Source organism: Notamacropus eugenii, chromosome 5 (genome assembly GCF_028372415.1).
Source record: "Notamacropus eugenii isolate mMacEug1 chromosome 5, mMacEug1.pri_v2, whole genome shotgun sequence".
Taxonomy (NCBI): Eukaryota; Metazoa; Chordata; class Mammalia; order Diprotodontia; family Macropodidae; genus Notamacropus; species Notamacropus eugenii.
In genome coordinates this window covers 311,751,034-312,327,749 of record NC_092876.1, presented here as the reverse complement: position 1 = coordinate 312,327,749, position 576,716 = coordinate 311,751,034, and the positions used below count along the sequence as shown (strand labels likewise).

The 576,716-nt window shown below is 38.0% G+C and overlaps 3 protein-coding genes, 1 long non-coding RNA gene and 1 other non-coding gene across 21 annotated transcripts; 2 read left to right on the top strand and 3 right to left on the bottom strand.

Moving 5' to 3' along the window:
• Window positions 1-96,880: 96,880 nt before the first annotated feature.
• TSN (translin) lies at window positions 96,881-103,946 on the bottom strand. The gene is made up of 6 exons (XM_072613411.1): window positions 103,719-103,946; window positions 102,823-102,916; window positions 101,696-101,792; window positions 101,015-101,130; window positions 100,156-100,235; window positions 96,881-98,888 (listed from the first exon to the last, which is right to left on the bottom strand). The coding sequence occupies exons 1-6, from the start codon at window positions 103,782-103,784 to the stop codon at window positions 98,655-98,657; spliced, it is 687 nt and encodes a 228-aa protein (XP_072469512.1). The 5' UTR covers window positions 103,785-103,946; the 3' UTR covers window positions 96,881-98,654.
• A 15,938-nt stretch (window positions 103,947-119,884) lies between these two features.
• Window positions 119,885-134,183, top strand: NIFK (nucleolar protein interacting with the FHA domain of MKI67). Its single transcript, XM_072613410.1, has 7 exons — window positions 119,885-120,652; window positions 122,020-122,148; window positions 125,987-126,095; window positions 128,709-128,920; window positions 132,497-132,562; window positions 132,706-132,768; window positions 133,440-134,183. The coding sequence occupies exons 1-7, from the start codon at window positions 120,485-120,487 to the stop codon at window positions 133,629-133,631; spliced, it is 939 nt and encodes a 312-aa protein (XP_072469511.1). The 5' UTR covers window positions 119,885-120,484; the 3' UTR covers window positions 133,632-134,183.
• An 82,029-nt stretch (window positions 134,184-216,212) lies between these two features.
• CLASP1 (cytoplasmic linker associated protein 1) lies at window positions 216,213-554,709 on the top strand. 17 transcript variants are annotated; one of them, XM_072613396.1, is made up of 41 exons: window positions 216,213-216,288; window positions 264,248-264,731; window positions 334,913-334,991; window positions 338,232-338,335; window positions 338,817-338,908; window positions 339,340-339,415; window positions 346,843-346,940; window positions 356,915-356,982; window positions 395,742-395,897; window positions 403,470-403,543; window positions 408,910-409,002; window positions 412,372-412,517; window positions 417,724-417,859; window positions 421,879-421,949; window positions 422,659-422,718; window positions 425,116-425,193; window positions 426,663-426,830; window positions 427,246-427,295; window positions 429,072-429,239; window positions 430,823-430,870; window positions 441,223-441,327; window positions 443,129-443,155; window positions 443,971-444,141; window positions 459,825-459,928; window positions 461,899-461,922; window positions 462,860-463,104; window positions 468,389-468,452; window positions 471,577-471,740; window positions 475,248-475,326; window positions 475,636-475,779; window positions 492,879-492,977; window positions 493,479-493,571; window positions 496,824-496,967; window positions 513,075-513,181; window positions 524,328-524,478; window positions 525,328-525,574; window positions 527,770-527,960; window positions 529,559-529,687; window positions 545,775-545,981; window positions 547,387-547,503; window positions 551,387-554,709. In XM_072613396.1, the coding sequence occupies exons 2-41, from the start codon at window positions 264,537-264,539 to the stop codon at window positions 551,471-551,473; spliced, it is 4,659 nt and encodes a 1,552-aa protein (XP_072469497.1). In that variant the 5' UTR covers window positions 216,213-216,288; window positions 264,248-264,536; the 3' UTR covers window positions 551,474-554,709. The 17 variants fall into 17 exon arrangements, with proteins under 17 accessions (XP_072469497.1, XP_072469509.1, XP_072469510.1 ...); XM_072613393.1 differs by lacking the exon at window positions 216,213-216,288 and adding an exon at window positions 216,567-216,644; XM_072613392.1 differs by lacking the exon at window positions 216,213-216,288 and adding an exon at window positions 216,574-216,661.
• LOC140509407 (U4atac minor spliceosomal RNA) lies at window positions 334,235-334,360 on the bottom strand. Its single transcript, XR_011968731.1, has one exon. It is a non-coding gene; the product is annotated as a U4atac minor spliceosomal RNA (small nuclear RNA).
• On the bottom strand, window positions 339,491-349,193 carry LOC140506324 (uncharacterized). The gene is made up of 2 exons (XR_011967887.1): window positions 348,884-349,193; window positions 339,491-340,480 (listed from the first exon to the last, which is right to left on the bottom strand). It is a non-coding gene; the product is annotated as an uncharacterized lncRNA (long non-coding RNA).
• Window positions 554,710-576,716: the final 22,007 nt, after the last annotated feature.

Sequence of the window (576,716 nt, the reverse complement as noted above, 5' to 3'; positions counted from 1 at the left end):
CTACTATTTCATGTGTGGTTGCACCTGCTTGAGAAAACCCTACATGTCACAGTGACAAAGCATGAATATTACAAAAAGATTCTTTGCTTGGCAAAGGATTTCAGTACAGAGATGGGTTTTGGTTTTCTGCTTTTTCGTTTTGTTGTCGTTGTTGTTATTGTTTTTTAAATAACTACCTCTCCTACTGCCTTTGTAGCCTGGACTCCACTGTTCTGAGAACCTTTGCTACCTCCCAGTTTCATTGTGTTTTTATTCAAATCAACAGCTCCAAGCCCCCACCAAGCATATCTCTGTAAAAGCATGCCAGATGACACATGAAATCAGAGCCAAAGTCATTTAATGAAACAGAATAACAGAGTAAATATAAGGAATTGAATGAAGTAGTAAACATTTTTGGCACCTATACCCAATGCTGTAACTCTCATTTCCTTTGGGAGAGGACTAGTCAGCTTACTCGTTAATCCCCTCTGCTTCCCCCAACACACTGGGAGAAAGGGACTCATGGTTCCAGTGTTGAACAGCAGAGTCTGAAAGCATCCTTCTTCCCTTTCTATCTTGTTACAGCAGTCTAACAAGCACTGATTTCTTTCAGAACAGTAGCTTGAGACAGTTGGTTTCTCTTAACACAGAAGTAAACAAATAAAATGCTGATTTCTTGGTGTCCAGACTGTCACAGGAGTTTTGGGGCACCGTGTCCAAGACAGTCAATAGCCAATAATTAAGTACCACCTGTGTGTCAGACACTGTGCTAAGCACTGGGAATGCAAATAGGACAGTCCCTGATCTCAAGGAGTTTACAATATAATGAGGGAAGGCACACAAGAAAGCTGAAAGGTGTAGAGGAAGCATGGAAATGTACCTAGAGCAGGGAATGTTGGGGAAGTCCAAGTCCAAAATGATTGCTGTCAGGTGGGAAGCAAGATGCCTGTCCTACATCCCGTCCCTAAATGGAGGTTGAGTTCATAGGTCAGAGGAACAGAGCTACTGATGAGATGTGAGAACCAAGGCAGATTGAATCTGGCAAGATAATGAAATTTCTGATAATGAGTTTACTAGGACATAGTAGAAAAGTCAAAGAAGTCCAAAGTGCGAGCAGCACCCATCTCTCTATGTGACTTTCCCTGCACCTCTGTGTCTCCACCTAGATCCACTTTCACAGCTCCTCACCCAATCAGAGATGCATGCTGGGTAATATTTTCATATTGTAGTTTGATGAATAAATGAATGAATGAATGAAAAAAACATTTATTAAGCACTTACTATGTGCCAAGAACTATATTAAGCACCAGAGTTACACACAGAAAAGGCAAAGGCAGAAAAGGCAAAAAAAAGTCCCTGCCTTCCAGGGACCTATAATCTAGTCAGAAGGGCAGCTAGGTAGTGCACTAGATAAAGCACCAGTGCAGGAGTCAGGAGGACCTGAGTTCAAATCTCACCTCAGACACCTGACACTCACTAGCTGTGTGATCTTGGGCAAAGTCACATAACCCCAATTGCCTCATCCTGGGTCATCTCCAGTCATCCTGATGAATATCTGGTCACTGGATTCAGATGGCTCTGGAGGAGAAATGTGCCTGGTGACCTGCACAGCCCTCACTCACTCAAAACAAAGTCAGGCGCAAGTCATATCATTACTTCTCTGATGGCATGGTCTTCTTCAGCAACGAAGGACGAACACACACGCAATCTAGTCAGAGAAGACAATGCATAAAAGAAAATTCAGCTGCAGAGCAGGTGAAACAGACTGAATATCATAAGGGTACAATAGAAAATTGGATGGAAAGCTCAAGGTTCCTTAGGCTACGTCAGTAGGATAAACATAGGATGCCTATAGAGGATAGGTGCAGGTTAGGCAGTAAGAATTAGAGGACCTTATGAGGAAATTATAGGACAAATGGTAAAGCCTAGGGATATTCCCTCTCACCAAAAGAAATAGAGTTAGTAACCCCCATGTCACCCAAGCTATGTAAGCAATCAAATATCCCAGGTAGGTTCTGGATATCCAAATGTAGAGAGAGATCCAAATGTAGAGAGAGATCAAAGGGGAGAGGAAAGAAGGCAGGTTGCCCACAGTGGTAGCAGGTATTCCTACCACCTGACCATCCAAGGCAGATTCATGCACAGCCTTCTGGGAAATGAAATCCGATAATTTTCCCCAAAGCTAGGCTCTCTCATATTTAGGAATTATAAGAAATATAGTCCACGGTGCATGCTCTATGCACTAAAGGTTGGATTCAAACTACCCCAAAAAATCAATTAACAGAACATTTTCAATAGCACATGTATTATGCAAACTAAGTACAGAGAATGTAACCAGAAGTAAGTTTGAGAAACTTTAAAAGGTCTTTTTTTCAGAACTCTGATTACATATCACTAAAAACAAGGGTATACCCAGTATATGCTTCTTTAACCTGTTTCCTCATCTGCAAAATAAGAGGGTAGACCTGGATGTTCTCTAAGGTTTCTTTCAGCTCTAAATCTATGATCTTTTGACTTGATGTCATGTCTTGTGTCATGTGATCACTCCTCTTCTTTTTCTGATTGCATATCCCTATGAAAGGCAAAGATATACCTAGTAAGACAGAACTGAGATAATTGATGACATCTCCTTGATGGAGCATGGGAAGTACCTTTGACTTGGTATTTACCCTTCACATCTTTTGAGACTGAATGATTCCAAATGTGTGACTTTAATTAGGACAATTTCGATCAGCGTCTTGGATCCAGCTTTCAGGAACATTGGTGAGAGTTCCTGTATTCAGTCTCCAGAAAAAGAAAAGGAGTGATCATATGACATGGACATTGAGTCAAAGGATCACTGAAAGGGACCTTAGAGAACATCTAGGTCAACCTTCTTATTTTGCAGATGAAGAAACAGGTTAAAGAAGTAGCTAAGCACAGAGCCAAGATGGTATTGTCCTAGGTGTAGAAGGTTTCCCTTATAAAACAATTGTCTCTTTATGTTCTCTGCACTCTCTAGCAAACCCCTTCCTCCCCCCAAAGATGTACTCATTCCTCCAGACTTATAGTACTATTATAAATATTTGGCACCATCCTGAAAAATAATTCTGAACTTAGTGTTACTAGAAGAACAACTCTCTTCACATAATAGGTCTGAGGGGAAGAGGAGAAAGCAGGGGAAAGGGAACAAGCATTTCTATTAAGCCTACTAGGCACTGAGCTAAGTGCTTTACAAATATTATTCCATTTTATCCTCAAAATCCTATGAAGTAGGTACTACTATGTGACCCCCATTTTACAGTTGAAGAAATTGAGGAAGACAGAGGTTAAGTGCCTTGCCTGGGGTCACACAGCTAATAGGTGTCTGAGACTGGATTTGAACTCAGGCTTTCCTGACTTCAGACCCAGAGTTTTATTCATTGCACCACCTAGCTGCCACTAGCATTTGGATCTGGCACAGTTCTGATAATTCACAGTAGTAGAGGAAGTTCAGATCCGTCCCCATACAGCATGAATAATCCCTTGCATCTCCTCCAGCTCCAGGAAGCTGGCTCCAGGAATTCTCAGCCCTCCTCCAAAAGGTTGGGCCAGACTCTTGATTAGCTCTGCTAAAATTCCACCCTATGGTTCTACACAGCTCCTTTTCCAGAAACTTCCAGTTGTTTCACCCTGCTGCTATAATGACTTAGTTTCTGTGGCTCCTTTTTTCCTGGGGTCATCATCTACTCCTCTGTAACTACCATTCTTTGTGGCAGAGGTTATGTAGATAGCTTCCCATCCTATCCCCAGTCTTCTCTCAGCTCAGCTTCTGCCAATACTCAGCTGTCTTCTTAGCTAAGGTCATTTCATAGACAATCAAAGGATACTGCTGAGATCATTGGCATGACCTTGTTAACTCATCCCTGAATGCTAAGACTTTATCATTCATCTTCAATGACTGGGTCAACATGTACACAGGCCAAGGGTATGCCCCATGCTCCAGCAAGGCCTCATCAATCATTTTAATTCCATATTAATGAGCATGTCCACACCTCCCACAGAGGTACAATCGAAGTTCCAAGCAAAGGTCTTTAACCTTAAGTAGTATAGATCTACTCTTGGTCAAAAACTGTATATAAGGAATCCATGCCACACACAGGTGGTGTGCCATAGGTCAATAAATTGAATACAGCCAAAACGTGTACTCATCTCCAATTCCTATGCAGTAATCAGAGAGCTAGTTTTGTCATGCATGTCATGTCTGGCCCTCTTAAAGAAGCTGACTAAATGGTAGAAGGTAGACGTAGAAAAGTTAGGAGGAAAAGTAATTATGTTGTTTCTGCATCATCATCCCTTGGAAAATCTAGGAATGTTGAAGAAGAAAGGGCTCTTAAACCCAAAGTATTTTCATTATCATAAAAGTCTAACTGGAATGATAAAGGTAAAAAAATGTGTCAGGTCCCTACGGTGCAATTTGTAGGATTCTATTTGGAGTATATGGGGTTAAATAAAGCAAAAATAACAATGCTAGATCATGTTTGTGTATGTGTATGTGTTTGTGTATCATGTTTTGATTTGTTATATGATTTCTTTCATTTATTTTAGTCTGACTACATAGCATGACTATAGTGAAAATATACTCAATAGGAAAGTATATGTAGAACCTATACAGAATTTTATGCAGTCGTGGGGAGGGAGGGGGGTAGTGGGGGGTAGGTGTGGGGGGGATAAAATCTCAATTGTATGGCAGTGATTGTTAAACATTAAAAAATAATAAAAAAAATTTTAAAAAAATAACAATGCTAGAGATTATAGTGGATGGCCTCAAGAAGCACTGCTGTCTCTATCCTGCCAAGTCTGATAGCCTCAGGCTGAATTACATATGAAAATCAGTACGATATGGTAGAAACAGCCTGGATTGGAATTAAAGTTTGTACTCTGCTACTTACTAGCTGTGTGACCTTCAGCAAGTCACATTTCTCTTGAAAGAAATTTCCTCTTTTGTAGAATGCCTTAAATGATATCCAAGATCAGTCGGTGCAGAATATAGTCCAAACATGCCAACCCCAGAGCCATCATTGAGCATTAGTGAAGTTCAGAATGTAATTAATACCAGGGTAGAAGAGGTCAAGTTCTACAGTCAAAGAGGAATAGGACACAAGGTGATTAGGGCAGGTAGGTGGCATAGCAGGTAGAGTGCCTGGCCTGGAGTCAGAAAGATTCATCTTCCTGAATTCAAATCTGGCCTCAAACACTTACCAGCTGTGTGACCCTGGCCAAGTCACTTAACCCTGTTTGTCTCAGTTCCTCATCTGTAAAATGAGAAGGAAATGGCAAATCACTTCAGTATCTTTGCCAAGAAAACCCCAAATGGGGTCACAAAGAGTTGAACTCAACTGAAAATGGGTGATTAGTCTCATGATTCTAAAATTTTTGTGAAATAGACAGAAGTCTAGGTAAAGAACTCATACTGGTGAGCTAATCCAGGGATCAGTTGTGAATGAATGAAGGGGAAAAGCATTTATTAAGTATTTATTATGTGCCAATCAGAGTGCTGAGGTGAAGATACAAACATAAGAGCAAAAACAGTCCCTACCAGGAGCTTAAATTCTAATACAGAATACAACAAAGGAGATTTATGACAAGGAAGGGTTCTATGGTCCTAAAAATTGCATAGATAGTAAAAGGAACCAGAGAGGAATAGACTGCCCCACCTAATCTGGGAACAAATGGCAGATCTGATTTGCTTATGGTTTATAGTTCCAAAAGGAAGATTGGGGAAGGGAGGAAAGGGTATCCCCTTTGGCTGATGACAAGATGGACAGATAATAGGGAAGGAACGTGCCCAGGGCTTGCCTGACATAGTGATCAAGGAAAAGCAGTCCCAAATCAGACAGACAGAAGTCTCATGGGGAAAGTTTCTCTAGGGCTAAAATACTGTCGTGAAGATGGTCAGAGAGTAGGGTGGGGTAGGAATGGGGAAATTGTACAATCTGCCTTTGTTGAACTCTTGGTTTTGTTTTTTTTTTGAGGCAGAGTTAAGTGACTTGCCCAAGGTCACACAGCTAATAAGTGTCTGAGATCAGATTTGAACTCAGGTCTTCCTGATTTCAGGGCCAGAGCTCTATCCACTATACCACCCAACTTCCCCTTCTTGAACATTTTAAAGAAGTATCAAATCATTTAGTGGAAGGAATTTGTCCAACCATCAAGAAGAGAAAATTACTGAGCAAGCAAAAAGGGCAGAGTAGTTGATAATGAGACAAGGAAAAATCCTTGGACCTCAGGGGCAATCCTTCTTCAACTCTTTTCCCACTACACATCCCTCTTTCTCTCTGCTGTGTTCAAATCTTGACTGTCTAGATGGGAAATGCAATTTCGAATGTCCCAAACTGCCAATCCTTGTGCTTCCCAGTAGGTTCCTGGGCAGTCTCTTCACTCTGTCAATCACTGAACACAAAAAACACAAACTCTAGATGGTAGAGTAAAGGCAGGGACCCCAAAACCCTCCAAATACCTTTAAAAAATGATTCTAAACAAATTCTAGAGCAACAGAATCAACAAAGAGACAGTGAAATAAATTTCCAGTCCAAGACAACTTGGAAGATCAGCAGGAAAGATCTGTTGCACCTGAGTAAGAGTGGAGCACAGTCCAATATAGGCTGCCCCAGCACAGCCCCGGCAAGGAGCAGGCCTTGGGAGTGACTGAATCAGCAGTAGCAGTGGCTGCTTCCAGAGCTCTTGGTCCACAGATGGTAAAGGGATTGAACAATTGATCAGAAGTAGATTACAGAGGTCTTTTTGCTGGCATTGGGGCAGCACTCTCTTGCTCATACTCAGATCCAGGTCACAATCCTGGGTGGCAGTTGCAGAGTGAGGAGGAGCACTGGAATAGCAGAACTTGTGAACACAGTGGAGGGGGGACCCTCCTCACAGTTCCATGGCAGAAAAGAATGTTTTTGGTCACTCATAGACCAGCGGAAAGACCAGGAGAGGAGTAAACACCTCCCCTTAGCTCATACCACCTTGGAAGAACTGAAAACTCACAGGTCCTTAGAATTATCTGAGAAAATAACTGTACAAAAATGCTTAAAGCTTGGGACAGTGTGTCCTCCAGCCTGGAAGCAGATCCCTACCTTAACAAAGAGTTAAAACATTAAGTAATAGGCTGGAAAAATGAGCAAACAATGGGGAAAAAACTGTAACTACAGAAAGTTATTTTGGAGACAAGGAAGATCAAAACACACTCTTAGAAGAAGACAAAAAAGTCAAGGCTCCTACATCCAGAGCCTCCAAGAAAAATATGAATTGATCTCAGGTCATGGAAGAGATCAAAAAGGATTTTGAAAATCAAGTCAGAGAAGTAGAGGAAAATTTGGGAAGAAAAATGAGAGTGATGCAAGAAAATTATGAAAAACAAGTCAACAGCTTGGTAAAGGAGACACAAAAAAAATACTGAAGAAAATAACACCTTAAAAAAAGACTAGGCCAAATGGCAAAAGAGGCACAAAAAGTCAACGACGAGAAGAATGCCTTAAAAAACAGAGTTGGCCAGATGGAAAAGGAGGTCCAAAAGTTCACTGAAGGAAATAATTCCTTAAAAATTAGAATGGAGCAAATGGAAGCTAATGACTTTAAGAGAAATCAAAAAACAATAAAACAAAACCAAAAGAAAGGAGAAAAAAGAAGACAACATGAAATATCTCATTGAAAAAACAAGTGACCTGGAAAATAGATCTAAGAGAGATAATTTTAAAATTATTGAACTATCTGAAAGCCATGATCAAAAAAATAGCCTAGACACACAAGGAAAACTGCTCTGATATTCTAGAACCAGAGGGTAAAATAGAAATTGAAAGAATTCACCAATCATCTCCTGAAAGAAAAAACACAAATTCATTTTAATATCTACCTAAACAAAAGTTAGAAAGGAAAAGCAATATATCACAAGTAAAATTAAACATTACATCCCACAGACAAGTAAAAGCTGATTTGGGATTATAGTGGCACTGTTCCCTTCCATTAGCATGGATAAGCACGACTCTATCAAGAGAGTCTGACCCCTAGAGATTTGGAAAAGACAAAAAACAGATTTCTTGTCTTTTATGATACCTCTGTCCCTGTAAATTACTCCTAGGATAGATGATTGGTTATTAAAAATGGTCCATCTTATTCAGATTCCTACTTTTATCCTACATAAGATTCTGTTTCTGACAAAAATACCATAGGATATTGGGAGTGGCAGGGTGGGGGGTAGTGGGGAGAAGGGAGGGAGGAACAGAGAGAAGGTAGGTAGACAGTTATCCTTAATCAAGGGTGTAACCCAACCCCCCCCTGCCAATCTCTCTAATATACTATTTTTTTCACTCTTTACTTTCCAATATGCACAATCCAGACAGTGATCTGCTGGCATTCCTCCCAGTCTTCCATGAGCTATAACACTCCCTTTAAACTGTCAATTAACACTTCATGGAGAGAGGGTTTGAAATGCAATAAGGGATTTGTGGACCCCCCAGGGCAGTCTCCCCCAGACAAGGGTTTCCCTCCCCCCTCTTACCTCATGTAAATGCATTTTTTAAAACCCAGATTCCAGTAGGTATGACTGACTAGTACTGAAAAGAATTGCATTTTGCTTCCAGTGCAGCCAAGCAGTTTGGGAAACAGAAGTACAGCAATGTGAATTTAACTAAATCCTTCTCAAACCTTTATCATTCCATCCAACCATATCTTCTGGGCGGCAAATCCAGATATTTGCTAACCATCAAAAATATTGGAATTTTCAGGTTTCGCAGGGGCCCCTTGATTCAGCTCTTATAAGATTGGGTAGAATGAACAAGTCTGTTACCTCTCTTTCTATTATACTCTTCAGGAGTTCATTGACTTGCAGAAATCATTGATTTAGGGCAAGAAGAGATGTTAAAAGCAATCTAATCCAATCTCCTCATTTTACAGATGAAGAAATTGAGGCCCATACAGGTTAAATGACTTGCTCAAGGTAAACGACAGAGTCTGGATTTGAATCTAAATCTTAAATTTACAGGGGTGAAGAACCTGCAGCCTCGAGGGCACATCCAATGCTTTCCAAATGGATTCAGTCAAAGGGCTGCACTTGAGGACCTAGAGGGTCACATGTGACCTCAAGGACGTAGGTTTCCCACCCATCTTCAAACCTCAAATCCAGCCCTCTTTCAACTGTCTCCATGACTTTGATCATGTCCTCACTCAACATTTTTCTTTCCAGACTAAAGAACTTCAATCCTTTTAGTCTAGCCTTGTATAATAGTCATTCCCTTCATTCCCAGAATAGGGTAAGCCCCTAATCATTTGACTTGTCCCAATCTTCATTTCAATGTGAGAATTGAAATGGCTGCATCCATGTGAGGATACTCAGATGAAGGAGACAAAACAGATGGGAGTAAAAGCCAGGAGACCACTAGCATTCACAATAAACTGATCACATAGCCAAGGAGGAGCTGAGATGACTGGAATGACAAGGGTATAGAATTTGAAATAGTGTCTGGAGTAAATTCCAACAAATTAATAAAGACCCCAGAGGCAAAGACAATAAAACTGGCACCTATGCCTGCTTTTTTTCTCCCCTTTGGCCCAGCATTCAGTAATTCTTCTCCCTATAATTAGTTCACTGGAGACTGAGCCAATGAAAACGAAATTTATTGCAGCCACCTCTCTGGTGCTGAGCGTCAAAGACTCATGTTTCTCACTACAATCCACTGAATCAGATATCCCCATTGACAGACATTAGTGGACTATCTTTTGAGTAAAAAAATAAGGGTGAAAAGTTTTTGCAGCTAAGGATTAGCCGCCTTTACTTCAGAGTGAAATTATTTCCCATGACTCCAGAAGAAAACTGAAGGAAATATTCAATTTAAAGAGAAACCTGTAATTATTTATTAGGTGGGTGGTGGTGTTTTTTTCCCTTTCTCACTGCAGATGAAGGACCAGAAATAGCTCTTTTGGTTTCTATGCAGACAGTATAAATCATGTATCTAGACATTTGCCAGCTTTATTCACCTTACTTATTGAATGCAGCCTAAGTTCACCCAGGAGCTGGGTGAGGAGCTCCTGCCTTTGAAGGAAAATGGTCATTCTTCACTCAGCAAGGTGACCTTCCTCTAGGTGTCTTCCATCTCTAGGAGGAAGAAGAATTCAGCTGGTCACCTCACTGCTGCTCTGGCTAGAATCCTGGGAAACCAGATAACTATAAGTCCTATTCCACATGGCAAAGGTTAAAAGGGATAAGAGTTGGTCCATTGGTCAGTCAATCAACAAGCATTTATTAGCATAAGAATGTGCCAGGCACTGGGCTAAGTGCTAAGGTTACAAAGAAAGAAAAAAAAACACCTGTAAAAGAAATAACATGTAAATAACTAAGTAAACAGAAGATGGGTGTAGAAAAATTAATGAAATCTGAAAAGAGTGTATTTCATCAGCTGGAGAGACTGGCAAAGACCTGTTATGGAAGGTAGAATTTGAATTGAGCTTTGAAGGAAGCCATGGAAAATATAAGGCAGAGGTGAAGGGAGAGAAAATTTCAGGCATGGGGTCAGCCAGGGTGAAGGCACAGAGATGCGAGATGGAGTGCCAAGTGTGAGGAACTACAAAGGAACCAAGGTAGCTGGATTATCAAGTCTGTGGAAGGGAATAAAGTATAAGAAGGCTGGAAAGAGAGGAAGGGGCAGATTATGAGAGCTTTAAATGTTAAGCAGAGGATTTTTTGTCTGATCCTAGAGATAACAGGGAGCCAGTGAATATCCTTGAGGAGGAAAGGCAGTCAGTACCTTAATGAATACTAAGCTCTAGAAAAATCACCATGGCAGCCGAGAGGAAGGTGGTTTAGAATGGGCAGTTAGAACTTCCATTGTAGTTGTCAAGAAGGGGAAGAGCACAGGAAAGATAATGCATTCATTTGCTGGGCATGGGCATTTAGTTAGATATAGCCAAGAGGCATTTGGAGATAATATGACTAGAGCTTAGCAGAGAGATTAGTGCTTGATATATAGATCCAGGAATTATCTACATAGAGATAATAACTGAACTCATGAGAACCAATGAGCTCTCCTTAATAAGATAGTTTTGAGGGAAAGGAGAAGGCCTAGAACAGAGCCTTGGGGAAAAGCCATGGTTAGAGGGTATAATGTGGATGAAGAAAAAGCAAAGGAGATTGAGAAGATGTACACAGGTAAGAGTAGATCAGTATCATAAAGACCTAGAGAAGAGAGAAGATTCAAAAGAAGATGGCTGTCAGTAGTATTTAATGCTCCAGAGAGATCAAGAAAGATCAGACTTGTTAATTAAGAGATCACTAGTCACTTTGGATAGAGACTGGACCAATAATGTCCCTGGATCTAGTGAGCTGATGGATAAAGAAATTCCTTCCACTAATGTGGTTTGGGAACTTCTCTGCAACTCAGAAACAGTCTTGAGTCTAGGCCTTCCTAGATCTCTGTTCACTATACCACACTGCCTCTAAGAATTAAAAATAAAATAAAAGTTATTTAAAATAAAAAAAATTTTTAAAAACCACAAAATTGTTTTACTGCAGATGTGTAAAACTAGATCTCCTTGCACATATCCCCTTTCAACTAGGGATGTGTGTTGGGTTTTTCTTCTGGCCAGTTTCCTCCTAGCCTTTCCTTCCCTTCTTGTCTAGTTGCTGAGGTCATGAGCGAAATCAGAGTTAATTCAGAAGACTTGGCCACAGAGCATGAAGACGCCCATTTCTCAAAGTGTCCCTTATTAAAAAGGAGCAGAGTGATGGAACTAGAGAAGATGGTTTGTATGTGTGTTTCTAAGGTAGGCAGAGGCTGGGAGGTCATGCAGCCTTCCAGTGAGGTGAAACTTTCTACATTTGGTATTTAAAATGACACAAACTTGTGAACTGAACATAGAGAGAAAAAAATGAGAGAAAAAAGAGAGATTTTGCTATCTCAGAAAAATCTTACAGCTGATTCTAGTCTGAATAATAAAATGAAATCTGTAGCAAAAATAAAAACGAAAAATAATAAAAATGCTAATGCTACATGTAAAAGAACCCCAAAAAAAAGTGTGAATGAGAGAATGTAATACCTAGAATATTATGAATACTTTTCCTAGAAGCCTTCCCAAATTAGGCATAAGAAACTTTGAAGTTCAAACACAGGAGTGAAGAGAAAAATAAAAAGGTAAATATGAATGAACGTTGATAAAAGACTAAACAAGAATAATTGCTTACTTTCAAATATAGGGAGAAGACACATGTATGAATCCTAACATTATTAGGGGGTCGTAAAGGGAGTCTACTTAGAAAGGTCTGGGAATGAATGGTTCTCTGATGCCTTGATCTTAAGATCAAGATTAAGGAAAGAATGGAAAGGGAGGGGAAAAGGAATATACTGAGTGTGGGGTGGGGGCTGGAAAGGGAAAGGAAAGTTAGAGAAAATTATCTTACATAATCAGAGTTCTTAGTAGACATCTACACAAACATGGAGGGGGAAGTGACTGACACTTAAACCTCATTCTTATCTGAACTGGTCAAAAAAAAGGAAGAAAACATGCACGTATAGTTGGATACAGAAAGACATTTTACTCAACTTGGAAAAAGAAGAGAAAGAGAAAGGGGAGGGGAGATCAAAGAGGAGGTAGGTTAAGGGAGGGATCTGTCCTAAGCAAAACAAATTCCAAGGATGAACAAACATATTTATAATGCTTTTTGATGTGGTAAAATGTGGTTATCTGAGGAGCTGCCCATAAATTGAGGAATGGATAAATGAGTAATGGTAGTATATAAAAGTGATGGAATACATTTGGGCTGAGCTTTTACCAGTGTAATGATTAATTTGGATTCCAGAGCTGGTGGCTCAGTTGATAGAGCACTAGGTCTGCAGTTAGGAAGACCTGAGTTCAAATCCAGCTTCAGACACTTCCTAGATATATGACCCTGATGCACTGGAGAAGAAAATGACAAAATATTCCAACACCTTTACCAAGAAAACTCCATGGACAGTATATACTTCATTGGATCATGAAAAGTCAGACATGACTGAAAAAAAACAGTGACGAAACATGGTACCCACCTCTTCATGGAGAGATGAAGGACTCACAGTGCAGGACAAAACAAATACTTCCTTTGGACATGGCCAATGTGGAAATGTTTTGATTGACTTTATGTTTGTAAAGGATTTTGTTTCTCTTGTGTTCTCAGTGGGGGCAGGAGGAGAATTTAGGTTGGTTAAAACAAATATTTCTTTAAGTTATTGAACTTAAATTCCTGCCCAACTTGACCAACGAAGATTTGGCCTTCTTACTGATTTTCGTTACCTTATTTCAGTGCATTTGACACTGTCTCCCACTTTAATGCCTTCGAGCTGGCTCTCTTCCCATACCTCATATGCCATCCTTCCTCCTCTTCACTTTTTAGAATTTCACGTCTCCTTCAAAGCTTATTCAAATTCAACCTCTTTATGGTGGCAGCTGAAATTTTTTGTGATCTCTCAATCCACTGGCACCTTCCTCCACCAAAGTGACCTTATATTTATTTTATTATCTACTTATATATGAATATGTCATTCCTCTAATAAAATGTAAGTTTCTGAGGGCAAGGACCGTTTCATTTTTGTCTTTGAATGCCCAATGCCTAGCACAGTGCCCAGGGCATAATAGATGATTAATAAATGCTTGCTGATTGATCAGTTAAGAACTGCATGTATATTTACATATAATAAACACTCATGCATACACACATATGTATTTCTATCCATATATACACACACATATATACATACATTTGTTTGTGTGGGTTTGTATGTCAGAGCTATAGACCAAACAGGGACTAATATCCCAAAATAGGAAAAAGCTATTAAACAATTCACCAGTGTTTTCCTTGCAGTTTTATTATGAGTGAGTTACAAGCTTTTCACCTTATCAGATCTTATATCTTCTCTAGGACTGTCATCTTCTACAAAGGAGTGAGATTGGGACCCTACTAAGAAAAGAGAGATGTATGTAGTTTACAAATACAGGTGAAATTCTAACACTGAGAATTTTTGCAGTAACTGAGATAAACCTAAAGATCTTCTCATTTCAATTCTATTTAATGCATGGAGCACTTATGAAGTGTCTACTGCGTGCTAGGTACTGTGCTAAGAAGTGGAGAGGTAAATCAAAATGAATAGTCTCTACCCTCAAGAAGCTTATGTTCTAGAGCAAAAATGGGATACAAATAATATACAGATAAGTAAATACAAGATATGTGCAAAATAAATACACAGTCATTTTAGAGGGTTTGACCTATTTTCCAGGAAATCAGAAAAGACCTGTTGAAAGAAAAAGCACTTGACCTGAGTCTTGAAGGGAAGTAGGGGTTCCAAGATGAGGAGAGGAGAAAGATGAACATTCCAGGAACAGCAGCAGAATGTTACATAGTGGAAAAGCAAGTAGGTTAGTTTGAGTGGAGCACAGAGTACATGATGAGAAGTAATGTCTAATCAGCCTGGAAAGATGGGTTGGAAGCAGGTTATGAAGGACTTTAAATGTCAAAAAAGGAGTTCATATTTTAAGCTAGAGGCAATAAGGGAGCCACCAAAGTTTCTTGAACAGAAGAATAACATTGTCAGACCTATGTGTTTGATCTTACAACAATCCAGTGAGGAAACTGTGGCAGATAGAGGTTAAATGACTCGTCCAGGCTCACACAGTTAGTGTCTGAGTTCAGACTGGTGCAACATTCTGTTGACCCATAGTAAGTTTATGGTAAAATACAACTTTCTAAAGGTTCTTATAAATTGCTGGTTGGCACATGCTTTCCTATCCTGTACTTGTGAGTGTATTTTTTTGATCAGCTGCCAAGTTTTCTTGATCTATCTTCATAATATCTCCTGCATCCCTTCCTCTTACTTCCCTCCATTCACCTGACCACCATTCTAGTGTAGGGTTTCATTAAGTCTCCCATCAACTATTTCAGTAGCTTCCTAATTGGTCTTTCTCCATATAGTCTCTCTCCTTTACAGACAATGGTTAAGTAGCTAGATGGCACAGTGAATTTAGTGCTGGACCTAGAGTCAGGAAGACCTAAGTACAAATCTTAGGTGAGTAATATGCTTATAATATTTATCTAAAGTAATACAAATCTATGTGTATTTGTATATTATCTACATGATGTAGACAATATGCTTATATACAGATATATAACTATATACATCTACAGAAATTCACATATGCATACATAATGAATATATATTTACACACCCCATACATATGAAATTTGTCTTAAGATTTATATTGTCCGGTCTCTTCCAGAAAGTAAGCAGAGCACAGAGACCTGGCTTCTCTATATCCTTCCCACTTGAATATAGCTCATATTTATATAGTGGGTTTTTGGTTGCAGTTTACAGATATTTCATGTTCATGATCTCATTTGATTCTCATAAAAACCCTGTGAAATCAATAATGCAAACTCATTCGTTTCCGTTATATGGATGAGGAAACTATGATCAAGAAAAGTGACTTACCCAAGTTCATGCTATTCTAATTCTAATTCCATAGACAGTGCTTTTTCATCACACAATATCACATACCTTCCCAAAAAAGTGCTATATCCCTTCCACATGTGTCTCCACATGAGCCACCTCAAGGCCTTTGTAGCTCTTTGCAGAGCAAAGGAATAATGAGAGCTTTGTTTTTGCTTGGAGAGTCTGGGCTCTATCCAAAAAGAGGTAAAAAAGGATGACCCAGTAGGGTACCAAAGCAAGAGAGTGCAAAGCCTCTACAAACCAACCAGTTCAAAAGGAAAGTAATCCTTAAGGTTAGAGAGAGAAGGGTAAATAGCATCAAACTGGGGGAGAGTAAAGTGAAATCAAACTGAGGAAGGGAGGAAGGACATGGAGATATCAGGTCTAGAGAATGCAATGAGGAGCCCTCCCGAAAGCAAGCTGAAAAATGATCATTTCAACTGGCTTGCGGAGGAATGTGGGTTGAAAACTTAGAAGAGTGAAAACGAAAGGTGAAGATGGATAGTAATACATCCTGTCAGGGTAAGGCACTGGTTAGTCAGGTTTTCTTCATTGACTTTATTAATGATCTCTTCGAGGAAAGCAAACAGTGCATTCATTAAATTCACAAATGATACGGAAATTGGGAAGCCCTAGGGAAGCCCGGTGGGAGAGGACTGACAAATTAATACCAAGATTAAGAGGTGGGAGATACAAGAGCAGGATAGGAGATGAAATTTCCCCTAAGCTAAGGGAGGCCCCAACAAAAGATTATAAACTGAGACTGTGCTTGGAAAGGGAAGAGATGAAATTAGTCACCCCAAAAAGTGTGGTGTTGTTTTAATGTTACTAACCTGTTCTCTTCCAGTTAAGGTGAACACTTTGTAAGGTTCTTTTTTTTTAATTCAACTCAATCCAATGAAGCTTTATTAAGTGCCTACTATGTACAAGCCATCCTAACCCACCATACACACACACACACACACACACACACACACACACAGACACACACACACAATGTGATGTGTGAATTCCCCATTCCTTGAGTTTGACATTTAACTAGAGATAAGTGGCAAATCAATTTCCACCAATCTTAGGCCAACATTGTTTATGTACATTTTATGCAGCACACCTGACTTTTAAATCAAAGAAATAATGCAAGTATTGTTTTTCACTGACCAAAAAGGAGACTAACAGTTTTAAGTGCTGAGAAAGTGTAGGAGTGTTAAAAAGTACTGAACACAAAGTCAAGACTTGGGTTCAGATCTCACCTTCAATATTTATTGGCTCTGTGACGAGGGTCAAGTCCCATAAACTCTCTGAGCTCTTTCCTTAAAACATAGGTAAGAATAGTCCCTGCCTCACAGAAACTGATGTGAAGATCAAATGGATTCTGGTATATAAAGCCAAAGCTCCCTATCAACGTCTGCTCTAATTGCAATTGTTAGAAAAATCTACACCTTCCTTCTGAAGTCCTATAGCGTTTCTAACTGTACCATTCATTAGGTGGTTATCCCATGCTACATCTCTTCATGTACATGTCCTTTCTCTCCACCTAGATGACAAGTTCCTTGAGGAGCAGAACAATGTCCTATACTTTGGGGGGTCAGGGAAGAGGGGATGTATACATGCAGGCCACACCACTGTATGTTTCAAACTTGAGGCTAAAACAAATTGTGTCTCACCCTCACCCACCAGTGAGCAAGGTAAATCAGTAGTCAATTCAAATTCTGGGATGTGTTGAGCCTTGGAGATTGTATCTTTGTACATCATTTTCACATCTCAGCCGATATTCCATAGTTAAATGTTAGGGGCTGTAAAATTATGCTTTTTTCCTAATCTCTCTCATCTCCTGGTATAAAATAAACAATTTCAAAATTTTCAAAACTTACTGATGACCTTTTCTCCTTTTTTTATTAGAGTACAAGCAAATATGTATCTTTTTAAATATTATTTCGCAGCTCCTGGCACAATGACTTACATATTGCTAGTGTTCATCAAATTGATGGTGGTGGTGGTGGTGGTGGTGGTGGTGGTGGTGGTGGTGGTGTTGGTGGTGGTGGTGGTGGTGGTACTCTACTATCAACACGATGAGGGGGAAGTAGGATTTTTACCTTAAGTACTACATACAGATGGATGATGACCTTAGTCCAAAGTTTAATGGGATCAAGCCAAGTCATATCTGGGAAACAATTCATTACTTTCAATGATGCCAAGTTCCTCCATGTTACAGAAGTCTATTTTATATCAATATTCTCCTAGAAATGTTCAATGACTGCAAACCAGAGAACATTAAGAGCACAGAAGAATCACAGTTGCAAATAATTCTAAGAGTAGTAGAAAGACACATGATGGATTTAAGTAAGCTATTGCATAATATAATGATGACTTGTCCACAAGGAGTGGTAACACAATCACTCCACTGCTCAAAAATGTTAAGTGACTCCCTGTTGCTTCTAGGATAAAACACAAACTCCTAATTATGACATTTAAAATTTTTCACAAAGCTCTAACTTAGCTTTTCAGACATATTTCATATTACTTCCCTTCACACACTCTATGTAAACTTATTTCGTGAAATTGGCTACTAGCTATTCCTTCAACCAACCTGGTATCTATCATGTCCATACCTGAAATACACCCCATCCTTCCCTTCACTTCTTAGAATCATTAGTTTCCTTCAAGTGCTGCAGGTGTATCATTAGTTTCCTTCAAGCTTCAGGTGCTGCATACTAGGAAAAGACTTTCCTGTTCTCTCTGCTAGTTGGTGATTTTTTTCTCCTTCAATTAGCCTGGATTTGCTAATCTATAAATGATGCACTCCTCCAGCAGAAGTTAAGTTTCTTCCTTGGGAGGAGAAAATATTTTTCTTCCGGTCTTTGTGTTTTCGGAACTAGCAAGTCCTTACATGTAGTAGGTTCTTAATAAATATTTGGGGTTTTTTATGGAAAGGAATAGAAAAGACATGACCGTGAAGTACGCAGAAACAAAACAGTCTAAACTGTAACATCAATACTGTAAAGACAAACAGTTCTGAAATACTTAGGTACTTTAATGAACACAAAGATCAACCATGCTTCAGAGGACCAGTGATACAGAATGTTGCCTACCTCCTAACGGAGCAGTGGTGGACCAACTGAAAGAATAAGACACGTAGTTTTGGATATGGCCAATATGAGAATTGGTTTTGCTTGACTATATTTATTTGTTACAAGGGCTTTGTTATCCCTTTTTCTAGCTGAGACAGGCAAAGAATGGGAGAAAATGCTTGATAATTGAAAAAATAAAATAGAATTCTAAAAATAAAAGCAAACTCATTATCTAAAGAGAAAACAAAAGATATCACTGAGGATACATATGCTCCCAAAAGGAGCGGACCAGTCAGAAATCAAGAGTCAATACACTGGTAGCTATGAAATATTAAACAGCTAGAGAAGAGCCTTGGGTGTGATGGATAGATCCTCCACAGAGAAATTTATTTTTCAAGATATGGATGAGAATCTCACAGAGTAATAAAGTTCAAGTGGTTTGCAATCTGTGCTAGTGGAAAGATTTCCACCATAATATCATGGAATCCATAAAACTATGGAAAAAGGTAGAAAAGAGGGATCCGTAACCTGCCCAAAATTGTGTGCCAACATTCTGGCTATTGTTGATCCAGCAGCCTGCTGGGATAAGAAAGAAGAATGCTGGAATGGAGGCAGGAATGGTTGCCAGGGACTCTCATAGCAGGGAAACAGGGCACAAAACCACAATACCTTTCCATTCTTCTTACACACACACACACACACACACACACACACGTGCACATGCACACATGTATACATGCACATACCTGTGTGCACATGCACACGTGTGTGCATATACGCACACACATGCACATGCATGCATACACACATACATATACATACGCACACACATACACACACACATACACACCAGTGCTCTATGATTCCTTGATAGTAGCCTCCTTGCTGTTTTTCAAATAAGACCTTCCTCCCAACTACAGGCATTTTCCCTGGACTCCTCCATATTGAAATGCTCCCCCTCCTCATCTCTGCCTCCTGGCTTCCCTGTCCCCCTTCAAGTGCCAGCTAAAATCCTACTCAATACAGGAGATCTTGCCCAGTTTCCCTTATAGTACCTTCCCTCTATTGTTTATCTCTAATTTATCCTTAATCTATCTTGTTTATACATAGTTGTTTGCATGTTGTATTCCCCATTACAGAGCAAGAACTATTCTTTTCCTTTCTTTGTCCCCCCAGAGCTTGACACAGAGTAGGAACTTAATAAATATTGATTAACTCCCCCATCATCTCTGCCTCCTGGCTTCCCTGACTTCCTTTAAGTCCTAATTAAAGTCCTATCTTTTTCAAGAGTTTTTTCCACAGTCCTCTTTGTGCCTTCCCTCTTTGATCGTCTACAATTTATCCCATATCGAACTTGTTTACAAGTTGTCTCTGTCCCTTAGACAGTGAACCCTTTGAGAACACGGACTATGTTTTGCCTCTTTTCCTATAGCAGTCCTTAGTACAGTACCTGGCACACAGTAAGCACTAAATAAATGCAGTTGACTGACTGAATGAATGAATTTGCTCTTCAAGAGTTCCTAGAATAATTACATTATAATATATGCCATGCTTTGTTATTAGGTGCTAAGGACAAAAAGACAAAAAACTAAATCAATCCTGCCTGCAAGAAGCTTGTTCTATTGGAGGAGACAAGATGAACACATACAAGAACAAAGAAAATAAATACAAAAAAGGTCTGCATCAGGGAGGTACTAAGTAAGTACACAGGTAAGGCCTTGGGTACAAGGTAATACTTGAGCTGAGCCTTGAAGGAAACTAGGGATTCCAGGGGGTGGTGATAGGGAAGGAGTGTACTCCAGGGATAAGGAAGTCAAAACATACACAAAAGCTTGAAGACAGAAAATAGAATGCTATGTATGTGTAATATCAAAGTCCAGTGTGGTTTGTATGTCGGTTCTTCCAAGGCTATAATGGAATCAATGGTACTTCTGAAAGCAGCTGAGATCATGGGATGGCAGCTCTAACATGACAATGAAAATCAACCTACGTGTCATATTAGCTCTGCCACCTTAGGCCAATTGCTTCTTCTCTCTTGGCCTCAGTTTCCCCCTCTATAAAATGAGGGGATTGGACTAAATGATATCTTCATTTCCTTCTAGCTCTAGCATTCCATGAACTTTCATTGTTGTTTCAGTAGTGTCCAACTCTTTGGGACTCCATACGGGGTTTTCTTAGCAAAGAAACTGGAGTGGTTTGCCATTTCCTCTCCAGTTCATTTTACAGATACAGAAGCTGAGATAAACAGGGTTCAAGGGTAAAGGGACTTACTCATGGTCACACAGCTAATAAGTATCTGAGTCCACCTCAGACCTCAGGAAGATGTCTTCCTGACTCCAGGCCCAGCATACTATCCACTGTACCAACTTTAGCATATAATCTAATAAGGGATCTGAGCCCTTCAAAAATTTATCCTTTCAACTTCATTTCTATTGATACATTCACAGAGTGCCAGATTATCCACTAGGCACACTAAGTAACAAAAGAAAACTAACCTCAATCATTCCCCTCACCGTTGGAAAAATTCCCTTTTTTTAAAATATGGAGCCCTGCAATAGATATGGGAACTAAGGTTACAGCTCCTTCTTCCATTTCCCACCCAGCCCTGAGCCAAAGCCCACTCACCTTGAGGACCAATGAGAGATAACTGACTAAAGTACATTGTGGGGATGGGGGATGGGGGCTGGGGGCAACACAAGGCAGGAGGAAGTTAGTCATCCAGGGTTTTGATGCCTAAGGGTCTTAGGAGTCCTAACCTGCTACTATATTCAAAATAGGCAAGGTGGTAGCCAGCTTTTCTCTTGGTTTTCCTGCCTTAGGAAATCTGAATTACTTCTTTCCATTGGGGGGAGGCAGGGAGAAAGGTATTAAAGATCTCTACTGAGTAAACCTGCTCACAGCCCAGAGCTCCAGAAATCTCAACCACTCATCAAGCAGACCACCATTTATAACTCGCTTTAACAGCCAAAAGCACTTTCTAAATAAGCATTCCGGGTATTTTTTTTATTAGAGGTGCTATTACTATCATCATCAACCTCTTCCATCCCTTCTTCTGCTCATCTTGGCAGAGCACAGCGTAAGACTTCCTCCCCCATGACATTCTCCAGTCTGTACTCCTAGAAATGGCTTGTATAACAGCTGCCTCTTAATTCCTCTACTTATGCTAAAAGCACAACTCCATCCAGCACAAATTCCATTTCCATTGTCCTATTGCCCCTACACTTTCCAATGCTGAAAAAATTGTCTTCCACCATTTTCTTCTCTTTCTGCAGCATCCTCCATCTATTAGGCAGTCATTAAACACTAGAGCTACATCCTGATAACATATATCCATACTCGACACTTTCTCTAGGGGAGTATGAGGAGGAAAGTGGAGAGCATAGGATTATAGATAGATTTCTTGATTTGTAGTTAGAAGATCTGGTTTCAAATCCTAGCTTTGCTACTTCCTAGGTAATGTTCAGCAAGTCACAACTTCTCTGGGCTTGTTTCTTCATCTTTAAAATGAGGACTTGGCATTAATGGCATCTAAGATACCTTCTAGCTCTAAACTTATGGACCTATTATTTAAAGATAGAAAGGATGTAAGAGACAGTGAATCCAACCTCATTTTACAAATAAAGAAAATGAGACCCAGAGAGGTGATGTGACTTGCCCAGTGTCATACACACTTAGTCTGTTTAAGAAGTAGCCAGGGCATGGCCCCTTTAATGAGGTCAAGGAAAAGAATGACATCAGGCTGGGTGGGAAACAGCAACAATTATTATTGATAAACACTGTAAAGCTAGGAGGGTGCAGAGGAGCCCTTAGGCAGGAGCCCATTGGAATCCCAGTTTCAGAGTGCAGTAGGTGTAAGGTTTTGGGAGAGGACAGGACAGGAAGGGAGGAGAGGGGAGGGGAGGGGAGGGGAGGGGAAGAAATGAGTCAGTAAAAACCAAGTCTACTGGGCATCCAGTCATTCTGATGAATATCTGGTCGCTGGATTCAGATGGCTCTGGAGGAGAAGTGAGGCTGGTGACCTGCACAGTCCTCCCTCACTCAAAACAAAGGCAAGTGCAAGTCATGTCATCATTTCTCTGATGGCATGGTCTTCTTGGGCAACAAAGGATGAACACAATCCTGTGAGTAGATGCAGCTGCCTAATGGGGACCCAGCTAGCTGGGTAACTCAAGTCCTCCTCTCCTGTCTGCCTCCCCCTCCCCTTCCTTCTCCTCTCCAAAGAAAGGCAAATTTGGATGACCAAAAGATGCCCAGTTGACTTGGGTTTTACTCGTCTCTTCCCTCCTCTACCCTCCCCTTCCTTTCCCTTTCTCCTATCCTGTCCTCTCCTAAAACCTTACACCTACTGCACTCTGAAACTAGAACTCCAATGGGCCCCTGCCTAAGGGCTCCTCTGGACCCTCCTAGCTTTAGAGTGATTATCAATAGTAACTATTGCTGTTTCCCACCCAGCCTGATGTCTTTCTTTTCCTTGACCTCATTAAAGGGGCCAGGCCCTGGTTACTCAATGAATGGGTGTTGCCTCACCCTAAGTGAGTACCTGCAAAGACCTTGGCCTAAAGGGCCCAAGATCTCCCAGTGCATCCTGGGTCATCTCCAGTCATCCTAAGGAATATCAGGTCACTGGATTCAGATGGCTTTGGAAGAGAAGTGAGACTGCTGACCTGCACAGCCCTCACTCACTCAAAAAAAAGTCAAAGTGCAAGTCATGTCATCATTTCTCTGATGGCATGGTCTTCTTCAGCAATGAAGGACAAATATACCTAGTAAGTGACACCATGGGAATTCAAACCTAGATCTTAGCACTATTAATCCAGAGCTCTTTCTACTGCACCATGTTGACACCCTGCAGGACCCTAAAGGTCCTGGATAAATCACATGACATGTCCTGAAATATTTTTATACACAAGGAACAAAAAAAATCACAAAATAGCAGCCTGAGTGGAATGTGTGAAAGTGAAATGGAAAAGCCCTATCCCTTTGTCTTAGTGATGGTGAGAGATGTAATGATCAATTGTGTACGTATGTATGTATACATGCATAAATGTATATATTATGTATTTTTCACATCTACAGAAATTTTATATGTATATATACACATGAAGTGTGTGTGTGTGTGTGTGTGTGTGTGTGTGTGTGTGTTTAACAAGAACTCAGAGCTGCCCTTCCTGGTTCCAGTCAACCACATGAAACCTTATAGACAAGTTTGACTCAGCCACCTAACAATCATTAAGTACCTACTAATGTATTAAGTTTTAATAAAGGAATAAAGGCTCAAACTCTTTGATGACAAGGAATCTCCTTGTTGGCAACTAAGCCAGAAGAGAAAATCACTTGATGGTAGGTTTAAAAGAGGAGAGAGCTGGCTACGCCCTCTCAAACTGCAACTCTCCCACGTGTTTTGACTTTCCTGTGCAAGGGGGTGGATGGATGGAAAGTGATCTTTCCCCCATTCTGCCATGGGCCCCATGTGGAGTTAGGTGACTTTATATGAGATCCCTTGGCTGTCTTTTCTGCTTTGTGTTTATTCTTTTCTAAGATAAGAGGAATGAGCACCCAAAGATAAACATATCAGGGGTTGTGTCTTTGGAAGTTCCGAAGGTCAATAAGTACTTTGGTGGCAGCATCCACTAGAAATGAAGAGGTTGGTTGTGGAAGCAGCTGAGCATGAAGTTCAGAGGAAATTCAAGGCTGGAGTGGAGTCAAGAGTTCAGAAGCAAGATAGAATGTGAAATGCCTAATTAGCAGCCTGCTATAGGTACTGATGAAGTTTTAAGTATTATTCTCTTAGCAGATTGGACCAGTAGTTATAGGTTAAGTCACTGAATTCTTTCCTCTTAAGAGACATTTGTGAAGTTTGTTTTTTGTTTTCACATTGAGCTTTTTTTGAATGCATAGAAATAAATTGTCCATCCCACACCCTATTCATCTTATACGTTGAATACATTTTTAAAAAACTCCTCACTCCTTTTTGGGGAAGCCCTGGACATAAGCCATAAGTAAAATAATTCCCTGGAGCACTGTGGTAGAAGACTACAGGAGCCAGTGAGAGATCAGTTCCCCTAGGACTGAGTCATGTCTGGATACAGAGAAGGGAAGCGTACAATATTACAGTCCCTGTGGGCCCAACTGAGTGGTGCCTTAATGCTAGATATATCTAGATGTCTCAGGTCTTTTTTTAGTACTAGCTAGTAGAGCTCAACCTTTCTCTCTGCCTTTCCTCCCTCTCTACTACCTACCTGAATGATTGCCCCTACACCAGGAATGGGGGAAGAAAGATAATAGAAGCATGGTATTCAGGGTAATCGATGATATTCATCATACCCTAGAGCACAGTTTGCTTTTACCAGATTTTCACCAGTTGGATTGAAGACTGAATAACCAGTAAACCAGCAAATATTTTTTGATCAGCTACTATACACAAAGTGCCATGGGGTATTTAAAGAAGTATAATAAACTATCCCCGCTTTAAGAACAGTGTGAGTTATGCATACTCCTATTTTTCTCCCCGCATCTAAAATAGTATATTTCACATATTGTATGTGTGTGTTCATTCTTCGTTGCTGAAGAAGACCATGCCATCAGAGAAATAATGACGTGACTTGCACTTGATTTTGTTTTGAGCGAGGGAGGGCTGTGCAGGTCAGCAGCCTCACTTCTCCTCCAGAGCCATCTGAATCTAGTGACCAGGTATTCATCAGAATGACTGGAGATGACCCATATATTAGGTGTTTAATGGATGTTGAAAGAACAAATGGAATGATAATTAAGTTTGCAAGGCAGTATATGCTCTGTGTTCTATGAGTAGCTCAGGCAAGAATTACTAGAGGAGTTTAAAAGAAAGAAGGAGAGAACTGTGAGCTAGAATGATCAAGCTAGGCTTCACAGAGGAGCTGCGATAAAAGCTAAAGGATGGACTGTTCATCCTAGATAAAGGATTGACTTCATGTAACATGTAAGTTATACCATATAGTTTCCTCTCCCACATTTCAGAGGCTTTCCCTGATCCCATCACCAGTTTTTGATAGTGAGCACAGTCATAGGACCAAAGATGGAAAGAACTTTAGTGATCTAGTCCAACCCTTTCATTTTAGAAATGAGGAAACTGAGGCCTAGAGGAAGTGACTTATCCAGGATCATACAGCTAAGATGGGCAACTTCTGAAAAAAGTAAGTTCTCAAACACAGGTGATTTTTTTTAATTTAATGTTTTACAACTAATAAAATTTCTTTCTCCAACCTCTTCCTAATTAGGAGGGGGAAAAGGAAAAGGAAAACAAAACCCTTGTAATAAATATTAATAATTAAGCAAAATCAGTTCCCTCATTAGCCATTTACAAAAAATATAAGTATTTTTTTTAGTCTGTACCTTGAGGCTATCACCTCTCCATCAGGAAGTGGGTAGTATGTCTTTATCATGGCTTCTCTGTAATTGTGGTTGGTGGTTAAAAGTTCTTTGTACTTGAGTGTTATTACATACATTGTTAGTGTTTTGGCCACTTCATTCTGCATCAATTATATATGTCTTCCCAGGTTGCTCTGGGAACCACAAGAACAATGGCTAACATTTGTATAGCACTTTAAGGTTTAGAAAGCAATTTTACAAACATTATCTCACTTTATTCTCAATACAACCCTGGGAGACAGGTGCTATTGGTTTCTTGATTTTACTCATGAGGAAACTGAGGCAAACAGGTGAAGATCACTGAACCAGTTAGTGTGTGAGGCAAAATTTAAACTGAGGTTTTCTTGACTCCGGGTCCAGTACTCCATCCACCGTACCACCGAGCTGCCTCCAGCTTTAATGTATTCCATTACATTCATCTACTGTATTTTGTTCAATGATTTCCCAAATGATTGGCAGCTCATTAGCTTCCAGTTCTTGATACCACATAAAAGGCTGATGTAGATATTTCTGTACATATGAATTCTTTTCCTCTTCCTCTGATCTCTTTAGGTACTAGTAGTGGTATTACTGAGTCAAAGGGTATGCACAATTTAATAGCTTTAGAGGCATAATCTCAAATTGCTTTCCAGAGCACCTGGACTAATTCACAATTCCACCAACAGAGCGTTAATGTGCATGTTTTTCCACAGTCCCTCTAAAATTTGTCATTTTCCCTTTTTGTCAACTTTGCCAATCTGATGGATATAAGGTAGAACCTCAGAGCTACTTTAATTTGCATTTCTCCAATTATAACATCACTGTCAATCTTCAAACAGAGACTGGATGACCCTTTTTGGGGAAAATGTAGAAGGGAGTCATGTTCAGAAATAGATAGTGCTGTATGACCTTTAAGGTCCCTTCCAGTTCTGAGATTCTCTGAATCTATGGTCTCTAAAGTAAAGTCACATGTTCCATAAAGCTAGCAGTAGCCCAGGGTACTCAAGTCAAGTTTCCCTGTTTCAAAGCCCAGTAAAATTATAGAAATAAGGTTATCTTTAGCATCTCTCCACTTCCTCAGCACATTTCCCTCCTCTTGGGCCCCCTCCCCCAGGCACCACTCTCAAGCGCTCCCTAGTTCACCATCTTCCTGAAGCATCCAGAGCCAGCCTGTGTGGCACCTCTCACTGAGAATTTTCAGTGCTGTGCAGCATCTCCTTAGAGTCAGATTCTCTGCATCTTCTAAGAGGACAATTAGCTGACCTGACACATTAGTGTGCTAATGGTAGTGGACTAAAGGTCCATGCTCAGGGGACATGAGCATTTTCCCTAAGCCTTCTGGAGATGATGTATCTTCCTTTTCTCTCTAGCCTTTAGTGATTCTAACACAGGAATTTTAAGCCACTCAGAAGAGGAGCCTGGTTCTGCAGCAGGCTAGTGGGGGATACATTCAGCTGAACTCAATTATTCTATGAAGGAAACCACCAACTTCCCCTATGCAAAGAAGTAGCCTGGCTGGCAATCCACAGTCTCACCACACATCTGATTCCACGCACCCATTAACTTCAAAGAAGATTGTACTCTCAGAGAAGCTTCCCAGCAAAGCAGCTGAGGGGGGCTACATCTTGCATGTAGATATGGTTCCCATTTCTACCTCTATTAAAACACTCCCAAAGCCACTGGTATGAGAAGCTCAATGAGGGAAGAAATCTCTCCTGCAGTCTGTGGTTTGTTCTCCTGCATGGGGTGCTGAATTAATCACGTCTCTAATCATCTTTCTCATTAAAGGAATTCAGAGGCGAATACCTGACTGGTCTAGTCACTCCCAGGGAAGTCATCCTCAGACCTGGAAATGGCATTCAATGTTCAGAGCCTGAAGAGAGGCCTAGAGAAGGGATACTTGTCCTTTCTCTACAGCCTTATGTGATTCTCCAGAGCTCTCAGCTCAGCCACCCGCAGATCTCAGATGAGCCACAGTCACTCTACCCATCCAACAGTACCACCATTAAATCCCCAGTGCCACACAGAAGTAACACCCCAGGAACCCTCAGAGCTCTACGCTCCCCTGCAGTTTGGAGAGGGAGTATATCATCTACTTTTCCTTTGGGAGCCACTGAACAAGTATTTTCATAAGAACAAGGAGATCCCTCTGGCTTCATTGAATCTTAACATAGACAGTACCCAAGCAGGTGGGATGATTCCTTTGAATACCTACAGACAAGTGAATAAAGTCAAGTCAAAGGTTGCAGTGAAGTTAGACTACAAAGCTTTATTTAATATGACAAATCTCACGCTTAGCAGAATAGAAATACAGAACTTCAAAGAAATTGGGGTGAAAGACATCTCCCTTATTGGAGTCAAGTTTACAACACCTTCCCCCTTCTCCTCCAATGCCCAGCAACCATCTGTTCTGCTCAAGGATGATTTAATGTTGGTTCCTGAGGCCTTTGATAACAAGCTTGAAACATTGGATTCCAAGAATAAATCAGTTTCTATCAACCTCAGGTCATCCTAGAAGAGACAGGTCACCCTATTCTTCAGCTAAAGTCAGCCAATAAAGGAAGAGGGGGAAGGGAGAGCCTCTAAGTTTAGACAATTAATCATAAAAGGCACATGAGAGGGAGAGAGGGAAGGATGAAGAGAAGGCCTGGAAAGAGGGAGGTAGAAAAGGAGGGAGGGTAAAGGGACAAGAGTAATAGAAAAAGAGGGAACTGATGACAGAGAAGAAAAGGAGAAGGAGGAAGGGGAGGGGGGGAAAGGAGTAAGAGGGCACCTAGGACAGAAAGTGCCACAAAAACTCATTTAATCCATCCCCGCCTCTAACAAAACCACCACTCTTAAACCAGCCGAGCTGCACCTACATTTATAGACTCTTCAAGCAGGAATTTAGTCACTTCCTTCAAAATTAGGAATTCCTTCTCTAGGACTACCCTAAATCCTAGTTTCATTAAAGTCCATTTCCTTTTTCTTATGTAATAAATGAACAAGCAGTAGGGATGAAAGGGTGGGGACTACCCATGGGCTCTAGGAAAGGCAACTAACTAGGTAGAGTACGGTTGGAGCACCGGTCTTCGTGTCCAGAAGACCTGAGTTTGAATCCTGCCCCAGATACTTACCAGTTGTATGACCTTGGACAAGTCATTTACTCTCTCTGGGTCTCAGTTTCCTCATATGTCAATTGACAGTTGAACTGAATAATCTCAAAGGTCCCTTCCAGCTCTAAATCTAAGCTCTTGGAAACGCCTTTCATGGATTTGAAAACTGCTACTTAGCCACTCTCCAGCCTTCTCCTTTCCAGGCTATTCTAACACTTTAGTCAAGGCAGTGCTTGCATGACAAGATTACAGTCTCTCAATGTCAGGGGGGATAGTTGTAATCTACCCTACTACAGATGGACCAGGGACAGACACCAGGCTGAGTGCAACAGCAATGTATTTATTGGGCTGAAATCACACCGGGGTCATTTCTACATTTTCTGTCCTCTAATTACAGCAAAGAGAACATGAGGGTCTTCTCACCACTACCAGCCTGCTAATCCTATTCCTTATGTGAAAGAAAATTCAAGGAACCTCAGGACTTTTGCTTGCCCAAGTTCATCTTACAATACCATTGTACCAGATGCCTGTCCTGCCATAGACTCCAAGTCTTCCTATTAATTTTCCTGTTTCCCTGACTGATAAATAACCTGTTCCTTATTACTTTTACCTCTTTTCTTCTGGAGAAATTTGTCTGTACTAGAAACTATGTGTGTGTGTTCGTCCTTCATTGCCGAAGAAGACCAAGCCATCAGAAAAATGATGACATAACTTGCACTTGACTTTGTTCTGAGTGAGGGAGGGCTGTGCAGGTCACCAGCCTCACTTCTCCTCCAGAGCCCTCTGAGTCCAGTAACCAGATATTCATCAGGATGCCTGGAGATGACCCAAGATGAGGCAATTGGGGTTAAGTGACTTGCCCAAGGTCACACAGCTACCGAGTGTCAAGTGTCTGAGGTGAGATTTGAACTCAGGTCCTCCTGACTCCTGCACTGGAGGAGTCCTATCCACTGTACCACCTAGCTGCCCCTTGTGCTAGAAACTATGCATACACTAAACTGAGCATATCCTTTGGCCCTAAGAAGCCACTTTCAGATGTATACTTCTCCCCACCCCCATTGTAGTCAAAAACAGAGGGATTAGTCTAGTACATACAAAAATATTTATAGTAATAGTTCTTGTAATGGCAAAAAACTGGAAGGAAAGTGGGTGTCCATCAATAAGGGAACTGCTGAAAAAACTGCAGTACACAACAAATATGATGGACTATGATTGTGGCTTAAGAAATCACAAAACTGAAGACCAGAGAAATTTAAGATTTCTATGAACTGATACAAATAATGTATGTGAAACAGAGGGAACAACTTACATGCACACAACAATGTAAAGGGAAAGAACATTGAAAGATTTCAGAACTCTGATCAGTGCACTAACCAATCATGACTTCAAAGGACTAAAGATTAAATATGCTTCTCTCACCTCTAATGGGAAACTAGAAGTATGGAATGGGAAATACGTTTTCAAGTGTGGACAGTGTATAGACTTGATTTGCCTAACTATTACAAAGGAAGCTTTTTTCTTTTTTGGGGGTGGGGTGGGGAGTGAGTGGGGCATGTTGTGGAGGGAGTCATTATGACAAGAAAACATGAAAAGTAAAAATAAAGTAACAGGGAACTCATACAAAAAAAGAAAGACATACATGTATCTTAGTAGCTGCTTCATTCTGGAAGAATTAAAAAATTGTCCATCTTTTACTGTGTGCTATACAGCTGTGGTATTATGCTGATTTGGGATCAGGGGCCCTGGGTTCTAGTTTCACTTCTGCCAGTAACCTACTGTGGGAATTTGAGCTAAGCATTTAAATTCTCTATGCTTCAGGGTCTCCCTCTGTTAAATCCTTGTGATCTCTAAGAATCCTCTCCATCCTCAATACTAAAGAACACTGTCTAAATCTCAGTGAAATGTAGTGCCATGGGTTTGTTGCTGTTATGTCGTATCCAACTCTCTATGACCCCATTTGGGGTTTTCTTGGCAAATATCCTGGAGTGGTTTGCCATTTCCTTCTCCAGCTCATTTTACAGATAAGGAAACTGAGGAAAACAGGGTTAAGTGACTTGCCCAGGGTCATACAGCTAGTAAGTGTCAAGCCAGATTTGAACTCAAGAAGGTGAATCTTCCTGCCTTCAGGTCCAGCACTCCACCTAGGTAGCTGCCCAGATGTTTTGGGTAATGGTGCTTTAATCCTTTACTACCCAGCAATCTGATACATTGCACTGGTAGACTAGAAGCATAGGAGAATTGCTGGACTTGGAGTCACAAAGTCCTGGGTTTGAATTCTGACTCTAACACTTTCTAATTGCGTGACCCTAAGTAAGTCACTTGACCTCACTGACCCTTAGTTTCCTTGTCTGTAAAATCCTGGGAGTAACACCCATAGCACCTACTTCATAGGATTGTTTTGAGGATCAAAAAAAGATATTTTTTATTATTTTATTATTATTCTCCCTATATAGTGCTATATAAATGGGATCTATTATTTTTACTATTAATCTGGTATGAGACTGTGTTGAGAAGTAGCATATAGTTTATAGAAGGGAGGAAACAAGAATTTATTAAGTGCCATGTACTATGCTAAGTGCTTTACAAGTACTATCTCATCTGTTCTTCATAACAACCCTGGGCGGTAGAAGCTATTATTATCCCCATTTCATAGTTAAATAAAATGAGGCAGGCAGAAGTGAAGTGACTTGCCCAGGGTCACACAGCTAGTAAACGTCTGAACTAAGTTTTTCCTGACTCCAGGCCCAGCCCTCCATCTGCTGTGTCACCTGGCTACTTCTGAGAACCAGTTCTTGAAGGACCTCTCAAGATCCACTTTTTTCACATACTTGTCAATGCGACTCTGGGCAAGTCCTTTAACCTCTCACAGTCTCAGGCAATTTTCTAAGGCTAGAAGTTACAAAATAGGTGCTAACCTAGAGGTAGAAAATATTTTCTCACTGGAAGTTTTCTCATCAATGGAATAAAAAATCTAGTATAAGAAAAAAAAGATTATGTTAGCTTGTTTTCTTAACAGTATTACCCTGTTGGTTCATATTAATTTGTCAGAAGAGGAGTAGCTAGGTGGTATAGTGGATAGAGCACCAGCCCTGGATCAGGAGAACCTGAGCTCAAATCCCACTTCAGACTAGCTGTGTGACCCTGGGCTAGTCACTTAACCCTGATTATCTAAAAAAAAAAAATCCTTGGGTGAGAGGAGGGAAGGTTGACCCATGATTTCACTGATATAGGGGACCTTCCAGGTGAAGTAACTCCTACCAGCACAAATCAGCTCCCTGGAGCCTTAGAGGGTTGCCTAGATCATTGAGAGGTTAAGTCCCTTACCTAGGACCATATAACCAATATGTATCAGAGAAAAGACTTGAATCCAGATCTTCCTGACACTAAGACCAACATTCTACCCATTCTGCCAGGCTGCCTCTCTGTCTCACATTAAATTTCCATAACCACTGGATCATTTTTCACATTAATGTTGTCAAGCCTGATCTCCCCTAATTCTATATTTGTATGGGGTTTTTTAAAACTTAAATCCAAGATTTCACATTGATCCCTCCTAAATTTTAACAAATATTTGTTGATTGATTCTTAGTAGAACTGAGATGTCTTTTATTTGATTCTCATAACAGCCCTGGGCCTTAAAGGCTGAGTAAGATTTGGACAAGCAAGAAGAGGGTATTTAGAGTGGGAGCTGGACTCTCTCTACTCAGAGACCCATTTCTTTTTGTGATTAAGGAAAAGGACCTTTTCTGAAATGTTGGCCAAATTCCCTACTTTAATACAACTGAAGACTGCATTAGGTTTTTTTTAAAATCCCTCAACTAAATCCCCCAAGTCTTTCCAGGGATCATGCCATGGACATGCATCCTACAGAGTATTGTCTCTTAAATGAGTCACCTTCCAGTTACCTCACATCCCATCCTCCTCCCTACCCTTTTCTTTACCAAGGGATGGTCCTATTTCTAAGTGGAGTAGATAGCCAGCTATTCATGGGTTTAATTTCAGGAAATTTAGAAAGCTCCCTCTATATCCCCAGATAATACAACTGTTATCTGGGGTAACACATTAAGTTGCTGTTGGTTACTAACAACTCAGAAATATAACTTTAATCAGATTAACCTTAGCAGTGAGATGACTAAAGAAATAGGACACAGAACAGGTAAGTTGTGAAGGGAGAAGGAAGGTTCGGAACATGGTACATTGTCCACCTGCATTTAAAACTAGCCATGGTGGCATGTATCACAATTTCTATTTTCCTTGCTGGGACACTGAGACAGTGAGGTGCACTGTTTCACTATAGTTCCATGAGTCTAAGATCCAAACCCAAGAGACCTTGCTCAGCTTTATCCTTTCTACCTTTGCAGGTTCAGAGAATTTCAAGGTTGGAGTAGTTTGGTGCATCCTGGAGCTGATCCCCTATACAAGTCATCCATGCCTGAAAAGAAATCAAGAGTGGAATTCTAATAGTCTCACAGGCAAATGTGATGTTGATTTAAGAGTCTGGCCCAAGTGTGTTGGGCATAGGAGAAGAAGATTGAATTAAGAGTCAGAAGTATGTTGTTATTGTTGGCTTTCAGTCATGTCTGATTCTCCATGACCCTGTTTAGGGTTTTCTTGGCAAAAATACTGGCGTGACTTGCCATTTCCTTTTGCAGCGCATTTTTACCAATGAGGAAACTGAGGCAAACAGGGTTAAATGACTTACCCAGGTCAAACAGCTACTAAGTGTCTCAGGCTGGATTTGAACTCAGGAAGAGGACTCCAGGCCCAGTGCTCTATACATCTCACCACCTACAAGAGGGGCGGAGTTCAAACACTAGTTCTGGTGGCTCTGTGACCTTGGGCAAGTCAATTAATCCCTCAGAGCCTGTGCCTTCCCCTTTCTAAAAAAGAGAATGTCAGACTTAAGTGATTCATTCTATAAACAAGAATTTATTAATCACCTACCAAGTAAGAGGCACCAGCCTATGTCCTTGGGGAATATATAAGCAACATAACTATCACTACTTTGGAGATAAAATTATATTTTACTGGGGGACACAACCAGTATATTATAATATACACATTGACATCTAGTCAATGAGCACTTACGTGCTGCGACTATAAGAGAAAGGTGAAACATCCCAGTCCTCAAGGAGTTCACTGTCTAAGGTGACAATGTACAAACAGCATATGTACAGGGTAAATTGGAGATGATCTCAGAAGGAAAGTACTGAGACTAAGGAGGACCAGGAAAGGTTTCCTATAGAAGGTAGGACTTTAGTGGAAGCTTGAAGGAAGCCGAGGAAACCCAAGTTCTAGGAATAGGGGATATCTGAGAGTCAGAAAATGGACGGTCATGTGGGAGAAAAAGCACAAAATCCTAGGGAGAAAAGAATATCAAAGAGAAGATGGTAATCATCAGTGTCAAAACTGCAAAGAGGTCAAGAAGGATGACCATTTAGAAAAGGTCCTGAGATCTGGCAATTAAGAGATCCCTGGTAACTTTGGAAAGAGCAGTTCCAGTGGAAAGATGAGACTGGAAGTCAAGTTATAGGGAGTTAAAAAGAAGGAGAAGAAAGGAAATGGAGGCATTGATTGTAGATGGCCTCCTCAAAGAGTTTAGCCATGAAATGGAGGACAGTTATAAGATGATTGCTATCAGGCAAAGACGGATCAAGTGAGGGTTTTTTGAGGATAGGAGAGACATGAGTGTGCTTGTAGATAGTAAAGAAGTAGCCTGTGGTGTGAGGATAATTTAGAGTGGGGATACTAGAGGGGACAATGTGCTAGAGAAGATAGGATAGGATGGAATCACCTAATGCAAATAGGTAGATTACCTTTGGCTAAAAGAAGGGCTACCTTTTCATGTGAGATGGGGTGAAAGGCACCTAAGTCATATGAGATGAAGATATGGGGATAAGACAGAGTTCTCAACAAATGTCCTTGATTTTTTCAGTGAAATATGAGGCAAGGAAGGAGGAGAAGAGTGAGAGGAGAAGGAGTCACAGGAACTTTAGTAAAAGTCTACGTAATGAATGGGATAGTGAATTGATTAGGGAGGGATAAAAGGATTGCCTTACTGTCACAAGGACCCAATGCTGCATAGCACAAGTGCAGCAGGCACAGTCAACATGGTTTCAGCTTCTTTCAGCAGCACATGAGGGATGTTGTTGTTGCAGTTGCTGGTCCTTCATTCTTGAAGAGGACCATGACATCATGGAGGTGATGCCATGACATGCAAGTGAATTGGATTTAAGTGAGGCAGGGCTGTGCAAAGTCACCAGCCTCACTTTGTCCTCAGTGGCCATATACACAACATTGGATGGTAAGAGTGTTATAAATTTAAGGCTTCTAGGGAAAAATGGTAATTAGATAAGGGTCAAAGGGATTCAAGAGCAGCAGACAATATAAAACTGAACTGGTTCATCAAGGAGTCATGATAGAGAATGGAGGAAAATGGCTTGGGAAATAACTGAGGGGGTTGTGCAGGGATTGGAGGTCACAGTAAGGACAAAGAATATGGTTAGGGGATATAAGGCAGAGGGATAGATAGAATAGCAACCAATTGCAATGAGTTAAGAGAATGTCAGAATGCGTGAGAAGCGGAACACTTTTGGCATGATGGCAAGATTCAGGATATGGTCATCTCTATGTGCAGCTGTAGGGCTGTGGGTGAGTCATAGGAAATGAGTAAATTGAAGAACAAAGAGATTAGAGTGTTTGAGTGTCAATACATATGTGGAAATCACCTTATATGAGGACAGGAATTGAGATGGAAAGACTATGATACAAGAACCAGCTAAATAAAAAGTTAATGAATAATATGTGTGTATATATACAGGCAGTATGGGAAGGAAGGCACAAACAAGCTGGGAGTTTCAGAAAAGTGTCCATGCAGGGGATGGGGCCTGAGCTGACTCTTATAGGAAGAGAGGGACTGTGAGGCAAAAGTAAGGAGGGAATGAATTTTTGATATTGGGCATTTTTCTTTGTGGGTTCCTGGAGAGCTATGGAGAATTTCCCATACCTACCAGATCTGCTGACAGGGGGTCAAATAATCTGAGGATCCAAGCTAAAAGGAAAATGATTTATTAGCATGCCAAGAAAGACTGCTCACTGCTATGATGCAGCTCCAGCTTCCCAGGGTACAGATTTGGTTTTTATAACTTTTCAGGTTCACTTACCTTATAGCAGCATTCTATAGGAATAGAGAACAGATAAGTAATGTTTTTTCACCAAGAAAGAGGTAGAGAAAGGAGAAGTCCCTGAAAGAAAAGGAAAGAAAAGAAAGCGGCAGGGAGTTCCAAGGGGAATATTTGCTATACAAGCTAGCAGTTTGTTATCAGAATGAAAAAATATTCCCTGTTCAAGTGCAGGAAAGAAAAGGAGATGACATGATATTGTTGTGTCATTTCAGTCATGTCTGACTCTATATGACCCTATTTGTGGCTTTCTTAAGAAATACTGGAGTGTTTACCATTTCTTTTTCCAGCTCATTTTACAGATGAGGAAACTAAGGCCATCAGGGTTAAGTGACTTGCCCAGGGTCACACAGCTAGTAAGTGTCTGAGGTCAGATTTGAACACAGGAAGATATAGTTTTCCTCACTCCAGGTCAAGCACTCTATCCATTGTACCACCAAATACTTTTGCAATTGTTAAAGTTCAGTTGATCTATGACAGCAGTAACCATGTAGACAAAGCTGCAATGTCTCTCATCCAAGGATAACAAATAGCTTTTCCAACAATGGATGAGACCATCTGCTTTAATGTGTCCTTAAATAATTTGTTCTATTTTATTTCTCCTTCACAGACATGGTTGTTGATGGCCACCTAAGAGGCACAGAACACTAGAAGACCAGGAGATGAATATCCTGAGGGAGGAATACTGAGAAAGTATGACTGGATCAAAGTTCTGGAGGGGGTGTCATGTCCAATGAGGCTGGAAAGGTAGGTTGGGCCCAGGTTGTAAAGGGTTTTAAAAGCTAGACCAAGGGGTTTCTATTATTAAGGACCTGCTGTGTCCAAGCACCATGCTAGGCACTCCCTGAAATACCTTCCAGTTTTAACAATGCATGATCTCAGTGGTTCCTCTGCCCCACCCCCTTTCCCCCAGCTAACTTAGAGAGAAAAACCCAGCTGAGCTCTCAGACCCATAAATATTTCCCGGCAGCCTGGAGCAAGCCCCTGAAGGGAAATGTGAATAGGCTGTTACTTATCCCCAGAGAGACTGAGATAATGAAGTTGTTCTCATTTATGGTGATCTCTCTGAAATCCATGCCCCTCCGAGCAGGCCACCATATAATATTATTATTGTTCTACTTAGTGAACCTGAGAAGGGGGTTATATTTTTATTGCCCAGTTTCCTTCCTGCTTCTGACCTTCAGCTCTAGCCACTCACCTTGCCCACCACCACCACCCCCCTCCAGCTGCTGCCTTTCTGAAATCAGAAGCAGTTGGCAGTTTCCTAAGGAGATCGATGGAGTGGAAAAGGGAGGGAGTGGTGGCCCACACCTCCACTGTGGTTTGGCCTAGCTCTCCGGCAGCCCAGCTTCCTTTCTCAGCCTCTGTACTAGGCTTCAGATCTTTATGATTCAGTCAACTTCTATGAACCATTAAGCTAACTCTGAGCCTCAGTCGCTGAACCTGGCCTAGAACGGAGCAAATCTGAAAGATGCTCCTTTGAAGATCTCCATTGAAAGTAATACTAGCAGTTTTCTGTTCCATGTGTGGCTCCTCACTACATCCCTCTACCTCTCCCATCTCAAACTCAACAAGTTGCAAATAAAAATTCTTTCCCTCAAACCCCACCCTTCTTCCAGAATTCCCTATTTCTATTGAGATCACAACCATCCTTCCAGTTACTCCAGAAACCGTCCTTACTCTCCCCTCTCACTCACTGCTTACATCCAAACAGGATACAAGTTTTACCTCCATATGTCCCTTCTGCCTATTCTCACACCATCACTAATACCCCAGTTTAGGCCTTAATTACCTCTCATCTGGACGGTTGCAATCCCAATATTGTCTTCCCTGGCTTCCCTGTCTTTCCCATCTCTAAAGATGTCAAATCAACACTCTTAAAATACAAATGTGACTTGGTCACTTTGTGACTCAAAAATCTCTAGTGGCTTCTTCTTGTTTCTAGAATAAAATGCAAACTCCTTAGCCAGGCATTTAAAGCCTTTCATCACCTGGACCCAACCTACCTTTATAAACATTTCTTATTAAACCCTTTCATGCTCTCTGCATTCCAGCCAAACTAATCTGGAGCTCAACATGCCATCTCCTGCCTCCATGACTTTCCCTCATAGCCTAGAACACAACTCTTTCTCACCTTTGCCTCGTAGAATCTCCAGTTTTGATCAAGGATCAGCTCAGAGACTTTGCTGACCTTCCTTTTTGTAAGCACACTACCTTCCTAGAATGACTTTGTAATTACTTACTTGTGTATATTTTGTATCTCACCAAGAAGAATGCAAAGCTCAAAAATAGTGAATGAGTACTAGCCTCAGAATCACAGACATAATTTCAAATAACTTTTCAGACACTTAATAGCTGTGTGCCTCTGAGCAAGACGTTTAACCTTTCTGGGCCTTGATTTTGTTATGGGAGAAGTACGTCCTGAGTTCATGTGGTAATCAGCTGCTGCCAAAATAAAGAAATTGTGGAGGTAAAAACCTAAGTTTTATGTGCTCAAGCATGGGTTCAAGTCTCAAGAAAAAGCCATAAACCTGAACAATCATAAGGATTCTAACAAAGCCTCTTACAGGCAAAATTATGTCAGAATGACAGAAATAATTCTTTTGCATATTGTACATTCCTCTTAAACCATAAAAGTTAAAGAAAAAATAGGTCCATGACCCTATGCTTTCTTCAATGTCATAAAAGTTAAATAAACTTAGTTAAACTGAGTCATAATCTCATACACAAACTAACCTAGTCAAGCAGATTTTATAGGTAAAGTAAGACAGGTTACAAATTAAACTACATTTAGAAGGTTCACAAATAGACTGAAGAGGAAGATTTATATGTGAACAAAGAGTCTGGGACAGTGGAGATTCTTCCTCTGACTTCTTATTTAAGGAACACAACTTTTAGTTAACCAAAAGTTGCAGGAGGAATGGCTGTGAGCCCCAAATAATAAAAATTGTTAAAAATCAAAACCCAAAAATGGCTTAGCTGTAAAATGAAGGGGTTAGATTTGCTGGCCTCTAAGGTCCCACCCAATTCTAAAATCTATCAGTATTTCATTTTTGTTTATCATTGTATCTCCTCATTATTAACTACTAAATGCCTCACACTTAATAGACACTCAACAAATGTTGAATTCAATTGAACTGAGTTGAATGGGATTGAACTGGAATGAATATTTCTACTAGTTTATTATATAAGGAGACATTTTACCTAATGTCTGTTAATAAGAAAATTTGGGGCTGAGGTCACTTGGTACTTGCACTTTAGAATTTGGATTTTATTTTCTCTTTTTCTTCTTTTCTTTTTTGGGAAGTGGGTAAGAGGCAAAGGTGTTGAAAGATTCATGCTACATGCCTTCTCTCAGCTGCAGATAGAAATGCAACCTTGGAAATATCACCCACAGAGTTAGAAGCCAGAATGGTACCCATAGCTACTCCTTGGAAATAAATGTTATTTCTTAAGTATTTCTTACTGAGTAGAGGAGGGGGAAGTCAAAGAAAAAGGCTTTAGAAAAATGTGTGGCTCCTCATCATCCATGGAGATAAGAGAATACAGGCTAGCTTACCAATAAGCACCAGTTAAACACCATGTGATGGTGTTTAACTATGTGATGGAGGCACAAAATCCTGTAAGGCATCAATGAGGAGAGCTGAACTCTGCTGGTGTCCTCAAAGAAGACTTCATGAAGGAAGCAAGCTCCTATATCTAGCTAAATTCATCTCCAACTTCTTCATCCTACATTTAGGATCACAGTTGGTAGGCTGGCAACATTCCTTCCTCTAATAAGGCAGTCTCCTGTTTCCTGTTTGTAATCCTCTGTATGCTAGGAATCTATATAAATTGACTAGTTAAAATTATATGTAAAAGAAGAGCAAATGGACTCTAAGTGAGGACTTCTTTACCACCAAATAAAGTACATGAGCTCTGGGACATCTATTTTTGGCTGCTTAGAGGATTTCTGGGGGTTTTTTGCTTCCTAGGTTTTTTTTTTTCTGTATTCAACATAGCTGAAATTACTTTTAAAAAACCTCCAAGTAAGTAAGGACTTACTGCATTAACATATCTATGGTGCTTTGTAAACTTTAAAAGCCCAGTGGGGAGAAGAGTGCAGAGTCAGGAAATCCTGAGTTCAAATTCAGCCTCTGATACTTATTAGCTGTGTGACCTTGGGCAAGACATTTAAACTCTGCTTGCCTGTGTTTCCCCATCGGTAAAATGGGGATAAAAAAGCACCTACCTCCCAGGGTGGAGGGTGGGTGGGGTAAGTGGGGACTGAAGTAACTCCCCACTGGTAGCACAGAGTAATTGTAATTACTAAATAGTAATTGTTTCTCTTTGACCCAGGAACCATGAGGGTTTTCCCTGCCCAGTTTGATTTTTTTTTTTTTATTAAAGGGGCCATCCCTTGAGGAACTACTTAAAGAAGCCTATTCATTGAATGGATGTATCTCACTCAAAGTGAGAATGTGATAAGACCTTAGCCTGAAAGGGTCAGGGCCTCCCATTGCATCCTGGGCCATCGCCAGTTGGCCTGATGAATATTCATCAGGCCACTGGACCCAGACAGCTCTGGAGGAGCAGTGAGGTTGGTGACCTTGCACAGCCCTCCCTCACTCAAAACAAAGTCAACTGCAAGTCATGTCATCATCTTGATGTCATGGTTCTCTTCAGAACGAAGGACAAACACAACAACAACCTCCCAGGGTGGTTGTGAAAATCAAATGAAATGTATGTGTAAAGTGCCTGGCATTTTGTAAGCACCAAATAAATGTTAACGATTGTTATTGTTATGTGAGTTATTGTTATTACTGTAGTTTTGCTTTGATTAGTCCAATGATAATTTGAGCCAATGGTCCATTTTTTATTATCCTCAGTAATAAAAAGCAAAAACTAAACAGTGCAGGAGAGAGTGCTGGAGTTGGAGTCAAAAAGACGAGTTCAAATTTAACCTCAGATACTTACTAGCTCTGTGACCCTGTGAGTTCTGTTTCTTCATCTGTGTAATGGGAATAATAACGGCAGAACCTCTCAGAACTGTTTTTAAAAGGAGATAATACTTGTAAAGTGCTTTGCAAATCTTAAAGCACTATATAGATACTATTATTACTAATAACAATGGTAGCTACCACTTAAAAGCAAATTTTCTTTTAATTAAGAATAGATTCAATTTTTTTAAACAGTCAAAAACCATTTGAAGCCAAACCTAGTAAAGAAAGTAAATAGTAACCAAGCTTGGCCCTCAAAGAAATGCAAATTCCTCTGAGAAAGAATTAGAGGTAAAGCCATGAGCTCACTAATTTAGAATTGGAAAAGACCTTAAAAGTCTTCTGATTCACTGCCCTGATTTTACCGAGGAGAAGGTGAAGTGACTTGCCTAAGGTCACACAGGCAAGAATTAACAGAGTTAAGAGTCAGACCCCAATGCTATGCTCCCATATCCAGAGTTCTCACCCTCAGAGAACAAATGAGTTTTTCTGATCCCTTTCCTCCAGGCAGCAGGAGAAGACTAGCTGCCTGGTTAGGAGGACAATGGAACACAGAAAGGAAACTGGGATGCTCCTGGGGTGACAAGGGCAGCTGGAGACAAACCTCACTTCAATTTTACCTACCTCGCTGCAGTGTTGGAACAGGGAGTCAGCAGCTATAGGGTGTATAAAATCAAGGTCTGTAGTAAACTGGAGAAGAAGAAATTAAAATGATCAATAAAAGAGTTTAATGAAACATAAATAGGTTCAAGAAAGGTTTAGATAAATTCATGGTTGATCCATAATAGGCTGTTAAAGGAACATTTCTCACTGTATGAGACTGAACTCAGGAGATGACAATGCCCTCCCATAACATATCCTTTCGTTGCATTATCAGTGAGACTCTTTGCCCAGAGGAACAAAAAGGCTGACCTAAGGTGAACAGTTCTCTTATTCCAGTTTAATTGGGTGTCTAGGGTGGGGAACAGGATGCCCTTCCCCAGCAAGCCAAGGGGAAACAAAAGCTTGAAGTGGCTAGAGGAAGCTGGTGTTGGGAGAGAAAGCCCTGGTCCCTGGTGCTGCCTTTGAACTGTGACAAGCTTTTAATCGAAAGGGCAGTTAGTGCATTGGAGAGAGCGCTGAGGCTGGAGTTAGAAACACTCATCTTCCTGAGTTCAAATCTGGCCTCAGACACTCGCTGTATGACTCTGGGCAAGTTATTTAACCCTGTTGGCCTCAATTTCTTCCTCTGTAAAATGAGCTGGAGAAGGAAATGGCAAACCACTCCAGTATCTTTGCCAAGAAAACCCCAAATGGCACCAAAAAGAGTTGAATATGACTGAAAAAATGCCTGAACAACAAAAACTTCAGAAGGAAATGGAAGGCAGTGAGGAAGGAGAGACTTGATGGACTTGCAGTGAAAGAGGGAGTGGAAGTGACCATTTTATGGGTCCCAATGGCAGAGGGAGCCCAGGGGTGTGTTTCTTGTTTCAATTTTTTTTCATTCACCAGACCTCTGACCTGCTAACAGCATATAAAAAAGACGTAAGTCGCTTGAATAAATTAAACTCACTGGAAGATTTTTGTTTTGGGGGGGAGGTATTTTGGGTTAAGTGACTTGCACAAGGTCACACAGATTAGAAGCTTTTGAAGCCCATTCAGCCTACCCTGCAATAAGCCAAAGTCTCTCCTAGCCTCGAGGTAGACTTGGGACTCTATCAGATGACAGATTGCAAAGAATTTCAAAATCAACAAGGAACCAGGACATGGTAAAATACAATCAGAGGAGGTAGGTTCAAATTCAACCTCTGACAACAACTTCTTACCTATATAACCATATAGGTAACTCATTTTGTCTCTTTGGACCCAATTTTCTTGTCTAAAAATGAAGACCTTTTTAATTTGGGGGAATAGGGATAGATTTTAGGGAGATGATAAACTTGTATGGAGAAAAATGTACTCTTTATTTTCACCACCCAAAAACTGAAATCTAGCATACTCCATAATTTTGAACACCAAAATTCCACTTCTCTGATATTAATCTCCCTCTCTTCTATCTCTCCCTAAACCTAATCTGCTCTCAATCCCTTCATTACTCCATTTTCACAGTGCATCAATCCTGTTCTAGCCCTAGTTCTATTCTATATTTAACCAATTCAACCATTATATTATCCTCCACCCTTGATTCCCTTGCCTTCTTGTACTTCTAACCATTCATGTTCTTCCAGTCTTCAACCTTGAATCACACTTAGCATCTGTCTTCTCCTCTCCTATTCACATGTCACTAAATGCAGAAGATATCCCACAACCATGCTTCTGAGATGTTATCTAATTTTAACTGGGCCCTCACTGCTACATGACAATCCTTCCATTTCTCTTTGATTGACTCTCTATAATACTACATTTTATCATGTCATTGTAGGAAGCTTCTTCTTCCTTATAGACAACCAATACCATCCCCACCCTGTTGCTTTTAGCAGGTATTTTTCCCTACTCATTACTGAAAAATAATTGGGACCATCTGCCATCTTCATCCCAACTTCACTCCCCATAATTCCTCTCTGTCTACAGAGTAGTATGGCTAAATGGACAGAGCATTGGACTTGGAATCAGGAGACCGGTGTTGAAATCGAGCGTCATACATTTTCTATGTGATCATGGGCAAGCCAATTAACTTCTCAGGCCTTTAGTCTTCTCATCTGTAAAATGAAGGGATTTAATTTTAAAATGGAGGTATTTTAAAATGGTACAATAGGTAGAGCAATGGACCTGGAGTCACAAAGACTTGAGTTCAAATTTAGCCTCAGTTACTTTCTGATTACCTGTTTGTGTAACAATCTTGACTTCAGTTTCCTCATTTGTAAAATGGGGATAATAATAGCACCTACTTCTTTGTATGGATAAAATGAAATAATGTTTGTAAAGTACTTTGCAAACCATAAAGAGCTAAATAAATGCCACCTTTTATTACTCTTATTATTAAAACAGAGGTAGCAATATTGGAACCAAAGGCAACCTGGTATATTGCATATAGTGCTAGGCTTGAATTAATGAAGACGAACTCAAGTCCTACCTCTGATTCTTATTAGCAGTGCAAATGTGGGTAAATTATTTGAGTTCTACACGCTTGAGAAAACCACTCAGGATTTATCCATGAGCAGCAGCATGGCATGGTGGAGAGGACACTAGTCTTGGAGGCAGGGAAATGTGGGTTCAAATTCTCTCTGTGTCACCATTGATAAGTAAGCTAAAAAAAAAAAAAATCTCTGGGCCTCAGTTTCCTCATTTGTAAAATGAGCAAGTGGAACTCAATGGCCCTTCAAGTGCTTTAGCCCAGTGCCTGCAACATAGTAGGTGCTTAACAAATTCTTGTTACCTTCCAGCTCTCAATCTAAGATCCTACAATCCTAATTTTTGTAAGAGTTGTAAGCTACATTGGTACCACTTATGAGGACTTAAAGCATTATATCCATGTGAGCTATTATTTATTGTCTTCACCCATTTTCTTCTCTTTTATTCCAGTCTTCTTACCAATGTCAGCCCTTCCACTACTTGTGCCCTTGAACCCAGCTTTCCTCTGTCTCATCTTCTAGTGTTTCCGAGCCTATTGACTCCTCTCCTAATGCCTATCACCTTTCTCAGATCTACTTTTCCTTAAGGAAAATTTCACATGACCCTGCTATACCCTCAAACTACTTCCACTTTCACTGCCAAACTCCTAGAAAAGAAATCAATTATCTGCTTTCACTTCCTCTCCTCCCTCCACAACTCCATGAGACCTGACTGGGACTGAAATTTCTTTCCAAATTTACTAGTCTCAGATACTCACCCCTTTTCAATCTTTATTCGCTTGAATCTCTTTGTAGTTTTTGATACTGTTGACCATCCTCCTTCCTTGGCCTCTGGGATAATGCTTTCTCCTGTCTCTCTTCCCATCTTTTTGTTCCTCAATATCCTTTCCTGGATCATTGTTCATTTGTTTTCCCCGTGGCAGGAATGTCTCCCGTGGCTCTGTCCTTGACTATCTTCTTTTCTCTCTCCACATACTCACCTTTGGTTATTTTATCTGATCCTATAAGATCATTTGTTTCTACACAATTATCTATATCCAAATCTATATATACAGCCCTAATATCTCTTTTATGCTGCATTTGCACATGGTAGTAGTCCGGTAGGTATCTCCACTTGGATTTCCCAATCAGTTTCTCAAAAATCTGAGTCACAAATCTCAAAATCAAAGTTCAAAGTAGATATTTGATTTATTGTTGGTCAGTTGCATCCACCTCTTTAATGGTTCAATTTGGGGTCTTCTTGGCGGAGACACTGATAGAGTTTGCCATTTCTTTCTCCAGCTTATTTTACAGATGAGGAAACTGAGACAAACAGTGTTTAAGTGACTTCCCCAGGGCCATATAGTTAGTAAGTGTCAGGCTGGATTTGAACTCAGGAAGACGAATCTTCCTGACTCCAGGCCCTGTGTTCTATCCACTGTACTACCTAGCTGCCCTAGATATGATTATCTCCCCTAAACCAACCCCCTTCTCCAAACTTCCCTATTTCTATTGAGTGCATGTCATCCTCCAAGCCACCCAGGTTTGTAAACTTAGTCATCCTTGATGTTACTCTCTCCCATTCCTATAACCAATCAGTTGACTAGTCTTATCAAGTCTTCTTCTAAAGCATCTCTAGCATCTGTCCCTTCCTCTCCAATCATAAAGCCACTGCTCTAGTTCACTCAGTGACCTCTCCGCTGCCAATGTCTTCTCTCTAATACATCCTCCACGAAGTTGCCAAAATTATCTTCCTCAGATACAGGTCTGACCACATCACAGCCTTGTTCAAAAACATTCCATGGCTCCTCATTGTCTCTGGGATGAATCTCCTCAGTCTGCCACTTAAGGCTATCCACAATCTGGCTCTAAACTACCTTTCTAGTCTTATATTATCCTATTCCCCTTCACAAACTCCACATTCAAACCAAACTGGACAACCGTTCCCCAAACTTGGTACCCCATCTTCAACCTCCATTCATTTACACAGTCCATCCTTTACTTTGGAAATGCACTTCTTCATTCCCCCCACTCAGAATCTCTGTCCCCCTTTAAAACTCAGCACAAGTGCTACCTTCACCTTGTGAAGCCTTCTTTGACTTTCAGTTGTTCTCATTCTTCAAATAACTTAGTATTACACATATTTGCTTATTTGTTGTATCTCCTCTCCCATATAAGTTCTATCAGGGCGATTACTGTTTTATTTGGGAGGGAGGTGTCTTTTTGGGTACCCAGTAAAGCACAGTTCCATGCATATAAAAGGCGCTTAATAATACGTTAACTTTAATTAACTTACAATGATCTGTATCTTTCATCTCTTACTAGATAATAATATTCATGAGGGCAGAAACTCATATTTTACCTACACTTTGTATCTTCCCTAGTTCCTAAAATAATATTCTGCACCCTGTGGGCTCTTCATAAACATCTGTTAGGTTGAGTTGCATTTATCCTCTTCTCTTCCACTATAGTTACTACCTTTAAACATCCTTAGAAATAAAGAGACTAAGTGCTACAAAATCACAAGATAAGATAAGGGCTCAAAAATACCACTGAAATTAAAAGCCCTACCACTTGCTAGTTTTTCAACCTTGGAAAAAATCATAAAGTTTCTCTAAGACTCAGTTTCCTTGTCTGTAAAATAGAGATACAAATTAAAACAACCTCAGATTTATGGCATAGATAAAACTATGGGTTTTTGTGACGTTGCCCTCTCTCAGTGCTCCTCCCTTTCAGTCTCCTTTGCTGTATCTTCATACCCGTTCACTGAGGGTGTGAGTGTCCTCTAAGGTTCTGTTCTGGGCCTTTTCTCTTCTTCTTCTATATTATCTCACTTGGTGATCTCATCAGCTCCCATGGCTTCAATTATCACTACTTTGCAGATAATTGTCAGATTTATTGGTGCAGCCCTCACCTCTCTCCTGACCTTCAGTCTCATCTCCAACTGCCTTTTGGGCATCTTGCCAGAGACATCTCAAACTCAACATGTCCAAAACGGAATTTGTTATCATTCCCCCCAAACCCTCCCCTCCTCCTGACTTTCCTATTACTGTTGAGGGATCTACTATCTTCCCAGTCACCCAGGCTTACAACCTACTGTCATCCTTGACTCCTTTTTCTTACAGACCACCCCCCATCAGTTTCCACATCCTGTTATTTCCACCGTCATAATAGCTCTTGTATATGCCTCTTCTCTCCTCTAACATTGCCATCACCCTGGCACAGTTTTTCATCACTTCAAGCCTACACTATTGAAAAAGCCTAATGATCCTTCCCCCTGCCTCAAGTCTCTTCACACTCAATTCTATCCTCCATTCAGCTGTCAAGTTCATCTTCCTGAAGCGCAAGTCTGACCATGCCACCCTCCTTGTCAGTAAACTCCAGTGACTCCTAATAGCTCCCAGGATCAAATATAAAATCATCTGTTTGGCTTCTAAAGTCTTTCATAACCTAGCCTTTTCTTAGCTACCTTTCCAGTCTTCCCTATAGGAAAAGACCCAGTGGCATTGGCCTCCTTATAGTGCTTCTCACGCAATTCTCATCTCCTGACTCATAGAATTTTCACTGGCTGGTTCTCTGCCCACCACCCCACTCCATCCCTGCCTGGACAGCTCTCCCTCCTCATCTCTGCCTCCCAACCTCCCTGGCTTCCTTCAAGTGTCAGCTAAAGTTTGGTGTTCTACAAGAAGCCTTTCCCACTACTGCTTAATCTTAGCACCTGAGATTATCTCTGATTCTCTCTGTACAAATCCTGTTTGTACACAGGAGTTTGCAATTATCTCCATGCCTTAAACTGTGAGTTCCTTGAGAGCAGGGGTTATTTTTTTTTCCTTTTTTTTGCATTTCCAGAGAACACTTAGTGCAGTGCCTGACACACAGTAGGTACTTAGTAAATGATAGGTGAAAATATATATATATAAATAACTTGTAACTCAAAAGCACTAAAGCTAGGCTCTTATCATTGTGATCAGCATCCCTGCCATTGACTTAACTCTGTGACTGTAGGTAAGCCACTTAAAACCTCCCACTACTTTGATTTCCCCTTCTATGATAGGGATTTAATATTTACTCACATGAGGATTAATGACAACATTTCTAAATTGCTTGCAATCACTGGGCTTAAAGGCAGCACATAAATAAGAATGCTTATTCTTATAAGCAGGGGAAGCAGGGGAAAAGGGATAGGAAGGTGTCGGCTTCCTGAAAAGCAGGAGATCTGAGTTAGACCCAACAAGATAAGTAATATTACCATAACAGTGGTTATGTCATGGAGTATACATGGGGACAAATCTGGCTTCTGGTTCCTTCTGGTGTTGTGTGTTCTGACCAATGCACTTCCTATGGAAAGCAGACCTGGGCCACTTCTAGGAATACAAGGGTCTGGTGCTTTTGGATAATACAACAAACACTGTCTGGTTCCTTGACTCCTGCAGGACTCCTTCCCCACCAACCCCCAGGTAGCAAAAGGGAGAGCTGTGCCAATGGTATGTCAAAGAGGATTGAACACTGAATGGTTCCCATTCAGATCTCAAAAGGAGTGGCTCCATTGTCTGGGCTTTCTTTTCCTTTCCGTAAACTGGTTCATATTTCTCTCTCTCTTTCTCTCTCTCTCTCTCTCTCTCTCTCTCTCTCTCTCTCTCTCTCTCTCTCTCTCTCTCTCTCTCCTCACCCTCTCTCTCTTTCTGTCTCTGTCTCTCTCTCCCTCACCTTCTCTCTCTCTCTCTCTCTCTCTCTGTCTCTCTCTCTCCCTCACCCTCTCTCTGTATGTCTCTGTCTCTCTGTCTCTCTCTATCTCTCTCTCTCTGTTTCTCTCTCCCTCACCATCTCTCTCCCCCTATTTTTCACACATGACAACTACAGCACAGGCTCATTTGGATGAGCTTAAGCCTGGATCTCTGGCTATGCTTCTACTTCATGTTTCTTCTCCCAAACATAGGTAACCAAACGACAATCCTGAGATGGACATTTCCAGCCTGGGAGGCAACCCTATGAGTGAGATAGACTGAGAACTTCTGGTCCTTTAGTTAGTGGCAACTGTACTACAGGAAGCGTGTCCCCCCACCCAAGCTACCTCAGCACTTCTTGAAGGAGAAGATGGCCACCAATGGGGGAGACATCCAATCCCAGGCCTGACTTGACAGAAAAATGGGCCTTGAAGAATGTTAGAGGTAGCATTAACACCACATCTTAGTTCAGGTTTGATGTTGGGATGAAATGAGGAGCTTACAAGTCTTTGAATAGTTAAGAGGTTTACTTTGCCCTAACACAGCAAGGATATCTACCAGCACTTAGCTTCTCTGAATGTACCACCCCACCCCCATCTCCTTATGGAAAGATATCTGGTCATCAGAGGAGGATATAGTGAGGGACTCCCATGTTCTTCAGAAATCTACCAAGTCTGAGGGACCCCAACAACCCAGGGCCAGAATTTTTTAGGTGATCAAGCAACTACTTCAAGGAAGTCAAAGACAATGGGGCCCCAAAGACATCTTTGTCTCCTTTTAGGGAAAACTAATCCCTAAAGATTAGGGGAGGAGGAAAGGCCTGGTTCTTCCCATGTTGTGGGTGGGGGAAAAGAAGCTTCATCAGGGAAATGTTAGTCCTGTCAAAAAGAAAATAGTACAAGGCCTAGTTGAAAGTAAAACATCAATTCAACAATCTTATGAAATGTTTCATGTTTTGATGTTGTTAAGTATCAAACTCCTGAGAGAGTATAACTGTAGTTAGGTTCTGATTAGTGAAGTCTTCTTTATTTCTAGCTTGGAAAATACATACAAACAATTCTCTACCTCCCCCTCCATTTTCTATTATTATTATTTCTGACAGCAATAAAATGAGCATTCTCATATTCAAAGTGGAACAGATAAAGAAGATTGTAAATGAAACTGAATCTCTGACTTTTCTTTTTAAATAAAAAATAAATTCAGCATGTAACTTTCAAAGTTCATATTTCTTTATGGCCTTTATGTTCATTCAAAAAAAAATACTTCAATGACTCTCCTTCCCCCTTCCTTTTCAGTTAAGAGCCCTCTTGATCAGATCCACAAGACTCCAGGCAAAAAGATGTTTACCAGTCTTCATTAGTCATGTCCCATCCCTGTCTCAAAGTCCATCATTCCTAGATTTTTAAGGAATGGTCTACACATTTAAATCCTATTCTCAGATTTCTTGATCAGCTGTTTACTTTCCAAATCTACCTTTCTCTGGATGCTCCTACCATCAACACCATCCTTAAGGTCTTCAGTTCTTTCCTTCTCTAACCCAGAAGATAGTAATGAGCAATAATCCTCGCCTGCTTGGAGCCTCTTCCCCTCTACTCTCTGTGTACAGAACCACCACTGGGCTCAGAGGGCCTGGGGTAAATGTCTTCTCTCTCAATAGCCAGGGTTTTTAACTTAGAATCTGTGACCTTTTTCATATAACTGGAATTCAGCATAATGAATTTCCTTTGTAACTCTATATATTTTATTTTATTTAAAAGCATTATTATAAAAAAGGGGTGCATCGACTCCATCAGACTGCCAAAGGAGTCTGACACAAAAAAAGGTTAGAGAACTGCTGCTCTGAAGTGACCCCTGACGCATCTCTTGCTTGGTTTGGGCTCCACAGAATACAATCCTCCTTCCCAGGAGCACATGAAATCTCATCATCATGCTGATTAACTCAGCTTTGGATACTCAACACCTTCTTATCTCCCTTCTGACTGGAGGGCTAGAGGATGGAGCTGTAAAGTCTTCCCAAAGCTTTCCTTTCCAGGTGGCTGGCATTTGAACTTTCTAGCTCACTCTCCACTTTCCATCTGTAGCTCTACTTGGTTTGAACTCCACATACATGGGAGGTACCCCCCCTATGTCTCTTAGCTTCATTTCGTATGGTGTCTTCCCCTGTTAAATCATAAGCTCCTTGAGGGCAGAGATTATCTTTTTTTTTCTTATTTGTATCTCCAGCACTTGGCATAGTGCCTGGCACATAATAAGTGCTTAATAAATATTTATTGAATTACATGAACTCTAGGTCTAGATTCACAGACTTGATTAAGTCCCAGGATATCCTGGCCTCTAAAGAGAATGATCAGGCTCTTTTTTTTTTGCTCTCAAATTATCAGGCTCTTTATAACCCCATATCAGAGCCCTGGGGAGGACTAATTCAATTCAGGGTTTGGCTCTAAGGTCTTCCAAGAAGGAAGAAAGGTACTCAATGTACAATTTAGACATGATATAGTATGGAGGGCTTTAGTTACCCATATATCTGCTGGAGCTCTCTTCCTGCCAAAAGTAGAGTAGCTAATCGTTCGTTGACTTGACTGAGCGATAATCCTTCAAAGTGTGGAGGTACTGACAAGGGGAACTGCTATCCTAGACCTCTTTCTGACCAAAGAGAAGGAACTGGTTGCCAAAATAAAAATGATGGGAGCATACATAGGTGGAAAGGACTATTCCAACTCAGAATTCAGGGTAGCAAAGAAAAGAAAGTCAGGAACAATGTTATGCACATCCTACATTTTGAGAGAGTAAATTTCAAAGAGAAAAGATGTCATTGTTTAAAATTCCACAGTGAACTAATCAGCGTAGAAAGGATGGGAAACTCTGAAAGACAAAACTGTGAAGACACAAACAGAAATGATTCTGATGTGAAGGAAAAAAGGAGAGAGCTGTCTAAAAAGACCACTGGGGCTCCACTGGCAACTCATTGACCAATTCAGATTGTAAAAAGATTTGATTAGAAGACAGAAGCCAGGACAGGGAAGAATAACCTAACCTGTAAGAAGATGTCAGGAACACTAAGGATCAGACTGAGCTGAGTTTGGCAATGGATGCTAAGGGCAACAAAATGGGCTTTTGGAGCTTTGCTGGAGACAAGAGGAAGATCAAAGAGGAGCTTCTAAGGAAGTGTACTTAGAAAGCAGGGTTAGGCAAAGCTTATTTTTCTTTTCTCTTCCAAGGAGAAAAAAAATTTTAACTAAGAAGGATGAAAGAACAACAGTTAACAGGGAATTGAAATCAACCAGTGAAGAGAAGGTGTGACAACACCTAAATGTCCAATGAGCACAAGTCAACAAGCTTGGATGAATGTCATCCCAGGGTTCTAAAAGAACTGACATGTAATTGCTGAGCTGCTGTCAGAGATCTTTAGAATTTAGAACATGAGAAGTGAGTCAGAAAGGGAAAAAAGCAAATTTTCTGATTCTCAAAAATGGGAAACAGTTGGAATATGGACCTATGGGGTTTAAACTTTGATTTCTGGCAAAATTCTAGAACACACAACAAAAGGGAAAATGAATGAACATCTAGAGAAGAAAAAGGTCATCTCACAGAACTATCACAGCTTCCTCGAAGAGAGGTCATGCCAAAAAGGCAGCATGACTTAATAGCTAGCTTTAGAGTCAAAGAGACCTAGATTCATTCTGCCTCTACCATATACTGGCTGTGAAACACTTGGCAAGAATTTAGCCTCTCAGTGTCTCCAAGCAACTCTCTAAGAATATAAATTGAGAAGTTGCTGATCTGCATTGGTAGACAGACTTTCATACTGGGGAATTCCCTGTCCCAATGAAGTTGGTTTAAGATCCAGACCAAAAAATTCATTAGTTCAAAAATTGTTAGTTGTGCCAGATTAACCCTATTTCCTTTTTTGACAAGGCAGTTAGGCTGGTAGGATAATATGGGCAAGGGAACAATGTAGATATTAACATACCTAGATTTTTAGCAGATTATTTGATTCATGTGCTGTCACTGTGAGAAAGATAAGAGGTGTTTAAATCTCCTTGATGGAAGAACATTTTCACTTCTGTCTTTCTGTTCCTAGTACCTAGGACAGTACTTTGCAAATAGTAATGCTTAATAAAGGTTGCTTGAATTGTATTTGTTGAATTGCATGATCAGTAGATTGAGAACTGGTGGACTGAGCTGACCTGACCCAAACATAGTCATTAATCGGTCAATAGCAAGTTGGAATAAGGTCTTTAATGGAATATCCCAGAGATTGGTTCTCAGCTCTGTGAAACTCAACATTTTTACCAGTAGTTTGGATAAAAGCAGAGACAGCATGTTTATTAAAATTGCAGATAATACAAAATGGGAAGGAGAGTTAGCATGTAGAATAACAGGGTTGGAATCCAAAAAGATCTCCACAGTCTAAACAATGAACCCAGTCTAATAAGATGGAATTCAATAAACACAAAATTCTGCATTTGGATCTAAATAATAAGTTTCACAAGCAGAGAATGGGGAGGCGTGGCTAAATGACAGATAGGAGGGAAATTACCTTAGTTTTAATGGACTGCAGGCTTAGTACGGGTCAACAATATGACATACTAGGCAAAAAAAAAAGCTGATGCTCTACTGTACAGCACTGAGTAGCACATTGCCCAGAACAAAGGAAGCAATAGGATGGCAGACATACAGATTCAGAGCTTGAAGGGACCTCAGAGAACAGCTAGTTCTCTGTATAATTTTAGAGGAAGAAATTAAGGTCCAGGTTCAGGGACTTGTCCAAGGTCACACAAGTAACAAGGGTCAAAAGCAAAATTTGAATGCAAGTCCTTTGAATTTAGAATCAGCTGCCATTCCACCACACCATGCTACCTCCATAGGAGGGCAGCCAGAGTGGCAAAGAAATTCAAGACCATGCTATGTGTTAAATGAACTCAGCATATGTAAAGGAAAAACCTAGGAAGAACATGCAGTGTGTCTTCAGATATTTGCAAGACTACTAACATCATACCCATCATATTGGCAATGTTGACAAAAGAAACAAATAGCAATTGTCGGTTGGGTAGGGGAAGGATAGATACACTAATGTAATTCAAGTGGAGCTATGAATTGATCCAACCATTCTGGAAAACAATAGTAATGATTGTAGATATTTTTATAATGCTTGAAGGTTTACAGAGCTCTTTTCACATATTAACTCATTTGATCCTCACAACAACCCTGGGAGGTAGATGCTATTTTCATCTTCATTTTATAGATGAGGAGACAGAGGCTGAAAGATGTTGAGTGATTTACCCAAGTTCACATAGCCAGTAAGTGTCTGAGGTCGGATTTGAACTCATTTCTTCCTGCTCCAGGTCCAGAACTACATCCATTGATCACCTAGTCGAGAGATCTCTTTCAGCTGCATGTGTAAGGGAGAGCACATCAAGAAAGTTTTGTGGAAGGAATTACTTATTGCCTTGCATTAGAAAATATATTTTTGTGTATGCAGATGTCTTAGCTCCACAGCCGGGACTAATAGTTTGTAAATTCTTTCAGGGCAGAGGCTCTGCCTTCTCTGTACCTACCAAGAGAGCCTAGTATAGTGCCTTGTACATAGTAGACATTCAAAATGCACTTATTTGTTTCTTCAGACAGAATAACCCTGCAGAGGTATTATTATTCCCATTTTTACTACATGTGTATAATGAAATTCAGAGCATTTAAATAAATTAATCAAGATTCCACACCCAAGAAATGTTGGTGTCAATATGAGAAACTGACTTCTGACACTCTTTCACTTAATACCATACTGTTTCACCTTCTTAACTCCTGTCTTCTTGGCATGTCTACATATATTCCTTGGCATTACTTCTAACTATGGACAGCTCATGGCTCAAAATTGGCAACATGTTGGCCTAGTTCAGACAATCCCTTCAGGCAGGGCTATTTACTTATCTTTTATTTTCTAAAAGCTTCTATCCATCCTCCTTAGGGGCAAAGCCATTTAAAACCAAGCCTCTCAATTAATTGTTGCTAACCCAATAGGGAAGGCACTGTATCATCCACTGATTTCAGCTTTCCAGTGCTTGATGGGTTCTAAAAATCTCTTAAATCAGGAAAAATGTTTCTAAAATGTCAAAATCCCCCTGTCACTTTTGCCTACATCTCTCCCACCTTATAGACACAGCATGATGAATCGTGTAATGGCAAGTAGCAGCAGGAGCTTAAACAATTTAATTCAATTCAACAAACATTTATGAAGCTCTGCCTCTGCATAGGGCATGATACCACACCCTAGGACTACAAAGGTAGATATGACACAGACTATTTTCAAGGAGTTTACTATTGAATGGGAACATGTAGGCAAATAACTTACACAATGAAGTATAAAATAAGTGCATAGAAGAGATCAGTCAAAGTGTTCAGAAAAAAAATTGTGTGGGAAATTAGACTTGATTGAGCCATTCAAAGAAGGTTTTGTGGAGAAGATGTCATCTGAGATGAGCCTTCAATAAACAAAAGGCCTCCAAAAGACAAAAAATACAAATGCCCACTCCAAATACGGAATATGTGAGCAAGAACACAATGACAGGGGGGACAGTTATGAGTTGATCCAATCATTCTGGAAAGTAACTTGGAATTATGCTTTTTAAAAGTGACTAAAATATCCATGTCTTTTGACCCAGAAATATTACTTTTATACATATATCCCAAGGAGGTAATAAACAGAAATAGCAGCATGTTTTATGATAGCAAAGATGTCCATATATTTGGAAATGGCTAAACAAATTGCAACATATAGATATAATGGAAAGTAAGCATATCATTAGAAATGACAAATACCAAGAATTCAAGGAAGCATGAGAAAACTTATATGAACAGATAACTGAAACCAGGAGGACAATATAAATGGTAAGAGAAAAAACAAAAATGAACACTGTGTGATTCTGATGATAAGGCTTGGCCCTAGAGAAGAAATGAGAAAATTTGCCTCCCTTCCTTCTTTGCAAGTGTGGGAGAGTACGAGTGTTGACTGTTGCTTATTTTTTAGCCTCTGTTCATGTGTTCATTTTGCTGAATTGCTTCTTTTTTCTCATTTTATTCTTAGATAAAAAGGGTGGCTTGCTGGGAGGGAAAGGGTGAAAGGACATCTTCAGCAATGAAGGAGATATAGAAGCAAAAGACATCCCTAAAAAATATTTTTTGAAACAATAAAATATAAGGTCCAGAAAGCATAAAGGAAGAATAGGGTGGAGTAGGATAAGGGTACATGAGGGTTGGAGCTAACATGAATGAGTATGAGGATGCATGGACCAGGATCCAGGGAAGGGAGTTTTAGCCTATGCAGCTTAAAATTCAAAATCACAAGGATTCTGAGTAAAACCACAGAACAGACTGTTACAACCTTCACTACAACAAAGTGATTATTACTTATTTGAATACCAGTCTTTGATTGGGGGTGGAAATTTGCTTGGGAACACATCTGGTTCCATGCGAAATGGTAAGTCCCCAGTACAGCCTAGTCAACTGACAGTCAATAATCAGTGGAGCCTGGGACTGGCTGGTGATGGACTTTACAATTCTCAGCCAGGTTAGTTCTGCCCCAGGATTCACTCTAATATTGAGCAGATTCAGATTCAATGTTGAATAAACAGACTAAAGACTAAGAGTCATGAAAATCATAAGTGACTGAGCTAGAACTCTGGTTTCACATCATTACACAGGGACATACTACTATTTTCATAGGTACTCCTTACTATATTCCAAGGGATTTGTCTATTTTCAGATAGACAAATATCACTAAATCACTAAAAATGCTGAGATCTCAGCCTTGAGGAATGGGGCATGAAACACAGGAGGGGCAAATGAGTCAAGTCAAATCAAGTTAACAAACAAGTGCTTTCTATGTGCCAAGCACTGAGGATCCAAAGAAAGATGAGCCATGCCTACCCTCAGGAGCTCACGTTCTAAGAGTGGAGACCATATATAAATACCCAGATACATATAAGATCTATGTAGTTATTGTTCTGTCGCTTCAATGGTATCTGACTCTTGGGTACCCCTTTTGGAGTTTAGTTGGCAAAGATACTGGAGTGGTTTTCCATTTCCTTCTCCAGCTCTATAGAGTAGATGAAAAGTAATCTGAGAAGCGATTATTTGAGAGGAAGCACAATCTGAGAAGATACTAGTAACTTCGGGGAGGAACAGGCCTCCTGCAGAAGGTAGGATCTGAGCTCAGTCTTGAAGAAAGCCAAAGAAGCTAAGAGGGAAAGAGGGAAAAGATTCCGAGCATGCAGAAGAGCAGTGGTGCAGATGAAGCATCATGGTGTGTGAGAGAGAGTAAACAGTAAATGATGCAGGACTGTACAATGCAAGAAGGGGAAGTGCTTGAAGTGCCAAAAGGAGACCTTTATATTTGAACCCTGAAGGGACTTGGCAGGGGGAAGAGAAGAACAGGGCCAAAAGAAGTCAGAGGCCCCAAGCATGAGATATCAGCAGGGAGGGCAGATCTGGATGGGACCCTGCCACAGAATGAGTCCTAGGCTCCTGATTGGAAGGAAGACCCAAGAAAACCAAAAAACAAACTTTAGCTACTTCACAATTTTGCTGTCAGTGGTGTCTGAAGAAGCAGTAGCTACCAACAGCTGGAGGATCTCTGCGTGAACAGACTAAGTCCATTTCTGGTAGATGAGGTAATAAATGGACTTTTATATAAAGCAGATTTGCTCTTTTTTGGCCCTTTCTTTGCCCCAAGAAAATTTCTCTTATGTGATTTTCTAATCTATTTCCTTAGTGCATCATCCATTACTGGAAAGCAGTCTTTCCAAATATTTAAAGATTTCAGCTTTCTTTATTGCTTTGCCTCTTGACTTCATATTTCATATTCCCATCCTATTTTCATGTCGGGCTAAAGCAAAGACTTCAGTCTTATTAACGTCATTGGCCCCTTCACCTTCACCACAGAGCGCCTGGGTGTCTGAATATCATAACCTAAATGTCAGTCAAACTTTCTCCCTGCACCAAACTTCTCTTACACAGCTTCTAAGGGCTGCTGACATCAGCTCCAAGCTTGATGCTGGAGAAACACAGAACTAAAACTAGGCTGGCAGAAAAGAAACCCGCCGAAGCAATATAGATTAAATCAGGGCCAGTCTCATATATCCAGGGAAGGCAAATGCTATTAACAGGGACTAGGGGCACACAATATTATTCACTCTGTACTTCACTCCCACTTTGGCATAGAACAGGGAGGAGGGGAGGAGGGGGAGAAAGACAGAAGCTGATCCAGGGCACAGGACACTGCTAAAATTGAGAAGGGGAAAAATACTATTTGAATCTTGGATGATTCTCTGAGAGGAAGATGCTGAGGAAAACTATGATTATGCAAGAAAATGACATCAATAAAAAACATTTTTTTTAATGAAGGGAAAGGGTAAAGAGGTAAACCTGTACAACCATGTGCTAGAATCACAGAACCTTAAATTTGGAAAGGACCTTGGAGGAGAGATGGCCAGCACTGGCTTTAAAGTCAAAGATCCTGGGTTCAAATCTTGTCTCCAATGCTTACTACCTAAGTGATACTGGACAAATCACTGAAGTTTTTGAGGTTTCAGCTTCTTCATCTCTAAAACAAGAAGCTTGGACTACATGCCTCTTACTTTAAATTTCCTTCCAAATCTAGATCTGTGTTGCTAATAATACCATATTGAACTAATCACAAATCCACCCCAGGATACCCTTTGCATCCAGCCTCTACTTGAAAACCTCTCTCAACAATCCCCACAAAGGCAGTCTAATGAATTTTTGGACAGTTCTAACTCAGGGGTCAGGAAACCTATCACCTGTAAACCCAAATACAGCAGACACTGCCTGCCTTTGTACCCCCATGAGCTAAGAATGGTATTTACATTTCTAAATACAAAAGTAGACCACAGGTGAGATTTGGCCCTCTGACCCCAGTTTGCTGGCCGCTGCTCTAATTATTGGAAATTTTTCTTTACGTGAAGCCTAAACCAGTCTCTCTGCGGCTTCTAGCTCTGCCATCAGAGGTCAAGTTCAAGAAGTCTATTCCCTCTTCTAAAAATTCTTCAAGTGTGTAAAGACTACAATGCTCTCTCCTCTCAGTTTCTCCAGCCTAAGGATCCCTAGTTCCTTTCATTCATCCTTGCATGGCACAGTTCCCAGTTTCCTCATCATCTTGGTCATCTCCCCTTTAGATACAGTCTAGCCTGCCAAGGTCCCTTCTAAAATGTTGTCCCCGGAATCGAACCCAACACTCCAGATGTGTCAAAAGTACAGTAGGGATATCATTTCCCTTGTGCAAGACACTGCTCCTCTTAATGCACCGTAAGATTGCACTTCAGACTCATACTGGAACTTGTGCTCCACTCAAACCACAGCTCTTTTCCCACATAAACTCCCTTGTAGCCATGTCTCCCAATCCTGTACAGCAGATTTTTAAAACTCAAACTCTGTTCTATTGTTTAAAGTTATGTTGAGTCGATTACTCATTGTTCCCAGTCTTGCTTATCAAACAGTTTTGGAGGAGGCTCTGGTGGGGAAGGAGACTAAATCTGCAGCTTTTTTTATTACCTGCTTTTTGTCACATACTACTACTTGCAAATTGTCATGTTTTTGCTGTCCTGGGGAGGCACTGAGATGCAAGTGTCTCCCCTTCCCTCTTGAGATGTACCTTTTGGAGTCTTAAGCTATGTCATCCTAACTATATTATTTTTCATCACTTTAAAACCCTCTCTTCTAACTAAATGCTAGAATATTGGTTGTATATTAATATACACATCAAAGCAGACTACTTCCAGCTTTTCACCTTCTGGGGGTGGAAGGAAGCTGGACAATTTCATTGATATAGGGAACTCCCAGTGAAGAAACTCCCTCTAGTACTGCGTATCTGGATCTATTTTACAACCTATAAAGAATGACTTGGGGCACTGAGAAGTCAAGTGACTTACCCAGGGTCACACAGACAGTATGTGGTAGAGGTGTGGCTTCAACCCAGTTCCTCCAACCCTCTTTCCACTGAACCGTGTCATTTCTCCTTATTTTCTCTCCTGATTTGTCACCAACTCTAAGATTGTATGCTCACTGATTCTCAAGATCCCCATAATTTCTGCTATATAAACCAATTCTTCCTTTTTTAGCAGAATCAGGTCCAAAAATAGCGATTCCCCCAGTGATTTTTCTGTCCTTCCCATAGATGCCATTAATAGGAAATCAAGTCAGGAATTGATCTACTTCTCTGCTTATAGCATAAAGAGGCCTCCAGGCAATATTCAGATCACTGAATCTCCCATCACAATTATATCCCAGTAGATCCACTCTCTGAACTTCTCTCTCTTGCCAGCCTAGAGAGAAACCTCCAGTCTGAGGCTCCACTCTTCTTATTGGTGACCCCCTCTCCCTGAATGCTCCTTCAGGAAGGTGCCCCAGCCATGCTCACCCACCTTCCCATCTCAGCTCATTCTCCAAACTTTTTTTCCACCTCCTCTCCAGTTGCCTTACCCTTCCTCTTCCTCCCCTCTCCCCACCCCCCATTTCTAGCTTGTGACCCCTTGAGAGTAGATTAACTTGTTTGCTTGTGTTTGTATCTCCTGCACTTGGCATAGTGCCAGGCACATAAGTACTTAAGAAATGTCCTTTCTATCTATCTATCTCTATGTCAGCCTTGTGGTCTGCATCAGTAAATGCCATCCAGCTCTTCCAGCTGGCCTGACAGCCTATAGGCCACTCTATGGACTCTTTTTCTCTCTCCTTTAATTCTCTGCCAAATTCTCTTCAACATGTTTATCATTCGGATTTATGTGCTTACACATAAGTAATTCACTTTTTGATATACAATACTACTGTTTCCCCCTTCTAAATCATCCTTCTCTTTGAACAAGGTATGGAGCTATAACCAGCAAGCATTTGTAAGAGTGTGATGAGGAGGTAAAGATATCTGGCCTCAGAACGCAAGGTAGTCCTGTGGAGGAAGAGACCCTGAGTGATAGAGGGAAAGTGAACCCCTCAGGAAAAAGCACCATAGGCACAAGACTCCAAATTGGCTCCTGGTAAGTGGGAGCAAGGTGGAGGCCAGCCAGGAATATTCAAGGAGATGGAAAATGATCTCTTCCTATTTTAACTAGTAATTCTAATAAGTTAAAACTAGTAATTCTTACTAACTAGGTGGTTGACTCAGCTGCTGAAAAAATATGTGATATCAGTGCCCTCAATTTTGTCATCTTGGGGACAACACCCCGGACACTCCACCCTAATTACAGTTCTATATCAACCATTGCCATATTCTAGTCGTGAGCAGCATCTCACTGAATCTTAGTGACACCAATAGAGTCATATTTCATTCCCTTCACTAAGATCATGTTGATATGTTGACAATGAGCAACTGAGGTGAGGGAGAGAGAGAGAGAAAAGCAAAAACATACTTTACCAGTTTTACAAAGCATTATAACCTAGGTATAAGTCCGTGTATTTAATGGGATGACCACAAAGGGAAATGGCTCTACAGAAAGAGATTGGTTGATGATGCTTCTTGCCACCAATAGACTGATTAATTCAATAACCAAAATAACCAATTTAAATTCAATAACTGAAAGCTTACTGAGTGCTTACTATGTGTCAGGTACCACTCTATAAGGCATGAGAGATTCAAAGATGAGTAAGATATCCCTACCCCTTGGGGAACTTAACAATCTAGCAAGGGAAATGTGAGAAGTACAGAAGTAACCGTCTTACAAGTTAGACTATGTTAAGAGCCATAAGAGAGGCATAAAATGTTATGGGATGTTATAGGAGAAAGAGCTCGGATACAACTGAGGAAATCAGAAAATTGGCACATTGGCCAAGCCTTAAGGATAAGTAGGTTTTCCACAAGTAGAGTGTCAAGGAAAGGGCTTTTTAGGAAAAGTATATAGCATGAGCCAAGGTAGGAAAGCAGAGAAAGTCCTGAGCATATTTCTGGAAACAATGAACAGCTCAGTTCAGCTGGAAGAGAACATACCCATAAGGAACTAATGAAACAGAACTGAAATGACAGAGAAGCCCAAAATGAAAACATGCACCCCTCCCCTGCCTCCACAAAATAATATCTTCATAAATTCAGTTATGGACAAAGTCATCTTACTCCACTCATCCAGGGTTTGTACCATATCCTGTAACCAAGGGTTTCTACTTTGCCCTCTCTCATCCTTGTTTTTGTGGTTGTTAGTGTTGGTTTGTTGTTTCGTTTTTCATTTTGTTTTCTTTCCAATCTATTAGTCTTCCCATTTTTAGTTTCTTTATTAGCTTAACACTCTTCTAAGCACTTCATGAACTTATAGAAAGGCCAGTTCTCTGAGATGCTCTGAGCTGGTCTGGATTATGTAGAATTGTTTGGGTATAGTGCCATCTCGTGACCTTCCTGCAAAACTTCAACCTCAAAGCAGGGGGGAAAAATGTCCTTTTTCCCTCACCCTGAGAAAAATCTTCCTGATTTATTTGCCTTGAGGGCAAAACCAGTCTGACTTAGTGACAAATCCAAGTCACGGATTTTAAATTTTTTAAAAAAAGAAATGGCGTTTTGATACTCATAAGTACCTACAATATAATTTCTGAAAGATAGAGCAGTCAAGAGCCAATCCATCTAACTTTGAAATTCTTTAAATGATCTCTACTCAAGTATTCTATCAGCCTGTGGGTCTAAAGTTCTTTAATAAATACTTTACCAAGATACTTAAATAGATGTGTCATCTCACCAGTGTAAATATAGACCCTCCCCCCACTCTCCAGTTCCTGAGAATAATAGTCTTTCTTGTTCTAGATCCTTTCCCTTAAAAATTCTCCATTCATCCACCTAACATACTGAAGAGGATACACTGGGTTGTTTGAGTGAGTTTGGTCTTGTTTTGTTTTTGTTTTTGTTGGGGGCAGGAAGTACTACATTTGGAGTATATCAATGTAGTACTGAGACTGCTTATTGTCTCTCATGTTGGTCCAGGGGACTAAAGAGAACCCACCCCATAAACAACCATGATGATATCTCTTGCATCAATTCCTTCATTCAAGTCAATGCTGGTAGTATGCTGCAGCCTAATTCCCATACCTACCACGTGCCCTTCCGTTGCCCTTCTGCTTTTGTGAAGCTTGGCCCATCTTTAATACCCTCTGCAAAATCTAAAACCCCCACATGTAATCCATTGCCAAGTGCTATTTATTTCAAGGCATTTCTTGAACCACCCCCACCCTCCCCCCCCTCCCCACCCCCCTACCCCCCCCCCCCCCCCCCCACTTTTCAGGCATTCAGTCATTGCCGACCTAATTCTGGGTTTTTATCAGCCATCATCTAGACTATTAGAATAGCTACCTAACTGACCTTCTTTCTTTCAGCCTCTTCCCTCTCTAATTGATTCTTCATAGAAAGCCAAAATTGTCTTTCTGAGGTACAAATCTCTAATCATGCCATTCCCCTACTCAAAAATCTTCTGTGGATCTCCATTGCATACAGGACAAAATGAAAACTTTCTTATGTAGACATTTAAAACCCTCTGTATTCTGAGTCCAAACTACCTTCCTGGCCTCATTCCTCATTATTTCGAGTACTTTATATTTCAGCCAAACTAGAATACTAGCCATTCTCCACACTCAACACAAGATCTCCCACCTCCATGCATTTGAACAGGCTATGTATCCTTTTACTAAATAGTACTAACTCCCTATATCTTCTTTTAGAATCTTTATCTTCCTTTAAGAATTAATACAGGTATTACTTCCTTTAGGTAGCTATTTCTATCCCCTTCATCCCCACCCTATTCACTCCCAGTTAAAATTTTTTTCTCCTTTCTAAAACATCCCTACATCACTTTGTCTGGAATTCTCCTTTGCCCATCACTCCCTACTTTATATTATACTTATTTGGTACATGTCATATTCTCTAGAAGGAAAATGTAAACATCTTGAGGCCATAGATTATGTCATTTTTATCTTTGTATTCCCATTTTTCTGTAAATAAGAAGTGCTAAATAAATATGTCTTAGATAAAGGAACAAATGAAAATACTTCTTTAATGACACAAAAGATACATGATTTTATCAGTGTGCCATTTCCTCCCATGCAAATCAACCAACTTTTGCCTTTTCATCCTATTCATTTCTCATTCAGGTCCTTCTACAAGCCTTCTATAAATGATTATCAACCCAACAAGCCATCATTTGGCTCTTTTCCTATTTGTGGATGCCAGCATGATACTTGGACTATCCATTTCTTTATCCCTCACTTGCTACATGACAGGCTCATCTCCTTAAGACATCTTTTATGTCATTACTTATACAGGTGAGAATATCCTGAGCCTGGATAAACTGCTGGTAAAAGTTAGTAACGTAGTAGGGTTGGAAATGACTTTGCACCAAATATTTCTAATATCCAAGATGTATAAGTTATAAATACAAATATATCAGAACAAAAGCCACCACTCCATGTATAAAGGGTCAAAAGGTTGAACAAATAATCCTCAAAAGAAGAGGTGAAAACCTTGAACACCAGTTAGGGAATTAGGCATAGAGAGGAAGAGTTAATGATAGGATCAGAGCTCAGCTATTTTAAGGACCTACCTCTTAACAGCTAAGAGGCATACCTCTGAAACCATTAGGAAATGGTCTGCTCTGGTCAAACCACATAGGCACTATTGTGTTCAATTCTGGACATCACATTACGGAAGGACACTGATAAGCTGAAGAGAGCCCAGAGGAGGTCAACAAGTATGGTGAAGGCACTCAAGTTTCTGATGTAGAAGGATCAGCTCATGCAACTGTGGATATTTAATAGTCTGGAAACGAGAAGAGATGGCAGTGGCAGCTGTCTTTAAGGTCTTGAAGTCCTGTCAGTGGAAGAAAGATCAGAATCTTTCTGTTTGGCCACAAGGGAATTGCATAGAAGTTGCAAAGAGGGTGATGTAGGCTTCGTGTAAGGGGAAAAACCTTCCTTACAATTAGGAATCAAAAATTGAGTAAGTGGTCCTGAAGATAGTGCCTTCTGCTCACTAAAAGGTTGTCTCTTCATTTGTTAAGTGTTTACATTGTGGAGTTCTTTTTTTAGGTAGGAGCTCGCATACATGACAACTGAGGTCCCTTCCAAAACCGTAATTCTATGAAAATCAAAGCTTGCTGCAAATCACCAAATAAGAGAAATGCATACTGAAACAACAAACTTCAAACCAACAAATTAAAATACAGAAAGATAAATGTTGGAAGGACTGCAAGAAGACAGGCATGCTGTTGGTGGAGCTGTGAATTAGTCTCCCTCCAGGGGTGGGGACCACTGGTAGCCATTATGGAAAGCAATTGGGAATTACATGAAAAACATTCCTAAGTATTCCTAAATTTCCTAAAATATTCCTAAACTCAATCCTATTATTATAGAATTCCAGAGGTCCTGTTAGAATGCCAGCTCCTTAAGAATATAGAATGCTTTGTTCTTTGTTTCCTTAGCCCCTAGCTTAGATACTAAGCACTTAATAAATGTGGGTTCATTGCCTGACTGATCCCACTACTGAGCATATTCTTCCAAGGAAATCAAAGATAAAAATATATCAAAATATTCATAGAAGTACTTTTCGTGGTGGCAAAGAACTGGCAACAAAGTGGGTGCCCATTGACTGGGGAATAGCTAAATAGCACTGTATGAATATAACGGAATATTACTACATTGTAAGAAACAACAAATAAAAAGAATTTGGAAAACGCAGGAAGACTTAGATGAACCGATACAAAGTGAAGTAAGAAGAACAGGAACACAGAATATACAGTGACTATAACATAGAGGGAAAGAATAATCATTAGACTGGGCTCCTTGAGAGTAGAAAGAGTCTTTTGCCTCTCTCTGCATCTTTACTAAATTATTTAGCTCAGTGCCTGGCACATAGTAAGTACTTAATGTTTGTTGACTGACTGACTGAATAATAAAATGAAACTCAACATTTTATCATTATAATTCCCAAGTTTGACCCTAGAGAAGAGCTGACAACATATACTTCCCTCCTCTCTTAGAAGAGGTGGAATGTTATATATGCAACTATCAAACACAGCTGATGTGTTGACTGGCTTTGCTGATTCTCTTTCTTTATTTGTGTTGTTAAAGAAGGCAATAAAAAGATAATATCAATAAAACTAAAAAGAGTTATTGATGATAACTTAAAAGAAAACAACACTGAATGACTTCAACACTGATTGATGTAGTGATCAATCATGACTTTAGAAAACTGACCGTGAAGCAAGTCTCTCCCATCTCTCACATCACAGTGAACTATAAGCATGAAATGAGGCATATATTTTCAGTTATAGCCAATGGATTGATTTGTTTTGCTTCACAATGTGCATTTGTTGCAGGAGAGTTGTTCTAAAAGAAGTGGGAAAGAAGCAAGTCATTGGGAAATGACAGTGATGTGAGGGGGGAGGAAGCATCAATAAAACTTTTTTTAAAAGTTAATGGTGCTGTGGAATAGTTGTAATACCCTCTCAACTTAATGAATAGATAAGAATAATTTCTAATTAGCACTATCCTAGTTTTATGCAAATGATCCTGATAAAATCTTTCATCCATGAAAATAGCTTATTGGTTTTCACCCTTAATGTGACTAAATATTCACATCCTTCAGTCCCAAAGTCAAGTCCCAAAAGTCAAGTCTTAGCCCTTCCATGTGGATTTCCCCAACTATTCCAAGCCTCATCAGGCCTCCAATAATACTAACAATAATATTTCAAGGATCCATGGTTTCATCAGTGTGGGCATTCCCTCTACTAATAGAGATTTGAGAGCTGCTACAGTCACACAAATTCATCACCCTTCTCAACAAGTTACTACTTAGCCCATGCTTAAAACCTTTCCAGCATCACAGGATCTGCCACAGCTTGCATTCCATGGGCTAGCCTTTAAGGACTCAAACTCACTTCCATGCTGTACTAAAGTATTGGAATTAATCTTCAGTAAAGAACGGTATTTCCTCTATGTGCCATATAATTAATTTATCATTTGACTATATACTGTTTGTAGCATTCACTATTGCCTCACTGGGTTAGTCCTGTTTCCACAGCTAACTCCTAAGCTCTGAGAGAGTAGGGACAAAGTCTTATACTGCTTTCTCAATAGCATCTAATAGAAGACTGTACATATTATAACAGAGTCTGGAAAAACATTTGTTGATTCATCCTAGCTTAACCTTCTTCCCTCCCCTCCTTACCCTTTATGGAAAGAAAGCTACTTTCAAACCAAGATAGTTGGATAGATACAGATCAAAAGGATTTAAAATATTATTTTGCATATATTGTATCAGGAAGGCTTCCTATTAAAGAAAACTCTCAGTCAGACCTAACCAAGCAAATGAGCAAGTAGATACAGAAGCACACAGTTTCTGAGAAATTAGGCCAACACTAAAGAAGTCACTTGGTAAAAACCAAGATGAATTCAATAAGCAGCAGCTCCTTTTTGCTGCTTTTTAAATCAGGTTTTCATGGGTATCTTTGCTTAGAAGGGAAATAATGAGGATGTTTGCTGCAAGCTGATGCCTGTTTTAGGTGATACTCCATATAAAACAAAACATTCTGTCAAAAACAATTGATGGGTTGTTTTCAGCCCTTTCTAATGGTCAGACCAAACTATACCAAGAAACTGGTTGTTAAGATTAATCACCAAGTATTTCTTTTGCCTGGATTATATACATGACCAGCACTAGCTCCTGGGCCTATGCTGGGCAGAGCCTTCCTCCCAGAGGATCCAGCCTCTGGGTGAAGGAGACAAAAGGTAAAATTCAGGTGCTAATGCAAAGCTCCTTTCCAGTGCACATAAGGACAGGGAAGGTCAGTCCCTCACAACTGTCTGTATAGGCTATCGCTAGATTTCTTCCCCTTGGCTCAAAGAGCTGTAAAGAATGCTCACCTTCCCAATGACTCTCCTTGAGACTGGCTCATCAGCTTACTCCTCTTCTATGCACACTCAAGACCAACTCAGCTCTGTGCTAAGCTACCTTCTGCAAGAGGACTTTCAATGATCAGTTGGTGCTGAGCAAGGCACAAAGACTCTCTCCAGTCCCTCTGCCTCTCTCTATCTCTCTCCAAACTTCACCTTCCAAGTCCATGTGCCCAGTGATATCCAGTGATAGCCTTTGGGAAAACACCTTCAGAATGCATGCTATTATATTCCTTTAAAGACTTTCACATGCCCTTAGACACAGGTACACTATATGTGAAATAGACGTAAAAATTATGGAGAAACGTGCTCACATCCTTAGCAAAGTCAATCTTGTACACATGTGGGGTAGTCAGCTATTTATGCAATGCCAACTGAGGGATACGCTACCCAAAAAGATGCTTTCCCTACTAGATAAATCTTCAGATGTCTGAAATTCCTAACCAGAAACAAAAATTATTTTCCCAAAGTTAGAAATTTGTATTTAAGGCATATTGGACATAAGACTTAGAATGAAGAGGCTACTGGGAAGCAACAATGCTACTAACTTCCCTGGGCATTATCATTTAAAGGGGAAACTTACACTCCTCAGTTTTGACTCCTTTCCACCAAAAGTTACACAAAAGATTATCACAAATGCTGAATACTGAGTTAACCCATTTACCTAAACAAACAGCAAAAAGAAATTGCAGAGATATTTAGGGAGGCAGATAAACATAATTCTTATCAGAGAATAGGACAGCCTCATGGACCTTCTCCTACTACCCTCCAGGCAGGAGACAAACTCTCCCTTGGAGAGGGGTGGGCAAGAACACAGAGATATTTATCAGCACCTACCTGAAGCACATTCAGACAACCTACCTAGGCATGCATGAAAACTACATACAATCTTACATAAACAAGTACATACATGTACAGGTATGTATGTATGTATACACACATATGGTAGCTATGGTAGCACAGTGGATAGAACATCAGGCCTGAAGTCAGGAAGACTTCTATCTTCCTGAGTTCAAATCTGACCTCAGACAATTACTAGCTGTGTGAACTTGGACAAATCACTTAACCCTATTTGTCTCAATTTCCTCATCTGTAAAAATAAAAAATAAGCTGGAGAAGGAAATGGCAAACCAGTCCAGTATCTTTGCCAAGAAAACCCCAAATGGCGTCACAAAGAGTCAGACATGACTGAAAAAACAGCCAAAGAATAACAACTATTTATGCTTATTCAACATTGTGCTGAGATCATAATTGACTTACCAAGGAAGGTTTCACAACAGAGTAGGGTCTTCAAGTTCAGCGAATACAGTAAGGTAAGATCGCAGTATCAACCAAGCAGAGCCTCCCGCCTGTAAAATAGTGAATAGCTGCTAGTTTTCTTTCTACCCCATTCTATGCCCTCTGGTGGAATATTCCTGTATTTTTCTGTTTCACAAGAGTATCTTGCTTACTCAACTAGATTATAAACTCTTTGAGGGCAGGGATCAATTATAATGCCTCTCTCCTATCACCCATGAAATTTACCAAAGAGAAGCCACTTCAGTATTAACTGGTCAAATTGAATTGCACTGAACCAAAGAAGAAAAAGCTATATTGTGTAAATGTAAGTATGTATATACACATATGTACACAAGCATACATATACATATAGATATATATACATACAGATATATGTGTGTATACGATTTTTTAAGTAGAGGGAAAATTACTATCTTAACACTTTTATCCCAGTTAACTTATTTCCTGGAAGCAGGATGACCCCCAACTTCAAGGACTAACAAGAGAGGATGGATTTATACTGAATTACCATGGAGGAGAGGGCAGATTCATTTTCATCAATTTCATCTCTCTGTGTTTCTGATGCTTTGGACATTCCGAAAATAATGGAATTGTTAGCCTAGGAAAGGTTTTACTTTTACTCATGTCATATGATTTGAAAACTTTCTCCTCCTACTTTTATTCTTCTTGCACCCCTTTTTTCTTTTTGGAGGGGGGAAGGCAAGGCAATTGGGATTAAGAGACTTGCCCAAGGTCACACAGCTAGTGTCAAGTGTCTGAGGTTGGATTTGAACTCAGGTCCTCCTGACTCCAGGGCCACTGTACTATTTATTGTGCCACCTACTCTCTCTCCTCTCACTCCTTCTTCTATGGCTTAGATCATTTCACATTCCTCTTCTCCTCCCATTTTCCTCCCTCCTTAGAAGATTCCCCATCTTGAAATCACTCATTATTTCTAATTTATGCAATATATTAGCCTCTCTTTGATCAATTGCATAGGTCCCACCCAGGGCTAATTTTGTTAAAGAAATTAAAGAGGATATTTCAGGTTAAGAAGTCTTCCAAAGTCTCCTCTCTCTGCCAAAAGAAAAAAAAGAGCATTTCCAAATAGCCGGCATTAAAATGGATTTACCCATAACAGAAAGAAAATATCATAAAAGGCTATAAAATTTTTTGCTCTTAAGAAATTACACCTATTTGAAAAGGAGTTTTGAACTTTTACCACCTAAGGAGAAAAATAAATAGTTTTCTAGAGAGTCAGGGGAGTATTTCACATGAAAGTTTAGTTTGTTCAAATGTCAGGGAAAGGGATTAGAATATTTAAATATATTCTATAAGCATGTCAGTACTTGGCCTAGATATGAAGGCTAATCCTACTCCTGACCAGAAAGGACAACAATTAAAATTTGATGAAATCCCTGAGATCTCTCTCGAGATTTCTCAATGTCCTATGACTGTGACTCACGTCAGTGTCATAAGCTACCAGGCATGGGGAAGAGAAAACTTGAAGTTCTTAAAATTTGTCCTGAGTGTGATCTCCCCATTATTTTTCTGTGTTTCTTCCCTACTGAAAAGCTAGCCACCTAAAAATGCAGCAGCTGTGCAGCACCATCTCCCCAAAAGAGTGCTGGACTTGGAGTATGAAGACTTGAGTTTAGGTTGTATAAACTTGGGTAAATCAATGTCTTCCACTGTAAACTGGTGTACTACTACTTATACCACTCACCTCACAGGATTGTTGAATCAGTATACTATGTAAATGAAAACAATTATCACAAACTCATTCATACTGGCGTTAGGGATTTGTAATATCCTTCCTAGGAGGATATGTATCTTAAAAGATAATTCTAGGAAAAGAGCTAAGTTTAACCCAAAGTGAGTACTTCAAAAGATCTGTGATTTAGTGGGAATGGACCCTCCCCGCCCCAGTGCACACTGTAACTCCTCCACACACTGGTAACTAATCATCAGGGGTTGTTGTGGTCCAAAGTATTTTCTTTTGAATCATCCAGTATCCAACTTTCTTTTCAAAATTTACCTCAGCTGGTCCTTGAACAGATGTATATCTGTAGGAATCTATACCCAAAATCTTTCCAGATTTCTACCAGACCTTTCATTCTACTGGAATAACCTTGGAGAACTCAGTACTAAAGTACTGAGTTCAAAATCAGAGTAGAAGAATGGTGTCACAGAAGGAGAACTGGACTTAGAACTGGGGAAATCTATAGAAGAGTCTAAACTTCTCTGAGCATCAGTTTCCCCATTCATAAAATGAGGATAATCATACCTCCACTGACTACTACACAGGGTTGTTCTAAGTCAAAGGCTTTGTGAAGTTTAACACACAATAAAATGGGAGCTACTATTACTTCAGCAAGAATATATGTGATCTCATCAAATTTGCTACTCTTTACCATTGGTTCAGAGGGTAAACTATCCATGCCTACCCAAACTGGGGAAGTTGTAGATGTCCTTCAGTAATTCCACCACAAAAGGTCCACCCACTCTACTGAGGATCTTCCTTTAGGTGCCTGATATTGCATGGATACTGACAAGAGCGCAAGGGCTATCAGGTATACCTCACTCTCACTATGTGATTGGTCCACCTTCTTTTCGGAGCATCTATCTTTCTGATAATATCCTATACACTGCTTCTTCCACCAAATGAGGCAGTTATGTGGCACAGTGACTTGAGCTCTGGGCCCTGAAGTCAAGAAAACTCTAGCTGCAGATATTTACTAGCTCTGTGACTCTGGGCTTAACCTTAACCTGTTTGTTTCAATTTCCTCAACTGTAAAATGGGAATAATAACAGCACTTATCTTCGAGAAGTGCAGTGAGGATCAACTGAGATAGTCATAGAGCACTTAACACAGTTCCTGGCACATTGTTGGAGCTTAATAAATGCTTATTCCTTTCCTCCTAATGTGTTCATTGGTAATATGCTACAGTCTAATCACACTCATAGTGCACCTCTCAATATTCTGACTTTAGTTCTTCAAAGTCTCTTTTATTTCATGACTCAAAGCCATGCAGTACCAAGAAAAGAATATTGGTGTTAAAAAGATAGGCCTTTGTTTCAGGGAGAAGCTTGGGGCCACTAAAAGTACTACACTATTATAATTATAACAATTAGCTTTTATATACAACAACCCTGCAAAGTAGGTGCTATCGTTATTACCCCATTTTACAGAGAAGGGAAATTAAGGCTGAGAGAGATTAAGTCATCTGTCCAGGGTCACGGGGCTATTTAGGTGCCTGAAACAGGAGTCTAATTCAGGTCTTTCTTGACTCCAAGTCTGGCACTCTATCTGCTCTGCTTCCTGGACGTCTGTGTAACACTGATAAGGGGAATTGCATACATCATCTAAGGAGATTTCCTGCTGTTTTTCAAATTATAACACAAAGATGACTTGAGTAAATACCTACTTTACCTCCATGAAAAGCAAGACCTTTGCGGCCTTTGGCTAGTAAGATAGAACACCACTTACAGGTGACTCAGAAGAATTTAGTTTCATCTGGAAAAGAATAACAGGTACAGAAAGAAAAATGGCAGGAAGTCCCTCTTCTCTGTCACACCCAGATATCCCCTGTCCATCTGTCTATCCAGGAATGAACCTCTGGGCCTCCCCAGTCTCTAACAGCTTATTAGTAACCAAGGTAGGAAACGACCTTTTAAAAATCAAAGGGATTGGGGCACCAGTCCCATGGGATACCATCAAAACACTCTTGACTACACCTGAAGAAAGCTAAGCCAACCTCTCTGCCCAGAGGAAAGACAGTCCTAAATTTATCACAGATCGTCATTTACTATGTGCAAAGTGCTGGAAACAATAGCTAACATTTAAAGCTCTTTAAGGTTTCCATATAATATCTCATTTGACTCTTAAAAACAATCCCGGGAGGTGGGTGCTATGAGTAGGTAGGATCCCATTTTACAGGTCAGGAAATCAAGGCTGAGGGAGAGGTTAAGTGATTTGTCCAGAGTCGGAGAGCTACTAAGCGCCTGAGACAGGATTCTAACTTGGGTCTTCCAGATTCCAGGTCTAGCACTCAGCTACATTACTTGCCTCCACAAAGACAAAATCATTCCTCCCTTCAAAGAGTTTATATCCTACTTAGGGGAGAAATAAAAATAATGTTAACAACATGATGACAGGCAGCATAGTGTTGTAGAGAGCACACTGTATTTACAATCAGAAGACCTGGGGCCCAATCCTATAACTCCCTAGTTATATGACCACTTCTCTGAGCCTCAGTTTCCCCAACTGTGAAATAGGAATGAGAATAGTGCTAGCTGACTTAACATCATTTCAGACCCCAGTCCATTGACTACATTCTCTCTTTGGCTTTTTTTAAACTGATTTCTCATTCCCCACTCTGGATAGACACCCTCCCCACCCCACTCCTACTTCTCTGGGTTTAACTTTCTCCAGTTGGCTCCCATACTCTACAGAATACATAATCTACAGAAGGCAGTCAGTTTAAGGGACTAAAGTCCCAACTAAGACTTTTTGCTTCCCTCTACTGGTCCTAAACAGAATGGCATGCTCCTAATCCTGGTCTGTCTTTTCCAGAACCCTGTTCATTCAGTCACTCTCAGTTTTCCCCCAGGACATGACAAAATCATACTCAATGTGGCTGATTTTCTAACTGTTCTATAGTTCTATCTCTTTAAGCTTTGTCTTCACTTATAGCTTCCAAGACAAGTGTGTTTACGCCAAGCTCTACATCCAAGAAGGGTGTACTCTACAACAAAGCTGGGGACCCTCAAAAGTGCTTGTGTTCTAGGAGAACTCTCAAAGGTGCGGAACAGAGGAGGGGAGGAGGAAGGAATTGTATCACAATTCCCTCTGGCAAGGGAAAACATTTATGCAAGGAGAGAAGATGCACTCAAGAGTCTCAGCAAAATATGAGTGCAACCATATGCATATGTCCTTCCTGAGAATATCCTCTCTCAAGAGACAAATGGTGACTTTGAAGGATTGATGGTGAAGCATCAATGCCTCCTTCCCCTTGGTTATAACAACTGATGAGGAATAAGGCATGCAATTTCAGATATTTGTTTTGCATGACTATACTTATTTATTACAAAAGAGAGGTTTTTTTTAGAGGTGCAGGGAAGAATCACTGGGAAGTAAAATTGGCATTTTAAAAATAAATCATAGCCATAAAACATTTAAAGGGGTGGGGGGAGTAGAAGACTATGTAGACACCCTTCTTCCATGGCCTGAAAACCATCTTACCTAAGGCTCCCTGGTAAATATCCTTGGTTGTATGCCTTTTCCCTGTTATTTCCACATTGAAGGTGTTAACCCCAGGCCATGGTTTGGCAAACTGCCTTACCTTTAAAGTGCTAGCTGCTGCCCTATGACCCTTCTCTTCAGAAACACAACTAAGAATTCTGTTGGTTGGTGAAAATTCATTGAGGGGGTGGGGAGAAGTGTTTGACCCTCATTCCCCCAAGGCTCTGGAGGAGCCTAGGAGATAGGTAGTGGCAGGAAGAGGGTATGCAGAAGACAGGATATTTCATTAGAGGTAGGGGATAGCCGCAATAAGTTCTGAGGGATAGAGGAACCTCCAAAACCTTACTATACAATGATCTAGTCCACACCCCTCCATCTTGTCCACAACGATAGCTTGAAAGAAAAGTGTTGCTATTTTGACCTAAGAGGGAAGATACCCCAGGTCTCTCTCACACACACACACACAACTGTGTGAAGACACTCCCAATTTGTCCTGCTTTGCTCAACTGTCTGAGAAAAACAAAAACACCTCAGTCCTCCAGAAGGGCTGAGTGGACCCTCAGACACCAAACTTCTCATTGCCAAGATCCTGCGAAAAACCATTGCCTCAAATCCTGGGCCTAAGAAGGAGTCAATGATTATATATGCTCCATGTATAGAATATCTTCTAGGTAGGGAGTCTTTATCCCCAATATCTCTTAAATCTGTTTCCTTTTCTCCAACTCAAACTAATAACTCTTGAATTTAAGCCTTTACTGCCTCTCAAATGAACCATTGCAATAACACCCTTCTAATGGGTTACCTTACCTCCTGTCTCTCCTCTCTCTAATTCATCCTCTCTACAGCTGCCAAAATGATATTCCTAAAAGCACAGGCCTGACGTCACTCCCCAGCTCAAAAAGCACTGACTTTTTTTGTACTGAAAAGCTACCCACCCATAAAGCCCTCTCCAAAATGGGGTGTCATGGCATAAGTCCAAGGGGACCATTGCTTCATCCCAAGGGATGAATGATCAACCAATCAGACAGTGGAAAGATAGGTTGCATCCTACCCTCCCAGTCAAAGCCATCATAAGCTTATCTCCAGGACAATTACCCTGCCCCCCCCCTTTAACACTCCCCAACTCAAGCTCCTCCCAGGACTTCCCTTAGGTGGCTACAGGCCTCTCAGGGAAAGAGGGATATAACCTAATCAACCCAGATACAGAAAACTATTATAGGCAGGCAAATTTCAGCCACCAGCAGCACACACAGTCCCCCACCTTGACCCCAGTAACCTCACACCCTGTCCCTGATCGCCACGATTATAATCTTTGCCTTCCAGGGCAATGGCCAGTAAGAAAATGCTTCCCTCTACCTTACACACACACACACACACACACACACACACACACACACACACACACACACACACACACACACACACACACACACACACACACACACACACAGCTTCTTGTATTTTAGTAGGAAAGAATGAGTAGATCAAGATGAAAAATAATAAATGTGTTGAGATTATATCATCTTTCCGCTTACCTTATTGCTCTTCTGAACTTTCCTATTTCTCTCCTTCTACTCTCCCAGGTTCTCAGCCTCCTTCTTATTCTTGACTCCTCACTCAGTTGAAAATGGTCTCTTCAAAATTATCGATGACCTCCTAACTGCCAAATCTGATGGCTTTTTCTCAATCATCACTCTTCCTGATCTCTCTGCAGCATCTGACACAGTTGACCACCCTCTTTTCCTAGATGCCATCTCCTGTTTGGTTGCCTTTACGCTGCTCTCTTTTTGTTGTGCCCATACTTGTCTGGCCACTCCTCAATCATCATCCACATCACCTCCCTAACTGTGGGTGTCCCCTAAGGTTCTTAGTGTTGTATCTTCTTCTCTCTGCAAGTTCTCTTAGTGATTACGTCAGCTCCCCTGAACTTAACTATTATGTCTTTGAGTAGGATTCCCAGCACTTTCTATCCAGATCTATTCTCTCTCCTAAACTTGAATCCCAGACCATGAATAGACAATTGGACATGCTGAACCAGATGTCTTGTAAGAATCTCAAATATCAAACTCAAACTCCAAATAACAGTATATGTTTCTTCCAAATGCAATCCCACTTCTGCACATCCCTGTTTCTGTTCTGTACACCACCATCATGCAGGTTTTCATCCTTGACAGTTGAGTCCTTAATCCCTCACCCCACCTATGCAGTTTCCAAATCTTGTCATTTATGCCTCCAGTACATCTCTCAGATGTATTTCTTCTCTATTCACACAGCCACCACTCTAAGACAGGAACCTCATCACCTCTCTTATGAACTCTCCTAGTTGGTCTCCCTGCTCTTAGTCTCTCCTCACTCCAACCCGTTCTTCACAAAGTGATTTTCCTACAATGCACGTAGAACAACGTTACTTCCTCCTCAGCAAAGTCCAGAGGCTCCTTATTGACTCAAGAATTAGATATTATTTCCTGTTTCAATTTCTATCCTTGTCTGTTTTTTAATGAGGCAGATCAGTGGTAAAGCAAATAAAGCACGGCATCCAGAGTCAGAAAACCTTGAGTTCAAATCTGGCCTCAGATACTCACTAGCTGTGTGACCCTGGGCAAATCACTTAATCTTTATCTGCCTCAATTCCCTCAACTGTAAAATGGGGATAATGATAACACCTACCTCCTAAGGGTTTCATGAGAATTAAATGATATAATATTTACCAAACACTTAGCACAGTGCCTGGAACATAGAAGGTTCTTAAAAGCTGTTGGGTTTTCTCCTTGTTTAATCTATATAAATAATTACTAGTAAAGAAGAGCATGCATATAATTTATAAATCAATACATATGTTGAAGGTATGAATGCAAAAATGTTTTACTGATAGTGATGTGGGAACAAAAAAAGTTTGGAGAACACTGCTGTATAATAAACTATGAACTCTGGCATTTTAGGCCTTTTGACGCTTGATTTCAGCCTACCTTTCAAAACCTCTCATACATTATTCTTTTTCTCATACTCATACATACTTGCTCTCTTCCTCCCAATTTATTCCGACCTCCCATCTCCATGCCTTTGCACAGGCTATATCCCACACTTGGAATGTACTCTTTCTCCACCTCTGTATCTCAGGATATGGAGCTTTCTTTGAGACTCAGATCAATTGTCATTGCCTATACAATACCATCCCTGATCCCCCAGTCTCTAATGCTCACCTCCCTCTGCCCCCAAAATTATTTTGTACAGATTTTTGTATTTACTTATCCATGTGCAATAGACTATGAGTTTTTAGGTCAAGGTCTGCATCACTTCTATTTTTGTATCCCTGTTGCCCAGTAGGCACTTAATACATGCTTATTGAATGAATAAATGAATGAATGAATGAGGCTTAGGTCAAAGAATTAGTGTCTGAGTAGTAGAGCTCCGGAAAAATGACTACCAGGTGCTTACTAACCCAATATCCCTGCTAGCTCAGCGCCATATTCCCCAGTGTTTGAAGAAATTACAGAAATTTAAAGAGCAGGAGACTCAGTAACTAGGTACTTCCCTATCCTATAGTTAGAAAACACCTACCTCCTCCTCCTTCAGCCCTAAAATCACCCCCTGTCACCTACACCATGATCCCCTAAGTACACAATGCTAATGCAACGAGAGACACAGGGCTACTGCAACCAATATAATCTGGAACTCTAATTGCATATTTTCCTTCTATTTTTAATAACATTATATCCTAGAAGAGTACCCTCTAGGCCTGCATAATAAAAAACAAATCCGCACACCCATGTGACTGGGCCTGAATCTGGGACATTGATGGCTGAAGAAAAGCGGAAGACTGTGTTCCCATTTCCCATTTGCCTGCAGTAGGACTGTTCTTCCTCATATTTATCTCCTGTACTCCAGGCCTATCATGACCTGAGCTCAACTATCAGGCACTGTTAAGTAGGAGTGAGCAGATGGGTACGGAAGCAGTAGGAAGCAAGAGTGATAAAAGGATACAACGCATACTTCAGAAGAAGACACAAGGCTCAGGGGGCAGTTTCTCTTTAGCGTCCCCCTCTCTACTCTCCTTCCACTACTACTCATCGCCTCCCACTATTGTCACCTATCCAGCATCCCATCCCTGTAAGAACTTTCTTCTCAGCTAGTTCTCCTAAAAAGGATCTAATAAATTGTTTGGCTATGATACTAGTAACAACAACAGCTTAAAGTACCCTCCTACAGTCTGAATACAGATCAAAGCTTACTATTTTCACATTTTTTTTTTTTGGTTTGGGCATTTTTTTGTGGTTTTTTCCTTTTGTTCTATTTATTCTTTCACAACATGACTAATGTGGAAGTATGTTTAACACGACTGCACATGTATCTGTCTGTCTGCTGTATCAGATTGCTTGCCATCTTAAAGAGGGGAGAGAGGAAACAGGGAGGGAGAAAAATTTGAGACTCAAAATCTCATAAAAAATGAATGCTGAAAACTATCTTTACATGTAACTGGAAAAATAAAATGCCATTTACACTAAGTAAATAAATGAAATACCTTACTATCAAAAGAAATTTGCATTTTCATAGGAAAACTAGAAAATGAAAAGTTTTCAAGACTTAAAGGAATGGGTTGCCAATGGTACATACATACTGGAAGAGGGAAAGACAGGGAAAGGGCTCCTCAAATCACATCATAGAGTTGAACATTGACTCTGTGCTTTTTGGGGAGAGGGAGATTAGGAGCTTGGGGGTAGTAACAGAGCAGAGGATGACAGACATGGATAGTACAATGTACTCCTGAGTAGGAGAGTGTCCTTCTGCTAGCCCATCCAAATCTCTCAACCCTAAACCCCAAATCAGTGGGTCTTGTCTGCATTTTGAGTGGGACAAAATGTCATTCTTAGAGTTTTATGATGTTATTAATATGGAAATCTGAAATGGAGCCATGGTGAGCAGCTTTTCCCTCTATTAATAACAGTGTTATTCACAGTCCAGGAGACGCCAAGGCATTTCTGCTTGGTTGCTCATTAAAGCCAGCCCCATAAAATATGGGGGGGAAAGAGGTAAATCAACATGTTAGCCATTTATCTTCTATCCCCAGGGGTAGGTATCTGCATCCCTAAAGTCAGCACTAAGTCAAATACCTCTGAACCACTCCTTCAGCCATGAAAAAGGAAGGAGCCAGGTGATGTAATGCCAAAGTCCATCCTCATATCCCCAACATGAAAATCACCAGACCTCTTTTTTGCTGTTTGTTTGCCTGCTTACTTCAAACTCGATCTCCCAATCTTGCTTAGGCTGGAAGGGCAGCTACAAAGCCCTTTATATACAATTTCTCATGTTATCATCAAAAAAGCTTGAACAGGGAAATTCTCTTTGCAGTATTCCCCCTTCCTCCCTCTGCCCCTGCTTCCCCATTCCACTTTGAGCCCTGGGAGCCAATAGCCCAGCTATCTGGATAAATTTGGATAAATAAAATCAACATCCTAGCTATTTGGACAAAGATAAAAAAAAAGGTGCACAGGTTAGTTGAGTCTAGTATTAAATGAATTTTAATTCATTGTGCTTGGATTGACAAGAGTCAGATGGGAATGTGATCTTCACAAGTTATTAATGGAATCATCATTCTCTTGATTTTATGGATAAAGAAGCTGAGAATCACAGAGTTTAAGTGATTTGTTCACCTAGTCACACAGTAGCACACAATACCCCACATCAAGAAGAAAAGACTTGAACCCCAGCCTTCTTCCCATTTCCTAAAGCAGAGGTCTTTCCACTGATGAGTGACTTGCAACTTACATCCTCTCCTCCCTTCTCCTCCCCTCATTTCCCTTGAGGGTGTTCTACCCAAAGGAAGGGAAATTTTGATGGCCAAAAGCTACCTAGTTAATGGAGCTCATGGATTGGACAATAGGTCCCTGACCAAGCATCACTTAATGGTAATTTTTTGGGCCCTCCTGGCTCAGAGTGAATGCAAATAGTGACTATTTCTCTTTTGGCCAGCAACCCTGAGGGTCTTCCCCTCCCAGTTTAATTTTTTTTATTATTAAAGGGGCCATCCCTTGACTCACTTCTTAAAGAGGCCTATTCACTGAATGGGCATTACCTCACTCAAAGTGAGAACTTGAAAAATACCTTAGCTTAAAAGGGCCAAGGTCTCCCACCACATCCTGGACCATCTTCAGTCATCCTGATCATGACTAGAGGAAAAAGTAAGACTGGTGACTTTGCACAGTGCTTCCTCACTTAAATCAAAGTCAACTGCAAGTCATGTCATCATCTCCCTGATGTCACGATCCTCTTTGAGAATGAAGGACAAAACATACAACCTGCAGAGTTCTTTCCACTATCCAACCTTGCCTCTTTCCTAAGAAACTAAACCCTTAGGGGCGGAACCAAGATGGCAGAGTAGAAAGACACGGATACTGAGGCTCTCCCCACACATCCCATAAAAAAACCTGTAGAGAGGGACTCTCAACAAATTCTGGAGCAGCAGAAGTGGAGAACAACAGAGTGGAGGAGATTTCCAGCCCAGAGTGACCTGAAAGGCCCATGGGAAACAACTGTTGCACAGGACATGGAGTGGAGCCCAGCCCGGCCTTGGCCACATTGCTCACGAACAGCCCTTGGGGGCAGAATCTCCAGTTGTGGAATCCCCAGTCTCAGCAGCAGCGGGTTCCCAGATCCCTCAACCCACAGGTGCCAAAGGTCAGTGACAGGGTTTTTTCAGTTGGCTGGGAAGGGAGAAGGGCCTTCCATAGCTCCGGCAGCAGGCAGCTACCTCAGAGGCCACATCGCAGGCACAGCAACTGGATCCATTGTTGGAGAGTAAAAACCCTGGGGGCACTGAGGAGCTGATTCTTGCCTCCACCCTGTGTGGAGGCCCTGGGGGAGCTGGTCTTTGTCTCACACTGAATGGCGGCCCTGCCCATCCAGCTTATCTGAAAGTCAGCCCCCAGTGCTGACCTGGTGGAACTGGAGGCCAGGTGCCTGTGGAGAGGAAACTTTGCTAAGATTCTGGGCACAAAAATTCCTCTCTGTGCCCAGACCAGTACACGCTTGATTGTGCCACCTTGGAAGAACTGAGATCTTACAGATTCCCAGAGTATAACCTACTCTTGACAAAGGACCCAAAAGTCAAGTAACTGGTTGGGAAACATGCCAAAAAAAGGGGAAAAAAATAAAACTATAGGAGGTTACTTTCTTGGTGAACAGATATCTTCTCCCATCCTTTCAGATGAGGAAGAACAATGCTTACCATCAGGGAAAGACATAAAAATCAAGGCTTCTGTATCCCAAACATCCAAAATAAATATTCAGTGGATTCAGGCCATGGAAGAGCTCAAAAAGGATTTTGAAAATCAAGTAAGAGAGGTGGAGGAAAAGTTGGGAAGAGAAATGAGAGAGATGCAAGAAAAGCATGAAAAGCAGGTCAACACCTTGCTAAAGGAGACCCAAAAAAATGCTGAAGAAAATAACACCTTGAAAAATAGGCTAACTCAATTGGCAAAAGAGGTTCAAAAAGCCAATGAGGAGAAGAATGCTTTCAAAAGCAGAATTAGCCAAATGGAAAAGGAAATTCAAAAGCTCACTGAAGAAAATAGTTCTTTCAAAATTAGAATGGAACAGATGGAGGCTAATGACTTTATGAGAAACCAAGAAATCACAAAACAAAACCAAAAGAATGAAAAAATGGAAGATAATGTGAAATATCTCATTGGAAAAACAACTGACTTGGAAAATAGATTCAGGAGAGACAATTTAAAAATTATGGGACTACCTGAAAGCCTTGATTAAAAATAGAGCCTAGACATCATCTTTCATGAAATTATCAAGGAAAACTGCCCTGATATTCTAGAACCAGGGGGCAAAATAAATATTGAAAGAATCCATTGATCACCTCCTGAAAGAGATCCAAAAAGAGAAACTCCTAGGAACATTATGGCTAAATTCCAGAGTTCCCTGGCCAAGGAGAAAATATTGCAAGCAGCTAGAAAGAAACAACTCAAGTATTGTGGAAATACAATCAGGATAACACAAGATCTAGCACCCTCTACATTAAGGGATCAAAGGGCGTGGAATAGGATATTCCAGAAGTCAAAGGAACTAGGACTAAAACCAAGAATCACCTACCTAGCAAAACTAAGTATAATACTTCAGGGCGAAAAGTTGTCTTTCAATGAAATAGAGGACTTTCAAGCATTCTTGATGAAAAGACCAGAACAAAAGAAAATTTTGACTTTCAAACACAAGAATCAAGAGTAGCACAAAAAGGTAAACAGCAAAGAGAAGTCATAAGGGACTTACTAAAGTTGAACTATTTACATTCCTACAGGGAAAGACAATATTTGTAACTCTTGAAACTTTTTTCAGTATCTGGGTAGTTGGTGGGACTACACACACACACACACACACACACACACACACACACACACACAGCACAGGGTGAATTGAATAGGATGGGATCACATCTTTAAATAATGAAATTAAGCAGTGAGAGAGAAATATATTGGGAGGAGAAAGGGAGAAATGGAATGGGGCAAATTATCTCTCATAAAAGAGGCAAGCAAAAGACTTTTCAGTGGGGGGAAAAAGGGGGAGGTGAGGAAAAAACATGAAGCTTACTCTCATCACATTCAACTAAAGGAAGGAATAAAATGTACACTCATTTTGGTATGAAAACCTATCTTACAATACAGGATGGGGGGAGAAAGGAATAAGCAGGGTGGGGGGATAATGGAAGGGAGGGCAGTGGGAGGAGGGAGCACTCTTGGGGAGGGATAGGATCAAAAAGAGAATAGAAGTAGCAGGGGGCAGGAGAGGATGGAGGGAAATATAGTTAGTCTTACACAACAGGACTATTATGGAAGTCATTTGTAAAACTACACAGATATGGCTTATGTTGAATTGCTTGCCTTCCCAAAGGGAATGGGTGCGGAGGGAGGGATGAAGAGAAGTTGGAATTCACAAGTTTTAGGAACAACTGTTGAGTATTGTTCTTGTAACTAGGAAATAAGAAATACAGGTAATGGGGTATAGAAATTTATTTTCCCTACAAGACAAAAGAGAAGATGGGGACAAGGAAAGGGAGGGATGTTAGAAGGGAGGACAGATTGGTGATGGGAGTAATCAGAATGCTTGGTGTTTAGGGGTGGGGGGAGGGGAGAAAATTTGGAACCCAAAATTTTGTGGAAACAAATGTTGAAAACTTAAATAAATTTAAATTAAAAAAAAAAACTAAACCCTTCCTTGACTTCCCTGAAGTCATAGTAAGATTTCTCTTAGGGAAGTCTAGTCACAGAATAGGGATCTCTTGCCCTTTTGAGAATATCAAGGGAAATTCACTGATAAATTCACTCAATGAACACTTATTTATTGAGGGCTTAGAACCATATCAAAATATGCCTTGGTGAATTTGTGATATAGTTGAAATCTGTTTTAGTTCTCTGTGTTATCAAGGCAATCACTCCTAAAGGCAGAAGAATGTTTTTGGGTGGTGGACCTACCCTTGAAATCTCATCCCTTGAATAGTAATCTATTTCACACACAGGTAAAAAGATAGTCTCTTTTCCAGAGACACAAATAGGGTTAAGCATTCAGATTTTTTAAATGAACTTTTTTCTCAATTGTATGTAAAAACTATTTTTATTTAATATTTGTTTTTTTAATTTGGGTTTCAAATTCTCTCCATTCTTCCCCTCCTCACTCCTTGAGAAGGTAAAGCAATTTGCTATAGATTATACATGTGCAATTAAAATATATTTCCATATGAGTCATGTTACAAAATAAAACAGAGCAAAAAATTTTAAAAAATAAGAAAAAGAAAATTAAAAAATATGCTTTGATCTGCATTTAGATTCTATCAGTTCTTTCTCTGGAGGTGCATAGTATTTTTCATCATAAATTTTTGGGGGCTGTCTTGGATCATTGTATTGAAGAGAAAATCTAAGTCATTCACATTTGAGCATTGCATCAGTTCACATGTCTTCCCATGTTTTTCTGAAGGCATCCTGCTCATCATATATATCAAATTGTTGTGCTTGTCCTTCGTTGCTGAAGAAGACCATGCCATCAGAGAAATAATGACATGACTTATACTTGACTTTGTTTTGAGTGAGGGAGGGCTGTGCAAGGTCACCAGCCTTACTTCTCCTCCAGAGCTATCTGAATCCAGTGACCAGATATTCATCAGGATGACTGGAGATGACCCAGGATGCACTGGAAGACCTTGAATCCTTTAGGCAAAGGTCTTTGCGGGTACTCACTTAGGGTGAGGCAACGCCCATTCATTGAATAGGCCTGTTTAAGAAGTAGCCACGGCACGGCCCCTTTGATGAGGTCAAGAAAAAGAGGAGGAGAAATGAGGCTGGTGACTGCACAGACCTTGTTGACTCAAAACAAAGTCAAGTGCAAGTCAGTCATCATTTCTCTGATGGCATGGTCTTCTTCAGCAACAAAGAATGAATACAATCCTATATATCACAACTTGTTTGATGATTCCCCAATTGATGGGCATCCCCTCAATTGCCAATTCTTCACCATCACAAAAAGAGCTGCTATAAATATTTTTGTATCTACAAGTCCTTTTCCTTTCTCTTTCTCTCTATCTCATTTGGTCATAAATTCTTCCCTTATCCAATTGATGTGACAAGTAAACTATTCCATGCTACTCTATCAGTCTTCATGTCTAAATCATGTACCCATTTTGACCTTATCTTGTTATATAGTGTAAGATGTTGGTCTACTCTGCTTTTTAGTTTTCCCAGCAGTTTTTGTCAAATAGTGAATTCTTTTCCCAAATTCTTGTCCCAAAAGCTCAGATCTTTGCATTTATAGAACAATATCGAACAATAGACTACTATGGTAAGTGAAAATTACAATGATTTTCAATTTTACTGTCTTTTAAGTACTATAACCACGATTAGCTGGGTAACTGTATCTCTGTGCTTCAGTTACAAAAAACCTTACCTGCCTGAATGAGCTAGACCAGATCATCTCATCTATGACTCCAGGATTTCTCCTTTTTCACAAATCTGCTCCATATGATCTGCATACGTTCACATAACCAGTATAAAATCCTAAAGTCACTTGATCTCAAATCTATACTCAGAGAATGTTTTTTATAGAATGTCTCTGAACTACAGTTCATAGAGCTCAATCAAATGACCTTATTTTCTAAAGTTTTCTTTTCACAAATTTCAGTAACCTTCAGAAAGCTAAGTTTAGACTATGTCAAATCTGAAGATCTCTCTGTGAAGCCACAATTCTATAGATATACTCTGGAGTGGTAGACACTGGCAGAGTACAAGGGAGAGGGAAAGGACAGGATAGTCACCACTTGGGTGTCACTGAGCAGACGTTGAATGATACAATGGCCAAGTTGGTAAAATGTTAATGACCCACCCAATTTAAAGCGAGAAGGTAGTTACTGGAAAAGTTCGACTGGCCCACAAAGAAAGCATTCATGAGTTTAATGGTAATTTTTTTTCACAGAAGAATGATTTCTTTAAATCACATGAAATATATGCCATTATACAGAATAAACTGGAACCCAGAGCTAAAAAGACAGAAAACAGGCTGAATTGCATTTGGGAAATTTTACAAAGCTTTAAATCATTGCAAACTGCTCCTGGTTGCTAAGGTCTGTGTTTTTGACATCACTAATCTCTGGGTAATGTTAAATGCCTACAAATCACAGAACATTACAATTTCTAAAGAATTAAAAGTGAAAATGACCCAAAGGGCAACAGAAATACAAAGGGTGCATTCAAGTATGCTGAAACATCTGATGCAGCAATTTGTGGAGAAGACATATCCAGGGTATGTCTGATAAGAAAAGAAGGAAGGCATCAGTCATGTATTGAAAGTGAGATGGAAAGTCTGGAGGAGTTATTTTGGTATCCGTGAAATATTAGAGGACCTAGAAGAAGGCTTTCAGCACATTAGACACATCTTCCATAGAGGATTTATAGAAGGACCTAGACAAGAATGGCAGAGAATGAGAAAGCATGGATAAGTTATAATCTGCATCAGTGAAGGACATATCTATACTGAATTCATCACAGATCCATCAAAGTAGCAAAGTATTAGAGCATTACATAGAACAACGATGTCAAACTCAAATAGAAATGGGAGCCACTAATCTATACTTGAGACCTCCAGGACACATATTGATTTGGTTTTAAACTGTAATGCTATCTATGTTTTTTTGTATTTTTATTTATTTTGTTAAATATTTCCCAATTATATTTTACTCAGGTTCAGGCCACACTTGGGGGTGTGGTAGCTCATTTGGCCCCCATTTTTGACACCTCTAAATTTCCTGAATACTAAAAATTTCTTTATATTCCAATTTGTTGACCTAATAATGCTCTTGAATCCTGGGAACTTGTGTGTTTCTTGGGGAGAGAGGGAGTTACAGGAAGGGAATGGAAGTTACTTGTCGGCTCTATCCCTAACATTCCCACAAATTCAACACCAATAGACACCCTACGCCCTTCCTACCCTGAGGAATGTTTTGGGAGATTTATCATGAAAATGTCTTCAGGGCTTCACTGTTTCCCAAACAGTGAGTGGCTCACAAGTGGTTTTCAATCATGAAGAGCTAGGAAAATGTAAGTAGAAGAAGCAGCAACAACTGCTGGGGGACAAAGTGGTCATAGCTACAGAGGGGATGCACCTCTTGCAGTATGAGAATTCCAAGGCCCTCTCCATATCTGCCCTAGCCCTCAAATTCAGTCATATCTGACTCTGTGACCCTTTATAGAGTTTTGTTGGCAAAGATACTGGAGTGGTTTGCCCTTTCCTTCTCCAGTGAATTAAGGAAAACAGAGGTTAAATGACTTTCCCAGGGTCACATAAATAGTGAGTGTCTGAGACTGGACTTGAAATCAGATCTTTTTGACTCCAGGTCCAGCAGTACAGCCACTGAACCATTTAACTGCCTCAAGGGCATGCAGACCATAAATATAGGGAAATTTGTATTTTTTAACTATATTTTTCTAGTTTTGGGAGGACTGAGCCACTATTTCCTCAGTGTAGAGAGCACCCAGAAAAGCAAGCCTACCAGTGAAGCTCTTCTGCTTGCACCCTCTGCCTTCCCAGCTATAAAGAGTTGTTTGAGGTACTAAATGGTTGAGTGACTTACATAGCACATGCAAAAACCAAGCTTTATAATCAGGCTAGTGTGGCAAATTTAATTTTTTCTCACATGCTTCAGTTTGGTACTAGATGCTTCAAAGTTTTAACAAATTTGTTAAAGTAGTTTAAGATACCATTTCTTACCCTATCACAAGGTTCCGCCAGGGAGGGGGGCCAAAGCCAGGAATTCTAAAGCCATGAAGAAGTATTGGGTGGGGCTTTTCTCCATAATTAAAGGGTAACAGCAGATAGACAAAGAAAAATAGATATAAATGTTTTTTTGTTAAATTAGTTCTGTAAAATCCACATTCAATGCATACTTTACGTATAGACAAGAGGTGGCCCTAACTTTGAAGGAAGAGGAATTAGGAAGGAGACTCAATGCAAAAAGTGCCCCCTTCCATCTAGCTCATTAATGCCTAAAATTCTATAACTATAGATTCATTCCTTCGAATTAAACTTTGTATACTGCTGAAATGCAAACATTCTTCTGAAGAATCATGCATTAAACAGTGTATAGGCACTTTTCAGATATTTGTGGAATGCAGGTTAAAAAAAAAAAAGCACTTGACAACTGTGATAGGTGTTATCCTGGGGAAGGGAGAGGGGAAAAAAAATAGGAACAGTGAATATAATGCCATTCTCAAAATTTTCCTCCTTTCATACTCCTTGACTTCTCTAGGTCTTATCTGCCAAATAGGTTTAATCAACCCTGTTGCACTTAACCTCAGAGTTATGGTGATAACCTAAGGAAATGAGGGCAGATAACTTAGGACTGTGGTTTAGAAAATGTTCTTTTCATATAGAAGTCAATGAAAGAGAGAAGCTACAAAAGGGCAAAAGAAGATTGTCCTTCTGACCATAGAAAAATATGGGTTTTCCCCTATCTATGGAGTTTGCTGAAGAACTGAGGTGCCATGTTTGTCAGTCACTAAGTAGGACAAATATAAAGAGGCTATTTCACTTCAAATCAACTTCCACAAACTTCCTTACCTGCTTGCTGGTCCCCCTGCTTCCAGTCTTCTGCCTTTTCAATAACAATGGCTAATTAAAGCATTTTTATAGCTTTACAAAAATTATCTAATGGGAACTAGGTGCTAGTTTTATCTCCAACTTTACAGAGGAGGAAACTGGGGCAGCAATAATACCTATACAATAATACCAGATGAGACTATACTTAAAATGCTGTTTTCATCATGGAAACTCCCAATGTAAGCACTTTCCAGTGCCCATGGAACAAAATCCAAACTCCTCAAGGGACTTTCAAGGCCCTCTATGGTCTGCTCTTAACTCCCACTACTCAAGGGAAATCAGTCTTCTCACAATCCCACAAACACACATCACTGACTTTAAGGTTTTGCATAAACTATCTAAAATACCTTCCCATTTCCTATGGCCCTTCAGATATTACTCATCATCCAAGATCCTCCTACCTTTAAGCCTCATTTGTTCCATGGAACTTTCCCCAGTCAGGGGCAGAGCCAAGATGGTGGAGTAGAAAGATGGACCTGCGCTAGCTGTCCACTCACAGCTCATAAAATACCTGTAAAAAAAATTACTCTAAACAAATTCTAGAGCACAAGAAGCCACAAAACGACAGAGTGAAAGACATTTCCAGCCCAAGACAACCTGGAAGGCTGACAGGAAAGATCTATCGCATTGGGCTAAGAGCAGGGCACAGCCCAGCCTTGGCCACATGGCACAGAACAGATAGGACTGGAGAAGGCTTCAGGACACAGAATCATAGGTAGCAGCAGCGATTCCTAGATTTCTCAACCCACAAATGTGAAAGACAGCTTCAAAGGTCAGTGGGAAAGCTCTTTCACCTGGGTAAGAGGGGAATGAGGTCGAGCCCCAGCCATGGCCACAGGGTGGCAGCAGCCACTGTGGCAGCAGCGTCCACTTTTGGAGCTCTCTGCCTAAAGATCCTGGGGGAATTCAGTAACTGATCTGGGTATCAGTCCTGAGTCCTGGGGTGAGGAGGAACACTGGCAACGTGCAGCTTGTGGAGGCTCTGGTGGGGAAAACCTACTCATAGATCCTGGGCAGAAAACAGTGCTTGTGATTGCTCCCAGACCAGAGTGCAGCGCCAGGAGAGGTGGAAACTCCTCTCCCTTCATTGTGCCACCTTGGAGGAACTGAGAACTTATAGGTCCCTAGAGTATATCCTCCATTTGACAAAGGACTCAAAATTCAAGTAACTGGCTGGGAAAATACTCAAAAAGGAAAAAAAATAAGATTACTTTCTTGGTGAAAAGGTATTTTCTTCCATCCTTTTGGACGAGGAAGAACAAAGCCTACCATCAGAGGAAGACCTAAAAGTCAAGGCTTCTACATCCAAAACCTCCAAAAAAAATATGCAATGGTGTCAGGGCATGGAAGAGCTCAAAAAGGATTTTGAAAATCAAGTAAGAGAAGTAGAGCAAAAATTGGGAAAAGAAATGAGAGAGATGCAAGAAAATCATGAAAAGCGAGTCAACAGCTTGCTAAAGGAGACCCAAAAAAATGCTGAAGAAAATAACACCTTTAAAAACAGACTAACCCAAATGGCAAAAGAGATCCAAAAGGCCAGTGAGGAGAAAAATGCTTTAAAAAGCAAAATTAGCCAAATGGAAAAGGACGTTCAAAAGCTCACTGAAGAAAATAGTTCTTTAAAAATTAGAATGGAGCAGAAGGAAGCTAATGACTTTATGAGAAACCAAGAAATTATAAAACAAAACCAAAAGAATGAAAAAATAAGACAGTTTGAAATATCTCACTGCATAAACAACTGATCTGGAAAATAGATCCAAGAAAGATATTTTAAAAATTATTAGTCTACCTCAAAAGTATGATCAAAAAGAAGCCTAGACATCATCTTCCAAGAAATTATCAAAGAAAACTGCTCTGATATTCTAAAATCAGAAGGTAAAATAGAAATGGAAAGAATTCACAGATCACCTCCGGAAAGAGATCCCAAAAGGAAAACTCCTAGGAATATTGTAGCCAAATTCTAGAGTTCCCAAGTCAAGGAGAAAATATTACAAGCAGCCAGAAAGAAACAATTCAAGTATTGTGGAAATACAATCAGGATAACACAGGATTTAGCATCTTCTAGGATCGAACGGCTTGGAATATGATATTCCAGAGGTCAAAGGAGATAGGAGTAAAACCAAGAATCACCTACCCAGAAAAACTGAGTATAATACTTCAGGGGAAAAAGTGGAATTTCAATGAAATACAGGACTTCCAAGCATTCTTGTTGAAAAGACCAGAGCTGAATAGAAAGTTTGACTTTCAAATACAAGAATCAAAAGAAACAGGAAAAGGTAAACAGGAAAGACAAGCCTTAAGGAACTCATTAAAGTTGAACTGTTTACATTCCTACATGGAAAGATGTCATTTGTAACTCATAAGACCTTTTTCAGTATTAGGGCAGTTAGAGAGAATATGTATATATATATATATATATATATATATATATATATATATATATATATATGTAGTTGTGTATGGGTATGTATGTGTATATTATATATGTGTAGGTATGTATATGTACGTGTATATATGTGTATATGTGTACATATATATGTGTGGGTATATATATACATATATATACATATATATATATACATATAGACAGAGGGCACAGGGTGAGCTGAATATGAAAGGAGAATACCTTAAAAAAATAAAATTTACCATTGAATGGAATGTAAGTAAGAGAAAGGGAGAGGTAGAATATAGCAAATCATCTCACAAGAGGGAAGAGCTTCTACAATGGAGGGGAAGGGCGGGAGATGAAAGGAAATAATTGAGCCTTACTCTCATGGGATTTGGCTTAAGGAAAGAATAACATACACTCAATTGGATATGGAAATCTATTTTACCCTGCAGGAAGGCAAGAGGGAAGGGGATAGGAGAAGGGAAATAATAGAAAGGACAGCAAATTGAGGAAAACGGATAATCAGAAGCAAACACTATTGTGAGAGGACATGTCAAGGAAGAGAATGGAATAAATGGACGGCAGGATAGGACAGAGGGAAATGTGGTTAGACTTTTACAACATAACTATTATGGAAGTGCTTTGCATTGTTACACATGTATGACCTATATTGAATTGCTTGTTTTCTCAATGAGCATCGGTGGGGAGGGAGGGAGGGAATATGAAACTCAAAGCTTTAAGAATGATTGTTAAAAACTGTTTTAGCACGCAGCTGGAAATTACGCTATACAGGCAATGGAATATAGAAATCTATTTTGCCCTACAGGAAAACAGAGGGGAAGGGGGATGGAAAAAGGGTGGGTAATAGAAGGGAGGACAGACTGGAGGAAGGGGTGCATGGGGTACATGCTGTCCTGGGGTGGGGGTGGAGAGAGATGCGGAGAAAATTTTGAATTCAAATTCTTGTTGAAGTGAATGTTAAGAATGGAAAAATAAATAAATTATACATTTTTTTTAAAAAAAGAAACTAAGAAACTCTCCCCAGTCATTCTCATCCATAAGGAGAAATTCCTTTTCTAAATTCCAATAGTTCATATTAGATTTACCACTAATTTCATTCACACTATGAATAAAAGCAATAATATATGCCTGTTTCATGTGTGTGCATGTTCTAGATTTTGAAATACAGGGACACAGCATTTAGCATTCACATACTGAAGGTGTTCAACAAATATTGATGATGAACTGAAATTAATAAACCCATTAGCTTGGATTTTTTAAAAATCTCACAAGAAGAATCTCTTAACCTCTTCCACTTCTGTATTCCTCCCTAGCAGGGTGTTCATAACTCAGATCCTTTGAGTAACAGCTTAAAAAAAACAAAGGCAATATCAAACTGTCAGCAACAACAATGAACATATTAGTCGTAGTGTTCTTTTTTTCCAACACAGAAAGATTTCTCACATACAAATACTCTGATGAATAACCATTTTTGAAAATGAAGTAGCCAAAGAAACTGTATTTGTATTATATCTAGTAATTGTGATGTCAAAGCTATCCTTCATGCTGCCTTATTGCTAAGCAAATGGTGAAAAAAAATGACCAAAATGTTGCTCCAAAGGGGTTTCACAAATCTTACTGTAATAAGGACTAAGCTAGGCAAACTTCAGTCCTAACTCTGATCTACATCCCGCCCCACCGCCACCCCAATACCTGGAACACTCTCCGTCATCTCTACCTTCTAACTTCCCTAAAGACATCTCAAGTACTACCATTTTCAAGAAACCTTTTCTAGTTTCCTCCTATCTCCCCCACAACAGTGTCCTCCTTCTGAAATTATCTTCCTTTTATACTATATTTGTACAAGAATGTAAGTTCAATGAGGACTTTGCCTTTTAGTAAGCTCTTAGTAAATGCTTATTGAATGACTACATAGTCACTAATGAAATATTCAAAAGATCATGAGTAATTTTAAAGTAAATTATAAATCATACATTTTATCCTAACATGGGATGAGGATTCATGGCCAGAAGCTTACCCAGAACCATTTAAATAGATACACAGAACTCTAGAAAGCTACATCAGCCCTGCTCCTGAGCAGTTCTCAACTTTGAAAACTGCTCTTCTGCCTTCAACACAGTTGTTGAGCTGGGCACAGGCTAATTGCAATGGTGACATGGAAGTGAAAGTGAGAAGAGAATGCACATTTCTTACGTCTCCTAAACTGGACTTGTTGGCATGGCCAGCTGCTCTGTCCAGAAAGTGAGGCCAGCATTCAGTTAGTGAAAAGCATTTGAAACCCATGAATACAGAATACCAGCCAGAGCAGATGGCCAAGGATGAACATTAATATGAACTGTCACCAGGTGAATTATCACAGGGAACTGATGTGAAAAAAAAACTAGGTGTTACTTCCAAGGCATTTTCATGGGCCCATTTTTCTTCCTGAGAATAAAATGGTAACAAATACCTCAAAAACTCAAAAAACTCAATAATGTAAAGATCTCTGTTTTGGGAGCTAATTCCAGTCAGACTAGTGTGATGTTATCATAAACCACTACCAAACACCCCTACATATATACCCTCATTAGTATCAGCTACAGTTAGTTATAGAATTGGTCTTTTGAAAGAACATCTTAAAGCTTCTTCCCCACTTTTGTCTCCTCATGATGCAACCATGTTTATCTTGATGGCCTCCCAACTTTCTTTTTTCTCCCTTAGTTTTCTCTCCCTTAGTTAACACATCCACTGTCAAGGTTCTATTACCTCCATGAAGATAATAGCCTATCTTTCATTATGTTTGCAAATTAAGGTAAACAGAGACAATGGTCCGAGCACAATCAATTTGTTAGTTAGGCTAGCAGGAACCAATAAATAACTCTCAATAACCAAAGACCATGAGGTAGAGATTAACTAGCTTTCATATACTTTTGGAAAGTACAAGAGAACAAAGAACGGAGTTGGGTAGGTGGAAAAAACAACTGGTTACATCAAGAAAAGCAGGCATGTGTGGGGCTAGTAATTGCCCCAATCTGTTATTAAGGAATGCTTGATTGATTTATGGGGCCCATCTGCATCATCATTGTCGGGGGTCACAACTACCAGACGTGTTGTCTCCTTGAAAGAGATAAAAATTCCCTTCTGTAGGAAAACTGGGACACTGATGCACTGTTGGTAGAGTTGTGAACTGATGCAACCATTAGGGAGAGTAATTTGGAACTATGCCCAAAGGGCAACCAAAATGTGCATACCCTTTGAACCAGCAATACCACTACTAGGTCTATATCCCAAAAAGATCATTAAATAGGGAAAAGGACCTACATGTATAAAAATATTTATAGCAGCTTTTTGCGGTGTCAAAAAATTGGAAATTGAGGGGACGCCTATCAATTGGGGAAAGGCTGAACAAGTTGTGTTATATGAATTTTGTGTAATATGAATATTGTGTAATATGAAATTGATGAGCAGGCAGATTTCAGAAAAACCTTGACTTACATGAACTGATGCAAAGTGAAATGAGCAAAACTACAGCACTGTTCACAGTAATAGCAACATCGTGTGATCTACTATGAATGACTTAGCTCTTCTCAGTAATACAATAATCCAAGACAGTTAAAAAGGACTCATGGAAAATGTTATCCACATCCAGAGAAAGAACTGTAATCTGAATGCAAATTAAAGCATACTATTTTCACTTTATTTTTTTCATGGTTTTTTCTTCCATTTTGATGTTTCTTCTTTCACAACATGACGAATATGGAAACATGATTTACATGATTGTACACGTATAATCTATATCAAATTGCTTACTATTTTAGGAAGAGGGGAGGGAGAAAAATTTGGAACTCAAAATTGGTGAAAATGAATGCTAAAAATTCTCTTTACATATAATTGAAAGAAGTACTATTTAAAAAATATTTAAAAAAAAAAAAAAAACCTCCCCTAACTACACAGTGACAGGCAGGGATGGACAACTTATCTTTTGGGGATGATAAGAGGTTGACTTGTTGGGTTTAACAAATAGATATCCAGTTAGAATTCCAAGGGTACTGGTATGAGAGATAACAACTTTTCTTTAAAACTAACTTTAAGCTAACTCAAAGGAAAAGCTAAATTCCTGAGTTCAACTCAAGGACCTAGAATGGTGGCTTTAGGTAGATGCAGACTCAATTATTAAAAAAAAAAAAATCAATACTGTATGAAATAACATTTTAGATTACAACAGAAATCCATACAGTAGTAATTAGAGGTATTATTTTTATCGTTTCACTTTATTTCTCCATCTTTAACTTGTTTCATAAACTCCCATCCTTTATTTCCTAGAACATTCCCAAACCAAAGATGTCCCAAATCAAAATCACTGCCCACACCACCAAAACTGGAACATCTTCCTGCCTTCCCTATGCTGATGATGGTACCACTCTTGTAATTCCCACACCAGTCACCTTGGACTCCTCTTAAACATCTTATATCTTAATCTTCAAGTCCGCTGGACTCTCCAAGCCCTGTAGATTCTTTGAAATTTCTTATATCTGTTTCTTCCATTCCACACTGTGTCCAGAAAAGAAATGGAAATAAAGGCAACGAACTGGAACAGATCCTCTAGTAACATCCCAGTGAGCGAGGAGTAAGAAAGCCTTGGTTTCCTCCAGGCTCCATTAAACATCCTTTTCAGTTCAACAGAAAATAATAAGAAATAAATATTTCTACAGTTTAAAATATTCTCCAGACTCACCCGAAGGAAGAAAACTTTTATCAGCATCTAATCAGTCACCTCAGGAAACATCCTCTTCTAAATTCTCCTCTCTCCCTCATCTTAGACCCACAACAAGTCTTTTTGTCATTGACTATTCTGGCAGTTTGGTAAAGCCCACAGACCCGTTTCAGAAAGCTTTCAAATGCATAATATACTTAAGATAACAAAACTAGTTATACTTAGTTTTCAAAATATTTTTCAAAACAAATCAGAGACTTCTGATCTAACCCTTTTCTTTTAGAAAAGTGTGTAAAAAGTTAAGGCCCTGGAAAATAGATTCTCACTGGTAACTATACTTGGATAAGAAATACTTCATATTCACTGCCTTTCCCATTACCTTAAGGAATCAGAACGACCCACCTGAAAACAGTACCCCACTTTCCTATTTCCTGAAGGAATTAGGGTATTATCAAGAGTTTTATCTTTTGGTTTCTTCAGGTCACACCTGTGATTAGCTTGGAGAAGCTTTGATGGGAGTAGTCCAAGATGGGTTGGATGGTTTTGAGAATGACTCCCTGAGCATTTCTGAAATAGTTACTGACTATTAAGGTTCTATTAGATAAAACAGAATGACTGTGTAATCAAAGTCAAAGATTTCTTTGTTCAATATTCTTACAAATGCTACTTCAAAATATCTTGTGTTAGAGACATGTTCAAGTGCATGAGGGAACTTTGGCCAGTTTAGACATCTTTCCAAGGATAGCAATGCTTTCATCAGAATGACAAATTCAGAAAAATTGTTTCTGGTAGGTCTGTACCTAAAGTGTTTTTACTCCACCATTTACTGCATTTCCATGGAAGCTGAAGTATATATAGAAGCTGTTCACTATAAAACAAAAAATGGTCCTTTCATACCTCATTTTTTTTGAACACCAAGACAACAGAGTTTTGGTCCCTTCAAAATCTTACCAGCTGCAATTCCTCTTTCCTCTTCCCACCTCACTGTCTTGAATTCTGAAAGGTTGAACAGATCTTTGTCATGCTAAAATCATAACTGTAGTTTCTCTTTATCTCATAATGAAAGTTTTGATTCCCAGACCAAAGTATAACATATAGGAATCATCTGTCCTTTACATTAAAGACCCTTTGAGAATGTTACTTTCAGCATGGTCCTATTAACCAATACTGTATCTTGCATAGGATATCTGATATATACACAATTCAAACCTTATCCTTCTATAGCCCCAAAATATAGAAAGCAAGTTTCTATCTATATAAGGTATTCTCATATTACTGATTACCACTACAAATAATAAAAACAAATTTTATTTCTTATATGACAGCAATAATACAGCTAAAACAAATAAACAAAACGCACATTTAAAAATCAACCCATCCCTCTTCTCCCATTTGAATGTATTTTCCACTTGGAATCATAACCCATGTCTTTCCCACAGAACTTTTGACATTTTCAAGCAGAATCAACACTTAAAACAAAAAAAATACCTGACATCAAGTCCCTGTCTTCTTTAGATCATCTAAGTGGAAAGCCTTTTCTTTTCAGTTCAGTGACATTATTTTTAAATGCTTTGCTTCACCTGCCTGAGCACCTTTCAGTGGCTAAGATCTTAAAAAGAGACCTTTCCACAATCTACTCTATAAAAGGAGTTCTCAAAAAATGTTTCTCATCGATTATCTCTTAAAATTCACAGCTGTCAATAGTCTGTAAATTAATTTACATGTGCTGTTAACAGTTTATAAATTAATCTCTGTAATAACTTGTGTCAATGTTTCTATTTTCCTTAACAGAGGCCAAAATCCTTAAATTATGATCATGTATATTCTATGATACAAAAAGAATGACTAGTCAAAGTAACTACTTTGTATTACAAGTATAAAGAGTGGCAACTTTCCTTCAATTAGCTCTAAGCAGTATAGCTACAGTCTTAATAACATCCATTACGTCTATGAATAATAGATGGCGAGTATTTTTAATTCTTTCTGACAGACGAAAAAGAGAAAGCTGAAATTAAGTAATGTACCAAAATTCATAAATTAAAGGTTGATACTGGTGCTTAGGAAACCACTGGCATTCAATTTGAGATTTGTCATACCTCATATTTAAAGGTAATACCTTTCTTTTACACAAGGTACAAACTGTTGAATTCTCATTTATGCAATATAAATATGTAGTATGCAGGATATTTTTGAAAAAAAAATATATTGATGGTTGCGTGCTACAGTCCAAACTATTTAGCTGACTTATGGAAATATGGTTTAACCTAAGTGTAGACTGTTTTTATAGTAATACTTATGGAAGTAAATCAATCTGGCAACATCAAAAAGTAAAGGTTTTTAAACATTAAACTTTTGTCTGAGCCTGGTAACAGCATCCTTTAAAGAGGGTCAAAAAAAAATCACCAAAAACTTAAGTCCAAATAGACACACTCCACCTCCCAAAATGATTTTTAGCTTGATTATGCAAATCAACTCTTATTTTTACAAATATTATTAGGAATACTTAAGAAATGCCTCCCATATAAAACTTTTGACACTCAATTCATTAACAGGACTAGAATTAACAAAGATATTATTGAACCAGAAAGCATGTTTTATGTATTTTTTCCATTTTACAAAAATTCTTTTTAATTGCTTATTTATAAGTCATGTCAGATCCAGGCATGATTGATCTGCCTTTTGGGATATGTAAAGAATAGGAATTATCACAGAAGGAAAAATATACAAGCAAGACACCAAACACTCAACACAATATGGCAAGGAAGTCAGGATTAACATGAGAACTATTTTTACCAAGAAGATGGCAGTTACTACTGTTGGCAGAACTGAAATACACTGAATTATAGAATAAGTTCACTGCAAACAACAAAAGGGAATTCTGTCCTGAAGGCTTTTTTTTCTTAAAAAAAGTGTCTCATTTCTTATACCTGCACCATGCAACTGGTAAGAAAATAAAGAGAAGTTTTTAGCATTTGCATCCTCTAAACTACCACAGGAGAGGGATATTAAAACTCCCACCCCTCACTGGTAACAATCAGAGGTGAACAAGGCCAACAACAAGGAAATCTATTTCTCTGTACAAGCAGCTGCTGCTTCCTTATTGAAACCTCGGATTGACAAGTCGTAGACTACTTCTTCTACTTTTTTCACATCATACTTCAAGCCATCATAGCGTTTTCTCAATGAATCATTTTTTAAGTTGAGAAGTCGGAAGCCGGAATCTAGCTCATTGATGAAAGTGGAGATATGAAGAGGACGGGCATAGTCCCCAGCAGTGACACTGTTAACTGACAGACGAGACTATATGAAGAAGGGAAAAAAAATTGCAATACATTATCATAATGCTACCTTTTAGCACTACTTGATTTGAGAGACAACTACAAAAAATGGAGGAGAGGGGTGTGCCTAGGTATTTCTAATCAATTTTCCAAGTTCCCTCTATATACTAAGTAAATATAGTTAGTACAGATTTTCAATTCAAGTAAAGCATTTGAAAATAAAATAATTTCAGCCTACTTAAGACTTGCTAAAGTTTATTATAATTAAACACCTTCTAAGACTTCTCCAATTAGACCTAAAATGTCTTGTAATAAAGTACACTAAATTATATGTGTACCAGGATTACTAATTAAAATTCATTTACCCTATTACACAAGACAAATGAAAATTAATAAAGACTTAAGAGGTTCAACTATTTCCACAAATGTAGTTAAAGATGCATAGCATTAACAAAGTCTTCTAAGTATTTCATAATGAAACACATATTAGTATGGCAAAATGATAGAAAACTAACAAGTCCAACTTTTAATATTTACCAGCTATGTGACCCTGAGCTAGTCATAACTTCTTTAAGCTTCAGTTTCCCCACCAGTACAATGGGGATAAATATAGTTTCAATACCTAACAAAAAGAACATTAAAACACTATGTAAACAGGAATTGTTATTACTACTATGCCAGTCACACAAAAGCAATAGAAAGATGATTTTAGGAATTCAACATCAAAAATATAATACTGTCTTAAAACAAATCCTCTTCAAACACATATTACTATATCTTACTAAAAATCCTCCTTCTATAAGAAACCTTCCCAACAACTCCAGTTTAACTCCAATCTCTTTTTTGAACTCCTATTACTTTTATAGACTTTATCATACAAGGCGCATTTGATGATATCCTACCTTGCAATAATATTTCATGAATTTACTCTTTAACATGTGATCAGGCTGTAGTTTAAGAAAGGAAACCACATCTTAGAGTATCTTCTGCACTATACACTCATTTGGCACTTAGCCTGTGGTTAGTTAACTTTTCACGTTCATCCAATAGAATATATACTATTTGAGGGCATGCATAGGTTGCATGTATCTCTGAAAACAAATGGGATAGTCCTTGGCACATAATCAGCATTCAGTAATTATTCACTGATGGCTGTGGAAATGTACGTGTTCCATATCATCTATTGGATGACAGGAGGCTTAACAAATATGCTGACAAACATTAACTATTCACTGACTTTGATGGTTGAACAAGAAATTTTTTTAAAAGACAAATTAATGGTGTCTTACCAGTTCACTAGCAAGAATTAGCACTCCAGAGAGATAGTCTTCAATATCCAAATGAAATCCTCTTTCTCTATCTGGTTCAACTAAAAATGTCACAGTAAAGTAAAGTTGTGCTTTGAATGTAATTTGGTTACAATATAAAAGTAGATTCAAATTGTCTCTCTTAGGTAATCATTAACTGGAGAATACATGAGCAAATCATCATGCATGAATGTAATGGAGTATTATTGTGGCATAAGAAATTATGAAAGAGATAGTTTAAAAGAAACCTGGGAAGACTTGTATGAACTGATGCAGAGTGAAGTGAACAGAACCAGAACACTTTAAACTGAAACAATATTGTAAAGACAAACAACTTCGAAACACTTAAGAGTTCTGATCAACACAATGACCCACCATAATGCTAGAAAATTCATGATGAAGCATGTGATGGACCAAGATATGATGGACCAAGATATGATGGACTCAGGGTGCAGAATAAGACACAACATTTTGGACATAACCAATGAAGGAATTTGTTTTGTTTGACAATGAAAATTCATTATAAGAGTTTTTTTTTCTTTTTTTACCAAAAGAGGAAGGTGGGGAGATATAATAGGTTTTTGTTAATTGAAAAATATTAATTTTTTAAAATGATCTTCAAGTCAACTATAGACATGACAAATTACTTTCGTTTCCCAAAACTTTTTACAACTTTATTTACTACTGGTTTTTTTCAAGCTGTTTGGTCATGCCCAACTTTTTTTTCTTCCTCAAAACTAAATACTACTAAGGTGCCCTTCCTTGAATATATTTTTTTTTAAAAAAAGATACTATCATCCCAAATTACATGGATCATTAATTAATTTAAGAACAAACTTACTGCCAAGTATTTCTGTAACTGCTTCTCGGGTCACAAGTGTTTCTGTTTCCAAATACACAACAAATGCCGCCAGGAAGACCAAGCGTTGCAACACAAACCGCCAATGCTCATGAAATCTGCAACAAAATAAGCACCTAAGTTAAAATTTAAATTGGGTGATTAGAAAAATTCAGTTCCCACCTATCTACTTGTTCAACATTACTGCACCCAAATTAGAAATGATTGCTAAATTAATATATGTCTGGGAGTTTGAGGAACTGCGCTCTAGCTATCATATCTCTGCCTTACAAATTCTGACAAGTAAACTAATTTCTCTGGTTTTCAACTTTCCTTACCTGAAAAATGAGTCTCGATTGGATTATCCAAAGGTCCCTCACTGTTCTAAAATTCTGTGATATTTGTCTTCCTTAGAAGTTAATGGAAACTGAAACAGCTTAATTCTAAAATTCTGGATAAATGTCACCAGGCTCTGGCACAAAATAAGTCTTCAAAATAAGGGCTTTAATATTTCATTTCTCAAAAACTTTCATCTTCAAATAGAGTAGGCTCCATGGTCCCAACTAACTCTCACCTGACTTCTCAGCACAGCATCTGCAGAATTTCTGATATAGCTTAAAAATGCCAATGAGACATTCTCTTCTACTTTGACTTTCTAAGAGACACATTAATTTTCTCACAAACCTGTAGTACTGTTCAGCAGGGAACTTGGTCTTCAGAGATGTTAGCTGTGTTTTTACTGTGTCAAAATGTTCTCGAGCTTTCAGACATTTCTTTGGAACTGATCATAAAAAGATGATCAAAATTAAGAAATGAAGGCAAGACTGAATATCACATAAGGTTCTAGCCTAATATTGTCTCCATATGTAAAGTACCTGGAAACAAAGCAACATATTTTTTGCTTCAGAACCATTGTAACATATTTTTCTGCTTCTTCAACTGAGTTTGCAAATGATAACCTTGACTTTCAAAGTGGCAATGACTAACCAATTTAGAAACATACATGGAAAACAAACTAGTGTAAGTCCAAATTTTTTTAAAAAATGATGGGAAATGAGGCTTAAAAAAAAAGATTTGATGAAAAGACAAGTTTTCCTCAGAAAGATGCAAACTGTCCTTTAATATTATTTTTCATAATGAAGCTCTTAGTAACCAAGACTGCCTTTGGTTCCATGTGAATACTGACATCTTTTCTTCCACATGATATTGGGTCTGGTTAGCCAACCCCTTTCCTTCAATAAGTCAGTGGTTACCAAGGTCATTGACAAATGCAAGAAAAACTATTACAGCAGAATCTAATGAAACCATACTTTAATCATGTGAGCTCACGCTACGTATACATCAGGATCTTCAGTTTGACTTTGACACAAACCTGCATCTAATTCATGGAGCTGACTGAAAACCCTTGAATTAAAAGCATTACTTACTACTTCTAATTTATAATGGCAAACTACAAGACACTCAACTAGAGATACTATAAAAATACAAGAACCAGATTGTAACCCTCAAATTCAAATGCCACAGTCATACTTTTAGTGGAATCTCACCACGTTACTTTAAATAACAAATTATATAATGCAGACATTGACAGTAATTTAAGGATACAAACCAATCTTAGGATTCAGTGAACCTAAAAAATAAATAGCAACTCACTCCTCCAGTTCATAAACAACAGTATTAAAAACAAAGTGGACATTTAAAATGAAAAATACAAGGTCATCCACGTATACAATGTGTGAACTTCAATCATTGGCTGGAGATGCACATACTGTAGAAATAACGACCTAATATCAAAACAAATGTGAACTCACTGTCCTGAAATCCAGAACCTTGATGAACCCCTTGAAGCAGAGTTAAAATTTCTCGGGCTGTCTGCTCTAAACTCTGGACAACTTTTCGGATTTCCTGGGGGAGGAGAATGAAAGATTAAATTACAAAATAGTAAATTGCAAGATAAATTCAATATAATCTCTAACACCACAACCTTGAACTCATAAAGCTTTAGCTTTTCACCCTTCCCACTCAAAATTACACTAAAAATACCACCCACCTGATTAATATTCAACTGAGAACAACCGCAACTGAAGTTATTATCACTTGTTCACATATACCAAATAAAATGACATTCAGAGCTCTAAAGTTCACAATTTTTTTAAAAATTCCACTTTTCTGCATTTTTTTCATTCATAACACCATCAAAACCACAAAAAATAACCAAAACTGCAACAATCCCACTACCGTCAACAAGCAAAATTAAGAAAATAAAATTAAATCGGGTGGCGGGAAGAGCAGTAGAGAAGGAAAACCGGGATCTACTGATGCGACTCGGATCAGAGGTGGGGACCGCATCTTTCTATATCGTGTAAATCCTTGACGCTGATACTGGGGTCTTTGTAACGAATTCCAAGGACACTGATGCAAAGATTTAAGTCTCCAGGGGCTTTGGACGACTTAAATGACTGGGGATCAAACCGGACTTGAGAGCGGGGGGGGGGGGGGGGGGGGGGGGGGGGGGCGGGGAAGACGCCCGGGCCGCGGGAGCCTGAGGACCAGGTTACTAAGGGAGCGCTGGGGGCAGCTGGCGCAGGCGAGGCCCGGGGACGAGGGTCTAACGACAGGGGGTGACAGGAAAGGCGGGGGATGGGGGGGAGGCCGGGCGGGGAAGGAGGGGGAGGAGGCCGGGGTGGTGGACCGCGGGAAGCCTCGCCTCTCGGATGTCCTGCTCAGCAGCCAGAAATCCCTGCAGTTCGATGAAGATTTCGCTCACAGACATGCTGCTGGAGGCAGAAGGGAACGCTGATTCGGGAGGGCCGAAGGGCGGAGAGAAAGAAGCCCAGTTTCTAAGGCAACTACAAAAGACCTGCCACCCCGACTCCCGCTTTTCACACCCACGAGTCCCGTCGTCGCAGCCGTCGCAGGGGTCCTCGCTGACCCCTCGGCGCGCAGGGCCGGCGAGGAGCTGCCCTTCGCACTGCCTGATATTAATGGCTGATCCTCCATTCCTTCCACGGGCTCTGAAAGCGATCCTTGCCGGCCGCTAGGCGTCTAAGCACGTTCTTGACCTCTTCCTGAATGAGGCGGTGGGGATGCTCACCCTCAACAGAGACGGACTTGTCCAAGAATTTGGAGCAGGCGCGACGTCGGACATCTTGGAGTGTGGACGCACCGCCCCACCCCCAGCACATGGTCCTGTGTTAGGGAAGGGGGAGGAGGAGGAACCAGTACATTGAAAGATGTGAAAAATGGGGCACTCCGGGCCAATTAGTAATTATTACAACAGGTTCAGAAAATAAGACGCAGTACTAGCTCTTATTTTAGGCTGCAGTCCGAATGGTCGTTTCTCCTGGTAGTGAATGTTAGGAGCATAAGAAGTGGGAAACTTCTGTCTGAATCCAAAGTAGCAGTGTGTTTTGATGGAATTCTACATTCTTAGTTTCTTTTTATAGTTCTGATTTCCTCATTTTAACAATATGGTCATGAAAACATTAGTTAAGAGGAGGATTAAAGGAAAAAACGACATCCAAATTAACAAGAATATATAAGTGTTTAGGGTGTGCCAGGCACTGTACTAAGCACTAGAAATACAGATAAAGCAGGAAGAAAGACGGTGCCTGCCCCAAGAGCTTACACTCTAGTGGGGTAAACACATACAAGGGAGCAGGTGGTGGGGGTGCTTGGGGGATGTGCTTGGACCCCAATCCTAAAATCGTGTGTTTTTATTTGAATTTCTCCCTAGTCTCAAAACACTATCTCAGGCAGTCTCCCTCCAGCTCAAGAACATTCTGCCCCAGCAGGAACCTGACACAGTAGCCAGCAGCACCTACAGGATTTAGTAGTCTGAACCAGCTGTGTACTGGCTGAGCTGGCTGTGCGCTGGGCCACAACAACATTTGCTACTCACTGACCTATCATATGTATCTAGACTTAGACATATGTATACTCCCTTACAGTTATCTTGTCTAACAAGACATTGATGAGAGCAGCCTGGTATTCCTGAGTCAGTCCTGACCTTTAGTTAGTGAATTTCAGGTCTAAAACCACACCTCCATGTAGCCCCACCTTGGTCTATTTCCTGATGAACTCTGGGTAAAATGCGTGTACAGTAGATACTAAAAGTGCACTAACCACTCCCTAATCCCTCCCTGAATCACCTAATTAGCATATTAGGCTCATGTTTTACTATAAATATCCTCTATAAACCTTATCTGTATCTCTCTAAGGTTGCAGGTTCCCTAAGAACTCCTACCAAATGAAAAACATAATAAATCTTTACCACCTTGACCCAAGAATGCTTGAGTCCTGGAATTCATTCCAAGTGACCTAGTCCTGTACTCCACTCTTTCGGGGATTTCAGAATTTCATCCATCCCATCCCCCTGTCCAGCCCTCATCATCAGTAAACTCTGGAGAAACAAGAGTTCATTCTGGAGAGGAAGGAAGACATGACAGACCTCAGAGATTTCCTTAAAATGAAAATTCTATCAGGAACCAGCCAGTCAAAAGAAGAGGTTGCCTGAGATAAAGTGTTCTTCCAGTGTGAGAAGTCTGGGGTAAGGGAAGGTTCTGAGGCATGGTAAAGGAAATTAGTGGAGAGTAAAGGAATAAATGTAACATTATGTCCAGTGCATATTCTAAACCAAAGCATAGATGGGAATATAGGGTAAAAAATAAAGTAAATTTTTTTTTAATTTATTTGACATTCATTTAAACAAAATTTTGGGTTCCAAATTTTCTCCCCTTTTGTCCCCTCCCCCCAAAACACCGAGCATTCTAATTGCCCCTATCACCAATCTGCTCTCTCTTCTATCATCCCTCTCTGCCCTTGTCTCCATCTTCTCTTTTGTCCTGTAGGGCCAGATAGCTTTCTATACCCCTTTACCTGTATTTCTTATTTCCTAGTGGCAAGAACATTACTCGACAGTTGTTCCTAACACTTTGAGTTCCAACTTCTTTACCTCCCTCCCTCCCCACCCCTTCCCTTTGGAAGGCAAGCAATTCAATATAGGCCAAATCTGTGTAGTTTTGCAAATGATTTCCATAATAGTTGTGTTGTATAAGACTGACTATATTTCCCCCCATCCTATCCTGTCCCCCATTACTTCTATTCTCTTTTGATCCTGTCCCTCCCCATGAGTGTCGACCTCAAATTGCTCCCTCCTCCCCATGCCCTCCCTTCCATCATCCCCCCCACCCTGCTTATCCCCTTATCCCCCACTTTCCTGTATTGTAAGATAGGTTTTCATACCAAAATGAGTGTGCATTTTATTCCTTCCTTTAGTAGGATGTGATGAGAGTAAATTTCATATTTTTCTCTCACCTCCCCTCTTTATCCCTCCACTAATAAGTCTTTTGCTTGCCTCTTTTATGAGAGATAATTTGCCCCATTCCATTTCTCCCTTTCTCCTCCCAATATATTTCTCTCTCACTGCTTGATTTCATTTTTTTAAGATATGATCCCATCCTCTTCAATTCACTCTGTGCCCTCTGTCTCTATGTGTGTGTATGTGTGTGTGCATGTGTGTGTGTGTAATCCCACCCAGTACCCAGATACTGAAAAGTTTCAAGAGTTACAAATATTGTCTTTCCATGTAGGAATGTAAACAGTTCACCTTTGGTAAGTCCTTTATGACTTCTCTTTGCTGCTCACCTTTTCATGCTTCTCTTCATTCTTGTGTTTGAAAGTCAAATTTTCTTTTCAGCTCTGGTCTTTTCATCAAGAATGCTTGAAAGTCCTCAATTTCATTGAAAGACCATTTTTTCCCTTGAAGTACTATACTCAGTTTTGCTGGGTAGGTGATTCTTGGTTTTAGTCCTAGTTCATTTGATTTCTGGAATATCGTATTCCATGCCCTTTGATCCCTTAATGTAGAAGCTGCTAGATCTTGTGTTATCCTGATTGTATTTCCATAATACTTGAATTGTTTCTTTCTAGCTGCTTGCAATATTTTCTCCTTAACCTGGGAACTCTGGAATTTGGCCACAATGTTCCTAGGAGTTTCTCTTTTTGGATCTCTTTCAGGCAGTGTTCTGTGGATTCCTTGAATATTTATTTTGCCCTCTGGTTCTAGAATCTCAGGGCAGTTTTCCTTGATAATTTCATGAAAGATGATGTCTAGGCTCTTTTTTTGATCATGGCTTTCAGGTAGTCCCATAATTTTTAAATTGTCTCTCCTGGATCTATTTTCCAGGTCAGTTGTTTTTCCAATGAGATATTTCACATTATCTTCCATTTTTTCATTCTTTTGGTTTTGTTTTGTGATTTCTTGGTTTCTCATAAAGTCATTAGCCTCCATCTGTTCCATTCTAATTTTGAAAGAACTATTTTCTTCAGTGAGCTTTTGAATCTCCTTTTCCATTTGGCTAATTCTGCTTTTGAAAGCATTCTTCTCCTCATTGGCTTTTTTGAACCTCTTTTGCCAAGTGAGTTAGCCTGTTTTTCAAGGTGTTATTTTCTTCAGCATTTTTTTGGGTCTCCTTTAGCAGGGTGCTGACCTGCTGTTCATGCTTTGACTGCATATCTCTCATTTCTCTTCCCAGCTTTTCCTCCACCTCTCTAAGTTGATTTTCAAAATCCTTTTTGAGCTCTTCCATGGCCTGAGCCCACAGAATATTTAGTCTGGATGTTTGGGATACAGAGGCCTTGACTTCTATGTCTTTGCCTGATGGTAAGCATTGTTCTTCCTCATCAGAAGGGAAGGGAGGAGATGCCTGTTCACCAAGAAAGTAACCTTCTATAGTCTTATTTCTTTTCCCTTTTCTGGGCATTTTCCCAGCTAGTGACTTGACCTCTGAATATACTCCTCACACCCACCTCGCCTCCTGATCCTCCCAGCCAGAGCTTGGGGGTCTGAGATTCAAATGCTGCTTCCCAGCCTCATGGTTTCCGCAGGGGCGGGGCTGCTATTCAGTGTGAGATTAAGTTTAGGTACTCAGGTCAGGGCAGGGCCGCCTCTCGGGCTCAGTTCCCTCAGGGGGTTTATGCAGAGACTTTCGACAATGGGTCCAGGCTCCTGCCCGCTTGGGGAGCCCTGGTCTGCCACTGCGTCAGCTACTGCCTACCGAGGGGGCCTGAGTTATGGGGGCACCCCACTCCCCTCTCGACCTGCCAAGAAGACCCTCTCACTGACCCCCGTCATCTGTGGGTGGAGGGACCCGCGCGGCCGCTGGAGATCCCGTCCCTGAAGCCCGCTCAGATCTGCTCCTCTCCGTGCCGCAGCCGCGGCAGGGCTGGGCTGGGCTCCGCGTCCACAGCGCAACAGACCTTTTGCGAGAGGTTTGCAGGTCCCTCTGGAACAGAAATCTCCTTTGCTCCACTGTGCTGTGGCCTCTACTACTCCAGAATTTGCCGTGAGTTCCTTTTTACCGATGTTCTATGGGTTGTGGGTTCGGAGCTATGTGTATATGCATCTTTCTACTCCGCCATCTTGGCTCCACCCCTAAAGTAAATTTTTAAATCACAAAAAGTCTCCTATCCCCACAATGAAATTTCTAGGTTAAGGTTCTGACAAAGTTTCTAGTCAATAAGAATCATAGATACTGAGCTGTCAGAATTATCACAAACTCTGAATTAAGAGGAACCAAATTAATGAGGTTTTGTTTTATTTGAGCATTTGGAGATTTTATTACATGTCTTTTAAATGATTGGGGAAAGATGAAAGGCCAGTAATAGACAAATTTTATGCCCCAGATTGAATTTTAATGCCCTCAAAAGAAAAAAACACCACATTGTGTCCTATCAGTCAATCATTTGGACTCCTGCCTGAAATAGGAACTACATGCTGAGTACATCATTTAACTTTCTGGGTCTGAGTTTTCATAACTGTAAAATGAAGGGTTTTTTGTTGACCTCAGGTCTCTTACAGCTCTAAACTGTTATAGTATAAATATCTTCTTTCTGAATAGATATGGTGCATCATGGCTGCCAAAATTTATCTACCCCAATGGAGAATAGAGGTAAGAAAAACTTTTTTATGTTATTTTTAAGCATAAATTCATTATCTCAGACAAAAAAAAAATCACAACAACCATTAGGATTCTAAGACAGTCTCAACAAAATTATGTCAAAGTGACAAAACATTTTTTTTACATACTATAATCTAGAACATTTCTCTTAGACCGTAAAAGTTAAAGAAAAGATAGATCTATGATCCCATGCTTCCTTCAATGTTATAAAAGTTGAACAATCTTAAAGAGTCATATTCTCATAACTAATATACCTGCTTGGAATCTACAAATTAAACTATATTTAGAGGGTTCACAAAAGGGGAGAGATTCATATATGGCTGAGGAATTAGGGACAGTGGATAGTTTTCTTATCTAAGGAATGTTTAAGGCTATAAGTAAATTTCTAGATTTTATGGGACAGGTTTTGGTCAGGTGAGGCTAACATTAACAGAAGATGGGCTTTCAGTTGAACAGAAGTTGCAAAAGGAATAGCATTGAGTGGCAAACAATAAAAATTAATAAAAGGAAATAAATTCCCATTACAAAATCTATGATCCTATATCTGAAAGAGAACTCATTTTTCCCCAAGATCTATTTTTTATCTTTGAATTCTCCCCAGTATCTCCACCAGTGTCAGGACAAATAGTGCTTAAATGTTTGAGTGATTTAGTGGATTCATTATCTTATTGAGGCAAATATTCCCCCAACAGAGAAAATAGAAAAATAATCATTCCTCAATCAGTGTTTCTCTTCTGTGTCCTCCCACAAGTACTGGAAGGCTTCCTCTTGGTCTTTTAAGAATTTCCAGGCTTGAAGATGGTATAGTAGAAGGATAGGCCTGCTCTAGCTCTACTCCCATAGCCCATAAAATACCTGTAAAAAATTACTCTAAACAAATTTTAGAGTAGCAGAAGCCACAAAATGAAGGAATGAAACAGATTTATAGCCCAAGGCAGCCAGGAAGGCCGACAAGAAAGTTCTATCACACTAGGCTTAGAGCAGAGTACAGCCCAGCCTTGGCTGCACTGTGGACAGGACTGGAGCAGGCTTCAGGGCACAGAATCACAGGCAGCAGCTGTGGTTCCCAGATTTCTAAACCAACAAACTCCAAAGGCAGTTTCAGAGGTCAGTGAGAACACTCTTCCACCTGGGAGAGAAAGGAGCAGGGTCCAACCATAGCCCAGGTCCCAAGGTGGCATCAACCACTGCAGCAGCGAGCACTTGCCATAAAGACCCTGGGGGAATTGAGAAGCTGATTTGAATCTCAGGCATGAGTGGTGGTCTTGGGGTGAGGAGGAGCACTGGTGTGGTGGAGCTAGTGGAGGCTCTGGAAAGGGAATTATACTTGCAGATCCTGGGCAGAAAAACCTTGCTGTTGCTCCCAGACCAGAGTGCAGGCCAGGAGAGGAGGAAACTCCTCTCTCTTGGTTGTGGCACCTTGGGAGAACTGAGAACTTAGAGGTCCCTAAAGTATAGCCTCCACTTGACAAAGGACTCAGTAGTCAAGTAACTGGCTAGGAAAATGCCCAAAAGGGGTGGGGGTGGGAATAAGACTATAGAAGATTACTTTCTTGGTCAAAAGGTATTTTCTTCCATCCTTTCAGATGAGAAGGAACAAAGCATACCATCAGAGGAAGACATAATAGTCAGGGGTTCTGCATCCAAAACCTCCAAAAAAAAGTATGCAATAGTGCATGGAAGAGCTCAAAAAGGATTTTGAAAAATCAAGTAAGAGAGGTGGAGGAAAAATTGGGAAGAGAAATAAAAGAGAGTCAAGAAAATCATGAAAAGTGAGTCAACAGCTTGCTAAAGGAGACCCAAAAAATGCTGAAGAAAATCACATCTTTAGAAATAGATTAACCCAAATGGCAAAAGAAGTACAAAAGGCCAGTGAGGAGAAGAAGGCTTTAAAAAAGCAGAATTAACCAAATGGAAAAGGAGATTCAAAAGCTCATTGAAGAAAATAGTTCTTTAAAAATTAGAATGGAGCAGAAGGAAGCTAATGACTTTACGAGAAACCAAGAAATTATAAAACAAAACCAAAAGAATGAAAAAATAGAAGACAATAAGAAATATCTCATTGGAAAAAACAACTCACCTGGAAAATAGATCCAGAAGAGGCAGATTAAACTGGGACTACCTAAAAGCCATGATCAAAAAAGGAGCCTAGACATCATCTTTCATGAAATTATCAAGGAAACTGTCCTGATATTCTAGAACTAGAGGGCAAAATAAATATTGAAAGAATCCACTGATCACCTCCAAAAAGTGCAAAGGGAAAGAAAAACTCCTAGGAATATTGTAGCCAAATTCCAGAGTTCCCAGGTCAAGGAGAAAATATTGCAAGCAGCTAGAAAGAAATAATTCAAGTATTGTGGAAATACAATCAGGATAACACAAGATCTAGCATCTTCTACATTAAGGGATTGAAGGGCTTAGAATATGATATTCCAGAACTCAAAGGAACTAGGATTAAAATTAAGAACCACTTACCCAGCAAACCTGAGGATAATACTTCAGGGAAAAATGGTCATTCAATGAAATAGAGAACTTTCAAGCATTCTTGATGAAAAGACTAGAGCTGAATAGAAAATTTAACTTTCAAATACAAGAATCAAGAGAAGCTTGAAAAGGTAAACAGGAAAGGAAAATCATAAGGGACTTACTAAAGTTGAGCTGTTTAAATTCCTACATGGAAAGATATTTGTAACTCTTGAAACTTTTCTTAGTATTTGGGTAGTTGGAGGGATTAGATAGATAGATAGATAGATAGATAGATAGATGGCACAGAGTGAGTTGAATAGGAAGGGATGATATCTAAAAAAATAAAATTAAGGGGTGAGAGAGGAATATATTGGGAGAAGAAAGGGAGAAATGAAATGGGGCAAATTATCTCTCATAAAAGAGGCAAGAAAAAGCTTTTTCAATGGAGGGGAAAGGGAGGGAGGTGAGAGGGAAAAAGTGAAGCTTAATCTCATCACATTTGGCTTAAGGAAGGAATAACATGCACACTTAATTTGATATGAAAATCTATCTTACACTACAGGAAAGTAGGGGAGAAGGGGATAAGTAGGGTAGGGGATGATAAAAGGGAGGGCAAATGGGAGGAGGAAGTAATTAGAAGTAAACACTTTGGGGAGGGACAAGATCAAAAGATAGAATAAATGGGGGGCAAGATAGGATGGAGGGAAATGTAATTTGTCTTTCCCAACACGACTATTATGGGAGTCTTTTGCATAACTACACATATATAGCCTATATTGAATTGCTTGCCTTCTCAGTGGGGATGGGTGGGGAGAGAGGAAGGGAGAGAAATTGGAACTCAAAGTTTTAGGAATGAATGTTGAGAATTGTTTTTGCATGCAACTGGGAAATAAGAAATACAGATAATGGGGTATACAAATCTATCTTGCCCTACAAGAAAAGAGAGAAGATGGGGATAAAAGGAGAGAGGGGTGTGATAGGAGGGAAGACAATTTAGGGGAAGCAGTAATCACAATGCAGGGTGTCTTGGGGTGGGGGAAGGGGAGAGATGGGAAGAAAATTTGGAACTCAAAATCTTGTGGAAATGAATGTTGAAAACTAAAAATAAATAATAAAAAAGAAAAAAAGAATTTCCAGGCTTATTTTATATTAATAGGGTTCATGTGGGTATTTATTTGAAAATGTATGTTTGCTATGTCATAACAATATATAAAGGTAATGTAGCTCACAATTGTGATGCCCCCACACACAGATCTGGTGCCCAGAAGACAACTATTCCAAGTTCAAGCACTCTATGGGTCCACAGTACTAAAATGTATATATACCATTATGACTCCTCACCTTTTCTCTAGTCTGCCAGAGAACACAATTAGCTCAAATCTTGGCATTTACTGAAATAGCACAGTAAGAAACAAAATATCTCCCCTATAAACCTGAGGCACACTGCATTAATAGGAAAAGTGAACATCCATAGAGTTGACAAAAGAAGGAGATGTGTGGCCAACACAACTTACATTTCTGGTATGAAACTCCACTGGGCCTCTTGAACTTGGTCTTGGTTACACTGTGGTGTCTACCCTCTCTAGCTAAGGGTTCAGCTGACCCTAGAGTACTATTATGTGCTTTAAGAAAGACACAGAACCACATATCATAAGACCAGCAGGATCCTCAGCTCTGTGGCCTGACATCTCCTACATAGGATTCCAGCTCCAAACAGCAGATTGTCAAGTTCTCTCACCAACTTGACTCAACTGGACTCTCCAATCATAATACTCTTGCTCACCTTGCTCCAACTCCTCTCAGGCTATGAACAAGCACAGGTTACAGCCATGTATTTCTGCTGGCCCTTGCCAATGGGGTAAGAATAAATAAATCATCTTCTTTGCTGTTGTCTCCCAAAAGCATAAAGGAATTGGTGAAGATTCAATACCGTCTTCAGAGGGTGCTTTTGCTTTCTAAAAATAAACAGGGATGTAGCTGATTTTTCATCCAGAAATTCCCATCGTCCCATCAGTTGTCTTTATTAAATGATCAGCAACTAACAATGAGCCATATTCCATATGTTATCAGAATTTTTTAGGGAACTTTTTCACAGTCCTTAGGCTGTTGCGATAACTCCCCTTTATAATCTATTATCATCTTGTTTATGAAGACTCCTAAACACACCCTTTACATTAAAAAATATTTAAAGAATCTTAAAAAAAAAAGAGAGAACCTTCAAGGTTTAGGTCAGGAGCCACCTCCTATTGAAAAGCCTTTGCTGAACCCTCCCTCTCCTCAAAACTCTTGAATGGATTAATCTGTCCATTCTAATATATTTGCAGGTTGAATCCTCTGGCAGAATTTACACTGCAGATCTTGGGAGCAGGGATTGTTTTTTTTTTTTATCCTTGATTTCCTTGCACCTAGCAAAGTACTTACATAAAGTAGAAGCTTAACAAATGTTTGTTAAATTGAATGTTAACATTGCCCACCTACCAGTGTACCAGTCAGGTTGACTATCTGGTATTCCTTGCTCTTGCAATGTGACTGGCCCATCCCCGTTTCCAATTATGTATTTTCTGAACAATGTATTTTATACCATTTCTTATTAATAATCTGTCATTGGTCATATTTTACAGCCTGTTTAAACATACCAAGTTTCTCCCTGAACTTCCATTACCATGTGTCACTTGCAATTTTGATTCTTCAAAGATGATCCATATATATGACATCACAAAAAGAACATTATTATTTTAAATTATGGGTTTTTGAAATGCAGAATGGCTTGACATTAAATATGCAGTATTTGGCAAATGCAATCCAGCCCTCTGTCTTCTTTCTATTCAATTCAGGTCAGCTCATTGCACATCTACAATGTCTTTCAAAGATATATGTAGTTGGACTAACTCAAGGGGCTACCCATCAGCCTTCCTCATGATCCAGACAATAGGCATGCTTCATCCATTTGTTGTTATTTTCTGTGTGGATTTTTAGGTCAACCTATTTTGAGTGGTCATGCATTTCAATGAGAAGGCCTTGTAGTATTCAGTGGTTTGATGCAATGTAATGTCATCTATGAATGGGAGCATGTGGAAATTCTCATCGTCTATAAGTAATCTCTATTGGGTCCTTCAATCAAAATAATTTTCATTATTAATTACAGATAGAATTTCATTACAATTACAAAGATATTAAACAAATGGAAATATCACTAAGTAAAGACTGGAAGGTCTTCACCACTGCAGTACAAGATCATAGGATCATGTAGTAAAAGTTATAGGGGATCCTAAAAGTCACTCAGTCCAATGCATTTACTTTACTGATAGGAAACCAAATACCAAAGAGAATAAAGAATTTGCTCCAGATCACTCAGTTTAGGCAACAACTTGAACCCAGGTCTTCTGAACCTAAAGCCAGTATTATGTTCTCTAGAGCAGCAGTTCTCAAAGTGGGGTCTACAGAGTCTAGGGGTCAATCCGAACCATCCATCAATAAATATTTATTAAGTACCTACTACATACTAGGTAATGTGCTAAATTTAGGGATACAAAAAGAGACAAAAGGCATTTCTTGTCCTCAAGGAGCTTACAGTCTAAAGGGGGGAACTGTGGGCCTCAAAAATGGCCAATCTGCAATAAAAACCACTGAGGAAGAGGGATGATAAATACTAAGAACCATTTATTAAAGGGTCATGGCCCACTTTAATGAATAGGACTTCATATCTTCCTCATGACCTAAGATGCCCCCTTGTTTCCAGAGCCTTACTTTTACAGTACGTGATGCCCACATACACAGAAGAGACAAAATAAAATACATGGTCTCATTGGTTGATAGACCTTGATCTTGACCCTCCAAGAGGGTCAGAAATGATGCATCAGCGTAGGTGCTCACAGGATGAGCAAGGCAAGTAGTCATAAGATGGGCATTTCCACTAAGTAGTCATAAGATAGGCATTTTCTCATGTTAGGCAAGAGAGAATAGTCCAGAGATGCAAAAATAAGTTGGAGGACTTTCCATATCCCATTAGGATATTCCACGCACACTGGTCTTGGGCACAGTGACTTAGCAAAAGAGGATGGAGGTCCAGAGTCCTGCCATCTTCTCATATATTGGCCTTGGTCCCACAAGTCTAAAGGGTGAAGGTCCTCTAGTCAGCATTATTGCATTTAGGCAAGTGAACTTTATAGCAGGCTAGTGAAAAGACTAATGTATAGCCTGGAGTTTAAAGTTTTGAGGCTTATTATAAGAAATAATCTATGTTATATAATTATCCCTAAAAACATATATAAAATGTTTTAATATATGTAATTCTTATACTAATATCAGTTGACCAGACTGAGTGAATGTATATTAATAGATAAGTATAATGCTAATAATCACTATCCCTATGGAATCACACTAAACTGAATAATAGTCATTGGAATAAAATAGGGGTACAATAAATCATTCCTCACAAGACAACAGGCAAACAAATATAGATGAAGCAAGCTATATATAAGATAAATAGAAGTAATTAACAGAGGGAAGGCTTTAGAATGAAGAGGAGTTGGAAGGCTTCTTATAGAAAGTAGGATTTTAGTTAGGACTTAAAGGAAGCCAAGGACATCAGTAGTCATAGCAGAATAGGGTTCCAGGTATGCTGGATGGCCAGAGAGAATGCCCTAAGTGGAGGGATGAAATGTGTTATTCATGGAATAGCCATGGTCAGTGTCACTGAATCAAAGATTACAAGTTGGGGAGTCATATATAAGAAGACTGGAAAGAGGAGGCAGAGTCAAGATGGAAGAGAAAAGGCAGGGACTCACCTGAGTTCTCCCAAATTCCAGTCCAAAAAACTTTAACATATCAAAACAAATTCTGGAGTGGCAGAACATGCAAAAGGATGGGATGAAACAATTTTCTAGCCCAGGACTATCCAGAGGGTTGGGAGGAAAGGTCTGTTGCACTGGGGCAAGAGTGAAGCACAGTCCAGCACAGGCTCCTCCTCCAGCATAGTCCAAGGTCCAGCAAACCAGCAGAAGGCCTTGGGGGTGACTCAGTTAGCAGTAGCAGCAGTGGTGGCTTCTGGGCCTCTCAGCATACAGATAGTAAGGAAGTAAGACAACTGGTAAGGAGATTTCAGAAGTCCTTTGCTCTCACTAGGAGCAGTACTCTGTTGCTTTGACCATCCTTGAATCTGGGTTGTAGTCCTGAGGGCATTCCCAGGCACAAAGGAGCACTAGCCCACCACAATTTTCAGCCACAGGGAAGCATGAAAATTGGTCACAGTTCTAGGGAAGAAGAGTGCTTGTGTTCACTCATGGACCAGAGCACAGGCCAGGAGAGCAGTAGCGACTACCTTGGAAGAACTGAAAACTTACAGACCCTGAAGACTAGCTGTGAGAACAGCAAGAAGAAAGGCCTGAAGCTTGGGACAGTGCTGCTTCCTCCACTCCAGGAGCAAAGCCCCACTCTAAAATAGAACTAAAAGCCAAGAAATACAATAGGAAAATGAGTAACTAACAAAGGAAGAACCTATCCATAGAAAGTTACTATGGTGATGAGGAAGCTCAAAACAAACCCAGAAAAGGATAACAAAGTCAAAACTACTATATCCAAAGCCTCAAAAAAATAAAAAAGTGAATTGTTCTAAGGCCCAAAAAAGAAATGAAAGAGCTCAGAAAATTATTTTCAAAATCAAATAAGAGAGAGGAAAAAATGGGAAAAGGAAATGAGAGTGATAAAAGAAAATCATAAAAAAATGGCTAGATGGAAAAGGAGATAGAACAGCTCACTGAAGAACATAATTCTTTAAAAATTAGAATTGGGCAAATGGAAGCTAATGACTCCATGAGACATCAAGAAGCAATCAAGCAAAATAAAAAGAATGCAAAAACAGAGGAAAATGTGAAATTTTTCATTGGAAAAACAAGTGACCTAGAAATAGATTGAGGAGAGACACTTTGAGAATTATTGGACAGGAGAGAATTCAGAATTCTAATTATAAAAAAAAAAATGTTATGTGTAGAACCCATATAAGATTGCATGCCATCTTGGGGAGGGAGAGGATAGGAGGGGGAGAAACTTTAAGACATATGGAAGTGATTACTGAAAACTGAAAACAAATCAATTAATTTTTTAAAATATTAAAAAATTATTTTTACATGTAATTGGGAAAAAACAATAAAGTGCTATTTAAAAAAAAAATTATTGGATTACCTGAGAGCCATGAGCAAAAAAAGAGCCTAGAGATCATCTTTCAAGAAATTATCAAGGAAAACTGCCCTGGTTGTCTAGCAAACTCCCTGGAAGATTACAGCCAAATTCCAGAACTCCCAGGTCAAAGAAAAAATATTGCAAGCAGACAAAAAGAAACAGTTCAAATATCATGGCCCCACAGTCAGGATAACACAAGATTTAGAAGTTCTACATTAAAGGAAAAAAAGAACTAGGATTACAACCAAGAATCACCTACCCAGAAAAACTGAGTATAATTCTTCTGAAGAAAACATGGGTATTCAAGGAAATGGAGGACTTTTAAGCATTCCTGATGCACTACTGGTGAAGTTGTGAACTTATTCAATCGTTCTAGAGAACAACTTGGAATTATGTCCAAAGGTCTATAAAACCCATGAATATTCTTTGACCCAGCAATACCACTACCAGGTCTATATCCCAAAAAGATCATAAAAAGGGGGGAAGGTCCTTTAAATATTGATAGCAGCTCTTTTAGCGGCAGCAAAGAATTGAAAATTGAGGGAATATCCATCCGTTGGGGAATGGCTGAAAAAGTTGTGCTGTATGGTTGTGACAGAATACTATAGTCCTATAAGAAATGATGAAAAGCCTGGAAAGACTTACATGGATTCATGCAAAGTGAAATGAATAGCCCGAGGAGAACTCTGCACACAGTAACAGCAGTATTATACAATGATCACTTGTAAATGGCTTAGCTCTTCTCAGCAATACAATCACCCAAGACAATTCCAAAGCACTGATGATAAGAAATGCCATCTTCAGGGAAAGAAAGAATGGAATCTGAATGCAAATTAAAGCATACTTTTTTAAACCTTATTTTTCCTGGTTTTTTTGGTTTGTGTTTCCTTTCACAAAATGACATATGAAAATGTTTTACATAACTACTCATGAATAACATATCACATTGCTTGTCCTTCTTAATGAGGGGGGAGGAGAGGGAGAGAGGACATTAAGGAACTTAGTGCTTAGGGTATCTAAGGGAGAATCCATACCTATGTTCAAGTCCCCAAGTAAGAAGGCAGGAGTTGGGGAAAAAAGAAAAATTGTAAGATGGGTATGGAACCCTGAGGAAGAAAGGAGTGACTGGGACAGCTACCAGGATGTTCATCATGGATATGAAAAACATGAACATGAAAGGAAAGCTTATTGGGTGCTGAAAGGAGGAGGAGAGCCTGGAGGATGCAAGGGAGACCAAGGAGTGGTCCAACTCCCTCTCCGAGCTGAGCCAAGGTGCAGCCAGCATTGAAGCTGGAGACCAGGCAGCCTAGGTCATGAGGGGGAAGTCAAGTTCTCAGGAAGAGCTGGAGGATAGGAGGAATGGGACAGGAAAACATTTAAGGATGAATGGAAGTTGTTGCTTATAAACAGGCACCCCACAGGGTACAGTGGAAGGGCTGGGCAGAATTAGTATGAAACCTAGGGGTGGGAAGATTGGGGGGGATGAGGAATTGGTGAGTTTGAGGATAATCTACAGGAGGCAGCACCACTGGGATCTAGAGGGTGATGAGAATGCCCATCCCGCAGTGGAGGGCACCACCCTCAGCCTGAAGACTCTTTCAGGGGATCCCCAGGTCAAAATCATTTTCGTAATAATACTAGGTTGAGGTAATTTGCCTATTAAAATACTCCTCCCTTTACCAACCACGTATTGTCATAAGGATGACTTATCTTTATATACTTTAACCAAAACAACACATAACAACAGATGGAATGCAGAAACAAATCTGATAATCCAGCTGCCTTCTATTAAGCCAGGAGATTGAAGAGATTTACAAAAATATGTAAACAGTGTGTGGGATGGCTCAGGTCCCTACATAAATCAATTACTCAGAGGCCTCTCAAAGTGATGACAGAAAAGAGATCTATTCGAGAAGCGGGACTCACCTGTAGGAGTAGGAAAGACAAAGACAAAGAACAGGACAGTGATTTATATAGACCCTAACGCAAGTCCCTCCCCCCCCACTGACCATTATCCTCATTAGCTGAGAATATGATCTTACATTCTAGACACGAAATCTAACCAATCCCTTTTGAAATGAAGACAATGAAGAATTAGGTAAACTTTATCCAATCATTGAGACCCTAATGTACTACATAGTTTTACATCCTTATATGGAATTATTCTGTTCTAAAAATATAGCAACCTTGAGCCTCTCGGTCTTACCTCACCCCTGGGAGGAGAATCACAATCTGAGAAGTCTTCACTAAACCTATCCCACTCAACAGTGTCACTTTTCTCGTTACTTTTGTCTGAAAAATAGTCATGTTTTATTTTAAAAGTATGTTAATGTGTCCTGGCTTTTCACTATTTTAATTAATAAGTCTGTATAAGTTTTAGTTTCCAATATGGTAAATGCTGATGGATAGAACCATACGAACTAAAGGTCTGAGGTCCTCTACCCCGAAAACCCCCGTGGGGTCACCAAGTCGGATAGGACCGGGCAGCTTATCTACACACCCAGACAACGTGACTCTGCCGCTGCGACCGTGGGCACCTCGGTTTCTGAGGCTTGGCCGTCGTTTCCCCAACTGTGAAACGAGGCAGGGGAGCCTTAGGATGCCCTCGGAGGTCCCTTAGATCCAGGATCGCGAGCACCCCAGCTCCGAGAAAGCTCCCTCCGGAGCGAAAGAAAGGCAAGCACGCGGAAGACCAGCAGATGGCGCATGCGCTCTTCTGCAGCACAGGCCCCGCCCCCTCACTACCGGTCCTCTTTCCCCAGGCCTCTCTCCCTCCCTCGCCCCGCCCAATCTTCCGCTCGCGTACTCCGAGGAGTGACGCACTTCCGCTCGTGCGCCTGCTGCGTAGCGTTCCCCGAGGGAGGACGCGATGGCGGAGCCTTGGTCCCCTGATGTAGCTGAGGCGACGCCGACGGTTACAGCCTCGGGCTCGAAGACGGCGAACGCAGTTCCCAAAGAGCTTCTGTCGCTGGACCCGAAGCTGCAGAACGAGTTTCAGAAGCGGGTGGCGAGTGTCCGCAAACGCGGGGCTAATAAGGTGAGCGGCCGTTGAGGACCGGTGGCTGCGGCCGCTTGCACGTGCGCGCCGTGCGTTAACGGCAGCGGGGTGGGGGGGGCGGGGGAGACTCGAGCCGCGCGCGTCCGTCGGGGTCCGGCGCGTGCCCGGGGGGGTTTATGACGAGACGGGCACGCGCGCCTTTGCCACCTGAGTGCCACCCCTAACCTCCTGCCGGGTGTTCCTGCCAGTCTCGGCCCGAGAGCGCGCCGTTTTATTTTCCTACTCCTGTCCCCCCTGCCGTCTTGATGACCATTCAGGTTTCCTGCGCCTCCGTAGGTGAGGGGCTCGACGTGACGTTTGTTAGGAGCTTTCCAGGGGACTAAGTGGGGGGGCTTGGCCCTTAGGGGGCCCGCCGTTTGTGACCCGTCTCTGAGAAGACAAGTTGTAGTAGGAGGGCACGTTGCATGGAGGCCATGGCAGACGAGCTGGGTCAGGGAGGGGGAATGCCACGGTAGAATTAAAGCTGGAAGGGACCTCGGAGCGAATCCGAGATTTGGGTTGTCAGGTCAGAAAAGCACCAGGTCCTCAGAGGCTTGGAGTATAGGGAAGAGACAGAAAATAAGAATACTTGGGAAGAGAGAATAGTAAAGAAAGGAAAAATACATCTTAGACCAGGGGTGGGGAACTCGAGGCCACACGTGACTCTCTAGGTCCTCGGGTGAGGCCTTTTGACTGAGTCCAAGTTTTACAGAACAGATCCTTTTATTAAGGGCATTTGTTCTGTGAAGTTTGGAATCAGTCAAAGGGCAGAACTTGAGGACCTAGAGGGCCACATGTGACCTTGGACCTTGGGCAGATTCCCCACCGTCCTAGACTCTCTTCTTGTCACCACCTCCCATGACAATATATACTCTTCTTCCTTTTCGTCCGAGGTAAGAGCATTAAATATGAGGGGAAAGGGGAGAAACAGTACAGAAATTGTGATATTCTTGCTCTCTCCCCTGCCCAAGTAGTTTTGGAAGTACTTCAGGGCCATGTTTTTTAATTGTAAGAGTTACTTTTGGGTACTGAAAGACATGCCCACCTTCTTTCTATCTGAAACAACTCCATTGCCTTGGATGGTCATATTTCAAAGACTTCTAATCACAATGAAGAATAAATATGTGAAAGATGGAGATTAGCTGTTGTAAGGAAAGGTTATATATGTACATGGTAAGTGATTTTGGGGGTATTTTTAGAATTAATTACAGGTATGGCATCATGGACTTAGAACTGGAAGGTGGCCTAAAAGGGCATCTCAGCCCTATTTTAAAGATGAGAGTTGGATTAGTTAGATTTAGGGAAAACTTTTCTTAGGTTAAATGAGAATGAGAAATGATGTGAACTTTTTTCCCCCCATTTTTCAGCCAGAGAAACTGACTCCTGGAGTGGTGTATTTGGGCCACCTTCCCAGAGGACTTTATGAACCTCAACTCAAGGAATACTTCACTCAGTTTGGAACTGTCAAAAGACTCAGGCTCTCTCGAAGTAAAAAGGTAAAGATATTGTAGTTCATAGGATCATAGGTTTCAACTTGGAAAGGGACCTTAGGGGAAAGGGACTGAGGCCTGAAGAGGTTAAATTACTTGCCCAGCTTCACACAACTAGTAATACTTGTCTAAGGCAGGATTTGATTCCAAGTCTAGCACTCTATTCTTAGTTTAGCCTGTTTTGTGGAAAAGAAGTTTATTTTTTTATTTTTTTTCCTATAAGACTTAATACTGTCACCTATTTCTTGTTCCTTTTTTATATGCTTTTCCCAGCCACTTTCCGTTGTCCAAACTTATATAGAATAATTGGAAATCAGGAATTTATTGGAAGCATAATCATCCTAAATTTCATTTAGTACATTATGATTCCATATCTATTTGTTTTGGGGTGTCAGGAGTATTGAATATGTTGTCTTTCTGTAATCTGCTTGTGTAGTATTAAGTAACTTCCATAAAGTTAAGTCCAGCTAAGTTGGATTATTTCACCTATCATATTCCTAGAGAAAATATGATTACAAGGGGAAAACCATGATGCATAAACTTAACTTCTCCTTTGAGAATGAAAAATGACCATTGGAAATTTTACTACAGGGTGAATCTGAATTGTTTTTCAGACCCTGCACACCTTCTATACTACCACTATTCCCTTTCCACCCTTCATTAAAAGTTGGGTCAGAAAAAGACCCCTCAGTCATTGTTATACCTTTAAATTTTCATTAACATTTAGAAAGCATCCAAGCAGGTCATTTCTTAGTATATACTATGTACAGCGTGTGGATCTGTGACATTGCTGTAGTTTTTAGGTAATGGAATTAAATAGTCCCAAAAGACATCTTTATCATGTTAAGGAGTCAGTTCCCTTTCTATTCAACAAAAATTAAGGAAGTATATTGGGGGGGAGGGGCACTATTGTAAGTGTTATACTTGGTGATGGGTTAACAAAGACCAAAGATGAAAAATGCTCTGCCTTTAAAGGAATCCAGAATGCTTACTAACTGAAGTAATGCCTTAGTTGGGCTTCAAAGAAGCTCTTGTGCAGGTGCTCGGAGACAGATGATGAAGGGCAAGTTCAGGGAACAGCAAGTAGAGCATTTGGATTAGAATGTGGAAGTTTTAAGGGGAATACTGTGAAATCTGGAGTGATAGAGGTGGAGCAAGATTGTGGGGTTTGAAGTGCTAGGTGAAGGCATTTGTAGTTTATCCTAGAAGCAGTAGAGCAACTCTGAAGGTTCTTGAACAGGGCAATGACATGGTTAGATCTGTATTATTATGCCAAAGATTATATTCAGCTTGGGGGCAGCAAAGTGGTGCAGTGGATATGCCTAAAGTCAGGAATCCTCCACTTCCTGGGTTCAGTCTGGCCTCAGACACTTGTTAGTTGTGTGTGTCCCTGGGCAAGTCACTTAATCCTGTTTGCCTCAGTTTCCTCATCTGTAAAGTGAGTATCTTTTGCCAAAAAAAACCCCAAATGGAGTCGCAGAGAGTTGGACATGACTGAAGGAACAGCAACAATATTCAGGTTGATCACTGTTAACATTTTAGACCAGTTGAAGTTGCCGCCCCCAAACTTTTCCCCCTTACTACTAGTAAGAGTAATGCCTTTCTGCCAAGGAAATGAGTTAGGAATTTTGGCACACAACTTAAAAATTTACCAACTCACACTTAAAGATGATGAAAAAAGTCACTAGACTGAATCTCATTTCTTAGCTTTGTGTGGGCTCACTAGCAAAACAACATAATTTTGATGGCGTTAGGTTGGCCAGGATAATACTACCTGTCTTTCAGTATTTGAAGGGCTATTATGCCCCAAGGGTATAGAACTAGAAGTAATGGTTAAAAGTTGGCAGAAAAACCAATTTACTTGGTTCCATAGCGACAGAGATCTTCTAACTCTTAAAATGTAAGATTCTCTAACCTCAAATGATATCTTCTAGACATCCTCCCACAGACACAAGAGTGGGCTGAGATCAAGCATACACATTCCTTCCCTGTCTCTACTTGTCTCTTCTAGTTCTTCTATGATTTGATTTGATTTTTTATAAGTTTTTATTGATATTTTCTATTTCTTACGTCATAATTAATCTCAGTAATCTGTCTTTTTCCTCCAAGAGCCAATTCATGTAAATAGCTGGGGAGGAAAAAAATCCCCACAACTAATTGATACTTTTTTTTAAAAAACTCCAAAAATGTGTACTATGTAACATTCTCGAACCTCCTACATCCACAAAGGGGTAGGTTGGAGACTGTCTTCTCAAATCTCTGCATTTGAGTTCTGCTTGGTTTTATAATAATTTTGTTACATTTTTCTGGGTTTTGGTGTGTAGTTCTGTCTGTTTACGTTGTTGTAGTTAGTATATATATGTTGCTTTCTTGGTTCTGTTTACCATTCGTATAGATAATTCCATGTTTCTTTTTATTCATTACACTCATCATTTCTTTCAGTACATTAATACTCCGTTACATTAATGTGCCACAAATTGTTTAGCTATTCCCAACTGATTGACATCTTCTTTGTTTCTAGTTCTTAGCTATCATAAAAAGTGCTGCTATAAAATACTTGGAGTGAATCAGGACTTTGTTCTTATTGATGACTTGCGGCAACCCACTAGTGGAATCTGGTTCAAAGGATATGGACATTTTAATCACTTTATTTACATAATTCCATGTTGTTCCCAAAAGGGTCATGCCTTTTCGCAGTGCCACCAACAATGTATTAGTATGTCTGTCCTTCCACCACTCTTCCAACATTGGCTATTGTCAATTTTTTGTCATTTTTGCCAATTTGCCTCTTATATGATTTTAAAGTAGATTTCCTACTGCCAGTGGCTTTTACAACTGAACCCATCCTACTCTCCAGAAACTGGAGAAATTTCAGTGACAGTTTCCGCACCATCATTTTCGGTGCCTCTTCACTTCTTCCAAGCAGTTATAGAAGTATCTTCTTTTACATTGCACATGACTACACTTCTGACTTCCAATTCCTAGGCCCATTAATCCCTAATCTCCTGATTTAGGTAGTATAACAGTATATAAATACAGTAACATACTCCATTTATGACACCACTAGTGAGCTATAATACTGCCATTTTCTGAATGAAAATATCATGTTCATTACAACCAAAGTCCTGGATTCTAGTGATAGTAAAAATCACCTAGTCGAGTCAGTAAGTATTAACTGCCTTACTCTGTGTCAGACACTATGCTAAGTAAGCACCAAGAATTAGAAGAAAGACTCTCTAGGAGCCCATTAGCTAATGGAAGAGAAATTAAGATGTCTAGGAAACATCCATTTTGATGTACTTAATATTTGGAGATTTGGGAATATGAGATTAAAGATCTAGAGATAGGTTAGGACTGGATAAGTAGATCTGAGAATCATCTGCAGAGATGATAAGGGATCTTTGGGAGGTGATGAGATGACCAAGTGAAAACAGTAGAAGGATAAGAGAAGAGGGTCCAGGAATGCATCTTGGGGGACACCCCTGGTTGGAAGGATACAACCCAGATGAAGTACCAGTAAAGGAAACTGAAAAGGAATATTGGTCATACAGAAAGGTGAACCAAGGGAGAGCAGTGTCCTGAAAACTTAGAGGGAAAAGAGTAGATATGTAAATGGCTGCTACATATTTGTATCACAACTAAATTAACCTTTTTAAAAAAAAATTTTTTTAATTTTTAAATCACTAGCCATTCTTGATTGTGTGAATGAAGTATTAAGTTAGATAATTTCATTCTGGCACATTTAATGAGTAATTTAGGTGACTTAAATTAGTGAAATCTTTGAATTTTTTTGTTTATTAAAATTTTCACACTGTGCCTTCTATTGATGGACTTTCTTTTGCAGACTGGAAATAGTAAGGGCTATGGATTTCTGGAGTTTGAATCTGATGATGTTGCTAAGATTGTTGCTGATACAATGAACAACTACCTTTTTTGCGAAAGGCTATTGAAGTGTAAGTACCTCTGTTTAGAAGATATTTTCCTGTCAGACTTGTGACATGATTATAATATTGTTTCGGTTGGGCAGTCTTCTCTTCTTCCCTTTTATCTAACATTTAAACTTACAAATGAGTCCTCTCATTTATGTATATGGTGAACTTATGTGTATGGGGAACAAGCTACTCACCACTTAAGAGAACTCATAATTGGTGAGATTTATGTGTATTTCTCAGTTTCCAGTTCAAAGTAGTACCTGTCAGATTTTATAGTTTATGTAATGCTAGAAGAGCAATGAACTGTTAAGATAATTTCATAAAAAACTTACTGAGCTGCCCTCATTTTTAAAGCAAAACACTTAACTTGATGGCTGTCCCTTGGAGGGGAGGACAGAGTATGAGCCAGCGAGAAGCATATATTCAAATTATTATCCAGTGCACAGCTATTTTCCTTCTTTTACTTGATTATACAGTGATTCTTCAGTTCTTCATCAGCATAGGAGAACATTCTACAAGATGAATATTCCATATAACAAGCTTACGTCATACAGAAACTTTTTCATAATTGAATTTGAAAGAAGTCTCACTAAAATATTGCTATAATTAACAGTGGTTGTCTAGAAAGCAGAATTTTTCTAAGTGAGCAGTAGGTCAGCTCTTTCCATTGAAAAAAGATGCAGTTTTGTGTACTAGAAAGAACCCTAGATGTGGAGTTGGAAGACCTGAGTCCAAATCTCTGCTCTTCTATTTGCTATCTTTGTGACTTTGGGCAAGTCAGTATCTCTGGGCCCTAGTTTTCATTATCTTTGAAATGAAAGGGTTGGATTTGACATGAGTTCTTTGCAGCTATAAATCTGTGCTCTGATCTCTAGAAAAGTGGCATGTTAATATATGTTGCCTTAAAATTATTCTCTGATTTTATAGTTTTCTTTGCCCACCTGGATTGTGATCTCCATAAGTGTATGTTTCTTCAGCATCCTCTGTGTTTGCAAACAGGTGGTGATGGTGCTGCTGCTGTTTTAACACATTTTCCAAAGTGATTTGGTAAAGAAACTGGGTCCCTTACAGCAGGAACCCTACTAGGTTTATATACTCCCAAAGACATTAAAGAAAGAGAAAAAGGACCCTATGTACAAAAATATTTATAGCATCTGTTTTCATGGTGGGAAAGAATTGGAAATTGAAGAGGATGCCCATCAGTTGAGGAATGGCCAAACAAGTTATGGTAGCTGTATGTATTTGAGGAGATGCTCTTGTGCTCTAAGAAATTAGGGGATGGTTTTAGAAAAAAAGACTTACATGAACTGATGTGAAGTGAACAAAACTAGTATAATGGTTTGTACAATAATAGTGTTGTAAAGATAAACAACTTTGAAAGACTTAGGAACTCTCATCAATACAATGGTACCAGCCACAGTATCAAAGAATTCATGATGAAACATGCTGTATCCATCTTGAGACAGAGAGGCCCAGGCTGCAGGTTGCAGCTTTTTGTGTGTGTGTGATGTAGCTATTTCAGGAATTTGCTTGACTTGTACATGTTTATAACAGGCATTTTGCATGTTTTCTCAATGTGTAGGGGAGAGGGAGGTAGAAGAGAGCGAGAATTCAGAACTGAAAATTAAGTAAATTGAGTTTAGAAGCTGGGTCCAGTTGAGGTAGAGTGGGAAATTACTGACAAATATTGCTTTCTTTGTTCTCCATCACCTTAAAAATAAAATCTGGTTTTGGGGGTATTTTTCTCATTTTGTCCTCTTATGGTGCAGTAATCTGCAATGATCCAAACATCACAGACTCTCTGTACCTGCTATGGTGTATTTATTTCACTACTCTACCAGAGTACCTATGGTGGACTGGATACCCACCTGTCCTCATACTTGAGATGCTGCATTTGACATCTCCCACTCCCACACCCATTTGAGTAGCTGGGTGGCTCAGTGGATAGAGTTCTAGGCCTGGAGTAAGAAAAACTCACCTTCCTGAGTTCAATTCTGGCCTCAGACACTAGCTCCGTGACCCTGGGCAAGTCACTTAATCCTTTTTGCTTCAGTTTCCTCATCTATAAAATGAGCTAGAGAAGGAAATTACAAACCACTCCAGTATCTTTCCAAGGATGCTGTGAGGACAAAATGAGATTTTATAAAGCCCTTAGCACAGTTCTGACATATATGATAGTTGATATATAAATATTTGTTATTGTCATGGCTAGATTTTGTGAAGTATTGTACCACACAGGCAGATAAAAGTTTCTGGGAAACTTTCTGCCTCCACCAACCATAGAAATCTGAAATTTGCCTACTTTTGTAATTTCTGGAATTTTATTGTTAAGGGGTGGAGAAATGCTGGATATAAGGATTGGTGGTAAGGAAATGGCAATAAAATTAATGTATAAAGATAGATTTCCTGTTAGAGTTTCAGAATTAAGTACATAAAGAAGTTAAAGGTTCTGATTTTGGTTATCTTTATATATGAAGTTAAGCATATTATTTCTTAAATCAGTATTTACATTTTTTCCTCATGTTAATCAGTTACACTGTAATTTATTTGATTAAGGTTCAAAAGTGGTAGTAACTAGGAAAACCATGTTCAGTTTTCTCTCTGACGGGGAAAACTTTTGTGTGTTTTTTGTAGGTCGTTTTGTGCCACCTGAAAAAGTACATGAAGAACTTTTCAAAGGCTGTGACATTCCATTTTCACAACCCTCTTATCCAGCAGTAAAACGCTATAACAAGGAACGGACACATGAAGAAAAGATAAGAATGGAGAAGCGATTTAGAAAGAAAGAAAATAAGCTCCGAAAGAGATTAGCTGAAAAAGGAATAGATTATACATTTCCTAAATTAGTAAGTGTTTACTACGAACTACATTTTAAAATCTATCAAGTCATGTCTTAAGGCTTTTGTGTATTTGGTCAAGTGTCAGGAATATGTCTTTGCCAAAGTTCATCTTGAGAATTGTATTCAGTAAAGCTTTATTTACTGTGTGGCACCTTAAATCTGAAGATGAGTTGAATGTCACTACAATTCTATGATAGGAGTGGTATCCTAATCCCTGCCCCCATACTAGTTAGTCTAGTTTTTCCTTAAAAGGTATTAAGACCTTCCTCCAGGTTTGGTTGATTCTGTTGACATCATATTCTGATTACCTGAGCACAAAGCAGTCCTGAAGAGCTCCAGAGGTAGTCTAATGCTTGGCTGATGGGTCTTGATGAGTAATTTGGGAAAGGCAGCTTTGTACAGCCAAATCATCTTGAGGTGTCTTCTGTGCTTGTCTTCATTGAAATATTCTTCTGTGGCAGATAACTCATATTGAACCTAAAGTACTTAAGGGACATGATTGAATCAAGACCAGACTAGGATATTTGTCCTAGTTTTGGGGGTTGGAACATAATGAACTCAGTGAGTTGGCAGTGCAAAGGAAGGTAAGCCCTGACTGGCCTTCATAGGTTTTTGTTGATGCTTCTGGAATGATGGTTGCTTGTTGTGAGTGTCACCTCATACTCACATTAGAGAGTAAACTGCCTTGAGGCCATTCAGCAAGGAGAAACTGATTTGAGTATTCCTGTCTTTAAGAACTAAGGTTTGACGATAATTGGGCAAACTTTGTTTTCGGCCCTCTAGCTTCGTTATGACTTGCAGCCTGATAATTTAAACCCTTATGTTGTACTAAGGGATTCTCTAAAGTACTTGGCTTACGTTCAGAACAGCCCGGAAAGGTTGAAGTTTAGGGAATGGAGAAAGAGATTTCCCCTCTTTGAGAGGACTAATTCCAAATAACTAGTTGTGTTCTGTGCTTGTTGGGACTTGGATACCTTTCTATGCCATGGATGGTATTACCCAATTTAGGAGAAGCCTCCTGAAACTTCAGAGGTCCTAACTAGCTTTTAGGAAGTCATATTTATATAAAACACTCTGATTTTGAATGACATTTTGGAAACAACTGCACAGCTGAACCAGCAGTCCTAAAATTGTACATGGAAATAAGTAGCCATTGAAAGTGATATGAGGTTCAACAGTGAGAAAATGCAAACTAAAGCAGATCCCTTGTATTTTAGTATTGTTTTAATTGTGCTGAAGAAACTATTAGAGTTTTGTTTTTTTACTTAGAATTTGGGAGACAAACCTCAGTTGCCACATGAATTTTTCTTTTTTTATTCTTTTGATACAAAGCATTGGGGATGGAGGAGGACTGGCATTTGAAATGACAATCCTAAAATCTTCCTCAGAGGCCTAGAGATATTTATGGAATTAGAGATATGGACAGATGTACCCATTGCCTCCCATTTAATTAGCTGAGGACAGTCAGGGATGCTGCATTAGTTTAAAAAGTTTCTATTCCCTCTTCCTCTCCCCTTCTAACTGAACTGTAATTCTCTGTTACTTCTAATGAGGGATCCCTTTAGACTTAGATCCCAGGGACATTTCCTCAGTCCCAGCAGAAATGGCTGCTACTTTCACATGGGAAGTAAAACACATGTACTGACCTAGAGGAGTCTCTGGCTTTGTTGCCTTTTGTATTGTATTATATCTGTCCTCCAGCATAGGAGGGTAAGAATTAGACTCCAGCAGTAGCAGCACCCACAGTGCTTTTGTCTAGCACAGGAGGGCAGAAGCAACTCAGGCCTACATTAGTACTCCATGCCAGCATAAGATAGAGAGTTCAAATTCTAGTAGTAGGAGTTGTCTTTTCCATGGCACAAGGGCTAAACGTGGCTGACATTAGAAAGTAGATAAACTTCTGGTAGCAATCAACCCAATAACAAAAGACAGGCTTACCTTAGCCTGATGCTTACTGTGACAAAACTGATTTAGACCCTCCACAATGCTGCTAGCACAACACCCACTGATAATTGTTCAGCTTCTTTCTAAGAAGGGCTTAGAGAGGACCAAGGAGTGGCATGTGTGTCACCAAAGGCACCCCCTTTGCCCCCCCTTTTTTTTTCTGGACCACTTCAGAGCTGGAATACTTGATTTTTAAAGAGATGAGCAATTTTCAAGTGTGGCTTTTAACTATGATTTAAGGAGTGTAGGTCCTTTGTTATAGGCCAGCTTTGTTACTTAACTACTGAAGTTAGAGGAGTAAGTACTATATAAATAGAAACTTGTTCCTTTACTGCGGATTGACAGGCTTCCTGGACCTGATTCACATTTCTTTCTGATCAGCTCAAGTCTTTGAGCCTGGTATTGGACCCTTACCAATCTCTTCTACATTCTTTCTGTCCCAGTCTTCAATGACATCACTCGTTGTTGCTGCTTCTTACTGTCTACTTAGTATTACTCCTTAAATATACCCCCTTATATCTCATCTTAGGCTTTTCTGAACTTCCCTTCATTATTTCATCTATTTCCATGGCTTAGTTTTTACCTCTATTTAGATAATCCTCAAATCTAAATTTTCAATTCCAATATCTGAAACTCCTGTATTTCCACATACCTATGTAGATATGTGTTTGAGGTGTTGGAGGGGGAACGGGTAGATATTTCCAGAACTCCCCTCCTCTTTCCTCCTCTCAACTTTCCTTCTTTCTATTAAGAATACCACCATTTTCCCAGCAAATTTAGGGAGGATGTATCTTTTCACTTCCTTATCCTTAGAGCTCATCAGTTTCAGTCTTGTCATTTTTCTCTCTGTAATTTCTCTTTCATCATTCCTGTTCTCAGCTTACAAGTATACCCATCTGCATCAGGCACAGGCTTTTGTAGTCATCTAACTAGTTCTCCCTCTTCTAGGCCCTCTGTTGTACAATCTCTTTTTCCTAATGCATAAATCTACCATGTTACTTACTTCTATGCCAAAAAGTTTTTAGTGACTTCTTAATGGCTTCTAAGATAAAATATAAATTTCTTGGCCTAACATTCAAACCTTTCCATGATCTTTATCTTCCAGCTTATCTTTCCAGCCTTATTTTCCATTACTCCTCTTTACATCCTCAGTGGACCAGCCACATTGGAACACCATTCTATCTCAACCTGCAGTCCAGAGAACTTTAGATTTCATCCTTACCCTTACCACATTATACATTGTAATATGTATGTTTATTTGTACACACTTCTCTATTCTTTCCCTCCCAATCCTTCCATCTTGTCTAGGAACATCTAAACCCTTTGAGAGGAAGCAACTGACCTGTTTATTATATAGAAGGTCTAAAGCATGGATACTTAACCTTGGGTCTGAACTTTCTTTTTTTGTAATGTTTTTACAACTATTTCAATAATAATTTGTTTCCTTTTTAATATTACGTGTTTTTATTCATTTTAAAACATGAATCTGAGAAGAGGTGTCTAGGCTTTACAAGGCTGGTGTATGGGGGAAGTAGGGTGTCCATGTAAATGTTAAAATTGCTGGTCTAAATTGTTATCAATAACAAAAGTAATAATGAAGCCATATTGAAATTTTATCATCTTAAAATTTTATTTAAGGTTTTACGGAACAGGAGAAAAAAGAAGGTTGCAGGGACTACTCTTCAGAAGTCTGTTGATAATGAGGTAAAAGTATTTGGGACACCAAATGTTAGATGGATACTAAGATTGTTTCAAAATCCATTAAAATGAATGAAAATGCATATTTAGATATGATGTGTGGGATGTGTGTGTATATATGTAAATAACTTGCTGAATATGTATTTCAGGATTTACCCAAGAGGGAAAAAATGAGTGTTTCAGATACTGCCTTTGATTCTGTGGATAGCCAGGTAAAAATTACATTACTACTCTGCATAGAATTTCAGATACAGTAACTATAATAAACTCAATAGATGAAACTAGCTTTTTTTTTAAAATTCAGAGGTCAGGGGAATCTTTGTTTTATAATAAAATTCTTTATAAGGAATTAGAGTTTGAGATAAGTTTAGCAGAAGCTATTAAAGTTGACTTAGTACAATATATTTTGATTCACCTATATGTATGTGATATTGAGATAGATAATTTGAAAAAGTTGTATTTGCAGCTTACACCATGGACTTCAGTATTAATGTTCTAATTAATTTAGAGAGGAAGAGATCACTCTTGTTTTCTTGACAAGTATCTGAACTACTACCTACCTGGAAATGCAAATTGAATTAAGAAGTATGAGATGGCCTTGAAATTAATATAAAAACCAGATTTACAGCCAATATTTATGGACTGATATTTATGTCTAATGACCTCACTCTTTCACTAATTGTGAAAATCACTTGACTTTCCTAACCCATCAGTTCTCTCATCTATAAAATAAAATATTTGGACTAGATTATCTCTTGCTTCCTTATTTCATCTTAGAAAGAGTTCACATTTCTATAGCTTTTATGAATTGAGAGCCTTCATATATACAAACCAGAAATGACATTCAGCATGTTTACTTTGGTCTTTTGCTTCTTGTGTCTAGGGCCCCACTCCCATTTGTTCACCAACATTTTTAGAAAGGAGGAAAGCTCAAGCAGCTGAAATGAATGATGATGAAGATAATGAAATTATACTTAAACTACCACCAATTGTTAACAAGAAAGTAACACCATTGACTCAGACTCCACCAAGTTCAAGAAGAAAAAAGGCAAAGAACAATAAAGGATTATCCTGAATATGGCATCTGCTCCGGGAACTTGGGTTTTGTTACTGGAACAACCTATTCTTATATATGATGGCAGTTTTAAGTAGTTCTTCTTAACATATGTTAATTGTTAATTTTGTGGGGGAAATCTTTTGTAAAATTCTTCCATTTACCAATATAGATGATGCTAACTAACTACTTTTGTTTTAATAATATCTGAAAAAATTATTTTACTTTTATGAAGGGGAAGTAAAATTACTTTTGTATTTACTCATTTCTTTAGCATGATAAAACTAGGCAAACTTTTTCAAGCTTTGCTAAATGTAGAAAGGTAATACTCAGATTTAGGGGAAGAAACAGTATCACCAGTATGAGTACATAAGGGGAAAATTTTAACCTACTATTGCCAAAAAATGTTAATGCATGCTACCTTTTCATTTGCTGTACTTGTGCTGCTTGCTAGTTATGCAAATACTTTCCACCTCTGTTGCTTTTGTTTTGCCCACAGTCTCATAGGTGAACCCTATGGTTGGAAAAAACACTTGTTACAGAGTACTTTAGTAAACTACGTTGGTTTTGGAATCAGCTTGTACCCTAATCTTTGCCCAACATACTTACATAAAGGGATGCATGTCAGAGGCATACTGGGCCTGTATTATTTTACAGTAATATTAACACAACTAAACTTCACTATAATATTTTTCATTGTAAAAAAAAAATGTCCATTTATGATGCTCCTATCCTATGAAGCAAACAGTCCCCATGTTTACTTAATGGCTTATTTCTATGGAGCCTATATTAGGTAGGAGTTAATGTCTATACTTAGCTACCTCATTAGACATGTCTAATCATTTTCTAGCAGGCCCCCTTTGTTATATTAAAATTCGAGAAATTGTATGTAAAATGCTTTGTAGACCATATTTAGCTCACAACAGTCACTTGAGAATTTATAAGATAATACAGTAGAACTTGGTTAATAACCACAAAAGAGTACTAATTCAGCTAGTCTACAGTTCTCAGTATCAGATGTGCAGACATTTGTATATATGTGCCTGCAGTGCAGGTATATAAGTATTTCTTCTAGAAATCTGATAAGTGGGAAATGTTCCTTGCATCACCATCTCCTGCTTAATTACATGGCTCGTCATAGCTATGGGAGCCAGTGTTCCTCCTTTCCACCATTTGCCCTTCTTGCTAGGTGTGAGCAGCAGGACACAGGTGTTCTTACCCCTGAATGCCTATATCAGATATAGTTAAGTTCTCAGGCTACACCACAGAGCCTCCTTTCACATGGCTATGTAGACGTGGACAGACTATGGTAGTAAACTTGATTATTGATTCCATGTAAAGCATTTTGTAAGTTCTAGGCAACCAAGTTAGATATTTCACTCCAGGAGCACTTCTTCCCCCCTTCCCCTCCATCCTTTTAATACAACTTCATTTGCCATAAATTATCTGCTGTGGTAAAATACTGAAATGTAGCAAAACCAACAAGCAGTTAAGCATTAGGTGTCAGGCAGTGTAAGAAGTACTAAAGATGCAAAGACAAACATGATCCCTACCCCCCATGAAGAATTCACATCATGCACATACAAGATACTGTGTGAAGAAGAGAAGTATTCTCAGAGGTAAGGCACTAGAAGTGGGAAGGTACCAGGAAGAATTTCCTTGAAGTCAGCAGACAGCTAGGTCATGTTGTGTTCAATGAACATCTGGAAGGCTGTTAGTGAATTGTTGACAGAGGAAGAATGGTAAATGGACCCAGGTTTTTTTGTTTTGTTTTTTAATAGAGAAATATTTTTTTTAATTTATTTAACTTTTAACATTCAATTTCACAAAATTTTGGGTTCCAAATTTTCTCCCCTTATGTCCCCTCCCCCCACCCCAAAACACCCAGCATTCTAATTGCCCCTGTCTGCCAATCTGCCCTCTCTTCTATCATCCCTCTCTGCCCTTGTCTCCATCCTATACCCCTTTACCTGTATTTCTTATTTCCTAGTGGCAAGAACAGTACTCCACAGTTGTTCCTAAAACTTTGAGTTCCAACTTCTTTACCTCCCTCCCTCCCCACCCCTTCCCTTTGGAAGGCTAGCAATTCAGTATAGGCTAGATCTGTGTAGTTTTGCAAATGACTTCCATAATAATAGTGTTGTGTAAGAACTAATTATATTTCCCTCCATCCTATCCTGTCCTCCATTACTTCTGTTCTCTCTTTTGATCCTGTCCCTCCCCATGGGCGTTGACCTCAAATTGCTCCCTCCTCCCCATGCCCTCCCTTCCATCATCCCCCCCACCCTGCTTATCCCCTTATCTCCCACTTTTCCTGTATTATAAGATAGGTTTTCATACCAAAATGAGTGTGCATTTTATTCCTTCCTTTAGTGGAATGTGATGAGAGTACACTTCATGTTTTTCTCTCACCTCCCCTCTTTATCCCTCCACTAATAAGTCTTTTGCTTGCCTGTTTTATGAGAGATAATTTGCCCCATTCCATTTCTCCCTTTCTCCTCCCAATATATTTCTCTCTCACTGCTTGATTTCATTTTTTTAAGATATGATCCCATCCTCTTCAATTCACTCTGTGCACTGTCTCTATGTGTGTGTGCGTGTGCATGTGTGTGTGTGTGTGTAATTCCACCCAGTACCCAGATACTGAATAGTTTCAAGAGTTACAAATATTGTCTTTCCATGTAGGAATGTAAACAGTTCAACTTCAGTAAAGTCCCTTATGACTTCTCTTTGCTATTTACTTTTTCATCCTTCTCTTCATTCTTGTGTTTGAAAGTCAAATTTTCTTTTCAGCTCTGGTCTTTTCATCAAGAATGCTTAAAGTCCTCTATTTCATTGAAAGACCAATTTTTCCCCTGAAGTATTATACTCAGTTTTGCTGGGTAGGTGATTCTTGGTTTTAGTCCTAGTTCCTTTGACTTCTGGAATATCCTATTCCATGCCCTTTGATCCCTTAATGTAGAAGCTGCTAGATCTTGTGTTATCCTGATTGTATTTCCACAATACTTGAATTGTTTCTTTCTAGCTGCTTACAATATTTTCTCCTTGACCTGGGAACTCTGGAATTTGGCCACAATGTTCCTAGGAGTTTCTCTTTTTGGATCTCTTTCAGGCGGTGTTCTGTGGATTCCTTGAATACTTATTTTGCCCTCTGGTTCTAGAATCTCAGGGCAGTTTTCCTTGATAATTTCATGAAAGATGATGTCTAGGCTCTTTTTTTGATCATGGCTTTCAGGTAGTCCCATAATTTTTAAATTGTCTCTCCTGGATCTATTTTCCAGGTCAGTTGTTTTTCCAATGAGATATTTCACATTATCTTCCATTTTTTCATTCTTTTGGTTTTGTTTAGTGATTTCTTGGTTTCTCATAAAGTCATTAGCCTCCATCTGTTCCATTCTAATTTTGAAAGAACTATTTTCTTCAGTGAGCTTTTGAATCTCCTTTTCCATTTGGCTAATTCTGCTTTTGAAAGCATTCTTCTCATTGGCTTTTTGAACCTCTTTTGCCAGTTGAGTTAGCCTATTTTTCAAGGTGTTATTTTCTTCAGCATTTTTTTGGGTCTCCTTTAGCAGGGTGTTTACTTGTTTTTCATGCTTTGCTTGCATGTCACTCATTTCTCTTCCCAGTTTTTCCTTCACCTGTCTAACTTGATTTTCAAAATCCTTTTTGAGCTCTTCCATGGCCTGAGCCCATTGAGTGGGCTGGGATACAGGAGCCTTGACTTCTGTGTCTTTCCCTGATGGTAAGCATTGTTCTTCCTCATCAGAAAGGACAGGAGAAAATGCTTGTTCACCAAGAAAGTAACCTTCTATAGTCATTTTTTTTCCCTTTTCTAGGCATTTTCCCAGCCAGTGACTTGACTTCTGAGTGTCCTCTCCACCCCCACCTCACCTCCAGATCTGACCAGCCAGCACTTGGGGTTTGAGATTCAAATGCTGCTTCCCAGCCTCAGGGCTTTGGGTGGGGTCAGGGCTGCTATTCAGTGTGAGATAAGTTCAGGAGCTCAGGTCAGGGCAGGGCTGCCTCACAGGGCCCAGTTCCCTCAGGGGGTTTATGCAGAGACCTTCAACAATGGACCCAAGCTTCTGCCTGCTTGGGGAGCCCAGGTCTGCTGCCACCTCCACTGCTGCCTCCTGAGGGGGCCTGAGTTATGGGGGTACCCCACTCCTCTCTAGACCCACCAGAGAGACCCTCTCACCGACCCTTGTCACCTGTGGGTGGGGGACCCGCGTGGCCGCTGGAAATTCTGTCCCTGAAGCCTGCTCGGATCCACTCCTTTCCCCACCGCACCGCCAAGGCAGGGTTGGGCTCTGCTCCGGGTCAGGGGTGCGAGGGACCTTTTGCAAGAGGTTTGCAGGCTCTCTGGAACAGAAATCTCGTCCGCTTCGTTGTTCTGTGGCTTCTGCTGCTCCAGAATTCGCTGGTGGTTCTTTTTTTACAGATATTTTATGGGCAGTGGGTTCGGAGGTACCGTATGTGCGTCTTTCTACTCCGCCATCTTGGCTCTGCCCCCCTGGACCCAGGTTTTAAAGGGCTATAGATGCTAAACAAGATCATATGTATGACCCTGGAAATAATAGACACTGGAATGTCAGGGTGAGGGAGGTGAAATGATCAGGCTTGTGCTTTAGACAATCCCTGGCAGCCAAATGGAAAAGTGAAGTGGGGAGAGACCTGAAGGAAAGAGACCAGTCAGAAAGTAGTAGCAAGGCAGGAGGCAATGAAGACCTGCACTATGATGGTAGCTGTGTGAGTGGGGGAAAAAAGGATATAAATAAAAAGTGTAGATGGAACAGCATGGGGAAAAGAGTCAAGAATGACACCCAGATAGTGAAATGGATGAAGAACGCTACCCACAACATTCTCAGGTAGGCAGTTATAATACTTTGCTTTTTAATATGACTTCAACTAACAACGCCTGACACGGAAACCCAGGTTTCTCTGAATCCAAATTGGTGTTTTTTCCACTATATCATGCTGCAATTCTTGCTCAGATCATAAATTTTCCAGAGAACATTAGGCAAACGTTACAGGTATTGCCATGGTTTTTATCTTGAGAGTATCAATGTACCATTAGAACTGTCCACCTATTATGTTTTCATTAGATAACTAGAACTTAAAACGTTTTTGGTTATATATATTTATTGTTCAGTCGCGTCCAATTCTTTGTGATTTCACTTTTCTTGGCAAAGATATTGCAATGTTTGGCCATTTACTTTTCCAGTGAGTCAAGGTAAACAGGTTAAGTGACTTGCTCAGGGTCACCCAGCTAGTAAGTGAAGCTGAATTTGAACTTGGGTCTAACTGATTCTAGGCCCAGTACTTTATGCAAGCCATTACTTAGCTGGTTTGTTTTTATAGCAACATAAGACTTGTTTGTTTATTTAGCTGTTAAGAAGACAATAGGATTCTCCAGTATATTAAGTATTCCATCCCAATTTCTCTAAATCTTTAGAGGATACAACTTTTGAGTCTGATTTGTAACAACAGACTGGAATTGTAAAGTTCATTTTTCAGGCTAAAGTGAATATTATAAAAGCAAAACTCCCAGTTTGTTAGTGGAGGTCAGTGAGACATGATACAGTAATATTTAAATATTCCCTATAATTAACTTGATTGATCCTGAGTACAAAGCAACAGAGACAAAGACACAGGACTTTGAGGCCTAATTTCTTCCCAAAGAAATGTTCCTCATTTTATTTATAAAGTGCATACTCTGCATACACACCCTCATACTTTGTGCTCCAAGTTCTTCCATACCTCTGGATTCTGAGTTCTATCCCATGTGGGCATGCAGCCTTAGCGTAGAAGATACATATTGTGAGGAAAAGATTATAGACCTAAACTGGGCATGAAATACGAGTCAATAAATAAGCTGCAAACATACCCTCTTGGGTAAACTTTTTTTAATAAATATTGCAAACTTCTGCTTATATCTCATGGTGATAACCCATGGCATACATCTGCAAAAAGAACCATTTTTGGAAAATTGAAAAGATACTCTGCCTCTTCACTGGAAAGATCAGAAAGTTATTTCAGTAACGTGGAATGTTATATCAGCCTCAGTTCTCTTGTGTGATCAACTGCATTCTCAAACTGCTGAACGATAGTCAGTATGGTCTCTCTCCAACTTCACAATGCCTTACGGAGTCTTCTGTCTGTACTTAAACCTATTCAGTAGCCAAACTGAGCAACCTTTTCTTCTAATCTCTCCAGGGTGATGTCCTTAAATGAAACAGTATTTCATAGGTGTAAAATGTAAGGGTGTCTCCCTGTTCTTAACAGTGTGCCTCCATATCACAATATTCTCAACCATAACTGTCCAAATTTACTAGTCTGGATGCAAAACTATACTTCTAATGCAGTCCCCCATTAGTGATCTTACTACTTTCCCTCTGAGACTGCTTTCCAAGTCAGGTAATGAGTATTTAAGTACCTTCTACATGCCAGGCAAGCACTGTGCTAAGCCCTTTCATCCACTGCATGTATGTCTTAAATATACGTCATTGTTTTCATGTTATCTCTCCCATTAGAATGTGAGCTCTTTCAGAACAGATACTGCTTTTGCTTTTACAGTTATCCCTTCCACATGGGAGTTGAAGAGGATTAGGAAAATCTACATAAAAATTTTTGACTCCGTACCAGAGAAGAAGTCTGAATTATGGTATTAAAAGATAAAATTTGTTGATATTGTACAATACTATACATATATTGTATGTATTTCTGAGTTCCTAAATGTTTTCTGTGTTGTTGCTGGCCTTCACGTGTCATCTGCATCTTCCACAAACCTCCAAAAAAAATTCTCATTTAATTTCTTTTGATGACCTCCAATATATCAAAACTGCAACGGAGAACATCAATGTGGAAGGGATATCCGTATTTGTAACTAACACTTAGCTCATTACCTAACACAAATAAGTGCTTAATAAGTTCTTGTTGACTGTCTCTTGGTACAAATCTGAATGCAACAATTGGTTCAATATCTTTATCACTGTCATTAGCTTCCTCTTCAACCATAGGAGCTTCTTTTGGCTCTTACTCTCTAAATCAAGCATCATATAGAAATTAATAGACATTTAGGTTTCTGGAGGAAGCAGGTAAATTGAAGGAGGGATAATTCAGCAAGAACACTAATCTAGAGTCATTTAACCAAGTCATTTTGCTCTCAGCATTTAGAATGCTGGGGCCTATGCTATTGTGGTCAACCACTGCTTTGGTGTCAAGCTGCTGCTGCCGTAGCCTAACCATTGGACTCAGAGGTGGAAACCCATTTGGTCAGCATTAGGGTGGTGCTGGAAGTGGCAGAGATAGAGGCAGGGTGGGAAGAGGGAAAGAGAAATGGAAGACAAAGCAAGCAGTCTAGGCCCATCCCTGAAAGGGTCTTATGTGTGTTTGTATGTGTATGTTGCTCAGCAGTAAAAGGGGGCATGTTGAAGGAATGGGGATGACTTAGAAGAGAAAGTGAATGCCCAGGGATTTGTTTAGAGGATATTTGATTCTATTATTAATTTTCTCACCAGAAATTGCTTTTATTTGTTTAAGAATTTCAGTGGAACAATTACAATTATTTAAAAAATAATTCATCAGAATGGGAGTACCTGTACATGTAGTAATCCATATATAATATACTCAAGAGATGTACGTGATGGTCCATGGTCACTTAGCCAATAAATGTTTGAGCCAAGGTTCAAACCCTGGTCTTCTTGGAGGAAGTCCAGCATTCTTACCTCTATACTATACAGCCCCCTTTTTAAAATATGCTTCTTTAACTGCAACAATGTAAATGGAAAGAATAATAAACCAAAAAAAAAAAATCCCTGAAAGTGAATGCCACATAATTATAACTAAACTTGCCCCGAAAGAGATAAGATAATAGGCTTCCTGACTGATCGGGATTTTTACCCAGGTCACTCCACAACAACCTAGAAAATTCTCTAGATCAAATTCTGGTTGGGAAAGTCAAGAAAAAGTCACAGGGAATCCTTTTTCCAACTTAGGAAGATAGAAAGAGAGTTCTATGCACACTGGGGCTTGGGCTGGTTAGGAGTGCAGCGCAATAGTAGCTGTGAAAGGAATTCCAATGTTAAGCATGGTAAGAGTGTTTACATTGAACACCAGGGCAGTAAGCTACAAGGCAGAAAGAGATTCCAGGAGATACCTAGCTGACCTAGATCTGGGAACAGGAAAAGATGTCATCTGACAACTCTGGTGTCATTACCCAGTTCTGGGTCAGAGTTCCAGTGTAGAGAGGAGCAGTCACAAGCGAGAGGGTTCCTACCTATGTACGGATCAAGGAACAAGTTTCAGAAATGTAGCTGTGTGGGTTTGACCCCAAGAACAGAACAGGGAGTCAATTCTAATCTATATCCTCACACAAAAGCCTGCAGTAGAATAACCAGGGCAGGAGACCAAGACCAAAATGGAGCTAGCAAATCAGTTGCTGTGAACCTGCAGACCCTCCCAAAATGCATGCTAACTACAACTCAATCTAACAGCAGTCTACTGAAACAACCACACAAAAGCCAACAGATCCTAACCTGGGTCAGGAACTTGCAGAATTCAGACCAGGATGACAGTGAACCTACTTCTCCCTGGATCATATCACTTTGGAAACACAAAAATACCCAAAAACTTGCAGGCTCCCAGACTGAGGTGTAAAAGCAATAGAAAGAAATAAAAAGATAGAAGTTCAGGTCAGATATCCCCTACATAGGTGAACTGAGGCCAAACCTAACATAAAATCCAAAGTTAAGAAATAATCTGGAAGAATGTGCAAACAAAAAAGGAAACCCACCCACCCACTATGGTGATGGGAAAGTTCAAGACACAAACACAGAAGACAATGACTTGAAAACAACTTCAAGCATAGCCTCAAAGTAAAATGCAGATTGGACACAAGTCCAATAAGAATTCTTAGAAGAGTTAAAGCTATTTTTTAAAACTCAAAAATTTATTCTAAAAACCAAATGAAAATGGTAGAGGGGAAAATGGGAAAAGAAGTGAGAACTACTCAAGAAAGTTAAGAAGAGAGAATTAACAGCTTTGTAAAAGAGGCAAAAAAAAAAAAAAAACAAAACCCAACCCTGAAGAAAATAACTTCTTAAAAATTAGAAATGGCCAAATGGAAGCTAATGACTCCTGAGACATTAAGGGATAATAAAACAAAGTTAAAAGACTGGAAAAAATAGAAGAAAATGTGAAATATCCAATAAACAACTGATCAGGAAAATAGATCAAGGGGAGATAATTTAAGAATTGCACTTCCTAAAAGCCCTGAACAAAATTAAGCATCATATTTGAAGAAATTATAAATAAAAACTGAACAGATATCTTAGGACCACAGGACAAAGTAGAAATTGAAAGAATCAACTGGCCATCTCCTGAAAGAAACCCCAAAATGAAAATCCTTTGGAATACTATAGCTAAAATCCAGTACTCCCAGGTCAAAGAGAAAATCCTTCAAGGAACCAAAAAGAAATAATTCAAGTACCATGGAGCCACAGTTAAGATCATATGAGGTTCAATAGCTACCATTATAAAAGAATGGAGGGCTTGAAATATAATATTCTGGAAAACAAAAGACTTAGAATTACAACCAAGAAAAACCTATCCAGCAAAACTGAGTATAATCCTATGGGGAATGGTGGGGAGAGGAGAATGGACATTTAATGAAATAGAGGATTTTCAAGTATTTCTGATAAAAAAACCAAAGCTGAATAGAAAAATTGGTGTTTAAACACAGGAATCAAAAGATTTATAAAAAGATAAACATAAAGGAGAAATCATAAAGGAATAAACAAAGATAAACTATGTACATTCTTATGTGGGGAGATGATACACATTGTGCCTCAGAATTTTATCAGCAGGTGTCATAGACTCCAATTAGACAGATGGTCGTGGTGTGATTCTGTTGTCTTCAGATGTTTAGATGATCTCAAAAGAAGACTAGAAGGGTAAGGAAGAAGAATGTATTGAGAAAGGAAGCATGGGAAAAGTATTTCACATAAGTAAGACTTAGAAGAAAGAATATCAGATCTCAAAGTATACAAAACTGTAACCATCAAAACAATTTGCTACTGGATAAGAAGTTCATCAGTGAAAGAGGTTAGGTACACAATATATAGAAGGTAATGAACACCACAACCTAGTGTTTGATAAATCTAAAATCCCAACTATTGGGGCAAGAGCTCATTACTCAACAAAAACTCAAAAACAGTTTGGCAGAAACTAAGTATAACCCAACACTGCTCATTACATACAAAGATAAGCTCAAAACCAACTCATATTTTATCAGATTGGCAGAAAAGGAAAATGGCAAGTGTTGGAGAGTATGTGGGAAAACAGGCATACTAATACATGGTTGGTGGAGCTGTGAACTTGTCCAACAATTCTGAAAAGTTATTTGGAACCATGCCCCAAAAGCTATTAAACTGCATACTTTTTGACCCAGCAATATCACTACTAGGTCTATACCCCAGAGAGATCAAAGAAAGAGGAAAAAGACCCACATAGGCAAAAATACTTATAGCACCTCTTTTTGATGTAAAAAAAAATGGAAACTGAGAGAATGCCCATCATCAACTGGCTGAACAAGTTGTGCTTTATGAATGTGAAAGAATATTATTATCCTATAATAATGAAAGGCATAGGTTTTGGAAGACTTACATGTTCTAAGGCAAAGTGAAGAAAACAGAACCAGGAGAACAATTTACACAAAAACAGCCATCATCCAGGCATCAGGAGATGAAGGCCTATACCACAACTGTGGCAATATCAGAGAAGGAGGCTTATCTAAGAGCTGCTGCAAAGGTGAAATCAACAGTTCTTGGCTATAGTTTGGATATGTGGGGTGAGAAACAGTGAGGAATCAAGGATGACACCTAGGTTGAGAGACTAGGAAGACGGTGAAGTCCTTAGCACTAGGGAAGTTTGGAAAAAGGGAAGTTTTTTTGGGGGGGAGGAATAATGAGTCTGGTTTTGGATATGTTGAGTTTAAGATGTCTGCTGGACATGCAGTTCAAGATGTCTAAAAGGCAGTTAGAGATGTGAAACTGGAGGTTGGTAGAAAGGTTACGGTTGGATAAACTGCTTTCAGAATCAGCATAGAGATGATAATTGAATCTATCACCAAGTGAAGGTGAAGAGAAGAGGCCCAGGATAGAGCCCTGTTAGTGACCTGGATGAAAATCCCACAAAGGGAACTAAGAAGGGATTAGACAGGTAGGAAGAGAACCAGGAGAGAGCAGCATCCCAAAAATCTTGGGAAAAAGAGTATCAAGGAGAAGAGGGAGATTGATAGTGCCAAAGGCTTCAGAGAAGTCAAGAACCATGAGGATTGAGAATAGGCCATCAAATCTGGAAAGTAAAAAGGTCACTGGTAACTTTGGAGGGAGGAGTTTCAGTGGAATAATGAGGCTGGAAGCCAGAGCTAAGAGAATAAGAGGAGAGGAAGTGGAGGCACCTATTTTAGACTATCTTTTCAAGGAGAAAAAATATGGGATGATAGCAGGGATGAAAGGATCAAGTGAGGGTTTTTTGAGGATGGAAGAGTTGTGGGCATTTTTGTAGGCAGTGGGCAATCTACTGGAAGAAGCAGGATGGAATGGGATCATTTGTCCAAGTAGACAAATTTGTCCCTAAGCAAGAAAAAGGGCCAGGGCTTTGTGTGAGACAAAGGGGTAGGAGTAGATAGTGGCAGAAGGCATTTAAGTAAGATGAGATAAGGAAGAGGGGAGAAGAGGAAGCATGAAGAATGTCTTCATTTGTTTGTGGTTTTTTAGAAGTAAAATATAAGGTTAGGCTCTCAGCTGAGTGGGTGAGGAGAGAGGGTACATGAGAGGTTTGAGGTGAGATAAAAAGGTTTAGAAGAACCACTGTGGACAGTGGGATAGTGAGCTGATAAGGAGGAGCAGAAAAATTGCCTAGCAGCAATGAGGTTATGTAACATAAATTTGTAGTGGATGATGGGAGTGAAGGTAGCAGATAATGGAAGTGACCCAAGGCTGAGGTTTGTCCAGGCACAATTAATGATATGACAAGGAGGCTAGGGACTTAAGGGAAGAGGGCAATGTAGAGATGAAATGGTTCACTAAGGGGTCAAGATGGAGAAAAGAGGAGAGAGTGGTTAGTGCAGGGGAGATGGCCTGGGAGAGAAATGAGGGTTCAAGGAATTGGAGGTCATGGTGTAGATGGAGAATAGACTGGGAAGGCCTCAGAGAGATGTAGAAAGATTGAGATCAGAAAGGGAATTTCAGAGTTCTTGAACATGGAGCTGGAGCATTTGTGGTTAACGGCAGGATCAAGTGTATAATCATCTTTATACGTGACTGAGGTGAAATGGAGTGGGACATGGAAAATGGGTAGGTTGAGGAACTGGGAGATTAGAGGCTTTTATGGAGCATCAGTATGTATGTTGAAGTTCCCTAGCATGATGGCAGGTGTTGGGAAGGAGAGAAAAATTGTGAGACGTACTGGGCTCATTAAAAAAAGAAGAGTATACTGGAGATCTGTAGACAATAGGTACCAAGATTTGATTGGGTGGAAGATGTAGTTTGTATAGTCCTCAAAGGAAGAGAGCTTACTGAGTGAAACCGGTATGGGGATAAACTTTAAGCAGCAACGGGGAACAAAGAAATTCTAACTCCCCCACCTTGGCCAATCAGTTGAGGAGAATGAGTGAAAGTACAGAGGGCATTGGAAAGTGTGGCCAGGGAGGCTGGTCATCAGTGAGGAGTCAGGTCTTAGTGAAAGCCAGAAGATGAAAGGAGTAGGAGAGAAAAAGATTTAAAATAGAGCCAAATTGCTACCTATGGAGCAGACATTCCAAAATGGTACAGAGGAAAAGGTAGACAGCATTTGGTTGGAACTTTGGGGTGGGTGAGTTGAGGGGGACAAAGAGAAGAAATGGGATAGTGGGGGATGGGGAATGAGGTTTGGATGATCACCTACAGGAGTTCAGAATCACTGAGATGTGTAAGGTAGGACCAGGTGTGAAGTTGCTCATTATTAAATGAAAGATGATTCTCCTCTTCCCTAGGAAAGCTGGAAATCGAGCAGGAGACAAGCACAACAACCTCACACCTATGCTATCTTTCTCATAGCTGCCCTGTGAAAATGGTAGCATAGGAATTACTCCAATTTTATAGAAAGTTAAAATTTGTAAGAGCTAGTGGGGAGCTTAGATTTCATCTAGTCCATGCTCTTGTTTTTAGCGAAGCTCAGAGAAGATAAATGACTCCTCCATGGTCTTAGCTACTTATGGTCTCAGCTAGTAAGTAGCAGAACCAGGTTAAGATTGAAACTAAGATCTTTTCCAGTATACTTAGAGCTATACAGTTACCAGTATTGCAAATAATGTTAACATTCCCCTTGACTCACTCTGTTCCAGTCAAAAATGGCTTGCCAGCTCTTCCCCCAATATACAACATTCCATTTCCAGAATACATACCTTTGTACAAGTATTTCCACATGTCTGGCAATGCACTCTCCTCCTCACCCCCATCTTGTACAATCTTAGCTTTGTTTGAAAGACAGTGCAGATATGGCTTTTCTTGTAATGCATCATCTTTTCTGACCCGGAAAATGTTCCCCTCTGTTCAGCTACTCAGAAAAATCGGACAACCTAAGATTTCTGTACTTATGATCTAAGTCATCGAGTGTTTACACTGCATGAAAGGTACTGGAAGGGATGCAAAGATGTTCAAGATATAGTCCTTTCAGGAAATTTACAATATAATAGATAAATAAAAATAACTATAATTGATTCAAGTATAGATGATCATGGACTACACACACCTCCATTTCTAGTTGGCCTTCTCGAAAACATTTTAAGTTGGCCTTGAGACAGATTAGTTAAGGGTGGATGACTGCCCAAGCCCATCTCCACCACTGAAGGAACAATACTTTTTTACATCTGTGATATAGTATGAATGTAACTAAGGCTCAGACTGGCCAGAATACCACTTCTCCACTGGTGACTACACATTCCATCGTGGTTCTCTAGTGAACCAAGGTTTTATATACTTTCATAAATATCCTCTGTCTTATGTTTACTCGCCCTCCTCCCAGACTACTAGACCACCCCTAGATCCCTCCCACAGTCTTTCTGTAAATGAGACTCATCCCATTTCCATGCAGGTGCTGTGATTCCTTAAGAGTCTAGCCAATTGTGAGGTTTCTTAAGTCTACCCAATATGGAAAATCTTTAATAAACTTTATTTTTCTCTTTGGATGAAAGAAAGCTTGAGTCATTCAGGCATGACCCAGTGTGTTGGTATTTTGGGGCTCTGAGCACCCCTAAACCTCAACACAATCTGTGAGTAGACCAAGTTGCCTGAATGAGGACCCAGCTAGTTGGGTGACTCAACTCGTCCTCTCCCTCTCCCTCTCCTCTTCCTCTCCAAATGAAGGTAAATTTTGATGGCCAGAAGCTGCCCAGTTAACTCGGAGTTTAATGGCTAGATTTCTTTCTTTCCTCCCTCCCTCCCTCCCTCCCTTCCTTCCTTCCTTTTTTCCTTCCTTCCTTCCTTCCTTCCTTCCTTCCTTCCTTCCTTCCTTCCTTCCTTCCTTCCTTCCTTTCTTTTTCTTTCTTCTTTCACAAAACCTTAAAACCAGTTCACTCTGAAGCTCATAGATTGGACCACAACAGGTCCCTGTACAAGCTTCATTTAATAGCTGTATCTTGGACCCTTCTGGCTTAAAGTGAATGTCAATGGTAACTGTTTCTCTTTGGAACAGCAACCCTGAGAGTCTTCCCTTCCCAGATTGATTTTTTTTTTCTATTAAAGGGGCCATCCCTTGACTCATTTCTTAAAGAGGCCTATTCACCAAACAGGTGTTACTTCACTTTAAATTAGTACCTGAAAAGGCCTTAGCCTAGAGGGCCAGGGTCTTCCAGTGCATCCTGGGCCATCTCCAGTCATTCTGATGAATATCTGGTCACTGCACCCAGATGGCTCTGGAGGAGAAAGTGAGGCTGGTGACCTGCACAGACATGTCATCATTTCCCTGATGTCCCCTGATGTCATGGTTCTCTTCAAAAACAAAGAGCAAACATAAATATCCTCTAGCTTGTGGTTTCTTCAGTAATTGGGCAAGGTAACATATATATTTGTTCCCCTTGCCAACCAGAGCTAGACAAATACATCAGTATTTGTTCAGCTACTCAATCTCAAATCCTCATAGTCTTCTTAAAATGTGATAGATATAGGAGTAAATAGGTCACCAAGTCTCATTAATTCTTTCTCTTTATTTCATTCTTTTCCATTCCCTAATTCAGGCCCTTTTCACCATAATGTATCCTAGAATACTGCAGTGGCATCTCAAATGGTCTCCCTACCTCTTTTCTCTTTCAGTTTCTAATCTATCCTTCACTTTCCTACCAGATTGATCTTTCTAAGTAGCTCATCTCTGCTCTCCCTCCTCTTGTCTACCCAAATTTTAGTCACTTTTCAAAGTTGAGTTTAAATGCTGCCTCTTCATTGAAGCCTAGCCTTGTTACACCAACCCACAATGGGCTTCCTCTTTTAGCTCCACCTCAAAAATATTAAATGCATGTTATGTGTAAAGTTCTAAGGGATAGAAAGACAAATATAACACAATTTCTGTGTTTTTAATCACAAAGTATGTAAGTTGCATACACATATCTATAGAGCACTTAAACGCCTATAATACTTATTTTTGCATTTCATCATGTTGTAAAGCTAACTTTATAATAAAACCAAATTAGATGTTTAGTTCAAAGTTTCAAAATTTTGAAAGTAACTCAAATGATAGTCCTGACAATTGTTTTATAGGAGTCAAAAGAAATAAATATTTTAAAATCTTAGAAATCAATACAAGGATTTTAAGATGAATGTGAAATGGACTGAGCATGTGTCAATGTTATATGATATATCGTGCTGGGGGGGGTTCATTGAAAAACATTACAGTATTACCTACTTGGTCATAACTTCATTAATGTATCTGAAAGATGACTTCAGACAAGTCACACGTAGATCCCTTTATGTAGTGCACTTCATTCAATGCTTTGTATTTAAAACTCAACTTTACAGAGCTCAGTAAGTTCTTACTGCATTTAGAACTCATTGAGCTCTATAATGAAGTTTTTTCTGCACACAAAAATTGTTTATGTTACAGCATCTAAGATACAGAGTCTAAGAAAGGAAAAATTGATAGCCTAGCTTTGATACCAGAGACTGTGGTGCCTAAAACCCAACCCTCGCACCAATCCTGGTAACAGAAGGTTCAGACTGACACGTGAGGCTATCAGGTGAAAGAACAAAATTACATTTCATCGAAAGCACTCTTTCCACAATTACCCTACAAGATAGACATTGCAAGTATTTTATTACTTCCATTTCATGGATTTGAAAGTTGAGGTTAAAAGTCATTGCAGGATCATCGATTTAGAGCTGGAAGATACCATCGAGGTCACCAAAGTAAACTGACTCAATAATGATCATACATACATACATACATAGACAGTTAGTAAGTGTCAGAGTGTAGAATGGCTCCAGTCATTCCCTATTCATTATTCCGATACCTTCAGTGTTGACTTTCCTGTTCTTGGGGGAAAAGGGAAATTATAAAAGGGATTTTTTTTTAACTTAACGTTAAAAAAAATCATTCCAAATTCCAATTCAGAAAGACTATTTTATAAAATATATATTTAATTTTTTAAAATCCTGCCACTAGGGGGCAGGAACTGCCCATATTAGGTTGCTCTTTATGATGCCACATGTTAAGTATTTCATCAAAAGCTTGGGATATACATGTACATATATTTATGGCAGCTCTTTCTGTGTTGGCCAAGAAATGGAAATTGAGGGGATGCCCATCAATGGTGGAATAGCTGAACAAGTTGCAGTATATAAATGTAAAGGAATGCTGTTGTTCCATAAGAAATGATGAGCAGGCAGACTGCAGAAAACCTGGAAAGACTTACATGAACTGATGCTGAGTCAAGTCGGCAGAGCCAGAAACACATTGTACACAGTAACAACATCGGGTAATGGCCAGTTTTGATAGACTTAGCTCTTCTCAGCAATGCCATGATCTAAGACAACTCCAAAAGACTCATCACGGAGAATGCTATCCACATCCAGAGAAAGAACTATGGAGTCTGAATGCAGATTGAAACAGACTATTTTTCCTTTCTTTTCTTTCTTGTGGTTTTTCTCTTTGGTTATAATTATTTTTTACAACATGACTAATGTGGAAATATGTTTAATATGAATGTGTATATAGAGCCTATCTCAGATTGCACACTGCCTTGGGGAGGAGGGAGAGGAAGGAAAGGGAGAAAATTTTAAACTCAAAATTTTATAAAAGTGAATGTTGAAAACTAAAAATAAATAAGTAAAACATTGGGATAATATTACCCAATACCTAACACATTGTACTATAGTTTACAAAGTGCTAAATCAGTGGTTCTCCAACTTTCTGGTCTCAGGACCCCTTTTGGACTCTTAAAAATTCTTGAACTTTTGTTTATGTCATACCTGTTGAGATTTATGATATGTAGAAATGTAAACTGATAAAATTTTAAATACCTATTTATTAATTTAGAATAACAATAACAAACCTATCATATGTTGACATAAATGACATTTTTATAAAAATATATTTTCCAAACAAAAAAGTGACAAAAATGACATTGTTTATATATTTTTCAAATCTCTTTAACTTATGGCTTACTAAAAGGTAACTGAATTTTATGCTTTGTCACTCAATCTGTTGCTACATATTGTTTTAGCTGAAGCTTATGAAAAAATCTGGCTTCATATAAATATGTAATTGGAAAAGGAAGGAGTATTTTCGTAGTAGGGCAACTAGGTGGCCCATTGGATAGAACACTGGACCTGAAGTCAGGAAAACTCATCTTGAGCTCAATCTGGCCTCAAACATTTACTATCTGCATGACTCTGGGCAAATCACTTAACTACGTTAGCCTCAGTCTCCTCATCTGTAAAATGGACTGGAGAAGGAAATGGAACACTACTCTAGTATCACTGCCAAGAAAACCCCAGATGGGTCACAAAGAGTCTGAAGGAACAATCCAGTAGTAGTTTTGAATTTGTGGAACCCATGAAAGGGTCCTAGGGACTCCCAGGGGTCTACCACTTTGAGAACCATTCTAGATGATCACTTTTTAGGGTTGTTGGAAACAGATTCTTATTCAATTACGAATTAGATGAGATGTCCTCCAAGGCCCATTTTACCTTTACAGTTCTGTGGTTCTGAGACTTTCCTGAGGTACCATAGTCATCTCCAAGAACAGCTAATCTATGATGACTTTTTCCTTTATCTATTCTTTCATGTCTGGCTTTATTATGTTCTGTTGTCTCACTTTCTCACTTGGGAGGTAAATGATGAGCACATGAGGTAGGGATCAGGTTTACAGAGTTTCCGGGGCATTATAATAAGCCAGCAAAAAGTCATGCTATAGACCTCAAAACCTATATTAGTCTGAGTGTTTAAACTCTGGGCAAATTACCTAACATCTCTGGGCCTCAGTTTTCTCATCTATAAAATGGGAGTGAGTGTGAGATTTCAATTCAATGGCCTCTAATATTATCTCTTTTAGCCCTAAATCTATAATCCTATGAAATATCAGAAGCTAAATTCCATTCAATTCAATAAATATTTATTAAGTATATAGTATGTGCCAGGCACTATGCTAAGTACTAGGGGAACAAAGAGGCAAAAGATAATCCCTGCCCTCAAGGAGTTTATAATCTACTGGGGAAGACAACACGCAAGCAAATATAAACAAAGCAGACTATATCCAGGTGATTCTAAATTTAGTATTCTTTTTACTATACAACATATATAAATAGTCTAAAATTTAAGAATTATTCAAAATTATTCAAATTATATGTAGTAGATATATTTGTTTCCAGAGCACAATCCATGGCACCTATAGAACTTGAGAGGTTAAGTGACTTGCCCAGGGTCATGCAGCCAGAACCTGAAGTGGGACTTGAACCAAGGTCTTCATGTCTTTGACACCAGACTTTTTCTCTCTGTCTTTGAGCACAAGTTAATTTTTCCTTATTAGCAACTAGGGTATATTTCAAACATCAGTTAATTTATCTCTTCTCAGTGCCAGAAGATTTAGATTTCAAAATCAAATTATATGTTAAGTCACTTGGAATAGCATACTACAGTTATATAGTATTGTATGTGCTGTATAGGAAATCATTTTAAAAGGGAAAGCACTTGAATTAAGAGGGGTTAGGGAAGGCTTCCTGTAGAAGGTGGGATTTTAGTTGGAACTTACAAGAGGCCAGGAAGATCAGTAGCAAGAAGCAGAGGAGGAAGAATGTTCCAGGTGGAGTTACCTGAACCAAGAGATGGAGTCTTGTTTTTTCAACAGCCAGGAGGCCAGTGTCACTGCATCGAAATAAGGTATAAGAAGACTGAAAAGACAGGAAGTGGTTAGGACCTAGCAAACAGAATCCAAACTCCACAGAACAAATCTCCTTAATAAAAGAATTTATTCTGTAAAACTTGCAGACAAAAAGTCCACACCCAAGAACCCAGAGGACCACATGTGGCCTGAAGGCCAAAGATTCCTCACCTCTGGGCTAGGCTTTGAATGGCAAACAGAGCATTTTGTATTTCATCCTGGAAGTAATAAGAAGTTACTGGATTTGATTAATAGGGGGGTGGCATGATCAGACCCGTGTTTTAGGAAAATCACTTTAGTGGCTGAATGAAGAATGGATCAGAGTGGGGAGAAATTTGAGGCAGGCAGACCCACCAGCAGGCTATTGGAATGAATCAAGCATTATATTGAGGTGATGAGGAGCTTCACTAAAGTGGTGGCAGTGTCAGAGGAGAGAAGGGGACTTATTTGAGAGATGTTATGAAAGTGAAATCAACAGACCTTGCCAACAACTTGGATATGGAGAATGAGAGACAGTGAGGAATCCAGGATAACTTCTAGGATGTGAAGCTAAAGGACTGGGACAAGGTCCTCTTGTGTTCGTCATTCATTGCCAAAGAAGACCATGTCATCAGAGAAATGATGACCTGACTTGCACTTGACTTTGTTTTGAGTGAGGGAGGGCTGTGCAGGTCATCAGCCTCAATTCTCCTCCAGAGCCATCTGAATCCAGTGACCAGATATTCATCAGGATAACTGGAGATGACCCAGGATGCACTGAGAGACCTTGAGTCCTTTAGGGCAAGGTCTTTGCAGGTACTCATTTAGGGTGAGGCAATGCCCATTCATTAAATAGGGCTGTTTAAGAAGTAGCCAGGGCATGGCCCCTTAAAGAGGCATCAGGCTGGGTGGGAAACAGCAAAAGTTACTACTGATAATCACTCTAAAGCTAGGAGGGTCAAGAGGAGCCCTTAGGCAGGGGCCCATTGGCGTCCCAGTTTCAGAGTGCAGTCATAGGGAAGGCGGAAGCTGGGGAGGGTTTAAGGGAAAAGATATGAATTTTGTTTTGGCCATATTGAATTTAGGATACCTTCTGGACATCTGAATCAAAAAGAAGGTCCTTCCTGATTCTAAATTTAATATACTTTTTACTATACAACAACATATATAAATATTCTAAAATTTAAGGATGTATTCAAATTACATGGAGTAGACATATTTGTTTTCAGAGCCCAATCCATGGCACCTTCTCAACAACTTCTCTACAACTATATAACTTACAGGGTAACTCTTAGAGTTACCTATAGAATTTGAGAGGTTAAGTGACTTGCCCAGGGTAACACAGCCAGAGTATATCAGAAGTGGGACTTGAACCAAAGTCTTTATGTCTTTGAGACCAAACTTTATCTCTCTGCTTTTGAGCACAAAGTTAATTTTTCCTTATTAGCAACTAGGGTATATTTCAAACATCAATTAATTTATCTCTTATCAGTAACCAGATGATCTAGATTTCTAAATCAAATTATATGTTGTTACTTGGAATGTCATACTATAATTATATAGCATCGTATGTGCTACATAGTATATGCTAACAGAAATATGGAAGAAAACTTGCTGAAATATCATGGAAGTGACTTTCTGCATGATACTTGCCATCTTTAGTCTCCTGTGTTATCAATTAATGGCTATCAAGAGCAGAAAGTGCATTTCAGATGCATACCTGTCAAACATAGTTTCCATAACAAATGTATTTTGGGCGTTACAACCATTTTATGTGGAGGAAAAAATCATTCATTCATTCATTTTAGCAGTTTCATTAAAGGAATGATTCTATCAAAAAGTTCATAATATAAAAATATTGTTAATTCTTTGGGGCACAAGTTTTGGGGAGAACAAAGTCTAATGTTTTCAAATGCAATTTAGCATCTCAACAAATGTTCATTTGAAATAAAATAAACTAAATTAGAATCCCACCTTGTGCAGGAAGCATTGCCCAAACCCTCTTAGCTTTAATGCCTTCACTCTGTTAATTATTTCCTATTTATCTTGCATATAGTTTGTGTGTGCTTATTGTCTCCCCCATTGGATTGTGAACTCCTTGAGATCAAGGAATGTCTTTTCCCTTTCTTTGTACCCCCAGCTTAATAAAAGTTTATTTGCTGACTGACTAACTAAATGTTTAGAAAGCAAGACTGTAAGGCAAACCAGCAGACAGCCTGAGAATCCACAACACATTAAAAAACATTAAACCTTGAAGGAAAACCTTTAGTGATTGAGTAGAATGGCCATCAATCAAATGCCATCATAGATGTAGAGTTGCAAAGGAGCTCTGAAGCCATGTAATTCGATCCCTCATTTTATAGATGAGGAAACAAATACCACGAAGATTATTTCTCTTGTTTATCCGTCTCAGAGAGGACCAATGACATCAGAGGGTGAAGTCTTGACTTGCCTGTGGATTGGATTTGAGTGAGGCAGAACTTTGCAGTCTCAGCCTCACTCTCTTCTCCAGGCATCAGAGTCCAGTGGCAAGAAAAAGGTCAAAACTACTGGTAATGACCCAGGAGGCAGTGGGTGACTTTGCCTTTCAAAATTAGGATCTTTCCCAGGTCTCAGTTTGTCTGAGGCCACACCCATTCAATGACTAAGGACTAGGTAAGAATTGAGACAAAAGATGGCCCAATTTGCCATCCAATGATATGAATCTGAAAGGGTAAGACCTTCAGAGTTTCTGGCCAGAATAGAAAAAATTGCTATTTACACTTATTTTAAGGAAGCCATCAAAATCTAAATAATTAGCCACAGAGGCTTGGGTTGGGCCCATTATTTACCACCCAATGAAAGCCAGAACGATTTGGGTTTAAAGGCTAATCAAGTAGTTCTATTTAAAATATGGTGAGCTTTTTTAAAGGAGAAGAGGAAAGAGAGTTATGAGTCAAGAATAAAGTTGAGGTTCTGAACCTGGATGCCTGGAAGGATCCTGTGGTGTTCGTGACAGAAATAGTAAAGTTTGGAAGAAGGATACAGTGGAAGAGTGTCTGCTGAGTGAGGGACTGGGAATAGGTCACACAGCAGGAATGTAGAGATGAGAAGAGGGCCCAAAGCAAAGCTTTGAGATATACCTACAGTTAGGGAGTGTGATATGGTGATAGCTCAGCAAAGGAGATTGAGGAGGAGCGGTCTATCTGGCAGGAAGAAAAGCAGGAGACAGTAATGTCATGAAAACCCAGAGGATTATCTCCCCACGAAGATTAACTGATTTGCAGAAAGTCACACAGGGGCTTCTGAGACCAGAGTCAATACTTTTTCTACTATACTATGTTGCCTCCCTTAATCAATAAGCAAACATTTATAAAGTAAAAACTATGGGCCAGGAACTGTGCTAAACACTGGATATACTAGAGTGTGTGTATAAGATGCCAACAGGATAAAAAACAAGAGAATGCCTTGTGATCTGCACCAGTGGAGGATACACTTGCATCTATGAGATCACCCATCCAATGAAAGATGCTCTTGTCACAGAACTGTTTAGATATTTTATCATGAATGTCATTAACGCCATCCAATTATTTTTTTCTGTAAGGTTCAGAATTGCTCATTTTCTCCTGACTTCCACTTAAATTTATATATTTAACCATGTGATCAATCAGGTGTTTTTATTTTCTCTTTAAGTCAACTTACTTTGATGGCTGATGAATGGGTAGTTGTGTCTAGAACAATAAAAATGCATAGCAACAGTGAAGCAGATGCCAATTTTACCATCCATTATCAACTGAATTTGTCTTTAGTCAGTCATGTGATATTCTATTAACAAAATCTAATCCTGTCCAAAAGTTGTTTTTTACACAACTATTATGTACAAGGGACCATTCTTCATTCTGGGGATACAAAAACACAATGAAAAGAAAAGCCACCCTTAAGGAGTTTACATTCAATTGAAGGTTAAAACATGTAAAGACAGAAGTAGATAACAAAGAGCTAAGCCAGAAGAAAATGCTAACAAGGGCATCAGGAAACACTTCTTGGAGGAGGTGATACATGGTCTAAATCTGGAATGAAGTAGGGAGCCAGAGGTAGACAAAGAGAGAGGGCACCAAGGAACTCCTTGAATTGTTAAACAGAGAAGGAGGAAGGAACAAGGATTATACTGTTTTCAAAAATCACTTTTCTCAACATTATTTCCAGGTAAAATTAATTCAGTTCTGGCATAGGCTTTCCTTTTAAGAGACAATAAAGTCTGTGATAATGATGCGACAACATTAAATTTTTAAATAAAGCTTTGCATTAGCAAAATCTTGACAGTTTTATTCAGTTCTATCATGATCCCATTTGGGATTTTCTTGGCAAAGATTCTGGAGTGGTTTGCCATTTTCTTCTCCACCTTATTTTACAGATGAGGAACCTGAGGCAAACAGGGTTAATTGACTTGCACAGGGTCACATCCATAGAAGTGTCCGAGGTAGGATTCAAATTCATGAAGGTGAATTCCTGACTCCAGGCCTGGCGCTCTATCCTGGGCTTCTGAGACGAGAGCCATTGCTTTTTCTACTACATTGTGTTGCCTTCCTTAATCAATAAGCAAGCATTTGTAAAGGGACAACTACGGGCCTAGCTGCCTTAAAACATCTCGAAAGCCATATTTATTTATTTTCATAGTTTTTAAAGCAAATCAGTACATATATGTATGCATGTATGTATCTACGTTTACAATATATGTGTCTATATCCACACACATATATATACACATGTATACACATATACATACATACAAACTGTGTGAGAGAGACAGAGAAAAGCTCCCAGTAAAACAAGTATTCTGCTTGTGTGTTCAGAAGCGATAAGCACTGCACAGAAGTGTACTGCTGGTGTAATTTTTTAAAGATCATCATCATGATCACATCTTTTTCTCTTTGGTAGATAGATGAAGCTCCTTCTATCAGTAAAGACTGGCACCTGCTCTGAAATTTAGTCTCCGAGAGTATCCTGGGGGTGTTGAAATTAAGTGATTTGCACAGATTCATTTAATCAGTACATAGCAGAAGTGGGACTTAAACCCATATTTTCTTGATTCTGAGGCCATCTCTTTTTCCAGTATGGAATGTGTAAATCAAACATATAAATACATGTGTGTATATATACATATATATGCTAAATACATACAAGTACATATATTATTGGGGACATAATAATAATGAATACTTGGGGGGAGTCAAAGGTCAGTCTGCTCATTACTTTAGACATCAGACATCTAAAGAAGAGTTAGTGAACAGACAGTTATCTAGTTTAAAAAAAATTTTAGATCCCTCCTCTCAAAGAATTTTGTGAAATTTTTTAGATACTTTTGCTTAGTTTTTTTTGCTTTATTAGAAAGGATAGTTTAATTTTTTAGGAGGATATTTCCAGAAATAACTAATGTAAAAAATAAAAATCACTGATAAAAGAATTATTGTTAAAAGAATGAAAGAATTGTGTGACATCAAGGTTGAGAGCTAGAGTGGAAAGAGGACTAGATTGGGAGTCAGAAGACCTGAGTTCAAATCCCTAGTTTCCTTCCAAGCTGTCTCCTACAGGTCTTTCTGTATCCTCTCAGCTACTAGTCCTTCCCACCTCCAACCCCCGGTGACTTTACATTTCCCTTGTATATATTTTGTAACTTTTATGTGAGCCCATTTGTATTTCTCCTGATACAACGTAAGTTTCCGGAGAACAAAAACTTTATTATTTGTGGATTTGTTCCCAACACTTAGCACAGTGTCTGCCATATAGAAGGCACTTAATAAACAACAATTGAACTACTGATTGACTTTTTATTTACCACTTCTTTGACCTTGGGCAAGTCACTGGGTTTCAGTTTCCTTATCTGTACAATGAGGGTATTGGCTTACATGATCCCTAAGGTCCCTTCCACTTCTAAATTCTACAGTCCTAAGAGCTGTTTATTTTTCAGTGATGCAAATAAAAAGTTTCCATGTGTTGGAAATACCCCACGTCAGGGAAATTAAGGTGGGACTTTTAATCTGATCTGAAAACGGGGCTCTTGGATGCAGCACCAAAATCAAAATAAAATCTCCTTCTCTCCCCCCGCCTCACCCCACTGCTTGTTGTTTGAATTTAAGGAATTTATGTAACAGCTCAATGCAAGAGACATCCTGATACATGTTACATATGGGTGGAATAAATACTTTCTACCTCATAGCTTTCCTGCACAGTTAAATATTATGACCTGACCTTCCACCCCCTTCCCATTATGGGTGAGTGTTAACATCCTTGATGTTGGTGGGAAATACTTCCCTGACGCATACCTGCTTGGTGATTTGTGAACAATTTTCCATTTATGCAGGCAGCTGTACATGAGATATCTTATCGGTAAAGAAAGTGTAATTATGTGAGACATGTTTAAAATGTGAAAGGAGAGAAAAAGAAATCCATAACAATACCCAGGCCACATGAATGGCATCATTAGCATATGTGGGCTTCCTGGCAAAACAGGTGCCTAACATCTCCCCTGGGAGACAAGCTGCTGAGTTCTTTTTATTTTAGTTTGAAAAGGTTTTCATGATCACTGTTTGGGGAGAGTAGAATGTGATCACAGGACTGAATGCAAACAATAAAGCTGTTAATTATGGTATACCTTTCTGATGGGAGAAATGTTCTTCCACAGCAAGATGAGATGAATTCTAAGTTGCGACTGCCTGCTGCCTCTCTGACCTACCCAGTCAGGGTGTAACTAACAAGCTATGCTTCAGAAACTGGTTTATTCCTCAGCATTTGCCTACGGCTCACAGGAGAGTGCATCATTGTCCAGGTATTTGTTAGGACAAGACTGTGACTTCACATTCAAGTCTAACAGGTCTCTCTGTATATCTCAGAATTACCAGGTCTTGGTTCAGCATGATTTTAGGGTTCTTGCCAATTGTGATTGGCATGGTGTTGTGACACCAGACAGAAGAGAATTGCATGATGCTGTATCCTTGCTCTTCTCTGACTATAGGTTCTCAGGATGTCAGGGTTGGGAGGAGCCCCAGAGGTCATCTCATCCAAACTGTGGCTGAAAAGGAATACTCACCAGTTGGGCATTTAGCTTTATATCCTGAAGGTCCTTGTGTCGGGGTGTATCAGTAAGCACCCTGACATACATAGGGAGGGCCTGCTATCACAGGTTCTTAGATCTGCATTTATAAAAGGAAAGGTAACTTTTGAGGGGTCAATAATCACTTTAATTACATTCAACATACAGGGACCAACAGACAGGCTTACTATTACATACATACATACATGCAACATACATACATAGCTAGCAGAGAGGGAAGAATCAACATCTGGGTTTTCAAAGCTGGGGTGCTGCTTAGTGGCTTCCCAGAGTCTCATCTAACATACAAACCTTCCAAAACTAAGCCCCAAAGCAAAATCTCCCCTCACAGTACATATACTCTTTTCAAAGCCAGAGGGCAGGACCCCTCCTGACCCAGTGCCTCATTAGCAATCAACAAAAGACGTGGGCCTTCATAGGAAACAAGCCTCCCCTAATCAAGCCTCCCTCAATAGCCCCACCTGAGAGCTATCAATGGGTGGGGAAGATTTTTAACTCCTTTTACACAGGGAGAGACTCCACTACATGACAAGGCAGATTGTTTCACTCTGGAAAAGTTGTAGTTCTTTGGAAAGTTGTTTTTATATCAACCTGAAATGTGTGTGTCTGAAACTTAGGCTCTTTATTTCTAGTTCTACCCTCTGGCTTCCCTCTTCTGGGATGCTCTCCACCTTATCCATTTCCTCCCTTAAGTACAATGCAACAAAAACCAAAACCAAAAATCCACTGTACTCCAGATGTGTTTGGACAAGTTCAGAGTAAGAACTCAGGACCACTTGTGTGAAATGATGAGAAAGACTGTAGGCAAAAAGAGAAGGCAGAGGATGAGATGGATGTTAGTGTCATGGAAGCAATGAACATAGTCTTGGACAGACTTTGGGAGATGGTGGCAGATGGAAGGGTCTGGTTGCTATTGTCCATCGGTCATTTCTCAGCATCAATCTTTTCCAGTGAGTACATAACATCTGGGACTAGGAGGCAAGAATGAATTCATGAAGATGAGTCTTCTTGATTTGAAGGCCAGTGCTCTCTCTGGCCACATGTTGAGAAGATGGGACTCATTGGAGAAGACTCTGAGGCTGGGAAAGACTGAAGAGAAAAGAAGGTAGAGTAAGACCAGTGCCTCTGAGTATCAGATATTATGTATGCATTTCATCCTGACTTCATTCCTCTGGACTCCTTCTTTGGTACCTTTTTCTTCCCCTCCCCCAACCACCACTTTTCAGTTTCCTTTTCTGTGTTGTCTTTCCAGTAGAGTATAATCTCCTGCAGGTCAGGAATTGTCTTTTCTTTCTACTTTGTATTTCTATTGCCAGTGCTTAGAACTGTGTCTCGCCCACAGTAAGTACTTAGTCAGTGCTTGTGAACAGACTGATTGACGTCACTGTGCTTTGATGAGCCCTCTCTCAATATGAAACATGGCTTTAAAAGTGCATTAGATGATAAGGGTCAAGATTGAAAAAGATCTTGACAAACTAGAAACTTCTAGTTGGGATGATTAAAGTAAGATGAAATTTAATGTTTTAAAAAATTTTTTTGCAAGTACAACATGGGCAAGTGTGACTAAATTGCCATTCAGCTAAAGATGATTTGAGAGTGTAAGTGGACTTCAAGCGTAATGTGAGTTAACAGTGTCATATGACAGCCAAAAATCCTAATATAATCTTATGATCCCCATTCTACAAAGAGGAAAGCGAATGCAAGGGAGGGTAAGAGGATTGCCCACCCACTGTCACACAGCTAGTAAGCATCGGTCATAACCTGAACATAATCTTCTGGTTACAAGTCTAGTATTCTTTCTATATGTTGCTAAGACATCCTGTGATGTCTTGGCGAAATCTGGGGATATTAATGACAAAGAACTGTTAAGTTTTTCCACATCATGGCACATGTCTGTACTGTTCTTGTGGTTCTGGGGCTGTGGGTTTGCTTCTCTTTTCTCTAAGAGGCTTGATCCAGGAAATGTTACCACTATACTACCGTGTTCAGCAGCTGCTGTCTCTAATGTAATAATATTTCTTCTTCTCATGGGCCCATATAATTCCCATTCCAAAAAATAACTACTTAGCTATTCTGCTACTGGCCCTTAGTGGTTGCCATCTCTGGCCTGAATGGCTAATTTTGTGAAAGGATGTGCTCTATTTGTTGTTATTCAGTCATTCTGTTACATCCAGCTCTTCATGACCTCGTGGACAATAGCAACCAGACCTTTCCGTTCTCCATCTCCCAGAGTCTGTCCAAGCCTATGTTCATTGCTTCCATGACACTATCATCCATCTCATCCTCTGCCTTTTCCTTTTGCCTTCAGTCTTTCTCAGCATCAGTCTTTTCCAATGAATCCTGTCTTCTCAGTATATGACCAAATAGAGCTTCCTAAGTTCAAATCTAGCCTCAGACACTAGATGTGAAACCCCAGGCAAGTCACTTAACCCTATTTGCCTCAGTTTTCTCATCTATAGAATGAGCTAGAGAAGGAAATGACAACCTCTCCAGTATCTTTGCCAAGAAAACCACAAAAGGGGTCATGAAGAGATGAATACAACTGAAACAATTGAACAACAAAAGTTTTCCTCATAGTCCAATTCTTGCAGTCATACATTGCTACTAGAAAAAAAAACTGTAACTGCCTATCAACAAGGTGGTCTCTGCTTTTTAGTATGATGTCCAGAATTGCCATACCTTTCCTTCTAAGGAGCAAGTGTCTTTTAATTTCTAGACTGTAGTCACTGTTTGCAGTGATCTTTGAGCCCAAGAACATAAAATCTGACACTATTTCCATTTGTTCTCCCTGTATTTGCCAAGAAATAAAGGAACCTGACGCCATGATCTTAATTTTTTGTTTTTAATATCGTTTCAAGCCAGTTTTTACACTTTCCTCTTTCACCCTCATTAGGATGCTTCAAGAAATATTTCCGGGGCAGAGTCAAGATGGTGGAGTGAGAGCATATACTCACCTAAGCTCTATGACAAACTCCTTTGGATACCTCCAAAAAGAGAATCTGAACAAATTTTAGAGTGGCAGAATCCACTAGGAGACAGAGTGTGACAGATTTCCAGCCCAGGACAGCCTAGAAGGTTGATGGGAAAGATCTGTTGCACGGGGCTGGAGGAATGCAGAGTGCACAGGCTGTCCCAGCATGGACCCCACCATAGCAAAGCCAAGCAGGAAATGCAGAGCAGACAGAAGCAGAAGCAGCAGTGTAGATTCTCAAATATATCAGCCCAAGAGAGGAGTCCAGTGGAACTGAGTGAGAGAGAAGTGAAGGACACCTGGTAATAGCAGCAGCTGCTCCTGAGACTATCAGCCCACAGATTAAATGTCTGTAAATCACCTACTTGAACTTTTGGGAGCCAAGATGGCAGAGTGATCTGTAAGTGCTCTCATCCTCCCCTTGTTGACCTTGAAAAACCCAGAGAGTATTTCCCCAGGAAAAATCCTGGAATAGTGGGATTAGCCGAAGGGGGTAAACAATCTCTTAGCTTGAGAGGCTAGGAAAATTGTTAAGGAGAGACCCTCTTGCTGTGGCTGAAGGGGACTAGTGCAGGACCAGAGCTGTCCCAGACAGCTCAACCTCAGTGAAACAGGAGGAGATCCTGAGCCCTAGGGAGGTTGGAGTGTGTAAGTGCCAACACCAGGACCCCACGCATGCCTTAGCACAGTCAGGGGAATCAGGAAGACACTAGTACAGACAGGCATTCACTAATCACTGAGCCTACCTATGCTCTAGCTCAGGAGAGGAGACCTCCTGTGACCAGACCACCCCTCCCCCACACCTCACGCAGCAAGCTCCGTGGCAACTCCAGGAAAATTCAGAAAGACTTCACCTGGCCTCTGTTTTGGCACATCAGCCAGCTCAGCACCAGGTAAACTGCAGCATTCTAGCTTCTAGATGAAAGAACCAGAGACCATGATACACAAAGCCTCAAATTCTAAGCACAAGAACCATGGGACAGAGTCTCTTGTGCCCCAGAAGCAGAGATCCACTTTAAAAGCCAGGAAAAAGGCAATCATCATGAACAGGAAACAAACCAGAAAAGAAAAGAACATAGAATCTTACTATGGGGACAAGGACCACAACATAAATACTGAAAAGGTCAGCATGGAGATTATACTCTCATCTGAATCCTCAGAAGGGAACATGAACCAGTCTCAAGCCCAAACAGCATTCTTTGAAGAGCTCAAGAAGGATTTTGAAAGCCAAATTAGAGAGGTAGAGGAGGTTTCTTAATTCTTCTTCACTTTCTTCCATCATAGTGCTATCATCTGCATATTTGAGTTTGTTGATACTTCTCCTGGCAACCTTAATTATAGCTTTTGATTTGTCCAGTCTGGCATTTCTCATGATGTACTTACATATAAGACAAACAAATAAGGCAACATTATGTTGCTTTGTTGTGCCCCTTTCCTAATCTTGAACCAATCAGTTGTTCCATGTTCAGTCCTAACCATTGCTTCTTCACTCACATACAAGTCCCTCAGAAGACAAGTAAGATGATCTGGTATTACCATATCTTTGAGGACTTGCCACAATTTTCTGTGATCCACACAAAGGCTTTTATCTAGGAAATGAAGCAAAAGCAGATGTTTTCTGGAATTACCTTGCTTTCTCCTTAATCCAGTGAATGTTGACAATTTGCTCTCAGGTTCCTCTGTCTTTTTGAAAATCAGCCTGCACTTCTGTTAATTCTCCATTTACATAATGCTGAAGCCTAGCTTGCAAAATCTTAGGCATAACCTTGTTGGTATGTGAAATGAGCACAATTATTCAGTAATTTGAACATTCTTTGGCATTGCCCTTCTTTAGAATTGGGACATAAACTGATCTTTTCTAATACAGTGGCCACTGTTGAGTTTTCCAAATTTGCTGGAATATTGAATGCAACACTTTAACAGCATCATCTCTGAAGTTTTTAAATAGTTCAACTGAGTTTCTGTCACCTTCACCAGCCTTATTGTTAGCAATGCTTCCTAAGGTCCACTTAACTTCACTCTCCAAGATACATGGCACCAGACCTATAACCATGTCTTTGTGGTTATCAATGATGTTATGATCTTTCTTGTATAGTTTTTCTATATATGCTTGCTACCTCTTCTTAATCTCTTCTACTTCTGTTAAGTCCCTACCATATTTGTCTTTTATCATGCCCATTTTTGATAACTCCAATTTTTCTGATGAGATCTCTTATCTTTTCCATTCTATAGTTTTCTTCTATTTCTTTGCATTGTTCATTAAAGGAGCCCTTATCTCTCCTTGCTTTTCTCTGAAATTTTACGTTCAGTTGAGCATATCTTTCCTTTTCTTTCTTCAACTATTTATAAAACCTCATCACATAGCCATTTTGCTTTCTTGTTATTCTTTTTCTTTAGTTTACTTTTGTTGCTTCCTCCTGTACAATAGTGTGAATTTCTGTCCATAGTTCTTCAGGCGTTCTATCTACTAGATCTAATCCCTTAAATCTTTTCATCACCTACACTACATATTAATAGGGGATATTATTTAGGTCAATCATATTTAGGTCTGATTTTTTTTCCTACTTTCTTCCCTACTTTCTTCACTTTCTAAACTTTGCAATAAGAAGCTCCACTGAGCCACAGTCAGGTCCAGGTTTTATTCTAACTGAATGTACAGAGCTTCTTCACCTTCGGCTGCAAAGTATATAATCAATCTCATCTTGGTATTGATCATCTGGTAATATCCATGTACTAGCATCTCTGGTGTGAGGGCTTGCCAAGCACTTTTCAAGGCTGCTCATCCACCTTTGGTGTACATCTTCATCCAACTCTTATCCGTGGCTCCAAGAAATTATAACATGCACAGAGACCACACCATGATAAACCAGATGGCCTAAACCAGGTTGAGAGTAACCAAGGAGTCTCAAACCCATTGGTGAGTTAGGGCAGTGCATGTAAACACTTCCGCTGGTGGAATAAACAAATGAGAACAATTTGTTCCAATGGCCATGAAGGCAGCTGAAGCACATGCTATGGAGCTTGGTCAGACATCAGATACACCAAAGTCATCCTTCACAACCTGGGCAGTCAGAGTAGTCATCCTGACTTTTATTTTGCAACTGAATTTCAATGACTCTAGAACAGAGAGCTAGGCTGACAACTTTGTACCATACTAGCTCACTTAAATCCAAATCACACTCCAGTCAAGTCATCACCCCATGATGTCATTGGTCCTCTTAGAAACAGAGGACAACAATAGAAATATTCATGTATAGAGATGCCTTTTGGGTTGTCGAAAAAGAATATTTGTTTTTGTTACAGTTTTATGGTATGTTGTGGTGGAGCTGTCTCAGAGAATTCAGAATTAGACCACCTCTAATCAAAGTATAAGCATTTATTGAAATTGATGCCTTTCATGAAGTAGACCAAGTTCCAAGATGAACCAACAACTTCAGAAAAGGCAAGATGGATTTTTATAGAGTAAAGATGCAATTATATAATAGAAATTATGAATATTAAAAAGGCAGGAGGGGTTTATTAAGGGATTGGGTAATAGGGGAGAGGAACCAGTCACAGTGGAACTGCACAAGGGATTACACACAATGCATACAGAAAAACCCACTTAGGGGGTATGTATGTATGATAATGATATTGTAATAAACCTCTCTATGTCATAAGTTTATTCTAGGTCAGCTCTTTAGTATTATTACACAGTTACCTACTTAGGGAAAGTCTCTTTCATTGTTTTGGGGTCCACATCTTGTTTGGGCATCCTGATAGTGCTGCTTTCTGATTGGCTGAGTATTGTGATCCTGTCTGAGACTAGGTGGATGTGGTTGTGGTTAAGCGCATGGATATACCTACTATTTCTGTGGGAAATATGAGGAATGGGTCTGGGGGCCATGGCTATGTAGAGGCAGAGGCTGGGATCCCATCACACAGACACACCTGCTGTTTCTTTGAGAAATGTGAGTTCATGGACATACCTGTTGTTCTAGTAAGCAGTGAGGCATATATGAAGAAGTCAGGATATAGAGTGTGGGGGGCAGGTGGTGGGGAAAGACTAGGTAGGGGCAGTGGACCTGCTATTCAGTCGGGCCTCTAAGGAAGCTAGAATATTGGAGGTAGGGGTAGCTTTATTAGGATTCCATCATTATGGCCAGTGAGTTATTTGGACAAAACTATTAGCCTCTGCGCTGCTTCATTTTATACTCCAAGGCCAAACTTGCGTGCTATTTCAATTATCTTTTGATTGCCTACTTAAACATTCCAATCCCCTATGATGAACGTGACAACCTTTTCTGATGTTATTTCTAGAAAGTGTTATAGGTCTTCATAAACTGATCAACTTTGACCTCTTTATCATCAATGGTTGGAACATAGATGTACATTACTGTGAGACTGAATGGTTTGCCTTGGATTTAAACAAATATCATTTTTATCTTTACATTTCATGATCTCTACCTTTGTCCCTTATGACCTTCAATTTTGATAAAGTGGCTTGTTTAGACTTTATCAAGATTGAAGACCATAAGGGGAAAAGACAGAGACTATGAAATGTAAAGATGGCCCTTTCAAATATAAAGGAAATGATAGGGTTATGGGATTTGCACTGGACCCCTGAAAGGAAGACTATGTCTTTGAAACAACCCAGCCCCTGAATTTTCCCATACATTTGAGTAGCCTAGCTCATTGGCACCTCTATTTAAGTCATTTGGCCCACCCCAGTCCACCTTGATTATTTAATTAGCTTATTTGACACTCCTTAATCCCATCCAGATCCTTTCTCTGTTGCCTCTTGCCCACCACAGGTTACTTGCCACCCCTTGATCCCATCCAAATCTTCCACAGTCTGTTTCTGTATAAAAGTACAAATCTTACCCTCATTAAATTGTACAGATTCTTAGAATCTCACCTGCTTCTATTGGGCATGCAATAAACTTTGTCTCTTGATTGAAAGAAGGTTTGAGTGGTCAAATTCTTTCAAGGCAGACCTTCCCTGTACTCCTGCATTTCAGAGTTCCTAGCTCCCCAAACCACATCAGAAGTATTCCACAGCTGCAAACTAAGTAGTGTAATGGATAGAGTGCTGGGCCCAAAGTCAGGAATACCGGAATTCAAATGCATCCTCAGACACTCACTGGCTGTGTGACCCTGGGCAAGTCACTTAGCCTCAGTTTCCTCATCTATCTATAGAGATAATAATAGCACCTAGATAATATTCATAAAAAGTGCTTAACACAGTGCCTGGCTCATAGTAGGTGCTAAATAAATGTGTGTGTGTGTGTATAATAATATAATATAAAATAATAATTTATACTAATGAATAAATAATAAATAAATTAATACTAATTTATAGTAATACTAATATACTAATGCTTATTTCCTTCTTCCACCCTTCCCTTCCCCCTGCACCTTGGAATGAATTCTAAGGCTTTGTATTACTTAATTGTACATGAAGAAGGCAAGAGAGACAATGAACTTGCTCCTAGGATAAGGACTGCCTCAATACCTCTCTTCCCCTTGTATTCATTTGCCTAATAGCCAAGAGAATCTGAGAAATGTACTGGGTGGTTACCATAAGATAGGGTGAGGTCATTCACTGAGGCAACCCAATTTTGAAACTAGATGAATTGTCAAATAGGAAGGTCAGCACTTCTCCTGTCCCATGCTTACCTGGGAAGTAAAAAATCTCAGAGCCAATAACCTGAGGGAACAGAACTGGACAAGTTTCTTTTAATCCTTGTCTAGGAGTCTGCCTTTTTTGGCTGAAGAGCACACTTGATGAAAGCATACTCTAATACTCATCTGAGCATAAGGCTGGAGGTGGTAGAACCTACTGAAGAGTAAGCCCAGGCAGTTGAGCAAAAGGACACATATACCAAGGACAGTAGGCACTATGAGGATCTAGCCTGGTGATCTGTCCCATCTAGTTTAGTATGGAAGTGGATTGACACACCTACCAGAGATGCTATGTCCACCATGAGCAAGCCTAGATGAACAACAGAGCTCATCCATCTTTGACACCTTGGCCTACAAAGAGCTTAATGAGGATTTTCCTAGGACAGAGAAAGGACACTGAAGCCCTGCAGTTCTGGAGTTGTGACTCGCCTTGGCCACATATATTCCTTATGTATGTGCCTCACTAAATTTGTGCTCACGTGAACTCACTGTATTTGTGAGAGAGTACATCCCAATTTTTGGGAGGGGAGTTGTTCTTGTTTAAAATTCGAGTACAAATGATTTTTCTAAGGGTTACTTGAGACTACTGATAATTGTTAATAAGTAAGCAGTCATGAGTTGTAGCGTCAGGCAAGAGTAATCATCCATTGAGGTAAGTCCTAGAACTTGATGTAATGGTAATTTAAATGGGAAGATCTTTCCCATTCATTAATAGGCCCATGTGACCTGCTTAAGTCACATGGAAGCCCGAGTCCCATGAATCTAAGTCACATGAAACAGGAAGAGGTGGCGCTAGAGCAGAGCTGGGAGGAAATTGATCAGAGCAGTCTGAATTGAGGGAGAGAGAGAAAAGCAGGCAGCTGGCTAGCATGAGTGAGAGAGCTTGTTTGTGATTTGTTTAAGGGAACTGGTTTGTAAGAAGCCTAACAGAGGGAAGGCTTGGGGCTGGTGTTGCCTTCTGCGTTGTTATTGTGTATAAATTTCTTTGTTGCTATGATGGATTTGGCTTTCTGGTGTTGGGATTTGGCTCTCTGGTGTCTGAATAGCAGCCTTGCCTCTGGGACCCAATCTACAAGTGCAAATGGAATGGTGTGAGTGAGCACATAGTATAGTGTAAAAGAAAAAAAAACCCAATGTATTTTGAGTGAGAAGAATTGAGATTAAATCCTGGGTCTGCTATTTACTACCTGTATGATTTTGAAAAGTCACTTAATTAACCTCTTTGGGCCTCAGTTTTCTTGTCCATAAAATGAGGACTAGATGATTTTTACAGTCATGAATCTTTTGACCCTATGTCTAAATTAAAGATAAAGCATATTTTAATAATTCTCATTTTAATAGAAATTTAGACATATTCTAATGTATAATGACAAAGAAATTAGGGACACTATTTGTAAATAATCGATTAAGAAGTGATTGTTTAGAGCACCTGTGCCCATAACTCAAGCTAGGCACTGTAGGATATACAAAAGCCTATAATTTATGCTTTAGTTTCAAGTTACAGATTGACATTTTCTGAGGAAATTGATCCCTGGTTCCCTTTGGTCCTAACTCTGTATAAAGGAATCTTCTCATTCTTAGATTGTTTGTACATTTATCAAAAATGGTCACTAATTTGGGGAATGAAATGTCTCAACCAGGTCAGCAGCAAAGAGATGTTTTTTGAGGGAAAAGATCGTATTTGACTACTAATGAATTAACTGTTGGGGGAGGCATAAAAGAACAGAGGGGAACTGATTTAGTAGCTTTGACACCACAACTGATGTATGCGTATGTACAGTTATGCAATGTGTATACATATATTCATGCATCTATAGAGAGACAGTGACAGAGAGATATAGACAGAAACACAGAATGAGAGGCAAAGAGAAAAATACAGAGAGCACAGACAGAGACAGGGAGAGAGACAGAGACAGAGAGACGGAGACAGAGAGGCTTACAGTAAAACAAGTACAATGCTCATGTTTTAAGTTTAATGTTTAAAGTTTTAAGAACAACGATCAGTTTTAAGTTTACTGCTTATGTGACAAAAGCACACTTTTCATGTAGCGTTATAAGCTATGTGTTGTTGCACACAGGTTGATTCTCTCTGTGTGTCTATCTCTTTTCTATGTCTTTCTCTGACCATTCCATTTCAGAATCTGCGCAGCCATCCCACACACTATAGCTTGTCTATCTCTAGACTCACCTTTAGCACCAGGTGGCTTAGCTTCAAGGATAGGCATCGAACAGACTGGGGTTCACCAACTGGATGGCTTCACCAGGTCATTGTGTTTTTGCTGAGTTTTTATATTCCCCTGGAAGCTGCAGCAACACCCAGCATTTCCTCTTGACCATTACAGTTTATCCATTCATTGACACAGTGGACCCTCATGAAATATTTTTAGTTGGACAATTCAAGTTAGATAGCTGAGCAGATTTCTAGTTGTAAACACTGGCTAATAACTAAGAGATGGGGGTAAGAGAGTCTGGGTGGAATTCTTCCATCATCAGACAAAAATACAGTATTTGAATGTTACAAATATTGCAACAGTAGAATTTATGTGATAAGCAGATGTATTATCTAACCAACTGAAGAATACAGCTGTGAACTGATTTTCCACATCTCTAAATTCCTATAACACTTATTTTCAGTCACCACTCATTTTGACACTTAATTATATACAGGAAGCTTCAGACATATGGACAATAGATTGAGGAATGACTCATGGAACTATCTAAATGAAACTCCTGGCACCAATATTCGATGGAGCTGAGATGTTTTCCTACCATGCTAAATTGAAATTCAGAATGCATTTTAATTTTTTAAATTCTGAACTTAGCAAACAACAAATAAAATTGGCATTTCCATATGCAAAGTAGAGCAAATGAGGATTGCACATAAAATTAATAGTTTTATTATGCTAATTTTGCCTTTCCTTTTATGTTCAGTCATTTTTCAGTTATGTTCAACTCTTTGTGACCCCATTTGGGATTTTCTCAGCAAGATACTGGAATTCTTTACCATTTCCTTCTCCAGCTCATTTTACAGCTGAGGAAACTGAGGCAAACAGGGTTAAGTGATGTGCTCAGGGTCACATAGCTAGTAAGTGTGTGAAGCCAGATTTGAACTCACAAAGATGAGTCTTTTTGACTCTAGGGCCAATGCTCTTATTGAACCACATAACTGCCTGCCTTTCCTATTAAATGAATGTAATATTACTTTCAGATCAGTCTTGCTCATCTGTTTCCTTCTTAATTTCCTTCTATTCACTTCTGTGCATTTGAAAAATGTTTCAACAACTTTATTTTATTTCTTCATTTTTTCAGAATACTATGGTTAATCCATTATCCCTTCTAATTCCACACTCCCAGGCCATGTTTTAAAGAAAAAAAAACCGTTGTAACGAATAGTCAAGCCTGACAAATCCACACATATTGGCCATGACTGAAAATTTATTTCTGAATATGTTTTCCATGTTAATGGTATTGGAAAGATATTGTTCTGACTATTTATGCTTGAAAAGTAAAGTGGGTGAAATAACAACAGTAACAAAAATAAAGCCACATGTTGTGCTTTATGTCTTCTAAGAACTTTATTTAAGTTAGAATTATAGAATCAGATTTGGAGCTAGAAGGGACAGTAAAAGACATCTAATTTAACTTTTTCATTTTATGAACAAGGAGAGTAGACCCCAAAAGGATAAATACTTACCCATGGCATAGTAAGTGGGAGATTTAGGAATTATCTCTATAGGGAGAGTATATGAATTGAGAGTAGAACGATGTAGGGAGGTTGGGGGTGGGATATGGTGGGGATAGGGAACAGGAGCCACAAACTCTTTTTTCTGTGTATTAGGGCAGGAAATTTTAGCTTTTGATGTCTCAGTGGCCAATGCCAGGTTACTTCATCCCTATTCTTTTACTCTTTCCAGCTCTCCTCTCCCACCAAGAGACCTTTTAGCTGTTGGTCATGCTATTGATTCTGGAGATACCCCAAGAGGTACAGGAGATACCCCAAGAGGTACAGGAGATACAGGAGATCTGTGCCTTCATGAGTTTCTGTAGTTATACTAACTCCCAGCCTTGGAGGAGGACCAAAGAGGCATCTTGGCCCACAATGACCTAACTCTAAGCAGCTCACCCCAGGAGCCTCACTGCCCCTTTGATAAACCATAAACCTCAGATTTGCCTGACAAGACCTAGGCCAGGAATGGAGTGTACACTTTTTTCAGTAAAGAACCTGATGGGAAAAAATATCTGAGAGGTGTAGAAAATATCTGGATAGGCTTCAGGTGCTATGAAAGAAAGTTGGAATCTGTGAGCTTCAGGGTATAGTGGGTGTGTATGGGGATGAATAAAGAAGAGACTGATTGCCACTACTTACGTGTTCTACGGATTAGTCCCTCTCACCATTCCTTAGCCTACAGTTTTACACCAAGGGGTGGAGGAGGTGGAGGAGGGAGTGATGTGGCAATCTGGTATAATGGGAGAAAGAATAAATTCTGAATCATAAGGACCTGGTTTCATAGAATCATAACCTAGAAGGAGCCTTGGAGATCATCTAATCTAGCCCTTCTCTGTCAATGCAGAATCAACAAGTACTCTGCCATTCTCTCAAAGAGCTTCCAGGAGCACTAAGATATTGTACAACTTGCCCAGGGTCACATAGTGTTTGTTAGAGGTGAATTTAGGTCTTTAACCTCCTGAGTTCATTTCTCTCTCCACTATTCCATGCTGACTCTCATCCAACTATAGATACATGAGAAGAATCATAGCTTAGTGAATAGTTGACATAGATTAGTAGATGGAGGGATGAATAGGTATAGTATACACACACACACACACACACGTACACATATAAATGGAGGTGTAAAGAGGGAGAGAAAAAGCAGAGAGGGAGGAGAGACAGGGACAGAGACAGACAGACTTATAGAGAGAGAGAGTTGCTCAGTTATGTCAAGTTTTTATGGGGTTTTCTTGGCAAAGTGGTTTGCCATTTGATTCTCCAGCTCATTTTACAGATGAGGAAATGAAGGCAAACAGTGTTAAGTGACTGGCTCAGGGTCACATAGCTAGTAACTGTCTGAGGCCAGATTTAAATTCTGATCCTCCTGGTGCTCTATCCACTGTGTCACCCAGCTTGTGGGTGGAGGGGGCAGGGGAGAGAAAGAGAAGGAGGGAGGAAGAAGGAGGAAGAGAGATCTTTAAAAAATGGAGATGGACAGAGATAGAAACAGCTTACAGTTTCATGTGTCATTAGTTTCTTATGGTGACATTAGCTAGACATACTGAACTTGTGATTCTCAAAGAATCCCAGGTCTTTCACATGAGAACTACTTATCTCCCTCATTTGGTACTTATGCATTTGATTTTTTTCCACCCAAGTAAAGGACTTTACATTAATTACTATTCAGTTAAATTTTGTTTAATTGTTCATTGAGGATGATCTTTATGGAACTTGACTCTATTGTCAGGAATGTTTCTTCCTGTTGTCGATAGGTGTATGTTTTATTCTCCTCTCCTCTCTTCCTAGGTGTCCCTTTATGGTGACCATAGCATCCAAAAGAGTTTCGCTGTGCCTGCTATAACTTCTCTTTGATTATGAGCTTTGGGGAAGAGTAAAATAATATGTACCTGAGCATGGCAATGAACAATTCCTTTCCACTACTCCTTGTGAAAAGCAACACCGAGATTATGAAGGTATGTCAGGAAGTGAGTCTTTTCTCTTTGATCCATGAGAATACTGGGGACTTAGAGCAATATATCTCTCCCTAATTCACTTCCTATTCTTACATATATGTAAAAGAAGTATTTTCCCCAAATATAAGAGGTCAGATTAGGATCACTAATTTCAATAGTGTCTCTCTCTATCCAGTGGTCAACTTACTGCATATTGCACATAGAGAAAAAGAAATCAATCCATTTCCCTGGATGATGATCCCAAACTGTTCACTGCCACAAAATCATTTCTTTAACATATTCTCCATGCAATGCTATATGACTGTGACTCATAGGATATCATGATCTTGGAACCACCAAATTTATATGTAACCCTAAGGGCAAGAGAGACACACATAGTAGTTACATCACCAACGATGACTTGTACTCAAGAAATTCATGAAAGAAAAAATATATATGACTAAAAAGGGAGACTGAGAATGAGTTAATAGGTGAGCACCCTCAGTATGACATTAAGATAGTAAGAGAACCTAACGAAGGTTTCCAATGTATTAAGGAGATGGATCCTTTACAAAGGATTTATTGAAAGATGAATCGGATAACAGTGAACATGACAAAAAAAGGCAAGAGGGAGGGAGTAGGATCCTCCTATGTCTGATGAGTACCCAAATAGATGAAATCATCACCTGATAAAAGTACCAAGATAATGGATTGTGGGCAAGTTAGATATGATGCTCCAGGTACTTTATGGAACAAAAAGGCTTTTATGGACAGGTCTGGAACCCTAACCATCATTTATTATATTGTTTCTGTGGAAAATGCCTTGTGGATTCAAACTTTTTTTTTTCAAATGAAAATCTGCCTTCTCTCCCTCCTTTTACTATTCCCCATTAAGAAAGCAAGAAAAGATAGGTTAGGTACACAAGACACAGTAATGTCTGTAGCAGCCTACTGTTTGATAAACCCAAGGACCCCAGCTTCTGGGACAAGAACTTACTGTTTGAAGAAAACTGCTAGGCAAACTAGAAAATAGTGTGAAGGAAACTGGGCATAAACCAATGCCTGATACCATATACCTGAATAAAGTCCAAATGGCTACATGATCTAGGTATAAAAGCTGATACTATAAACAAACTAGTGGAGTAAGGAATAAATTATTTGTCAGATTTATGGAGAATAGAGGAATTTATGACCAAATAGGAGATAGAGAACATTGTGAAATATAAAATGGATAACTTTGATTACATTAACTTGAAAAGTTTTTGTATGAACACAGCCAATGCAACCAAGATTAGGAGGGAAGCGGAAAACTGGGAAAGAATTTTTGTAACTAGTATCTGTGATAAAGGCGTCATTTCTAAAACATATAGAGAACTGAGTCAAATTTACAAGAATACAAGTCATTCCCCAATTGGCAAATGGTCAAAGGATAAGAACAGGCAGTTTTCAGAGGAAGCAATTAAAGCTATCTATAGTCTTATGAAAAAATGCTCTAAATCATTATTAATTAGAAAGATGCAAATCAACACTACTCTGAGGTACCACATCACACCTATCAAATTGGCTAACATGGCAAAAAAGGAAAATGATAAATGTTGGAGAAGATGTGGGAGAGTTGGAATACTAATTCATTTTGTTGGTGGAGCTGCTAGCAATTGTGGAGAGCAATTTAGAACTACACCCAAAGGGCTATAAAAAGGTGCCTACCCTTTGATCCAGCAATATCATTTCTAGGGCTGTATCCCAAAGTGATCATAAAAATGAGAAAAGGACCCACATGTACAAAAATATCTATAGTAGTTCTTTTGTGGTGGCCAAGAACTGGAAATGGAGGGCATGCCCATCAGTTCCTGAATGACTGAACAAGTTGTGGTATATGAACGTAATGGAATACTATTGTGCAGATAGACAGGCAGATTTCAGGAAAACCTGAAAAAAACTTACATGAACTGATGCTGAGTGAAGTAAGCATAGTCAGGAGAACAGTAATAGCCACAGTGTTTGAGGACTGTTTTTGATAGACTTAGCCCTTCACAGCAATGCAAGGATCTAAAACATTTGCAGAGGACTCATGGTGCAGAATGTCACTCACATCCAGATGAAGAACTATGGAGTCAGAATGCAAAGTGAAGCAGACTATTTTCTCCTTTGTTATGTTTTTTTTTTCTTATGATTTCTCCCGTACATTTGAATTCTTCCATGCAACATGATTAATGTGAAAATGTGTTTGATAGGAGTGCATTCATAGAACCCATAAAAGATTGCATGCCGTCTTGGGGAGGGAGGAGAGAAGGAAGGGGAGAAAATTTGGAACTTATGAAAGTGATTGTTGAAAACTGAAAACAAATAAATTAATAAATTTGAGGAGAAAAAAGAAAGAAAGGAAAGCAAAATTCCTATTACAAGCATGTTGTCAAGCAAAACAAATTCCCATATTGGCCATATCCGAAAAAAAAAAATACATCTCAATCTTCAGTCGGAGTCCATCATCTCTCTCTATTAGGAGGTGGGTAGTATGAGTCCTCTGGAATCATGTTTAGTCCTAAATTCCAGACATGTTTATCCTTACAATATTGCTGTTCCCCTGGTTCCTCTCACTTCATTCTCCATACAAGTGTTCGTACAAATCTCATACAGGTCTTCTTGGGTTTCTCTGAAACCTTCTTCTTCATCATTTCTTACAGCAAAATAATATTCCATCACATTTATATGCCTCCACTTGCTCAACCATTCTCCAAATGATGGGCCTCCTCTCAGTTTCTAAACTAATGGACTTTAACATATTAGCCACTGGAAGACTGGTGGTAGTCTTTTTTTCCTCCATAATAAAGTAATTCCCTAGAGCAGAGATGTCAAATGTACAGCCAATAGTTCCCACTTCAGCTACAATACTTTTGTAACTGACAGCATATACAATATTCCACACCCATACAGATTCACTTAAAAATGTCTTCTTGATGTCTTCTCTTTTTTAATAACACAGTCATTTCCCAATACACCTTCAGTCCTCTACCTGGGTCTATCAAACACTCCCTTGTAACAAAGCAAAACAGTTAAACAACCGACCAACATAATGCCCCCATCTAACAATGTATTCAACATTTAAAATGGGCAGCACCCCCTGCCCCCATCTACCAAGAGATAAAAACTGTTCCATCATCTGTTCTCTGAGGTCAAGATTGGATGCTGCACTTAATCTGAATTTGACTGCCCTTTAGTGTTGTTTTTATTTTTTACATCGCCATCATGCATTTTATTCTTCTGGTTCTGCTTATTTCACTTGGTCTTTTTGGTTTATGTAAACATTAACTCACTTTTAATGTAAACTCTACCAGATTGTTTAGAAGGGGACAATTGTCCTATTACCACCTATCATCCAGTATCATCATATGGCTTCTTAGTTATACGAGCTGGAAGAATGGGAAACTTGATCTGAAAGTCGTGCTTGAGACTTCTAAATAAAATTAGATGTTGTGAGACAGAAAGTCTCCGAAATTCAATAATTTCGTAACTACAATGTGGAAGAGAAGCAAAGTTTACTGTTGTCTTCCTTCCTTCCCCTTCCTTTATCCTTCCTTTGCTCCCCTCTCCTCCTCCTCTTCCTCTTTCCCTCCTTCCCATCCTCTTTTCTTTCCCTTCCCTTCCTCACCTCCTCTTCCCTCACCTCTGCAGCCAGGTGGCCCCCCAATCCCAAGGCCTCTCACCATGTTTGTGCCATATTTTGTGCAGATACCTGATAGTTTTAGCTTTATTGTAGCTCAGAACTCCTGAGCTCAAGTGATCCACTAGCCCCAGCCTCTCCAGCAGGAAGGTATTATATTTGTGTACTACTACACCTAAATGAAATCTTCTTTTTAATGAAATTTTCATATACAGTATTTCAGAGCTAAGTTTTTTACCAATATTAATTTAACATAATATGTTACTGTATTAAACTCTCCTTGGAATCCTTATTATAGGAACTGGAGAAATTTCCTTCAGTCACTGCATTTAAAAATACACCACTGATGATCATGCATGTACTCTGTAACTGTGGAAACAGATGAAGGTTGTACAAGACTGAGATCCATTTTTTACTTTTCTTTGATTCACAAATTGCCATGACCAAATAATTCATTGCCTACTGGACAATTTATTGTTTTCCTTATTAATTAGGCTGGTGCCATAATAGCAGCCTCAACTTATCTCCATAACTGTATTACCATATGATGATGATATATGGTTGCAGATGCTGGAACACTGCAACCTCCTGGGAATCAAAGTCATGGGTTACCCAAAGAGCAACGCAGAGATGCAAAATGGGCACAAGTAGATGGTAGTATTTTTCCAGTGATGACCTACATTATAGAAGTGAGTTAATGCATGCCATCAAGGAAATGTGTGGTAGGGGAAAGAAGTAGGTCAGTTATATGATTGAATATGGAAACTGAGATGACTCCAAACATAAAAATACAGAAAGCCCTACAAAATATTGGGAAGATGCTTTGTGGCGTAGCAATGAAAGAACATGGGTATAATCATACAGAATAATAAGCCATATACACAGAATAGGTTGTAGTCTATGTCAATGGAAAGATACACACATCCAGGAGATCAGAAATCCATTGAAGTATGTTGATGGGGTCATCTATATACTGGAGTCATCAATATACTTCACTATAAGGGATCACTGTCTGAAAGTGAGGATAGATTGTCATTCACATATGGGTTTGTATGCTTAAACAAATAGCATTTTATCTTTGGAGAATGTACATTCTCAGATCTGGAAACATTTTTGCTGGAAGAGACGGAAAAGAGTAGCTATTCTAAAGGTAAATGTTATGTGACCTTATTGCTTACACGATGTTTTCCCCCCTAAGTTTATAACTCAGAATTGTTTCCAACCTGCAAGTTCTTAGGACTTCTTCCTAAAGGCCATGGGCTTTTGAATTGTCTCCCTTTTGATCTGTTTTCAAGGAGCCACAAGTTTTAGGTTGATTTTATTATCTTGTTAAAATTACAGACAAGCACAAATACAAACCCCACCTCTTTTCACCTCACATCATATGAGGAGCAGCATCCTGATTGAAAAGCAGTTTATCCATAGAATATGAACTACAAATACCAAGGGATGATAAAAATAAGTAAATCACAACTTCTTGGTTCACAAAATGTTTTTTAAAAGAGGTCTAAAGGACGTAGGGAACAGTGAGACTGAATCTCTAGGCTTTCCACTGGATAAAAATATTGATCTGAAGGATGAAGGGTAGGGTTTTTGCTAATAACACTTTGCTTTCAACAGTGGCCTTTAAATACCTTGTCCAACTCAGTGAAATCAGTTCCCAGAACACAGAGGTTTATTAATAACTTTGGGACTTTTTCCCAGTCTCCAAATCAATTGGCAGGAGGCTCTGTTTTTTTCCCTCCTGGATGCTTTTATTGCTTTGAGCCTGGGAACAAACTCACCACCACCACCACTCAGACCAGTTTTTTTACATGGCTTGAGGAATGAATCTGGGTAACAAGTCTTCCACTAGACCACAACTCATTTTGTTACCAGCCTCTTCAAAGAAAACATTTACTAAAAAATCTTCAGAAAGAATTGAATAAACTTTCATCTTTCTGAAGTTGAATCCTCTCCTAAATGACATTCTGCTTGATAGTTTAGACTAATGCCTTTCATTCCACTTGGATCCAAAATGTACTCTGCCACCTGCCTGGCATGCTATTTGGTTCCAAGTGTACCTCAGTGTTGACTTGACTCTGTAGAGACTGACCTGATTTAGAATGAGGTCGCCTTCAAGATTGCTTCTCTCCCTAGCTTTGTCTATCAGAGCAGTAAAAATCAGCCACTGGGCTAGTGCTAACAAAGCTTTAGTTTGGACTTTAGGAAAATGAATCCAGGCCATTCACCAAGAAGAGTTCTTTTTTCAACAGCTGACTCATCTAACCTTAGTCTCAATTTCTGTAGCACTGAAATGCTTCCAAGAGGAGTATTGAACATACAGCAGATTTCATCAATGTGATTTGAGGGTTACTGAAAAGGACTCTCCTCCCTCCAAACATCTCTGCCACTTAACTGAAATTCCATCGTTTATGAGTCATTCCTCTGGATTAAGCATTGGCTTATCTCCTGTATCCACTTTAAAAATGAAAATACCGCCTCTTCCCTAAAGGGATAATATGTAAAATTCCTAATGCCTTAGTGAACCTGAGTTTATCAGATAGTATATTACAGATCTGGGGCCTGGGATGACAGAACATTTGATCTATAAGTGGTGAGAATAGTGTCACACTGAAAGGACTCAGAAAAGAGCTGTTCCCTTTACAATTTGGCCTAGGGATGGATTTTATAAGGGGCCTCCTATGCAAATCAGAGAACTCTCAGTTCAGTCTGTACTTCAGATGACAATGGGATATAGTAGAAAGCACCTGTATTTTGGGATCTGAGGAAATAGGTTCCAATACTGACTATGTCACTGCTGTCTAAATTTGGGTGCTCATTTAAGCTATTTGGATTTCAGTTTTCTCATCTACAAATAGGAAAGAGTTGTACTAGATCTTTGAGGTCCCTTCCCCTTCTAGGTGCTGTGATAATAGCCTAAGTTTGGTTATTGTTTCTCTTGTTTTAAAATAAGCTATAATTATTCCTTTTGTGTTTCTGTGACCTGGCAGCCTAAGGAGCATACTCCTCTCGCAAGAGGTTTTTGCTCTGGACCCTCTTAGATTAAGTTCACCACAGGGGGAGCCTGACCCTAAGGAGGGAGGAGCCAGGCTTTTCTCTGGACTCTCTAGTTCATTTTGACCTCTCCTGGGAGATACCTCTCAAACAAAACTTAGATATAACTCGTATCTAATTTCTTCCCCGAAGGAATTAGCAGGGTCCTTTCTAGAAAAGTTTTTCAGTGTACTAAGTTGTAGATATCAGGTAGAGGCCACATCTTTATTTCTTCTACCACAAAAAATACTCAAAAGAAAGAATTCAAAGTGAGCACTGACAAACGCATCAACTACTCACCCATTCTTTAATTTTTTTTTAATTTGTTTAATTCAGCCAAAATCTGCCTTCACACCTTGTCCTCATCCCCCACTCCCCATGGAGACTACAAGAAAAACAAAACCCATTTCAATAATGTATAGTCAATAAAACAAATTTCCATATTGATCATATCCCAAATAATTTGTCTCATTCTGAATCCTGAGCTGTTCAGCTCTCCAAGAGGTGGAATTGTGGTTGGTCATTATCCTGATAAGAGACCAGCACAACAGTATTCCAACATATTTAGATACCATAACTTGTTCATCCATTCCACAATTTATGAGCACTTCCTCTAATTCCCATTCTTTCCAATTCTTCAAAAAGAGCTATAAAATTTTTGTATATCCTTATAGTTTATTTTGCTTAGAACTAATCCCTGAATCTTCCCTCTCTCTAATTCCCTTCCACTTTTCCCTATTTCTCTGCTGAGTAAAATGTATTTCTGTACCAAACTATACAGTCTGTATTCTTCTTCTTTTGACCAGTTCAGGTGAGAGTGAGACTCAGGTGTCAGTTATTGACCACCCCCCATTCCCTCCTCTTTGTATATGTCTACTAATGCACTGATTTGTGTGATATAATTTTACCTAATCTTCCTTCTTCTTCCCCCAGTGCATTCTACTTCTCTCTTTCCATTGTCTTCTTAGGATCATTAAGACATAACAGAACCACTCCCAGGCAGGCCATGTCTAATTGAGCTTCTCTAATTGGATGAGGATAGGGTTCAGAGGGGACACTTGTGTCATCTCCCCATATTTGAGTGTAAGCAGTTTATCCTTGTTTAGTATTCTATCGATGTTCATTCATATTTACCTTTTTTTACTTTATTGATTACTGTGTTTGAAAATCAAAATTTCTCTATAGCTCTGGTCTTTTTGTCAGGAATATTTGAAAAATCCTCTTTTTTCATTAATGGTCCATTTTCCCCCTGTGGCATTGTACTCAGTTTTGCTGGTACGCTATTCTTGGCTGTAAGCCCCTATCCTTTGCCTTCTAGAATACTGTATTTCAAGTTCTCTGCTCCTTTACGGTAGTGGCTGCTAAATCATGTGTGATCCTAACTGTGACTTCTCAGTACTTAAATTCTTTCTTTTTGACTGCTTGCAGCATTTTTTCTTTAACCTAGAAACGGATTGGCTATGATGTTCCTGGTAGTTTTCATTTGGAAGTCTCTTTCAAAGGGTTTCTTTTGAATCTACCAAAAGGTAGATTCTTTTTATTCCTACATTGCCTTCTGGTTCCAAGAGATCTGGGCAGTGTTCTTTAAAAACTTTTTTTTTTTTTTTTTTTTTTTTTGTAATCTAGGGCTCTAGGCTCTTTTTTTGGTCATGGTATTCAGGGAGTTCAATGGTTCTTAAATGCTTTTTCCTCAATCTGTTTTCAGGTCAGTTTTTTTATGATAACTTACATTTTCCCTCTACATTTTCAGTCTTTTCACTTTGTTTCAATATTTCTTGTCGCTGCATGCAGTCATTGTCTTCTATTTGGCCCGTTCTAATTTTCTGGGAGTTTGTTGCTTGGGCAAGGTTTTGTACCTCATGGGCTGAGCTGCAATTCCCTTTCTAATTCTTTCTTCCAAAACTTTCATTTCTTTTTCCATTTTTTCTCAAGCATTTTTATTTCATAAAATACTATTTAACTCTCTTGTGTCATATTTTCTAAGAATTCTAACTGAGTTTGTGCTCCAGCTACCTTTTTCTCTAAGGCACTGCTTGTAGAAGTTTTGGAGTCATTCTCTTCCAGGTTTGGGTCTTGAATTTCCCTGTCACCATAAACATTGCCTATAGTGAGATTCTTTTTATTCATTCTTTTACTCATTCTTCCACCTTGCTTTCTGACTTCAGATTTGATGTTAGACCCGGGCTCTGCTACATTTTTGGAGAGGTCTAGTTTTTGCTGCTTTTTTGGAGTATCAGATGTTGTGTTATTCCAGGATTTAGGAGACAGGCTGGGGACCTGTAAACTTTCAGTGCTCCCAAAATGGTGGTCTGAATATGGGCAAAGCCTGATTACTGTTCCCCTGGTCTGAGCTCTGGAAGTTCCTAACTTGGGTTTGAATCTAAGCAAGAGTAGACTGTTTCTGGTCTCTGCCCCATCATTCATCTGGAAAACTCTCTTGGTTCAGTGGCAGAACTGTAGGCTCCCCTTAAGTCTGGGCTTTCTGTCCTAGTTATTTCTCTGCAGGCTCAGCTGGATGCTAGAAATGAGACTCTCCTCTGCTCCTTTACTCCGAACCACACTGCTGCTTTTGGCTTCTGAACTTTCCTCCCTTCTCACTACACTGCCCACAGCCTCCCTGCCTGAGGACACTTTCTCTTCTCCCATGCACAGGTTCCCTTCTCAGTCTTGCCTTGGATCTGTTACCTGGATCTTAGTAATGAGTAACAAAGCTGTAAGTTCACACTTGTCTTTGTCACAGTACCCTGCATGAGTCTGGTGGTGCTGCGTTGGGAGCACCTATTCCCAAAGCACCCACCTGAGTTGGGAATCTCCTGTTTCCCTGGTACACAACCTCTCTTCATGCTTCTGCCTTTCTTCAGTGTCTACAGACCTTCTTGTTTGCCAACCTATGCTGCACTGGGCTGGACAAATGATTCATGTGATTTTTTTCTGGATAGTTCCAGCAAGATTCAATCTGGTCCATTTTCTAGGTATGTTCAGAGGAGTTTTGTGGAGGCGAGGTCACCATACTGCTTTCTACAATTCTGTCATCTTGGCTCTGGCTCTCTCCCATCACTCCCATCAGACTCTCTTTGGAGACTTGTGGAACTGCTGAACAAATTTCATTTTTACCTCAGTATTCAATGACTGAGCAATTCACTAAAGATCCATATCTTCCTCTGGGGAGTCAAGAATACATGGATAATCCTCCAAGCAGTGCTCATCTTCTCCTTCCAGAAGGGTATAAATGTAATATAACATTATATTAATAATTGATTTATAAAATTAAATTGTTATATATAATGTTATATTATTGGTCATATATGGTTACATGGTCAATATAATATTAATATATTAGTATATTATATATGATATAATAAATGTAATGTAATATAATATAGCCATTTAATCCAGCAATACCACTACTAAGTTTGTATCCCAAAGAGCTTTTTTTTAAAAAGAGGAAAGAACCTATACTCAGTATATAATGATTCAAGATAATTCCAAAGATCTTTTGATGAAAAATGTTATCTACCTTCAGAGAAAGAACTAATGAATTCTGGATTCAGATCAAAGCATACTATTTTTTTACTTTCTTTATTTTGTGTGTCTTTGTGGTTTTGGTTTATGTTTTCCTTCACAACATGACTAATATGGAAATATATTTTGCATGATTGCACATGTATAACATATCAAATTGCTTACTGTCTCAGGGAGGAGGAGGGAAGGGAAAGAGGGAGAGAATTTGGAACTTAAAAAAAATTTTAAATGAATATTAAAATTGTTTTTGCATACAATTGGGAAAATATTATTAATAAATAAAAAAAGAAGGGTATATTTGTAGGGGATGAACTCCTAGTGGTGGTAGTCAGTAGGAGATGGCCTCTACTGACATCTGATTCAATGACTGAATTCCTTGAGTTTATAAGGTAGCCTCTAAGGCTTGAAATATCCATCTCTGGACCATTAGTCTGTCACATATACTTAGGAAAAGAAATACAAAGCAGAAGACACAGTCAGGAACAAGATCCGGTCTCAGTCTCACCTAGGCAAGTATATATATATATATATATACACATATATATATATGTGTGTGTGTGTGTGTGTGTGTGTGTGTGTGTGTGTGTACACACACACACACACACACACACACACACACACATTCACCATCATGTTCATATAGACATCATAGTTGCATCTGAGAAGGTAAAGAGTGAAAAATACCTTTCACTGAAAATCCAAGGGAGAGCTAGTGTTGGTTGTGTCCCACTAAAAAAGTTATCTTGAAAGAAAAACTTTTCTTCTGATTCTTTTATATAGCTTATCATCTTTGAAATCATCCCTGTCTCATAAGCCTATCATGAAAATTCAAGGTCCAACCAGAAACCACTGGTTACACATCTTTTATTTTTTATTTTAATTTTCAATAACAAATATTTATTTTCACTTCCCCAGATTTTAAAGGAAAACAAGGACCCTTGTAACAAATAAGTATAGTCAAGCAAAACAAATTCCCACACTGATCATATACAAGTATATGCCTCATTCTTCATCTTAAATACATAACTTCTCTGCTGATAGGTGGATAGCAAAGATTATGATAAATCCTCTGGAACCATGGTTGGTCAGTGCATTGATCAAAGATATACTTGGTTTTTTTATCCAGAACATATGTAACCCACCAGATAGGCCTGGGTACAATCTCTATCCTATAGGTACACTGAAGCCAGCTTGAACCAGCTTTTGAGAGCTAACTATTAAATTATTAGGGTGAGTATTTATACTTAGAAATCAGCAAATGCCATGAATCAGGGCTTGATTTGTTATAGATTTAAGAAAGCATTGAAGAAAATGTTAATGATAGAAATTAAACTTAAAATGTGTCCCTTGCTTATTTTCTCTTAGAGAACCAGTTGCTAATCATTTACCAGCACACCCATCCCCTTTTTCTTTGCATAGTCCATGGGAATGTTCTAATTCAATCCTTGTTACATTTATTTCACAGTCTTTTTCTTTTTGAAAAAAAATGCTATTGCGACATTGTTTGAAACCATTATATAATATATTGGGGTGAGCCCTACCAATTAAATCCCCCATAATGTGTAATTCTGAAAAGTTTAGTAAATCACCATGCTAAAGAGATTCATATCTGAACTCGGACACTTAAAAACTGTTCTTCCTAGGTAAGCACTTAACCTCTGTTTGCCTTAGTTTCCTTAGCTGTAAAACCGGGATAATAATAGTGCCTACCTCCCAGCACTGTTGTGAGGACAAAATAAAACAGTATTTGTAAAGCCCCACATAAATGCTAGTTATTATTTTAGTAGTTTTCCACTGTTAAAAAAGAACAAGCACGTGCTTTCCAAGTTAGTACCAACATTGTCCAATGTTTTTTAACTTGTGTCGTTACCAGTTAAATGTCTTAATTTGCACAGTATCAGTCCTTCTCCGAATATCTTGCACTACAGTCCTCCCCATCAGCAACAATACTTCCTTGATAATAAAGAAAAAGTTCATCAAACCCCACCTGCAATTAAATTTGACATTATATGCCACATTCTTCACTCTACCTCTCTACCAGGAAAGCATTCTAGACTTTTTGTTTCTGTTTTGTTTTCATAGAAAAGAGAAGATATTTCTGCTTTCTTAAGATGTTTTAGTTCCTCCTATATAGGTACTCAATTTTAAGGTACATGCTTTGATAATAGAGGTTATTACAACACTGTATCTAGCCAAAACTCACCTTATTTCCTGTATTTCACATCTACCTTACACCCTGCCTTTTCATTTCTGTCATTTTTCTGTCTGAACTGTATACTTTGTCTGGGTGGTTTATCATTAAGTAATTTGCAAATCAAAAATACAACCTTCATATACAAAGGTGAGGGAAGAAATTCATGAGAAAAGCTTCCACCAACTGGTCATTCCTAAAGAATGTCCTTTTCCTGAGAGATCCAAGGAAAAGAAAAGCCAACACCCAGCTTGTACTCCCCTGTCACTGATGACTTCTCAGCCTGTGATTCTCTTCTGTCTAGGTCTTCTCTTTGCCTAGAATTATAGATTTAAAAAACAAACAAACTAGAAGGGACCTTATAATTTAACCCAATCATTTTTCAGTTGAGAAAACTGAGACCCAGAAAGGAGGTGATCCAATCCAACAAACATTTTTTTTCTTTGCTATTCTTTTTCTTTAAAAATTTTTTTTAAAAAGGTATTTGGTATTTCTATTTCACCTTCATTGCCTAATGTATCCCTGTCCCCTTGCAGAATTGTATCCTTTATAACAAAGAATAAAAAAAGGCAGAAAAAGGATCAGCAAAACTAACCAACACATCAACTAAGTCCAACATTATATGGACAGTTTCACACCCATGATTTCTCATGTCTTCAAAGCAGGGAGGAAGATGCTTTCTCATTTATCTTCTTTGGGATCCAAACTTGATCCCAAAACATTTAATTTAAAGCATTAATTTGGATAGCTTTGTTACCGTTCTTTTCTTTTATGTTATTGTCATTGTGCTCATTATTTTCCTGGTTCTGTTTATGTCATTTTGCATCTGTCTATATGTCTTCCCATGATTCTTGAGATTTTTCATATTCATTATTTCTTAAAGTGCAGTAATCTTCTATTACCTTCATGTACCAATTTGTTTAAGCATTTTCTAATCAATGGATATTTACTTTGTTTTCAATTTTTTCTTGTTTACTAAAAAAGTTTTGCTATAAATTTTTTGGCATATGAGATTTTTCTTTTTATCACTGACTTCCTCGGGGTATATGATTAGCAACAGAATCCCTGGATTAAGGAGTATGGACATTTTAGTTACTTAACAAAATTCCAAATTGTTTTTCTGAATGATTGGAACAGTTATTAGCTTTACTAAGAGTGTATTGGTGTGGAGGCAGAGTCAAATTGGAAGACTGAGAGGAAACATTAGAGTCTAGCTTGCCCCCATATCTCCTTGACAAAAATCTAGAAAATGTGCCAAACTGAATTCTAATTGGGAAAGCAAAGAAGAAGTCACAGTGAATCATTTTTTCCAGTTTAAGGAGAAGGACAGAGAGGTCTGTGGACAACTGGGAATGGGATCTAGCTAGGAATGAGAGCAGTGTGATGGGGAAGAAGACCTGAGGCAGTACATTGGGGCAGAAAGCACTGTACCAGAAAGAGATCTCAGGTATATCTGAGTAAGCACTGGTGGGCAGGAATGGGGGTCATGGGGCAGCTCTGACACTTGCTGACCAATTTCAGATCACAAATACAAGGTGGAAAAGAATACTTACGAGTACTGACCCTAACTATATATTGACCTTGCAACAAATTCCAGAAGTAAATAGCAGCTGCATGGGTGGTTCTGATCATAGGAGTAAGAGAGCAGGATTTCAGACTGAAAGGAAGCCAGTAGTTTAGTAAGTCTGAACTGGCAGATCCCCCCAGGGACCAGTAGTGGCTGAATCAAGCAGCGGTCAACTGAAACTTCCAAATTGGAACATGACAATTGACTCAAACCTGGATCAGGAAACTTGTAGAACTTAGATCTAGAAGGGCAATGAACTGACTTCCCCCTGTACTGCTCCACGTTGGGAGCCCTGAAAGCTGGCAGACTCCCAGACACAGCTGAAAAAGAAGAACACAAGAAGACAGAAGCTCAGGCTAGACATCCATTTCAGAAGTGTGTAGCAGCCAGCACTAATGTACAGTCCAAATTCAAGAAATAAGGTAGAGGAATAAAAAAAAAAAAGAATTCGACCATAAAGAACTATTATGGGGACAGGGAAGCTCAAAATACAAAGAAGAAGAGAATGATTTGAAAACATCTCTAAGCAAAACCTCAAAGAAAAATTCAGCTTGGACATAAGACTTACAAAAATTCCCAGAAGAGTTAAAGCAAGTGTGAAAGAAGTTCAAAGAAAATCATTTTTTAAAAACCCCAAACAACAACAACAAAAACCAAATGAGAGCTGTAGATGAAAGAGAAAAGAGGTAATGTAAGGGAAGAAAGGTATGAAGAATGGACAGCTTTGACCCAGGAAGTGGAAAGGGAAGAATAATGGGGAAAATTATCTCACATAAATGGTGCAGCCAAGAAAAAATGTACACAATAAGGAATAGGTAGTAGTGATGAGGAGCAGCCACCACTTAAACTTCACTCTCATCTGAACTGGTTAAAGGAGGGAAGAAGATACATTCAAACACAGTTGGGTGAAGAAATATATTTTATCCCCGCAGGGAAATAGGAAGGAAAGGGGCAAAGGGGAAGTAGGGAATAAAAATGTGAATAAACTAAGATTAATCTAACAGATTAGTCAGAAGTAAAACAGACTCTTATAGAGGGGACAAAGGAAAAAGGGGATAAGTATAAATCAACAGAATGGATGGAAAATGCAATTAGCATTCATAACTATACATTTGAATAAGATAAACTCAGTCATAAAATAAAAGAGAAAGCAGAATGGATCAGAAACCAGAATACAATATATTTCTTTACAAGAAACAGAAATGAAACAAGAAAAAACACAAAGAGTTTCAAATAAGGGGACATAAGAGTATCTGTTATGCTTCAGCTGAAGTAAACAAGATAGGAATAGTGATTATGATCCCAGATAAAAATAAAAGAAAAATAGACTTAATTAAAAGAAAAACTACATTTTGCTAAAAGATACAATAGACTAATGGTGTAAAATTAAACAAATTGTTGCTCGCAAGCTACATATTGAATTAGAAACACAAACATTAACATTATTTATGCTTTATCGTATTTTTATTTATTTTGTTAAATATTTCCTAATTACATTTTAATTTGATTATGATTGCCCTCAAGAGTTTTGCAGGCTGAGAGCTGAATGGCTCTGCCATACTATGAATTAATAGCAACATAAACACCAAATGTCATAGCATCTAAATTCTTGAAGGGAAAGCTAAATGATCTACATGAAGAAAAACTTTAATGGTGAGGAACCCCAATTTACCCCATTCAGACTTCGACGAATCTAACCAAAAAAATAAACAAGAAAGAAGATAAGAGCATGAATAGAATTTTGGAAAAGTTAGATATAATAGCACCCTGGAGAATATTACATGAGAATAAAAAGGAGTATAGTAATTTTTCAGCTGTATATGGCATCTTGATAATAATTTAACCATGTGTTAAACTTAATCCTAAAGAATATGTGGCTCAAAGAACAAATAATAGAAACAATCAATAAAAATCATTAAATATAATGACAATGAGACAATATACCAAAATTTGTGAATTGCAACCAAAGCAGTATTTAGAGAAAATTTCATATCTCTAAAGTCTTTCACCAATAAAATAAAGATAGAGCAGGTCAATGAATTGGACATGAAAGTAAAAAAAAAAACACAAGGAATTAAAAAACCCACAATTAAATCATTTTTAAAATTTTTTAATTCCTTGTAAAATCCAAGGAGAGATTAAGAAAATTAAAAAATTTAATTTAAAAACCAAATGAATTAATTAAAAAGTAAGAGTGACTTGGGGGGGGGGGGATAAATAAGCCATTACCTAATTTGATTACCCAAAAAAGAAAGAAAACCAAATTGCCAGTATCATAAACAAAAAGACAAATTCAAAACTAATGAAGAAATAAAAGCAATTATAATGTGCTATTCGGCCAATTTCAAATATTTTTCAAAATAAATTTTGTTTTTTCCAGTTACATATAAAATTTATTTTAACATTTAAAAAAAATTGAGTTCCAAATTCTCTCCCTCCTTTCTTGCCTTCCCCTCCTCTCTGAGAAGACAAGCAATTTGATAGCGGTTACATGTGTGCAGTCATGCAAAATATTACTCATGTTATGAAAGAAAGCACAAACCAAAAAGAAAGACAGAAAAAGAAGCAAAGTTAAAAAATGCTTTGATTTGAATTCAGTCTCCATGTTTTTTCCCTGGCGGTGGATAGCATTTTTCATTTTAACTCAGAATTGTCTTGGATCATCATATTGATGAGAATAGCTTAGTCATTCACAGTTCATTACTGTACCATGTTCAATGTTCTCTTGATTCTGATCACTTAATTGCGTCAGTTCACATAAGTCTTTCCAGGTTTTTCTGAAAGCATCATTTCTTACTTATTTATTTATTTAGTATTTTATTTTTCCCGTTACATGTAAAAACAATTTTTAACATTTATTTTTAAAAATTTGAGTTCCAAATTCTCTCTCTTCCTTTCCCCCCCAACCATTCAGAAGGCAAGCAATTTAATATAGGTTATACATGTGTAGTCATGCAAAACATACCCATAATAGTCATATTGTGAAAGAAAATAGACAAAAATAAACTGAAGAAAAATTAAGTAAAAAAATATGTTTCAAGCTGTATTCAGACACCATCAGTTCTTTCTCTGGGGATGGAGAGCATTTTTCATCATAAGTCTTTCAGAGTTGTCTTGGATCATTTTATTGCTAAGAATAGCTAAGTCATTCACAGCTGATCATCCTATAATATTGCTCTTACATTGTACACAGCACATTTCACTTTGCATCAGCTCATACAAGTCTTTCCAGGTTTTTCTAAAGGCATCCTGATCACTTTTTCTTATAGCACAACAGTACTCCACCACAATCATATATCATAACTTGTTCAGCCATTCTCCAATTGATGGACATCCCCTCAATTTCCAATTTTTTGCCACCACAAAGAGAGCTTATAAAAATATTTTTGTACATTTAAGTCCTTTCCCCCTTTTTTATGATTTCTTTGGGATACAGATCTAGTAGTGGTATTGCTAGATCAAAGGTTATGCAGAGTGTGATTGCCCTTTGGGCACTTCCAAAATTTCTCTCCAGAAAGGTTAAATTAGTTCACAACTCCACCAACAAAGCATTAGTGTCCCAATATTCCAACACCTTCTCTAACATTTATCATTTTCCTTTTCTGTCATATCAATCAATGCAATAGGTGTGAGGTGGTACCTTAGAGTTGTTTTAATTTGAATTACCCTAATCAATGGTATTTAGAGCATTTTTTAATATGACTATGCACAATTTTGATTTTTTTCTTTTGAAAACTGCTGATTATGTTTATGACCTTTGACTATCAATTTGGGGAATGGTTCTTATTTTTATAAATTTGAAAAATATTTGAAAACTTGAGGCCTTATCACAGAAAATTCCTCATCCCTCCACCCCCAGTTTTCTGCTTTTCTTCTAATTTTGGCAGCAGTGGTTTTCTTTGGGAAAAACCTTTTTAATTTAACATAATCACAATTATCCATTTTACATCCTGTAATGCTCTCTATCTCATTTGGTCATAAATTCTTCCCTTATCCATAGATCTGATGGATAAACTTTCAATATTTACATCTATCATTATTTGTGTGGAGTGTTTTTAAATGTGTTCATAGAGTTCCTACATATTCCTTGGCAGTAGATACCTAAGTATTTTATATTATCTGTGGATATTTTAAAAGGAATTTCTCTCTCTCTGCTGGATTTTGTTAGTAACATACAAAAATACTAATGATTTATGTAGATTTAATTTATATCCTGCTACTTTGCTGAAGTTATTGAGTGTTTTGATGAATTTTTTAGTTGAGTCTCTGGGGTTTTCTAAGTAAACTATTATATCATCTGCAAAAGCGATAGTTTTGTTTCCTCTCTGCCTATGCTTATTCCTTCCATTTCTTCTGCTCTAATGGCTATAGCTAGCATTTCTAGTAAAATAATGAATAGTAATGGTGATAAGGGACATCTTTGTCATTTAGCCCCAACCTAGAGCCCTTGGGAAAAGTCACAGGAATAAAGTTTATTTTTGGCTAGAAAAGTTATGCAGTGTAAAAGGTACTACTTGTCAGGTATAAGGCAGCTATTTACTCCCTCTACCAGCAAAGAAATTCTTAAAACCCAAAAGAGTTATAGACACATATTAATGAACACTTAAGACCCAAAACAGAAACCTACATCAGTCTCACAAGAGCAAATACATATATATGAAAAACACATGAGAAGTTCAAAGGACTCAGAGATCTATCAGTAATGATAATAATAGCAGCTAACATTTATGAAATGCTTGCCATGTGCCAGGCATTGTGCTAAACACTTTACAATTATTACCTCACTTGATCCTTACCACAACCATGGGAAGTAGAAGCTATTATGATCCCCATTTTACAGATGAGAAAACAGGCTACTAGAAGTAAAGTGACTTGTCTGAGGTCACACAGCAAGTGTCTGAGGTCAGATTTGAACTCAGGTTTTCCTGATTTCAGGCCCAGCACTTTATTATTTCTCTTATACCCTTTCAAGAGGGAAAGACTCCTAGAAGACTTATGGAACTATTGGAAAAGTATTTCATTTTCCCTTTGGATTTGTACTGTTAAAGAAACTCACTTACAGGTCATACTTTCTAGCTAACCAGGCAGGCCTGACGCAGCTTATCACTGCTTATCTCCTCTGAGACCCCGTGCATTTGCAGGAAGTATGTCTTGCTGCCATCACTCAGATCTGTGAATAACTCAGTCAATTGTTCAGTCATTTTTTCAGTTATGTCTGACTCTTCATGACCCAATTTGAGGTCATGAAGACCCCAAATTTGCCATTTCTTCTCCAGCTCATTTTACAGATGAGAAAACTGAGGCAAGCAGGGTTAAGTGACTTGCCCAGGGTCACACAGCTAGTAAGTGTCTGAGTCTAGATTTTGACTCCGGTCTAACTGACTCCAGACCTGGAGCTCTTATCCAATGCACCACCTAGCTGCCCCTGAATAACTCTGGACCTCCCTAATGAGGGAGGGAACTAACAGCGAACTCCTGTGTCTAGAAACCTTGATCTCAGGACTGCATTTAAGTCACCAGTAGTTGGGAAAAATACAAAGCAGGAAAGACAGCGAGGGAGTTGAGATTTTAAAGCCCAAATACTCACTGCTGTGTGTGTAACCGTAGCCACTTTACCTGTTTCTGGAAAGAAGAAGAGGGAGCCCCTTTCCAATACAAGTCTTCCTCTCCTCCATTACCACCAGAAGCCAGAGGAAAAACTGGCAGAAAGAGTGAGAGCAGAAGCTGTTTTTCCTTTTAAGTGTGCTGAGTGGGCAATTCTTCCTGCTCTGTGTCCATTCACCTTTCATGCAGCTCCCAGTGACAGGGACCGTATGGACCAATAAAGAGTTGATGTATTATCTAATGTACTAGCACTTCAGCACCAAGCCAGAGCACATGTCTCTTCCCACAAGGCCAGAGTACACATGTCTAGCTCCATGAGAGGTACTCTGTTTAAGCAGACCCCCATTATATTAATAAAGAAAATTTTTGGATGTTGTCCAAGCCAAGCCAATTTGAAACAGTATTGTGAGGATCCATCGAAGAATGTTTCCCCCTCAAAGTCTAGGCTACCATTTGTAGCAATTTTTGTCCTAGTACAAACTCCATTAGCAATAGATCTAAATTATAAAGGTTTTAATTTTAACTTTTTCATGAACTTCCAAAAATATGCCACAGGTAACTAGTTCCATACATAATTTTGTTTCAGTGCTTTCTTTTTCAGTTTTGATTTTAGTTTACTGTTCTAAATAAAATTTCTTGCCCTTGTCTCAAGAAGGTAATAGTATTAATTTTTAATTATACTCCTAGGATTAAGAAAGGTCTTTTATCAGAAGACCAATTTATAAAATAACAACAGTGTGCTTTTAAATTCAATTAAATTCTTTCAAGGAACAAGCACATATTTTGAGCAGCTACGGAGACAGTGGAGAATGCCAGACCTAGAGTCACAAAAACTCATCTTCCTGAGTTCAAATCCAGCTTCCGCCACTTATTAGCTATGTAACCCTGAACAAGTCACTTAACCCTCTGTGCCTCAGTTTTCTCATCTGTAAAATGAGAAGGAAAAGGAAATTGCAAGCCATTCCAGGATCTTTGCCAAAAAAACCCTAAGTGGGGTCGCAGAATCAGATACGACGGAGTGAATAAACAACAACAAACCTTCCCTCTCTCACTTCTGCTCTGGCAGAGAAAGTGAGGCTGGGGACCTTGCATTTAAATCCTCACTTAAATCCAATTCACTTGCAAGTCCTGGGTCTCCTCCCTGGTTCATGGTCCTCTTCAAGAATGAAGGACAAGCAGTAATAAACAACTGTCAAGCAAAACAAATTTACACATGATTCCTGTCTAAAAATGTTATTATATATATTATTGTATAGCAAAAATTGTTTTTGTGTACCTTGTTCTTCTGGCTCTATTCACTTCACTTTACATCACAAAAAGAACTCTAGTCGATGAAATAACTAACCAAGATTCCAGGGGACCAATGATGCTAAGTGCAGCCCACCTCCTAACAGAGGGCAGAGAGAAATGGAAGTGAGGGCAAAGAAATATTTGTTAATTGAAAAAAGAATTAAAAAGGTCTGTTTATCTTTAGGAAGGCATACACACATATATACAAATTTTTAAAAATAAGTCTGAATGATTACTTTCTTCCCATTTGCCGGTCACTGCTTTGACTTTAACATATTTCAACCAGTTATTTTTAGCTTACAGTAAGAGTATCATTAGTTTTTACCTTCTGGCTCTTAACTTTTGGGGCAAAATCCTGGTATACATTTTAAAAAATGTATTGATATATTTTGTTTTTGTACAATAGATACCTCCCAACATCCAAATCCTACTACAGAGTATATTTCACTCAAATAATAAACAGAAAAGAGAAATGTAGTCTTTAACTTTTTCTTTTAAATAATATTTTGTTTTTTTTCAATGATATGTACATAATTTTTAACACTTTCTTAATTAAAAAAAAATGTCACCCACAATTTTGTTTCTTTGGAGATTGTGCTCTGTTATTCATAGTCACATGGAATCACAGGAGAATACTAGTATTAAAAAGGTGAGTTTTTGCATCCAGGATCCTTGAAAGACTGAGTAAGACTTGTCTTCTTCCTCTTCACTTCTAGACATAGATCACTGATCAACTGCAATGCTATTTCAGTCAGTCAAAAGGTATTTATTAGGTGCCTACTATGAGTCAGACACTGTGCTAAGAACTTAGTAGTTGGGGATACAAAGAAAGGCAAAAGACAGTCCCTGTTTTCTACACACTCACAGTCTAATGGAGAAACAACATGTGAACAATTATGAACTTATAGGCTGTATACAGGATAAGTTGGAGATAATCAATTGAGGGAAGATATTGCTAGTATTAAGGGATATTGGTAAAGACTTCCTGTAGAAGGTGGAATTTTATTTGGGACTTAAAGGAAACCAGGGAAGTCAGGAGATGGAGATGGGGATAGAAAGCATTCTATGCATGGGAGAGAGCCAGGGAAAACACCTAGAGTTGAGAGATTAGAGGGTACCATGTGAGGAATAGCAAAGAAGCCAGTTTTAATGGATTGCAGAGTGAGCTGAAGTGATGAAAGCCTAAGAGGACTGGAAAGGTATAGGGGTGGAGGTGGGGGTGGGAGTGAGGTTGGGTTATGAAGGAGGGGTGTGTGTGATATGGTCAGACTGGACTTTAGGAAGGTCTCTTTGACAGATGACTGAAAGGTTGTTTGGAGGGGGAATAGACTTGAAGAAGGGAGACCAACTAGAAATCTACTGCAATAGTCCAGGGGTGAGGTCATGGGGGCCTGGACTAAGGTAGTAGCAATGTCAGAGTTTCTAAGCACTGATAGATGAACTCAGTGGACTGCCCACCTTTTAAACTGCATGTCATGGTCTGGGCAATATGTCTTCTTCATCTATTTTATCACTCATAAAAATAAGTAAAAGGCTCTAGGTGATAAATAAGACAAGACAAAAGATAACTCAAAATTTGTTAAAACTGTGATTCCTATTTCTCAGAATGGAAGCAGAAAGTCTTACATCATTGGAACTTCACTATAAAGTTTATTTATGAAGAAAGAACTTTATCAAAAAATAGAAAACAGAAGTAAAAAAATTTCAGTAACTGATACAAAGCAAAGTTAATAGGCCAACTGAATAATATTGCAATTTTGCAAATAGCAAGATCATTAACAGGAAATCAAACTGAATAACCAAAAAGCAATGAAGGTCCCTGAGAATAGATAATGAAACATACCTTCTTCATCATGGTGGAGACACAGGGAATTTTGAAGGTAGAATATGGGAAAGAATGTTAGACATGGTTACTGTATTTAGAAATTTTTGCTTAACGTTTTTCTTTGTTTCAAAGGGAGGGTTTAATTTGAAGGGGGGCATGTAGTGTCACAGAATATTGAAAGTAACTGTGCTGTAAAGACAAATGACACCAATACAATGTATTTTTTTAAATTTAAGCTATTATAAAACATCTCTACTGAAGTCCAACTCCAATGCCACACTGTGACATGGAGGTGACCATTGGTTCTCAAAGACACTGCTGAAAGATAGTTAGATAAAAAGAATATTTTTTAAGTACTTAATATGTTCTAAACATTGGAGAAATATGCAAACAAGAGAGGCAGTCTCTGACTTCAAGAATCTTACATTCTAATAGGCAAAGACAAAATATTAAGGACTTGAGGAGTGGGAGGGTATTTGGAAGGAATCATGTTGAAATGACAGAGAAATTGCTTGGAGGCCTGGATCCAGGAAGGATAAGTCATATTTCACTTTTCCAAGCTGGGGAAGTAAGAGATTTAGTTCAAAATTTCAAATTTCTAATGAGGTAAAGATGGTCAGAGTAGAGCCACAGTGAGGAGGCTGTGGGAAGTTCACAGATCATAAGCTCCAGCACATTCTGTCACCTTGGAAAGGCTTCAAGTGTAGTCTGATGGTATTCCTCTATGGAGACCAGGCTAGTTAGGTTTAGAAAGGTTCATCATTAGGTTGGCCATGGGATAATGAAATTTTCAGATCATTGTAATTCACAAAGAACATCTGCTAGACAGTTGTGCTTTATATCAGTGGAAGAAGTAACCACCTACCTGATGTACTAAAGCACTATAAGACTAGTTATGAAAATATATAAAACATTAAATAGAATGAAGCTGTAATGGGTCCTTGAAGGCACATATTTGGTTCTGGGTTTTCTGCCAAAGTTTAACCATGCTGTAATACTTAGGGAACAACTACACACAGGAAGTACAGCTCTTTCTCAAGCTCTACAAAGAAACCCACTTAGGTTAAAAATCTAGATTGTCCCTTTGGGTGGGGGACACTTGGCCAATTAATACAATAATGCATTCCAGAGAGTGGTTACCAAAACTTCTTATAGAGCTAGCTCCTAATCTTCTGCTTTCTTCTTGCCCCATTTTGCCCATGTAGTACATACCATTTCATTACCTTAAATGATCATCTGTTCCCAGACATGGCCACGTAGTATATCCAGATTCCATATGTCAAACTATGGCATATGAGTTCACAATACTCAGTGCTGTCTCTTCTGAACTTTAATTTTTATAGACATTTTTAAAAAAACTAAAAGCTTTTCTTCTGTACGATGGCCTTATTTCAGGTTAATAAAAAAGATTAGGTGTCAGAAGCTATCTCCTTCGGAAAAGATGGTTATTATCAAGGCATCTAGGTTCCTGCAGTCTAGAAGCTACAGTTCTGACTCAATCAAAGATCAAGTGGATAGAGTTAAGAAAGAAAATCTTTCTAATGACAGTCTCTCTTACTGAGAGTGACACCCAAACAAATGCTATTGAAGCAGGGATCTATCAACTTTTACAAACACTCTACAAAGAATTCTAGGTTATGGAGAATAGCTCATTATTACAGTTCTTTAGGTTTGCAAAGTGCTTTACATACGTCATTTTATTGGTCTTCATAATAATCCTGGGAAGAGAGGTACTTTTATAGATCCCTTTTCCAGGTGAGGAAACTAAGGCTCAACGATTTTAAGTGATTTGTTGAAGTTACACAGCTGGCACATTTCACATATGGCATTTGAGCCTGCATCTTCCTGAATTGAAGGGCAGTGCTCTATATACTCTATCAGCCTGCCTGTCTTTACAATAGGGTTTGAGTCAGAAGCCATGGGATAGTTTCCTTTGTGACACAAAGAAAAAAGCCAAGAACCAAATGCTCAATTAAATTAGAGTCACAGATTATTAGAGTTGGGTGGGCCTTTAGAAATCATCTTGTTTTATAGTGAAGAAACTAAGGTCCATAGAAAGATGAATTGCCTGAGGTCATATAGGAAAACATTAAGCTGGGACACGAATTTAGGTCACTCAGTCTAGCGTGGCATTGTTGTTTTTGTTGCTTATACATTTCAGTTGTGCCAGACTAGACCCCACTGGGGGTTTTCTTGGCAAAGATATTGGAGTGGTTTGCCATTTCCTTCTCCAGCTCCTTTTACAGATGAGGAAATTGAGGCAAACAGGGGTAAGTGATTTGTCCAGGGTCACACAGCTAATAAGTTTCTGAGGTCAGATTTAAACTCATGAAGATGAGTCTTCCTCATCCAGGACAGCTGCTCCATCCATTGAGCTACCTAGCTGCCCCTTCAAACCAGTGTCATTGCCACTTTAGCACATTCTTTTCTTGTAAAATTATTTTTCGGTTACATGGGTCAAGGTATTCGAATGTACCCTGTTTCCCAGAGCTAAAGCCCAGCAAGCAGGCTTGGCATAACAACAATCCTTTGTGCTCTGGATGATCTCACCCTCTGGCAAATTGCATTGCTGTGACCAGCACAAGGTGTTCACTGAGGGATTTATGATTTTCATATTAATCAATAACTATTTAGATTTGTTGGAGCTCCTCCTGTTTCCCAGGAACCTGAGAGCTAATGTGCTGCAGCCTAAAGCTATCCATCATATCTCTTGACATGCTCAGAATCCCTGTGCTTATGTAACTGCCAAGTGAACTGAACCAGGTACTGCACTCCTGTTCTCACCATGCTAACTCTAGTTTTGTACCCTGATGAATAATCACAAGGCTCAACAACCATCAAGATTTGAGAGACCATATCCATGGGACCCAAGGCCAAAAAATGTTCCTCTCCTTCTCCCACTCTCCACTTAATAGTATTTTATTTTTTTCAGTTATATGTAAAGATAATTTCTAACATTCACTTTTAAAAGATTTTGAGTTGCAATTTTTTTTCTCCCTCCCTCCCTTCTCTCCCCCATCCCAAGATAGTAAGCAATCTGATATAGGCTATACATGTATAATCATATTAAACATTTTTCCACATTAGGCATGTTGTAAAAGAAAAATCAGAACAAAATGGAAAACTGTGAGAAAGAAAAAACAAAACAAAAAAGAGAGAAAATAGTAGGCTTTGAAAGCCCAAGAAATATCAACTATGGGAACTACTTACTCAAGACCTAAGAATGATTGTGTTGTGATCCAGCCCCTTTCATGTTTTTAAGCTCTGCCTTCCACTTACAAGCATTTTCCTCACTCTAAAATAATTAAACTTCTGTTTGATCCCTGATACACCTGCCTCTGGCCTGATTTGTTTGGCTGTAGACATTCACAGGGGAGAGGCTGGTTCCAGTCCAGTTGACATATGTGTATTTCAACAAATATTCAACAAATATTTATTATGCATCTACTATGTATGTGCAAGGTACAATATTAGGTCCTAGGGATACAAAGACAAGATAGTCTCTGCATTCTGGGATTTTATATTCTAAGTCAGGAGTGGGGGGAGGAGGAGAGGAGATCTAATAAGTATACAGGTTTAAGGACCTCAGCAGTATCCCTAGATTTCAAAGTGTTGAGACATCACTAGTTGTCTTGACTTAGGTCTTGCCACAGGAATCCAGAGACTTCGGAGGAGAGAGTGAGGCTAATGACTTTGTGCAGCTCTGCCTCACTTAAGTCCAATTCACTTTCAAGGCAAGACATCACATTCATGAAGTCATTGGTCTTCTTTGACAATAGCAATGAAGTTATGAAGTAAAGTAATATACAGGGAATGGAGAAGAGGATGCAGCACAGAACCCTGAAGGATACCTGTGATTTACAGGGCACAGTCTGGAAGAGGATCCAGAAAAGGAGTGGTCAGAAAAGTAGGAGGAGAATCAGGGGAGAGTGGCTCCCAAAAACCTAGAAAGAAGAGAATATTCAGGAGAAGAAGGTGGTCAACAACATCGAGGGCTGAAGAGAGGGCAAGGAGAATTGAGATTGAGAAAAGACCACTTGATTTGGTAACTAAGAGCTCATTAGTAACGTTGGGGAGAGCAGTTTCAGAGGAAAGATAAGGTCAGATTGTAAAAAGTTAAGAAGAGAGTAAGAGGAGAGAAAGTGGAGGCACCTATTGAAGATCGAATTTTGAAAGAGTTTATCTACAAAGTACAGAAAAGATTTAGGACCTATAACAGCAATGAAAGGATCAAGAGAAGGGTTTTTTTCCCAGATGGAGGAGATATGGGCATATTTGTAGGCAGTAGGAAATGAGCCAGCAGAGAGGAAGAGATGGAAAATAAATGAAAGAGTGGAGATGACAGAGGGGTCACTTAATAGGGCTATATATCTAATCAGTGTTGTTTGATGATGATATATTAACAAGGGTCAGCTAGAATAATATAATAACTAGCATTTACATAATGTTTAAGGTTTACAAAGAACTTTATAAATATCAACTCATTTTATCTCCATAACAACCCTTGAGAGGTAAATGCTATTATTATCCCCTTTTAGTAGTTTGGGAAACTGAGTCAGACAGAGGTTAAGTGACTTGTCTGGGGTCACATAGCTAGTAAGAATATAAGGTTGGTTTTGAAGGGAAGTCTTCCTGAGTACAAATCTAATGCTCTATCCACTGTACTAAGATAAAAGTCATTTGTTAAACCAGATGTAGATAGCATGGTGTACTGAATAGAGAACTGGATCTGAATCAGAACTATCTGGGTTTAAGTTCAATCTCAGATACTAACTAGTTGTGTGATCCCAGGCAACTAACTTAGCTCCTCTGTGCCTCAGTTTACTCATCTAAGGTCTCTTCTAGCTCTATATCTGGTGAGTTAGGGCAGCAGAAGACTCATGATAAGTAGCCAGAGGGCAATGATCCAGACCATCAGTTTACTTCAGTGCTTTAACAGATACAGGAAGTGTATTCATGTGAGTATTATGTGTAATAGTGTGAGGAGAAGTGAGGCTGGTGACCTGCACAGTCCTCCCTCACTCAAAACAAAGGCAAGTGCAAGTCATGTCATCATTTCTCTGATGGCATGGTCTTCTTTGGCAACGAAGGACGAACATAATCCTGTAAGCAGATGCAGCTGGCTGAATGGGGACCCAGCTAGCTGGGTAACTCAACTCCTCTTCTCCTGTCTGCCTCCCCCTCCCCTTCCTTCTCCTTTCCAAAGGACAGTAAATTTGGATGGCCAAAAGATGCCCAGTTGACTTGGGTTTTACTGGTCCTTTCCCTTCCCTTCCCTCCTCTCCTCTCCCCTTCCCTTCCCTTTCTCCTGTTGTGTCCTGTCCTGTTCTCTCCCCAAAACTTACACCTACTGCACTCTGAAACTGGGACACCACTGGGCCCCTGCCTAAGGGCTCCTCTGGACCCCGCTAGCTTTACAGTGATTATCAATAGTAACTGCTGCTGTTTCTCACCCAGCCTTTTTCTTGTCTTTCTTTTTCTTGGCCTCATTAAAGGGGCCATGCCCAGGCTACTTCTTAAACAGGCCTATTCAATGAATGGGCATTGCCTCATCCTAAGTGAGTACCTGCAAAGATGTTGGCCTAAAGAGCCCAAGGTCTCCCAGTACATCCTGGGTCATCTCCAGTCATCCTGATGAATATCTGCTCACTGGATTCAGATGGCTCTGGAGAAGAAGTGAGCCTGGTGACCTGCACAGCCCTCCCTCACTCAAAACAAAGTCAAGTGCAAGTCATGTCATCATATCTCTGATGGCATGGTCTTCTTCAGCAATGAAGGACAAACACAACATGTAATAGTACAGCTTGCAACCTTTTCACACTTACCTTATGCAATTCTTTTCCTGTCCTACATAAAGTTACCATAGGGGGTTGATCCAAAAGAATGGAGTCCTTTAATTAGTCTTTTAACATTTTTGTGGCTACTAGCATGACACTTGAGATGTTCAATTGTTATCCTCTTCTCTCATTATGGGGTTGGTTGACCTCCTTTTCTGATCATACAACTCCTAGATGACATTCTTAACTTATACCCTTTTCTTATACTTACAATTATCCATTGGTAAGATGGTGCAGCCTAGTTATACCCACTCCATTATCCTCTGCAACACCTGCAATTTTTATTCTTTAGCATCTATGCTGTATAACGATCCACAACCATATAGTATTACCAGAATATTCAACTCAAGAGTCTAAACAGAAGGCAAATCCTAACAAATGATGAAATCCTACCTTGCTTGGCAGATAAAATAGTGATGATCACATCAAGCCCCATATTTGTAAAGGTTCTTTTGAATTAATGTTACATTGACTGAAAAAGATCCATTCTAATAATTCACACAGGGAAAATCCAGTGGTTGCAGAGTGCCTGTTGTCTAGATGAAGACTTATTAAACTTTTTTCCCCACTCCAGACCCCTTTTGGATTTCCGCAGCATTTCTTGATGTTGAGGGTAGATACTTTGTGTTCAGAACCAAGGCTACAGTGAAGCTGTGAGATGCATCATGGACAAGAGCTGTCAGAAACACCTTGGATTCATTATGCATTTGATTTTTAATTCATTTTTGGTCATTGTAAATTCAGAAACCTTTTCCTGTTGCCTAATTTTTCCCAAAGTGCTGGTCTAGAGTATGGTATGCATTTGTGTGGACAGCCCATCTAGCTGTTTTGTCTGCACATGCATCTTGGATACATATTCACAACCTGGGTGTCATCCTTAACCCCACCCTGCCTCTTTCCCCATGCCCTAACTCACCATATCCAATCTGTTGTCAAGGCCTGTTGATTTCACCTTTGCAATATTCTCTCAAATTTGCCCTCTTCTCTCCTCTAACACTGTTACCACTTTGGTGTAGGCCTGCTTGGACTACTGCAATAGCATGCTGGTAGGTCTGCCTGCCTCAAGTCTCTCTCCACTTCATCATTCACCATCAATCACCAGAGTGATTTTTCTAAAGTACAGATCTGACCAATTTCTCTTACTCAATAACTTCCTGTGACTCTGTTATCTCAAATAGAAAATCCTCTTTTTGGCTTTCAAAGTCCTTTACAAGGTAGCCCTAAAGCCCTCTCCCCATCTCTGCCTTTCCAGTCTTCTTACACCTTCCTCCTCCCACATATTCTTCAGTCCAGTAACCAAGGACTCCTTGCTGCTCATGAACTAGACACTTGATCTCTCTAGTCCAGGCATTTTCTCTGGCTGTCCTCCATGCCTAGAAAACTCTCCCTGCTCATCTCCACCTACTAGATTCCATGCCTTCCTTTAAGTACCAACTAAAATCCTATCTTCTCCAGGGAGCCTTTCCAAACCCCTCTTAATGATAGTATTTTCTTTCTTTTATTTCCTATTTATTCAACGTATCACTTGTTTGTACATATGTATTTGCTTGTTGTCTTCCTCATTGGATTGTGAGCTCATCACCAGGAGGGACTTTCTTTCATCTTCCTCTTTTTATAATACCACTGCTTAGCACAGCACCTGGCCCATGGCAGATGTTTAATAATTGTTTATTGACTGACAATAGGAAAATGAGCAGGGCCCAGAACTCAACAGGAGGAAAAGAAGAGCCTGGACTATATCTGGGAAATCTTGTACCATTTTTAATGATTACAAGTTGCTCTCTGATACAAGAGACTATCAGTGCTTCCTTGAATTAATTTATCTCTTTTTTTCTTCTTCGAAGTCATTTAAAAATTATTTGCACACCTACAGCATTATATAAAGGGATGCAGAATGCAAAAGACCAAGCCAAAAAGAAAAAAATATATAATGACTGCAAAAAAGTAAATAAAGTTTCTGTAAGGGAGCTACAAATATTGGGTAGTTTTTGCTATAAATCCACAACTAAAGAGGTGAGGGGAAAGATCCATTAATCAAAACCAACATTTCCTGTCAAAAATCATGATTCAAGTGTTAGACTGTCTTGAGCAGGTAGAGGGATCAGAGGAATCCAGGGGGGAGTAGTAAAGGGTGGTTTGGGTGTAATAGGTTATGGTGATGGTCAGAGTTTGTACTGTACTGTAAAAAGTAAACGCTGCACCTCTCCTTTCTATTAATGATGGATAAACAAACTATTTGGAGGGGAATATGCTTTGTGAGGAAGAGTTGTTTGGGTATTTGTTGACAGGTGTATGTGTGTTGTGTTAAAACAAAATGTATGGAGGTTTTTTTATAAATTATTTAAAGCTTAAAAAAAGATAGCAACACTTATTCAGATGACTACTCCTGCATCTTGTGTGCAAGAGAAGTTAAAATTCTCCCTGCCATTGCCATTCATTTCTCCTTCTGGACGGACCACAGGACCTCCTGCAGTAACAATGCGCTCAGCTTTCACACTGGGGCTATGCTGAATTGAGTTTTGAGTTGGCCAGCACAAATGCACTTGGCCCATTATATCTAGCCAGTCCCAGACCATATCCCAGACAAATATCTACCCTTTGCCATTTGCCCTACCAGTATGTGCATACCCTTCTCTACCCATTCCCCTCCCCCATCCTATTTTTTATCTCTTCATCTAACAATAGTAATCAAATCAACTTCTTCTTGTAAAGGACATGCCCACTGACTAGGGCTTCATTCATTCATCTCTTCCACTAACAAGACATCTTTACCAGGCCATAACTTTCTTGTGTGCATTGTCTCCGCCAACTAGATTGTAAGGACCTTGACGGCAGAGCCTGTCTTACTTTTTTACTTGTATCCATAGGGATTAGCATGGTGTTTGACAGATGGATGAAGCACCTACTAAGTATTTACTCTGTGTCAAGCACTATGCTAAGTTCTGGGGGTATAAATACAAGCAAGCAAGACAGCCCCCACCTTCAAGAAACTTCTAATCTAACAGGGAAGACAACACATAAAAGGACACTGGAAGCAGGGTAGGATGGGAAAGAGAAATGTAGCATGGGGGAATGTAATACAAAGGGTCAGAAATTTGGTAGAGGTCTATATCTGAGCAAGATCCAAAATTGGCCTGTCAGATCCCAGGGTGGTTCCATGATCATGGTCCAAGGTGTGAGGAAGGTATAGAGATGATGGCACAAGAAGACAGTAGGCATTTAATGCTTTTAAGGAAATAATTAAACCAGGAACTGTAGGAGTGTAATGGAGACTCTGCATGTGCCGAGCAGCTCTAATGATAACTCCCCACATAAAGATGCTGGGAGGTCTGCTTCTGGGAAAGCAGTGATTATGCATAAATGCCTTTGAGAGACAATGGAACATTTGTTGACCTGTAAATGGCTCTGATTGACTAACTGGGTAGTGAATGAGAAGCTTGTTGATTGGCTACAAAAGCATTCAAAAGGACTTAGCTGGCTTCTACCTTTAGTTCATTCTTTTCAGTTGCATTTTTGGGCCATCTTTGTGACTCTTTCAGTCATGGTGTCCTGTGAAAGACAATATTATAAGGGACCTTAGGGCCTTCTCCCCTCTGAGGCACTGTGACCTCAGTACTTGGCCTCTATGTTTGTTATTATCCTTTTTGGTAAAAGAGATTAATTTGGAGGGCAGGAGAGCTAGCCACAGGAATCCAGGGATTCTGCAACCCATTCAGCATCCATCAATGTCTAACGAGCAAAGAGTGACCTTTGGGTGCGGCTTTGAGGGCCCAAGTTATCAGTAGCCAGTATGAGGACTTGTCCAGGAATAAGGCTGAATTTGGTAGAACCAGTATCATGTAGGAATTATGCTAAGAGTTACCCAAAAATCCCTCCCTCCACTGTCCCCATGGCCCTTCCTGGATCTTGTTGTGGCAGAGGGGCCTGCATAGCTCAATGAAACTATAAGCTATGCTGTGCAGGGTTATCCAAAGCAGACAGGTCATAGTGGAGAGTTCTGACAAGCTGTAGAAGGAAATGGCAAACCACTCCTGTATCTTTGCAATAAAACCTCATGGATAGTATCAGAATGATAAAAGACATGACACCAGAAGATGAGTCCCTCAGATTGGAAAATGTCCAACACACTCCTGGGGAAGAGTGAGGAAGAGCTACATGTAGCTCCAGTACTAATGAAGTAACTGGTTCAAAGCTGAAAGAAAGTTCAGTAGCAGATGTGTCTGGTAATGAAAATAAAGTCTGATGCTAAAAAGATCAATATTGTTCAGTAACCTGGAATGTAAGATCTATGAACCAAGGTAAGCTGGATGAGGTCAAACAGGAGAAGGAAAGAGTAAACATCTACACTGTGGGTGTCAGTGAGTTCAAAAGGATGGGAATGGGTGAATTTAATTCAGGTGATCCTAACATATGCTACTGTGGGCAAGGATCCCTTAGCAGAAACTGAGTAGTCCTCACAGTCAATAAAAGGGTGAGAAAAGCAGTACTGGGGGTATAATCTCAAAAATGACAGAATGATATTTGTTCGAATCCAAGGCAAACCATTCAATAACACAGTGATAAAAGTCTATGTTCCAACCACTGATATCAAAGAGGCCAAGGTTGAGTAGTTCTATAAAGACCTACAAGATCTAGAAATTACACCCCCCAAAATTGTCACATTCAACATAGGGGATTGGAATGCTAAAGTAGGCAATCAAAAGATAATTGGAATTACAGGCAAGTTTGGCTTTGTAATAAAAAATGAAGTAGGCCAGAGACTAATAGAGTTTTGTCAAGATAACTTGCTGGTCATAACAAAAATTCTTTTTCAACAACACAAAATGTGACTGTACACAGGGATGTCTCCAGATGGTCAATACCGAAATTAGATTGATTATATACTTTGCAGCCCAAAGTGGTCCTTTCTTCCTGTTCTTAGTATATAACCCTAAAAGGGGGATTGCTGGGTCAGAGAACATGGCAATTTTTCCCATGTTTATATTATATAATTCCATATTGCTTTCAAATATGGTACAATCAAATCATAGCTCTGTCAGTGGTATATAGCTATTTTCCCATAGTGAGATTATATTAGGTCCATTATCTACTGATTCTCTACATTTATCTCCTTCCCCTCCTCCCCTACACACATGGGTTAGGCTGGTTTTCTTTAAAAGGTGAAGCTAGAACTTGATTGGCCCAAGAGTAGTGCAAAGCTCAAGTTAGGCTTCCCTTGATAAAACTTTCTGGTAGTCTCTGGCTGTACTGATACAGCTTTCTGGTCACCTATGGACATAAAAAGTCCCACCCATGTGAAATTAGTGCCCTTCAGACTTTGTAGTTGCTGGAAGACAACAGGAATCATCACACCCTAACCTGCTCAAGAGATGAGGTTCTATTTCCATATGGTGATGAAGTAGGGCTATATCTACGAAGCTAAGTCTACCTTGTAGCACATCCTTTTTATGGTAGGGCTAAGTAAATGTCCTTTCTGTAACTGTTCAACGATCTACAATGTTTCATTTTGTCCTAACACCAAACCCAAACTAGAAGAGTGCTGGCCTCAGGCCTACTTCTTATTAAACTTGGCCATTTTTAAAAACTATATCAGTTTCATAGGTATGATTATGAACTGTTTTTTTTTGCTGACAAGTTTCTTAAGAACTGCTTGTTCATATTCCTTGATTTATGAATCACATTTATACATTTGTGTCATTTATCTATAGCCTTAGGATGTTGCTTTTACTAGAGGTGTCTAATGCAAATATTTTCTCCCCAGTCTATGACTTTTCTTATTTGGGATGCATTATTTTTATTTATACAAAAGCTCTTTAATTTGTGTAAGTAAAATTCTTTTATTATTTATTCTAGATTGTAACTTGTTAATAAAATTTCCCCTATCTCTATTGTGAAAAATAGTCTTCCATCCCTCTCTAATTTTTATGGTATGAATTTTTATATTTAGATCATTATTCTGTTTATAATTCATTATAGTATTTGTTTTATGACAGAGTTGACCCTGGATTTACAAAGATCATGCCAGATGATTGTAAGCTCTATTACATTCTATAGTACTGGAAAAACTTTCTGAAGATCATCTAGTTAAACATGGAGAGGCTTATCACTTTTTTAGTCGAATATATGTTATAATCACCTGAATTAAATTCACCCATTCCCATCATCTAATTACATATGGAGATGCTTTAGTGACAAATTCTCTGACCATGGCAACTCAAGAAACAAAGGAAAATACAAAAATGGCCCTGAGCAGTGTGTAGCCTCCTTCCATTTATGCAGTAACAGTGGCAGGACAGACAAAAAAATTTTTTTTACATGATTTTTGAACTATCTGTAAACATTAAGTCTCAGGAAATGCTAAATTGATACTTAAAATTTGTATCCCTTAACCAATGAACAATGAATCATCATACTACTGAAGAACTGAATTCTTAATACAGAGGAATTCAGAAGATAAAAGTAAGTTGTAGCCAAAGGGAAGAATAGCTCATAGGTTCTCTTTGGAAGGGAAAGTAGAGGGGCTGGTCTTTTATCCAAGGGCAATAAGAAACATAATTTCATGGGACATTGGTTATCTTGTATTGCAGAACTCACAATAAGTATTTGCAAAAAAGATAATTTAACAAGGGTTAGATAACTTCAGTTTAACACATGTCAATTATCTACTGTAGAGGGTAAGGTGGATAAAAAAGTTTGTGAAGGACTTAAAAGATGTTCCAAATTAAATGAGCACATACCATATTTTTTGAACAAAACAGTTTACTTTCTGAATCACTGATTTTTTTTTAATTTAAAAATTTTCAAGTAACAAAAATCTATTTTCTCTCCCTCTAACTTTCCCCTTCCCCTGCCAGAAAAAAAAAAAAAGACAAACACACATAGTCAAGCAAAAAAAAAAAAATCATGTATTGGTCACATTCAAAAAATTTGTTTCTCCTTCTGCACACTGAATCCACTACCTTTCTGTCAGGGTATAGGTACCATGCTCTGTCACTGGTCCTCTGGAATCACAATACATATTTTAATACTCATTGACTTCTGTGCAAATGTAGCCAGACTTAATTAGCTATTTATGGACTTGTAAGAGGAAAGATAAAAATAAGAGAAAAAATTAGAAGATATGGAATACAGTTAAAACACATCCCCTCTGAGCACAAGCTGTTGACACACACAAAAAAACGGGAAATGATTAAAGAATAGTTCTCAATAGGGATGTTCTCATCATTTCCTAAAATATATAAATATTTCTATAACAAATGCCTTTCTGCATTAACAACAGGGGATCTCCCCATTTGGACTTTAACATTACAGTCTTAGGTGAGCTGCATGAGGAAGTAAAAATGACACTAAGTAAAACAAAAATAGGAAAGACCGTTGACTTAGACCAGGTATTTAATTCAATTCAATAACCATTTATTAAGGGCCTTTCAAGTTCCAAGGATTATGCTGTCTTAAGAGATACAAAGACAAAAAAAGTCCTTACTGTCAAGAAACAAGTTAATGGCAGGAAATATGTACACAAGACAAATAAATATAAAATACATAACAACACAAAGCAATTTGAGCATAAGTGAGAGCACCAACAACAGGGAAAATTAGAAAGGTCTCTTGTGGAAGTTCAAGTTAATAAACGATAAATGCTTATTAAGCACTAGAAACCCAGTCTCTGCCCTCAAGGAGCTTATTATCTAATAGTGGAAGATAATATACAAAATGAAAAGTTGGGGTAATTGGGAAGATACCAACTCAGGGACAGACTGGCACTTAAAATGAAATTTGAAGAGTGATAGCGATTCCAAGAAGCATAGGTAAAGAGGGAGAGCATTCCAGGCATGTGGAGTACAGAGGAGTGGGGAATGACCTGTTTTAAGGCATGGACATAGGAAATTGAATGTCATATGAGAAATATAAACTAGGTCAATTTTCTGGAACAGAGTACATGAAAAGTAAAAAGACAATAGTGATGCAGGTAGACCTAAAGGATGTCAAAGAAGAGGATAAATATGGAAGAGAAATGCAATGGAATAGAAGGAAAAAAATGTTAACATATTGCCATTACATTCAAACAGAGTAATAAATGCTTACTCTGGGGTACTGGGTAGAGAGAGCATTAGGAGTAGTGAATGCTTAGGAAGGGTGGGCCCAGAAAAATTTATTGCTTCATGATCATCAAAAAAGTATTTATTAAATGCCCATTGCTAGGCTAGGCATGGTACAAGGCAATGCAGACACCCACCCTATCTTGAGGACTTTTTCTCAAACGTGTCAGGAAATTTTGATTTACCTCAGATGAAATTTCTGTATGTTTGGAGTACATTAATTCCCTTAACCAATTTTAGTGATTATAATGGGGGGTGGATTTAAGAGGAAGGGTACTGGTATGTAATTAATGCACATATGTATGTATCTAGACACATAATGACCAGAAATGGGAGTTGTGGACTGGTGAGCTGTGGATGACTAGATGGAATATTCTTCTCTAATGTGTCTCAGTAAGCTCACTGGTTTTATGGATTGTAAAAGGCTGGGAAACAATGCAATAAGAGCTTATATTCTAAAACATAATAATAATGAATACAGAAGCATAAACAACAGAGATAAATATAGTGCCTGTCCTGATTCCCCTTTGCCTTTACCCTTTCATCACTTATTTCCAATTTTTCTCTTTGATGGGAGAAATTCAGACAGGACACAAAAGGAACAAAACTTGTCAAATTTTACTATCTTGTGTGAATAGAGTTTTGTTGCCCTTTAATTTCTTAAATACTTAAAACACTTGAAAATCTTTTCATCCTCCTTTATCTTGTCTGAACTGCTTAGATTGTGAACTCCTAAAGGGCAGGTACTGTGGTAATTATTTCAAATGTATTATTGTTGTTGGTGTTATGATGGTGTTCAACTCTTCATGACCCCATTTGGGGTTTTCTTGGCAAAGACACTGGAGTGGTTTGCCATTTCCTTCTCCTGCTCATTTTATAGATGAAGAAATTGAGGCAAACAGGGTTAAGTGACTTGAGCAGGCTTCCTTAATTTTAGTGCGTTCCCACTGAGATTATTTCCAATTTATCACCTAAATATCTTTTTTGTCCATAGTTGTTTGTATGTTGTTTCCCCCAAAGGACTGTGAATTTCTGAAGAGTAGGGACTGTTTTGTTTTCTTTTTCTCTGTATCCTCAGCTTAGAATGGTGTCTGGCACGTAGTAGTCACTCAATAAATGCTTACCGACTTAACTTATATTTATCTGAAATCTGCCTCTATGAAATGTCTGTCCGTTGTTTCTAATTTTGTCCTTTGGACCAAGCAGAACAAGATCAATTTTTTCACATGGTATCTTTTCCTTTTGTCTCCATCAAATTTCTTATAGTTTTTGTATGGCATGGTTTCAAATCTTCAAACCATTCTGCTTGTTCTTTCCAGGACATGCTTCATATTTTTCAATGTGTTTCCTAAAACATAGTTCCTAGAATTGAGTATAACACTTCAGAAATGGGACTTATTGGTGTAGAATATAGCAAATGATGCTAACTTCCCTTGTTTTGTACAATGTTTTTATTATGCTTAGTGATGAATTATTTTTATTGACTTCCTTTTATCAATACTACTTACCATATATTATTCTGTACTATATGTTTTATTTCCAACTAGACAGGATGACCTCTAAGATCTCTATCAGTTCCAAATTCTATGATGCCATGACTAAGCCTAAAGGTAGAGACTGTTTCCTATGTAAACCCTGTGGACACTGGATTTGGAATCAGAGAACTTGAATTCAGATCACTTCTGGGCTACTTGTTACCTATGTGACTTTGAATAAATAACAACTTCATCAGGACTCAGTTTTTTAATATATAAAATAAGGTGGTGGGACTAGATGACTTCTAAGGGAAGGTAAGGACAAACATTTATTAAGGATCAACCATGTGCCAGGTACTTAAATATATCATTTGATCCTCACAACAGTCTTACAAAGTAGGTACTACTATGACCTTCATTTTACAACTGAGGAAGTCAAGGTTAAATAACTTCCCTAGCAAGTGTCTGAGGCCAGATTTGAATTCAGGTTTTCCTGACTCTAGGTCCAACATTCTATTCACTGTCCTACTTTGGCTGTCATGCCAAACCTCATTATTCCTTAAGAGGCATTGTTCTGAAATTCCTTTACCTTATCATAAATTATCATTCTATTTCTCCTTATACCTTACACATCTTAAATCTATCTATTATTTCCTCACTGTGACCTCCAATTCCTCCACCCTGTCCAATACTTTTCTAGGCTATCATCTCTGCTTGGGCTTCATATTCCTCCCTCCTCAATTTCCACTTATAGTCAACAAGTTCAATTTTGAAATCATTTTCACTCTTGTCTCATGTGTTGCTAAGCCCAATTATGAATTATTCCCACCATCTGCCTCCTATGCCCCCCCTTCAGTGCTGCTGAAAAGAAGTGGAAGAAGTCACATAACCATGCTGACTGGGCCACTACAAATTTATGTTATCTAAGCTGAACTCAGCACTCATTGCAGCAAAGCCATATTTTTACTGCTTTCTAATAGATTTTCTATCTCATCCCTCAATGAGACTATTCCAAACCTTCTCTTTTCTCAAGCCTTCCACATCATCTGTCACACTATCAGTTAAGGATCTTGGTATATTGTTTGTTCTCTGTCCTCGACACAGTGACAATTTACCCTAAGTTCCTTCTCCCCTTCACTAGATCTCAATACTCCTTGGGAGCATTCCAAATTGCTCCTTTTTTGTGTCTTTGACACAAGTGGCCCTTCTTCAATCAAAGGCAATCTTAGAATCATTTCACTCTCTCTCATTAATTTATATTCTTGTCCTATTAACTGATTCATTCCTTGCTGTCTACAAACACAGTCAGGTCTCCCTCATCATTAAAAATCCTTGACTTGACCCTACCATCCTCTCAAGCTATCCTGCCATAGTATTCCTCCATTTCATAAATAAACCCCTCCAGAAAGCTATCTATTTGGAAGCTCTTCATTTACTCTGCTTTTACCCATTTCTCAACCCTTTGCAATCTGGTTTTCAACCTTATTACTCAATTCTCCAAAGTTACCAAGGATCTCTTATTGCTAAGTCTTACAGACTTTTCTCAATTCTCATCATTCTTGATCTACCCAGCAACTGCTGTTGATGACTTTTTTCCTCCTAAATACTCTCTCCCTTCTGGGTATTCATGAATTTGCTGTGTCCTGGTTCTCTTCCTATTTGCCTGACTAGTCCTACTCACTCTCCTCTGCAGGACTGTTATTCATATCCAGCCTGCTAATTGTGGGTGTATCCAAAGCTTTACAAAGGGCCCTTTCTCTGCTCCCTCATTTCATGACCTCATCAACTCTCATGGATTTAATGATCATTCCTATGCAGATGACTTTTGGTTAGGCCCTAGGCTCTTGAACTCCAGTCCTACTTCAACAACTGCCTGTTAAGACATTTTGAACAGTATGTCCTATTTCAAACTCAACATGTCCAAAACAGAACTTATCTTTCCCCCTAAATCAAGCTTTGCTTTGGTATTTCTGTGGAGCATGCCAACATCCTTCAAGTTACTGAGATTCAAAATCTTGGAGTCATCATTATTTCCTTACTCTTAAATCACCAAATATCCAATCAATTGCCAAATCTCATTATCTCTATCACTACAATATCTCTACCATATGTTCCTTTCTACTAACATGGCTACTGTCATTTTTCAGGTTCTCATTACCTCTCTCCTTTCCCCACTCCAATTCATCTTCCACATAGCTGTCTATAAAAGTGATTTTTCTTTTGGTAACAATGGTCTGACCATTGTTACCCCTCTGCCGAATAAACTTCAAGGGCTGTCTATTATTTCTAGGATCAAATCAAAACTTTTCAGTTTGGCATTTATAACTGTTAATCAGACCAGACCAGATTGGAACCAGTCTCTAACCTGTGGATGGCTGGAGCCAAATACAGCAGGCCAGAGATAGGAGAGTCAGGAATCAAACAGAAGATTAATTTCAAAGTGAGGAAAATGCTTGCAAACCCAAGTCTGCCTTTCTGAGAAGGAGGGCTTACTTTTTGTGGCAAGGTAAAGTTTTTAAGCATGAAAACCACAAAAAGGCAGGACTCAACACAGCCATCCTCAGGTCTTGAGCAGTGGCTCTTGGTATTCTTGGATCCTGTGGGAACAGTCTCTAAGTTCGTAGAATCGCTGAGCTTTGTGACTGTCTCAAATCTTAAGGGTTGCTGAACCTTGTGATTCTTCAGCAGAGTACAGAACCAGCGTTAGCGTGGCAGGAACCAGAGTGCGGCACCTGGGACAGTTCATTTAGGAGTTACAAGCGCAGGGATTGTTCAATGTCAGGAGGTGGGACTGATCACATTGATTCATGTGAATGCAGTCCCAAGTCTCAGATCAGGATCTCCTGGGAAACAGGGAAGCTCCGACAAATCTAAATCATTACACATATCACATAAAACAGTACATCTCACGACAGCATCTACCAGAAGGTGAGAGCAAAAGATTGTTGCTATGCCATGATCGGGAAAACAGGATGTCTCCTGATATCTAGTCTCCAATCACAATCTATCACCCGGCTTCAGGCACTCCAGCTGGCCTCAGCTTCCTTCTCCGGCCCTTTGCCCTGGCTGTCTTCCAAGCCCCAAGCCCCGATTTCCTTCGAGGCTCAGCTCAAGCTCTACTTGACGTCTCCTCGCTCCCAGTTCTGCGCAGAGCTCTGTTCGCACTGGCCTCTCTGACAAGCTCTCTCCGGACAGCGGTAGTTTCTCTCGGGTGCCATCCCCAGCAATACAGGGCCATAATGAGAGCTGGCTGGCTGACTTCCTGGCGCTGCGCGGGTGACCGCCGACGGGCCGACACGTGCTCCTCCGGGAAACAAGGGTCAGGAGGAGCGAGGCCTCACGGGGCTGCTGCGGGGCTCCCACGCTGGGATGCCCGGGAAGCGTCACCGCGATGCCGGCGGCCGGCCCCAGACTGTCGCTCGTCCAGCTCCCGGGAGGCGTTCGAAGAAAGGGAGGATGGGACGGAGGGCGACAGGCCGCTGGCCGCGGGGGGTGGGAGGGCGCGCGACAAGGCGTCAGGGATTTTCGGACTGTTTACGCAAACTGGCGAGGAGGGAAGAATCCGGCCTTTTATCCCTTGGTGGCTGATCACGTACAGAAAGCGGGGTAGCCCCCAGGGACAGGGCACCGCGTATTCCTTCCTCACCTCGACAAGGCCACTAGCCTCTTTAAGACACACCCCTCCCTGCCGCCCCACAACCCAGGCCACCCGCCTACAACCCGGAAACAAAAGGCGCTTCTGAAAAGCGGAAGTGAAAGGCGCCTTCCGCCAGCCTAGGCCACGCCCGGAAGGAAGTAAGCGGTCGGACTCGTTTTCCTTGGACCTTCCCTCCACCCCTTTCTTTTTCTGCCCTGATTGTGCCCTCTGTTTTCGGAGGCTTGGAGACCACCGTCCTCTCACCCTTGCCTTCCCTCCCGAGCCTGGCATTGGCTTTGCTTTCTCCTCGTTATTATGCGCTTTGCATCACTCAGTTTCTTTGGGGGGGTAAAGTATCTGCTCTACGGGTCCCCGTGAGGGTCATCGTTTGAGTCGGATGAGAAGGCAAAAGGGGCGGGAGCCACACCCACTAACATAACCGATTTAGGCGCCAGCTTGGCGCATGCGTAACGCGGCACCTCAGGAGCGGTCCTCGTTTTTGCTCCTCTCTATGGTCAGACGCGGCCTTCCGTAAGGGAAAGGGGGAAAAGGGGAGCAGCAGGGGGGGCGGGTGGCGCGCCGGTCCCAGGCATCGCCGCGCATGCGTTCTGAGCCTTTTATTTTTTGCCCTGTACCAAGCTCCTCAGCCTCATTGGGGTGGAGGAGGAGAGAAGAAACCAGCTTAGCAGCGGCAGCGCGGTCGCCACCGCCAAGTAATGCAGTAAGAGCCGCGTCGGGGCTGATGAGATTGGAAGTGGCCCCCCCTCCCCCCTCCCCGCGACTAGCCGCGGACCCCCGGGGTACGTGTGCGCGTGTTTGCGAAGCGCTCCCTCCTCAGCTGTCGGATGCACTTGGGGGTGGAGGGGAGGAACCCAGCCCTGCTGGTGGAAGATGGAAGAGGAGCGAGTGAGTGTGTGTGTGATGGGGGGGGGCGAGGGGGAGACAGGTTGCATTGTTTGGATCTTCGATAGATTGCGGAGCTGGCGTGCGGAGGGATGCTGAGAGGCGGGGGGGGCCTGCAGGGTTTGTGGGATCTGCCTGGTGGCTTTGTGTTTGCCCCCTTCTTAGCACCGAGTCCAAGAACCCCAGCGGACCCTCCCACCCCGAGGAGAGTCGGGATCATCCTCGGTTTGAAATGAGCGCAAGGAGGGGTGGGGGGAGGGGAGACTACAACTCGGTGGAAGTGATGTGAAGAAAGACCCGGAGGGAAGTGTCGGGGAGCCTGGGTTGCTGTGAAACCGGGCTAGACAAAGCAGACCTGGCCGGGCGGGATGGGCTGGGCCCCTTTCGTCTTTGGAGCCCCTCATGAGCCTCCTCCCCCGTAGGATCTTAATGAAATCCTGAAAACTGGAGAACTGCTGAGTTAAGCCTTCTGTTGCCTTCTCAACTTGCCTTTGTTATTCCTTCATATTTGCAGAACAGGTCTGAGATCAGTGTGATCATAGATGCTAGTCTTGCTTGGTACAATGGGGCTAATTGGATTGTGCTCTCTCTTTTCTGAGCTGCTGTGACATGGATGATTGTTTTTTCAGTGATGCAGTTTTACAGATATCTTTTTAACCCTGAAATAAAAATTTGAAGGATAAGTAAAATATGATTTCTGTAATAATAGCTCTGCCAGTGAGCCAGTTCATGAACTGAAATGGCAGTTGTTCTGTTAGACTTTTGAACCCATAAAGCATTTCAAAAATTAATTTTTATTTTATTTTTTATTTTCTGTGGATTGTAACGATGTGAACTGCAAAGGCTTTAATCCTGTGGGATTCACCAAGAAATATTTTTGAGTGCCTACCATGTGCAGATGCCACACAGGCCATTTCCAATTCAGGTTTTTGCCTAGGCTGGCAGAGAGACCCTGTACAATATACTTAATTGTTCTGTACCTTAATTTTTTCATCATTAAAATGGGGCGTAGCAGTTTATCCCAGTGACAGCTAAGAAAAGTGATTGATAACAATTTATTGAATAAATTACAGAAAATTGATCATGTGTAGCATTTCCAAAGAAGGATCTAAATTTGGTAGGCTGTTACATATAATCCCTGTAAGAATGTGATTGTGCCTCTTTAGCAGCTGTTTCTCAAACCTCAGCTCCTGCAGTTTATTTTCTGTTGTTGACTAATCTAAGTGGAATAGATTCTAGACTAAAAAGTCATGTGTATGTGTGTTTGTGTAAAAGTAACTTGTTTAGAGACTTTTAGCACAAACTTTTACATTTCTTCACTAATAATAAACTAATAATACCCTCTTTAGAAGTTGGGAGGTGTCAAATACTTCATCAGCCTGTTAGAACTGAAGTGGCAGATGTAGTAGGTGGCTAAATTTACACAGTAAATTTATTTTAGAGTTGAGACTGAGAATCCAGGTCTCCTAGCATTATAGTCTTTGGCACTAACCTTTAAACTCAAGCTTATTCATATAAATAAAGGACCAGGATAAAAGTTTTTTGGATTAGTTGTATGTAAAACTCTGAAGCCATAAAACTTTATGTTTGATGCTTTAGTAATTCAGTAGATCTGGCCAAATATAGTTCAGTAACTAAGAAACCATTATTAAACCTAATGTACACAGATAGTTTTTTCATGCAAATTTTAATGCCTTTCCTATGTGGTTTCATAGGGAGGTAAAAAGGAAATGATTTCTCCAAAGAATATTTAGTTGATAAGACATAATTGAAAAGGGTTAGATTTGATCATTGGTTTTAGATTTAGGTTTTTAGTTAAGGTTAGTTAACAGAATGATCTTAACTATCATATCCACTAGTATTCAGTGTGGTAAAATGGGGAAAAAAATAGATTCTCAGTAATAACACCTTCATTAGTTATTTGATTTAATGAGGTCTCAGAGAGATTGTAGTGAACAACTGTTATTTAAATTCATAGTTTATAATTGCACATAAAAAAGGCCATTAATATCATTAATGGCAAAATGCTTAGCCATATAAGGCAATTCAAATATAGGACTCAGAGTTATTTATTAAAGCTCTTGTGATAATTGTGAGATCAATTGTAAAGTTAAACTGGAACAGATCCTTTCTCATGGAAGCTGATAGAAGAAACAAACAATGAAAAATAAATAGCTGAAACATTTTCTAGACAATGGGAATGGGATCTAAGATTCTTTTTTTCTCAGATTTTAAGTGTTGAATTAAATATATAAAATTATTTCATACACATACATATATACACACGTGTGTGTCTGCCTCATCTATAGGTAACTTGTGAAAATGAACCATTCTTAGTGTCCCTAGGGCTGGAAAGGAACTTAAAGGTATTTTAGACCCACCTACCATGTCACGTACACACCCTTGAGAGATGATCATTTTACCTCAGCTTGAGGACTTCTAGTGAGAAGGGGTTCACTACTTCCTCAGGCATTTCCATTGTTGAACAACCTTCATTGTTAGACTCCATTGAACCAAATAGTGTTTCTCTGAAATTTTTGCCAATTGGTTTTGGTTTCTCTCTGAAGGTGTAACACAAAACATATATTCCTGCTTCCAAATGATAGCCCTTCAAATATATTCTTACTACATCACTTTCCTACTGTGACCTCTACTCCCTGGATACATTAACCATTCTCACCTTAGTGAAGAAGCATGATATAGTGGAAAGTGCATTGGTTTTGGCGTACAAAGACCTGAGCTCAAATTCTGCGTTTGACATTTATCGTTACCTTTGTCAACTCACTTGGGCCTCAGTTTCCTTATTTGTCAAATAAAGGGATTAGACTTGATAACCTCTGAGGTTCCTTCCAGCTTTAAATCTGTGATCCTTCTTGATAATCTTTCTCTGGAAAACTCTTTATTTTTAAATGTCCTTCTTTAAAAAGTGGTACCAAGAGTTAAAATGACTTTAGAGTATAAGTATGATAGGACCATTATTTCCTGTGATCTGGGCACCATGCTTGTATTACTCCAATTAAAAAGTCTGTATTGGCAATGGAAAGAGTTCTGCTCTTAAGAGTTAGGATAACTTGGTTTAGATATTTTCTGGGATAATGGGTAAGTCAGTCTCCTTGATCCTGTTTTCTTTTCTGTAAAATGGGTATAATAATATGCTACCTGTTTCAGAGGACTGAAGGTGAAGGTGCCTTGTAAAACTTAAGGCTCTATTGCACTGTGAGTGCTTATTAGTCATATAAGATGGGATGAGATACATAAAACCTATTAAGATATTAATGTGAACATTATGATTAGAAATAATAGCTTATATTTGTGTAGAGCTTTACAGTTTCCAAAGTACTTTGCCATGTTTTTACTAATATGATCCTTTTCTGTATAAGGTAGATGTAGCATGTGTTATCCCCATTTCACAGATGAGGAAACTGAAGGCCCAAGCAGTTAAATGACTTGCTCAAGAACACATGGCCAGGAAGTACCAGAGTTCATACTAGAAACAACTTTTCTGACTTTTCCACTGTACCTTCTATACAATTCTTCCTCCCAAACTATGGCACAGTGTAGTTCCACAGTGAACTTGTAATGAGCTAAAACTGACCTTTATTTTTCCTCATGTGAACTATTTATTGCCAGTCCAGAGCTTTCATCTTGTACAGTTTATTTTTGTAAAATAATACATTTTAATTGATATATTTTATTTTTATGTCACCTGAATTCCCCTGTATTCCTTTTTCCACGAGTCATCACTTACAACAAAGAATTTTTTTTAAGAAAAGAAAAAAAAATCCACCATATTTATCAGTTAAAAATCTGATGATGCTTGAAGTGTTCCATATCTGTGTCTCCCCTCTTCCGTCCCCCAGTCTCTTTTTACTTTGGTAACATTTAATTTTGATTGTTTTGTGATTGTTGATGTTTCAATTTAAGTTGTAGCAGTAATGTATAGTTTTCTTGGCTTTGCTACTTAGATTTACATTCATTTTACATGTGCTCTTCTAAATCTTTCTATGCTTGTTGTATCCATTGTATTCATTGTTTCTTAAAGCATAGTAATATTCCATTATATTCATATACTACAATTTGCCAGTTGCCAGATTTATGGGCATTCACTTTGTTTCCAGTTCTTTCCTGTCATAAAAAGGACCGCTGTAAATATTTTGGTATTATGTGGAAGCTTTTTGTCATTGACCTTCTCAGGATTTGTTCCTGGCATTGCATGTATAGGGTTATTTGTTTTTGTTTTAAACTTAGGTTGCCTGCCTTTGTATTATTATTGTGAAATATCATCTTGATTTAGATTTGTGAGGGAGCTTAGCCCACCATTTTTCTTAGTGACATGTATTTTGAGTTATCTCTGTAAAGTTAGCTGATCTTGATTTATCTGTGATGCTTCACTAGCTCTTCCGCTTGGGTTGTTGACCTTGCATGTATAAATTGTGCTTAACAAATGTTTGAATTGACTTTACATGAACAATTAAATATTCAAATCTGTATATATTTTAAGCATCAGTAATTAATGAAAAGGGCCTTAAATTTTGTCAGAGACTCAGGTAGAGTTAATTGGGCATCCACCTTACTTTCATATTCTGTACATCTAGAATGTACATTAAATTTCCAGACTGCAACAGTTTTGCAACATTTGTAGCACTCTACTAGACTAGCTTTTGATTGAGCGTCTTTATGTAGTTTGTGTCTTTGTTATGGATAGAGGCAAACTGTTATGAATGTGTTTAGCAGTTGTTGAAAACTGTCCCTCAGACATGGTAACAAGGTCCTATTGTGGACAGAGCTTGGATTGTTTGGTGCCCTTCCTGACGAAGAACAGTTGAATTCAGTCTATAAACAATAATGTAGTCTTTTAAAGATGTTTGCCTGTATTAAAACTGCTCCTTTTCTGAAGTTCTCTCTGTTAAGCTTTGTCTTAATTTAGTAAAATAGACATTTCTGAAAGTTAATAAGGGATGAAGTCCCCATGTCAGAGCACAGCTATCTCTAATTTTGTTCTCCCATACTATCGCATAGTTATCCCAAGCTAACAGGTAAAGTTGCTATTATTATACATAGTATATAAATACAGTATAACATCTCCTGTTTCAGTAGTGCCTCTACTGTTTGCCCTGTCCAGAGAACACATATATCTTTATTCTTTTCCTGTCCTTTCTTTAAGCCCAGTTCAAGCCATCGGTCCTCCCCCAAGTCTTCTTTTACCACTTCAGTTTATTGTTCTGAATTTTCCTACTCTTTAATGAGTGCATTTGGTACTTAATTACTATCTTGTATTGTTGTTTAACTTTTACTCTATGTGATGTGGAAAGAAGGTTAAACTGACTAGATAGTAAATTCATTGAAGTTAGGGATGTGTTGTATTTCTTTATATCCCTTAGAGTATTTAACATGATGTTGTAACATGCTTGAGAAATTATTTTTGAATGAGAACTGAATGAGAAATTAGTCGTGGATATAATCCATATTGGTGGTATTGGAAGTGTCTGTGGAACAATCACAAATGAGAGACCTCGAGCAGTGTAGCATAGTATTTCTTAGAGTTCATTGTATTGACCCTTCCATGCCATGCTCCTAACTGATATGAACTAAAGAGTAATCATTTGGGTCTCTTACATCCTTTAGAAATTTTTTTTGATGGGCACATGGTATTTTGATAAAACTTGGCATGTGTGATTTGCAGTTATACGTTACGGAGTTTGTGTTTCATAGGGTTTCTAAGTTTAAAAGAAGCTTTTTTGATCGTTTTTTTACAGATAGCTTTAGTTTGTATGCGTTTTGTTGTCCTTGAATTTTGGCTTCTCTGGTTCAGAGGATAATAGAGAACTGGGAGGAACTTTAGAGGTCATCAGGTTCAATTCTCATTTTACAGGTAAGGAGAGGGGTTAAGTGGTTTGCCCAATGTCACATAGCTTGTGTCAGGTGGTATTTTGAAACTCAGGTTTTTCTGCTTCTTCATCCCTTTATCAACAAACCATACAGCCTCTCAGAAAGTCCAAAATCTCCAAATGATGTAGTCATTCTTACCATTGAGAATCTGATCACTTAAATACAGAAAGTACTAAATGGCCATTTATTTAATTACTATAGATATTTTGGGATATTTCCATATAGAACTTCTTCTAGTTCAGTAAGGCATAATGTTTTGTGATCTGAATGACCAGACTTCAGTAAGTTCCCTGCGGGAACTATTTCATTGCCTACCAGAGTTCAAGGAAAGTTGGCCAAATTTCTTTTTATTTGTTGTCTTCTCATTTCATTATTTGGCCATGGACAGTCAAAACACAGTTGGATTCCTTTGTGTTTGAATTCATAAGAACATTTTTAGGTAGTTGTGGTTCAGCCTGGATATTAGTTAATGTTACCAGTACACATCACCATTGATAATATTGCTATATTTTTTCCTTTTAGCGGATTTTTATTTTTTTTCATTTTAAATTTATTTATTTAACTTTTAACATTCATTTTCACAAAATTTTGGGTTCCAAATTTTCTCCCCATTTGTCCCCTCTCCCCACCCCAAAACACCGAGCATTCTAATTGCCCCTATCACCAATCTGCCCTGTCTTCTATCATTCCTCCCTTCCCTTGTCCCCATCTTCTCTTTTGTCCTGTAGGGCCAGATAACTTTCTATACCCCTTTATCTGTATTTCTTATTTCCTAGTAGCAAGAACAGAACTTGACAGTTGTTCCTAAAACTTTGAGTTCCAACTTCTCTTCATCCCTCCCTCCCCACCCATTCCCTTTGGGAAGGCAAGCAATTCAATATAGGCCATATCTGTGTAGTTTTGCAAATGACTTCCATGATAGTCATGTTGTGTAAGACTAACTATATTTCCCTCCATCCTATCCTCCCCCCCACTGCTTCTATTCTCTCTTTTGATCCTGTCCCTCCGCAAGAGTGTTGACTTCAAATTGCTCCCTCCTCCCATTGCCCTCCCTTCCATCATCCCCCCCACCCTGCTTATCCCCTTCTCCCCCACTTTCCTGTATTGAGGGATAGGTTTTCATACCAAAGTGAGTGTGCATTTTATTCCTTCCTTTAGTGGAATGTGATGAGAGTGAACTTCATGTTTTTCTCTTACCTCCCCTCTTTTTCCCTCCACTAAAAAGTCTTTTGCTTGCCTCTTTTATGAGAGATAATTTGCCCCATTCCATTTCTCCCTTTCTCCTCCCAATATATTTCTCTCACCCCTTAATTTCATTTTTTAAAGATGTGATCCCACCCTATTCAATTCACTGTCTTCTGTGTGTGTGTGTGTGTGTGTGTGTGTGTGTGTAATCCTACCCACTATCCAGATACTGAAAAGTTTCAAGAGTTACAAATATTGTCTTTCCATGTAGGAATGTAAACAGTTCAACTTTAGTAAGTCCCTTAAGACTTCCCTTTGCTGTTTACCTTTTCATGCTTCTCTTCATTCTTGTGTTTGAAAGTCAAATTTTCTTTTCAGCTCTGGTCTTTTCATCAAGAATGCTTGAAAGTCCTCTACTTCATTGAAAGACAATTTTTTCCCCTGAAGTATTATGCTCAGTTTTGCTGGGTAGGTGATTCTTGGTTTTAGTCCTAGTTCATTTGATTTCTGGAATATCACATTCCATGCCCTTTGATCCCTTAATGTAGAAGCTGCTAGATCTTGTGTTATCCTGATTGTATTTCCACAATACTTGAATTATTTCTTTCTAGCTGCTTGCAATATTTTCTCCTTGACCTGGGAACTCTGGAATTTGGCCACAGTGTTCCTAGGAGTTTCTCTTTTTGGATCTCTTTCAGGCGGTGTTCTGTGGATTCCTTGAATATTTATTTTGCCCTCTGGTTCTAGAATCTCAGGGCAGTTTTCCTTGATAATTTCATGAAAGGTGATGTCTAGGCTCTTTTTTTGATGAAGGCTTTCAGGTAGTCCCATAATTTTTAAATTGTCTCTCCTGGATCTATTTTCCAGGTCAGTGTTTGTCCAGTGAAATATTTCACATTATCTTCCATTTTTTCATTATTTTGGTTTTGTTTTGTGATTTCTTGGTTTCTCATAAAGGCATTAGCCTCCATCTGTTCCATTCTAATTTTGAAAGAACTATTTTCTTCAGTGAGCTTTTGACCTTCCTTTTCCATTTGGCTAATTCTGCTTTTGAAAGCATTCTTCTCCTCATTGGCTTTTTGAACCTCTTTTGCCAGTTGAGTTAGCCTATTTTTCAAGGTGTTATTTTCTTCAGCATTTTTTTGGGTCTCCTTTAGCAGGGTGTTTACTTGTTTTTCATGCTTTGCTTGCATGTCACTCATTTCTCTTCCCAGTTTTTCCTTCACCTGTCTAACTTGATTTTCAAAATCCTTTTTGAGCTCTTCCATGGCCTGAGCCCACTGAATTTTGGATGTTTGGGATACAGAAGCCTTGATTTCTATGTCTTTCCCTGATGGTAAGCATTGTTTTTCCTCACCAAAAAGGAAGGGAGGAGATATCTGTTCACCAAGAAAGTAACTTTCTGTGGTCTTATTTTTTTCCCCCCCTTTTCTGGGCATTTTCCCAGCCGGTACTTGACTTCTGAGTGTCCTCTCCACACCCACCTTGAGGATCTTTATTTTATAAGGGCTTTAAATTTAATACTGAAAAAATTTCACATTTTCTGTTCCCAAGGAATAGACTCAAATAAAGCATTGTAGATATATACTTCTTCTCGAGCAAATTAGATTTTTGGACTTCCAGAGTGATGGTGTATCCATCTACCTTTAGATAATTGTTTATCTAGTAAAGTGACTGAACGGGAAGAAGCTGACTTTATTTTATTACCTCTTTTCTTGAGGCTAGAATAGAAATATTTTTCCCCCATATTTGGGGCTCTATGCTGTAGAGGTCAGTTTTCTTAAAACAGGTGTCACATTGCTATATGTGGTCCTTATTTTAAGTAGGATGATTTGGATGTGAAGGTCAGGTGTTCTGTGTTTGTAAGATCATAGATTTACAGCTGCAGGGGACTTTAGAGGTCACCTAGTCTAACCCTTGCATTACTGAAGTGTAGGGACATTACATAATTTGCTGAAGATCACACAAGCAGTTAGTCATTGTCAGAACCAGGATTCAAAAGCCCTGGTCTTCTGTCTCCAAATCCAGTATGCTACCTATTGCACTGTGAATCCCTCAGGCTGTTAAATACATTGGTAGTGACTCTCAAATATTGAGCAGAATTCCTTGGTTGTTTGAATTGCAGTGCTGGAGTAAATCAGCTGAACATGGGATCATAAGAGTCAGACGTATTAGGGACTCTGAGGTCATCTGTTGAGAAACTGAGGTCCAAAGAAGCTCAATGATTTGCACAAGGACATACAATGTCCCAGTCAGGATTTGAACCAGGACCTCTGATCAAAACCCAGCAGCCTTTCCCTGTATCATGTATTACCTTTCTATTTTCTGACTTTTGTCAAGATTTGAAATAGAGCTCTGAAGCTGCTATAGAAACACTTGTATTGTTCCTTGTCTGTAGTTGCCTGATAATGGTGTCACAAGGCTGTTGTTTAGGATTAGGAGATTGGGAATGCATCATGTTTGTTGCTGTGCCTATAGATCAAGTTATGTTTTATAATATGGTAGTAGAAGTAGGCTCTTTGAGAATAGGTTTGTTCTCTCCCCTCCATCTCCCTCTCTCCCTTCCCTCCTTTTTCCTTCTTTCTCTCTGCCTCCCCCAATGTGTGCCTTGCACTCAGTTAATACTTAACAAAGGTTAAATTGAAATAAAATAATTCTGTTCCTGAGAGGAGAAAAGGACAAAAGAGTGACCACAGTTAGGTAAGAATCTGTTGTGGTTGTTCACTAGTGTCTGACTCTTCATGCCTCCATGGACAATACTGTCCAGGAAGGTTTCTTGGCAAAGATAATGGTGTTGTTTGCCATTTCCTTCTACAGTGTATTAAAGCAAACAAAAGTTAAGTATCTTGCCCAGGGTCACACATCTAGTAAGTGCCTGAGGCTGGATTTGAGCTAAGGTCTTCCTGACTTCAGGCCTATCCCTCTATCTACTGAGCCACCTAGATGCCTCAGAGTAAAACTAGGGGCCTAAAGTTATTGATGATTGCAGGTAAAAACCCCAAAGCAGATATTACTGTAGGGACCTGGTGTATGTTTGGTGTCTTCTAGGACTTGATTAATAGAGCTCAAGCTGGTAACTTGGAGAAAGCTGCGTACAATTAGGTCTTTTAGAATTGGAATTATTTTGTATCCTCTCTTTCATGTCTTCACTTAAATGACTTCTGGACATTTACTAAGATTCCAAATTCAGTTCCACACATCTTAATTACCTGTTATTTGAAAAGCACTGTGCTGAGGAGAGAAAAAATTATCACTGAGTTTATATTTCCTTATTCTGTGTTATTTTTGACTTTGTACCCCTACACCTAGTGCAGTGCCTGACATACAGTATTCACTTCTCAAATGCTTGTTGGTAGAGTAGGGTTGAGGAGGCCTCCAGGTCATTGGAATAGCCGGAGTTCACTAACAACCGAAGCCAAGTGGTATGGATGAGGGAAGGTTTCATGGAGGTGGAAGCACCTGAGCTGTCCTTGAAGAAAGACCAGGATTCTGAGGGGAGGGACAGAGGTGAGAGAGTGTATCCCAGCCAGAGAGGTCTGATTCAGTGAGTCACACAGAAACGAGAGAGATGAGATGTTAATTTTGGGGCACCTTGGCTAGAATGTAGAATGTATGAAGGGGGACGGATAGGAAGTTATGTTGGAAAGGTTGTCCTATGGTTAGGACACCCATGGAAGGTTTTTGAATATAGGAGTTGGTCTCACTAATTTTGGAAACATTGGGGAAAAGAGGAGAGACTGGAAGCAAGAAGAGTGAGGGGAGAGGTAAGAGCTGAAAGAAGGTGGTGGTGGCAGTGTGAGTGGAGGTTAGGGGACAGATTGGAGAAAAGTTGAGGTGGAATGGACACATTCCAAACTGTCACTTACTACCTGTGAGACATTGGACTAATCATCCAGCCTCTCTGGGACTCAATTCCTCATATGTAAAATGAGGGAATTGGATTAGCTTCTGTCAAAGGCATCTTCTGGCTTTATATCCTACAATACTATGACATGACAACTGATTATTTCTTGGGATAAAGGAGAAGGAAACCAAGAATAGTAGCTAGGTTATCAGCCTGGCTGACTGGGAAGGTGGTAGTGCTCCGAACAGAAATAAGGCAGTTTGGAGGAAGAATAGTTTATTGTAGAGGGGAAGCTAGTGAGCATGAAATTTTCTTAGTAGATGTTTTTTTTTTTTTCTAAAAAAAAAAAAAAGCTTAGCATTGAAAATAGCCCTGGGTAGTAATAATGTTTGAATTATGTTAATTTTAATCATTTTCAAAGTGAGTATCATCCATTCTAGGTTCTTGAATTATAAAAATCTTGACTAAATGCCCACCCCCATGTGACTAAACCTGAATATGTTGAGACTGTGTTTAAATCTTTTATCCTTTCATTGTTAGTTGTCTAGGGATGAAAAGTAAGACAATAGAATCTCTGAGTTGAAAAGAACCTCAGAGGTCATCAAGTCTCGTCCTCATCCAAAGTGTGAGTTCTCTTTCTTGACAAATGGTCAGAGTACTTTTGAGTCAGGATCTCTAGTGACAGGGAACTCCTAAGGTAGCACTTCCTAATTCCAGGCCATTCTAATTTTTTCTTTCAATATTATTTTTGGAACAGCTCCTTGCAGAATAGTAATAATTACACAGCATAGTATACACTACTTATTGTAACTTTTATTTCTCTCTATGTGTATATGTTTTAAGGAAGCTTTCTCTTGTATTAAAATTTGTTGTCTTATAACTTGGCCTCACTGGTCTTAGTTTTGCCCTCCATGACCAAATAGAGCTGGTTCAGTTCCTCCTCTACATGGTAATCATTTCAGATATTTGAAGACAGCTGTTGTAAATGTGCTCCTATTCCCCACCCCAGCCTTCTCCAGGCTGACCGACTTTATTTCTTTTAACAGATCTTCTTGGTGGTATGATGTAAGTAGTTAGTTCCCTTACCCTCCGGACCCCGCTCGCTTGTTGTTAGTCTCCTAGGATGTAGCACCCAGATCTAGACAAACCCCTGCAGATGCCCTGACTAGGCATGGTGCAGTGAAATGGGCTGTCACTTGCTTTGGTGTGTATACTATATGCCTCTTCATGTAGCTTCATGTCACGTAAAGTTTTTTGATTTTCTTGTCTAATTGTATCATTGAGCTGGCAGTAAAGAGGGCAGATTTTATTCCCCCCACCTTAATATAATCCTTGAAAGTAAGGGGCAAATAGAGGAGATATTAATATGCTAATGAAGACAAGCTGCCCAGGAGTTTTCTGAATTTAACTGTCAGCTAACTCTTAGTTGGGTGAGAATTGGCCATACCCCGGAAGTCTTTAAAAAACTAAGCTTGCCAGGCAGAGGAGTTGGATGGCTTCAGAGCTGGAGAGTTTGAAGCACAGTTGAGACACCTGAGGAGGGAGCAGGCACACATTTCTCTGTGCAGAGGGATGCAGCCTGGAGCAGCTTCCAGGAGGGTGACCTCTGGTACCAGGACTGAGCAAACTATTCAGAGGACTAACTCAACTTGCAGAGAGGATCAGACCCCGGGTATGGTAGCTAAGGGGAGTTTCAGAGGTGTCAGTTGTCTTAGCTCTCTGTGTTCCCTGTATGTGTCTCACTACAGTTGGAAGTGTTTATGCCTACTCTGACCACTTGCACTTTGGGTATTTGTGAAAGGTTTATGAGAGGAATGTTTGCTTACAAGTGCTGGGCTGTTTTAGTAATGCTTTTGATTCAAGCTAATTGTATCTACTCTCTATTTAGGTAGTCACTGTCAAGAGCTCTCAAGTTGTAGTTTTAAGTGTGAACTCACACCTGTTGAAGGCACCTTCTCCCCCTCCCCAGGTTATAGTTCTGGGGGAGGATGCCTCAGGGGTTGCTAACAAAAGGATTTAGGTAATTGGGTTACTGTGGAAAAACAGAAGCTCCTGGGTTCTTGTCTCACTCCCTCATTTTACAGGTGTGTGGAAACTAAAGTCCAAGAGACAGAATTCAAACCCATGACTTCTGAGTAGAACTAGTGCTTTCCCCACTAGGGTACACTGTCATTCCAAACAGTCTATAACTTGATCAGAAGAGTAAATGGGATTGGTCTGGCCTGTCTTTCCACCCCTTTAATTAACCCCTGATTACTTGTAGTCTTTCCTTTCTAAGTACTCATAAACCTCATCCCTTTAAGAATCTGTCTTCGAATTTTTCCAGGAATAACTGTCAGATGACATAAATCTAAACTCAGGCATCTGTCTCCTCCTTTTTGACCGTCAAGATACTTGTTTGCTCTTCCTCAGGCCTAGGATGCTGCTTCTTTTTGGTGTGACTGTTTAGTAGGCACCAACAAAATTTTAGCAGTCACTTCCAAGTTCTGTCAGTGCTTTTGGGGTCTATTTATTCCAACCTAGGTGTTGAACTGAGGAAGGTTTACCTTTCTAAAATGTTATTAGAACAACACATCTTAATAACTTAGCTTTTGAATTCATTTTTAATCAAAGCATCATTCTCAAAGTAGGAACAGACATTTCAGGAGTTTTGGTTTCCCCATCACCAGTGTCTGTAATGGGAAACGTTTTACATTGCTTGATCGTGTTCAAAAGCCTGTGTAGGTTTTCTTATAGAGTTCTTATATTGCCACTTGTCTACTGGCAAGGAATGAAAGCTTAGTACTTCAAAGAGTAGTAAAGCTAACTGTGTTTGCACTGTGGTTTAAGAAAAAGAGTTTTGGACTTGGATTCAGGAGACCTGGATTTGAATCCTGACCCTGAAATTTTAAAGTTGTGCCAGTGGGAAAGATATAATAATATCTTGAAGCCTCAGTTTCCTCACCTGTTGAAGAAAAATTGGATAATACTAGCATTACTTACCTTACATGGTTGTTCTGAGGCAAGCAATTTGTAAACCTTAAGAAGTACTGTATGAATGTCAGTTCTTCTCAGGAACCACAAATCTAGCCAAAAAACCCACTGGATTTGGAGTTAGAGGACCTGGATTCACCTCCTGCCTCTGTCACTATTTCTCTAATTATTAGTAAGTTAGAGCATTTTTTAATATGGTGCTTAGTAGCTTGTTTTTCTTTCTTTGAAACCATCAATTTGACAGTGACTCCCATTTTTATAAATTTGAATCAGTTTCTTTTATATCTTAGAAATTAGACCTTTATCAGAGAAACTTGCTGCAAAGATTTCTTCCCAGTTATCTGTTTGCCGTATAAGTTTGGCAGCAGTTTTTTAAAATCTTTAAAATTTGAAATCTTTAAAATCTTTAAAATTTATAATCAAAACTGTCTATTTTATGTTCTGTGATTCTCTTTTGCTGTAATTAATAGTTTAATGTACTTTACTAGGCTAAATGGGAAAATGGGAAAAAAACTGAAAGAATTTGAGATGCCATTTCACTAGTGAAGAAAATGCCTCTATTGGACTCATGTGAGTCATTATTTTAACATTATTGAAGTAGTAACAAATCTGGATTTTTCACCAATGTGCTATTTCTAGAAAAATCTACTTAGTAATGTGAGTTTTAAACTTTGTTTCCATATATTGTGAAACTTATTATACAGTTAAGGCTCTGATCTAGGTCACCCTCTGGAATTTTGTGAGAAGTCACCAAATGTAACCCTAAATGCAGTTTCACTGACAACAGTTTCATGTTGTAATTTCTCTATAGCAGCATAATAGGTTTTTCCTTAGTAACACTGTTGAGGAATTAATTTTTGAAGGGGGCATGGTGAGTCAGGTGGAAGTACATGCAACTCTGTTTTTAGGTTTTTGCTCAGAGCTTAACTCATCTCAGAACCTTCAGTTCTCTCTTCCATTTTGACTCATATTACATTAGAAAGATATAGAAGTTAAATATAATAGTAAGCTGATTGAAAAACAAATGAACCTCTGATTCCCCCTTTTCTCTTTCTTCCTTTTACCTCTAATTTCTCCTCTGACTCCATATAAAAAATGATTTATCCTTAGTAAGGACAGCTGTGACTGGAGGGTTTCAGATACATCTCTGACTCTTTACAGTCTCAGTCAGCCCTTTGTGGCTTCGTTGTGAGTCTTGCCTATGCAAGGAATACAGGACAATACACGTGGAGAGTGTTGAGTGAGCAGCTAAGTAACCTGGCAAGTAGGAGCTTGACATTGGCCCACGGCCAAGGGAAAAAAACCTGGAGGTCTCCTCTTCCCCTTTGGGGGCAAAGTATTTAGTGTGCTGGTCCTAAAATCAGGAATATTCATCTTGCTGAGTTCAAATTGGGCCTCAGATACTTACTACTGTGTGACCTTGGGCAAATCCCTTAATCCTGTGTGCCTCAATTTCCTTATCTGTAAAATGAGCTGGAGAAGGAAATAGCAAACCACTCCAGCATTTTCAAGAAAACCCCAAGTGGGATCACAAAGCATCAGATATGACTTAAATGATTGAACAACAAAACTTTGTAGTAGAGAAAGCTATTCTGAGCTATTCGTTATTCAGCTTTTCAATATCTAGATCAGAGTTTCTTTGGGGTCTCTGAGCTTGTTTTAAAAAAAATATTTTGGTAACATTTCTATGTAGAAATATAGAAAAACAGTTATATAATTGGTTTCCTTTGTAATCCTATGTAGTTTGGTTTTGTTTTGCATTTAAAAACATTTAGAGGAGGAGGTCCATAGGCATCACCAGACTACCATAAGGGTCTAGGACATAAAAAAAAATGTCAATAACCCCCAATCTGCAGTCATGTTTGTGCTTATTTTAAGTTTATGAAATGAGAATAAAAATTTAACACTTGTTTCTTTGCTTCTCTGCAGAAATTGAGCCCCCCAATAAAATAAGCAATAACTTATTACTCGACTCTTATTTTTCTTAAGTCCTTGTGCGCCTTCTGTCCTTGCATTAAGAACTCAATATTTGAGAGGGTTTTTTTCCCTCAATGGGTGTAACCACTAGCTCCCTGGGGATTTGTTGGATGGCCATATCAGCTGTCATGCTATCATATGACATTATTCCCCCTCTGTTTCTGTTTACCTAGGTCTAGGGAGTTATGTGTTCTGGAAACCTTTTAGAAAATCTCCTGTGTTTGCCCTTTATTCCTTTTGTTTAGCTTCTTACTCTGACATTGTAAGGAACCAACTCTTACTTTAGGACAGAAACAGATTTTGAAGGCAGTAACGTTTTTATTTTTATTTTTGAATTTTTTATTAATTACATGTGAAAACAATTTTTAATATTCATTTAAAAAAATTTTGAGTTCCCAATTCTCTCCCTCCCTTTCTCCCCCTCCTTGGGAAGGCAAGCAATTTGCTATAGATTATACTTGTGCAGTCATGCAAAACATAGTTCCATAGTCACCATGTTGCCCAAAAAACCCCACAACCTAAAGAAAAATAAAGTTAAAGAAAAGTATGCTTTGACCTGTATTCAGACTCTATCCATTCTTTCTCTTCCGGTAGATAGCATTTTTCATTATAAGTCCTTTGGAATTATCCTTGGATTAGCAGTGCTTTTTTTTCACGTGTGTGTGTGTGTGTGTGTGTGTGTGTGTGGTGTGTGGTGTGTGTGAATTGGCCCTGTCTCTGTCTTTAGTGGCTCCATCCACCTTCCTGTCAGGAGGTGGTTAACATCATGAGACCTATGGAATCATTTTTGGGTTATTTAAAAATAGCATTTTTAAAGGTCTCTGAAGCCGGGGTAAGACATCCTACATTTTAAGCCTAGGCAGGAGTTAAGTAAATTCCTAATTCAGATCATTTTTTTTTCAAATTTAGTTTTTTTTGTCATCTTTTAAAGCCCAATTCAGGATCTTCCTTTCCCACTAATCCTCCCTTGATTCTCAGTCAACACCTTCCAGTATTCCCTTCCTTAACTCACATATCACTTTGTTTGCTTTAATGGACTTTCTCATTCATGGTTTCATTTTGTATTCCTCTAGTAAACTATAATCAGCTCCTGGAGGACCCCAGACTTAAAGCTGCAGGGGCCCCCAGAGGTTATCTAGGTCACCCTTCATTTTATAGATGAACCGCTGAGACTGAGAGAGGTTAAGTGACTTGCCTTTGTTCACAGAGCTTGTAAAGGGCAGAGCCAGGATTTGAACTGAGCTCTTCTAACTTCGGATCTAACACTTTCCACAGCAGTGAGCTGGAAGCAATAGTGTCTTATGTAGTAATAATACCTTACATCTATGTAGTATTTTAAAGTTTAAAAATATTTTACATATATTAATCTCATTTGAGCCTCATAACAGTTCAGTGATCGGGGAATTAACAAGTATTATTGCTTCTGTTTAGATGAGGCAATCTCTGAGCTTCATGTGATCATAGATTTAGAGCTAGGGGGACCTGAGAAGCCATGTAGTTCAGTTCAGTGGCTTCAAAGTCTCATGATGGCTTAGTGGCAGAGCTGACTTTGAACTTAGTTTGCTGGCCTTAGATTCAGTGTTTGTTTTTTTTTGTTACACTGTAAATATTTGTTGTACTGAATTAAAAAATGCTACCTGGTCAAGATTTCATTGAATAATAAACACACCATTCTTTAAAGAATATAAGAGAACTAAGGCATTTACAAAGGAAGTGGAGTCATTGTATTCCCTTCCTCCTGACTGAAACTCATTCAAGCTGTGTGTCTTTAGAAGTCTTCTATCTTGGCAGCTATTTTAGACTTCAGCATGAGATCCTTGTTTGATCTTTGCTTGCTGAGCTGTCACCTGTATTACTGTCTCCCACATGAAGTGTGACTGCTGTGCTTTGTTAGGATATTGGAAAGCTAAAACAATTCACATGTTATCCTCAAATCATCCTCTACCATGTCCCAGCAGTTTTCTCTCCCTGGAAGATCTCTTTGCCCTACAGCCCCTTCCTCTGATAGGTCAGTTTTTTCTAGAACCTCTATTTAAGGAAGATCACTTTATTCTTTCTGGGACTCTCTGAGTTCCTTTCTCCACTTTATCTCCACATAGGTACCTTCTCTCCTTTTTCTCCCTGCCTTTTAGCTTTTTTTTATATGTGTTATCTTCCCCCATTAGGATGTAAACTCCATCAGGGCAGGAATTGTCTTACTTTTTTTGCTTGTATTTTTGTGTCCCTAGTGCTTATCAAAGTGTCTAGCAAATTAGAAGTACTTAATAAATACTTGTTGTCTTGCCTTGCCTTTAATGTTTTGGGGGTATAGGCCTAGGATTGGTATTGCTGGGTTAGAGAGTAAACATACTTTAATGATTTTGGGGGCAAAATTCCAAATTGCTTTTCAGAATGTCAGGAATTCACAGCTTCACTAAAAGTGCATAAATGTTCTTGGTAAAACCTCAGAGTTGCTTTAATTGAAGCATAGGTGTCATCTTCAACTCTTCACTCCCTTGAATCCTCCATATTCATTCAGTTGTCAAGTCTTGTTTTTTTCTACCTTGGTGACATCTCTCATATACGTCCCCTTTCCTTCTCTAACATTGCCACCACACTAGCATGGGTCTTTATTGCTTCTTGCCATAACTATAGCAAAAACCTTCTGATGGGTCTCCCTGCCTCAAGTCTTTACCCAGTCTAGCTCATGCTTTACTCACCTGTCAAAGTGACCTTCCTAAAGCACATGTCTGACTATGTCACTCTTCTTCTCCCCCATTCAGTAAATAGGAAGTCCTCTGTTTGCCTTTTACAGCTCTTCATAACCTTGCTCTTTCCTACCTTTCCAGCTGTCTTCTACCTTATTCCCTTCCATGAACTATTTTTCCAATAACACTGACCTCCTTGCTGCTCTTTCTTGCAAAAGATACCCCATATCCTGACTGCATGCTTTTTCACTGCCTGGAATGTTGTCTCCTCATCTCTGCCTCCTGGCCTCCCTGATTTCCTTCAAATCTTAACTGAAGTCTGACCTTCTGTAAGAAGCCTTTTCCAGTCCTCCTTAGTCTTAATGCCCTCTTTCTGAGACTGCACTCAGTTTATCCTGTTTTCATCTTTTTTGTACATTGTTTTTACATGTTGTTTCCTCCATTAATTATATTGTGAACTTGAGAACAGGAACTGATTTTTGCCTCTGTATCCTCAGCACTTAGCACAGTTCCTGGCACCTAACAGGCTCTTACTAAATACACGTGGCTAGTTATTTATTAGTGAGTTGGAATATTTTTTATTTGACTATTGATAGCTTAACTTTCTCTTAAAACGGTTTACATTCTTTGAAAACTTATCAGTTGGAGAATGACCTTTATTCTTAATTTGCATTGGTTCCATATATATCATGGAAATGAGACCTTGAGGAGAGTAACTTACTGCCGCAATCCTCTTTTTTTCTCAATTGGTCATGAATTCTTCCCCTAACTAAAGGTCAGGAAGCTAAATTCTTCCTTGTTCCTCTAATTTGTTTATGATACCACCCTTCATTTCTATGTCCTGTAGTCATTTGGAGACTACACTATACCGTGAGAGATATTGGTCTGTGCTTAGTCTCTGCCTGCCTGCTTTCCAGTTTTTCCAACAGTTTGTCAAGTAAAGAATTATTACTCTAATATAAAGTGTCTTCAGATTTTTCGAATACTGGACTTCTATGTTCGTTTGCATATGTCATGTGCATAATATGTTTTACTGATTGACTTTCCCGTTTCTCAACCAGTATAAAATCATTTTCATGATTGCTATTACTATAAGCCCTATTCCTTCCCACTTTTTTTCATATTTTCCTTGAGGTCATTGTATGTTCCTCCTCATACCTTTTTACCTGCTCTGCCCAAAGAAACATAAATTTTGATTACTGAAGCCTTGCAAGATATCTTGGGGTTTATGGGCTAGATTTCTTTTAAGGACCATGCCTTAGACCCAAATCACTCTTGGCTCAGCATGAGTGTAAATAGCAGTTGTTTCTGTTTTGGCCAGAAACCATATTATTCTTCCCCTTGCAGATTGAATTTTTTTGGGACTTTTTTTTTCTTTTTTCTTTTTTTACTTCTGAAAGACCATTCTTTGCCTCCTTTCTTAACTAGCCTTAATCACTGAATGGGCGTTGCCTTAGTCAAACTCAGATCTGGGAAAGACCTTAGGTTAAGAAGGCCAAGGTCTCCCACTACATTCTGGGCCATTTCTAGTCATCCTGAGCTGTATCTTGCCACTGGTACCAGATGGCTCAGGTGGAGAGAGTGAGGCTGGTGATGTTGCACAGCCCTCCCTCACTTAAATACAGTTCACTTGCAAGTCATGACATCACCTTCCTGATGTCATGGTCCTCTTTGAGAATGAAGGACAAACAACGAACAATTTTCCTCCACGTGAATTTTGTTTTTTCTAAATTTAGAATAATCCTTTGATAATTTGATTGTTATAACATTGAATAAATAAATCATTTAGGTTAGTGTTGTCATTTTTATTATACTGGCCAAACAACCTAAGCATGAGCAACATTTCTCTAGTTATTTATGTTCATCTATATTTCCATAAAAGAAGGTTTTGTAGTTATGTTTATATAATGTATTGTGTATGTATTAGTAAGTAGACTCAAGTATTTTATACATTGTGTAGTTATTTTACCCCATCTTATACTTGGTGAAGTTGAGTATTTTTAATACCCAAGTGCATGACTACATTTATCCCTGTTAAATTTTGTCTATTAAATTCAACCCAATGTGGGATCTTTTTGGATCCAGACTCTGCCATCTACTGTGCTGGCCATCCTTTCTAGGTTGTATGTACAAATTTTGTGAGTATGTAAATTAGATGTTTATTTTTTCCCCCATTTTAAAAGATTTTGAACTTAAAAACGAAGCAAAATAAGCATTTTCATGTACCTTTTAGGAGAAGTTTTTACATGAGACTGCCGATTTGTTATGTATAAGTTACATTTCTTTTTAAATATGTAAATTTAAGGTGTAATTTTCAAAACTGTCCTTGTTTGATTCCTTCTGTTCTTTTCAGTGTGTGTGTGTGTGTGTGTGTGTGTGTGTGTGCGCGCGTGCATGCGTGTGTATGTGTTTATCCCTATCTTCTCTGTCTCCACTGGTCCAGTTTGGGGAGTGAGGAATACTTGTAACACAGTTAAGAAAAAACAAGGTCCCATAATGGCCATGACCAAAAATGCCTATTTCATTCTACATCTTGAGACCACTATCACCTCTTTAGGAGGCGATGAGTAGTGTTCTTTTTCATCAGTATTCTGGAATTGTGTTTGGCCATTTCATAGATTAGAGGTCTTGAAAGTTGTTTATCTTTACAGTGTTTGTATAAATAGTTTTTCTGGTATACTTACTTCACACTATATCAGTTTGTACTAGTTTTCCCATCTTTTTTTTTTTTTGTCACTTCTTATAATACTGTAGTATTCCTGCCTTAGACACTCATTAGCTGTGTGACCTTAGGCAAGTCACTTACATTTTCCTCACCTGAATTTCCTCCTCTGTTCATTGGGGATATAATGTTTACCTTATAAGGTTGTTATGAAGACTGAATGAGATAGCATATGGAAAATGCTTTGCAAACTTTAACATACTATATGGTAGCTTTTGCTGCTGCTGTAGCTGCTGCTATTACTACTACTGTTATTTGAATTGGATTGTAAGTCCATCTGGTCCTTTTTTTTTCTCTTTGGGAGTTCATTTATGTCTTGCTCACTTTCTTGTTCAAAGTATGAGTACCTTAAATTCTCTATATCTTGTTCTGTTAATTTGGGCATTTTATATTTTTGTAAATATTCATTTCTTGACATTGTTAGTTTCATTGGCACATAGTAGTACAAAATAGTTTTATGGTTTCCTTTATTTTGACTTCTTTTTCATTTTGAAATACTGGTAATTTGTTTTACTTCTATATAAAGGAATTAAATTGTTTCATAGTTTGTCTGGGTTATTAGTTTAGCAATAAAGGGACCAGGCATGTCAACTGATGCAAAAATCATGTAATTTTATTTTGGAATAAACATTTTTATTCTTTTATTTCTATTTTCTTTGCTTTATGGATAAAAAAATGTACTGTCAATTGATTCAGGTTGGTTCCTTGAGGTATTCTTAAATTCTGGCCTTTCTACCCACTAAGAAAAATGCCATCTACCTCCAGAGAGAGAAGTGATGAACTCTGAATACAGACTGAAGCATACTTATTTTACTTTATTTTTCTTGTGTGTGTGTTTTCTTTTGCAAAATGCCTAATATGGAAATATATTTTGTATGACTTCACATGTATAATTAATATCAGACTGCTTGCCTTCTCAAGGAGGGGCAAGGGGTAGGAAGAGGGAGAGAATTTGTTTTTTTTTTTCCAAAGCAAAAGACTTTTAATCAAACAGTTTAGCATATTAAATGAAAAGCTACATCGTGGATACATCGTATCCACAGTGATATATGCAAGGCTGAGAATTTGAAACTCAAAATTTTAAAAAGTGAATGTTATAAATTTTTTACATGTAATTGGAAAATATTTAATGAAATAAATAAGTGTGCTATATATACATATGTATACCTGTCCATACACGTTTGTATGTATGTATATATTCCAGTCCTTCTGGTGTTTAAAACCAAAACAAACCATACTTGATTTTACTGATTCATTGTATATGTAGGGTTTTTTTTTCCCTTCATTTTGTTAATCTCTTCTTTGATTTTTCAGCATTCCTACTTTGGTATTTAATCAGAAGGTTTTTAAAAAATTTTTTTTATTATTTTTTTGGTTACATTTTAAGCTCTGAACTGTCTCCGTTTGCACCCTAAAGTAGAGAAGTCCACCATACCTCCCCCCTCTTCTCTCTCTCTCTTTCACACACACACACACACACACACACACGTACACATAAAAACATACTATGCCTATTTTTATTTATCACTTCTTTCCCTGGAGGTGGTGGGATAGCATCTTCTTTCATGGGTACTTTAGAGTGTTTTAAAATTTGTAGCTTTTCCTGTTATTTTAGTTCCATGCCTGTGTCTTTTCTGATCTGTTCTTTTCTCTTGTTGATGAAAGTTTTGAGGGTGAAAACATTTCCCCTAATGATTACCCTGGCTGCATTTCAAAAGCTTTGGTATGTTGTCTCATTGTTATCATTTTAAGGATGGAATTATTTTATTTCTGTGATTTGTTCCTTGATCCACTGGTTCTTTAGGATTAAATTATTTTGTTTATTTAGCAGGGAGAAACTTCAGGCAGGCAGACCCATCCGCAGGGTATGAGATGATAAGGACCTATGTTGTGGTGGTAGCAGTGACAGAGGAAAGGGGGGGCCTAGTTTAAAAATGGTGAAATTGACAGGCCTTGGCATCATGTTGGGTATGGGGCACGAAAGGTAGTGAGGAGTCCCGGATTGCTTTTAGGTTGGGAGCCTGAAGGACTGAAAGGATGGTAACAGGAGAGGTAGAAGGGAGGAGGGTTGGTTATTTTCCTCACTGTACATTATAAGATGTTGAGCAGTGAGTTTCATACATCATTCAGAATCTTAATTTTTTAAGGTAAATAGTTGCAAAGCCTTTTGTCCACGTCTTCTGCTTACAGAGTGCCATTATAAATTAAACTAATATTTATTGATCTGCAGTGTTTAGCCCTGGATATGTTTGTAGACAGTAGAGAAAGAGCCAATAAATAGAATAGAGATTGAATATTAAAAAGAGGAGTGAGAAACTTAGGTAGGGGGAGAAAGATGCTCCTTTCAATTTTGAATATAATCTGAGGTGCTATGGTATATTAATGTAGAAATGTCAGGCATTCATTGGAAATGCATGACTAGAGATTATTGCCAGAGTTGTAGATCTGGGTGCAATCTGTATAGAGTTGTTAACTGAACCCGTGAAAGTAGTTGGTATTAGCAAGGGATTGTTGAGAAGAGGTCACAGAACTTTGGAATGGAAAACCACAATTGGGGTGGGTCAGATGATGATCCAGGGAAAGAAAAACAAGAAAGGGAGTGGTCAGATTCTAGTAGAAGAACTAGAAAAGGAAGATCATTGAAGATGTGGGAGCTGGCTGGTCATCACTGTCAAATAGTACAGGAAGGTCAGGGAATGTAAGAACAGAGAAATTACATGAACTTGACATTTGAGGTCAATGATGACCCTGAAGAGAGAGCACTTCAGTAAAGTGGTAGGGACAGGAACCAGATTTCAAAAGTTGAATGAGAGATGAGGAAGCAACAAATGTAAAGCACTTTTGGTAGAAGTTTAGTAATAAAGAGGAAAAAAGACACAGGACAATAATAAATTTTTAGAGTAGTACAGTTGAGGAAAGGTTTTTTTTTAATAGGATGGGGAGACACAAGGATGTTTGTAGGTAGAGGAAAAGGAGTCTGTAGAGTGGGAGACACTGAAGATAACAAGAGGGATGACTGTTGAAACAAGTTCCTGAAGGAGAGCCTGGGGCATGGGCGTGGGTGTGGGTGTGGGGAGGGTGGCTGGATTAACCATGGCAAAAAACTGGGCTGGCTCTTGTGTGTTCATCCTTTGTTGCTGAAGAAGACCATGCCATCAGAGAAATGATGACATGACTTGCACTTGACTTTGTTTTGAGTGAGGGAGTGCTGTGCAGGTCACCAGCCTCACTTCTCCTCCAGAGCCATCTGAATCTAGTGACCAGATATTCATCAGGATGACTGGAGATGACCCAGGATGAGGCACAATTGGGGTTAAGTAACTTGCCCAAGGTCACACAGTGAGTGTCAAGTGTCTGAGGTGAGATTTGAACTCAGGTCCTCCTGACTCCTGCACTGGTGCTCTATCCACTGCACCACCTAGCTTGCTCTTAGAGACCAAGGGAAAAGAAGGTGAAGACAGAGATTTTAAGATAGGAACAAAGGCAGGATATTCATGATTATCTGAATCTTTTCTTCAGAGTAGGACATGACATGGTCAGGGTGTAGGAGAGGTGGTATTATAGTTTGGAGACCTGCAAATCTCTTATTCCCCAAACAGCTGTATATTAGGAAGTCTATTAAAGATGAGTAGAAGAGTTGCCTTGCATAGGTTAAGGTCTAGCTGAGGCTGAATAGCATGAATTTATAGTGGACCCATGTAACAAATGTTACAGCTTTCTGTAGTAGTACCAGGTGGTTTGAGAATAGAAGAAGGGAATGCAGATAGTAAACTTGTGCCTTCCTCAACAGCTCTAGCACAGTATTCAACACATTTTAGGTGTAGGTAGGATGACAAAATGGATCAGGTATTGGATTTAGTTGGGAAGACCTTAGTGCTTTAGCCATTTATAATCTATATAAAGCATTTTATACGTAAATGTATGTGTGTATAAGTATAAACTATCTTAAATAACTATATAATTTAATATATTTATGTATGTATACATCTATATATGTGTATGTTTATACATATGTATATATTATGTGTATGGGTCAGCTCTTTAAATGTTGAGTTGAATTTGGAGTGATCCAGGGTTAAGAATTACCAGGATAAACAGGAGTGATGAACTGGTAGAACAAGAAAGGTTAAGGCATTGGGATGAATAGGTTCAGGTGCAGTGGGCATCGGGTGAGTAGAAAACAAGTGATTGTGATTAGAGAGGTAAATGTCAGAATTCTTCGTCTTGGTGGTAGAACATTTTCAGGTCTCAAGTTTACCACTAATCATTATTGTGCATGACTGGGATACAGTGGAAATGTTGTGAGTGTTGATGAACTGAAAGATTAAGCTGTTAGAAAGTGTCATCAATATTCATATTGAAATCATCAGGGACAGTAATCAAGTTTGAGTTGTAATCTAAATTTGGGCCAGAGTTATCAAAGGAGGTGGAAGAATGTTCTGCAGATCACTGGATGGCAGTGTCAGAATTATAGACAGGATAGCAGGATTAAATAGTAGGAATTTCAAAGGGGAGGAAAGAGTAGTTCACCAGAGTTCCAGAAGTGGCAGTGTGGCCACAAATAATAGGTTGGTTTTTCATATAGGTCCTATGTAAAAGGGCATATATGAAAGTATCTGTTGGAAGTATTTATGGAAGTATTGAAGAGAGTAATGAAAAATAGTTATCTTTAGGAGACATGTCATCACATGGGGTGGTCACACCTTTGATCTCACCATCAGCCACAAATGTTACGTATCCATGATCAAGAGTTCTGAAATTCTTTAATATGACTGAACATAAGCCTCTTTCATTCTAACTCTTTTTGTGTCACTTCTCTTAAATCTATCCTTCATCCTCACTGAGACCTCAAGGCCATCACACCAGCCTTGGTTTCACTTTCCTCTCTTCCTACTCTCAATCTTATAGTTAACCAATTCCATATTCTACTGTTTTCTGCTTTTTAATCTCTTGCCCATTTGTTCTACCACTGCTCATGCCTTTCAAATCCAAGTCATGTCTTAATTGGGCCCTCTCTTACAGCAAAGTGATTCTTTTACTCCTCCTGAATTGATTCTCATTTACCTCCATAGCTGTTCCAAACTTTCCTTTCTCTCTTCAGACTTCTTCCTTTATCTTAGTAGAGGACCTCACCTCATACTTCTCTTGGGGTAAGAGAGACTATTTACTTCCCTTCTACGCATCTTAGCACATAGCACTTCGTTCTTCAACTCTTCCTTTATTCCAGTCTCTGACAAAGAGGTGATTCTTTTCTCCACGGTTCAGTGCTCTTCATGTATCCTTGATTCTGTCTTCTCTCATCTCCTCTGTCAGACTGTATTATCACCAAGGTGCTACCCACAGTGGCAGCTACGAATATACCAGTATATTTCCAGGTCTGAATCACACGATATAACAGATTCTCTTCATTCAAGACAGAACCAAGACATTTATTCATATACCAAAAAGCCAAATCCATCATAGTAATCAGGAAGTTTGTATATATTATGAGGTCTTCCCACAAACCAACTCCCTTAAGCAGAATCACGCCCTCTCTCACTCACAACGAGCTGCTTGCTTCTTCTCTCTTTCCCAGCTCTGCTTGCTCTGTCCCACTTGATCTCAGCCCTTCCTGTTCCACCACTTCCTGCTCCATGTGACTTAGACTCATGTGACTCAGGCTTCATGTGATTTAAGCAGGTCACATAGGCCTATTAATGGATGGGAAAGATCTTCCCATTTTATTAACAATACAGATTATACCCATAATATTCCCACTCAACTCCAATCTTCACTCTTAATTTTTCTACTGCTTCCTTCCTTGTATTCTGCAAACATGCATAGGTCTCTCCTAACCTTACCCTCTCCCCCAAACAAAACCTCACTCTGTCATTTCCTTAAACCATTATCCTTTTCTTTCTTCACTTTCATAGCCACACTTCTAGAAAAGTGCTCTACTCTTGTTGCCTCTACTTTTTCTCCTCTCATTCAGTTTATCCACTCCTTCAGTAGACCATCAGCCAAATGAAATGTTCCTTCCAAAGTCACCAGTGCCCAGTCTGATGACTCACTTGTCCTCATCCTTCTTGACCTCATTTCAGCATTTGTTGCTGTTGTCCACTCTGTTTTAACAGATTCTTTGCCTTTTCTGGGTTTTCATGATAGTGCTTTCTCTTGGTTCTCCTTTCTGTAGTCATTCCATTGCAATATTATCTGTATCTCTAAAATGTAGCATATTCCAAGGCTTTTTAAGGGATCTTGGCTCTTCTCTCTATTCTCTTGAAGACTTTATCAGTTCCCATTGGTTTAATTATCATGTCTGGGTAGATTACTCCCAGATTTATATATCCAGTGGTAATGTCTTTCCTGAGCTCTAGTTGTATATCTACAGATGCCTGTTGGATATTTCAGTAAGTATAGGCATCTCAGATTCAACTTGTATAAAAAAGAATTCATTATCTTTCCTCAAAACCTTTTGTCTTCCAAACCTTCCTATTTTTGTCAAGAGCATTACCATCTTTCCAGTCACTCAGATCAGGAATCTTGACGCTGTTCTCAACTCTTTGTTCTCCCTCCTCCCTTATCCAGTCAGTTGCCAAGTCTTCTTGACTCCTCTCTCTCATTAGTCCCGTTCTTTTTACTTATAGAGCTACTACTCTCCTTCTAAGACCGCATCACCTCTCACCTGTATTATCCTAACACTTCCTAATTGGTCTTCCTGCCTCTTTTTTTCTGTTCTGTCTTTCCCTCTGTTGTCAAACTGATATTCCTAAAATACAGGTCTAATCATATCCTCCTTTTTTCAGTAAACTTCAGTGACTTCCCATTTTCTTAGGACCAAATTTGGATTCTTCACTTTGGCATGTAAAACTCTTTACAGCTTGGCTGTAACCTAGTTTTCGTGTCTTATTAATCATTACTTCTCTTCACACACATTCCATAGTTCTAGCTTTTTGTTTTACCTTCTGTGTGACCCTCCATTTCTTGTCCCCCTGCCTTTGCACTTATTGTCTCATGTCATATAGATGGACTTCCTCTGCACCTTTGCTTCTTAGAGCCCTTGGTTTCTTAGTTGATACGCTACTTAGAAGAGACTTAGCTGATATGCTACTTAGAAGAGACTTTTTTCTAATCTCTCCCCAGCTGCCAGTGCCTTTCCTTAGAAATTACTTTGAATATGTTTTGTATATACTTATTTGTATATATGCCTTTCTCCTGAAATAATATGTTTACTTAGGGACAGTATGGTTTCATTTTTGTCTTTGTAACCCCAGCACCTGACATAGAGTTTGGGCCACAGTAGGCACAACATTTCATATAGTGCTAGAAGATGGGAGTGACACAGAAATCAACAGAGAACAAAGGAAAGGTTTTAAAAATAGATGGTTTTTGGTGTCTTTTGTTTTTACATTGCTTTGTTTCCCCCATTTTCTTCCCCTTGTTTCTTCCTAGAGAGCTGTCCCTTCTAACTGTTGTTTTTTTTTTAATGAAGAGAAATTCAGCAAGACTGACCAACACTTTGAAAAAGTCCGACATTATGTACAGTATTTGACACCTGTGGACTAGGAGCAGAAGGAGGTGCCTTATTTTTTAGGGGTCAAGTTTCTTTTAACATTTTGATTTAATCATTTTGTGGTGGTGGTTCTTTCCATTTACATTGTTATAGTTCTTATGTATATTATTTTCTTAGTTCTACTTATGTCACTTTGTATCAGTTCTTGTAAGTCTTTCAGTTCTTTGTATTCATCATACTTATTTCTTATAGAGCAGTACTATTCAATTACAGACATATATCACCACTTGTTTAGCCATTTCCCAGTCATTGGGTATTTACTTTGTTTCTAGTTCTTTGCTTCCCTAACAAATCCTATTATAAATATTTTGATAATGGAGGGTTTCTTTTTAATGACCTCAGTGAGGCTTATTGTTAGTTACAAAGTATGTGTAAGATATATGGACATTTTTGTCTTTTTATTTACATAATTCCAAATTGCTTTGCAGAATGGTACCAGTTCAGTTTCATCCACAGAGTATCAGGGTGCCCTTCTTTCCACACCTTCTTCCCAGCATTGCAGATTGGAATTTAAAAATAGAATGAATGTTCAAAAAGACACTATAGAAGGGGGTGAGGAGAGGAAAATAAGGATTGGGATGGGTTGACACAGATAAGGTTGAAAGTATGGAGAAAGAGGTAGCAAAGGAAAGGAATTTTTACCTAGGTAGTGGTACTAAAGAGCCAGAACCTGTTATTCAGTAAATATTTATTAAGCTCCTGTTGTGTGGAAGGTACTATGCTAAGCGCTAAGAATACAAAGGCGAAAGACAGTTCATGCTCTTAAGGGGCTTGCAATCTAATAGGGCAAACAGCACACAAACAACTAAATACAAAACAAGCTATATTTAGGTTAAGTTGGAGAAACTCTGAGGGAAGGCACCAGAATTAAGGGGATTTGGAGAAAAACTTCCTATAGAAGGTGGGATTTTTGTTCATCAGGAAGGTGATGTCATGACTTGGTGTATTTAAGTGAGGAAGGGCTGTGCAAAGTCACCAGTGTCACTCTCTCCTCCTGAGCCATCTGGGTCCGGTGGTAAGATATAGATCAGGATGACTGGACATGATCCAGGATGCAGTGGGAGACCTTGACCTTTTTAAGATGAAGTCTTTCCCAAGTCTGTTTGACTAAGGCAATGCCCATTTAGTGATTAAAGCTAGGCAAAAAATGAGTCAAAGAGTGGCCTCTTTTACCTAGTCAAAAAAAACCAAAAGCAAAACCCTCGGTCTGGGAGGGAACATCAGGATTTCTGGCCAAAACAGAAACAATTGCTATTTACACTCATGCTGAGCTATCAGAGCTGGGACTTGAAGGAAGCAGGGAATCTAGGAGATCAAAATAAAGAGGGAAACATTCCATGTATGGAGGATAGCCAGCGAAAATGTTCAGAGCTGGGAAACAGAATATCTTGTTCAAGGAACAGCAAAGAGGCCATTGTCAGAATCACAGGCTGCATGGGGTGGGATGTAAGGTGTAAGAAGACTGGAAAGGTAGGAAGAGGAGGCAAGTTCTGAAGGACTTTGAATTCCAAATTAGTGTAGGAGTAAGTGGGAATTTATTAATTATAGGACAGTGTAAGGATAAATTAGTTCCAATCTACTCTTTGGGTTGTTGGCTTGATGGAATAGTTTGAGGTGCATCTGCCATCCCTGTGGTTTGATTGAAACTGGAAGGGACTGGATGTTGTGAGGTTGAAGAGAGTGGAACTTTCTCTAGGTTTCGTGGCTCCTTTAGCTTTGGCATAAGAGGCCCAGGGATAATTGAAGAGAAGGAAGGGAAAGGACAGAAACAAAGGAGAAATGAAAGAAGGATAAGAGAAGATGAAACTTCTAGCATATAGGACTAGTAAAGGGTGTGTGTGTGTGTGTGTGTGTGTGTGTCTCTGTCTGTGTGTTTCAACAGTGCTTATACCTTGTTCATGGTAATTGCTGCTGTAAGTGTATTTGCTACAAACAAGGATGCAACCTGTTTTATTGGTTTCCATAAATACCCTTCTCCCCTCCCCCCCAATGAAAGACTTAGCATTAGCGTATATTACATTTCTGGCTTTAGCTGACTTTTTTACCTACCCGAATTCCTGCATGATATTTTCAGGGGAGTTCTGGGATGTGGTTGTTGATTAACTGGGGCCAGCAATTACTTTATATTTCTTCATACTTAAGTGAGAAAGTATTTCAGTTCTTTGCTTCAGGTCTAAGTGCTTCATTTCTGGTTTCACCCCTTGTTATATTCTTCTCTATTTTCTAAACCTGGGTCATAACCAGTTTAACCCTGGGGTATTTATTTTAAATTAAGTGTCTATCATATTCTGGCATTTTCCTTGCATTATATATCAAATATTAAGTGCTTAGCATAGTGACTTGTGATGTTATAGGCCTTAATAAATGCTCTTTGATTTTTCAATTGTAACCCAAAAGTTTTTTCCTAACAGAATCTTCAGTAGGAAACCCTAATTTAGATCTATATCATATAAAAAATAAGAACTGAAGGAAGGTGGTTAGAATAGTAGCTTGGCTAAAGGTATTCAAAACCTTCTATTATCTGTTTCTAACCTTTTCAGCCTTATGTTGCATACAAGAATCTTCTGAGCTAAATAAAGTGGTCTTAGTGATTTTTCCTTGAGCATATCATGCTTATTCTAACCTTCCTGCTTTTGATTAGCACTTTCTTTGTGATTTTTCTTCCTACTAGAATGTTGAACTCAACTCTAAAGAAATCCTACCAATTATTAAAAGGTCAGTTTAAGTCCTGTGTTTTGGGTGAAGCTTCCATGACTTCTAGGGCAGTTCTTTCTCCTGAATTCTTACTCTTTCATGCCAAATGGTTGGCAGTTGTATTGTCTTATTTGCTGTTTAGCACTTATATAATTTCTCTCACTTTTATAATAAGATTTTGAACTCCTTAAGGACTGAGATCATATATCATCATCATCATCATCATTATTATTATTCATACCTTTGTATTCTACAGAGTGATTAGCTGAGTAAGTTTGGGATCATCAATCAATCAGCAAGTGCTTACTGCATGCTAGGCATTTTGTTAAACAGTATACTGAGACACAAATGAAATCGTTCATTGTCTCAAGGAATTTACATTTTTCTGGAGAGATAACGTGCTTATGTAAATATATAGAGAAGTATACAAAATCAATACAAAGTAGATTTATGATAGAGGGAACTAGGGGCTAGGGGAAGGAGAGAATCAGGGAGACTTTGAACTAGGTTTTGGAGGGAACCAGGGAACCATCCAAAAGGTAGCTATTAGAAGGAAGAGCCTTCCATGAATTGAGTGCAGCCAATGTAAAAGTGTAGAGAAAAGAGATGGAGTGTTTACTTGAACAGCATGAAGACCAGTATGGCTGAACTTATAGAGAGTGTGAATGAGCAGAATGTCTGAGAAAACCAGAAGGGGGCCAGGCTTTAAATGCTAACGTCTAAATAAAATAAATATCTGTGTCAGATATTAAGGTTGGTATCAGAGAAGGAGAGATTATACAGGTCAACAAAGTGAGTGTGAATTTTTTAAGAGGCTATATGATTGGTTCATTGGAGTTCTTTTTCCCTTAAAACATCTTTTGACTACCTACTCTCTCAGCATAAGATCCCAAATAACTAGTAGGGGAATAAATCTAGTCAATTGGAGTTTTACTCTTCAGGAAATCCTAGTCTTCTTCCCAGGTTAAACTTGCCTTTGGAAGAAAAGGGATTTGGGGGATCACAATCAATGTCTTTCAAGTATTTAAAAGACCATGGAAGAGGATTTAGATTAGTTATGCTTGGTCTTGGTGGCCATAACTAGAAGTTATGGGTAGAAGATAGAATAAAGAGGAAAAAGTTAGGCTTAATTTAACAAATAGTAACTGGAGAGTAAAAGTGGTTGTCTCAAAGTAGTAGATTCCTCTTTACTGGAAGTTTCCAATAAAAGTTGGATATCCATTTGTTGCCATTGTCACAGATAGGATTCTTCAGGGACTGTTTGGACAAGGTGGCCTTTCAGGTCCCTTCCAACACTGATTTTCTTTGATTCCATGACAAAGAGCAGAAAGAAAACAATAGATGTGAAATGAAATCATATCAACAAAGAGGTAGAACTTTTGTTGCTGGGGTTCCATTTGAAAGAAGGGATTGAAGTCTTGCTTCCCCAGGAGTTGAGTTATTTGATTTACTGACAGCACCTTGAATTTGACTCTTTGGAGCTCACTGAAGTAGCGAAACAATGTAATTCTGTAAGAGGCATTATTGAAGTCTGATGCTTGATGCTGTATTCTGGTGAGTGAAGAGAGAAGATATTCAGCTTATTGCAATTCTAAAAGTCTTTTTGAATTTTTTCATTGGAAAGAGTCATATTTTGCAGAGAGACTTTCTTTTCCCTTTTGAAATAGAGTCAAACACTGACATACGTTACTTCTGATATAACGTAAGACTCTGGAAGTAGTAGTAGTCATAGCCATTGTCATTGTACGAATAGCTATCATTTATGTAGTGCTTTCAAGTTTGCTAAATACTTTGTACGTTTTATTGTATTGCACAACAACTGTACGAGGTGGATAGTATTATTATCCTCATTTGTCAGGAAACGGAAGCCTGTGAGGTGAAGTGATTAAATTTTTTTTCAATTAACAAAAATCTGCCTTCTCTCCTTCCCCCACATTCTCTCCCAACCCCTCACCATTGAGAAAGAAAGAAGAATGAAATCTGTTACATAGCCAAGCAAAATAAATTTCTACATTGGCCATGTCAAAAAAAAAATTATCATTCTACGCTCTTGAGTTCTTCACCTCTGTTGTCAGCAAGTGGGTAGCATGTTTTGTTATTAGGCTTTTGGAATTGTGGTTATTATATTGATCATAGTACTTAAGTATCTCCTGGTTCTGCTTAACTTCACTTACCAGTTCAGATATCAGTGCTCTGAAACCAACCCCTTGTAGCATAATAGTATTCCATCACATTTCTGTACCATACTTCATTCAGATATTTTCCAGTTGATAATTATTCCCTTAGTTTCCACTTCTTTGGTACCTCAAAAAGGAGCTGCTGTAAATGTTCTTTCCATTCTAAGTTAGTTTGGTTTTTTTACTCTTTTTCTCCTTTAATCTGCCCTCCCTCCAGTTCCCCTTTTTCACCTCTCCATGATGTTTTTCTGTGGAGTAAAATGTAGTTCTGTACCCACTTCTGAGTGTGTGAGTGCACCTGTGTGTAGAGACAGATACTGTATTCATCCCTCCTTTGACCAGTTGAGATAAGAGTGAAGTTCATGTGTCAGCTGCTCTCTCTACCTCATTTGTATGAATATCTCCTTGTGCCCTCTGATTATGAGATAATTTTCCCTAGCCTTCTTTTCCCTTTCCCAACTAATGTGTTCTCCCTTCTTGTTCCCAAGCCTTCTTTTTTTTTTTTTTTTTTTTTTAGGGGTTTGTAATACAGTTTATTAGTAGAAATGCATATACTTGGGGTGCAAGTCCACAAATATCTTACCTATAGGGTATGTGATTTTTTTTTCTTCTTTTTTTTTTTTTATTTAGCTTTTAACATTCATTTTCACAAAATTTTGGGTTACAAATTTTTCCCCTTTTCTCCCCTCCCCCCCCAAACGCCAAGCATTCTAATTGCCCCTATGACCAATCTGCTCTCTCTTCTATCATCCCTCTCTGCCCTTGTCTCTGTCTTCTCTTTTGTCCTGTAGGGCCAGATAGCTTTCTATACCCCTTTACCTGTATTTCTTATTTCCTAGTGGTAAGAACATTACAGTTGATCCTAACACTTTGAGTTCCAACTTCTTTAGCTCCCTCCCTCTCCACCCCTTCCCTTTGGAAGGCAAGCAATTCAATATAGGCCAAATCTGTGTAGTTTTGCAAATGACTTCCATAATAGTTGTGTTGTATAGGACTAACTATATTTCCCTCCATCCTATCCTGTCCCCCATTACTTCTATTCTCTTTTGATCCTATCCCTCCCCATGAGTGTTGACCTCAAATTGCACTCTCCTCCCCATGCCCTCCCTTCTATCATCCCCCCCCCACTCTGCTTATCCCCTTATCCTCCACTTTCCTGTATTGTAAGATAGGTTTTCATACCAAGATGAGTAGGCATTTTATTCTTTCCTTTAGTGGAATGTGATGAGAGTAGACTTCATGTTTTTCTCTCACCTCCCCTCTTTATCCCTCCACTAATGAGTCTTTTGCTTGCCTCTTTTATGAGAGATAATTTGCCCCATTCAATTCTCCCTTTCTCCTCCCAATATCTTTCTCTCTCACTGCTTGATTTCATTTTTTTTTTAAGATATGATCCCATCCTCTTCAATTCACTCTGTGCACTCTGTCTCTATGTGTGTGTGCGTGTGTGCATGTGTGTGTGTGTAATCCCACCCAGTACCCAGATACTGAAATGTTTCAAGAGTTACAAATATTGTCTTTCCATGTAGGAATGTAAACAGTTCAACTTTAGTAAGTCCCTTATGACTTCTCTTTGCTGTTCACCTTTTCATGGTTCTCTTCATTCTTGTGTTTGGAAGTCAAATTTTCTTTTCAGCTCTGGTCTTTTCATCAAGAATGCTTGAAAATCCTCTATTTCATTGAAAGACCAATTTTTCCCCTGAAGTATTATACTCAGTTTTGCTGGGTAGGTGATTCTTGGTTTTAGTCCTAGTTCCTTTGACTTCTGGAATATCCTATTCCATGCCCTTCGATCCCTTAATGTAGAAGCTGCTAGATCTTGTGTTATCCTGATTGTATTTCCACAATACTTGAATTGTTTCTTTCTAGCTGCTTGCAATATTTTCTCTTTCACCTGGGAGTTCTGGAATTTGGCCACAATGTTCCTAGGAGTTTCTCTTTTTGGATCTCTTTCAGGCGGTGTTCTGTGGATTCCTTAAATATTTATTTTGCCCTCTGGTTCTAGAATCTCAGGGCAGTTTTCCTTGATAATTTCATGAAAGATGATGTCTAGGGTCTTTTTCTGATCATGGCTTTCAGGTAGGCCCATAATTTTTAAATTGTCTCTCCTGGCTCTGTTTTCCAGGTCAGTTGTTTTTCCAATGAGATATTTCACATTATCTTCCATTTTTTCATTCTTTTGGTTTTGTTTTGTGATTTCTTGGTTTCTCATAAAGTCATTAGCCTCCATCTGTTCCATTCTAATTTTGAAAGAACTATTTTCTTCAGTGAGCTTTTGAATCTCCTTTTCCATTTGGCTAATTCTGCTTTTGAAAGCATTCTTCTCCTCATGGGCTTTTTGAACCTCTTTTGCCAGTTGAGTTAGGCTAGTTTTCAAGGTGTTATTTTCTTCAACATTTTTTTGGGTCTCCTTTAGCAGGGAGCTGATTTGCTGTTCATGCTTTGACTTCATGTCTCTCATTTCTCTTCCCAGCTTTTCCTCCACCTCTCTAACTTGATTTTCAAAATTCTTTTTGAGCTCTTCCATGGCCTGTGCCCATTGAGTGGGCTGGGACACAGAAGCCTTGATTTCTGTGTCTTTGCCTGATGGTAAGCATTGTTCTTCCTCATCAGAAAGGAAGGGAGGAAATGCCTGTTCACCAAGAAAGTAACCTTCTATAGTCTTATTTCTTTTCCCTTTTCTGGGCATTTTCCCAGCCAGTGACTTGACCTCTGAATATTTTCCTCACACCCACCTCACCTCCTAATCTTCCCAGCCAGTGTTTGGGGTCTGAGATTCAAATGCTGCTTCCAGCCTCAGGGCTTTGGGCGGGGGCAGGGCTGCTATTCAGTGTGAGATTAAATTCAGATGCTCAGGTGAGGGCAGGGCTGCCTCTCAGGCTCAGTTCCCTCAGGGAGTTTATGCACAGACCTTCAACAATGGATCCAGGCTCCTGCGTGCTTGGAGAGCCCTGGTCTGCCGCTGCCCCTCAGCTTCTGTCTCCCGAGGGGGCCCGAGCCATGGGGGCACCCCACTCCCCCCTCGACCCGCCAAAGGGACTCTCTCACCGACCCCCGTCACCTGTGGGTGGAGGTACTTGTGCGGCCGCTGGAGATCCCGTCCCTGAAGCCCGCTCGGATCTGTTCCTCTCGGTGCCGCGGCCACGGCAGGGCTGTACTCAGCTCCCAGTCCTGGCGCCCAGTCCGCAGCACGAAGGACCCTTTACGAGAGGTTTGCAGGTCTCTCCGGAACAGAAGTCTCCCTCGCTCCAATGTTCTGTGGCCTCTGGGTGCAGAACTCGCCGTGAGCCACTTCTTTGTAGTTGTTCTATGGGTTGTGGGCTCGGAGCTATGTGTATGTGCGTCTTTCCACTACGCCATCTTGGCTCGGTATGTCCCAAGCCTTCTTTCTAATCAGGCTTTCTCTTTGACTCCCTTCCCAATGATAGGAGTTAGTAGGGTCACATGTATAATCTTCCCATCTTAAAATATAAACAGTTTATTGAAGTTGACCTTTAAGGTTAGTATTTATTCATGTATTTATATTTTTATCGTTCTCTTGACTTGCATATTTGTATTTCAGGGTTTCTATGCAGCTCTCGTCTTTTCATCAGGAATGCTTGGAAGTCTTCTGTTTTATTAAAGACCCATTTTTTCCTCCGAAGCATTATACCCAGTTTTGCTGGATAAGTTCTTTATAGTTGTAAGCCTATGTTTTTGCTTTCTGAAATGTCATATTCTAAACCTTCTGCTCTTTTATAGTGGTGGTTTCTAAATAGTGTGTGATCCTCTGACTGTGACTCCTTCATACTTGAATTCTTTATGACTGTATTCAGTATTTTTTTTTTATTGGAATCTCTGGATTTTGTCTATAATTCTGAGAGTTTTCATTTTGGATCTTCTTTTAATTATTGACTGGTAGGTTCTTTTAATTTCTACCTTGTCTTCTGGTTCTGAGCTATCTGGGTAGCTTTTATGATTTCTTGAAATATGATGTCTAGGGTTTTGTTTTTGTTTTTTGGTTATTGCTTTCAGGTAATCCAGTGATTATTAAATAATCTTTCCTTGATCTCTTTTCCAGGTTGCTCTGAGATACCTTTCATTGTCTTCAGTTTTTTCACTCTTTTGACTTTGTTTTCAGTTTTTCTTGTTGTTCCACGAATTCATTAACTTCAGTTTGGTTTACTCTCATTTTTATTTTATTTTTTTAAAATATAATTTATTTATTTTTCAGTTCTTAACATTCACTTCCACAAGAATTTGAGTTCAAAATTTTCTCCCCATCAATCCCCACCCTCCATTCCAGGACAACATGCACTCCATCTGTTCCTTCCTCCAGTCTGTCCTCCTATTACCCACCTTTCTTCCATCCCACTTCCCCTCTATTTTCCTGTATGGGAAAACAGATTTTTATACTCCATTGCCTGTATAGCTTAATTTCCAGTTGCATGCTGAAACAATTTTTAACATTCATTCTTAAAGCTTTGAGTTCCATATTCTCTCCTTCCCCCCCCCCCCCACTCTCATTGAGAGAACAAGCAATTCAATGTAGGTCATACATGTGTATGCAAAGCACTTCCATAATAGTTATGATGTAAAAGACTAACCACATTTCCCTCTGTCCTGTTCTGCCCTTCATTTATTCCATTCTCTCTCTTGATCTGTCCTCCCACAATAGTGTTTGCTTCTGATTATCCCTTTCCCCAATTTGCTGTCCCTTCTATTATCTTCCCTCTGCTATCCCCTTCCCCCTTGCCTTCCTGCAGGGTAAAGATTTCCATTTCCAATTGAGTGTGTGTTATTCCCTACTTAAGCCAAATCCCATGAGAGTAAGACTCAATTATGTCCTTTCATCTCCTCCCTCTTCCCCTCCTTTATAAAAGCTGTTTCTTGCCTCTTTTATGTGAGGTGATTTTGCTACATTCTCCCTCTCCGTTTGTCTTACTCCTAGTACATTCCATTCAACAGTAAATTTTATTTTATTTTTTAGGTATTCTTTCATATTCAGCTTACCCTGTGCCATGTGCGCGTGTGTATACATACGTATATATATATATATATATATATATATATACATATATACACACACCCATGTACATAGACATACTTACACACATATAATATGCACATACATACATACCCATACACAAGTACATATTCCCTCTAACTACCCTAATACTGAAAAAGGTCTCTTTTTCCCTGAAATATCAGTTTTGCTGGGTAGGTGATACTTGGTTTTACTCCTGTCTCCTTTGACTTCTGAAATATCATATTCCAAGCACTTTGATCCTAGAAGCTGCTAAATTCTGTGTTATCCTGATTGTATTTCCACAATACTTGAATTGTTTCTTTCTGGTTGCTTGTAATATTTTCTCCTTGACCTGGGAACTCTGGAATTTGGCTACAGTATTCCTAGAAATTTTCCTTTTGGGATCTCTTTCAAGAGGTGATCTGTGAATTCTTTCCATTTGTATTTTACCCTCTATTTTACCCTCTGTAGAATATCAGGGCAGTTTTCCTTGATAATTTCTTGGATGATGATGTCTGGGCTCTTTTTTTGATCATGATTTTCAGGTAGACCAATAATTTTTAAATTATCCCTCCTGGATGTATTTTCCAGGTCAGTTGTTTTTCCAGTGAGATATTTCACATTGTCTTCTATTTTTTCATTCTTTTAGTTTTGTTTTATAATTTCTTGGCTTCTAATAAAATCATTAGTTTCCATCTGTTCCATTCTGATTTTGAAAGAACTATTTTCTTCAATGAGCTTTTGAACCTCCTTTTCCATTTGGTCAATTCTGCTTTTTAAATCATTCTTCTCCTCATTGGCTTTTGGACCTCTTTTGCCATTTGGGTTAATCTATTTTTAAAGGTGTTATTTTCTTCAGCATTTTTTTTTTGGGGTCTCCTTTAGCAAGCTGTTGACTCACTTTTCATGATTTTCTTGCATCTCTTTTATTTCTCTTCCCAATTTTTCCTCCACCTCCCTTATTGGATGTTCAAAATCCTTTTTGAGCTCTTCCATAGCCTGAGACCATTGCATATTGTTTGTGGAGGTTTTGGATATAGAAACCTTGACTTTTTATCTTCCTCTGATGGTGTGCTTTGTTCTTTCTTATCTGAAAGGATGGGAGAAAATACCTTTTCACCAAGAAAGTAACCTTTTGTAGTCTTATTTTTTCTCCTTTTTTGGGCATTTTCTCAGCTAGTTACTTAACTTTTGAGTCCTTTGTTAAGTGGAGGATGTACACTAGGAACCTGTAAGTTCTCAGTTCTTTCAAGGTGGCACAATCAAGGGAGAGGAGTTTACTCCTCTCCTGGCCTTTGCTCTCTGGTCTGTGGGCAACCACAAGCACTCTTTTCTGTCCAGGATCTGTGAGTAGGATTCCCTTTCCACAGCCATCACCAGCTCTACCATGCCAGCACTCCTCACCCCAGGACTGCCACTCAGAACTGAGACCCAGATCAGGGACTTGATTCCCCTGGAGTCTTTAGGTGGAAGGTTCCCCTGTCACCCAGGTGAAAGAGCTTTCTTACTGACCTTTGTAGCTGTCTTTGGTGTTTGTGGGTTGAGAAATCTGGGAACCACTGCTGCTACCTGTGATTCCTTGCCTTGATGCCTGCTCCAGTCCCATCCTAGCTGTGCAACATGGCCAAGGTTGGGCTGTGCTCTGCCCTGAGCCCAGTGTGGTAGACCTTTCCTGTCGACCTTCCAGGCTGTCTTGGGCTGGAAATGTCTTTTACTGTGTCATTTTGTGGCTTCTGCTGCTCTAGAATTTGTTTAGAGTAATTTTTTTTACAAGTATTTTATGGGTTATGGGGGGAGAGGTAGAGCAGGTCCATCCTTCTACTCTGCCACCTAGGCTCTGCCCTGATATATTCTAATTTTTAGGGCATTTGTTTCATGGGAAAATTTTTGTACCTCTTGTTCCAAGCTGTTAATTTTCCTTTCAGTTTTTTTCTTCCTTAGCTCTCATTTCTTTTCCCATTTCCCCCTCTCTAGTATTCTCATTTTAGAAATAATATTTAACTCTTTAAAACAAACAACTTTTCTAGGAATTTTAGTTGAACTTGAGCTTAAGTTATGTGTTTTCTTTGTGGCTTTGATTGTACATATTTTGGAATCATTCTCTTTTGAATTTGTACCTCGAATGTCTCTGTCAACATAATTACTCTTTTTGGCAATTTATGGGGATTCTTTTTTTCATTTACTAACTCTGCCAGCTTACTTCCTGACTGCGGCCTTATGATAGTTCTGGACTCTCATTTTGCTAGAGGGAAGATTTGGGCTGCTCTTGTTGCTACTTTTTTATAGTATTGAGTATTATGTTATTCTAGGATCTCAGGAACAACAGCTCAGGCTAGGACCTGGAAGTCTGAAGCAGGGCAAGGTCTGATAGTTGTCCCCCTTATCTGAGCTCTGCAAGTTCCTGATATGGGTTTCTGGCTGAACAACACACTTAGGGGCTACTTGGCATATTTGGAGTTCCAGTAGAGTATTGATGGACTCACCTACTATTTGTTGTCTGAAAAGCTCTACGTTTCATAGGGAAGGAAATGGGATTTCTACCTTAGTCATTCTGCTTCAATCTTCAGACTGCCCTGGAAACTAGAACTGAGACTATGCTTCACTCCTAATGTCCCAACCACAGAACTACTGCTTGTTTCTGAATTTGCCCTTTGCTTGGCACACCTGCTAGGGCCCTCAACTACTATTTAACCCTGAGGGCCAACCCAATGTACAAGTCCTCTTTTCAGTCTACCTTCAGTCTGTGCTCTGGAACTGTGTAGTCTCTGACATCGCTGCCAGTTTGTACCCATTCTTGTGCCCTACACAAGTTTGGACCCTTGATTCTAGTGCTTGGTACCTCTTCTTGCCTGGGTGCAGAAACTGCTCTAACATGCTCCTGACCAGATCCTGTCCCCAATGTCTACAGACACGGGCCGGAAAAGTGAATCATTGTGATTTTTTTTTTTTTTTTGGATTTCTGATTAGGATTCAATCTTGTGTGTTTTCTAGATCTGGTTTTCTTTGGGGGGTGGTGGGGCTTACTGTATTTCTTGCTACTCTATCATTTTATGCCTCTCCAATGACTTGCCATGGTCACGCAGCTATTAGGTGTTGGAGATTTCTTTGATGATTAGTTTCCTTGTCTATGAAATGAAGGGATTTGGTGAAATTGACCCTGATTTCCTATGTAAGCCTAAACAAGTCTCCTTCTGTACAAAGTAGGAATTATCCCTATCTAGCTTAAATTTTTTTCTTAGAAACTTTCAAACATTTTTGCATTTTTGCTTTTGTTTTAATCATAACAATTTAAAAAATTGCTCCCTGTAATGTTTTGTGTCTAAGTTAACCAAATAGTGGAGATGGTGATGATTTTGAAGGGAATGAGAAGCAGCATTCATTGAACCTAGTGATTTGGATGAGCATTAATGACTAGAAGACACAGATGCCTACTTATCTTAAAGGAAAACAGTAAAGAAAATCAGTCTTTTGTGTATTGTGTCTTCTGAGCCCAATAATCTATCTCATATGGAAAGTTTCATATTTTTTATTGCTGGCTAATTCTAAGTTTCCTTTGACTTCCTATGGCACAATTTGTTTCCTGACAAATATTTACTGGGAGAAAAGTCACGTGGCTCCAGTGGAAGGGTTACTGCCATCAACAGACAATCACACACACACACACAATTACACTTAATTGAGTTGGATAGATAAATACTGATAGGAATCTTCTCATTGTTTACTTAATTTGGCTTTATTTTCCTTGATGCCTATTTCCTGGTGCTAGTACAGTCTAACCTCTTTTCAGTGTGTCAGAGTAAGAAGTAGGACAAACTTCTAATAATAAAAGTTTGAAAGCTGGAAGAGAAATGACTGGAAATTCTGTTTCTCTTTTCGTTTATGAACAAGCATGAAAAGCCTTAGGCTATCCCTTGGCTACTTGTTAACATTGAAGTTTTGAGGATATAATATAGGACTTAATTCCCTTGAATTAGTGGAATTGCTTTGGAGGAGGAGAGTTTATTTTTTTTAGGGGTGAATGATGGTTTATGAGGGGAGAAAATTATTGAGTGCTTTCTGAGCAAGTGTTAGGTATAGGAAGAAAAGACCCAGATTAGATTTAGAATATATAATGCCTTCTTTTGGTATATGTTATGAAAGGACAGACATTGGCTCTAGAAAATTACTCCAAAATATTGAGACTTTACAACTCGGAAGCTCAGTCCTCTTGTTTTGTTTTTTATTTGTTCAGTTTTGCCTAAAAAGAGAATTAATATCTGTATTCTCTTTCAGGACTCTAGTTCTCTGTTGTCTTCCCACAATCCTCAACTGAAATCTGGACACCGAGAAATTATTTCATGGGAATCTAATTTTCTTTCTTAATTCTCCTTATTTTGTTGCTCATGTTTACATCTTCTTCATCCATTCTGAGCATTTGTTTTTTGATGGTTTCATAAATAACTTTCATAAGGTCTCATCTTTGAAACGAAGCAGATTGAGGACATCACCACTCTGTCATATGGAAAAATTAAGAAGCTTTTTTTTGAAGGGGGCGGATAGAAAATATCTTTCTCCAATTCCAGATGAGAGCATATTTTTCTCAGGAGGAAAAGAAAGACACTTTGTTTTATATTCTCTGAAATCTTGGTCTTGTTTAAAACTTGATCCAATTATAAAAATCTAGATGATGGAAAATTTTAGCTATTAAGAATCCATATTTTAGAGAAAAGAATCTATATTTTTAATTTTCTTTTCTATAATAATAATTTTATATCCTGCATTTCAGTGTTATATTGGTAGGTAGCTATTTCTACAGACTGACTTATTTGTTTTCCCCTCCTTGAATACTAGACCAGTGATTCTTTACACTCTTGAAAATTATTGACTTCCCCCCAAAGGTTTGTTATATGGGTTATTTCTATTGATTTTTACTATATTAGAAAGTAAAACATCTTAATGTTATTATGAAAATAATTTTGACTTCATGGAACCCCTGAAAGAGTCTGAGGGATCTTTAGGGATCCACCCTTTGAAAACCATTGGGCTAGACAGAATAGCCATTTACTGTGTTGCCTGACTACTTACAATTAAATTATTCAGCAAAAGCTGAATGTGTGCTAATGTTTGTAGCACACATTATTTTTGGAATTATGGCTAGATACAGTTACCTTGTCTGTAAAATGAAGAGTTTGGACTAAATGATTGTTGAGGCTCATTCCTACTTTAAGATTCTGTGATTAATGATCCTAAGCATGAACTAGAAGCTGCCTGCTCTCAGCAGAATGACATACACATAAAGAGTTAATAATAAAAGGCAGAATGTGTTTGTTGTTAGGTAAGCTATGGAGGCCATATGTGGTTTATGAATTGTCAGACTAATCTTACTACTATTCTTTTATTTCATGTTCTTACTTTTTTTTTTTTGGTCAGGTTCACCAGACTGCTCAATTAAGAAAATGCCATAGGTAATAATAGTTCTTGAGTTCATTAAGGCATTTTATAAAGTCTGCCCCATAATAAATAATAAAAAATTTTGCGTTCATATAGCATTTTCACATATATTTTTATTTAGTCCTAGCAGCAGACCTGTAATATAGTCAGGGCAGGTATCTTCTCTGTTTATAGGTGAAGAAACCAAGGTTAAGAAGGAATAAATACTTCATTAGGCCAAGATTACTTAAATAGGTGATGGAGCTGGGATTTACACATCTTTCGACCTTTAGCTTCTCTCGCTCTCTACTTCTCTTGAGCAATATTTACCAGTTACTGGGTAATTTTCACGGGTCTGCAAGTGCTTTTTCATTCATTTAAAAAGATTAAGTTCACAGGTTCAAAATAGGGGAGGTGGTGTCAAATGAAAGAGTACTCGAGGTTTTTGTGGACTACAAGTTGAATGTCCACCAGCTACATGATATGGCAGCCAAAGGGTGAACAAAATCTTAAGTATTAAGAGAGGCATCTGTATGCACTACTGCTGTCCTGCTCAGACCCTATCTAGTATTGTGTTCAGTTCTAGAGTATCACCTTTTACGTTGAAGACTATCCAGAGGAAGGTAACCAGAATGCTGATGAGCCTGAGAATTATGCCATCTGATGATTGGTTGAGGGAAATAGGAATGTTTGGTCTGGAGAAGGAAGAGATGACTTAGGAGAGGACATGACAGCTGATATCCCTTATGAAAGAATTGCATTCCTTCTTTATTCCTTTCAACTCTTTGAATGCCCAGTTTCCCCCCAAACTCAGCTTAAGCACCACATCCTACTATATAAGGCCCTTCCTGGTGTCTATCTGCCTTCCACTTTCCCCACCTGTTGGTCCTTTCTTTACAAATTAGCGTATATTTATTTTGCATATATGTGTCTTTCTGGCTGGTTGGCTGACTGCCTATCTCCCTTAATGTTTTTCTTCAATATAAGCTCTTTCAGGGAAGGAACTGTTTCACTTATTTTTCTTTGTTTCCTTAACCCCTAGCTCATTGTCTGGCACATAAGAGGTACTAATAAATACTCATTGTCTAAATGATTAGGTGTGTTCTGTTTTGCCCCAGAGGGCAGAGCTAGAAGTTATAGGCAGAGGTTGTGAAGAAGAAAATTTAGTGTTCAGCATAAGAGAAAAATTTGCTAACAATTAGAACTAGTCGGTTGTGGCATGTATTGCTTGGGAGAGAAATAGTGGTTCCCCACTCATTGGTGGTTTTCAGGCAAAGGGTGGATCATGTTTTGTTGGGTATAACATAGAGGGAATTCGTATTTGGGTCTGGTTTAGACTATTAGCTTTTACATCCTCTTCAATTCTGAAATTCTGTGATTATTATTTACTAGGGGAGTTTTTTACAAAGGAATTTTGTAGTGAATCCTTTCTAATTCAGATAATCATCCTTCCATTTTTCTTTTATTTCCTAAATTTAGATTTTTTTTTCTAATTTTTGGCCTGGGCCTGTGATACTCATTGCTATAGAGCATGCCTAATCAGAAAATTCCCTCCACTGGTACAGATCAGTACCTGCTCTTTTAATTATTGTAATACTGATGGGGTTAAATGATTTAAATGACTTCACCTTGGAAGTTGAACATGATCTCATGTCTTCATGAATCCAAGGCTCCCCTTTTTTTATGGATATATATTAACATCTTATACATATATATTATACACACATGCACACCACAGATACTAGAGATTTCAGAAAGTGTGTCTGTGGGTACATCTGTAGTATGAGTAACACTCCGTTACTGGGAGGGAGAAGGGCAGGTATTATTAAATGCTAGGTTTAATCAAAATTATGGTGGGAAGACTTGAATAGACTAGTATTTCTGAAGTGGGAATTAAGAATCATTAACTATTAATAACTGAGTAAGGAGATAATAGTAGTTATAAGTTAGTGTGAAAGATTGTTCAACCAGTTAGCAAGTTAATTAACTATCCAGTTTATAAGGAAAATTCAACTAACCAGTTTTGGAACTTTTCTTCTTTTTCCCACATTTTCCCACCAGAGCCTTAATTTTAATGCTTAAATGAGCGTTTCCTAACCTGTGTTCTGAATTGGAATTATTGCATCCCAAACAGCCATAGATTATAACTATTGTACTGTGAGTGTTTATGAAATATTTTAATGTTTAAAAAAAGTTCCTCATGCCCAAAGGTTGGTAACCAGTGCTATATGCACAGTGGTGTCAATCAAATAGAAACAGTACCATTAAAGTGTATGTATGTAAGGATCCCGGTGGGGAGCATATTCAATTAGTTTTAAATTGTAATATTTGTTTTATATTATTTTTAATTTATTTTGTTAAATATTTCCCAATTACATTTTAATCTGGTTTGTTCTACATTCAAGTTGTTTGACGCCTCTGTCCTACTCCCATAAAGTGTTCTCCTAACAGCAAAATAATTCATCAAGCAAAAGTAGTGCTATTTTCAGTTTTGTGTATCACGATGGGCAGGGGTTGTAAAACACTAGAGAGTTAAGCGGACAGAGACCAAATTTCTTCTTACTTTGAGTCTGGGCAGCTTATACACCAACGTTGTGAAGACTGCAATTAGAAGGCAGGTCCCACATAGCAAACTTAAAGTTAATGGGGTCAGGCTGGAAAAATGGTGTCAAATATTTCTGTGGGAGGTGCCCCTGTTTCCAGTTCTTTGGTTATTTGGAAGAATGAACTTACAACTAGTGAACTGCATTACTTGCAATGATTCAGATAGACTGGTTAAGGTTTGAGCTTGTGACTGTGAGCTAAACTATGGGAAAAGACTACTCTTGTGCCTACTGCATTTATGTACTATAAAGTTCTGAAAATCATGCATTTACTATGGAGCTCATCACTTCTCTTCTTTGGGTATCAATGTATAGCCCAATAAAAATAATAATTATGCTCTTCAGATCTGGTTGCCAAATGTTGATGTTTCTCACTCCACACATAATTATAACTCACTCTCTAATATGGTGTACTCTGTCCCTGATTTTTATGTTTCATAACATTTATGCCTGCTTACTCTCTACTGATTTTTCCTCTTTTTCTTCTTTTTCAGAATGGACTGTTGAATTATGAAGTATTCTAGAGCTAATAGCATAGCATTGCTGCGCTACTCAATACTTTATCTCCTGCTAGTTATTTAAATTGGACTTTTAATAACCTCCCAGCTGCTCTTGAGACACACATGGTGCATTGTTGCCATTCCCCGGATTGCATCTTTGAAACCAAGGCCCTCAGTAACCTTTGTCAAACAAAGAGGCAGCCTCCAGGAAGCCTTCCTAGTGGGGGATTCAGCCTAACTGCCCTCTAGCTTTCTCTGGCCCAGGCTGTATTTGAATTCCATCATGGAGTACCGAATGGAGTCTTGCTTGGCACAAGTGTTACAGAAAGATGTGGGGAAACGACTACAAGTGGGCCAAGAATTAATAGACTATTTCTCAGACAAGCAGAAGTCTGCCGATCTTGAACATGATCAGACCATGTTAGATAAGCTTGTGGATGGACTTGCCACTTCTTGGGTGAACTCTAGTAATTATAAGGTAAGCTTTGCTTAAGAAGACTCTTCTCTAATGGTTGGGTTATTTCATTTCTGCAAACTTTCCATTAAAAACATTATATGCAAGAAACAGTGTGGTTTATTTGATACCAGTAAAGTATACCCAGTGATTTGTGACTTTGGGATGTTTGGTACCAGAGGAAATAGATAATTCACTTTCTTTGGGTTTGTTAAGTAATGTGAAATCCTTGTGCAGCATATCTTTTTAAGGAAGCCAAATAAATAGAAAAGAGAAGTTATATATTGGAAAGTTTATAAGTATTTACAACCCTAAAGTTACAGTATTTGTTTCTTGGGAGTGATGAATGTGGGGTCATGGGAGAATATGTGAATGGTCTTTCATGAATGACAAATAGTCTCTGTTGATAGCCTCTGGGGGATGGAATTGGTAATTGGATATTGAGCTTTTCACCTTAAGGTTTCTGGTTAGAAGCCAGCCCAGGTCCCTGGCCAGGAATAGCATTGATTGCTAAGAACCCTTTTGTGACCTGTGTGTAATGGACTGGCTGACACATTGCAGGTTCTGGAAAGACAGATGTCACATGGTGTCCTTGGGGACAATGATAGTAGGGCAGGTTGGGAAAGTGAACTGCTTCTCCATTCCAAATACTGAGCTCTTAATAAGAAAAAAAGTGAGAGTAATTGAAGTCAGAGTTCTTGTACTCTTTGTTGTAATTCTCTCGTTCATGGTTCTTGATCATTCATTTGGTTCCTTCAGTCAACTCTCTGTTCTTTTCCCCCCTCCAAGTTCATTGTGCTTCTAAATGTCATGGAAATTGGACATTTGGATATTATAAATGAACATGTCCACAAATTGATTTGCGCACATTGTAGGAAACAAGCGCAAGCATATCTTGACTTTGAGTCTTTGCATTAAATTTGACATCTGATTCCTAATTTTATCTCTTGGCTTTTGAAATCTAAGTCAGATTTGGATCTTTCAAAGCCTACCTTAGAGGCAGTTAGATGATGTAGTAACAGAATTCAGGACTTCTGACCTGATTTCAAATCCAGACTCAGACGTTTACTGTGTGTCCTTGGGCAAATCACTCAACTTTTGCCTTAGTTTCCTCAACTGTAAAATTACAGATAAGAATAGCACCTGCCTCCCAGAATGTTTGTAAGGATCAAATGAAATAATATTTATAAAGTATGTAGCATGGTACCTGCACATAGGAGGTGCTATTTAAATGTTGTTGTTGTTATTGTAACTAATCATGCCTCTTCTGTGAAGATTGCTTAGATATGATCTCTTTATTACTTGATATTCTATATCTTGTGACATAGTTTTGTATGTGTTGGTCTTGCTTCCACAATGAGATTTTTGGGGGGAGGGACAAAATCATGTTTCTGATCTTGTACAGTAGTTGACACATAGTAGGTGCTCAACAGATACTTCTTGACTAGTTTATTATGGCCTCAAAGCTGATCTTATTTAGATAAAAGGGCTTACTTTTGTAAATTTAAAATAAAAAGAAATGGGTTTTTCTGAAGTTAGAAAGAATTCTAACATAAATATTTACTCCTTCAACATATTTTTCAACTGTGGTTTGAAGAGACTGGATTATTTTTTTCAAATAGCTTTTGAAAATGCAAAATTTCCACAACCCTGCTTCTTCTTTTGTTTTGTTTTTCTATTAAGGCCTAAAAGCTAATAGCAGGAAGAGAAAGGGGAAAGTAATTATATTTTATAGGAGGAAGAAAAAGGGGAAAATAATTATGTTCTTTAAAAAATACCACTTGTGTGCTATGCTTCGTATTCTTACAACGGAATGTAGATGAATACCAATTTTATGATACATTTGGCCAGGGCTGAAAAATATTTTTTATTGACTACAAATGCTGTTTTATATCTTAGGCAAATTCCTATTTGGTATTAATTGTATTTTGTGTAGTTGTTTATGAGGAGACTCCCTCCTACTCAATGCACAGAGCAGGAAATTTTTCTTTATATATAGTATTTTTTCCAGTTACATGTAAAGATGATTTTCAACGTACATTTTTTAAGTAAGATTTTAAGTTTCATTTTTTTCTCCCTCCCATCCCCCTTCTCCAAGATGGCACACAATCTGATATAGATTATATATGTGTAATCATGTAGTAAACATATTTCCTCATTAATCATATTGTGAAAGAAACAGAACAAAAGAGAAAAGCCACAAAAAACCAAAAGAAGTGAAAATAATATGCTTCAATCTGTGTTCAGACTCCACAGTTCTTTTTCTGAATTGGATAGCATTTTCCATCATGTGTTTTTTGGAGTTGTCTTGGATCATTATATTACAGCAGAAAATTATTTTTAAAAAAAGATGAATGAGGCTTTGTACAGTCACCCATAGGACAGCAGTGGCCTTGATAATTGTAGCAGCAAGCACTCAGACACATCCAGGATGGCCTGCTAGCACAAGCTCTTAGATCTGCTTTTCCAAAAGGAAAGCAACTTTTGAGGGGGGTCAATCTTTTTAAATCACATGTACCAACAGAGAAAATACAGTAGAGAAATAATGACCAACAGACAGGGCTTCTGTCTAACCATAAGAAATACATATATCACAGATCAACAGACGGATCCAGCTTCCAAACTTTACATACATGCATGGTTACCAGAGAGAGAAGCACCAACATCTGGGTGTTCAAAAGGTGGACAGTGAGGGGCAGGCTCTTTAACGGCTACCCAGAGTCTCATCTGGTACATGAACCTTCTTTCAAGCCCCCAAAGCAAAACCTGACCTCAGAGTATATATTTTTTAGCTTTTTTAGCACGGTAACTGCCTCATTAGCAGTTAACCAAAGGTACAAAGCAAACCTTCCCTAATCAAGCTTCCCTTAGTGGGCTCATCTGAGGCCTATTAATGACTAAGGAAGATCTAACTCTCATTAACATTACAATAATCCAGAAGGCATTTTTGGTAGATGTAGGGGATAGATTTCTTGGTATTCTTTCCCACATATCCCCTTCTTGACTATTCTGCTTAGGCTGATGGTGTTAAAACTACTTTGCTATCTGGTTAGCTAGGAAAATTTTCACTTGTCCAGGGTCACAGAGGTAGTAAGTGACTGAGGCAGAATTTGAACCTCTGACTTATCAGTTTCCTCATCTGTAAAATGAGGAGGTTGATCTAGAGAGCCTTAGAATTTACTTTCACCTCTAAATCTATTGGATAATGCTGCCTCCATGGGAAATATATTTTGCTATTATTATTATGGAATCAGATTCTTATGTCATTGCATTGACCAGAGTTCTTACATTTCTTTTGCACTGCTGTAGTCATTATGTAAATTATTCTCTGGATTCTGTTAGTGTCACTCTGCATTAAGAAATTTAGGAAGAAAAGTTTCTCTGAATTTTTCATTTTCATTATGTCTTATGACACAATTACATTATTATTTTTAATTTGTATTACATTCATATACTACAAATTGTTTAGCTCTTCCCAGTTGATGGATATCTACTTTTTGTCTGGTCTTTATTACCACAAAAAATAAAATATTTTTGTTTACATAGGAACTTTTCGTTCATCTTTGGACTCTTTAGGGTACAAGCTTACTTCTAGTATTGTGGGGTCTATGCAGTTATGCTATTTAGTGACTTTATTTTTTTTTAATATAATGAATTTCATTTTCAAGAGGAGGAAACCAAGTCTAAAGTAGGCGAAAAACAATTTAGCAGACATCTGATGGGCACCTCTATGTTTGATGTGCTAGACATTTTGGGCTTCTAAAATAGTGCAGGGGTTTCTTGATCTTTAGGAGGCATCTCTTGTAGACACTCCTTAGTTTTAATCTTGTGTCCAGGCTTCAGGGTGAAAGAAGGGAGAGGGAAGAGCACTGAAAAAACTGTCATGCTGCTAGCTCATCGTCCCTGTTGCATCGTTCTTCACCTTGGTTGGAGGAGGGTGAGCCTTGAATCGAAAGGACAGCAGGCAAAATAGGAGACTAGAATGCTTGAACCAATTGGAGAGAGGCTAAAATTTGCAGGATTCTAGATTTCTTCAGAGTTGTAAGAAGGCTCCATGGCAAGAAAAGAATGTTTCACACACAGCAGCCCCTCCCTCCTTCCCTCTAACCTCAAGTGTCATCAGGTTCAGGCAACATGGCCCACTGTGTGTAAATAATCAAAATCAAGGCTCTATTAATCAGTTAGATTTTCCTGTGTGAGGGTTTCGTGATGCCCTTAGGAGCTAGTTAGAAGGAAACAAAACTGGCATGCTTGGAAGGCCAGTCATTATTGGGGAGCTAAATGGTGTGGTATAGACTGTGCTCTAGGAATTCAGAGGAGAGAGATGAGGACTTTGTGAAAGAGATAAAACTGAGCTGGCTATGGAGACAGCTGGGCGGGCAGTTAGGGAGGACTCAGGAAAACCTGAGTGTGAGTCCTGCCTTAGACACTTAATAGCTGTGTGATCCTGACATAAGTTAATTAATTTCCTTTGCCTCAGTTTCCTTATCTACAAAATGGGAATGATATTTACCTTCTAGGGTTGTTGTGAGGATAAAATGAGATTATTTTTGTAAAGTGTTTGTAAACCTTGAAGTGCTATATAAATGCTGTGATGAAGAAGAGGAGGAGGAGAATTACTTGCTCTAGGCCTCCCAGGGAAAAGGCAGATTCTAGGAGATCTTTCTTTCCTTCAGTGAAGTACTGGCCAAATATGTTAGCAAGAGATTCTTTCAAAGTAGAGTGTCTTCAAACTTCCTGGTGTTAACACTGTAACCATTGAACTACACATTTATGAAGGGAGAATGTGCGAGAGGATAAAGTGTTTTCTGATAGGATGCTAAAAAGAAAGAACTTTTCCTGTTCTATCTCCTAAAACTTGGTTTTCATTGATCTTTCCTCCTTTGTGACTTTGAGAGGAAAGCCAGAAAAGATGATGGAACTCAGAAGGCACTCAACCCTTTTTCCTGGGTACTTACAGTAGTTTCTAGTCCTTTTGTAAAGTGAGTTATTAAGGTGGTTAAGGTCTTTCAGAAGTATAGATTACTTCCCAACTTTGGAGTTCGTATGAAGTTTCCTATGTGAGGGAGTTGTCCTAATATTTCCAGTAGTATGAGCTCTGATATAATTTGTAAACAATCATAAATCATACCAAAGCAGAGATTTCTGATTTTGGAGTGGGTAGAAGGAAGCAACATCTTTATTAAACTTTTTTCATCTTGCAGGCATGTGAATAACCACAGTGAGATGGTAAAATTCACTATTACATTGAAATAAGGGTGAGGGGGAGTTGATGGTAATGACCAGCATGTGTTGCCAAAGGCCTAGTAATAAAGGGTAGAGCTTAGTTCTAGTTATTAGTCAAAATTCCATTCATTTATTTAACTTTTTATTTTATTAAAGTGATTTTTTTATGAAGGATAGGATCTTAGTTTACCAGATGATAGATGCTCTCCTATCACATACAGAAGGGATTTCTAACCTTTTTGTGAAGAGAAACTACCATTCATTTTCAGAGTCCTTCAAGTGGAATAGGAGGATTTGGGTTTCTTGGGAGGAATAGTGAGAGAGAAACCCTGAAAGGAATGTAGTCAGTGTTGAATCAAGCTTTCAAGTGGAATGAGAGGATAGAGGGAAGAGGAGGGAAGTTACAGCAAGTAGCAGAGATGCAACTTTTACTGGGTGATGAAGGTTTCAAAATATACTGACATCTGTTTACTGGTTGGGTTTTGGTTTAGCATTTCTATGAATCTATAAAAGAATACACAAACTCGGTATAGGTAGAGTACTTCGCCCACTTTTCCTTGCAGAATTTTCACCCTCATAACGTTTTGTATTTGTATCCCTAGTGCTTAGTACAGCGCTTGACACATACAAGTACTTGATTATTGCTTTTCCCTTCATTTTGGTTTTGTACCTATTTAAACAAAGTAAAGACATGATTTAATAATACAGAAGTATATACAGCACTCACTTCTAAGTATTGTTTTGAGGGACAGGGAAGGGGAGAGAATGAAGATGTGTTTGTTTATTGTTTTGGAACTGAGTTAAATAAAAATGACTTATTCTGTGTTCGAAACTTCATTCTAAGAGTCATAACCCAGACATAGTTATAATGTTCTATTTTCATACTTTCATGAATATGTTTTATAAATTTGGTCTTAAAAATAAAAAAAGAGAACTTATAAAAATTGAGGAGGAAGTAAAGGAAATTATTTTGACCAGTTATATGCCACTGAAAATGATAATTTAAAGCAAATTGGCAAATACTTATAAAAATATAAAATACCCATATTAACAAAGAAAAAAATAGATTATTTAAATAATCTAGTCTTAAAAAAGGAAGCAATTGAACCAGCCATAAATGAACTCCCAAAGAAAAAAAATCTCAGGACCAAATGGATTCACAAGTAAATTTTTCAGATATTCAAAAAACAATTAATTACAGTGCTATATAAATTTTTTTTTGTAATAATAAGTCATACTTTTAATCTCTTCCTATTATACAAATATGGTCTTGATATCTAAATCGGGAAAAATGTAGCAGAAAGAAAACTACAGACCAATATACCAAATAAAAACTGTTGCACAGAGTTTAAATAAAAACTAGAAAATGCTATATCACATTGGAATGATTATACACTATGAGCAAGTGGGGTTTATACCAGAGATTCAGTGTTGATTCAACATAAAGGAAGACTATAAAGAAAATGAGCCGTTAATAATGTAAATAAATGCCTTAGTATTATATCAGCATGCTGAAAAAGGTCTTAAAACTGAACACTTATTTCTATTAAAAACTCTAGAAATCGCATGAGAATATTTCCTTAGTATGATAAATAGTATTTATTTACATGCAAGGGCAAACATTATATGTAATGGAGAAAAGTCAAAGACATTTCCAATAAGAACCAGGGGTAAAGGAAGTATGCCTATTATCACTGCTTCTATTTAATGTAGTACTAAAAAGGAAGAAAGGGAAGGGAGGGTGGGAACAAGCATTTATTAAGTACCTATTTTGTGCCAAACACTTTGCAAATGTCTCATTTGATCCTCATAATAACTCTTAAGAGGTAAGTGCTATTATTATCCCCATTCAACAGTTGAGGAAACTGAGGCAGACAGTGATGAATTAATTTACCCAGGGCCACACAGCTAATAAGTATCTGATTTGAACTAAGATCTTTCTGACTCCTGGCCCCTGGCCGGGTTGTATTTTGCTAGCTCCTTTAGCTGCTTGTCTTAGAAATGGTAGCTAGTTATATCAGTAAGACAAGAAAAAGCAGTTGTGGCAATTAGTTTAGGCAAAGAGAAAACAAAATTATCACTTTTTTGCAGATGATATGGTAGTGTACTTAGAGAATCCTAAAGGCAATTAAAAATCAATAACCAGCAAACTTGCAGGATAAAAGATTAATTCATATAAATCGTCATTATTCTTATATATAACTGACAGAACTCAACAAGAGCTGGAAAGATAAATTCTATTCGAAATAACTATAGAAGCTATAAAATATTTTGGAGCACATCTGTCAGCATTCATTCAAGGATTTTATAAATCCAATTATAAAAAGTTCTTTGCAAAAAAAAAGATAGCCCTAAATAATTGGAGAAACATTAATTGCTCCTAGGTAGGCCTAGTTAATGTAATAAAAATGATGATTCTACCTAAATCAATTTACTAATTCAGTGCTGCCAAAGGCTTTTATTGAGCTAGGGAAAAAAATTATGTAAATGAGCAAAAGGTCAAGAATTTTCAGGCTAATAATGAGATAAAAAAGAAGGAAAAAAGAGGTCTATTAGTACCAGATTTCAAACTGCACTACAAAGCAGTAATCATTAAAATAATTTGGTACTGGTTCAAATAAAGAAAAGTCAGTCAGTGGAACAGATTAGGTATGCAGCATAATAAAGCAAAAACAACAAAAAAACCCCAACCACATAGTATCATATTGTTTTATGACCATTTTAATAAACCATAGCTTGGGGAAGGATAAATTATTAGATGATAAACAAAAACAGCTGGAAAAATTGGACAGCAGATTCACAGAAAGTAGATTTAGACCAACACTTCTTAACATACGCTAAGATAAAGTCTAAATGGAACTACAACCCAAAAGGTCACATCATAAAGAAATTAGAGGATTAAGGAAGAAATTACTTTTAAGATCTATGGATAGTGGAAGAGTTTATGACTTAAGTAATAAGAGAGCATTAGAAAAGATAAAATGGGCGATTTTGATTATATAAAAAAAGTTTTTACGCAAGCAAATCTAATATAGTAAAAATTAGAAGGGAAATGTAGTTTTGAAGGCTATGTTGGGTGTTTTTTTTTTTATTGCTCAGTGGGGTAGAAGGATAGCAAGATGAACAGATTAATTAAAAAATACTTTAAAAAAACCCTTGGCTGTTCCCTCTAGACATTTAGATCATAACCTACCTGAGCCTTCTCATTCCAGAAATGGTTAAGGTACCTCGGTGGTGTAACTGATAGAGTGCTGGCCTGCAGTCAAGAAGACTTTTCCTGAGTTCAAATTTGGCTTCAGTTACTAAGTCACTGCAAGTCACTTAACCCTGTTTGCCTCAGTTTCCTCATTGTAAAATGAGTTGGAGAATGAAATGACAAACTAACTTCAGTATCTTTGCCAAGAAAACCCCAAATGGGGTCACAAAGAGTCAAACATGACAAAATAACAACAAACTCCTATTGTGACATTTTGTGAAGCTGTGTATTGAGTTATTTTTTCTTTACATTAAAGAATATGATTTTCTTTTAAGTATCATATCTAAAGAAGGTAGTTGCTTAGGATAAAAGACAAGTGGTCATTTGTAGTTGTATAGAATGTTAATGTTAATGGGCAAGTTTGGTTCTAAAGATCTACATTTTTTCCCCCTTGTTTTAAATAAATGTACTTACTGTGATTACAGTTGACTTTATTATACATTATGGTTTGTTTAAGTAATTTTGGGTAGACTCCTTTGTGGAAGTTTTGTTTTAAGTTAGGTGCTCAGTGTATCCTAAACTTGATGAATATTCCTTTATGGAGAGCAAGGTACTTGATTAACTTAGAGATCTTATTTAATAAAGCATAAATATTTTACATTCTGTTCAAATGCACTGTTAACATGGATTTCTAGGGTCTTTTGCTTTTTTGTAATGTAAAGTACTCTTTTAGCATCCCACTGAATTTAGACTCCTTTTTCCTGACCTCTTATTTTGGTCTCCTGTTTTTCATTTCTGTAAGTTTGTAGTATACATAAGCCCATTTTCTTTTGCAGTACTCCCTTTTCTCTTTTACCCCCTTTTGTAGTACTCCCTCCTTTCTAGTCCCAAGCTGGCAACTTAAAGTGTGAAACGTAAGGACCATAGGATTTCAAGTTGAAAGAGATCAACTTTATTCATCTCTTCCTATCCCCTCATTTTACTAGAGAGGTCATTGTGGCTTAGAGAAATTAAATGACTTGTCTAAGGTCATACTGGTAGTTGGGTAGCACAGTTGGGATTCAAATCTAGGTTCCCAGTTCCTGATTTAGTGCTTTTTCAGCTTTATTATGCTGCCTCCTTATATGGGCAACATAAATCATAAACACAGTATATTTACCATGCAGCTAAAATCCTGTCATGACAAACTGAGCTCTCCAAATTCGTTTAGACTTAGAATCCTAGAATTCTGAAGTGTGAAAGGATCTTAGATCATCTAGTTTAGTGGTTCTTAAACTGGGGCTTACTGGACTGGACACAGGATAGATTTTAGAGTGTTTGTGAACTTAGATGAGAACAGAAATGGTGTCTTTATTTTTTACTAATCTCTAAATAAAATTTACATTTCTTAATACTATAACTATAGATGACCAACATTGTTCTGAGAAGTGGTATGTAGACTTTACCAGATTGTCAAAAGTGATCCATTCCACAGGAAAGGGTAACTGTCCTAATACATTCCCTTCCTTTTTGTAAATGAGGAAACTGTGTTTCAGAGAGGGGAAGTGATTTTCTCCCAAGCATACACATTTCTTGACCAGCTGAACTGGAACTAGAAATGTTGTTGGAGTTTTGTTGTATTCGTTATAATGGGAAATAGGTCAGAATCTGGAGCAAGAAAATTAACTTGTTATCTAGAAATGCTTGTTATGTAATTGTATTAGGATTTGAATTTCATTTAAAAATGAGTATGTAGGATTGTGAATGAGGAGGAAACTGCTAAATTGTGTTGAAATTAGGGGAAATGTTCTAAGGCAAGAATGGGATGTCAGTTATTTAAAATCTTCATAAGAAGGCAGAGGAGGTGGGGAAATAGGAAGAGATAAAGGGGTGGGAGCTAACAGTAGTAGTAAAAGCTAAATATTGATAGTACTAATAATATATGTTAAGATCCATTTTTACCTGGAGAATATCTCAATCAAAATAAGATTTTGGTGGTTATTGCTTTTTTGTCATATTTCAGTATAGGTAGTTATACTTTTTGCTTTCTGTTCATATGCATGTAAGTCTGCATACTTGTTTGGGTGGGCTTTTTTCTGGATTCATGAATGAATTTGCTTATGCTCAGAGGCCTCCTACTCAAGGACATTATGCTTGGTGTTTTCAGGGAGCCTTATTTGAAGTATTCATTTACGTTTTAAAATCAAACTTGAATACACCATTGTGTTAAAATAGTGTTCTATGGAAAGGAAGTTGGCATAGGGACCCCAGGAATGGTTCAATTCAGTTTTTTAGTATTTTGGTTTCTTCTTAGCCCTTGGTAACCCCACTTCAGAGCCACAGGATAATTTTGTATGTTATCCTGATACTAGCAAAGCATTTGTCTGCCCACTCAACCTGGTAAGATATCCCTGTTGAGGATTAGGGGAGAAGGGAAAGTATGGTTAGCTACTCAAACTTGTTAGTTCTCAACAAGACAGACAGGTGCAAGGTGAATAGAGCTTGGTGTCAAGACTAAATATTAAATTTTTTGAGGATCTTATGTTGCATTCTTGGATGGGGGGCAGTTTATAGGTAAGAGTGGGCACTATGACCTGAGAGGAAGGATCTTACAGATCTCTGGATCTTGATTTGATGCTCTTTGTTCATGAGATGTCCTTAGTTGTTTAATCTTTCAGCATTCAGTGACATGCCAGAAACTGCTAGGCAGTGGAGGTAGATATTTAAGTTCTTAATAGGCTTTTAAAAAAGAAAATTAAAAAAGAAAAGGCCAAGTGGGAAAAGAACCCTGGATGGAAAGCCAGAAGATCCAGATTCCCTTCTGGTATCTCTAGTTTGTGTGAGTTGGGGGAGGTCTTTCACTTGTGTCTAACTTAATCTGTTTCCATAACTTTTAAGATAAAGAGGTTAGCTTGCATGCTTTTCTAAGGTAAATTTATTTCTTGTTCTCTCTAATTGCTTCAGTATAAATTTCTTGTATCTCTTCCTCCACTTTATAGGTGAAGAAACAGGCCTTAGAAGATGATTGAGCTGTTCATTTAGTTAAGTTGCAGAGTGATCAAAGTAGAATTGAGATTTGAAGCAAGGACTCTATTCTGTTACATAACTATTGGAGTAGTGAATTGACTCGTTTTGCCCTGTTTCCACTGGAACTACCACCTACTTTTAGTAGAGTAAATATTTTCCCATTGTGTATATGATAGAAAAAAGCAATTTTTTTTCTTCCCTTCTTGAGGAGAGGAAGTCATTTTAGAAAAAGAACCAATAACTATAGTGATTCTTTCAGTTTGTCTTATTTTCTGGTGAATGTCCTATTTGTAGTACTTCTTATAGTTTGTAAAAAGGGTGCATCTTTTCTATAAACTCTAAAAGGCTATTCAATTAAATGCTAAAGAAAGGGTATTTTTCCCTTTTCAGCCTTTTCTGAGATCAGACTTTTTTTTATTAAATTATTTTATTTGTTTTCAGTGTTCTGCATTCACTTCCATCTATCTTAGATTTTTTTCCCCTCCCTCTCCACTCCCTCCTTGAGATGGCATACAATTTTACATAGGTTTTACACATACATTCCTATTAAATACATTTTCACCTTAGTCACATTGCATAGAAGAATTAAAATGAATGGGAGAAACCATAAAATGAAACAAAACATAGTACAAAAGAAAATGGTCTGCTTCATTCTGTGATCTGTTTTTCTGGATGTGGAAGGCGTTTTGCCTCAAGAGTCCATTGGGAAATTTTTAAGTCCTTGCATTGCAATGAAGTACTAAGTCTACTAGAAAAATTCCTCGCAATGTTACTGTGTACAAAGTTCTTCTGGTTCTGGTCCTTTCACTCAGCATCAGATCATATAAGTCTTTCCAGGCCTCTCTGAAGTCTTCCTTCATCATTTCTTATAGCACAATAGTATATTCCATTGCATTCATATACCACAACTTGTTCAGCCATTCCCTAAGTAATGGGCTTCCCCTTGATTTCCAGTTTTTGGCCACCACAAGAGAGCTGCTATAAATATTTTTGTACATGTACATTTTTGTACATTCCGATTTCTATAATTTCTTGGGGATACAGTCCTAGAAGCAATATTGCTGGGTCAGAGGGTATGTACATTTTTGTAGCCCTTTGGGCATAGTTCCAAATTGCTCTCCAGAATGGTTGGATCAGCTCACAGCTTCACCATCAATGAATTAGTGTTCCAGCTCTCCCACATGTTCTCCAACATTTATCATCTTCCTGTTTTGTCATGTTAGCCAGTCTAATAGGTGTGATGTGGCACCTCAGAGTCGTTTTGATTTGCATCTCTCTAATCAATAGTGATTTAGAGCATTTTTTCATATGACTATAGATAGCTTTAATTTCTTCCTCTAAAAACTGCCTGTTTATATCCTTTATATCAATTGGGGAATGACTTGTATTCTTGTACATTTGACTCAGTTCTCTATATATTTTAGAAATGAGGCCTAAGTGTAGACACAGACGCTAACTGTAAAATTTCTTTCCCAATTTTCTGTTTCACTCCTAATCTTGGTTGCATTGGGTTTGTTTGTGCAAAAACTTTTCAGTTTAATTTAGTCAAAATTATCCATCTTGCACTTCACAATGTTCACTTTCTTGTTTGGCCAAAAATTTCTAAACAAATCTGACAAATACACTATTCCTTGTTCCCCTAATTTGTTTATAGTATCAATCTTTATACTTAGATCACTTAACCATTTGGACTTTATTCTTGTGTACAGTGTCAGGCATATGCCCAGTTTCCACTACACTGGTATTCAGTTTTCCCGGCAATTTTTGTCAGATAGTGAGTTCTTATCCCAGAAGCTGGGGTCCTTGGGTTTGTCAAATAGTAGATTGCTATATTCATTGACTATTGTGTCTTGAGTACCTAACCTATTCTGCTGGTCTACCCCTCTGTTTCTTAACCAGTACCAAGTGGTTTTGATGATTGCTGCTTTATTATACAGTTTGAGATCTGATAGGGCTAGGTCACCTTCCCTAGCATTTCTTTTCATTAGTTCCCTTGATATTTTGGACTTTTGTTCTTCCAGATGAATTTTGATATTGTTTTTTCTAGCTCTAGAAAATAATTATCTGGTAGTTTGATTAGTATGGCACTGAATAAGTAGATTAATTTAGGTAGAATTGTCATTTTTATTATATTTTTATTATATTAGCTTGGCCTACCCGTGAGCAACTGATGTTTTTCCACTTACTTAGATCTGACTTTACTTGTGCGAAGTGTTTCGTAATTGTGTTCATGTAGTCCCTGGGTTTGTTTTGGCAGGTAGACTCCTAGATATTTTATAGTGTTTGCCATACCTTTAAATGAGATTTCTCTTTCTATCTCTAGCTATTAGGCTTTGTTAGTAATATATAGAAATGTGGATGACTTGTGTGGGTTTATTTTGTAACCTGCAACTTTGCCAAAGTTGTTTATTACTTGAAGTAGTTTTTTACTTGATTCTGTGGGATTCTCTAAGTATATCATCATATCATCTGCAGTGATAACTTATTTTATTCTTTCCCTATTCTAATTTCTTCGGTTTCTTTTTTTTTCTTATTGCTACAGCTAACATTTCTAGTACCATATTGAATAACAGTGCTGATAATGGACATCCTTATTTCACCCCTGATCTTATTGGAAATGCATTTAGCTTATCCCCATTGCTTGCTGACGGTTTTAGGTAGATACTGCTTATTATGGAAAGTTCCATTTATTCCTGTGCTCTCTGGTAGGAATGGGTGTTGTATTTTGTCAAAAGCTTTTTCTGCATCTATTGAGATAATCATGTGGTTCCTATTAGTTTTGTTGTTGATATGATCGAAAATGCTAATAGTTTTCCTAATATTGAACCAGCCTTGCATTCCTGGTATAAATCCTACCTGATCATAATGTATTATTCTCATGATAAGTTGCTGTATTCTTTTTGCTAATGTCTCATTTAAAATTTTTGCATCTATATTTATTAGAGAAATTGGTCTATAATTTTCTTTCTCGTTTTTGGCTCTTCCTAGTTTAGGTATCAGAACCACATTTGTATCATAAAAAGAATTTGGGAGGACTCCTTCCCCAATTTTCCCAAATAATCTATATACTATTGGAATTAACTGTTCTTTAAATGTATGATGGAATTCACTTGTAAATCCATCTGGCCCTGGAGATTTTTTCCTGGGGAGTTCATTGATGGCTTTTCCAATTTCGAGATCAAATATTTTTTAAAAGGAAACTAAATTCTTTGACTTGATTATTCTCAGTCTTTTGGGTGTAACTGAGTTTTGGAAGGACATTTAGGTTCCTATGGGAAGGAGGAACTCAGAATGGTCTTTTGGGGCCCCTTTTCTAACATTTGCGATTTGATGGTATTTGGTATCCTGTTGATTTATTGTTATTTAATTGATAGTACTGATTTACCTTTTGTTGTACTTTGGAGGAGCCACAGTTTTCGTTGCCATGAACACTCTACAGATGTAGATCACTAACTCTTCTCATCCTGTGCTCTTTTTGTCTGTGACTTATGACTTTCCATAAATCTACTTTAATGATCTACAGTTTTGAGATTTAAGATGTTATGAAGAATAATGATCATTTATAAGTGCTTTAGCTATAGAAAGATGTGCCAAATAATTAATATTTCTACAGTGTTTTAAGGGTTTTGCCTTTAAGGTTTATAAATCACTTTCCTCATAGTAGCCCTGTGTGATAAATCATTCAGATGTTTGTTATCTCCATTTTGTAGATAAGGAAACTGAGGCTCAGAGTCATTCCAGTTTTAAGCTCTACTTAGTTCTCAGTTCTTTTGCCACCATCTCACACTGCCTCTTAATTAAGAAGAGTTTTTTCCTAGAGTATAAGGGTGGTTACGATCAGCTCACTTATTATAAAGTATATTATAAACTTCTTCACAGGATTGATTGCTGTATGACTTTTTAGAAAAGAACTCTTTTAAAGAAAAAAAAGTAATTGCTAACTGGCCTTCTGTAATCCTATGACAGTTCAGATGGACTTTCTCTGGGAATTGTGGTGAGGCTCTTTCAAACATAGTGTGGACTGCTGCTGCCCTTTCCAGAGGTGAAGAGTTTCTGTAAATACTCAGGGCCCTAGTGATTCATAACCTGAACTTTGTTTTATTTCATTGGCCATAGTGGCATTTTTGTTTCTTCATTATTACTTTTCTTAGTTGTGCTTTTTAAAAAAATCGGGACTTTATCTGAGTTTGCTGAGACTAAAATTATACAGGAAAACAAGTAAAAAATTCGTTCAGTAACTTGAAATCCAACAATTTAGTTAAGTTATGAAGCACCCAGTATGTGGAAGGCATTATGCCAGGCTCTAGTGCTAGAATGACAACCCCCTCCCCTCCCCCAAAAAATACCAAACCCTGGAGAAGAGGCAACTTTGTGAAGAAGAGGAGGTGATAACTGGCTTTAGATAGTCATCTGGGACGAGGGATTAGGCTTGTTCTGCTTGACACCAGAAAACAGAACAAGGACCATTGTAAAGAGAGGGGAGTACGCAGGCAAATTTAGGCTTAATGTAGGGGAAAATGAGCTGTGTCTGGATTAATAGGGTTTATTCTTACTAGATATCTTCAAGCAAAGTTGAGTGACCATTTTTTGCGGGGGGTATTATTATAACAAGGAATTTTTATTTAGGTATATAATTTGGACTACATGGTCACTGAGGTCTCTTAAACTGTGATTTTGATTCCATGAAAAATGTGTCCCTGGCCTCAAAGAATTTGAATATTGCAAAATAACTTTAAGGAGAGAAAGAATTAACAACTAGGATCAGGGAAGGCCTCCTCAGATTTCTGAGTTTAGCTTTGAAGGAAGCAAGGGATTCTAAGAGGTAAGGGTAAAGTGGAGTGCATCCCAACAATGGGTGACGATAGCCTGGATAAAGGGTCTGGAGGCTGGAGGTGGCATGCCTACTTTCAGGAAACAGCAAGTATATACCAGTCAGGCTAGAAAGAAATAGAAGAGCCTGGAGACAGCTTATGAGTTTTCAGTGCTAAGCTAAGGAATTTCTGTTATTCCAAAGGCAGAAGGGAATCACTAGAGATACTGGAGCAGGGGGAGTGACATACTGAGGTTGATTTGAGGAAGATTATTTTTAGCATTCCTGTGAAGTATAGATTGGTAAGGAAAGAGATTAGAGGCATGAATTCTAATTAAGCTCTTTCACTGGTCCAGTGGCTCTGAGAATTCTTGTGGACAGAAGTGAGAAGGTAACACTTAGCAATTGAATGGATAGAAGTTGTGGGGATGTACAAGAGGGAGTTTGAAGTGGGCTTGGAGCTCAGAAAGGAGATAGATTAATATCTGGTTCTATGGATTTGGGAGCCATCTGCATAGAAATAAGATACTTCATCGTGAAGATCAAACTACATGTGTGCATAGAATCTTGAATATCATTTTATATCTGTCTGAAACTGAGCCCATTTGATCTGTTATGAATATTTTCACTCCTGTGCCCTGCCCTATCCTGTTTGAAAGATTTGCCTCTGCCTTGTAATTTAATCTCGTTAGGGCATTGAAGTGTATCACCAGCGTGGTCTCAGGTGTGTATGATATGTGTGCTGTATGAGAGGAGACAGCTGGATCAGGGCTGGCTCATATGGTGCTTGTGAGTTCTTTATAAATTAAAAGGGAAGGGGAAAAAAGTCACCTATTTAAAGACTGGTGACAAAATGGCATTGTCATTTGAGCTTTGCTTCAGTTTGTGTGGCATAGTGTAAAGAGCCTAGTACTGGAGTCTAGGCTGCTTTAGCTAGTACTGTGACCTTGGTAAGATACTTAGCCTCCTGTAGCTTTAGTTTTTTGGTTTTTTCTCATATGGAAAATGGGCGTTTTGATTTGAAGTAAATAATCTCGGATATGATTCTTTCAAATCTAACATTTTATGATTCTGTGAAATCTGCTGAGCTAACAACAAATGATGGTTACTTTAAAAAGGTTTCACTCTCAGCACAATTTGTAGCCTATGGAAGAAGTTATGTCTAGAATACTTAGAGTTCATGGAAAGTGAGGCAGGTAGAAAAGGGAGGGAGGGAAATAGGAGAATGAGCATTTGTATAGTACCTGTTCTGTGCCAAGCACTCTGCTAAGTACTTATCTCATTTGAGCCTTACAGTAACCCTGGATGTCCCATGGACATCTTAAACTCAGCATGTCCAAAACTGAACTCATTGTATTTCCCTCCAGATCCTTCCTTCTTCCTAACTTCCATCATATCACTATCCTCTTAGCTAGATTTGTAACTTAAATGGCATCTCAATCCCTTACTGTTTCTTACCCCCATATCTAATATGTTGCCAAGGCCTTTCAGTTTTACCTTTGAAATGCCTTTCCCATGCACCACCTTCTCTACTCTGACCCTGCCACTGACCTGATGGTAGTATCACTTTATGCCTGGACAATTGCAGTAGCCTTATGGTTGCTCTCCCTGTCTCAAGTCTGTCTGCACTGCAATTCATCCTTCATTCAGCTTTCAAGGTGATCTTCCTAAACACAGGTCTGATCATATTATCCACCTACTTAGTTAACTTCATTGGCTCCTTATAACCTCCAATATTAGATATAAAATCCTCTGGCATTCAAAGCCCTTCAGAGCCTCCCCTCTCTTCCCACCTTTCCATTATTTTTATATCTTTACAACCCTCCCCCCAGCTGCCATGCCCATGCTCTGTGATCCAGTGATACTGCCTTCCTAGCTGTTCCTCAGACAAGACATCCTATTTCCTGACTCTGGGTATTTTCACTGGCTGCCCCTTCCCTCCCCCCATGCCTGGAATGCTCTCCTTTCTTATTTTTGTATTCTGGCTTTATTGACTTCCTTGAGCTAAAAATTCCAGCTTCTGGAATTTTTCTGGAAATGTCCTAGCTAAAAATCCCAACTTCTACAAGAAGCCTTTTCCGATCCCCCTTAATTCTAGTGTCTTACTTCTCTTGATTATTTTTAATTTATCTTTTATATAGCTTGTTTTTATGTAGTTGTTTGGATGTTGTCTCCTCCGTTAGACTGTGAGCTTCTTAAGAGCAGGAACTGATTTTTTTTGTTTTTTTCCTTTGTTTGAATCTCTAGCACACTTAACACAGTACTTGGCATGAACCAGGCACTTACTTGATAAATACTTAGTGGCTGACTGACTTAACTTCTTAAAGTCTCAGCTTCCTCATTGGTAATATGAAGAGGTTGTATTTGATAACATCAGAATGACGTCAGCTCTAGATGTGATTCTATGATGATACTACAAATGGAAAGTTCACAAAGACAATAAAATCTTCTGATTGTGCAGATGTTGCTAACATAATGCAGAGAAAAAGGTATTCATTCACTAAGGCTGAGCAGTCTTTTATCTGTTAACAAACATTTATTAATAATAGCCAGCATTAAGAGAGTGCTTCAACATACATATATTATCTCATTTGATTTCTCAAAGAGCCCTAATAGGTAATTGCTGTTATCCCCATTTTGCAGATGAAGAAACTGAAACTGAGAGGTTCTTTTTTTCCCTGAATCCCATAGCTACTAAGTGTCTGAGTCAGAATTTGAACAGTTTTGCCAGGGAGCAGAATAGTGGTTGACCTGGGGGTGCCCAGGTGTCCCTAATTCTCCTCCTTTGGGGCTTGAAGACTTTCCTTGTTGCCTTTGAAAGGAACATAATGCCTTACCTCTCTTTGGCCATATAGTAGAAGAGACAGGAACTTTTTACTCCTATTTTTTTTGTGATATCCTTTATTTGACATTCTCAGAAATATTTTTGAACAGAAAGAAATGCCCCATATATAATTAGTCTTTTATTAAATCGCAACCATATTGCCAGTTCTATGTTAGATGCCTGGGGTACAAAAACAGAAAAGGAAGTCTGTCCTCAAGGAGCTTACATTCAATTGAGGGGAATGATATATACACATATAAGAAGATGGAAAGTATGTTCCATACCAAGGAAAGAAAAAGTAACTGAAAGTTGGATGCACTGGCAACCTGGGTGGGGGGGAAGGGGAGAGGTGGTGGGAATGGTGGTGATCAGAAAAGGCATTTGTGGGAGCTATCACTTGAATTGCATTTTGGAGGGGAAGCTAGAGAGTAGGTTAGGAGGGAATGTATTCTAGGATTATGGGACAGTCTGTGCAAAAACATGGACAGATGGAACATATTGCTTGGGTTCAGATTGCAAGAACACTAATGAAAACCACAAAGTGGTAGTAAAAAGAGCTTTTAAAGAAAATTATAGAAAAATAGATTAGTTGGAGAGCATATTATTCTATCAGTAGGAAAAGCCTTGGTAGAAACCTTGCAAAAACCCTGTGAAGTGGTGGCAGTTTATATAAAAACTTTCCTTTTGTTCAGGGGTTTTTAATATGTGTGTTTGACTGTCTGGTGAAACCTGTGGATCCCTGTCAGAATAGTATTTTTGAATGCATAAAAATAAAATATATGGGATTGCAAACTGAACCAATTATGTTGAAATATAGCCATCAAAATTTATTGAAAAACAAGTTCACAGACTCCAAGTTATGAACCTGGTTTAAAATGGAAGCTTCAACCAACCAACTAAAATAGTTCCTTTAATTCTGACCATCCTTTTGTGTGCAATTTGTAGGGTCATATAGGTCAGATTGGCAGTAGAAAGGGAAGTTCTGTTCTTCACTACATGGCAGAGCAAGGATTTTATTGCATATAATTCTGCTGGCTAGGATACACACACACACACACACACACACACACACACACACACACACACACAGAAAAAGAGAGAGAAAGATTGAAATTCTTTGATCACCCTATCTTTCCATAAAAAGTCTTCTATAAATTTTCTGGTTCTTACAGGGCATATGTACCAAAGAATTTGTAATAGCCCTTATTTTGGTAGGCCCCCCCCCCCCCCCAAAAAAAAAACTGGGAAAGAAAATAGGTACCCATTGATTGAATGTTATTGTGCCAGAAGAAACAATGAATAAAAGGAATTCAGAGAAACAAGGGAAGAATTATATGAACTGATGCAGAGCAACAAAACAGAAGCAGAAGTATAGTGTTCAAAATGATAGTACTAAAAGACAGCTAAAGACCATTCAGTTTAGTGACCACTTTGGTCTTGAAGAAGGACTGATGAAATCCATTCTCCTCTTAGTAGCAAGCTCCAAGACCACTGATGTGGAATGTTGTATAGATTGTCAGGCTTAGTTACTTTAGTCAGTTTTGCTTAACTGTTTCTCTTTGTTGCAACTGACAGTTCAATTAAGGAAAGCAGAGACTAGACCATCACTTGTTGGGTGTGCACTGATGGGGATTACTTTTGAGTATGGGTTGTACTAGATCAGGGGTTGGCAACTGTTGCCTGTATGCTGTCATTTTCAGACCTCTGGACTAGATGGTTATTGAGGTCCTTTCCAGCTCTTATGTGATTGTGTTGCTGTCTTGGTGGAATAAGTTGTGTGTTTTATTTTCTTTTCTTGCCACACAACCTGTTTTGTGACTGGTTTAACTGTAGCTGAAACCAAGAAATGGGATTAGGGCATTATAGATTTTGAGCTTGATTGGATCTCAAAGGCCACGAGGCCAAATCCATTTTACAGATGAGGAAACTGAAATCAGGAAACATTTAAATATGAAAAGTCAGCCCCTAGGGAAGCATAGAGAAATTAAGTGACTTTCCCAGGGTCACAGAATTAGGAAGTTGGAACTGAAGTCTGTATTGTTTCCACTACTTGACATGAATTCCTGTTACAAGTTATATTTTAGGGTACCCCTTTTTTTGAGAAGCCTCTGTGTAGTAGTGCATTGAAATCATGAACATCAACAGAGAGGTGAAATTATCTCTAATTGAAGTTAACATGAACTTAGAAAACCCCAGAGAATCAGCAAGGAAACTGATTGAGGCGGTTTATAACTTAAAGAAATAGAAAGCTGAAAAATAAATCCATAAGAATCATCAGCATTTCTGTATAGCAATAATAAATAAGAGGAGGAAATAAGAGTGATAATAATTAAAAAATAACTATAAATACATAAACTATTTGGCAGTCTGTTAAAAGGCCCTCAGGATATATTTATCCACAGTTATATAACCTTCTTTGTAGAAATAAAAATAGACTTAAATAATTGGAAGGACATTTGCTGTTCATGGTTAGGACATCCCAAAATAATAATCATTAATTTACAGATTTATTTCTATGTCATCGAGACTAACAAGGGGCTAATTTATGGAGTGAGACAAAATAATTACATTTCATTCATTTGAAGGAATAAAAAAAATTTAATCATAAGGGATTAGAGAAAAAGAAATAAGAATGATGAATTATTATAAATTATTAGCATTTTCTAGCCTCAGATCACATAATAAAATAGTAATAGGCAAAAACTATTTGGTATTGGTCAAAAAAGATAAAAGTCAATAAGTAAGTACTTACCATGTGTCAGACATCATGCTAAGAACTGGGAATACAGAGAAAGGCAGAAAGAAATCCTGCCCTCAAAGATAATCTTTGGGGGAGACATCCCCCATAATCCAGTGGGTGGGGGGGACATCATGAAGACGACTGTGTACAAACAAGCCAGATAAACTGGACATAATCCCAGGAGGAAGGTACTAGAATTCAGGGGTATCTAGAAAGACTTCTTGCAGAAGATGGGGTTTTAACTGAGACTTGAAGGTAGCCGTGAAAACTAGGAGGCAGAGATGAGGAGGGAGAGCCTTCCCGGCATGGGAGACAGCCAGACAAGATATAAGGAGTAAGGAAATGGAGTTTTTGTTGTTTGGCCTTCGTTCTGAAAGAGGACCAAATGCATCACAAGGGTGATGTCTTTGCTTGCCGAGTGAGTTGGATTTGAGTGAGGCACAGCTGTGCAGAGTCTTCAGCCTCACTCTCTTCTCCATAATCCTTGAAGTCTGGAGGCAAGACAAAAGTCAAGATGATTGGTGATGACCCAGGATGCAGTGGGTGACCTTGTTGTTTTTGTTCATATGCAGTTCTTCATGACTCCATTTGGGGAGTGGATTTCTACAAAGATGTGCTTACTTTTGTCCTTGGTTCTATATTTTAGTTTATATTTGTTTAGTTATTAAAGGACAAAAAATGGATGGCCAGGTAACATGGAGGTTCAGGTACCTTTGAGGAGTGTGATATTGAATCCAGTCTGTAGTTGTGAGATCTCATACCTCCATAGCTTCCACACTTTCTACTCCCAAATGAATATTGATATTTTAGTCTTTAAAACTTATACAGGCTACCTATGGACTAGAGGGGGAAATTTTAAGCTCTTTGATGGAAAAAAAATTCTGTAACTGCAAATAATGGTCAATTTCTTATTAAAAATTTGCTCTATTTGCCCTTCTAATACACTGAATGACTTTATAATAAGGCTGATATGGGGGTGTCAGAGAGGATGATGCTTATGTTATAGGGAGTTTTCTGTATTATCATGGTGTGTATAGAGGTTGTGATTTAGATCATTGAATAACTGAATGTTGCAGTTTGTAAGAGAGTTTTACTATTCTATTCCACGTTTGCCAAGAATTCAAAGAAATGAAAGATTATCTAAAATTTTGAAAACCGAGTCTGATCAAGAAATGTAGAAGAAATAATGTATGTATATGAGAGAATGGGAATAGAAAGGTGGAAGGGAAAAAGATTATTCCAGGTAAGTCAGGGATTGATTATTTTATGGAAAGGGAAAGATAGTTCCAGGTAAGTGTAACTTTTAATATGCCTAGTCAGTTGTATAAAAAACTACCTATGATGAATGTTAGACTGCAGGGAATGAAAATGGGCTATTTGAATGTTTGGATCATGTTCTCAGGTGAAATTAGTAAAGTTATTAGGAAAGAAAACAAATTTGGAACGGTTTGCTATGTTGACAGTAGTCAGACCTCCAGGTGAAGGAACAGGGAAGTTCAATGGGCACTAAAATAACAACTAGTTGCCTAACACTAAGGAATTCAGTCAGTCATTAAACATTTATTAAGCATTTATTATGCTATTTATACTAATAAATTAAATATTATTTTCTTTTGGATTTATAAAAGTATTATATACTTCTGGAAATATAAATTTCTTGGTTTTGATGGGGGGTGGTAGGATAAATGGTACTAGTAAGTAATTGAAAATGAACCTTTAGAATTAAAGTGTTTTTGCAATTTTAAGTACTGAAATCCAACAATAGAATACTTGACTGTTTGAATCTTCTTAACTCAGAGCTGTAGCTACCTTTTCTTTTAAGTGTTTGCTTCTAGAATAGCTTGGACCCAATATAAATACCCATCTGAGGAACCTGATCAGCTGGAGAGGAAGCAATCTAAGTTAGAATTTCAAGTTCTGCTTTGATGAATATCAGTGGAAGTAATCCATTTGCCAAAGTGATACAAAGGTAAACAAAATGTACCTTTACCTTCTCTAAAGACCTTTAAATATCTGTTGTTGCAGATCAGATAGCAATCTGACTGCTGATCCAGAGGAGAAAGGTTTTTTTTAACTCATAAGGCAATAGATTTTAATTTTTAAGTGTCTTAGGAGAATTCCATTTTTTTGTTCTTTCCAAGAAATGATATAGGTGTTGGGTTTTCTTTTAGGAAGGAATGTGATTCCTATCAGTGACTTCACATCATGAAATTTTGATTTAATATGTGTAGAAATACTTAAATGAAAAGGAATATTTGAGAACCAAAATATATGTGGTTCATGTCATACATGTCTTGTTCATGTCATGTCATCACAAAAGAAATGGATAGGGTTTTTTTATACGTATAATAAGGAAAATCACAGCTTTTAGGAAATGCTCTTTGATTCAATATGGTAATGCTGTTAAAGTCTTTGTGTTTTGATAGCTGAATAAAAATTGAATTGCCAGTCATCCTGTCTCTCTCCTGTATATTCTGTTGCAGCCAGTTTTGAAATGGAATGGTCATATACTCTTAAAATCATTCCTTGGCTTTTCTGCTTAGAATCATAGATAGTTACAGTCATGTAAATTTTTTTCTGGGTCATTAATGAGAGCTTGCCAGAAGTTGCATACTTTTAAGGATCTAGATCCCCTTAATGGATGCTACTCAGGCAAGCTGATGTTGTAATAATTTATCCAAATCCCCTACAAATAAGTCCACTGAAGACCAATTTTTGCATTTGCATTAGAATTATTTTACTATATACCTTTTACTTTTTTAATATTTAAATGGTTTTACAGCATATCTAATAATATAAATTTAGCTTTAAGGTTTTAAATGTAATTCTAGATTTAGCTTTGTGTATGTGTGTGTGAGAGAGAGACAGAGAAGAAAGAGAAGGGTTAGGAAGAAGACAGAAGTGAGTGAGATCATGAGAACACAAACTATGGGACTAAGAGAGAGAACCCTATAAAGTTTGGAAGCTTTGTGGAGCTAGTTTTCATTCTGTCTTAAGGAGACATCTTCCTAAAAATTAGACCTAACAGAAATAGGGCAGTCTGAGATGGTTGACAGTGAATTCACTGTCACTTGAAGGTGGATGTTCATCAGTTAGTGATGTTAGACTGGGAATTGTTCCTTGTGTATTTTAGTATTAGATGTCTCACACAATCTGTGATTCTGTGAGTTTATTATTAGCCTTTTTTGAGTACTGAGTATTAGGAAATTCACCTTAGCCTTTTACTGAAATAGATTAAAGAGGGCAGAGATTGCAGGGAATTCATAAGAGTAAGAGAAAAGGATGTGGAAGAGACTTAGGTTTTTTTATAAACTGTAGAGAAGGAACCAGTGGATAGGGAGATTAAAGTATAGAGGAAGGAATGATAATGGGGGTACTATTTTGTGGGAGAGAATGGGTTCAAGGATCTGTGTAAAAAGTCTTTGTAAAGAGAAAGGCCTCTTTATCAGAGAGTAGAGTAAAGGAGAAAATGTTGGGGATGATGTGAAGGGGATTGTAAGGTAAGGAGGTTGGAAGAGTGAGTTTTTGGTGAATAGTTTTAAGTGATGGTCTTGGCTGAGAGGGTGCTCTGAGGGAGTTCAGTTGAAGACTTGAGTAGAGAAAGGAAGGTTTAAAATTTGTTGTGGAGAGTTGGATAGTGATTAGGGAGGAATCAAAACATTGTTTTGCTTCCATGAGGGCCCAGATAACATAAATTTAGTGGATCCAGTCATTAGAGTTATAAGATTTGGGGTAGAGAGGGTCATTGTGTCAGAAAATGGAAGGAAAATAAGAATAAAAGATCTAAAATGAAGGGAAATTTGTTAATTATTGTAGTACTTTTCTCTCTACTCTTGCTTTTGAGAAATGAATTAGGTTCTCAAACACTCTAAAGTTCATTCTCCTGTGTTTCCTGGAGTTCTTCTTTTCAGATCAGAAAGTCTTATTTGAACTATATGGTACAGACTCTTAAGTGAATTAACATTTATCTAAATGTTTGTTCATTTTGTCTCCAAATTTATTAAGATCTTTGAGGTCATCCATCACATTACCTGAGCCATGGACCCCTGGATTCCCAATAAATAATCATTTTTTATGTGTCCGATTTAAATACCATATTTTCCTTTTTTATCTTATCCTTGTTTTTTCTTTATTATTCTCCCTATCCCTCCAAAATAATTCCTGCTTCAGTTTTTTTATATTAAATCATCTTACATGTATGAAAACAAGTTTAAAAAGTAACTGTGATTCAAAATAAATACTGAACAAAGATTCCAGATAACTGGGACTTTCTTTTCGACTCCATTTTCTTTTACTTCATTTATTTTTCATTATCCCTCTGTTGAAGCCAGCAAGGGCAATAAAGAGCAAGAATTTTGGGTACTGATCATAATATCAGAATAAAGCCTTACCACCCCCTCCTTGTCATCATATCTGATTGTTAGCTTCTCTTGTCCCCAAGCTAAGATTTAGGATATCTCTAGTCACAGAGTATATCCAGAAAGGTGATTTTTGTTACTCAAGGTCTTTTGATTCAGTCATCTGTAAACTATTCTTCTTTAAGTGTTCAGATAAGATTATTGAAGTAGCTCTCTAAATGTGTCAAGTTTTTGAAATGTGAAGGTTTGCTGAAGTAAAAGTTAAAATTAGATATGAGGCCCCTGGAGTAAAACCAAGCGTGTTTTTGTGACCTCAGTGACATTTATTCTTTATTTCTCTGCAGGCCCTTGATGGGGGCCCTTCACTCTTCTTCTTTTTTTTTTTTAAACTACATTAAAGGATGTCCAGCCCCCCCCCCCCCCCCATTCATCAACAATATATATTTCATAAACGTGATTTTTTTCTTCTGTTAAGCTGTTTTTTATTTTAAAAGCAAATATAATGAGAATTTTTTGATTCATTGCAGTGAACATTTACTAAGTTCCTACTATATGTAGCATACCATTACAGGTGTTAGGAAAATGATCACAAATATCTTGAAGGAACTTATATCCTACTCTGTGATTATAGAAATTAATATTTCAGGTGATTTGGTGTAAAGAGCACTCAGCTAAGAGATTCACAGCTGACTTGTTTAGTCTTAACTCCTCATTTTAGAGGTGAAGAAACTAATGCCAAGAATGGTGAGATGACTCATCCAAGGTCACGCTGGTGTAAGCAGAGCTGGGCTTCTGATTTGTGTCTTTTGACTCCATGTACAATACTTTTTCCACTCCTGTGACTGATTAGTTGTGTAGCCTTAGGCTCACAATTTCCTCATCTGTAAAATAAATACATTAATGAACATGCTACACTCTTACCAAGTTATGAGATGATGTAGGTATGAGGAAAACCTTGGTAACCTCTAGGAACAATTATATGCCTCCTAGCATCCCCTCCCCAAATCATTTACCCTACCAGCTAACCAGGTACCATAAATCAAACACAAAGCTTTTAATTAGGACAGAATAGCAAAGTAAATAGCAACCATAAATCCCTCACCCCCTTTCATAAAAGCCTTCATAGAACACTTTGCTTCTCTGTTTAATTGGTGATCAGCTGCTGTTTCTTCAAACTGACCATCTATACTGGGGCTTCTTTGACCTCAAAGGAAGTATTATCATTTCTGTTGAAGGGCTAGGGCCAGGACTTGTGATTTCATTGTATAGGGAACTCCCAGATGCACAAACTCCCTCTATTAATGCAGGTTGGCACTTTCATTGCAACTTATAGTCTTAGACAGTTGCCTAGCATACTGAGAGGTTATATGGTACCCAGGGCCACAGAGCCAGTATGTGTCATAGGTGGCACTTGGACCCAGGTCCCCTTGGCTTTGAGACCATATTACACTGCCACTTTTGTAAAAGAGAGAGAGAGAGAGATGATGTATGGGTGTATGTATATATATATATATATATATATATATATATATATATATATATATATATATATATATATATATATATATATATATATGTACATGTAATAGATTCTATAGTCCATTTTGAATTATATAAAATATTGTACTAAATTACAGATATTATTGGTGTTTATGTGGGAATGCATATTAGATATATTTAGGTGATATTACATGTAATATATATCTGTATAAAATGTTTATGCATAATGTTTCTATATATAGTAGGTGTTAGGTACCATGGAGGGTTCAAATACAATTTAATTCAACAAACATTTATTATAATACTACAAGTATACCTTGTTTTATTGTGCGTTGCTTTATTGTGCTTCACAGATACTGTGTTTTTTATAAATTGAACGTTTGTGTTGAATATGTCTATCAGCATCATTTTTCCAACAGCATGTGTTCATATCATGTCTCTATGTTACATTTGGTAATTCGTGAAGTATTTCAGACTTTTTTGTTATATTTCTTATAGTGATCTGTGATCAGTGATCTTGGATATTGCTATTGTAATGGTGGTGGTGGGGAGGGAGGGGCTGGTGGCACTTTGAACCGAACTCATATAACAGTGAATTTAATCATAAATGGTTTTGACTATTCCACCGACCTGCCCTTCCCTGATCTCTCTCCCTCTTCTCAGGTCTCCTTAGTCTCTCAGACACAATAATGTTGAAATTAGGCCAGTTAATAATCCTACAAAGGCCTCTAAATATTCAAATGAAAGAAAAGTCACAAGTCTCATTTTAAATAAAAGCTAGAAATGATTAAGCTTAGAGAGAAGGCATGTGGAAACTTGAGATAGGCTGAAAGCTAGGCCACCATTCTGATTAGTCAGCAGCTTTCAACATTGAGGCAGGACCTTCCACCAGCAAAAAGATTTCACCTCGCTGAAGGCATAAGATATTTTTTAATTAAAGCATATAGCTTTTTTCTTTCTTTTTTTTTAAAGACAGTGCTATTGCACACTTAATAGACTACAGTGCAGCATAAACCTAACTTGTACATGTACTGGGAAACAAAAATATTCATGTAACTCGCCTTATTGTGATATTTGTTTTATTGAGGTAGCCTGGAACGAACCATGCATTATCTCCCAGAGATGCCTTTACTATGTGCAAAGCAGTGTTCTTGAATTAAATGATCTTATAATTTTAATTGAGGAGATTTTTATGTATCCTTTCTTTTTTAAAATATTAACTTTTTGTTGTCATTTACAGTCAAATGTTATTTGTGTATCTACTCTTGTTATGTTTGATCTTTTTGGGAAAATGGAAAAAAAAGCTATGATTTAGACAACTGATCATTTTTTATTCGATTAATTAAATTTATTAAGTTGCTTTGAGCCTTTCCTTATTGGTTCCAGAAAATTCACTTACTTTTTATAGAGCTGAAATGTTGGCACAAGCATTTTATTTCACGTGCTGTATGTATGCTTCTGTATGGGTCCCTCCTGGGTATTTTTCACAGAGTGAATGAAAAAAAGTCTTAATCATTTTGCATGGCCTACACCATGTATCTGGGAAGTCAACTACTACTAATTTGCCTCTAGGTTTTTTCCAATTCTGAATCCAAATTTTCCTTGCCCTTTTTCTGTTTCACCATATTTGAAAGTTTTGAGTTTGCATGTGTCTTGGAGTTTGAGTGGAGAACAGGTGATTGATGAACAACAGTCTCCATTTTGAGTCCACGAGCTATCTACTGCAGATTCCATCTAATAAGCCTTTTATAACATGGATGGAATTTGGTCAGGGTTAAGGCATCCAGGAGAGGAAGCCTGCAGAGAAGAAGATGGAAAGAGAAGGGATGCTACTTATCTTTATTAAGAGCATAATATATATTGTTACTTTTCCTTGATGAATTCTTATCTTTATCCACATTTCAGGTTATCCTTCAGGGCCCCATTCAGATGCTGCCCTCCCTGATACCTCCAGCCAGAAGTAACTCCTCTGTCTATGACCTCAACAACACTGGCATTGGTATTCTAAATGTATTGGAAAAGAGATAAACATTAGGCAGAAAAACTAGTTAGGCTATTTTGGTAATAAGGAACTTTGCAAACCTTAGGGCAATATATAAATGCTGACTTATATTATTATTGTTAGCAAGGACTTGAACTAATACTAAGTTTTTTGAGTGTTGATCCTATTCAGAAAACCTCAAACAGTGAAGAATGTAGTTAGGAGGGCAGAAATCTCACTGCACACACATTACCAAAGATGTGCTTTCTGTGAAAGAAACTGAAAAAGGAATCCCAAACTACCAGTAACTTTATTTAAAAATGTAAAATAAGTCAATGGTTTCTTAAATGCCGTTATCCTGGAATGAAGCCCTTGAAAATGTCAGAAATTGTTCTGAAATGACTAAATAATAGATAACAAAGGTACACTTTGGGAATAGATAACAATGCCTGTATAAACAGTCTGCAAAATATTTTTATATCTCTCAGAATCAAATTCCAGAGAAACCATTTCCTTCTTAGAACGATCTTTTGTCATTATGGTACTCTATTCCCTACGCCACCACCTACCCTGAATCAAGGAATTATTAAAAGAAATCTGAAGTATTGTGCATGTGTTTTAATAAAATCAGTATCCATCTAAGAGCTATAGCATTTAGAGTTAGGAAGGAACTTTAAAGATTATAGGGTCAAAGGGTACCAATCCAGAGCAAGATTTTCTTAGACCTGTTCTTCCCGGACTCTATGCCCCAGAAACCTCATAGGCCTTGATGTCTCTTCCTTTATATTATAATCAAGGAATGTGGAGGTGGGGTGAAGGGTTTCTTTCATCTCATTAAGAGTATTTGCACACTATTCTCTTGATTATAAGTCTCTGAGAGTATGCTGAGCAGTTTCTAGTCTTGACCTCTTTCATCTATAGGGTCAGAGCTAGAACAGATCTTAGATCTAATCAAATTATAGTCACAGAATTTGAGAGTTCAAAGAGGCTTGGTGGCCTTTTAGTCCAACACCATCATTTTGCAGAGGAGAGGTAGTATATCCAAGGTCACAAAGCTGGTGAGTACCAGACCTAGGAAAACCCACGTCTCCTGATTCCTAGTTTGTAGGGTCTGCTTTTTTCCAGTAGAAATTTTTGGCCTCTGGTGTCATCTTCTTATTTGGGGACTTTCTTAAAGTGTTTTGAACTAAAAAATTAGAACTTCTTATTATTATGAAGTATGGTTCTGGTGATGCTTGTTTCTACCATCATAAACTGGGGATGATTATATTTGTCCACAGCCTGTTTGCACTAAGAATATTTCATATGAATTCATATGAATCATATGAATAACCTTTGTGGTTAAGACCTTCATGGACATTAATGCCCAGGCTGTATTTCAGAAGTATTACTTTGATATTCGCTTTCATCTTCATCCAGAGAAAAAGGATATCCTCTTTCCCCTCTTGCCTAGTACATGGCCTTCTACTTAGAAGCTTTTTTACCACTGTGTACCAAAAAGGAAGGAAGCCTTATTTATGGTAGACAAATACTAATAATAACATCAACGGTTAAATTTCAAACTTAAGGTGGGGGTGATGAGGGTTGGAAGGGGGGAAGGCGTAAGACCCCTGCAAAGACTGGAATAAAGGGGCAGTTTGCCTGGAATGAATTTTTAACTCAAGCATTCTTGAGGTCAAAGTAAAGATTTATTACACTTTTCAGCGGGTAAGAGTTCTTAAGGTACTGCAACTTGAATGTGGTACAGGTAAAGTTTGTATAGGATATTCTATAGTAAAATATGTGCCAGATATTCTAGCCAGGTGATTCAGGGTAGGATTAGCGAGTGGTAAGTTCTTAAAAGAACATGCTATTTTAATAACTACTGTGCAGGTATTTTACTCAGAGTTCAATGAAAAATAGTGCGGGGGTGGGGGGAGCCACTAAATGGAGGTATGGTTTTAGGCCTGAAATATCACTAAGTCAATTAACGGTCACGGTTGACTAAGCAATATGAAGCTGCTGTCATTGATGTCTTGTTAGACAAGATAAATGTAAGGGAGTATACGTATGTCTAAGTCTAGGATACATATGATTGGCCAGTGAGTAGTGAATGTCATTATGACCCAGTGCACAGCCTGTTCAGCCAGTACACAGCTGGTTCAGACTAGTAAATTCTATAGGTGCAGCTGACTGCTGTAGCAGGAAGGGAGATAACTATTGTTGCTGGGGTATGCTGTGTCCTTGGGCTGGGGAGAAACTGTCTGGGATGGTGTTTTGTTTTGTTTTTTCTAATTAAATTATTTTGTTTTCAGTGTTCTACAGTTACTTCCATATATCTTAGATGTTTTCCCCCTCCTTCTCCCCTTCCTCCCCACTCCCTCCTTGAGAGGGCATACAGTTTTACATACATTCCTGTTAAATATATTTTCACCTTAGTCATGTTGCATAGAAGAAGTAAAATGAATGGGAGAAATTATTAAACAAAACAAAACATAATATGAAAGAAAATGGTCTGTTTTTATCTGCAATCCAGTTCCATAGTTCTTTCTCTGGATGTGGAAGGCATTTTGCCTCAAGAGTTCATTGGAAATTTAAGTCCCTGCATTTCAATGAAGTACTAAGTCTACCAGAAAAATTCCTCGCACACTGTGGTTGATTCTGTGTACAAAATTCTCCTGGTTCTGGTCCTTTCACTCAGCATTAGTTCATATAAGTCTTTCCAGGCCTCTCTGAAGTCTTCCTGCTCATCATTTCTTATAGCACAATAGTATTCCATTGCATTCATATACCACAACTTGTTCAGCCATTCCCCAGTTGATGGGCATCCCCTTGATTTCCAGTTTTTGGCTACCACAAAGAGAGCTGCTATAAATATTTTTGTACATGTGGGACCCTTTCCCACTTCTATGATCTCTTTGGGATAGAGTCCCAGAAACGATATCGCTGGGTCAGAGGGTATGCACGTTTTTGTAGCCCTTTGGGCATAGTTCCAAATTGCTCTCCAGAGTGGTTGGATCAGCTCACAGCTTCACCATCAATGAATTAGTGTTCCAACTCTCCCACATGTTCTCCAACATTTATCATCTTCCTGTTTTGTCATGTTAGCCAATCTAATAGGTGTGATGTGGCACCTCAGAGTCGTTTTGATTTGCATCTCTCTAATCAATAGTGATTTAGAGCATTTTTTCATATGACTATAGATAGCTTTAATTTCTTCCTCTAAAAACTGCCTGTTTATATCCTTTATATCAATTGGGGAATGACTTGTATTCTTGTACATTTGACTCAGTTCTCTATATATTTTAGAAATGAGGCCTAAGTGTAGACACAGACGCTAACTGTAAAATTTCTTTCCCAATTTTCTGTTTCACTCCTAATCTTGGTTGCATTGGGTTTGTTTGTGCAAAAACTTTTCACTTTAATGTAATCAAAACTGTCCATTTTGCACTTCATAATGTTTTCTATTTCTTGTTTAGTCAAAATTTTCTCCATTCTCCATAAATCTGACAAATACGTATTTTGAGGCTAGGGAGAAATGTGATTTTTAAAGAGAAATGTGATTTTTAAAGAGAAATGTGAATTGGGGCCCAAGTATGTGCAACGAGGCACCCCATCAAAAGGACCAAAGTGAGAACAAATTTTTTTTTTTTTAAATCTGTGAAAGTGTCATAAGTAATGGCACGTAATTTTATAGCCATTGGAGAGACCTGCTCATTAGGGCTTCTGTTGTTTGACTCTTATTTGGTGACAGACTTAACAAAATAAATGGTATAAGATTGCTAACTTTAAATTGTTGAGGTCATCAGTCACATAGACTTTGAGTTCGAGTATTGCTGACACTCATTGCTTTGTGATCTTGGACAAGTCACAGCATCTCAGTGTTCCAGACAACCCCCTAAAACTACAGTTCCCCAGGAGTGGATGTTCTGTCTTTGTGGCAGGAGCTTATGCTATTGAAATCCCAGATCCATGTCCCCTTTCTTTCCCCTAATCTCCTCCCCCGTCTCCCAGTGCAAAATGACTTTGGTCAAGATAGTTTATTTAATGAGAGGTATGCCTACAATATATAAAGAATATTACCTATGCCAAGTTTAGTTCTTGTGCAGTTTTTTAATGAATCAGAAAATTATAATTAGCATGTTTTTGGATTGCAGATAGATGAACACAATTTTTAAAAGATCCTTGAAAATAAGTAAAACATCGCTTTCTATGGTTTTACTTACATCATTAATTTTATTAGAAGGCCTTTTTCTTTCCCATTGGCAATAAAAATTAAAATTAGCTTAGTGCTGATCCAAATGACTATCTGTGAATTGACAAAATTCAAGTAAGTGAAGTCTTAGTATGATTGATGAGCTGAGAGTTATTTTTTAAAATATGTGAATGAATATCATAGGGTGGAAAAATGGAATTATCTTATAACCTTAATGTTGAACTTATAAATTAACCATGATGAATGAGACTCTTGGTGAAGTTAGGTTTTTGGAGACATTTAATAAACACTTTGTGAAATGCTCTTCCAATTCTCCTACTGAGTCTTGGTACTTTGCCACCAAGCCTTTTGCCCTTGCAGCTCCTTCTCCTTCTGAGGAGTTCCTCTAGAACCTCTGTGTTGTGATGGGCCTAGGGCAGACCTCTCTCATTTCATCTCTGACTGTTTTTGACTTCTCTGACTTCACTTTTTAGCTCCCCTTTGTGTGCTGTCTTTCCCCCATTAGAAGGTGAGTCCCAGGAACCGACTTTATTTCTGCTTGTATTTTTATTGCCCATGCTTAGCACAGTGCCTGGTACATAGTAAATGCTTAAAAAAGGCTTGTTGATGGATGGATTGGAATCTGTTGCATCCAACCCTGTCATCTCTATCAAGGGCTTCACAAACCTTACTGTGATACATACGCTATTGTGATGGGGATCAGCTTCCACAGCACAGAATTTATCTTCTGCTTATGTGCATCTGTGATTCCCTTTTTTCTACCTCTCCTTTTTGTCCTTTACTCTTTTTCAAGTGTCTGCAACAGTTTGGTATTGTAAATGTGTGCCAAACTGTCATTTGATTATGTGATTATCACATTACCACAAGGGAATAACAGTTGTTTGAGTAGGTTCATTTGTTAAAGAAAAAAAAGTTAAAAATAAACTAGGAATATTCTAAACAGGCCATGAAATACTACTAGTTTAAACTACTGTGTATATATACAATCCTGCTGCTTTAGCTGGAAGGGGTGGTATGGGAGTCTTCCCAGTACAGTTTTCTGCCAGACTTCCTGTTCAATTAGGAAATGGAGCTTAAGTTGCCATGTACTCTACTCTTCTCTAACCTTTGTCCACAGAAAAGGGTAACTGAGTTTTAAAATTTAATTTAAAATTGCAGTTCATTCTTAGAAAATAACAAGGGGGCAAGCATTGGCATTTATAAAGTCTCCGGCCTAAATATGGATTTTAGAAGGCATGGATTTGAAGTTCAGATAAGAAAGAGGAAAAAAATAGAAGAAATAATTTTACAGCTTTGAGAGTGAGAGGACCTAGGCTTGCAGATTGCAGGCTTTGATATATGTGGTTGGTGATAGTAGATGTGGTGAATGAAAAACTTTTATGAATCTTTAAGAGTTCATTAAAGGATATCTGTACCTCTTAGAAAATGAGCAATCAGGCACATGGGATCTTACCATGTTATTGAAGTGTTTGTCATGCTTGCCTCTCACCACAGAATACTTTACATAGTGGAATTGAAAAGCCTTTCTGAGGCAAAAGGACTACTTTTATTTTATGGGACCAAGTGCTCCTTTTAGTAGAATCAAATTCTACTAATTCTTTTCTTTGCTAGTGGCACCCATCACAGTGGAACTGAGAGATCTTCCTCTTATTTTGTTTGCTAGATAAGCAATACTGACTAGCTGCCCTTTTGTTTCTCTCAGTGAGAAACTGTACAGGTTAATTATCTAATATTGGTTAAAGGCTTCTTAGAGAAAGGTACATATGTGATATATGTTTTTATTATTGGTGCCCTTCACTATGAGGATTTTAATAAGGAAAACAAAAAAGGAATAATATTTGCCCCGCTCTATAGTTGTGGAGACTCAGTTTTGAGATTTTAAACTGTTGTGTGTGTGTAACAAACACATTATGTCTAAAATGAGTCTTGAAGGTACTATAAAAATCCTTCTGAGAAGCTCCTATCTTCAGAGACAGCACCAGAATCATGAGTATTTTGAAATACACAGAAACTTCTTAATATGGGAATCAATTTTCTTACTTGTAAAATGAGAGGATTTGACTAGAGGAAATGACTAGACAGCATATAAGGTCCCTTCCAGGTGGCGGAAGGCGAAAGAATTTATATAGTACCTGTAGGCAGCCAGGTAGCACTATGGATAGAGTGCCAGGCCAGGGTCAGGAATGCTCTTCCAGAGTTCAGGTCTGGCCTCAGACACTTCCTGACCCATCTGCCTCAATTTCCTCATCTATAAAACGAGCTGCAGAATGGCAAACCATTCTATTATATCTGCCAATAAAACCCCAGATGGGGTTACTGAGAGTCAGACATGACTGAAACAACTGAAGAACAGAAATAGACATGCCAGGGTGTTGTACTAAGTACTTTGCAAATGTCTTATATGATCTTCACAACAACCTTTTGAGATAAGTGTGGTTATAATTCCCATTTTATAGTTGAGGAAACTGAGGCAAACAGAGGTTAAGTGATTTTGCCGAGAGTCACACAGCTTGTAAGTGTCTGAGGTCAAATTTGAACTCAGGTCTTCCTGACTCCAGGCTGAGTGCTCTATCCACTGTGGTAGGCAGCTACCTCTAGATACCTGAGTCTCTCTAGCTTCAGATATAAAGCTATGCTCATTTAAACAACTAATAATAGATAATGTTTACAGAAATTCAGGGAAACAGTGTATAATTTGTGTGCTTCAGTGTATGTGAGACTGAGTTTTGTTTTAAAATGGAAAGGTGTAATGGAAATGTTAGAATAGAAGCTCCTTGAGGGCAGGAATCGTTTCACTTTTGTCTTTGTATTCTTACCACTTATCATACTACCTAATTCATAGAAGGTGCTTAATAAATGCTTATTGACTGATTGGAAAGAACACAGGATTTGGTCCTGGTTCCGCTTTTTATTACATGAGTTACATTTGGGAAATCACTTTTTGGACCTTATTTTTCCTCACCTGTAAAAGGAAATTATACTAACTAAATAATAATTACTTCTTTACCTTGCTTCACTACATTTCAATTACAGTTTCATTCAAAAAACATTCTATTATGTGCCTTCATGTTCCTGTAGGAACTGGTGAATACAAAACCAAAACTGAAACAGTATTTTTCCCTCAAAGAGCCCTTATTCTTCTATAGGGCATAAAATAGGTCAGGGAATAAATATAATACAAGATAGAGAGTGAAGGGATCAGAGAGGCAAGATCAGACAAAATTGTCTAGGAAATTATGGGGAGGGCCAGATCCTTTGGGAATTAGGTAGGGTTTCATAGAGAATATAACTTTGGAACTAAAGCTTATTATTATTATTTGTTATTCATTCGCAAGCATTTATATAGAACCTTAAGGTTTGCAAATCGCTTTATAGTTGTTATCTCATTTGGTCTTTATAACAACTCTCTGAGTTAGGTGCTATTATTATCTTCATTTTACAGAATAAACTGAGGCTGAGAGAGGTGAAGTGGCTTGCCCAGAGTCACATAGCTAGTAAGTGTTTGAGGAGTCTTTCTGACTCCTAGTTCAGCACTTTACTCCACCATCTAACTGCCTTTTTGAAGGAAGATAAGGATTCTGAAAGAGTGAAGAAAGATGAGGAAAGACATCCAAGCATGAATTGGTGGCTTGTTCAAATTCATGAAGGTGAAATGTTACATCTTAGGGTTTAGGTAATAGTACTTTGACTGTAGAGTGTATGAAGAGATAATGTGGAGTTAGGCTGAAGCTAGATTGTATTTGGAGCCAGTATCAGGTTGAGAAGTGTTCTCTTGGACTCCTCATTCTCATCTCCCATATCCAATCTGTTGCCAAGTTTCATTGATTGTACTATTATAACATCTTTCATATTCTCTCCTTTCTCTCCTCTCACACTGCCACAATCCTGGTCCATGCCTGCATGAACTGATGCTGGACTGTTGCAGTAAGCCTTCTGGTTGGTTTTTCTACTTCAGTTCTCTCCCCTCTCCAGTACATCCTCCATTAACATGTCAGAATTATCTTTCTAAAGTGCAGATCTGACCATGTCATCCTCCTGTTCCATAAACTCTGGTAGCTCCCTCTCACTTCCAGAATCCAGTATAAAGTCCTGCTTGGTGTTCCACTATCTGGCCTCCTCCTGCCTTTCTAGTCTTTTTACATTTAACTCCCTTACACATACTCTACAATCCAGGGATGCTATCTTCCTGGGTGGTTCTTGCAAAGGACGTTCTATTTCCTCACTTTCCTCACTTCATGCTTCTTCATTAGCTGTCTTTCTTACCTGGAACACTTTCCCTCCTCATCTTCATCTCTTTCTCCTGGTTTCTTTCAAGTCCCAGCTAAAATTCTACTTTCCATAAGAAGCGTTTCCCAGTACCCTTAACGCTAGTGTCTTTCCTCTGTTAATTATTTCCAATTTATCCTTTAACTGTCTTGTTAGTACATAATTGCTTTCATATTATCTTCCCCATTAGACTGGCAATTTCTTAAGAGCAGAGATTGTTGTTCGGGCTTTTTTTTTTTGTATACCCAGCACTTACCGCAATGCCTGCCACATAGAAGGCACTTACTAAATGATTGTTGACTGACAAAAAATCCCTGAAGGTTTTTGAATGGATGAGTGGCTTGTGAAGAAGACCTGCACTTTATGAAGATTACTTTGAATTAGGGAAGGGAGCAATTGGAGGAAATCAGAAAGATGTTATACTATTAAAAACAGTCCATATGAGAAGTGATGAAAAAATTAATGACATTGTACTCACTTTCTTGTGAAGTACTTAAGGATATGGTGGTACCTGGCGTTGGAATAGCTCTTTAAATCATTTCAAAAGTGTTTTCACATCTCTGGTTAAAGTAGATCCTTGCTGGTAAAGTGGGTTTTTTTATCCTTATTTTGAATAGGAAGAATCTGAGGTAGCTAGAGCTTGTGACTTGCTCAGAGATCACACAGACATTAGATCCTGAGCCCCTCCTTACATGGTGATCTCTTTGGCATTGTAGACTCTTTTTACCTTTCTATAAATCCTCAGTGCTTAGCACAATGCCAAAGACACAGTAGATGTTTAATAAATACTTGTTGACTTAGTGATAGATTTTAAACTAGAACATAGGTCTTTGGATTTAATTTGACTTTATTTTGTTATGTTTCGTAATAAACTTTTATGTTGTAAACACAGGAATGTTTGGGTTTCAGAAATAAATTTTGATTAAATTTCTTGCTGCAGAAATTACCAGGTGAACCTTCAATATTAGTACACAATATTAGAACCTTCAATATTAGCATACTGGAAACAGGCCAGGGTTGCTGACTACTGAAAAGAAATGTCAACAACTACTTTACCTCTGCTTGAGATGTTTGAATTTCTGATGGACTTTGCTTTGGTAAGGGTAACAGTATAAAAGAGTTTGTTTATTCAGTTGAGGATGGACCTTTGATTTTTCTTTCAACTTAGCCATTCTGGAGAGAGCAAAATTTGGGCTCTAATGATGCCACAAAGCGAAATGAGAGGTGGTGTTTCTTCATTCCTCTCCTCACCTTGGTTTTTAGCTCTGTCATCTTCCACAAATTCTGGTGACTTTGTGCTTCGGTCATCATTACATGCAGTACCCTCTCCAAATATCCCACCTGAGTGTTGGCTATGTTTTAGAGGAGCTGAGTTGTAGCCATGATGAGAGTTGAACAAGGGCAAAATAAATTCATTTGGAGTTCTTTTAAATTGGATTTATTTGTATCTCTAAAGTTTTGGATTTTTAAAAATGTGTTTTAGAAGCCTGATTTATTGATGGAATCCTTAGCATATTTTCCAAAGGCCTTTGTATACTGACCATCTCTCTTAGAGACATATTTGATGTTCTTTATTCAGAATAGTGAGTCACTGTAAAGAATTTTTATTTGGCATTGAAATTTTTTTTGTATTTTCATATGAATACTTAGGTACTTTGGATGATCTGGAAATACACATCAGTTCAGTATAGTCAAGTCATTGCAAACACCTTCAGTCATTAGCTGTGGTCTAGCCACTCCAACTAGTCTTTCTTCCTTCCCCCAGGTATTAGCACCTCCTCAGGCTGTTGTAAAGACATGTACAAAGTAAAAACTCTCTGCTTTTGAGTTTTTTCACGGACTTGGTTGTGGGGGTGTTTCCTGGAATATAAATAATTAAGTCCAAGTTAGAGTCTATGATGGTAGGGATTTACTGCTAAATTCATCTTTCTTACTTAAGTAAGTGCCTGGGGGACAACTTCTTGGTATGAAAAGGAAGAGACCTTCCTACCAAAAAGCATTACTTCCAGAGAGGCCTAAAATTCTATACTTATAGAAGGATTACCCTCTTTTGGGAGATGCTTTCCCCCCACCCCCTTAAAATACAGAAAACTCTGGAAAAAGCATGGTCACTTTGAGAAAGGGACACTGGGCTGGAATCAGAAGACCTAATTTTGAATCCTAGCAACTAGTTATGCTACCAGTGTGACTTTGGGCAGATAGCTTGCCATGCACCTCAGTTTACTTAATTGTAAAATGAAGGATTTGGATTAGAGTACCTCTAAATTCTAATTAATGAGATTAATTTGAAAGAAGAGACTTCGTATTTTTTCTTTTATAATTTAATTTTTTGATAAAAATTTATTTTCAGTTCTGAATTCTCTCTTGTGCTTCTCCCCATTGAGATAGCTAGAAATATCAGTACCCATTATCCATATGAAGTTATGCAAAACATTTTCACATTAGCCATATTGTAAAAGAAAAAAGGTAAGAAAAATAAAATATACTTTAGTCTGCTCTCATAGTTGCTCAGTTCTCTCTGTGGAGATGGATGGCATTTTTCATCATAAGTACTTTGGAATTGTCATGGATTATTGTATTGATTAGACTAGCTAACTTTTTCCTAGTTGTTTATTATGGTATCACTATTACTGTGTCTAACATTCTGTTTCTGTTCATCTCACTATGCATCAGCTCATATAAGTCATCTCAAATTTTTCTGAAATTGTCCACTGTGATTTTTACATTATTTAATTTTTCAGTTACATGTAAACAACCATTTTAACACTCATAAAATTTTTTTTTTAGTTCAATATTCTCTTCTCCCTCTTTCCCTTTCCTTGAGAAGTCAAGCAATTTGATATAGATTATACATGTGCAGTCATATTAGCCATGTGGCAAAAGCAAATACAGACCCCCAAAACCCCCAGGAATAATAAAGTTATTTTTAAAAAGTATGCTTCAATCTGCATTCAATTCTTTGGAGGTAGATAGCATTTTTTCATCATAAGTACTTTAGGTTGTCTTGGGTATCATCCTAGTGATCAGAGTAACTAAGTCTTTCAGAGTTGGCCTTTGTTACAGCATTGCTATTACTGTGTGCAGTGTTCTAGTTCTGTACACCTCACTCTGAAGTAGCTAATATAGGTCTTTTCAGGTTTTTCTGAAATCATCCACTTTGTCATTTCTTACAACACATTGGTATTTCATCAATCATATATCAGTTATTTAGCCGTTCCCCATTTATAGGCATACTTTCAGTTTCCAATTCTTTGCCATCACAAAAAGAGTTACTATAAATATGTGAGTACATATGGGTCCTTTTCTTTTTATCTTGATCTCTTTGGGATACAGATTTAGTAGAGGTATATTGCTGGGTCAATGGGTATGCACATTTTTATAGTTCTTTGGACATAGTTCCAAGTGGTTCTCCAAAATGAAACAGTTTACAACTCCATCAGCAGTGCATTAATGTATCCATTTTTTCATATTCTTTCCAGAATTTACCATTTTCCTTTTTTGTCATGTTGGCCAATCTGCTGAATATGAGTTGTTTTAATTTGCATTTCTGTAATTATTAGTGTTTTAGAGCATTTTAAAAGCATGACTATTGATTGCTTTGATTTCTTGCTCTGAGAACTGCCTATTCCTAATCTCTGATCATTTATCAATTGGGAAGTGGCTCTTATTCTTATAAATTTGGCTGAATTCTCTATATAGTTGAGAAATGTGACCTTTATCAAAGAAATTTTCCCCATTTTCTTGCTTTCCTTCTAATTTTGGCTGCATTGTTTTTATTTGTGAAAAAGTCTTTGAATTTAGTCAAAATGATCAGTTTTACCTCCCATGATCCTCTGTGTCTATTTGGTCATGAAAACAGCCTTCCTTTTTAGTAATTTTTCTTAGGACGAACCTTAAGAGTAAGACACTTTTCCAATGATTATAAAATTCTCAGGTTAACATATATGGGTCATTTAAACTGCTAAAAGCCAGAATTATTTGCTGAGTCACCAAGTCAAATAAGAACTGAGTATGGATATATTTGTGCATATATACATATGTGTACATATTACAGTAAAATCATCTATTTGGGACTCCCCCCCCCCCCCCAAAACCTCCCAGAAAAACAAACAGCTTTCCTAAGCCTGAAGTTCTCCAGCTTTGATCACGATCAGCCTAGTTTCCTGCTCCCTTGTATGTTTCTTGTTTCTTATTAGGGTCAATTAACCCCTTCCTCCTTAAAGGCTCATAACTATTTCTTCCTCCTACCTTACTCTCCACAGGCACTCACACAGGCACAGAATCTACCTTGTAGGTAGGAGGAAGGACCTTTGGATCCATATTAGGATGAGAAGAGCTTCAGCATCAGGTCTTTATTATTACTGAACTACTCTTGCTTGTCTTTAACGACAGACTTTCTGCAGAGTATGCTCACATTCTAACATGATCTGTCTTGTTTATATGCTCCTTGATAAGTGTGCCTGAGTCACTGCCCATTTCCTCTCAGGATGGAGTCATGCTTTCTTTCTTCCTGGTTGTACTGGAGAATGGATTCTTACCTGTCAACTCGCACCCTTGTGGCTGGATCCCAGTATTTGCCAGCAGATCTTCCTGTTCCCATCTTTTGTTGGCCAGATCATCCACTAAATTGTTCACTGTTATATGTACATTGCTGCCTTGTTGAGATTTCTTCATGTTGTGAGCTGCTGAGATCTACTCTAGCTACCTGTCCTACTTTAGAGGATTTGTTTAATTTTTGTGTTCTGGCCATCTCTGGTCTGGTGTGTACAGTTATTATAGCTGTTGTACATCTAGTCTTGGTTTTTGTGAAGAAATAGCTGGTAAGTACTCAGGAAGAAACAAAGATCCAAACACCTGGATACTTAAAAAACTGTCAAGTTGTTTGGTAGAAATGTGATTTATATGAGCACCTTACACCATATGGTATAATAAGGTTCAAATGGATACATGACCCAGAGAACTTAGAGAATGAAGGAAGAACCTTTCACAAGAGTGGCCGTGGAAGAATTGTAATGGACAGTTACCAGTGGTTAAAATGGACAGTTTTGATTGCATAAAATGGAAGCTTTTGCAAGAACAAAATTAGTGCATCTAGAATTAGGGGAGAAACTTTAAAATAAGATTGTTTACATTTAAAAATAGATTTTGGTCTTTTATCTGTTGTATACATTGAAATGATAAGAAACACCATTTGTAGCAAATATTTCCAATAAAAGCCTGATCTACAAGATATATAGTTGTGTCAATTTAACATATAAGAATAAGACCCTTTTCTTATAGTATTAACATGATATATTATTTGCCAAAGGACATATAAGCTGTGAATAAACATATACTTCAAGTCAATAATAATATAAAAATGAGAACTAAAACAACCTTGTATCATCAGAATGGCAAAGATAAAGTCAAGGATGGTGGAGAGGCTGTGGGAAGAAAACTGGCACACTCTTGCACTATTGGGAGAGCTCTCTTGTTTGATATGGTGAAACACTATTGGTCTTAACTGTTCTTGAAAATAATTTGGAGCTTAACTGAAGAAATTTACTAAATTTTATATGCTCTTTGATCCAGCACTATTTTCCCTAATCCATTCCACATACACACACTTCCAACGAGGTCACAAGACAGAGAAAGGGGTCATATATGCAAAAATATTTATAGTAGTTCTTTTTATAGTAATTAAAAACTGGAAAGAAGATGGGCACCCATTGACCGGGGAAATAGTTAAACTGTGGTATGTTAATATAATGGAATGTTGTTGCACTATAAGACATGACAAATGTGAAGAAGTCATAGACTTGAGAAGACTTGTATGAAGCAATACGAACACAGTAAGCAGGACCAAGATAATAGTTTGCACAGTTGATCACAATAATGTGAATTAAAACATCATTGAAAGACTTAAGAATTTGAATAAAGTCAGTAGTCAGTGGTAATGTCAATGCACAGAACAATGAATGAAAAAGAATTGTCATGCATTACTGTCTGCAAAAGTATTGTGATAAGGGTTAGGAGTATAATTAGAAAAGCAGAAACAGTTCCTCCTTACAAGAAGTTTACATTCTAATAGGAGAAATAATATATAGGAGTTTAATGGAAAGATGCCATGGTCCTTAGCTTATAGAAGCAAATGCCTCTTAACATAGTTGCAGTTGGCAAGATCATATTTGTTTCTGATTTAGAGCAGTTTGACAATGCCAGGGATTTTGGGGTCAAGAACCTTCTATTCTGGGTCTTAAGTAGCCATGGTTGCTGGGGAGGCAGAAGCTGTTGTCAGGTGCATCTCCATAGAGGTTGCTTCCTGGGGTAATAATGGGTATGGGTGTTCCCAGGGTTCTTCAGCTTATGTCTTTCTTGGTGTCACACTCGATTGATGCTGGTTCAAAGGACTTCATGGTGAGTCATGGCTTCTACCTCTAGGCAGAGAGGTGGTAGACTGGAGGTGCAGAATGAGGCATATGTTTTTAGGTATGACCAATATGTTTTGTTTTACAGTTTATTTATTTTTATTTATTCCATGGGAGGTTTCTATTGGAGTGGGCGGTGAGGGCGAAAGTCATTGGAAAAAATTAGTGATTTCTTCCCTTCCCCCCACAAAAATGCATTAATAAAATATTTTTTAAAAAGGCAAAAAAGTTCTACTTAAGGTTGCTTCATTGCTAGAAAAGGAGTCCTTATTGGCTAGCTTTCTATGTGAAAACGGGACTGAAAGGAAGAAATGTAGAAAAGGAGGAAGAGATGACAGAGATGAATGATGACAGTGATGAGCAGTGGAAATGAGGGGGAGAACAAGCAGCAGAAGAGCTCTGCACAAAGACAGATAAATAAAACACCTTACACGCAGCTGAGGTAGAGTGGAGGATGGAAGCTGACAACAAGCTGTCTATGTTTTCTTTGTCACTTAATGCAGTGAGCCTTGTGTTGAATGGAGTTGACAAGTTAAAAGAAACTGCCAGGGTAAAGTTGATTTTCTGGAGAATAGGAAAACCCTTTGGGAGAATGAAGGTTGTTTCAACCTTTGATTTACTCATTAATTTTGCAGAAGGGGGGGCTATGTCTGTTGCTCAGGTGGGCAGGCAGTGTCAGGTGCTTCACTACATCTTTATGAGGGAGATAAGAGACTAAGAAGAAAACTAACTCCAAGGACTTTTTCTGGAAGGCAAGTTTAGTGCCATTGCCAGAACCTGAGTTCTCCCAGCCTGGTGCCCCCAGTCATCCATGTGGCCTTTTATCTACTGCAGCGACTGGTATTCATAATAACACTGAACCATACAGAAAAAGTACCTAAGTTAAGTCAAATCAGCTATTGAAAAAACAGGACATTGGTACATTTTAGACAGCTCCTAAGAAGTTTTATATACTGAAGGGTCAACAGTGAACCCTGCGGAAAATGCAGCCATGTAGAACAAATGTTGAGGGTCTTGGATAGCCCAGGTTTTATTGTATACAATTCAAAAAAAATCTTTGATCTGCACCTTTCTCTCTTGGCCACAGTATAACATGCTGATTTCTTTTGATTTTTCTTCCATGGGAGGAAAGGAGTTATATTTCTTTTTATAACCAAGGTCATCTGCGCAGGTTGATAAACTGAGCCAGCAGTGAGTACCCTTGATGGCTTGTTGTGCTGGATGGAGATGAACTCTTAGGGTGAAAGACAGCTATGGCTCTGTGGCCTATGATTTTTCTCTTCATTGTGTCTGCTGCTCAAGTCAATCTACCTGGATTGTGTTCAAATCAAGGCCTTTAAGGTCTTTTAGCAGGAGCTAAACAAACTCTCCTCAATTACTTAAAAAATCCATGCTCCTGTGATCACATTACAGATAGGTTTGAAGTCCTTTTGACAAACTGCGTGTGCCTTTGTTCTGTACGGGTCCTTCTTTCCTGTTGGCATTTAGTGAAGATTTAACGGTAATAAAAGATCAGTTAGCAGTTCAACAAATACTAGAAATCTGATCTCTTTGCAGTATGCTGTATGTCTGCAACACCTTTATCATTTTCCCTTTATCCTTTTCAAGGGTGAAAAGAAGTGTTGGAAACCCCAGAAATTTATCAATACATTGAAATTTGCCAACCTCCCTTTTTCAGGAGACACAGAGACAAAATCAGGATTAGTTACTGTGCAGTCAAGCAGGAACCTCCTAGAGTTTGTTTTTGGCTTGATTTTGTTATTTTCACTGAAGTGATGATTCTTAATAGCCTAGATTTCTTTTTACATTATTTATCTAGACTAGGTGAGTAGCTGGCACACATTGGCTAATGCATTCAGTATATTATTTGTGTGCCTAATATGTAGGGGATAAGGATGTGAAGAATAAAATTTCTTTAGGGCAGGGACAATGATTTACTAACTTTGTATCTTTAGAGTCTGACACAGTTATTTCCTTGCATGTAATAGCTTAATTAGTGTTGAATATATAGGCTAACCCTACTCCCTACATGCACTTTACCCGCTAATTGGAGGCAAAAAGTCTATCATATATAGCTGTGCAAAGCAGTGTGTGATAAGTAATAAAGATACAACATACAAGTAAGCGTTTAAAGGTGGGAGAAGAGTCTTTTTCTTGGAGGTTAATTGAGAAAGCCTTCATAGAAGAAATGGTCTTTGATTTGGGCCTTGGGTAGGATTTTGATGGGCCAAGAAAAGAGAAGGCATTTTGGCAGAGAATGAAGTGTATGAGCAAAGATGGGGGGTGGTAGGTGGTATTAGGGAATATGCATTTATATGGCACCCAGTATATACTAGGTAATGCACTAAGCACTTTTACAGTTGTTATCTCATTTGATCCTCATAACTTTGCAAGGCAGGTGCTGTTATTATTCCCATTTTGCATATGGGGAAACTGAGGCAAATAGGTTAAGTGACTTGTCCAGTGTCACATAACTAGTAAATGCCTGAGACTGGATTTGAACTCATGTATTCCTGACTTCAGGATCACCGTTCTATCTGTTGGGCCATCCAGCTACCTCTTGCGGAGATGCTGAGAAAACTGTGTTGGGAGAATAACATACACTTAATTTTAGGAGAGAAATAAAGCAAGCATGATTGTGGCCATGTCTTCCTGGCTAAGGAGTTTGAATTAATTCATTGGTAGCAGGAATCCATTGGAGGGATGTAATAATAAAATGATGATGGTGATGATAATATAGTTTAAGGTTTGCAAAGCACTATATATGTGTGTGTGTGTATACACACATATACGCATCTTATTCATCTTGTGTGATATTCAAAACCTTCCTAGGTTTGACACAGAAATGACATGGATCAGACTTGTACGTTAGGAAGACTAACCTGACCTGGATATGTGTATGCTTGATGGGTTGAAGGGAAAGAAGAACTGGAGACAGGGAGGTCATTTTTGACTCTGGGACAGTCATCTACCTGAGAGAGAACGAATAGGTGTTGCCTCAGTCAAATTGAGACCTGGGAAAGATCTCAGCTTAAAAAGGTCAAGTTCTTCCACTGCATCGTGGGCCATGTCTAGTCATCCTGATCTATATCTCATCACTGGACCTAGATGGCTCAGGAGGAGAGAGTGAGGTTGATAACTTTTGCACAGCCGTGCCTCACTTAAATACAGTTCACTTGCACATGACATCACCTTCCAGATATCATGGTCTTTGTCGAGAATGAAAAAACAAACAATGGTCCAATGTGGAAAAAAGTCATGACTAAGGCAATGAGGAAACATTCTTGGAGGAAGTGGCATATATGACACCTTTCTCTGTCTTGTGACTTTGTTGGAAGTGTGTGTATGTAGAATGGATTAGGAAAAATAGTGCTGGATCGAACAGCATATAAAATTTAGTAAATTTCTTCAGTTAAGCCCCATGCCTATTCAGTGGTTAAGCAAAGAATGACCTCGTTTACCAAGTCCTTTGACTAAAAATCTATCATCTTTTTTATGGTACCATACTATGATGCCTGTGTTTTCCTGATACCACTTAGCATAAGAGAACACTTGTTTATGGACAAGCAGGTATTCTGCAAATGATACTTCCTTAGATTGGCATTCTAATATATTGTAACTGTTTTTAAAAAAGTGGGGTCTGCCAATATTTCATTTAATAAATTCTGTTATGTGTCATGTTCCAAGACAGAGTCTTAATTAAGTTCAGTCATGGTCTAGCTTTTCAGTGGCATAAACCATGGAAACTAGGAAGGGGAGGGGATCCATTAATGGCTCTTAACAGCTGTCACTTTCACATGAGATGTCAAGGATGGAACAAGGCAAAGAGCCAAAATCAGGTTTCTGCCTTAGGCCTGCATCACATCTACTTAGAAAGAAACATGTCCTTGCAAAATTTTCATTTAGGTTTTGTGGGCAGTCTCTGATGAGAAAATAAATTGGGGCTCTGGTCTATCAAGCTGAATCCTTTTCTGAGGATGGATTATCAAGAACTGAATTATGAAAGAAGAGCAGACTTAGGATTTCTCAACCCACATTGAACATGTTCTTGATACCATGTTACTACATTTTCTTGAACATTTAGGGAAGAAAATCTTAAAATCAGCTGGTCATGATTGGATGATTTTTTTTTTCTGACAAATCTAGTGGTTGTGTGCATGTGTGCCTTACAGACCCAGGTTCTGACCCTGGCCCTGGGCCTGCTTCTGGCCCCTTTCAAGGGGTCTGGGACTCGAAAGCATGGTATATCATCAGCTGTTGCTTTAGCTCTGAGCAGCCTGACAGCCATAAATGGAAGGGACTAAATATGTAAGGTCACAGAGAGTTCAGAAGGGAAACAAGTTTATGTAAAGAACTGGGATGATTACCAGTGTGTTGTATGTAGCACCTGATATATTTTCAGCATCTTTTAGAATGGAATTTTCCTTTGTGTTAAGAAAGTTAACAAATAGATTTTTAGCACATTAATCAAATGAATTAAGGAAAGCTTTTGTTCAAATGAATGAGTTAGAGAAATTACTTTTACCCCACTTTAAGTTGCTTCAGATGTGAGAATTTAACTCCAAGTTGGGGACCTTAAATTTGAACTGAATGTTTTCTTAGTATCAAAGTCAGGGTAATTCTGCTGAGGGGATGTTAAAAAGGGTGATAGGGTAGTCCTCTCTCCTCCTCCATCTGCCCAGAGGAATAAATAATGCAAATACACACTGACAAATTTTCTGATGGGTATTTTCCTTTCAGTGTGTTAATAAAGAGAATTTCCATGCCTCTTTTTTGGGAATATGGGTTTGGCACAGTTGTACAAAAGAAATTGTGTAACTGACCTACAAATGCTCAGCTCCTACAGTCTAGAGGGACTGCATTCATAAGCAGAATCTGGAAATTTATAGTTGGTTCTGGATAAGGGAACCAGGAGGTAGAAGGAGTGAATAGAGCACTGGACCCGGAGTCAGGATGATCTGATTTCAGATCTCACCTCAGACATTTACTAGCTGTCTAGGCAAGTCATTTAACCTCTCAATACCTCAGGGTCCCTATCTATAAAATGGGGGTAATAATAGTATCTGTCTCCCAGGGTTGTTGTGACAATAACATGAAATAATATTTGTCAAGCTTTTTGCAAACCTTAAGGAACTGTATATGTGCTGTTACTATTATTTGAATTCTTACTGTCTCTAAGACTCATGTAGCATTTCCCATACAGCTGTGTAGCATCTCTTGTATGGTTATCTCATTGGTTTTTAATCCTTACTTGCTTCCTAATTTTTTACATATTGTCTTCTCTACCATTTTGTTTTGGGAATCTCCTTAAGGGCAGGAATCATATTTGATAGCTCTTGGTGTCCATTAGGATAATCCTCCTTATAGAGTAGTTTCTTGATAAACTATGGTGATTTGGCTTATTTGAAAGATTTGCTGTCTGTGATGATACTGGGACTCTTTAATAGAGTATTACATATTGAAAAGCACATGTGTTGTCATCTAGAGGCAATTACACATTATATGATTGTAGGTTAATGGTTACAAAGATAAGAAAGACAGCTGTTCTCCAAGCCCCCAGGGAAGGTGCTCTATTGAACTGGAGAATCTAACTACTACTATGAAAATAGCTTAAAGGAAAAAAATAAGAATGCAATATGGCCAGGACTGATGGATATGTCAGGGTACTTTTGTAATTTTTAAAATCTACTGCAGAATACACCTTAAGATGGTGAAAAATATGTAGATCTCCCCGGCGGGGGTGGGGGTGGGGCTGTATGGAATGGCATTAGGGAAAAGTCCTGAACATGTTTCAATTTTTTTCCCATTTGAGAGGGCCATAAGGGTCAAGAGCTTGTGCAAGCTGTCACAGCAATCAGTGGCTCAACAGAGTCTGAAGGAAGATCAGTTAACTTCCTCATAATTTCAGTGGAAAATGAGAGATTGACTCTGAAGAGAGAATCACTGGCATACTTACAACATACATTGTTGGAATAATGGATAACTGCGAGATTGTTTCATATTTCATGTTTTCCTTAATCAGGCACATTAAATCAGGCAGTGTAGTTGAAAGAATTTGACATTGAGGCCTCAGCTAAATTTCCATCTTCATTCCTTGCCTAAGTCTGAAATCAGAACTTTGTGTGGGAGCAAGGGTTGGTATAGAAACAAAGGCCAATCTTGTTCCTAAACCTTCCAGGGTTGTTTGTTTTCCGAAGGATAGAGAGCCAGAATAGATTAGGTGATCTAATTTTTCACCTTGTAAATCATCTTTGCAAATAGTTGGGTGAGTTCAAATGTATTCTGGTTCAAAAAAATATATAAAATTGTATCTTCTGCCCCACTCTCTCAAAAAGAATGGGTCAAAGTTTAGTTTTTTGGTGATACTGTAAATTTCGTGTTTTTAGAGTATAAACAAACTTTTATGGATGAAAGGAGAAATAGTGTTTCCAGTTTTCCTTTCCTGTTACTCTGCCATTAAATTGTTGCTGGGTCTTTAAAATCAATCTAGGTGGGCAGCTAGGTGGCTCAGTGGATAGAATGCTGGACCTGGTGTCAGGAAGACTTATCTTAATGATTTCAAATCTAGCTGTTGTGACCGTGGGCAAGTCACTTAATCCTGTTTGCCTCAGTTTCTTTATCTGTAAAATGAGCTGGTGAAGGAAATGGCAAACCACTCTAGTCTGTCTCTGCCAAAAAAACCCCAAATGAGGTCACGAAGAGTCAAACATGACTGAAAGATGACTGAATGACAACTTTAAAATCAAATAAATCATTGTAAGGGAGGCTATGATGTCTGATCTGAATTCTGTTTGCTTCATAATTTGAGCCCTTTTCAAATAATATTAGTATCATAGACCTAGAGCCATGTAGACTAACACCCTCATTTTATAAGAGAGGAGACTGAGGCCTACAGAAGTCAGGAGATCTTCCCAGAGTCACATGGTTACCACAGGGTAGGGGTGGAGATACAAGTCTGAATCTGGCACTCTTTTCTCTACTTCATACTGTCTCTCCCATCATGCTTCCATTTTGGGCTTGTGATCTGTTTCCCACATTCTGTTTTCTTCTTCTATCCAATCTTTTGTATTGTGTTATTATAACTGTTTACTAAAAACCTACTCTGAGTCTCATTGCCATGTAAATATATAATATGGTTCCTATCTTTTGAAACTAATTTCCTTAAACAATTATTGAACTAAATCTTAAAATCTAAAACCACGTGGCAACTCCTAATTACAGTGACAATGTAGGTAAGGTAAAGATCGGTCTAGTTAATAGTTAACTCCTAGAAGTTGAAGAGGTTAATAACAATATGACGTAGGGTATACATGTGCGATCATGGAAACACAATTCTACATTAGTCATGTTGTGAAAGAGGAAACAGAACAAAAAAGAAAAGTCACAAAAAAAAAATAACTGAAAAGGGAAAATAATGTGCTTTGTTCTGCATTCAGACTCCCTAGTGTTCTCTACACTAGGTGTAGAGAGCGTTTTCTGTTATGGCTCTTTTGAAACTGTCTTGAATCATGTCATTGCTGAGAAGAGCTGAGTCAGCCCTAGCTGATCATCGCACAATGTTACTGTTCCTGTGTACAGTGTTTTCCTGGTTCTGCTCAATTCACTCAGCATCAGTTCGTGGAAGTTTTTCCAGGTTTTTCTAAAATCCACCTACTCATCATTTGTTATGGAACGGTAGTATTCCATTACAGTAATATTACCACTTTAGCCTTTCTCCAATTGATGGACATTTCCTCACTTCTCAATTCTTTGCCTTCGTAAAAAGAGCTGCTATAAACATTTTTGTACATGTAGGTCAGGGAGGCAAGTTTAGTGCCAGATAATACAACCTTCAAGCACAATATAGATGTCATTTTATTGGGGAATGTTGAGTAATAAGAATGGATAATAATAATAGCTAGTATCTCGGTGACACTTTAATGTCTGCAGTACATTTTATACACACCTTATATGTTTATAAAGTACTTTATACATATTATACACATACATGCTCCATTGTGGTACCTGTGCTACCTACCTCTCTGGAGAAATTTTAAGAGCTCTTAGAGATTGTCTCTCCTTACTTATACCTGTTTTAAGTTTATATTCACTTGTCATCAGTTACTTGTTTCCTTGGGGTTATATAGTTCTGGGCACCTGCAGGGCTACAATTCTGTTTTCCACTTTCCTTATACAACATTTTCCTCCACATTATCTTGAACTTGTAAAAGAACAATACAAACGGGCATAGAGCAGAAGGGGATTATGTGTACCTTCCCTTTGTATTGGAAAAACAAAACATTTTAAACACAAAACTGCTATGGTACCAAAACTCTTCAAAGCAAAAAGACTGTTGTCATCAGGTGGGGTCCATTGTTTGACTTTCACTTACTTGCTTATCGCTCTTCTCTGTCAAATAGTTGAAAGTCTGAGGTAGGTAGAAAGATGGTTTAAGTTGAAGCAGTTGCAAAACTTGGTTTACATTTCATTTAAGTGTGTTGGAAAGTTCATCTTTATGGAGTATGTTGCTAGGATTGGTTAAATCCATGAAACACTCCCCCACTCCACAATGGTACTGCAGGTGATTGCCATGTTTGGGGCATATTTATGGTTTTTTTAAAATTATGGGGTGTGGGGCATTGTGGAAATAGGAGGGAGGGAGGTTGTGAGGCTTGGACTCCCAAGTTATTTTTAAGAAAAACCTTTTCTTGATTTTTTTTCTTCCACGGTATTATTGACTATTAATCCTCCATTATTGATTATTAATCCATCAAATAGGGGTTTCTAACATTGGTCATGACTATTGGTTGTATAGGAGAACTCTCCCCAATCTTGATAGAATCTTTTCTTTCTAAGTAGACTGCCCTGACAGCAGGAATAGGAATAGTAATTGGCACTGAGATAGCACTTTATGGTTTGCCAAGTGCTTTATATCTGTTATCTCAGTTGATGCTCCTGAAAACGCTTTGAGGTGAGTGCTGGAGGTTAGTAGGTATTATTCTCATTTTATAGATGAGGAAGGTGAGATTGAGGGACTTTGCCAGGCTTGAGCACAGATCCCTTTCTGGGTGACTAATGGGGAATCAGTTTCTTTGCTTTTGTAGGGGGACAGTTCTGTATTCTACTTGGTGATCTTGCTGTTCCTCTCACAAGACACTCCATCTCTGACACCAGGCACCTTTCACTGGTTCTCCTCCATGCCTGGAAACCCCTGTGTCCTGATATCCTGCTTCCTTCACCTCATAAGTAAAATCCACCTTTTTCTAGAAAGTTTACTGATTTCCCCCCCTTTGTCCCTTCACTCTAGGATCATGCTCGATTTATCTTTTATGTATCTTATTACTTTACTTGGTCATGTGGTATACTGGGAATTGACTCAGGAAAACAATCACTGGGAAGGAGGTGGCTCAGTTACTGCTTAAAAAGATCCGAGGCTTTCATATACTCTGGTAAAAATTCAGTAGTGTTACCCAGGTAAGTAGATGAGTGCTATTTTTCTCCCTCGATGGTCATTTAAAATTCTAATCATACAGAGTTGTAAGCCATGGAAATCATCTAAGAATCTTTTTCTTTAAAAAAACCCCCACAACTTTTATCAATACTTGTTGTCTTTTTTTTTGTTTTGTTTTGCTTGGCATGGTGGATAGAGTGTTGGACTTGGAATTAGGAAGACCTGAGTTCACTTTGTAGTTATCCTAGACTCAGTTTCTTCATCTATAAAAATGGAGTTAAAAATAGGACCTATTTCATAGGGTTATTATTGAGGATGAAATGAGATAACATAGTTAAAGCATTTTGTAAACCTTAAATCATTTTTGGGTGTCCCGGAAGTCTTAGTTCAGTTTTAAGCAGCGCTAAGACAAAAAGATTTAATGCCTTAAAATTTCTGGAAGACTTTTGGGACTTGCTAGCTCTTTTACCCTATTATCTTCTCAATTAATCCTCCCTCCCACTCTGTATTCAGCTTTCCCTTTTAACAAAGAAAAACAAAGTCCTAATAGCTGTACTTGGCTACATATGTAATGTGTGCCACCTGTAGTTTATCAGAAGAAATATATTTCATCATGGGCCCTTTGGAACCAAGGTTGGCACTGAATCATAATGTCTTTTAATTTTTAAAAAATTACATTAGTTTTGTCATTACGCATATTGTTCTATTGGCTTCTGCCTTTTTTCTTCTTTCGCATCAATTCATGCAAGTCTTCCTATGTTTTTCTGAATGTGTAAAGAACTTGCATTAGAAATCGCCAACAAACTAAAGAGAATTTAATACTTTCAATACTTTTATTTATTTATTATGTTAAATTATATTTAAATTTTAATTTAATTAACTCATATTTATATATATTTATTATATATTAAATGAAATGATAATTATATTAATGACATTTAATTAAAAATAAATTAGATTAAATTATTATTATTTACTATTTATTACTTCAGAGATTGGTTATTTCCTTGGTTTGTATATTGCCTTTACTGAAGTAGATCATAGCTATGGCTTCCTAGATGGTCATCAAGTTGCTTTGGCCAAAAAAATTGTTACCTTGCTTGCCAAGTTTGTGATGAGTCTGTAAGAACTTAGCTGGGATGATCTTCCAATGAGGCCTATCACTGGGTCAGTACTTCTAGCCTTTCTAACTCGTTTCAGAATTTGCATTACAGTCACTGAGAGAGTTATATCAGTGGTTAGTATAGATTATTATTTATCATTTGTTAGTATTGTTTGAAAGCTTATTGTAGAGTTCAGGCTGATCTCAGAGACACTCCAGGAAAACTGGATGGTTCTAAGGAATGCTAAGATTCCACCCATTATTTGTTTTAGGTTCCCTCAAGTCTTGTTTTGGGTTCACCTAAATTGAGTGTTTTTGTAACTTTACCCGCTGATATATATCTCAAACTGCCGCTCTCTTGGAGACTACCTGATCTATGTGAGACCAGCTAAGCAAATGTCCTAATGTACCTGTCTAAACTCTATATAATGTAACCTTACAAAGATTTGGGGAGGGAAACATACCTTGTTTCCAGCATATTCTCTGTCTGTCTCTCTCCCTCCTCCCCCCACCCCCCCATATCTCTCTCTCTCTCTCTGTCTCTCTCTCAGCATTACTCAGCTACTTAGTGACAAAACTAGAAACAACCCAAGTCTTCTGATTTCCAGTTAGCCGGCTAACATTTATTAGGCACCTACTGTGTACCATGCACTGTGCTAAGCATTGGGAATAGAAAGGAAGGCAAAAAATCAGTCTTCACTGAGCTAATGGTAGAGACAACATGCTGACAACTGCATTCAAACAAGATATAGACAGGATAAACTAGGAATAATCTCAGAGGGAAGGCACTGAGATGATGGAGGAGTCTGAAAAGCTTCTTACAGAGTGTGAGACTTTAGCTGACACTTGAAGGAAACCTCAGAAGTGAGGAGATGAAGAGAGAGAGTATACCAGGTATTTGGGACAGCTGTTGAAAATGATCAGAGTAAGGAATTGTGATGTTTTAAACAAGGAACCTCAAGGAAGCCATTGTCACCGGATGGTAGGATATATGTAAGAGAGTATGGTGTAAGAAGACTGGAAAGGTGGGAAGGGACCAAACTATGAAGAGTTTTGAAAGCTACGTAGTAAATTTTATATTTGATTCTGGAGGAAATAGGGAAATACTGGAGTGTATTGCAAGGGAGTGGAAGGAATGATATGGTTAGACCTATGTTTTAGGATAGATATTTTGACAGCTTAGATGAATTGGAATGGGTTAGACTTGAGGGAAACCAATTAGCAGGCTACTTCTAGTTCTTCTAATCCAAGTGTGAGGTGTGGTATTGAGAACCTTCACAAAGATGGTGGCAGTGTCCGTAGAGAGAAAGGGATGTATATGAGAGATGGTACAAAGGTGAAAATGATGAGACCTGACCATTAATTAGATTTGGGAGTTTAGTGGGGAGCTGAGGACACAGATTGCAAGTCCGGATGTTTGGGAAGATGATGATACCCTATACAGTAATAAGGAAGTTAGAAAGAGGGATGGATTTTAGGGAAAAGATTAGGGGTTCAGTTTTGGACATGCTGAATTTAAGATATCTATCAAGGTTAGGGACTAGGGATAGGAGAGGAAGAAAGGAAACTCTTTTAAAAAGATCACCAGAAAGGGATATCCAATGTCTTAGTGCTATACTATTCTGTGTTTGATTTTACCTATAAAAATATTGATGCAGAGGTAGGGAATGATGATTGAGTATATAGTGTCATCTACTTTAGATCTAGAGGAAGGTCATCATAAATTCATATGCCTTCTATTACATACCCTAGTTTAGAATTTCCTAGCAGGGCTGGGGAACCTGTGGCTTCAAGGCCACATGTGACTCTCTAACTCCTCAAGTGTGGCCTCTTGACTGAATTCAGATTTCACAGAACCAATCCTTTTATTAAGAGGATTTATTTCTGGTTCCCCACTCCTGTAACCTTAGAGTTAGTATTTTTTGAGTGGAGTTATGTATTGATTTTGCAAAAGCAAAACAAAACAGAACAAAACCTTATATTATTTCAGTTCCCTTTACAATAATAATTTGTGTTTCATTAAATCTAAATGATAGCATTCTTAACTATGTAAAGAAGGCCTTATTGACTTTAGGATAATAGGTGAAATGACCTGCCCAGTGTCACACAGACTTTCTCCTAGGAGAGCCAAAGTTTGAATTGAATCTTCTAAAACCAAATTAATGTTCTCACCATGCTGCCTTGCTTTATATTCTCCTACCTAGGCATGTTGTTTGGTTGCCTTATTCAAAACTGAAAGAAAACAGGTATAGAGATTCATATAGCCCAGACTAACAAAATTAGCAGATTAGAGAATCCAGGAAAGCTGGAGGAATAGTGTCTCAGAAGTGGCAAAAATCTTAGATGTATCCCTTTGATGTACCCCTGCCATTTTCCAGATGAGAAAAGTTTGAGGCCTGTTAGAAACAAATCTGGATCCAGTGCTCTTCCAGTTCACCTACCCTTTTCTTGATACTATGTTGCCTTTAATGATGCTTTTGCCATGTCACTACCCTTTAACTTTGGGATCATTATTTAAGAAAGTTTACTTCATGGAGTGGAAGAGGTTGTTGGTGGCAGAGATTGCAATTCGGGCTTTACCTATTTCTGAGTGAGTAAAAAGGAGCAATTCACATTACACACATTACTTTTTTTCTGAAATGAAAGGATTATAAAATCAAAGAAAAAAAGATAATGGAACATGCTGTTCTATTTCTTGACCTACTGGAAGACAGCGGCCTTTGTATTTGAATGAGTTGACTGAGCATATGTCATGTTTTTGATTCAGATTATGAAAATATTTTTAGTTGTATGTTAATAATGAATGAATGAATACACAAACCACGGGTCTTACAGATAGTTTTGGTAATTGTTCTGTTTGGCTTGGCTAATTCACCCCACATGTACCTTGACTTCTTTGTCCACAGCTGCCAGTTCAGTCTCTGAATGACAAAATATATACCTGTATCATTTGTACTCAAAAAATTTTCCCATGAAGACTGTTGTAAAAGGCCAACAAAAAGAAAATAAAGAGAGACAAGGATATGTTTTAAGCTTACTGACTCATTTTCATCAAGACTATTTTCTGATTTCTTTTAGGCCTTAGGAATGGCAGCCAGTTTTTATTTTATTTAAAAAATTTGTTTTAATCAACCAAATTTCACCTCCCTTCCATCTCCCGTACACTGAAATTGAGGGGGAGGCACAACAATCATTACAAACATTTACAGTTAGCACAAATTTCCCAGATTGGGCCATGTCCAAATATATATTTGTTTCATCCTGTACTTTGAGACCTTTACCTCTCCACCATGAGGGTGGATAGCATGTTTCATCACTAGTCCTCTGGAATCCTGGTTGGTCATCACACAGAAAAAAAGTTCTGATATGTTAGAATTCCATTACATTTATATGTCAGTTTTTATCTTGATGACTGCACTATAGTGATGTGATATATGTAATATTGGAAAATGAAGGTGATAAAAGTTCAGGGTCTCAGGGTTAGAAGGGACTTTGAAATCATCTTGTCTATTTCCCTGCTTCCAACTAATATTATAGCAAAAAACTCTATCTGAGAATGTATCTTCTTTTGAGAGAGATGGAGCCAAGGAAATTCCACAGGCTCCATCACTTCAGTGTGTAACAATATTGTCAAGGCACATTTTTCCTCATCTGATCTTTTTTGCTCTAGCTTTGGCTTGTCTCTTTTTAAGGATGGTCTAGCATTTTGACATCAGAGCCCTTGAGAATTGGAAGATATATTGGAGATAGAGTCTAGCTCCCTTCACATCCAAGGTTACTTGACCAGAGCTACATAGTGACCAAGATGGACCTGGAAACCCAATCTCCTGCTTCCAGTCTTCTATCCATAATAATAACAATTACAAATGACCTATAGTTTATAAGTGTTCTCACAACAACCCTGTGAGGTAGGTATCCTCATTTTAAAAGTGAGGGGGCTGAGGCTTAGGTTAAGTGATTTTTGCCCATGGTCCCTTTGGTAGAGATAAGCCCTGGATCCAGGTCTTCTGAAGTTAAGTCCAGTACTTTTGTTTTTTGGATGCCCTATCTCTGCCTCAGCCTCATAGAGTCTCTCTCTTCTTTTAACATGAAGCTCAAATACCATCTCCTTCATGAAGCCTTTCTTGATTTCCCCCTCATCCCAAACTTCTAGTGTCTACCTTCCACACTACCTCTTACTTAACTACTTTGAATATATCTGTATTCACTTTATATTAGTTATACTGAATAAATTTTTATATATACTTGTATTTCCCATTAAAATGTAAGCTCTTTGTGAGTAAAGATTGTTTCATTCTTTGTACTTCTACTCCCAGAGTTTAGCATAATGCCCAGCACATGGTAGGTACTCAGTCCAGTGCTTTTTTTTTGGTCAATAAATTTTATTTGCCCCATTGTAATGGAAAGCAGGCTAGTCTTCACCCTGTGTCAGCCTTCTTTTAGGGCCATTGGCTTTATGAGGAGTACTGGAATTTGGTGCTTGAGTTGGGCCAAGAGGAGGGGGGAGAAGGGCACAGGGAACTGTTGTTATTAAAAAGAAACACTACAAAATGTTTTCATACCGTCTCATTTCAGTCTGATGATAGTCCTGCCAGGTATGTATTACACATTTCAGAGAGAGTGAGAGAGGGAAACAAGCATTCCATTTGTGTGGTGGGTTAGAGGGAGAAGAATTAGTTGGATCATAGAATTTAGAATTATAAGACACCTTAGAAATCAACATAATCTAACCCCTAAACTTTATAGATGGAATAATTGAGGACCAGAAAGATTTCAATTTACTCAGGATCACACAGCTAATAGAACCCAGGTTTCCTGACTTCATATTTAGTGCTCTTTGTAACCAGATCTTACTGAAAGAATTACTTGATGGGAACACTTTCCTACTCGCCACCTTTTGGAGCTTGTAGGAAAACATTATTTTTTGTTCCACTTTCTCTGTTTGGTGAGCAGATGATGTGGCCTGGGAAAAGACCCTAGAATATGAGCCACCAGGTGATAAATGATGTGTCTGGGCAGAAGAATCATGTGCTTTGGTATAGGAAGGTAATTGAACCCTTAGTCATTCTGTGACCATAGGACTGGATCCCATAGCTCCATGTTTTTCTGTTGTATATTTGGATTCTAGATTAGCCAAACTAGCTGCTAGCTCATTAGAATGTGAGTCTCTGAGAGCAAAGGCTATTGCTTTTCTCAGTGTCAGGCACATAATGAGCATATAAGCACATGGATGATTGGGAACTTAGAAATAAGGTTTTTACTGGCTGTTTCTCACCAGTTAGTGTCAGAAACTCCAGATAGGTCTAAATGCTCTGTTCAGTATGTCTGCGCAGTTTGCCTGGCATAGGGCTACTTTTTGCCCTCCAGGAGAGAGCCAGACAGTAAATAGCAATACAGAAACAGTATTAATAATAGCTGACATTTCTGTGGCACTCTGAAGTTTGCAAAGCACTTTGTACACACAGTCTCATTTCAGTCTGACAACAGTCCTGCTAGGTAGGCTCGATGTATGTTACTTCTACCTTACAGAGGAAGAAACTGGGGCTCTGAGAACTTAAAGGACTTCTGGTAATAACATTAGATGCAAGATTCAATACAGCATCCTTCTGCTAGATCCTGAGGTTTTTTTTGTGACAGTCTTGATTTGTAGTTCCTTTGTAGGTAGTGTTAATACTCTTTATTTGTATAACACCATATCTCATTCCTTTATCAAATATTTGAATACCCTCCCTAGACATAGGTATGGGAGGTGCTTAATTTTATACTTCTTTGCATTTCTAAAACCTGTGCTTATAGTGGGCACTCAAATATTTGATGAAGGATTGAGATACAGTGTTATGTATTTAAGGAGGGGCAGGTTGCATAGGCTTGTTTTTGGGAATGAGTATTCATTCTGTTCACAGAACAGTCAGGAAAGTAGCCTAGCTGTAGTAGAAGTTACAGATGGAAAATAGAGGGAACTCTAGTTAGGAAGTTGGGTTGCACAAGATGATGAACATTGCTGGCAGATCCATGAGCTTTCTCCTAGAGTATCAGTGAAGGGGCAGGTAGGTAGTGCGGTGAATAAAAGCCCTGGGCCTGAAGTCAGGAGGACCTGAATTCAAATGTGGCCTCAGACTAACTGTGTGACCCTGGGCAAATCACTTGAGCCTGTTTGCCTCAGTTTAAAAAAAAAAAAGAATATCGGTGAAGACTTTATGACCCATCCCTAGATCACTACTTGTTGGGACTTTGGTGTATGCATGTGTTGAGTTGGATCTGATAGTTATTATTTTAAAAAAGATTTCCAGAGTGCCCAGAATAGGAACCATTGAACATGGGTATAAAATTTAAAAGGTGGGATCATGAGAAGAGGAAAGGGCTGGGTATGTCAATAGCTTCCACAGGTTTGTCCAGTTAAGTCAGTTATAACTCTTAGTGTTTCTGTTGATGATTTCTTAAGGAGAGTTGGCTATGCGTGGGCAAAGGTACAATCTAGATCCCACTGCCTCTGTGGCACTGCTTTGCTTCAGCCACCACAGTACCACAGATATCTTTAAAAGAGTATTAAGTACATTAAAAAGGTATTTAATGACACACTTGGCAATTACTGGTAGAATTCATTCTGTTAACTCCTTACTCCTTACTCTTTCAGTAGCTCTTCTAGGGCTTAAGGCTATTGATTTACCAGATAATGATTTTCAGTTCATTTTTAAGGTTTCTTAAAGTCAGAATAGGGTAATTAGGTGGCACTGTGGATAGACTGGGTCTGGGGTCAAGACGACTCATTTTCCTGAGTTCAAATCTGGCACTAGCTATGTGACCCTGGCCAACTCAATTAACCCTGTTTGCCTCAGTTCCCTCATCTGTAAATTAAGCTGGAGAAGGAATGGCAAACCACTTCAAGTATCTCTGTCAAGAAAATCCCAAATGGGATCACAAAGAATTGTACAAGAATGAAAAATGACTGAACGAAATAAAAATGGCAGATATTGAAAATCTGCGTGGTTTTTCCCAGAAGCATCCTTGGGTACAGGCAAGGGGAATAAGTATTGTCACCTTTATTTCATGGCTGCAAGCAAGTGTACAGTTGAAGTGCTTTTTGAACAACCTTAAAGTACAATAGGCATTAAGCTTTCCAGCTTGCATAGTGATGCAAAGGTGAGATTCTTTTAAGAGGCATCTGCCCAAAGGCTTAATTTCATTAGACTTGTGGATGGTATTACTTTGGTTACTAGTCCTGTGGTCCAAAATGAATTTTCTCCCTGGTAGGCCATTTTGAATCACATTTCCTGAGCGAATTACTCAGTGAGAAAGTAGAGTTGAAAAAAAAAAAAAAACTCTAGAAGACTGGTCTTAAAAACTAATTTTCTTTTCAAAGGGTAATGATAAGACTTATTGGCTCTTTTGAAAGCCTGGTGGGAATTAAAGACAGAGCAGAGTTAGGCCACTCACCAGCTTTGTGCCTTTGGGAAATCACTTTCCAACTCTTTGGATCTCAATTTTCCTCATTTCTAAAATGAGAAGGTTCACAGCCAAAATTTCTTCCAGCTCTCAGTCCTATGGTTATCTTCTCTAAAACTTCAGAATCTAATGAACTTTCTACTTTCCCTGGCAGGCTTCAGCACCTTTTTCCTTTCCATTCATTTCCTTTTCTTTTTTTCCTTTCTCCCTTGTCTTTCTCTTTTTTCTCTTCTCTCATTTTCTCTCGCCCATTAACAGACTATATTATAAATTTTGAAATATACTTTAAAATGTTTGCTATAGTTAAGTGTAATTTTAAAAAATGAGTTTAAATTTTTATGAATTTCTCAAGAGAATCTTAACTATATTCTGTTCAAATTAATAACAACGTGTAGACATCTGCTGGGCTCTTGGGATACCAAGATGGGGTGAGAAAAACCTTGTTTCCTGTACCCAGAGACCATTGTCTCAACCTCATGATGGTGATGATCATTATTTATACACCTCTTGCATATCTGAGTGGCTAGTCGAGCCTGCTCTGGTTCTTGAATCAGGCCATTTGATAGTGAAAGTGGGAGTCTCAATTTAATTTTTAGAGGTATCACCAACCTAGTTAAATGTTTCACCCCTTGAAAATATAGAGGGTGAAAAATCCAAATTTATCTAAATTCTCTGAAGTTCTTCCAGGAATGTAAGTCTCAACTGTGGAAATAATTTTTAAGAACTCTGCTTGCAGCTCAGGCTGCCTCCTGACTTGTGCTGGAATCTGAAACTTGTCATCTGCCTGGTACTTTGGTTTATTGAACTGGATTGATGGGTCTTTTGAGGGATGGTGAGTTCACGATGGGAACTGGGGTTTAGAATCATGGAGCATTTTAGAATGAGGGCAACCATCTTTAGCCAACTTTCTCTGGCAACTATTGCGGCCAGGACAGGAGAAAAACCTGGGTGATATCTTGGCTCACATAGGATCATAGATTTAGAGCTAGAAAGAGTAATGTGTTCATATTATAGATGTGGAAACTGAGGTCCAGAGAGGTTTTTGTGTCTTTTCCAAGGTTACACAGTAAGTAGGAGAGCCAGACTTGAATCTAGGTCTTCTGATTCCAAACTCCGTGTTCTGGTTATCTGTGTCTGGAGATATGCTATCTCACCTCCTCACCCATGTGTGGAGTTATTTATATTTCTCACTTTGAAAGTCATGAGCAGGTTCACCTTTGAATCTTGGAGCATTTTATTTGAAACCAAAGTGATTGTCTATACAAATGCATACATTATATATATGAAATATCTTTGTCGAGACCTGTGATTTCACTTCTTTAGGGAACTCTGCCTGTGGAAGCTTCCTCTAGCAAAGCAGAGCAGCACCAAGTCTAGAGCTTCCTTCAAGACCAGCTAAAATCCCACCTTTGTACAAGAAGCAATCCCAGGTCTTCTTGGCTCTCTGTTCAACCTGATGGTGTCTTTCTTTCACATAATCTTTAGCTGAATAGTACCATTCAGCTTTATGTTGGTTGGCATTCAAGGCTAATGCTTGCTGGCTAGAGGGCTTCTTCGCCTCACGGAAGAAGCAGAGTTGTCGAGTTCTTGAGATGCCCACTTGTCTTCTTCAAACTTTGCGATGTTTACTGACACAGTTCTAAGGGCCTTTGTAGAATAACCTTGTTAGGGTAACACAGTTTAGTTTACTGAACTCCTTGTGACAGGTACTAGCCAGAGAAATTTGTTGGGGATAGCCCTGGGTGGAATCTCCCATTGACCAAATTGAATATTTGAATGTTATAAACAACATAAGAGAATGCATTTGATGAATTTGAAAATATTCCTACCCTAGTTAATTTACATATGCCATACAGGGAAGGCATGCCATGGTAAAATCACCCCAAAGGGCTTGGGTCACACTGAAATGGGGAATGGCCAGGAAAGTTCTCAGGATTGAAAGTGAGTTGGTAAATTGGAACACTAAGCACATGCAGTCACTGTAGACTTGACTATTCATTATTCATTAATGGTATTCATTAGAATACCATTACGCATTCAAAGAGTGAAGTGTCAGAATAATAGCTGGTATTTTTATAGTCCTTTAAGGTATGCAGAATGCTTTTTTAACCTGTACTCATGACAATCCTTTGAAAAAGGTGCTATTATCATCCTCATTTTATAGATAAGCAAACAGTTTTGTAGAGGTAAAGTGACTTACTCCAGGGTCACACTTACTAGTCTGTGAGACAGAATTCAAACTTGGGTCGTCCTAATTTCAAGTTAAGAACTCTTCACTCTACCACTTTACAAATGAGAAAACTGAAACCTCAAAGGGTCAAGTGACTTGAAAAAAATCACCAAGAAAACCTGCATGAGATCCCAGATGTCAACTCTTTCTCTTGGTCTTTCTCTTACACCATGATTTAATATTATCTGCTGAGAACACCTGAGAATTGCTATTATTATAAACCTTTCCACTAAATGAATCCTACTTTGTTATATGACAAAATATTGTTCATTCTGCGGTGTGCTAACTAGGAATCTAGCACCTGAGATCATTGCCCATTTAGTAATATAAGAATGAATCGAGGGAAAAGCATTTTTAAGTATTAATTCTGTCCCTGGTAATTTGATAAATTCTTTGGGAATACATACAAAAAGCAAACCCATCCTTATTCTCAAAGATGTTGGTATTCTAGTGGGGAAGACCATGTCTAACAGGGAGCAGTGGCTGTGAGGAGGAGGGACTTAGGGAAATTGATTGACTTGTTCTTTCCAGGAAGGGGGGTGAGGTGGTAGAATAGAGTGCTGGGCATAGGGTCCAGGAAGACCTGGATTCAAAAGTGACCCATGTTATCTTGGTCAAGCTCCTTACCCTTGATGAGCTGGACCATTCCTTAGATCCTGGAGATGCTCAAGTCTACCTGGTTTCATAAATGAGGAAATAGAAGCTCAAAGCAGTCATGACTTGTTTAAGATTGAGCAGCTTATTAAGATTGAGCAATCTGAGGCAGTGTCCTAGTTTTCCTCCTACTTGTCTGTTTATTTTCAGTCTCTTGGTGGATCTTCATCCAGGTCACTTTGGTGCACCATGAGTGTTCTTAAAAGCTGTGTCCTAAGCTTTCTTCTCTTGTCCCCCTTATACTGTTGTTTCACTTAGTGATCTCATTGGCTGTCATGGATTCTGTGTTTATCTCTATGCTGATCACTCTCAGATCTACTTTTCCAGCTCTAATCTTTCAGACTCTCAAAAACATATCAGACTAGATGTTTTATAGACATCTAAAATTCAACATGTCCTACTGTAAATCATAAATTTAGAACTGGAAGTCACCTTGAGAATTCAACAAGTCTTACTCCATTTTACAAATGAGGAACTGACGCCTCAGAAGGTAAGTTCTCTAATTGTAAATCCTAGTGTTCTTTCCAGTTGGCTAATATGCCTTTATGCTGTAAGCACTAAAGACATCTTTTTCTCCCCTGTTCCCAACCTTGAGGTTAAAAAAAAAGTAGAGTTCTTTGTTTTAAGTTGATCTTGATAGTTAGATTATATGGTTGTGTTAAAAATTGAGGTGAAAATCTGAAGGCATTTATCATTATCATCATCACCATCATTGACATTTATATACCACTTTAGAGCTTATAACATGTTTTCTTTATAATCTTGTGAAGATAGGTATTGTTACACCTCACACTGAGATGTTTTTTAACAATCAAAGACTTTGTTAACTTTTCCACTACCTATTTTGAAAAACTGCATTTCATTGAGTCTTTTGTCATTATATCATAATCACTGGGGAAACAGACACTCTTCTTCCCCTTGAAACTTTCCTTTTAACAAAAAGAAGAAAAACCCAGATATAGTTGCATTATCTGTTTTATAGAAGAGAAAACTCATGTTCAGAAAAGTAGCTTGTAAAAAAAGCAGCAGTTAAGATAGTGTCAAAAGAGTACTAGTCTGGAATTCTGAATATACCATTATTCTACTTCTGGATCCTAAGTTCAGTTTAACTATTCTGTGTGACCTTGTTTCCCTTCGCCTGTCTGTTCATTTGTAAAAAACAAGATAGTTGGATTAGATATCTTTAAGATTCCTTCCATCTCTAAAACAAGTAAATTAGGGTTGCATTCTTGTTTATACAAAAGATTTCTTAATTCACCCTAGAGTTCATCAACTTAGCTCTCCTTTTAAACAGTAAATTTCCCTAGAGCACTTCAAATACAATTTAATGGGTACTTTTTCATCACTACCTATTGAATGAAGCAGGACATACACGTGTCCCAGGTACTTACATTTTCCTAATAGCAGTGGTGTATTCACTGTTAAAGCCTCAACACCTGTCCTTCCTTTCACACACACCCGCCTCCCTTAAGGGAATCTGAGGGAGGAACTTTTCCAGGTTTTCTTTCTCTGGTGTGAAATTCATGTGAGTTTAATGAAAACTCTTGAAATTTCCATTTATCCCATTCTTACGAAGACACCTGGAACTATTTGTTTTGTCCTCCCTTGCTGTGTCTGGGTACCTCTTGGCAGTCAGCTCTGGACTTGACTTTTCTCTTACTTCATTCTAGATCTTCCCTGGACTCCATGCCCATTAGTCCCATAACTGACTTGGTTTCCCTGGTCTCTATACTCCTTATCCTGGGTTATGGATGCTGTACCTCCTTGGCCTACTACATTCATAGATGTGGCCTCAGAGGCCATTTAGATCATTCCTCACATTCTTAGATGAAAAAAAAATGAGGCAGGAAAGTTAAATGCTTGGCCCAGGAAACACTAAGTAATAAGGGTTGTAGGCCATAGAGCCCCTTTACTGTGCTGTCCAGATATACTCTACCCTTTTTTTCTGGGCCTTCTCTGTATGTTCTTTTCCTCTGGGCTGGGCCAGAACTGATCCTATAACTCAAGTGCCTTCTGCTTTCATCCTAAGGAGAATTGCCTAGTCATGTAATAAGAGGAGCTCTGTTTCTGTGTTGGTATTGTCGTATATGCTTCTAAAGCATTTCCTGCATTAGAGAAGCCCTCTTGCTTTCCATTCTCTTTCTCCTTCCCCAGCCTAAGCCTTACCATCTCCCAGCTGTCTTCTGCATTTGACCATGTTAAAGATTTGCTCATTTTAAAAAGCCTTCAGAATGACTCCAGCTCTCTTGGTGGTCTGGGGAGGATGGAATCAAGCTTTTTAACCCAACCTCTCTTCCCCCATTGAACTGTCCAAATGACCACCTCCATCTTTGGTAGTGGTTGGGGCAATCTGTCAATATTAAATACTGACCAAAGATACTAAAAGGTTGTTTGTTTCTTCAGGTGGGTGAAGCGTATGCATGAATGTTTCAATGTAACATACGAGAATTGCAGCCTTGTTCCTTGTGATCAACGTAACCAAAGATTAGTTTAAATTCTAGGCCCCTAGGCTCCCCTTTTAATTGACATTTCCATGTGTTGTGTGCTGGAATGCACATTCAGTGCTAGAAATAGTGGGGTAGTTTACTCCAGATAGGTGGTTTGTTGTCATACTGGAATTACTTGTATCTTTTGTAGTCAGACTCAACATTTTTCTGGATATATATTGAGAACTAGGTTGTTCAATCATTTGAGCCTTCTTATAGAACAAAATGAGTGTGTTGGCTGGCTCACCCTTGTCCTTACCAAATTAAATATTGATTGTTGGATTATCTGGTCCTTTGGAATTATAAGGACAAGTCTATACAAAGAACATGAAAGAAAACTGTGCCCCATTCCCAACTACAAAAAAAGACTAACAGAGTTAAAGATAAAATTTAAATAAAAGTACCCTATTGGGGGATAAACCAGTACCTTTAAGTTAAAGCAAACAATTATTTTGAGAATTACTGTACACTTTTCCCCTGTTCATCTTCACTGTGTTATGGCCACAAAAAACCAATTCTTTGAACATCTCTTGGCTTGTGTTGGAAGATAGTTAGGAAAAACTGTTCTTCATCCTAGGACATTTGAGGACTCTCCTATCATCATATATCAAGAGCATTCCTTTATAGGCTGTCATAACTGAAAACAATAGCTTTCTTATATAGTACCTGTCTAGTCATGTACTTGAAATGAGAAGATGTGGTGAGAATCAAAGGCAAGGTATAGTGTTAAGGTTGTATTTAATAGACCATTGAATTAACATCATAAAAATGACACTTAAATTCTATACTGCAGAGGAGGCATAAAAGTAGAGTTGGTGTCAGGATTCCCATTTGTGAAGAGTAAACACTATTAGATGATGACTGTGTTTTTGAAGAAAGCCAACACCGTTTTACTTCTCCAAATAGATTTGTTTAAGAAGATCTTTCATGTTATACAATCCCCTTTGTGTTCACAGAAAAAAACTATTTTTCTTTGTTATCAAACCAGTTGGTCTCTTGAAAATCGTTTACACACCTCAGTCTGATTTTCATGTGATTTTTGCTGGACATATGAGCAGCCTTTTAAAACTTGTAATCTTGCTTTTAAGCCATTGTTCAGGGCTAATTGGTTGAAAATAAAAAGAATCCTATTTCAGAACTCAGTAGGAAAATTTACTTTGTGATTTAACATTAAGTGGAGGAATTTTTGCTTTAAAATAGCCACAGAACCAGTGAGGCAGAATTATAATTGCAGTTAGTCACAGATTATGACTTCATCATTATAACATCATTTTTTTCATTTGTCTTGACTGCCAAGAGCGACGTCTCAGTGTGAGACTTAATTGCTTTTGTGCAGTAGTTACTGTTTATAAGGCGAAACACCTTTTGATGGATCGTTATTTGAGTGGCTAAATACAGCCTGTACTGGAAATGAGATGAAAAGAGCAATTCGAAAATATTGCATTGGGAGAATTGTAGCAGTAAACAAGAAACATGCGGGAGAGCAGCAGAAACTGTCTCCACGTTAGTACGGCATTTTGAAAACCAAATTCTGGATGGCAAACACAATTCATTGCTACTTGAAGAGGCGGTTCTTTGTGTGAAGGTCTTTCCGCCATCTAGTGGCAATAGAGTTTATACGTCCGTAGAAATTTAAAAACTTTTCACTTGTTTTAATATGACTATTTGTGGGGGGTTCCAAAAATTGCACCATGTTAAAGCGGAGCTTTAAGAGATGCTCGTGTGTTGTGTAGGCGTTAGCAGTACTGTCCTCACTAGACGTTCATTGGGCAGTAACGCAACCCCAAGAAAAGGATGGTTGGGGAAGAAGCGTCCTTGTCCTCAAGTGAGGAGGAGCGAACACCAGGTTACCTTGTGGTGACTAACTCGCTGGGCGAGTCCGTGCGGGGAAGTCACGAAAGAAGCTTCTGCTTGACCAAACAACAAATCGAAAACACCAGGGGCCCCTTAGGGGTCGTTTTTTAAGGCTTTCTCTGAACTGTACCTGTGTCGAGGATCTTTTTACCCACAAGGCAGCGCGCCGCTTGGTTGTTTCTATTTGCATATGCGGCCTATTCAGTTCCGAACGAGGAACCACGTTGGAAAAACCCAAGTTTTCTTTCCCTTGTCTCGGAGCTCGGCTTCGCCCGCTCTTCCTTCGTCCCGCCCCTCCCGTCTTCTTCTCGGCTTGACGTTCCTACTGAGGCTGAGCCCAGTCCGGCCCTAACGGGAGAGGGGCGCGCGCTACGTTCGCTGCAACGGCCGGTCCCGGGAGAGTAGCTCATGCTTCTCGCCTGGACCGGCAGACAGGCCGAACCAACGGCTCCTCTTCGGTCCGGACCCTCATGCGCCCCTGGTTTTTTGTCTTGCAGGTCGCACTTCTGGGGATGGACATCTTGTCGGCTCTGGTGTCCCGGCTGCAGGATCGGTTTAAAGCCCAAATCGGCACAGGTGAGGCGGGTCCGCCGCTCCTCCGGCTCCGCCCCCGCCCCCCGCGCTCTGCCCCGCCTCTTCCCGTTCCCAGCACGCGGCCCTAAGCGCCCCGCCCCGCCCCGCCCCCTCCCCCCGCCCCCGCGCTGCCCCCTCCGCTCCGCCTCTCTCCCTCTCCCCCTCCCCCTGCGCGCGTGCGAGCTCCCCCTCCTGGCCGAGCGGCCTTCCTGCCCTTCTCCCGGAGCAGCGCAGACGAACTGCCGGGAAAGGCGAAGCGCGGGCAGCCAGCTACCATTTCACCTGCTTCGTGGTTAAGCACTGGGTATTGGCGTGGGGGCAGGGGGACCCTGCAGCGACAGCTCCAGGCCTAGAAAAGCCACCCATCGCTGCGTTTAAAGGGAAAAGTCAAGTGGAAAAGCAGCTCCTCGTAGCGTTCCTTTCCCTTTCAGGGGATTTGAAAGGCCATCTGTTTTGAGCTCCTGGGCGGGAGTAAGGTTGTTTAGACCGAAGCTCCCGATCGGGTTGTCAAGTTGTCGAGTATCTTCTCCTCGCAAGGCTTCCTGGGAGTCCGGCCCTCGGGCGGCTGAAGTGGCGGGAAGGGGGGAGGCCGCGGGAGTGACCAGTGGGTGGACAGGGGGGCGCGATGGAGACGCCTTAGCGAAGGCGAGGGTGAAGAGGAGCCTAGTGCGGGAGAGGCGCCTAGTGCGGGAGAGGCGCCTAGTGCGGGAGAGGCGCCTAGTGCGGGAGAGGCGCCTAGTGCGGGAGAGGCGCCTAGTGCGGGAGAGGCGCGGGCGCTGCAGACTGAGGCCTGCGGAAGGGAAGGCGGGCCGCGGGCAGCCACCGCGCGTGGCAGGGCCAGCTCCCCGACCCCCGGCCAGCCTTCCCCTGGTCACTGCAGCCCTGGGGCTTGAATCCAGACCCTCCGCCTCACGGTTTTGGGGGGCCTTTGAAAGCTCATTTTCCACGCACCTGGGGGGATAAGGGGATTCTCCTTAGCACAACCCGGGTTTTGGCTGGTAGGGAATGATTACATCATACGTTGTTCCGATACCTTTCATATTCCTTTGCTCAAGGTTTTGAATAGTTTTTCCTTATACGGTTAGTATGCGATGCCTTTGATCTACTTTAGAAAGCGTTTGCAAAGTGATAAATTTTTATGTTTAATATAGCTTATTTTCCTAGACGAGTTTATTTCAGGGTAGGTAAAATACATTTTGTTTCACCAAGAATCTTTAGATAAATCTTAGTTAGAGGCAACCAAGGTGCCATTCAGGCATAAAGGGTTATTTCTCACGTATTCAAGGGAAATTTGATTGACAGTTAGTATGGCTAGAATCCTGGTCTTCTAGTCAGAAAGACCTGAGGTCAAATTTTTTTCTACCCCTGTGGGCCATGGACAAGCACTTAACTTCTCCTAGGTTTCATTTTCTGATCTTTGAAAAAATCTGGTGGGGTTGACTAGATGGCCTCTGAGTCTGTGCTCCTATGATCCACCGCCCCTGCTGTGCTGGAAGAGGGAAGCACCCCTGGGATGTCATGACCTCTGGGCTGCTGAGACTGATTATATCAGTGTACACTCTTCTAATCACTCGCCCCTCTCCCGGTCATTTAGAAGGCCAAAATACCTTTTTTCCAGTTCTGATTGGACCACTTTTTAAAGCTCTCATTTTAACTTGGAATTCGTTTTTGTAAAATGATCTCAACTTCATAGAAATCGAAACAATTTATTATACCTGGTCATTCTTCTGCCTGAACTGTTTCCTTAAGGGCACACTAATTCACAAATTCTCCGTAGGTTGAAATTTTTGTATTATCTTTGTTTCCCTTTTCCCGAACCTCTTATGTTTATTACCAAAATATCTCATGTACCTGTGCCCCCTTTACCTTACACTAGGATAAACCCTCCTTACCACCCATAGACTGTGACTACAGTAGCTTCTGGTACAGGTCTTTTTACCTTCTCTTTCTATCTTCAATTCATCCTTCATACTTTACAAAACTTTTCCTAATCCCCCTAGTTTTTAGAACCCCCATTCTCCCAGTTGAGAACAATTTTATGTTGTATTTGTCTGTTTAAATGGTATTTCTTCTCTAAAGAATATAAACTCTTTGAGGGTAGGTAATGTTTTTATTTTGCCATCCTCAGAACCTTGTTTGTAGTAGAGGCTCACTAGACATTTGTTGAATTTGATTCATTGCTACTGCTAGAATAGTCTTGTTTATGCCTGTATTTGTCTGGTCATTTCAGTCCTTTTTCCAAACATCTTTAGTGGTTCCCTATTGCCTGTCAAATAAAATTCAGATTTTGTTTGTCATTTTAGATCTTCCCTTCCCTACTTTCCCTCCTCAGATCTAATGCCTTATAGCACTTATACCATGTCACTCCTTCCGTCTTGTATTTTAAGCTCCGGAGAGTGAACTGTCTTTGTTGCCCAATGAGGTTTACTACTTTCTTTACAAAACTTTTTTTACCCTATTATCTGGGTAATATATGACCCTCTTCACTTGTTGAATTTCTTGTTTATTCTTTAAAGGCCAACTTGAGGAAGTCCTTTCTGAGTTTCCAACTCATAATTGGCCTCCTTCTTCCTCCTGTAAAATCTTTGTACTTGGAATCCAACAATTATGTGATTGTTAATGTGTCTTGTTATGATCTTTGTATCCTGAGGCAGCATGGACAATGAAAAAGCCCTGGAGTCAGGAGATCTGCTTTTGAATCTTCCCTCTTACCCAGATTTTTTGTAGGCCTATCCCTTCACTTCTCTGCAACACAATTTCCTCATCTGTAAAAATGGGGCTGGGAGTGAACTTGTGATGTCAGTGATGTCAGGAGCTCCTTTCTCTTAATGCAAAAAAGATTAGTGCCTTCTCTCTGACATATAGTGTTAGAATTGCTGGGTCTCCCTAACAAGTTAAGTGAATTGTCCAGGGCCACACAGATAGTATGCTGAAGATGGGACTTCTTGGTTCAGAATACAGCTCCTACCCATTGTTCCACCTTGCCTCACAGGGGAGAATAACTGTATTACCCATCTCTCATCATTGTTATAAGGAAAGAACTTGATAAACATTTTAAAATTTAATATTAGTGATGGCTGGCATTTCTTTGGAACTTTTAAGTTTTACAAGTGTGTGTGTGTGTGTGTGTGTGTGTGTGTGTGTGTGTGTGTGTCGCTGCAGGCTTGAAATTCAGTGAGTTTAATTGGTGGCCATACCCTACAAAGCCTCTTCTGATTGGATTGATTTTCATTTTACTTTTAGTGCTACCCAGTCTAATTGACAGGTTGGGTGATGCTAAAGATTCGGTGAGAGAGCAAGACCAGACTCTGCTGCTGAAGATGATGGAACAGGCTGCCAACCCTCAGGTATGATTAGGTAGAGCTTTCTCACTGCCCACCAGCTAGCTCATGTAGAACCATGGAAAAGCATAATTCATTTTGAAAATCCAGAATATTAGAAATACATTTGTTAGACTATTGTTTTACCTGCTCCTCTTTGTTTCCCATTACAGTTAAGGTATCTAAAATTTTAATATTAATGAAATATAAAGTATACAATTTGAATAGTTAGTGGAGTTAAAATCAATCTTGACTATTTTTTGTTTGACGGTTTTAGAATTCTTAGTTAAGCTCTACAACTATGGGAAAATGCAGAAGGGTTTTGGCTCTGTGTTATGAGGAAATTAAGAGAATTAAATGAGTTTACCTGAGCCTAGAAAATAAATTGTTGTCAACAGAGTGATCCTGTTAGCTGCTGTTTGCTCATTGTATCTTTTGACCTCTCGATGAAAGGGAAAAAAATGTCTAATTTTCTCTGGTTCTTTCTAACTTTCCATGTCTTTTGCAGTATGTGTGGGACAGAATGTTAGGAGGGTTCAAACACAAGAATTTCCGCACCAGGGAAGGTGTTTGTCTCTGCCTTATTGCAACACTGAATGCGTAAGTTTGGGCCTGATTCATACTTCTCTTTGTAGAACATGGTGAGCTTTCAAGAAATGCATTCATTCATTCATTAATTCAACAAATATGTGCAAAAGCCCTGTGCTTGGTGCTGAATCCCTTATAAACTCATAAAAAGTTTATAAAATGTAGTCCCTTGCCTTCCTGAAATTAATAATAGTTGGTAGGTGATGAGGCTTTATAAAAAGGGAAGCACTTAAGCAATGAGTACATTTAGTGCTGTGTTGAATCCAATGAGAGCAGCTTTGTGCTTTCAGGGAGAATCACAAAGACTTTATGGACAGCTATGGGGGATGGAGCTCTGTCTTAAAGGATGGATGTCAGTGTAGATTGACAGGAAAAGGGGGGGGAATGGGTGCATTTTTCCACTCCTTCCTATTGCCTACACTAATGTTTGCTTTTGTTTTCAGCTCTGGAGCCCATACTTTAACTCTAAGTAAGATTGTGCCACATATATGTAATTTACTTGGAGATCCAAATGGCCAGGTAAGTTTAACATGAAGAACCATTAGAGGAAAGCTTACCTATCTTAGAAAGTTTACATAATTTTGATATCCTGACTGTATTCAATAGGTTTTATTTGAACTCTCTTGCTTGTCCACAGTACTGACAATTTGTCAGTCGCATTTATGATGTACTCAGGGTAGTTGCTGTGCTCTATGTGGTATCAGACTGGTATCTCAGTCCTTGGCTGAATTTCATCCAGATTGCAGAATTGTAATACTGCTCTGCCCACAGTTTCTCTATCCCATAGAAAAATTGCTTCCTTCTTGGGCTGATTATTTCTGTCAGCTTATTAACTCTGAACACTTCAGAACAAAAGGAATAAATTGCGTCTCCCAACAAGTTTGTTGAACTGAATGAAACCTGCAGCCTTGTTAAACCAGTGTGAGGTTTAATTTTTCCAGAGTAATAGCTCAGCATAATTTCTCTTGTGGTCTCTTCTTTCTCTGACATTGGCTAGCCTTGTTTTATCTCTTCCTCTTTCCCTTGTCTCACTCTTTCCTTTTTTTCTCCACTCATTTTGGTGGAGTCAGTCAAACTTTTTGGGCTGCAGCATCATCCTCTATGAAACAAGGTGGCTAGACTAGCTGGCCTAGTAGGCCAGCTAGTTTTGACTCTTTAATCCTGTGGTCTGATGGCTATATGATCTCCAAGGTCTTTTCCAGTTCTGCATCTGTGATCCTGCTAAGTCCCTTTTTCACTTCTGTCTTCTCTTATGCCTTCCGTTTTCCCCCAGTACCTCTTCTCAATAAGGCATTGAAACCCAGGTCTTCCTGAGTGTTAGCACACTCATACACAAGGCTACTTCTTTCATTTGATACTGTAGGGGTTTAACAAGGAGCCAAACAGAAATGCCTAACAGTTGCAACGATGAGCTTAACACCCAAGCTTTAGAGTCCTTTCCTTCTCTTCTTTCTTTATTTTTCATTCCCCTTTTTCTCTCTCTCTCTCCATTTCCCCGTGGGAGGATTTACTTGCTCATCTTCTGGATTTCAAGTGCTGTACTCACTCTTACTATGATGTTACTTTCACTTAATTCTCTCAGACCTTGAATGAATGAAAAAGTAATTATTAAGTGTTTACTATATTCTAGGAACTGTGCTAGGCACTGGAGATACACATATAATAGCAAGACAATCTCTGTGCTGAAAGACCTTACATTGTAATGAGGGAAGCAACACTTAGGATGGTGATGTCAAGAGACGGGATTTTTGATTGGAGAAGTCCTAGGAATGGTGACTAAGGCATTAGGTTGGTGTGTGTGTGTGTGTGTGTGTGTGTGTGTGTGTGTGTGTGTGTGTGTGTGTGTGTGTGTGTGTGTGTGTGTGTGTGTGTTGAAGGGGGTTTGCGGAGCATATGGCAAAATATCTCAAGATATTTGGATTAGATGCATATGAAACATGGGTCCAGCTAGATCCAGCAGGTTAGTTTGCACTCTTTCACTTGCCAGTCACTCTCAGAGCCAGGGCAGAGTGCCAAAGTTCAGTGGATTAAATCAAACATTTCACCTAGGAAAGGAACTAGGCCAAGGTGTTCTCTGGTCTGGATCAGGACGGGGAGTAGTAACAAGGGAGAAGATTGGCAGGGCAGAGGCAAGGAAGACAGCAGCTTAATGATTGAGTAAGTAGAAATATCTGTGATAATTATAAAAATGGCTAAAAAATGGAAGTTGACTTTTTAAGTTCTTTCAGTCTTTACACTCTACTCTCCCTTTCCCTCACCATATCACAAAGGGAATTGAAGATGCATTTGTTTTATTTATCCAGTACAATTTTTTATGTTGTGCTGATTTACAGTATTCCAGATATCAGTGGTTCTAAAGTCTAGTATTTTAACATTTTACAAATCATTTGGGATTTAAAATTTTTTTCTTTGTTATAAGAAAGGGATTTATAGGGGAGAAAGCTAGATTTATGAAATAACTGGTTTTTTAAAGGTGCCCAGTAAAATTTCTTAAAAGAAAAACATGCCCCATCAATCACTGTGTTACCTTAGGCCAAGTTACTTTATGTTTTTGAGTCTTAGTATTTTCATATGTAAAATGATGAGTTTGGAACAAATAGGACCAAGGTTCCTTACAGTTAAGGTTTAGTGACTTTATTCACTGCTTCCATTTTCCTGTAGTTCAAGGGAACAAAAAGATTCTTACCTCCTCCTTGCTGGTGACTTCTGACTTTATTGAAAAGGCTAATCTAATGCTGTCAGTTAGGAGAGCAGCAGATCACTTAAAAAAATTTTTTTTTAATTGTTAAATTCCTACATTGTTAAGTGTGAAAGAGGTAGCCCAATGTAGGGAATAGTCTGTGAGACTTATGATCACATCTGGGTTTGAATCCTGCTTCATATAGTTACTAGCTTGGTGACCCTGAGCAAATCACTTAATCTCTGAGTCTCAGTTTCTTTTGTCTGTAGATGGAGATAATAATAGCACCTATTTCATAGGGTTGTGGTGAAGATCAAATGAGATACTGTATTTAAAGTGCCTTAAAAACTGTAAATCTGGGTTGATGTTATTACCAGCTGCTGTACAGTACAGTTCATGAAGAAACAATATGCTCTGACTTGTGGAGTTTACAACAAATTCAAATGCATCTTGTTCTTGTTTTCAAATTCAGTTTCCAGAAATAATCAATTAGCTCTTAACATGAAGAAAGCTTTATTAATTGCCAACATTTTGATAATCCATGGCTTACTTATCTTGGCCCTTTTATTATTAACTCAGTTCTGTTCTTGAGCCTGAATTCATTTTGGCTGAGGGTTAGCAGGAATTGCAGAGGAAACTTTTTGATTAGGAATAGCCTTGAAAGATAGAGTATATTTTCCAAGTTGCAAGATTATTTTTCCCAATGAAAATTCTGAGAAATAAAGGGGCATTGGGTTTAGGGCAGAAGTGAAGAAATGAGACCTTCATAGACTTAATAACTTTTTGCATTTTTTCTCATAATCTATTAAGATTTTTAAAAAGACCCATTATATTTTTGAGTTTACTCTGAAAATATTCATTAGTTCCAGCATCTGGTGGTATATCTCCCAGCAAGTGATATGGATCTGCCAAGAAAAAAAAGTAATGGAAACAAGAAGTGGGCATTAATATATCTTAGGGTAGAGTCACTGCCTGATTCCATCCAGGGCTTAGGGTGGAGAATTGTTCATAAGGTTTTTTTTTGCTGCTTTTAATCCATTTTTCTTTATTTAGGAATAAGGCAGAATACTTTTTTAAGTGTTCAGTACAAAACAAAATTTTCAAAATGTGATTTGAGTTTAATTAACTATTAAGAATTAGAAGGAATATCAGAAAGTAATCTTTCTGTTTTCTAGCTTTCTAAAATTAGTTCGAAGCTATCAGGTAGAAAATTTCATTTTTAGCTTCCATTCTTTTCTTTATTATATTACCCAGAGGTCAATGGGATTCTATGTCATTAAGTCTTAAATGGCTTAGTTGATGAAATCAATTTCCAGTAGGTAACTACCAATTTTGTACTTTAAATTTCTTCATAGTGTAGAAAAGATTATGTTTTACCCTCTTTTGATCAAGTATGTTTAGCAGCTTTTAAGAAATTTAAGTAATTAAGATTTTCATGCTTCATATTAAACTTAATGAGGATTATCTTCCCTTTTTAAAACATGAAAATACTGGCTTTGAATTTTTCTCTTCATATATGATTATAAGTTTTATTTCCTTAGGTTATTTATCCTTTCATGATCAAGAAATAAAGTCTCTACACTGAAACATTTTATAGCTGTATTTTCTCTACATCTGAAACAAATATTTGTAGCAGTATGTTAAAAATAGTAATGCCTTGAAATTTTATTGCACAGGAGCTCTTTAATAGTAGCTATTCTGTAGGTTATCTCATTTTTTCATGCAAAAATCCTATGAAGAAATAAGAGCCAGAATTGCTCTTTTGCGTATGGCAAACTTTGAGGCTTAAAGGAAAAGCCTTCAATAAATATTTTATAACTGACCTTGAATCTGGCTCAGCCAATATTTAGTGTAATACTTTCTCTGAGCACAGAATGACTCACAACGATTGAATCTGTTGGTATATGACTGGAAAAATGTCATCTTTGTTTTGAGAATTAGCCACAGATAAAGTATTAAGTCATTAATTCATCTCTCAGTGTTGAGAGTTGATGAGGTGTCAGAAGGTAGTTTCCTGTTTTCTGACTCATTAGTAGAATTGAAGTAGCCGTTAACAAAATTCTATTATAAGTTTTCAGTCTGGTCTTTACACAGATGTGGCATACTGGTGAATGTAAATAGTGTCTCTAAAGCAGAGTAGTATTAAGTTGCAAAGGCCTCTTCACATTTTTGACTACCTGAGGAAAATGTCTGGGAACTCTGATAGCTTCAGTCTTTTCAGTGTTGAAAGCAAAAGCTAAAATTTGGTAAGGGTACTTTTTCTCTACTCTGCTTTTTTGGTTTTCTGTTTTTATTAAAAGTGATTCAGGCTCTAGACTGTAAGAGCTGAATGGAACTTTAGAAATCTAATTTAACTCTCTGTCTTACCAGTAAGGAAACTGAGGCCTAGAGGAAGAAGTCACTTGTTCAAGGGATTTACTGGAGGATCTTGGAATAGAGCTGAGCCTTCCTGACTTCCAGATCAGAGTTTTTTTCCATTACACCCCCTTAGTGCTTTGCACACCATTCTGAGCATGAAGCTATTGGTGTCCAGACTTAACCTCAGGGAGAAAAAGCTCTTTTGAGCATATGAATCCTAGGTCAAGCTAGTGTCATCATGTTTGTTCTCCAAGAGTCCCATCAATGTAAACATTTTTGAAGCATTTTTCCTCCATTTTATTGGGAAATATGATTTTAGATTTTAAGCCAGGAAGGGACCCTCAGAGAACATCTAATCCATTCCTGTCATTTTATAGAAACTGAGTCCAGGGAGATTAAGCAACTTGCCTAAGATTACACACAATAAGTAATAGAGCCCACCTTGAAGATAACTCTGATTTTAATGTTCCAATAGTATTGCTTCCTTTTAGAACTAGAATATGTGCATCCCACCAGTATTTAATTTTAGGCCAGTTCTTGTAAAGTGTTTTTTTTTTTTTTAATGAGATATGCTCCATTAGTTATTTCTTATGCTTTAGTACTTTGCTTGCTTTTTTTTTGTTGAAGCACAGTTGGTGGATCTGGTTGCAATCTTTAAAGTCAGTAATTTCCGTGATTCATTTCCAAGATGTCTATGCCTGACCCTCTTCCACTTCCACAATCAAACCCCTCTTCCCACATGCTAGTGCTTTCTGTCTTTACATTAACTCCTAATTTATCCTCACTATATCTTCTTTGTTTGCATATTGTCTTGCCTATTACTTGAGGACAGGGGATTACTTTTTTATGACTTTGTATCCTCAGTCCTTAGTATAGTCACTGATACGTTCGAAGTGCCTTATAAATGCTTGTTGGTTTAATACATAGAAAAAACAAGAACTATAATCTTACATAAACTGTTAATATTTAAGATTGAACTAAATTAAAAAACTCTTTTTGTACTTTTATAGGTTTGTCTAAAGTTCTGCTGTGACTACCTTTCTACCTCTCTCTGTGTCTAGTTAAGTCTGTCTCTCCCTTCTCTTTCCCTCTTTGCCTCTCTCTTTCTTTCTGTCCCTCTTTTTGTCCTTGCCTCTCTCTTTGTGTCTCATTTTATGTAGTTATAACTAGTATGTTTAACTGATGTGGTGCTTTTCCTCTTCCTTTGCATCAGTTGCTGACAGTTGGACTTTCAAAAGGCCGCTAGATACACGGAATTTTTGTTGACCTCATCAAGTTGTGTTTATAGATGACAGCCTTCATTTTCTTCATTAGTAATTTTAAAATTATGCAATAGGTACATAAGAACTTGTGTGTGAAATTTTATGTGAAATTCTTTTGAATTTCAATGCAGAGTAAAAGATAAAAGTATTTAATCCTCTCTTAAGCCAAGATTTTTAACTTCAGGATTTTTGATGGGTTTGAGAGGTAGTGTGTGTGCGTGTGCGTGTGCGTGCATGCGCGCGCATGCATGGATGTGTAAGTGTGTATTTTCCCAACTTCTAAAATCTAAATGATTTAGTTGTTGTAGATTGATTAGACCTTTTTTTTTTTGAAACACTTTATTCAGTGTTACAGAAAATTAAATGATATGATTTCTTTCAATTAGTGGTGAACTAAAAATTTATCTGAAGTATATAGTCTTTATTACAGTGTGTGATCATCAGTGAAAATGAATGTTAATAATTTAAGGAACTATATTCTTTATTCATATGGAAAAGGTATATCACATAATGCATTACATTCTTAACAACACCATTAAATACATAAGTGATCTACAACTCCAGAACTACTGAAATGTTTTGTCTAACCCTTACTAAACTATTCAGGGTTCTTCTCTTCTTCCCTCAGTCCCCTCACAGTCAACTACTTTCTTCCTACAAACTTGCTTTATTTATTATTTGTTTAAAGTTTTGCTATGTATGTGGCCTTTCCTTTAATAACCATGTGCATAAATAGACTGATATTAGGCTTTGTTTTTATTCTGTGACCCAGAACCTGGAACATGGATACCAACTTAGAATTTTAGAAGACTGAAGATTATTGGAGATAATTGGAGATTATTCAGACCGAATTCAGTTGTTCTGTTGTGTCTGACTCCAAGTGACCCCATGGTTTTCAGACCTCTCTCATTTTTCAGTTGAGGAAACTGACCCAGAGTGGGCAGTGCTAGTTAGATGCATGCAGAACTAGAACTAGACCACACGTTTCCTGACTCCTCTATTAATTGTTCTTAGTATATTACGCTTAGAGGCTGCCTGGCTAGTGAGGGAGTAGAGTACAAGACTCGGGGTCTGGAAGATTAGCCTCTTGATGTTTACTTGCCAGTTGAACCCTGGACAAGTCACTTAAACTCTGTGTATAGATGGCCACTTCCTAGGAACTGTCTACCAAGTCATGGGCAGGCTGCAATCTATGTTAGTGGAGAGAGTTCCCACGTAGCAGTTCTTTATGTTAATAAAATCACAGGTCCTTTGTGTATAGCATTATGCTGCCTTACTATTTCATACAATTAAAATTGAAGAGTTGTGATTTTTAATTTTTGTGATTGTAAATAATATTCTGACATAACTCTCCTCAAAGAACAGAAATGCCATATATATGCTAAGCAGTATGTCTCTTCACATGGAAAAACTCCATGATAGATACCTGAATTATTTTTTTAGTCATATTAATGTCCTGAAATATCAGTGAATAGTAGATTACTCTCTTTATTGAGGTGAATATAGTTAAGAGCTTGCGACTGCAATTGTTCCTGGGTAAATATGACATATGAAAAGGTGGGATGGTTTGTGATCTATTGTTTTTTCAACAAGAAATGCTATAAAGTTACAAATAAATGTTATAAGATATCTTCTTTTGTGTGTAGGTTCGAGACTCAGCAATAAACAGCTTAGTGGAAATTTACAGACATGTAGGAGAACGTGTGAGGGCAGATCTCAGTAAAAAAGGATTACCACAGTCTCGGTGAGTTTATACTCTTTATTTTTTAGTGCTTTTGCCCCCTACTTTTCTTCCAGTTAACTTTTCTTCTTATAGTATTTTTAGAAGTAAATTCAGGATAAAACTAGCTTTTATTTTTCTATCTATATAACCTTTCTTGCACCAGTCTGCTTCTCTATCGCCCTAGTTGAAACCCCTATTACCTTTTACCAGGACTTATTACAACAGCCTCCTGATGGGCCATCTGAACTTAAGTTTCTGCTTTCTCCAAACCATCCTACAGACAACAGCCAAAAGTGATTTTCTTCCCTAACATGCATGTCTGACCATGTTGTTCTCCTACTCAGTAAACTTCAATGATTCCCTTTTGCCTCTAGGATCAAAATATAAACTTCTCTGCTTGATTTTTAAAACCCTTTACAACCTAGTCTCAGCTTACATTTCTAACCCCCCAACCCCAGCCCCCCATGGCTCTTTCTTCATGCTCTTTGGCCAAGCCCAGCTGGCCTTCTTCTCATTTCTTACTTGTGATACTCCACAGCTTTTGGCTTTCATGCATGCCTTGGAATGTCCTCCTTCCTCAACTCTTAAAATCACTTGCTTCCTTCAGAATTCTGCTCAGATGCTGCCTTCTACATGAAGTCTTCCCTGATTGCCCTTAGCTTCTAGTGCCCTCCTCTTATTAATTAAACTTGTTTTTATTTTGTGTATATTTATTTACAGTGTTTCCCTCAAAGGAATATTAATTCCTTAAAAGACAAAGAACATTTCTTTCATTTTATCTCTATCCTCAGCCCCTGGCAAAGTGACTAGCATATCAGTGCTTAATAAATGCTTAATTGTTTGAAAGTCATTTTTAGTTCTGGAAAACTTTTATTAAATTGGGACTTCTGGAATCCTGGGAGAGATGGCATTCAGTCCCACCATTGCTGTTATGGTACAAAAGTCTCTTTTTGTATTCATAGAGCTTACTTAGCACAGTGCCTGCAATGTAATTGGTACTTAATAAATGTTTATTGATTCATTGATTTAATAGTGATAATTTCCATGTTATCAGACCTTTTACAAAAATATTTTGGATTATGGATGTGACAGTTATAAAAATAATGAATTATATTTGTACAAATTCTTACTATGATGGAAATGATAACATCTATAGAATCTCAAGCCATTTTGCTTACCTACAAGCTGCTGTGTGGGAAGTCAAGGCACAGTGAGAAAGACTCTTAGAGCTAGGAAAGACTTTAAAGATCTTATTCAACTTCCACATTTTCTGGGATACTAAGGCTCAGAGAGGCTCAGTGACCTTCCTAATCCTCACTTGGCTAGTCAGGAACAGAAGTGGGCTGAGGATAATCTGTGCTCCTGCTGAATAGGTCACAACATTCTTTTCTACATCATTCTGCTGGATCCAGAAAGAGAGGATTTCCTCTCTTTCTTTCATCTTACATACTTGGCAAAAGTAATAGGGCATTAATAGAGACATTCTGTTCTAGCAGCACTGGTCACTTACTGAGAGCTGAGATGAACCATACAAGTTCTTTAGTCCCTTCATTTTACAGATCATGATGCTGAGGGCCAAAGATTAGACTTACCCTGGGTCACACAAATAGGTAAGAAAGCCAGCATTCAAACCCAGTTCCTCAGCTCCTTAGTTTGTTATCACCACTGACTTTCTGAGTTATATTGTGGCCTGTTGCCCTAAATCCCAAGGACTTTTTTAAAAATGGCCAACTTACAGAATGATTTTCAAACTTCATGATATTATTTCAAATAAAAGTACAAGAAATTACATGGACATATCAATAGCTATGGTCTATTTCCTAAGTTCCTAGAAATGGAGGATTATCTTTGAGGAGTGAGGTAGATTGATTTTCATATTTCATTGACATTGGAGTAGAGCTTTGTAACTTAACCTTTCCATATAAGATATGAAGAAACAGACCCAGAGAGATTAAGGGACTTACCTGAGCTTACACAAGTAGTAGGTAGCAGAGCTGAGGGTGACTAACTTGAGTCCTTTAACTCCTGATCCATTTCCCCTTGGAGAAATGAGCTGCGCTTTCTTTGAAAGCTTTTAAGACAGTGGAAGAACCTGGTGGTTTTTGTTGTTTTTTTTCCTTGTTTTTGAGAGAGGTTTCCCAATGCCTTAGATTCTGGCAGCTTACTTTCTGTTTCATTGAGTATGGGCCCAAATAGTATGTGGCCCCTCATTTTTGATATCGTTGTTTTAAAATTTAAGTTTCTGTTATATTTGGCTCTGAGTGGCTGACTTGAGTATTCGAATATTCTGGAATTCTGATGCATCATATTAGAATTTTTTGTTGTTGTGTGAGCACAGTAGATTTTTCAGTTTAGTTTTCACATTTCCTAGACTGTTTATTTGGGCCTGCTGGATAATGAGGGATGAGACAACAAAGTGAGTTTGAAGGTAGGGAAGGATGTTTTTCATGGATCATCAAAGAAGAAAGTCTCAGATTTGGAATAATTTGAGGAGGCTTTAATTTTCCTTCTTTGTTAGAACTCAGTGCTTTCCCTTTTACATCTTTCTCCTCATCTTTTCTGATACTAGTAAGCAGCTACTTTTACTTCCTTTTATTGTACTTCACAATTTCTTTCTTTTGCAGTATTTTCTTATGTATATATATAATTCACTAAAATGTATTTGAGAGTATTGTTCTTCTGTGAAATCATTTTGCATCAGTGAAAAGACAGTCTCCTTAATCTTAGATTTGAATGAACTCATATATCTTTAGGACCGTATTTAGGTCTTTGCATGGTTTTTTAGCCACTTTCTACCTTTCTTTATGGGGAAAACAACATAGTTTTCCAATCTTGTGGGGAAAAAGTCAACAGTATAAAAATGTCAGCAGGGTATATAAGAACTAAAAAGTCTGTGAAACACCAGTCTGCCTAAGGACTGGTACACTTTGTACACTCTTATTTTTATCTGTATCAGTAGAGAGGGAGATTTTTTGTGAGCCTATAACTCTTCATGAGAGAAGAGGAGACAATTTACGTTTCTAAGGTGAGCATTGAAAGAGCTATGTGGTATATTTTGTCTATATGAGCGTTTGATTCTGGTATTAATTCTAGGGGACAAGTTAAATAGCTACTTTGCATCATTTAATCCTCGGTGAAATAATGACCATTTGTCATTCTGTTGCATTTACAAAGAGTTAGCACTGGAATAATTTTTTTCTGTAGTAAATGAGCCAGATAACTTCATTTAATGGATTGTTGAAGATAGAATTCTGTTGCTGAGGTGGGAAAGAAAATGCTAGATTTTATGGTGGGGGATATGCCAGTTTAGCAACTTCTGACTAGAAAATCTGAAATCTGAGTATTGTTAAGTACCTATTGAAAAAACTTCCATAGTACTTATTGTCTATATCATTCCTGTGGTACTCGTACCTTACACTCTTGTATTGTCTTTTCATGTGTTTTTGGCTTGTCTCCTCAACCTGTGAGTTTCTTTGGGCAGTCTTCTCTCTGTAGCACCAGCACAGTGCTGTGAGCCCTTAGTGGGTACCAATCAGTGCAGCCTCTTCATTATTGTGGGACCTGGCTGATTTGTTTGTCTCCCTTTACCGCTCCTCCCCAAGAATGTACAGTGAGTTTGTAACTGAACTACAAATACAACACTGAGTCAGTGGTGTAAACACATCTGCAATGAAGTTGCTGGAGAAAAGTGCAGATTGTCTCAGACTGTTTTCACAATTCTTTTGATGCAGCCCCTTAAATTAGGTCATATGCAGTTAATGGCTTGGTTCAACATTTGCTAGAAACAATAAAAATGGTTTATCATGTAATGTCATTATAATTGTGTTTCACGTATATGTCCAAGTGTATTCCTATTAAATTAAGTACTTTGGTCTGACATTTATGTGAAGAGGTCATCCGCTGGCAAGGTGAAATGGGAATCCTGGTCCTTCCACTTACTGCCAGCATGACCTTGGGAAAATCACTTCCCCCCCAACTGGGCCTCAGTTTTCTCCTTTATCAAATGAAAGGTCTTTCAGGCCCCTTGCCAATCTTATTCTGTAATCTTGTGGTGACACAACTATTATAAAATCCATTTTCTGTTTGTTCTTTGACCATTCATTGATTTCACAATCATTTATTAAGTGCCTATTATGATCCTATGTGTCAGGCATTCATGTTACAAAGACAAAGACAAACAATCCCTTGCCCTTAGATTATCTGAGAGGAGGCATGTGTAAAGATAAGTTAACAAAATAAGTACAAAGCACATACAAAATAATTGGAGTGGAGAGACAGGGCACTTACTAATTACTAGAAATGGAATATTTTAGTAATTCTTAGTTTGGTCTGTTTAATTTTAATTAAGGACATCTTATGATGAAAAGTAAGGTATTATTCTAAATATGGCAGAAGTGCTTTGTTATGACAAGCAGAATACATTGTAAGAAAATCCAGGAGACTATACACCTTTTATTGTTTGGTATTTTATGGCACTTGAATATTTTTATACAGAGATCTTTGTGTGTAGTATTAAAGGCTATAATAGGATTCAGTCAGTAATTTCAGTAATAATATCAGTGAAATGCAGGGACAGGTATAATAATCCCATTTTACAAATTTAGCTTTAAAGAACTTGTGACTCACTCCTAGATCAATCAACTTTTCTTTGCAGGAGCTGGAATGAAGGATCTAAGTGTCCTGTTTTTGGTTAGAATGCCAAGATCTCTAGTTAACTGTCCTTATCCTTCAGAAGGATGAGTTTATGATCTAGTAACGCATAGGACACATACACAATTACACAATAATGCTATAATAATAACTGTCAAAACTCTTCCTGGCAAGGGCAAGTACTACAGATGACTCTACCTCTCTCCAACTGCCGTAGTCCAGAGTCCAGTCCTCTTTCCTTGATCTCCACTTTCTTGTCAATTCCATTTTCTCTCTTTTGGGTAGACCCTGACTCCCTTTACCTTCTGTTCCCAATTTGTACCCTACACAAAGGAATCTAGAGCCCTAGCTCCACTCCAACCCTTCCCAAAAGTCATGAGCCAGGCCCCACCAACCCCCAATGGAGCTTTACCATTGGCCTTGCCCTTATACCATCCTGACTCAAAGCATTTGCTGGGAGTGTCACTTTCCAATCAGATGTGAGTTCCTTTAATATAGGAGCAGTTTTGATTTTCTATTTGTATTTCCTGCACTTTGTAATCATTCAGTAAATGGTTTTTCATTCATTTTAAACCTTCAAACAAATATCACACGTTAACTCTGAAACACCATATAGATAAGACTAGTAGAGTTATGCTATGTTTGGTCCAAATAAGGTGAGGTAATTACACATAGGGGGAGATAAGCCAACACATTCTGGAAAAGGTAACATTTGAGCTAAGTTTTGAATAATTGTCAGGTTGAAGGCAGGACATTTTTGGGAAAAAAACGCCCCGAGTAAAGGCATGGATCATAAGATAACAGGAACATAGATCTGTAGCCACAAGGAACTTAGAGATCATTTAGTCTTCTACTTTCCTATTACAGATAGGGAAATTGAGGCTCAAGTTACGCAGGTATTAACAGAAGTAGGATTTGAATCCAGACAGGTCCTCTGTAAGAAAACACTGGCTATTTGAGTACTCTATTAGTTTGGTCAGAGTATAAGGCAAGTTAAAGGGAATGCTGAGAGTTAAAGCCAACAACGTAGGTTACTATGAGGATCTTAATCTTTTCATAGTAGAAGAAGGTTCATAAGTTCTATCTTTCATCCTAGTGTCTTGTTAGCATAGTAATATCCACATGCCATCAGGCTCCTCTTATTTTTGCCTGGTGACAGTCTTCGTGGAATAGACAGGAGCTGTGTCCATAATAGCCTTCTGTTAGCATTTCACTATAGCATAGACCAGTTAATAGTCATAGTTTTAACATGGTAAATGTAGTTTGCTGTTCCAGGGGTAATTGTCATACAGGTATACTTAAAAAACAGTTAATTTCTTGGTGCTTTTCGAGAAAAAGCTTCAGATAATCCAAAATTATAGGTAGTCATTAAAATATTTGTTTGGTTTCAGATGACAGTGAGTCAGTCTGTTTCTCTTACTTCCATTATTCATCTGACTGACTTCCTCCTGACTGAGCAGAAACATTTTGTTATGCATTTATATGCTCATGGATAGTAAAGAATTAATTGTATAAGTCTTATATTTAAGTGTGAAGTTGTCATTTAATATTAGCATATGCATCTTTTTTCATTTTTTAAAAAACATTTTAAAGTTAAAGTTCTGAGTTCTAATTTCTATCCCCTCCCAGAAGGTAAGCAATCAGATATAGGTTATATGTGTGTAATTATGTGAAGCATTTCCATTTTAGTTATTTTGTACAAGAAGACTCAAGAAAAAGAAGAAAATGAAAGAAAGTGAAAAAAATAGCATGCATCAGTCTGTATTTAATCAATATTAGTTCTTTCTTTGGAGGTGGATAGTATGCTTCATCATTAGTCCTTTGGGATTGTCTTGGATCCTTGTATTGCTGAGAATAGCTGTCATTCACAGTTGTGCATCAAACAATATTGCTGTTACTGTGTACCACATTCTCCTGGTTCTGTTTACTTCACTATGCATCAGTTCATGTAAGTCCTTCCAGGTTTTTCTGAAATCATCATGCAGCTTGTCATTTCTTGTAGCATCCTAATATTCCATTATATTCATATACCACAGCTTGTTTAGTCATTTCCCAATTGATAGGCATTCTTTGCTACCCAGTTCTTAACTACCACAAAAAGAGCTGCTGTACATATTTTTTGCAAAAATAGGTCCTTTTCTCTCTCTTTTTTTCTGTCTTTGGGAAATAGAATTGGCAGTGGTGTTAGCATATGCATCTTAAAATGAAGAAAATCTGGGGATTAACTTGTTTTTGTTAATAGAATGTTAGTACTGTAAAACTGTTCTGAAATCCTTGCATTCTACATATGCAAAAGGCACAAAATACAAAATATTCTCAAAGGGAATAAAATCACTACCTTTCACCCAAATAGATTGACACACACACACACACACACACACACACACACACACACACACACACACACACACACACACACACACACACACACACACACACACACACACACACACACACACACACACACACACACACACACACACACACACCCGTAGTTGCCCTTCTCTAGCATAGCTTGAGCTAGGAACAAGTCTTCTATTACCACACATGTCCAAGGAGCATCCTGTGCAATCATTCAAACAGTGCATGGCTCTTAATACAAGTGATTAATTTTTTGAAAAGAAGCACAGTTTCAAATCATGTGAGCTTGAAAGAATGAGCCTTGTGTAAAGCAGTGATTTCCCAAGGTGCTGTAGATGTTAATACAGAGATTCAGTATTGTACCTTTTGCACCTCGCAGGAAGCTACAAGCTATTTGTGCTCCTGAGTGTGTATATGAGGGAGAAAGACTCTGTCTTGGTTCCCATGATAACTGGGTTTGGAGGTTATTGTTTGTTCTTTGTTTTTGAAGAGGACCAGTAACCTTACAGGTGATGTCTTGACTTGAGCGTGAATTGGATTTCAATAAAGCTGAGTTGTACAAAATCATCGGTCACTTTCTTCCTTCCTGAGTCATGAAAGTTCAGTAGCAAGACGAAAGTGAAAACGACTGGTGATAGGCTAGGATGCAGTGGATGACGTTGGCATCTTCAGCGGTGACCAGGTTCTAAAAACTCCACGGCACTTCTATCAGCAGCCTTCTTCATGGCTGTTTGTACACATTGTTCTCATTTGTGTATTCCATCGGGGAAAGTCTTCATGTGCTTTGGGTCCATCTCTCTAATTAACTGACAGGTTGGAGGCCTTTTGGTTACTTTCAACCTGGTTTAGCCCGTCTGCTGAGATGGTTTACTGGGGTGTGGTTGCTGCACATGCTAAAACTTCTTGTAGTTACAGGTGAGAGTTAGGTGAAGGTGGATACTGAAGGGGATGTGCAACCCTGATAACGACTTGGCAAGCCTTCACACCAGAGGTGCTACTCCTACGACTTTGAAAGGGTGTTTTCTGGCAGCTCATTGTTGTTCTAGGTTATTGTTATACAACTCCTTTACAATCCCTTTTGGGGCTTTGCAGCTCAAGCCTGTTAATTTGTGTTTTGAGAGATTAGGTGCTGGGAAACCAGGAGGGAAAAAAGATTCATAGACATTTAGTTAAAAAAACATTTTAGAATCAATGGAATACATCTTTGAAATGAAACTTACATGTCATTAATAGTATCAATGAATTTTATAGTGGAGGGTACTGTAGAAGTTACCTAAGTTTATCCATTGCCCTTATTTCACCCTCTTTTGTATTGATTTCTGTGACAGTCATGTCTCTTGGTTCTCCTCCTATCTGATTGTTTTCTCAGTCTCCTTTCATGGTTCACCTTCCTTCTCTGAAGCACCCAAGAAGGAGTGTACCTCAGGACTATGTTCTGTAGCCTCCTCACTTTCTTCTCTGTATTCTCTGATGATTTCACTTGTTTCCATGGATTTAGCTATGTAGAATGTTCCTAAATCTATTTGTGTCATCCTGATCTCTCTTCTGCTTGTCAGTCCTATGGCTGTCTCCAGCTAACTCTTTAATCAGTACCTCAAGCTTGTAATCTCCCCTAAACCTGTGCCTGCCCCAGATTTCCCTATTTTTACCGATGGGACCGCTATCACTGAGTCACTGAGATTTTATAACCTTTGTGTTGTTATCCTTGATTTCTCTATTTCCCGTCTCCCCCTAACCCCTGGTTAATATTTTCTTCTCAGATTACCTTATCATAGTTAACATAGATCATAGATCTAGAACTGAAAGCAACCTCAGAGTCCATCTGTTGTAACGCTTTCGTTTTGCAGATGAGGAGACTGACATGTCCAAGGTTACTCAGGTAGTAAGTGGCAGAGGTGGGAAGGGAAGCCAGGCCCTGTGTTTAAAACCAGACTGCTGCTTTGCGGTGCTACTTTTTATTTATTTCTTCTCTCCCCCTCCCCCTATTGTAAGCTCCTTGAAGCCAGGTTCTTGTTTTTATTCTGTGTATGTCTCCAGCCCTCTTACACACAGTAGAGGCTTATTAATCTGTATTTTTAAAATTTAATGAAAATTGACACCAGAGAGATTCAATGACCCTCTTGCCCAGAGCTACAAATCAATCTGATTCCAAAGTTTACTGCTCTTTTCCTATTTCTTATTTCATAAGTAACTCTTGAGCACTTGTTCTGTAGGAGGTATTGGAATATTTTGGGGCATAGAAATGAAATCCAAGTATAGGCCTTACCCCTAAAGTTCTTCCAGCAGAGTTGGGGAGAAAAGAAGTGAAGTAATTGTGGCCATTATAAGACAGAATAGAGAAAGGTTAAATTATGAAAGTGTTAAATTAAGTGATCAAAGTGGGTGTCATGTCTGAGTGCATTGAGTGGTCATAGAATGTGAGTACTTGGCTATTCAGTCTCAAGTGTAGCCTGTATTTCAGTTCATTAGACTTTTTTACTTGGTTAAAATGCTTTTTATTATGGTTCTTTCTTTGATTGTGCTGTGATTCCCCCTCCCCTCCTCCACATTTGATTGTTGAGTTTCTCAAATGGAATGCTTTGACTAACTGATGAGATTTTTATTTAAAAAAAAAAAAAACTAAGGTGAAAATAAATGTCAGGAGAATTTTGTTTTCCCAGCTGAAGTCTTTTACAAGTTACACAAGTTGTTTCTGTTAGAATTAGTAAATATTATTAAGACAGAGAAAATCCTTTGCATATAATATTAGTACATTTTGAAAACCTTCATCAGACTTCGTTAGCATTATCTATCCTCAGGACAGAAGTCATTCAAGGAAGTATTCGTTGTTAGAATGGTATACCTCACACATTTTGTTTATGCTAGTTTGAGACTGCATGTTTAGTATTTTCACCAGCATTTATTGATGCTTCATTTCTGTTTTAACATAGCTGAGTATAAATGATCCTACATTTTATTTTTTTTTATCTTTTAATTTCAAACAGGTTAAATGTAATTTTTACAAAATTTGATGACGTCCAAAGATCTGGTAACATGATACAGTCTGCAAGTGGTGAGTAGAAAAGATAGTGTGATGACCATTAAGGCGTTATCTATATGATGACATCATATTTGCTCTATCTGTAATAGATAGGTCATATTTTAGCTGATTAAGGCGATCCAGAATTTAAGTCCTTGGAATGAACCATTTGTGAAAAGCAATCTCATGCCAACTCTCAAGCCTTTTTTTTTTTGTATAGTGACTATTTGAACAGATATGTAGTTTGTTACTAGTAAATAGTAAGCATAGCTTTGCAATAGCATTTATAAGAATAATTTCATGTCCTTGTCATTAATTAAAAATTAAATTAGTTGGAGACTTCCCTGTTTGTGATACTGCACATGCTGTCTCAGCAGGAGAAAGGAGTTGTTGAAAATGTAATAAGAGCAAGGCTGCCCTTGGGAGGATAGTGGTAGCCAAAAGCCTTTTAAATTGTGAGGGAACTTCAAAAAGAAAGTGAATACAGGAACCTGGACTTGAGTCATTGTAGTGAATTGTTAGAACCAAGCTCCTGGGTAAATAATCCCCAAAGTAGCTCAGTGAGTCAGTCATTAAACATTTATTAAGTGCCTACTAGGCACTGTGCTAAGTACTGAGGATACAGAGAAAGTCAGAAGACAATCCTTCCTATCAAGGAGCCCATAGATTAAACAACCACGTGCAAACAAGCTTGTAAGCAAGATAAATTGAAATCATTGCAAAGTGAAGGCACTAGCATTAAGGGGGTTAGGGAAAGTCTTCTTGTAAATGAATGGCTTGTTCATGTCAGAGCAGAATGATAATGCCTCACGCTAATTTGACAAGAGGTAAATGTTAACAAAAACCTTAGCCTCACTTTATAGATGGAGAAACTGAAACAGAGATTATGCTACTTGCTTGAAGTCAGACATAGCTAGGGAGTGTAGGAGTTGATTTTGGAACCCCAATTTGCTGAGGCCAGGCCCAGTTCTTTCACTGTTGTAAATCTGATGGACCATTAAGGGCCTCTAGAAACTGAAGCAAACAGTTGAAGGAAATTGCCCAGGACCTCGAAGCTAGTAAGTTTCTGAGGTCATATTCAAGCTTATGTCTTCCTTACTCTAAGCCCAGCATTCTGTCCACTGCAACACCTGATATAATGGAAAACAGCTGGTGCCCTCAAATAATCTGATGTTCTAGTATATCTTTGGACTTCATGGTGCAATTTGCTTTCACTTAGGTTGAATGTAAAATTACCACCTTCTTCATAAAGATAATGAGAAACTTACAAATGGTAACAAAAAAGTTACAGAAATGGAGATAGAATGTTTAACAAATTAGGTTGACTTAAGATATGACTAAATTTGATGTAGAAGGTTGAAGTCAGGTGTGTTAGAATCCATCTTGGAACACTCACAGAATTCAATTCCATTCCATTAGCATTTATTGAGTGCCCATTTTGTGTTAGTAACAACTATTGGCAATGATATTACTCATTATTTCAGAAGAGTAGAAGTCAAAATTGAGTCACATGGTCATTTTGTACTCTGTGACCTGAGTCCAGCAGACAAGGGCCCTTTCCATTCTTCCATCTCCTGCACTTTGACCATAATACCAAAATTGACTGCTACTTTTATTTGCTTTTGGTTTTTTAAAAATGTATAGTGATGTGTTGTCAGATGTATTATTTAACCCTGTAGAGGCCATTATTATTCATGTTTTACAAGATGAAGAAATTCAGACACTGATAACCTAAAGTGGTGATTGTTAAGAGCTTGACCTGGAATCGAGACCCCTTGATTCCTACTCTGATGATCTCTTTGCTATAAAGTTTATATATTTTCATGTATCTACTTGTGCTTGTACTCCTTGTAGGTATATGAGATCACTATCTTTCACTATAGAATTTCCTTGTTTGATGCTTCTTGGAACCTGTCATTGCTAGAGAAGGAAGTACTGAGCAGGACAGTAAAAGTTTTCACAGAAAATTTTTTTGACTTTTTTAACTTGTTGTTATACAATAGGGGTTCATTTTAATGGTGTTGTTAGGGGAGGGGAGGACAAGGCACATGATACTGGCTTTATATTTCTTGGACTTGATCTATACCCTCCACCACCACCACCACTCCCAGCATATGTTATTTATGGAGAACATAATTCAAACTGACCTATAGCCAAGTCTTTGGTATAGCAAGTGCTATATAAAAAGCACTTTATTCTACATTCTTAGCTTATAAAAGAGATGATAATAATAGGAAGAAGAGGAAAAGGGAGAAGAGGGGGAAGAGAATTTATCTAGTATTTTGTCTTATTTACTTCTCAACGGGCAGGATCAATCAAGTAGGATTTAAATCCAGAGCCTTCTAGCCCCTTGTCTAGTACTCTGCCCATCAGACCATGCTGCCTTACAAATGCTCAAGCATGCCCTGCATTAGAAATGGAAGTTATTGGGGAAGTAGATGGGGATAGGGATCATAAAAAGAGAACAATGGGGGAAAAAAGGGAGGTGTTAGCTAGGTGGCAAAGTGAATAGGGCACTGGCCCTGGAGTCAGGAGGACTTGAGTTCAAATCTGGCCTCAGACACTTCATGCTTACTAGCTGTGTGACCTTGGACAAGTCACCCTAACCCAATTGCCTTGCCTTTCCCCCCAAGAAAAAGAAAACAGTCTCTCTTCGCCAGTGGCATTTATTTTTATAAATGATAAAGAAGGTGTAGGTGGAAGGTGAGAGGGCTACTGATATTTCTTTGAAGACCTAGAATTTGATCTTATAATGGTGGTTCAGATGTGTATCCATGTATCATTGCTATCTCTTTGGTTTTTAAATATTGAACTTTTGTTTAAAAAGGTTGAGTGAAGAAAAGAATTGGAGACTAGGTTTCTAACTCCTAAAAGGTGTACTTAAAAAGATTTCAGAACCATTAACTTTAAAATCAGTTTGAAACCATTTAGGAATTATGATTTTAGAATTTCAATACCTTTTTGACAAAAAGTAAACAATGCCAACAAGCCCATTTCATTTTCTGATAAAATAATTGATCCTGAGTACAAGGTGGAGGCAGAAAACTCACTTGTACCAGTCATGCAAGAGCTGTCGTAATACTTATTTGGTAATGTCATCTTCTACTTGAGAATATATTAAGAGGTTTGCACATCTACCCTCAATATTCAGCACTTCAGACAGTAGGTGATAGGAATTTTGGGGAATGGATGCAAAGGAATAATTGACAGGGTAAAATAAAGAAACTCAAGAGACAGAAAGAGAAGATATTTAGGTGGGGGAAAGATGGAGCAAGACAAGAATTCATAGTAGTGAAATATGTATAAGATTGTTTTAGGGATACAAGAACTAGGATGATTTTGCCATCTTGTCATAATGATTATCTTACTTCATCAATCATTGGGTTTAAATGAATTCTGAAATTAACGAAAATCAGAATGAGAACTCAAATTTATATAGTTCTTGAAAGTCTACAAAATGCATCATATGCAACACCTGTGAAATATGTAGTGTAATTTCATCATCATTTTACAGAGGAGGAGGGGCAGCTGGGTGGTACAGTGGATAAAGCACCAGTGCAGGAGTCAGAAGGACCTGAGTTCAAATCTCACCTCAGACACTTGATACTCACTAGCTGTGTGACGTTGGGCAAGTCACTTAACCCCAATTGCCTCATCCTGGATCATCTCCAGTCATCCTGATGAATATCTGGTCACTGGATTCAGATGGCTGTGGAGGAGAAGTGAGGCTGGTGACCTGCACCTCCCTCACTCAAAACAAAGTCAAGTGCAAGTCATGCCATTATTTCTCTGATGGCATGGTCTTCTTGAGCTATGAAGGATGAACACATGCACACAGATAAGGAAATGACTGAGGGAAGCTTTAAGTGACTGGCTATGATCACATCAGTCCATTAGCATTTATGAAGCACCTACTTTGTGTCCCTGCACTCTGCTAGATTGAGGTTGCAAACACAAAACCAACAAGGAATTTACAATCTGTTGGAGGACAAACAATTGTTAAGTGGTGGAGCCATTCAGGACTGCAGCCTAGATCTTCTTAGTGCTTTTTCCATTTCATGTTCACCATTCCTTGGTGTTGTTGAGATCCTTTATCCTCACTCAACCCTTGCTTAAGAAGGATTACCATTTGTAGTAGTGTTCTTTGGGGTGAAAGTACATCTTGTTAGGAGGGTTTGCAGTAAGTCTATGTTTATATTAGTTGTGTTTGTTTCTTTCTCCTTTAAGTAACTGGATTATGGAAATTGGAAATCAGAAATTAGAACTGAGGAGAACTTGGCAGTGAAAGAGAATAGAAACTACTGTAGAGTAAAAGATTGATTTGGTTTTTTTTTCTAAGAAGACGAGAGAGGTGAGAGAATGGAGTAGAGACTATGGGAGGGTGGGGTTTTTTGAGAATATGGAAAATGGCATCCTGGATTTGAAGTCAGAGGATCTGAGTGGAATTCTGGCCCTGATGTTTTATGATCTGTATGATCTGGAACAAATTGCTTAGCCTCCCTGGGCCTTGGTGAGAGAGATGAAATAGTGATGAATGATTGTGTTGATTATTGTTTGTGATTCCTTTATTGTATTCTGTTATCATAGTTGTATTCTGTAAACTCTTCTGTAGCTCTAAACCATTTTTTCCTTATCCTAAGTTAACTTCTTTTTTAAGTGGATGAGTTCTATGCGCTCTCCCTAATTGAAGACTTTATAAATAGGCTAGTCTAGGAGACTAGGACTTAAAAATTATAGATGCCATGTTGTTAGTAATTACTAGATATCCAGCTCTAGCTACTGGCTTAGAAAACTTCCTAAGGCTAATTATGTCCAGTGCTTTTTTAAAAAAAATACAGTGACTTCAGAGATTGCTTTGTACACAAATAATGCAGCAAAACTTGATGAATGGCCTTTTGAGAGATTGCATACCTGCCTGCTCATAAACCATATGTGGGACTTACATATTCTTTATATCTCCCCTTGTTTTCTCATTGCTGTTAGTACATGCAGATTTCCTATGTTAGTGTGTGGGAGAGTGTTAAGGCTGGGATGCCAGCTTGCATGGGTAACATGGGAAACATTTTTGGACTATCCTTCTGTTACTTTCTCCTGGGAGCCTAAGTTTTTTTCCCCCTCCATTCCTTCAACAAATATTTATATGCAGTAGTCTAGGCTCAAAATTTCCAAATCATTTTTGACTCTTCCCTCGCCCCTATCCCCCATACCTGACAGATTGCCAAGGCTCATTGAAGAAGTTACCTTGGCAGCATGGAAAGAGCCCAGAATTTGAAGCCAGAGGATCTTGGTAGATTCTGCTCTGATATTTTATGATCTGTAAGACTTTGGGCAAGCAGCATAGCTCCTGTGGACCTTAGTTTCCTTATCTTTAAAATAAAAGGGAGTTGGATAAGATGATTTCTGAGGTTTAGTCTGTAAATCTATGAACTTATTATATTGCATCTGCCACTTTCTAACTCACACTGAGATCACTGTAGTTCTTAGTAGCTGTTGTAATGATTGCTATTAAAATTAATCCAGGGGATACTTTGGACACAAAAGAAACGTCAGCCAATGACCAGATAACCCCCTTTTCCACGAAACAATTTTCTGGAAAATCACCAATCACAATTGCCTAGTAGTGTAATCACAATGGACCTGGAAGTACCTGCTGTTCTTTACTCCTATAAGGTATGCAGTAGTTTCAATACTGTGCTGCCTTTGGCTTGAATTGCCTTCTAGTATTGTCCCTGTTTGTTGCAGTTCTTTTGTACGTCTTCCAAAGCTGATTTGGAGGTAGATTGAATAATAATTATGAAGATAATAGTAATAATGATGATGAGAATAGCCAACATTTATATAGTGCTTACCATGTGCCAGAAATTGTACTAAACATTTTACAGTTATCTCATTTGATCCTCATAACTTCTCTGGGAAGTAGGTGACAAGGAAACTGAGACATGCAGAGATTTAAGTGACTTGCCCAGGGTCACACAGCTAGTAAATATCTTGAGGTCAGATTTGAACTTAGGTCTTCTTGAATTCAGGCCCAGCACTCGGTCCATTGCACCAGCTCTCCACCTTATGATTGAAAAGAAGGACCAGTAGGGAATTCAGGAAAAAGTGAAGCTTTGGGAGGTTAAGGTTTCAGTCTTAGAAAGGCTGAATTTGAAATACTTGCCTGATATCTGGGTGGAGATGTGTAATAGACAATTGGATGTAGGAATTCTAAACTCAGGAGAGATCTGGGGAACTCAAGAAAAAGACTGTCATTTTCATAGTTGAAAGTGGGGAACTGATGGGATTGAATGAGCTTGATAAAGAGTAAGGAGGAAAATAGTTCTCTGGGGAATGCCTTTATTTAGGGAGTTGTGCTAAGTTAAGGTAGGAGAACCAGAGAAGATCATATTTGAACTGGCCTCCATATTTACTGAAGACCAGTGAAGGTACTTTAGTTAGATAGTAAGTAGTATTAATGTTATTAGGTTGGGTGGTTATTTCTGTATACTGCTTAGAGAGCTTTTAGAGCTGAGAGTCAGGAAAAGGACTGGTTTAAGTTCTTCTGATTCTGGTTAGAGAAACTGGGCCATAGGCTAGCCATATTTTTAGAACTGATTTTTTAACATAAAGGCACATTCAAGATTACTTCAAATTTTGTGGTAGGAGGAAAGTTATGATGCCATGTGCATTCTGATTTTTGTGGAAGTCACCAAGATATGAACTGAAGTAGCAACCAGGTTCTTCTTTTTAATAATAATATTACATAATGTCTTAAGGTTCATAAAACAGTTTATATTTGTTATCTCATTTGGAGGAGGTAGGTGCTTTTTTTTAATCATTCTTATTTTACAAGTGAGAAAACTTAAAGAGGTTAAGTAACTTGCCCATGGTCACATAATTAGATGAAGCAGGATTTGAACCCAGGTCTTTCTGACTTCACATTAGGCTTTCTATCAGCTATACCACCTAGCAGCTTTAACATAAATTCTAATAAGTATTTTGTGCTACTTCATTGGCTTATATTGATTCATCCTTTTGTTTGGATGGTTTAGTTAATTAATGATTTAGCAGTTTTTTTTTCACATTGGAATATTTGAGGGGTTTCCTTAGCTGGATCAATATAGTGAGATATAAAACCATGAAGTAATCCAGGACTGTAAGTCTCTCTCAAGAAAATTCTGCAACCAGTTCTGAACATAATAGCAGTGATAGCTTTATGTTTTGGAAACAGAATTCATGTGTCTATAGATGTTCCATTCTAGAAAAGACTAGGCACATTTCCAGGGTCACATGGAATTCTTTGGAAAGTGTAATATTTTTATTTTGAGGGATGAAAACGAATTCCTACCAATAGGAATAAAAAGGAACCATGTGCCATCTTGGTTATTAGGATAGTTATTGAAAAACTATTAAACAATTAACTAACGTGTATTTAGCCTTCTGTTTAAAAAAATAGAGAACATGACTGGCTTTTCTTGCTGTCTGTCTCCCTGAATCTCTCCCGTTTTCTGTCAAGTAAGTTATCCCTCTCATATCCCTCTTATGATCACATCTGTTAATGGAATTTTATCATTTCTTTTCAATCTTCAGATCTTCTTTTGAGTCTTTTCTTTGTTGCTGTGTCATTGCCCAGTCTTGGTTGTCATTTGTATTACACGAGGAATGCAAAGGATACTGTCTCTGTCACTTTAGCTCTGAGTGAACTTTCTGTATGTGTTCTGATGGCAGTGGCCCCACGCTGTTGTTTTTAAGCTATAGGACTGTATTGCTGTGTGTAATTTTTTATATTAGTAGATGAGCCCTTATTGGAAACCACTTTTCAAAATGACAAGTATGTGGGTAAGCTGTGTGAATCTCTTGATTTATCAGACTTTAGGCTCTGATGTAGCATAAATCTCTTGCTTGGCATTGCTCAATTCTTGAATGTTCTATTATATATGCGTGTGTGTATATGTCCATACATATATTTATAGGTATATACACATGTATACATGTATGTGTAGATATATACATAATATTTCTTTTTTTTTGAAAAATAAATTTGAAATTCATGGTGTTCATTTGAGCCATGACATAACATTTTTCTCTAGTAAAGTTTCAGTGAAAACATGAAACAGTTTTTACCTCCAAGTTTTTATATATGGGGCCATCAGTATCTGTCAAAGATTTATTTTGTGTCACATTCTTAAGAATTATTTCTGATTTTGGGAAGTGAGATCCTTTCATTTAATATAATTTAGATCTCATAAATCTTAAGGGGCCTCTTCCAGATTATTCTCAGTACTGATGATACTTTATATTGAGGTAGCTTGTTAGGGAATCTAAGGAGAGGTTCTTGAACACATTAATGTAGTTCTATCTGAATTTCAGAATTTAGAAGAGGACTTGGCCAAGCCTGTCTCCCTTCTACTGATTTGCTTTAAATGTGTTTTTTACATGCTTTAAAAAAATTAAAGGACATAGAAGAGACTGTTAGGACTTTAAAACCAGAAGGATCCCAGTCTCTTCATATTGCATTAACAGCAGAGATGTCATATTACAACTTTTGGCATGCATGTGCGTGAGAGACAAGAGAGAGAACAAAATTGTTAAATAATCTTCTCTAAAATGAGCAGTTCTCTTTATTTTTAAAGTGTCCAAAATAAGGCAGTTATGTCAGAGTCATTAAATATTTATTAAGCGCCTACTACTGTGCTCTAAGCCTGAGGGATATAAAGAAAGGAATAAGATATTTCCTGCCCTATAGGAGCTCACATCAAATGGGGTAAACGGCACATAAAAGAATAAGATGGGTAGAGAGGTGGTTGAGGAGGTTACCTGGGCACATGAGGAAGTCTGTAACCCTGGTGGGAAATGATCTGAGAAGTTAGGAGTTTTCGAGTTGATTTCATCTAAGTTTCTGGAGATCCTGAACTCTGGGAACCAGCAGAGAAGGAAAATGATTAAGAGAATTCCTGGGTGTTCTCCTTAAGTGCTGTGGAAGATCAGGGAAGAGTTCTCAGATGTTCACACCTACTCTTTCCAATCAGAGAGAGGTAGGGACCATAGAGACAGGGGCTGCTGAGGATTCCAGGTCACAAAGGTATTACTTTACATTTTGAGAAAGACAAAATACCAAACTGAAAGATTGTTGGGTTTATTTTGATACAAACGAAGTACCAAGCTTTGTTGTTTGTCCTTCATTCTGGAAGAGGACCATGACATCAGGAAGGTGATGTCATGACATACAAGTAAGTTGGATTTATGCAAGGCAGGGCTGTGCAAAGTCACCAGTCTCAGTCTTTCCTCCCAGGCCATCTGGGTCCAGTGGTAAGATACAGATCAGGATGTACTAAGCTACCAGATTTATGAACTTGGTTTCTTTAAAAATATAGATCTTGATTTTTAAATTTTATTTTGTTTTAAAATTTTTCCTAGAACACAATAGATTGATGAGTGAAACAGAGGAGAAAGAGAACAGCAATTTGAAATGAATTTCATGTCTATAATAGAGAATTTCATCTTTGTATGTATCCTGCTTGTTGCTAAATTACTTCAAAGGACATTCAGTGTTGAATGACTAGAACATGGGAATGTAAATATACATGGCTTTCTAGATACAGTTTTTTTAGATGCAGTTTTTTCATCCCTCATATAATTAGCAGATCTCTTGAGCAAAATTGTAATTTTCCTACTTTAAATTTCAAAAAGAAATTTTTTGTATGTGTATGGAACTTAGTTTTCTAACTATGCAGATTGCTTTTGCTTATGGGTGAAATATATTTTCTTAAGAGATAGTTATAGAGTAGCCATTTTCCTTTATCTTTATAATTTTTAATTGAATGTAATTGGCATGAAACTTTTGTACATTAAGTAACGATTTAATTTGGCCAAGAAAATACACATACTTAGGCATTTCTTCAAGTAGATGAACATAGTTATGTCTATAGAATGAGTATGTTTTAAAAGTAAATTTGAGCCAGTGGAAAAATTTGAATATGGGAAAATAAATTTCTTTCTGACAGAATTAGCAGGCAGATGCTTTATTTATTCTACATAATGATTGTAGATTCTTATTTTTGCCCCCAAATGAATTTTGACCAGTGTTTTTTTAGAAAAAAAATGAATAATAGGTGCTAAATATTTCCTTCTCACATTTTAGGAACTGATGTTTTTGAAGCAAAATGATCAATGATCTACCTCAATACCTTTTTTTTTTTTTTGCTGGTTTTTGGGAAAAGTGTTTTAAGGATGTGTATTGGAAGTTCAATTTTCTATATGAAGAATCCAACTTTTCGTTTATAACAGTTTTGAAAAAGTGCGTTAATTGCAGAAAACTGGTTATTTTCTCCAGGCTTGTCTGTCAGGTGTGAATTGCAAGGTCCTCAAATAGTTAGCGGCTTGAGAAAAGTGTTTCCATAGTCACAGCTTCTTGCTATGTGAGAAAATCACCTAAAATAGATTTGAAGAACACTATTTCTGTCATTGTTCTTAAGCAGATTGAACTGTAACTAACATTATATTTGGTCTTTTTTATAACTTGGTTTGGCTGTCCCTTAAGGTTTATGGTGTAAGTGCACCTGTTCTGATGAGAAAAAAATGGGAAGGAGAGGTAAAAATTAATTCTAGTTCCAGTTTTAATGAATGTTCTAATATTGGAGTGAAACAGAGTGAAGAAGGTTTCTTCTTAGACCATGGTTGTGCAGGTGGATAGAGGTACAGTGGGCTTTTATTTTGGAAGGGGGTGGCAGATGTCTTTGCTGCTAGGTCACTCAGAGGCAGTACGTTGTGCGTGGGATGGGCAGAGTTTACTTGTGCTTAAGTTACTAGGAGGTAGACACCATAGTGCCTCTTTCAGAACACTGTTTATTTGCTACCAAGATTGCTGAAGATCATGACTACTGGGAAAGGTAGGCTGTTTGCTTCTCTGGCTTCTGAAGAATGTTAATTATAACCAAGCCTTATGTATTTCAGTGTTTTTGTTGCATTGTGTGTGTGGAGCAGGGGGAGGGCGACTTTCAAAATGGTTTCTTTTACTTTGATAATTAAGAGATGCGAAAGAAATTCAGACGCTATGAGTGTGCTTTCTGTTTAGGCAGAAAATAGCTTATTGAGGTAGGAAAATGGAGCCAGAAAAGGGGTGGGGGTGGGGAGCCCAGAGTGGCAAAGCAGCTAAGGAGGGGGTGCAGATTTTTAAAATCTACTTAAGGGAAATTATATAAGGTGTATTTTCATCAGCCTTTCTTTATTTTATCTTTTGCCCATTCTTTATTTTTGCCCTAGCCCAGTTGGCAGCATTTGTTTACTCATACTTTGTCAGCTAAGATAACAGAATTATTATTTTGTCATTTATAAGACATTTGTTAAGTATAAGCTGTCATGAAAGGCTTCATCTGACTAGAAATGTTTGTTTTCCTGTAGTATTTGGATTGTTTTAGGCTGTTGATCTGCAGTAAGGGGAAAAGGAGTGCAGATCTTGGATGGCTAATAGATGAACTCAGGAATCAAAGATATGAGTGATTTAGCCTTCTTTTGATGAACTGCCTTGTTCTTCCAGTGAGGGGAAGGGAAGATGGTGCAGGTGATGGGATATATGTATGTGTGTGTGTGTGGGGGGGAAATAAGTGATTTTAGTAAAAACGGAGTATGTCTTTTAAGTTTTGGGAAAAGAGCAGATAAGACCAGGTTTTCGTCTTGATTTTAATGGGGATGATAATGGCACCTACAACCCCAGGGCTATTATGACTAGTATATGAGGTAATGTATGTAAAGTGTTTTGCAAACCTTCAAAATATTATGCAAACAACAGCTATTGTTGTTAGATTATTTTTATTTGTTAAAGAATTAAATACCAGTGAGGTTTCAGTTTGATGGAGAGTTTAATTAATAAATCTGAAATTCTGTATTGATGTTTTTCCTTTTTCCTGGGATATTTAGTGGCAGGCTCTTTAGTTTGGTATTTTTGATGGACAGTCACAAAACCTTGAATTAGACGTGTTGTGCATCATAAGATTGACTATAATAACTAGCAGTAAATCCTCATATCATTGGGGGTGAGGTATTGGCATTGTACCAACTCATTTTTCTGCTTTATTTATAGGCAGAATAAATTATTATTCAGATATCTTGTATCTCTCTTTTCAAATTCATTCTTTGCCTATTTGCCTAGAATACTGAAAATGTACTTACTTATAGTTGAATAATCCAGATTTACTGCTTCATCATTTTAAATTGAGAATTTTAATTATACTATTGTGGTGTCACATTTCATCCCATGCTCTATTTTCAGTATAAAGTGGTTAAGGGAAATCAATACCTGAGCAGCAGGATTAAATAATTCATATTATCAAGTAGCCCTTTTCACAGCTTTTCATGGGAAGATTCTCATAAAAGCTGGATTTTTGTTTAATCAGTTGAGAAAGCTGAACCCAAAGAATCTGCTGTTTTGTATTTGAGACAACACAATTTTATAGAGTTGGAATTCAGAGTCTGTACTACCCTGTCCGAGGTGAACTTCTGATTCTCATTTATTGCTATCTGAAATGCATAGGAGTAATAGCAGCTATTTTACAACAAGAAAATGCAAAATCTAGAAAATTAAAGAAAAACTGCCTATTGCAATGGCCTGTGTGAGTCTCTCACTGAGAAAAAAATGAGTTATAAGCACTAGTAAATGTGATAAAACTTTGTTATGTGGAGTACTACATTATTGTTAAAGTGATTCTATTTCTAACATTTTAAAATTTATAATTGTGTTGCTCTTCATACACTTAAGGTGCATGCAATTAGATAAGTATTTGGAAGACAGCTAAAATGGTGAGAATTCTAGAATTGAGTTTTTGCCATATTTGAAAATGCTGCAGACCTTTGAAAATGTGATCTGAATTGTTAGGGATCAGTGGAGTTGAGATAGTTTTTAGAATGGGTAAAGCAATAACGATCCAAGAAGGGAGTGTTGTAGAAAGGTCTGAATTATTTATGAGGGCCAGCTTTAATATGTACACGTATTATTAATGTTTTGGATTCATGGTCCTGACATCTGTCTTCATCTTTACTTCTCATAAAACTGAAAGATGGATCAAATGATAGCTTTTTATGTTTTCAGGCTCGATGGTTCTAAGTATTTAGGACAAGTGCTGCTCTTTGAGGAAGAAGAATGCCACAGAAAATCAGTATAGCCCCATGGACAGTTTTATAGACCTTTTAAGAAGAGCTTGAGATGTTCTTGTTTTAGGCTGTCACTGACTTGTTTCACCTAGAGCTTGTTACATTGCTTGTCTTTTCCTCATTTTTTCACCCAAAGATAGGAGACTCATCATTTTATTTTTGTGGAGTTCCTACAAATGAATGAGATGAATCTATAAAGTACTTTGCATTTCTTGGAAAAAAAGTGCTACATAATTTTGATTTACTGATAGTAGTATGCAAAAAGTACTTCAGGAATAGACTTCTATATTAAGTATTTTTAAAGGGTGATTTTTTTTTTTTTTTTTGCATTCCTTGTTAGGATGAAGGTGAAATCTTTGGAGGTTTAGATGGCTCATGGTATGAAACATTTATCCGTGGATAAAATATTCTGGGCAAAAATTTGTTCTGAGTTGATCCCGCAATTTTTTTCTTCTGATTTGCTGTATGCCTGCACAGTTGTTGCCAAGAACAATTAAAGTCAGGATTGGTATACTGATCATTAAAATGACATTCCATACAAGAAGGCCAAGTGTAAATTTGACATTTCTGAGCATATAGCAATAACATTTACTGTAGGTAATAGAGATTACAAAGCTCTGTGTTGTACACACTGAGGAAATATAAAGATGATTAAGACACACGGTATCTTTCCTTTTAGAATTATATGTCTAATAGGAATATAACTACATATATCCCAAAATAATATAGTAGCTGTAATTCCAAATAGAATGAACCTAAGGAGGAAAGTAACTTTTGATTAGGAAATCAGGTACAACTTTATGGAGGAGATACCACTCAAATTGGACCTCTCTTAGTTGATTGAATTTTGTGTTAGGTCCGGCTATTTGGTTTTAACCCTAGACTTTCTCTCCTTCCCACCTTTCCCCCCTCCTTTTTTAAGGGAGTAGGTAAGGTTTCAAAATTAATTGAGCTTTCCAATTTCAGTTCAGATGTGAAAGATTCACTCTGAATGACTGTCATATGAAGTAAAATATAGGTATCCTTGTTAATATTTCAGCAGCTGCCACGGTTATCCTTGTATACCAGCTAACCCAGAAAAGTATAAGTAAATGTATAATTAATCTTACACAACACAAATACAGATCTTGCTTGTACAGTTCTGAGTTTTAAAGACAAAATGCAGCATTTATAAGCAGATAATAGAGATTTTTGTTTGTGTAGCTCTTTAGAGTTTATATGATACTTTATGTACATATTTAATTATCACAATGGATCCACAGAGTAAATGGTACAGGTATTATCCCCACTTTATAGACGAGAAAACTGAGGCACAGACAAGTAAATGACTTGCTAAAGGCCATAACCTGTCAGTGATATGGAACTTGAAGTTCAGGTGTTGTGGCTGTTCAGCATTCTCTCCCCTGTGATATGCTGTCCTTCAGATTGACCTTGGGACACTACGTATTTATCCTGGTTTCTTAACACATTTTGCAGCTCTTCTTACAGAACTGCTTTTAGTGTTATCCAAGAAAAGTCCTTCTTATTTCTCTGTAGTCCCCAGGTTGGCGTAAGATGATAGCATAAGAGGTGTTCTAAGCCAGGACAGGAAAACTGATTATTTGGAGACTAGCCATTTGACATGCTCAAGAGTCCACAACAGTTTCAAACCTGAGAAACCTTTCTTCCAGAAAAGTGAAAACCCATTCTTACGTTTTTGATCCAGTTACCAAGTAACAGTGACACAAGAGAAGAAGAACAAGAGTCTGAAGTAGTCAGTGAGCATCTGCTATGTGCCAGGCACCATACTAAGCACTAGATTGATAAAGAAAGGCAAAAGACAATCCCCATCCTTAAGGAGCTTACAGTCATATGGGGGAAGACAGTACATTAAAAAACCCCAGACAAGTAAAGGAGGGCAGGGGGATGGTACCTGCCAGAGGGGCATGAGGAAGTCCTGCAGCTGTATGGGAAATGATGAGGTGGCTTCTTGATGCGCCATCCCCTTCAGTGGAGGGTTTGGAAGGAGCTGTCCACTGTCTATCCTTCATCTCTTCCAGGCTTAGGGAAGATGGGGTCCCAGAGGTGGGGGGTACTGAGGAATAGTTAGTTTCAGACTTGACCAGACTTTTCAGGAAAATGAGTTTCTGGAGACAATGATGACGTCCAGGAAAGCAGTCAGATGGAAAATGAATTAAATGGCTGCTTAGGGTTGTGGGTAAAGAACTTGGCGAACTATAAAGGATTATGTAAGGGTTATGCTGTGTGATATGTAGATGGTCACCTTAGGAGATAGGAAGACCTGGATTCAAGTTCAACCTTTGAATCACACTGGCCATGTCTTAGCATATCACTTAACCTCTTGTGCCCCAGGAAACTCTCTTAAGATGGTAAATTGTATGTACCCTAAGAAAGCCATTGATAAAAACAAAGCCCTTATGTACACCAAAATACTTTTAGCAGTGCTTATTGTTGTAGAAAAGAACTGGAAACAAAATATATGTTCATTATTTGGGGAATGGCTGAGTAAATTGTAGTACATAAATGTAATGGAATGTTACTATGCTGTAAGAAATTATTAATGTGATTGAATATAGAGAAACATGAAACGATCTACCTGAACTGATGCAGAGTGAAGTAAGTTGAGTCTACAAAACTATCTACTATGACTACAACAATGTAATTGGAAAGAACAACCATATGAAAAATCAAAAGTGTGAGTGTGGCAACATTATAAAGATTAAGCAGTACTCAAATGAAGAGATATGAGAGGATATTCCAAACCCATTCCTTTGTAGAATTAGAAAATCCGCAGGTGGTGCACGTCGATGTTTTTGTACTTTTCCTAATGTACTGCTCTGTGGTGGGGATAGTTTCCTCTTCTTTTTCTTTCCTTTTTTTGTCTTCAAAATAGTATTGTATGCATGGTTCTCTGCGAGAGGTTCAGGGAGATACTCTGGGGGAAAGTGTGATGATGTAATAAAAGACATTAGTAAAAACTTACTTTTAAAAAAGATGGTAAGTTGTCAGCAAATATATATTAAGTACCTACAATGTGGCAGGCACTGTGCTGAACACTGGGGATACAAAAAGAGACAAAAGACAGTCTCTGGGCCTAAAAATTGTTCAAAGTCTAATTCAAATTGCAAAACATTAGCTGATCTACATTGACATTAGGATTTTCCTTGAGAGACAGAAACAGACATAGAAGATCTTTATTCAGATCCTTGCTCTGTTAAATGAAGGACTTGGACTCTATGGCCCCTTCCAGCTCTAATTCTGTGACCCTAAGTGACCTTGGTATCATGAAGTCCACTACATCTTGTATCTTTGCAACTACCCCAGAGTGAGTGGAAAAGGGTGCACAAATTTATCACGTTGTTACCAACAAGCCTTCATCTGTCCAGCGTTAAATTACACTTGTAATTCATTGTTTCTTCTTTCTCCTCCTCTTCTGTTTGGACACAGTGCTCAGAGCAGACTCTGTGGTTGAAGGGTATCTCCGCCTGTGTCAACTTTCCTAATGCATGGGCTACTTGGACTTTATGAAGTTTTTAAGCACAGGTTGCAAAAGCAGATGTTTTAATTGCTTTTTCATGCCCTCTATGCCCCATTGTCTAGAAGAAATGTCATTTTTTGTCTTAATTCTATGTAAAAAGCCTCCAGACTTCATTCCTCGTGAAAGCTGAGAATAGTAGACAAAAGAGACAAGAAAAAAGGAAACTGAAAAATCACGGAGTAGAACATGCATTTATGGCAGTAGGGACAGCTAACGGGAGACTCTGATAGCAAAGAAAAATACTGCCAATGAAGAGACAGGAAATAGAGCAGCTTTATCATCTAGATGGAAGGTACAGCCATAGAATATTTCTCTCTGTGTGTGTGTGTGTGTGTGTGTGTGTGTGTGTGTGTGTGTGTGTGTACACATGACATTCTGATTCTCATTAGGCACAGCATACCCATTGGTATGATTCATCTGCCTAGGGGTCACTCATACTGATTTCAGTCATAGAATTATGAGAGTAAGTCATTCAGTTCTATGTTCTGTTATATAGTAGAATAATTGATTATAACTAATGAGCCTGATTCATCAAGAAATAGTTTGAAAAGTAAGGGAATTACATGGTGTACTTTAAAAGAATTTTTATAAAAAATAAGTTTATTTACAGTGAAACTCCTCATTTGTCCAAAAGGTTTTATATCCAGAGTGATTTATTTCTTGATTCAGATTTTACTGATGGATGCCAAATTCATATTGCAGTCAAGAAACATTATGAATCTAGAGGGACAGATCATTTCATCATAGGTTGGAATGATCAGAAAATACTTTTCTCATTCTGAAGGAGGTGTCTCCTGAGTTGATCTCTAAAAATGTGGGTAGAATTTGAATAGGTAGAGGGATAGGGTGGAACATTTTATATGGATAGAGTGCTATTAGTCTAACAGAGTGTTAATAGAAACAAATAGTCAAAGATGGGACTGTGTATAATATGTTTGGGTTTGTCAGTTTACCACTCTGACTACATCATAGAGTGGATTAGTAAGGGATGAAGTTGGAAAGGTTTGTATGGGACCTCAAATGCCATCTCTTTCAAGCCATACCCTGTTATTTCCTGACTTGTGTTGAGAAAATAATTTAACCACTTTGAACCCATTTCCTCATAAAAATAAAGGACTCCACAGTCCCTTCCAGTAAGAAATCCATAGAACTAAGATTCTTTGGATTTTATCTTGGAATTTATGGGGAACAGTTGAATATTTGTAGATAGGGGAATGTCCTAAGTAAGATCCATTAGCTATCATTTGGTATTAGACAACAGTTGAATGTTTGTAAGTAGGGCAATGACATTATGAAAGTAGTGTTTTAGGAAGATTAATTGGTCTATTGAGTGTATAATTGATCTCTTCCTTACTCTTGAATGCAAATTAAGATTATACTTACATGCTTGGGATCAGTGGGTAGAATGTTATTGTGCTTCTGTTTTGACCGTATGTTTGTTTTGTGGGGAAAGAAAGGAATATCAGCAGTTATGCCTTTGACCAATTTGAGTTGACCTTAGAATTCTATTTCAGTAGAGTGGTATGGCACAATAGATTAAGTACTGGACTTGGAACTGGGAAGATCTGGTTTCAGATCCAGTCTTATGCAGTTCTTCATTATTTTGAGCATTAACACTTAGCCATTCGGATTTTTCTGAACCATAAAATGGGACAATAATGTCCTCTGCACTTGTCCGTCAGCATTGTTGTGAGGATCAAGTGAAATAATGTACATAAAGTGCCTTCACACCTTAATGCACCCACTGCTATATATAAGTTTATTATTACGTTCACATGACATATTCTTTGTGCTTAGTGTGCTTAGAAGGCTAAAAGTTGATATAGATGTGATGTTGCAGGTTCTGATTTTAGCATTATAGAAGCAAAGATAATTTTTAGAGCCTAATCCTTTTGTATATTCAGCAGCTGCCCTCCATTTAAAATTCTTGTCAATTAAAAGCTACCTGTGGTCATGGCATGGAGGTGGGGGTTCAGGTGTCGTAACTTGGCTACTTTAAAGTTCACTGGCTTCACTGAAATAGAACTATCTCTGTATGGCTTTTCTCACTTGGCTCTTAGGTTTTTTATTTGTCTACTGCTAGCCTTTTTCTTTAGTTGCTGACACTACAGTAAACAAATATACTCACCATTATAAGTAAAAAAGTGAAGTAAAGCTTAGACAGCATTATAAAACAACAGCAAACACATGTTCTTGTATTTATAAATCAGGTTCAAGGTTTAAGTGTTATGTTTTTATTTGACCGACCCCAAGACACATATACTCTCAAACACATAAAAGATTAGTGCTGGAATATTCCATTTGAAGGCTTGTCTATGGATTCTGGTTGTTTCAGTGTACAAGTGAAACTTACAGTTAGTTGGGTTGTGATGGGTTGGTATAGCAAAAAATAATGCCTGTAAATAATATTGGTAGAGTCAGTATGCCTGGTGTAATGTATTTCTCATCTTCCCAACCCCCAGCTGGAAAGATGAATCATCCTTAACCTGCTGCTTGGTAGCCTTTCACTGCATTGTTTATTCAGGACAATTGGAAATTTTCTTGCCTCCTACTCTTTCTCTTGCTCCTCCTCTCAAATTCTCAATACGTGACACACATGCCTGAGTAATCCTTGGCTGCATGTATGTAGTATTGAGCCTTTATTGAGAGTCCTACAATGTGATCTCAGAAAGGACTTAGGAACACCTCTTTTTTTTTTTTTTTAAAGCTAAATTTGCCAGAATGCATATTTCTGGTTTGAACTGTTTACCTTTCTGGAAAGAGTCTTAAAGGTTAAAAACATACCAAAAAGGGAAACTTTATTTAAGATTCTCACAGAATATTATAGATTATCTCTTTGGAATTGAATAGGTCGTAAAATGATTGCCTTCTAGTTCTAGAATCTTCAGCTTGATTAGATTGAAAGGGTTGCTAAGAAGACCCTTTACTCCTCTCCATTCGCTCAGGTAGGCTTAAATTATTTAATTAAACTAAGTGTTGCAAGCAGAGGATGTTTATATCTTATAACCTATATTACAGTTTGTAAAGTTATAGCGTTGATGATGACTTGTGCACAAAAAGTGTGATGTAAAAGGCTGAAGAGATGTCTGACTAGAGACAGATATTGGTTGGTCATACAGCCTGAATTTTACACTGGTATTATCTATGAAATTGTAAGACTCAGAGAAAGACACGTTAAGTATTGAGTACATTCTGAATGGAAGATTTATGGGCAGACATGGATGGGGATTTCAGAGGATCAAAAAGCACTAATGAATTGTACTCCATACCATCTATTGAAGTGTACCTAAGGAAGGTTTCACAAACGAAGTCAGATGTTCCAGTACTTGGAAGTTCTTCCACGTTTCCAAACTTGTCTGTGAATTTCTAGTTAGAGTAGAAATTAAGAGCTGAACAAGCATTCCCCCCTCCTCTCAACCTGTGAGTTCTCTGATTTGAAGAAATCTTTGGGTGGAAATTCCCTCCACTGATACTGATCTTTAAATTAAGCAGTTGTGTGAGACCACTGAGAAGTTGAATGATTTTACCTAGGTCACAGAACTAGTACGTGTTAGAGCCAAGGCCTGAATACAGGTTCTCTTAACTCTGAATCTGAACTGTATCTATACACTGCCTTATGCTGCTTTTCCCTAGAGAATAATCCAACTGTTTGGTTAGATTTCAGAGCAAATTGAGGCCAAATTAATTTACACAGACTTGTCCAATATCATATAGCTAGTTGGTGGCAGAGTTAGTATTAGACTTGAAGTATTTTGACTCATAATCTCTTGTTTTCTAACCCTTTATGCTTGTTTTTTTTCCCTAATTTTTTTCTTAGTCTGGAGACAGAGAATGGCAGATCATCATTCTCAATAAGCACCTTTATATCCTTGATGAAATTTGTGAAATTATACCTGAGCTTTTCTTTCCTTAAGTAATCTCAGGCTTTTTAAAAGGTATTTTAATTTGTGCTTTTGGTCTTTCCTTTGAAGATGCCTCCCTTAAATTTCATCAAGAATGTGAAGGAGCATTTTGAGGATGATGATCAACTAGTCTTCATCCCCTTGACCTAATTCTGCCCTCTGGACCTATACCAAACAAGTGTGCTTTCTCTTATATACAGCACTCTTTCAGACATTTGAAGATAACTCTTAATGACTTCCACTAAAGCAGGATTATTGACCATTTTGTGTGTGTATAATGGACACTTTTGGTCAAGCCTACGGACCCATTCTCAGAATAATGTTTTTAAATGCATAAAATAAAATGTGTAGGATTACAAAGGAAACAAATTATTTTCAAATACAGTTAGCAAAATATTTTAAAAACACATCCATGGCCACAGGTTAAGGACCCTGATTTTAGAGTCTCTATTTCAGACTAAACATTATTAATTTCTCCAGGCATCCAAGAAAAGGAAGCGGATCTATTTTTACAAAAATATTTATAGTGGCTCTTTTTGTGGTGGCTAGGAATTGGAAATCAAAGGATGTCCATCATTTGGGGTATGGCTAAATAAGCTGTGGTATATGATTATAATGGAATATTATGGTGCTATATGAAATGACAGCAGGATGATTTCAGAAAAACCTGGGAAGACTTATATGAACTGGTGCATAGTGAAGTGAATAGAACCAGGCATTGTACATAGTAACAGCAATATTGTTTGAATGACTTAACTGTTTTCAGCAATACAGTGATTCAAGACAATCCCAATGGGGTAATGATGAAGCATACTATACCTCCAAGAGATCTTCTTGTACAAAATGACTAGTATGGAAATGTTTTACATAATTGCAGATGTAGAACCTATATTAGATGCTTACCTTCTCAGGGAGGGATAGAATTTGAAACTCAAAACTTTGTGAATAAAAATGCTTGAAAAATTAACCACTAATAGGCAAAAAGGAGAGATTAGTGGATTAACTAGATATACCAGACATCACATCAAATGTATAATGAAAAATTAATGTTTAATCTATAGAAAATTTAAAAAACAGTCTCCATTATATTGATTGCTTCCCTGTAACATCCACTTGACCTAATTCTGCCCTCTGGACCTATACCAAACAAGTGTGCTTTCTCTTATATACAGCACTCTTTCAAACATTTGAAGATAGCTCTTAATGACTTCCACCAAAGCAGGATTCTTAACCATTTGGGTGTGTATAATGGACACTTTTGGTCAAGCCTATGGACCCTTTCTCAGAATAAGGTTTTTAAATGCATAAAATAAAATATATAGGATTACAGAGGAAACATATTATTTTCAAATACAGTTAAACACATCCATAGCAACAGGTTAAGGACCCTGACCTTAGAGTCTTATTTTCAGTTCCTCCAGACATTTCTTAATGACAGGACCTTCACTGTCCTGATAACCTTCCCCTGCCTATGCTTCAGATTTTCAATGGCTCTCTTATAATGTAGTATTCAGAAATGAAAAACATTACATATATATATATGTGTATATATATATATAGTTTGTATTTTATAAGTATACAGTTCAGTAGGACTGTAATATATTATATATTTTTAAAGACTAAGATTGCATTTGCTTTGTTGGAAGTCATGTTACACGGTTGGTTCAGACTCTCAACTTAGTTTTCAGTCATATAAAAATCTTAGGGGATCCTCCCATTTTAATGTTAAACGGTTTTTAGCTGATTTTTAGCTAATTCTCCTTTGTTGTCTCTTCATTTGTGGAAATTGACCTGTGAAATTCAAAGTTGCTTATATTCATAGGCTGATGCTTTCACAAGAGCAGAACCTCTTTATACAAAAAGTGATTATCCTTGAAAACAGAAGCTTAAATAGGACCCTAATTATTGGATTTTCTGATTTCTGATTTTAGCTGGCTATGTCATTCTTTTGAACATGACATTCATACTAGTAAGTATCCATCTATTGCCTTTCTTGTTTTTAAAATCTCATCATGTTTGGCACTATTAAAAGTGAATTGATGACTAATAACAACCTTAGGTTTGGGCGTATTGCCAGTTGGAGCTATACAGGCCCCTGCCCACACAATTATCCCTCCCCCTTCTACTCCATCTTGATTTTAAGCTCCACTTGAGACTCTTTATTAGAGATGGTTAATTATCCTGTGGAACACCATCTAGAGTAGTTTTCACATGAGACTCAAGGAGGATATGAGCTTGAAATCACTGTCTATAGAAGGCATTCATCGGCTCTCCCTAAGCTTGATTTGTTAGCCCTTGACAATGTCTCAAAGGAACAGGTATCCTTGGATATTTTTTTCTTTTCAGTCTACTTATGTTTCCTACCCTTCTCAAATCTGACTTGTTTCTCATTTTTTCCCCTCTTGTTTTCTTAATTTTGTCCTAATTCTTTCAGCTGTCTAGTTTCCTTTTCAATGATTTGGTAAAACTCAAATTTATTTCTTTTTAATTGCAGTAATTTCTTGCTCTAGTAAGTAACTGTTGGTGGTTTCAGAAGCTGTTAGAATAGTTGGAGATATTTATGCTCTGAAGGATGGATAAATTGAACTGGATAGAACAACTTGAACTAAAGATGTGTCCCAGAATGTCTTACAGGAAAGAAGCAGGCATAAATGCCAGTAACACCTTGTGGAAGTGTCAGCACTTTGAACATGAAGCAGAAAAAATACTGATTATATGAAACACCATATTTCAAGGTTGTTTGTTCCTCTTTTCTTTGCAGTACAGCCTTTCGTTATGGCTGTTGAGGGTATAGGTTCTAAGTCTTCCCAACATCTCTGTAGGACTATATATTAAATAGCATTTGTTACACTATTTTCATATTAGAATGCTGGTATTTTTCTTAAGTAACTTTGTCTCCCTTCCCCACCCCCACTCCCCAGTTTTCTTTTGCCTCTCCAGACAAACAAATCACATTTAATTTTGGATCTTTATGGGAAATTTTCTGTGGATTCTGTGAAATTGTTTTAGATTTATAGAAATTGAAAAGTTTTGTTCACAAAAACTTTAAGATGAAACTGAATAAGTGTCCCATATTGGGGATATTCATCTTTATGTTAATATGTGCCTGGATTTTTGTGACTCTTCCTTTTGATGAAGAAGAGAAAGAAAAATTTGAAAAAAACTCCTATCTTTCAGAATTTGGATGGCATTATCTTCTTTGTGCATTTTTGTAGCATTCTTATTCACACAATGGAAATGCCATACTTGGTTGTCCCATTTTATAGACTGAGGATCACTGACCTAGGACCAGATAATTACATGTATCAAAGATGACACGTGATGAATTCAGTTTCAGAGGTGCACTGAGAGCATCTGGCTCTTGTCAGCTCCTCCCAGACATCTGATTGATATCAGTGTCAGTTCTCTTTGACAGAGCTTTTCAATCTCCTTTATAAAATTGCAAACATTTTTGACGTGTCAGAATTGCTCACTTTCTTCTTCTTGGGAATTTTAAATTCTAAGTGTTTTTAAGCTTCTCTCACTTAAACTTCTTTGACATTTAGTGGCCCAACTGTAATATCTCCAAATCTCTCAAGACTATGACAGGAAAAAGCAGTTTCACCTTGAACTCTGTCCTGAGGAGATTATTCCTGGAAGTGCAGAGAGACCTCACCAGCCCCTCTCACCTTAAGTATGGTCACACTTCATACATACTGTGGACAGTGTTTTTTGAAGTTTGATGCATTATGGGTGCATGCATATGAAATGTACATTGTGAGGCATTCGTACTTAGAAGTGGTGCCTTCTCGTTAAATGTCACCTTTAAAATGAAAAGAATTCAGAAAGGAGGGTAGAGTTCCTTCTCTTCATACTCCTCTTACTTCACTTACTATACACCCTACTCACCTCTTTTTCTCCCTTCTTTCTTACCATGTCTTTCTTTCTTCCTTCTTGACTCCTCATTCCCAGTATCAAGGCAGGATAGGAGGGGCTGGGATGACAGTGAGCCAAGGAGGAATTGAAGAATGACTAGACCACTGCATAGATTGTTGTGGGGAGACCAATCTGTGTAGAAGGAACATGTGGTTCCTATTACTCCTACGGGAAAAGCTGTGGTCATAATATGTGAACAAGTTGGTAGACATCAGCAAGTTTTAGCGCCTGAATAGGTAAAGTTTGCCTAGGATTGGAGTTTAGTGTTTCAGTCAGTCATGGGGCATACAGAGAGATGTTTGGTCAGTTTCTATAGATGGGGAGGATAGCAGTTGGGATGATGAGGGTCAGTATCAGTGGTCCATTCTGAGAAGGAAAGCACAAGCAAACAATTTCAACTGAGAACCGATATCTATAGGACCAAACTGAATAGGAAAGCACAGGTAGAAACAGAGTTCAGGTATACAAACCTAGGTATGGATTCAGGATTCAAGATAAGTATGAGGAAACAGGTGGGACTTGGAGATCAGACAGAGAAACAGGATAAAAGCTATATTAGATAGATGTGTCTGTGTAGCATGCTACTGCTGGTTCCAAGATAGAATGTACCCTGGGCTTGAATTAATTTTCCTGATTTGATTGGATAATGGCTTACAGATATGTGCTGTTCCTTAGAATGAGGCAAGGTTTTGCCCTTATTTGTGATTACAGGAGAAGATAGACTTTATATAAGAAACCCTTAAAAATATAACACTTAATATTTTTTAAAGATAATATTAAATGCCAGATATGTGTAATTTGTTTAATTCTAGCTATTCACTTGGTTAATAAAGTAGATTTAATATTTGATGGCTAAAAAGAACTAGTCAAATGATTATTACCAGCTCCATAGATGCCTAGTTTGATTTTACAGATGAGAGTTAAGTGCTTCTATTTCCATTTGTTTCCTAAATGTTTCCACTTCCTTAAACCCCCAAACAAGAGAAAGACTTAGTTTGATTTTTAGGTCTTTTCTCTGTGTTTGAAGGGTCTTGAATAATTTGGAGATTCAGCACACTGAAAGCAGTGAGAAAGATACACACTTCATGCTTGATTCACCCCACTTGGGTAAGCCTAACCAAATGTGTTTTAAATATCCCTTCCTATCCTCTTAAAGCAGAATATTGCCCTCTTAGGTATCTTATAAACTTAAGGACAGAACTTCAAAAGAAAACGTGCTCTGGTAAGGTAGAGTTAATAATACTTTGTTGTTTATGCAGTATCTTTCATCCTAGTATTTCAAAGCACTTTTTACCAGACATGTTTTCTTGAATTCTCTGAACATTCAAAAGAGGAAGAGAAGTGGTAGGAGATATGATTATTTGTAGTTTTTATATTGAGCAACAATGGCAATGAGACTAAAGGCCTTTGCCACATTTTTGCAATGGAACTAGGAATGGAAAACCTCCTTTGCCCAGGAATCCGCTGGGACAGTGTTTTAATAGTGTCTTCAGGCCTAAATTTCATCGTCTGTAAAATGCACAGATTGTTGTTAGAATCAGATGTGAATGTCTTTCTCAACATAAAGCTCCACGTTAATATGAGTTTTTATTCTTGATTAGGAGGGTGAATATTGGCCAAGTAAAGATGAAAATAGAAGAAAGTAGTTTCTAAATAATATACAGGAAGACTCAATTATAAAATGGTTTATTAAATATAGATTTTGATCTAAAGTGGATCAAGTCATGTCTTCTAAGTATTATAACCATATATAATAAGTGCCTGCTTTTGTTCAAGTCTTATTTTTAGTGCAATTAAGATTCTAGTATAGCTGGTTTATAATTGCACAGGGATATCAAACTATGGAACTGATAATGAAAGCAACATCTTGTATTAGAAATGAACCAGTGGCCATTTTGTCATTTTAGTGTTGAAAAAAAAAGTCTGTGTTGTTTATGAACTTTGTGACTTTTCTGTATCTCTTTCTCTGAAGGAGTAGTTTCCCCTTTGTATGTCTTTGTTTCTATTATGGAATATGAAGATTAAGATAGGATGAGGTAAAATGTTTAATGTTATTCTGAAGAAACCTTTGTTAAGATGATATCTACGTTTTGGTTTACTTGGAGAAAAAGCTGAGCATCATGTTGTTTTACAAATGCGAAAGATTAATCAGAGACTAAAGGTCAAATTTTCTCATCAGTTTCTTAACAATTAGGAAAACACTGATTTGAAGATTTATGGTACTACATGTCCAGTCTCAGATTACTCAGTTAACAAGCACATGTTAATTGCCTATAAACTATTACATGATATATGTATAAATAGAATAATTAAACCATCCATGATTTCAAGGGCCTTATTTTTTTTTACAGTACACAGTTCATACACATATAAGTTTATACAGAGTAAATACAAACCAAATAAAAGGTATTTTAGCTTGGGAGGGCACTAGCAGGTAGGAAAGAGTTCACGTAGAGGGTGGTGTTTGAATTGATGAAGGAAGTAAGGAATTCTGCAAGGAGGTATGATGGTAGGAAGAAAGAAGTCAAGTTTGTCTATGCTGCATAGTGAGGTAAAGGAACTAGTGTATAATGATACTAGACAGAGGGATTTACAAGCTAAATAGAAGATATATTTTATCTTAGAAGTAATAGGGAACTAGCCATGGGAGTTTTTTGAGTAAGGTGATGTGGTCAGACCTGCCCTTAAGTAAAATCACTTTGGCAGCCATGTGGATGATAGACTGAATGAGAAGAGACTTCAGGAAGGGAAGACTTTAAAAAGAGGTCATTTTGACTGTCTAGTGTGAGGAGTGATGAGATCTTGAATTATAGTAGCAGCTTTGTAGGTACTGAGAAGGGGACAGATGTGAGAGGTGTTATAGAAGTAGAAATGACAAGATTTGGTAACTGAGTGGATTTTTGAGATGAGAGAGAGTGAGGAGTGAAAAATAATGCAGAGATTATAAACTTGAGAGACTTGGTCATGACCTTTAAAGAAATAGAGAAATTCAGAGGAGTTGGTTTGAGGAAAAACAGTGATGCAGCAAAGTAGTAAAGTGGATAATGTGCTGAGCCTGGAGTCAGGAAGACCTTTGGGAATTCAAATCTGGCCTGAGACACTAGTTACATGTCACTTTACTCTGTTTGCCTCATTTTCCTCATCTGTAAAATGAGATAGACAAGGAAATGGCAAGCCATTCCATTATCTCTGCCAAGAAAACCCCAAATGGTGTCACAGACAGTCACACATGACTGAAAACGACTGAATAACAACACATGAGTTCTGTTTTGAACAGTTTAAGTTTAGTTTGACAGTTAAGTTTAAGGTGTTTATAGAAAATATCTATGGGGCACCAGTTTGAAATGTCCAGTAGACAATTTATAATGTGAAATTAGAATCTAATATAGAAATTGGGGCTGGAAACATGATCCTGAATATCATTGACATAGTTGTCTTCTGATAACTAAACCCATGGGAGATGATGAGCTCATCTTGAGAGAGAGTATAGTTGAGGAAAAAAGAGCACAATTTGGAGCCTTGAAGGTATGCCCATGGTTAAGCAACATTATGTAAATCTAGCAGAGGAGAGTGAGAAGGGATGGTCAGAAAGGTAGAAGTTGGAGAAGAGCAGTATCCCCAAAATCTTGAAAACAGACCATATTCAGGAAAGGGTGGTCAAAACTATCAAATGTTTAAGGTCAAGACAGATGCGTAGATGCGGCTGAATTAATGAGAAATGAGACTGAATTTAGTATAATGGAAAAAACACTGAATTTGGAGTCAGAGGGCCTTGAATTCTTATCCTGGATCTACTGCTTATTACTTTTATAAACTTATGTAAATAACCTAGCCAAATAGGCTCCAAGATCCACAACTTTCAGCTCTTAATCCTATTATCCTAAATCACTTTAAGTTAAACTGGTAAACTAGAAATTATTGTATTAAAAGCTTTCCTCCCAATCTAGTAAGTTTTTGGTTAGGACAATTTATTTTCTAATGGGATAGCTATGTGTCTGCACACACACACACTCATGCGTATATTTTTACATATCAAAATGATACCTATTTTATGTGTAAATAGACAAATATAATTGTTGTTGTTTAGTCGTATCTGACTTTTCATGACTTCATTTAGAGTTTTCTTGGCAAAGATGCTGGAGTGGTTTGCCTTTTCTTTATCTAGCTCATTTTATAGATGAGGAAACTGAGGCAAATAGGATAAGTGACTTGTCCAGGGTCACACAGCAAGTAAGTGCCTGAGCTCAGATTTGAACTCATGAAGATGAGTCTTCTTGATTCCAATTTCAGTGTTTTGTCTACTCTGTGACACCTAACTGCCCAAAAGAAATAAAATACTTAGTAGAAATTCATGTTTACTGGGTTGTTTTTTTTTACTGTGTTTCAAAGGTAATATTTGAGAACCTAATTAGCCTCCCTACCTCAAGTATTTTTCTACTCCAGTCTTTCCTATAAACTGCTGCTAAAGTAATTTTCCTTAAACACAAATCAGACCAGTGTTATCCATTACCTTTAGGATAAAATGGTTAGAGCTGAAAAAGATCTTGTAGATCACTTTCATGGACTATTATGGTAACTGACAGGCTTCAAACCCATCAGTGAGGTTGAGGGATGTCTACCCTGAGCATGTGAAGACTTTCCTGGGCAAAATGAGCAGATGAGAACATTTTGTTCCAGTAGCTATGAAGACGGCTGAAAACAGATACCGTGGAATACTTAGCTCTTAGTCATTAAAGATACCAAGGTCTTCCACTGTATCCTGGGCCATCTTGACTTTTGTCTTGTCATTGGACTTTGATGACTCTGGAAGAGAGAGTGAGGCTTTATGACTTTGTGCAACTGTCTTTCACTTAAATCCAATTCACATGTGAATTAAGATATCACCCTGTGATATCATTGGTGCTCTTTGAAAATAGATAAATAACAGCAATATGTTTATTTTAGTCCAACATCATTTTTGTGGTGCAGCTGTAATCAGTTATATAGAAGATGTTGCTTAACAAGTATACTTTACCATTCCCATTGCTTTATGGTTGTCTACTCCTCCACCAGCCCTCTAAATGCTGTCTTCTTCCTTGTTAGGTGTGGTTCCTAGGACTGGATGCATTTTAAAAGATTCTCCCACTAGTGGAAAGGTCTTTAAACTGCTGGTTCAAAGGTGATTAAAACATTTCATGTTAGACCTATGTAAACACAATATAATTTCTGACTGAGTGGTGAGCTGCAAAATCCCTGTGCATTTATCATTGCTTTTCTCAGCAGGTTGGAATCTTTTCTGTTTCCACGGACCTTCAGAGAAGCCAGATTCCAGTATCTTCCTAGGCAGAAAGACATTGCACTGTCATTGCTAGGGATAACTATTACCAGTTTTAGATCTTAAATTCACAATATCACAATACAACTTAATGGTTTTAAAATAGGCTTGTGAATCAGAGTGAAGCTGCAACTGTGTGGGTGTTTAAATAGATACTCTGTGGTGATAATGAATAAAAAATCCTGAATTCTAATCTTAGTTCAGCTATTGCCTGACTTTGACGTCAATACAAATTGTTCAAACTATCTGACTCTTAATTTCTCTGTCTCTTAGAGGAGAATCATCATATAACTTTACTTCAGTTAACAAAATCTAGTGTATTATGATCCAGCTGTATCAGAAGATTACATTTAGGGGTGCAAATATGGGTTATAGAAAGCTTTTTCTTATATAAAAAGTGTTTCTTTTAGAATCTCTTTTAAATCCAAGCTTTGCTAGAGCATTTAAATACTTCAGTTTACAAAAAAGTAAATATGTAACTTTTGAAAATATTAGTTATTTGCAAAAAAAATTAGTTAAATTAAGATACTGTCATGGTAGGTTAGTTTATATGAGTATTGTGTTAGTTCATGAACTTTAGAGGAGCTTATTTTTATAGATAAGGTGATTTCACTGGTGGTAGGACCTCCCCGATGAGAATATTTCCTCTATTAATGCAAGTTGATACTTGTGCACTTGGTAATCTTAGAAAGCTGCCGCAGCTTTGAGAGGTTAAATGATTTTCTCTGTATTACACATATAGTATGCCTCCCAGTTAAGACCTGAATGCATGTCTCCTTGGACCTCACCGTGCTGCCTTTTATTCTTTATTAAGTAATTGAATTAAACAGACTTTTGTTAAGGATTTATTACTTTGATAATAACTTCCCTAAGAAAAATCTGCTGCTGTACCACTGTGAGTTGGACATCATTTCCATTTTTTTAAAAATAGGAATTCCAGCAAGAGTGATGTTTCTTTTGCTGTGCTTGTTTAAGCACTCCCACTTTTCTGAATATTTCAGACCAAGCCATTAGAAGCAGAAGCATACTACTACTCATCTTAAAATGCACAATTAAGCTGCTGTCCTTCGAGAAGGAAGTAGCCTCCTCCTCCAAAGATAGCGTAGTAGATCTTGACATGGATTGTTAAGGAGATAGGCTGTTCTTAATAAGAACAGTTCTTTAGTGGAGGGTTACTTTCCATAGCTCCTGTACTTCCAAGATTATCATTGAGTCTTCTTAGAACTAGGGCCTACTTAAGGAGGAAAAAACATTTTGTATCTGAAAATTTAGTCTTTGTATTGAGCTTTTCACTGGTAATTATGGTAAGCTTGAAAAAATAGTTGGTAACTTCTTACATAGAAGGACTTCCATGATGAACGTCCCTATTTTTGTGACCAAATGATTTGGGACTTCCCATCATTGTAGTTCCAGTTGAGTATATGAGAAGTGATCCCTTTCCACTTTACTTTCAGTTCCACCTACCCTGTGGTGTATATGATATCCACTGTGGTGCTAAGAAAGGAGAAAGGGAGGATATGGTTCCATATGATCAGGTACCAGTTTTAATGCTGTATGCATGTGTATGTCTGAGCCCATGCACATGTACGCAGGCACTTTTGAAAGATGAAATATTTGCTTCCTGGAATATTTTTTTGAGTTTAATGTTTTATCTATTTCTTTTTCCTCCTTGTTGCTTCATGTTAGGACTTAAATCAGATGGAATCTCATAGACACTTAAGTAACAGGCCTTTTTAAGGTATGAGAAATGGTGTCTTGGCTGACATATAGGTAAGGAAGATGTAAGAAACTTGTTTTCCATTCCAGTAAAGACTTCGTGTTATTTTTTAAAAGTTAATTCTTGTTAGATTAATGTTTTCTAACCAACTTTTCTTTGGGAAGACACATAGTGATTGAATTTGGTCATTTAGGTTAGTAGGAAAAGGCTACCCTATTCTGATTTCATGAATCAGGAAAGAAACAATGTCTTTGGCAGATCAGATTGGTTTCCTCATCTGGTATGTAAGGAGTATTTTTGTGTAGACTATTTCTGCTGATACTCTTGATGTTGTTGCTATTGAGTTTGTTTCTAAATGTTGCTCCCCTTTCTTGATTGAAGGAAAGCATGGTGCGTGTGTGCATGCGTGTGTGTGCGTGCGTGTGCATTTAGAAAAAGAACTATTCTCTCTCCTTCTACAACAACACCTGCCCACAGCGAAACTTCTCAAAAAGTTGGCAGGTATGTACATACATACACACATGTGTGTGTATGTGTGTGTGTGTATATATATATATACATATATATACACACACACACGCACATATATTTGAAAGAGACAATGTTTACCAAAGAGTCAGCTAGATCTGGAGGGAGGGTGGGTGAACAACTATCTATTTGATACCTCCATTTCCAGAATGACTTGGCCCCAGGTCACACAGCTGATGAATGGCAGGGCCAGGATACAATCCTGGGGCATCTGAGTCTAAATCCAGTACCTTCCAACTAGATCATGCTGCCCCTTCTCCTTCTGATGTCTTTATGCCATGGATCAAGTGCTCCTGCTATCCCCAGATAAAATGTTAGCAAATATAATACTCATTGTTCATATCATATGATCTTGAGTGCTACAAAATAAAGAATAGTATCTGTTTAGGTCCTAATATCAATGGACATAGCTGTCAAAAGAGATCAGGACAGTGTTCTAAGGATATAAGGACAAGAAAGGTCATGGCCCTTGCGTTCATCAAGGAACTTATATTCTACTGGGAAGATAGAGATAGAAAGATGCAAATAAATATTTTATAAGGTAAGGAGTGATGGGGGTGAAGGAGAGATTCACAGTGCTTTAAAAAATAAGAGAAATAGACCTGTCTGGGAGAAGTTCTTGACATATGACATATTTACCTTATGAAGTAGAATTACTTAAACCCCTAATATCAACACTATTAAAAAATTCCATTGTAGTTGGCCATTCACAAAGTAAAAATCTCTCTCTGTGAGACCCCCACATAATTTTTTGGGTACCATTTTTGTCCACTTATCTTTTCCACAGTAACTTAAAGGAAACACATACAAAAGTCCCTCTTTGCAAATTTCTAAATAGCCTACGTGATTGTCCATATTTTCTAGGATTTTTTTGATGTGGGGCTTGTAGTCAAGAAGACCTGAGTTCAGGTGTGACTTCAGACACTTACTATGTATGTGACCCCCGGGAAAGTCACTTAATCTGACCTTAGTTTCCTCATCTGCAAAATGGGAATAAGAATAACATCTCCCTTGAAGAGTTGTTGTGGGGATCAAATGAGATCGTATTTGTAAAGTGCTTTAGCAGAGCACCTGTCACATATTAGGACCTAATAAATACTTGTTTCTTTCTTCCTTTTTCAGTGCTCTTTTGTTTACTGTAATTATATCAGGGAGTAAGCCTCAAGGCAGCACTAATGTGTCTAGAGCCAATTAATCTCAGAGGCTGTTTAGAGCTGGAAGAGTCTCTGGGAGTATTTAGTCTGACTGCAAAGTTTTTAATAGATGAGTAAGTTGAAGCATATAGTGGTTCATATGACTTGTCAGCAATCACACACAACCAATTAGTGGCAGAACAAGGCTGAGAAAACGTCTCTTCTGAGTCTTTGTTTTGTGAGAATATGGTCATGTAATAGGACCCAGAGATTTTAATCTCATCTATAGTTGTAATAGTATTTTGATCAGATTACTGGTTAGAAGTGTTGTGTAAAAGAACAATTAATCTGAAGTTGGAGGACTCTGGTTCAAATCTCAACTCCAGTATTTATCATTTGTATGACATTGGGCAATTACTTTAGTCCTCTTCATCTTTAAAGTAAGACAAAATGATTGCAAAAGGGCCTTCCAGTTTTAAATATGCTATCCTGTCATTCTATGCATGACTGTTTTTTTCATTAGAATGAAAGACAATGAAACATAAAAGAGGTAAAGTTTAGAACTGCTCAGACCGCTCAAAAAAAAGAGAAAACTATAACTGTACTTTTCTTTTGCAAACTGGCAGTGGTAAATATTTGAGACTCTTGGTCTCAGAGCCAGGTAGCAGAGTTCAGGGAATTTAGAACACCCTGGCCTTCATGATCACAAATTCCATATATATTTGACTCCCTGGCTGTAGGTGACTGAGTCATGGAAACAGCTTGTTTGTTTTTAGTTAACTGTAGTTTATTCTCAGAACTACCTTCATATTAGGTTAGATTAGTCCTCAGCCTCACCTGGAAGTAGCTCTTAAAATCCCAAAGTCTTTTTAACATCATGGGACACAGCATGGCTTTCTAGAAAGAGTTACACCAGGGAAGAGAAGTTAATTCCAGGAAGTCAAGTATGCTTCTTTCTGTATCACTCAAAGTCTATTATATTTAAGTGTTTAACATATACAGGACAGGTTAGTATTTACTTATTAAGTACTTCCTACATAGGATGTGTGACTGCTATTCCCCAGCAGTTTGACGTTACATGTCTCACTTTTGCTTCATTACTGTGGACTGTGACCTCACATTAGACCCAGTTCAGTTTTGAAGGCCTAGTAATAACCCACAAGTCACTGTGAAAATTGTTGAATTTGACTGATTTCTTGACATCTACCTAGGGGGTATTTCATTCTCCTGAAATACTCCAGGCAAGAAAGACATAGAGTATAGAGCAAATGTTATTGAAATTCATGGAACAGGTGAGAAACACTTAGTCCAGGTTAGCAAGGGAATAGTTGTAATCCACATTCCAGTGATGCTGTTCATTTCTCTCCCCATACCCACCCCCTCAGCTCCCCAGAGATTCACAGTCACAATTTCTTTCCAAAATTTACAACATTAATAGGTGAAATCCCAGTAGAATGAGTGGTGATGAGAACCTCATTAAACAGTGCAGGCATCTTTCCCTTTAACTCTTTGGCTCTGATCTCTTCGTTCTGTCTGGCATCTCTGTACCCAGTCTGGATTTTCTCTTGGCTTTTGGTCCAGTGGCAGTATTCAAAATACCATCCCCCAGATAAATGAGACTAACAAGGTCCCTGGTTTGTTTTATGAACCCTTAGCAAGTGCCTGTCAGTTGCTGCCTTTATTACTGCTACTTCCCTTGTTTTTTTTCCCCCTTCCATAACTTGGAAACCCTTGTTCCTGACATACTCTTCTCCCATCATCCCCCTTTTCCAGATTTTTATGTACGTTCCAGGTTCTCTTTCATTCTCCACACGATAAAAGGAAGGACCAAAGGGTTCCCAAAATCTCCTCAGAACTGGTTGGACTCTTTAGGGGTATATTCCCTAATAAATTAGGCTTGGGTGGAATGGAGAAGGAGGTATTGAAGAAGAAGAAAGGAGAGGAATCACCGGGATACATACAAAGACATCCCTAAAGTATTCTGTACTGTCAATGCTTTGTTAGAGCATCCTTTTTTTTAAATTATTTTTTTATTAATTTTATTTCTTTTCAGTGTTCTACAACCATATAACTTAGATTTTTTCCCCTCCCTCCCCCCACCTTCCCTTTCCCTCCCTGAGATGGCATACAATTTTATATATGTTCTACATATATATTCCTATTAAATACATTTTCACTATAGTCATGCTGTGTAGAAGAATTAAAATGAATGGGAGAAATCAAATAACAGACCAAAACATAATATAAAAGAAAATGATCTGCTACATCCTGGGATTGAATTCCATAGTTCTTTCTCTGGATGTGGAAGGCATTTTGCCTTAAAAGACCATTGGGATTTTTTTTAAGTCCTTGTGTTGCAATGAAGTTCTAAGTCTACCAGAAAAAACTCTTGTACACTGTGGTTGTTGCTGTGCACAAAGGTCTCCTGGTTCTGCTCCTTTCACTCAGCATCAGAGCATAGAAGTCTTTCCAGGTCTCTCTGAAGTCTTCCTGTTCATTGTTTCTGATAGCACAATAGTATTCCATTACATTCATACACCATTATTTATTCAACCATTCCCCAATTGATGGGCATCCCCTTGATTTCCAGTTTTTAGCCACCACAAAGAGAGCTGCTATAAATATTTTTGTACATGTGGGACCCTTTCCCATTTTTATGATCTCTTTGGAATACAGTCCTAGAAGCAATATTGCTGAGTCAAAGGGTATGCATATTTTTGTAGCCATTTGGGCATAGTTCCAAATTCCTCTCCAGAATGGTTGGATCAGCTCACAGCTCCACCAACAATGAATTAGTGTTCCAACTCTCCCACATCCTCTCCAGCATTTATCATCTTCCTGTTTTGTCATGTTTGCCAATCTGATAGGTGTGATGTGGTACCTCAAAGTTGTTTTGATTTGCTTTTCTCTAATCAATAGTGATTTAGAGCATTTTTTTCATATGACTATAGAGATCTTTAATTTCTTCCTCAGAAAATTGCCTGTTCATATCCTTTGACCATTTATCAATTGGGGAATGATTTGTATTTTTGTGCATTTGACTCAGTTCTCTATATATTTTAGAAATGAGGCCTTTACCACAGACACTAGCTGCAAAAATAGATCATCCTTTTGAAACAGATTTTTACATACCTTTGGCAGAATTCTCTTGGAAGAGAATTAGCAGGGAGGATAGTGTGTAAGTAAAGTGACTGGAGGATAGTGTGACTCTGAAACACATCAGGGTTTTCATCTTTCAGAAAGTGACAGTAGATCCTGTGAATCAAAAATGATCCTTCTTTTAAAAAAAAAAAACCCACTGCACATTGGCTTAAAAATCTGATTTTAGCACAAGTAAGGAATCATGTGGATTGAGTTCTTGTTCTGGCTTGCAGGATGAATACTTCTTGGCCATTCCGTGTAGCCTCCTACCTGGTTTCCAGCCTTGGGGGAGAGGGAGTAACATCATTCTTTCAGCTCCTAGCATCTATCCCTTTGGGTGAACTGCCTAAAATCTTGAGAAAACTCTACCCTGAGGTTCAATTCATATGGATAATGAAAATCTTCCAGAACTCACTCCTCATTGTTTAAATCTGTACTGGTCTTGTCCTCATGTCCCAGTGATCCTGAACCTGTAGCTGTTATCATTCAGACCAGTTGGGGGCAGGTGGGGCAAGAACACATCTTTTATTATTTCCCTCAACTCACCATCCCCAGTGTTTCACAGTAAAGCTACCCATCTTTCCCACCTGCTATGTGAAGTGCTTGATCCAAAGACAACAAATTTGTTTTTATCTTATATGTCTAACTTTTCCATTTCTTTTCTTTCCATCTTCTGACTTTCACTGAGGCTTTAGCACAGTGCCTTATACCTAGTAGTTGCTTAATAAATGTTGATTAATTGATTGACCTGGCTCCCTCCCTCCCTTAATAAACTCCACTGGTTCCCTTTCACCTCCAGGATTAAATATCAAATCCTGTGTTTGGTGTTCAAAGCCATTTATAACCTACTCCTTCCCTTTCCAATTATTAGTCTATGAAGGAAAGAGTTATCAAGGAAAGATAGTGTCAAAGGCTGCGGAGAGATCAAGGGATTGATGTCTGAAGCAGACTTTAACTAAATGGGTCCAATCTGTTGCCAAAATCTGTAGATTTTACCTTGCAACAGCTCTGTAAAATACACCCCCTTACCTTCTCTGACACTGCCACCACTCTTGTACAGACCCTCATTTACATTTGGACTACTTCAAAAGTGACTTTTCCAGGGTCACACAGCTGCTAAGTATCCGAGGTTGAATTTTAATTCAGGTCTATCCACAGTACCACCTAATAGCCTCTATATTTTAAGCTACAAAACTGGTTTTTAAATAACTTAGCTAATATAACAAAGGAAGCCTCTTTAAAAGAACTTTGAAAGTAAGATTAGATTAAAATTGATTAAGATTTTATCAGTCACTAATATTATTTCTTTTCCACTTTTGCACCAAGCTGACTTCTAACATCTTGTTACTGCTGATAGATTGCTTAAGATATTATCTGAAAAGGGGGTCTTTAAAGAATCTATAGATGAAACAGTTGTTAAAGAAAAGATAGAATAAAACTGTTTGGACTTATATTGCTTCCCCTGTAACTACACGAGAGCCTTTACCCTTAGGGAGCCTATTTTTAAAGTGTAATGTTCTAAACATATAATCATCAGATGATTAATCCCAAGTTCACTGATTATCTGCCATTGGACAGTTCTCCAGGGCATTTTACTGAGCCATTATATTAAGGAAATTTTTCATCTGAAACATACACCCTGTGACAGCTCACCCTAGGCTGTTTATGTATAATAAGCTGGTACATTAACTATCAAGGTGGCTGATTTGGTCAGTGAATCTCCATATGTATTTTTACTGAGTTGATTATTTACGTAGGATTGTAGGTTTAGATCTGGAAGGAATTTTGGAGGTGTGATTGTCCAACCTACTCATTTTACAGATAAGGGAACTACAATCCACTGAGGTTAAAGTGAGTTGGCCACACTTACACTGGGACAGAATCTGCATTCAAACTGTGACAGTTGCCATGATTGGATTTGGTTATGTGTTTCTGGGTGCACAATGCATAAATAGTTTGTATACTTTAACTTGTATCTAGTCATTGACTCTTTGATACTTATGAATTTTGAGCTTAGGATCTGAGAAGATAGAAAAAGTTTGAATGAAACTTTTGAATGAAGAAACTGAGTTTCTTTTATTCTCTGCTAAGTGCTCTAAAGTCACTAGTGAACTTACATCTACATTTAGTGTTATTTCATCCTCAACTTCCTTGGCATTTGTAATCTTTTCAACTAATTAAGCACACTCATTTTTACCTTTCTTTAAGGCTTTCCCCCTCACAAGCCCATGAGATAGGAAGTAGAACTATTATTTTCTCTCTTTGACAGATAGGAAATGGTTGTGTGGGGACAAGCACCTCAATAAGTGGCAGATTTGGGAAGTAAACACAGCTTTTCTGACTCAAACTCTTGTCCACTGTAGATCCTGTCTGCTATATCAGCAAGGTGGCATCTATCCATAGAGGCTATTTATTGCTTCAAGTTTCAGTTAGAAAATATTTTGTTTTTATGTTTTTTTCTTTTCTCCATTCTCTTCAGATAAGAATTTTGATGATGAAGACTCTGTGGATGGGAACAGGCCTCCTTCAGCCAGCTCTTCTACATCTTCAAAGGCCCCCCCAAGCTCACGAAGAAACATTGCAATGGGAACCACTCGCCGCGTTGGACCTGTTGCCCTAGGATCTAAGTCGTCTGGTATGAGTATATGTCTACTATGTTTGGGTTACAGTAGTGAAAGCTGTTGTTAATAATTGATAACTCCTCCTTCCATGCATCAGAAGTTGTATTGATCATCTAAAATAAATTGCAGCTTGTGTTTAATGAATTAAGTTTGGGGAGGGAACACTTTTAAGTGTTATTGCTTTGGCCTGTATATTCTTCTTCTGGTATTTATGACCAGATTTTACTTATTGTTCTTAAATATAGCTATAGGGTAAAACGTGGGCATCTGTTTGTAGTCAAAGGGCCCCTCACATACTTTTTGTTGTTCACTTGTTTCAGTCATGTCCAATTCTTCATGACCCCATTTGGGGTTTTCTTGACAAAGATTCAAGAGTGTTTTGCCATTTCCTTCTCTGACTCATTTTACAGATGAGAAAACTGAGACAAACAAGGTTAAGTAATTTATTTGCCCAGGGTCACATAGGTAGTTAGTTTCTGAGGCTAGATTTGAAGGAGAGGAAGGAGTCTTTCTGACTCCAGACTGGAACTCTGCCATCCACTACACCACCTAGCTGTGCCACCACTCCTACCGATACTACTTGTTTTTAGTTTTATAGCCAGAAATAAGGTAAGGCCTTCTTTTCCAGTCTTGGGATAGTCAATTTTAAACTTTTTTAGTTCCCCATATTTGCCTCTTCTGGAAAAGCTTTTGAATATATGGAGTCTGGTTCCAAGAGAATCTAATTTAATTTACATGTTTTCCAGCCAACTATTCTTATACCCAGCTTTCCTCTGTCCCTTCTTGTTCAAGCTTTTAAAACTACTACTATCAAAAAGCTGTCCTTGAACCCAGAGATTTGGAGGCCAGAGTCCTCATAAAGCCAGCACTGGGCTGACTTAGGCTGCCTTTAAAGGCAGGTCTGGGATGAGACTGTTCTCTTAGGAGAATTTGATGAAGTCTAAACTAGACTCAATATTCTCACTATTCCCTTCTATGCAAAAAGCTACATTAGTAGCAGAAGAGTGTTAGAGAGATGAATTTAATAGTAATTCACAGTTGGAATTTGAACCCAAGTGCTCTAACACTACCTCCAGTTATCTTTCCACAACACCCCTCTCAAGAACTTTACCATTGACCTGCCAGTACTGAGGTGAAATGTGCAGGGTTGCGTTGTGCAAAGGGGTAGAGTGCCTACTGACATGGATGAAGTCAAGAGATCTTTAAAATTTGAAAGTAAATAAAATGATTAAATGATAGCACAAATTGTGGCATATTTGAATTGGGATAGTATTGTGCTATAAGAAACAATGAAAGATCATTTCAGAGAAACCTGGAAAGACTTATATGAACTGATAAAGAGTGACATGAGCAGAATCCTGAGACCAACTTACTGTAAGGAGGCAAACTATTCTACCCACTACACCAAATGTAAGGGAGCAGATCTGTTCTGCCGTAATTATGCCAATTGTGGGGTGGCATGCCCTCCAAAAGAATACTGGGATACAAAACAAAGAGGGGCATATACCATCTTGGATATTAATGTGTTTTAATAAAGTTAGTTAGGTTAATTGGAGGAGTATGCTCACAAGAGACCAGTCTTCTGGGCAGCAAGAGGACAAAGTAACATCATGGATCCCTGTACCAACCCTAGGCCAGGTCAAGTATTATATAAAAACAGAACAAAACAGGGATAGTCCAGGTATGGCTCAGGATCACATGCAAGTGTTCCCATGGGTTAGTTAGTTTGGCTGTTTACATTTACTCAAAGTAGTTTACATTCTCTGCGAGAGTCATAGGTCACATTCCCATTCTGGCCTACCTCAGCACACTCACATTGTTTAAAAAAAAGTTTTTAGAAGACTTAAGAAATTTAATCCAATGTAATTATCAACTCTAATTGCGGAGGACTGATTATGAATAATGTTACCCACCTTCTAACAGAGAGGTTAATGGACTAATATGCTCACTGAGACATGCATTTTGGACATGGTCAACATGGGACATTTATTTTTTTGCTTGGTTATTCATATTTGTTGCAGTGGGATTGTTTTTCATTCTTTTTCCCCCTGGTAGACTGGAAAGGAAGAAAAAAATTAATTGAAAACCTTGATAATTTAAAAAAATTTGAATAATTTTAAAAATTCATTTACTTCTAATTTTCAACATTCATTTCCACAAGATTTTGAGTTCCAAATTTTCTCCCCATCTCTCCCCTCCCCTCCATCCCAGGACACCGTGCATTCTGATTACCCCTTCGCCCAGTCTGCCCTTCCCATTCCCACTGAGACAGCAAGTAATTTAATATAGGCTATACATGTGTAGTTATGCAGACGACTTCCATAATAGCCATGTTGTGAAAGACTTAACTATATTTCCCTCCATCCTATCCTGTCCCTCATTTATTCTATTCTCTCTTTTGATCTCATCCCTCCCGAAAAGTGTTTACTTCTAATTACTCCCTCCTCCCATTTGCCCTCCTTTCCATCATCCTCCCACACACCCCACTTACGCCCTTCTCCCCTACTTTCCTATAGTGTAAAATAGATTTTCATACCAAATTGACTGTTCATGTTATTCCCTCCTTAAGCCAAATGTGATAAGAGTAAACTTCACTTTTCCCCCCTCTCACCTCTCCCCTTTTCTCCTCTATTGAAAAAGCTTTATCTTGCCTCTTTTATGAGAAATAACTTGCCCCATTCCATTTCTCCCTTTCTCCTCCCAATATATTCCTCTTTTACCCCTTAATTTTATTTTTTTAGATATCATCCCTTCCTATTCAACTCACCCTCTGCCCTCTGTCTATATATGTGTATATAATTCCTCCAACTACTCAAATACTGAGAAAAGTTTCAGGAATTGCAAATATTATCTTTTCATGTAGGAATGTAGACAGTGCACTTTATTAAGTCCCTTATGATTTCTATTTCCTGTTTACCTTTTCATGCTTCTCTTGATTCTTGTGTTTGAAAGTCATATTTTCTATTTAGCTCTGTTCTTTTCATTATGAATGCTTGAAAGTCCTCTCTTTCATTGAATGACTGTTTTTTTCCCCTGAAGTATTATACTCAGTTTTTCTGGGTAGGTGATTCTTGGTTTTAATCCTAGTGCCTTTGACTTGTGGAATGTCATATTCCAAGCCCTTTGATCCCTTAATGTAAAAGCTGCCAGATCCTGTGTTATCCTGATTATATTTCCACAATACTCAAATTGTTTCTCTCTGACTGCTTGCAATATTTTCTCCTTGATCTGAGAACTCAGGAATTTGGCTACAATATTCCTAGGAGTTTTCCTTTTGGGAAACCTTCTTTCAGGAGGTGATGGGTAGATTCTTTCAATATTTATTTTACCTCTGATTCTAGAATATCAGGGCAGTTTTCCTTGATAATTTCATGAAAGATGATGTCCAAGTTCTTTTTTTGATTAGGTAGTCCCATAATTTTTAAATTGTCTCTCCTGGATCCATTTTACAGGTCAGTTGTTTTTCCAGTGAGGTATTTCACATTGTCTTCTATTTTTTCATTGTTTTGGTTTTGTTTTATAATTTCTTGGTTTCTCATAAAGTCATTAGTTTCTGGCTGTTCCATTCTAATGTTTAAAGAACTATTTTCTTCAGTGAGTTTTTTGAACCTCCTTTTCCATTTTGTTAATTCTGCTTTTTAAAACATTCTTCTCCTCATTAGCTTTTTGGACTTCTTTTGCCATTTAGGTTAGTCTGTTTTTAAAGCTGTTATTTCTTCAGCATTTTTTTGGGTCTCCTTTAGCAAACTGTTGACTCATTTTTTCGTTGTTTTCTTGCATCTCTCTCATTTCTCTTCCCAGTTTTTCCTCCACCTCTCCTACTTGATTTTCAAAATTCTTTTTGAGCTCTTCTGTAGCCTGAGGCCATTGCATATTGTTTTGGAGGTATTAGTTGTAGAAGCCTTGACTTTTAGGTCTTCCTCTGACGGTATGCTTGGTTCTTCCTCATCTGAAAGGATAGAAGAAAATACCTTTTCACCAAGAAAGTAACTTTCTCTGGTCTTATATTTTTTTCCTTTTTTGGGCATTTTCCCAGCCAGTTACTTGACTTTTGAGTCCTTTGTGAAGTGGAAGGTATACTCTGGGGCCTTGTAAGTTCTCAGGTCCTCCAAGGGGGCACAAGCAAGGGAGAGGTATTTACCCCTCTCCTGGCCTGCACTCTGGTCTGGAAGCAACCACAAACTTTTGTGCCCAGGATCTGCGAGTAAGATTTCCTCTCCAAAGTCATCACCAGCTCCACCATACCAGTGCTCCTCCTCACCCCAGGGCTGCCATTAAGAACTGAGACTCAGATCAGCGGTTCGATTCCCCCAAGGTCTTTAGGCCAAGGGCTTCAAAAATGGATGCTGCTTCAGCAGTGGCTGCTTCTTCCCTGGGGCCTAGCTAGACCTCACTCCCTTCTCACCTAGGTGAAAGAGCTTTTGCACTGACCTTTGAAGCTGTCTGGCATTTGTGGGTTGAGAAAAATGGGGAATCACAGCTGCTGCCCATGATTATGTACCCTGAAGCCTGCTCCAGTTCTGTCCACAGCATAGCCAAGGCTGGGCTGTGCTCTGATCCAAGCTTGTGCAATAGACCTTTCCTGTCAGCCCTACAGGCTGTCTTGGACTGGAAATCTCTTTCGCTATGTTGTCTTGTAGCTTCTGGTGCTCTAGAATTTGTTTAGGGTCATTTTTTACAGGTATTTTATGCGCTATGGCATTAGAGCTAGAACAGGTCCATCCTTCTACTCTGCCATCTTGGCTCCGTCCCTGGAATAATTTTTTTAAAAGCAAATAAATAAAATGCTTACTATGTGCAAACACCTGTACTGGGCCCTCTGAGGGGTAATAACATAAAAATGCAAAAACCATGGTTCTTAATACCTTTTTCAGAGCAACCTGGGTAATACACACTTTGTGCCTGCTAGGGTTTTATAAATACCCACAGATCTAGACTTTACTTTATACCTACTGCTATGATGTTTTCTGTGGTTTAACTTTATTGATAGTTATAGATTCAACCTGAATTCTGTGAAAAGCTTCAGATTTTGACCTCATTTATTATATTTTGTTCTTGCAAAGCAATTAGGGTTAAGTGACTTGCCCAGGGTCACAAAGAGCTAGTAAGTGTCAAGTCTCTCAGGTCAGATTTGAACTCAGGTTCTCCTGACTCCAGGGCCAGTGCTCTATGCCCTGTGCCACCTAGCTGTCCCAACCTCATTTATTGCAGTAGTTAATCCCCATCCTCCTGTTATTCTACAGATGGCCAGTAGAACAGCAGATCTTGAGTTTTCTCCTAGCAAATTGCTTTATTTATTCATTCATTTTAAAGATAAGTTTTGTTGATGTCTTTTGTATGTGGAAACAACAATTTCTAGATTTCATTCACCCTCCTTCATAACAGAGAAAAAGAAATAAACTAAAACAACCTATATAATATTCCTGACTTATCATGTATATGACATTTGACCTTCACAGCGTCCTCTGCCTCTCTTGAAAGGTGAGAGGTATAATTCATTATATTTTCTCTGGAAACAAAATTTAGCCAACTACTTTAGCAGTGTTGTTTTTCTGCCCACCTTCCTTTAACCCTAATTGAGTCTCAGTAGCCAGTTAATACCTGTTGGCAAGGGAAGTGTTGATACCCATTGCTGAAAAACATCAACAAGGTACCAGCTCCAACTATATTTAGTATATAAGAAGACACCAGTTGTAGGGCGTTGTTAACTTTAAAAGGCTTAGACTAAGATGTTTTTATTGTTCTAGTTATACTGGGATGTGTGTGTGTGTGTGTGTGTGTGTGTGTGTGTGTGTGTGTGTGTGTGTTCGTCCATTGTTGAAGAAGGCCATGCCATCAGAGAAATAATGACATGACTTTCACTTGACTTTGTTTTGAGTGAGGGAGGGCTGTGCAGGTCACCAGCCTCACTTCTCCTCCAGAGCCATCTGAATCCAGTGACCAGATATTCATCAGGATGACTAGAGGTGACCCAGGATGAGGCAGTTGGGGTTAATTGACTTGCCCAAGTTCACACAGCTAGTGAGTATCAAGTGTCTGAGGTGAGATTTGAAGTAAGGTCCTTCTGACTCCTGCACTGGTGCTTTATCCGCTGCACCACTTAGCTGTGAAATGCTACTGAACCACTGGTATTTTTGTGATATAATAGTAGCTTTGGAAATGAGTCTTTTGGTAATACATTGAAAGATCATCTGAATTCGTTTACATCTCCACCACAATTTGACCTTCATTTATATGCTCCTCATCATTTCATCATTTCATTCTCTTTCTTTTTTGGGGACTCAGCTAGAACAGAACCTTTCTATTTTAACTTGTTGGTTCAGTTTTCATTGTAGATAGTATAGGTAAGATTGGAAGTGTGGAATACTGAAAAGAGCACTGGTGGTCAAGAAACTTAGATCTGAATTTTGCCTTTTTCACTAACTAGTTGTGTCAGTTTTGCAAATCACATAACTTCTATAAATCTTAGTCCTGAAAGGCATAACGTAAAGATTTTGGATTAGACTATCACTAAGATTCTGTGCCCTTCAACAACATGGACAAAACTATACTTAAAAGTGAATTAAAATTTGGAAGCATTTCTCTTGATTGTAAAGTATAAGAGAGTTCTAAATTTCAAAAAGAAATAATTTGTCCCCAAAGAAGGCATCTGACATGCAAACAAACAAAAAGAAACCCTGAGAGGAATAATGCAGACTTGCTGCTTTACCTAGGATATGCTCATTTGAAACTCTTCTCTGTAAATGAAACTTTAAGGCAAGAATCCTTGGAAAATGGAAAATTTTAAGATCATTAAGAATTAAGCATCTCTGTCATAATTTAAAACTTGAGAGAAGACTGATGTGATTCTTTAGCATTGGCAGATTTGTTGGCTGAATTTTTTTGACCTAAGACAATACCAATGATATAGTCATTGCTGAAATGATCCTTTACATTTATTCAAGGTCGTTTTCATGGGGCAGCTAGGTGGTGCAGTGGATAGAGCACCAGTGCAGGAGTCAGGATGACCTGAGTTCAGATCTCACCTCAGACACTTGACACTCACTAGTTGTGTGACCTTGGGCAAGTCACTTAATCCCAGTTGCCTCATCCTGGGTCATTTCCAGTCATCCTGATGAATATCTGGTCACTGGATTCAGATGACTCTGGGGGAAAAGTGAGGCTGGTGACCTGCACAGCCCTCCCTCACTCAAAACAAAGTCAAATGCAAGTCATGTTATTATTTCTCTGATGGCGTGGTCTTCTTAGGCAATGAAGGATGAGCACACAGGTGTTTTTCATAGTGTTTGAATATTAGTATAGATGAATTGAGGCTGTTGAAACCAAAACTTTACTGCTTAAGCAAATTTTCTTTTTTAGGCAGAAGCACATCCTTGTCCAATTATATTGCAACAAGCTTAGTGTGCTCAATTGTGCCGTAATATTAAAGGACAATATCATGTGTTATGTCTTTGATTCATTATGTATGTTTTAAAATTTTAACTTGTATTACAGTTATGTCTTTTTCAGTGTTGTTTTGTAATCCTGACTGTTTTATAAACACTGGCTTGTTTTTTGGTTGTTATAATAGTTTTTCTTTCTGTCAGCTACAAAAGAAGGAGCTGGTGCTGTTGATGAAGAGGACTTCATTAAAGCATTTGATGATGTACCGGTAGTACAGGTGAGTAGTGGTGCTTGAGTGTGGTGCGCAAGAAAAGCATGAGAAAAGTGGATTTGTTCTTAGAACTCTTAATTTCTTTTTTCTTTTTTGACAGTCTTAAAAAATTTAATTTAGAACCCTCTTTTCCTTACCCCATACTTTTTATAGAATCAAGTAATGACTATCAGGAATATTGCAAAAAAAGGAAAAAGGTAGATCCAAAAAATAAAGTTCTTGCAATTCAAAATTAGAACAAGATGGAGAAGCGAAAATGGGACCTTTTTGGAGCAATGAAATGTTCAGAAGGGAGTGCTTCTATACCAGAAGAAAGGATTTCAGGAAATACATAGCACAAGAAACCACATATAGCAAAAAATTTTAAATAACCTAATTTTTCAATAGCGTGTGAAGAAAGAACATTCTTAAACTCCAGTACATAGTGTTAGTGTGTTATAGTTAGTGTTAGTAGTTAGTGTTAGTAGTGTTATACACCTGTATTTTGGGGTATGTAGCATATTGACTTGAAGTATTCTGAAAAGTTTTGGATTTCTGGTTAATAAACAGGCTGAATAGTAATGTATGAATGAAGTGTAGAGGAAAGAGTTTGAGACTAAAATTCAGGAGACTGAAATTCTTTCGTTCTTTTAACTTTGTTTTGTTGTTTCTTAATATCTCAGGGGAGTTGTTTCACTTGTCCATTCCAATTTTTAAGGAATTATTTTCTTCAGTGAGATTTTCTATCTCTTTTTCTATTTGGCCAGTCCTGCTTTTTAATAAGGTCTCTTCTTCAGTGAATTTTTATGCTTCTTTTACCCTTAGGACAATTCTGTTTTTTTAAGGTGTTATTTTCTTCAGTACTTCTGTGCCTCTTTTACCAAGCTGTCAGTTCTTTTTTAATAATTTTATTATATCACTCTCATTCCTTTTCCCAGTTTTTTTTCTCTACCAATTTCATGTATTTCTTTAACTCTTCCAGGAATTCTTGTTGGGGGCTTGGGTCTGTTTAGCATTTTTCTTTGAGGTATTGTTTGTCATTATCTTCACTTTGTTGCCTTCTTCTGAGTTTATGTCTTGGTCTTCCCTGTCATCATAGGAGCTTTTTATATTTGTTCATTTTGCTTATCTATTTGTTGACTTTAAATGTTATGTTAAAGTTGAATTCTGTTCACCTTGGCATGGGGAAGCATTGTCTTAAGCTTTAGGCTTATTCATGCTCTTGTGTTCTGAGGTAGATCTGGGTGGGGGTGTCCTGCAAATTTTGGTTGCGTGATCAGAGGGGAGGTGTGAGTTGCTGCTCTTGTGGTATGTGTTCTGGTCTTTACCCAGGAAGAGTCCCTAGTTCCCTTCAGCCATAAGTGCTAATGCACCTCCTTGTCCTGCACCTGAGTTCAGGGCTCTGCCTTCCTTGTGAATAACTTCTAGTACTCACTCCCACCATGGAACTAGGACCCAGAACTGCGTATGGGCAATAGAATTCCTAGTCAGTGCCAGCCATACTCGATGCCAGCAAAGGGTCCCCTGTAATCTCCTTCTGACCAATTGCCCGTCTCCCCTGGGCTTGGGAGTACCTGGAAGCTGCTGCTGTTATAGAAAGACAGGCTCCACACAGGCCTCCACTCTACTTCTGCAGTTTTCTTAGGCAGAAGAGTGTCTCACCTTGACCTTTTGTTGGCTGTGTTGCTCCAAAATTTTATTTGAAGCATCATTTTAAAGTTATTTGGAGGGGAATGTTGAAAGTTCAACTTGGTTGCTGCCACTGATCTGCAGTAGATCGAAATTGTTGACAAATTTAGCTCTTAACAGGTCTTTTGCCTTCTATCTCCCCTCAGTTCAGTTTTCTTTCATATGGCTGGCCGACTAATTTTTCTCATTCATAAATATGGTAATATCACTCCTTAAAAACCCTTCCATATTTCCCTGTTGCTTATTTAATTCATACTACTTAGGTTTGCATCAAAGATACCAACTCACCACAATCTGGCCCCATTCTACTTTTCTGAGACCATTTCATACATACTGCTTCCCTACATGGAGTTTGTCCTTCAGTCACAGTTAACTCTTTCTGCTTGCCTGTCCATGCCCAGGGCTCCCTCAAGCCCATTCCATTGCTCATACTACTCCCAATAAGTAGAACACTTGTGCTCTTCTTTGCCTATTGAGTTTCCGTCTGTCCTTGAAATCTCTTAAATGCCATTTGCTTAGTGAGCCTTTCAAAGTTGTTATCCCCAGCCCTTCTGCTCCTATAATTATTAGCCTTTTCTCTCTCCAGCCTTCAGGGTAACAATTGCACCTCTATTAAATACATATCCTTTACCCTTTTTTTTTTTTTATTTGCTTATGTATCATACCTGTCTAGTGGATTATCCAACTACCTGAAGTCAAGGACTCTGACTTATATAAACTTGGTTTCTTTCCCAGCATTGAGTTTAATAAACGTTTATTGACTCAAGCTGAGTTTAAATTCCAGATCTTACACTAGCTTGTGTGGCATTGACTTTTCCCCATCAGTTGAATGAAAATATATCTCTTCTGTCTAGCTATTTATCACCTCTCCCACAAATTAGCTCTCCTCCTCGAAACTTCCATACTGTCTATTGCCTGTTGTCCTTATTTGCAGTTTATGTTGCTTTATTTTGTGAAATATTTACCCATTTGTAAACCTTTTTTTTCTCAAGTGGATTGTGAACTCCTTAAAGAAAGGTACTTTGTCTTATAAGTCCTAAGGCCCCCTACACTAGTTGATTGACCATGTAGTGTTACCATGAAAACAAAATGAAATTGAGACCAAAAAGTATCTTTGAAAAGTTGAGACATAAGTTAATATTGTTTATGTTAACAGCACCCTTTGTTTCATGAGTTGCCATGGCCAAAGAATTCATCAATAAATTGCCATTCAGCTGGTGCTGAACTCCCCTTCTAAACAACAGATCAATAATCTGGTCCCAGAATTCGACAGCAAGAAGAGAGTCGGTTGGATTGCTTTTGAGAAACTGCAGAATTTTTTAATGACTCTTGACTTCTCCCTGAAATAAAAAGGCCCATCTTTCTAACCCCAACATTTTTCTTATTGAATAACATGTTGTTTTTTTAACCTGTTTACCCTTTTATACTTCTCTTGAGTCTTATATTTGAAGAGCAAATTTTCTATTAAGCTCATCAGGAAAGTTGAAAAAATTTGCTTCAATGATGTCCATTATTCCCCCCAAAGGATCACGTTCATTTTTGCTGGATAGTTGATTCTTGGTTGTAATCCAAGCTCTTTTACCTTCTAGAATTATCATATTCCAAGCTCTCTGATCCTTTAATGTGGTAGCTGCTGAGTTTTGTGTAATACTGACTGTGGCTCCTTGATATTTGAATTGTTTCTTTCTGGCTACTTATAGTATTTTCTCCATGACCTGATAGTTCTGGAATTTGGCTATAATATTTCTTGTAGTTTTTATTTTGGAATCTCTTTCAGGAAGTGATCAGTGGATTCTTTTAATTACTATTTTAACCCCTCATTCTAGAATATCAGGGCAATTTTTCTTGATAATTTCTTGAACGATTCTGTCAAGGCTCTTTTTTGTTCATGGCTTTCAGGCAGCCCAGTAATTGTTAAATAATCTTTTCTGGATGTCTTTTCCTGGTTATTTGTTTTTCCGTTGAGGTATTTTACCTTTCATCTATTTTTTCTATTCTTTGACTGATTCTTGACTGATTTGACTTTGACTGATTCTATTCATTACCTTCTACTTGCCCAATTCTAATTTTTAAGGAATTTTTCCCTTGTTAGCTTTTGTATCTTCTTTTCCATTTGCCCAATTCTGTTTTTTAAGGAGTTATTGTCTTCAGCCAGTTTTTATGTTTCCTTTTCCAAGCTGTTGACTCTTTTTTTCATGATTCTCTTACATAAGTCTCATTTCTTTTCCCAATTTTTCTTCTACCTCTCTTATTTGATTTTTAAAATCCTTTTAAGCTTTTCCAAGTGAACTTTTTGGGTTAGAGACCAATTCATATCTCTGAGATTTTGCATGTAGGCATTTTGCCCTTGTTGTCCTATTCTGAGTTTGTGTTTTGATCTTTCTTCTCTGTAATTACAATAGCTTTCTGTGGTCAGGACTCTCTTTTGGTTTTTGCTAATTTCCAGCCTATTTTGTGAGTTTCAGATTTGAGCCCTTCTCCTGGGGTATAGGAGGCATTGTCCCAAGATTTTTGCACTGGGTCCTGATCACTGACTTTCTGTACCAGGGCCTCTGGGGCTGGCAGTTTGCCCACTACACTGGGATGGGCTAACTTAGTTACATCTCTTGTGCTGTGGCTTCCAGAGCTGACAATTATTCTGATGCACTGGGGCTGCAGACCTGACAGCTGGCCTTGGGTGCTGATCTGTGCTATAGCTAAGAGCCTCCCACTGGTTTGTCTGAATACCACCTGTGTTGGGTTGCACTCCCTTTTTACCCAAGTGAGACCGACCTTCCCTACTAATTATCTTGCCTCAGAAAATAATTTCATGCTGTCTTTTTGTAGGTTCTGTCACTCCAGAATATGTTTAGAGGTTTGATTTGGCATTGTTTTTTGAGGGAAACTGAGGAGAGCTCAGGCATCTTCCTGACTTTTCTCTGCCATCTTCCCCAACATTTTTCCTAGTGATGTATGGTTTTGAATAATGAAATAGTAGTTTCCAGAAATTTGAAGTTCAACATCACCATGATCTTTCAATAGTGAAGTGTCTGGTAGACATAAATGTGTAGTAACATATTTTGAACAAGGAATCCCTGCAGGATAAGAGAGGTAAAGTATATTATGGAAGAAATACATGATCAAAAAAGCTGAGCTGATAATGTGGCAATATTGAAGGTTAACCAATAGGACCATTGTTCTTCATTGGTATCTTTGCAGTGTCAAAAGAATTCCAGGAAAGCCCCATTATGTTGGGTGGAGATTTGTGGTGAACTTAGAGGAAAACTTGGCTTAAGAGTCTCATGGGCAGTCCTCTACAGTTTGTGATCTGCATCATTAAAAAGACTATCCACACTTATGGGATCAAAGATCCATACAATATTGGAGTAAACAAAAACTTAATTCCTTATCACAAATAGCATGGAGCATTTTTACCAGAATTCTTTTTTCTGCTTACGTGGCCAGGAATTTGTTAAATTTTCAGTAGTGCTGTCCAGCAAGGATCGTGACAGGGTCAAAAAACTTAGCAAGCATATATGCAGTTTGAAGACACATATCACATCATTCTACCTCAAACTGGTCTCGTTAGCACTTGGATGTTTTTAAAATTATAATGTTTTATAATTCATGCGTGTTCCATATTCTCATCTTGATACAATGAAAAATAAGCTTTGTCTAGTTATATGAATTGTCTTATAGACTGATTACATTTTTTTAATTTACAGATTTATTCCAGTCGAGATCTTGAAGAATCTATAAATAAAATTAGAGAAATCTTATCTGATGACAAACATGACTGGGAACAGAGAGTAACAGCTGTAAGCTTTTAATTTTGATATAATTGCTTTTTAATCATGCTCATTCATTAAACTTTGCCATTATTAAAAACAAACAGTAACTAATGATGGTCAATATTATTTTCCACTATAAATTACTGTTAAGCTAGGAATGATGTTTCTGTTACGTGTGTGTGTATGTGTGTGTGTGTGTATTAATGTTTCTTCTCTCTTATGCCCACTACATTATAATGTTCTGTGAGTTTTAAAAAGATTGCTAGTTTTTTACAATATCTGCTTTTAGTGTCATCTTTTTTCTGTAAACTTTAATACAATTCAAAACTTTTAGTATCCATTCCCCAGTTTAATTTCTTCTTTCAGTCAATGAGCTAACAAAGTTTTAGTAACATGCAAGATGCTATGTTTAGTAATCCAAAGAAAGGTCAAAAAACCAGTCCCTACTCTCAAGAAGCTCACAGTCAAATGGGTAAGACATGTAAATATGTAGGCACATACAAGATATATACACAAATGTGATGGGGGTATGAAAATGGAAGGCATTAGCATCTTGACTGGGCAGGGGGATAGCCTTCTCCAGAAAGCGGTATTTAAACAATGTTTTGAAAGAATCCTGGGAAACTCAGAGTTGGAGATGAGGGGCAGAGCATTCTAGGCATGGGCGGCAGCCAGGATAAAGACACATAGATGAAATGCAATGTCATGTCAAGGAACTCCTAGTAGGCCAGTGTAGCTGAATCTTAGAGTATATGGCAGGAAATAAGATATATGTAGGCTGGAATGGTAGGAAGGGTCCTTGTTATGAAAAGGTTTATATGCCAAATAAAGTTTATATTTGATCCTGTGGATCATAGGGAGCCATTGCAGCTCCTTAAGTAGGGGGAGTTGACATGTTCAGTTATATGCTGTGGAAAAAGCCCTCTGGCAGCTGAGTGAAGGATGGATTGGGGTAGGATAAATTTCTTTTTTTTTTTTATTATTTTTTTTAATTTTGTAATGTTTAACAATCACTGCCATACAATTGTGATTTTATCCCTCCCCAGCTACTCCCCACTACCCCCCTCCCTCCCCACGACTGCACACAATTCTGTATAGAGGTAGGATAAATTTCAAGGCAAGTAGATCAGTTCTCATGGCTAGTATAGTGGTCCAGATGAGAGATGATGAGAACCTGAACTAGGTTGTGACTATCTGAATGGAGAGAAGTCTATAGTGTTATATACAGAGGATTGCTGTGAAGCTAGAAACAACATAATTTGGCAGCTAATTAGATATACAGGCAAGATTGAAGGTTAACCAATAGGTGAAATTGTGACCAAAGTGAGATTGCGGAATCAGAGGTGACACTGCAATTGTCCTCAACAGTAATAAGAAAGTTCGGAAGAAGAGTGAGTATTTTGAGGGGAGTGGAATTACCGAATTCTGTTTTGGACATGTTGAGTTTGAATTGCCTTCAAACATCCAGTTAAAGATGATACAAGAGGAAATCAGAAAACTGTTACTATCGCTCAGTTAGGAAGACTAAAGGTGGAGTTTTATACATGTACATATACGCATACATACATGCATGCACATGTACAGTCCTATACATGTGTATGTAATAAAAAAGCATTATGTATTATACATGCATATACATATATACACGTGTAGAGACACATTCTACATATATATGTGTACATACATACACACACCTTGTATGTTTATATGTACACATCCTATCTTTACATGTTTACATTCCAGATGTACTAGATATTGCTATAGAGACAAATCTAAGTATTAATGTTTATTTAATATATTTAGTATATATAGAATATTTATGGGTATACTATGTAGTTGAGGCAGTTAGGTGGCACACTAGATGGAGTGCTGGATCTAGAATCAGGCAGATTTGAGTTCAAATCCAGCCTCAGAAATTTATGAGGTGTGAGACCTTGGGAAAGTCACTTAACCTGTATTTGCCTCAGTTTCCTTATCTGTAAAATGAGGATAATAATAGCACCTACCTCCCAGAGTTATTGTGAAGATCAAACAGGATAATACTTGTGAAAGGGCTTAGCACAGCACCTGGCACATAGTAGTTGCTACATAAATGTTAGCTATCATTATTATTTAGGTGTAGGAATTAACAGATAGATATAGATCTGTGTATCTCTGACTATATCTATATGGCCATCTTAGCATAGGTGATGATTTAACCTCATGATAGCTGATGAGATCACTTAAGTAAGATACTGTAGAGTCACTGAAGAGGAGAACCTAGGATAAAGCTTAGGGGTCCCGTGGTTAGGTGAAGAGCCAGGAAAGAAAACTGAGAAGGAAGTCAAACAAATAGAAGGGGATGGAACAGGAGGGGGATGAGCAGAGGCATAACAACTTAGAGAAGATAGAAGATCCTGGAGGAAAAAAAATGAATGACAGTGTCAGGAGCTGCAGGAAAGTCAGTGAAGATCAAGGTTATGAAAAGGTTGTCAGGTTTGTCCATTAAGAGGACAGTTCCAGTTGAATGACAAGGATAGAGGTCAGATTGCTGTGGTTTTTCAGAGAAAGTGAGAGAAATGGAGTTACCATTGTAGATGACTTTTTCAAGAACTTTAACCATGAAAGGGAGGAGCAATGGAGTACAGCAGCAGCGATGGTCAGATCAAGTGACAGTTTTTAAGGGTAAGTGAGATGTGGGCATGTTTGTAGGCAGTAAAAAGAATCCAGTAGACAGAGATAGATTGAAAATGAGAATCATTTCCTACCAAGGTGACTTTTTGATTTCTGACCACACTCCCTTCTATATTATAGATCATTTCCCCATTTTTGATAGTGGAGAAAAGTAGATTAAGTAATTTAAAGAATTTGTAAAAATTGAGCCAATTAGGTGACAAAATAAGGCCACTTGGAGCTCAGGATTGGTGAAGGACTATATTTTACTTGAGCAAAGCTGTTTAAAGATGATTGATCACAAAGATGTTATAAATGCTACCCGCTCTATTATTTGGAGTCAGCTTATCCTTTCAATTAGAAAGCTGTAGGACAGTAGATATTTGTTTTCTTTAAATTCACTTAGTGCTGGGGGAGTGGGGAACAAAACACTTAATTTGCCCCTATATAACAATTCCAGTCATTTTACATGTCATATTGTAAAGCATTGAGCTGTTTTGAAGAGTTTTCTGGGGTTATAGTAGGCTCTGACCATCTGTGGAGTTCTAGCATCCTCTTGTTTCTAAATATATTTAATATTTGGAACATTTAATACCCACTAACATTTAACTACCTGAATTCTTATGCTAATATTTTTTTCTCAGCATTTTCTAGTATAAGTCTACTTACCATTTTTTTCATTGCTGAATATATTCAGTTTTGAGAAATGTTTTATATCTACCTAAATCATGTGTCTTCTGTCAGTTGAAAAAGATTCGATCATTACTTTTGGCTGGAGCTGCTGAATATGATAATTTCTTTCAACATTTGCGTCTGTTGGATGGAGCATTTAAATTATCTGCTAAAGACCTGCGTTCTCAAGTTGTCCGGGAAGCTTGTATCACACTGGGGTAGGAAATGCATTCTTGCAGATTGTTAAATGTTTCATAAATTTGTCTTGTGAGAGTATTCCACAGGATGTTATTTTTGGAATTTCATAAATAGGCCATACCTTAAACTTTGGTTACTCTCCAAGGCTCACATTAGTCTCGCTGTTGTTATGAAGTATTTCTTAATTCAGTTATATTTATGTAAGTAGTTACTTTAATGTTATTTCATGGAAAGAGCTAGACTCTGATAGATTTATTTTAACGATGAAGGAACTTTCTGTGATTTTCATTAAAATGGGATATATGCAGTATTCTAAAATTCCCTTGTCACTTTTTGCTTAACAATTACACTTACTAGTTTAGGTGATTATTATATTCTTTTTATTTCACATATATATTGTAGTTTCCACTTTCACTTTTGTAACCAAATTATATACTACAGTAGTTAAGTCCTCTTTAACCTTAAACCTTCAAGTTACAGCTTTACTGATTATAGTAAGCAAGTTTTACTTTCTATTAATTTATGTGACCACGGAATATAATTTTAGCATGTGTATAAATGACATTTCAATAGTTACCTTGTAATGAGTTTTTTAACTTGGTTAAAACTTTCAATTGATAATCATTTATTAAGCACCTACTAGGTCCCAGGTACTATGCTAAAGGCTGCCCTTTGCACTCAGTTTGTACCTGAAATGCTAAAACATGGTACAAACCAGTTGCTTACCTTCCAAAAGAGATTCTATCAACTATACTGTATAATTTTCTTTGGTGAGATATGAATAATCCTACATTTTATTAAAATAATTGGGCTGCCACCCAGGTCTACAAAAAACGATTTCCCATTCTTATCATTGTCCATTTTCCTGTGTACACCCCTTTTTCTTACTGGTTTACTTATATGTTGTTTTACTTTAGAGATAATGACAGGACAGTCTCTCTTCCTTGCTTTGAAATTTACTAATCTTAGGACTCAGAAAATTCATTAGTATTTTATTTCCTGGTCACATTTACTTTTAAACCTTAGGACTAGCATTTTAAGATAATGCATTTTTATTACATGGTTGGCATTAGGCTAGGTACTGGGATGTAAGGGGGGAAAATGAAACTGTCTGTACCCTCAAGAACCTTATATTTGTTCAAGAGTTGGGAGAGGAGAGAATATGTCTATCTGTAGGCATATATAAAATAATTGGAAAGTTATTTTGGGGAATGAAGCACCAGAAGCTGGATGAATCATACTTCATGAAGAAGATAGTGTTTTAATTGAGTTTTATAGGAAATAAGGGATACTAAGAGGGAGTGGTAAAAAGGGAGTGTATTAAAGGCCTTGGGGGCATCCACTACAAAGACATGCAGATGGGAGATGGAGCAGCTTGTGTGAACACCAGCAAGACTTATCTGCTTGGTTTGGTTGGTAGAGGGTGGGAAGGGGTGTAATATATACAAAGATCGAAAAGATAGGTTGGGGCCAGGTTAGAAAGGATTTTCAAGGCAAAACTGGAGTTTGTGTTGATATAAAAGCAGTAATGAGCCATTGGAACTTATTGGCTAGGGGGATGGAATGGCCAGATCTGACCTTTAGGGATATCCCCTCAACAGCCATATGGAGAGAATGTCTTTGAGACACTGCAGTGTTGGGGGGAAGCAGTTAGAGAATGGTTAATAATAGGGGAGTAGGGAAGAAGAGATGATAGTCTGAACTTAGCAGGCTGTTCTAGGAGTAGTGAAAAGTAGATGTGTTCAAGAGGTCCTATGGAATTGTGACAAAATGTAGCAGCTCATTGAATGTTTAGAATTAGGAAGATAAAGGAATTGAGAACACTTAAGGTTGTGAACCTAGAGACTAGAAGATTGCGTCTGTTCTCAGCTGAAATAAGGAAGCTCAAAAATGGTCAACGATTACTGGAAATTAGAATGAATTCTGTTTTGAACGTTAGTTTGATATGCCAGCATGACATCCTATTTGAACTGAAAGATAAGGGACTAGAGCTAAGAGATGGTGGCTGAGTATTCATGTCTTGGGGACATGTACATGAAAATTGAAATAAAAAGAGTTTATAGAACTCTTAAAGAGAATATATAAGACCTGAGACGGAATCAGAGTTAGTAGGTATGATATGGGTGTTGAATGGTCCAGGGAGACTGAGGAGTAGCAGTCAGCTAGGAGAATTAAGAAAGAGCAGAGAAATGAAGAGCCAGAGAAGAGAGAGTATCCAGATGGTCAGTAGTGTCAGTACTGCAGAGAGGCTGAGAAATATAAGAATTGAGAAAAGGCCATCAGGTTGAAAATGAGTTTATTGGTGCTTTTTGACAGAGTATTTTCAATACATTAATAATTAATCATTAATAATTATTGAAAATTAGGTGGTAGAGATTTGAGAGGTGAGAGGAAAAGAAATTGAGGCAAGAAAGGTGACTTTTTTCTATGAATTTGAGGAAGAAAGGAAAGAGGGATATGGGATGATAACTAAAGGTGATGTGTTTTTTAAGAATGCACATGTTATCAGTAGGGAAGGGACTGGTAGGGAAGGGGAGGGGTGGACATTACAGAAATAGATAAATACTCCGTTGGAGTGTGGTTGCTGGTAAGTAATTGCCCCAGGATCTGAATTAGGCGATAAATTTAGATATTTGATTTTGGCAAAGTTTATAGACTGGGATTATTTATTGAAAGAAAAAAGTCCTCAAGAACAACTTGATATGTATAGTTTTTAAATTGTTTTTATATGTGGTAGAGGTAATTTTAATTATACCCATCTGCCCCTTATTTATTGCAGAGTATTTTCAAAAGATGGCAAAAAATTAACTCTTAGACCATTCATTAGAATATCTATCTGGCTGAAAGGATTATTTTGGTAATTTTAAAACACCCATAAACGGCCTCGTAGCTGTTAAACATAGTCTATCACATCCATGGTCAACCTAAAATCTCAACCATGGCCCAGAGTACTAATGAATTAGCTAATAGTTTCAAAAAGTGTTCATTTAGAAATAACTGTAATCTGTAATGTTGAATTCATCCACTTACAAATCCATGCTATTTTATAATTATTGATCTCTACATTTTGTGAAAAGGGAATATAATAATGTCTTCAATTGGAATGGTGTATAGCTGTGGAATCCCTATTTGTGGATTGGTACTCACCATGAATTTTGTTTGTTTGATTGTTCCTTCTCATTGTGGAACAAGCTGTGTTTTGCAGCAGAGGGCTGGGAAATTGATTGAAGGGAAATGAATAAAGATCAATTTCATGAGATTGCCATCACAAGGGGGCTGATGTGGCTATGGTCCCTCATGTTAGAGTTGTCTCTGAACCTTAGGCATCTCAGGAGAGGCAGTGAGATAAGTGAGTTTTAGAGTTAGAGGACCTGAGTTCAATTCACTGTCTGCTTATGTAACCTTAGTTGAGTCACTTTCCTAGGCTTGAACTAGATGACCTCTACAATCATTTTCAGCTCTCAACCTGTGATTCCTTGTGTCTCTACAGAGTAACCTGTGTCTTAAAACCTCAAGTGCCCCTTTAGAAAAATTTACTCTCATTCAGCCAGCTATAACCAGCATTCCCTAAATTTATGTGTAGGTTTCAGGCCAAAAATGAACATGTGTTTGTTTACATGTCATGACTGCTAGTCATAACTGATTGAATAATTTTTGCTGAGATGCCATTTGTATAGGAACTCCTGATAAGCAGATTCCTTCTATCAATACTTCTTGGATCTGTGACACACATACACACATTCATGACACATACACTTTTAGTTTATTTTTTGCCATTGGTATAAGGAACACTTCGTGTGAAATTTCTTCCACTATTGTAATGGGCAGCTCTTCCATAACTTAGAGTGCAGTGTTAAAGAGTTGGCTGAGACAGCAAGGTTAAATGACTGGTCATCCAGTCAGCACTAACCGACTCTTAAGGCTGCCTGGCCATCTCTGCTGTGCTCTGCTCCCACTGTTTATTTCATTGTCATGACTGCATATGACATGCTCATAATTTAGCATATAAGATCATAGTAGGGTATCATCCAGTAAAATTGGAAGGTACTTTGTAAATCATTTCCGTGAACTCCCTGATTTTATACATAAAGAGACTGAGGCCCAGACTTATATGTTCAAGTTGGGGTTTGAACTCAGGTCTTCTGAGTCTTGTAGTCATTACTTTTTTCCACTAAACCTTACTACCTTTATAGGTAGTATTTTAGTTTATATAATATGAACCCAATTTTATCTGTGAAAAATGTTGGGTAGGGGAAGAAAATAACTCATCCTTGGGCATAGTGCATTGCAGGGGGAAGATAAGGGAAAGGGAATCTCATGTACATATATTATTAAGCTAAGGTGGGGAAAAAACCACAAGTTGGCAGATGAAACCATATTTAAAATGCTTTGTTAATGTATGTTAGTGTTAACTGGTCATACAATTTCTTTCTCTATTGGAAACATTTTGATGTCTCAGTCCTCTAGGTTCTCTTTATTCCTTAACCTAAAACCTTGCAGAATTGCTCTAAAGTGTTGACTTTCCCCATCTTGTTCTGTGACCTGACTTTCTTTTCCTGACTCCAGTAAAGTGTTCATCTTACAGTTTGGGTGAAGATTTTATTCTTCCTTCCAAAATCTTTGATGAAATCTGCTAATTTTTCAGATTTTAGGACAGATATTCAGTCTTTGATTTAGTGATAGTGATGAAACTCATGTAGCAACACATCAGAATTATTTGTAGAGTACTGATTCCTAACTTTAATATACTATATCATCTTGGTAGTTTTCCATTTTTGTTGAAGAATGTCAACTCATGCAGTTTTCAAAATACAATATAACCTCCTTTAGGACAGGGACTTTTCTTTTTCTCTTCTTTCTGCTTTCCTTTTTCCTGTATATTCCCTGTACTTAACATAATACCTGGGACATAGCAGTTGCTTAATAAATGCTTGTTGAATTAACCAGTAAAAATAAAATTACTTTTTTAATTATTCAAAAATAAATGTCATTGAACTGGGAGAATACGTTGAAAGTGGTAAGGTGTGTGATGGTATGGAAATCAGTCATTCAGAAAAAGTTATGTGCTGAAAATGACAAGGACAAGAAATTTTATTTGAATTTAGAATGCTTTTGTTTTCTGATGTTTCTTTACCTCTGTCAATATAGTAGTTGCAACAAATACCAAATAAAAGGCATAGATCTCTCTCTCCCTCCTTTTTTCCCTCCCCTCACTTTTTCTTGAAGGCATCTGTCGTCAGTTCTTGGAAACAAGTTTGATCATGGAGCTGAAGCCATCATGCCAACCATCTTTAATTTAATCCCAAACAGTGCCAAAATCATGGCCACATCTGGTGTTGTAGCTGTCAGGTTAATTATTCGAGTAAGTATGTTTAAGTGTCATGTATATTTTAAGGACTCAGTCTGTGTTAGTTGATGATGGTAACAAAATGAGGTGTTTGTGATATCAGTGGGATATAGCCTCTGGACTTGGTTTATTTAATAGAAATAGAGACCTCACTTGTCACCTTTGTCTTTTTTGGTCACCTGTCCATGAGATTCTTACGTATATTCTGTCATTTTATCCTTACAACAACCCTATGAGGTAGGTGCTATTATGATCTCTATTTTACAGATGAGGACGCTGTGAGAGGTAAAGGGACTTACTCAAGATCACCCAGCTAGTAAGGGATTGAGGTAGGATTGTAACTCTGACTTTCTTGACTCCTGGAAGGGACCTTAGAGGTCAACTTTTTCAATTCCTTTGTTTTATAAATGAGGAAACTAAGGCATCCAGGTGTTGAATGACAAGTAATATGTGGCATAGTAATGTGTGGATTTGAAGGAGATGCCTTCACTGTGCTCTGCTGCCACTTGGCATTGTTTTCTTCCATTGGCTGGTTCAGTTTAAGCCCAATTGGCTTTTCCTTCAGGGCTTCATTTTCCTTTCTCATTCCCCATGAAAAGCAGAAAGAATGGAATGCAGAAAGCTTTCCTTCTCCTGGTGTTAGAGCTAGATCTTAAAGGATACTTACTGCAACATTTGCTCCACCCCCACAGGCCCCTCAAGGCTTCTCAGATTAACCCCAGTCCCACCAGTTTTTTCTCACATGATATGTCATGTTTCCCCCCCACATTTAACTAGTTGGTGATCTGAATGTGCTTCAGTTTCACTCTCCTTTTATTGTTGTAATATATACTTTTAAAACTTTTAACTGTCATGAAAATGGTCTGTAACTAGGCTGAGAGTTGTAAGCTCTCTATAAACGTTATAAGTACTTTATATTTTCTGTATTTATCTGTATCACTGGAGAGGAGCAATAGTATAGTAATTGAAACTTACAGATAATAGTAAAAGACATGATGCTATTTGTGATTTTAAAAATGCAAGCATGCCTCATATATAAGAAAACAGCAAATGTTCAAACGAACGAATGATGATGATGATATATTAGAAGGGCCTGACTCAGAGAAGAAGTGTTTAACTTACATATCTTATTTTGCTCAACTATGTTTTCCCTGCTCAATTGAACAGCATACATGCTTGGTTGACTATAAAATTCCAACCTTAAAAGAACTCATTCTCTAAGTTTACTTTCTCTTTAGCTTATTTTAAGGTTTGAATATTTTTATTTCAAAAGGGGAATAATTCATTACCTTTGTTTAGAAAACTTTTCTTTCTACTTCCTATTCTCTTTTGTGTAACTGTAGGCATAAGTGTCTAGGAGTCATATCATTTGATTCAGTAATCCCCTTACTGATAATATACCTAAAGATCATTAGTTTGTAAAACCGCATGTTTAGAGGTAACATATTTAATTGCATTACTTTTAATTGTTTATAATTACGTGTAATAATATTTTTTCATTGAAAAAAATGCCAAAAATATCTTTAAGTGTTTGGGAATTGAGAATTACTAAATAAATGGTTGTCTTTAAATATTATATAGTATTATAATTAATTAACATTAATTATACACAAACTACATAAAAGGAAAAATGTATACAAACATATAAGATTAAGTGGATAAAGCTGAATCATACATGTAGTTGCCAATAAAATGTTGTTAGATGCATATTTTTGTGTTTTCAAATATAAGTAGTTGTAAATACCTTTTTTTTTTTTGTTTTTATTCATATTAAAAATCATTAACTTTATATGGGGCAAAACAGTAAAAAGGTGTAAGTTCTGTAAATAAACAGCTACCATAACTTAAATTTTAAGCATATATTGATAGATATTAATAATAGTGTATGTTTATGTGGTACAGAGGTATCCAGGTGGGTCACTAGATAAAGTTGTTAGACTTGGAGTCAGGAAGACCTTATTTTGAATTAGCTCTGTGTGACCCTGGACAAAGTTACTTAATTTTTCTTGGCACAAGTTTTCTCATTTGCAAAATGAAAAAATAGCACTCACCTTGCAGGGTTGTTGTGAGGATAGATTGCGGTAATATGTAAAGTGCTTTGTAAAACTTAAAACTGTAAGTTTTAACTGTTGTTTTTGTTATTACTTTGCCACTTAATTGATCTAACGTAAATATTTTCATAAGTCATACATATGCTAGTGCTAGTATATGTGTGTATACATACATACATACATATGTACATTCACACACATATAATACAAATCTGGAAACCTGACAAAATAATTTCTTAAATCTTAATCAGCCAAAAGTTAGATTAAAAAAAAATTTAGAACTGGTGTTTATGTGGCCATCAACAAATATCTACAACTGACATTTTTAAAGTTTACAAAATACTTTACATATACTATTTCTGCTCCTGGAAATAACTCTATGAGGTATTCTTATCTCCATCTAACAGGTAAGGAAACCAATGCTTCTAGAAGTTACGTGACTTCCCTGTGGTCAAACAGCTAATAAATGTTGACTGCGGAATTCAAACCTAGGCTTCTCATGAGCCGAGGGCTCTTTTCACTTTCTCACACTACCACTTGCTTGCAGTGAGTGCTACAGCCTGTTTCAACACTACCATCTTCATGGAATCAAGTCATTTCTCAAGGAAGACTGAGTATCAGAATTCTGTGTGTATTAGACTGTCATCCACAGACACAGACTTTTCTAGGGAATATAATGAAAAGTGATGAGTAGATAAGTATTATTTACTGTATATTTTGGGTTATCATATTTCCTAAACTCACACAAGCCTTTAAAAGAGGGATTCTTAACTGAGGCTCCATGAACTTGTTTTCGTAATATTTTGATATCTGTGTTTCAATATGGAGCAGCAGGTAGCACAGCAGAGAGAGTGTCAGGTATAGAGTCAAGAAGACTTATCTTCTTGAGTTCAAATCTGGCCATAGACACTTATTAGCTGTGTCACCCTGGACAAGTCATTTAACCCTGTTTGCCTTAGATTCCTCATCTGTAAAATGAACTGGAGAAGGAAATGGCAAAAATGTATCTCTGCCAAGAAAACTCCAAATGGGACATGAGGAGTCAGAAATAATTGAAAAATATCTGAACAATAACAAGTTTAATATAATTGGTTTCCTTTGAAACCTGATACATTTTACTTCATGCATTTAAAAACATCATTCTGAGAAGGTGTCCATAGACTTTACCAGGGGTGGGGAACCTGTGACTTTGAGGCCACATGTGGCCTTCTAGGTCCTTGGGTGTGGCCTTTTGACTGAGTGCAAATTTTACAGAACAAATCCTTTTATTAAGGGGATTTGTTCTCTGAAGTTTGGATTCAGTCAAAGGGCCACACTTGAGGATCTAGAGAATCATGTGTGGCCTTGAGGTTGTAGGTTCCTCACCCTTGGGCTTTACCATACTTCCAGAGTCCATAACACAAAAATGGTTAAAGAAACTCTGCTTCAGAGTAACCTACTTTGAGATCATGCTCATTGACTTCACCATAAGTTAAGGATTTCCCTTAGCCCAAATGATACATATCTGTGTAACCCTTGTGCTGGAAGACATTGTATTATACCTTTATATTTGCCCTCATTTATCTGGATTGATGTCAGAAGTGTTTTGTACTTTTTGCTCTAACAGTGCCAGAAAAGGTAAGTTACACAGTGTCTAAGAAGTAAGTATCGTATATAACTCTTAAAGTTTCTTAGTACTAAAACTACTTTAGCTAGAGTTTAAGTGACATGGGTGATATATAGATTTGATTTTTCTTATGAAAATATCTAAAATATTTTACACACAAACTCACTGTTCTATTTCAACTATTAAAACCTTATAAAAATCATTTTACCTCATGTTATCTGTGTACATTTATTATCTCATTATTTGTTATCAGTATATAATTTGTCATGGCTTTTGGCTTTCTGAATAGAATTATGTGTGACAAGTAGACTAAGCAAAAAAAGTTGGATGACTACTTGTGTTTTCAAGCGTCTATATTTGTTCTCTCTTCTTCACAGCATACACACATCCCTAGGCTAATACCTGTTATAACTAGCAACTGTACCTCCAAATCTGTCGCAGTTAGAAGGTGAGCACCAATGAGATTTTCCCCTTATTTTATCTGGTGAAATTTGAAACAGGATAAAAACACAAACTTGATGACTTTTGAAATGTTTATAAAATGCATAGAAATAACTTAAATATGTTGAAATAAGTGCTTTTTAGTTAAAGGATTGTTATAGAAATATTCTTGAACACACAGCTCCTGGGTTTGTATGTTTCTGTTTCCTAAGGCAGCTTCCCAGCTTTCTGCTTCATGACCTTTTCTAAGATCCTAGCTTGGTTGAATATAAAGTTGCTACTCACATTGGTTTTGCTTGAATTAAAATCTAAAGTCATTAACTTTGATTTATATAGCTTAAACAGTTATGTTTTTCTTGTTTTTTATACATTTTACAATGCTTCTGGTTTATGGTGTTAGCAAATATCAGAAAAAATTTCTAGTTGAGAAATTAATGCTGTCATTTGTATATATGCATAGGTGTGTGTGTATACATACATATGCACAATATTATGTCATAAACCTCCCTTCTAATGAGATCACTTCAAAAGGAAAAAATGTAACTATATGCTGCAAATAAAGTCTCAGCTATTGGTAATAATCTGGTTTTTGTACAAATCAAACAAGAAAGGGTCTGTGAAACCTAAATTTGAATCAGTATAGCATATGTATTTGTGTACATTCACTCACACTAAAATTCTTCAAATTATAATCTCTTTTTAAAAACAATTTTTAGGCGCTGTTTTGAATTTTTAGACTTGCTTTTACAAGAATGGCAAACACATTCACTAGAAAGGTGAGCAACTGACTTGATATTTCCTGATAAACTTGTTATTTATATTGTTCTATGTGGTGATTAGGGGCATAAATGGAACTTTTATTCAGTTTAATTATGGTATTGTTATTGCCAGAAATAGTAACAAATTCTATATTATAGCAGTGTCGATAAAGACAAAATTAAGTATTATGGAATCTAATCTCTTAAGACATACTGATTTTTCACCAGCAGTGCACTAATAGATATTTAAAATGTATTTAAAGGGCAAGCAAATATCTAAGCTATTAGAAAATTCTTTGCATTATTTATCTAGGGTTTCAAAATAAAAAGGACAGAAGACCTTGATATGCATTTTTTTTTGTCATTTAGTCATTTTCAGTTGTGTCTGACTCTTCAGGACTTCTTTTGGAGTTTTCTTGGCAAAGATACTGGAGTGGTATTGAGGCAAACAGGGTTAAGTGACTTGTCTACAGTCACACCGCTAGTAAGTGTCTGAGGCCAGATTTGAACTGAGATCTTTCTTTAGTGTACCACCTACCTGTCCCTGATATTCATAGTTTGTGGATTTTAAGTCAAGAATTGTAGGTTTCAAGAAATGAAATTGATGGTAACTGTAACTGTAGAGGAACAGCTCCTGAAGTCTCTCTCTCTCTTCCTCCCCTCACAGAAGGCTACTTTTGTGTCCACTTTGAGCCTGCAGATCAGTGTAAATGTGACCCTTGGGTCACTTGTTCCTCAGTCTTATGTTGTTGACCCATGAAATGGATGAAGACCTAGGTGGCCTGTTTGTCAGATTTAGAGCTGAAAGGGAGAGCTGTACTTTGGATAACAGAATCTCAGGCTATAGTAGGGGGCTGAAACTAATAAAGTGAAATTTAATAAGAATTGATGATAAATTTCCAAATCTGTTACATAGAACCAGAGTAATATGTTGAGATCTAGGGAATATCTTTCACTAATGACACCAACTACCTAGACTGTATTTAGAAAAGCGTAAATGATCTGTAACGTCCCTCTGATTTTGAGTCTATGACTGATTCTATGGACTTTTGAGGACCCTTCCATGTATTATTATTTTCCAGTTAGTGAAACACTCAAAGATTTCAGTTGTAAACGAGTTTTGTTAAAGTAGTATTCAGTGACAAGTCATATTTCCACTATTATTTATGAAATAGAGTAAATGCTCATCCTCTTTAAGGTAATTTTTAAGTGAAAAATTTTCTGAATCTGGTAAAGGATGGGATGATGGTAGGAAGATTTTTAGTGGAGTTCTTTGATATTTTTGAATACTTTGTATTGGTGAGCAACTTGGGCAGTGAGGTAGCTTATTTTTTTCCTTTTGAGAGACAGATCTGGCCAGGTATTTGGGGTGCATTTGAACAAATATATATTAAATGCCTACTTTGTGCAAGGAAATGAGCCAGGCTTTAAAATACAGACAATAATGAAGCACTTTTTCTCCACAAAATGACTGCATTCAGCTAGAATGAGGCAGTTAGTGCTTTTAATGGAAAATAAAGAGCCTCCCCGTGGCCTTGAGAAAACTTAAACCCTCTCATCTTAGCAAAGAATTAGGTACTTTAATTTTACAGATAGAGTGTGACTGTTATAGGAATTATCACCTATTTTACCAAGTAATCAATAATTTTATTGGCTACAGAGCAACAAAGCCCATTGCTGTTGACTGTTCAAGGATTAGGAAGATCTTTCTTGCACAGAGTGCTTTAGTGTGATAATATTTGCATATTAGTGGAGAAGTTAATGTTTCATTTAAATGTATGGTTTTAAAATAGAGGATGATTTATGGTTGGTAAATAACTAATTCTTGGGTGCAAGGTCAGGCAGGGTAGATGCATGCTTTGATTTGGTAAAACTGTACTTATTTGCAAAGATTTATTCGTTTTTTTTTTTTTTAACATGTTGGAATAATCTAGCCTTACCATTTTCTTTTTCTGAATACTTTGAAAAGGATTAAACTTGGCTTCCTTCTCAGCCAGTAAAGGTAACAAAAGAAATATCCATTTATAAAATGGCTATGTGATTTTTTTTAGATTCAGGTGAAAACATCCTTAAGTATAAATTTTATCTTCACTAGGTAAAGCTGTATCCTTTGTTATTAAGAGGATTGCCCACAGCTGTGTTGAACTGACACTATTTTAATCCCATCGTTACTTCCAGGAGACATTACATTGACCACAGAAAAATGTAACCTTTGTTTTTCTACTGCTATAGAACTGTGATTGGCCTGGAAAGCCGGCTACAGCAAGGAAGGGAATTTAAAGTTTGAATGCCCTGAGGCTTGTTTTTCTTACTTCTCAAGATGCAAGCAATAGAAATATCTTTTAATTTGATATTAATATTTTGAAATTGTCTCCAGGCTTACTTGCTCATAAATGCATCTCTTTATGTAAACAGACACATATCAGTATTAGCAGAAACAATAAAGAAAGGAATACATGATGCTGATTCTGAAGCAAGAATAGAAGCAAGAAAGTAAGTGTTTACTGAATTACTTCCTAGTAAATGCCTTTAGATCTTGGTTATGTTGCTTTCCTTTGGCTAAGAGTCTATTTAATGTGACTTTTCTCAAAGATCAAGCTATACAGCTAATAAACAGTTTCAGGATATTTTATTGGTCGTATGCTATTGGTGAGAGTTTAAGAAGTTTTAATAGTACTGATATTAGATTTTCTTCAAAACAAAGCCCATAATATAAGCATATGTTTTATGAGTAAAGTCTTTTCTTGTTCTACTTAGGTGTTAAATAGCATCCAAGCTGAATTGTTACTCAAATAACTGGGAATGGTCTTTCATAAAAGTACTCTGAGAATAAGTTTCTATTGGCATAATTTCTGAATCATTGAGGATTTTTGCTGCACATGGTACTTGTAGGTTTTTGTCCTTTAATATGAAAATTGTTTAAAGATTTCCATTATGATAATTATTTCCTAAGTCAAAATTTTGACTTAAGTTTATATTCTAAAGAACAGTTTTGCACTACTGGTCCATTTCTGACTACTGACTCAATAACCCTTCATCTCCCCTTAGCAATTGTTCCCTATCCCATACCCCATCCCAAATGGATTCATGGGTCTTCATCATAGCATAGAATGCTACCCAAAATACACAGTAACATTAAGTAAATACTTAATTTTTCATTTCATTTATAAAATTTGAGAGGCAAATCAATTTAAAAATTGAACCACTTAATATCTTTTAATTCTTCATAAATGTATATAACAGCTCAATCAGCCTTAAATTCATCAGAGTAATTTATTTTAGCAAAGCAATATAGATGACTTTTCATTTTCTATACATATCTAGCATGGTGCTGTTTTATTTGATTTTTTTAACTCTAAAATTGCATACAATATAATTGTTTGCTTTTTATCTTTACCTAAATATATTTACTTTTTATTGGTTTGAGTATTAACCTAGCTATATATGATTACAGGGTTGTTTGGTTTTTTGTTTTTTTTTTAAAGGAGCATTGTATTGTGTGAGTTTACATTACTAGTACTTACAGTGTAGGCAGTGGAGCAGAACATGCTCTCAAGGGATGCAAGTTGTCTTGACCTTGTGGCACAGACATGTATCATACTAAATGCCACTTTAGTTCTAATGACACCAAACTCCTCAGCAGCTGAGGAATTAGACACTCAAGGCTTAGCCAGATAAGGAATATACATGGAACAGGGGAGTACATTTTGCAGAGCACAGTGTAGACATAAAACAAAAAACACATAAATTTCCAAGCCATTTTGACTGTTCAGTCCTGTTACGCTGAAGTCTTCCTCTGGTCTGGACCTTGTTTTCCTTTGTATTTCATAATCACTGTCTGGCAACAGCAGAATTTTGTGTGTAAGTGGTCCAAGGCTCAACTTTAGGGACAACATTCTAATCTAGGGTTTGGGGGAATTGATTGTATGTCTTTACTGAAGCTTCTTGGATTTTATTTCCAGATGTTATTGGGGTTTCCACAATCACTTCAGCAGAGAAGCAGAACATTTATACCATACATTGGAGTCATCTTATCAGAAAGCTCTACAGTCACATCTGAAGAACTCGGACAGCATCGTATCCTTGCCTCAGTCAGATCGTTCCTCTTCTAGTTCTCAAGAAAGCCTAAAGTAAGAGATCAAATTCCAGTTTTTTTGTTAGTTTCATTTTTTTTGGGTCTAGGATGTGATTGTGTGTGTGTGTAGAAAACTGCTTTGCAAAGACACAAGTTGCTATAGGTTATCTTGGCTCTCAACAATTCAGTAAGCATTTATTGAATATCTATTGTGTTCAGAGGCCTATTTGAAAAGCTGATTGAGGATACTAAGAAAGGCAAAAATATCTTTGTTATTAAGGATTTAGCAGTATAGTTTGTTTACGTAGCACACATCAAGAACAATTTTAAGCTAATATATAAACAAGTTAATAAGTGTAGTGTGGATTGTATATACATGAGAAATACATGATTTCTGAGGAAGTTCAAAGAAATATATGGGATCCTGTGAGTTATATAAATGTTAAACAGAGGTCTTTCTTAATTGCCAGCCGTCCACTGTCTGCCAAAAGAAGCCCAACTGGAAGTTCCACATCTCGAGGTAAGAGGAATGTTAGGGAATTTAAGGGGTCTCCTGAACTTGTGTTTTTGAGTTGCCATATATTCCAAAACTATTGGACGAAGAGTATACAGGAGGCCCTGAATGTGTTAAGGACAAAGTAACAACCCACCCTGCTCCTGCCAGCTGACATAATGTGTTGTTTGCATCCCAAGTTGAATCCCCTGTATGTCCTTGGGAGTCAAGACAGGCACCAGTCAGTCTACTCTAGGCTGAGAAATTGCTTGTGAGTCTGGGAATCTTGTAGATAAGCAGACCATTCTGTGGTCATGGCCTAGTGGTTCCCAAGGGAAAAGGATGTGGCTTTTGCTATCGCCTTGCTCCTCCCCTTTGGGGGAGGGGTTTTGTCCTTTTCCCACCTTCACTACACTTTTCCCCCTCCTATGCCATGTCCCTTTAGGTGGAGATTCTGGTGGCTTCTCCTCCCCTTCTCCTGCTGTTATAAAATGTTAAACTTCTGTACGGATTTTGAACTATTTGGGTTGCACATGGATGTTCATTTTTCTTGTAATAAGCCTAGTTTTCACATAAGTTTCATTAAGTTGGAAGCCTTCTTTTTAGTGAAACTCTGCCTGGTGTGGCCCCTCCCCCCAATGTCTTTTTGTGGATTGTTTTGCCCTTTAGATTGTAAGCTCCATGAGGGCTGGATCTGTCTTTTCCTTGTTTGTATCCCCAGCACTTAGCACAGTGCCTGGTATATTCCATAGGTGTTTAAAAAATGTTTCCTGCATTGAATTGAAATGAGAGAATTCCCCCATTGTTCAAAGTATAGACTAGATTATGATAAATAACCAACTTCTGATGTCATGACTTTAGAAAACAAATTATCTATTTATTTCCTTCCATGGCAGCTACGTAGATCTGTGCCTCTCTGTTGTATGGCTTGCCTTTCTTCTACAGAGTTACAGTTGCTGTCTCACTGATGATGAGAAGGAATTTTGGAATTAACAGGGAGGAAAAAAATTAGGACCTGAAGAATTTTTCTTAAACACCTATCTCTAATTTCTTTTTGTTAGTCCTATGAATAATTGTCCCCTAGAGAAATTTGAAGTTAAGCAAATTGAAGCTAAAAAAATTGGAGCAAGCTCAGAAAATGTGGCACAGAGATGTTGGCAAGAAACGGGTGAGACTCAGGATGGCAAGACAATCTTCTCCATTGTCTTCAGAAATAGGAAAAGGAGAATAAGCCACTGTGTTTACGTATGCAGGCAGCCATTCAATTAATCAGTCACCAAGCATTACCACATACTATGTGCCAGATCCTGGTCTAAGTGCTGAGAATATAAAGGAAAGCAAGACTAACCCTTCTCAAGGATCCTATGTTCTAAGGGGAGGCAACATGCAGAATATATAGGTATAAATTGCAGGTAATCTCAGAGGGGAATGCATGCTGGCAGGTGGGGGGAGGAGTGTGTGAGGGAAGAGCTAGGGACAAAGGAGACTGAGAAGGGCCTCCTGCTGAAGGTGCAGTAAACACAATCTATATCTATAATGAAGAGGGGAACCTAATATGAAAATACTTTCATTCTTGTACCATTCATTATTAACCAGTGCTTTGTATTCAAGTGTAATCCATTCTGGCATGGTCTGGATGGGATGAACTCGTTTTAGCCAGTTTGAGTTGCTTAGTGCTGCTTCTGTGCATAGGTGATTGTCAAGAAATGGCCTTGGAGAAACATTTTTTTTTTTCAAAATGTTTGTGTGTGGTTATAGTAAAGTCTTTACTGACGGGTTTATTTTGTTCTCTCCCATGTTAAGCTTCTACAGTTAGTACTAAATCTGTTTCAACAACTGGATCCCTGCAGCGGTCCCGGAGTGACATTGATGTGAATGCAGCAGCCAGTGCCAAATCAAAAGTCTCAACTGCTGGCTCCACCCCTTTCAGCTCGGCAGCTGCCTTGCCTCCAGGATCATATGCATCATTAGGTAGGCCCTAAAAACTCCACTGTTGCAAATTATGTTAAAATTTCCCAACATTGTAATTAATTTATCAAGTTGACTATTTTAGTCAGACTTTAAGAAAGCCATAATCGATATTTCAAAACCCTCTGAATGGATATACAGGAAATGAACATGTGCAGGTGACAGGTGTTACCCTTCTTAGAAATCAGTTCACGGGTAGTTGGACACTAAAGAGGAGTGCTTTGCCCTCAGTTCCTTAGACATGTTCAGCCTTTTGTGTCAGTCACCAGTATTTGAAATAATACCACCTCAGACATTTTGCTGCTACCCATTATTCTGTCCAACGCATACTTTCTCAATCTTTTGCTACTTGTCTCCATTGTTTCCAGTAAGAAGGAAAAGCAGCAATAAAATAATAAAAAGTAATTGATGATAAATTTTGGGAAGAATATCACCAGAACTATGTTTCCGTACATGTGGGTATTGAACGTAATTTGCCTTTTTCTCTGAATAAACATATCAAAGCATATACATCCAAATGAAAGTGGTTCTTCAGAGCAGACACCTTGTTAAACACCTCACTTTTTGCTGAGAAGATTTTTGACATTTCTTTGGAATCGTTTTTAGATACATTTCTAAAAGAGACAGTATCATTTATAGAGGCATATCTTTAGCTTCTGAGATTAGATTTAAATTTTGGAAATGGCCACAAGTTATTTGAAACTAAGCCCAGTGAAGGAAGTGGATGTTACAGGTGGATAAATGCCATTTTGTAGAAGCTAAATGTTGATTATAAAACAGTGGGACATTTTTCTTGGGTGGCTATAGAGGCTATTCTCAAAAAGAGGTTCTCAGGATATATATGATGTCTGCACTGTTGAAATAAATGTCTAGATTTATCTTAGTGGGACTGCTTTAAAGGAGGAAATAGCTATATGGGATAAAATTGTTTTAAAAACACATACACACCCCCAAAAATAGTTATATCACAAATGCAAGTCAGTTTCATTGGGAAGAAGTGCAAGTAGTATTTTCTTCCCAAATATTAAACTGTTAGATTATGCTAAAGATAAAGACTTCATCCAAAATTTTAAAAAAAGGTTTGCCGTTTTACTAGAGAAAGATTTTTGTATTCATAAAAAGGGAAGAAAATCATCTAGTTAACCCAACATTGTCTTGACTTTACACTCAGAACTGAACTTTTGTAAATTCCATTTTGATTTCTTTGCAGTTCATGTTAATTTGGCATTCATGTGTTCCTTGAGATATGAGTTCAAAATCCATTTGTAAAGTGGCTAATTATTTCTTGTTTTCCCCTGACTTAACAATGTTGTAAATGGATGACTACTTGATGTCACCATATCAGAAGTTATACCAAATAACTTTTTTCTTTTTTATGTTATTATAATATGTTCATTCTCATACCTCATCCCCTGTTCCTCTTAAGGAAAAAATGGTTAAATGAAATGTGGATTGATTTCTTAACATAATAGTGTTTGTTTTTTGTTAACAGTTTTTGTTTGGCTTGGCACATTTGTTTTAGTGTATAACCAAAGTTTGTTTAGAATAAAAGAGTTAAATCTGATACTCCTTTTCCAAACTTCTAGAGTCCAGACACATGAGGGAGGACATGGAGTACATAGGCCTTGAACCAGGTACCATGCTATACAGCTTTTGCTGCTGTATAATGTAGATTGGAATAGGCATTGCTAAAGCAAGCTTCTTACTTGCTTCTCTGTCCTGTAGGTGTAACTTTTTCTCCCTTTGCTAGCAATTTCCTTCAAAGAGGGAAGGAAATTCAGAGTGCAGTAGTTGAGCTCAATTTCCTCTCTGGTGATTTGCAGTGTCCGCAGAGTTGCTTCTTGGTTCTTATAATGTAGACAAATCCATTAATTAAATTACATACCAGATTTAGGTGCTTCAGAATTTGCTTTGCAGTTCAAAGCTGGTTTCCTTTTAAGTTTAAATTAAAATGGAATTTTTCACCTTTTTTGAGTAGCTAATTTCTGCCCTTTTTTGATGTTACTAACTGTTCCCTGTTATCCCTTCCTTTGTTTTTTTCCTTTTGATTTGCTTAAAGATGGTACTACCACTAAATCTGAGGGTAAGCAGTTTGTGTCTGACTGAGGTGTGTTTACAACTGTGTACTTCAATCACTTCTCTCTGGTCTTCCTCTCACAACGTGTTACTTAGTGTTCATCTGTACTCACTGGTACCCTGCATGAAATGTTGCATGGATGTTTTCCTTCCTGTCTTCTTCATTCCGCTGCTGCTGGATTTTTTGCCCTTCTCTTTTGAAAGCATTGTCCTCTTTTGGTGTTAGACTCTAGGGTGTGTGAATCCTGCTGTCCTTTGTGGGTCTTAAACCCGGCTGTCCAAAAGGCTTTTTTCTGCAGAATGCGTTGTGAAAGGGGAGGGATTATTGACTTGGGGATTATGTGCTAATCCTTCTTGGCTGCCTCTCCGAGATTTTATTATTCCCAGAGTATTACTTTATCTTTCCCTTTCTTTTCTTGACTTTTGTGCACTTGTAGTCTCTTTTTAGTGTTAAATTACATGTCATTTGTAGAATAGAATTTACGTAATCTCCTAAGTAGATTCTGTTTTTCTAATGAGGAACTAGTTGACTTTTAAGTACTGTAGACTCTTTAAGCTTTTAGGAGCACATTTATATATAATTGATGATCATTAAGTGTCATTGTGTTGCATTCTTTTTTACAATCTCTTTAAAGTTCCCTAGTACCTCAGGCTGATTTCTGTAAATACTTAAAACAACTTTTCTTGTTTTTATTGAACCATCACTAATTCTTTCTTGGAGGGAAAAAAGCCCAATTATGCTATTCTTTTAAGTTTTTCAGTAGGAAAAGCAATAAGGTAAACCATCTTTCAGCGTATTTTGTTTTTATTGACTTTCTTCAGTTTAAATATTAGAAGAATTATCTATAAACTAATTGAAGAAGTACCTGCCATATAGATAGAAGTGTGTTAATGGAATACAGAATACCTTTGGCAACTTATAGTATAGATAGGGAAATGAGCAAAATAGTAAACGTAAAGCTGTTAAGTAAGAGTTTAAAGCCATTCCTAAGTGCCCAAATGAGTAATATGTGCTGCAAGTGTTCAGAAACGTAGAGATCCATTATAGGTTAGATCAATTGTCTGTAAAAAGACAAAAATAAATTCCCTGAAACAAAGAGCTAAATTTTTGCAAATACTGCAAAATTATTTTTGGCTTCCAAAAAAGAAAGATGATACTGAATCATGGGTATTTGTTTTGGTTATGATCTCTCCTATATACACATATCTAAATCTGGTTTCATATTCTCCTTCTCAGGAAGCTTTCTTATGTTGTATATCTCCTTTTTTGTTTTAGACATTTGTTTCAAATTTAGCATTCCTAGCTCTTTCAAAAGCTAGCACTTGAAAGAGTGATCCCTTATAATAGAGCGGAGTATTGATTGGTGCTAGCTATATTGAATACTTTATTAGAACTGAGATATGGCTTAGTTGCTTGGGACAGTACCTTGTGCCTGATAGAACTGCAAGAAGATGCTTTTAATGATGAGGAATAGAAAGAAATTTGCACATTTTTTTTTCCAGTCAAGGTGAACTTCCAACCTGCTTATGATTGGAAATGGTTTTATTCAGTTTACTTGCAGGTTCTAGCCTTTTCATGATCTGTAGGTGCTCTTCAGGACTTATTATCTCCTTTCAAAGAAAAGGAGCACTATGACCAGAATATTTCTGCTTCCATTTATAGATATTTTAAGTCAAAATAACATCAAAGGCAAAAGACTTATAAAATGTCCAAGCCTGAGGGTACAGGTGGATCATACCCTTCATAAGGATATCATATATCTTCATCCATTTTGACTAAAGGCATAGATTACATATAGTTTTAAGGCTAGAAGTTGAAATTTGCATTCAACTGCTATAGGCTAATGTAGTGTCTACTCTGGAGATGGGCTTCTATATTTCTTACAGTATAGTTTGTACTCATTGGAAAGAAAAGTAAACAGGTAGGATGGGAAGAGAAAGTAAGAGGATGTAGGTGGAGTTAATGAGAATGGAAAGTACTATAGAAATTAGTTATCTTTTCAAATATCCACCCCTCTCTATAAATTGGAGTTACCCTTCCTAACTTTCCCTGTAGTGTTCTTGCTTTATTACTTGTGTAATTTACTCTGCCCTAAACAGCTAGGTGGCACAGTGGATAGAGTGCTGGACCTGGAGTCAGAAAGTCTCATCTTCTTGAGTTTGAAATCTGGCTTCATACACTTATTAGCTATGTGACTCTGGAAAAGTCATTTAACCCTGTTTGCCTCAGTTTCCTCATCTATAAAATGAACTGGAGAAGGAATGGAAAAACATTCCATTATCTTTACCAGGAAAACCACAAATGAGGTCACAAAGAGTTGGATACGACTGAAAAACAAAAAGCAACTTTAGGGCAAGAACTTCAGGGGAAGAAGCCCATCTTTTCCTGTTAGTTTCTGCAAAAAATATCTAGAATTTGGAATTTAGAATCTTGATTATAGAAAAGGAAATATAGAAAGTCCTCTCCAGAGCACCAAAATCATTTTCACTCCATAAAAATGATGTATGTTGCTTCTTAGTTGTACAAAGCTATGTAGTTGTTCAAGTAAGTCCTTTATACTACTTCCCGCCCCCCCATCTGCTATTTTGGAAAATTAATTTTAGGATTTTTGCTTAAAGAAGTATACTTTTTAAGGCAGGATAATACTTTTTGATATAGTATTTAGTCATTAGTCAAAGACTTGAGGAACAAGAGCAGAGTTGAGAGAGAGGGAGACAGAGCTGAGGCAGAGCAGCTAGCATGAGTGAAAGAGGGAAGAATTTGTCTAGGGAAGTTTGTTTGTGGGGAGACCTGAGAGAGAGAAGGCTTGGGAATGCTCCCTGTATTAATGATGTGTAAAAAATTCCTTGTTACCATGGTGGAATTGACTTTCTACTATTTGAATAAATATTTTGGTTTTGTCTGTGAGGAAGACAAATTTTATATTTTGTGAATTTACCCTGGAAATAAGCGTGCATATCCATAGTGGCTGCTGTAGGTATCACATTGGTGTTACAAACACCCATCCAGGAGTTAACCCTTTCACTTCTGTAGTGGCTTCTTGCTCCCATGTCGTGTTGGCTAATCTTTTCTTGCCAAATCTCAGCCTTGTGTTACTCCTACCACCCCTCTCCTTTGCTTCCACTCACAAGCAGTTGAATGGAGCCACAGCAGTACTGACTGTGACCATTTATCCAAACTAAACTGAGCCCTCACTCTAATAGAGTGGTTTTTTTTATTCTTCTCTAATTGATTCCCTGTCTCACTTTCTTTAAGCTCACCCACAGGTCATGCTCCCTCCTTTACCTCATCTAAGGGTCTTGCCTTCTTCTTTACTGAAAGACCATTGGACACAGACTTCTCCCTCTCCTATGCTCTTCATCTCAAAACCCCTAGACATCATTTCCCACTCTCTCCTCCTTTCCTCTGATCTATGGTACTTGAGGTAGGCTTTTTCTTTGCCAAGGCAAATTCCTTTATATGTGTACTGTATTCCATCTCCTCCTATCTTCTCGAGAAGATGATAGTCTCAGTCATTCCACCTCTCACTTACCTCTGTCACCTCTCTCTCTTGATTCGTTTCTTGCTGCTTTCAAGCATGGTCAGATTTCCTCCGTCTCTTCCTTTTCTTTCTTTTTTTTTTTATTTTAAAAAGTCCAGAACACTTCTGGTTTTTTAATCTGGAGTGGAGGGGCTGGGGGGGTAGGCAGGAAAGGGGATGGGGGGAGTAGGCATCCTCTTCCTTCCTGGGCATTTTCTCGTCTCCTCAGCCAGGGTGATTGCCGTGGAGCAGAATGGTCACAACTATTTCTGGATGACTCCAAGCATTTGTCTCCCCAGCTCATGATTACACCACTTTCACAATAGCTTCATTGGCTTCTATCTGAATTTGAACCTCGGCTTGGACTGCCTCATCTGATGCCCCCGACAGGTCTGAATGCACCTTTTCCAGGTAGAATCTGGTAGCCACCAGGTCCAGCACGTCTAGAGCCATGGGCTTCTTCTACCTGCAGCTGAAGAATCGGCGTTCACTCTGACAGAACCACTGCTCACAAAATACTTGGTGGTGGTGGTATCCTCGGAATGCATGGTCACCATGGAATGTTTCAACACCTACAGGGTGGAAATGTGGGCAGTGAGGATCCCAAAGGCCCCACTCTGGGTTGCGACATCCACCTGCTTCCCATTGGCCTTGTTGAAATACACCTGAGTCAGAGAGGTGAAAGTGAAGTACATCTGGTCAGGGATGGCAGCAGCAGTGGCCGTGTACATGCAGGCTGGAGGGGCTATAAGGGCGAGAATCCAGGATCCAGGCTTGGCGCAGCAGGTGGGGGCTGCAGTGGCGGAGCAGGGCGGTGGCAGTGGCGGTCAGGCCAGGTAGTAGGAGCAGGCAACGGGCTGCTGGGCCAAGGATCCATGTTTTCCTTTTCTTAGCCACAAACTCCTTGGAAAAAGTTGACTGATGCTGTCTCTCACTGACAGCCGTTTGCATATTAACTTTCAACCTCATCATTTAACCGAATTCACGCTCTCCACGGTTACAAGTCATCTCCTAATTGCCCAGTTGGTTGATGGTTTCTTAGCCCTTACCCTTCTTGACCTGCCTGCTGCACTGATCGGTGGTGACAATGCTTTCATCTTGGATGGGTTTAACCCATCTTCTCTGGGTTTTTGTGACATTATTCTCCTAATTTACTTGTCGGACTGCCTGTTCTCAGTCCTTTTTGCTGATTCATTATCCATATCCCACACCCTGACTTTGTTACCATGCTTTTTTCCTGGGCCCCCCTTCTCTTCTTCTGTATTTTCTCTGGGTAACCTTATTAGTTCTCATATTATTTAACTATCATTTTTATGACTCCCAGATCTGTATTTTCAGGTTCAGTTTCTCCCTGGAGTTTCATTCCTGAATCACTAGTTGACTTTTGTACATTTTGAACTGGATGTTCCGCAGACATCTTAAACTCAATATTGCCAAAATTCACCTTACTGTTTGTAGCACCAAAGTGATATTCACAGCGCCTGTGGCGGTCATGAATATCCCAGTGCAATTCTGAATTGCAAAATGCAACAAACTCTCCGCTGTAGAAGACAGAACCAAAACATTTATTCAAAACCAGAAAGCTAAATGCATCATAACCGTGCAGAGGACAACCCCAGCCCCAAGCCTTCCCCCTGGTAGGCTTCCCACAAACCAGCTCCATTAAACAAAATCACAAACAAGCTCTTTCGCTTGCACTAGCCAGCTGCCTGCTTCCCTCCATCCTTCCCAGCTGTGACTGCTCTCTGACCAGCTTCCTCTCAGCTCTGCTCTAGCTCCGTGTCTTCCATAACTTCCATTCCATCTGTCCCCTTCTCCTCACTGACACTCTCATCTCTGCCCCTTTGTTCTGATCCTCCTCCATTCTGAGAATGGGCTTTCCACCTTGTCACCACCTCGTAAACTCCCTCTGCACCCTTTAGGTGCAGCTCAGATACCATCTTCTCTATGAGATTTTTCTTGATGCCCTGACTGATAGTTCCCTTCCCCCCATGGTATTTTGGTTTTAAGTACTCTACATGTATGTTTGTGTGTATGTGTTAACTTCCTATCTGAGCTGTACATATTTTTATATATGCTTCTTTTTTTCCCTTCCATTAAAATGTAAACTTATCATTAATAGAGATCATTTTGTTTTTTGAATTTGTGTTCTCAGCAGCTAACAGTTCCTGGAACTCAATAGATGCTTAATTAATTAAATAGGTGGTGCAATGGATTGAAAACTGGGCCTGGAATCAAAACCTAAGTTTAAATTCAGCTTCAGACACTTACTAGCTGTGTGACCCTGGGAAAGTCTCTTAACCTCTGTTTGCTGCAGTTTCTTCATCTATAAAACAGAAATAATAAAAACACTTACCATGTAACAACCTTCCAGAGTTGTTGTGAGAATCCAGTGAAATAGTTGTGTAAAGTGTTTAGCAAAGTACCTGGCACATAGTAAGTGATAAATGTTCACAGTTATTATTGTTAAAAAAATATTTTATAGAATATTATATATATATACATATATATATACATGTATGTGTGTGTGTATATATATATATGCATATATATATATATATATAAAGGTCTTCTAGGATGTTTATTTCAAAGGGAGATCTAAAGTCCCTTTAGTTCTGTTTCCATGCTAGTAAATTTCAACATTGCTTACAGTATTTTACGTATGGAATTACTTAGAATATTCTCTCTAAAGAAAATCTTGATATAATAATTATGCAGTTTAAGGTGAAAAACTTGGGCTCCTTTGAGCAAGTTCATGTATATTCTCTAATAGTGACTTTCTTTTAACTGTGTATGAAGGACTCTTTTCTCTTAATATATATAGTATGGCTTGGACCCCAGGAAGTGAATATAGTCTTAGATTCAGCCTCTAGCCCAGTCAGAAGCCTGCAGCAGAATAATGAGGGCAGGAATCCTAGATCAAAGAAAGGGAAATCTACCATTCTTCCACTAAACAGCTGGTTTTCCAACTGGTTTATAATGGCTGAGTACAACAACAGTCTTCTGAAACTCCAAACAGGGTAAATCCATAGTTTGCTGCTTAGATCCAAAACCAACTCAGAAACTAGCAGAGTCCAGACTCTAGGATTCAGACTTTGGCCTAGATCAGACCAATTTAGGAGCACCAAAACCTAGCAGGTCCCCAAGTCTGATTTGTCTTCTAAGATCCAGGCATAATCTAACACTCAGTACCCCATGAAAGCTGCAGCAGGACCAGCCCAGACCTTGCTTTCGGAAGTAGGCAGAGCCTAGCTCTAACTTAAAGTTTGAAGTCAGGAAATGGACTGGAAAGAAGATCAAACAAAAAATTAATCTGGACATAAAATGCTATTGTAGAGGCAGGGATGCTCAAGACACAAACTCAGAAGAAAAGAATGACTAAAACATCTACAAGCCTAAAATAAGACACAGCCTGGATACAAATTCAGCTGGAATTTCTGGAAGAGATGAAGCAAGAATTTTTTTCTTTTTGGTTTAAAATGTATTTATAAATGAAATGAGAGCACTAGAGGAAAAAAATGGAAAAGAAATAAAAAAAATTGAAAAATGAAGTAGCAGCTTGGCACAGAGTTAATTAAACCTTGCCTGAACAATAAGCTCCCTGAAAATTACTGTGGTCTAAAAAGAAGCCAGTGACTTCATGAACACCAGGAAAACATATAAAGTCAGAAGACTGAACAAAAAGAAAAATATGGAAGTTATCTCATAGCAAAAATTGTTACTATGGGAGCATTTTAGTTTTATTAAGACATAGCCAAAACACCATACTTTATCATACTGTTTTTTTATTCTGGGCAAAGCCATGTAACCAAAACTTATGGTTGGTGGCCATGTCTGCAAATTCAAAGAAGTAACTAAATTACAGTACAGTATTATGATAAGCTGTACTGTTTAGTGAGTTTTTAATTAGATAATAAGCAGAGAAGTTGATTTTATAGAGACAGAAACCAGGATACTTTAGGAAAATATGATTCTTTGGAGAGTTTCAGAGCTCTACAGCTGTTGGCAAACAGCATCTTTGGAACTAAATTTATAAATGGTATTCTTCTTAGATTATATTGGAATTATCAGAAAAAATGCAGGAGAATGCAAAATACATGTTTTGGGTTCTGTTTCTGAGATAACTAAATAATACTCATTCTATTAACACTGACTAAACATATACTCTGTATGTGCAATGTACTCTGCTAGGTACATAAAGATGAAAATCTCTACCCTCAAGAAGCTTAGGCAAATTTTAAGAGGGAGCAGAGTGCCTTTAACAGAGAAAATGAAACAAGTCCTCATGTTGGAGATGGCGTTTGAGCTGAGCTTTGAAGGAAACTGAGAATTCTATAAGACCCGTGTGATGAGTGGGTGTGTATTCCAGATGTCATGAACCACCTCATGCTAAGGCATACGTAAAATTCAATAACATGATAAAGAAATGTGTTAAAGCAGTCCAGTATCATGATACTCCATATTTACTTGATTCCCTTTACTTTTCATTAGCTAGATGTACTTATTCAAATTCTTAATCTACAGAATTTGAAATTTAGAACATGTGAGGAACATAAAGCAAGAATAAGGGAACTACCCATTTCTATTAAATTGAAAACGTCCTATACGTGTTACAGCCTATATCATATTGTCATTTCTTTGTGAAGGTAAAAGCTACAATAGTCTTGACTTAAGATGCTGATGGCTAAACCAAAGCTAATAGATCTCTTAATATTTATGCTGGATTGGGGCTTTGGCTTCATTCCATCTGATCCATGGGGAGAATACCAAGAGGTGTTACCTCTATACATGCCTACAATTGTAAAAAGGCAAAGGTGACTGAAATATTGTAGCAACAATGTCTTTAAAGTATATGATGGGATAATTATTTTATAAAAGTTCATAGTCTCTTTGCCTGTCTTTTTTGTTTATATATCTGGTTCAGTGTATCAGAGAGTTGATTTTCTTCTGCTAAATACACCTGTCTATGTCTCTTCCAGTAGTCTTACCTCTTTGCATTTTTCTTACCCTTTATCATTCTCCTTTTCTCCTTTATGCCTCCCAAGCCTTATCATAATATAAAACTAAAAAATTACTTGCTATATTTATTGAATAAGATTTTGTATTCTCTGTTGATTCTTTAAAGTGGATAATTAGAACTTTTTTTTTCTCTTTGTGCCCCTCAACCACTGATTGATTTTCTGAGTGTCTACCATTTCTTTGGCTCTATATTTATAACATCCTCAAAAGTTTTCCTTCCTCAAAGATCCCAGCATGTGATTCTTTTTCCTTAAAAGATAAAAGTGTGAAAAATGTGGCTATTTTCCAGTTTCCTCATAATGCTGCTGCTTTCCTTATTTTCTCACACTTATTTTCTTCGAATCTTCATCATTAGGCATTTTCTCCCCTTGTGGCTTTATTTTCTGTATTCTGAAAAGGGCATTTTTTTTAATTTTAGTATTTTAATGGCAAAAAATGATTTGAAGACACTTTATTGACATTTTTCTAAAAATGCACTTATTTTTAATTGTATAGTTTGTGGGAAACTTTAGAAATTAGCGGAAGTCTTGTATAAAGAAAAAATTGGCCTCATTCAAATAATTAACTCATCTTGCAAGCATTTATTTCTGATCATTTAATTCAGAAACAACTTTTTTTAATTTCCCTAAAGAAGCTGATTGCTTTTTGTAGTGATAGCAATCATTATGTAGGAAAATTTTTCTATAAATGTTGAATACACAAAATTATTTTTTCGATTGTTTCTCTAGGCAGCTGACATCTTATTTTTCTTCTTCTTTGTCCTGAAAGCTTATGGTATTCTAAAAATAGGTTTATACTGAATTCAATGACATCTTTATTTTCAAGGTGACGTGTATGTTGATGACTAGATGAGAATGAGTTCTTTTTTCTACTTTTCTTCCTGTTGCACCTTTCTCAGGAATCTGACATAGCTAGGTTTCTTTGAAACTGAAATCATGATGAAAGATACTTACAAAAATTATTTTAAAATCTATGGAAAACATTTCTTTAATTATTATCTCATCAACTTTTGCTCTGAGAGATACTGGACTAACAGGCCAGATTGGTTGGAAGGTGTACATTTGGCATGTTTCTCTATCCTGGATAACCCTTAGGTTTGTGTTTTTAATAAGAGGCCTATGTTTTCTACTAAAGATCACTTTCCAAATTATGTATAGATCATGCATTTGTAGCTAAATCCAGAAGATTGCGTGTTTACAGAATTTCTCTTCTTATATACAATGGAAGATTCCATTCCCCACATACAGTCATATTTTGCCCCATGATTTATTTAGGTAGTGACTAGTGCCTGTGTTTCAGCCTGCTTTAACCTGTATAGGGCATTTATTTTAAATATAAAGTAGAAATTTCATTTCTGTTCAACCTTCCAGGCCGGATACGCACGCGACGGCAGAGCTCCGGGAGTGCAGTCAGTGTTACCACCACACCTGATAACCGTGGCCGCAGCAGAGCTAAAGTTGTTTCACAGTCCCAGCGTAAGAAATGTTTTTTTAATTTTCCTCATGCTCATAGTTTCTTTATTCAACACAGTCTTGATCATGTAATATAAATTGAGACAGGTTTATATCACTTTAGCCATAATTAGATATATCAAGCAAAACCAAATAGTCATTAATATAAAGGCTATAAGTTGGTTTAAAAGAAAGAATTGTAGTATTGCAGCCTTAGATTTCTGTGAGGAATCTTATCCTAAGAATTCTGTTTTGTTTCTTGTCAGTTTCTAGACCTGACCCCAGACCTCCTGGATTAGTAATTATTTATGATTTGTAATACAGTTCAAAAGGAATGGTTTCTATTTTTGTAGGCATACTACATGATATGGTTAAAATACTCTTATAATAATTACTCCTTTTTGCTTAATTCTGTATGTATTAGTCAGAAGTAAATGCATTAAGTATTCCTATATATCCCTTTCCTCACATTTGTGCCCTGTTCCTGCCTTTCTCGCTAGCCTGGCTTCCTGCTTTGCTTAGCATCAGCCTCCTTGGTTTCCATTGTTGCTTCTCTGTTTTTGTCCAGCATGGATGATTTAAGTCAGCCTCCAAGCCTGGGAAGCAACTGAGGTCTGAAGTAATTTTAGATAAACGTAGAATCTATCTATGAAGTTGCACATGTGTCATAGATGTAAAAACTAATCATTTGTTTCTTTCTATGTATGTAGACTGAGTAGGTTATTTTAGAGGTATCTACATGGTACAGTAGACTTGGAATGAGGAAGACCTGGCTCTAAGTCCTGCCATAGACATTTAACTAACCGTATGAACCCAGGCAAATCATTGTACCTCTCTCGGTCTCAGTTTCCTTATCTTTGTTGTTGTTGTTGTTGTTGTTGAGTCACCTCAGTTGTGTCCAGTTCTTCAAGACCTGATTTGGATTTTCTTGGCAAAGATCCTAGAGTAGTTTGCCTTTTCCTTCTCCAGTTTACTTTACAGATGAGGAAACTGAGGCAAACAGGTACAGTGACTTGCCCAGGGTCACACAACTAGTAAGTTTCTGAAGCTAGATTTGAGATCCAGTCTTCCTAACTCCAGTCCTGGCACTCTATCCACTGTGCCACCTAGCTGCCCTTTCCTTAGCTTTAGAATAGGCATAATAATAGCACCTACCTCATAGGGTTGTTGTATCAAATGAGATAATAGCTAAAGCGCTTTGTATTCCTTAAGTGCCATATGTAAATACTAGAGTTAATTGATGATGACAGTGATGATATTCTAGTTGAAATAGGTGGCAGAATAAGATAAACTTGAAGATTTTCCCATGTCTTTGGAAACAGGTAAAGTTACTTGGGAGGCTGCTAGTGGTTATGCCATGTGATAATCCTGAGGAGCAAGGATTTTCAGGCAATGTACCTGAAAAGTTATTATTTATTTGAGTCATCATGCCATTTGATCTGGGAGCCTTTGTCCTTCAATCCTTATCAGAATGACATAACACAGTACACCCCAGCCCTGCAGTTACCCCTTAGAAGTCAGTGAGAGTTCTCTGCACTCAATAGAGAATCTGGGTTCCTGCTCATTAAAAGTGATGTAGGATTTGAACATGATACCATGTTTTTATAGTAGTTCTAAGTCTTTGAAGATTGAGGGAGTTATAGTAGAAAATTCATGAAGACCAATGAATATTAAAAGACCTCAGTAAGTCCACTTTGCTAAATGTGTTTGTAAATAAAAGACTTTGGTGTTGTACCTAACAAATGCTGCATGGTGACCTTTTGTACCGTCTTATTGTCTTTTAATCCACTTCTTGCCTGTCCTTTGGTCTGCTCTCATAATCAAGGATCCAGATCTGCTAATCCTGCTGGGGGTAAGACATTTCTCTTGTTGCTTTGATGTGTCCTTCCCCATCCCAAACCCCTGCATAGTGGCCATCCATCCCCAGTGTCTTACTTAAGATCTTGATCTTTCTCTCTCTTTCTCTCTCTCATTTCTTATAATTTTCCAATGTATTTGAATTTGAGGTGAAAAATTATTTTCCCCCCAATAAGATGTTGGGGTTTTGAAAAAATATTTGGGTTGTGTGTGGTGACCCTTGGAACTTAAAAAGATAACTACTTGATAATGGAGTAGGCTATCATAACATCTCTTGTTCTTCATAATGAAATTAAATTGTGAATGTTTCAGTTTTTGAGTATTCATTTTGAGAACAAGCACCAAAAATGATTTATTTGAATGATAGTAGTAGTTGCTTGTACAGAGAGGTTCCTTTTTTAATTTTGGTTTGCTTTGTACTCTGTCTTACCATGCCAGAACCATGAATCCAGAAGTTTCTTGCCTCTATTAGCTAGGAATATATTGGTGTAAAGGTAAAATGATTTGAAAACTTCCATATTATTATTTCTCTTGAAGACTTCCCCCCCCCCACCCCCGCATTTCCTTTATCAACATATTGTGAAAAATATAGGGTTGTAAATGAGGCAAATTATTCATTTTTTGTTTTACTGCAGCGAGTTATTTTACACTGTGCAGAATTGTTTTAGGCACTGGGTTGGCTTACTCATGATGAAAAATGAAACTTACATATTCAGGGGTTTGGCCCCCAAATGGTGTTCAAACAGCCTTCATAAGTCATTGCTGTTTATTCATTTCCTCTGAGTATTTCTTTGTTGCCTCATTTTTTAGCTGGCAGCCGATCAAGCTCCCCAGGAAAATTGTTGGGAAGTTCTTACGGTGGACTCACAGGAGGATCTGCCAGAGGCACACCTGTGCCCTCATCCTCAGATAAACGAAGCAAGATCCCAAGGAGTCAAGGATGTAGTAGAGAAACAAGTCCTAGCCGCTTGGGAGGGCAAGGTAAGAATTCTCAGAAGTGATCCTGGAGCACTGTTCTTCACAAAGTAAGGTTGCCAACCTTGGGAAAAGATCTCTTTATTTGAAGACAAAATACTTTACTTTGACTGTCAAAAAGATTACTTCACTTTTACTTTGTGTTTTAATATGGAATATTTCCCTTATATTCTGAGCTACATGATGCATGGCTCCTTTCTTTTTAGGTTATCTCAGTATCTCCATTCTTTTATAGGTTAATTAGTGTATATAGAACAAGGGAAAAGAATGCAGCAATCTAGTGATTTGACATCATTTTTATTGTTATTTTTCAAAGAATTTGATTTTTTAATTTTTTTCATACTTTCTCTCTTTACAGTTTGTTTTACACAAAACAAAATTTGCATTCTTTAGAGCATTTTTTATAAGTTGCAGAGACGCTTGATTTTGATCTTTCTTTAAAACCTCTAATATTTTTATATTTTAAATCTTTGATCAGGTGTTTTACTAAAGCACAGAATATTCCTTCAGTTGTAAATTGAGTGTGGACCTTTTTTGTTGTATGTATGTTTCTTTGAGGTTATGTAGTCTCTTTTCATTGTTTATAGACTTTTAAGAATTACCTAAGAAACTGGAACTTTTACAGTTTGTCACATTATTTACTTTCACAAAAAAACTTGGATACTTTATATAGAATGTCTTATGAAATTGTTCTATCAGGTCTCATGCTTTTCCTTACATACATAAATATTTCCAAGGTCAAAACCTTATCATTTAATCAGAACACTTCATTTATAAATCTGCTGGGTTTTTTCTTCTTTCTCCATTAGAAGTTAGAGTTGGAATTAATATTTAAGCTGCACTTTAAAAATTGCAAGGCATCAAGAAAACCAAGTAAAAAATGTAGTTTGTCAAGCAGCTCTGTCGTCTAAACAGTATCAGCTGTGTTGACTGATTTTTGCTAACTGATTTTAATATGTTGTTTGGGTGTTTTTGTAGATGTAATTTGGGAGAAACTATAGCTGGAATATAATTGTATATATTTATATTTCAAATCTGAAGCTGTTTTAAAATTCAGTATAGCTCTTTGCATCTGGTCTTTTTTAAGTGATTCAGATTTTGGAAACTGCATCTGTTTTCATCAGGGTAAAGTGAGTGTTTATGATATTTTCGGGCCTTGAAGGTCTTTTCTACAGTTAACTGACATGAAGTTTAAAGATTAGTTTGCAGTTTGTTAGTTTCTTGTCTAATTTTTTAAGAATTTCTTTCAGTCATTTGAATTCACTTAATTTGATATTTAAACCTTTGATATGGTCTCATTTCTTATTTTAACTGAATAACTCCAGTGTTCTTGAATATAGTAACAAATTCCAACTGCTTATAAATTGTTGATTTCAAAAGACCTCTCCAAAAGCAACCTGTCCAAAGTGTGAATGTTAAAAACATTTTTGGTAGAATTTGAGTTTCTTTGTCTTTACTTAGAGGCTAAGTGAGCTGTTGTGCTAAGCTCTCATTTTATGAAGAATATACATCCAACTTTCTAAGCATCGTGGGTAACATATCATTCAATCACTTTCTGTCCATGTTATACCACTGATACATTCCACATCATTATAGGTATCCCACTTTTTGAGTTCCTGTCAACATCTGAATCCTAGTAAAGAAAGCAACTGCTTTCATTTCATTTGTAATAGTGACAGAAAATACTCAAGTTGTACACAATTTTGAATTATCACACAGGAAAGTGAAAAGACAATTAGGTAAAAGCAAAGTCATCCCCCTCAGTTGCTAGAACCGTCCCTGCTGGAAGTGGCTTTATATTTACCTTTATGTATTTTGTTTTTATCTGTTTATGTACCTGCCATTTCCTCTAAGTAGAATGGAACCTCCTTGAGGGCAGGGACTATTTTGAGTTTTTTTCCCTATATAAAACACTTAGCATTGTGCATAGTACAAAATAGGCACTTTAATAAGTGCTTATCAATTGGATGAAATGAGAATTTCCTACTACTACCAAACCTTTTTTTACTGTAGTATTTTTGAGGATAGAAGTTCCAGGAGGAACTTAACATTGACAAAATAATTGAATCATCTTATTTTGTACCTTGAATTATTTCTATTTATATAATGAAACTGTATGGCTATGTATTAAATAAAATTTAACTAATTAAATAACATTTAATTAAATACCTACTGTGTACAAAATACTATTCTGGTCACCAAAGGAAATAGAAAGTTTAAATAACATTATCCTTTTTCTCATGAAGCCTACATCTAATAGGACAAGATACAAACACAGAATTTTATGATGTAATATACTGTGAGTGCTTAGGAAACTTGCAAGATAATATATTGTGTTAGGTCATTTATTTTGGAGCTCTTTTCAACCGAAAAACAAAACAAAACCCCATTAATAAGGATGTTATACAACAAAAGAAAAAAATGCCTTTGACTATTGGTCTTTATTTAAATTATTGAACTCAAATACAGAACACAAACACACATACATGTATTTCTTTTTTTAATAGTGGAGTAATGCTTTCACCCTATCTTTAAAAATATTCTTTGTTGTTTCTGTTAATTATAAAACTGCAAATTTCCTACTTGATACTTGTGTTGTTTCTGTAGAGCCATAGTTCTTCATTTTAAATGATGTTTAATTTTATATTTTCTGGAAGGAAAATGTTTTTAAATGGTTTAATTTCAATTCATATTTTAATTCTTATCTCTTCACTTGAGTATTCCTTAGTAATATTTACTTTATTAGTTATTTTGAACTGCAGAGTGTTTTGTTTCGAAGACTTAATTCCGATAATGTTGTGACTACCATAGGGTCCTTCATGCTTTTGTTTTTTGGCATAGCCCTTGATGAGGGGAAGGACATTGAACCTAAAATAATGTGATAAACACAAAATACAATTTCTGCTAAAGCACTTAATAGAGAAAAAACTTGAGGAAAAGTTATGGGAAAAATGAAATCTTATTCTTCAAAATTTTTCATGTAAGTAACTAAAGTCTGAAAAATACTTTCAGAAGTTCAAATTATAAATATTTTTTTATTACTGCTTTCTCTTTATCTGAGCCCAAACTTATTATAATACAGAAATGTTCATATCATTTAACAAAGACACATAGCAACCATAATTTATTGGTCCCCAATGTTGTCTCCTTCTTTATATCCATTCTTCTTAGAAAAATTTCTTTTTAAAGTACTTGGTCTCTAGATGTGGTTTTTGTGAGATAGTATTATACTTCATTTTACACTGTTCAGTATCTAAAACGTGATTTCATGTCAGATATATGTATATGCATGTGTATATATATGTGCGCACATACATTTATATGTCTACATGTATTATTTAGTATACATTATACACACATGTATGTGCTTTTAGCATATTAAGGGAAAATTTCCTGAAACTTAGAATCTGACCACATTTTACACACTGCTGTCTCAAAAGTGGTGAATGAGTTTAGTCTTTAACCTCTGCCATTTTATGAAGCTCAAATCAGTGTGAATTAATCTCTTTAACCATCTGGTAAACTCTTGAAATTTGAGGCTTTCTCTTAAATTTGTTCTACTACTGTTTCCTTAAGATCACAACATCACTCATATTTTATTCATGCAAATATTGGCCCAGGAGAAAAAGGGGGCTAGGAATATCCATCATCATATTATGAATGGCACGTGCCATTTGTCTGCTTCTGTGATAGCCTGACAGACTATGCAAACATTTATGGGAAATAAATGGACAGTCCATACAAGAAAATGCTCTACCAAGAATGTATTTATTTGAAAAATTAATCAAGTTAATAGGTCAGCTGTAGCAATGATACTGTCATTATAGCAATGATACTATCCTGTTAAATGTTTTTGGTTTTTCGCAAAGACCTGTTTTACTGGTCTTTCTGTGGATAACTTAATACTTTTGACATATTGTTCACTCTTAGAATATTTCTCCAAGAATAAACTCAGGAGAAATTTGAGTCATGGAAAGATACAAATGAGTTGTATATAATTAGTCAGGAGCCTGAATGGAACTGGTAGTCATTCCATTAATATATAGGACCCTGAAAGAAAACAGTATTTCTTCATCCAAGAAGCTTATTATATAGTGTGTGTCCTAGGTAAACCTCTTTAAAATTATTCAGACATTTAATTTCATAGTAACTACTTTTCCAAATCAAAAGGCTCTTTGGAATGTTAGTTGGAATTGTAAAACAGAACAAAACATTACCACCACATTTTTGTAGAAGAATAAAATAGGAATCAAACAACAGGAGACTTTAGGTCAAAAAACCTGCTATTGACTAAAATCTCCACCTGTTATTGTTCACTGTTCACTTTTCTTAACCTGCAATTACTTAAGTTTTCCATAATAATTTGGATACCAACATAAAACTGAGTTTTATTTCAAAGTGGGTGTGTTACAGGAAAATGGGATTTTGGAGGTATTTTGCCAGCACAGCCCTGAGAGTTGTTTATTAGTGGCAAATTAGACTGCTTTGCAAATCTGATTTTACTTTTCATTTCTTGGTTGTCTTTGTTAAGGACCCCCATTCTTTTTGTTTGTAGAACTTTCTCATTATGGTTTGGGCCATCTAATTTGTTTACTTGGCTCTTTTAAGTATTGTGATAAGATGCTAATAGAGAAAATGTGGTTCTTTCTACATTGATGAAGTAGTGTCCATTTGCAGAAACTCTGAGGCAGACATGCTGTCCATTTTATCACAGTAGATACTTTTATCAAAACATTGGAATTTAGGTTCTGTAGCCAGGCTAAACCTAGGGTAAAATTATAGAGTGGCCATCCCCAAATCCTGAACATTCAGCAACTTCATACTGTCCTCTGACTGCTTAGACCTTTCACTGTGGTATTGACTGAGAAGACCTCATTTGGTAGAATCCCATGGGTTTGTCTTTCTATCTTCTTCCTGTTAAAGCTTTCTGTTGGGTTTCTTATACTTCAGGTAGCTGCTGTTGGGTATTTGTTGCTGTTGCTTGGAAACAGTCTTTGAAACTCATTTTAGAGTTAGTAAGGTTAATGTGAGACCATTCTTGAATAATCTAAGGGAACAAATCTCTAATATTTTAATTTAAGGAACCAATGCGCAGACTGCTGAAGGAATTAATATTCTGGGTGGTTGATAAAGTGCCCTGTGTTGAAGACTACCTATTCTGCCTACATGTAGAATTGACCCTCTTATTCAGTCTGTAGTTGAATGACACATGACTCCGTGTGGAATATCTTTTCCAAAGTTTTTGATGTAATATATTTCTCTTTTCTTTGAGTTAAACTTGATATCAAGCATCACTATTCTTTTGTCTAGCTGTGTTGCTAGTTTACTAGGTGACTCTGGACTAATTTCTGCATAACCCCCTGCACTAATCCTTACTTGCTTTTGAAATGGAAAATGAGGATCCTACTGAATCTCATCATTCAGTATTTATAGTGGTTGAGTATTTTCACACCAAAAGAGGGACCTTTTAAACACGAATCACTGTGCGTGCTGTAATCTCAATGAATCCCTATTCTGTGAATCTTCACATATATCAAACTTGTGAAAAGTCGACTCAAGTCTTTATCTTTCTTTTACATTATATCCAGTTTAAAAAAAAATTTTTTTTCTTCAGCCATATGGATAGGAGGGTGAATATCCTTCTCAGCTCTTTGCTACCTTGAATTAAATAACTAAGTAGAATATTTTCTCTTTCCAAAGTCCATCGTACTTTCTCAAATGGAGCACAGTTCCTCAGTTATATCTCTTTGTGCCTTTTGTGATTAGTCCAAGACGTGTAGCTGGATAATCTAGCCTAATTCTTGTAAAGGAGACAAGAAGTACATGAAGTTCAATAGCCAGGGACTTTATTTTTCTTTAATAATAGTTGAGTACAACTAATTCTTTTGTGAGAAACATGAAATCAGCTTTCTTTGTTCTTTCACTGAATTCAACAGTCATCAAAATTGGTGCTCCTCAAAAAAAACAAACTGCATTTTTGGACCTTTTATTCCCCGACCACAGTTCATCTTCTAAAAATAACTCTTTTCATTTCATAAATTGAAATGTGAATTTAATTCTTATGATTTAAAATAATCACAATTTAAGGACCTGTGAATATATTTTAAACTCAAGCCTCCATGTAGTCAGTTCAACAAATAGGAAACAACAAAAAATGTAGATGGGTCTGCAAAATTCATTTGAAAGGAAAGAGCTTTGGGGAGTGATAATTAACAATGTCATAATTACATTAACAGAATGTGACTTTTGTGTGTGTGAGCTTTTCTGTCCTCATTAAACTTGTTCACCTTCTCTGAAACTCTCCATGCTGCATGCTAGCACGGAGCAGCCGTATCCCTCGACCCAGCATGAGTCAGGGGTGCAGCCGCGATACCAGCCGTGAGAGCAGCCGTGATACCAGCCCTGCTCGGGGCTTCCCTCCACTGGGTGAGTACATGTAGGCACGGAGCTCTTGTAAGGCCCATAAGTCCCTGTTCCTGATTCTGATTGCCTTAGTAAGGATGCTCCTGCGTGGAATGACCTTGCTTCCCCTCTTTCTTCTCCCTGTGATCCTCTCTTCTCTTCTTTCCTCTTCCTTGGTTTACCCTTTGTCCTCCTCTGCATGCATGAATTTTGACAACTTCTAATTTTCATGTATCAAGAAGAAAAAACACCACTTCAGTATATTTTGTCATTGACTACCAGATTCCACCAGCTAAGCTCATTTGTTTGGGCTGTGATAAAATTCAGCAGAAATGACTTGCTGACTTCAAAATTCATTTAAAGCATTGATATTCAGCTTTCTTGAGATTTCACAACTCTAAAGTCTGGGAGTTAATTTGTAAATTTACTTGAATTTCATATGGACTGCCACTTCTTAAAACTAGTTTTGAAAAAAGGACAAAAAAAAGAATGCAGCTACTTTATCACTTAGAAGACTAAAGCTGATCTTGGTTAAAGGAGAAAGAACTTAAATGTAATGAAAAAGCAGAGATGTCAGTCACTGTTTTAACACAGTGCCATTTCAAAGAATGTTTTCTTTAGGTCTTGCTGTTTCAAGTTAGAGGCCTTGTAAAAGATTTGAAATCAGCTTTTTATTCCCCCATCAACTTTAAATATATAGCATGAACATATAACTTGTTAATGGTTTACTGGGCTTAGACAGTTTGGTCCTGAGTGTGAATGTAAGATCCTATCTCATGCCACAGTTTGCTGTGAATCTATAAGATTATAATCCCTGGCTGTACTGAGGTATGTTGTTAGACCAACAACTCAGATAAGGAGCATAGTTGATCATGAGGGTTTCTCTTTTTACCAGTTCCTGTCGACTTTCATGGTTTAGTCGTTTTCTGACTTTAGGAGAAAGGAAAGCGAGCACACAGACATCTCAGGTTCCTCTTGATTTTCTTCAAGTTTGCTTGCAAGCCATCTCCATTTTATCTTTGATTGTTTAAAAACTGAGCTATCCTTGCTTCATTTGTAGGGAGATTGAAAGTGTCTTAGTCAAGAATATTTCATATCTGTTTAGAATTATTTAGTATTTTGAAAGGTTAAAAGCAGTATGTAAATGAAGAATTAACATTATAAATATGAGGGACAATACTTACCAGGGTGCAACAAAGCCCTTCTTTGAAATTAAATAATAAGAGTTCTGGACAGTAAAGATATTTTATAATTTGTAATGTTATCATTATGTAATATGTAATTAAATGAAATAAGATGATTTGTTAGACTAAAAACGTAATTTTATTGTTTACCTTTTCCTCAGAAGCTTATAATGTACATATCTGCTGAAAGTTCTCTCCCCCCCCACCCCCCAATAACTAATTTCTGCCCTTCCCCATTTCTCTAGGGCACTAGTTGGGGGATAGGATGGATTGTTGTGCACCAATCAGGTATTCATATTTTAGTGTCTCCATCACTCTTTGCAGCCACACCATTTATTTCAACTTTTGTATAGTATGTCTGTAAAGGTAAAATGACAAAACCCCTACTATTGTCAAATTGATCATTTTATTCCAATGATAAGACAGCCTAGTAGAAAGTGGTATGCAATGCCATGTCAGATTAACATTATGAGATGTGAACACCCTTTGCTGACTCTTTGTTGTTTACCAGGTTCACAATAGCTGACTGATTCTTCAGCATGCCTGTGATAATGGATCTTTCTCTGCAATTCCAACAGAAACAGTGTTAACATTTTCTGAATGAACTGGTGGTTTTTTCTTTAAAATTGAGGCTGTATCCTTACTTCCCCCTTTTTCTCACCCCTATCCTTGCCAAATAGAAAATTTCCTGTTAAAATGTAAAAAATGCACTTGATTGGTTGAGATAAAGGTTTGATTTTATCTTCTTTCCCCAAAACCCCTTCCTTTCACAATCTAGTATTCTTTGGGGGTTAGGGTTGTGTGGATACAGCCTTGGTATATAGCATGTGGTGTATAGAACCAGCCAGGTACACTGAACATTTGAGGTCAGGATTGGACCTTGAGTTCTTGGTGGCATTCTAGATTTGTTTTACTTGCTCTGTCCAAATAGAGATATTTAATCATCTTGATATGGTGAGAACACAGAATGAACTAGTTAAACCACTATTGATTTAGGGTTGTCCTGACTGTGGCAGAAGATATGTAACCAGTCATTTTCCCTCTTTGTTTTTTCCTAACAACCTATGAAATAAAAGCAAGAAGACTCTGTGCAGGGTGGCATTTCTGTCTTGCACAGGCAATTCAAGGTTTTTCTCCTGAGCTAATTTTTACATATTTTCTAATGAGTTATTTCCATGAAATAGCATGTGAAAGGAGTTCCCTTTGCTAGACCTTGCTGTACTTTTCTTGTCAAATGTCCTTTTTTTCTCCTTTCACTCACTTGGATGAAGATCATAAATTATCCTTACCCGTTGGCTATAGTCTGCCATATGTAAAGTAATGGTTAATGTCATGATTGTTGACATTAGCTTGACATTAGTAGTACAAAAAAATAAAGCATAAATCAGTGAATCTTATTTATATTTCTTAAAAATGCTTTTTGCAGTTGACAGATTGATTTCAAGAGTAATTTGGGACATTTTCATGGGTGTGGTTCCAGCATTTGGGCACTTCACTAAGTGAAATTAAGTACATTAAACATGTATTTAATGTACTTATGTACATTGCAAACTCAGAATAATATGTGCACAGGTTGGGATCTGGTATAAGGCAGCTCCGTTTATCAGTCTATCTCAGTGACTATTTGCTGAAGAGTCGAACATCTTATGTGGAAATTTTACTTCTGTTGTGGTCCCATGGAGAGATTATGTCTAAAATGTTAATTCAGTTTAAAAAGTTATGCTGTTTATATCTTTGATTCATAAGCATCACTAGAAAGTCTATAACACAGTTATATAGATTCATCTTTTAAAAAGATTAGTACTCAGCATTGCAGATTTAATTTGCTTTACTATTATCTATTTCCTCGAGAGAGGATTTTCTGAAAAGAAAATGCAACAAGTAAATCATACTTTTGGTCATACTGTCTTTATTAGTTAATAATGTATTTTACCAGTGTAAATATTTCATAAAATGTAACTTGTTATTTAAAACATAATCCATAGCAAAGAGTTCAATATGATGCTGTAAAATAAATTGACAAATCTTAAAGGAATTAGTGTATATAATAAAGAACAATTAAAAGCAGAGGAAAATGGAGTACACTACTATTTGCAGTTATTAAAATTATGGACTTCCTGTTTATTAATTACTATATTCTTTTCAAGAGACAGCATTGTGCAATGAATGGTAGAATGACCTTGAGGTCAAGAAAAGCCTGGTTTAAGTCTTGTCTCTAACACATGACTAGCTCAGTGATCCCAGGCAAGTCAGTTCATCTTGCAATGCTCTAGGTAGTTCTCTGAAACTTAAGTGACAGACAAGTTGCCAAGTCAGCACTGATGAAGGTAGTTCCATACTGAGAATTCCGTATACCAATTAGAAACTCAGGTCCATTCCACCAAAAGAAAAGTGACTTAGCAAACCATGATCAAAATGTATGTTGACTACCAGTTAAAATTTAAAATGATTATATGATGAGGTCTTTTTTTACATGAAAGGGAAGTTCTTTTTTCCAGACAAATAAAGATTAATTTATTGCTAATGGATACTTGGCCATTAGTTATTATTGCATCTAAATCAAACTGGAGTTAACAAGTCAAGCCTTCTATATTGGGGGAGAGGAAAACACTTTGACAACAAAAATTTTTGTTGATCCATAAGATTTCTAACCCTTAGTCTCTGACACTTTTATTTTTAAACAATATTCATTATTACCCCATTCTAGGAAAACAGAAGGATTTGGATAGGGGCCTTTGGTGTGATTGTTATGAAAAACATGGGGAAAATTTTATTCAAGTATGTGATTGTGCTTTTTTTCCCTTCATTGCGTTTTTGAATAAACATGCATTATTACGATTTTGTGTTTGGTGCATGGTTTCATATGCCTAGTAGATCAATCAAATATATCTGCAAGCTGAGTCTAAAATTCATTCTTTTGCTCTGTCACTTTGGGATTTAGATGGACTTTCTGAATCCCACTATTCTCCAGTTCAGTGTTTCATATTTCCATAATGGCTGATGTAAACTTTGTGGAACAAACATAAACTTGGAGTCTCTGATTTTGGCTGAAACATATCCAGGTTGGAACTCCTTGAAGAATGCCTTTGTCATGCCTTGTATGTTTGATAACTGTGTTTAAGAAACCACATGGAGGTTTGAGAGACTGAGAGTTGTTCATTCATATCCAGCATCCATTTCTTTCCACAAGAAGATACGCCAGTGTTGGTAGTGGTCGTATGCATTCCCTTTGGGCTGTGTGTTAATCCTGTGGGTGTTGCCATTCCTTTTACTTGCAGCCTCTCGACGTCATTCCAGGTCCACTAGTGCTCTCTCCACTGCTGAATCTGTTGGGCAGTCAGGTGAACAAGTGCTAACTGCATGACGTGGCTTCTTCATACATTCTAGTTTTATGCCCATTTTAACATTTGCTTTCATCAGTGTCAGCTAGCACTTGGCATGTGTGTACTTCATTTTTTTTAATGTGCTTTTCTGTTTTAAGTTGTCGAATGTTTATAGTTCTGTTTGTAGACCTTAGATGCATTGTATCCTGTTTTACAACATCAGTTCTGCAATACTTTTCCTCATTTTAAAAACTAGGAAAATCTCCACTCCTCTCCCTCAAAGATAATAACTCAGAATTCACTTATCTTCAGTGATCTTGTACCAGCAGTTTCAAGAGGGAGGGCTGACAACAGACAAGTGACCTGGAAAGGTTTTTGTAGCTCTTATTTCTTGATTCCAAATAAAGTAGTGAATTAGTCATTACTAGTTAATGCTGTTTTCAAAGCTTCAGAAGCATCTTCACTGACCACTGGATTGCTTTGATTCCCCTATTCATTGCTTATACCCATACATATGTATGCCTAAATTATTAAAAAAAATAGATTGCATTTGAGAGTTGTCTGAACAATAAGATTCAGATTTAGACAGATGGGGAATGTTGCTGCTCTCCCTCAGTCATTGGTCTATAGGTGTGTTTTTTAAACCTATCCATTAGTGCATCTTATTATAACACTTAGCATTGGGCCTGAAAGAAAAAGTATAATATTTTTTGTATCACTTTGCCCTCCTTCAAAAATTATTATGATATACTGATAGCCATTATTATAGACATTTGATCCATTAAATAAAGAATTGTATCATTTGAGAATAGAAATGTCAAACACAGGCAAAAATCTACTAATTTGCTGACTTTTGTTAGTTGCTAGTAATAGAATTAGTAGGTAAAATGTTTTGTGATATTAAACCTAAGATTGTTTCTCCCCACTTGTAATGAAGCAGGCAGCATTTATGGCCCTATATCTTAAATAATGTTTAATCAGAAAGCAAGTTTCTTCAGGCTTTGACCATGGAAAAATTGGAAAGTAAAGCCTACCCTTTTATCTGTCAGTTTCTATCATTGTTTCAGTCCCTTCATACTCTGATCAGGTTCAGTGATTACTTGAATGCTGAGGGCCATGTGGAGGTCATAATTTTCCATATCTACCTCCTAAGAAAATAGCATTACATAATAGGATATCAATATCAGAAGATAGTGAGTCCAGGTCAGGGAAAGTAAAAACCCTATTTTTTTTCTCAGATGTCACATAATCATTTCTCTCTTCCCTCATTTAAAATATAAATAGGCTACAATAAATGCCAAATGATACTGAATCATTTTGTGTTTCAGAGCTGTATCCAGCTGGGAAGCACCATGTATTTTCATTAATTGTTTGTATTTCAAAAATAAGGAGCGGTCCTGAAACAGGGATACGCTGGCATGAAAGCCTCCTGGTTTGGTTTTTTTTAAAAGCCAAGTTTTGTTTGCTGTGGCAGGTATTTTATAAATTGCTTACAATTGAATTTGTTTCATTCTGTTATTCATAAACCCCCCACTATCTACCCTTTTTTAACGTGGCAAGATACTGATTTAAAAAGGGATTTTGCTATCACATATGAAAATAGTCTAACCTTTCTTCAAAAGTTCTCGCAAATTAAAGCTGTTATGTCCTTGTGATCCATATGGTAGTGGGCAGAATTATTTGATTGCCCTCATTAAATTGCATTTTAAATATAACATATAGTTTATATGTGATCAGAAAGTGTGTTAAAAAAGGGGATAGTGTAACATAAATTTTTTATTTCCTTTTAATAATTCATGGTTGTATAACTTTTCTCTAGTAGCGTTTAAGATTTTTTTTCTTTGTGATGTCACAAATTAAGTTGGGAACAGTTTAAAATGTTTTGTAATTTCATTTAAATAAAATATACAAATGAATCTTTTAAGTAACACCTAAAAATTAACATGACTAGACAATTTATCAATATTTAGTTTGAATTTTAAAGTATGACATTTCCCATTAAGATCAGATGATGTAATAAAAAATCATTTTCCCTTTGACATAAAAATGTTCATCTTTCAGGATATTGCTGATATAGATTAATTCTTAAATAGTGAAAACACTTTAAGTATTAGCCTTGTTTTTCACAAGTTCTTTATAATAAAATTAAATTGAAACATTTTCACCATTGCATAAAATTCAGCTATATTGTTAATTTCTATGTCTAATGCCATAAGCTCCATTATTTTATTGCTGGATTCTTTTCAGCTGATTCCAGGGGTAAAGTCACTTAAAAAAAAAAAAAAACAACAATGTTGGCTTCATTTTCCATGATAATTAGTAAAAGAATTTTGAATAGTTGAGACTTCAGTTTCAATGTTTTTAAATCAAATTCCTGGATCTGTTTCAGTTAGCATTATACCTGTCTCTATGAAACGCAGTACCCATAATACCATACTTGAGGTAAAATTAATATTGAAAGTTAGCTGAACAATGAGATTTTTTTGTTTGTTTTTAATTTTTTTTTTCTTTATAGTGGAGTTAATGATTTTTGACATGATTATTCACAAAGGGAAAATCTCTGGTCAGATTGCTGGATTTCTTGTTGGAGAAGATAGTGTGACCATAAGCCATTCAGCAAACATCACTTGAGGATTTACTGTGCAAAAGGCACAGTGCTGGATCTGAAGGGAAACAGCCCATGCCTCTGAGGAACTAACATTTTAATAAGGGATGAGATACAGACGCAAATTAAGTACCATCTAAAATAAGAACAAAGGAGAGTTCACTTTCAGAGAAGGCTTTGGAGGAAAAGGCACCGGACCTAGTCTGAATGGAGAAAACAGTTTCAACAGGCAACAAGTACCTGTATAGATGATTCAGTCTAACCGTTAGGGAATGGCTGAAGTGGGTGAACAGTGTGGGTGTGAGGATCATGTGAGATAACTCAACAGGTGCCTGCTGATAGACATAAGCATAAAGTACCTGACAAGGATGATAGGATTGTAGCTTAAAGTTGGAAGAAACCTGAGAGATCATTACACTCAACCTAAGGTTTTACAGATGAAGAAACTGAGACCTTGGCAACAAGGTCAAATGACTGGGACAGAGACCCACTTAAAAAGTTGTAGGTCTCGGTTCAAATCCAGGCCCCTAACCAGTGCTCTTCTCACCATTCCACAATGAAATAAGATTTAAAAGGTGGTTTCATACCAGATTATGACAAAAAATTCTTTTTTTTCACCCATATAGGGAATGGGGAATTAACTGAAAATGGGGAATTAACAGAGAACGACACATGATCACTTCTAATATAATAAACTTTAAGAAAATTGTTCGGCATCAGAGTGGGGGAAGTAGACCAGGGGACACAGTTTGTACATAGACACATGGTGCAGGCAGTGTGAGCAGGAGGAGATTCAAGAAATGCTGTAGAGGTAGAATGAACAGGGTATGGCAATTAATTGGATAAAGAGGATGAGAGGGAGAGAGCTAAGTGAAGGATGACTTCAAGGTTTTAGAATCTGTGTCACTGGGAAGATGGTGGTGTTTTTAACAGACATAAAGAGAAGGGCAGTTTTAAGAAGGTGATAAATTCAATTGAAGACATTTAATTGGAGGGTGATAGTGAGAATATTTGGTGGGCATTTGGCAGTAGAGCACTGGAGATTAGGACTGGATTTGAGTCATCTGTACAGAGGTGATGAGTGAAGGTATTTTAAAATGTGAGATCATGGAGGACAGGGTTGAGAGAGAGAAGAGAAGAAAGCCTAGGACAGGACCTTGGGGGACAACCATAATTAGGGGTCAAGAGGTAGAAGATGAACAGTCAGCAGATTGAGAAGATAGGGGAAGCAGAAGAAAACTCACAGAAACCAGCTTGGGAGAGAATATCAAGAATAAGAAAGTGTTCGTGTGCAATGTTGAAGAAAGACAAAGAGGGTTAGAACTGAGAAATTTCTTTTGTATTTTGACAATTAAGTTGTTTTAAGAAAATGGAAAAAACACTTTCTATAGAACGATGAGGACAGATTTTAAATGGGCTGAGGGAAGGGGTATGTGGTGAAAAGTGGAGATAGTAAGTATAAGTGAAGAGATAGTAGGTTTAGCAAATTCTAGGAAAGGTGCTTTTAGGATAGGAGAAACTTAAGTGTTCTTGTAGGCAGAGGAGGAGGAACATTAGAGAAGGACAAATTGTAGATAGACATAAAAGTGGGGTAGGTAGGGAATTAATCTGTGAAATACGGTCCCAGAGGAGTCAAAAGGGATGGGAATCCATACCACAAGGGATATAACATCACTGACTTTGTCCAATATTAATGAGTTTGATTGATACCCATTAAACAACAAGGACTGTAATGAAACTCTCTACAGAGAGATCAAGTTAGTGTACATCTCTTTGTTTTCTTTGTACTTGCTACAGTGAAATTGTCAATCTATAAAGCTTAAAATTGAATAGGAGTACCAAATAACAGAACTCCCTGATCCTTCAGGTAAAGATAAATAGCTTAAAAGATTTGTAAAATCTAAACCCTTCCTTCCACAGTCAAAGTAAACTATCCCCAAATTTTCTAGTAACAAAATATACATTTAGATACCAATTTATTCTAGCCATCATTTAAGAGACAGTTGCAGCATAGTAGTTAAATTTGAACAGTGTTAGAAAAATAATTTAGTTAAATTTGACAGTAGGGCTCTTCAGGACCCTTGTCTGATTGCTGGGAAAGGCATGGTTGCCTGTGAATTCAGAGGAAATGTGAATTAACTGAACAGAATTGTTTTGCTTTTGTTTTCTGCTTAGATCGGTTTGGACTAGGGCAGCCGGGAAGGATGCCTGGTTCTGTCAATGCAATGCGAGTTCTAAGTACAAGCACAGATCTGGAAGCAGCTGTTGCTGATGCCCTGGTAAGAGGGACAATAGGCACCATACCAGATGACCAAAAGTCACTTTTGATTGTTTAGCTATGTGTTTTATTTTCATTGCAGATAATACCAGTAAGTGAATTGGTAGCTCAAAGATATAAACTTGTATTTACCATTTTTTTAATTGCTCTTATTGAACAAGTATGCAAATCTTTATTGTAGATTTCTTTTTCTCTTACTTTACATCTCTGTACTTAGGCATTGATAAAAAGTGATCTGCTAGAAGTTAATAAGATTGGGTTATTCTTTGCTGCTTTCCTGCCCAGCCAGTGGAGGTTTGATGACATCGTGCTCCTAGGAGAAGGGTTGTTAGTTTTTTCTTTACTTTTTATATCCCTAACACACCTTCAGTTTTTCTTTGCCTCTGCTATATTGCTCCATTTTCAGTCATGAGCAAAATTTTTGGCATGGTCTAAACATAGTGCATTAATAGGTACGCAGTCCTGTTGCCCACTCTTGTTAGAGTGTGGGAAATACTACATTGATGCCCTCACTTATTTCTACATAATTTTTATTTTTCAAAAATGGTATTATGAAAGGGACTTTAACGTACTGTGGGAACAATTTAAACTAGATATTTTTGTTAGAGAAAAGAAATGCTTAAAATATTTTTTTCAAAAATCTTAGGGTAAAGTAGAGAGAGAAACTTTAGAGATCTTTTAATCTGTTATTTATAGAACACATACTTGGTAGAATCTGTTTGCTATCAGATTGGTTTTAAGAGACTTATTTCATCCAGGAGTAACACTTTTGCACATTCTATTTTATGTGCTCAGCATTTGAAATAGATTTTTTTTTAAGAGCCATCTGATTTCAAACCTTGTTTTTTTTTCTTTTTAATATATATGTTGTTTTAAAAACTATAATTTTTAATCCAGCCATATGGTTATCCAATCCAAATTTCAGAATGCATTGCTGCTAGAAATCCGCATTTATCTCTTCATATTTTCCCTTTTCATTCATTCTTGTTTGATCCTGCCTCTCTGCAAACAAGTAGTTTGCAACTCTGCTAATGCCTTCTTTGTAGAGAGGATTGCAAGGTCAGCTTTTATTTAGCAGTCTTGCATGTAGAAAAGCAGTTTTCTGGCAAGTGCTGGAAATGAGAGAGATTGCTTTAAAGATGACTTTATGCCAGAAGTCAAGAACTGGAGCAGAATGCTAGGAAATTGGTTCCTGATCCAAGTCAGGAGCTTTTGGACCCTATCCCTTATTTATTCAGAGATCCTAGGGGAAAGTTGAGGTATGGGGGGAGGAGGGTGGTGGTGAAGGAACAGAGAATAAAAGACATTTAAAAAAACTTAGTTAAATGGACTCCTTGTGGTGGAGGCGTGTCCTTACTCCCTTTAAAGAGTTTCCTAAGGGATTATCTGCAAAGTTCTGAGAACCTGAATCAGACTTAAAGAGATGCAGCTACAGCTTCATTTTACTTGAGTTTTCCACAGAGCTCTATCTTCCAGCAGGCTAGAGCTGTAAATCAGATCCTGAATGTAATGGCTCTCTGAGCTGTATCTTTTTTTCTGAAGAGGGTGTGGGGATGGCCAAACCAATTGATGTCTCAGCGTATCCTGTGTCAGAGAAGGAAAGAGCCATAAGAATGGTATAGGTCTCCTCACAAATATAATTTTCTTACCATGGGTACAGAGCATACACCATGGAAGTTAAATTGTTAAAAATTAAATAAAATTATTTTTAAGAATTAATTTTGGGGGTGGGTAGTGGGTTTTTTTGGCAGTGGGAGGTCTAGGAAGAGGGCATAGGAGTTGTAGAGAATGCCATTTTGAAACCATTTTTGTTATTATTTGCTTGATTTAAAACACCTGCTGACCTGTGTTTTTTTAATTTGCTAAGATACATTTTGCTGTACATTTTTGTTGCAAGAAGAACCCCTACATAAGCTTCTGACATAATTCTCTATGCTTTTTCCCCATCCTTCAATATTTTCCTGCCTACAGCTATTAGGAGACTCCAGGAGCAAGGTACCAGTGCTTTGTTGACTTTTCTGTTTGTTTGAGTTTTTTTTTTCTTAGCCTGTTGTTTTTCAGTTGCAAGGATTTATAATTTTGGAATTGTTAGAAGGAAAGAAAAAAGTTCAGTATGAGCATACTTGTTATAAATTTGTAATTTTGTGATGATTTGAGTGATTTAGTTGTACTTCATGTAGTTTTGTTTTAGCATTTATTCCAAGATATTGAACTCTGTTCTTGCAACTACTAGTGATTAGTTTTTGTATATTAACCTATTGTTTGCTTATGCTTATTTCATTGTCTCATGAACATCATCTTGTATTCTTCATATTTTAACATTTTTCTTGATATAAAAATCGTATTGTCAGATGGATGAGTATTTGGAAATTTCATGTCAGAATCACTCATTTCTTTCCGTATAAAGAAAACTTGCAGCTTATCACAACATGGCTGAGTATGTTACATGCTATATTATATAACATATAGCTGAAGAATACTAAAGAAAGTACCGTAAGAATCAGGAAAGAAAGAATTTTTTAAAAAATCTTCCCCACTTTTGCAGAATTGAATTGATTATACCCTTTATACTACAGTAGGCCCACATAATTTAAGAAACCTTTTGAGGTGATCTGTGAGACTGCATCCAGCTAAAATGTCCATAGTAATCCCAAGAATCCTTGTGAAAAGAGAACAGCTAAATATATTTTTCCACAGACTTTTCCGTCATATATCACATTTCACCTCTTACTGCCTGAATGTATATTGTTCTTCTCTTGTACTGCTGGACACCTTTACTACTTTTGTCATCTAACCTGTTGGCAGTAGAGGAAAATATTAACATGTTCCTTGCTTTTCTTCTTTTGTTTAACTTAATATGCCATTCTCACTCCCACTTAAAATCCCCCATCTCTTTTCTCAATCTCTACCAACCCCATCTGGATCTTGGCAGAAAAAGCCAGTGAGGAGAAGATATGAACCGTATGGGATGTATTCTGATGATGATGCTAACAGTGATGCATCAAGTGTTTGCTCTGAGCGTTCTTACGGCTCCCGAAATGGTGGCATTCCTCACTACCTACGACAGACTGAGGATGTAGCAGAGGTTCTAAACCACTGTGCGAGTTCAAACTGGTCTGAAAGAAAAGAAGGACTTCTTGGACTGCAGAATTTACTGAAGAGCCAAAGAACACTAAGGTGAGTGTGGGAGGTGTGCCACAATAAAAATAGGGACTCGAATTAAATAATGGGGTGTTTAGCTTTCAAGAATTGGTCATTTTATTAGTGTGACTGTTTCCTGCATCTGTATACATCATATTGTTGTATACCTTTGTAGAAGGTCTTCATGATTTGGTATAATTTGGGAGATAGGCATTGCTTGCTCATGTTTCTTCTATCTCCTCCAAACTTAATTTAACTGATCCTTACATAATATAAATGTCAAATCTGTACTCTCAGACCCTTTCCCGTTTGTTGGGACCTGGCAGAATTTATAAACTGTAACATAACCATCAATAACTGTGGGTAGGACTTTAGTGGAAGATGTTGCACTTTGATAGTTTTAAAACATGTGCAACTTTATTTCTGGTTTGAAATGGTACTCTTAAATGTTTGGATTTTTTTCTTTCTTTTGATGAAACCTTGTTTTGGTTTGTATCCAAGAGGGGAAAACCATTGACACTGTTCAGATTTTATTCAGGTAGTATATTACATCTTAGTTTGGGGTTCATCATTTTGGAAAGTTGCCCAAATTAATTGGAAACAAGTGTCATGTTAGGTGGATAGTATTTTTTCATCTTGAGTCCTTTGGAATTGTCTTGGATCATTGCATTGAACAGAGTAGCCACGTTTTTCACAGTTGACCATCATTACAATTACATTGCTGTTACTGTTCATGATGACCTCCCAGTTCTTCTCACTTCACTTTGCATCAGTTCATATAGGTCTTGCCATGTTTTTCTGAAATCACTTTTCTTGTCATTTTCCACAGCACAGTTGTACTCCATCACAATTACATGCCACAATTTGTTCAGTCATTCCCCAGTTGATGAGAAACTCCTCAGTTTCTAGTTCTTTTCCATCATGAAAAGAGCTGCTATTGATATTTTGTTTGTCCTTTCCCTTTTACTTTGATCTTTGTGGGATATAGACCTCATAATGGTATTGCAGTTTTATAGCCCCAAATTATTCTTCAGAATGATTGGACAAGTTGACTCCTCCACCAGTAGTGTACTTCATTGGTGTACTTTATCCCCTCTAGCGTTTGTCATTTCTGACAGATGTAAAATGGTACCTTTTTAATTTTGTTCTAATTTGTTGTTTTACAATTTTGTTGTGAAAAAGTGTTATTTTAATTTGCCTTTCACTAATCAGTAGTGATTTAGGTCATTTTATTTCATTTAACTATGGATAACTTTGATTTCTTCATCTGAAGAAATTTCTACTTCGTCTAAAGAAGCTATAAATATCTAAAAGCGAGTAACAGTAGTAAAACAATTATTTTCACAGGTCATTATTTAATTTTAATTCATAATAGTTCCCATGAGATAGCATGGTTTGGAGGAGGTTTTTCTCAAACCTGCCTCTTCATCATTTCTTATTGCATGGTAGTGTCCCATCACCCATTGCTCAACTGATGGATATTCCCTCAATTTCCAATATTTTGCCACCACAAAAAGGACTGCCATAAATATTTTTGCATATGTAAGTTCTTTTCCCCTATTTTATTTCCTCTTTGGCATACAGACCTAGTAGCGTTATTACTAGATCAAAGGGTATGCACAGTTTGGTTGCCCGTTGGGCATAATTCCGAATTGCTTTGCCTGTATGCATCCTTTGACAATTTGTCAATTGTGAAATGGCTCTTAGTTTTATAAATTTGACTCAGTTCCATACTCAGTATACATTTGAAAAATAAGAACTTTATCCGAGAAACTTGCTTCAAAATTTTGTCTGTGGTACATTTTAGTAAGATGTAGATTCACTGATTATCTTTTTAAATTAGGTTTGTTTTTGCTTTTGCTTTTTCAGAGTTCATGCTTGCTACTTCTATCATTTTTTATCTCAGCTGATGTGTATTAGATCTTACTCTTGCGCTTTATTTTAATTCTACATGTGTCTTTCTGTTTCAAGTGTGTCTCTTATAAACAACATATTGTTTGATTCTGGTTTCTAATGCATTCTGCTATCTGCTTCTGTTTTGTGGGTGATCTTATCCCATTCACAGTTATAATTATTGTGTTTTTCCTTGCATCCCATTTTCTTCAGTTTCTTTTTCTCTTTTTTTATCATTTCCCTCCACAAAAGTCTATTTTGCTTCTAACTACTGCCTCTCTTAATCTGTCCTCCCTTTTATCATCTTCCCCCCACTCCTTTCTCTTATACTTTTTTACTACTTCCCTGTTGGTTAAGTTACATTTCTATACACAACTGAGTGTGTGTGTATGTTCTTCCCTCTTTGAACCAATTCCAGTGTGAGTGAGGTTTCGATCACTGCCCATACCTTTCTCATTTTCCCCTCCACTGTAAAAACCCTTTCTTGTGCACCTCTTGTTATACAAGAAAATTTCCCCTGTTCTATCTCCCTCCCAATCAACTTCTAATTAGATGCCCAGAATATCCATTCCTCTCCCAAAACAGTGAAAAAAAACCCCTGCATAATAGAGTGACCAATCTATTTTCAGATTGCTTTGATTATGCTTTTTTTCTTCTTGCAAATATTGAACCAAGATCTGTTGCCTTAGAATTTTTATCCACTGGTAAATCAGATCTTGGGCTATTGAGATCACAGGTATTGATATCATCATCCATGAAGTTAATTATCCCTGGCAGCTTTGTTTCAACTATAGGCTTAATACTAAGTATGCCATCTGTGTCTTCATTCAAATAATTAATTACAAATATTGATAAGACCCTATGATACACGCCCAGATACCTCACTTCAGGTTGGTATTAATCTCAACTCTGTGATTCAAACATCTGTGAATCTACCTGAAAGTAGTAACCTCCAGATTTTTGCTCATCTTGTCTGTGAGTATATATTACGGACAAATAATTCTTTTGTAGAGAGCACTTTATTAAATGCCATACTGAATTCAAGATATGCTGCATAGATTAGATTCTATCTACCAATCTATTAATCAAATCAAAATAGGGAAATGAACATAAGTTCATTTGACTTCTTGATGAACCAATGTTACTTCTGGCCTTGGTCCTGCATAGGATTTTCTGTGTAGGTTGGCAGTTCAGAGTACCCGTGGAAGCATCTCATGGTGGGGCCAAAGCCACCTGGCTAATGGCAGAGTTAGAGCTCCATCTTGTCTGTAATAAACAGCCTCAAATGGACTAGAGGTGTATCTGTATGGGTTGACCCAACAGAGATTGTTTTGTGAGGGCAGTGTGAATCAAGGGCCAAAACTTAATTGGAAGAGGAAAGGATGCAAGGAGCCCGAAGAGTTGAAAGCAGCTGCCATCCTTACTTAGATGTGATTTAGTTATGTTCATTTGTTTTTTTGAATTGGCTCTAGTTGACATAGATTCTGGTTCACCTTATTTGCCTGAATGGGAGCCATCCCATATAGCAAATCATCATTTTGTTATGTTTTGTTTTTAAGACAGAAAAAGAAGAGATTAAAAAAAAATCAGCAAAAATACATTAAAAAATTTACTAATAAGTTCAATGTGCAACACTTGTGGACTTCCCATCTGTGTGTGTGTGTGTGTGTGTGTGTGTGCGCGCGTGTATACATATATGTCATATCATCTTTCAAGCGATGTTTATTCATTGTGATTTTGCAGCATTCACTTTTGATTTGTGTGTGTGGTTCTTTCTGTTTACAGTGTAGTGTTAGTCATTGTGTATATGATTTTCTTGGCTCTTCTTAATTTGTGCTTCACTTCATGTAGTCTGCCATGCTTGATGGTTTTGCCTACTCAAATTTGACACCTCTGATGTAGATCTTTCCATGTTTTTCTGTATTCATCATATTTATCAGTTTTTACTACACAGTAATTTTCCATTGCATTCATATACCACAATTAGTTTAATCGTTCCTCAGTCTACTTTGTTTTTAATTCTTTGTTATCACAAAAACTGCTACTATAAATATTTTGGTGTACAAAGAGAATTTCTTTTTATGAATGGCCTCCTTGGAGGTTAAAGCCTAGTAATAAAATCTCTTGGTCACAGGGTATGGAAATTTTAATCACTCTGTTTTCTTAATATTCAGCTTTTTTTACAAAATGATTTTTACTGATTCATAGCTCTACCAACAATGCACTAGTGTGCCTATGGGAAACACGTTTATTAAAAGCCATAATAGACAACTCCGAGTGAGGCTTACTTTCTTACTCAAGTGTTTTAATCTTTTCTGTAATTTTGATAGTGTTCAACTAGTATTAACATGAAGTGATATTGATGTAGTTTTATTTTCATTATCTTTCCAAGTGTTTCAGAACCAACTATTCCTGATCCATTCTACTGTATTAGAGAGTAGACCTACGTAAACTATTTAGGAGGCTGAAAGATATACAGTAAGCACTAAACTGAGATGGGGGCAGGTGGACCTCCATGATTGTTTAAATTTCAGTGACTGTATCTGTGGCTCTAGGAACATCACTTGACCTTTCTGGGCCTTGGTTCATTTCTTTATTTTTCAAATAAAGAGGTTGAATTAAATGACTTGAGGTCCTTTTAGCTCTGTAAAGTTCTAATAGTTAGAGCAAAGATAACCACAAGTTCAGAATCTGTGGAAGCTCACACTTGCAGTCACATGGCTTTGAATGATGAATGTCTCCTGTGTTCTGCTTGTACCCCAGACTCCCTCTCATTTTAGTGGTCATTTAGAGGTCTTTTTATGACCTCTGAGAATCTATTAGGTTCTTTTAAACCTAGCTTTCAAGGTAAACTAGAATGAAATTTCTGTCAAATTGGTGTATGCCAGGAGAATTAGTACTATTGTTTTGTAAGTAATTTTTGAAGTGACTTCAGCTCTCTGCTAATGATCAAAGTTGGTTCAATACAAACCATGAGTTCACCTGGAAGGGGCCATCCAGTTTTCATGCTGTCTGATGAGGTGCTCTCGATGACTAAATAGGTAGCAGCCAACCAACTGCTTCAAGGGCCTGGCCATTGTCTGCTCACAAAGGATGTCCTCTTCACAGGAATTAGTAATGTCTTTTGGAAGCATTTCTGACAGGATGTCTTGTGTGTAAATAATTATAATGTTATTAACCCTGTTTATATCAAATGTATTACATTGAAATATTTAATATTTTAATGTTTTCAAATTAGCTAAATATCTGCTCTTTTAAAAAGTCAGTTTTGTACAAAAACTTCCGTCTGAAAGTGAAAGTCATCAGTGACCCCAGGTCAAAGACTTCTTTCAATCTGCCAGCAATTCAGAAAACAGATACAATGAGCTTCAGTGGATATTTAATCAAGTCTAGTCTCATTTATCTTTATTTATTGTTTTCCTGCTAGTCGAGTGGAATTAAAAAGGCTATGTGAAATCTTCACTCGAATGTTTGCTGACCCTCACAGCAAGGTGAGTCTAGATAACAACCTGAAAGCTCTCACACTGTTTGTTCCCTGCATGTTCGTGGCACCTGAGATCGCAAAAACCCACTGGGTGGGATTGCATTAAGTTTTATAAATGTGAAGTTGATGTTAATGACAGCATTTCTAAAAATCTGGCATTTTTAGTTAGCTTTACTCTTTTAAGTGCCATAAAACATATTCTTAAGGGTATATGTGGTAGTGAAATGATCATTTTTTAGCTTAGAGTAAAACAGTATAAAATTCATAGAGTAAAGAGTGAATCAAAAATTACAGTAGTAAGAATTAGTTTTGTAATTATTATCATGAAGCATTTATTTGTACTGTATTTGTTTGAACATAGACTTCAGTGTTATTAAAATGTTGACCGCGTAAAATTTGAAGGCATCTTATGTAGCCAATATGTTTACTCCAGTGTCTATACATTGTATTGGTTCAAATATAGTCTGTAAAATGCGATTTTTGTGAAAAGGAAAAAAAATACCATTTTAGGCATCTAAAGTTCATGACTGGACTCTTTTTTTTTCCTTTCAAAAAAATACCATTTTGGGGTGTACCCAATATTTGGACCAATAATGTATATATATAGTAATGTGTTAATATATAGACAAAATTGAAGCCTGTGATTTTACATTTATTGAAACAGTAAGCAAATGTTTCTGAAAGTGGAGTCCACCAAAACTAATTGTGTCTAATATGTCAGTTTACCTATCCAAAGACTGCCCCTAATAGGAACTAAAAAAGTCACAAATTATCATGGCATGGAGCCTGAAGCTGGAACAGACAGCATAAAGCTGAGGTTAGAATGCCAACTGAGTGTAGAATGAGACCCCTTCTCATCCCAGGTATGATGAGGATAATTCTGAATTCAGGAGGTGAAAGAGAGTCCTCTTTACAAAATTTATTTGGAGTCTCTAATTTATATTTATGCTATTGGTCTGAGGAGAAAAGGCCAGGGAACTGTAGATTATTATTGGGGAGAGAGGGATGGTAATGATGATGATGATAATAGCTAGTATTTATATAGCACCTACTATGTGCCAGGCACTGGTGTGAGTTCAACAAAAAGATTATTTTTACAGAAAATTCAAAAGATAAAATTTATTTAGATGTCCAATGGATTAACTTCTGGATGTGGAAGATAGCTCTTAGAAGTGTAAGACTAACCTTATCCAATAGTGTATGCTGCCCTTGAGCTAGGGAGCTTCCCTGATGTTAAGATTCACACAATCTTAAATGTGTAGCAACAATTAAGAATATTTAAGTCTGCTGGATTGCCTACCTTGTACAGAGTAAAATGGGGCCTCAGTTCCCATGTAACTCCTAATTATCTGGCCTTTCCTGGGTTCCTTGGCTAACTTTAGTTGTTCCACAGCTCTTTATTAGAGGCTGTTTATATAGTTCTTTGGCCTCTTCCTAACAGTTATTTCATACACTTGTTACTTAATGGTCTCATCGGGATAATAATAGATCAAGTATCCCTGATTATTCAAGCTAAATGCAAATACTGTGTCCTTTAGATTAATATGAAGCCAACTGTGACAAGAACTTGTCATCATGTTTGGTGCCACTAGTCTTTATTCTTGAATACTAGACTGTACTTGAAAAAATGGAACCCAAAGTAACCAGAAAGCTTGTCTGCTTCTCTGTTGACAGCCTAACCAGCTGTGTACTTATTTTCCCTTCAGAGAAAATTACCAGAGCTCTTCCTGCAGGGAACTCTCTTGATTATTAAAGGCCTTTAGACTGTTTAGATGAGAGAAATTCTCTATTAACCATCATTCAACTCTACTCAAATCCAACCACTTCGAGAGTAAGTTAGCCTATAATAGGTTAATCATGAAATCTTGACTCACCAAGACTCTTGTGATAATGGAGGTTAATAAAGGATTTCAAATAAAGCATAACCATTTTAGAAGAACATTATCGGTAATAGCTTTAAGAGCCCTTATTAAAAAAAAAATAAGATTTACAACATAGAGAATAGAGGGGATTATAGAGGGTTCTGGAGATTGATGAAATTTCTGTCACCTATTCGCCTCTAGATTGCTGATTCAGAACCAGAATGTGATGCTAATGAAAGAAATTTGTTCCCATCAGATGACTCTTGTACAGTGAGTTTGTTGGGGGGAAGATTCTCAGTTTAGTTACCACATATTAGGGGTTTTGTGGGATGGAAAACCACCCAAATGGCTGAGACTCAATTCTTTCCCTAAAAACTGTTTTGTAAGAAATCCCCAGGATTGAATAGATGTTGTTATAAAATTAAACATACATATATAATTAATCAGTAAGGTGCTTCCTGTAGAGCAAGTTGCATATTAGCAGGATATGAAAACAAATTGCTGCATTTCTCTGTGTAATTGGTTCAGTGAAATTCCAGTTTGGGCCCTTCATTCACATTAGATATTGATAACAATTACATTGCCACCTAATGAGAGAATGAAGTTAGAAATTTTATAACAAGTAGAGTAAATCTTGATCAGAGAATCGCAAAGTCAGTGGGATAAGTTAAATATTTAGAAGTTCTATATTAAAAGCTGCCTAAAAATGTCAGCAAATACACAAGAGTGGATTTCCCTGTGCCTCATTTATCAAATCCTAAATTATTAATGCACTCACTGAGTACTAAAATGAGAAACAAAAAACAGAAAAGAAACCTGTATATCTTTAATACTAGCCCCCTGTCTTCTAGCAAGATGCTCCGTATTTTAAAGTCTTGTGGTGAGGTATGAAAACTTTTATTGTAACACTGTAGACATTGTAAGCATACTTTTGTTTTTTGAAAAACTCTGCATCGTGGTACTATTAATTCACAATGTGGACTAACAAATGGTTTGTTTTGTTGCATGGCCTGCTGTGCGGTGGAATTCACAAAAGAGAGTAAGTCCTTCCCCTTTCTACCTTTGTTTTTTCTGTGTCATAGTGTGTAATGTTAGTGTTTATTGGGAATGTTAACCCAGTTGATTTCTGTTTTGATAAAACCGTCTTAGAAGTTTTTTTATTTGTTGTCTACTCTTTCTAAATATTTTAATTCTTGATGATCTTTCAGTGAATTGGAAGCGGTATTAAGAATGTGAAATGACAAATTTTCAACTGTGTATCCTTTGTAGGTTTTCAGTATGTTCCTGGAGACTCTAGTGGACTTTATAATAATCCATAAAGATGACTTGCAAGACTGGCTTTTTGTTCTTCTGACACAATTACTTAAGAAAATGGGAGCAGATTTACTTGGATCTGTACAAGCAAAGGTTCAAAAGGCTCTGGATGTAACAAGGTAAAAATGTAGCATCTGGAACCATTTCATCTCTCCTTGCTTCTTTTTTGTATCTCCGATAGTTAGCATGATGTTTTATTGACTGGCTGACGAGCATCCTGTGGTTATTTCACAGCTCTTTTTTCAGCTCTTCATTATGGTTTATACCCCTCATCTACTTTTGTCTGTCCTTCATTCAGATCCTAACTTGTTCCATCTACATAACTATGTATCCATCCGATTCCTCTCTTTTTAATTGTCTCACTGCCACTGTTGTTAGTGGTATATGTTTATCTTTGTGGATGTGAATAGAAGATATACATAGTGTTTGTTGCAAGGGTGAGAATCCAGGAAAGAAAAAGAAAGCAATGTGTTGAGTATTAGAAAAATTCCATTTAGGTGTTTTGTCTTCTGTTCCTCAAACCCGAGGCAAGTAAATAAATGATTAGAGTCAGATCCTGTACTCTGCCAAATTACTGTGCTCTTGTTTGCATGTCTTATGCGCCGTGAGGAATATACTAATCAGCCTAGTAGATTATGAACAATATGCTGCAGGTCAGAAAAGAAGAATTAAATATAATCAGTTTGGTTTCTTGGGGGAGATATTGCTTATGTTAGTTATGTATATTACTTTGTAGATTCTACCACAATTTTTTTCTTTAAACATTCATACCCTAGTTCTGCCTTGATCTTTCCAAGATGTGTAAATGGCAGTGAAAATTTCAAACCATGTTATAATATGACCCTCTTTGTTCTTCTTGGGGTGAATGAGTACTTTTAACCATTGCTTCCTCAAATTCACATTTATACATGGTTACCAGTTTTAGCCTTTTTCTCCTAACAACCTTATAATGTAGGTGGTGTAGGTATTTTTATCCCTATTTTATAGTTGAGAAAGCAGAGGTTCAGAGGAGCAAAGTATGACATTGTTGCACCGGAAGTGGCCAAGTTGGATCTTGAACCTTGTTCTCCTAACTCCCAAATCTGTTGTGCTTTCTTCTGTGCCATGCTACCTTGCTTCTTTTGGGGGCCTGATCAGAAATATTTTAAAAATTCTGCTTATACATTATCTTCCAGAACTTGTTGCTTGCTGCAGATGTTTAATTCAACTCTCAGCAAGGTGGGGCTGGAGGAAATAAGGAGGACTAAAAATACCACCACACACTATGGGGAGAATAATCTTGCAGTTGTTGCACCTCTGAATGGCTCACTGGTCAACCTGAAGCAAGTGATGCCATATTCAGCGTTGATTAGGCTTTTATGTTTTCCATGCTTGTAGAATCATTACTGAATATTTGGTTTCTTCTTTTGCAGAATTGGGGGCAGTAGTTTCTGAGGCAAGGATTGCAGAGAGAGAGATGGAATTCCTTTTTCCATCTCTTGTCCACCAAAGCTTAAAAAATGTGTTTCTCTTCAGTTGAAAATAAAACATTATGGTATTTGAAAAAGAAAAATCACAAAAACTATCCCACTTGAGTCAGAAGACCTCAGGACAAGTCAGAACCCTTCTACTTACTTAAAGGCTGACCTAGAATGTCACTTAACTCTTCTAAATCACATTTTCCTCTAGGACAAACTGAGGGGTTAGGTTAAACGATTAGCTTCTGCTCTAATTACAATCATCGTCTTAACTTGCTTCCAAGGGTTGTTGTATGGATATTAATGTGTGTTAAAATACCTTGTAATGATAAAGCAAAATATTTGAAATTATAGGAGCTGACAAGATTACCAAGAGTATAGTTTAAGGATATTCAAGACATTTTTAATCTTTTGCTTTCAATGGACACTGTGTGCACCTTTCAGAAATAGAAGCCAGAGCTTGATATACCACTGGTTTGACCTAAAACAGAGTTACCAGTTTTTTTATACTATGTTATCTTCTGTAAAATTAATTGGCAGTATAGGTCCATAGCTAGTTTATAACTTCTGTGAATGTAATAGAATTGTTAGCAAGTTAATCGTGACCATATATATGTATGTGTATGTGTGTGTATGTGCACACACACAGACATACACACTTTATGATGTAGTGAGACTAAATTTTGTTTGGGACTTGTGAAAACTGATTTCCTTCCTTCCTCATAGCTAGTATACATACTATAAGTAGACTGCAGTATTCTCCCCTTCTTGTCTTGGGTCATCAGTGGAGAAACTAAGGATTGATTTAGTCAATGGTGATTTAACCGCTTTTTTCTTTTAGAGATGGTCTTCAGAGCTTTGAAGATCAAAATAGATGAGGAAAAAGATTGTGTTATTTGTAGCAGTTGTTTTATTTCATCTGCTTTGGAGAGGGCTTTAGTTTTTAAGTGAATTTTTAACAAATTCAATTATTTAGTATCAGTTAATGACTAGAAATTCCTATTTTTAATGCCTTGCCTTTGAAGTTTTATTGGAGGTCCCAACCCTGTCATACAAATGAGAAGAATTAATTTATTTTTTTCAAATTCCTGTGATTTCCTCAGTGTTGATATGCTGTCCATTAGCGCCAGCCACATCCCTATTAACTATGTTAGGGGCCAGTTGTTGTAAATTACCAAACTTCCTATCTTGTAGCAAACCTACTATTGATGAGCTTCTTTGAACTCGGCCACAGTGGTCTTTTGACAGTAATTAGGCAGGAGAGTCAGGTGAAACTGATTAGGTGACTTGGGGCGAGTCATGGCACCTCTCTAGGGCTCACTTTCTTCGTCTGTGAAGCAAAGAGGTTGAATTTCATGACTTCTGAAGCCCTCTTTAGCTTTAACTAGAGAGCTGTGATCTTCACAGATGTGTTCTGAGTTCTTTTGAGCCCCTTCATTGTGCTTTGCTGGAATAATATTCAGGAATTAAGGAGCTTCTCTCAACCCCCAAATGAGGCATTGAAAGATGACTGTAATTCAGTTAGTTAGGCAAGAGGCACAGTGGTTTATCAGAGAGGAAGTGAAGGCACAGGAAAGTCTCTGTCCCTGGAGGTTTAGGTTTCTGGGACGGAATCTGGCAGCAAAGCAGAGAATCTGACTTGACTCAGTGTGGTCAGGCTGGCCAAGCAGTCCATTTCTGGAATGGTTGCACAAAATAAAAACCAATACTTAACTATTGGTTAAGTCCAGGGTCTGTGTCAAGGGGTCAGCCCAGGAACACACAATAAGATGGGATCAGAAGAAAAGACTGGTTCAAGAGGAAATGGTGTATAATTGGGAGACAAGGTGAGATTCCCACATCAGAGGTTGGGTCAGATAAGCAGGGGCTAGAAGATAAACTGAGTAAAATGTGATTGTGGAATAACTTTGACCTCTCCATAGCTCAGGCTCTTCCCTCATCTCTCCTGAGCTGGGTGTGAGATGAGCTAAGTCACCTCTAGGACATTTTCTCACCTATCTCTACCTCCAACTAAGTTTTGCCCAAATGGTGCATGGACATTCTTCAAATAATTTGTGTTTTCCCTATATTTGTTTAGATAGGTTTGCGCTGTATAAGCATATTTCATGGTAGGAAATTCTTATTCTTTATTTTAAAAATAAAACACTATTTTTTTTTGTATCTGTCTAGGGATTCCTTTCCATTTGATCAGCAGTTTAACATTTTGATGAGATTCATTGTGGATCAGACACAAACGCCAAACCTTAAGGTCAGTTACTGTGTTTGTTATAAAATACATAAGTATTTGGCCTTTATACCTAAGTTCTACACAAGAACCGTGTATGTTTGTACACTAATAAATTTATTGTTCAGTATTTTGGGGTAGGATATATCAACAAAAATATCAGTAAAGCCAAATGACCTTATGTTTAGAAATAAAGGACCCTTTTCATCATTCCTTGTTTGACCAATACTTTTTAAAATCTCTTTAGATGTTATCACAAAATATGACAAGCAAAAAATCTTACTGTGAGTTCCAGATTGTACACTTAGGGTTTGCATCAATTTAATTTTGCAGGTCAAGGTTGCAATTCTGAAATACATTGAGTCTCTGGCCAGGCAGATGGATCCAACAGACTTTGTAAACTCTAGTGAGACAAGGCTTGCTGTTTCAAGAATTATAACCTGGACAACAGAACCAAAGAGTTCAGATGTGAGAAAGGTATGTTTAAAAAGCTGAAGTCTGTATATGGAGATGTCAGATTCTCCACAGGGATGTGTTAAAAAATAATCATTCAGTGAATGGGCACTACTGTTTCTTAAAAATCTGTTGACGCCCAAAGTACTGGTTGAACTTCCATCTTTGTTCAGTAGCTGTCTATTATTCTCTCAAATATCTACTTCCACTCTTGCCACATAAGGTTGTTCATTGTTAGTGTATAGTGAAACAAAGAACCTTGCAGCCAGTATAAGAAAGAAATCAAACAATTGCTTCCTAACACACAGAATTTGTGTGTGTGTATGTGTGTGTGTGTGTCTTTTTATTTCAGTTTTGTTTCCTATATTTTTGAAAGTAGTATTCTAATAATTTGGTCTCCGGTATCTGACAGTAAAACATACTGGTTAGTTTTATAGTAGAATGTTTAAATTATCCAAAGAAGGAAAATTTCTTATTATTTCTCATTCTTAAAACACATCAAAACTTATGATAATGTTTTAATTTTGTAGCTGAGTACTTTAGTCCCTGTGGTTACAAATTAGATTTGTTTGTTTGGGTTGTGGGGTTATTTTGTAGGTCAAGAGAAATGGTTTTTTACCTATCAAGTGGAAAATTTTCATCTGGACACTCTATTTAAGTGTAGCCTTTTCACATATAACCTGAAGTCTTTTGCTTTGTATCAAAGTGGGCTTCCTGTGGCAAAGATCAGTTGAACTCCACTGCTTTGCAAGCTTCATGTTGATAGAACTGGCTTAGAGGTTTTTGAGCATAATCAAGAATTCTCTGCATTAATCCTCTGTATGTACAGTTGACATCACATCCAGGTAACTTAACTTTCAAATGAATTTGCCACAAAAAGAGAAAACTGGTTAAATTGTGACTTGTGAATGCATACCTGAACAGATATGTCATTTCAGGATTAGATTTGTGAAGGGCTCCAAAATAGCACAGCACTTTACAAATTGAAAGCTTTCATTTGCATTTCAGAAGTGATGAGTTTTGCTTTGGGACTTGGGTATTTTGGTCCTAAGACTCCTTAGAAGTTAAAGAGCGTCTCACACATTCCTAGATGGAAGAATTGGACAATAAATGATAGTGCCAGAGTTTAAGGAGCTTAATGTCCTACAAAACCTCAAAAAAAGTCCATGTTGTAGCATTAGACTCCAAGATCACATCAAAGGCTGAATTAGCCATTTTACTTAAGATCAGGACTAACTCAAGGCAAAGTAGTTGAAGGTGCTCCCATCCCCTTTATGTTTGCCCCTATTTGGGATGTTCCCATTTTCCTAGGTGTGTAGGTATACTAGAATTTTGCACAGAACCTTACTACTACTTGTTTATGGGGTGTAGATTTTAAACGTTTCTGTCTTTATCTCATTTTGGCTTGTATTTACATGTAGATTGTCCACATTTGAAGATAACATGATAGTCTAGGCTTGGTGTGGCATAAGTCAAAATTGCCTCACTCTTTAATGGAGAACTGCTTTGTGACTTATTTTTTAATCTGAATGTGTTGTCCAGTCAAACTCAGAATTATAATTTGAATTAGATGAAGGGACTATATATCCATCATGTAAGTATTATTTTCCAGTGCCTTGATTCATTTAGTATTATCCAGAAAAATGTATTAATAGTCACAGTAGACATTTATGTAGCTGTTTACGGTTTATAAAACATTTGACATAGATTTTTCCCATTTGTCCCTTGAAACAACCTTATGTTGTATAGTAGTTCAAATGAAGAAGTTTAAAGCTTAAATGACTTAACATAAGTTTGAGAAGTAGGATTCAAACCGAGGTTTTTCCTGCATATCCATATTTTATTATTATACAAATTATGGCTGAATTTTTTTAAAAAAATACTCTTAAGTTAGTGTCATACTATTTTAGACATAATGCAATTTGTTATGTGAGAACTTTCAATTTTTAAATTTACTCTGGGCATAGCAGATGGATTTGTTTAGATTCCTTCATTACAAGGGAATCCTTATTTGTCAGGCTTGTATGGTGATTAAAAATTACCATGATAGGAAATTTGAAACTAGTCATTGGTGAATAATAAATCAGGATAACTTGAGTTTTAATCATGGTAGTACCACTAATCTCCCCCCACTCCCTATCCCCTTAGCTTTTTATTTCTTTCTGAATTTAGAAGACTTTGCTACCCTTCTACCCACTTAAACCCATTCCCAATAAAAGTAGGGTTCGAGAACTACTAGTCCTCTTCTCCCATCCAATTCCTCTGTTCAGTTCTTCCTCTTGGACCTCATTTGTATAAAACAATTACTCTTTTCATCTGTTCCTAAATGGTTTTACTTTTTAAAATCATATTATACTCAGATCTACCCCAATCTTTCTTACGAACTATTCAATTACTAATAAGAATCTTAGGTATGTGTTTTATATTTCTTTGTATAAAAGGTAAGCAGTCAGTCTTTATTGAGTCCCTTGTAATTAGTGTTTGATATATACCTTACATTTCTCTCTACTTATATGTCAATTCTTCTATTAAATTAAGTTTTTTTAAAACAAAATACTCAGCTACAAAATTAAAACAAAATCCAAAACAAAATTACAATTTATGAAATGTTTATTTTCTTTTTTCTTTTTCTTTTTTCCCTTTTTTATATTAAATTATTTTATTTGTTTTCAGTGTGCTACAGTCCCTTCCATATATCTCAGTTTTTTTCCCTCCCTCCCCCTTCTTCCCCACTTGCCTCCCTGAGACAACATACAGTTTTATATAGGTTTTACAAATACATTCCTATTAAATACATTTTCACCTTAGTCATCTGGCATAGAAGAATTAAAATGAATGGGAGAAATCATAAAACAAAACATAATACAAAAGAAAATGGTCCACTTCATTCTGCGATTGAATTCCATAATTCTTTCTCTGGATGTGTGGAAGGCATTTTGCCTGAAGAGTCCGTTGAAAATTTTTGAAGTCCTTGCCTTGCAATGAAGTTCTGAGTCTACCAGAAAAATTCCTCACATACTGTGGTTGTTGCTGTGTACATAGTATTCCTGGTTCTGGTCGTTTTGCTCAGTGTCAGTACATATAAGTCTTTCCAGGCCTCTCTGAAGTCTTCCTTTTCATCATTTTTTATAGCACAACAGTATTCCATTACATTCGTATGCCACAGTTTATTCAGTCATTCCCCAATTGATGAGCATCCCCTTGATTTCCAGGTTTTGGCCACCACAAAGAGAGCTGCTATAAATATTTTTGTATATGTGGGACCCTTTCCCATTTTTATGATCTTTTTGGGATACGGTGCTAGAAGTGATATTGCTGGGTCAAAGGGCATGCACATTTTTTCTAAATTGCTCTCCAGAATGATTGGATCAGCTCACAGCTCCACCAACAATGAATTAGTGTTCCAATTCTTCCACATCTTCTCCAACATTTATCATCTTCCTGTTTTGTCATGTTAGCCCATCTGATAGGTGTGATGTGGAACCTCAGAGTTGTTTTGATTTGCATCTCTCTAATCAGTAGTGATTTAGAACATTTTTTCATATGACTATAGCTAGCTTTAATTTCTTCCTCTAAAAACTGCCTGTTCATATCCTTTGACCATTTATCAATTGGGGAATAACTTGTATTCTTGTACATTTGATTCAGTTCTCTATATATTTTAGAAATGAAGTCTTTATCACAGGCACTATTTGCAAAAATTCTTTCCCAGTTTACTGCTTCCCTCCTAATCTTGGTTGCATTGGGTTTGTTTGTGCAAAAACTTTTCAATTTAATGTAATTAGAATTATCCATTTTGCTCTTCATAATGGTTTCTATCTCTTGTTTAGTCAAAAATTTCTCCATTTTCCAGAAATCTGTTAAATAACACTATTCCTTGCTCCATTAATTTGTTTATTGTATCAGTCTCTATACCTAGATTGTGTACCCATTTGGACTTTATTCTTGTGTAAGGTGTCAGGCATTGGTCTATGCCCAGTTTCTGCCACGCTGTTATCTAGTTTTCCCAGCAATTTTTGTCAAACAGTTAGTTCTTATCCCAGAAGCTGGGGTCCTTGGGTTTGTCAAACAGTAGATTGCTCTATTCATTGACTGTTGTGTCTTGAGTACCTAGCCTATTCCACTGATTTACTCCTCTGTTTCATAGCCAGTATCAAATGGTTTTGATAATAAATGTCCATTTTCTTTAGGATTATGCTTATCTTTGCTGGCTATGGTATTTTCAGCCACAAACCCAGTTCTTTTGCTCTTTGATACATAGTTTCCAAGACTTGCAGGTTTTTAGTGTAGCCACTGCTAGGTCTTGTATGATTCTAATTGTGGCACCACTATATTTAAATTGTTTTTTTTTCTTATTGCTTGCAATACTTTATCCTAGAGCAGGGGGTTTCAGAATTTGTCTGTTATATTCCTGTTAGTTTTCCTCATAGAATCTTTCAGGTGGTGATTGGTAGATTTTTTTTTTTCTATTTCTACTTTACCTTCTTTTTCTAATGCTTCAGGATAGTTTTCTTTAATTATTTCTTATATTATTGTGTCAAGATTGTTTTTATGATCATAGCTTCCAGGTAGTCCAATTATTCTTGTTTTCTCTTCTTGATCTGCTCTTGAGATCATTTTCCAGATCAGTTGTTTTCCGTATATTTCACATTCTCTTCTATTTTTTCATTCTTTATATTTTGTCTTATTATTTCTTGGTCTCTTTTTACTGCACTGGCTTCCCCTTGTCCAGTTCTGATTTTCAGGGAATTGTTTTCTTTCTTAAGATTCTGGATCTCCTTTTCTGGTTGGTTGACTTTCTTTTCATAATCTTCTTGTTTTTCTTGAATTCTTATTTTTTTAAAATTTTTTCTCAAGCCCTCTCATTTGATTTTTAAAATCTTTTTTAAAAGTTTAAAAAAAATTTTTCCTCATATAGATTTGTTTTCAGTTTTCAACATTCACTTCCACAAAATTTTTAATTTCAGATTTTCTCCCTGTCTCCCCTCTATCCCTACCCAGGACAGCATGTATTCTGATTGCCCTTTCCTCCCATCTGCCCTCCCTTCTGTCACCCCTCCCCTTTTATCCCTTTGCCTTCTGTTTTCTTGTAGGGTAAGATAGATTTCTATACCCCATTGTTTATATATTTTATTTTCTAGTTGCATGTTACAACAACCTCTGACGTTCATTTTTAAAGCTTTGAGTTCTACATTCTCTCCCTTTCCCTCTCCCCACTCACTCTCATTGAGAAGGTAAGCAGTTCGATAAAGGTCATACATGTGTGGTCATGCAAAACACCTCCTTAACAGTGATGATGTGAAAGACTAACTATATTTCTTTCTATGCTGTTCAACCTTCCATGTATTCTATTCTCTCTTTTGACCTGTTCCTCTATAAAAGTGTTTGCTTCCAATTACCCCTTCCCCCAATCTGCTGTCCTTCCTCTCTTATCCCCTTTCCCCCCTGCTTTCCTGTAGGGTAAGATAAATTTTCATACCCAATTGTGTGTGTATATGTTATTCCCTCCTGAACCCAAATCTGATAAAAAGAAGGTTCACTTATTCCCTCTCATCCTCCCTTTCCTCTCCTCCATTATAGAAGCTTTTTCTTGCTTCTTTGATGTGAGATAATTTACTACATTCTACCTCTCCTCCTAGTACATTCCTCTCAACCTTAATTTTCTTTTTAGATATTATCCATTCATATTCCGCTCACTCCCCCCATAGATGTTTATAAACACACGTACATACATATGCATATATGTACCTATATATATTCCCTCCAACTGTCCTAATACTGAGAAGGTCTCATGAGTTACAAATATAATCCTTCCATGTAGGAATGTGGACACTTCACCTTTAATAAGTTCTTTATGGTTTCTCTTTGCTATTTACCTTTTCATGCTTTTCTTGATTCTTGTATTTGAAAGTCATATTTTCTATTCAGCTGTGGTCTTTTTGACAAGAATACTTGGAAATCCTCTATTTCATTGAAGTTCCATTTTTTCCCCTGAGGTATTATATAGTCAGTTTTGCTGGGCAAGTGATTCTTGGTTTTAATCCTAGATTCTTTGATCTTTGAAATATAATATTCCAAGCCCTTCTATCCTTTAGAGTAGAAGCAGCTAAGTTCTGTGTAATCCTGATTGTGTTTCCATAAAACTTGAATTGTTTCTTTCTGGCTGCTTGTCATATTTTCTCTTTGATCTGGGAACTCTGGAATTGGTGGATTCTTTCTATTTCTTTTTTTACTCTCTGGTTCTAGAATTATCAGGGCAGTTTTCCTTGATAATTTCTTGAAAGATGATGTCTAGACTGTTTTTTGAGTATGACTTTCAGGTAATCCATAATTTCTAAATTATCTCTCCTGGATCCATTTTCCAGGTCAGTTGTTTTTCCAGTGAGATACTTCACATTGTCTTCTATTTTTTCATTCTTTTGGTTTAATTTTATAATTTTTTGATTTCTCATAAAGTCATGAGCTTCCATTTGCTCCATTCCAATTTTTAAAGAATTATTTTCTTCAGTGAGATTTTGGACCTCCTTTTCTGTTTGGCCCATTCTGCTTTTTAAGACATTCTTCTCCTCGTTGGCTTTTTGGATCTCTTTTGCCATTTGAGTTAGTCTAACTTTAAAGGTGTTATTTTCTTCAGCATTTTTTGGGTCTCCTTTAGCAAGCTGTTGACTTGTTTTTCATGATTTTCTTGCATCACTCTCATTTCTCTTCCCAAATTTTCCTCTACTTCTTTGATTTGATTTTCAAAATCCTTTTTGAGCTCTTCCGTGGCCTGAGACCATTGCATATTTTTTTTAGAGGCTTTGAATGCAGGAGCTTTGACTTTGTTATCTTTTGGCTGTATGTTTTGATCTTCCTTGTCACCAATGACACAGGACAATACCTCTTCACTGAGAAAGTAAGAATCTGTAGTCTGTTTTCCCTTTTGCTCATCTGTAGTCTGTTTTCCCTTTTGCTCATCTTCCCAGCCAGTTACTTGACTTTTGAGCTTTGACTCAGTGAACGACTCCAGAAGCAACCTCTGCTTCAGCAGTGGCTCCAGCCACGTTGGGGCTGGGGCAGGGGCAGGGACAGGACTATGCCCCCCTCTCAACCAGGTGAGAAACCCTTCCCACTGACCTTGCAAGCTGACTATGATGGTTGTGGTTTGAGAAGTCAGGAATGCACAGCAGCCCAGAGATTTAGTCCTGTAAGGCCTGTGTTTTCACTGTATCCCCCGTTGGCGTGGCCTGCATCAAACTGTGCTCCATTCCCAGCCTGGTGCAGTAGATCCTTCCCATGTATCTTCCAGATTGTCTTGGGCTAGAAATTTGCTTCAATCTGTCATTTAGTGGCTTCTGCTCCTCTGGAATTTGTTTAGAGTCACTTTTACAGAATTTTTGAGGGATTTGCAGGGAGAGCTGTAGCAGGTTACTGCTTCTACTGCACCATCATGGCCCAAAATCTTTTGAAAGTTCTTCTATGAATTCTTTTTGGACAAGTGACCTTTGAGGTAGGAGAGGCTTTTTTTGCTTTAGTATTCTCCTCTGATGATAAACCCAGGTCTTCTCTGTTCTTATAGTAATTTTCTATGGTTGGATTCTTTGTCCTTTGCCTGCTCTTTTTTTTTTTTTCTTTTTCCCAATTTTTAGCAGTTTATTTTTTTGTAATCACTTCTAGTCCTGGGGTATAGGAGAGGGTGCCTCTGGCCTCAAATTCACCTTCAGTTCTCCTCTCTAGCTTGAAATTGATACCAAGTATTCTGCCCTCCTGTAAGTACCCACAGCCAGCAGAGTCCCTGCCCCACTGCTTCTGCACTCACCTGGTGTGCTGGTTCCTTCTTACCCAAGGTGGCATGTGGACACCACACCTGGGGCTAGGGTTTATCAGCAAATGTTCCTTCAGTCTTCCCCAGCTCAGATACTTAGCTCCACACTTTGTCTAGGAGGTGAAAGTTCCTGTGGAGGGGGCTGAGGTCAACTCCCAACCCTGCTAGCCGAGGGCTCACTGCTTGTTGTTTCTACTGAACTGGCCTCGAGATGTTTACTCTTCACAAAGATCAAACCTTGGTCCTGGAATTTCTCTTCTAATCTTCTGTGATTGTCCCTGGAGGCCCACTATTCTGCCCCAATTCTTGTTTATTTTTAGCCTGCTCTCTGTTCACCCTGAGGCACAATTTTGTCTTGTTTGTCTTGTTTTGTCTTGGCGAACTTGGAATTTTTTGATCCACTCTGCCATTCTCCCATAATCCTCTCACTAAGCCAGTTTTTAAAATAGTATAGATGAAATATAACTAGGTTGGCTTGCATCCCATGCAGTCATTACATTCATTTTGAGAGCCAAATACCAATAACTTTTGAATTTTCTACTATTTTATGTAATCAATACCATCATTCAGTTAGTGGGAGTCATCTGGAATTGGTTAATAAACTGTGGTTACCTTAAGCTATTTATTTAAAATAGCTGTTCTCTAACTCCCCTAGCACTGGGGTAGACACAAAAACTAGGGGAGATCCAGTGCACATAAAACAGAACAATATAGGGTAGCTAGCATTGAAGTCAGAGGTTAGAACCTATGGCTTAGCTGTAAGTGTTGCAGGTGTTTTTAGAAGACAGTCAGTTGTGGGCCTTCAAGGACAGATAGGAAGGAAATCCTCTTCTTTTCCTTTCCTTCTAATAGGTGATTAGAAAAACCTTCAGTGGACAGAAAGTCTATTGATGTTTGAAAGTCATTCAAATATAAAATTAAAGGTTACTTACAGCCTTATCTGCAGTATTCTACTTGTGTATTTGATCCTACTAAATGCCTACATACATTGTTTGGATGTTTTGCTTTGTGTCCATAAGAAGTTTCAAAAAAAAACTTTGATCAATTTTAATTACACCATTAGGTGCAATAAATAGTGAAATTCAGTTCAAATTATCAAACATTTATTAAGTGACTCGTTTTACACAGGGAACTGAGGATACAAAGGTGCACAATCCCTGCCTTACACAAACAAGTATCATATGCTATAGGACATGAATAAAGGGGAAGTAGGGCTTTAGACCAGAAGTGTCAAAGATCACTATTGGCCAGTACCAGATTAAGATATATTGGGAAAATGTTTAACAAAGTAAAAGTACGACATAGATAATATTAATTCGTTATTTTTCTAAGTCAATATGCTGCTACAGAGATCTATTTTGAGTTTGACACCATTGGTCTAGACAATATACAGTATAAGAAACATGAGTGAGAAGTCACATTCATTGTGGGATCAAAAATATATAGAGAAGTTGGGACCCCAAAATCAAAGAATTCAGATAACAGAATTTGAGACTACCTAGTTAAGTCATCAAGTATTTAATAAGTGGCAGTTACATGCCATATACTATATTAAATACTAGGGCTACAAGAAAAGGCAAAAAGAGTTCCTGCTCTTAAGGAGCTCACAGTCAATGGAAGAAACAACATACATGAAACTATAAACAAGATATAAACAGGATAAATTAGAAATAATCTCAGTAGTATGACACTAACATTAAGTGGAATCTGGAAAGGCTTCTTGTAGAAAATGAATTTTAACTGACATTTCAAGGAAACCAGGAGTCAGAGAAGAGGAGGAAGAGCATTCTAGTCATAGAGGATGGCTGATCAGGAGGGGACCATCTTGTATAAGGAACAACAAAGAGGCCAGTGTCATTTGATTCTAGAGCATGTGGAGAAGTATAGTAAGATCAGAAATGTTGGAAGGGACCAAGTTATGGAAGGCTTTGAATGCCAAATGGGATTTTATATTTGATCACAGAAGTAATCAAGTTACTAGAGTTAATAAGCTCCAGTTTATTATTGAAGGGGAGAGGGTGTATGACGTGGTTAAACCTACACTTTTGGAAGAGTGGAGAATGACTTGGACTGGGGGAGAGCCTTATGGCAGAGACCAACCACAATAGTATGGTAGTAGTCTAGGTGTGAGATGATGAGGGCCTGCCCCAGGATAGTGGCTTGTCAGAAGAGAGGAGGGAATGTCTATGAGAGATGTTATGAAAGTAGAAACACCAGGATTTAACCACTGATTGGATATGGGGGTAAAGGAACGAGGGAGTGTGGGGTCAAAGATAAGACCTAGCTTGTGAGCCTGTATGACTGGGAGGACAGTGGTATTCTTGAGAGCAATGGGAAATTAGGAAAAGGTGCTTTGGGGAAAACAATAATGAGTTCATGTTTGAACGTGTGAAAAATGTCTCTCCATTTCTACGTGTCCAGTAGGCAGTTGGAGATGTTAGGAGAGAGGTTAGGGCTGGATCATCATCTTCATAGAGATTGATAATTAGATCCATAAGAGTTGATGAGATCATCAAGGAAAAAGTTTAGAGAAGAAAAAGAGGGCCCAGGGCAGAACTTCGGGTGATAACCCACATTAGGTCAGGACCTAAATAAAGAGACCATCAAAGGAGCCTGAGTAGAAGGAGAACTAGGAGAGAGTAGTATCCCAAAAATTGAGAGAGAAGAAAATATCAGGGAGATGAGATCAGCAGCATCAAAAGCTGAGAGATGTCAGGAAGGCTAAGGATTGAGGAAAGGCCGTTAGATCTGATCATTGGTAACTTTGAAGAGTCAGAGACTTATTTTACAGATTAGAAAAAAGGCCAAGATCGGCCACAATCACACATCTGATCACTGGCAGGATTAGGAATGAGCTCCCTGGACTCCAAGTCCCAAACTTTCCACTCTGCTGTGCTGCCTTCCATTCAGAGCTATCACCTGAGGCTCCAGATTGCAGCGTCCTGGTGTGATCTCATGTAGTCATAGAAGCCAAAAGTGTTTTCTTCCACTTTGTATTTCTCTGAATGCTTTTGCCCTTTCTGTTACACCTGTCATATTCTGCACAATATCATGTATACACATTTATTGACCATAGTAAATTAAAACTTCATTGAGGACTTGGACTGCTTCTTTGTATCTTCATCTTCTCAGTTTCTAATTCAGTATGCTCTTTTCATTTGGATTTTTGTTTATTTATTTGGTCCAGGCCTGTGATTTTATCTGTATAAAGAACTGTGTAGGTAGAATCTCTCCACTGCCAAGCAACAGCTCATCTCTAATTAATAATCCCTGAAAATTGTCTGAGATACTAAGAATTTAAGTGATTTGCCTCTGAATTGCCAGCTGGTATGTATCAGATGTCAGACTTGAACCCAGATGTTCCTTACCACAAGATTCTCTAACCATTCCTCCACACTGCCTGTCATATGTGATATGCTGTTCAAGTCCTTGGCTCTTATTAATGTTTAGGGGAGCAACTTTAGCAGCTGCCTCATTTCACTTCCTTCTCAATTCAGATACCTTTTCTACAATGTCTCTGATAAGGTGATAATGTAAGGTTTTTCATAGCAAGGACTGTTTTTCATTTTATCTTTGTATTCTCAGTGCCTACCACAATGCTTTACACATACTGGTCACTTAATAAATGATTATTGAGTCATTTGTTGATTGAAATTAGTCATACATTCTGTGCTGCCTTAGCTAGTGAGTCAGCAAGTTGTGGGTTTGAGGTTTGGCTCTGCTGCTTAGTTTCTGTATCATCTTGGGTAAGTGATGGAGCCTCTCTGGTCCATTTTCCTCATCCATAACGTGAAAAAGTTAGGACAGATAACTTTCTAAGGTCTCTTTCAACTCTTCAGTCAAGTATCTAATAGATTAAAAAAAAAAATTCTCTAGATCCTCTGATGTCCTTTGATCTTCCTGCTTCACTTTCTTTAATGGAACCAAATTTCTGTTAGATTTTTTAAAAAGTAGTCATACTATACCAGCCTATACTGAAGTTATTAACTAATCTTTTCTCCTTAATTATTCACTCCTTGAGGGCAAGATCCATTCTTAATCACCTCTGTAGGTCTAGAGTGTTGCCTTATGCATAGTTAGTGCTTAATAGTGTTGAGCTGAATCTTATCTATTCTTGTGTTATACTTTATTGTTGTATTTAACTTCCTTGAGTCCATCATCCTAGTGTGTTAGAAATATCTTTGTGTATTAATCCTGTCATTTATCATTTTAGCCATCCTTACTACTTTGTGTCAGATACAAATTTGATAAGCCTGTTATCTTTGCCTTCCTTTCCTCCAGCTTGACATATTTTCATTAATTCACGTTCTTTGGGCATAATTGTCTGTCTAGTTATTTGTTGATCTCTCTTATCTGTCACAAACTTTTCTGTCCTGTCCAAAAGAATATGTTGGGAATGCTTGTTAAATGCCTTACTACAATTTTATTAGACTATGTCTGAGCTATTTTTCATTTTATCAGTGAGCTGCCTCAGTCTTCTTTCCAAAATAGCATTTATTCTGCATTCTTATTACTTGTGGCCTGTGGCGTCAATAATGTAAATGCCATTTTAGATTAGGATTTGGGAGATTGTGATTTTTCTTTTTTTTTTTTTTTTTGACAAAACGTGCAAGTTATGGTTCTTCTTGTTATTATTAAATCTGATTTGCTTTCCTTGAACATGTACTGACTCAGTGGTAGGAGGAAACGGCTAGGTGAGGATGGTATTTTGAAATTTAAGAATCACAATGGCAAATTGTTCTGTGGGTGATCAAGAATCAGCTAAATCATAGAAAGGAACACCTTGTACTTGTCTGTCATTGCTGTACTTTCTGTGGGGAATACTGACCCACCAGGAAGAATGTACAACACGTGAAATTGGACCGGCAAATTATCAGATGTCTCAAGGACATTGATAGTGATAAAACAAAAGTGGTCAAATGTTTTAAGTCAAATCTGAAAAGATTAACTGGTTCATTTTTGGTACGTATTGTTGTTGCACAATATCTTTTGTTGCACAATAGCTTTCCTGGTATCCCATTTGTATGACTTTGATGTCTAAAAGACCTTTTTGTTTTTCTTGGTACACTGGAAAGAGCAGAGAACCTAAGTTTAAATTCTGGCTTCTTATGTGTGTCACGTAGGTAAAGTCACAGAACCCTTTGCTTCAGTTTCCCTAAGTATAAGAGGAGAGGGTTGACCTAGATGACCTCTAATGTCCCTCTCAGCTCTTATTCCATGTCTGTGAATTATAGAACCTGCCTTTAAGGGAAATCCCCTTGAACCCCAGATTTTTCTGAGGAAAGAAAACTTGATGATAGTATGTTTAATAAAGCCCCTATCCTTTGCTTTCAAAATTACTTTTTCACCTTTAAAATCTCTATAGCCTTAGACAAAATCCTCTAATGTTTTAGACGAGGCAACTCACCTCTTAAATTCAGGCTTCCCCATGCCATCTCCACCTATTTCCACATTTTCTTCACATACCCTCTGATACCTAAAAGAAATTAGACATGTATCAAAATCATAGATTTTCTAGACCCATTGAAAATGAAGCTAACTCATAGGATGCTTTTCTTAATTATGAATATTTTGTGAGGCTGCTCATAAAAAAAGTTCATCCTTTACCCAATCCGAATCATTGCTTCTATTAAAATTTTTTGGAGATAAAGGATTTTACTTCAGTTGCTAGGTTGGGGGAACAAGTGGGGAAAGAAATTAAAAATAACAAGTTTCAACCCACAGTGATTTGATTTTTTTTTCAGCCAACTTTTAAAAATCATATATAGAAATAAAATAACCAAATCCACATTTTTACCATTCATTCAATATAAACTGTTACCTGTTTTAGGGATTTACTCTTTGCAAGTTTGGTTTAAAACCTTTTTCCCTTGGTACCAGTACACAGAGAGAGAATGTGTGCATGTGATTCTCTTCAGTGAGCATTGGCATAAGTTTCTGTCTTTGATGGGTAGGTAATTGATCTCTTTCTGCCCTGGAATCTTCCCGCTCACTATTCTCTCTTCTAGCTCTTCTGATCCAGCGTTTTTAATCATTCGTAATTCCTGACTGACCTAATGAAATAATTAACTGAGAATAAAGACTTTAAGTAATAACTGCTTCATTCAGATTCCAGAATCCTCAGTCTCTGAATTCCTTATGGGCTGAAAAAGGTCCTTTTAAAATAGTAATTACTGCTTTTGGATATGGGTAGGTACAGAAGACCATCACATAGATCATTTGGTTACTCTTTCCTTTTTTACCTTTGTTTACTATATATGAGAGAAAATTGACTTACTAAGCAGATTTCTAATATGAGCAAGAAAATTAGTTTGCTTAGAATTAAAAGCTAAGTCTTGGCCCTGAAAACAGAATATTTCATAAAGCCATCAGGTGTGATCTTACTATCATTTGGTTCTAACTTTTTCTTTGTTACAAGAAGGGGTTTAGTTGGAGAGTTCATATCAGGAAATGACTGACTTGATAAACAAAAGTAGTACTTTAAAAACCAAAAATAGTATTTTAAAAAAATCAAACAAGAGTTGTAGGATGGGGAAGGAAAAGTTAGCAAATTAGATACTTGTAGAACTACTTTGTAAGTAAATGATTCAGATATCAAATGGGCTAATTATTTGTTATTTGTTTTATTGAAGCTTACAAAATTCTCTATTCCATCTTTTTATATCAGAAGTGTTATTTGTAACTTCATATAATAAAAATGCACATCTTAAAGTTTTTGTATCTCTTTTCCAAAGAAATCCTAATTCTCCCCAGTTAAGGTGAATTAGTAGTGCTTTATTGTATAATGAGAAAGTTCGGAGATCTCACTGAATGGCATGAACTTATTCTAAGTATTTTTTAGTATCAGCACCTTTTGCAGCAGAAATTATGTGCTAGACATCATTTTTAAAGATCTGTTTCATCATATATTTGGAGGTTTTTGTAACCTTTTGACAAATGATTAGAATTTATTTTTCTCCAAGATAAAAAACAAAAAACAGTAGTTCAGGGAAAGTGACATCCTCAGTAAAAGAATATCTAACTGATTTATTATCTCCTCTTTGTGAATAGCTTCCAAATCTTTTTCTCTGTTCCCAGCCTTTTCTTGAGCTCCTTGTAATCCACTTATTCATATCACAGTCCCCTTTGGGAGATTGTTTTCATGAGTTGCTATGATATCCTACCTGCCCTATTCCTCCCCACTCCCAAAAAATATCATTCTTTGATGACTGCCAGCTTTCTGGTTATGTATCTTTCTCTAAGCTCGGCTAGGTCGGTGTTTACTTCCTTACACAGCTTTCATTCAAAATCTTTCCAGTTTAGGTTAAGCTTGTTAGAATTTTTGCTTTGCTTGAACTATTTTCAATAATCCTAGGATTACCTTATAGCACAGTAGAATATTAACGGAAGTCAGGGTAAAAAACATAACCAAAGTTGTTGTTTGTTTTAAATGACTTGATGCAAATTGTCTCATTCCAGAAATATGTTGGGAATGGTCTCTGAAAGAGTACGGACCTATAAAACTTGAGTATTGACAGATATAACATTGCCCATTTTATCCATTCCTCAGTATTACCACAAACTTCTTACTGGGGAAATGTGAAAAGTAGATTTACTCAGATAATTTGAGGTTTCAGAGAAACTTATGTAAATACAGAAATTAAATAGTTTCACTTCATCTTGAATTTCCTGAATAAAAAGAATTTTGGATAAGATATGTATAGCATTTCTACTAACATGGGAAATCACAATTTTGTTGTAGTAAAAGGATTTAATGTTAATAATGGTCTCTTCCTCCCCTTTTTTCTTTTTTGGAAAATCCAGTTCCTATTGAATTTGTGGGAGCTCTCCGCATAGAAAAAGTTAAAATGTTGATTGTACTTGTGGTTACTTTCTGTTTATTTAATGATAATGGTACTTGGATGTTGGAGCAAGCACAACAATTTGTGCTGTGTACCTGTGAGCTAAGGTTAAAAAAAAAATTGGCAATTGTAAAACATTTTATCTGTATAAGAAATTAGTGGGAAAATATGTTCATATTGTATTACATACTCAATTTTTTGACTTATGTGGGGCAGCGTACACGATAATCATGATAAATACTGAAATCTCATTTCTTTTTCTGTACTGTGAAAGCCCCAGCAAGTCTTCACATGGTTGCATTTTTTTGGTTGGAGGTTTTCATTGCTCTTTATTGACTTGTTCTTGAATATGTCAGACAGGTCTGTCCTTGTGCAGTTAATATCTAGGCTGCCTTCTTGTGCTCTCACGGGTGTGACAGGATAGGATATGAAAAAAGCCTTTTAATTCTGCGCTTCAGCCAGCTAGATCATAGCTGATCAAAGTTTCTTTGACTAGAATTATAACTAAATGAGATGTTGCATTGAAATAGTTTGCTTCCCTCTTTACCTCTCAGTGTTTTATTTTTTTCCTCCCATTAGATAAAAAGGTAAGGAACTAGACCTAGGATCTCATTGTTCTGTAGGAAACTCCCTTTTCCACGGCAGGTCAGCACCTTTTCTGCAGCTTTTGGTCTTAGAGAATTACCCAGGGCACTTAGAGGTTGGTTAAGTAACTTATTCAAGGTCACACAGTAATTTATTGTCAGAGGTAGGACTTGAACCCAAGTTCTCCAGATTCCAAGACCAGCTCTCTCTTCTCTATTCCAGGCAGCCTCTAGCAAGTGCCAGATCCGACCTACATTGGTAGAAAGGGTTCTTGATCCATGAACTTTCTTGCACTGATCAAATCTCAAGTCCCATTAAAAAAAACCAACAGTATAAAATATCAATTTTAAAAATGCAAAATACTTAAACTAGAGGTTTCCAAGAAAACTCAGTAAGGACATGGGTAAATTTTCAGATTTTCTTTAAAGTCAGAAAAATAAGGCAATACAGTGAAGTGAAGAGATAAAGTGTTGGTGGAAGTTTTTGTTGCCGAACTCTTCCAACTAAAATATAAATGGTGAGTGGATTCAGAGTATTTATTAAGTAAAACCTTGAATTTAATAGATAAAATAACAGATTTTAGCCCATAAACCTTAAAAACTGTAAATCTAAAAACATATAGGTAAAGTTAAAAAGTCTATGAAGTGCTGATAATGCAACAGTGGGAATAACAGAGAAACTTTAGGACTTTCAAAACAATTAATGGTTTAGGGTAGAACGTTATTATTGAAGGACATTCATTAAATATTTAATGTATTTTGTTATGTCTAATTAGTATTTTTAGGTAATGTTTTCATATAAAAGTAAAAAAAAAAACTGTTTAAGCAATAACCATAGTTTAAGAACTTGTCTTTTCTCTTTGATTAAACAATATTGCCTTTCCTGTTTGTCAGCCTCAGCTACAGCATAGTCGGGTAGGTGAGGATTTCCCAGCTAGGTCAGCTTCAACTTCTGGGCCTGGAGAAGGAAACTTGGAAGAAAAATGTAAACAGGTAGACTAAAAGCTGTGTACACTAATTTTTAAAAACATACTTTTACGTTTGCGTTTTAGACTCCTAATACAGATCAGGCTTGTGAAGAAACTGAAAAGATTATGAAATGATGAAATCTAAAATGTTAATATAAATACCTTGTGTGTCTGTGTGTATATGAGTTTGCATCTCTCAGTATATTGTTTTATGATTAACTTGTCTCAGTGAAATAATTATCGGTAAAAGCAGGTCTTAAGAAATACCTCAAGAGATAGAAGAAATTCCTTACTTCCCCCATCCTAAAATTCATTTTATTAATAAGGAATCAGTGTTTAGTGAGAACCTTACCAATAATAGGTCCTTTCTGCTTCAAATATGAGAGAATTTCTTAAATAATTTCTTTAAGAAAGGATTGCCAGTGGCAGGCCTTTCATAGACTGCAGCTCTCAGGGTATTCTGAAGTGAAAGCATAAAGGTTATTAAATTTTAAAATTCTTTCTTCCCTCTTGCTTTCCAAACTAGTACCATCACCAGAATAGTTTTCTGTATCACTTCATAGTGGCCTTCCACATCCTTTATAAAGAAATGCCTTCCAGTACAAAGTTTAGACAGCAGGTAAGATGATTGGGTGGTTTTTAGCCAATGAATGAAGTAGTAACATTGGCTAGTACATCAGAAAAGCTTCCAGTATATAAAACTTGTGTAGACAAAGACCGTAGGAACTCTGCCTAACTTAGCATCTCATTATCATCATATAGAAGAAATCACCCAAAAGATCACCCTTAGGAAAATTCAACACTAAATTGGGGTTTTTTGCTTCTTATATTGTTTGGTGGCATCCCTTTTAGAAGTCAATAATCTGTATAGATCAGACTACATATAGAAGAGTGAGAGGCAGCATAATTGGATGAGAATGTCACATCAGCCTTTTAAAAATGCATGCGTTTATCTCTTTGGAAATAAATAAAGTCTCACTCAACTATTCTCCTTCTTTGAATTCCATTATGCCACTTCTCCCAAACCTCCCCTCCCCCCCAAATTTACTCAGTGGACTCTTAAGTGAAAATCCATTAGATTTTAAAGTATGAGCTTTCCTCTTAAAATTCTGTATTTGATAAATAAGAACGTTACACAAGTTAACATGCTCAGAGATTGTCTCTGTGAAACTGGATCAGTGTCCCTAGTTTTCACTTCTTTCAAGGGCTTAGAAAAAGAACAGTTTGATTTTTGAAAGAGCTTTCAGCTGAACTATGCCTTGGGAAAACTGCATCAGCCAAGTTGGTTGTTAGATTCTGTGTCTTCTCAGCCTCCCCCAAATTGACCCTTCCTTGGAACCAGAAAATACAAAAATACTTATTTATATTGCGATTGGCACTTGGAATAATACATTCCTAATTTTTATCATGGCAAAAACAAGCTTTTAAGAGGAAAAAAGAACCCATTTAATTCCTCTCCTTACTAAACAAAAACAAAAGTCTACAACTATACAAAAATTTTATTATAATTACGATTTGTTGTTGTTGTATACGACCTTGGCCATAGGACAAGAAATCTTACAAACAAGCAGATAGCCAAGAGAGGTTCTTTTAACACATTAGTATCTTGGTGCCAGTTTTATTATCTATCAGGAGTCGTCCTTGTAGACTGTAAATGGCTTATCATGAGAAGCATATAACGAAACTACTAAATATTTGAATATGATTTCTTGAATCATGACCATTTTTTGTCTTTCCACTTAGTTTTGTCTCTTATGTCACTTTTTTCCTAGTTGAATTTCTTTTAATTTAAGATTAAACTTTAGAATTATCAAGAAAGAATTCTTTGTAGGCGTGTGTTAAAATATATAGGATTTTCTAGTCTTTTCACATTAGGAAAACAGTTACAGTATCAACCATCAGCAAACTTTCCCGACCAGCTTATAAATTTGGGACCAGGCTTGCTGCCATTCATTTCCTGAATGATGGCATTGATTTCGTAGGTTAGTACACGAAGAACTAAAGCCCATTTGTATTATGTGGGTCTTCTCCCAGGAAGAATTTATGATCTTTTAAGTTAAATGTAATAGCACATGTCATTGAAAATGTAACATCAAAGAATTTGAAGCTAACATCTCTGCTTCTGAATGTTACTTTAAATCAAAGTAAAACTATAAACTTTAGCTTTTAAAAGTATCATTCAATTAGCTATATTGATATGTTTTCAGTGTTAATGCTCCAGCCTGCTTCTTCCCTTACCCTTCTTTAGTTGTGCAGTTTTTCTGCATGAAATTTTTTCTAACAAAGTACCCTAAGGCTTGCACGGGTTTTCTTTGGACCGTTTGTTGTACTAATAAAGCATTATACTATGAGTGTTTCTAAAAAAAAAATAGCACGTTAGGGAAGCTTTCCTTTGTAATTATGACTAAATTAAAATGTTAATGTGATGTCAAGATTCATATTTCACTATAATCAGAAAAATTGCTTTTGTTCTATGTCATAAAAACAGGCCTCCTTCTGATACTTCAGTGTGGAAAAGCTTCTTTATTGCATTTGGATTGTCAGGAAAGGAAGCATTGTGCTTTTGTTTTGTTATTCTATTTATAGTGGGGACTGACTGCATGGTGCCCTGACTTTGTTTCTTCTCCTCTGAAACAAAATAAATATTTTGTCTTGGACCTAGCATTTGAGAATTATAATGGCTTTGCAGTATTTTATGCCTTTGATTTGATAGAACGTCTCCCCATGTGGTAGTTTCTCTAAAAATTCAATACCATACATGAAATTGTTTACCAAAACACTTATTGTAAAGTTCCAATGAGCAATTTTTCGTTTGGTCTGAATCTGATTTCATCACTGTGGAAACTCCAATTTACACATTAAGAAGCTACAGTTTTTGTTCTGAATCATGGCTTTCTTCCTCCCAACCTTTTTATTTATTTGGAAAATTCTAGAAATTTTGTAAGGAACCCCAAAGTATGTGTTACAATTTTATTTTGGTATGATTTTCCAAGTTCTTGTAATTAGAACTGTTCTCTGAGGTGCCCAAGTCTGATATTCCAAATTGCGTGCTTCCAAATTCTCATTGGTAATGCTGCTTTACAAACCCTTGCTGCAATAAATCTTTGCTGTTTAGATGAAGCTTGAATTCTGGAGCTACTGCCATTGCTTTTACAACCTACTTTTGCTACTACTTTGCTGTCTTTCTAGGGAAGCCTGAAAATTTTTTTTTGGCCCAAATTAATAAAGAAAAATAGAACATTTTCAAAACAGCCATTTTCTCTAACATAAGCAGAGATTCGTATATACTATGTACATTCCAAATGTTTTTGATAACATTCTTGTTTCTTCATCAGTGCCTGATATTTCAGGTTGATTTTCTGGAGTTGTTCATGGTGCATACTGAGGAGAAGTTAAAAGGATAGTGCCTCTACTATACCCAAGCAGGAATATGTTAATAAGAATTAATTTTTCCAACCTGCATCCTGTCTCTATCTTACATTTTCTTGCTGAAAGGCTGGTTGTAATTCTGATATGAAAGGGTCCTTGAAGTTTGTTTGGTTTGCTTTCTGTATTTACCAGTTCTCTTTCATGATACTTAAAAGGAGAAGAAATTCAGGATGCTAAAATGATTGTCATATCTTATCTAGTCTAGACTGAAGGAAGATTGTTGAATGGTTGGTGATATTTTCTACAGGTTTTTTGGTTTTGGTTTTTCCTCCTCTTTTAATTCATAGGATTCCCATTATGGGTAATTATATCTTACTGATACGAAATGTTTTCTCTTTTAAAAGACTTGGTCAGACTGTTTTTTAAAAAACAATTTTAAAATATTTAAAAATAAATCACAATTATAATCCAAGTAATAACTAGTCTAATTTTCTTTTTCTAGGCAGCACAGATTGTTCTGATTTCTCTATTTGAACTGAACACTCCAGAGTTTACCATGTTACTTGGTGCCTTGCCAAAAACATTCCAGGATGGTGCCACCAAACTCCTACACAACCACCTGAAGAATTCCAGTAACACAAGTGTGGTGAGCGTCTTGTACAATTATTATGACTGCACCCAGCTTTTCTGTTACTTATACATAAGTAATTCCCTAGTCACAAAGAGAAAGAGAAGTACAGCTCCCAGGGGAGTCTAAATCTCTGAGTCATTGATGCACACACACCATTAAGTGAACAACTGTTAAGTTCAGAACCTCATCCTAGGAAAGTTGGTTACCAAGTCCTGAATTTTTTCAGCCATTGTAACTAAGAACTTATGAAGACGTTCTGTGGCTAAATCCAGAAGTGTAGATCATTGGAAGATGCATACCCATCAGTGAAGTATCTTTTGAAATATTGAGAATTGGTATGGTGTAATGGAAAGAATGTTAGACCTGGGATAAGAGATCTGATTTTGAATTCATTTACTTGCTTGGTTAAGGCAAATCATTTAACTTTGTAGAGCTTCAGTTTCCTTATTCATAAAATAATAGAATGATAATAATATATTCTCTACCTCAGGGTTGTTTTGAGAAAAACAATTTGCAAGTTCAAAGAATTATGACTTATTATTATTGATCTGTAGACATGTGCGTATCTGTAGGAGAAGGTCAGTGGATGTGATCCCCAGGTCATGGTCCCTAGTCCCAAGTCCCACCTACTGAAGTCAGAATAGTGGCCCTAGTTGTGACTAAGCCAGAGATAAAATGAGAAGTCAGGCCAATCAAAGAGTGATGTAGGGAGGCGGGGAGAGAAGGAAAGACTCCTGTTTACTTGGAATTAAGTAATGGTTATGAGACTCTTCATGGTGGAAGCTGATCCCTCTCAGTCAGAGACACAGTTTCTTATCCTCTAAGAAACGTTGATTTAGATCCACGTGTGGCATCAGAGGAGAAATCCTTCCAGCATGGGTGAGAAGAAGATTAAGACAGGTAGTGGTTAATGAGTCTTCTGAGGAGTACCAAGACAGCTGTTTGTTAACCCAATACTAATAAAGTCTGCTGTCTTCCTGGTGCATGTTTCTGGACTGTAATAGAGTCTCTCCCAAGACTGTCAAATTTTATAACCACTGTATACTCAGGATGATTTCATATAGGGACAGATTACTTCTAATAAGACCCTATAGCGCACTGCTAGGACATAGAAAATCCTGGACAAGTAATTGAACATCTAGGAGTGCTAGCAATATTTTCTTCATTCCTGCAGACTTACTTGAAGCGGTATTTGGTACCAACTACATCAAATAGTAGATACGACAGAGACTGGGTTAGGAAGTAGATAACCTGGTTAAGAAAATGGTACTTGGGAAGGAGATTTGGATTTCTGGTCCATAACTTAAAATAAAAGAGTAATGAACTTTATATTAATGAACATATATTTGGCAGCAGTCAGTCTTTAAACTGACAAGGGAAATGAGAAGCAAGCTAGCTACCCTAGAGCAGGGACTATAAACCTTTTTTTGTGCTGTGGACCTCTTACTTAAAACATGTTTTCAAGTGCACAAAATGAATTTCTTAATATTACCAAGGCAAATTATGTTAAAATCAGTTCATGGACCCCTGAAATCTACCTGTAGATCATTCAGACTTCATGAATTCCCTGTTCTCAAATGTGCAACATATGGGTATAACAAAAATGGCAGAGAGAAATGTTGGACATTCTTGATAAATACAGGAGTAAAAGAATAGATTGACTTCTCCCCACTATTATTTGGTATGATTTTAGAAATATTAGTGATGACAGCAAGAAAAGAAAGAGCATTCAAAGATGTAAACATCAGCAAAAAGGAGACAAAATCTGATTTGCAGACATGATGTTTGACTTAAAAAATTCCGGATTAATGAGCAGCGAGGCAAACAGGGATAAGTGGCTTGTCTGGGATCGCACAACTCAGGAAGATGTCTGAGTGCTGTATCTACTATACTACCTAGCTGCCCCCGGCTAATATTTAATAAGTACTAATGATGTGCCAGGCACTAGGACAAGCAGTTTAAATAGGAAGAATTACCACTAGGAAACAATCAAAACTGTATGATGTGAATTTATAAAGGACAAACTTAGCCCCAAAGAAGAGATAGTGGAAAGACACCTCTCCTTTAAAGGGAGAAAAGAAAGAAGAGTTCCACAGGTATGGAACAATGCATATGACATCAGATTTTTTTATGATGTATTGATTTAATCTTGTTAATCATTTTTTCTCTTCCTCTTTTAAAAAATTAATGTTAAGGGGTATCTCTCTGAGAGGAGAAGAGGTACAAGGGAAAATCTTATAAAAGCTAAGGATATCAATAAAATCTATTTTTTAAAAACCGGAAAGAACCCAGTACTGTCCACTTCATGATAGAGAGATAATGAACTAATAAGTAGAATGAGAAATACAGTTTTAGATGTGACCATTTGATTGTGCTTGTATGATACAGGACATATCTTTCCTTTTTTTCTGTCAGTGAAGAGGGAAATAAGGGGGAGGAAAAAAAAACCAATGCTTGATAATTGAGAAAAATAAAATAAAATGTTAAAAAAATTGAAGGTACTTTTCAGAACTTGGTCCTGGAAGGGCCATTCTTTTTCTTTTTAAATGTTTTATTTTTTTCAATTGCATGTTAAAACACTTTTTAGCATTCATTTTTAAAATTCAAGTTCCAAATTCTCTCCTTACTTTCTCCCCTCATTGCATAGGCGAACAGCTTGAATATAGGTCATAGATGTGCAGTCACACAAAACATATTTCCATATTAGTCATGGTGTGAAGGAAAACCCTAAAAAAGAAAAGGAAAATTTAAGAAAGTATGCTTTGATCAGTATTCAGACTCCATCAGTTCTTTCTCTCAAAGTTGAAAGCATTTTTTGTCATAAATCCTTTGGAATTATCTTGAATCATTGTATTGCTGAGAATAGCTTAAGTCATTCACAGTTATTCATCATACAGTATTGTTGTTACTCTGCAATGTTCTCCTGGTTTTGCTCAGTTCATGTAAGTTCAGGTTCTTCTGAAAACATCTTGCTCATCATTTCTTAAAGCACAGTAGTATTCCATCACAGTTTTATATAATGACTTGTTTAGCCATTTCCCAATTGATGAGAATCCCTTCATTTTCCAGTTCTTTGACACCTCATCTCTTTGGAATATAGACCTAGTAGTGGTATTCCTGGGTCAAAACATGCATGCACGGCTTTATAGCTCCTTAGCATAGTTCCAAATTGCTCTCTAGAATGGTTAGATCAGTTCACAGCTCCACCAGCAGTGCTTTAGTGTCCTAATTTTTCCACATGCCTTCCAACATTAGTCATATTTCTTTTCCATCATATTAGCTACTTTGGTAAGTGTGAGGTAATAACCTCATTTCTCTAATCAATGGTGATTCAGAGCATTTTTTTCATATGATTATAGATAGCTTTGATTTCCTCTGAAAACTTCTGTTTGTATCCTTTGATCATTTATCAGTTAGGGGACAACTCTTATTCTTATAAATTTGACTAAACTTTGAGAAATGAGGCCTTTATCAGCGAAACTAAAAAAAAATTTCCCATGCAGTTTTTGTAGGATTCTGGTTTTTAATCCACTCTTCTATCCACTTCCATTTTATGGGTGAATTCAACCCATTCCCATTCATAGTTATGATTACTTTGTATTTTTCCCTCATCCAATTTTCTCCCCATTTATCCTTTTGTCTCCTTTCACCATGTCCCTCCTCAAAAGTGTTTTATTTCTGACCACCACTTTTCCCAGTCCACCTTCCACTTTTTCTTCTTCCCACCCCCCATACCCTTCTCTCCTATTTCCCTATACGGTAAGATACATTACTGTACCCAACTGAGTGTGTATATTATTTCCTCTTTGATCCAATTCCAATGGGAGTAAGGGTCAAGCATTTTATGTCACCTTTACTCCCACTTCATTTCCCCCTCCACTGTAAAAGCTCTTTTGTATCTCTCTACGTGAGATAATTTGCCCCCATTCTACCTCTCTCTTTCTCTTTTCTCAGTGCCTCCATTTTTCTCACCCCTTAATTTTATTTTTTTGGATATTATCCTACCACAGTTAATTCACACCCGTGCTCCCTATGTGTAGAGAGGACTTCTAACTGCCTTAATAATGATAAAGTTCTTGGGAGTTATAAGTACCCTTTTCCCATCTAGGAATGTAAATAGTGTAACCGTATCAAGTCCCCTATGATTTCTCTTTCCTATTTTGGTAATGGTATTTTAATGGTATTTTAATTTTTTTCCAGTTACATGCAAAGGGTTTTTTTCAACATTCCTCTTTGTAAGACTGTGGGCTCCAAATTTTTCTCTCTACCTCCTCACCAAGACAGCAAGTAATCTGATATACATGTACAATTATGTTAAACGTATTTCCATATTAGTCATTTTGTAAAAAAAAAATCAGAACAAAAGGGAAAAACCCTGAGAAAGAAAACAACAACCAAAATCAAAATGATATGTTTGTCTTTGCATTCAGTTTCCACGGTTTTTTCTCTGGGTCTGGTTAGCATTTTGAAAGTGAAATTTTCTCTTCAGCTCTGGTCTTTTCATCAGGAATGCTTGAAAACCCTCAGTCTCATTGAATGTCTTCTTTTTCCCCTGAAGGATTTTACTCAGTTTTTCTGAGTAGGTGTTTCTTGGTTGTAATCCTCAGAGCCTTTACCCCTCCAAAACATCGTATTCTAACCCCTCAAAAAAATCTTTCATATAGAAGCTGCTAAATCTTGTATTATCCTGACTATGACTCCATGATGCTGGAATTGCTTTTTTCTGACTGTTTGCAGTATTTTCTCCTTGACCTGAAAGCTCTGCCATTGTGTGGCATTCCTGGAAGTTTTCATTTTGGAATCTCTTTCAGGAGGTGATTGGTGGATTCTTTCAATTTCTATTTTACCTGCTAGTTCTAGAATATCAAGGCATTTTTCCTTTATAAATTCTTAAAAAATGATATCTAAGGTTTTTCTTCTAATCATGGCTTTCAAGTAGTGCAATAATTTTTAAATTTTTCTCTCCTCAATCTATTTCCCAAGTCAGTTATTTTTCCAAAGCCATATGTCACATTTTCTAATATTTTTTCATTCTTTTGATTTTGTTAGATCAGTTCTTGATGTCATTAGCTTCAATTTGCCCAATTCTAATTTTTTTTTTTAGCATTTCTTTTTTTTTAATTTAACTTTTAACATTCATTTTCACAAAATTTTGGGTTCCAAATTTTCTCCCCTTATGTCCCCTCCCCCCACCCCAAAACACCCAGCATTCTAATTGCCCCTGTCTGCCAATCTGCCCTCTCTTCTATCATCCCTCTCTGCCCTTGTCTCCATCCTGTACCCCTTTACCTGTATTTCTTATTTCCTAGTGGCAAGAACAGTACTCGACAGTTGTTCCTAAAACTTTGAGTTCCAACTTCTCTTCCTCCCTCCCTCCCCACCCCTTCCCTTTGGAAGGCAAGCAATTCAATATAGGCCAAATCTGTGTAGTTTTGCAAATGACTTCCATAATAGTAGTGTTGTATAAGAACTAATTATATTTCCCTCCATCCTATCCTGTCCCCCATTACTTCTGTTCTCTCTTTTGATCCTGTCCCTCCCCATGAGTGTTGACCTCAAATTGCTCCCTCCTCCCCATGCCCTCCCTTCCATCATCCCCCCCCACCCTGCTTATCCCCTTATCCCCCACTTTCCTGTATTGTAAGATAGGTTTTCATACCAAAATGAGTGTGCATTTTGTTCCTTCCTTTAGTGAAATGTGATGAGAGTAAACTTCATGTTTTTCTCTCACCTCCCCTCTTTATCCCTCCACTAATAAGTCTTTTGCTTGCCTGTTTTATGAGAGATAATTTGCCCCATTCCATTTCTCCCTTTCTCCTCCCATATATTTCTCTCTCACTGCTTGATTTCATTTTTTTAAGATATGATCCCATCCACTTCAATTCACTCTGTGCACTCTGTCTCTATGTGTGTGTGCGTGTGCATGTGTGTGTGTAATCCCACCCAGTACCCAGATACTGAATAGTTTCAAGAGTTACAAATATTGTCTTTCTATGTAGGAATGTAAACAGTTCAACTTTAGTAAAGTCCCTTATGACTTCTCTTTGCTATTTACTTTTTCATGCTTCTCTTCATTCTTGTGTTTGAAAGTCAAATTTTCTTTTCAGCTCTGGTCTTTTCATCAAGAATGCTTAAAGTCCTCTATTTCATTGAAAGACCAATTTTTCCCCTGAAGTATTATACTCAGTTTTGCTGGGTAGGTGATTCTTGGTTTTAGTCCTAGTTCCTTTGACTTCTGGAATATCCTATTCCACTCCCTTCGATCCCTTAAGGTAGAAGCTGCTAGATCTTGTGTTATCCTGATTGTATTTCCACAATACTTGAATTGTTTCTTTCTAGCTGCTTGCAATATTTTCTCCTTGAGACTTATATGACCTGATGCTGAGTGAAAGGAGCAGAACCAGGAGAACTTTATGCACAGCAACAACCACAGTGTGTGAGAGTTTTTTCTGGTAGACTTAGATTTTTGTAATAACACAAGAACTTCTTACCAAAAAAAAAAAAAAAAAAATCCCAATGGAGGATCTCAAGGCAAAATGCCTGCCACACTCAGAGAGAGAAATATGGAAGTCACTCACATATTGTAGCAGATCATGTTTGTGTATGTGTATGTGTTTGTGTATCATGTTCTGATTTGTTATACGATTTCTTTCATTTATCTTAGTCTGACTACATAGCACGACTATAGTGAAAATATACTCAATAGGAAAGTATATGTAGAATCTATACAGAATCGTATGCAGTCGTGGGGAGGGAGGGGGGGAGTGGGGGTTAGATGGGGGGGATAAAATCACAATTGTATGGCAGTGATTGTTAAACATTACAAAATAAAAAAAAAAGAGAAGAAAAAAAAAAATATTTTCTCCTTGACCTGGGAACTCTGGAATTTGGCCACAGTGTTCCTAGGAGTTTCTCTTTTTGGATCTTTTTCAGAAGGTGATCTGTGGATTCCTTGAATACTTATTTTGCCCTCTGGTTCTAGAATCTCAGGGAAGTTTTCCTTGATAATTTCATGAAAGGTGATGTCTAGGCTCTTTTTTTGATGAAGGCTTTCAGGTAGTCCCATAATTTTTAAATTGTCTCTCCTGGATCTATTTTCCAGGTCAGTTGTTTTTCCAATGAGATATTTCACATTATCTTCCATTTTTTCATTCTTTTGGTTTTGTTTAGTGATTTCTTGGTTTCTCATAAAGTCATTAGCCTCCATCTGTTCCATTCTAATTTTGAAAGAACTATTTTCTTCAGTGAGTTTTTGAATCTCCTTTTCCATTTGGCTAATTCTGCTTTTGAAAGCATTCTTCTCCTCATTGGCTTTTTGAGCCTCTTTTGCCAATTGAGTTAGCCTATTTTTCAAGGTGTTATTTTCTTCAGCATTTTTTTGGGTCTCCTTTAGCAGGGTGTTTACTTGTTTTTCATGCTTTGCTTGCATGTCACTCATTTCTCTTCCCAGTTTTTCCTTCACCTGTCTAACTTGATTTTCAAAATCCTTTTTGAGCTCTTCCATGGCCTGAGCCCACTGAGTGGGCTGGGATACTTCTGTGTCTTTCCCTGATGGTAAGCATTGTTCTTCCTCATCAGAAAGGAAGGGAGGAAATGCCTGTTCACCAAGAAAGTAACCTTCTATAGTCTTATTTTTTTCCCTTTTCTAGGCATTTTCCCAGCCAGTGACTTGACTTCTGAGTGTCCTCTCCACCCCCACCTCGCCTCCAGATCCGCCCAGCCAGCACTTGGGGTCTGAGATTCAAATGTTGCTTCCCAGCCTCAGGGCTTTGGGCGGGGGCAGGGCTGCTATTCAGGGTGAGATTAAGTTCAGGTGCTCAGGTCAGGGCAGGCCCGCCTCTCAGGCTCAGTGCCCTCAGGGGGTTTATGCAGAGACCTTCAACAATGGATCCAGGCTCCTGCCTGCTTGGGGAGCCCAGGTCTGCTCCCGCCTCTGCCACTACCTCCCGAGGGGGCCTGAGTTATGGGGGTACTCCACACCCCTCTCGACCTGCCGAAGAGACCCTCTCACCAACCCTTGTCACCTGTGGGTGGGGGACCCGCATGGCCGCTAGAAATTCTGTCCCTGAAGCCTGCTCGGATCTGCTCCTTTCCGCTCCGTGCCGCGCTGCCGAGGCAGGGTTGGGCTCTGCTCCAGGTCCGGGGTGCGAGGGACCTTTTGCGAGAGGTTTTCAGGCTCTCTGGAGCAGAAATTTCCTCCGCTCCATTGTTCTGTAACTTCTGCTGCTCCAGAATTCGCCATGGTTCTTTTTTTACAGATATTTTATGGGCAGTGGGTTCGGAGGTAGCGTATGTGCGTCTTTCTACTCTGCCATCTTGGCTGCGCCCCCCCCAGTTCTAATTTTTAAAGAATTTTTTTTCTTCAGTGAATTTTTATACATGTTTCCATTTAGCCAATTCCGCTTTTTAAGGAGTTTTTCTATTCAGTGGATTTTTGTGTCTCTTTTATCATTTGGCATATTCTGTTTTTTAAAATGTTATTTTCTTCAGTATTTGTGTGTGTGTGTGTGTGTGTGTGTATATGTGTGCGTGTGCATGTGTGCCTGCCTCCCTTACCAAGTTCTTGACTCTTCTTTCATGATTTTCTTGCATCACACTCATTCCCTCCACCCCCAGTTTGTTCCATTAACTCTTTTTGATTTTCACAGTCTTTGTGATCTCTTCCAGGAATTCTTTTTGGGGACTGAAACCAGTTCACATTTTTCTTTGCTGCTTGGCATTTAGCTGTTTTGATATTGTCTTCTGAGTTTATGTTTTGATCTTCAATAGTAACTTGCTATGGTCAGGTTCTTTTTTGTTGTCTCTTCATTTTCCAGCCTGTTTCTTGACTTTTAACATCACATTAAAGTTGGTCTTTGTTCCGAGACTAGAGGGAGGCACTGTCTTAAGCTACAAGTTTTTTTATGTTGCTGTTTTCAGAGCTAGTTTTGTGGTCTGTAAATTTTAATTCTTCTAAGGTGGTATGATCTAGGGAGAGGTGTGGGTCATTTCCCTCCTGGCCTGTGCTCTAATCTGTGAATACGCACATGTATACTTTTCCACCCTTGTACTGTAATGAGGGTCTAATACTAATACTCCTACTACTAATTATTGCTAGTAAATGCTCCTAATTGCTAATACTCCTCCTCACCTTAGGATTGCCATTTCAGTTGTTCCTCAGCAGACTGCTACTGGCTTTCAGTGTGAAGCCTGCATTTGACCACACTCCACTCTTATCCCAGAGAGACAGACTTTCTGCCAGTTTTTAAAGTTGTCTTGGCTAACCCTAACCCTAACCCTAACCAAAGATATCTTGGGTTTTTGTTTGTTCTATCATTCCATAATTCATTTTGAGGTGCTATTTTAAAGTTCTTTGCAGGAGAATTTGGAAATACTCAGGCAAGTCCCTACCATTACATTGCCATCTTGGCTCTGCCTCCAGAAAGATAGTTCTTAACTAAGCAAGGGATAGCCATGATAATAAAGGTTAATAAAACATCCAATTTCAGGTAAATGAAGTTGAAAAGCTTTTTACCAATCAAAATTAGTACAATTAGAATTAAAAATAGAAATTCCTGATTGGGAGTGAGCAGTAATCTTTGAACCAAATATTTCTGGTAAAAGTTTGATATCTAGAGTGTAGGAAATTAATATAGAAATATACAGTAAATGAGATAATCTTCAATAGATAAGTTGTCAGATAATATATATAATATTATATATATTATAAACAGTTATCAAAAGGAAGACTTAAAAACCAGTAACAACTACATGAATGACTATTCCAAATTACTGATAGTAGAAATGCATATGAAAACCTCTAAGGTTTTTTGCCTCACACTCTGCAAATTTGCAGTAATAACAGGAGATGGAAATAATTGATGTTGCTTGTCTAGGGCAGCCCCTCATAAACTGTAAGTTGTGATCCCATATGGGGTAAAGTAACTGAATATGGAAGTCTCAGAGAACTTGGCAGCAGTAAAAGGTTTCTGAATGTGCAGTGACCAAAAACTAATTTGAAACCCAACACATAATGAATCCAGGGCGTTTGTGGCAGCACTTGCTTGTATTGCATCACACAACTTCACAGCAGCCTTGGTTTTGAATACACAACATGCACACTTTGCTCTTCACATGCCACACAAAACCAACAAGTGCTGCTAGAAACACCTCAACTCAGATTTGAGACTATTTTATGTTATGACTTGCAGTGTTTTTACTACACATACAAAACTGTTAAAATTAATTTTAGCTTGGGATTAGGATAGAATTTCCCACATATTTCTACCATTTTTTACTATGTTTATGTGAAATGCATTCTCAGTATTGACAATTATAAAATCAAAATACTAATCAACTCTGAAAAACATTGAAGATGCTCTATATCCTGCAGTATCAAATATTCTGCCAAGATTTTATTCTTTATGTAAAAAATAAATATATTAATCTCATTAGTATGCACATTTGTTTTCATCATTAATAAGGGGTAAAATTATATGTATACCAAAGAACTGTTTTAAAATACATTTCTTTATGATTTATTATCAGTAAGTATTAGATTTATACACCTACTTTGTATATCTGTATACCCAGGGTCATGTAAGAATTTCTTGGGCAAAAAGGGGTTGTGAATAGAAAAAGTTTAAGTAGAGAAGTAGATGTATAAAGAAGAGATAGGCACATGTTACATTGTTCGTGTATGGTTCACGGTAAAACTTACTTTAGAAAACAGTTTGGAATTACGTGGGAAAGAAATGAATTCAACTTTTATGGAAAGATTCCACTGTCAGGCATACCCCAAGGAGATCAGAGACAGAAACAAGGGTCAGATATGTACCAAAATACTCATCACAACAAGTTTTTAGTAACAGAAAACTAGAGTGGGCACCTCTGGATTGAAAATGGAAGAACAAGTCATGTGAATGTATATACATGACTGTAATAATACTGTGCTTTAGGAAATTCACAAAAACATGAATAGATTTATCTCAAGTAACACAGAATGAAGTAACCAGACCGAAAATATTTCAGATAGCTAACACAATGTCAACAAAAAAGAAGCTGACACTGTAATTATGATGACCAGTCTTGGTCTCAGAAAAAAACTGAAGAAATGTACCTTCCTTCTTTCACTGGAGAAAGTGAGACTGTGGATTTGAAATAATGATGCCTGTCAGATGTTGTTAATGCTGGTTGATTTTGCTTAATTGTTTTTTCTGTGTTGAAAGGCACGGTTCAATGGATGGGGGTTATGGTATAAATGGAGATGGCTCTGATGTAAAGACAAAAATCATCAATAAAAGTTAAAATAAATCTATCAGTCAAACTTTTCCATGTCCCAAGCTCTACAGTGAGCCCTAGAAATGCAAAGAAGTCTCCACTCTCCAGCAGCTTACCTTATTTCAGGAGACCTAAGTACATTCAGGATAAATAGACTAGAATAAACAGAGTGAACTCGAATTCCTAATGTAAAGAGACCACATTGTTAAAAGTATCATTGAGATTTGATGGAAGCTAGAGTAGGCATCATGACTAGATCATGCTTCAGAAAGGTTTTGTTGTTGTTGACTATTTCACTCATATCCAACTCTTCTTAACTTCATTTGGAATTTTTTTGGCAAAGATACTGAGGTGGTTTGCCATTTCCTTCTTCAGATTATTTTACAGTTGAGGAAAATGAGATAAACAGGGCTAAATGACTTACCCAGAGTCACACAGCTATTAAGTGTCTTAGGCCAGATTTGAACTTGGGAAAATTGGTCTTTCTTACTCTACCCTCCCCAGTCGATCCACTATGCCACCTAGCTGCTAGAAAGAAGCAGAATAGCTAAAGGGGTATGAGAGAATCTCATTGTATATTATTGTTATCACGTACAGAAATTCAGCTTGCCAGTGCATAGATTGGGGCTAACGTAAAGAGTATTTGGGCAAAAGTAAACAAAGACGAAAAGAGCATTGTTATTGTTATGGATATATGCTACAAATCCCTGAGATGGAATAAGGAAATAAGGGATTTTTTAAAAATTATCTCAGGCCTGGCACAAGGACATGATACAGAGTTCTTGTTAAAGGACTTCCCTTATCTGGATCATTCTCTCTCCTAAAAGCACAGTAGCTAAAAATTCTGAGTGTGCTTTAAGGGCAATTTAATTATAGTGGAACAGATAATATGGGAACTGTTATTCTGGATCATTCTAATCATCAAAAAAAAATGTTGTTCTTAGAATAGGAATGATTAGAACTTTGAAGCTACCACTGGTATTTGAACTTGTGATAAAGGAAGAAGAAAATCTAGCATAGGCTGACATACTACCCTACATTTTAGGAGAGATTTTAAAGGATTTAGAAGATAGGTTCATGGTCATGGAAGATAAGTTCTGTGGGAGAAATCAATCCATGAGAGATTGAAAATTGTCAAGAATTAAGTTCTGAAAATGCAAACTCAAACAGTTTAAATGAGGAAGAACTATCTACGGAGAGATCACCATGGGCACATGAAAGACTCACTGACCAATTTAGATTTTTTATTTTTGTTAAAACCTTATGTAAAAGATGGAAGAAAACTTAGATAACAAAAGGAAATGAAAACATGGTCCTGTAATATTGATATCAGAAAGGCTAAAGGTCATACTAATAACTGGCTTTAAAATGTAAAAACCAGGGCAGCTAGGATGATAGAGTGTTAGGGCTGGAGTTGGGAATACCTAACTTCAAATCCAGCCTTGGACACTTACTTAACTGTATGACCTAGGGCAAGCCACTTAAGCTCTGTTTCAGTTTATAATATGACCTAGCTTCCAGTCTTGTAAAGATCAAATGAAATAATATTTGCAAAGTGCTCAGCACATAGTACCTGGCACACAGTAGGTGCTACATAAATTCTAGTTATCATCATCATTATAACTACACCTCATAACAATCCTATGACATAGTAATTGCCAGTCTTGTGATCTCCACTTTACAGATGAAAAGTGAATGGAGATTAATTGATTTGACTCATGGGGTTTGTGATCCCAGATTCATAACTTGTATCTGTTATACTGTGTTGCCTCTCTGAGAATGAACTGTGACTAAGGCAACAGAAAGGATTTTCAGCCATCTGGTGGGCAAGAGGAAGATTTTTTTTAAAAGATATAGAACCTCCCAGAGTTTATGAGATAACAAGTGATAGAAAGCAAAACTACTCAACTCAACTTTTGCTTTTTCTTTCAAGAAGAATGGGCCTTCTGCTTAGTAGGAAAAAACAGTTAACAGGAAGTTTGAACCCCAAATAAGTGAATTGTGAGACTAAGTGTCCCCCCAGTGAATTCAGTTCATCAGTTCTAGAGGGACTACATTTCTAGGTACTGAAAGAACTGGCAGATGTAATTGCTGAGCTCTTATCAGCTGATTGATTATAAGGTCATGATGAATTTAAAAGATGCTATAGGAATAGAAAAAAGTAAATGTCCTTGTTTATCCCCTCAAAACCCCTCCCCCCCCAAAAGTGTGAGCTTTGCAAAGTGTAAGCTCATAAGACTTAACTTTGATTTCTGGGAAGATGTTAACTAGATGGTTTGATTGTTTCCAAAGGAAAGTGTCCATCAATAAGAACCAGCCTAGATTCATCAAGAATCAATCAGACCAGTATAATCTCATCTCCTTTTCTGATAGGATGACTAGACTGTGGTAAATCGGACAGGTAGAGTTAAATGACTTACCCAGGGTCACAGAGCTCTGGGAAGTATCTGAGGCCAGATTTGTATTCAGGAAGATGAGTCTTCCTGACTCCAGCCCCAGCATTTTGTCCATTGTGCCACCTAGCTGCCACTAAAAATATAATACAAAAATCTCTCATAAGACAGAAGCAGACAGCAGAATGATCAAAAACCAGAATCCTCCAATATGTTGTTTGCAAAAAACACACTTGAAGTGGAGAGACACATACACAGTAGAGGTAAGGAATTGGAGCGGAATCTATTATGGTTTAGCTGAAGTTAAAAAAGCAAAAGTAGCAATCCTGACCTCAAAGTAAAAGCAAAAAATAGGCCTGATTAAAGAGATAAAGAAGGAAACTACATCTTGCTAAAATGTACCATAGACAATGAAGCAATATCAATACTAAATATAAATGCACCAAGTGGTATAGCATCCAGATTCATAAGGAGAAGATAAGTGAGTTACAGGAAGAAATCGACAGCATAGCTATACTCGTGGGAGACCCAGCTGACGCCTCTCAGAACTTGATAAATCTAACCAAAAAATAAATGAGGAAGAAATTAAGGAGGTATATAGAATATTAGAAAAGTTAGATGTGACAAGCATGACTTAGAGGGTGACACCATAAGCAAATTAGAAAAGCAAGGTTTTGTCTGCCTGTCAGATCTATGAGGAGGGGAAAAAGTCATGACCAAACAAGAGATAGAGAGCATTACAAAAATGTAGAAGAGATAATTTTGATTATATCAAATTAAAAGGCTTTTGTACAAACAAAATCTGTGCAGTCAAGATTAGAAGGAAGACAGAAAACTGGGAAACAATCTTTACAGCAAGTGTCTCTGATAAAGGCCTCATTTCTCAAGTATATAGAGAACTGAGTCAAATTTACAAGAAGACAAATCATTCCTCAAACAGTCAAAGAATATGGACAGGCAGTTTTCAGATGAAGAAATCAAACTATCTATAGGTATATGAAGAAGTGCTCTAAATCATTTTTGATTAGAGAAATGCAAATTAAAACAACTCAGAGGTACCATCTCACACCTATCAGATTGGCTAATAATACAGAAAAGGAAAATGATAAATGTTATAACAAGATGTGGGAAAGTTAATGCACTGTTGTTGGTGGAGTTGCAAACTGATCCAATCATTCTGGAGAGTAATTTGGAACTGCTCAAAGGGCAACCAAACTGTACATACCCTTTGATCCAGCAATACCACTACTAGGTCTATATCCCAAAGAGGTCATAAAAAAGGGTAAGGGACCTACATGTGCAAAAAATATTTATAGCAGCCCTTTTTGTAGTGGCAAAGTATTGGAAATTGAGGGATATTTATCAATTGGAGAATGGCTGAACAAGCTACGATGCATGAATGTAATGGAATACTAGTGTGCAATAAGAAATGATGAACAGACAGATTTCAGAAGAACATGGAAAGACTTGTACAAACCGATGCAAGAGCATCAGAATGAGCAGAACCAGGAAAATATTGTACACAGTATCAACAACATAATGTGATGATCAACCGTAAATGACTCAGCTCTTCTGAGCGACACAATGATCCAAGAGAAGTACGCAAGACTCATAAAGGAAAATGCTATCCCTATCCAGATAAAGAACTGGTGGACTCTGAATGCAGATTGAAGCATCTATTTTTCACTTACTTCATTCTTGTAGGTTTTTTTTCCTTTTGATCTGTTGCTTTTTATACAACTGTGACTCATGTGGAAATATTTTTACATAATGGCACATGTACAAAACTATATCAAACTGCCTACCATTTCCAGAAGAGGGAAGGGGAAGGAGGGAAAATAATTTGCAATTCAAAAATCTTGATGAATGTTAAAGAAAGGAAGGAAGGAAGAACAAATATATATCCCAGCTCTCAAGGAGCTCACAGTCTCTTGGGCCAGACATCATGCAAACAACTATATAGAAACAAGATACAGACAGGATAAATTGCAGATAGCCTCAGACTTAGTGGATAACCAAGGCAATGGAGGATCTGTAATTTAACTGAAGTTTTATGACTAGACAAATATCCCTTACAAAGGACAAAGTAGAGCCATGTTGTACAGTCTGATGTGTAACTATAACTTTATTTTTATTAAGAGTAAATTTGCACAGTAGACTGAATTTCTGATACGTTTAATTCAGGCATTTCTTTTGATGAATGCTACAGTTACAAATGTTTACTGGCTTATTCAACATATTTGCCCTTAATAGTCATCAGGTGTTTCTAGACTGGAAAATAATGGGACTGTTTGGTTGCAGAAAAATTTTTTAGTTATGTGCATTATGATATCAGCCTTACTCTTGATCATAGATAGCACTACTTAAGTTGCTCATGGTTTCAAACATGGGTGGATAGACTTAAGGCAAGACTGTTTGTTATGTGGTGCTCCCCATCTTTGTCTGATCTTTCTTCTTCTTTTTGCTTCAGGGCTCTCCAAGCAATACCATTGGTCGAACTCCTTCCAGACACACCAGTAGCAGGACCAGCCCCTTGACTTCACCTACCAACTGTTCCCATGGTGGTTTGTCACCAAGGTAATAAGATTTTCACTAAACTATCCCAATAACCATTCAGCTTGCTACTCAGTTTTAGAGTTTGTTAGAGCAGAAAGAAAACTGAGCGGGAAATCAGGCATCTTGGATTCTAAACCTGGTGACCACCTCTCACTGTGTATACTTGAATGAAATCACTTCTTCTCTGGGCCCCACTTTGTTTATCTGTAAAATTACTCATTAAAGCCTCCAACTCCAAAACTCTATGGAAATTTATAAATCAAGCTCAGAGCCTTGAACTTGTTCCACATCAATTTTATACATGGATTAGTCCTACTCCTACATAGATAATATGTTGTTTAAGGTTATATTTGTCAACTTTTCGCAGACTGTGTAGCCCAAGCACAAGTCATTCATTTTCTGATCAAATTGCTGTTTTGAAGTCAATTGTTGAAATGTGTAAAGGGTCTTTTTAAAAAAGCCCTCTTCTTTTCTTAAAAAAAAAAACAAAAAACAAAATGTGAAGTCAAGTCTGCTCTTGAAACAAGATGCACTTATTCAGCAGAGTCATAATCTGAAGCCTGAGATAACTGGAACTGTTTATGTTTGTGTTTTATTAAAAAGGAAACTATTCTCTTTGCTGTTTGTCAGCAGTCTTTTAGTATCATAAAATACCAAACTTGGCTTAAATACCATGTTAGCCTTATGGATTCTGAATCCTTGGATAACAAAAACATAATATGCCCTTGTATCTTTGGAAGATATTGTCTCTATCAAGGAATAGCGGAGAGAGCACTAACCCAGGAGGTAGGAAGATCCGAGGTCACGTACTGCTTTAGCCACGCAATGAGCACTATGATGCCGGCAAATCATTTCATCTTTGTGGGCTTCAGATTCCTCACCTACAGAATGAGATTGTAGGACTTGATTGCCTCGAAGATCTCTTCTAATTTTAGAATCTGTGATCTTATAAACCAGAACTTATAGTCCCTATGTACTTGTTTTCTAGGATCCATTCCAAAACAAATTTGAGATGAAAAAAATGGAGTAATCAACGAAGAAAAATTATGATTGATTCAAGTATACTGGTTTATGTGTGAAATGTGTTGCTGTGCCAATAAGATCTTTTATGAAGCAACTGAAATATAAATCTGCTAGGTTCACACTTTCTACATGGGTTTGCAGCAACTGGGAACTCCATAACAACTAGTCAAAAAAGCTATATTTTGAGAGGAGAGATGACAGGGCTTATTGTCAGTTTTGACTTTAAAAAAATTTCTTATTTTTTAAAAGAAGGCAACCATTTTTCTTTCTCATTTGATCCATTGTTAAATAGTAATGGCTTCAACTGTAATTTTAAAAAAATTCTTAAAATAGTAATATGCTTACAAAGCTGTTATTGTCACTCAGGTCTCTTTGGATCACGAACTCTCCTATTAACATTTTGGACCAAAAAAATTTATTTTGCTGTCTCAGAAAACGATTCTGAAATCTTATGCACAGATTTTTTGCTGTGATTCTTTTAATCAGAAATATGCCCCTTTATTAGATTTAATAAAGTTAGAAGTTGTTTCCCGAAACTCATTCTGCCTTTAAGTTAGTGATTTAAACTATTATAACCAAAACAAATGGAATTGTCAGAATTTGCCGTGAGCCCGTTACAGGCTCAGCTAGCACTTTCATATGCTGGCATCCCTAATTAAGATTTAATTCATCATCTTCCACAACAGCCACAGAACTGTTACTCACTGTTCTTCTCAGTCAGGTGGTTATAAATACCTCTGTCTGAAAGTGGCTTCTCAAATGTTACACTTACCATTTGCCACCACTTCATAATCCGGTTAGTGGATAATATCTGGGCTTCTTTGTTGCTTCTCTGATTCCTCCTGGCTACCCATTTTTTATTCCTTTTCATTATCTAATAGTACCTTCTTCAGATGTTCTACAATGAATTAAAAGAGCCAGAGCTCAGACCAGGTAAAAGTTGTGGTAGAAGCTTATCAACCTTGAACTCATAAATTGGAAATTTGCCTGTACACATTTTTTTCCTGTTAGTTAAATCTTGATGGTTCCAGAATGATATCACTTCATTTCACTTCTTTTGATGTTTGGAACAAAAGCCCCAGAAAGATAACAGTTAAAATACCAGTCTTCTCTAAATACTACCAAGAACAAGTCTACTTTGTGAATGTTCTCACAAAGAAATTCTACCGATGACATCAAGTTTCCAGTTAGTGATAGATTAGGAACTAATGTCAGAAGAACATTTTTGCAGCATCTCATTTTAAGAAGAAATTTATTTGTACACTTTGTCTTTTTTTTTAAATGTGACCTTAGCAGCAGCCAAGTTGTAGGTTTCGATTTTGACTCAATGTGAGAAATAACTTTTTATCAACTGGAATTATAACATATATCACACAAGGTAGGGAGTTCCTCATCATTAGAGGACAAGTCTGCATACCTATCAGATAAATCATAAAAAGGTTTTTTTTATGGCAAGTGAGAGATTGTAAGTTTCTGAGTACTGAGGGTCATTTCCTAAAAAATGAGATGTGAGATATATGACTTCTAACCTTGATTGCTTTATCTCCTATGGATTTCATAATGCCAAGATTATTTTAGTGATTTTTATTAAACATGCCATCTTCTATAGATTTTTAACTTTTATTCTAATTATTGCATGTTATTATTAGTAGATCTTTTAGAGTCAGAGTAGAGTTAAACCTATTATATTGGGCTAGATTTTCTAGAAGTTCAGAAATTCTACTTTGTCTTTTCAGTAATCAAGTTGAGAGTTCTGAGATCATAATTAATTAGTCTCACTTGGGATTTTAGAATACCACTACTTGGATAATTATTTTGTTTCACCAAGAATTTTCTAACAGTGATTCACATTTCACTATATCTAACATGAGTTTATTCTGTGAAATAGGTTTTTAAGAGATCTCAGAAACCATCCAAAGGGAACCCGTTCCTCTAAAACCAAACTAACTGGAAACATGAAAGAGGGCATCCATAAGCAGTGCCTACTTTTTACTCTATCCTTTTGGGATTCTTAAGGCATAGCGAGCTACAACATTTTGTCCTATTTACTGTATAACCTGCAATTACTTTTTTACCGCTAGATGGTGCTCCTATATTATGAGAAGAATTATTACCTGAATTTCCTGAGACTGTTCACTGAAACAAAATGAGCAAAATCCAGGAAGTTCAGTGAAATGCTGGGTGGTGAAGGTGGGACTTGCCTATAGATTTAGCCCTCCCCTCACATATGGACATTTAAGGCCTGTGAAGCCTCAGAAATTATCCTTTCCTTATTCTGAGTTTTGAACAAATTCTAGGACAGTAAATATTTTTTTTTAGCTGATTTTCCTGCTGAGTAAGAATGTCCTTCTTTGAAATATTGGAAAGAAGCATTCATGGCATAGAAAAAAAGAACATCTTTAAATGTTTTCTTTTTATATGATGAATTTTTTTATGAAGCACTCTTAGGAGATAATAATAATATGAACCTGCTCAGAGCTCAAGTAGATAAAACATAATTAACTGCATTGTTGATTTTTTTGAAGGGAAAATATATCTGGATAGTTGAAATGAGACAAGTACTTCTGTAATAGTTATAAATGGACTGAGAGGTAATAAACAGCCTCCTTTACATCTTAAACTTCAGAGGAGTAGGAGGCTGATGGCTTTGATATGATCATGGGCTCATTCTTTATACCTATTGTTGTTTTAAAATAAAAGTTACCTAGTTTCCTTCAGTCTCTGCCTTCCTTTCACAACCTCCCCATTTCAAACAACAAGAACACAAGAAGTAAAACTGGAGTAGAAATTGGGTACCTGGAATCCACTAGGGATCTACTGGTGGATGAGATGCTTTCTTGGCTTTCCAGGAAGCCAGACTGAGAAATTGCCAGAGAGTACATTGGAACTCTTCTACTGAATGAACCACAGAATTTGATATAAATAATCTTGGACTATACAAGAGGAGTTGAATTATTCAAAATACTAAAACAACCTCATTGTAGTATGTGTGTGGTCTTTCTTACAGTTTCATGGTCTAAGACCTGAGACAGATGCCTATTTATCTATGAACATATCCCAGGGAGAACACTGGCCAGTGTATTGTAAAAGAAGTATAGTACATGTGTATTTTCCCTAACTGAACTATTTTTATTATATAATATTTGGAAGAAAGCTTCTTTTATTACTGCTTATCAAGTCCTTTGCTTTCTGATAAGAATGAACTGGGAACAGGTCTGACTGTTCGATAGTTATATTGATTTAAAAGTTAATGTCCCCTGTAATTTTGGTGGTTACCCACAGACATGGTGAACTTTACCTCTGTATATGATTGTCAATCCAGGTTAATAGCCAATTCCTCCTTTTTAAAAGTTTCTTCCCCAAGATCCATTATCTTCAAACAACTTTATCACTCATTCCTTTTAATTTATTTGAATACAAGTATTCTGCCAATATCAGGCTCTGTATTCAGAGATCTTTGGGGAGATTTCTTACTTTAGTTCTCTAAGCCTGGATAGTGTTTTAATAGATAGGAAAAATTTGTTAAGCTGATTGTTAAAGTGAAGAAATTATTTATAATTCTATAGAGATAAGGACCATGAAGAGCATCGCATGTAGCATAACCTTATCAAGACATTACCAGAAGCTCCTGGAAGCTGTGACTCCTGTATATTCTTCTCTTTGCCTAGGATTCAAGAAAGAGCTCTTTCGTTTTCTTGTACCTTTTTATCCCACCTTAGAAAACAGGACTCATAGGTGCCATCCTCTGTAATCATAATTATAGCAGTGCCATCAAACCCAGAAAACAAGCGTGAGCTCCTAGGAACAAAGGTGATTCCCATGATATAAATTTGTATACAGATCTGCCCTTCTGGATATGAGCATGTCATAAACTTCTCATGTCTCTTTTCCCACCTGTCAGAGCACAATCAAGAATAATATGATATTAGTGATTAGGGCACTGGACTTGGAGTCAGAGAGACCTGGTTCAAATCCCATTTCAGATACTAATTTTGTGATGCCGAGCAAATCAGTTTACTTTTCTGTGCCTCAGTTTCCTCATCTGTAAAAGGAGGGTATTGGCTTTGAGGGCCTCTAGAGTGCCTCCTAAATGTACGATGCTGTGATTTCTCATGAATCATCAGAAAGGATAACCCAGGATCACTCCCAGATTCAGCTCCCATTGAATTTGTGTCTTACAGATGAACATTTTTCTGCATTTTTAGGGACTCTGTGTACTCCATCAATTTTGTTTCCAGTTTTGAGTTGTTTAGGGCTAAGAAACTGTTTCTGTTGTTCCCCAATTCCTCCATAGCTAACTTAGGATTCATTTCATAGAGGATTATAATATTACTCATGCCTTTTCATAAAAGATCCAAAGCTGAGAACCTGTGGGATAGACCTGATGTAAGTCCAAGCTCTTACCATCTCAAAAGTCAGCTTCTGTTATACTTGAGTGCTAGTATATAATCTTCAGTTTTATAAGATTTACAGGAAACCCACCTATTTTTAAAAACTGTAAATTAAATCCTCTTCATATGTTTTTTGCTTCTTCCTTAAAGTAATTGATGAGCTGTTTATAAACTGTAATCCTTATTTGAAAATTTCTCAAGTGTCTACGTGCATAATTGAGATCTCTCATAATTTACAAAAACAAACATAAGACATATATACCCATGGGTGGGATGGGAAAGAATAATGTTTGTCTGTTTCAGGGGTGGACTGAAAAGGGGAATTTGTGTTTGATTTCTTTATGGTGTTATAAGATACTCCATGAAGTAGCCTGTCTAATTTTGTTTTTATTAATTTTTATATAACTTTATCCAGGAAGCACGAAACTTGAAACCACTCAGATTATAGTTTCTCTTCCCCTTCCCCTTCCTATCCCTATTCTGTTTCTCTGTTTTTTCTCTCTGATTTTCCTCTTCTGACCACTGCAGTCGGTTCTGGGGTTGGAGTGCCGATGGGCTGTCGAAGCACCCACCTCCCCTTTCTCAGCCTAACTCCATCCCCACAGCTCCTTCCCACAAGACTTTCAGGCGCTCTTACTCTCCCAGGTAACAAGCTACCTGTTAAAACTTGTCTGTGGTGTCACAATATTATTGCATTTCTAAAGTCAGCTTATTTCTTTCTATAAAAGTTGATCAAGTGCTTCAAAGGGGGCCTTTGCCTCCACACCTAATAGTTGGAGTGGATAAGGTATGTGGAGAGCTAGTACTGTTATCAGTGAAATACCTTGCTATTTTGTTAGCGAGAAATACTGAAAGCATTTTTTACTCTTGCATTTGCACACATTATCCAAAATACAGTAATGAGTACTAGCCCTAAAAGTACTCAAGCTTGTTAGTTGACACAAGGTTTAGAGGAAGAGGGACAGTGTGTCATGTTTTTTAGTTTTTTTCTGATACAGGTTTTTACCTCCTCAAAAATGAATATGATATTCTCCTTTAGAGATTAAATATATGTCATTGCTTCTTTTTGACCTATGCAGAGACATCAGTAATAATTAACTAATGATTATATGGATTATCATTTCATAATCTGCTGATCTTTCGTATCACATTACAGTGATAGATTCTACAGATGTAAGGAAAATTCAAGAGCAGCAGTTCATAATTCATTGAATTGTACCAGAGATATCTTGTCTCCCAGAGTAAAAAACTGCCAATAACCTCAGTAAACCTATGCACTTGTTGTAAAATTGATACTATATATACACTATTTGGAATTTTCCTGTGCTGGAAGTAAAGAAATATGAACCAGAAATGTACTGTGGTACATAGGAGCAGAATACATAAAGCATCGCAAGATTCTTTTATTTTGACAGTGTGATAGAGACATAACAGAACTGAGAATCCATTTACAGGCATCTCTTAATCATACCCAGAGAGAAGAATAGTAACTTAATCATTCAAAATTCCAGGGAATCCAACCAACCATCAATGTAGCCAGTGTTTGATTTTGAAATGCACCTTAGGCAGTTGTATCATCTTGATATCCACAAAATGGACAAGACCATACATTACTCAAATATCAGCTATGTATGTGTATATATGAGCTTGTGTACAAACACAGACAAACACATGTACTTTAATAGCACTTGTCTTTTGAGTATCCAATGAATTTTCAAAGTAATTAAAATTTTACAATCAACCTCATTAGCATTGGATCTGGAATCTAACCTAAGTTTACTTACTTTGCTATTTAGTAGACTGTGTGACCTTAGGCAAATAATTTCTTCTTTAGGCCTCAGTTTTCTTATCTGATTGAATGTAGAGGCCCACTGCAGCACTTTCTAGCTCTAAATCCTATGATCCTGTACCTATTTCTAAGTATAGCAGTGTCACAAATTAGGAGTAACGGGCAAACCAGACCCAGTTGTTCTGTTTGTAGGCAGTTGTCTCTGTCCTTCTTTAAGGTCAGAACACTGCCTCTGCATTTTAAAATTTGATTTCGCACTTGCTAATGCTATTTTTATAGAATGGCTCATTCTGTTTATTAGAATAGCCTAAGTAGGAGCATTTCAAATTGTGACTGATTGACATTTTATCTTATCATTATCTTTATTCACGAAGCAGGGGAAACTGATGGTTTGTGCCCCCTGCAGCCAGTTTCTGAATTTGGACTCCCAGAGACCATCCTTTGCTTCTACTCCCAATTCTCTATACCCCAAATTTTGTGAAAATAGGGTACTATTGTGTATGCATAGGCTTGATAATCAGTTTCTTTGATGAGCATTCACTCCGTAAGCCTAATTCAGTATTAAATGTAATATCTGTATTTTTATTTGTAAGGCTGCTTACCTCTGGTCTGGCCACTTTCAGGTAATAATAGTTCTTGCAATACCCATATTAGGAGGTTGTTTTGAGGAAAGCACTTTGTAAACTGTAGGTTTCTACAAAAATATAATTTAATACGAAGCACATATTCTGAATGAAATGAAATGCTCACAAATCATTGTTTCCCTTGTGCAAATATTAACCTGTTGGGTAATATGAAACCTCAGAACAAGACTGAAATTGAGTAGTGCAGAAGATATGAGGGCGCAGTAGAATAAGTAGATATTTTAACGCACTCCAGGCAGTTAGATGGTACAGTAGACTTGAAGTCAGAAAGACTTCAGTGAGTTCAAATCCTTCCTCATACACTTTTATAGCCATGTGACTTTGGGCAGGTCACTTCACCTTTCTCTGTACCAGTTGAATTCTATGGTCTCCAAGGTCCCTTCCAGCATAAGTTGATGATCTTCACTTGTCCTTCCTGTCCCTTAGTTAACGTTTAGCATTGCATAGGCCCACCACATAATGTCATTGATATGGTAATAGTATAATTTAAAAGTTTGACAAGCAAGTGAGGAGTCAAGCCAAGAAGTATAGAAATAACAATTAAAGCACATTGCCTGTTGACACTGATAAGAAAGTCTTTAGTAATTTGTTAACTTGTATTAAAAAAACAAAACAACCCTCATATCACTGGTACCTTAGAATCTTAAAACTACTACAAGCATTGGTTTTGTTTAAACCTTATTGCCATAGAATTTCCTTTATTGTGTGCAGAGTGCTCTAAATTCAAATTCTTAATTGGTTGATTAATCAAAAATAAGAACAAGAAATCCCCAAACAGCAAAATCACTGTAGTAAATTTTTCTGTTTCAGAAACTCTAATGACAATTGTAGTAGTATATGCTGTGCAACCTGAAATGAACTATTTCAAAAAAGTTGAATTGTCCAAAGGCTAGTGTATTTTTTGAAGCAACATATGAAAAATAATATTGTGACATCCTTTTAAAGCTGAATATCTCTACAACCTCCTCTTGTTCATCCTGTCACTGTTTTATGCATGGGCCACTTTATTATTTTTGGTTGTCGTGATTAGCAGTCTTTTTTAAGGCATTTTTTTCCCATCTTGTGTATATTTTTGTTTATCATCCAGTCTTTATACATAAACACAAATGTACTGGCCAGATGTATAAATGCCTTTCTTTTCAAGTAAGTAAACCTTTTTTAGAAGGGAGAAAAAGCCCACTTTTTTGAAGACCTCTGTCTTTTAAATTGCTACATAGCAAGATAGCCTTGTGAACTTAGAAGGGGCTGAAATCTTGAACTTCATTCAAGTTCTGTGTTATACCTCCTATCAATGAATGCATTGGATTTCAGCTGCAAATGTGTTCGAGTACAGGTTTCTTTTTCTTTGATGTCAAAGCCAACCTTTTGACTAAGTGTCTAAGTTGGCAGATGTTTTTGTGAGCTCTCCACAGTTTGTGCTTTCTTTTCCATGGATGAAAAATGATTAATAACTGCCCTTACCACAGGATATTTAGACTTTTTCACCAACTGTTCTGCCACCATTTTTGTGATCTTAGATGAAGGATTCTATTTTCAGCCACCTCCGAATGTGTACCCTCATCTTTGAATAAGAACCTGATTCTCACAAAACCTTATCTGTAAGCCTGAGCACTTGGAATCCTGGCCATGCTTAGTGAGTGAAGCTTATCCATAGTCTGCCTTGACACTCTTTGCAAACTCTAAAAAAAAGTTAGGGGAGGAACAAAAAGCAAAATCCTTTCAGAGTTGTGTAAATCATTACACTTTCTAAGACTGGACAGAGTTGACTGTGCTCTTCAAGGAAGCTGATTTTTTCCTAAAACACTGCAACACAGATACATTCTTTTTTCACTCGTTTGTTTCCTTACATTTCAGATAGCCTTTGCAAAATTCAGGTATAGCTTTGCTCTGATCTTTAATAGCATCAGTATTTACTGGCATATAATTAGATATATTGTAGACATAACCTGACCTCTTCCATCATATCAGAAGATCTTTTTGCAAGTTTTAATGCTCAAGAGGATGGCGTCTCCTCCTTTTTCATTGTTTTCCTAAAATTCATAAAGTTTAATTCATGAAGTATTCCCAAAGTCTCCTAGGGGACACTTGATGGCTTGGTTTTGTTTTGTTTTATCCTAGCTGATTCATCTATCCATTACGTTTGATATTCTGTGTTAGGAAAGTGACTCTTTCTTTGGAACTCTCTTGCAATCTTTTGTCTTCTTTTCATAAATTGTTAGGCTGTTAGGCCATGCTTTGAGAAGCCCCAAAGCCCTTCCTTCTTTTTCTTTTCTCTGTCTTTTGTAGTTTTCTTTTAAAAGTCTGAAAAGAAAGCACTTGACGTGTAAGAAATTATTTATGTTTTGAAGTTCTTTCAAGAGTCTAAGAAGATTTAAAACTTTGAGTTTATTTGCCCTACTTTGATGCCACGTGCTTAAATTTTTTGTTTGTGGGGAGGGGGAGGGTTTAGATTGATCAAGGCTATCAGATTTCAGTTTTCTTTCTCTTCTAGTTCTTTTCTGTAGCATCTTTGCTTGGAAGCTTTACACATTATGTATCTACATCTCTTTTAAGGCTACAAACTAAAACCTAAAACCTTTCAGAATTGCCTGAAAGTTCTCAGTTAAGTTCAGGTAGGCTGCATGAGAATTAAATTTCTCGATCGTTAGGATGGATCTGACTTTGAATCATCAGATTTTTAAATTTTATGATTTTCTGCTACTAGTAACGATAACCTTTCACTTTTTCTAACCCATTCTTATTGTTTTCTGTGTAATTTATGAGAAAACTGCCTTTATTTTGAGGTGACCATTCTTCTTGATTTAAGTTTGTACATTTGAGACCAGTAACACCAAAAAAGTTGTGCTGCTGTGTAATTTATGAGAAAACTGCCTTTATTTTGAGGTGACCATTCTTCTTGATTTAAGTTTGTACATTTGAGACCAGTAACACCAAAAAAGTTTTTTTCACCTTTTGAGGTATGAAAGCAAACTTTTCACTTTTCATTAACTCTGTACATTAAGTCACCAGTTGTCACTATTTTGAGTTCTCACATTCATGTAGTTCTTGATGTTTCTCACTGATTATTAGAGTACTCATGTTTATGGGTTCAAATTTTGTAATGAGAAGACATTTTCTGAGAGAAAGAAAGAAAAGTAGCTTCCAATTAGTGGGGTCTTTAAAAAGATAGCTGCCAAGATAATCTATTTCATTGCAAGTCATTATTAGAAACAAAATTCTAAATGTGTACCCCACTCTGTAAATTAGTGGTGCTACCAATTCAAAACAAAACCTTAATGCCCATGCCCCATTTTAAAATCTGTCATGCCTTTGATCTTTAGCATGCTGGACTATGACACAGAGAACTTGAACTCAGATGAAATCTACAGCTCTCTGCGTGGAGTAACAGAAGCCATAGAAAAGTTTAGTTTCCGGAGCCAGGAGGATCTGAATGAGCCTATTAAGCGGGATGGCAAAAAAGATTGTGATATTGTAAGTATTCCCAGATTATTATTTCAAAAGATCTATCCATCTGCATTTTTGAGTATGGACTGCTATCCTTACCACTTTTATACTGTCCTGTTCTACATAGTTGGAGTACTTTTCCTTAAAGAATCTTATCTCAGCACATGTTTCATAGCCATATGAAATAAGGAGTCATTCTCAACCACCACCTTGATGGGGAATTGCTGGATGCAGGATTTTATTTATGTTTTCTCCTACAGTGACAGGAAAGAATGTAGTTCAGGAGAGGGAGAGTAGTAGGTTTGAAATCAGAGAATCCTGGTTCAAATCCCAGGTCTGCCACCAATGTCACCTTGGTCAAGACACATGAGCTCTTTTGACCTCAGTTCCTTTACCTGAAGATGGTTGGAATAGATAATCTCTTGGGTCATGTCCAGTTCTAAATCTGTGATGCTGTAAATTCATTCATTCTGAAAGTTTCAGCCATTTATTCACTTTATCTTTCTGATAGTGTTCTCTTAATCAATCATAGAAAATACTAATTTCCTGCATATATCCTCCTATGCTGTAACACAGAATTCCACAGTGTATATTTCAGTAGTGACCAGTCTTCTTGACAAAGGCTATCTGTTATTCTTTCAAAACCAATTTTTTCAATAAAGAGAAATTATTATTCACTGTGAATAAAGCTAATTTCATATGTATATGAGTTATCATCTTATCATCAATGCTTATAAATTTAGGCTCTTATAATCAAAGTCCTAGTCAGAGGTCTTTGGCCTTCTCCATTTCCTTAGGAAAAACCAGCGAAAGAAAAAGAAATCTTAAAATTTTATTGATTAGAGTCAACAGGGTGCTGTCTCCTAATTGTTTCAGGTTTCACGAGATGGTGGGATAGCTTCACCTGCCACTGATCTGCGAGGAGGAAGTGATGTGGTAGAAGGAGGAAGGACAGCTCTCGATAACAAAACCTCACTCCTCAATACCCAGCCTCCACGAGCCTTCACGGGGCCCCGAGCTCGTGACTACAATCCCTATCCTTACTCTGATACGATCAACACCTACGACAAGACAGCTTTGAAAGAAGCCGTATTTGATGATGACATGGATCAACTTCGTGATGGTTAGTCTTCTTCTTGAATCTCAACCCATTCTCATCAAACAGTTGTCTTTGCTTTATCTTCTGTGGACCAAGCTGTGGCTATACTGATCAAATTTCATATTCAGGGTAGAATTTTAGCTTTTATGCTCTGAACTCATCTTTTCATTCCTTTATATGAACTTGAACTTTCTTAGTTTAGTAGGCAACTGGGAATAGCATTCCTAAAGCACTACGTACTAACCTATTCTACTATGTTATTACAACAGTGTTTTAAAGAGGGCTTTTTCGTTCTTTCATTTATACAGCCCTTGTATAGTATGACTTCTACCTTAGGTACAATTACAAATAGTATTAGACGGAAGCCTCATTTTATCTTGTGTCAAATGTCCGTTAGAGCTCAAGACATTAGTATACTATTCTGTGGGAATATTCCTGCATGAAACCTGATCATTTATTCCTTCACCTGTTGGTTGATTAGGTCATTGAGGCAGTCTGATATGCTGACAATGCCTTGAATATAGTGAATGCTTAGTAAATGCTAGCTGAGTTAGGTTTATTGACTATTGACAGCAATGAAAATACAATTATATTTACTGTTTTCTACTCAGAGGTTTTTTTGAAAGACAAAACAATCTTTAAGTCTAAGACCAGCCCCCATCCCCCAAATGACAACAATCATCAAATCAGTGAACTGTTTAATAAACTTTAGGAACAGTATTTTGAGGGAATTGGACTTGTGATTTCATTGGCATTGGGAACTTCCAGGGAAGAAATTCCTTCTACAATTGCAGATCAACACCTGCTCTGCCACAGATTCTGAGAGGTACTGTGTCCTCTGAGAGAGAGTTGGCCTCAGAGTCAGAAAAATCTAGGTTCAAGTCCCACCTGATACATATTAGCTTTGTGACCCCAAGCTAACTGATCATTTCCCTAGGTTATTCTGTAATGCAATTTCTATTATAAAATGGGAAGGCTTCTTTTTAATTAATTTTATATAGGATAGGTTAAACCTCTTAATGCCATACATAACTTTCAGTATATACTTTGGTTTATTTTTATTAAGCTTTTCATTGTTGTTATTGTGATGATAGCTAACATTTAAGGTTTGCAAAGTGGTTTACATGTATTATCTCATTTGATTATTAGGAGAGCCTTTTGTAGTGAGAAGAGATGGACTATGAGCTTCTTATCGGTTGCATGATCTGATGTATATCATTAGCCAAAATGTCACCCTGCACGTAGCCACTTTCCTTTGGTCAGTAATATGGAAAATGTTGGATGGAAAAATGTTGATTATTTTTTTCTGTTAATACAGAACTTGATCAGTGAATCAAGACCACTCAGTATGGCTGCCTTCATTGGTCACCACCTCTGATTGTTCAGGTCATCAGGCATGGTGCTAGCTGTGAACTTTTCCTTTGGAATAAGCCGTATCTTAATTTTGTTCCAGTAGTTATTCTTGGAAGGAAGGCTGAGATTCTAGGAAAGAAAAAGTACAAGTGATTTACTTTTTAAAAATTTCTGTACATGGTTATACTCCAGTGACAGGAGTTATGCCTATGAAGCTAGGTGTCTGCGGTATTTAATTTTTCATTTGAAACCTACTTGTAATTCACTCAGAGAACAGGGGGCTTCTCTGGTGAACCATCCTATTCATTCATAGTAAACTTAGAGTGTTTCAGTCTGATAAGCTCCCTATCTTCATGAGAACAGTAGTACTCAGTAAGTAAGCTGAAAGTTGACATTGTTCTGAAATTCCAACTCCTCCCATTTAACCTTTCAGAGTAAAGTTCCTGTGTGACTTATCAGAGTTGTGGCTGTGTGGGAGGGAAGTGGTTATTTAAATATTGATTTGCTACTTCTAGGCCTTTACCCCACAACTGGAAGAAATAATACGCTTTCCAATATTAACCTCAAGGTTGCTCCAATTTTACTAGAACCTAAAATGCTCATTCAGTTATGGTCAGATTTATTCCTGAGAAAATTGGTTTTAGGGAAACATTAGTGTCTATTTTCTTGTCTTTGTGATGAATTTTAGAGATGTTACAGAATGACCTGTGGATCTTGATGAGTGAATCAAAGCCACACAATATGGCAGACACCATCAGTCACCTCCATTTGTTCAGACCCCAAATAGGGCAGGGCAGCAGGCAAAATATTCTCTGGTTGGACTTTTCTCTGTGGGATAACCTCTTATTTTCATTTCTCTCCCACAGTACCTATTGACCACTCTGATTTGGTAGCTGATCTCCTGAAAGAATTATCCAATCACAATGAACGGGTGGAAGAAAGGAAAGGGGCCTTATTAGAATTACTCAAGATCACCCGAGAAGATAACCTAGGAGTTTGGGAAGAACACTTCAAAACAATTTTACTCTTGCTGCTGGAAACACTTGGAGATAAAGATGTGAGAAATTTAACTTTGGGCTTTAATTTTTTATTTTTTTGGCAGCACAATCATTGTCTAGTTTTCTTTGGATTTGGCTTTGTTATTTTTGTGCTTCCTGTACTTTCTTAGTTTTTTGATGGAAACCTTTTTTAATGAATCTTGATGTCAGGATAGAATTAAAACTACTTCCTGTGCTTTATTATAGGAAAGTTTTACTGTAAGAGGTTGTAGGGGTGCTATTTTTACTTTATGAGACTTGTGTCATAAATTCCGCAGTGCTGTGCATAGTTGATGAAAATTTGGTTTGGCATTCAGTTATATCATAAAATGGAATAGCTTCTTTTAAACTCTGTCTACATAGGACAGATCAAATTCAGGTCAATTTTATTTCCTTTTAGTTTTATGTTAACATTTTACTTTTGTATGACAGAAGACATGTAGACAATAGATAATGCATTTCATTTAAAATAGCATTCTGAGAACTGCTTTTCATCATATGCCCTCATTCTTATACCCAAATATGTTAATTATGTTCTTTTTCAATTCCTTTGTCAGTTTAATTGCTACAAATTATAAAAAACTAAAAGTTAAGCAGTCATGTAAATGAATATTGAAAGTCAGCTGAATTCTCTCCCAAAAGTTAAAAAATTTACTACCGTGAGTAGAGTTTGTGTAGATTCTAAGAATCAAAAATCAAATAAAAGACAAGGGACAGGGAAAATTCCTAGAAAATTAAATATAAAACTAAGATATAAAAATTGAGAATAAGTGAATGACAGTTGATCATAGATTTTATATCATTAGGAGTACAATAGTATTTGAGTATGTAGTAATCAAGGACTTAAAAATGTTAATAGATTCTGCCTTATTAGTTTGATTTAGAGGGATGTAGGAATAGAAAGAAGATAAAAGATATGTACAAACTTTTCTTTAGTCAAAATGCCATCTACTGTGGTCATTAGGCTTGGGATGCTGTTTTTAGTCAAAGATAAAATGATGTCATGTAGAGGACAAATAAATGTTGTGTTAGTGTGTGAATTGTACAGATGAATGGCAAAGAATCAGGATGTACCTTTTAGTACTGTTTTGTGTAAACTCCATCCTCTTTTGCTGAGATTAAGAGTCTTGTTTAGAATGGCTACCATCCAGAATTGGTGGATGGCCAGGGGGTAGGGGGTTGGGGGAAGGGGGTTGCTGAGAAGGGGGATGGTAAACTGAAGGAGCTTTACAAGCCTTTCCTCCAATGATCTCATCATTTACAGGGTCAGAAAGTAAGACTAGGCTTTGACTGTAATTATTGAGTCTAGAAGCATTTCAAGGAGAATTACTTAATGCAGAATGACAAATAGCCTATTTTTGTTTGTTTTAAGGCAAAACCTAGTGTTCTCTTCCATAATAGTGAAGGTATTCCAAGAGATGAAATGACTTGAAAGTTTGTTCCTCATCTGCTCTGTTTCCTTTACTGATTAAATATGTAAGCACATTTTGTAAATGTTAAGTTTTTACTGCCTCTCCTCTTGAATGAGTCAAACCTCAGTGGAAGTAGAAGCAACAGAGGGTGTTATTTAATAAAGCCAGTCATAGTTTAACACCTCTCCCTCCATCTTGTACCTCAGCATTCGATACGGGCATTGGCATTGCGAGTGTTACGGGAAATCTTGAGAAACCAGCCAGCAAGATTTAAAAACTATGCTGAACTGACAATCATGAAAACACTGGAGGCACATAAAGATTCCCACAAAGAGGTAAGCAGACTGTGCTTGACCCTGGGATTGAAGGCAAATAAATCCCCACTGACCAACAGGTGTCAAATGAAATCCTGAAAGTGATAGGGGATGAGAGGGAGGGAGAAAAAACTAAAACATGAATTTTAAAATTTAAATTTAAAACATCCTGACAAGATTTTTTTTGAAGTCAACTCTTCTTTTAATACAGGGCAGAAATCCCACTGGAATGCCATTAACTGGAAAGGTTCTGTGGCTAAGCCAAAAGGAATTTTAGGGGCACTGAATTTAATCCCAAATGTCTGGAACCTGTGCTGTTTTCTGTACAACATGGGGTACTGACCACCTTATTTCCTACAACAGGAACCCTTACATTTATATTAGTGGGCCATCACAGGGAAGAAAGAGGACCAGGCTTTTCACTTGGCTTCCTTCTATAAGCAATTTGCCTTTCAACAGAAAATGACCATGAGTCTCTGAGAGGAGGCAGCTTGCTCTGACCAGTCGCTTTTCTAACCTGAAGACTTCACTATGGGCTGTACCTCCTCCCTGTAGCTGATGAATATTTCAAGCGAACAAGTGTTTGTGCAAGATTTAGGAAGAGGGGTGTGCCTGTGTCTGTGTGGGTGTCTATGCACCTACATGTGTATGTCTTTGTGTACTGTGTGGGTAGGTGGTGTGCCTGTGTATGCGATGTGTGTATGAGATTACTGATTTAGAGCCGAAAGGGACCTAACATTTATTCCAACCTTCTAATTTTAAAGATGAGAAAACAGAAGCTCAGAGAATAAAAGAGCCCCAGTAGTCACTGGCAGAACCGGCATTCAAACTCAGATCTTTAGCCTGCATGTTCTGTACTCTTTTCACTGTGCCCAAGTCCCTGATTCTAAGCATAACACTGTTCACTAAGACAGATTTCATCTTAGTTTTGGAAACAGAAAGTACTAAAAAAAATCAAATCCTATTTTTCTAGATTTTTTTCAGTAACTTTAACAAGTTGAAATTACATGCTTGGGTGTGATCTTAGAACAGAGAATAAAGCCAATTACTCCATTAAGTCTTATTTATTACATTTCCTCAAACTGGTAAATATTATACTATAGTTAGGAGTTGGATTAATTGGACTTTGATTGGAGCAGCATAGCTTCAAGAAAAATCTGGATTTGAAAAAAAAGTCTCATTGTAGTTATTACTTGCTAGAAAACAGATCATTTGTCAGGCCATAGAATCGCCAGTAGCGTTATCTTGAGGTCAAGTACCTGTAATTTTCTACACCTAATATAGTACAGTGCTGGGTATATAATAGGTATATAATGTAATGTTAAGTAGAGGTTGTTTCAGAAGTCTTAGTGTAATTTAAAGATACTTTTAAAATACCAAAAGTAATATATTAAAAAACATTTTTTCATTTTTTTAACTTTTCGTTTTAGATTGGAGTGTAAATGTTTATACAGTCTTTGTCTTTCAGTTATCTTACTTGATTATGTGATATTAGTCCTTAAGTTTTTGTAACACTTTTTTACTTGCGTACATTCAGTACTCTTGATCTCATGCATTCGTCATCACCTGAAGAAATTCAGAAATGTCTACATTCATTTCACACATAGACAAGAAAACAGTTTGTCGTCTTTGTTTCAGTGCTAGCTGCAAAGTTGTGTTCAGTAACTAAGGAATACTGTGACTGATGCCTTGTTGGTTGTTTTATATGTGAATCTGTGGATGAGACTCAGCCTTTGGCAAGAGAGTGAGAGAGGTAAAGATGGGAATCTGGGCATGTTAGAAAGAAAAAATTCTTCACTTAGAGTTTCTGTATAACTTCCTTTGTGAGACCAGAATAATTGGGTAAAGCATTTTGAAATGTAATCCTTTTGAACTTGAGAGTTTGTTATGATAAAGTGGTTACAAGATAATGGCGGAAGGTAAAGGTAGCTATTTCTAGTCCAAGATCTGCTATCAGATACATTCCAAAGGAAATATTAATCTGTTTTTATTGCATAGGTATAATATGCCTGGCAGCAAATAAAACATAAGATTAAATTTCCCTTCTCTGTTAAAATAAGCATTTTTTGAGAGACAATGTGGAAAAGGATTTGAAAAGCCAGATTTGAGAATTATATTAAAATTTTGGTAAGATTCAGCATGGGCATATGAAAGTTTATTAGCTCACCTAACAAAACTATCTCACTAACCTATTCATCTCTTTTTAAAAATAAAAACTGCCAAATTTCAACAGCTTTACTTCAGTTTTTTTATATTTTAGGGTTTGACTAACAGCTTAAATGTTTTTGTCATCATATTTGGTGACATCTACACGTAATTTCTGGAGCACATTTTCCTTTTTATGATGAAATTTCAATAATTTGAACCCTAAAGTTTTCAAAATTGTATTGGAACTTAATATAAATTCACTTGCACTAAAGGAGGAGAAAGGGACTTATTGAGTAAATTAAGAGGAGAAATGGGATCAATAAGGGAGTTTTTCATTATTTTCAGACATCGTCAAGCACATTACTTAACTTCAGCTGTACCTTCATCATAGCAAGGCAATCCTTTTACACTTCCCTAGTTAACTCACTATCCCACTTACTAAAAGAGTTCTTCAAAACTTTTCCATCCCTCCTCAAACTTCCCATGGCTCCCTCTCCCCCACCCTTTCATCTGAGAACCTTACCTCTGTTTTCAGATAAAGAAATTAAAGTTATCTATAGTTACATAAAAAAAGTTCTAAATCACTATTGATTAGAGAAATTCAAATTAAAACATCTCTGAGTACCACCTCACTCCTAGCAGATTGGTTAATATGACAGAAAAGAAAAATTATAAATGTTGGAGATGTGGGTAAATTGGGACACTGATGCACTGTTGGTGGAGTTGTGAACTGATCCAACCACTCTGGAGAGCAATTTGGAACTATGCCCAAAGGGCTATAAAAATCTGCTTGCACTTTGATGCAGCAATACCACTGCTAGGTCTACATCCCAAAGATATCCAGAAAAAAAAGGGAAAAGGACCTATTTGTACAGAAGAAATATAGTAGCTCTTTTTGTGGTGGCTAAGAATTGGAAATCAAAGGGATGCCAATCAGTTGGGGAATGGCTAAACAAGCTATGGTATATGAATGTATTGGAATACTATTGTGCTATAAGAAATGGTGAGCAGGTTGATTTCAGAAAAACCTGAAAAGACTTACATGAACCTAACCTGAGAGAACTGAGCAAAATCAGGAGAACACTACACACAGTAACAGCAACATTGTGCAATAACCAACTGTGACTGACTTAGTTCTTAGCAATGCAGTGATCCAAGGCAGTTCCAAAAGACTCATATTGGAAAATGCTGTCCACATCCAAAGAAAGAACTCTTGAGTGCACATCAAGGCATACTGTTTTCACTTTTTTGGTGGTATTTTTGTGGCTTTTCCCTTTTGTTCTGTTTCTTCTTTCACAACATGACTAATGTGGAAGTATGTTTACATGATTGTGCATGTATAGCCTATATCAGATTGCTTGCCATCTCGGGGACAGGGAATGGAAGGGAGAATAATTTGAAACTCAAAATTTTATAAAAAGTGAATGTTGAAAACTCACTTTACATGTAATGAGAAAAAATAAAATACTTATTTATCAAAAAAAAAAAAAACAACCATTGCCTAATTTCACTGAAAAAAAATGAGGCCATTTGCTGAGAGCTCGCTGTTCTTCTCTTCTCATCTCATGTCATCCATATGCTTTCTGCCACTATCTCTACCTTCATCCCATCTCACATAATAAAGTGACTTCTTCTTGCCTACCCGTCTTGCCATCCCATCTTCTCCATTAAATTATCCCCTCTGTCATTCCCATTCCTTCCCTTATCTTCAGTCTCTCCCAGTTTAATTCTTAGCTAATGGCCTCAATTTTTTCATTGAACTATGAGGCAAAGTTCTCAGCTGAGCGGATGGGGGGAAAGGGACCTAAGGGAGATATGAAGTTTGTTGAAAAGGTTTTGAAAGAGCTTGCTTTGGCAATTGAGATATGAGTTAATTAAGGAAGTGTGAAAGGATTGTCACACTGCAATGAGGACCTAGTTGAGATTATGTAACATAAATTTGTAATAGACCTATTCAGTATGGTTTCATGGATCTCTCTAACTTTGTTTAGCAGCAAGCCAGTAAATAATGATAGTAATCCACAGCCGGGATTTGGAGTTCAAGATCGTTAAGATAACGAAGGAAAAGGATTGAGGAGAAGCAGACGTTAAAGAGTTGAACTGTTTCACTTTTACAGGTCAAGATGGAAAAGAGAGTAACGTGTAGACAGTGCGAGCAGGATGACCTGGGAAAAAAGCTAAGGGGTCAGGTTAGGAAAAACAAGGTTTGGAACTGCAAGACAGGTGACATAAAACAGCAACATATTGTGATCAGCCAAAGAAATTTTAGGAGTTCATAAACTGGTGTATTTGTCAGTAATAGAAAGATTAACAGTATGGCTGTGTAGCTGAGGGGACTGATATGAAGGCGTGATCGTGGTAAATAAGCAAGTTGAGGAGCAGGGAGATAAGGCTGCTTGAGGAGGGAGTATTAGTATGTATGGTGAAGTTACCTAGTATGAAGGCAGGGGTTGGACTGGAAAGTTGGGCACAAGAGTTTGAACCAGACACCAGACTCATTGAGGAGGAAAGGAGAATGTCCTGAAGATTGATAGACAATAGCTACTAGAATTTTGATTGGGCAGTAGATATGGCTCAAGTGAACCTCAAAGAGGAAAAGATTAATGAGTAATGTTGTTAGAGAGCCTGGAAGTGAAAATGGGGAGCAAGGAGTACTCCAGTTCCCCCACCTTGAGCAGTAATTGGAGGGTGGGAGGTGGGGAATGAATGAAAGTTTCAACCTGTTCTGGAAAGGGTGATCAGGAAGGTTCAGATCTGAAGGGATTCAGATCTTGGAGCCAGAAGGCAAAAAGGAGTGAGAAAGGAAAAGATTTACCCATGTGTTCTAGAGAGCACAGTGGAAAGGGTGAGTAGCTTTAGAATGCAGTATTGGGGGGGCAGGGGTAAGGGGATTGAGTTGAGGGGGATGGGAATTTCCTGACCATGTTATGCCCATGTAAAAAGAAGTGTTAGAAAAATGCTTAATTTCAGAAGAATAGATTCATACATATTTAAAATAGTTTTAAAACTTAGTATTGTCTTTTTAATTTATTCTGGAAATGTAGCAGAATAATATTTTCCAAGTTTTTGATGTCTTTCAGTAAAAATAGTTGCATAGTCACGTTTTCTTACTTTTTAATCTGTAGCTTTATTTATTAACAATTAACTTCACTGTATCCATGTCTGGGATTGTTGACACTATCTGCACTGAGTTCCCATGGAAAGGCCAGAGCTTTTTAAAAGGAACCTTTGAGAACCTTCTATCTAGCCCTCTCCTTTCATAGTTGAAGTAACTGAGCCTCAAAGAGATGACATTATTTGTTTCTCTCTGGTTTTCCTGTTTTCTTTGCTAGTCAGTGGTAGAACTGGAAGTCAAACCCCAGTCTCCTGTCTCACTTTCCACTATATGCTTGCTTCTCTGGTACAGTGATGAGCTGTGTTATCCTTAGGGGAAACTGTGCATCACCCTCTAAATCTACACCTAAGTAATTATATGTGTCAGCCTAAGGAAGTGAGCAACCTAGAGTGGTCCTCCATTGAAGCAGGCCACCAGAACATCCATCTCTTCATTTCCCATCTGACTTCACTCCTCTGGACTTCATTGTGTCCTGGCTCTGGGCTTCCCTCCCCACCCTGCTTCAGGGTGCTGGCTTTTCCTATTAGACAGTAAGCTCCTTGAAGGTAGGCACTGTATCCCCAGTGCTTAGCACAGTTCCTGACATATAGTAGGTGCTTCATAAATGTTTATTGGCTGACTGACTTCTCTACAGTCTTTGCATTGGCACAGCTGCTACAAGGGGATGCTAAAATTCAACATCTTTTATGACAGGTATGTTCTTACCAGTGTTTTCTAGAAGGTACTGTTAGACTCTGCCCATTATTTAAACAGGATGTTTAAATCTTGGATGCCTTTTCCTAAACTACTTCTTGACCAGACCAGTCATCTCATTGGCATGGCTACTTTCTCCACTGATACAAATTGCAACCCTTCTACACCTTCTTATCCTGTGCAGTTCTTTTGTGTATTTTTCTAGAAAATCCTTCAAATAGGTTCCCAGTGTACTAGAGACCTTCCTTTCTTTCTTTTAATATTTCGTGAATAATACTGGGATAGTCTATCCATCTCTTATCCTTCAGTTCATCAACACTAGACTGGCCCGCCTCCATTTTTGGTCATATGTAATCTTCACTGAGTTATTTCATGTCCTTTGTGACATAAACATTACTTTGATTGTGAGCCAGTAGTCTTTTGAGGTTTCAGTTTTTTTATTTGTTTTGTTTCCCCCCAATTCGATGTGCTGATGTGTGTTATAGAGACAGATGTAAACTCTAGTGTTATCATTTAGTCATTTTAGTTGTGTACAGCTCTTCATGACCCCATTTGGGGTTTTCTTGGCAAAGATACTGAAGTGGTTTGCTATTTCCTTCTCCAGCTTATTTTACAGAAGAGAAAACTGAGGCAAATGGGGTTAAGTGACTTGCCAAGGGTCACACAACTAGTAAATATCTGAGACCAGATCTGAACCCAGGAAAAAGGGTCTTCCTGACTCCAGGTCTGGCCTTCAATCCACTGAGCCACCTAGCTGCCCCAAACTCTAGTGCAGATTATACCAAATCATCACAAAGCCTGATTCCATTATACTCATGAAATATATATGTGTATATATATGTGTCTGAATACATGCAGATAGATTTTTTTTTTTTGAGGATCTATGTGTTGTAAAACAAACTATAAGCTCTAAGAGGATTTGCCAGTGTTCTACTTTAATTGATCACACTTATTGGAAACTAACTAAAAAAATAATAATGCTGGTCTTTCTTTTCCTAGCTACCAGTATTAGCTCCTCTGTGTATGAGAGCTTTCTGAGCCCTTTTCAGGAGGCTTTGGTGTCCGCCTGCCACCCAGCTGTCACCTGTGGCTCCAAGAAGCAGTAACATTCACAGTGCCCACACCCTGGTAAAACCATCTCAGCAGATAGGGTGAACCATGTTGAGGGTAACTGATAGGCTTCCAACCTGTGGAAGTTAGGGGGATGTCTACCTCAAGCAAGTGAAGACCCCAGTGGAATGGGTGAATGAAAACAGTTTGTTCCAAAAACCATGAAGGTGACTGAAGCAGGCTCTGTGGAGCACTTAGAGCTTGATCAGACATCAGAGACGCCAAGGTCACCTGCTGTGTCCTAGGCCATTACCAGTTTTTCTTGACTTTTGTCTTGCTACTGGACTTCAGTGACCCTGGAAAAGAGAGTGAGGCTGACAGCTTTGTTCAACTCTGCTTTAGTTCAGTTCACAAACGAGTCAAGACTTCACTCTGTGATGTCATTGGTCCTCTTTACAAACAAAGGATCAATAGCGATTTATATTAGTGAGTCTTTCTTAGCATATGTTCTTCCAGACAGCTGACTCAGGATCAGGGTTATCAATCATTGTCACTGAGAACTCTGTTGTAGAGGTTTCCTTTTTCTTGTTTCAGGCTTGTTTTGAATTCAGCATAATTTTTTGTATATGCCAAAACAGAATATGTAACCAAAAGCCTTATGTGATCCTGCTATCCCATTTCTCTTTGAATTCTTCACCACTTTTGACTAACTGGTTGTTAAAAAGGTATTTTCCTCATTTCATTTTGCTGGCCATGTTTGCTTATAATCATTGGTTCTTATGTTACATAGAACACAGAAGCAGAACCCAAAGTTCACCCTGGTTCAGGCAGTCTGCCAAAAGTCAGGGGATTGGCATATAGAGTGAAATCAAGGACAGCTCCTTTCCTTGCCAAAACAGGGTCCTGTCACCACACAATAGTTCTAACCCCAGGGAGGGGGAAGTGTTGTCTAGATGCCTAGTACCAGAATTGGTGCTGTAGCAGCAAGTTACCCACCCTGGAGCATAGAGAGAGTTGGCTTTCAGTTAGCTTTTATCAGGTACAGATAAATGAAATCTGTGATATTTTAAGCCTTTCTCTTTTTACCTGTGCCTACTAATTTCAATAAATTCCCTTACTGTTACAGTCAGCTGAATTTTTCCCTGTAGTAGATACCTAGGATTCCAGGCGGTAGTAGGTGAGAGTGGTGTGGGTATGTGTGTATATGTATGTACATATATAAACATGTATACATATACACATAAGCACACAAATTTTTTTCTGAAATATTTCATTTTTTTACTGATTCAGGATAGATTAACTTGTCATCAGCTTGTCATTAACTATATATTATAATGTTAACATTATATAAAAGGATAATTACATTAAAATTCCTTTTACTATAATTCCTCAGTTAGAACAAGCCTATCAAATCATCTTACTCAACCTGTTCATTTTACAGATAAAGAAACTGATATCCAGAGAAAATGAGAGAACGTTAGTGGCAGAGCCAAGACTTAACCAGGGGTGTGGAACCTGTGGCCTCAAGGTTACCTGTGACCTTCTAGGTCCTTAGATGTGGCCTTTTGACTGAGTCCAGGTTTTACAGAATAAATCCTTTTATTAAGTGAATTGTTCTGTGAAGTTTGGATTCAGTCAGAGGGCTGCACTTGAGGACCTACAGGGTCACTTGTGGCCTTGAGACCACAGGTTCCCCTCTCCTGAAGCCTCTTGACTTTCAGTCCAGTTTTTCACTGTACTGTACTACCTTCAGCCCTTGATTTTCTGCAAAGATAAGACAATAATTTGGACATACAGGCCCACTGCACAAAAAATACAAAGGGTGACTGTCATTTCACTGGTCTTCCACCTTTGTTTTAGACTATAAATTAATTACACAGGTTTACAGCCAAATCCTTGGTTTACCCTTAGTTCAGTTTGTTTGAGTAGTTTAAAAGAAACATATGAGCTATTGGAGAGTATTTCAACTAATTACATGGTGGATATCTTCTAAAGAATATAGTCACACTGCTGTGTATGATCACTCGATAGAATTAACCAAAAATATTTATCATGCCTTACTGTCTTGAGTCATATTTTTGTATCTTTTTCAGATAGCTTTTTTTCCATTTGAAAAATAAATTTTATGCCATATAAAACCCATGTGGCTAGCAACTCTGAATTTCTAAGATGTACGAATTGATTTTTGTTTAGATTTATGGCTATCTGTGCTAACAGCTGGTTAGCAGCCACATTGACTCACTGAACTGCTTAGACTTATACCCAGCAGTTGTCCTGTTATTAAGACATATGACCAATCAAGAACACCTTCTTTAAATTGACTGGTAATATATGGGGATGGAGAAAAAGATCATCAGGCCTCGATGCTGGCATTGAACCTCAAGGAAGGACTTGTTTTTTGTTTTATCATCAAAAAACATTTGCTTAACACCTAATGAGCTAATCTGGGTACTTTGTTGAGAGTCCTGTGTAGTTTGACTCCTTCCCATTTTAGGACCCTTAGGAATATTTTTTGACCCACCCTGTGGATTTCACTAGTGTCACATGATATAAATGCAGAAACTATTTCCAGTGCAAGACTAGAAGCTCTATTTGACTTAAAGACTCAAGAAGAGTTTTAGGGGGCCACGTAGAGGTTAGGTCATTTGCCTAGAGTAGGTTTTGAATTCAACTGTTCATGACTTTCAAGGCCAACTGTCTCTCAGCTGCTCAGTATAGCTCCTCCTGAAAAATCCTGATCAAAATGGACGTACAGAAAGCAAAATAAAAATTGACAGCCTGTGCAAACCTGGACAGTGAAGTGTCTTTCCTACATTGTGTACATGTGTGTATGTGTGTGTAAGTATGTATGTATGTATATACATATATGTTTGTATGTATCAGGGATAAGTAATTTGGGGACAGCAAAAAACTAATGGTAACAATCCTAATAGTCATGGAAAAATGCCATGGAGGAGATGAATTTGTGGAGGGTACCCTGAGGTCTTTTTTCCCCCTTTCACATAACTGCCAAAGCAACAGCTAAATAATGTGCTTTGGGGTACTGCTTTATGTATTTAAAAACTGTCTTATATTCACTTGAACTTTATCACATCCCCTATGTAGTATGTAGGGTAGACCTTACTGCCTCTCTTCATGTTACAAATGAAGGAATTGAGCCCCAGAATGAGGCTTGATTTACTTGCCAGGGGTCACAATTAGTGACAGGGCTAGCTTGGCAATAAGCTTGGAGAGCAGTGTTTTTTCGCTGTACCCAGAAAACTTGGGAAAGCATATCTAGGATGATAGAATTCTAGATTTAGAGCTGGAAGAGGCTTTTAAGAAGTCAGGTATTCCAGTCCTTTCATTTTGTGAATAAGGAAACTGAGGATTGGAGGAGTAAAGCAAGATGATAAAGATAATAAAATTCATATGTGACAGAGCTGCTATTTAGGGCATTCTTGAGGGACTTTTCATTTCTGACCTTGAACCCAACTCAGTATCATATGGTACCTTCCTGGGGACCTCCTGACCCCCACAGTTTTCCTGTCGCTAATTCTACCTCCATTATCTGGCCATGCTTGCTAATCTGTCCTTTCTCCATCAATAGCAGGTACTTTGTCAGGTGAAAAAAAGAACAAATTCATCCTCACTAACTTTCTTTTACTTGTTTATATTAAAAATAATAAAAATTAAGAACCCTAAGAGTATTGGTTTGATACTGGAAGCCTTCCTTTAAAAATAAAAACTTTAATATAGGAAAATAACAACTTTGAAAAGTGGTAAGTGGATATGCATGACTTTTCAATAATAAAGGAGTGTTATTTTAAGAAAAGCTTCTTTTAAATACAGTCCCTACTCTCAAGGAGCTCATATTTAATTGCAGTAGTCAAAATATGTAAGAAAGTTCACCTAGAAGATGATTAGAAAAGCCCAGAAGTCCTAGGGTAGGTGGCATGGCCCCAAGAGTTCCCAGGACACATCAGCCCATTATTTGTCAGTGTCTAGGGGCTAGAGTTGCAAGGCAGATATTAATTCCCAAAGAATCTTAGGATACAGTGACAGGTCAGATAGGCTTGTCGGTCCTCTGCTTGGGAAGAGTGGAATTGGTTATCCAAGTTCAGTTCGTCCAGGCATTGTGCACAGCCATGTTGTTTATCCTACCTGGGTCCCTGGAGTTTGGGAGAAGGGAGGAAGGGAAAACATAAAATCTAAGGAGTAGGAAGGGAATTGAGGAAAGCATAACATAGGATTATAAATCAAGGAGATTTTAAGCTCCTTGAGGCAGTAGTATAATTTTTGTCATCTTTATTTTCCATATTTTTCAAATAAGTATTTTTTAAATTAATCTTCCCTCATACCACCCCACCCCCAAATATGCAAGAATTCTTATTGTTAGGCAGTATCAGTAACACAGTGTCATCACACAACCTACCTAGACTGCCTCATCTTCAGTTGTGTTTTGCACACATGCACTCTCAGTCATATTAATTGCTAAAGCAAACCCTGAGAGGGTTACTTGTAAGTTTCCTAAAGCTAGCTATCTGCATTGGTGTCTCTGAGTAGTGTCTTTATGTTGCATTTTCAAGATATTAGCACATGATTATAGTGTATGTTCACGTAGGCATCTGTAATGTTTCCTTTATTTAGGTGACTTTGTAATGACAGCGGTAATAATCATTTCGTGTGCCAGGAAGTAGGAAAAAGTGTGTTGCACAACAGTGGTGTCAAACTGAAGTAGAAATGGGAGCCACTTAACCTTATGTAAGGGTCCTTGTGGCCTACATGTTGACTTAGAATATCAAATAGTAATATTACCTATATCCTGTTATTTTCATTTCATTTGTCAAATACTTCCCAATTACATTTAATCTGCTTCCAGCAGAACATTGTGGATTGTGTTTGACACCTGTGCTTTAGAGTATTATTCCTAATCAGAAAGAACTTAAAACTTCCTTAAACTTGGAACATTATCTGAAGTCTTTAGAGTACAAAAGAAAGTCAGTAAATTTTTATTGACTTCCCCTAATGTTCACCGCACACACGTGTGAAGTACAGAAAGAAAACCATTTTAACTGGACCATAAAGTACATAAAAGGAAGAGACAATTAATAAGCCTAGAAATGTAAATTATACCAAGTTTGAAATCATTTTAGATTGCAAAGAGAGTAGTTTGTATGTGATCCGCTAGGAAACAGGGAACTGCATGAGCTCATTGAGCTGCTGAGTGGCACAGTCAGATTCACTTTAGGAATAACACTTGGACAGATGTACAGAGAGCGGATTGGAGAAGAAAGTGAGACTGGAGGCAGAACAATTAAAAACTATTGCCATCCTCAAGATGAGAGGTGATAAGAGTCTGGAATGAGTTGGAGGTCATGTCAGAGGCAGAGTCCACAAAACTTAGCAATTGAATGAATATATGGGGTCAAGGAGACTGAGGAATTGAGCATGACTGCGATGATGACTGGAAGAATTGTCATGCCTGTGACGGAAATGAGTGATTAGGAAAATAAGTAGATTCTAAATTGCTCCCATTTGAGTGTAATAGCCTTGCAAGCTGTTTTATGTTTGTAAGTATGTAAGCAGTGTGAGTACACCTAGACAAAGCTTTTATGGAATTTAGTAGTTTTTTAAAAAATATGTTAGATAAAGCAAACTTTCTTGTTAAGGCAGAAATACCTTTATTTTTTGTTCAGTGAATATATTGCCTTACTTTTTGATTGGTTTTTTTTTTTAAACACTAAATTTTTATGACTAAAGCAGAGGTGATATCCCAGAGTCCTTTGTGGAATCATAAAATGTTGAAGCTAGAAATTATCTTAGAGTTCATTTAATCCAACTTAATAGTTTTATAGGTGAAGAATATGAGACCAGAAAAGTAACAGGACTTGCCCAGGGCTATACTAGCTAGTTATTAGCCAAGCCAGTCCCTCTTTCCCACGTGCACACCTTTTATATATGGAGAAATTGAGGCCAAGAGAGGTTAAGTGACTTATCTAAAATCATCATAGTGGGGAGTATTAGAGCCCAGATCCTCTGACTCAGGTCCAGCATTCCTTTAATATATCATGTTGCTTCCCTTAGAAATGGAACAGTTCTTATCCACATTTTACAGTTAAGGGAAATTAAATTATTTTCCCAAGGTTTCACACCAAGTACATGCCTTGTACTGGAACATAAGTCTTCTGATTCTTCAGTCAATAGTCATTAAGTCACAGTAGAAAATACTTCTAATTTCTTCATGTCTAAAAATTGTTTTTAATTCACTGCATCTCACTACTAGGTTTTTGTCTGTTTCCACCCCAGTTTTCAAATAATGGTGTCTCTATATCATCATCAGTTAAACAAAAGTTTAATTGACTACTCATCTCAGATCATCTCATCTTCAAAATCTCAGATTCCTATTTATTCAGGTTCTGTTTAGACTTCATATGCATATTTGACAGAAATAAAATTTATGTTATCATCTTACACTATTTACCATAGTATGCTAAAAATTGACCCAAGACCTGAATATTAAAAGTCATGACATTAAAAAAAAATTAGAAGAGAATCAAATCAGGTGCCTTTCAGAGTTATGGCTTGGAGGAGAATTCTTAACCAAACAAGAGATCATTAAAATAAAGTAATTTGAGTTACAGAAAGCTGAAAAGCTTTTGGGTGAATAGGATTAACCTAATTAGCATAAGAATAAATATAGTCAGTGTGGAAAAAAAGTGTCATCAGATATCTCTGATATAGGACACTAACGTACACTTGATGGTCATTCCTCCATTGATAAAATAGTCACAAGGATATGAACTGATAGTTCCTAAAAGAAGAATTGAACCTACTAGTCATCATATAAAAGATTGTTCTCAATCACCAATAATAAAAGAATTGTGAATCAAAACAACTCTGAGTTTCATCTCATACCAAGCAAATTGGCAGAAGATAAGAATAATAAGTATTAGAGGGGTTATAGAACGAGACATGTTAATATACTCTAAAAAAGACACCTTCTCTCCACTCCCATGACTCACTTAGGTTACTGCCACAACTCCCTTAGTCCTCTTCCTTTCTCAGGCCTCTCACCGTTCCAGTTTGTTAAGTGTACGTATGAACATGCATCTCCTCAACTGAACCAACAGCATTAGCTTTTTATTTGACTCTAGGATCAAATATAAACTGTTTTTAAAACCCTAAACAACCTGATCTAACCTTTATTTCCACCTCATTGGACGTGGCTCCCCCTCCTACTGTCTTTAATCCACTCAAAATGGCTTTTTCTCTATATCCTTACTTAGGAAATGCTGTCTGCTATCTTTGTGCCTTTCCAGGACCATCCCACACCTGGAATGTACCTCTCCTTCCTGCAGTTCAAGCACTGTTTTCTGCATTAAGCCCTTCCTGACACCCTGCCCCAATTCCTAGTGTCTTCCTTCCTAAACTATCTGTTCTTTGCTTTGTTTGTGTATGTCTTTATTTTTATTTGTGCTTCTTGCCCCCACCCCAGATGGAATGTAAGTTCATCATAAGTAGTAGTTGTTTCGTTCTTTGTACTTGTATTATCAGCACTTGGTACAGTGGTGTATATTCAGCTCTCAGCAGATATTAGACTGACATGGATTGATCCATAGTGAAGTACATGTAAACAGAACCAGAAAAACAATGACCACAATACTATATGGACAAGACAACAACAAAACAATCGAAATTTAAGTGCTGTAAAGTGATAGTGACCAAGCTTGGCCAGAGATAGGAAAATGTTCTTTGCTCCCTTATTTGCAGAGGGAGAGCACTGTAGATACTGCTTATAGTGTTAGATTTGGCTTTTATTGAACTATTTTTTTGAAACTTTTTGTTATGAGGGGGGTAAGTGAAGGTCATATCAAGAAGTAGTAGTTGATACAGAAACAGGAGCTATTAATAAAAATACAAAAATCAAGCCAAAAACTGCTTGCCTCACCTTACTAAAGCAGCACGACCTTCAGGGAAGTCAAACCACCACTTCATCTATCACCTTAGACCCAAATTCCCTGAGAATGATAGTATTGTCCCCTAGATCACTAGCCCTGCTTCCATCCTAGCCTTCACAGCCATCATTGAGGGCTAGAGTAATCTTGATGGGGCAAGCCCAAGAGCCCCAGGAATACCAGTTCCCTGCAGACCTGCTTGCTTCTAGCCTGCATCCTGCCATACCCCCAACCCCACCTTATGGAGATGCACCTTTACAACTGTTCTGGAGGAACCTTAACAACACACCTTAACCTATACACCCTGATGCTGTCAGATGGTTCACAGTCAGAAACGCATGGATTTGTTAGGGAGCAGTGACATCAGAGAAGACACATGGCCATCTCCTTTGATGCTGCACCCGAAGGACCATAGGACCTTTCCATTTCACTTACAGCTGAAACCTTGCGTATGTGTCATCTCCCCTATTAGAATGTGAAAAGTGAATGCACTATTTCTTGAGAGCAACGACCATGTCTGCTTTTCTGTCTATCCCCAGAGCTTCAGGTACACAGTAAGCCCTTCATAAATGCTTTTTCATTCATTCACTCTGAACATGCTTCCCCTACACAGACTGTAGGGGCAGTTAGGTAGTATAGTGAATAGAGTGCCAGGCCTGGAGTCAGAAAGACTCATCTTCCTGAGTTCAAATGTGGCCTCAGACATTTACTGACTGTATGACCTTGGACAAATCACTTAACCCTTGTTAGCTTTAGTTTCCTCATTTGTAAAATGAGCTGGAGAAGGAAATGGCAAAACACTCTAGTATCTTTGCCAAGAAAATCCCATATGGAGTCACAAAGAGTCAGACACAGCTCATACTAATGCTAAAATGTCTACACACACACACACACACACACACACACACACACCTGATACACTTAGTTAAAAGCCATCGTTAAACAATGCCTCAAGAGCAAGAGGAAGTAATTTAAAATTTCACTGGTTAAAATAGTACAGTGTGTTTTCTGTATTCATTAACAGCTAGATAAGTTGATGACATCTATCATTAGGTTGGTTCACTGGCATTTAGCTTACAGGAACAAACATTTGTGTTTGGTACTTCTTTTCTTGTAAAATGTTAACCATTCCAATTTGGGGACTTGGGATTGTTGTTTTTTTCAGGTTGTGAGAGCTGCAGAGGAGGCTGCTTCGACATTGGCCAGTTCTATACACCCTGAGCAGTGTATCAAAGTGCTTTGCCCAATCATCCAGACTGCTGACTACCCCATCAATTTAGCTGCCATTAAGATGCAGACCAAAGTTATTGAGAGGATTTCCAAGGAGTCCTTGCACCAGCTCCTCCCTGACATCATCCCAGGCTTGCTACAGGTAAGGCTCAGGCCAGTCAACCCCTTTGGGGTATGTACTTCACTGTAGTTGATGGCTGCTGCTATGGCCGGTATTTGAACTAAGCTAGTGATTTACAGGCCACACTATTCAGCCAAAAGTAACCTTAGAACTTTTTCATCTTGCTTGCAAGTACATCTTTATTCCCAGGGAAGGGGAGTTAGGTGCTAGTTGGCAATGTACTGCCTGTGCTGTTATTTCAAAACCAGTATACAGTTAGTAGTACCTGAGGTGTCATTGAGATTCATGATCTTTCTCTGTATTTGCTTAAATTTGACCTTCTCCTGAGTGTGATCATGCCTTCAAAGAATTTAGCGTAGAGTGAGGAAAATAAAATATTTCTATAGATAACTTTAATGATTATGGACAGTACCTCCTAAGTGTCACAAGAGTTGTCTCAACAAAGCACTACAAATCAGAAGAACAAGATAATGTTGCCAACAGCAGTGATAGGCAGAAGTTTGATGGACTTGATCACAAAACTTGTACAATTGGGAGACCTCATTCTAGCACCTCAGTCTATAAATGAGAAGCCTAAATCTAAAGGCTGAGCTGGCCCTTGAAATATCAGTGGGATTTCAACGAGTAGGATGTGGAGCAGGGCAGGGAGAGGGCTGTGCACCGAAGAACCTTCCAAGAGGGGCAGTCACGAGGCCCAGAACATGTGGGATATATTTAGGGAAAATTAAGTAAACACTTCAGCTTGGCTAGGGCATCAGTTACCCCTTTAAGAGTAATGGTAAATGATGCTCAAAAGGTAGGTTAAGACTGGATTATTGAAGAACTTTGAATTCATAGATCTCCAGCTTCAGTCCATGGGGAAGGGGAGCCAGTGAAGGCGTCTGAAGGTGACTCAGTCAGGGCAGGGAAGCATACCCTGATGAGGGAGTGGGGGACTCTTTGTTCTATACCTTTTTAAAAAAAAGATCAACATTTTAATAAGTGAAACTTGCTCTGTTTGGGGGAAGAGAAAAAGAAAAATAATCCATAATTCACTGGAGTTTTTGTTTTTTCATTTTTCTTATTTTTTATCCTCTTTTTCTCACTCTGGTGCTCAGCTTCCACTTTATATTCAGTGTTATTTACTCTGTTTCTTTGGCCACCCAGGCATCATGTGGAGCTCAGGCCAACTGAGTCCCAACTGCCTTTAGATGAAAACTTCCTCTATCTAGGTCTACAGGGATGGGGCCATTCATGTCCATGTGACTCTTCTTCCTCTCTTTCTCTTACTCTGGGAATACTTACTCAGAAGCCATCATCTTAGGTTAGGTTCCCTGTTAGCTGCAAATACAAAAGAGGATAATCAGCATGCACATTGATGAAGATGTTGAAAGACTGGTCTGAAGTCATCTTTAATTTTATCCTCCCTTTGTTTCTGGTGCTGCAGGGCTACGACAACACTGAAAGTAGTGTTCGTAAGGCCAGTGTGTTTTGCTTAGTGGCAATTTATTCCGTAATTGGAGAAGAACTGAAGCCTCACCTTGCACAGCTCACAGGGAGCAAGGTATGTATAGTATTACATAGTCTTTCCCCAAATTTATTAATTTATTTGTTTTCAGTTTTCAACAATCACTTCCATAAATTCCACATTTTCTCCCCCCTCCCTCCCTAAAATGACATGCAATCTTATCTGAGTTCTACACATACATTCCTGTTAAACTCATTTTCACCTTAGTTACGTTTCACCTTAGTTAGAAGAAGTAAAACAAATGGGATAAACCATAAGGCAAACCAAACATAACAAAGAAGAAAACAGTCGCTTCATTCTGTATTCTGAACTCTCTAGTTCTTTCTCTGGATGTGGATGACATTTTGCATCATGAGTCCTCTGGAAATGTTTTAGGTCTGTGTTTTTGTGAAGGGCGAAGTCTATCAGAAACAGTCCTCACACACTGTGACTATTACTGTGTATAATGTTCTCCTGGCCCTGCTCACTTCACTCAACATCAGTTCGTACACATTTTTCCAGGTTTTCTAGAAGTCCACCTGTTCATCACGGTATTCCTTTACATTCATATACCACAACTTGTTCAGCTGTTCTCCAATTGAAGGGTATCCCCTCAATTTCCAGGCCTTGGTCACCGCAAAAAGAGCTGTTTTCTTGTACATGCAGGTCCTTTTCCCATTTTTTTGATCTCTTTGGGCTATAGCCCTAGAAGTGGTGTTGTTGGGTCAAAGGGTATGCACATTTTTGTAACCCTTTGGGCATAGTTGCAAATTGCTGTAATATTTTTAGATACAGCTCTCCATGATTCCCCAAACCAGCTTGGACACCACCCTTCTGGCAGGTTTTATCACCTTGTAAGGTTTAGCTTAGCCATAGTTTCAAAAAATCCATTACCTAAAGATAAATGGAACAAAATCTGCAATGTAAAATGCCTCGTGGCCCTGTAGTTAATTTCTTGTGCAGAAGTGGGATTTGAACCCAGCTCTCTCCTGATTCCAAGGCTAGTGCTTTTTCCACTAGACTGCACGGCCTCTTTGTAAAGTCTTTGTTTTACTGTTTTTGCATCAGACTGTCATGTGGGGAACACATACTTTTATTTCTTCTAAATTTCTCTGGCTCCTATCTACAAGGTTGTAGGTCCTACATCCAAAGAAAACTCGTCAAACGCTGCCTTTTTTGATCCTTTGCACCACATTTATGTAGCAAGAACTTTGTTTATAAAGATCACAGTATCCATCCCATTAGGGAGAAATACATAATATTGTCCCTCTTTTACAGATAAAGGAAACTGAGGTACAGAGGGAAGGGACTTGCTTAGAACAACATGGCTAAGAAACAGGAGAATCAGGGGACAGCTAGGTGGTGCAGTGGATAGAACACCTGCCCTGGAGTCAGGAGGACCTGAGTTCAAATTTGGCCTCAAACACTTAACTCCCATTGCCTCCAAAAAAAAAAAAAAGGAGGAGAAGAATCAGGCTGCTCGTCTAGGTTGCCTAATTCTATGTCCAGGGCTCATTTCACTCGCTCCAGTTGCCACTCAAGCACTACGTGGGCAGTGTGGTGACCCTGATGATGTTATATACTAGTACAGCTTGGGCAGATTTAATTTATTCTGATTCCGGGGTTTTTTTTTGTTTTTTAAACATATAAACTTGTAATTAGCCAAACTAACCCCAACATGATAGCACTGTCCTTAAGGTTTTGACACTGGTGCTTCATTATTACCAGATATTCTTTCAGATATTCACTTCCATACATAAAAGAAATTTGAACATGTAAAGATGTAATCACAGATAAAACCAAGAAGCTAAATGTGTAGTGCAAATGCCCACAGGTTTCTCCTGTGATGACTGCAGCACTGCTTCTTGCAAAGGAGTTGTCCCTGTTACACACAAATGTGTCATAAACACATTTCTCTCAAAATTATTTGATGCGACAACTTTGCTCAACTTTTAGGGGAAGGAAAGTGTTCTGCTGAAATATATGTAGATGATTTAGCAGACCCATGATTTTATTGATGTCAGAATTCCCTATACTAGGAGAGATCACAATCCCTCTGTACCTTGTCATCCTGCACAATTCTTATTCCTATCATTTTGTAAATTTTCCATAGAAGGGCCACCAGGCTTCCATTCTGCTGCTGCTTTTAAAATTCCAGGGATACCTGCACACCACCTGAAATATAATATTATCCTTCATTCTTCCTCCTTCTACTATTAATAATAATGTCACATTTATGTAGCACTTATATCTCATTTGATCCACACAACAACCCTGAGATAGGTGTTGTTATCCTCATTTTACAGATGAGGAAACTGAGGCAGACAAGTTAGAAATCTAGGATAACACTGACATTGAAAACTTGGGTGACTAATAGTCATGTGCTTTACAGGAATAGGAATATTTGAGAGGGGTAGGTTGGGAGAGGAATATCCAATTTGAATTTTGTCTAATCAAGTTGATGAATCAGGTCTGGAACTTAAGAGAGACAAGAGTTAGATATACGGATCTTAGTCATCTGCATAGTGAGGATGAAGTCATCAAAAGAATAGAGAGAGGGGGTAAAAAAGAATAGGGTCTTGGGCAGAATATTTGGGTTACTCCCACAGCTAGTGGGCATGATATGGATGATGAACCTTCGAAGGGAATTACAAAGTGGCCAAATAGATAGGCAATCCAAAAAGTGTCAGAAACACCCAGAAGGGAGGTTGTGTCTGAAGTGTCCAGCACTAGAGAGAGGTCAAAAAGGAGAGTTTTGGTGACTTGGGAGAGGGCAGCTTCAGATGAATGACAAGGTAAGAAGCAAGTTGCAGAGAGCTGAGAGGAGAGGCAGGAGAGACAAAGAGGGGCAGACAGCTTTTTCTAGGATAGGATAGACTGCTAATATTGTTACTTTCCTGCTCCTCTGAAATTGTGGCATGAAAATTTCTGCGAATTTATCCAAAGCCTAGCTGCCATTGTCCTCAGATATCCATATCCATGTCACCTAATCAGCCAGTCACTCATTTTCTGAAGTACAGCCTAGTCAGTTGAGAAAAGGAAGAAAGGCTTTCCATTCAGTTGACACTTGACACTCACTAGCTGTGTGACCTTGGACAAGTCACTTAACCCCAATTGCCTTATTCTGGGTCATCTCCAGTCATCTTGATGGCTCTGGAGGAGAAGTGAGGCTGTTGACCTGCACAGCCCTCCCTTACTCAAAGTCAAGTGCAAGTCATGTCATCATTTTTCTGATGGCATAGTCTTTTTCAGCAACGAAGGACAAACACACAATGAGTTAAAAAGTCTTGCACAGATAGTAAGAAAAGGAAAAGGATGTCAGCAGGCAATTGCAGCTTCACCAGACTTGAATGAAAACTAGGTAGTACATGAAACAGTTTCATTCTTTTTTAATTTTATTTTTGATACTGATTTTTTAATTTATGATTCTGACTTTTTTGCCTTTTGTATTAAAAAGCCTGGTAGGATAGTTCCACCACTGTTGGAGAAAATGACATATAGTTGTAGTCACCCTAGGTGAAAAGAGAAAATGAATGAATGGAAAACTTGAGTTTAGAAAGCTATTGCTTTGTTACCTAGCTTTAGTGTGTCCCATTGAACTGAGGGTTACAAAATTCTCTGGCCTCTACAGTTTGGATCAGATATTTGCCTACATCATCTATCCCTATTTACCCTTTTCAGCTCAACATAGAATTTTCTGTATATCAGGGTCTTTTAAAATATTTTTTATGCACAGGTGATTATTAAATTGCTATGCTTACTTTGATAAAATATGTTGGTTTTCGTCAAAATTTAAGTAGCATGAATTTTTTAGTTTTATTTGAAGTTCAACTTCATAATCTTAAATTTGCTTTGAGCATGTGAAGTTTATTTTAGTAAAATAACCAATTTTTAAAACTGACTTATCTTCCAATAATTCATTCTTATCTTTTCTTTTCAGATGAAGCTATTAAATTTGTATATAAAGAGGGCCCAAACCACCAATAGCAACAGCAGTTCATCTTCAGATGTTTCGACGCACAGTTAATGGAAATATCTGGACCTATTTGTGTAGACTTAGAAGCAATCAGTGGTGCCTCTCTGAGACCTTTCTTCTCCCGTTTTCTTCATTGGCACGCCCAATCAGTACAAGGAGGCCACACAGATATTTATTGCAATCAGTATTTTGGTCCTTTCAAGCTTTTGTGTAGAATCTTACTGGTATTGAATGTAAAGGAAGCAAGGCCTGTGTTGCAGTCTTCATACAAAAAAAAAAAAAAGAAAAGAAAAAAAACAGCCATAACATGTTTGTGCAGCCTGCTGAAATCTTTAAAAGGGGGGTTAGGTCACAGTGTTATAGAAGTGAGCCCCTCTGGCAGTTTCTTGGTTTATACTAAAGTGATTAACTTGTTTTAAGTTAAGTTGATGCAGATTTGGGATTTTAGGATCGTGTCAGTTTCTTCATAATATTTTGTTTCATTATGGGTGTGACCCTTGCTGGATTCTGCGCCTTTCACAAAGGAAACAATGAAAGTGGTGTGTGTATTTAAGTTGTTGTTTGAAACCTACCGAAATGTGAATTATGTCTTAGAAAACATGCCCCCAAGGTTTGCATTTTCAGTCTTTGAGCTGTATATAAAGTGCCCTAACTTTTTTAGAATAGATTCTGAAAACTGACGACTCTTTAGTATTGACTTTAGGTTGAGGCTCACTTCCTTTAATTATGTGATATCTGTTTCAGGGCTTAAAACTTCTTGACAGCTGGTTTAAATTTCAGTTGAATCCAAAAACAAAAGCCAAAGTAAGTCATAAAATCATTTAGTGAAATTCCACTTGCCAGAATTGTAGGAGAGTGCTTACTCTTAGAGATCTTTGTGGAAACATGATTTAAATACCACCCATGAGATATATGTAGAGACATTAAGTTTAGGGCTATATTCTAAGAATTGCAATTATTGTTTTCTAGTGGCCCATTGATATTTGATATTTTATTTTTGGTTTTAGTTTACCCTGAAGTTTCAAGGTAAAAATTTTCTCAGCTTATTGAGTTATAACAGATACAGAGTTTTAGAATTTGACTTTTCTTTTTAGGTAGAATCAGAGACTATAGGTGTAAACCCAATAGATCATGACTAGAGTCATTTCTCATTCTGTAAACCAAAATTATTCTCTGCCAGTTTGTTGAAATAAAACCTAAGTTCATGGACAAGGAAGATTTCATGCCCATTACAGTAGGCAATAGTGAGAAGAGGGAATCCTAAAATTAACTCCAAGTAAATGGTGAATAAATTAATCTTACAGGATATAAAACTTCATAGCTCTCCCTGTTAGCCCTCTCCACAGCTTACCTGACAGGTTTAGAATTCAGAGCCATAGAATGGAAGACAGGAGAAAATACATAACTCTTTTCCTTATTCTAAAATTATTTTAGATATTTTATAGAAACATATAGTATGCACTGAGAATAAATGCACTGTAATGTCCATAAACTAATGTAGCAAGTGTTCTCACACTACAGGATGGACATTTAAAGTGTAATTTAAACATATAGGAAATACATAGCTGCTCCTGTTAGAATTCAGTGGTGGAAAATGTTCCACCTGATACATCAACACTTGCCATTTGGTTAGAATACTAATTTATTATAGGAAAGAACACAAGGGGAAAACCATAATTTTCTGAGAAAGTTTTTTGCAATCATGTTTAAATTTTAAAATGTTAATTCTTATCCTTTTGCAATATCTGTCCACTCTAAAGTATATTTAATGAAAATAAGAGATGATGGCTGTCTTAAATGTGTTAAATTTTATCTTGTGTAAAAATTTTTTAATAGCAGACAAGTGTGGTTGAATGTAATTGGCATATTTGGGGCTGCAAAATACAGAACCAGGCCTTACTTTCTTGATCAAATAACATTTTGTTTGTTGACAGATATTCATTGATGTGATTTTTCTTTCACTATACAGGTCAGTCAAAGATTCTTTATTCTCTGCTGTAGAAATGTGTTGCACCATAGAAGAAACATTCTGGTTAGATTATTTATCAATTCATTTAAATATAATGTATATAGTAAGTTTCTCTCTCCCTCCCTTCCCTTATTCCCCTAAAGAGTCCTGCATCCCTGTATCATTTAGTTGGGAAGTACCTTGAATGTTGCCCAGTTTCCTTGTAGTGCTCAAAGGGCTAGCCATGAACATCACTTGCATAAATTTCAATCTCTTAACTTACCAAAAGAGAGAGAGAATGTATAATCACTCGTCAGCAGACATCAAAGTCTCTTGGCTTACAGATCTGGAAACTCTGATATCCACCAAGGAGAGCAAATCTGCATGCAGCTCATCCCATCATCCTGAAGGTGAGAACAGAGCTTGGCTGCCCCAGCCAAATCTCAGCACTTCTAGCTGCCTTTCCTTGCCTCTCCTGTCCTTCAGGGCTCTTGCTAATTTACAGGAAAGAAAGAACAAGAAAGTAACTCAACAGAAACTTTGCCTCCCCAGCTTACCAACTTACCAACTTTTTCAGTGCCCTGTAAAAGCCCATCACCCTCTGGACCTCGGGGTTGCTATCCATTGTGCTATTGGCATCACCACTAAGCTAGGGCATGGGCAAACCACTTGATCCATACTCCCCCACCCCAGGTTTTAAGTACTGTAGTTCTCATGTAGTGCAGAAGTATTGAGGCATGTGGCTTTCTCAAAGTACACCATGTGTGCTTGGCTGGATGATAAATGACAACAATACAAGACTGTCTTTTCTATTGCTTATTATTAGCTTCTCAATAACCTGTATAAGTAATGCAACTTGCATCTTTGTCATATAAAACTTCTTTTCCTTTCCCCAGTACCCTTTATTTATCAAGCATAATATTGCATATTAAAGGACAGCAAAAAGAACATTGTAGAATTACAGCTGGAATAATGTTTGGAAATAAAAAGGAAAAGCTATGAAAAATGTCAACCACCAGAATGGTTTTGTTTCCAGTGTGTTCACATGCGTGGTTACCCACACAGACATACACACAGGCACAAAGACACCCACCCACTCACGTGCACACACACACACACACACACACACACACACACACACACACACACACTTTTTTTTTGCTTTTGTCATGTTACATCCATATCTGTATTTATATCTTAATATTTGTTTCACTTTTAAGTGTACCATGGCAGATGTACAGATGTTTTTGTTAACATTAACGTGATAGGATTTGCTAAAAAACAAAAGACAAAAAAACCCTTTTGAGTTTGCCCTAGAATAAATAAAGCTTACATTTAATTTCTTGTGATCGTGTGTCTTTTTCCCCTAGTTGTTCAAACTTTGCACCATATCACCCTGCAATCAAAATGTGACTCTTAGAGCTTGGTTAGGTTATAAGAGAGATTTTCTTTTAAAAGGATAAAAGCAGATGAAATTTATGAAACTCACCCTAATGGAGAGAGTATCTTTTGTGTCATTTGAATCTCAAGTCAAGCTGAATATAGCCCTACATTCCTCTGGCTAAGAATCTAAAAGCATGGCCAGCTAGGAAATGAACCAATCTGATCTGTTTCCAAAGAACCTCACCTCTCTGAATGTTCATTTCCTTTACAGTTAAATAGGAGGGTTGAACTAATTGACTTCTAAAGGCCTTTCCAGCTCCAAATCCTATGTCCCCATTACATAAGAACCTCAAACCATAACCATAAAATGAACCAGTCTTTCTGTGTTCAGCTTTATGAAAGTACAGCAGTGAAGAAGACAAACAGAGTGATGGAACAAGCACTAGCCCAGGGTTCGGGAGCCCCAGTTTCTAGTTCTGACTGCCACTAAATAATAATCTCTGTGATCTGAGGCTAGTCATTGCCACCCTAACCCCAAATGGAGCTACATTCTTAGATAATGCTAAAATTATATACCAAAATATGATTTCATCAGCATGGATATCCCTCCCTAATGCAAATAACCTCCAGTAGATTTGTGAGTTGCCAAGGCCAAATAATTGGTCACCTTGCAGTCAAACGTGATGAACTTCTCAGAACTTAGCTAGAGTGGTCCTGAATATGCTGTCTGTCCTACCCATTGCTAGGCCCATACATGAAGACTTTCTAACTTGGTAGGACTGGCTAGAACTTGAGTTCTGCTGTGGCATAGTCTTCAGTGTTACTTTCTTCCATGTCATAACAAGACACTGGAGAAAAGGGAGACTGCCCTGTCATCCCCCCTTCTCAGCCTAACCCATCTACTCACCCCTGGCACCCACAGAATGCTTTACCTCTTTAACTCAGGATTAGTCTATGATAATATTTTAAGCATAAATGACATTTGATTTGCTGCTTAAAATGAAAATAAGAAAACCTTCACAAAAGCTCGATCTTTGTGGAAGCAACAACTAATTTCCCAACTCAGAAGTGGTGGAGAGCTAGAAGGAACACCAGTCTGGTAAGCACACTTGAAGCTCTTGTCCAAACTTTGCCACCAAGTATGCTGTGGGAAAAATCCTAATCCTCTTCGAACTTCAGTTTCTAATTTTGTTAAATTGGATAACTGGACTAAGTGATTCCTGATGTGTCTGATTTTACCATTTTAAGTCATATATTGAGCTCCTTGAGGGCAGATTTAGCCATTAAAAAATAATAGCCAAAATTTACATAGTGCTTACTATGTGCTAAGCACTTCACAGTTATCTTATTTGATTTTCATAACAGCCCTAGGAGATAGGTGCTATTGTTATCCATCCCCATTTACAGATGAGGAAACTGAGGCAAACACAGGTTAAGTGACTTGCCCAGGGTCATATAGCTAGTAAGTATCTAATGCCTGACTCTGGACCCAGCATTCTAACCACTACCTCTAGTAGCTGCCCCTTTAATAACAATACTATTATCAACAGTAGCCACTGTTTCCATATTTTATACTTTACAAAGCATTTCCATCATAGTCCTGTGGATAAGATAATAAAAGTAGAATCTCCATTTTACAGATGACATCGAATTGGAGAAGGTGTGGAAATCACACTGCTAGCAAACGATATGAGCCATACTTAAATGGGTATCTGGGTGGTGAAGTGGATAGAGTGCTGCGCCAGGAGTAAGGAAAACATCCTGCGTTCAAATCAATCTCAAAACACCAGCTGTGTGGCCCTGGGCAAGTCACTTAACCTGTTTGCCTCAGTTTCCTCATCTGTAAAATGGGCTAGAGAAAGAAATAACAAACTCCTCCAGTATCTTTGCCAAGAAAACCCCAAATGGGGTCATGAAGAGTTCAACATGACTGAAACAATTGAACATCAGTAGTTGAGTCCAAATCTACCTCCAAATCCAGTCATCTTTTCATGTAGTATATTTTTGTTTTTTGCTGTATTTGGTCATTTCAGTCATGTCACTCTTTGTGACCCCTCTTGGGGTTTTCTTAGCAAAGATACTGGAGTAGCTTGCCATTTCCATCTCCAGCTCATGATATAAAGGAGGAAAATGAGGCATACAGGATTAAGTGATTTGCCCAGGGTCACACAGCTATTAAGTGTCTGTGACCAGATTTGAACACAGGTCTTTTCTATTTATCTTATATGTCTTCCCCTAACGAGAATAAAATGGCATGTTGTCAACCACAGGGTCTAAAGTAATTGCTTATAATAATTTTTTTTTTTTTGCAATGCACCCTTTTTACCATCCTTCAGAAAAGTTAGTTATTCATTAGCAATTTCAGAAAATTTTAGCACCACCCTATTGTGCCAAACCAATGCATGTGGATGGTTGAAATTTCTTCATTTTACCTCCAAGTGGTTTGTATTTTTTCTTTCACAGAGACTGAATGCTTTCAGGGACTGCAGGAAACTCAGAGATAAAAGAAGGAAAAACTATGGATTTTTAAAATATAGACAAAGCTTAGTTCCAGCTACTCCTAAGGTTCTTAGAGGAGACCGGGATTTATACTTTGCATTTATATCATGTCATTATTATAGAACAGAAATATTGTTATTAAATATGCGCATATAACCAGATACCATATGATATATTATTGTGTTGCACGTCACATATTTTCAAAACAACTCTCATATACACTCCTCCATTTGATCTTTACCATAACCTTTTAAAAGTTTGCAGTATGATTCTGCAATCTGGTTTCAGCCCCACCATTCCACAGAAACTACTTTTCCAAAGCTCATCATTAATCTCTTAATTGTTCAGTCCTATATATAGCCTTTTTTCAACCAGCTTCTGACACTGTTAATAGCCCTTTCATTATTAGCGTCCATGACATTGCTGTCTCTTGGCTCTACTGCCTGCCTTACTGTTCCATTTCAATCTCCTTGGCTGGATCATCATGAACCTCCCTCCCCATAACTGTAGGTATAGATTGACATGAGCCCTCTTCTTTCTCCACACACTGTCCCTTTGTTGATCTCATTCGCTACCATTCTGTTCCATTGTGGTCCAGATCCCAAATCTCTCTCTTCTGAATGTTTGTCCTGAATATCTGATTGCCTGCTTATGTGCCTGTCTATGGGTCTCCCACTGGCTTCTCAAATGTAAAATGTACAAAACTGAACAAATCACTGCTCTCTATGCCCCTTCCTCCAACATCCACATTTCTCTGTCTTGGTGGAGGACACTGCCAACCCCTCAGTTGCCCAGATTTTTCAATTCAGGGTTATCTTTGATTCCTCTCTTTTCCTCCATATCTGATCAGTTGCCAAGATTCTACTTCTTCAACAATAACTTTTAATTTTTCCATTAATTATTCAAACCCTTCCCACCTTTCACCTGGACCTTGTAAAAACCTCCTAATTAATCTCCCTGCCACAAAACATTCCCTTTTACAACCCATTTTCCATACAGCAACCAAAATAATCTTCCTAAGGTGTAAGTGTTTCAAAGTTTCCATGTTACTGATCTGCTTAAAATGGATTGTCTCCTTCAATGGATTCAAAGGATGATATTTTGTTAGGCTAGAGCACTTAGCAACCTTCATGATCCAACCTCACCCTATTTAGCTTTATTTCTAGTTACTCCAGCAAACCAATGAGATTGGTTAATAACTATTCCTCATTTGACATTTCACCTTCTGCCTCCATTCAGTCAATCAACAAACATTTATTGGGTTCACAAAGAGTTGGACCTGACTGAAATGACTGGACAACCACAAAAGTGTTCTGGACACCATGGTAGCTTAGCATAGTGCCTAGCACGTAGTAGGTGTTAGGGACACAAATACAAAAAATGAGCCAATACCTGCTCAAAAGGACCTTCTATGAACATTTTAAATGGAAAGGTAGAATCAAGAGCATTTATTAAATACCTCCAGTGTGCCAGGTGTTGTACTAAGCACTGAGGATACGAAGAAAAGCACAGACAAGACTGGGCCCCAAGAGTTTCTCAGGAAGGAAGCAGCATGCAAAAGTCATACACGACGGCTAAACTGTTCATGGAAAGCAATCCTGGGGAAAGGGATGGGGATGGGTTTGAGCTGAATTTGAAATAAGGCCAGAAGGTAGTGAGAAAGACAAATACTCTGGGCATGGGAGTAGCTGGTAAAAAAGTGTGGAGTGTGGCCAATGTGAGAAAATGGGCTGTTGTGTGTGAGGAACACTAAATCATAGAGTGTAGAGAGAGGTGTAAAGTCTAAAGAAGACTGGCAGGGTAGGAAGGAGCCAGGGAAGGGACCACTTCCCCAACAGAGGAACTAGATTCTGGAAGGAGTAGGGAACCAGTAGCATTTATTGAATGGGGCGGGAGATGGGGGGGAGTAAGGAGGGGAGTGACATGGTCGAACCTGAATTTTAGGAAGATTAATGTGACAGCTGAATGGATTAAAGTGGAAAGAAACTGGAAGCTGAGAAGCCAGCCATAAGGCAATGGCAGGAATCATAGGGTAAGAGGGCCTACACAAGGATGGTGGCTGTGTGAGTGGTGAGAAGGGGACAGTTATTAGAGATCCCATGAAGGTAGAGGTAACAGGACTTAGTAACAGACTGAGTATGTGTGGGCTAAGTACAAGTGAAGAGTTGAGGAGGACAAGGTTGTGAGTATGGATTACTTTGGGAGGATGGTGGTAACTTCAAGGGTAAAAGGAAAGCTAGAAAGGGGAAGGGTCGGGAGGAACAAGGAGTTCCACTTTGGTCATGTTGGGTTGTAAATATCCACCAGACATTCTGTTCAACATGTTGAATAGGCAAGTGGAGATAAGAGACAAACTAAGAAGAGAAACTAAAACTGGTCGTATAGGTTTGGAAATAGGTGTGGCATAGAGATGATAATTGAACTCATGGGAGTTGATGAGCTCACCAACTGAGGTAGTATAGAGAAAGAAGAGGGCCAAGAACAAAGCCCTCTGAGACAGTGGGCATGACCTCTAGGAAGATCCAACCAAGTGGACCAAGGAGACGGGAGGAGGAGATCCAGGAGAAAGTAGTAGTGTCACAAAACCTGAAGGGGAGAGTATGTAGAAGGAGAGGGTGATGGAGAGTGTCAAAAGTTGAGGAGATATATTGGAGGATGAGGATGGAAAAAAGCTACTTATTTGGGTAGCTTTGGAGAAAGCAGTTTCAGTTGAATGATGAGATTGGAAGCCATACTGCAGAGGCCTTACAGGGAGAATAAGAGGAGAAAAGTAGAGGCAGCTAGGGTACATGATTTTTCAAGTTTTGCCACAAAAACAAGAAGAGAGAATGCATTGTCTAGAGAGGATGGTCGCAACATCCAATGAGGGTTTTGAGGGAAAACTTGGGGATGTTTGCAGAAAGCAGGGTAGCGGTCATTGGGTAGGGAGATATTAATAAAAGATATGATGATAGAAGAGGTAATCTGCTAAAGACAAGAAGGAGTGGGTTCAGGATTACATTTAAAGGGTTTGACTTGACAAGGAGAAGAGACACCTCTTCATGTGACACAGTGATGAAGGAGGAAATAGTGGGGAAGAAATCTGAGTTATGTGAGATGAGGAGGAGGAGGAGGAGGAGGAGGAGGAGGAAGGAGAAGAGGATACTCTTGGTAAGTGGCCTCAGTTCTTTTGTGGAGTATGAAGCAAGGGCTTCAGCTGAGATTGTGGGACAGGAGATAACATGGGAGGCTTGAGACAGGTGAAAAGATTTGGAACAGTCCCCATGATGAATGGGATAGTGAATCAGCCAGGGTGATGTCTAAGGACTACCTTGCTGCAGTAAGGGCCCCGTTAGATTACGTAACATAAATTTGTAGTAGACCCAGTGAGCATAATTTTGTGATTTCCTCTCGCTGTCTTCAGCAGCATGTGAATAGGAGCTAAGGCTTCAAATCTATCTATACACACATGTGGGTGTATGTGTATGTATGTATAGATAGATATACACACACTCTCTAGATATCTGGATAGATACCTATCTATATGTAGTGTGTGTATATGTGTGTGTGTGTGTATAGATAGATATACATACATACATATACTCTGGGATATCTATAGATGGATATCTATAGATAATGTATGTATATATGTGTGTGTATATCTATACACACACATACACTCTCTAGGATATCTACAGATAGATATCTATCTTATACAGTGGGTGTATATGTGTGTATGTATGTTTGTGAATGTATAGATAGATATATCTATATGTATATAGAGAGAATGTATATGTGCTTGTGTGTGTGTGTGTGTGTGTGTGTGTGTGTAAATAGCATGAAGGCAGGGGTTGAGATGAAGAGAAAGACTGAGCCAAGGACTGAACTCAGTAAAGAAGGAAGAGTGTTTTAGGGGTTGGTAGAAATTATTATATATAGGCAGATATATATGTATATATACATATATATAATGATGTTATTTTATATTGTGTATATATGTGTATATATATATATATATATATATATATACACATATATATATATAGGTGTATATAGTGTGTGTGCCTATACAGCCAGTGCAAAGGCACAAGACAGGAGCTGGACTGTAAGGAACAAAGAGGTCTGTCTGGTGGATCTAAGAGTACAGGAGGGGAATTAATGTCCCAAGAGGCTCAAGAGATAGATTGCGGCAGGTAGTGAAGGGTCTGAAAAGCTAAACAGAGGAACTTCAATTTTATCCTAGAGGAAACTGGGAAGCCTTGGAGCTGACTGACATGATCAGATGTGCACCTCGGGAAAATCACTCCAGCAGCAGTGTTCACGCTGGGCTGGAATGGGGAAGGATTTGAGGGAGGGAGACCAAGCAGCTAATGAAACCATCTAGAAAAGCAGTTATGGGGGCCTGAACTAAGATGTTATCTATGTGGAGCAGGTAAAGAAGGTCAGATGGAAGAGATGTCATCAAGGTAGAAACAGCAACATTGGGCAACTGATTGGATATGAGACAGGAGGGAGGTAATGATAATGCTAAGGTTACACACCCAGGAAACCAGAAGGATGGTGATGTCTTTAACAGAAATAGGGAGACTTGGAAAAGGGGAGAGCATGGGGGGGAAAGAATGAGGATAGCTTTGGACATGCTGAGCTTGAGAGGTCTCTGACTTGGTCAAATGCAGCAGAGAGGTCAGGAAGAAAGGACCATCAGATTGGGGAGTGAACAATTTCAGCTGAGTAGTGAGATCAGAAGCCAGATCACAAAGGATTGCAGAGGGAGAGAGGGGAGAGGAAGCAGACGCGGCAAGGGTGCACGGCTTACACTAGGGTTCTTCTTGTACTCCCATAATTTGTCCCCCAGATTCCCAGAATGCATCATCTCTTCAGCCAACAGGACTCCGTTCCAGTGCCACACATCTCCCTGACTCCTTCACTTTCCCCTCCCCACAGCTGCAAGTTTTTTCTCCCTCATCAAAGCACTTTGTGCGTCCTTATCTATATATTTGTGTCATCAACCAGACCTGTTCTCCTTAAAAGAAGAAATTGGCCTTTTATTTATTTATTTTGGTCCTTATATTCCCTCACATATGGCGCCATGTCTTGCGCTAATACGCACTTAAAAATGTTGTTTTTCTTTATGGTAGGTGACAATTTTGCCAGTGAGCCAAGGGAGGAAATTACTTTTAAAAGCTAAGGGGAAGAGGGCAGTGTATAGAACACCAAGGAACAAAGAAGGACCTGAGTTCAAATTTGACCTCAGACAGTTAGTAGCTGTGTGACCCTGGGTAAGTTACCTAACACTGATTGCCTAAAAAAAAAAGTTGAGGGTGGTGTTGGGACTAAAGTTCACCTCTGATACCTGATTTAGGCACTTTCCACCATTTCAAGTTGCCTCCCAATCTTGTATATCCAAACCTCTCCTAACTGTGTTATCAATGGGACACCAACTTTTTGGTTTTAAGGGGAAAAAAATCATTTTTATTCCATGGAGTTTTGAGATTATAGGTACCAGAAATGCCATTAATCTATTATTAGGACATACTTGCTAGGATAGAAAACTTTTAGAACCAAATAGGAAACTTTTTCATCAAAAACATTCTGAAATTCTGATAAAATTAGAGCTCCTTCCTTCCTCTTGTCTTGTAGCTTAAGTACAAACCCTAGTTTATTTTTTTCCTTTTCCTCCTTGTATTAATTAACTTACCCCTTAGTGGCTCCAGGCAGGAGAGTACAAAGGTTATTTGAGCTGACATTAAATCCCAGGTTAGAGATTTGACATTTTGAAACTATCCCAGCATCATTGGCTGCCCTCCATCTGAGGTGGGCAGGCAATCACTGGAGATTATTGCCATTTGTACTTTTTTAGATTAAATCTGAGTGACTAACAGAAACCTTAAGCGTTAAGGGGGAAAAGTGCTAAAATAGTCACCTAGGTGCCCCATGAACTCACCATGCTTTTCCTACATACGTTTATGACTTCCCCGCCATTCTTTCTTCCATCTAGATAGAATTCTTTTCCTTTGATTTCTGGTCAGTAGAGGTAAAGTGGCAGTGAGGAAAGTCTGAGCTAGGGCTGCTACTGGGGCAGCACCAAGAAATAGTTTATCCCATAATGGGTTCGTAGAGCAAACCATATTTGAACTTAAGACTACAGAAGGTTTTCTTTGCTCCAAGAAGGGACCTCAGAGGCCATCTGTTCCAATTCCCTTGTTTTACAGATGACAAGTGCTCCTTAGCGTGCTCTCTCTCTTTTTTATTTTTAAACCAGACTTGGAATCTCAGTATGGCAATGAAAAGTTAAGTAATTCATCCAGGATTGCAGAGCTAGAATGAATAAGAGAAGGGACTGGAAGCCAGGTTTTCCTGACTGTGAAGCCAGATCTCTATCACCATGGCATGCTGCCTAGCCTCTTAATACAAGTTAAATATTTACAGAGCATTTACTATTGGCCCATCCTTGTGATACATATTGAATAGTACACAGAAAGGTATCCCTGTCTTCCAGGATCTCACAGTCTAACTGGTGAGAGAGCACCTGCATGTGCATGAAACAGATCAATACATTGCAATTGAGCTGAACTCTGGTGCAAATGGCTCAATTCAGCAAGAGATCATGGGAGGGAAAGATGCCTGTATAGTAAAGGAGTTTGGGAAGGTCTCACGGAGATGGTAGATTGTAGCTCCACCTTAAAGAATAAAGAGGATTTGGATCTGGGACCTCATCAAAAGTGGAGCTATCATACCATCACTAATTCTAAGTGGGCTTAATGAGTAGCCCCAAATAGAGCTAATGTTCCCTTGAAGGCAGCACTAAGAAACCAGCACAAATCTTCATGAGAAAAGTGGGGTGGGACAGAGATGAGACTTGGATCATAGGATCATTGATTTAGAGCTTGGAAAACTCTGAGCAGTTATTGAGTCCAACCCCATCATTTTACAGATATGGAAACTGAGGCCCTCAAAAGTGAGGTGATTTGTCCAGGGTCACACAGCAAGCATGGGAAGTGGAATTCAAACCCAAGTCTTCCTGGACAGATAGGGTGATCCTGGAGAATCTATCAGAGAGAAGGATTGGGAATGTAGAAATAGATTCCCCCCACGGGGAGTTGTAAGACTTTCAGTCCTCAGAACTGCCCCATTTCATGAATGGGTGAGATGTTAGAAGCTGTTCCTTCTCTAGGCTTTTCTGTTGCTTTCTGTTTAGTGGTCTGAGGACTTTGCAACTGAGAAGGAAGATTAACCATAGAAGGTTGGGAGTGGTGGGATGGGGAGCCATGCTAGTGTATCCTCACATTACAATTCTTTGATTCGTTTTATTCACCCAGTCAAGTAGCACCTCCTATGTTCAGGGAAAAGAGGAAAAGATGGTTCTAACACTGTAAAGATGCTCCTCACGTGATGACTCACTCTTGAGGAGGCCTGGGGACAGGCATGACAATTAAGAAGCATGCCAGAGGCAAGAAGTGGACAGAGTTCGAATGGCAGCCTAAAGTAAAACAGATGGAGAAGAAGAGAAAGCCAGTCCCTGAGGTTTTAGTCAGTCAACAAGCCTTTATTTTAGCATCTATTATGCACCAGATACTGTGGCTAAAAGTGCTGAGGATAAAGCAAAAACCGTCCCTGTAAACAGCAACAAAATCCAACGAAAAATAGGACAAGACTACAGATCCATAGTCTAGCTCTACCTCCACAGCTCATTTAGGGGTCATCACTTCTAATTTTTCAGTACCTCCTTGATCTCATCTGTGTAATGACGCCTGCCCAGCCTACTTCATAAGGTTCTAGTAAAAATCATGGCTGTGAAAGGACTTGGAGAACCATAGAACATTATGTAAATATAGGGCATGTTCTTTATTTAGAGCCTACAATTTTGCGGCTGAAAAGTTCCTTCACGGTTTAAAGGTACTGTGAAGTATCACTAAGGTGCCATCCCACCCCAATTCTATGGGTCTCACAGAGAGCTTTGCACTTAATAGATGAGAGCTGAATAAATGAAGCTCATACTTGTGAAAAGTATCATGTGATAGAGATAGTATCTGTATGTCAACATCTCAGGTGGGATTGTAAACTTCTTGAGGACAGGACTGTCTTCTGCCTCTTTTTTTTCCCTTTTATCCTTAGTTCTTAGCACAGTGACTGGCATATAGGAAGCACCTAATAAATACTTATTGACTATCTGACCAGGTGCCAAATTCATTGAGGAAAGAAGAGGAATGATCAGGAGGTCATAGACAACAGCGACCAGGATTTTAATTATGTGTGTATAGAGGAGAAGCATGAAACTTAGAAGAAGAGAGGTTACTGAGGGACAGGGGAAGGGAGAGAATCTAGAAGTGCCAAAGGGATATCCCAGCTCCCCAACCTTGGCCAAGGAACTAAGAAGAATGAATGAAGGTGCGGCCAGAACTGAAAGGGGTAGCCAGGAAAGCTGTGCCATCAGCAGGGAGCTACTACAGAAAAGGAATGGGAGAGGAGAAGATTCAAGATGAAGGGAAGTTTGTTGCCTATGGAATAGGCATTCCAGAGGGCACAGTGGAAAGAATGGGTGGATTGATACTATGGGGTGGGAAGGTTGAAGGGAATGAGAATGAGGAATCAGGTAGTTGGGAGTGTAGAAAGGGGTCTTGGATGATGATCCACAGGAGTTCAGAGGCCCTGGGATGTGAAAGGTATGACCAATCATTGAGTGGAGGGTGTCACATCTCTAGCCTCAAAGCAATGCAGCAGGAGATGGGAATCAGAAAGCACATGAGGTCTGAGGTCTTCTCACCAGAAGAAGAAGCAATGTGTAGGATGGACTGGAGAAAGACTTAAGGCAGGGAAGTCATTGAGGAAACAATTGCCATAGCCCAGGTGAATGGTGATGAGGTCCTGTACAAGGAAGGTGGCTGTGTGTGAATGGAAAGAAGGGGATGGATATGAGAGATGCTGTGGAGGTAGAATTGACAAGTGACTAAATAATCACAGGTTTGTACAAACATTCTCTTATTTCATCCTCACAACAATTCTATGAGGTAAGTGCTATTAACTATCCCCATTTTACAGATGAAAAAACTGAGACTGGAAGACCTTGAGTGACTTGCCCAAAATTATGTAATAATTATTAATATTTAATATTAATTAAATTAATAATTAATGTAATAAATACAATAAATTAGTAAATGACTGATAAATAAATAATAAATTGATGAGTATGGTTATTATAAATTATTAATTAATATTTATCTGAGGCAGGATTTAAACTCAGGTCTATCCTGACTCCAAGTCCAGAACTCTATCCACTGTGCCACCTAATGACCTCAAAATACATGGGGTGAGTGAGAATAAGGATTTGAAGATTTACACCAAGGTTGCAAACTTGGGTGACTGGGAAGTTAATGGAGTCCCTTGACAGAAATAGGGAAGATTTGGGGGGACAGGTGGGTTGAAGAGGCAGGACAACAAGTCCTGTCTTGGACATGTTGAGTTTGAGATGCTTCTGAGATATCTAGTTCAAAATGTCTCCTAGAATGTTAGTGATGAAGAACTGACAGGTGCTCAAGGAAGAAACCAGGCCTGCATACAGAGACTTGGGGGTTATTTGCATAAAGGTGATAATTAAGCCCAGTGGAGCTGAATCTTTTGGCCGAAAGTTTGTTCCATTTAAAAGCACTACCATCCATTAGGTGATGTCACCTCTTAACTTTGTATGGAAACAGCTATTGGCTTCAAATTCGGGGACAGTGGTAAGATCTTTTGCTCTGTCAGAAATCTTGATCTGGAGTCTATCAACTTGTAAAAAAATTTTCAATATAATTGGTTTCCTTTGTATTTTATTTATTTCTGTATTTTATTTTATATATTCAAAAATATTTTTCGGAGAAGGGGTCCAGAAGCCTCTCTAACCTGCCCAGGGCAGGAACACAAGAAGGTCAAGACTCTGTGCTCTGGGTGTCATCAGGATTCCTGGATCCTGGTCTCAGCTCTGTCCTTTACTTCACAAGCCCTCAACCTTAGGGGAAGTCACCTCTTTCTCTCTGTGCATCAGAATCATCAAATATTTGCTCTGGGAAGCATCCATGTAGCCCAACCCCCTCACTGAGAAAACTGGGGCCCCAGGTCACACACAGCCAAGGGGCCTGCCCAAGGTGACATCACTGGAGACAGATAAGAGGTTATTCTCTCAAGGTTTCTGTTGAGTTCTATGACTGTATTTCATTTTCAATCCATAAGAGTTTTCATCTAAAGGAAGAAAGCCACTGTATGCACTGAGATTTTTATTCTGCAATAATTTTCCTTTTCATCCTGCCCAGGGATGGTTGATTCATTAAAGCTAATGAACTGAACTGTATTTGCTTTCCTGCTTAACTCTGGACACTTAATAACTCCAGTCATATAAGCATATTACGTTTTAATGACTCCTCTTCCCACCTTTGACAGCGAGGGAGGCAGTCTCCTGGCTCCTGAGGTAGGCCTCAAGCCTCTGAGCCCACCCAGGTCAGATCCTCAGGAGCGTCGAGGTAATGAGTGCCTGCTTATCTATGGTCCTTCCCTCAGATGGCTGGCCTGCCCTGCGACTGGCACTGCTTCCTTTAATGCTCTCTTCCTGATCCATACTGTTTACTTCTTGTCTTGTCTGTGGCGAAGTCCTAAATTTGTCATCAGCAGATTTGGATTTTATTTAAAGGTGACCACAGTACTTCCTAAACATTATCTCGTTTGATCATCACAACAGCCCTGGAAAGCAGGCTTATTATCTCCACTTTACCCATGGAGAAACTGAAGCGTCCAAAGATGAAGGAACTTGCCTGGGGTCACACAGTATCTGGGGCTGGATTTAAATGAAGGTCTTTCTGATACCAAGTCTAGCACTCTATTGATAACACCTCTTGGCTGCCTGTTACTACCTGCAAGGAGCAGCAAGTCACTTCTGGTCTCCTGGCCTCAGTTTCCTTTTATGCAAAATGAAGCGTTTGTACTAGAACAGAGTTTTTAAACCTGGGCCTGTAGATAGATTTCAGGAGATTTATGAACTTGTATGGGGGGGGGGGGGGTGAATATCTTTTTTTCCAATTTTCAATTTTAATGATTCATTTCTTTTATAATCAAATTATTTCATTCTATGAATTAAAAAAATTGTATTCTGAGAAAGGCTTCATAGGCTTGACCTGACTGTCAAAGGGGCCTAAGAAACAAACAAACAAAAAAAATGACTAGCAGATGCTCAAGATTCCTGAGAGTTCTGAATCCTGTAATCTCAGAGCAGTGCTGGGGCAACGTTAGGATTATATCCATGCTAAAAGTCTGGCCCAATTCACTGTCTAATCTGGGCCACTCCAGAGGAGACCATTCAACCCAGGAGGAGTGATAACGTGTGAAGGTTCTCCCACCCTTCCCTGTGAACATAAAGCCAAAATCATGGGAGGGAGAAGGATAATGAGAGAAATTTTGGTGATGTACAACACAAAAGATATCAATAAAAATGTTATTTTTCAAAGAAGAAAAGAAAATGTGGAGAAGAATGGGGACATTTTGTGATTTCGTATAAAGATCTCTTAGAACCAAGCGGTGTCCCAGCTGGTTTAACATGCAGTATCCAGGGGAAGAAAAAAAGATATGCTCATAACATGTTTTTTAAATCTAAAAAATTTTAGATCACATTTAAAATGAATATTTTTCCATTACTTTCTTGAGTCTAGACAATCAACAAAATAATACAAAAGCCCTGATTTGTAGCCTTTGACAATTTCTGAGACTAATGCTAAAAATCTAACAATTATATTTATACATATATATTTATACATACATACATATATACATACGTATATACACACGTATATATATACATAAACGTGTGTACATACATACATGTGTATATATGCTGTTTCCCGTAATATAAAAGAATGCCAGTTCCTTAACTGTAAGGACTGGTTCTTTTTTGTCTTGGGATTTCCAGCACCAAGTACAGTAGTGCTTGTTACATAACCTTACTAAATGCTTGTTGACCAGTTGATTGAAAGTAGGATCTCTTTGAATGATTCCCTTTTCTTCAGGGCTCTGCCACTAACCTTCAGAAGAGAGAGATTTTAATTGATTCTTCAGGCAGGTGGCATCAGGCAGGAGGCTTCCCTTCTCCCTGTGGTTCTTCTAGCTCCTGGATCCTAGAACCTCTTCTGACCTCTTACCCCCTAGTCCTATGCCTGTGGGAACATGGCCAGACAACCACTATGCTGAGAGATGGGCTGAGACCTGGGAGAAATCCTTTTTCAAGGCTAAAAAGACAGCTTCTGGCCATGTGCCAAGGTCCTATAAAGTAGAGGAGGAAATAGGACACAGCCCATAACTTAAAGCAAATTTCAAGATATAATAAGTACACCTTACCAATCCAAGAAGAAGGGCAGCCAGGCAGGACAGTGAATGGAGTGCTAGGACTGGGGTCAGGAAGACTCATAGCAGGTCTTAGACACTTGTTAGCTGTGTGACCTTGGACAAGTCACTTAATGCTATCTGCCTCTGTGAAATAAGTTGGAGAAGGAAATAGCAAACCACTCTTTGCCCAGAAAACCCCAAACAGTGTATCTGCAACTTCAATTAGCTTTAAGAAGGGAAAGAAAACCATAGAGAAGAAAAAAGGTACCTTGAATTTTCTCAAGTCTGCATGTGTTTGTCCTTTGTTGCCGAAGAAGACCATGCCATCAGAGAAATGATGACATGGCTTGCACTTGACTTTGTTTTGAGTGAGGGAGGGCTGTGCAGGTCACCAGCCTCAATTCTCCTCCAGGGCCATCTGAATCCAGTGATCAAATATTCTTCAGGATGACTGGAGATAACCCAGGATGAGGAAATTGGGGTTAAGTGACTTGCTCAAGGTCACACAGCTAGTGAGTGTCAAGTGTCTGAGGTGAGATTTGAACTCAGGTCCTCCTGACTCCTACACTGGTGCTCTATCCACTGCACCACCTAGCTGCCCTGTTTTGGATTTTGGGTTGTGATTGGAGCCTATGTCCTGAGCCCAAAGCAAACGAAGCTGTTTGGAGGGGCTTCTCCAGTAAGTGGCAGATGCTCCCTCATTATAAATCTTTGGGCAGGGTGCAGATAACCACTTGTCTAGTCTGCTGTGAAAAGAATTATTATTCAAGTACGGATTGAATTCAATGATCTCTGGAGTCCCTTCCAACTCTGAGGTTCTGCCACTTTCATCTTTCCTGTCTTTCTTCTGATGCCTCTAGCACAGGAGTGGGAGACCTGCATGGCCTCGAGGCTGAATTAAATGATCCGTTGGGTCCCTTTAGTCACCTCTAATGATTTAAGGTTCTCTGAATTATTGCAAGAGTGTGTGGGAGGTATCTGTAGTGAGATTTATAGAGATTGTATTAGGGAAATCCTGGGCTTTGCTTAAGGCAGTAGTGGAACTTTCATACTTTGTCTTTATTTTCCATAGATTGATCAGTTTTTCTGATTTTTTTTCCTTTTTCTTTTATTTCTGAAAAAAAAAATTGTTATAATTGATGGCTCCCTGAGAAGAGGGAGGTGGAGGGATACAGGGAGAAATTTAGGGGATGGAAAGATAAAATAAAAGATATAAAGAAATTAAATATATAAGAAAAAATTAAATATAAATGTTAAATAATATAAAAACAAAAGATAGCAATGACAACTTACTTACAAACAGACAGTTGCCTTCTCTTGTCCTCAGTTTCTTTAGAAGTTAAGAAGATTAGAATAATAGCTAGTATTTCCATGTTACTCAAAGGTTTCCAAAGTGCTTTCCCTGAGTTATTAAGCCATGTCTAAAGGGCCTTCCATCCATGACTCCGGATGGTTCTACGGCTTAGGATCATTTCTTTCAGTTCATTTGCTGACTCTCAATTAACTGCCCTGCATCTCAGCACTCAGGAGGGAAAGGGCTGGACAGCTCCGGGCACCTCAGGGACAGTAACTAGGACAATTGGTTCGACAGTCTAAAAATAGGGGGGGTTGCGTTTCTAATCAGCTCGCTGCTTGTTTTTCTAATCTCTGCCAGTTTTTTCCTGCTCTGAGCAAAGAGACATCTCCATCCTAAAGCACCTGGCAGCCCCGATGGGCCGCAGCAATGGGCCACATCCCTGGCAGTTACCCTTGTCACGTCCCCAGCCCTTACTTCTCTCTCTTCCTCTCTTAAAAGCATCTCTGAGCGGGCCAGTGGCTTAAGAGAGGGCAGGGAAGGTGTGTGGTTTTCCCCCTCAAAACAAGGTGAAAAGCTACTTCTCTTAGAGTACAAAGGAAAAATGAGCACATTGTGCTCATGTCAGAAGTGGGGAGACCTGGACTGGAGTTCCAGTGCTTTCACTTCTTAGCTCTGTGTCTAAAAACAAGTCACTCCCCTCTCTGGGCCTCAGTTCCTTTATCTATAAAGCGAGGAGGGACTATAAATTCTCAGACTTTTTTGCAATCCCTCTGACAGTCTGTGAATCTTGGCAGCTCAGAATTTCAACTTATGGCATCTATGTCCCACTCAGATCAGCTGAGACAGTGTAGAGGACAAGACACTAAAAAGGGTGTCAGGGGAAGTGGCTTTTAAACCAGTTCTTGCACTGTCACAGTATTATTTGAGGCAAGTCACTTTCCCCCTTTGAAATCCTAATTCATTATCAGCAAAATGAGGAGGTGAGACAAGCTGATTTTCAAGACCCATCCCAGGTGTGGTATTGTACAGTTTGGGGCAGCTAGGTGGTGCAGTAGATAAAGCACCAGTGCAGGAGTTAGGAGGACCTGAGTTCAAATCCCACCTCAGACTCTTGACACTCACTAGCTGTGTGACCTTGGGCAAGTCACTTAGCCCCAGTTGCCTCATCCTGGGTCATCTCTAGTCATCCTGATGAATATCTGGTCACTGGATTCAGATGGCTCTGGAGGAGAAGTGAGGCTGGTGACCTGCACAGCCCTCCCTCACTCAAAACAAAGTCAAGTGCAAGTCATGTCGTGGTATGGTTTAATATTGTATGGTTGGAAGAAATCCTGGTGGTCACGCCATCAGATTATGGTCCATGCAGACCAACTCAATTCCCTTGAACTCTCAGCTTTTGACAGAGGAAAGAGGTGTCCCTTCAATTGCTATCTTTTTCCTTCAGGACCACCAGGTCAGGCTATATTTGCTATTGCTGTGTTCTTTATGATCAAAGCTGGCACTGAAACAGACCTTGGGCATGGGTATACTTGTGCACAGAAAAAGGTGAAACAAGTAGGGGCACAGAGAAACGGAATTCAGACTTTGCCCACAGGACTTGTTAATGGTCTCAGTAACACACAAATCACCCTTATTCAGTCATACATGCCACATGTGCATATTAACTCAGTCTTCTTCTCTTTTCTTTTCTTTCCCATTGAACTAGAGGCGATAAACCTAAGTGCTGGTTCTAAATCTACGGCTAATTGTGATCTTGGGGAAACCTTGGTCCTCTCTGGGACACAGTGCCTTCCTATGTAAAACAGGGAAGCTAAAAGAGATCTTTTTGAATGAAATCTCAGAGATTCCTTCCAGCTCTGACATGTGTAAGCCTATCATGAAATGCTTTACCAAAGAGGTGAAATCTGGGCTGCATCTTGAAGAATAGTTATATTTTTATAAATGGGAAGGAGGGATGAGGCTATGGGGAGTAGGGATGGGGTGGAAAAGAGAGGGCAGGAATTGAAAGGTCAAAGGCTCTGGGGGCCAGAATGTCCATGGGACGATGAGGATACCAGCCTGACTGAAGTGGAGATAATAAATCTTCTTAGTCTGAGAGGATAATAAGGTTTAATAAGTCTCATTAGTGCTTGGCTTTCATATGACACCTTATTCCAAAGAGCTCAAATTACTTTACAAACTATATCTAATCACTTTTTTCTCATCTCTGTAGTGTAGGAAAGAAAGAAGGATCATTCTGGAAGTCAATTCACCTTCATTTGCTCTATCTATTTATACATGCATACATACACATATATATTTGTATATATGGCTAGATCTGTGCTTTCATCAGTGTAGGGGGATTTTCAGGGCAGGAACTCCCTTCACAGATGAAGATAAGCAATTGTCTATAACTTAAGTCTTAGAGAAGCTGCCTGGGGTGCTTGAAATTTAAGTGACTTTTCCCAAGAAAGAAGGTCAGAGACAAGATGGAAACTGAGGTCAAGCTGTTTCTCCATCTCACTTTATTTTCCTCTTAAGTCAAAAGAAGTTCTGCTAGATAATAACAAAAATACAATAGGTACCCTGCTCTTAAGGGGTTCATAGTCTGATGGAAAGGATGAGTTTAAATATGACAGCAAGCACCGGATAATAAGCATAAAGAAAACATCCAGGCAAAATGCTAGGGAAAATTAGAGGAAGATGAGATCCTTACAGAGGCTTAAGGTAAACCCGACTTTCAGAGGTGGGAGAACAATGTTAAAAGAAAATGAGAAGGAACAATTAGAGAGGAAGGGAGAATCATGGCATCAGGTGAAGCAGGGAAATTTCGGCATGGATTAAGGGCCAAGGTCTTCTGCTTTTGAGACACAGGGGATACAAACACAAAGATGAAAGTGCCAGCTTTCTAGGGAATATAGATTTTCATTGGGGGAGGATGAAGGGTGCAGATAAATACATAAGTACAAAATGTATCCATAGTCTCATCTCTGCTCTAAAACTATTTAAATTTAATCTTTGGCTGCTGGGCTCACTGGTCACATTGGCCAGTCATTATGGTGACAGTCATGGAGCTTGGAAGAACTTTGCCATTCCACAACAAAAAAGAAACCTAAAGATCCCAGTCAATCACATTCAGCAGATCCTGGGTGCCCATCCCTCTCTGATCACCTGGTAGTCTCTGGATAGATTAACTGTTTAATGTCAGGGAAAAGTGCTGGATTTAGAGTCTGAGGACCCGTTTCAAATACTAATTCTGCTGTTTACTACTTATGTTACCTTGGGCAAGTCTTATCACTTTTCTGGGTCTCAGTTTCTTTATCTGAAAAAATTAGAGGGTTAGAGCAGATAGCCTTTCTCTTCCCTTCCAGCATTAAATTATGATCCCATGATACCACAGATGCAAAGATAGGGGTGGGGGATGGAAAGAAGAATGCCAACAACCAGTTGCATCAGGATAGGACCTGATTAGGAGATGGTAACTGAGCCTGAAGGAATCTTAGGATTCTCTAACACAGAAGTGATCAGGGGGTGCATTACAAGTAGGAGGGGCAACCTGATCAAAGATGGGGAAACAAGAAATTAAACAGCAAATATAGTAATAGCAAGTCAGCCTTGGAAATGGCTAGGATATACATAATAAGCCTATAGGCAGGACTTTACATACCAAAAAAAAAAAAAGAGTTTCTATTTGATCCTAGAGATAATTAAAGCCACTGGAGATCCCTTGAGCAATGGAGTGACTGGGTCAGATCTGTTCTGCAGCTCTGTGGAGCATGGGCTGTTGAGGAGAGAGTCTGGAAGTAGGAAAACCAATCAGGAGGCAATTGCAGTAGTCCAGGTGAGAGATGAAGAGAGCTGGACTAGACAGGAGGCTGTGTGAGTGGAAAGAAGTGATGATGGGAGCGATGTTGGGGAGGTAGACTAGGCAAGACTTGGCAACTGAATCGATGAGGTTGAAGGGAGGTGAGGGCGAAGAAAGAGTTAAGGGTGACTTTTAGGTTACAAACCCAGGTGATTGGGAGCGTACTGGTGCCCTCAGTGGAAATAGAGCTATTTGGAAGATGAGTACAGAGGGGGAGGGGGGATAATGAGTTCTGTTTGGAACATACTGAGTTTCAGATGCCTCTAGGGCATCCAGTGGAAATCTGTTACCTGAGTGAAAAATCTGGAATGGAGGAGGGAAACTGATGTAGAGAGGAATCTGGAGGAGTGGAAACCGTGGAAACGGATGAGAGAGAGACAGAGAAAGACAGTCAGAGACAGAGAGAAAGAGGCAGAGATATACAGAGACCCAGAGAGAGGCACAGGTAGAGACAGAAGAAAAGAACATTCAGGACAGGGCTCTGGGTACTGCAATTACGCGACAGGACAGGATGATGATTTAGCAAAGAAGACCATGAAGAAACAGTCGGATACACGGGAGGAGAACACGGAGAGGGCAGTCACAAACGTTAAGATGGAGAAGAAATCACTGGAACCTCGGAGAAAGTCATTTCATTTGAGGAATGAAGTAGGAAGCCAGACTGAGAGGCTGAGAAGTGAGTGAAGGCTGTGATCTAAGGTGGACAAAGGAAGGTTGAACGGACACACTGAACACCTGCATGGAATGAAGGACAGAGATGCGCTAAACTCAATCGGGAAGCAACAGGTGTGGGAAACGGGGTGAATGGGAGGGTAAGACTAGAAGGGAATAGTCACAAGGAAGACAAGCCTCCTGATCTTGGAAGGGGAAAAGAAAGACAGAAAGGAAGGAAGGAAGGAAGGAACGAAAGAAGGTAGGAAGGAAGGAAGGCAAGAAAGAAGGAAAAGAAAAAGAAGAGAGAAAGAAAAGAAACTAAGGGGTGCCCATCAATTGAGGGATGGCTGAACAAATCCCAGCATGTGAGTGTGATGAAAGAAACAATTTCAGAGAATCCTGGCCAGTGTGAATCAATGAAGAGTGAAGTGAACAGAACCAGAAGATGAATTTACACAAAAGACAATAATATCGTAAAGGAAAAAAAACTTTGAAAGATTTAAGAACTCTTATCAAAACAAAGTCCATTCATGTTCCCAGAGCACCATCGATGCAGCGTGTTACCTACGTCCTGACAGAGAGCTAATTGACCTGAAGTGTACAGGAAGCATGGATCTCTGAACTTGACTGCCATCTAGATTTGTTTTCCTTGACTTTGCTTATTTGCTGCAAGGTTTTGGGTTTTTTTTTTTCCAGTTTTTGATTGGTAGGAGATGGTTCAGAGTGAGGTGAGGTGAGGTGAGGTGAGGTGAGGTGAGGGAGGGAGGGAGGGAGGGAGGGAGAGAGAGAAAGAGAGAGAGAGAGAGGAGAGAGAGAGAGAGAGAGAGAGAGAGAGAGAGAGAGAGAGAGAGAGAGAGAGAGAGAGAGGAGTGCTACTGCAAAGTTTTAAGAGTTCACAGAAGAGAACAGAAGGAAAATCAGAAGAAAACAAAGGCCAGCAGGAGAGGTTTTAAGCTAATGAGCTGAATTTATCATGTATTTTTCAAAGCAAACAATAATGAAAAGAGATTCAGGTTTTATGTATAGATTTCTTTTTCTATTCTATATTCTATATATAACTAGATACTAGTTTTTGGTGTTGCATTCAGAATAAAAAATTAAATTTAAAAATAATATTTGAAAAGGAAGTGAAAGAAGAAGTGGAAGCAATTAGTCTAGATAGCTTTTCCTAGGAGCTTAGAACAATCAATCAACATTTAATCAAGCTTCTACTTAGCGCTGTTGTTGAGTCATTTTTCAGTTCTGATTCTGTGTGAGCCCATTTAGGGTTTTCTTGGCAAAGATACTGGAGTGTTTGCCATTTCCTTCTCCAGCTTATTTTACAGATAAGGAAACTGAGGCAAAGAAG

Bases quoted from the DNA above. Each gene is read 5' to 3' on its own strand.
- TSN (XM_072613411.1), bottom strand. From the start codon at position 103,784: ATGTCTGTGAGCGAAATCTTCATCGAACTGCAGGGATTTCTGGCTGCT. The intron at 102,917-103,718 runs GCGAGGCTTCCC...CTCCTCCCCCAG, and splicing joins CTGAGCAGGACATCCGAGAG to GAAATCCGAAAAGTTGTCCA. The intron at 101,131-101,695 runs GTTTGTGAGAAA...ATTTTGTTGCAG, and splicing joins CCTGCTGAACAGTACTACAG to ATTTCATGAGCATTGGCGGT.
- NIFK (XM_072613410.1), top strand. From the start codon at position 120,485: ATGGCGGAGCCTTGGTCCCCTGATGTAGCTGAGGCGACGCCGACGGTT. The intron at 126,096-128,708 runs GTAAGTACCTCT...TGTTTTTTGTAG, and splicing joins TTGCGAAAGGCTATTGAAGT to GTCGTTTTGTGCCACCTGAA. The intron at 132,769-133,439 runs GTAAAAATTACA...TCTTGTGTCTAG, and splicing joins TTGATTCTGTGGATAGCCAG to GGCCCCACTCCCATTTGTTC.
- CLASP1 (XM_072613396.1), top strand. From the start codon at position 264,537: ATGGAGTACCGAATGGAGTCTTGCTTGGCACAAGTGTTACAGAAAGAT. The intron at 468,453-471,576 runs GTGAGTCTAGAT...TATCCTTTGTAG, and splicing joins TTGCTGACCCTCACAGCAAG to GTTTTCAGTATGTTCCTGGA. The intron at 475,780-492,878 runs GTATGTTTAAAA...CCTGTTTGTCAG, and splicing joins AGAGTTCAGATGTGAGAAAG to CCTCAGCTACAGCATAGTCG.